The 576,716-nt window shown below is 35.3% G+C and overlaps 4 protein-coding genes, 1 non-coding gene and 2 pseudogenes across 8 annotated transcripts; 5 read left to right on the top strand and 2 right to left on the bottom strand.

Annotated features, from left to right (window-relative positions):
- Positions 1–49,340: 49,340 nt before the first annotated feature.
- On the top strand, positions 49,341–164,134 carry Senp6 (SUMO specific peptidase 6). 4 transcript variants are annotated; one of them, XM_047559138.1, is made up of 25 exons: positions 49,341–50,048; positions 67,633–67,726; positions 70,074–70,134; positions 79,937–80,082; positions 80,912–81,016; positions 85,856–85,876; positions 98,147–98,217; positions 112,071–112,213; positions 115,447–115,834; positions 121,032–121,261; positions 131,740–131,910; positions 136,306–136,339; positions 136,703–136,897; positions 138,097–138,323; positions 139,715–139,824; positions 139,954–140,070; positions 147,073–147,192; positions 148,633–148,725; positions 152,760–153,190; positions 158,009–158,112; positions 159,140–159,228; positions 160,079–160,147; positions 160,253–160,403; positions 161,088–161,190; positions 163,618–163,757. In XM_047559138.1, exons 1-24 carry the CDS (start codon positions 49,997–49,999, stop codon positions 161,151–161,153), a joined length of 3,288 nt encoding a protein of 1,095 aa, XP_047415094.1. In that variant the 5' UTR covers positions 49,341–49,996; the 3' UTR covers positions 161,154–161,190; positions 163,618–163,757. The 4 variants fall into 4 exon arrangements, with proteins under 4 accessions (XP_047415094.1, XP_047415093.1, XP_047415092.1 ...); XM_047559136.1 differs by lacking the exon at positions 161,088–161,190 and having other exon boundaries at positions 49,344–50,048; positions 163,618–164,134; XM_047559137.1 differs by lacking the exons at positions 85,856–85,876; positions 161,088–161,190 and having other exon boundaries at positions 49,343–50,048; positions 163,618–164,134.
- On the bottom strand, positions 127,413–128,318 carry LOC124989153 (uncharacterized protein NKAPD1-like; annotated as a pseudogene).
- An 18,411-nt stretch (positions 164,135–182,545) lies between the features above and the next one.
- Positions 182,546–315,183, top strand: Myo6 (myosin VI). Its single transcript, XM_047557838.1, has 35 exons — positions 182,546–182,750; positions 232,633–232,775; positions 237,152–237,221; positions 241,858–241,931; positions 244,667–244,796; positions 247,039–247,144; positions 249,152–249,207; positions 251,577–251,674; positions 252,369–252,533; positions 256,193–256,273; positions 259,319–259,499; positions 263,608–263,752; positions 265,802–265,959; positions 267,571–267,662; positions 269,639–269,711; positions 271,467–271,594; positions 274,390–274,485; positions 274,751–274,924; positions 278,546–278,584; positions 280,034–280,127; positions 286,040–286,170; positions 286,263–286,340; positions 288,226–288,355; positions 290,866–290,956; positions 291,680–291,830; positions 293,530–293,738; positions 297,248–297,326; positions 298,268–298,428; positions 300,822–300,851; positions 303,512–303,550; positions 306,333–306,436; positions 307,471–307,602; positions 310,263–310,289; positions 312,602–312,820; positions 313,359–315,183. The coding sequence occupies exons 2-35, from the start codon at positions 232,659–232,661 to the stop codon at positions 313,556–313,558; spliced, it is 3,858 nt and encodes a 1,285-aa protein (XP_047413794.1). The 5' UTR covers positions 182,546–182,750; positions 232,633–232,658; the 3' UTR covers positions 313,559–315,183.
- Positions 315,184–319,559: 4,376 nt separating this feature from the next.
- On the bottom strand, positions 319,560–456,242 carry Impg1 (interphotoreceptor matrix proteoglycan 1). The gene is made up of 17 exons (XM_047559188.1): positions 456,176–456,242; positions 434,034–434,267; positions 428,347–428,513; positions 428,051–428,079; positions 424,269–424,333; positions 420,572–420,672; positions 416,076–416,228; positions 410,822–410,880; positions 405,665–405,685; positions 404,073–404,320; positions 402,304–402,377; positions 401,369–401,451; positions 348,388–348,916; positions 345,563–345,782; positions 327,476–327,671; positions 321,424–321,496; positions 319,560–319,637 (listed from the first exon to the last, which is right to left on the bottom strand). Exons 1-17 carry the CDS (start codon positions 456,240–456,242, stop codon positions 319,560–319,562), a joined length of 2,397 nt encoding a protein of 798 aa, XP_047415144.1.
- Positions 335,963–336,370, top strand: LOC124988908 (peptidyl-prolyl cis-trans isomerase NIMA-interacting 4-like; annotated as a pseudogene).
- On the top strand, positions 365,411–365,779 carry LOC124988907 (60S ribosomal protein L22-like 1). Its single transcript, XM_047558735.1, has one exon. The coding sequence runs from the start codon at positions 365,411–365,413 to the stop codon at positions 365,777–365,779; it is 369 nt and encodes a 122-aa protein (XP_047414691.1).
- Trnas-cga (transfer RNA serine (anticodon CGA)) lies at positions 446,485–446,557 on the top strand. Its single transcript has one exon. It is a non-coding gene; the product is annotated as a tRNA-Ser (tRNA).
- Positions 456,243–576,716: the final 120,474 nt, after the last annotated feature.

Genomic DNA, 576,716 nt, shown 5'->3' with positions numbered 1-576,716 from the left:
AAGCTAAAAGAATTTACAAGAAGAAAGCCAGCGTTACAGAACATTCTCAGCAAAATATTCCATGAGGAAGAGAAGAAAAACAAAGAAGCAAATCAGCAAAGGGAGGAATTATCCAAAAGGAATTGTCAAATAAGGGAGGAACCAAGTTGTGTCAAAAAAATAAATAAATAAATAAATAAAAAAAGAACCAAATGACCGGGAATACAAATCATATCTCAATAATAACCCTGAATATTAATGGCCTGAATTCATCAATCAAAAGACATAGACTGGCGGATTGGATTAAAAAGAAAGATCCAACAATATGTTGCCTGCAAGAGACCCACCTCATAGAAAAAGATACCCATCGACTAAAGGTGAAAGGATGGGGAAAATCATACCATGCACATGGACTCAGCAAAAAAGCTGGAGTATCCATCCTCATTTCAGATAATGTGGACTTCAAGCCAAAGTTAGTCAGAAGGGATAAAGAAGGACATTTCATACTGCTTAAGGGAAGCATAAATCAACAAGATATAATAATCATAAACATCTATGCCCCAAACAGTGGCTCATCCATGTATGTCAAACAAATCCTTTTCAATTTCAGAAACCAAATAGACCATAACACAATAATACTAGGTGATTTTAACACGCCTCTCTCACCACTGGACAGATCTTCCAAACAAAAATTGAATAAAGAATCCATAGATCTCAATAACACAGTCAATAATTTAGACTTAACAGACATTTATAGAATATACCATCCAACCAAGAACGAATACACTTTCTTCTCAGCAGCACATGGATCCTTCTCTAAAATAGACCATATTTTATGCCACAAAGCTAATGTTAGCAAATACAAGAAGATAGAGACACTACCTTGTATTCTATCAGATATTAATGGATAGAAGTTAGAAATAAATGAAAGAGTAAAAAACAGAAACTACTCCAACACCTGGAGATTAAACAATATGCTATTATATGATGAATGGATAACAGAAGATATTAGGAAGGAAATTAAAAAATTCTTAGAGGTAAATGAGAACAAAGAAACATCATATCAAAATCTCTGGGACACTATGAAAGCAGTACTTAGAGGAAAATTTATTTCATGGAGCACATTCAATAAAAGAAGTAAAACTCAACAAATAAACGACCTAACACTACAGCTCAAAGCCCTAGAAAAAGAAGAACAGACCAACACCAAAAGTAGTAGAAGACAGGAAATAGTTCAACTCAGAGCTGAAATCAACGAAATTGAAACAAAAGAAACAATACAAAAAATTGACAAAATAAATAGTTGGTTCTTCGAAAAAATAAACAAAATTGATAAACCTTTAGCCACATTAACAAAGAGAAGACGAAAGAAGACCCAAATCACTAAAATTCGGAATGAACAAGGAAATATCACAACAGACACGACTGAAATACAAAACATAATTAGAAGCTATTTTGAAAATCTATACTCCAACAAAATAGAAAATTTCAAAGACATCAACAGTTTTCTAGAGACATATGAATTGCCTAAACTGAACGAGGAGGACATACACAATTTAAATAGACCAATTTCAAGTAATGAAATAGAAGTCATCAAAAGCCTACCAACAAAGAAAAGTCCAGGACCAGATGGGTTCTCAGCCGAGTTCTACAAAACCTTAAAAGAAGAGCTCATTCCAATACTTCTCAAAGTATTCCATAAAATAGAAGAGGAGGGAACCCTCCCAAACTCATTCTATGAAGCCAATATTACCCTGATACCTAAACCAGACAGAGACACATCGAGGAAAGAAAATTTCAGACCAATATCCTTAATGAACATCGACGCAAAAATTCTCAACAAAATTTTAGCAAATCGCATACAAAAACATATTAAAAAGATAGTGCACCATGATCAAGTGGGTTTCATCCCAGGGATGCAAGGTTGGTTCAACATCAGGAAATCAATAAATGTAATTCACCATATCAATAGACTTAAAGTCAAGAATCACATGATTATTTCAATAGATGCAGAGAAAGCATTTGATAAAATACAGCACCCCTTCATGCTCAAAACACTAGAAAAAATAGGGATAGTGGGAACATTCCTTAACATTGTAAAGGCCATCTATGCTAAGCCCATGGCTCATATCATTCTAAATGGTGAAAAACTGAAAGCATTCCCCCTAAAAACTGGAACAAGGCAGGGATGCCCTCTTTCACCACTTCTATTCAACATCGTCCTTGAAACTCTAGCCAGAGCAATTAGACAAACCAAAGAAATTAAAGGGATACGAATTGGAAAAGAAGAACTCAAACTATCCCTGTTCGCTGATGACATGATTGTATACTTAGAGGAACCAGGAAATTCCACCAGAAAACTGTTAGATCTCATAAGTGAATTCAGTAAAGTAGCGGGATATAAGATCAATGCACATAAATCTAAGGCATTTCTATACATAAGCGATGAATCCTCAGAAAGAGAAATTAGGAAAACTACCCCATTCACAATAGCTTCGAAAAAAATAAAATACTTGGGAATCAATTTCACAAAAGAGGTGAAAGACCTCTACAATGAGAACTACAGAACACTAAAGAAAGAAATTAAAGAAAACCTCAGAAGATGGAAAGATCTCCCATGTTCTTGGATAGGCAGAATTAATATTGTCAAAATGGCCATACTACCAAAAGTGCTATACAGATTAAATGCAATTCCAATTAAAATCCCAATGACATACCTTACAGAAATAGAGCAAGCAATTATGAAATTCATCTGGACGAATAATAAACCCAGAATACTAAAGCAATCCTTAGCAGGAAGGTATCGCAATACCAGAACTTCAACTGTACTACAAAGCGATAGTAACAAAAATGGCATGGTATTGGTACCAAAATAGACAGGTAGATCAATGGTACAGAATAGAGGACACGGACAAAAACCCAAATGAATACAATTTTCTCATACTAGACAAAGGGGCCAAAAATATGCAGTGGAGAAAAGATAGCCTCTTCAACAAATGGTGCTGGGAAAACTGGAAATCCATATGCAACAGAATGAAACTAAACCCCTATCTCTCACCCTGCACAACACTCAACTCAAAATGGATCAAGGACCGCAGAATCAGACCAGAGACCCTGCATCTTATAAAAGAAAAAGTAGGTCCAAATCTTCAACATGTCAGCTTAGGATCAGACTTCCTTAACAGGACTCCCATAGCACAAGAAATAAAAGCAAGAATCAATAACTGAGATAGATTCAAACTAAAAAGTTTTTTCTCAGCAAAGAAAACTATCAGCAATGTGAAGAGAGAGCCTACAGAGTGGGAGAAAATCTTTGCCAGTTATACTTCAGATAAAGCACTAATTTCCAGAATATACAAAGAACTCAAAAAACTCTACACCAAGAATACAAATAACCCAATCAACAAATGGGCTAAGGAAATGAACAGACACTTCACAGAAGATCTACAAGCAATCAACAGATATATGAAAAAATGTTCAACATCTCTGGTAATAAGAGAAATGCAAATCAAAACCACCCTAAGATTCCATCTCACCCCAATTAGAATGGTGATTATCAAGAATACAAGCAACAACAGGTGTTGGCAAGGATGTGGGGAGAAAGGTGCACTCATACATTGCTGGTGGGGCTGCAAATTAGTGCAACCACTCTGGAAAGCAGTGTGGGGATTCCTCGGAAAGCTTGGAATGGAACCACCATTTGACCCAGCTATCCCATTCCTTGGCCTATACCCAAAGGACTTAAAATCAGCAAACTACAGAGATGCAGCCACATCAATGTTCATTGCTGCTCAATTCACAATAACCAGATTGTGGAAAAAAACTAGATGTCCTTCAATTGATGAATGGATAAAGAAAGTGTGGCATGTATATGCAATGGAATATTACTCAGCCATAAAGAATGATAAAATTATGGCATTTGCAGGCAAATGGATGAAATTGGAGAACATCTTGCTAAGTGAGATAAGCCAATCTCAAAAAACCAAAGGACGAATGATTTCGCTAATAAGTGGATGATGACACATAATGGGGGGTGGGAGGGGTTAGTGTTAGGGTTAGAGTTAGGGTTAGGGAGGGAGGCAAGAATGGAGGAAGGAAGGACTGTGTGGAGGGAAAAGAGGGGTGGGAGGGGTGGGGGGAAGGGAAAAAATAACAGAATGAATCAAACAACATTACCCTATGTAAATGTAAGGTTACACAAATGGTATGCCTTTACGCCATGTACAGAGAAACAACATGTATCCCATTCGTTTACAATAAAAAAAAAAAGAAAAGAAAATATTTTAAGTCAAAAGTCCATATTTTATGGGAATTTTAGAAACAATTTGTTTATTTAAGCACTCATTTAACTCCGTAAACAATCAGGATAGAGTTGCTGTAAGAGATTCTATAATTTAATTTATTAATACTTTCTGTAGATAGGAAAACACTGTAAGGGCTAAGAATGTGATTCAGTAGTAGAGTGCTTGCTTACCATATGTAAAGCCCTGGCTTCAATCTCCAGTACCTCACAAATAAATTAATTTAATTTAATTAGATATATCATGCTCATGAAACAAAAAGAAAGGGCCTTTCTGAATTTTAGGTCCATAGACACAAAGAAGACACACTGGCACAGACATATAGAAAACTCACAGCCTCATTTCTACAATTCCAGCCATAGGTCAAAGTAAACACAGCTAAGATGATGCACAGACTCGTAATCTCAGAAACTTAGGAGGATCACAAGTTTGAAGCCAGCCTTGACAACTTAGTTAGACCCTCTCTCAAAATTAAAAATAATAAGGGCTGGGGATGTAACTCACAGGAAAAGCATTCCTCACTCTGTTCAATTCCCTAGTACCAAAAAAAGTCCAGTAATAGTTTTTTTTGTTTTTTGTTTTTTTTGCCCAACAATTCAAAATCTTCCATAATTTTGCCCAAATACAATATAACACTATTAAGACATTTAAAAAAGTAAGAAAGATTTATAATAAGAATGTGGAAAATTCTGCACTAATATTAGATGGGGATGGGGGGAAGGAGTATAGATAGCCCCATAAAAATAAAAGGGCATAGGGATAGAGAGTACACATATTTTGTAATACTTTTGAATTATGTAATTCTGGGAAGATTTTAAAAATACTAGCACATCAGTTGTCTCCAGCAAAGGTACAAGGTAACTAGAGATAGAGAAATTTTCAGTATATATAACTTTCTATATTTTAGAATTTCAAATCTTCAGATTACATTGCCTAGTTAATTAATTTTTTAAAAAATAGCTTAGGGTAAGGAAGGATAATGGGGGATGAATATGATCAAAGAATGTTATTTGCATGTGTGAATATGTCACAATTAAACCCATTATATTATATAACTACAGTGTGCTATTTTTTTAAAAAAAGAAAAAAACAGAACCTGAGTACCCCCAGTTTTCTGGTAATCATGGAAATCTCTCTCTTCCTTTTAGAATTTTTTTTTTTTCAGTGCTGGGGATTGAACTCAGGGCCTTGTGCTTGCAAGGCAAGCACTCTACCAACTGAGCTATATCCCCAGCCCACTTAGAATTTCTTTTTCCTACCTGCTTCCTAATTCTGTGTGTATTTTCACATATATAAAGTTTAACCTGAATGAATAATCATATTTTTATTAGAGCATTATAATTATACATACTATTTGGGTTCATTTTAACAAAATAATACATGCAAGGAATTTGATTTTAATTCCCCGTGTCCCCTTTTTCTCCCCTCCTCCCTCTCCCTTTTCTCCCTCCCCTATTAAACTTTCTTCTACATATACATAAAAATGAAATTCCCTTTGGTTTCTTTTTATATGAGTATAACATGATTTTGTTAAATTTCTTATATTTATCTTTCCCTTTCCCTTCCTCCCTCCCTCTCATTCTCCTACATCTACTCCACTGATCTTCCTTTATCTTTATGATACCTGATCCCCTCACCCACTGCTTCTTTCCCTTATTTTGCTGTAACTTCCATATATGAGAGAAAGCATTCTCTCATAAAGCACTTAATTTTCTGAGTCTGGCTTATTTCACTTAGCATGATTTTCTCCATTTCCTTCCATTACCAGCAAATACCATTATTTCATTCTTCTTTATAACTGAGTAATACTCCATTATGTATACATGCCACATTTTCTTAACCCATTCATCTACTGATGGAAATCTAGGTTGATTTCATAATTTTGCTACCTTGTATTGTACTGCTAAAAACATAGAAGTGACTGTGTCACTACAGTATGCTGATTTTAGCTCTTAGATAAATATCAAGGAATGGAATAGCTGGGTCACATGGTGGTTCCATTCCTAGTTTTTTGAAGAATCTCCATACTGCTTTCCAGAGTAGTTGTACTAATTTGCAGTCCCAAAAACAATGTAAGAGTATACCTTTTTCATCATATCTTCTTTGATTCATTCTTCATTTTAAAAAGTACCTCCATGTGTTTTTTTTTTATTTTTCTTGTTTCATTCCATTATGGTCCAATGTGATGTATAGGATTATCTCAATTTTTTTGTATTTGCTTAGACTTACATTGTGGCCTAGAATATGGTCTATCTTGGAGAAGGTTACATAAGCTGCTGAGAAGAAGATAAATTCCGTTTTTTGGGGGGTGAAATGTCTTGTAGGTGTCTATTAGATTCATTTTATTTAAAGTATTAATTAGGTTGGATATATCTTTATTGGTTTTATGCTTCAAGACCTGTCTATTGGTGACAAGGTTGTGCTGAAATCTGCCAGTATTATTTTAGTGAGGTCTATCTGGAATTAAATATCAAGGAGTGTTTTTTTAATTGGGTGTGTTGACATTTGGGGCACATATGTTAACTATTGTTATTTCTTCTTGTTGGAAGAACAACATTAGAACCTGCTCCCTTTAGCAGGATGTAATGGCCTTTTTTGTGTCCTCTGAATAATTTTGCTTGAAATCTGCTTTGTCAGATATGGCAATGGCTACTCTGGCTTGTTTTCAGAGTCCATTTGCTTGGAATATTTTTTTTCCTTCCTTTTATCTTCAAACTGTGTCTTTACCTATGAGATGAGTCTCTTGCATACAGCATCTAGTTGGATCTTTGGTCCCTTGATGTTGTCCCAGATTTCTTGCAGAATAATCATATTCTTATAACCCCACTTTCACTATTTTTGTATAGGAAACCCTTGATGCTAATAAGGACATTCTTAATATCTTGATGAGTAAAGTGGTAAATTGTATGTCATATATGTTTTACTACTTTTTTTTTTTTTTTTTTTTTTTTTTTTTTAGTTTAAAGGATATCTTAAGTATTCCGGGCACCAAGATGATTCATTTACCTGCAATATATTTGAACTGAGTCTTTCCATAACAGGTAATTTTCTCCCTTGTTTGTCAATTTCAGGGTGTGAGGAATGCAGGCATAGACAGAAGCCCAGGATGGGCAGGGAAGAGAACTAGATTAACACAAGAGGGATCTTCCTACACCAGGCCTAGCCATAGGAGCAGATCAATAAATCTTTGTTGGCCAAATGAATGAATTACTTCTCCTAATAGTCAGTTAGCACCATCTTCATAATTGAAATACTTGATCTATTCTTCCAGTATTTAACCCAGTTCTCTGCTAGAGATCAGGCTGTCATAAATCTTGAGAGGCAAATCCTTATGGATTACATTTGAAGGGAAAAGTATGCACTTAATTCAATTAAGCCTTTATAGAGGATTAATCTGAAAGACTGACTGAGTCTTGTCTCTCTCAAAGGTTAGGAAAAGTTGTTTAAGCCTCCAGAGATTCTCTCATAAACTCTGTGTGTGCTTCTTCTGGCAGTAACCATCCTTTTCACTCTGTAGCAAATGCAGTTTAACCCAAAAATATGAGAGGAAAACAAAGGAAATGTTTTCGTTCCTTAGTGATTTCACACAGAACAGTTATGTTCTTAAAGAAAGTAAACAAAACTAAAAAGAGACTATGAAGTTTAAAGTTCACACATACACCCTCAAATCTCCCAAATGCTCTGATATTTTCAAATAGAACAACCCTGACACCAAGTGGTTTAAAAAAAAAGTTATGTTGGAAGCAGTTAGTAAATCATTGCTTTGAACTATGCAGCAAGACACCGCTTCTGGGACCCTAGTGTGCTAAATTGCCTAGGGGAATGCCCATTCGCAGCCTGACTTCTTTTGATAGGGGAGAGAGATTCTGTGATTGTCATAGAATTTTCTAGTTCAAAAAGCCTTGATTTCAAATCCCAGCTGCCCCGAAGTAGAAGAGACAGGTGTAACCTGCTGAGCCCCAACCATGTTGTTTTTCTCAAACTCCATCATGTTTACCCTAGGAAGTTTTTCACAGTGAAATCCTTTGGTGTTCCTACCTACAAAAATAAAACTTGGACACTCGTTCTTGGTTATATCCATCTCCATCAGAGCTGGATCATACCACCGTGTCCCTGCTTTTCACTTATTTCTGTGTCTTTGTCTTTATTTCTCAATATTGCTCTAGATTTTATTTTCTCAGCTGGCTCACAGCCTGCATTTGGTGAGTCGTTCATTCTCAGTACCAGGACACACCAAGAGGCTTAAGCACTTCAACTAAAAAGTACTAAGGATGGTATTAATATGGAGCATTTGGTAGACCAAAAAATTTACAGCCTTTAAATCAGTGTTATATTACCATCTAAGATTCATTGTCAATACTATTTTTCATCTAATCATTTTTTAAAATACTTTTTAAATTGTAGATGAACATAATACCTTTATTTTATTTATTTTTATGTGGTACTAAGGATCAAACCCAGTGCCTCACACATGGTAGGCAAGCACTCTACCACTGAGCCACAACCCCAGCATCTGATAATTTTTAAAAGAACATTAGCATTGTTTACACATAGAGTTGATCTAAAAATTAAATGAATTAATAAAAGAGAAAACATTAATGCCTGGCATACAATAAGTTTTAAATAAATGTTAGGTCTTGTTATTGCCTAATTACATGTCTAAAAGGTGGAAGGGACACAGAGCAAGCTGTCCTCCTTGCCCAGGTATAGGAGAAAAGAAGCGGAGCAAAAAACCCAAAGTGATATAAAGTGTTAACAGGTGCTATGTTAGTCATACTTGATATATACAGGGAAAGTATACAAAAGGGAGAATCAGTTCTTTCTGAATGTTTTCTCTAAGAAGTTCTTCGTCAGATGTAGAAGAGTATCAACAACAATAGTAATCTATAACCCCATCCACAGCATAACCACATGTGTTTGACCAAAGACTGGACACCTATATCTATTTGGGTCAACCAAATCTTTTCTTCTAGGAACTTGGATTTGAAATTGTGATACCGTTATCAGTCTGGGTTGTTTGCTTGAGCCAAGTATGTAGACCTCTGTGCTGTGAGGTAGCCATGTGTGAAAAAAGCGAAAGAGAAGAGAGAGTGAGAGAGAGAGAGATGAGAAAGAATTCATGTGTCTTCAGATACAGAATCTTCTTCTAAGGAATGAATGTGCTTTTCCAAAATTTGACTCAAGAACTGAGAATATCCTGAAATGCACCCATTGCCCTTGAGTTTTAATATTTCTGTACCCTTATGATGAATTTCCACTCGCAGCTTGCTAAATCTTGCCTTAGTGAGTTTGCTATTATTCGCTAAAATAATCCTGATTTAGACACTGGATTAGGTGGAAAACATTAATTTCCCACCTGGATATTTATCCTGGATAAATAGAACTTTATCCATTTAAATATTTGGGATCCATTGTAATACAATGCAATTTTACATGATAGGTCAGATACTATTTTTCATCAGTGGGGTAGCTATATTTTTGTAGAATGTAGAATGTAATCAAAAGAAAATAGATATATGATAGACTACACACAAAAAAAGACTACATTTAAAGTTTAAATTCAACAAATATTTAACTTGAACATTTTTCCTAATTAATCAAATTAGCATATAGGCATACTATGCAAATGTCTACAAACACAAATATATTAAGGCAAAACTATAACAGAAAAAAGAACTCATCTGGTATAGAGATCAAGAAAGAATAGCTATAAACTATATATATATATATATATATATGCCACATTTTCTTTATCCATTCATCTGTTGAAGGGCTTCTAGGTTGATTCCACAATCTAGCTATTGTGAATTGTCCTGCTATGAACATTGATGTGGTTGTGTCAATGTAGTATGCTGATTTTAAATCTTTTGAATAAAAATAAATAAGTAAATAAATAAATATTTTGGATATATACTGAGGAAGGGGATAGCTGGGTATATATGGTGGTCCCATTCCTAGTTTTTTGGGGCATCTTTGCTTTCCAGAGTGTTTGCATTAATTTGCTGTCCAACCAACAATGTATGAGTATACCTTTTCCCCCACATCTTTGCCAACTTTTATTGTAATTTGTATTCTCAATAATTGCCATTCTGACTGGAGTGAGATGAAACCTCAGTGTAGCTTTGATTTACATTTCCCTAATTGCTAGAGATGCTGAACATTTTTTCGTATATTTCACACCCATTTGTGCTTCTTCTTTTGAGAAGTGTCTGTTTAGTTCTTTTTTTCCATTTATTGATTGGGTCATTTGTAAGTGTTAAGATTTTTTAGTCCTTTGTATATTCTGGATATTAATGCCCTCTCTGAGAAGCATGTGGCAAAGATTTTTTCCATTCTGTAGGCTCTCTCTTCATGCTCTTAATTGTCCTTTGCTGTGCAGAAGCTTTTTGACTTAATGCCAAACCACTTATTGATTTTTAAAATTTTATTTCTTGCATTTTAGGAGTCTTGTTAAGGAAGTTGGTTCCTCTGCTGACATATTGGAGTGTTGGGCCTGCATTTTCTTTTAGCATTTGCAGCATTTCTTGTTTAATTCTAGGCCTTTGATCCACTTTGAGTTGACTTTTTGCAGGGTGAAAAAAATCAAATTTCATTCTTCTACATACAAATTTCTAGTTTTCCCAGCACCACTTGTTGGAGAGGTTATCTTTTCTCCAACGTTTTTGATACCTTTGTCTATTATCAGATAACTATATTTATGTGGGTTTGTCTCTGTGTCTTGTATTCTATTCCATTGGTCTTCATGTCTATTTTGGTGCAAGTATATTGCTGTTTTGTTACTATAGCTCTGTAGTATAATTTGAGGTACAATTATTGTAGATACACATGGGTTTTCAAGAAATAAATCTAACATCCCACCACTTAAAGATACTTCCTTTGTTTGTCTATTTTACATTATAAGCATGATTTTTATACAAATCATAATAAATGCACAAGTTTTTTTTTTCCTTGCTTTTATCCCTAATAATTTGTCAACATTTTCCTCAGTGTGAAGCAATCTCTAAAATTACTATTTTTTATGACTGAAAGATGAAGGGTGAGAAGAGACAGGCTGTTCATATAACTTGATCTCTGTTCAGTCACCCCAAATAATCCTGTTTTTAAAAATGCTGTGTAGAAGCTTTGAGAAATACATGGAGCCAGGCATGGTGCCTTTACAAAGATACATTCTTCCACATCACACACAAATAAATAGGGACAACATGCAGGATCACATTTCTGAGTAGTTTGCTGACAACACAGGAATAGAGAGGGTGAATGTATCAAACAATTATTATAGTCTAAAATTGGGTTACTTCTACATGTTCCTCAAAACTGTGACCATGTTTTATTTATGATTGTATCCCCCAAACGCATTGGCCCAAAATACACTTTAAAAAGTAAAATATGTATTCTCAATTTAGAAGAGGTATCCCAAAGGTGTCTATTCCAGACCCTCAAATCCTTTATATCTAGATATGATCGGCTAGAACTGCTATTCTATATTCTATAAAGTGCCCTAACCTTTCTCAGTCTACAGTTGGCAATTTTGCTTTGAAGTTTGTTTTTTTCTGCTTTGCATTAAGAGGACACAGGCATGGAACTCTACCTTTACCTCAATTAAAAACACACATAGACACACACACGGGGGAGGGGAAATGGATTTCCATGTCAAATTTTTCATGATTCCAGTAGAATTACCCAGGATTGAGAAAGTGTACATGTCTCAGGAAGAATTTTCATAGCATATAAATAGTGGACATTGCTGTTCTTAAAAGTCCTCTCAATATTGTATTGGTAATTTTTTTCAGCAGTTGTGTTGCTCAATCCATTCCCTTTTATCTCCTTCTTATTTCTCATTTCTTCCTTTCAAAATTGCCAAGAGTTCTTAAAATTTCCTCTCTCTATTGTGGAACACTAGTCATAAACCTAAGAAGGGAATTTGCAAAACAATAACACCTCCAGTTTGATGGAATTTAAACTTCTGATTTAAGGAACAAAGTAAGTTAATTGCCTCTTCTCCTCGCAGAAATCACTTAAACTCCCCAAAATAACATCAAAAAATGCATAATTCATCTTTTATGAAACTAGACAGATGATAGCCAATCCACAATATAGTTGGAAGAAAGGACCAATGCCAGAAAAGATAATCAAGAAGAAACAAAGAGACTGTCAGTTGACATAAGTCTCAGAAATAATTTGCAATGTACATTTCTTATAGGTAAAGGACAGTGTTTGTTTCTCTTCAGAGAAACAAAGACATATACATATATATATATATATCTGTATTGATGTATATATATATTTATATATTTATATTAATATACATTAGCATACAAAATTTCATTATACACACACACATATGCCATTGGTATGTATAAGATGTTATACACATACATGCACACAAAGAGATTTATTATAAGGAATTGGCTCACAAGATCACGGAAGCAGGCAAGTCACACCATTTATAGGATGAGTTGGCAAACCGGGGACCCAGGAGAGCTGGTGGTTTAGTCCCAATCTAAATTCATAGGCCTGAGATCCAGGAGATCTGATGGCATGGTTTTCATACAAGGACTAGTAGGGTCTAGCCCAGGAGGAGCTGAGGTTTTAGGTCAAGTCCAAAAGCAGCCAGGCAGGAAGAATTCTCTTACTCAGTTGCAGTCAGTCTTTTTGTCCTATTACAATGTTCAACTGATTAGACAAGGTTCACCCACCTTAAGGTCATAATCAGCTTTTCTCATTCTATCTATTTAAATGTTAATGGCATCCCAAAACACTCTGATGTGGAAATACCCAAAAAATGTTTGACCAAATGTCTGGGCACCCCATGGCCCAGTCAAGTGGGCATGTAAAATTAACCATCTCAGACACACATGGAAGTATAAAACTAAATTTACTTGTAAAAACAAAAAAGGAAGGAAGGAAGAAACAGCATGCACACATTGGTAACAAGATGACCCATTTGGTTCCAAAGAGCAGAGAAGGAAAATCATATTTGTAGGGAGTAGACTTCCCCTATGCCAGTAGGATTGGTAAAGGCAGGAAGGGAGAGAAAGGAAGAGAAGGGGAGTGGAGAGGAGAAGAAAGATTTGACTTCCAAGGAAAATGTTTCAAACCAGGAATATATCCCTGATGTCTTTTTTACACAGGTGTTCAGAAAAACTTCAACCAAGGAAATTTCACTTTCTCCAAGGATGAAACCAGATCAAAATTCATTCATATGATATTGTATCTCAAAAAATGATACAAAAACGCTGAGGAAATGAATAGTAATAATAGGGAAATGAGGAGCACTTACCAGAAAATATTGCCATAGAACTCATAAGAATTATGATCAACTGTCACAAATTTTAAAACACAATGCACAATGAAATATATGCAGAAACTCAGCAAAATAAGAAGGAAAAAAGGGAGGTGGAGGGCCCCCACAGGGAAGATCAGTGAAGTAGAGGAAGGAGATTGAGAGAGGGGGAAAGAGGAAGGAAGGATGGGAAAGGGGAGAAACTGCAAAATCAAATAGATCAAATTGTGCTATGCACATATATGAATAAACCACAGTGAATTTCACCTCGATGTATATCTATAAAGCACCAGTTTAAAAAACATTAAATAAAAAGCAAGAACAGGAGAAAAAAAGGAAGGGGAGCAGGAGAAGGGAGGAGGAGAAGGAAAGAGGAGGTACTGCGAACTGAAATGGAGCAAATTATATCCCCCATGCATGTATGATTATGTCACTATGAACCCCACTATTTTGTATAACTATAATGAATAAAAGCATTAAATAATTGAAAAAAGGAATCACTATCTTTAATATTTTGTGTTATTAATATAGCTTTTGAAAACATATCTACTAAATGAATGAAAGGGGAAAAAAGCACAATAAAGGAATCATGTAGTTATTAAGCAAGAATGTAAGTGGTCGTGCTGGTGCATGGAGCTGCCACAACCACGGGGGAGGCTGAGGTGGGAGGACTGTAAATTCAGAGGAGGATTGTAGTTCAAGGCAAGCTTCAGCAGTTTGGTGTTGGGGTCTTAAGCCCCCCTGCTCTTCTTGACCAGGACAAGGGAAGGGAGCACTCCCCAACAAGGCCAGACCTGGAAAGGCTGGGCTGACTGACCGCACACACCCAGCCCTCCGGGCGGAGGACAATCAGACACGTCAGAGAGACCAGTCACAGCAGGAACTCATTTATTGAGGAAGTCACACAGCTTTTATGTAGGGTGGGGGCTAGGTGGGAACCAATCAGCTTAAAGCTCAGCAAGGCATGCGGGGGTTCACACAGGTGAGAGTCCCATAGGACAAGCACAAGCTGATCATTTGCGGAACTGTTGTTAACCAATCCCTGACAGTGGTCCGATTTATCATCATTCACCTTTGAAACCGCCTTTGAGGCCTTGATCTTGCTCACTCGCCAGGGAGTAAGGAGTCAGCCTGAATTAAAGTGTCATTAGTCCCAACAGTTTGGCAAGACCCTGTCTCTTTAAAAAAAGATTTGGGATTGTAGCTCAGTGATAAAGTGCTCCTGGGTCCAATCCATGGTACTGTTAAAAAATAAATAAATAAATACAAAGATAGGAGACCTCTGGAGAGAGATAATGACATCATAATAAGTTGTAAATTTTTGACAAATAATTAGCCAACTAACCAATTTTAAAAAAGGGCATGAAAGAAAGCACAAATATAAAAAGTATAGTAAGAAGAAAATATCCATAGATTGAAAAAAAATTAAGATAATCTAAAGAAACTAATTTGTTCATATAAAATACATTTTAAAAAATAATTTCTAAGACAATAAAACTATCAAAACAAACTCCATAAAAAGTAGAAACTAAGCAACCAATTTTCAGAAAAGAAAAAGAAAACTGTCAAAGCAAATTCTCCCCCTACCACAAAATAAAGCCCTGAAGAATTCACAAGGAAGTTTTGTCAATTATTATAATATTATTCTTGGAGTACAGAGAAGAAAATTTAGCAGACATTGTATGCAACAGATATTATATTAATATCAAAACTTAAAGTTTCCACAAAAAAAGTAAATACCAGGTCAATCTTAATTATAAATGCACTATTGATGAAGAAAACCTAATAGCACATTAAAGAAAAAAACGTACCACTAGCAAATGTGATTTATTCCAGAAATGCAAAGATGAATCAGTGTTTCAGGAAGTCTTTCTAAATATGAAACAAAACCAGAAGACCAGGAAATAAAATATTTATGAATTCAACTACTATAAAAAAAATCTAAAATATCTGCACATTAAAACCACCATAAGCAAAGACATGTTGGAAAAATATTTGCAACTCATAGCATTAAAAAATGACTACTATCTCAGTATTTATGGCTACATTTCACTAAAAAAGAAAAAAGAAAAAAAAAATCCAACAACCCCTAGAAAAATAGGCAAATTGTATGAAGAGGTAATTCCATAAAGAGGAAATACAAATAGTTTCTGTATTTCTGAAAAAGTATGCTATCATCCTCATGATAAGATAAAAGCAAAAAAATTTTTAATTTATTTTTCATCTATCAAATGGACAAAGATAGAAATTTGATACACTTTGGTAAGTATGATACATTACTTCTGGGGATGTAGCTTGGTAACCTCTAGGAAAGATAGTTGAACAATACATATCACAATTATAAATATTCCTGTCCTCTGACCTAGCAATATCACTGGTGGAATTTATTCTCCAGACGTTTTCATTTATTTGGAAACTGATGGATTTCCAAGATTTGTCACAGAAATAGCCTCAGTAATAGTAATAGGTTAGAGATAACCTAAATACCACTGATATGGCTTAGAGGTTTAGATGTGATGTGTCTCCCAAAACTCAAGTGTGAGACAATGCAAGAATGTTTACAGGTGAGGTGATTAGATTAAGGGAACTGTAAACTAATCATTGGATTAGTTTGCTGGTATGGATTAACTAGGTGGTAACTATTGACAGGTAAGACTTAACTGGAGGAAGTAGGTCACTGGAGATGTGTCTTTGGATTTATTTATTTTGTCCCTGGTGAGTAGAGCTCTCTCTGCTTCCTGGCTGTCATTAAAACCTGCTTTCCTCTGCCATACCCTCCCATCATGATGTTCCACCTCATCTTGGGCCCAGAACAATGGAGTCAGGTGACTACGAACTGAGCTCTGAAACCATAAGCCAGAACAAACTTTTCCTCCTCTACATTGTTCTTGTCAGGTATTTTGGTCAGAGCAAAGAAAAGCTGACTTAAACACCCATAAACAGGGGCTAGTTAATAAATTATGATGCATTCATATAATGTAATGTTATACAGTTGGAAAAAGATGGGATCCACCATAATACATAGCAGAATACTTCACATATAGCTGCTAAATGAATAAATTACTGAGTAGATGGAATAAAAGAAAGGAATAGTTCTATGTATTGATATGAGTAACCTCTGAGATACACTAAATAGGAAAGTAGGATACAGAAGAATATGTATAGTATAATATTTCAAATGAAGATGATTTATCAATATATATTTTTAATCAGTCATATCTCTAGAAGGATACATACAAAACTGATAACAGTGATTGCCTCTATGGAGGGAACTCAAGAACTGTGGTATAGAAATATATAACATCCCTAAGAGAGTAAAATTAAAATTATAAACATAACTTTAAAAAACAAAAGATAGGGGCTGGGGAGATACCTCAGTCGGTAGAGTGCTTGCCTTGCATGCACAAGGCCCTGGGTTTGATCCCCAGCACCACAAAAAAAAAAAAAAAAAAAAAAAAACCCACAAAAAATAGACTCCATAGCCATTAATTAAAAAGTGGTTTTTGTTTTAAATAAATACACACATATTAGTCACAGATGAAACTATTAGGCATCTCCTGTCTGCCTAGATCTAAATCTAAATCCAAACCAAGGTAATTAGGAAGATATTTATGACCTCTCTATGAGATTTTTCCAGTGCAGTCCTGTCATGGTATCTGTCAGTGTTAGATATTTTGTTTGCCCTTTCCAATCCTGTACCCTTCCTTATGTTTATCAGAAGATCCAAAGAAAGGTCAGATACATCTGGTAGCTATTTCCCTAGTTCCTGTCCTTCACAGTCATTCCCAGAGGGCTGCTTTTGTCTACCACGGGTCACAGGCCTGGTCAGGGGAGCCCTCTTCAGACTGCCTGTGTCCACATGTCAGTGTCAGCTCCTTCACTCTCCACCCATCTCACCACACCCTTCAGTCACAGGGACAGTAGCACTCCCATTATTACCAGAACCAGACTATTGCTCTCTTCTTCGTAGGTTCCTTGTACGCTGGATACACCTTTGTAAATAATTCCCTTTTAAACTTTCCTAAAAATTACATGTTTTGAATATGCCATTTCATGCCAAATCCTGATAGATTATTTTAACCCTCACCATTCATTCTTTTTTTTTTTTTTTTTTTTTTTTTTTTTTTTTTTTTTTTTTTTTTTTTTTTTTTTTTTTTTTGCGGTACTGGGGATCGAACTCAGGGCCTTGTGCTTGCGAGGCAAGCACTCTACCAGCTGAGCTATCTCCCCAGCCCCACCATTCATTCTTAAACTAGTATTTTCACTTTTTGCCTCAAGGCTTCACTCCTCTTTTTCCTATGATGCAACTCATGATTCATTTAACCTCATTGATTACTTCTGTGTGTGTGTGTGTGTGTGTGTGTGTGTGTGTTGCTGGAAATTGAACCCAGGTCCTCACACATGCTAAGCAAATGTTCTAACACTGAGTTACATCCCCAACCCAATTCTTCTTAATTTATATTTCACAGTGCCACCAAAATAAGTTCAGAATCCCAGTTTTCTTCATTTTCGCCTTTATCTTTTCAGCATTCAAATCATATTAAATTGAGAGGACCATTTTTGAAATTTATAACTTTTTAAAAATGGGCCTAACTAGTGAACAGATGCCAAAAATATCAAGAGAATTTTAAACTTTACAAAAGAACCAGTTCTGAAAGGGGCACTGTGGTGCGTGGTTGTATTCCCAGCAATCCAGGAGGCTGAGGCAGGAGGATCACAAGTTCAAAGACAGCCTGAGAAACTTAGTGAGACCCTGTCTCAAATTTAAAATGGCTGGGGATGTAGCTGAGTAGCAGAGTGCTCCTGGGTTCAATCTCTAGCGTGCGCGCACGCGCACACACACACACACACACACACACACACAGACAGAACCAGTTCTGGAACTAAAAATATAAAATCTGAAATAAAAATTTTATCAAATAAGTTTAATAGCAAATTAGACACTGGAGAAAAAAGAAAATCAGTGAACTTGAAAATAAAGCAGAGGTGGTAGGAATGATCCAAACTGAAGCACAGGAAGAAAAATTATTGACTACAATTTCGAAAATCCTCAGTGACTTGTGGGACCAAATCAAATGGTCTAATTTTTCTTAATTGAAGTCCAGAGAGAAAGAAAGAGTGATAATAAAGAAAAAATAGCTGGACTGGTGGTCCTTGACTGTAATTCCAGCTACTCAGAAGGCTGAGGCAGGAGTATCACAAATTCAAGGCCATCCCGGGTAACTTAGATTGATCCTGTATCAAAATTAAATAAAAAAGACTGGGGATATAGCTCTTTGGTAGAGTACCCTTGGGTTCAATTCCCAGTAAAGGAGGAGGAGAAGGAGCAGGAGAAGGAGAAGAAATATTTAAAGAAATAAATCTAAAGTTTTTCCAAATTTGATAAGAACTTACTTGTTTCTCAACTCACAAATCTGAGAAGCTCAATACATTCTGAGTAGTATAAAGCGAACTATCTAAATTCATAGTCAATTGTTGAAAGTCAAAGATTTTTTAAAGAAAATCTTAAAAGCAGCCAAGGAGTAGGAGAATATGTTATATAAAGATGGAGAATGATAGGAATTATCACTGACTTCTCTGAAAAAAACAATAAATGACAGAAGAAAATGAAATGACATCTCTAAATTGTTTAAATAAAAAACCTGGAATATAACCTAGAATTCTACATTAGTAAAAATACTCTTGAGAATAATGGAATAATGGAGCTGGTGTTGTGGCTCAGAGGTAGAGTGCTTGCCTGGCATGTGTGAGGCACTAGGTTTGATTCTCTGCACCACATATAAATAATAAAATAAAGGTCCATCAACATCTAAAATATATATATATATATATATATATATATATATATATATATAAAAGAATAATGGAATAAGGGCTCGGGGTGTAGCTCAGTGGTAAAGTGCTTGCCTAGCAAATATGAAATTCTAGATTCAAACTCCAGCACTGTAATAAATAAATAAAAAATAATAATGAAATGAAAATGTTTTCAGATAAAATAAAACCTGAGAGAATTTGCAACCAAAAACCCACATTATAAGAAATGGTAAAGGAAAATCTTCAGGCAGCTGGGTATGGTGGTACAGGCCTATAATATAGCTCATGATAAAGTGCCCCTTGTTTCAATCTTCACTACTGCATTAAAAATGTTTTTAAATTAAAAAAAAAAATCTTTCAGGCTGAAGGAAAATTATACCAAATGGAAACTCAGATATACCTCAGGAAGTTAAAAGCACCAAAAATAATAATGTATTGGAAAGCAGTAATTGATACTTTTCCAGCAGCCTAAAACCATACATAGGGGTTATGAATTAATGAATGACCCCTCTCTACTTGTTAACAATCAGAAAACAAGTTCATTCAGGACTTAAACAAATCTACTTACGATAACAATTTTCAGTTCAAATAGAAGTTATATAACTGGACTTGTAAAAAAAATTCTAAATATAATATCCAGTTAAAGCAATGAAGTCTATACATACCCTTTAATAGCAGAGGTCCAAAATTTGGTGTGTTCCTAGAGGACAGGCATTTCCAAATTTGAGCAATGTTCATAGAATAGATGAACTGAGTAGCTGTAACATCTTTTTGAAAAATAGATGTATATTTTTTCCGCAATAACTTTATTGTATTTATTTATTTTTATGTGGTGCTGAGGATTGAACCCAGTGCCTCACACGTGTGAGGCAGGCGCTCCACCACTGAGATACAACCCCAGCCCAGTTATAACATCTTGACTGCAGTCAATGAATGTTATTCCCCCTGGAAGTGTATCCTGTTCTGATCTACCTAATAAAGTATTTGAAGGATGGTGAATTTTAAAAGTTCAGAATAAGAGTTAGAATATAAAGTAGAGGAAATCACCCAGAGCATAGAAATAAAAAAGAAAAATGGTGGCAAATAAGAGAGAAAAGATTATGAAAATTAAGGGATCAGTGTATAAAATCCAAGAGTCTACAAGAACAGAGAGAAAAAATAAATTTTTCAAGAAATAAAGAAAACTTCTCAGATGTTTCTAAATTGAAAGAAATGAATATATATCCCCAGCATAATAAATAAAACAAAAAATCCATACCAAAATATATCCCAAAGTATCAGAACACTAGGAAAACAAGATCTTAAGAGATTCTGAAGTAGAAGAAAGGGACTTATAAAAAGAATCAGGAATCGAGATGACTCTGATTGGTCAATTGCAACTGCAATGCTTTCAAAACTTTAAGGTAATTTCATTTATCTCAGAATCACATACCCATCCAGACTTCCCAACTAGTGCCAAGATAAAAAATACTTGCAGACATTTTACATCTCAAAAAAACATATCAACCATTTACCTTTGTATTCATCACCTATTACTACACATCAAATTTCTCTAAAACTTAGTTTAACGTAACATTTGCTATCTCCCAATTTCTGCGATCACCAGTTCCTGTGGATGGTTTAACTGAGTTTCTGTCTGAGAATGTCTCATGTAATTACAAATCAAGCTGTCAGCCAGGGATGCAATTATCTCAGTTCTATGCAGACTAGAAAAATTGCCTCTAAGTTAACCCATATAGCTGTTGCTAGGTCTCAGTTCCTCAATGGCTGTTGGTGTGAGACCATAGTTCCTCCATACATAGGCATCTCCATTAGGGCTGCTCAAAACCGAGTGGATTGCTTCCTTTGTAGTGAACAGATAGAGAGCAGTTTCCCAAAACAAAAGGTGCAATTTTTATCATGTAGTCTCAGAAATCAGATGCTATCACTTCTCTCGAGCTATTGGGAGAGGACTGTGCAAGGCTATGAATACCAGGGAGCAGGGATTGATGAGGGCCGTCTTGGAGGCTGGCTTCTATGCCCTTTTCCTGGAAGCTACTGGAGGATGTTTTCCACCATAATAAGAAAGTAAACCAAGAATGGGGACTGGGGCTGTGGCTCAGTGGAGGAGGCTTGCCTAGCATGTGTGATGCACCGGGTTCGATTCTCAGCACCACATATAAATAAATAAATAAAATAAAGGCCCATCAACAACTACAATATATGTACAAAGAATGAGGAAGTTCTGAAATCTAGGAAAAGAGAGAGAAAGGGAATCCCTAAGAAAGCAGAGAAATGAAAATTACAAGTTGAAAACTGAGTACAAAATTAGAACAATCAGCAAAGCCTGGAACAGGAAGAAAAAGATCTGGAATGCTGTCCTTAGGAACAGGAGATCTGGGGATGTAGCTCTGTGGTGGGATGTTTACCTAGCATACATGAGGCTCTGGGTTTGATCCCCAGCACCTCAAAAAAACAAAACAAATAAGTAAGAAACACAAGCTAATAAATTGGCAGGTGCTCTGAATATACTCCACAAAAAATTCTACATCTAGCAAAATTTGGGCAATATATTTGTGAAAAATATATTAAAAACCAAAGAAGTAAAAACAATTTTAAAGTCAAAGATGTGCGAATAAATTATAATAAAAAGAAAGTCTGATTATGGTATGCCATGAGAATAAAATTATAGTAATATAAACACCAAATGGGGAGCTATCAGAAATAATTGTATAGCTAGGAGTTACAGGAGGATGAAAAGTGGGTGAATATGAGAGTGTATTTGGATAAAGGGTCTAATTACCTTTCATAGTTGCAAGTCAGTATAAAACATTTCAAGATTTAACAAAAGCTTAATGATATTAAGATACATGGAGACAAACACCTGGGGGGAAAAATGAGCTAGAAAATTTGAAAGTGTTAACTTTGGGAAGGTGAATCTTGGGTGGAAGTGGCTAGACAATAGACTGATAATTTTCTTTCACCTACAGAACTATATGATTTTATTAACTACCATTTAAACCTATAGCTTAGATTTTCTAAATAATTTCACTTTATTTATTGAACACAATATTCAATTCAATTCAATTTTCAATTCAGATCGTTATGTAAATCTTGATTTTTTTCTGGTTATTACTTTATTAAACTGTATATAGATATTCTGAAAAAAATTAATGTATTGTAAAATATGGTAACATAGGAAATTATCTGAAGAAACAACTATATTGTTTATGGTAGTATCTAAAATGTAATACTTTTATATAAGCTACACTGTCTTTAAAATCTATTATTTTGGAACTGCTGTTACAAAATAAGCAAAAATTGGCACTATTATAGTCACTTTTCATGTAGAAATTTAGACAGTATGAATCTGCTTGACTGAAGAAAGGGTTCATTCATATTAGAATATGACTTGTTTTAGTCAGTTTTGCATCACCGTGACCAAAATACACAAAAAAGAAAATCTTAGCAGAGTTAAAGTTTATTTTGGATTATGGTTTCAGAGATTCAGTCCCTGGTCAGCTGATTCCATTGCTCCGGGTCAGATGTAAGGTAGAAAGAATATCAAGGTGGAAAGGTATGATGAAGGAAAGCAACAGGAAATAGCAACCAGGAGGCAGAGAGAGCTCTGCTTATCAGGAAAAATAAAATTCCAAAGGCACACCCTCAGTGACCTATTTCCTCCATTCACACCCTACCTGCCTACAGCACCACCAGATGCTGTAGGCAGCACCTACAGCACCACCAGATCAATCCACATGGGACTAATTCACTGATTAGGTTACATCTTTTATAATCTAATAATTTCACCTCTGAACGTTCTTGCATTGTCTCACATATGAGCTTTTGGGAGACACCACATATCTAATCCATAACACAACTCAAGCTGTTTTCAAACTCCTTCCCAAATGATAATTCACTGAAGAAAAAAAAAAATCCTCAAATGTTTATTCCCTCTTTTATAATAGGTCAGATTTCACTGTTTGTAACACTTTAAGTCACACTTTTTGTGCATCTTCTTGGATATAACAGAATTTTACGTTACTTAGAATTTATAGAAAAATAGTCTTTCTCAAGTAAAGTTTTTCTATGTAAAAAAAAAGGTGGAGGGAGGCAGGGAGAGAGGAAGGAAGGAAAAGAAGATGTTTCAGAAACTATAAATTCTTGAGTATAAAATGAAAAATCAGTTCATTCCTCAACAGATTAGAGAAGAAAGCCTCTCTACCATCTCACCCCACTCTATTGTTCCTTCTGACTAACCAAGCCTCAATAAATCAGAACTCAAGCAGAAACCACTAGCCAAAAATACTAAAAGTGTGTATATTGCCCTAATGCTACTTTCAAACATTAAATTTGTGTAAATCACCAGATTTCACAGAGGTTAAACTACAAAACTTGAAATTTCACTTTTTTTTTTCTTTTTTCAGTACTGGGGATTGAACCCAGGAGTGCTTTACCACAAAACTATGTCCCCAAACATTTTTACATTTTTGTTTTGAGACAGGATCTCATTAAGTTTCTCAGACTGGCCTCAAACTTGCAATCCTCCTGCCTCAGCTTCCTAAATTGCTGGGATTACAGGTGTGCACCATCATTCTTGGAGTGTCACTTATTAACAGAACTTTTGGAATCTTGTTCATTTACAGATTCCAATGTCTTGGTCTATTGTTTTCCTAAAAATCAAATGAAGACTTTAAGCTCTTCTCTTTCATTTCTCTTCCTCTCCTTTCCCTTCCTGTTCACACGTTCCTGTTCCTTTCCTTTCCTGATTCTTCACTTTCTTCAACTTGCCTTCTCAGTTCAGTACTGAAGAGATCAGAGGTGCAAGGGAGGCAGGGGAAGATGTACAAGCTGCTCAGTGGTGAACACACAGGCTCTGGAAGATGAGGAGTGACTTGCACAGAGATAGTGCATGAAAGAGAATGAAATTGGGAGATTGACAGAATGAGAAAATAAGTAAATTAGTTGAAATAATGAACAATTAAATTGAAAATAAGGATAAACTGATTCCCCACTGTTGGAGAAGTCATTTACACACTTGGAAAGAGGGAAGACCCACAAAAGCCTTAATGTGTTGGATTGCAATTCAAAGTAACAGTGCAAAGTCATGATTTTAAGAGTTTCTTCACTAGAGTTTTCCTCAGACTATTCTTTCCTCAGTAAGTAATGAGCCAGTAGGCACTTAAGACAGTATCTGTAGAGATTTTAGTTTTAGTAGAAGAGGGATAAAAAATATTTTTCTTCTTGCTTTCCCTTAAAGATCACTGAACAAAAATCAAAGACTAAAAGAAAATACCTTAAGTAAAAATTTAAAAAAGAAAAAATGGATAAAACATTTTTATTTACACTAAAATTATCCAGAGAATACAAAAACCGATGTAAATACAATTTATTTCGGTGTATATGTAATACATATGTAGTAATCCCATATGCACACAAGATGGAACTAAGCACACTTCAGTATGTATGTCCTGCTGTGGCAAATGCAATAGGAAAAAGAGCTTACAGATGGAGCGCAAGAAAAAAATTCCAGTGGAAGTTGAAAACAACATCTTGGCTGGCAGTAAAATTGCACAGCTGTTGCCATTTGGGGAGTAAAAAGGAAAAAATATCTTTAAAGCCTACCATTTTTCAAAAAAGGCTTTTAAAAATACCTCTGGAATATTAAAATATTCTATTCATTAAAAATATTAAAAACATTTTTGTTTACCTGAAACCTCAAGTTCTCCATTTTCCCTGTAGATTTAATAATTAAGCATTCTAAGAGAATTTTTGTTTTAAAATTTGAAAAAAAAGATACTAAAAATTTTTATAATATAATAAGTGGGACAAGCAGGAAAGGAGGGGAGAAATTCCTGTAGCAGACCAAATATATTAAAGAATAAAAATAATGTTAAAAATATGGTAGTAACATTATAATAAGAGACCATTAATGGAAAGGAACACATAGCACAGAATAGGATTTAACAGAAAATAAGAGAGAAATCACAAATCAATGAAAAAGGAGAAAACTATTAAGAAATTATGGCAAATTACAAATTTTGAAAAAAAAGGTCAATTTCGATGTTTACCTCACCCTATAGTTCCAAATAAAATCCAAACAGATTAAATATCAAGACCACAGGAAATCAAAAACAAAGGAGAAAATAAAAGTGAACATGTCAAACATCTGATGAAACTTAATAATGACATAAGAAATATAATATTGACAATTTAAAAATGGTAGACAAAAGTACCCAGAAAAATTAACAAAGAGATAAAATAATGGAAAAGAAGTTTAACAGCAAAGATAACCAAAAAGGGGGACGCTTCACAGAAAGTTCATTCATACAAATCAGTGAGAAAACTGCAAATGAAGAAATGATTTCAGTAAGAAATTCTCAAGTAAAGAAATGAAAGTAGACAATAAAAAGTTAGGAAAATATCCTTACAACTAATCACAAAGATGCTATAATTTCTTTTTTTATTTTTTTCATACATGTATGTAGGGTAATAATGTCTGTCTCATTCTACCATCTTTCCTATCCCCACAGACCCATCCCTCCCATTACTCCCCTCTGCATAATCCAAAGTTCCTTCATTCTCCCTACCCACCCCCACTATGGATCAAAATCTGCTTATCAGAGAAAACATTCGGCCCTTGGTTCTCCAGGACTGGTTTACTTCGTTTAGCATGATAATCTCAAGTTCCATTCATTTACCTGTAAATGCCATAATTTCATTCTTCTTTAAGGCTGAGTAATATTCCATTGTGTATATGTACCACATTTTCTTTATTCATTCATCTGTTGAAAGGCATCTGGTTTGTTTCATGGTTCAGTTATTGTGAATTGAGCTACTATAAACATTGACGTGACTGTCTCACTGTAGTATACTGATTTGAAGTCCTTTGGGTATAAACCGAGGAGTGGGACTGCTGGGTCAAATGGTAGTTCCATTCCAAGTTTTCTGAGGAATCTCCATACTGCTTTCCAAAGTGGTTGCACCAATCAGCAGTTCCACCAAAAATGTATGAGTGTATCTTTTTCCCCACATCCTCACCAATACTTACTACTGCTTGTAAATTCTTGATAATTTTCCTTCTGACTGAAGTGAGGTAGAATCTTAGAGTAGTTTTGATTTGCATTTCTCTAATTGTAAGAGATGATGAACATTTTTTCATATGTTTCATGTTTGTTGATCAATTTTATTTCTTCTTCTATTTTGTACAATTGGTCTATATGTCTATTTTGGTGCTAATACCATGCTGTTTTTGTTACTACTGCTCTAGAGTGTAGTTTAAGGTCTGGTATTATGATGCCTCCTGCTTCATTCTTCTTGCTAAGGATTGCCTTGGTTTTTCTGGGTCTCTTATTTTTCCAAATGAATTTCATGATTGCTTTTTATAGATAGTTCTATGAAAAATGTCATTGGGATTTTAATAGGAATTGCATTGAATCTGTATAAGACTTTTGGTAGTATGACCATTTTGACAATATTAATTCTGCCCATCCAAGAGCATGGGAGATCTTTCCATCTTGTAAGGTCTTTCTCAATTTCTTTCTTCAGTGTTCATAGTTTCACTGTAGATGTCTTTCACCTCTTTTGTTAGATTGATTCCCAAGTATTTTATTCATTTTTTTTGAGGCTACTGTGAATGAGGTTGTTTTCCTAATTTCTCTTGCAGTGGATTTGTCACTTACGTACAGAAATGCATTTGATTTATAGGTATTGATTTTATGTCGGGGTCTTAAGCCCCCTTGCCCTTCTCGACCAGCAGCAAGGGAAGGGGACACTCCCCAACAAGGTCAGATCAGGATAGGTAAGGCCGACTGACCGCCCGCTCACAGCCCTCCAGGCAGAGGACAATCAGACGCCAGGGAGACCCGTCACAGCAGGAACTCCTTTATTGAGGAAATCCCACAGCTTTTATGTAGGGTGGGGGCTAGGCGGGAACCAATCAGTTTAAAGGTCAGCAAGGCAGGGGGGTTCACGCAGGCGAGAGTCCCATTGGACTATATGGCAAGCTCGAGCTGATCACGTTCGTGGAACTGTCCTTAACCAATCCCTGATGGTGGTCCGGTTTATCTCATGAACCTTTGAAACCGCCTTTGAGCCTTGATCCTGCTCACTCACCAGGAAGTAAGGAGTCAGCCTGAGTTAGTTAATGTGTCATTAGTCCCCACAATTTTATATCCTGCTACTTTGTTGAATTCATTTAAGAGTTCTAGAAGTTTTCTGGTGGAATTTTTTGGATCTTCTAAATATAGAATCATGTTGTCGGTATGTAGTGATAGTTTGAGTTCTTCTTTTCCTCTTTGTATCCCTTTAATTTATTTTGTCTGTCTGATTGCTCTGGCTAGAGTTTCAAGGACAGTGTTGAATAAAAGTAGTGAAAGAGGTCATCCATGTCTTGTTCCAGTGTTTAGAGGGAATGCTTTCTATTTTTCTCCATTTAGAATGATGTTGTCCATGGGCTTAGCATAGATAGCTTTTACATATAATTTATTTATTAGATCTTTATGGTTATATATAGTAGTTGGGTTCATCCCAACAAACTCATACATGCAGGGAAATCTATTTCAGTTCATGATTTCCCCTTTCCCCCTCCCATTCTCCTTCCACCAAGATGCTATAATTTAAAAAATAATACTTCTATACAAAAACCAAGATAACATTTGTGTAGATTCTTACTTTGGAAGTCCCCAATAAATACCTAGCTACACTCATGTCCTCATGACTATTCATGTAGCCCTTTCCCATACTGACTCTGACCTCACCCACATGACTTGCTTCAGTCAATGAGATGTTAGCAAAAGTAATGCCAAGATTTACATGTTGGGATTTGCTGTGGTCTAAAGGTTGGTGTTTCCCCACCAGATTCACATATTGGAACTTAACCCCTAATGTGATAGAATTATGAAGTGGGATCTTAAAGAGGTGATTTGGTCCTATGTAGGATTATTATGAATGGGATTAAGATATAATAACAGAGACTAGAAAGAATCCTTTGCACCACCTGTGGAAACATTCTTCACCAGACACCAAATATGTTGGCACCTTAATCCTGAATTTCCAAGCCTTTGGAATTGTGAAAAATAAAATTTGCTTCTTTATAAATTACCCAGTTCAAGGTATTTTATTATACCAGCCCAAACAGACTAAGACAGGACTTGTCTTCTTCTAGTAACCCCTTCTGGAAGTCACCTGCCATCCTGGAAAGAAGATTAGTTGGAGCCTGTATTAATCAGCTTTTCTTCTCTGTGACCAAAATACCTGACGAGAACAATTTAGAGGAATAAAAGTTTATTTTGGTTATGGTTTCAGATGTTCAGTCCATGATGAACCCATTCCATTGTTCTGGGCCCGAGGTGAGAACTAAAGATTTGACAGAGAATAGCCACTCAGCTCACGGTGAACAGAAAGCAGAGGGGGGTGGCAGGGAGGCAGTGGGGCATGATATAATCCCCAAGAGCAAGTTCCCAGACACCTACTTCCTCCAACCACACCTACCTATAGTTACTACACAGTACAGTAGTTATTTCAAATTATTGAAATTCATCAAATGGATTAATCCATTAATTAGGCTATAGTTCTAGTAATCTAATAATTTTACCTCCTGTGTTAACACAGGAGCTTTTGGTGGACACGTCATATTCAAACCATGACAGAAACTGCATTGGGAGACTCTGGAGGATGAGAAGCCATCTTGGGCATTCCATCCCTAGTTGAGCTCCCAGCTGAATTAAGCCACATAAGGAAACTCAGTCAAATGATGTTAGTAGAACTTCCCAGTCAGCTGACAGAATGGTAAGGAATAGGAACTGGGGTTGTGATTCAGTGGTAGAGCGCTTGCCTAGCACATGTGAGGCATGGGGTTTGATCCTCAGCACCACATAAAAGTAAATAAATAAAATAAAGGTTTAAAAAAAAGAATGGTAAAGAATAATAAATTATTGTTGTTTTAAGTCATTGAGTTTTCAGGTAATTTGTTACAAAGAGTAGATAACTGAAACATTATTTTTTTTTCTATATCACTGAAGTAAAAATTAACAAAAACATACCAAATTCTGATGGGAAAATAAATTGGTACACTACAACACTTTTTTTTTTTTCTGTTCCACTGTTTTATTAATAGGTCTCCATAACTGTCCATTTACATTCCCCCATATATATGCCACCATGACAATATTCCCATTTGCTTAATACATTATATATTATCATAAGCCTACAAATATAATATTTTGATAAATTTAAGATGCATAGGTGTTTTAAGGAAAATGTGATATTTTAGAAAAGCAAATATACAGTAAGTTTTTCACACTGTTATATGTCTACATGTACTTTAATTTTAGGAAAATATATGAGTTAGCTAAGGAAATGAACAGACACTTCACAGAAGAAGATGTACAAGTAATCACCAGATATATGAAAAAATGTTCAACATCCCTAGTAATAAGGGAAATGCAAATCAAAACTACCCTAAGATTTCATCTCACCCCAATTAGAATGGCGATTATCAAGAATACAAGCAACAATAGGTGTTGGCGAGGATGTGGTGAAAAAGGAACACTCATACATTGCTGGTGGGGTTGCAAATTAGTGCAGCCACTCTGGAAAGCAGTGTGGAGATTCCTCAGAAAGCTTGGAATGGAAACACCATTTGACCCAGCTATCCCACTCCTTGGCCTATACCCAAAGGACTTAAAATCAGCATACTACAGAGATACAGCCACATCAATGTTCATTGCTGCTCAATTCACCATAGCCAGATTGTGGAACCAACCTAGATGCCCTTCAGTTGATGAATGGATAAAGAAACTGTGGCATATTTATACAATGGAATATTACTCCGCAATGAAGAATGATAAAATTATGACATTTGTAGGCAAATGGTCGAAATTGGAGAATATCATGCTAAGTGAGATAAGCCAATCTCAAAAAACTAAAGGACGAATGATCTCGCTGATAAGCGGATGAGGACATATAATGGGGGGTGGGACGGGCTAGCATTAGGTTTAGGGTCAGGTTTAGAGTTAGGCTAAGGAGAGCGGTAAGAATGAAGGAAAGAAGGACTGTGTAGAGGGAAAAGAGGGGTGGGAGGGGTGGGAGGGGTGGGGGGAGGGGAAAAATAAAATAAACATCATTGCCCTATGTAAACGTAAAAAAAATAAAAAAAATAAATAAAAAAAAAAGAACTTGAAAAAAAAAAAAGAATGAAGGAAAGAAGGACTGTGTAGAGGGAAAAGAGGGGTGGGAGGGGTGGGGGTGGGGGTGGGGGGGAGGGGAAAAATAAAATAAACATCATTACCCTATGTAAACGTAAAAAAAATAAAATAAAAAAAAGAAAATATATGAGTTAGTATGTAAATAGGTTGGAAACAATTTAAATTAGGAGCAAATAAGTAAGCAATTAATTAGGTACATATGTTGGCACAATAGACATATAAATAAAAATTATTATATTTGTTATTTTATATTTTAAAGTACATTTATTCCCAAGCCACAAATATAATAATTTAATTTGCTTTAAATTTTGTATGTCTCTTGAGCTGTTTTAAAAAAATATTTTATAAGCATTTGATGATATCCATAACAATTTTCCCCAGAATATGAATATTTAGAGAATTTTGAAGACCATTTCTGGAGCACATAGCCTGCAAAGTAGAACCTTAGGCTTTTACCCATGACTTACAAACTTTTAAAATAACTCATATTCTTCAAAAGCTACATGCACACATGCAGGCATGCACAATCATCCAATTTACCTAAAAGAAACAAATAACCATTTGACATACTTGCACTTACTATGTGCTCTTTACTACAATTTTGGAGTTTTGATATATCTTGTTCTATTTTTTTAAAAAATATATTTGTTACCACCCCTCTTAAACTTGTGACCCACTACTAAGTCATAAGGTAAAATTAAGTCAATTCACAGTTTGAAAAATACAACAGTAATCCCCCCAGATTTCCATATTCAAAAGTTATTCTTGGGATTTTAAACAAAAGTATAGCTGTGAACTTCTGTGTCATAAATAATTAGGAATTTATTATTTGTTTCCAGTTTATAATTCTTTAAAAAATTACACAGGAAAAGAGTAAAAACATCACTATTAAATAATATCTGTGAGACATAATGTATGTTCCTTTGTCTGAAGACAGGTAGTGTAAAATTAGGCAAAAACTTTAAATAAGAACAAGCAAGTAAAAGTAATCTTTATCTACTCTTTTTAATGATCCATATTCAATTCTTTCACCTTTCAAAATATATCCAGAATCTGATCACCATGTTTCAAAATAACTATTACAATGACCTTCTCACTATATTCCCAGCATCCAGTCTGATCTGACTGACAGTGTTCTCAAAAGCAGGAGTGAGAGGGTTCTACAGAATCCTTCCCCAGTGACTGCCCTCTCAGCTCCTGACTGCACTCATCACCCATTTTAGCTCCTTGTTCTTTGAACATTTTAAGAACCTGATTCTTTTCTGTGCATTTACATTTACTCTTTTGTGCTTTGAAACCTCTTTGTCCATGGTTCACAAGCTATTTTAACCTCAAGCTGATAAAAAGTATAATTTTATGAGGAAAGTCTTCAAGAAGACACACACACACACACACACACACACACACACACAGAGTAGATCATTCCATACCATTCCTTTTCCTATTATCTACTTTGTTTTCTGAACTTATCACAATCTCATAATTTCAGTCTTCTCTTATTTCAATGAAATTTCCATGAAGACAATGATTTATCTCTTTATCCTTGTTGGTATATTCATCCAACTCCCTTTCCCCCTACATGTCTTCTTTTTTTCTTCCTGTAGCACTGGATATTGAACCCAGGGTCTCACATATATAGGCAAGCACTCCAGCACTGAATGATACATCCATCTCCAACATGTATCTTAATTACAGTTAGTATTTTACAAGATGGTCATTAATTCATCTATTTTCTCTGTAGCAGCCTTCAAACATCTATACAAGTCAACAAAACCGCACATGCAGGGCAGAGTAAGTAAAGTCCAAAGGTACCTGTGCCTCCTCGGGGATGGCCAGATCCGCAGTCGAAGAGGACGCAGCGCCAGCCTCCGACTCCCTGGCCCCTTTGAACAGAGCCTGGTCCTGCTCCACGCCACTGACGCCGCTCAGCGCCGCCATCTTATAAACCACTACAACACTTTTATTAAGTAATTTGATAATAAATTTCAACAACTGTTCACCGGTTTATTGAATCCATTGAACTCAGTGATTTCACTTCTGGAATTCTATTCTAAGGAGAAAAATACTGAAATACAAGAAAGATATATGTATTAATATATTCATTGCATTATTATATATGGAGAAACAAAACATTTATTCCCACATCATTTTACCATTCACTATCTTAATTATCATGTCTTTAGTATTCTAAGAAATTCTTGGGTCTAGGCATGGTGTCTTAAACCTGTAATCCTAGGGAATCAGAAGGCTAAGTAAGAAGAATCACAAATTCAAAGCTAGCCTCAGCAACTTAGTGAGACCCTCAGCAACTTACCAAGACTTTATCTCAGAAAGAAAAGGGGGAGTGATTGGGGATGTAGCTCTGCAGTAAAGTGCCCTGGGTTCAATTCCCAGTATGAGAGATCAGAAAACTCTTGGAAGACAAAAGATGGAAATAACTCCATTTCTGGATATCCTACAAACACATTCAAAGAAACATCAGACTGATCAACTTTTCACTGCTAACACCAAACTGTTTTCTCTTCCAGTCTTCCTTCAAGATCCTAACCTCATAATCCTTGCCTTGCCTGCCCTCCAATCAAAACTATTATGATTCTTAGCCTGTCTCAGTCAAACCCTCTTATCGAAAGACTGCCTTAAATCAGATCCTCAAAAGACTTATAAATACTCCAACTTTGCCCTCATATTTGTTAAGATGCTACAAAGATTCTGTCAAAGTAGTGGTCTCCTTTACTACAATTAGCAATAAATTCAGCTTTGGCTTAGCACTGAATTATCTTGGTGGTATTTAGGAGCAGGCAATATTCTACAATAGGAAAGCAAAAGATTAGAAACAATATTCATACTTATGTCCGATTAAAGAAAAATTATTAAATAAAATGTTCATTATTTCAAAGAAATAGGGAAATATAGAATAATCAAAAAATACTTAAGCTTTAAAGTAAAGTTAAACATAACAAAATTATTTACAACTCCAACTATGGGTTCTATATAAATATATATTAAGAAAAAAAACAAGGAAGGGAAAAAAGCAAGAGAAGAAAGAAGAAGAAAAAGAGAAAAAGAACTGTTCAGCATTTTGAGTGCTGAATTATAGATTTTTTTCTGTTTTTCTTATTTTAAAAATTTCTTTTATGAAAAAAATTTAATAATGACAAAATTATTAGGAATTTTTTTTGGTACCAGGGATTGAAGCCAGGGGTGCTTGACCACTGAGCCACACCCCCAGCTCTTTTAAAATTTTTTATTTAGAGGCAGATTCTCACTAAGTTGCTTAGGTCCTTACTAAGTTGCTGAGACTGTCTTTGAACTTGCCATCTGCCTGCCTCAGCCTCCTGAGCCACTGGGATTATAGGTGTGCAACACCATGATTGTCTAGGAGTTTTTTAAAGCAACATAAGCTAAAACTAGGATTCGATGATCTTTCTCAGCTTTGCATGCAAAACATACAATGATTAGCATGGTACATGAATGTGAGGGACATAATGCAGGTAATACTCATCCATAATCAAAAGATACTGGTCAGAGGACTATTAGTGAAGACAAACCTTAAATGATAATGGAGGAAAATGACAGACTGGTTAGGTCAGGCAGGTATACTTCTTTAAAGATAAATAATCATCACATTGCACACGCTAAAATCCAAGTGGTTCCCTTAATCTCCATTAAAAATGGGGCCTCTTATTGTCTATGTGACAAGATTAAAATTATTAACCCTGGGGGAGGCACAGCTTCCTTCCTTCTCTTCCCCTCTACTGCTTTCAAAAAGTTCTCAGGTACTTCCTACTTAGCTTCTTACTTCATCCTTTAAGAGTGAAGAAGAAAGAGTTAAGATCTCTGGTTTTCAGGAACTGGGAGTACCTGGTCTGGGGCTCAAAAACTGAGACTAGAAGCTGGCAATGAGGAACTGAGCATATTATTTTAGGTCAGAAAGCAGGAAACTCCTGAGAGTTTCCAAGTACTGGAGATAAGAGTGGACAGAAGATCTTAATGAAAGTTTCCAAGAGTAGATAATTAATTTGACCTCATTTGAGAGTGATGTGAATCAAGATTGAAATTCCTAGCAGGTTTCAGTAGAGCATACCTGCAATCCCAGCACTGGAAGGCTGAGGCAGGAGATTGTAAACTCCATGAAACCTGGGATGTTCTGCAAGACCCTGTCTCAAAATATAAAATAAAAATGACTGGGAATGTAGCTAAGTGATAAAATGTCCCTGGGTCCAATCGCCAGTATCAGGGTGAAGGAGTGGTGGTGGTGAAGTACTCCTAAAGAAATTCCAAGTTCTTTGTTTTTCATTTTGAGACAGTTTCTGACTCAATTTTCCAGGCTGGCCTCAGATTTGCCATCCTCCTACCTCAGCCTCCTAAGTTGCTGGGATCCCAGGCATATGTCCCTGGAGCAGGCTTGGAGCTATATTTTAAATGTAATACCACTCACCACTCATACACTGAACCACATGAATCTTCTTTTGCTTCACTATTGTTCAAAACATACTTTAAACTCTGAATTAGTACTGTCAGTGATTTTTTTAAAAAAAGAAAACATGCATAATGAAAATAAGAAAAGCAAGACTGGATGTTTATCTAGAATGTACATAAAGGAAAGAGAAATCCTATACATGGCATATGTGAGTACAGTGACTAAAAAGATATAATTGATAGAGAAGCAAGGCTGCTGTATTTGAATCTACCACAGCCTGGATGAAAAAATGTCTCCGACCATCAAATTCCCTTTACTCTGTTTTCTATTTTTAACTAAACATTATATTGTTTCTTGGTAACTCTACTATCCACAAATGAGTGCTAGAAAACAAACATACATAATCCAGCTGATGGATTACTTGATCTAATGATGGAAACATTGTTCTTTTTAAAATTATTAATAATGTGATCCTCCAGAACAAGCACACACATATGCCCTTTATTATGTGCTTGGCTAGAGTATACTAGCTATTTGGAGAGCTGTGATTATTAAGTTTCCAGACCTCTGTAGAAGAAAGACCATATCCTGGCTCTGTGGCCATTTACCAGAACTTCAGTGCTGGGTCAGTTTGGGCCAACGATTGCTACAGATCTAACCAAAACACAGTGTTAACAATGGAAAAGCCTCTCTGATGCTTTTATGAACATTAAGAAACTACCGAGAATTGATGTAAAATTCAGAGAATTATTGTGGAATGTTAGTCAATAATATTAGCAAATCAAATTAAAGTATAACAAATAGTAAGATTCTTTTTCTTTTTCTTTCTTTCTTTTTTTTTTTTTTTATTTTGCCACACAAAGAATTAAACCCAAGGCCTTATACGTGCTAGGCAATGCTGTACTACTGAGTTATAACTCCAGTTCCAAGACTATTTCTTTGAAGAAATTTCATACATTGGGTGAGGTAATGCTGGTAGATATGAAGGCACACTCTTCAAATATTGAAAGCCGATCATTTATCTGTTGATCTTGCCATCCATGTATACTTGGGACAATCATCACATTAATATTGATCCCATTAATCACATTAGTAATAAAATGTCACATCAGTATTCTTAATAATAATCCCACCAGCCTGAGTCTAAAGAACATTTGATGTTTGTTTATGTATGTATATGTGTGTTCTGAATCAACCTATCACATAATACACTGCAGCATGGACTAATCCATATAAAGGATCTCCTGGAAATCATAAATAGGTTTGTTCTTCTTTTTCCTTTTTTGGTTTGAACCTAGGGGTGCTTAACCAATGAGTCACATTTCCAACTTTTTTTATTTTTTATTTTGAGATAGTCTGTTAAGTTGCTTAGGGCCTCTCCAAATTGCTGAGGCTGTCCTCAAACTTATGATCCTCCTGCCTCAGCCTCCCCAGTCTCTGAGATCAGGCAACTTCCAAATACCCAGCTTGGATTTGCTTTTCAAAAAACCTTTTTTTGGGCTGGGGAGATAGCTCAGCTGGTAGAGTGCTTGCCTTGCAAGCACAAGGCCCTGAGTTTGATCCCCAGTACCGCCAAAAAAAAAAAAAACAAAAAAAAAACCTTTTTTTACATTGAGTATTCGGAGAAATAACATTCAATACTTTATTCTACCAGACAGCTTACCTCTGGATACACTGCTTGTGGATGTTGAATCTAAGATGAAATCTAAGAAAAGGGAAGCTGATGCAGGAAGAGGCCAAGGCTGAGGTAGAGGAAGAGGACGATGGCCTTGGAAGAGGAAGAGGGGGCCCTAAGCGATAATGTGTCTCATGATTACTGTTTGAAAGTGATAAATGACTTGGGATATTTTTTGTACAGGTTTTTTTTTTTTTGTCAGTTTTTAATAAACTATTAGTGTGTGGGGTTGGGGGGAACCTTGTTTTACTATGATGTCATCTCTAATACTCTGGCATGGATTTAGGGAAATTTTATAAGGGACTCTAACATTTTTTGTATATTTAAAGCTCATGGTAACATACATGAAGTATAGCTGTTTTTTAAAAAGCAAAGATTGAATGATAATAAATACAATCATATAAAGACAAATATACATGTAGGAAGGCAGGTAGGCATGTGGTTAGTACTAAAATTCAATGCAATGTTGCATTATTATTAGAATTATTTGGAGTTTGTTTCATGGACACACCACATATTTAAAATAATTATGTGACTAAGAATTTAGTTTTAATTTCTGTTTTAGTCAGTTTCTTCCTTGCTGTGACTAAAAGACCTGACAAGAACTCTTTCAGAAGAGGAAAAGTTTATTTCTGGCTCATGGTTTCAGAGGTTTCAGTTCATAGACAGCAGGCTCCATTCCTCAGGGCTTAAGGTGAGGCTGAACATCATGGTGGAAGAGTGTACCAGAGGGAAAAGGGATCATCAAGTAAATGATGATCAGAGAGAAGTGAGAGAGAGACTCCATTAGCCAGATACAAAATAAATACCCCAAAGGCATGCCCACAATGACCCACCTCCTCCAGCCACACCCTACTTTCCTTCAGTTATGACTTAGTTAATACCATCAGTGGATTAATTGACTGATTGGGTTAAGGTTCTCATAACCCGATCGTTTCACCTCTAAATCTTCTTGCATTGCCTCACATATGAACTTTTGGGAGACACCTAATATCTAAACCATAACATATACTAACATTTAAAATAAATTTTAGAAATATCTGAAAATATAAGAATGTTTATTGAGTTGCTTTGTTGAATAGTGAGGGAAACTTGATCTCAGTATCTGCATATCAAAGTTTACAACCTCAACTTTATTAGTAGCTGGATTATCTAAAGTATATATTAGATTCTTGCAGTGTTCAAGTGCCACAATTTTTGGTTCATTAGGTCAGATAAATATTAAATATCTTCTATGTTCAAGATACTATTCTGCCAGAGACAAAATTATATCTTAAAAACTATTCCCTGTCTTTATGGGGCTGGGGTTGTGGCTCAGTGGTAGAGCACTTGCCTAGCATGTGTGAGGCACTGGGTTCAATTCTCAGCATCACATATGAATAAATTAGATACAGGTTCATCAACGCCTAAAAAAATGTTTAATAGTCCCTGTCTTTAAGAAATTTTTACTCTAGTTAATTCCAAATCATAGGTGTAGTAGTCTGCCTTTATTCATGAAAAATCATGAATCCTCCATATGCTACGTTTTTTTCTACACGCAAATATATATAATAAAGTTTAGTCACAGTAAGTGATGAACAACCATACTAATAATAAAACAGAACAATGACAACTATTCTATTTCGGATTTTGAGAATCCTCTAAAGGCTCATGCGTTAAAGGATTGGTCCCCAGGTCAGAACTATTGGGAGATAGTGGAACCTTTCACAGGTGAGGCATAGTGAGAGGTCCATAGGTTACTGGGAATATGCTTTTATTTTGGTACCAGGGTTTGAACCTAGGGGCACTTAACCACTGAGTAACATCCCCAGCCCTTTTTTATTTTTTATTTTGAGACAAGTTCTTGCTAAATTGCTTAGGACCTCTTTAAGTTGCTGAGGCTAGACTCCAATTTGCAATTCTCCAACTTGCAATTCAGGTGGTAGCCTTCAACCACCTGAGCTGCTGGGATTTCAGGCATGTGTTCCCACACCTGGTGGAGACCATGATTTTAAAGGAGACTATGGAACCCTGATTTCTTCTTTTCTTTTGGTCCCTGGCTCTTGATATAAATGACATATGTTCCAACAAGAACAGTTTCTTACTACCTACTTAAGTATCTATCTGATTCTTTCATTTCTTTTTTTAATATTTTTTTTTAGTTGTAGATGGACACAAATACCTTTATTTTGTTTATTAATTTTTTGTGGCGCTGAGGAGTGAACCCAGAGTCTCATGTGTGCTAGGCAAGGGCTCTACCACTGAGCCATAACCCCAGCCCTGATTCTTTTATTTTTGTAAAATACAGTCTAATACAAATGTTGATCCTTTTCTAAAGCATTTTTTTTTCTTTTTAGTACTGGTGACTGAACCCAGAAGTGCTCTACCACTGAGCTATACCCCCAACCTTTTTTATTTTTTATTTTGAGACAGGGTCTCACTAAGTTGCCCAGGCTGGTCTCAAACTTGGGATCTTCCTGCCTCCACCTCCTGAATCACTGGGATAACGAGCAGGCACTACTACATCCAGTCAAAGTTATATTTTCAAGAAGATGCTAACCATTACAATGTAAATAGACCAATAGTATTTTTAGCAATCACATAATAAATACATAATAAATACCAAAAGATAAATTACAAGGATAGAGAGCAATCAAATATACACGGACCATCTATTTAATGGAATGCTTTGCAGTTTTTTAAAGCAGTGAAGTAGATCCATTTATTCTGACCAGGAAAACATCCATGATTAATTAAAAACAAAAAGCAAACTACAGACCAATTCTATATAATTTATTTTGGTACTGGGAATTGAACCCAGGAGTGCTTAATTACTGAGCCACATTCCCAGCCCTTTTTATTTTTTATTTTGAGACTGGTCTTGCTAAGTTGCTTAGGGTCTCACTAAGTTGCTGAAGCTGGCCTCAAACTTGTGATCCTCCTGCCTAAGCCTCCCAAGTCGCTGAGATGAGAGGTGTGCACTACTGTGCTCTGCATGATATAATTTTTGTAAAAATAAATGTATATTTAATTTCCAGTGCCACAAAAATATTTTAAAAGGTATAAATATATAGCCAATCTGTGTAGTATAGGTTGTCAGAGGAAAGTAATTAGTGAGTGGGCATGGAGGACTTTATCTTCTTTTCTATGGCATTTCTAGTAGTTTTCAGGTTTTAGGTAATTTACTTTTTCCTAGTGTTTTTTAGTATTTATAAATAATTTTGAGCTAACAAATAAAGCACATTTTTAGAAGTTTTCTTTGAAATACCAAAGTTTGACAGTCTTATCATTTTTTAGTAGATCTTTTCATGAAACAAAAATAGTCATTGTAAATGATAAAAATCTCTGTAATTTTCCTCATCTATCAGGCCTTGATAATCCTTAAGAGTTTTACATTCCAGGTATGAAAATCACACAAGTTCTGTAATTGTGAAAGTAGGAAAACTATTTTATGTGTCAATCAAAATTTTAATTCTGTAGATAACAATTGATTCCTCTTATTATTTGTTTTGTATCCATTGCTCTTAAATCATCATGGAATTAGGTGGAACCAAATGAAATTATTGTAGGTCAAAACAGTACTTTCACATTGCTTTACCTAATAATAATTTTCTTGAATTAAGTCATGTGATTTTTTTCTTCCTTTTCTTTTTCTTATTTCTTTCTTTATTTCTTTTTTCTTTTTTCTTTTCTTTTTTTTTTTTTTTTTGGTGATACTGGTCTCCATGCATGCTAATGGTCTACCACTGAACTACAGTCCCAACCCAAAGTCTTATGATATCTTTTCCCAGTAAAAATTGTGAAAAATTTAGATTTATCTTAATATTATGTTTTAAACACATGAACACAATATTAGAAGATGTGGTTTATTAAAGGCATAGAACTCAAATGACGACTACTAAACCTATAATACAGGGTTATACTACCTACAACCTTGGTTTTGATGTATCAGAAAAACAAAGAGTATAATTTTTGTGTGTGTATGTGTAGCACTAGGTATTGAATCTAGAGCCTCATTTGTGTTTGGCAAGTGCTGTACTACTGAGCTACACTTTCAGCCCTTTTATTTTTTATGAGACAGAGACTTACTAAGATGCACAGTCTGGCTTGGAATTTGTGATCCTCCTGCCTCAGCCTGCTGAGTAGCTGGGATTACAGGTATAAGCCATCACACCCAGCCTCAAAGAGTATATTATTATTAAGGATAGATATCAGCAATTATCTGTAATGTGGCAAATCAGAGATATATAAGATCTGCTCATTTAGCTGGGCATTGTGGCACATGCCTATAATCCTAGCTTCTCAGCAGGCTGAGGCAGGAAGACTGGAAGTTGGAGGTAACTCAAGCAAATTAATAAGACCCTGTCTCAAAACGAAAAAATTTTTAAATAGGGTGAAGGATGTAGCTCAGTGGTAGAGCACTCCTGGGTTCAATTCTGGAATGGAGTGTGGTGGGGTGGGGTAGGGATGTGGGGGATAACCGATTGTCAAGCCTTTAATGCAAATTCCTTAAAGAATACATTTTTAAAAAGACTATTGTTTATCACTATCTCCTTCAGAGAAGAGGACAAGCAAAAGTTATAACTGAGTTTGGAATTATGACACAGTGAATTAGAGAAAATTTTATAGTGGTCAGGACCTTATTATGCCCATTGAAAGAATTTTATTTTCTACATATTTTAAACTTTGTCATCCTAAGCAAGATAAAGCATTTTGGTATTTGGTTCTGTGAATGGGTCTTCATTATGCAAAGGCCCTTTTCTCTTAGGTGGCAAATTTGGCAGAGCTGTAAACGTGCCCACTTCTGATAGGCAGAGGTAGCCTAGGGTGCAGAGGGTAAAACATGAACTATAGCTACAAATCCTACCTTACCTCTAGTCTCTCTTCCCAGAGAGGGGTTTATGGACAACACAAAGTTATAGTGCTGGAGGAATTATTATTTTTTAAAAATATGTTTTAGTAGTCAATGGACCTTTATTTTATTTATTTATATGTGGTGCTGAGGATCAAACCCAGTGCCTCACACAGGCTAGGCAAGTGCTCTTCCACTGGACCTCAACCCCAGCCCCTGGAGGAATTATTAATACCATGCCAACAGCCAGTCATATGCACCGTGAAGAGACTGGTCAGGAAAAGAGTAAACTCAGGCTAGGCATGAAACAAAAGGGAAACGGGAAGTTGGTGCTATTTTCTTCTTACTTGCTATCATCACTAAATTGGCCTTTTTAAAGAGGCCAAGTAATTTATTTCCAGTTGTCTTCCAGTATCTGGCAAGGGAATGAGCATTTAGTAGATATTCAATGAATAGTTGCTGAATCATCTTATAATCTAAAATACTTTCATTTAGGAGGAGGGAGTCTAGAAACATTATAGGTTTGGAGGGTTTCTCCCAAGTTGACTGGACTGAAATTTCAACAAGGCCCAATAAGGCATAAGAATTAGAAGACAAGTATACAGTTGTGATGCCGAAAAAATTCTCATGTGGTAATAGGATGAGTTCTGGTACAATGACTTGGACTCTCCCTAGGACACTGATCACTTAACTTGGGACACACCTTCATGAGAAAAAAAAAAAAGAGTATTGGTAAACCCCTTTCATTCATTTGCAACCCATATCTAGTTTAATATTTACATTTCTTTTTTCTGGTTTAATATTAAAGTGAAATCAACCAAGTTCAAGTCATTAGTCTCAGTACTCTTCCAACTGAAAGACTCTGTGATTAAGCAAAAAAACTATTCATGTGAGTACCTGTTATGTCATCAAGTGATGGATGAATGATATTAAGAGGAAGCTAGTTATGAGACTTTTAACTACAGAAAGTGAAGGTGTTTAAATACAAAATGAACTAATGCTTGTTAATATGTACATTTTTTTTCTTTTGTCCTGTGTTCTAAAGACTTAAGTTTATTGACCTGCAGAAGAGATGGAGCAGTTCAAATTGCAAAGTGAAGTTAATAAAAACTGCAAATTCATAAACAACTTCAGTTTGGAGTCAGTAATTGCAGAACAATACTTTCAGAAAATTGTTCATAAGCCATTATTACATTCTTCCTGCTGTTATTAACTGGAGACAAGAAAGGAAGAATAAATAGCCAAGAAGAAGGGCATCAGCAGACACCAATAATTAGGGCAAATACAATAAAGTGCATTATTTCATGCTAAATTTTTTTCTACTAAGCTTGTTGATTTTATCTTAACCATTACCACATTGTAATGGTAACAAGGGAGCATGAATTTAACTGAACCATGTCCAGTATAGATGGACCTGGGCTCAAATACCAAGTTTACCATTTTCAAGCTGAGCCATGTTTACAAAGTGATTCAGTCTTTGAATCTCAGATTCCAACAAAGTAAGAATAATAGTAGATGTTCAGTTAATGTTGATTAGGAGATTTAGATAGTACACCTAGCGAGTCATACTGGGAACAATGGTTTTGCATAAATGAAACAATTGATTATATTACTCCAAAAGTGTGGTTCTCAGACTTCAGTATTACCTTTATGCTTATTCTTCTTATGTTAAAGTTTTAGAACCACTGCCTCTGAGTTTAGCCAGACATGCTTCTCATGTGATCATTTCCATTAATGAACATGAAAAGCCTTATGTTAATCTGGAGGGTCAACTTATCTGTAGGCCATAAGAGGCACAGTGTTTAGGGCCCATAATTCTTTCAAAGGCTTATGAAAATGTTTTAGTGTTATCTCTTTTAAAACCAGAAGGGAAAAAATGAGCATAATGATATACATTATTTTAAGTCTGGCTTAAAAAATGTTTAATACAGTCCTTATGAAGGAAAGGAACCAGAAAAGTTGTAATGTAGCCCTGGTCACCTAAATACTAGCCTATTCATTTAGAAACGTTGACACTGAAGGCGCATGGTAGGAAACTGCCTATGTATAAGAAATCTGTGTTATTCTGAGGACATATTCACTTATAATTTTAAAAATATTAGCTTAAGCTTCACTTGATCAAAAATTTAAAATTGTAAGCATGAAAGTGGCTACTAAACCAGCTGCTAATACCCTAGAAAAATATCTGTGATATTAAAGAGGGACAGAAAACACTGGCTAAAGAGAAAATCTGGAATAAAAAAGATGCATGACTAATGGTAGGATTAAACAAGAATAGTAATACGGTAACTAACAAGTTGAAAGTCAGGGGGAATATTTAATGTACAAATTATGTTAAAGGAAAAAAAAAAAGAGAAACATATACCATTCTCATATAATGCTAATCATTCATTTAATCTAAATCCAATTAACTTGGTTCTTCAAAAGTATCAGTCATGTGGTACATGCCTGTAATTCGAGTCGCTCAGGAGACTGAGGCAGGAGGATGGTGAGTTCAAAGCCAGCCTTAGCAACTAAGCGAGGACCTAAGCAACTCAGTGAGACCCTGTCTCTAAATAAAATAAAAAAAGGGCTGGAGATGTGGGTCAGTGGTTAAGTGCCTCTGAGTTCAAACCCTGATACTCCATAAAAACAAAAACAAAACAAAACAAAACCATCTGTCAGTCCCAATTTGCAGAACCCATTCTTGTCCTCCGAAACTTGCATTTAGTCATTAACTAACTATATAATGCATGTCTAAGAGTAGTGTTTGGAAGAACAAGATAGATAATTGTTTTCAAAGAAATAGGTGTTAAAACCAAACCAGGTTACTATGTTACAAAAGGATTTGTAGCCTTAGAGAAAAATATAGAGAGAAAACTTTGCTATTATATTTGTCTATAACCAACTCAAGTCTTCTGTCAATTCCCAGCCTTAACTCAAGCTATTTTGGCACTATAATCTTCAAAACCCAGATTCACATCTGGATTGCTTATCCCTTTTAAAGCATCTTTCTTAAAATTTTACTATAATGTTATTTGGAGCAAAGACATTTTCCTGACTTCTAAGAAGATTGTATTACATGGTCTCTAAAGTGTCTTAAGTCCTAGAATTCTGTTATTCTAAATTGTTTTTGCTAAAAACTTAATTTAAATGTTATATTCATCTATTTATTAGACAGATCTATACTAACAGCTACTGTTTCAAGATTCCATTCAGACAAAAAAGAACATAGTAGATAGAAGGTACAATTTTTTCAAAGGCTCTGGCTTTGAAAGATGAAGACTTAGAGAAATTTTAAGTGAAAATGGGGTTGGAGGTACAGCTCCATGGGGGGGGGGGGTGGCATTTGCCTAGTATGCAGGCAGCCCTGGGTTTAATCCCCTGTACCACAAACAAAAGAAAACCTGAAAGTGGTGGGAACTTAATGAAGAAGGTGAGACTGTTGAAAGACTAACAGAACAATGACTAATGAGATAGAGATTGAGGGTCTAGATTTTAGGAATTTATCCTAAGGGGAAAACTTTTGAATGTTTAAGACAGGAACGTGTTGTGATTTGATTTACATTAAAAAAAAAAAAAAAAAAAGATTATGGTGGCTTTCTTGTGAGAAAGATTAGAGGAGGCTTAGAGAGAATAAGCCACAACCTGTTTGAAGCTGTTAATATAGTCGTGTGGCTGGGATGTTACAGACTAAGACTTGGAAAAAGTATAGAGAGATTCAAGAGATATTGAGAAAGGACATATAAGGAGATATTACTTCCAGAGAGAGAAAGAGAGCGTGTGTCAATAGCAATTCCTACCTTTCTGATTAGAAAATTGGGTGGATGGCAATGTTATTCATATGTACTGAGAATCCCAGGGAGGAGCAGCTTTTGAGATGGTCTTATGACCTTGGGTTCTTTCCAAATGATCCTGCAGGTTGTCTCAGTCCTGTTTTTCTCTGAATGCTGTTTGCATGGAATAATTGTGCCCTATGGAGGATGACAGCCCTTTAGCCATCACCACTTATTATTCATTCTTATAGGATTTAAACTACATGGAAAACTGAGAGACCACTTGATATGGAGACTCTTAAATAATGTAATTTAAGTAGGCTACAGCTATGTTGGAAAACTGCCCGTGACCAGACATCCTGGAAGTTATAGAGTAGGGTCAACAATTTCTGCCACAAAGAAAGTAAATTCTAGTGGACTAAGCGAGTGGGAATCATTAGTCAGCACTAGGGTATGGAACACATATGCTACATGACAGGATTCATTTAAAGGAGGAGTTCTCTCTATATTGTAAAATAGGAAATTTAAAAAATAGGTAATCACAGATGTGTATAGTTTGGATATACTAAGGGAAAGCTGATTTTTTTTGTTGTTGTTTTGCTTTGTTCTTGGGTACCAGGGATTGAACTCAGGGGCACTTGACCACTAAGCCTCATGCCTAGCCCTATTTTGTATTTTATTTAGAGACAGGATCTCACTGAGTTGCTTAGTGCTTCAATTTTGCTGAAACTGGCTTTGAATTTTTGGTCCTCCTGCCTTAGCCTCTAGAGTTGCTGGGATTACAGGCATGGGCCATGGCGCTGGACGGGAAAGCTGATCTTGTACCATGAATTTCTCTCTGAAGTAGAAAGCAAAGAATTCTGCTGGGTGGTTAGGGAAAGGCTTGAAGAAGTTTGAAATGGTTGTGCTGGACATGTGAAGAGCATGCCACTTTGAGAACACTGAAGGAAGACTTGCAGTACAGAGGTTCCCTAATGTTTTAGTGGAACTAGTTTTCTCAGTTGGATGACTTTCTTCAGTTGTGCCCAAGCTCCTGTGTCCCAATAAGAATGGTGGGCAACAGGATTTACTCAGGGTAGGGGTTTTAGGAGAAGGCAGCCAGAAAGAGCAGAGAAGGGAATTGAGTATATAATCAAGAAAGAGTAAATGAAATAATGCACCATGGATTCTAAATTAGAAAGGGAAAAAACTAAAGAGAGAAAATGGAAGAGTAAATGGATTTATACATAACAATGAGATTGAAAATGGCCACAGTGGTTATGGCTATAGCTGGAATTTTCTGAAGAGAAGCAGGTCTAACTTGTGACTTTGGGAATGGCAGATCAGAGTAAGAGTATTAATAAAAAGACAGTGGAGGAGATATGACATTAGGGTTGGAATTTTTGTGTGGTAGGACCCAGTTTTGTTTTTCCTTTCTTCTTTTATTCAAGTTTTCTTTAATGAAGAATTAGAAAAAATAAAATGGCTTATTATCCACTGTAACTGCCCATTCAAATCCAAAACAGGTTTTCTCTATTGTTTATCTTTTACACCAGAATTAAGTTTTGCTTAATATCACAAGTTAACTGACAGTTGTATAAAATTTATTTAAATGATAAAGACATGGTAGACTTTTAATAAAATGTGTATATCTTAGGTAACTTTTTAATAATTATAACTGGTCATATTTCTAATGCTTGAAGTTATTCTTAGAAACTGAAAAAATGCATATACAGCTGGGTGTGTAGTACCTGTAATCCCAGCTACTTGAGAGGCTGAGGCAAGAGGATTGTAAGTTCTAGGCCAGTCTGAACAACTTAGTGAGTCTCTGTCTCAACATACAATATAAAACAGGAGCACCTCTGGGTTCAATACCCAGTACTGGAAAAAAGAAATAAATATATATGCATATAAATAAAGAAGGGCTGCTAATTGAATATTTGTAAATATGCTAAGTACACCAAGTTTCAAGGGCATATCCTAAACTTGAAAATTTCTAGGCCCTGAATCCTGGATAATGGGATGCATGATATTATCAATTTTTAGTTCATCATATTCATATGGAGAAACAATGATTTTAGAAAATATCTTTAATGTATACTTGAATATGTAAATTGATAATTTCAGTTACAATTGTAGATTTATAGAATCAGAATGATTGAACTGAAAAGGAATTTAGAGATTGTTGAACATAGTGGTTCTCAATGTAAATCACAGGATCAGCAACATCTGTATCATTTGGAAACTCCTTAGAAATGCGGTTTCTCTAGTCCCACTCCAGATCCACTGAATCAAAAACTGGAGGTAGGGTAAATTACTGTAATCTGTTTTAATAAGCTCTCCAGGTGATTATTATGCATGCTACAATCTGAGAATCGTCAATTTAAACCAGACCTCTTCTTTAAAATTGGAATCAGGAGCCTACAGATATTAGTTGGGATTTATAATACTTAAAACAGTGAATTTTGTCAGAAAGCTTAACTCAGTTTGCTTAAAAGGTATCTTTTATACAACTCCACCTTGTTTCCCATTCCAAGCATATTATTTTCTATGGCTGCTATAACAAGTTACTTTACCACTAAGCTGGCAACTTATCACAAGTATATCTATTATCTTAGAGTTCTATGAGATCAGAAGTACAACATCTGTCTCATTGGGTTAAAATCAAGTTATTAGCTTTCCTTTCTGGAGACTCCTGGGGACAATCAGTTTCCTTACCTTTTCCAACTTCTAGGGTCACTCACATTCTTTGACTCCTGGCACGTTCCTCCATTTTCAAAGTCAGCATGTGTATATTTTTAAACAAGAGGGTTATTTTCTTTCTATTTTTGAGTCTGTACATATGACCAGTCACCCTATATCCACCTATTACCTGCACGCCTCAGTATTATACAGTCATTGGCAAAGATTATGTCATAGAGCATCACAACAGGGCCATGCAATTTCCTCAAGCAACAAAAATAACAAATTCTATTATAAATTCTATTCATTCAACTACTCATTAAATCAGTAAAGAAAATACATTTTTAAAAGTTTTAAACAAAAGGTTGTGTGCTTAAACCATGGTTAACAGAACAATTAGAACACTTCATTTCAAAGATTGTTTTCAGTTCTTCCGAATCATTTTAATTGCTGTTGAATTTTCATTAACACATAGGATTACATTTTGTTCCTTTTTGTTTTGTGGTACTGAGAATTGAGCCCACGAACTCAAACATGCTGAGTCAGCGCTCTGCCACTGAGCTCCATCCTCAGCCCTTTGAGACAGGCCTTTGCTAAATTGAGGAGGCAGGTCTTCAACTTGCCATACCCCTGCCTCAGCTTCCCTAGTTGCTGGAATTTGAGGAATGTGCCACCGCGTCCTGCACGTAGTTTTGATGATGGCTTTTGAAGGATTTAAGAAAAATGCCGACTAAAGGACTACACACCTAAAAGAGTTTCAGTGCAGAGACTATGGGGTAACTTCCTTTTCTGTCTCTTCTGTATTTTCAATAGGTTAAATACAGCATTTTTATAACATTAAAAAAATGAAAGAAAAAAGAACCATCAACACAATGGTGGACTGCATCAAAACGAGCTAGTCACCTGTAGTTACAAGGCCTGATTTGTCAGGTAGGGTACGGTTTTGAAGTCTCAGGCACATAAATGACAAAGGTCTTGTTTTTCAACACTTGATCCGAAGTGTAGTGGTTGAATGTTGTCTGATAAATAAAACTTCTTTAAAAATGAATGTGAATCCCAAGTCATTTTCTGAACATCTAACCATCTTTTTCCTTTAGCTGGCAAATTCTAGAGCCTTCTCACAGGCGCGAACTTGCAACATTTGCTCGCATTTGAGGTGGCCCAGGGCCACCTGCGCTCCCCACCCGGCCGCGCGCACACGCCGCTCTGCCATGGGGTCTTTGGCAGTGGGTGTTTTGGACTTAACCTGTGCAGGCCGAGCTGGCGCCCCAAGGGCCGACCCTACTGGGAGCCTGGGCGGCGGCACCCCGAGTCGGGATCTGGTCGGCGCCGCAGCCCGCTCTGCCCGCGAGAGGAGCCCGGGCCCGGAGGGGGAGCCGCGCTGGGGGCGGCAGCGGGGCGGGGGCGGGAGCCGGGCGGCAGCTCCAGAGCCCGTGGGGGGAGGAGCGGCGGCGGTAGAGCTGCTGTGGCGACCGACGCGAGGCGGTGGCAGAGGAGACCCACCCCTGTCCACATGGACAGTCGTGAGGGCCTCCGCTGATGCATTCACGGCTGGGCGGGGTGGGCAGACGGCCGTAGCGGCGGCGGCTGCAGAAGGAGCGAGTGATCCGGGGGCGCCTGACGGTCGCAGAGACCTAGCCGCCCCGGCGCGGCGGGTGCGGCCATTTTACGGCCTGGGACGGAGGGAGGCGTGTTTGAGTGCTCGCCTTCCTTCTCCCTTCCTGCGGACCCGCGGCTGAGCGAAGCGTCTCAGGCGGCCTGAGTGGGCGGTGGATGGGGAGTCGTGGGCCGAGAGGAACTAGGCCCGGGAAGCGCCGTCGCCGCCGTCGCCGCTCGCGTTCCGGAGGAACCTGAGGAAAAGCCCAGGCCGCGGGCCTCGCTGTCGCCCGCCAGCCTGCGGACAGGCCCGGGCGCGACTGGCCTGCTTTTGTGTAGGCCCATCTGGAGGTGGGAGCGCCGCCTGCCTGCCGGCTGAGCCCGAGGCCCGCAACCCTGCGGCGACTACCCTCCTGCGGCGCGGCCCCTCATCCCGGCGAGCACGGCGGCGGTGTGGGCCATGGATTAAGAAGGAGGCGGCGTGGGAGGAGGAAGATGGCGGCGGGCAAGAGCGGCGGCAGCGCTGGGGAGATTACTTTTCTGGAAGGTACGTCTGTTTCGGCCCTTGCGGGGAGGGTGGGGAAAACTTGGCCCCCGGGACTCCGGATATTCAGTTATCTGCGCTGGGTGGGTGTGGGGGGCGACCAAGTGCGAGAGGTGGGCAATGGCGGGGAGGGAATGTGCTGCGGACGCGCCGGGTTCGAGACCGCCGGGGCGCGGGGCTTGGCCGCCCCGGTTCGAGGAGGCGCGGGTGGGTCGGGCTGCTAGCCCGAGTTGGTGGGCGTCCTTCCGAGAGTTCGCACAGAAGTCTGACATTTAAAAAAAATTTTTTTTCTGGTGGTTGCTCGAGATGAGAGCAATCTGCATGGAGGTCTTGTTGGCGTTTGTGGAAAGTTTTAAATTGCTCAGGTTGTGTGGAATTGGGGGCCGAGCGAGAGGCGGGGAGAGGCGCTTTGAGTCTTAAATACCCGTCGGTGTGTTTCACGGAGCTTCGGGCTTCCTTTTGCAACCGGCGTTCAGAGTAGGCCTGGCTGTGCCCGATAGTCTTAGGAAATGTTTTTACCTCACATATTTTCTAAAATAATTTATCTGGGGAAAGAGATTGAGGTTCACAGTGTCAGTTTTGAGACAGTCACTATCGCTAATAGACAAAGTTTGGGTGTTTCCAATTTAATTCACTTGTGAGGAAAAGTTAAACATTTACTGTTAGTGACTCCGCTAGTCCTAAGAAAAACTGTTTTTGTTGGGGATGGTGTTAGTGGGTAACTATATTGGCTTATTGCCGGTGTATATAAAGAACCCCAGAGTACGTCTAAATTTCATTATAATTGTGGACCAAGAACTTAAATGTTCATGTTACTTAATTTGACTACGGGTTCAGTGTTTACTCTGGTAATTGAATTTGTAAATATATGAAGGGAAATGAGTCTCTGCTGTGTGCAATTAATTACTCTGGGTAATTTTGCGAAGTATTTTTTAATATGCCATATGTCTAAGTGATAACTTTTTTAAATAACTAGAAGAAGCATTATTGAATTTTAAAAGTACAATTTAACTTAAAAAAAGAAAGATCTTTATCTGTAGCAGGCTCCATAAGAGGATATTGAGGAATGGAAATGCCTTGTTTACTGCTTTATCAACAGCATACAGTTATGGGAACACTGAGTACTCAATATGAGTCTAATGAATGAGTAAAGACTAATAGAGGTGGAGAAAAATTTTTCTTAATTCTTTCTACTTTCATATAGAAGTGAAAAAGTCTTAACCTTTGGTGTGCAATTCAGCCTAGAGGCTTTTTAGTAAGAAGATAATGCAAAAAAAAAAAAAGAAGATAATGCTTGTGAATATTTATGAATTCATTTCCTATTATCCATTCTAGTTTGACAGACTAGGTATCTGTCAGAAGAATGAGAGTGGTGCTTTTTGCCTTAACGAGTCATTGGTATGTGTGTTATTTTTTGTTTTGTTTTGAAGTAGGAAATTGAAAAGATGACTTATAGATATTAATTTAGTGTACAGATTATACTTTTGTGCCAAAGTAAGTTTCTGGCTTCTATAGGCTTCTGATGCACTTTGTTCTTATTGGGTGAACATAGGGAGGATAAAAAGAACACAAAAATAACTTGTAACAGAGCTGATGTGAATTTCAAACTATTGATTTTAGTTTATTCTAACTTAAGGTGAGATTAATGAGAGTTTACCTTATCAGTCAACATTGTCACAAAAAAAGTGAATGGTAACTTTCTGAGCATAAGGGAAAAGAATGATTTTATGAAAACTCATAACCAGTTTTCATAGAGTTTTGAATCTTTCTAAATAAACAAATACTATTTAGTCCTACTTCTAATGCTAGTAGTAGTAGTACTAATTTTCCATGATTCTTTTGGTTTCTTCCACTTTTAGTAATAAAATATTCCACTATAATTTGCATATATTTTGTACTGTCATGTTTATAAGATATCTGAATGTTTCCCCACTGGTTTTTGGGTTTTAATGTTAAAATATCTACATATTACACTTGGTGTTCTCTCCAACAGAGTTCTTGAAAAACTAAAGTAGGTTTTCATTCACTCATCAAATATTTATAGTAGCTTACTCTGCTAGGCACTGTTTCAAGGTGAATATAACAGTGCATGAGATAGTTAAGGTCCCTGCCTTCATAGAACTTTAATTTTAGTGGGTAAAACTGTCAGTGAACAAGTAAAAAATAATCCATTTAGAACAGTCTCTTTCATATAGTTCACTTTCTCACTTTATTCAGGTCTACTCAGATCTGACAACCTACTTAAAGTGTCATATTGCCACGTGTGCTTATGTACGCATGTACAAATGTGGCATTACTTTTAGTTTTATTTTTCATGTCAGTCCTTAGCACATGATAAATTTATTTCTTCCTGTTTTTCAGTTCTACTAAAATATAAACTTTATATTTCCATATTTGTCTTTTTATTGTCATATTTCTTATACTACCTGGAATGTGTTTGTTGTTGATGAAATAAACCAGATTATAACAATGTGATAAAGGCTGTGGAAAAAGGTACAAAGCAGTGATGGAGAAGCTGTTTTACAGTGTTTAAGAAAAGGAGATGCATACTTGAGGAGGTGATGCAGACCACCTAACTATGAGACACTTCTGAGGGGATAATAGGTGTAAAGGCTCAAAGGTGATATGTGGTTCCATTCATTAAATTTAAAAAGAAATTCATTATGACTGAAATGTAGCAAGCCAAGGAGAAAGTGATATAAGAGGCAAGAAATCTGTTGTGTAGGCTAGTGAGTTTTTCTTTCTAAGCATTGGAATTCATTTTTAGAATTTGGGGCAATGGGGCTACCATGATATTTATGATTTTTAAAAATTACTGACTTCTCTATATGGAATAAATTAGAGAAGAGCAAGAGTAAAAGTAGGGAGACAAGTTAGGAGAACATTGTAGCAGTCTAGAAGTGATGCTGGCTTGAATTATCATGGTAGCAGTGGAGATTTTGGAAAGAGACTGAAAATACATTTGAATGTAGAGTTTGTAAGACAGAATGGATTGTATATTTAGATTCAGAGCAAGGGAGGAATCAAAGAACACTCCTTAGGGTTTTAGCTTGAGGTGTTGGGAGATAATGCCATTTACTTTGGTGGAGTGGAATGAGGAGTTAGTAGCACTGCTTGGTCATTCTAAGTTTGAGGTGTTGTTTGACCTTTGCTCCAAAATGTTTTGCTTCCTTATAACTACTAGGTGAAATTGTATTTCCTTATGACTTTTTTTTTTTTTTTTTTTTTTTTTTTTTAGGGAAAGGGAAAAGGAGACTTACTGGATACTTTTGTACCTTTTTAATTTTGTTTGTTGATTATCACACTAAAATTGTATGAATTGCATTAGGCCATAGGTTGTTGAATTTATCTATTTAGCTTTCCTCTTTTTGACTCATTTCTTCTGTATTTGTTCACTTACTGTTGCGTCATAGCTTTTTCCCACTTGTGATAGATGGTTTTACCAGTTTTCTCTTCATTCATTCAAGAGCTATTTGTTGAGCACCTGTTGTGTTATAGGTACTGCCCTGAGAGTCACAATGTGAAAGGTGAATAAGAGAAGGGGAAATAGAGAGATAAGAGCTTTTCCAGGCAGAAGGAATAAAATAGGAGTGTGGCGTATTTGGGGAACTAAAAAAGGACATTATGGTCCCAGCAAGAAAAATGGTGCAATATGAAGCTAAAGGGACATCATCAAATTTGCTGCAAAAAAGTCATTGGCTACTACCTGAAGATAGTCTTAGAGAGTCAACAAATTATTAGGGAAACCAGTTAGGAGATGTTTGCAGTACAGGACAAAGATGATAGCTAGCTCGTTCTCATAAATTTTCTTCTGATATTTTTTCCCTTTTCTCTTCTGTAGGAGCTCCAACAAGTCTTTTTATTCTCATATATCTTTTTTTTTTTTTTTTTGTATTGTGCTTGTTGATATCTAGATTTCTTTCCTGTTGCCTTTTTTCTGCCATCTGAATTGCTTTACCTCTGTTTTATCCCATTTTTTTTCTTGAAAAATTTTTTCCTACCTTCTCTTCCTAGGGTACATATTTTAATTCCTACTTGAGTTTTTTTCATTTCAAGCCTGTCTCCCTTTATGTACTTGTCCACTAGGTTGGAAAGATGGATTGTTAAAACTATTTCATTGTTGTCTTCTGAAAATATCAAAAATGCTTCTGTCTCAAATGAAAAATGTTTTCTATTTCCTCTTAACCATATATGTAAATTTGGTTTAGAGCCATCAATTAGTTTGCCAGTTTTACTGGGGACAGTAAATACTTCACATTACCTCCTAAATGATTGGCATTCCATGGAGTATGAGCAAGGTCTTTTCTTTTGGCCTGTCCAGGTACTATACCTCAGTTCTTCCATTTAGTCCTCCTTTTTCTTCTGATTGCTCTACTTTTGGGATTACATCCTGATGTCATTCCTTATTTATTCATTACTCAAGCATGTGTATTTCCTGATTTTACGCCAGTTGAAATGATCTTTTATTTATCATTTGAGTTCATGAATTCATGAAACAGGAGAGAGTAGAACCTCACTTAGAAATGAATGTGATTTTTACTAGTTTTTCTGCATTTAGTGCATGAACTCAGAAACCAGAATGCCAAGGTTCAGCATCTAGTTCTATTACTTTAATAAACATCTTGGGCTAAACTGAGGATAATAATTGTAGTTATTTTGTTAGTCAGCTATTTGTCACTGTGACAGAATACCTAAAATCATCCAATTTTAAAAGAGGAAGGGTTTATTTGGGCTTACAGTTTGAAGATTCAGAACATGGTTGGTTGACCTCTTGCTCTTGCGCCTGTGGTGTGGTAGTACATCATGGTGGGAGTACATGACAAAGGAAGTTGCTCACCCCCTGGAAGCTGGAATATGAGAGACAGAGGAAGAAGAGGGATGGTGAACAAATATCCACTTCAGTGGCATGTCCCCAGTGATGTAACTTCCTATCTCCTAAAGGTTTAACCTCCTCCCAGTAGTGTCACAGACTAACCATCAAATCTTTAAAACATGGGCATTTGGGGGGAACTTAGCCAAACTATAATTGTTACCCCATGAGATTGCCATTGGGGTTAAATGAGTTTATATTGAATTCTTAATGCTATTCCAGGAATATAAGCAGTATGTATTAGTTGGTTACTTAATTTATTCTCTTAGTAGGGAGAGAAAAGAAAAATAATTTCCCTTGCTTTCCATTCTCTTCTAACATGACTTCTCCAAATTTGATTTTTAGTTTTCATTGTTTTTCTTTCACATACTGCCTTTTCTTCTAGGTTGTTACTGATCACGATATTCTACCTTGACTGGTGTAGTGAGAAAGAGAATAAAATTATGTGTTTTGTGTTTCTGGTGTCTAAGTTTATTGTTTCTCTTGCCGTTAATAAAAGTATGTTGAATATTTGAGGAACTTGAAGTATAAGGGATATGTGACCCCAGAGCAAGTCACTGGGGAAATCATATCTAGAGCTTGGGGCCTGACTTGCAGCTACAGCTTTCTTTAGCATTTCTTCTTTCTTTCTTTCCTCCCTTTCTTCCCTCATCCCTTTGTTTTTGTATTTTTCCTCTCATCTTTTCCTGCAATCCACTGGACCCCAAGAGGGGGTATTGGACAAGAGAAGGAAAAATAAAAGGTAATTATCAGGAGTTATCTTTTATTGTTAAAGCAGTACTCTAAGAGGGCAAAATCAGAAAGCCACAGGTCTCTTAATGCCCAGCATCACAAAGCCAGCTAAATTTAGGGGGAAAGGAAATAGAGCCCACTATTTAATGAAAAAATGCAAAGAATTTGTAGGTATTTAAATCATACACAACCGTATTTCCTTTCCCATGCTGTTTTCCTTTTTTTTTAATCTCCAGCAAAATTGTAATATAGTAGTCCTTTCTTACCTGTAGTTTTGCATTTCTTGGGTTTTTTTTTTTTTTTTTTTTTTCAGTTGTGGACAAATACAATCTGAATATTAAATGTAAAAGTTTAAATAATAGTAAACAATTCCTGAATTTTAAATTGTTCTGCATGCTGAGTAGCTTGATGAAATCTTGCAAGGTCCTTCAGCATCCCCCTTGGGAAACAAATCATTCCTTTTTCTGTCTTACATAGACCATTATATACTATCTGCCCATTAGTCAGTTTGTAGCTGTCTTGGTTGTGACATTGTTGCTGTTTAGCAGCAGAACTTGTGTTCAGTTTTACTTAATAATGACTTCAAAGTAGAAGAGTAGTGAGTATGCCAAAGAGAGGCCATATAGTGCTTCATTAAGTGAAAAGGTGAAAGTTCTTGACATTATAAGAAAAAAAAAACAAAAAAAACCCATATACTGAAGTTGCTAAGATCTACAGTAAGAATAAATGTCCTTGAAAAAGAAAAGTTCATGCTACCTTTGCTGTAGCATCTAAAACTGCTTAAGTTAGGGCCCATAGTTAAGGTGGCAAAGACATTATAGAGTTTTGTGCTGTCTGTGGTTTCACGTATCCACTGAGGGTCTTGAAACATATCCTTGTAGACAGGAAGGGGGTCCTGCATTTCTCAAGCTTGAAAATGACAGTTCTTTGAAATCTACAAGTTTCTAAATTCTGGACAGTTTAAGAAGCTAAAGAAAGACAATCTAAAGTAGGTAACACAATTTGTGATGTTATAGACATAAACAGCAATATAAGCAGTCATTAAGTTTAACTTTTCAATCAGGAAATGATCGAAGAAATTTCTGAAACTAGGCAAGTGTAAGTAAGAAGAAAAAAGGAAGCATGATAGAAACTTTCCCTTCCTGCACTTTTTTCTTTTGTTCAGTGATGTCTAGAATTGTTATTATAATCATTTTCATTACCTAATTCTTGGAAAACATGGTAACAATATTAAAATTAAATAATCTTGATATAAAGACTGTTAAATGCTCACAGTTACAACAAAGTTGTACACTTAAGTCACATTACTTGGAAAGATGCAGTACATGGATGATCCATTATAAACTGCAGATTAAGGTTGTCAACTGTATTAGTTTTTCATTACTATAATGAAATACCTGAGGTAGACTGGTTATGAAGGAAAAGACATTTGTTTAGCTCACAATTTTAGAGGTTGAAAGTACAAACATTAGAGCCAGTGAGCGTTGACAAGAACTTTATGGAAGATGCAGAACATGTGTAGGATGAAGGATCAGATTTAAAAACTGGGAAACATAAGAGACTAGGAGATCCCACCATCCCTTTAGAGTACTTGCCCCCTGTTTTAAGGACCTAGGCTCCATGTCTTGAAAAGGTCCACACTGTCTCTCAACACTTCCACCCTGGGACCAAGTCTCCAATACCTGAACCTGTGGGGTTGAGTGGGGGTACACTCACTTAAACCATATTCAAACTTTAGCAACAACATGAAGTTAAAAAAAAAAAAAAAAGCGTGACAGCAATTACAGAAAAAGATGGATAATTTGTATTGTATTCATTTGTCGCTGAAAGCATTTTTTTTTTCAGCCTCTGAGGGCAACATTAGGGGTTTTTATTTCCCGGAAACTTCATCTCTTGTCAAGCATTAGGACCTGTTCTCCAGTGTATCCAGTGTAGATATGGGTCTTTCAGTGCTAAAATTGAGACAGTCTCAGGCAAATTGTGATGCTTGGACACTCTACCTTGTGCCAAGTTAACAACAGTTACTTTGAAGCCATCTAAGGTAGTAAGACAAGCTATATTCTGATCTTGCCCTTGGAGGTTATTTTGGGTGTATTTTGGGAGTGGGGAATGGTGTTTCAGATGAAGATGGGATTTGTTTTCTTTCTTCAAAGTTTGTTTTGTAAAAATGATTTCAAAGAATATCAATAGCAATTTCATTTTGTTACAGTAGCAATTAAATCTGAGGATATTCATCAGTATTTCCTTCATAAGTTTAGGTTATCAGCTCCCCAGTCTCCTTTGTTTTCACCACTTAGTCTTCACTTGTTTCTCAAGTCTGTCTTTTAAGTTTATGATGAAAGGATCCTTTTTTTCTTGGTGAAATTGCATTTACTTCTTCAGACTTAAAAGTGTTTCTAACATTCAATTGGTCCATCTCACTGAATACTGAATTCCCCTGCCACCTGGATAATCCTTGTCCTCTCACCTTCTTGGAGCAGAAGGGACATTTTCTGGGTATGGAACATTGTAAGCGTCAACTTGAGATAATTGTCTCCTATGTAAAGGTAGAACCAGCTGTAGTACTTTAGAATAAAGTACCACTACTTGTTTCTGATCCATAGAATGTCAAGAAAGTACCACTACTTGCTATTTCTGATCCATAGAAGGTCAAGGACTTTCCAGTAAAACCAGCAGAGTCAAACTGCTGCCTGGCTGTTGGACTTGGACTGAACTGACTGTATGATACCCCAAAAGATCCATAGAAACCCACTGAACAGAATGAAGTAGATGATGATTTAGTGAAGAGTGAACAGTTGCTGGGACCTGAGGGAAAGAATTTTGTGGATTTTGTGACTCAAGGGGTCTGATTTAATATCATTCCCACAAATATATTTCAAGGCTTCTTTTCGAGGTCATATTGAACGCTGTATTGCTATGTTATCTTTACCGAAAGGAAAAGGTTTAATAGATCACGAATTTGAAAAAGGCCCTACTGGTGATTTTTCTGCTTCATATAGCAATTGCAGGCATGATTTGGTGACTTGACTGGTCTAGAAACTCCAAGATGGAATTAAATGTCTGACCGACTGGGTCCTTCCCTCTCCATGCAGTCTAAAGGCCTCCTCAAGTGGGCTATGTCTATAGCAGCATATTCACACTTGGTAAATGGTGACTCCTGGGCTAAGCTTTGCCTTTGGGGAATCTTGACAGTTCTTGAGAAAGACTGGCTCTATATAACCCTACAGAGTCACCTAAAATTGCTTTATTGAAGGGCTTCCTGACTTGCGTACAGTTTGTTACTGATTTTTTTTTATATTCCTAGGTTGCAGAAGTTAACTTTTCTGTTAGTTGTTCTTTAGAGTTTGTTATATTTTTCATTGCTATAAAAGCTTACTCATGATAGTTTTTAAAAATTATTAGAAAATATTTTACTTCTGTGAAATGTAAAGGATAATATGACAAACACTTATGTTCTACATCCTGGCTTAAAGAAGAAAACATTAACACTACAATTGCTGCTCAGGTGAACCCTTACCTTTTTATATTCTCTGGAGAGAAGTTTAATAGCTATATTCCCAGCTTTGGAAAACAGTAAATTTAATAAAAAGTCTCAAAAATATATTAAATTATAAGTACAGGAAAAAAAAGAACACACATATATACTCATTGTATATACTTATGTGTACAATATGTACAATTACATATATCCTGCATGTTTTCAAACTTATAAATCATGTCATTTTATATTTGTTCTGTGGCTTGCTTTTTCTTACAACATTAAGGGATTAAACAGTGTTAATAAAAACAGCTTTCATTTTCTTTGTCTTGTATTATTCCAATGGTATGAATATAGTTATCAGTATTCTTAGTGTATGGGTTTCAGGACCCCACCCCACAATGCCAAAATCTTTTTTTTTTTTTTTTAATTTTTCTTTTGTAGTTGCAGATAGACAGAATGTCTTTATTTTATTTGTTTATTTTTATGTGGTGCTAAGGAACAAACCCAGTGCCTTACACATGCTAGGCAAGCCCTCTGCCACTGAGCTACAGCACCAGCCCCAAAATCTTTTGATATTCAAGTTCCTTATATAAAATGATATAGTATTTCGGTATAATGCTCATTCTCTGTACTTTCTAGGTTACTTGTAATACCTGATACATTGTATTTACATTATATAACATTTAGGGAATAATGTCAAAAAAATGTCTGTACTTGTTGAGTATAGATGCAACTTTTTCCCCAGAGATTTTCAATATGGACCTTGAGGATATGGAGGGTTGACTATAGTAGTTCTTACATGCACTTACCTGTTTGTGGAAATTTAGGTTGTTGTATCCAACTTTTTATTATTACATGCATTGCTATAGTAAACATTTTAGCATGTTTTATTTTGCTACTTTGGACATTTTTGTAAATTCATTTTCTTGTGCACATAAAATTTTCTTCCTAGGACAAAGTACCAGCAACCTTTTTCTGTAAAGGGCCAGAAAGTATCTTACACTTTGTAGTTCATGCACTCTCTGTCACAGTTAACACTTGTTAACATTCAACACAATGCAATCATATATAGTACAAAAGAGTATGGCTGTGTTTCAGTAAACTTTATGGGCATTGACATTTTGAGATTTTCATATGTTATGGAACATTATTCTTTTGAACCCCCCCACTGTAAAAAATGTAAAATTCCTTTTTAATCTTGTGAACCTTTTTAAAACAGAGAGCAGACCAGATTTGACTGGCCCATAGTTTGCCTCACCAAGTGTATATTTTAAGCAATGGAATTATTGGATCCTAGAACATCACTTATAGGTGTTGCCAAATTAACTTCAAAGTGGTTTTAGTAGCATTCCTCCCCCCTAACCCTTGCCCCTGGTACTGGGGATTGAGTCCAAGGGTGCTGTATCATTAAGCTTCATCTTCAGCCCTTTTTAGTTTTTATTTTGAGACAGGATTTTGCTAAACTGTCCAGGTTGGTCTTGAACTTGTGATCCTCCTGCCCCAGCCTCTCAAGTAGCTGGGGTTATAGGTGTGTGCTGTGACACCTGTCTTCTTTAAAATCCTAAATTTTTGAAATATTATCTTTATAGGAAAGTGGTAAGCTAGTACAAAAATTTCTCATATATTCTTCACTTGTTTCCTGAAATGTTAACATTTACTACAACTGCTTTGTCATATTTTTTCCTTCAGATATATAGTTATGTTTACATAAATACATTTTTGGATACCATTTGAAAGTGAATTTTGGATATGATGCTTATTATCCCTCCTCCTTTTTCTTTTTTCCTCTTTTAAGAAACTACATTCTCTTATATAACAACAGTATAGTTATCAAAATCAAATTAACATTGATATCACGCTATTTTCTAATCTACAAACTTTTTTCTTCTGCTTTCACCACTTGACCTAATGTTCCTTAATAGCAAAGAAAAAAGAAAATGCTTATTCAGGATCCCATATAGAATCTGTATTACATGTATTTGTCATATCTTTTGTTTCTCTTAATCTAGAAATAACTTTTCAGTCTTCCTTTATCTTTCCCTATCTTTCCATTTTTTTAAGAAAATAGGACAGTTATTTTGTAGTTTGGGTTTATCTAAATTTGAACTTATCTGATTTTACCTCCTGATTAGATTAAGTTTATGCTTTTTTTGTTTGTTTGTTTGTTTGTTTGTTTGTTTTTGGCGGTACTGGGGATCGAACTCAGGGCCTTGTGCTTGCGAGGCAAGCACTCTACCAGCTGAGCTATCTCCCCAGCCCCAGTTTATGCATTTTTAAATAAGAAATGATATCAGTTTGTCCCTCTCAGTTTGTCATGTCTAGTGATCCCTGATGCCAATTTGTCCTTTTTCTGGTGAAATTAACTTTGATCACTTAGGGTGTTGTTTACTGGATTTCTTAACCTAAAGTGCTCTTTTTCCCTTTGTAATTAGTAAATATTGTATGGAGAGAGAGCTCAAGACAAATTTGAGACAAATTCTGTTTTCATTAGATTTCACCCACTAGTTTTAACATCCGTGACAATTCATGACTGAATTCGGTATACTATGATGATTCCCAAATGCTGATTTTCCTATACATTTATTTTACTTCTTATACATTTATTTCATTCTACTAAAAATCTGTAAAACAACCAGTCTTCTTTTCTGTCAGGTATACCTACCATCTCAATTTTTGAGACTTTCTGGGGTTCTATACATGAATACGCTTTGTTCTTGCTTGTTTTCTTCATCTTGCAAAGCCCTTCCTCCTACCCTACTGTATCAACTGGGATCTTCACTATATGATTGGATAGACTTGTTGATAGCTTATTGCAAAAGGGAACATTAAGATGTTTGATGAAGGGTTTTGTAGTTATTCTTTTTTAGATTAAGAAAGTTCTTTTCTTTTGAGGGTGGTGGTAATGGTGGTAGTGGGAATTGAACCCAGGACCTTATTCCCGTTAGGCAAGTGCTCTACCACTGAGCTACATTGCCAGCCAGCCCTTTTAAAAAAAAAAAAAAAAATTGAGATGCTCTCACTAAGTTGCTTTGGGTTTCAGCCTCCTGGGTTGCTGGGGCATGTACCATGGTGCCCCTTCAAGGAAGTTCTCTTCTATTCCTAGTTTGCTAAGAGTTTTTGTTGTTTTGTTATAAATTGGTCTCATGAATTACATTCATTATTTTCAAATGTTAACTTGCTTTTTGGAGTAGACACTGTAATTGTAATGAATTACTCCTTATAAATCACAGGGCTTGATTGCTAATTTTTTACTTAAGGTTTTATATCTGTCTTCATGTAAGATTGTTCTTTAATGCTAGATATCAAGTATTCTGGCTTCATAAAACGAGCTGCAAAGTGTTTCCTACTTTTTATTTTTTGAAAAATTTTGAGATTGGTATTAAAAAGTTGGAAAAAATTACTGTCTGAATCTTTCTAAGTTTTATCTTTGTGGGAAATTTGTAATACTTCAGTTTGTTTTATTGATATGATGATGTTAAAATTTTCTTTTGACTGGGCATGATGATGCATGCCTGAAGTCCCAGTGACTTGGGAGGTTGAGCCAGGAGGATGACAAGTTTCAGGTCAGCCTTGGCAACTTAGCCAGACCCTATACAAAGCAAAAAATAAAAGAGTTGGGAATATAGCTCAATAGTATATAACCACTGGATTCAGTCTCTATCTCCATACAAACAAAACAAAATATCAACTTCTGCTTCTTGTGTCAGTTTGGTAATTTGTGTCTTTATAGGTGCTTAGGTCTTTGCCTTCTTTGGTCAACTAAGTCAGTTCCTACTCATTGATCAAATTTTCACCATTTATCCCTTTTTTAACATCTCTCATCTACTGTTGTATCCTCTATTTTTTTTAGTTCTGATGGGTTTCTGCTTTTCTTTTTCCTTTTATTATTGTTATTTCGGTGAAAAGTATGTAGAAAAGGGTTTAGGGGTAGAGTACCTGCCTAGCATGCACCAGACTCTGGGTTTAATCCCCACCACTACAGTTGATCAGTTAGTAAATTTATGTGTTTAATGTATTATTTAACTGGGATCTTTCCTTAACCTTTTTCTTTTCTTTCTCTTCTTAATTTTTTAAGCAGAGTATAGTGTACATATTTTCCACTGATAATTACAAATATAAACCATAATAGTTTGTGGAAACATAAAGAACTGAGGGACTTTTGAGGGTTTTAAGTTTTTATTTCTACTCCAAAATGCCTGCCCCCTTTGTTTTTATTCTTATTTTACTATGCTGGGAATCAACTTTTTTTTTTTTTTTTTTTTTTAACTTTTTAGACTGAATTTTTTCCCTCATTGACAGTTATTACTTTATGAAGTTGTTGTTTTTGCATTTATTTGTATGCTTTAATCTCTTGTCTACTGGTATATTGTATGATCAGGTTTTTAAGAGTTCTGTATATAATTCCCTAATTCCTTTAGTGTGTAAGGATTAGACCATCTTTTTGACTTTTGAAACAGGTTCATTTTACATTTCAGTGTTTTAAAACTTTTAATTTATGAATACTTTTAAGTTTAAAGAGAAGTTTCAAAGATGATACAGTTTCTGTTTGCCTTTCACCCAGCATTCACTAATGCTGCCATCTGATTTAGCCATTGTATATTTGTGAAGACTTGGAAACTTAACATTATAATACTATTACTTTAATTAGTAACTTAATTTGAATTTCATTAGTTATTCCATTAATGTTTGGTATGTGTTCTTGAGTCCATTTTGGCTTAGAATGTTTGTCATGACTTCTTTGTCTACTCAGATTTTTGACAGTTTCTTAATCTTTCCTTTTTTTTCTTAGCATTGACAGTTTTCTTTTTTGTTTGTTTGTTTGTTACTGGGGATTGAACCCGGGGATGCTCTACCACTGAGCTACATCACCAGCCATTTGTTTGTTTCTTTATTTGTTTTGAGACAGTCTTGCTAAATTCCTTAGGGCATCGTGAAGGTGCTGAGGCTGGCCTCAAACTTGGAGTCAGTCCTCCTCCCTCAGCCTCCGGAGTTGCTGGGGATTACAGGCAGGTGCTACTGTACCCAGCACATTGACAGTTTTAGAGACTCATATTTCATAGAATGTGCCTCAGTTTGGTTTGTCTGATTTCTCTGGTGATTAACCTGGCATTATGAATTTTGGAGCTGAACACCAGAGAGCTCGTGTCATTTTCATCTCACTGTATTAAAGGGTATAAGCCAGAAATAAAACATATCACTTTTGATGTTGACGTTGATTATTTATTTGACTAATGTACTGTTTGTCAGCTTTCTCCACTTTCAATTTTTTCCCGTCTGTTGTCTTTTTTTTTTTTTTTTTTAAACAAATTATCAAGTCCAGCCCATACTCATGGGAAGAAGAATTAAGTTCTCTCTTTTTATAGGAAGGAATATTTGCATGTTACTTGTAATTTTTCTATGAAAACTTATCCCTGTTTAATTGTGGGATTATAATCCAGTGCTCTTTTCATTTACTAAAATTGTGCCAATTTTGCTTGACTTTTGGGAGTTCTTTCAGGTTGGTTCCTCTAATCATTTGATATGCCCCTCCCCCCTTTTGTTATTAAAGCACTTACTTGTATTCTGACACTGTAAGATACAAAGTTTCAATTTGTATTTTTCCTGCCTCTGCCCTAAAATCGGGCATTTCTCTCCCTAAGATCGCTGATTCCTTTATTGGAGAAAATGGTATTTAAAATCCAAGATTGGATTGTGGGCATTCTTGTTGCTAACTGGGGTGTTGCTACTTTTGTACCCTCTTAGAGAACAGAGCCCTAGCCATTTATACTAATGTTATATAACACATACCTACATTTACTTCTGTTCATCTGTACGTATATACTAAATACATGAGTTCATATTGATATCACTGACTCTAATCCAGCACTAGAGATAGTTTAGCTTTCCTTTCTTGCTTGTGACTTCTTTCTCCAACAGGGAGAAATCTTGTTCTCATTATCTACTATTATTTATTTATATTTTCAACCCAATATATATGTAAAGAAGTTTCATATTTGCTCATGATAAGTTGTTTCATGGTACTTTCGGTTGTGAAGTCATTCCTATGGGAGCTGAATAATATTGCAGTGTGTGTATACATACACCATATATTATCTGTTCTGTTGGGGATAGATGTTTGGATTGTTTGCACCTTTTGATTTATTATAAATTCTTCTGTGAAAGTTGGTGCACAAGTGAGTCCACATTTTCAATTATTTTATATTTTATATGCCTAGAAGTAGAATTGCTGCATCATTCAGCTGAGTGTTTAACTTATTTATTTTTTTCCTAGTGGTACACAAGGTATTGAACCCAAGTCACTTTGCCCCCCCTGAGCTACATCCCAGCACTTTTTTGTTTTTTATTTTGAGACAAGGTGCCACCAACTTAGTGAGTCCTGCCTCTGCTTCCAGACTCGCTGGGGTTATAGATGGGCACCACTCCACCTTGCATGGGTGTTTAACTCTTTGAGAAACAGCCAGAGTTTTTCTACAGTGACTGTACTATATTATATTTCCACCAGCAATGCACAGGAGTTCTAATTTTAAGACGTTTTAGCTTGCTACTTTACATTAAAAAAAATAACAGCCATCCTAATGGGTGAGAAGTAGTTTCCCATTATGGTTTTGATTTTCATTTCCCTGATGGCTAGTAATGCTCACATAGTTTCATGTGAGGTTTTACTTATTTCGGATTTTTTTTTTTTTTTTTTTTAACCAGAACATTTTATTGCTTGGCCAGTCATTGAGATTTTCAATGTGAACTGGTTATTTCAGTAGCTGCCCTCTCAGGTTTTGGTATTCTTTAATGAAATCTGTGCCTTAATCTGTGATGTACAATTTTTAGGTGCCTCATTTGAATAGTCTGGGTTGTATTTTGTCTTTCAGCCTTGGCACTACATTTATGTTTTCTCTTGTGCCTAGTAGGGTAGCCACATTTGCCACAGGTCAACTTCTGAAGGTGGTAGGCCTTAGAGCAACAACAGTGGCACAGTGTATCTTAATTGTTTTCCAAGTGATGACATTCCCTTCATTATCTTGCTTTGTTTTTTGAGACCAAAGGGAAGGCTGTTTTAATTATGTACTTTTCTGGGCCATGTAGGTTGTGAAAATTCTGGCCTCAATCCTTAGTAATTATGTGCTTATGATTAGGAATTCCCTAATGGTCTTAGTTCATTTGGGCTGCTGTTAACAAAGTACCATAGACCGAGACCTTTTAATCAACAATTTTTTCATAGTTCTGGAGGATGGAAAGTCAGATCAAGGTGTCTTATCTGATAAGGTCCTGCTTTGTCGTAGATGTGTTCTGTGGTGGAAGGGCAAATAAATTCTTATGTGTGTCTCTTTTTTTTTTAATATAAGGACAGTAATCACATTTATGTGGCTGTACCCTATACCTTCCAAAGGCCCTTCCTCTTTTTTTCTTAATTTTTAGTTGTAGATGGACACAATACTTTTATTTTATTTATTTAATTTTATGTGGTGCTGAGGATGAACCCAGTGCCTCACACATGCTAGGCAAGTTCTCTACCACTGAACTACAACCCCAGCCCAGGCTCTTCCTCTTAATACCATCACCTTGGGGTTTAGGATTTCAGCATCTGAACATTTATACAATAACACTAACTATGAGGTAGACACACAGATCATTTATTTGTCTTTAGGTCAACTTGGAACCCCAGAGCCAAGGGGCAAACATTACAATTATCTCTTATTCTTTTTTTTTAGTGAGTTTCCTTTTTCTTTTTTCCCGCCCCCCACTCCAGTTGGAGTGTTATCCTTCAGGTTGTCATTGTGCTAAGATCCTAAAATTATTGTCTTTGAAGCATAGACTCTAGGACATCAGGCTTTTGTTATGTGACTCTAAGACAAATACCAGATTTGGAACTTCATTTATCTTTCTGGATTTCCACTTTCTAGTTATTTATGGCTTCAGGGGGCTTCAGCTATGCACTTAACAAAAAAATTTTTTTTTCTTTTAACTCATACTGAGTGTCTCTGGTGTTGTGATTTGAAGTTTTACTGGTCATCAAATATTGCCAACACAAGGAACACAAATATTGCCAACACAACACAAGGAAATCTTGTTTTGTTTTTCTTCTGTTAAAAACAGAAATGATGGAATTTAAGGAAAAGGCTAGAGATTTGGATACAGTTCTTAGGAGTAAGGCAAGCAAACTTTTTTTTTAAAATTAGTCATTAATTCTAATTCTAGAATTGGTTATCAAGGAGACTTAAGACTGATTTTATACATTTTGTACATATTTATGTGCTTCCCCCTATTTTATTATATCTTACTAATTTGCGCTTTTTTCTGTAGCAGACACATATATGGGTGACTATAAGTTAGAAAAAACATTTAAATGTGTTTTCTTTTTGGAGGAAATAAGATGTTTATAAGAAATAGTAAAAAAAAAAAAAGGCAGGAAAATTTAGAATATTCAAATAGCTTGGGAAATGCTCAAATTTGTTCTGTATTGAATAGCTCTATTTATAAATACTTATCTCAGTTTGTTTTTATTTCAGCTTTGGCTAGATCAGAGTCTAAGAGAGATGGAGGTTTTAAAAATAATTGGAGCTTTGATCATGAAGAAGAAAGTGAAGGAGATACAGATAAAGAGTAAGGATTTTTTTCCCTCAAGATACTTTGTAAGAATGAAATTTCTTATTAGAAAAATAACATTCCATGGAAAGATTTTTAAGAGTATGGTATTTACCTGAAACATTTACCTCTTAGTAACATTAAGGAAAGACAAAGCAATTCTTTATTGGTAAATAATTTTACTATTATATTTCTCTGTTATATTTCAGTCTTTTGAAATATATAAATATGCGAATATAATATGTATAACCTCATGATTAAAATTGATTATGCAATAGAAGTTTTCAGATTAATAAAATTATTCTTAAAGAATATTTGTTCTGTTTGGGCAGCAATTTGAATAGCCACTATTTTCATGAGTAAGCCCAGATTAAGACCCTTGAATTTTTTATGAAAGTTTAAGTCCTGGATTATCTTTCTTCCCCCATCTGTGACCCTACTACTACCACATTCATTTTAGATCATATTTCACCTGAGAAAGCAGTGCCTTCTAAATGATGAGCACAGATATTTACATAGGCAGAAGTTTATGTAGAGTGTCCATTATACTTTATTAGCACACTTGGAATAAATGCTGTGTAAAGATTTTAAATTATGCTAGGCCTGGTGGCTCATGCCTGTAATCTCAGTGGCTTACAGTGGCTTGGGAGACTGAGATAGGATGATCACAAAGACAGCCTCAGCAACTTAGTGAGGCCCTAAGCAATTTAGTGAGACCCTGTCTCTAAATATAATACTAAAAAATGGGGCTGGGGATGTTGCTCAGTGTTTAAGCATCCCTGGGTTCTATCCCCAGTACCAAAATAGATAAATGTTTTAAAATTTTAGTTTTAATAGTACTTTTTGCAAGTCATGAGATTTGTATTACACATTTGACCTTGTTTACATTTTTTGATTTTATTGACCTTGTTTCCCACCAATTAAATAAATAAATTCAGTTACACATGAGTATACACACAAAGTTCTACCAAAAATATAAAAATTTTTTAGAAATCTTGACACAAAAATTATTGGTTAAATATTTTAAGTGCTTTACTTCTAAGAAATAGCTCTGTTCACCATTACCCCTTTATGTGCCTTGAAGTTATATTTGAAGAAGAGCTTTGAACTGGTAAGTTTCTTAAAGTCAGTTTTTTATGGTTTTGTTTTGTTTTGTCTTCTGATTAATTTTCAATTTAAATTTTTTTCTTACATTTAATATTTGCATAGTTTTGAAAAAATACAACAAATTTGAAATTAATCTGAAGAGAAACTACACTGACTTTCAAACATTTTGGGTTTTAGCATTTAAAAAGTTAAAATACAGCCGGGCATAGTGGCACATACCTATAATCCCAGCAACTGGGGAGGCTGAGGCTGGAGGATCTCAAATTTGAAACCAGTTTTAGCAACTTGGTGATACCTATCTCAAAATAAGAAATAAAAGGGGCTGGGGATGTGGCTCAGTGGTTAGGGACCCCTGGATTCAATCCCCGGTACCCCCACACCCCCAAAAGGTAGGGTATATATATAAAAGTAATGAAGCAAAACATTTTTTTCACTTTCATTAAAAATAACAAGGATTTTTGTTATAAATAGTTTAGCAGAATTGCCTTAAAAAATGTGTTTGATTTTTTTTTTTTTTTTTTTTTTGTTGTTGTTGTTGGAAGATTTGCCATGGTTATGTGATTTTTAAAAAAGTCTTTTAAAGTGCTGTACTATGCATTTAATTTATGAATTATACTCTGGTTCATCATGGTCCTCAGAGGCTTTAGCTTTTTGATTATATTATATATTGGTTTGATCTTTTCAAATCTCAGGCCAGTGATTCTCAATGGAGGGTTGATATTTCCAAGAGTGGTGAAAGTATAAATATTTCACTGTGGCAGAACCATTGAAATTAATTTTTTTCATTAGCTGTTTTTTTTTCTTCGTTTGACAGTATGTTTCTTCCTCTGCCTTTTGTTTCTTATTCTTATTCCCTAAATGTCAATCCAAGACAGAAAGGAAAAATGAATGAGAATATATAAAATTCATTGTTTAAAAAAGAGCAAGATTTTCTGTTCATTTATGGTAGGAATCAACAGTTCATGGCCTGTGGTTTCAATCTTGCCTGTTATCTGATTTTGTTAATAATTTTATTGGTACTCAGCCACATATGTAGTTTATGACTTATTTTCATACTGTAGTGGCAAAGATGAGTAGAGTAGTTGCTACAGAACCCATACAGCCTGCAAAGCCTAAAATATTTTACTGTGTGGTCCTTTATGGAAAAAGTTCTATGATTCTCTGGATCAGGTGAGCATAGATGATAAACCTTTTTAATTTAATTTAATGTATGAATTGTAATTGTTACTTAAGGTTTTTCCCCTTATTTTCTATGTAGTGGGGCAAATCTACTCAGTGTAGAAGAAGATGAGGATTCTGAAACCTCAAAAGGAAAAAAGGCAAGTGTTGCTTTTAAATTTCTTTTAAGTTATACTAAAAGTTGTTATTTTAAAAGTTCGTGGTTTTTTTTTTTTTTTTTTTTTTTTTTTTTGGTGAGCTCCACACCCCCACTTCCCACTTCTTAGGCAAATAATATTCTTAGTTTCTTGTTCATCCCTGTGGAAATATGCATTGGTCACCTTTTTATTACAATAACAAAATACCTGAGATAATCAACAGTATAAGGGAAAAGGTTTATTTAGGCTCACAATTTTGGAGGTTTTACACCATGATTGCTTAGCCCTGTTGCTCTGGGCCATAGGCTGCTTAATACATTGTAGCAGGAATGGAGAGTAAAGGAAGCTGCTATCTTTATGGCATCTGAGAAGCAGTGAGAGAGAAAGAGACCAGGATCCCTTTGTATTTTTTTTTTTTTTTCAAGGGCATACCCCCACAACCTAACTTCTTTCCACTAGGTCCTGTCTCTTAAATAATTTACCACCTCCCAGTACCACTACAGACTGTGTCTAAACCTTTAAAATATGAGCCTTTGGGGAACACTTATCCAAACAATAGCAAAATATGTTATGCATTATAAAGATATATATTCCTACTCTATTTACTTACACAGTTGAGAAGATATTGCACATAGTTTTTTTGATCTTGCTTTAATGTAATCTGGAGATAGTCCGTGAGAGTTTATAAAAAGCACCCTCAGTCTCTTCCATGGGTACACTGTATTCCATTGTATGGTATATGTTATTAACACATATCATCACACTGTTGGATATATACAGTTATTACAAGCTTAAATTTTTCTATTTCTTAAAATAATGTTGAATAAAATTATGTATGGGTTATGTATGTATGGGTTATTTTGCACACATGCAAGCACACCTGTAGGATAAATTCCTGTAAGTAGAGCTGCTGTGTCAGAGCAGGTATATTTCTGGTTTTGTGTGTGTGTGTGTGGTGCCCCCCATACCCGCTGCTTTTTCTCTTTTTCTTTTCTTTTTCTCTCTCTCTCTCCCTGTCTCTTTCTTTTCTTTTTTCTTTCTTTCTTTCTATGTTTGTTTTGTTTTGTTTTGTGTTGCTGGGAATTAATCCAGGGCCTTGCTTTTACCAAGTGCTCTACCATTGAGCTACATCCCCAGCCTAGGACAGGTTTATTTCTAATTTTGGCATGCCTCCTTTATACTTAGGTGGCAGTGTCTAAAAGTGTCTATTTCCTCATACTGTCTCACAGTGTTACCAACTTTTTAATCTTTGCCAATAAAAAATAGCATCTTAATTTTCATTTCTTTTATTGTGAAAGAAGTTGAATACCTTTACATTTGAGTAATCCATTTTTTATTTATTAGATAATCATCACTTAGTATTCTTTGCCAATTTTTCTATCCAGTCTTTAGAATATTATTAATAAGAATTTTGTTTATATTGTCTAAAACATATTATTTCCATATTTTAACTTCTCTCAAATTTAAATGCATCTTATAGCAGCATAGGCTAGTTTAATAGAAATTTTTTTTGCAGAATACTTCATATTCTAATGATGCATTTTATAGTGATTTCTTAGCTTTCATGAAATGCAGTGTTTTGGAGAAATTCATCCATTGATGTGATACCAATTGTTAATACAGTCCTACCTTGCTTAGTGACACATTCTGAGATCTGTAGTAATTAAACAGTTTCTTCATGTGAACATTATGGAACATGCTTAAACACAAACCTAGGTGGTATAGAACTCAACTTGTCCTCAGTGCTGTCAAGAGACACAATATACAGGAGATGTATGAGGTTGCTGCCAGTGTAACACAGTATACAGAAAACTTTAGGAGTACGCTGTAAAGTAATGATAAAAAATATAGTATAGTAAATATATAAGCCAATAACAGTTGTTTATTGTCCAACATTATCTACTGTACATAATTGTATGTGCTTTACTTTTATTTCAGCTGTAAGCATAGTTGGTTTATTTACATCATTATTATCACAAACACTTTATTACAGCTGTGCTGTCACTAGACTATAGGGAATTTTTCAACTCCCTTATAATCTTATGGGGAGCACCATCATATATGCAATCCATCATTGACAAGAATATCTTTATGCCTTATGTAGCTGTGTTTTAATCAGTTTCTCTACCACAATTTTTTATTTATTATTTTTATTTATTATTTATTTATTTATATTTATTTATTTATTATTTTTATTTTATTTTCTTTCTTTGCTTATGGTAGTTACTGCCTTGGAAAAAAATGTATTTTCTTATATTATCAAATTTATCAGTCTTTTATCTTTTATGGATTTTTTTGATTAGTGTTTTGATTCCTGATGATGTTGATTTAATTATTTATTTGCTTTGTCCCATTTTAGAAATATAAAATAGTTTCACATTAGTAATAGCAACATAATTACTAATTAAATGATTTAAGAATAGTTTTATTTCTTTCTTTTTGGTGGCATTCTAGGTATATCCTGCTAGAAGTATATGGTTAAACTATTGTTTTGAAGTCATTTATTGTTTGGTAATTCTATCAAATGAACAGAAAGGTTTTTTTTGTTTATTTTTTCTACTTTGTTATTTTAAAGAATTTTTTATTTTCATTTTGATTTATTTTATAGTTATGTAAAAAAAATTTACATGTTCCAGCGTCACATTTACAAAAGAAATTATATTCCAAATGTGTAGATTTTGTCCTAATTCCCTGTATCCATTTCTGTCTTCTACAGTTAATCTGTTTTAAAAATTACCTGGTTAGCCTTCTATTATTATTTTTATCATCATCATTATTATTTTAAATATAAACATATAACACCCTTGGAGAACAATCCCCCTGGTTTGGCCTCGTGATATTTTTACTTAATAGTATATTCTATAGATCACAGTAAAGAGATCTTTATCATTCCTTTTTTTGCTATACTACTACTAGTACATGGGATGGATATACTATAGCTATTCAGTTAGTCCCATATTAATAAAAAAACATATTCCTCAGACTTTTTGCTATTATACACAGAGCTTTAATACTGACTTTTACACATATATTTTTTCTATCTATGTCATGTATTTATGGGATAGATTTCTAGAACTGCAGTGTTTATTTCAGAGGGTGAATTTACATGTGGTTTTTATAGCTGTTGCCAAATACTTTGTTCTTAGGAGTTAATATTTGATATTCTCATTGGCATTGTATGAGAGTTCCTGTATCCCATAGCCTTGCATAGTATATGGTCAAACTTTTTGCCAATTTAGCATAATGTCTTCTTCACATTTCCTGTACTTACACTTTAGTAGTATTTTGGAAACTTAAATTTACTTTTTTCCAGAGTGAGGGATATAGCTCATTGGTGGAGTGCTTGCCTAGCATATGCAAGGTCCAGGATTTAATCCCCAGCTCTATAAGAAAGAGTTATTTACACTGAAAAACTATCGGGTTTTGCACACTGTAGGTTTTGCAAACTGTAGGTTTTTCTAACTTTTATTTAAACAACTAATTTCCCTAAAATGTAGACAAAAAAAAAGAAAGAAATTTATAGGGAAAAGTAGAAGTTGCTTTATGTTATTGTTTATAGAACTTGGTCTTCCCACCCTACCCCTTGGAGTACTGGGGATTGAACCCACGGTGCTGTACCACTGAGCTATAGCCCTAGACCTTTTTATTTTGTCTTTTGGGACAGTCACTCAGTTGCCTAGGCTGGGCTCGAACTTGTCATTCTTCTGCCTCAGTCTCTCCCATAACTGGAATTAGGGGTGTGTGCCACTACTCCCAGCTCTATGTTTTTTCCTGCTTGCAAATTTCTCATCATTTTTTTGGAAATGTATATAATATGCTTTTATTGTGAATTTTTAGGAATTGTAATAGATATTTTAAGGTAAAACTTGACTATCACATGGATATATCCAGTGATTACTAAAGATAATTCTAATTTGATACTATCATCTGTTATAAAATACATATACCAGCCAACATAGTGGTGCATACCTATAATCCTAATTATGCTATTATACATTAATAAAAATAATATTCATTCACTGAAATATTAAGTAAAAGTAATATTAAGGAGAGTTGCTATCACTGAAAGGTTGTAATTTTCTAATAGAATTGAGTCCTAATTATACCATTTAAGTAAAAAATACTGTAGATTTATAATTATTAAGCTGATTAGTTAAAATAATATTACAAAGTATCTCTTAAATTGATGGAAATGTATTTTCCTTTTTTATTCATGTAGTTGCTTTGCCCATGAATCAATATTACCAAATCAGACCTTCTAGAGCAATTTTTGTTTTTTGTTTTTCTCTGTTTATTTCTTTCCATTTTTTAAAAATTGGTGTATTATAGTTGTGCATAATGGAGGTAGAGCAGTTTTTTTAGAAAACTTTTTAGACTAAAGTGCTGAGAAATTCTGATCATACTGTAAACAGTTAAATATAGAAGTTTGTTACAGACTGTCACTCAGTTCTTTCCTTTTGAATTAAATACCAACAATGACAGAAATTGAACATTTAAAACAAAAGTAATTTGTAATCTAGTTATGAGAGTAATTGGTTTTCCAAATTTTGGGCAAAGTTTTCATCAAGATTTGAGTGGCTAATAAATGTTACTTTTAGTCCCCACCCCCACCCCCTTTTTTAAACCTCAGGTATGCTAAGAAATAACTAGAAAAACTGAAATCTTACTAATTTTACCTTTGTTTATCTCTCTCTCTCTCTCTCTTATTTTAATAATCTGGGGACTGAGCCCAGGGACCCTTGCAGGTTGGCAAATTCTTTATCACTCAGCTACATTCCCAGTTTGGGGATGCAGTGCTTACTGTGGTTTGGCCAATACTTTTTGTAAAATATTTTATATTTTGTGGGTTTTGTATTTTCTCAAAACATTGAGCTTACATGTTTAATTCATGAAAAATATCTACATAAAATTATTTACAAGGGTTTGGGGTTATAGCTCAGTGGTAGAGCACTTGCCTAGCATGTGTGAGGGGCACTGGGTTCAATTCTCAGCACTGCATATAAATAAATAAAATAAAGGTCCATTGACAATTTTAGAAAATTTAAAAAAAAATTTGACAAGACCAGTTCACATAATCACACCATTCTTTTATCTATAAAAGTCTGTTGTCATTTTTTTGCTTCATTTATATATTGTTTATAAATGTAAATTTGCATCTTCACCATAATTGTTTCACTTCGAAATTCTAAAAATACAGCATTGGTTTTGAGTTGAATTTGTTACCTGATTATGATAAGGCACAACAGATTTCAGTCTTTAAAAAAAATATTTTTTAAAACCATGTTGTCTTTGAATTCTCTTCCCTTGATTTTCCCCAAGGAGCAATGTTTTTCTGAAGACAGGAAGTCAGTAAATGCATATTTTCATCACTTTTGCTTTTCTGTTTTGCAGTAACTCAGAAAATCCTGCCTTAGCCTGAAATACCCAGTTTCTAACTCATTCTTCAAAGACCTTTGACAAAAGTATATTTAAAACAAGGGAAGTTCAACATCCTACCATTAAAAATAACACACCAAAAGAGATTTCAGATACCCCAGTATTTCAATTTGTTCCTTGTAGAGATCTTTTTTTTTTTTTTTTTTTGGACCCTAATACAATAGAGAATTATATCTTAATTTTGTAAAGTGGAAAAACAGGTTATTGTGAAAGGGGAGATGGGAAAGAGCTATTATATCATGTCTTTCTACAAATGATTTTTAGAGTAACTCAGTTTTTAAGGAAATGTAAAACTGGAGATTGAGATTTAGAAGTTGATTTCCTTAAACCTGTCCATGACTGTTTATCCTTTAGAAAGTTGTTGTGTATCCCAGGAGTTTACATATCCCTAGATTTTAGTAAGTAGGTTTATATGGATCCGTACTTTAAACCAAAGTAGCTGTTTTCTCTATTGAAGAAAGATTGTACTTCCGATGGAATTAGGAGAAACCTTTTATTTTTTCACAGTGTCTTGATATTCTTTTTTTTTTTATTTATTTAACAGAATAATTGTCTCTTTGCCTTTGGGCTTGTGTAGTTTCACTGGTCCTCTACAAAAAAAAAAACTCACGTCTTAAATTTTAGCTATTATCTCCATGAATATTGCCTTTCTATATTGTTCTTTTGGGGACTTATAATAGACATGGCAGACCTTTATTTTTTTCATATTCTTTATCCTGTGTTTTATGTTTTAAAAAAAGATGATAAACAAGAAAGCATCACTGTTTCATATTCTGTGTAATATCCTTGGTTCTATCTTCCAAATCACTGACTTCTGCTCTCTCTAATCTGCTTAATCTGCCCATTGATTTCTTTCATTTTCTTTATTTCTTTTTCCTTTTTTTCCCAAGCTACTGAGAATTGAATCTAGAGCTATAGCTCCAGCCCTTTTTTCATTTTTTATTTTTAGACAGGATGTCTGTCCCTAATTTGCCAAAGCTGGCCTTGATTTTGCAATCCTCCTGTCTCAGTCTCCAAAAAGTAGCAGGGATTATAGCAGGCATCACCTTGCTCAGCCTCTTTTCTTTTTTTACATTTCACTGATATCATTTGTAGAACTTATATTGGTTCTTTTTCAAAATTGTGTTTTTCCCCTTGGCATCTAGTGCTTTCTTTCCTATATAAGTTTTTAATTCATTGTTGGGATTTAAATGTTTTTAAACATTTTTAATCTTTTAATATCTTTTAGGTTCTCTTATTATCTGAAAATATTATGTATTACACTTCCTGTACATCTGTTCTCTACTTAAATTGACTATGTGATGATTTTTGCACATTTAGTAGTTCCAATAAAATACTCATTATACGGTAAATATATTTTGAACACAATGTTCTAGGTGCTAGCAAACAGACAAGTTTATTTTTCTTGTGGAACTTATTTTCTAGTAATTGTTTATGCTCTGTAGTTAATACAGTGATTAATGTTATCATTCAGGGATTGGCATGAGATGAATATGACCTGTAACTTGGTCTGTAAACTAGAATGGTTTTTACGTTTTTAAATGCTTAAAATAAAATGAATACTATTTCATAATAAGTAAGTACATAAAAATGAAATTGGTCTCCATAAAATAAAATTTTACTGTAAAGTAGCCATGCTCATTTAGGTTTTGTCTCTGACTACTTTTGTGTTATAACAAAAGATTTGTATATTTAGACAGAGTTCAGTCGATGTAGCAGTGACTGCATGACCAATGAAGCCTAAAATATTTACTCTCTGGCCCTTTACAGAAAAAGTTTGCAGACCTCTGTGCTGTTTATACTGATTAAATGTATTCTATAGGTTGATATTCAGTTTAGGGAAACAAATAGCTTCTTTGGAAGGCTAGTGTATTTTATAGTACTTCATCAGACAGAATATCAGATTCTAAGTCTTTTGACAACTGTCCCCTTTATAGGGTTTTGTGAAATTTTATATGAAACTATATAATTCATATAATGCATGGCACTAGCAATCTTCCCTAATAGCTACATTTTGTTAACATTATTAAATGCAGTTATTGAATCTTTATAAATTTGTTTTTCTTTATTTATAGTTGTGTAACTGACCTCATCGAGGCCCATGTTTTAGTTGGTTTTCTAGAAATGTAATTGTTTTGTCCTAATCCATCTGTTTTATCTGTTTGTTCTTGCTCTTGTATATATATATATATATATTTTTTTTTTTTTTTTAAACAGTACTGGGTTTTGAACCCAGGGGTGCTCTACCACTCAGCTACATCCCCATCCCTTTAAATTTTTTATTTTGAGACAGTGCCTCATGAAGTTGCTGAGGCTGACTTTGAACTTGTGATCCTCCTGCCTCAGCCTTCCAAGCTGCTGGGATTACACTTATGCGTCACTGTGCCTGGCTTTTAACTTTTATTTTGAGGCAGGGCCTTGTTAAATTGCCCAGGCTGGCCTAATTTGTGATCTTCCTGCCTCATTCTCTTGAGTAACTAGGATATAGGTAAATGCTACCACACTTGGCCGAATATATCATTTTAATTTTGTTAACAGGAATGCTCTAATTTATAAGATAATCAGCCATAAATGACTCTGTTTTACTTCTTTATGCCTTATATTCTCCCCAATATTTTGAAATAGATTACCAAATTAAGAGTGCAAATAAAGTGATGGAAAAGAAAAACTTTTAGGAAAAGTTAAATGTGGCAGGTATCTAAAATAGTTTATGTGTAGTGTTTTAATTAATTCAGCAATTATGAATTTCCAGGCAGTTGGACCTGCATCCTGTAATTTTGTAATTGTGTAGTAAGAAAACCTCTACAAATTTACATTCTCTGATTTTAAAGTGATTTCTTTTTTTCTTGGTGCTCTATTCCAAGTATGACAAATGGTAGGAAACTTTTTTTCTAAGGGAATTTGACAATACAATAAAGGATTTTTTATGAGATATATAAAATTACTGGTTGTTTTATTGTTGACTGAAGTTACGTAATCTATAAGCAATGTACAGGCAACAAAATTGGAAAATGAAGAATTTTACTTATATAGATCATCTTGCTCTGGTGGTGGACTTTGGGTTATCTATAGCTATCCTGTAGCTAGGACTTTTTACGAGAGATACTTCTTGAGGTACTGTGGGTTTCTGTAGAAATACTTGAGGGAAAAAAATCAAGATACTATCTCATATTTTCTTGCAGAAGTGCAAAAGAGAAAATAAAAGATTGTTTCAAAAATGAAATTAAGGGGCTGGGGATGTAGCTCAATTGGTAGAGTGCTTGACTAACATGCACAAAGCCCTGGGTTAAATCCCTAGCACCACCAAAACAAAACAAAACAAAACAAACAAACAAACAAATATATATATAAAATTAAGTTGGTGCAGTGGCACACACCTTTAATCCCAGTATCTTGAGAGGCTGAAGCAAGAGGATTGCAAGTTCAAAGATGGCCTAAGCAACTTTGTGAGACCTTGTCTCAAAATAAAAAATAAAAAGGGCTGGAGATGTAGCTCAGTGGTTAAGTGCCTTTGAGTTCAGCCCCTGGCACCAACCCACACCCCCCCTAAAAAAAAAAAAAAAAAAAAGAAAGAAAGAAATTATGCTGGTGGGTACGGTGGCACTCACCTATAATCCCAGCTATTCAGGGAGGCTAGCATGGGCAACGTAGAAGAGATCCTGTCAAAAAACAACAATCAGTAAATTTAAAGTACATGAGAATGATTTTTAAAATGTTATTTTGGGAAAATTATCACTGAGAATTTAGGACCTTTTAGCCATAAATAGTTGGAAAGCAGCTTGTGCAATGGCTATGAGCAAGGTTGGTTGGTGTCTTTGATGAGAGCTAAAGGGAGTCCATCCTGTTATAATGATTTCCCCAGGGTGATTGTTATTAATATGTTTATGCTAACATTTGCACCCATGAAAGTATAGAGACATTATCTAAATTTCTGTGTTTATTTAGAAACTTTCATGTAAAGTAAAAATCCTTACAGAAAAGCATAAGTTAAATTGACTACTGATTGCCACATTTGGCAGTACTGTCTTTGGATAGTAATAAGACCTGCTAAGCAGAGGAATTATTTCATCTTTTTCTCTCTGGAGAACACTATTCTAAGATTCACTATTCTCATTTTTTTCAACTATCTTTGGGAAGATATGCATGAAGAGAAAATACAGTTCCCTTTCCCTAAAAATAACCATTGTCTTCAGGGAAAAATACTACAATTGAATTACTCTCAGGTTCATACTTCTGCTGTTGCTGTCCCCTTATATCTCCAATAACTATACATTTTTACTTATTTTTTGTAACCAGTGAGTTTTCAAATGTTATTGATAAATTATATTATGGTGTTTATTAACCTTAATATTTATGGATCTTTTTACAGTTAAATCGTCGATCTGAAATTGTTGCTACTAGTTCTGGAGATTTCATCTTGAAGACATATGTAAGACGAAACAAGGCTGAAAGTTTTAAAACTTTGAAAGGCAACCCAATTGGACTTAACATGTTGAGCAACAATAAGAAATTGAGGTATACGCACCTCACCACACTACCCTACATGAAACATAAAGGGTTTAACACCAAAAACAAATTATCTTTGTGACCAGAAAACCACCCTGTACCTTCTCTTTTGAATTTGTCAGCAGGCAAAGACTATAGGATGGTCCCAGTGTTTAGATACTTTGCTTTGAATCTTGGGAGTAGGTTTGATTGCAGTTCTTTCTTGATTCTGAATAAAACATTGTAAGAAACATTTCAATAGGCAGTCATCTGATGCATTTATTTTGATATAGTTAGTAGAATTTCAGTGATAATATTAGAAATAGAAGGCACTGTAAGGTAGATGTCATATGTCTTTTTTAGAGATTCTAATTAAGATTGTCTCAACAATGGAATGTTTTTTCCTCTTAAAGATTTCTTATTTCTCTTTCAGATACAAAACTCAAATTTTGTAGCAGTTATAGTGAACCACTGTTACTGATAGAATTGGGCTATCAATAACAACCCAGAAATGGAATTGAAAATCACTCCACTCTACCACTTTCTAAATAGATAGCTGAAATTTGTAAAGGCTAAGTAACATTCAACTTAGTGGCAGAATCAGAAGTAGAATTTAGGATTCTTGATTTCCAGTCTAGTGTTCTATTTGTTATTTTCCCCCCTTAAACTGTATGGGAAACATTTCAAAGACTCTTCCGGAAGTAGAAAACTCCAAAGGGACAATTGGGCTTATCTATAAATTTTTTAAATGGTAAAGATTTTATTCTGTATACTTAGATTTTAAAGGATTTGTTTTGTCATTTGTGTATAATTGCAATTGTCTGTTGTTCAGATTATTTTTGTTTCTTAAATTTTGCAGCGAAAATACGCAAAATGCATCATTATGTTCTGGAACTGTAGTTCATGGTAGACGTTTTCATCATGCTCATGCACAGATACCAGTAGTAAAAACAGCAGCCCAAAGGTAAGGATTCTAATTCTGTTTAGTATATATACACCACTGTCTTTAGCAGGAGTTTTTTTTTTTTTTTTTTTTTTTAACTTAAAAAGAAGTTTTTGTTCCATTGTGGAGAGAAAAGAGCTAGAGCTCTGAAATAATTCATGATCTGAAATTTGATTATTTTATTTCTGCTTTTGAATAATCATATTCTATAAACAGGGACTTTTAAAATACAAGTCATTGTTTTGCATTACAATCCAGTATCTCTAAGAAGGTTATGATATTGACTGTACAGTGTTTGACTAAAATGTCCTCAGTTTGGTAGTTGAGCTCGGATGAGTAAAACTATAGCTATTACTTTAATTGCTTTATAAGGTTTAAGATTTCATAGTAACAAAACAAATCACACTAATTTTTTTTATATTGATGGACCTTTATTTTATTAATTTATATTTTATTTATTTATATGCAGTGCTGAGAATCAAACCCAGTTCCTCACATATGCTAGGCAAGTACTCTACCACTGAGCCACAACCTCAGCCCCCGAATCATGCTATTTTTTAAATGTTTGAGATAATTTTGTTTTTAATCGTTTTACAAATTTAGGAGTTCTTATTGATCTTGAAAGTCCTGTTTCAGCATTGAAATAATGAAAGCAATAGTTGAGGAAAGCCTGGTATCGTAAATGCTTTTGAGGTTTTTCAGAATGATTTTTGGAATGTTAACATCCCCTTTCAGTTGTCTCAAATTCTTAAACTTTCCCAGTTAAATAGTGTACTGCATTATAAATACTTCTGTTTTTGAAAACATTTTTTTAGATGTTGATGGATCTTTATTTTATTATTTATATGTGGTGCTTAGAATTTAACCTAGTGCCTCACACATGATAGGCAGGCACTTTACCACTCAGCCAACCCCAGTTTCATAAATACTCTTTTATAGCTGATAACATTTAAAGACTTTAGACCTTTTAGAGTCTGTTCTTTGTTTTTTAAAAATGATAGTTGAGGCTGATGCTCTTTTAAAAAAATGTGTCTGGAACCTTAGGATCCCTTGTTTATTTATATATATATATATATATATATATATATATATATATATATTCATTCCATGTTTTCATAGTTTTAAAAACCTTAAATCTCTCTCATACTTAATGATGATAAAAAAAAAAAAACTTAAATGTTTTATCAGGGTATCACATAAGATACTTGAGAAGTTCAATTAAGAAGACAAATTACTGTACATACCAAAAATTGACTTGCCCTAATGCAAGGCACACAAATAACTCTTTCCTTACATGTGGGAAAAACATGAAAATATGATAAAAGAGTAATTGGGAGGTAAGAGGAAGAAACTCATGCTCACACACTGATTATACTAATAGAAACTATTATTGATTTTAAAAATTCTCAATATGAAAATGTGGTCTAAGTGGAAATACTAATTTAAAATTTATAATCATTAAGTGATTAAATTTTACAACTAAAATATTAAATTATTATTGCTTTTGAAATTATCTATTTATTAATTTGGAATTATTTACACAGTGATCTATTCTTCTCCTTCCCTTATGTCTTCATTGGAATGTTTGAAAGATAATTATAGCCTGGAAATTGGGTTGTGTTTCATTTTATTATTAATCTTTTTTTTTTTTTTTTTTAAACTTTATTTGATTTGTTTTTTTATGTGGCGCTGAGGTCCGAAACCAGAGCCTTGTGTGCTAGGCAAGCATTCTACCACTGAGTCACAACCCCAAGCCCCATTTTAGTCTTAATCTTGGCCCCTATTCCATCTTGTATACCTGTCATTGCTCATCTTTGTAAATGATTAGATTTTTATAAGAACTGATACTTAGTAAAATACTGTTTCTTCAAAAACAGCAAGAACCTGAATTAATTTGTATTCAAAGAAACAATCCTGAGTGAAGATATTTGACAAGAGTGATTAGGAGCAGTAATAAAAGTTTGAAGTCAAGTAAGAAGGACAGATTCTATTTAATGTTTTTCTTTTATTTATTCTGCATAAGAATAAACATTGCTTATTCCAACTGCAATGTGACTATCTTTGAAAAGATTTTTGAGGTTCAAAGACAAGTCATTAAGAATTTTTCTAATTTACTTCAAGAAAGATGAATATTAAAAAACACTAATTTTATGCAGTATAACAGGCATAGATAAGAAATAGTATTCAAAGGTGAATATGAACAGAGTTCTTGCCCTTGAAGCTCAGAATTTAATTAGAGTAGAGGATAGAAAGACAAAGAAGTGGTTACTTAAGTGCCTTAGTAGAGAAGCACAAAGTCTGTGTAATAACATCATAGAGCAAGGAAAAAGCCACAAAGGAGGAAGTATTATTACAGGTGCTTTTGAGTGTACCAGGTAGAATCACATCTTCAAATCTTGAAGAAAACTTTATTTAAAATAGTTGACACCAAGTAGTTGGCACAATTGTCAAGCCTCAAGTGAGGAAAACACATAGGTTTTTAAAGATAGCTTCTCCTAAAATTTATTTTTTTTTAATTTATTTTTTTCTTTAATTTGAAATTTAAAGATAAAGAAATGCCTCCTGTTTGTAATTCACATACAGATTATTTTTCTTAGGGTTATGTGGCTCACTTTTTAAGTGACTCATCAGTATGCTAAGTAATTTGCAACTTTTTAGTAAAATATGGGAATTAGTACTTTCAGACCTTTTCATGTAAAAAGGAATGAATGAAGATTGTTAAACTATCACATCAGATTTAGGTAGTTTTGGGAGATAATTAAGATTCCAGTCAGTTATCTATTTCAAATGTTTATTAACTCATATTTAAAGATAGGTTGTTCAATATGCTAATAGTAATAATGTAGAACAGTATTAGTATAGAAAAATGAAATACAGAAGTTTTATCTAACTCTTTATACCATCCCTATGCCAACTTGTATCATCCATGCTAAAACAACACATTTGGGTTTGTTTCTTTTACCTTTTTTAATTTTTTTTTTTTTTTTTTTTTTTAAGGATAGGTAAGCAGACTTGTAAGGGGAAAATAAATGTTTGTTTGAAGAAATGCATATAATCCGTATGAGAAAGTGGGCTTCTTGAATAAGCAAGATTTTGTTAATGAAAAGCACTCTCTTAAAAGAATTTTTGAAGTACTAAATTTAGAAACCAGAATTAATCAGTCTCTTTTTCCCTTCCTTTGTTTTGTTTAATTTTAAATTCTAAGACCACTAATGCTGTACTAGTTTAAGGTAATTTTTCCTTTCCATTTTGTACGAATTAGTCCAAGAAGAATGTAAATCGACACTGTGCTACAAAGTCCTACATTATCCAAAATGACTTTCCTGTTTTTTTCAAAGTTTATGTATATCTGTCTATCTCTCTCTGTATAAAAGATCTTCTTGTGCAGGACTTTTTAATAAACACATATTAAAGCTTTTTGAAAAATGCCATGACTTGTACATTAAAGATCACAGTAAATTTATTTTTCCTAATAAGAAAAGTGAACATGCGTGTATGCACACTTACACTCTCATGTCCATTTTTCTTTTATATATGGACATATATACACACACACACACACATATATATGTCTGTATATATTTTTTTGTTTGTTTGTTTTTTTAGTTTTGTTTTTTTCCTCTTCCCTTCCTAACTTCCTTGATTTATCGGGAAGAATTAAACTGAGGTTTCTTTTGCTTCTGTTCTATATAGTCTTTCCTGTGTACAGGTGAGTTTAAAAAAACAAAATGAGAGTATTTAACTCTTTTCACTTTGGCTCAACAGTGTGAAGTTGGAAGTGACTAGATTAGGAATTAATGCCTAACTTTTGGTTTTTATTTTACTTTTCCTGGAAATATGACTCCATCTATGTAGGGTAAAACAGGCTGTATTTAAACTTACATATTTTACTTCACTTATTTTAATAGGAGTGTGATCAAGTTGTTTCATTTTTCTGTCATTTATCCAAAATAGATTTATTTTATTTATTTTTTAAATAGCAGAGGTAAAATTTCAAATGTATTATGTAAGTTCATGATTCTTTTCCTCATTGTTGAAAAAAAATTTTCTTTTGAGTGTTGTTTGTATACAAATAAGTTACCATATTTTTTCTGTATAATTTGCTAGAATTAAATTATTTTGTGTGTTCCACATAAACATAAGTATGGGAATTTGGGTATCTTACAAACTGCTTTGCTTGCACTTAGTTTTTGTATTTAGTTGTTTTCATAATAAAGAGAAATAATTTCAGGGTGTGAATCTTATTTTAAATTGAGAATTTTATAGATTTAAGTGAAGTTGCTTTTTTTTGAGCTTCCAGGAACTATGGAGAAATGTGAAGTTTTTATGCATAGTACTTCTGATAAGAGTGCATGATTTTAAGTCTCAGACTTTTTTCTTGTGTCCCAAATAATGTATAGTATTTATTCTAAGACATTTGTGCAAAAGATTCAGCCTTATTTTTTTTCTTACTCGAAAGCAAATATTCATACCTGATAATAAAATAACTAAAAATTTTGCAACCTTAAGGAAGTGTCACTGTTTTTGGTGACTCTATAACTGTCCTAAACTTCCTAAAATAATGTGTATCTTCAAGTGTTTGGTAAAGTTGTTTCAAGAATTTTCTTCACATTTGTGTATATCCATCTTTATTCTTGTTAAGAATATAAGAAGATTATTTAAATTATTTTGGGTATTAACAATAATTGAAAAACATCTTGAATAACACTTAAAGCATAGTACTTAATATACATAAAATGTCTTTAAAATAAATTGATCACATTATAGTTTTGCCTTACTGACTACAGTTAATGTAGCTACAATGATATGTCAACAATGAGGTCTTGCCTCTTACATTTTTTTTCTTTTCCATGTTTTAAGCAATCCGGACCGAAAAGAAAGGTAAGCTTGATATTGATGAAATTAGAGCATGGATATAGTGGTAAAATATCAGAATATTGATGTGCTTTGAAAAATATCCTTTGAATTAGAGTTTATCATTAAAGCATTATTATTATTTTTTGTGATGCTATGAGAATCAAACCTAGGGCCTCATGCATGCTACACAGGTGCTCTGCCACTGACCTACATTCACAGCCTTTAAAAAGTATTGATTTTAATACAAGGAAACCTGTTAATAGTGCAATTTGTTATTTGGCTTACATGGGTTCAGTATAATTTAGAGTATGCATTTTTCCATGAATGGTTATTATATATATATGCTGATATGTCCTAGTTTTCTTTAAAAAATAGAATATTTCAGTACCTGGGTAGTAAAGTTACTTTCAGTTATATTACCAAATTCTTTCATGGTATATTTCAGTGATAATATTCCTGTTTTTATACTTTTCTATAGTAGACTAGAGAGGGAAGTGCGATTAGAGAGCCTTAAACGTGGAGTTAAAACATTAAACAGCAAATGTTTTTTATTCTGATAAAAACATTTATATAAAATATAGAGCAAAAAAAAAAAAAACAACAACAAAATGTTACTTATTATTTCATCCAGGAATACTAGCAAATGTATTCAAGGATTAATACAAATAATATTCATCTGTGAGAGATGGGAAATATTCCAAAGTTTTTGTTTAATTAATAGGGAAGTGGTTAGGTAAATTATAAATCATGATTCACACACATAAAATAGTGTATATTGAATTATGCAGTCATATGAGGTACATGTTTTGTCCCAAAAACGTGAGTATAATATTGTGTTCAGAGAAAAACAATTAATCACATATTTAATTTTGTACTCCATTGACTTAGTCCATTTTGTGCTGCTCAAACACAATACCTGAGACTGGATAATTTATAAATAACAGAGATTTCTTTCTTAGAGTTTTGGAGGCTGGGGAGCCCAAGGTGGAGGGACCCACATCTGGTGAGGGCCTTCCTGTTACCTCATTCTATGGCAGAAGGTAGAATGGCAGGAGAGCACATGAGTGTGCACAAATACACATGTAAGAGAGAGCAAAAGAACAAGAAAGAAGGGCAGGACTCACTATTACAGCAAGCTCACTCTCCTAAGAACAACATAATCCACTCATGACTGCAGAACCCTCATGACCTATATCACCTCTTAAAACTCCCACCTCTCAATGCTATTACTTCTGGGATTAAGTTTCCAACACACAAACTTTGAGGGATGTATTCACATCATAGCAACCACAATAATAGTGAATTAAGAAGAAAGCACACTTTTAAAAACTATATGCATACATAATAAAAAAAAATTTATAACAAACTTTTATGTTCAACCTTCTAGTCTATTAGTATATGTTACCTTTGTAAAAACTCTGGCAACTACATAGTCTTTTAGGAGAAATATGAATAATATAAATGACATGGGAAAACGTTTTTAAGAGTACACATTTCATTGAATAATGAAATGATTATAATCATTTTAAAGCAAGTGCCCCTAAAAGTAACGTAAGAGAACTTTTTGTGTATGTATGTATGCTTTTCAAACTTTCATGAAATTCTCAAAAGTTTTGTGAACCCTGTCTTGTGACCTCCTGAACAGGTGAAAAACCCTTATATTAAAGCAATACTTTTATGTAATTAGTGAGTGTCAAAAGGGAAATTATACAATTTAATCTGTAATTTCAAATTTTTTAAAAATGTGTAGAGAAGATAAAGAGATATCTGGAATATTTTATAAAATATATTTTCATGCCTAATTCCAAGAATACTTTTTTTTTTTTTTTTTTTTTTTTTGGTGTGCTGTGCTGGGGATCAAACCCAGGACCTCATGCACACTAGTCATAGCACTGTACCACTGAGCCACATCCTTAGCCAAAATAACAATCAAAGCCAGGACCTCACACATGCTTGGCAAGTGCTTACTACTGATCTACATCCCCAGCCTGCTCAGGAATACAGATTTAATGATAATCTTTCCAGCAAAAAAAAAAGAAAAAAAATTAACATATAATTCTGAAGTATTTCACAAGTGTTATGTGTTTGAAACAAATGGACTCTGAAAATATTTTACTACCTATTTCCTAGGAAAGAGGTATTTTCCCATTATGTTTTTTTCTTTGAGTGAATCACTATTTCTTGTCAGATATAGGTGAGTCCTTTGTATCTTTTTAATTTTTGACTCATAAGTGACTGCTTTTTTAGTAAGACCATTAATGTTTTTGATAAAATTGCTAAAATGATACTTTAAATAGCTCTTCATAGAGTCACACATATAGAATAGACCTTTGTTTCATTCAAATAAACATATTGTTTCCTGCATGCTATAGTAATTGAAATGTAGGTACTGTTATATTGTCAGAATAATAGAAAGATCTTAGATTATTTTCTTTTTCATGGTAGCCCTGTAGGGTTGATGCTGATTCTTTTCCACTGCTTTGACTTATACATATTTCTGTAACGGGGATTTCATTCCTTGATACATTTTAATTTTAGCAAATATTTAAACGCCTTTATGTGCTAGACACTCTTCTTGGTGCTGACAGAATTCCCTACCCTCTTGTCGCTTACTTCCTATTGGAATAATGCTAGAATGGGAGTCAGAAGATAGACAAGTAAGCAGTATAACAGTAGGTTCATTACTTGCTATAAATGGAAATAATAACATTTGGTCAATTTTAAAGTTTTGTTGGGAACAAATGATAATTAAAATTGATTTATGCACTAATATTGTAAAATTTCCAAGTATTAATAATAATAGGTATTGAAATTCTTTTAACCTTTTGTTGCTAAGATCACCTCTAAGGACTAAAGTTCTTGAAAACTAGATGTGAGGCAGCAACTGTTTATGAAAACCCTTGTAACAAATATACCTCAGTGCTTTATGTGACAACTTAGTTACTGTTAGGCCGAATTTAGCCCATAATCCTTTGGATCCTTACATAAAATTATTTTGTTAAACAGAAGAACTTTTGTGTTATTAGATTTTGCTTCGTTAGTTTTTTGTTCCCATAAGCCATTTTCTCCCTTTTGTGAATATTAAACCACATTTTTTTCCCCTACTCTGTTAGGAATAATAGTTTTCTTAGCTCTATCCCTTACTACATAAAAAACTATAAATCTCTGAATTAAATAAATTTTCATAAGATGGCGATTTATCTAATAAAAGTCAGGTAGTTTTAAAAGTTTAATCTCCCTGTTCTTTTCTACTTGTACTGTTTGCTGAACACATTGAGGTATGTTAGAAGTTTAAAAGTAAAATAGAATAAACAAATAAATAAATAACAGTATTAAGCTCCAGAGGTTTTAACCTTTAAAGGAAAAAAAAAATGCTACCATGTTTTCTACATTGTGGGTAACTTTGACAACTTGAATAAACAAATTTTTTTTCTGACTCGTGGCCCTATATATAATGAATACAGTGTATGTGGTAACACCACTAACCCAGAATATATAATCTGGTATTTGAACTGTTTTATTTTGTTCCTCTTAGATAAAGAATCTATTGACACATTATAAAACTGAAGCACACAATTATTTTTAAATATAGAATTTATTTTTAATATTTATACTTAGTGCATAAAGTGTGTCTATAATTGTAGAGAATTTTGAAACCAAAGTACAAAGGTAAAGAGGATACAATAAAAACAGAAAATATAAGAAATGTTTACTTACAGGGTGCGTTTAAAAAGATAAGTGTAGTTGAGGCTTATATAATTTCTTTAAAAAAAGTTCTCAGAGTAGAAAATTACATGTTAGGATTTTTGTTTTGATTTTTTTGTTGGTACTGGTGATGGAACTCAGGGATGCTTTACCACTGAGCTACAGCTTCAGCCCTTTTTATGTTTTATTTGAGGTAGGGTCTTACCAAGTTTCCAAGACTAGTCTAGAACTTGAGATCTTCCTGCTTCAGCCTCTCAAGTTGCCAGGATAACAAGCATGCACACATACCTCATATAGCATGTTAGAATTTTGATACATTTCTCTCTGATCTTTTTTGTTTTGGTATGCACTTTTTAATATGTTTAACATTGTGGTTAATCATAGTGAAAATACATCTGTGTGTTCTAAATTTTTACCTAACAAGTATGTCCCAAGCATTTTCCAGTATTATTAAGTTAGCTTCTAAAATACCATTTCTGTTGTGGTGTAGGTTGTACTGGGCATTGAACCCGGAGTTGCTCTACTACTAAGCTACATCCCCAGCCATATTTTAGTTTTTATTTTGAGATGGTCTCACAAAGATGCCCAGGATGGTCCCAAACTTTTGATCCTCCTACTTCAGCCTCCAGAGTCACTGGGATTACAGGAGTGTGCACCCATGCCCAGCTCTTAAAAAATAATTTTTAGTGACTGCATAATAGCTTATCTTGCCGATACCCATAATATATTTACTCATTATCTAAAACACATGGTGAACAATTTTGTTTATAAATCTTTAAGTGCATTCCTTAGAATAAATCTCTGGAAAAGGGTTCTTTGGACCAGGTTACAAATGTTCTTAATTCTTTTGATAAGTACTGCTAAATTGTTTGTAGGGAGATGGAATTAATTCATAACAACATTGTCAATTTTTGCCTCAGGTATATGAAAATAAAATTATTTTCAGATGATTTTTTTCTTTCTTGGCATTAAGAGAGCCATCTGAAATTTTAGAAATAATGAGAATTGATCAAGGTGATAGGCTACAAGACTAGTAAAAATTTCATCTCTAATCAGTCAAATACTCTTAATTCGCCTTTAATCACCTGAATTTGTCTTTGAAAAGACAAAAATTTCATTTGTGGTAGCACCTACAATTAAATACTTAGTCATAAAACTAATATGTAATCCCTAATAAATTTGTCTAAAGAGACTAATTTGAAGCATATATTTTGTTCCTGTTTGGTAGGAATTTATATCATATAGGCAACTGTTGCTTAAAATACAATGGATGTAAAGTAATTCTATCCCAAAATCTTCATTGGTTATTTATTTTTTTAAACATTTTTTAGATGTTGATTGACTTTTATTATTTATTTATTTATTTATATGTGGTGCTGAGAATCAAACCCAGTGCCTCACACATGCCAGGCAAGCACTCTGCCACTGAGCCACAACCCCAGCCCTCATTTGTTATTTTAAGAAATTTTACCAGTTGATTCTAGAATTTATTTAGATGAGTAAATATTTGAGAAGAGAAAGTTAACGACTTATTTAAGAAAGAAGAAGAAATGGGGATAGAGAAGAATTACTTGTTCCATGGTAAAACCTACTATAAAGAAAATAGAGATTAAACTTGAAAACACTAGGAAAAGAGTAGGTGGTAAAACAGTGAACAGACTAGACAGTGTTGAGTATATTGAATTTCCAGCTGGTTTCTTCTGCAATAAAAAACAAGCCTGCAGCTGGGTGCAGTGGCACACTTCTGTAATGCCCGTAGCTTTGGAGGCTGCGGCAGTAGGATCACAAGTTCAAAACCAACCTCAGCAACTTAGCTAGCCCCTAAGCAGCTCAGCAAGACCCTGTCTCTAAATACAGTATAAAAATGGTTCCAGGGATGTGACTGAGTGAATGAGCACCCGTGGTTCAATCCCCAGTACAAAAAAAACAAAAAATGTCACAGTGCCTTTCAGATTCCTGAATTTTGATGTTTGCACATCAACTGCAAAATTAATATTTTGATTAACTATACAGTAGTGCTGTGTAGTGACCAGTGGTTCACTCTTTTTTTGTTTTTGATAGACCTTTATTTTATTCTTTTTTTTTTTTTTTTATGTGGTGGTGAGGATTGAACCCAGTGCCTCACACTTGCTAGGCAAGTGCTCTACCACTGAGCCCCAACCCCAATTCCCCAGTGGTTTATTTTTGACAGTACTCCCATACTTTACAGCTGTTTGTAAAATTGTTTGACCTGTCATGTATCTTCTCTGATCACATACTTCTTTTTATATACACACTTATATTAATTGCAATTACTTATAGAGTACCTGCTATGCTCTAGACATAAGGATATCATGAGGAACAAAACCTAACATCTTTGGACTCCTGTAGTTGATATTCGGTGGGACAAAGATTAATGTATTAGTATAACTTAAAATAGGTTGTTCTATGGGTAGAGAGGTATAATTGGATGATGATGAGGTAGGATGACTATGGTTTCTTTTGATTGCATGTTCAGGGAAACTGTTTACTACTGTGAAGCTAACATTTAACTAAAGTAGGAGTCAGCCATTCTTTGAAGAAAGGCTTTTCCAGATAGGGAAAAGATAGTGCTAAGTTATTAATGCAAGAATGAGTTTAACATGTTCAGTGAACAGGGGAGAAAAAAAAAGACTGCTGTAGCTAGAGGTTAGAGAGAAAAGTGGAAGAAATAATATTATGAGATTGGGACTTAAATCATGAAAGGCTTTTGTAAGCTGAGCTGAAGAATTTGTTTTATATTAATGGAATAGAAGCTTTCTGAACATTTTAGGTAGGGACGTGTTATTGTTTGAAATATAATCTTTTATCTATAATTTATAATTGGTACAATTAAAGGTTAAGTGAGTGACAATTAATGGAGATGTTCTGCAAAGGAAAATCAGTATTCAAAACTATCTCAGCAAAATTTAGGAGTTAAGGAGGTAGAAAGGTGAAAGTAAAACAAGCCTTCTGGAAGGGTTAAAGGGAAAATAAAGGGCCTTATTTGTGGAAAGGCGTTTTTTTGGGGAATGGATAAGTGGAAAATTAAAGGATTTTAAGGTCTCATTCCATTAGAGATGTATAGTACTAGTACTGCTGTATTGAGTTGTGTTTGAGGAAATAGTAATTTTTTTGTTGTTTTGTTTTTGATGGTGGGGATTGACCTCAGGGCCTTGCACGTGCTCTACCACTAGACTACTCTCTTAGCCCCAAGAATCTTGATAACTTGTTAATGCAAATAGAATGTGCAACTGCAGTAAGGATTGAGAGAGAAATTTAATATTCTTTTGTTAAATTAACTGGAGGGGAATCAATTGTTAATAGGAAAGAGGAAACATAAAATAAATACAAATCTTAAAAAAAAAACTAATAAAAATGAAAGGAAAACACGAAGTCTGTCACCTGTTAAAATTGTAAACAGATTGAAGATTTATTTGATTGATTGCAGTACAGGGGATTGAACCTGGGGTCTTTCTACCACTAAGCTACATCCCCCAGCCTTTTTTACTTTTTTATTTTGAGACAGATTCTGGCTAAGTTGTGCAGGCTAGCCTCATACTTGGTATCCTTCTGTCTCCTCTTCCTCAGTAGGTAGGATTATAGGTGTGTGGCCACTGTGCCTGACTGGTTGAATACATTTAATAAAAGACAAACTGGTTGGATTAAACCACATTCTACTGTATTTTTTGTAAGAACCATACTAAAATAACAGTTTGCAATAAAGGTATGTTTAGAGTCACAGAGAAACACAAATAGAAAGCAAGAGTGGAATTTTAATAAATGAGACTGAATTAAGGATTAGAAGCACCAAACAGGATAAAGGAGGACATTTTATAATAGGCACAATTTATAAAAGTGTAACAGCTATATGTATGTGCTCTCTCAAAGTTTTTAAAATGCAAGAAGTTCTTGGTTGGAATAAATTTGGGTGAGATTTGATAACATCTCTGAATAATTTCAACTATTCTATCTGTTAAAAAATGTTTGGAATAATGAATTTTAGCTGTAAAATAAATACAATTTATTTTTCATAGAAATTTGTATCTTTTGACATTAGTTACAGTGATAAACAGTACCCAGGTCCTGGTTTGTAAATACCGCTCTCTAATAAAAGAAACATGGAGAAATGACTGATTCTAGGGTTATACTGGGGAAAACACAAAATGAATGTTCCAGAAACCAGACAGTTAAAAAAATGAATAAATAAAAGGTTCTTGCTTCAGCAGCATATATGCTAAAATTGGAACAGTACAGAGATTGTATTGTACTACTTTGTGTCATTACAATTAGTAAAGTTTTCCATATTTTTCTAAATTTTGCATTATGTGTATTTTACCACAGTGAAAACCAGGATGGAATTACATCAAAGGAACACAGGAACAAGCTGAAGGAGCTCCCAAGGGCCAAAATTATAATAAAAACTATAACCCTAAGGGTAAAATACCTATCCCTGAGTCATACCAATATAAATAATTATGTATTTATTAAACTGTCTTAGTAGTCTTGAAATACACACCTCCTTCATTACCATGCTGGATTTGCTAATAAGATTTTACAAAATGCATAAAGTGAACTGGAAGACAACAGTTCCTCACAGAAGTATTTCAAGAAATACATGTATAACTTTCTCTTTTCAGAAAATAGGATTAGTAACCTTCATTTAACTAGCATATTCAGGCCAGCTGTTTAATTCCCAGCACCCATACACACAAAAATTACCCTCACTTCTTTTGATTGTGGGCTGGACTTACTGATGTGCTCCCTAATAGAGTGTCGAATGAAAAAAATAGCAATTTTAGAGAAACATGGCAGAGACTACAGACTAAATTTAACATCACTAGTGAAAAGTCATATTTATAACAGGTATCCTCTGGTAGGATGTAATGAGGAGGGCATGTTACTTCTGACTGATGATATTCATTCTCCAAACCCACAAGATGAATAATCATGAGAAATTAACATACAGTTGAAGGGGAGACATTTTATAAATTATCAGACCAGTTCTCTTCCAGAGTGTCAAAGTTATAAAAAATAATGAAAGAAAGACTGAGAAGCACAGAGAATAGACTAAGGAGATATGATCACTTAACGCAGTATACCTGGATTGGATCCTTCAACAAAAAAAGGGTATTACTGGAATAGCTGATAAAATTTAATGTCGAGAGTTTAATAGTACCAATTAACATTATTGTATGCAATGTGCCAGTGTTAATTTCTTTGACACATGATGGTAATGTGAGGTATTAATAGAATGAAGGATATAAGAGAATTCCAAATTATCTTTGCAACTTTTCTGGATATATATCTAAAATTATGTTCAAATATTTCTGAATAGAGAAGAAAATTCTCCATTTTATGCTTGTAAAATCTTGGCTTTTAAAGTGGACCTTCTAAAACTTCTACACAAAGCAAATACTTAAAAGCAAAAATTAATACATCTACATAGAAGACAACACATGACAAGGAAACTTCCCTACCTCTGTTTTGTTTGAGGTGAAAAAGAAATCCACTGAAAAGTTATATCATAACCTTGAGTTTCATGCCAATGTGGAGTTTAAAATTTCTACTTGCAAGGGTGATGGAATTCTCAAATCAAGAAATTAACATACATTTTAATGTTAGATCATTTAGCAAAAAAAAAAAAAATGTTTTAAAGGAAACGTAGTTGACACCTGGAAAATTATTTCATTACTCTTATCAAACAGTATCTTAAAAGTCTTCTATTTTTGTGTTAAACTTAAGGTATACTTTTATTTCTGCAATTTAATCACACAATTTTTAAAAAACAAATTTTCCCTGTTTGTATTGGAAAATGTGTAGCAAATGTTGAAGAAAAAGTGGCTATGAAGTCTGGAAATAGAGGCAAATATACATGATGGATTCAGTGTATTGATCCTCAATAGTCATGCATGGTTCAATGATTTGTGTCAGATTTCAAAGAATATAGTTCATCAGTGTGGGATATTTATGAATTCCTGTACGTTACTGTTTCAGGTGATTTATGTCAATTTTTATCAAATAAACTTGCACTCTTGACATATCCTACTGTAAGTAATTAAGCAACTTTAAAACTGAGGATAAAAACTACTTCCAAATCTTGCGACCACCTATAACTCTCAAGTGGTTTATTTTCCTTGTTAATGATCTTGAGAATTTCTAAATATTTACCCTTTCCCCTCCAATTTTAGAAAAATATGAGACCCTCAGAGATACTGGGGGAGTTTACTGTACTAGTATTATCATAGTTGCTTCAGATTCATTGTTTTTTTGTTACCTTTTAAAGATGGCAATTTTATTTTTCCAAAGTATAAAGTTATAAAAACTTAGGAATTAAAAATTATTTGATTTAAAGATAATACTGTATTATACTTTTTAGTGTGAAAGTGTGCAGAATACAAAGGCTTGTGTTTTATTTTAATCTTAATATAGTGTTGTTAGTTTAAAAACTTTTTTTTTTTTTTTTTTTTTTTTGTACAGAGGTTTGAGCCTCATGGTCATTTTACCACTGAGCTACATCCCTAGTTCTTTTTATTGTTTATTTTGAAACAGGGTTTTACTAAGTTGTTGATGCTGGCTTCAAAATTAACATCTTCCTGTCTCAGCCTCCCGAGTTGCTAGAGTTACAGGCATGCACCTCCCTTCTTGGCTTGCACCTTTTGCACTGTTTTTACCACTACATCTTCACAAATTTTAAAATTCTGCCAAGATCAAAATTGCCCAGTTGTACCATATATTGCTGTACTCATCACAGTTGATACAGTTTGCCAACATTCAGCTTCTGGTATTGCCATTTAGTAGCTATGTGACCATGAGGAAGTTAGTCTTACTGTGCCTGACTTCCTCATTATACAGTGCTAAAAATGTATACTTCATAAGGTTATTATGAAGATTAAAGGAATTAATAGAAAAAAGCAGTTAGAACAGTACCTGACAGACACATCATGTTCAATATTTGCTAACTGCTATTACAAATGTGTTACTCACTACTTTTTAATAGTTTATTCTTTTGTCATTTACACATTTTAGTTTTCAGTACTTTACATTTTCAGTACATTTTCATTTTACAATGTAGGAATATGAAATTCTTACAAAAATAGGCCTTTGGGATTGTTTTTTAAATTTTCTTTTTATTTATTTCTTTAGTTGTAGATGAACACAATAACTTTATTTTATTTACTTTGATGTGATACTGAGAGAATCAAACCCAGGGCCTCAAACGCGCTAGGCAAGTGCTCTACTACTGAGCCACAACCCCAGCCCTGGGATTTTTTGTTTAATTAAAATGATTACATTATCCTGTGATGAATAGAAAATATTCATTACTAGTATGAACAGATTTGTAGATAAATAGAATAGTCTCTTTTAAATTTTAAATTTCCCAGTTAAATAAAGCAGGAATGTTTTGGAAGCTTTCAATTAGGGTGTGAAAGTAACTATTGTAGCTTCCTGGTCTATTTGTATTTTTTGCAATTCTCTGTATATAAATGCTTTTTTATTCCATCACTACCTATGGGACTTTCCCCTGCCAAATTAGTGTATTTTGAACTTAAATAGATATTGTATTTAGGACACTTAGTTAATAAGGATTATGTTTAAAATCAATTGTATGTGAATGCTGAAAAAGTAATATTTTAAGACAAGTATATTTATGTCCCCTGCCATAATGTAGTCATATTACAAAACTAAAATAATTGTTCCATAATTGATGGTTTTGTACTGATTTTGGAATTGTCCTCAAGAGTATTTTATTCAACATTGATTCTTTTGTTTATTGATTTGTTTTTAAATAACCATAAATATTTACACCAGCAAATTTGGATATATTGAGTAGTATTAAGCTGGGTAATTCTTTATTCAAAATCAGCTTATAAAAATCACATTTAAGTTTTAGGAGTTTTTTAAAAAATATTTTTAGTTGTAGATGGACATGACATCTTTATTTATTTTTTTTTTATGTGGTACTGAGAATTGAACCCAGTGCCTCACATGTGGTAGCAAGCGCTCTACCACTGAGCCAACCCCAGCCCCTTAAGAGTTTTTTAAATGTGATTTTTATGTAAAAGCAATTCTAAAGGTTTGTGCATTTGAGAAATAAATGTATATACCTTTCCAAAATGACTATTTTGAAAGCTGGGCTTGGTAGTGTTCACCTTAGTCCCAGGTACTTGAGAAACTGAGGCAGCAGAATCCCTTGATTCCAGGAGTTCAACATAGCAACATAGCAAGACCCTATCTTTAAAAAATGTGTGTGTGTGTGTGTGTGTGTGTGTGTGTATGTGTGTAAAGTTAGTAAAATAAAAATAAAACAATGACTACTTTGAAAGAATAGTGATTTAAATTTATTAAATATTTATTCAATAATCACCTTTTATTGGCTCAGAAAGATTGACAGTCTGAGTAAAATAGTCACTGCTGTTTAGGGATCTTATACCTTAAGCTTTAGTTAATAATATAGTTTTATAGTACGACTTTTTATATGACAAAGAAACTTGGTTTACTTTTAATAAATGTAAGTATTCCCTTAACTTTTTCAGTTTGAAAAAATTACATTTCCTATTTGAGTAAAACTATATAAATTTCCTTTTCTAGGAAAGAATATCCACCTCATGTCCAAAAAGCTGAAATTAATCCTGTAAGGTTAAGTCGACCCCAAGGTGTTGGTAAGTGTGCAGTTTCTTTTGTTACACCTGTGAAGGGATTTGAATTTCTGTGTGAAAGGTACAAATAGAGATATGACACGGACTTTAGAATATTCCCAGATAAACTAGGTTCAGTGGTTTATACCTGTAAGCCCATTACACAGGAGGCTGAGGCAGGAGGGTTGGGAGACCCTGTCTCAAAATAAAATAATAAAAAGGACTAAGGATGTAGCTCAGTGGTAGAGGACTTGGCTAGCATGCATCAGACCCACAATCCCCAATACCAAAAAAAAAAAAAAAAAAAAGGAAATATGTAAAAAAATAATTTTTATAACTGAGTTGAGAATTTCTCTTAACTTTTGATCTGATACCATTGGTATGGTTGCAGTCAGTTGATGATAGTTTGAAATCTTTATTATATATTAGCTTTTTTTGTTAACATTTAAATGTTAACAAAAATGTGAACTATAGCTAGTAGTGTTTACCTTCTTCAGCATGCATTCTGTTAGGTCTTTAATCTTTATTGAACTCTTACTCGGTAGTAGATACTAAGTTGCATGCTTTTATATTCATTATTAAATATTATCCTAGTTCCCTATTCAAAATCCCTGTATACCAAATTCAACTTTTACTTGAGTTTTGTACAGAGAAGAAAATTGAGGCACGGAAGGATTACATGCCTGCTTAATTAAGCACCGAGGTAGCAAATGACAGAGCTGATTCTTTATGTCAAATCCCATGCTCTTAACCACTATACTATTTTTTTGCTCAGCCACAAAATTATTTCTAATCCTCAGTGAAGAACTAACTGTACAACATGTATTTTCATTTCTATTTGACAAATCCCCCCCCCCCTTTTTTTTTTTGGTTCTGGGATTGAACCCAGAGGCACTTATCCATATTCTCAGCTGTTTTTTATTTAGAGACAGGATCTCACTGAGTTGCCGAGGCTGGCTGTGAACTTGTGATCCTCCTGCATCAGCCTCCCAAACTGCTGGGATTATAGGCATGCACCACCACACCTGACTTGACAAATGCTTTTGAGAGAGGTTAAGTGATTTGGATCATTAATATGGTTTAGATGCCATACAGCCAGTCTTGTTATAATTATTATTATTTTATTCAACAAGATTTGATTTTGGAAAAGTTGTGAAACTAGTACAGAGCGATACCTGTTTATACTTCAGCAGGCTTTCCTTAATGTTAACATCTTTCTAATAATAGTAGTACACTTACCAAAACTGAGAAATTGCTTAGTTCTTAACTATGCTATTGACCTTGTTCATATTTCACCAGTTTTTTACTAATGTCCTTTTTCTTTTATTTAAAAATTTTTTTTTAATAATCATACATTTGTGTTTCATAATTTGATCAATTTTACTCCCTAGTACTTCCCCTTGTGCATTCCTCTTCCTTCCCTGGATCTTCTACTCCTAATGGCCTCCCTTTTCATGATCTCTCTCCCCCACCCCCCCTTTTTCTGTATAACTACCACATAAAAATAAGAAAACTTATCACTTGTCTTTCTGGTTCTTCTTTATTTTGAGTAACATAATACTCTTTAGTTTAATCCATTCCTGCTGATGACATTATTTTCTTCTTTATGTCCGAATGAAATCATTGAGTGTATATTCCCCCTCCCCTTTTTTTATTCATTATGTCTTTATCTATTGATAAACATCCAGGCTGGTTCAGTAACTAGGCTATTGTGAAATGTACTGCAATAATCATGGGACTGCATACATCTTTGAAGTATGCTGTCTTTACTGTTTTTAGAGTGATACCAAGGTGTAGTGTATAACTGGAACATATGGTATCTATCTATTTACTTTTAGACTTTTTTTTTTTTTAGTACTTGGGATTGAACCCATTGGGGCTTTATCACTGAGCTATATCCCCAGCCCTTTCTTATTTTTAATATGAGACAAGGTCTCACTAAGTTGCTGAGGTTGACCTCGAACTTGTGATCCTGCAGCCTCAGCCTCTGGAGTCACTGAAGACACCCAGTGGTAGTAGTTAATTTTTAGTTCTTTGTTTTATTTTGTTTTAAGGAACCTCTCTGTTTTGTTTTATTTGCATCCTTGCCAGCAGTTATTGTTATTGAATTCTTGATGATTACCATTCTGACTAGAGTGAGGCGAAATCTCAGTGTAGTTTTGATTTGCATTTCCCTGATGTCTAGAGATGTTGAACAGTTTTTTATATAATTGACCATTTGTGCTTCCTTTGAGAAGTGTCTGTTCAGTTGTATTTGCTCACTTACTGAATTGTTTGGATTTTGGTGTTACATTTTTTGAGTTTTTCATATATTCTAGATATTGATCCTCTCTTTGAAGAATTGCTGGCAAAGGTTTTCTCCTATTCGATGGGTTCTCTCCTCACTTTGTTGTTTCTTTGCTGTTTCAAAACTTCTTCTCTGGCTGCCATCCCATTTGAGTCTTGGTGGTGGTGGTAATCCATCGTGATGTCTTATTTAAGGGGAACGTATGGGCGATAACGCATTAAAATGGCCCTGAAGTAGGAACCAAATGCCTGTCAAAGAGCATAGTTAGCTACCCCCAAGTTAAATGGGATCTCAGGCGAGAAGAGGGACACGAATTGGGCGGGTTGATGATTTCACGGAGGTAGGTAGATTAAGAGACAACCTATTGGAAGGGGATAGTCATTTGGACGAGGAAGGTTTATGACTGTATGGGGTATGTACCGCAAGTGAATTTTGGTATTGGGGATTGAACTTTGGGCCCTCAACCACTGAACTATATCCCAGTCCTTATTTACTTTTTATTTTGTAACTTGCTTATTTTATTTTGGGTCTCACTAAGTTGCCTAGGGCCTCACTAAGTTGCTGAGGCTGACTTTGAACTCATGATCCTCCTGCCTCAGTCTCCTGAGTTACTGGTGTTATAGGCGTATGCCACCTTAACCTGCTGATCCTTGATATTATTTCTGGAACTTTTGTAATCCTATTGAGGAAGTGACTGCCTGTACCTATATGTGTTGGATAATTTCCCCTGTGCTCTCTTCTCCACTTGGAAAGATTCTGGTCTTATTCCTATATCTGATCCATTTTGAGTTGATTGTTATGCAGGGTAAGAAATAGGGGTCTAGTTTCAATCTTTACATGTGGATATGACACCATTTGTTAAAAAGAATTTCTTTTCTCTCAAGTTTTTGACACATTTGTGAAGAATCAAATGACCATAGCTTTGTGGGTTTGTCTCTGTGTCTTCCCATGTGTTCCATTGATCTACATGTCTGCTTTTATGCCAGGACAAAGCTGTTGTTGTTACTATGGCTCTGAGGTATAATTTGAAGTTGGGTATTATGATACCTTTGGTTTTATTCTTTTTGCTCAGAATTGCTTTGGCTATTCTTAGACTTCTTTCTGTCAATTTTAGGGATGTCTTTTCTAGTTCTAAGAATAATATAATTGGTATTTTGATGGGATTGCAGTGAATGTGTAGATTTTTAGTATGACCATTTTAATAATGATAATTCTGCCTATCTAAGAACATGGTAGATCTTTCCTTCTTTTTGATGTATTCTTCCATTTCTTTTGCCAGTGTTATATAATTTGCTTATAGTCTTTTACCTCTTTGTTTAGATTTATTCCTAAGCATTTTATTCCATTTTGTAGCTATTGTGAATGGAATTGTTGTCCTGATTTCTTTCTCAGTGGATTCATTATTAATCTATAGAAAAGCTATTGGTTTTTGTGTAATTTTGTATCCTGATATTTTGTTGACTATATCAGCTCTAGAAGTCTTCTCATAGAATTTTTAGGATCTTACCAGTATAGGATCTGCAAATAGGAACAATTTGAATACTTTTCCTATTCGTATCCCTTCTCTTGCCTAATTATTGTGTCAAGTACTATATTGAATTTGAGTGATTAGTGGGCATCCTTGTTGTGTTCCTGATTTTAGAAGAAATATTTTCTGTTTTTCCCCATTTGGTATTATATTATCTTTGGGTTTGTTGTAAGTAGCCTTTCTGATGTTAAAGTAACTTTCTCTAGTTTCTTCAGGGTTTTTATCATAAAAGGGTATTGAATTTTGTTAAATATTTTTCTGCATGTGATTTTTGTTCTTGATTTTATATATGTGGTGTATTACATTTAATGTGTTGTTGAATTTGATTAGCTAATATTTTATTAAGAGTTTTTGCATCTATGATATTTATAAGAACCTTAGACTTTCACATGCTTCCAGTAGCAATGAGAAAATAGGTATAAGACTGGAATCAGTTATAAGATGTCACTAATCAAATGAAAGATTTGTGAATAATATCACACAAATAAAGCAAACTTGTTATTAAGTATTTTTATGTAGGGGAAAACATATTGATCTGTAGCTTTCTTCCTTGATGAAGTATCATTTTTTGGTTTTGGTATCAGGCTTATACTGTTTTCATAGTATTCCATTTCATGGAATAATTTGTGTCGGATTGGCATTAGTTCTTTAATGGTCTGGTAGAATTTAACTGTGAACCCATCTGGTCCTGGTCTTTTCTTTGTTTAAAGGCTTTTCATATGAGTTGACTCTCCATTGCTTGTAACTGGTCTGTTTTGATTTCTATACCCTATTGGTTCAGTTTTGTTAGGTCATGTGTATCTAGATTATCCATTTTTTTCTCTAGACTTTCCAATTTACTGGGATATAAATTTTCAAAATAGTCCCTAATGATCTTTGGTATTTCAATGATGTCTGTTGTAATGTCTCCTTTTTCATCTTTAATTTTATTAATTTGATCTTCTGTTTTTCTTTTGGTTAGTTTGGCTAAAAGTTTATCTCAATCTTGTTTATCTTCTCAAAGAACCAACTTTTTGTTTCACTGATCTTTTTGTTTGTTTATTCTCTGTTTCATTAATAACAGGTTTAATCTTTTACATTTCTTTCCTTCTACTGATTTTGGGAATGTCTTTTTCTTGGACCTTGAAATGTATCATTTGCTTATTTGGGATCTATCTAATTTTTTTTTTTTTTTTTAATATGGGCATTCAAGCTATAAACCTGCCTTGTAGAACTGCCTTCATTCCTAGAGATTTTTAGTATATAGTATTTCTATTCTCATTTGATTCTAAGAATTACTTAAATTTCACCTCTGATTTCTTAGATGAACCACTCATCATTCAAAAATGTAATGTTCAATCTCCATGTGTTTCTTTGGTGTTCTTGTTGTTGATTTCTAATTTAATTCCATTACGATCTGGTAAGATGAAAGGAATTTAAAAATATTAAATTTTTTGCGGGCTGGGGAGATAGCTCAGTTGGTAGAGTGCTTGCCTTGCAAGTACAAGGCCCTGGGTTCGATCCCCAGCACCGCAAAAAAAAAAACAACAAAAAACGAAATTTTTTGCATTTGCTAAGACTTGCTTTTTGGCCCAAAATAAGATCTATTTTGGAGAAACTTCTGAGTAGCTGAGCAGAAAGTATATTCAGCTGTTGAATGAAATACTCTGTAGTTGTCTGTTAAGTCTGTTTGCTTTACAGTGTTTTAACTCTGAAGTATCTTCTGTAGTCTGGATGGCCTTAAAGAGAAATGTATCTACTTCATTCAGTATTATTGTATTGTACCTTTGTGTGCCTTTTTGTCCAATAGTGTTTCTTTTATGTTATTAGGATTTGGGATTGATATCTGCTATTTTGGATACAAAATAACTATTCCTGGTTTTGAGTTCCATTTGTATGGAATATGATTTTTCCATCCTTTCACTTAGTCTGTGGATGTCTTTACTTGTGAGTTGTATTACTTACAGGGAGTATATAGTTGGGCCTTATTTTTTAATTCACTCTGTCGGTCTGTCTTAATTGGAGAATTGAGGCCATTTACATTTACCATTATTGTAGTGAGGTATGTATTATTTCTTGTCAGTTTCATTTATTGCTAATGTTAGTTTTGATCCTAATTCTCATTTACTTATCTACTCTTTTAATGAGATTTATTCTTTCTGAGTTCTCCTGGTTGTTTTTTAATCTTCTGTGTACAGGATTCCTTTTAAGTATCTTCAGTAATGTTGAGTTAATTTTCATGAATTCCTTTAGTTTGTGCTTATCTTAGAATGTTTGTTTCTTCTTTTATTCTGAAGGATAAGTTTTCTGGATATAGCCAGCTCTTATTTTCTTTCAGGGCTTGAAATACATAGTTCCAAGTCCTGCATTTTTTAGGGTTTCCTAAGAAATCTGTTGTTCTCATTGGTTTTCCTTTAAATGTGATCTGACCTTTCTCTCTTTCAGTTTTTAAATTTTTCTATTTGTTCTGGATTTTTGACATTTTAGTTATATTGTGTTGTGGAGAGGTTCTTTCCTGGTCTTATAATCTGCTTTTCTAAATGCCTCTAGTGTGGGGATGTGCATTTCATTCCCAGTGTTTTGAAATTTTTCTGCTGTTTTTTCACTACCTTGATCATGGATTCCATTAGCCTATATCTTTGCTCGTTCCTTAGTGCCTATGTTTGGTCTCAAGTTATTCCAGAGTTCTTGCATATTCTAATCATAGTTTGTCTTTTCTTTAATACCATGAGTATTCAAGTATGTCCATCTTGCCTTCAAGCTATGAGATTCTGTCTTACACTTGACTTAATCTATTGGGAAGACTTTGACTGAGGTGTTTTTGTTTTCTGGTCTTGGAGATTGAAACCACAGATGCTTATTACTGAGCTGTATCCCCAGCCCTTTCTATTTTTTTTATTTTCAGACAGGGTCTCACTAAGTTTTGTAGGGCCTCACTAAGTTGCTGAGGCTGGCTTTGAACTTGCAGTCCTCCTTGCCTCAACCTCCTGAGTCTCTGGGATAACAGATATGTACCACTGCAACTGGCTTTGATTGAATTTTTTATTCAACTTACTACTACTTTCATTTCCAAGATTTTTGTTTGGTTCTTTTTCAGAATCTTTATTAAAATGCTCTTTCATATCTTGTATTTTCTTCCTTAGTTCTTTTTAAGTTTTTTTTTTTTTTTAGTTGTTGATGAACCTTTATTTAATTTACTTATTTATATGTGGTACTGAGAATTGAACCCAGTGCCTTTCACATGCAAGCACTCCACCACTGAGCCACAGCCCCAGCCCTCCCTTAGATCTTTTTTTACTTCATTAATTATTCTAGTAGTAAACTTTTAATTCTTTGGCATTTTATCTACTTAATTATCTATGAATTTATTTATCAATGGGGGGAATAAACTTTCAGAGGCATGATGTTGGCATGTTGCCTCATGGTTTGAGAATTTCCATATTGTTTTTGCATTTGTTTTGAGGGTTTTTAGTAAGCAGTTATTGCTTTGCAACAGTCCTTGAGCAAGGGGAATATCTTAGCATCCAGGCATCTAATCAGAGTAATTAAAGTACTGTGTTCACCTACCAGGTCCACTTTGAAAGGGGAGAGTTACTGCTGGTAAAAGTAGTAACTCAAGAGAAAATGATACAGCAACATGTTTTAAAAACTTAACTAGTAATGTTCTGTACAACTCTACCCAATGAGAAAACTTGGTGAGAAATAATATAGAATAGGGTACATAGTTAAGCATTACAATACTATACAAAGCACTAAATCATTGGAAAGAGGAGGAAAAGGAAAGAAAAAAAAATAGTGGAGAGGAAAGGGAGATAGAAAATGAGAGAAAAAAGGATGAGTGAGAAGGGAGGGGAATAGAGATGGGAAAGAAGGAAAGATTTATCCAAGAAAAATCTAACTAGTTGAAAAAAATTTATAAAACTAGATAGAGAAGGCATGACTAACCTTTACCCAAAACAACTAATACAACCACAATCATCAAAAGATTCTGTTTTCTCTTTGCTGAGGTTTTTAAAAGGAAGACTCTTCTTCGGGGGCCTCGATTTTAGAGTCCCTTAGTTATGAGGTAGTTTGTGAGACATAGTTATCCTGTTTGTTTCCAGCTTTGACCCAAACTGAACAAACATGTTAGGGGTGTCTGTATGCTGATCTCAACCCCTCCTTACCTGCCAACAGGTAATTCACCTTCAGTATTATTGTGCTTTTGTATCCATGGGTGGGGAGATAGCTCTGGTAGAATTAGCAGGCCAGTCTTCTCACTAAGTAGCCTGTATACTAATCTTGATTGTGCTACACTGTTCCTTCCAAGAGCCTCAGTACATGTGCTGGGGAGAGGTGTGTGGAAATTGCCCAGGTTGTGTCATCAGATGCACCAGACACTAGGGGGCGTGAGGGAGGTGACCAGACTCATGTTGGGATACCAAGGTTGCAACTTTCCTCCTGACTCAGACCTCCTTTCTTCTCCTTCTCAGCCTTGTTCCTTTTCATAGTTTTGACTACCAATTTCAAATGAAAACTCCTTCTGGTTTTCTCTGCAAACCCATAGACCCGCCACTGTGTCTTCCATCACTACCCAGAACTTATGCCAAATTCGTGTCGTAGTCTCAATTCTTGAATGCAGATTGACTCACAGCTTGAGCACACCAATCTAGTGAGAAGTAAAGCATAGGTGGCCATTGGATCTTGGATACACAAAATAAAGCAAACCAACAAGAAGATAAAACACAAAAGAAATTTTAAAAAGGAAAAGAAATAGCAACAGGGATTTCTGATCTTTGGGCAGAAAGTTTAAATAATGAGGCTTTCATTTTTCTTTTTTTGTGGTATTGGCGATTGAACCTTAGAGGATTTCTACTACAGAGCCACACCTCCAGCCCTTTTATTTTGAAACTGAGTCTAACTAAATTGCTGAGACTGACCTTGAACTTGTGATCCTCCTGATTTAGGCTCCCAAGTCTCTGGGTTTACAGGGGTGCATCACTTCCCCTGGCTAGCAATGAGGTTTTCTAAGCTAGTGCAGCCTCTCTCCTTTGATTAAATTTGCTGCAAGGTGCCAGAGCTCTCTTGCCCCAACTTACTTTGCAGCATCTGAATTTGCTGCTTAGATTGCAGAACCTCCATTGTGCTGAATCAAAGTTCATTAAGGGATGGGGATATAGCTCAGTTGGTAGAGAGCTTGCCTTGCAAGCACAAGCCCCTGGGTTCAATCCCCAGCACAGCAAAAAAAAAAAAAAAAAAAAAAAAAAAAAAAAAAAAAAAGCCTATTAAATTCAAAATAAAGGGAGTCAGAATAATAAAATTATTTTTATGTTAAGAACTATAGGCAGTGATTTCTTTTTAAGAAATAACAAAACCTGCTTTTCTTAATTTTCTTGTGAAACTTCGAGCTCACTGGAGTGGAGCTTTCCCTTCACCAAACCACTATGAACCCAGTGCTGGTGCAGTCTATTCCTTTTATCATTCTCTTTCTATTCTAAAATCTGGTATTTCGGGGTTTTACCTGGTTGCCTAGATCTCTGGGTTGCTTTCCAGCACTTTTCCACAGCCTTCCTACCTCATACAGCTGTGGAACTAATGTTTTGATTCAGTTTCAGAGAACAGCCATATGATGGGTTCCTCAAGATTGCTAGTATCCTCTTCTCATTAATGCCCTTTTTCTAGCAACCAACCTGGGATCCTACATTGCCTTGAATTGTCATTGTTTTCTTGAAAATTTGGAAGGCTGTGGTCAGTTGCTTTGTGTAGTGCCTCTCGGTTTGGGTTGGAAGATTTTTATCTTATGATGAGATTGAGTCTCTACATTTTTGATAAGATTCATACAGAAATGTCATGCCCTTCTCATTCATCACAGCAGGGATTACGTGATGTTTGATGCACCTTATTATTGGTGATGTAAACTGTGATTACTTGGTTAAGGTAGTTTCTTTTGGGTTTCTTTACTATAAATTACTAGGTTTTTTCCCCTTGGCACTTAGTAAATGTCTTAGATGAGATCCTCAGACTATGCAGTATTCTGTTTCTCAGACTTTTACCCACTGATTTTAGAATCTATTCATTTATCTCACTGGCAGTAAGTATAGTTTTATGTTTGTTAATGGTGATTTTCTATTTTATTTGTTTTATTCTTTGGGAAGATTTGTATCATTTATTTGATTACTCAGTTATATCTGTGGATACATGGTTAGTACATGAAATTCATAAGGCAATACTGAGAAACTTCTGGAGAGGAATATTGATATTTACCTTGTAAACTTGAGAGGAACAGAATTATATTGAAATATTGTATCATTTACTTAACTTAAAGCTCAACAGATTCTTCTATTTTCAGTTTCTTTTGTGTTTGGTAGACACATATATGCTTGGGTATAGGTGAGTCGTGTTACTATGATAATATCACATAGGTTGTTCTATAAAGATTGTATTTTGTTTTAGGATTTCCTTTGGAATTCCGAGGATCCAAGTAGTTAGTGGCAGAGCTTCAGTAATAATCTTCTCTTAGAAAGAAATCACTGTCTTTCTCCGGGCACAGTGGTACATGCCTGTAATCTCAGTGACTTGGGAAGCTGAGGCAGGAGGATTGAGAGTTCATAGCCAGCCTCAGCAAAAGCAAGGCACTAAGCAACTCAGTGAGACCTTGTCTCTAAATAAAATACAAAGTAGGGCTGGGGATGTGGTTCATTGGTTGAGTGCCCAAGTTCAGTCCCCAGAACCTACTCCATTTCCCTGCCAAAAAGAGAAATCACTGTCTTTCGTAGTTCTTAATATCAAAGATGATTTTCTTTATTATCCTATCCAACCCCTTTATTTTGAATTTAAAAGGCACTTAATATGAATTTTGATAAGCCATATATCAGCACTTACCAGCTTTGATATTCAGTTTTCTTAGTAAAAACTTAAAACTTGTAAGGCATTAATTATAATTTATGGTCAGACCATGTGTCCTGTTGTCTTTTTGAGGGGTGAGGTTTTTTTTTTATAATTTTTCCAAGCAAAAAATGATAATTCATATATTAAGATCATTCATTTTTTCCCCGATCTACCTGTCCTTTTGTTTCTTTAACTTTTTAGCCTGTTTTTGTAACCTTCTCACATTGAATTAATCAGCATTATATGCTATCTCTGAATGTACATTGCATCTTAATATAATTACATTGTGTGATTATGTCAATCACTTGATTTATCATTTTTAACTCAGATATATCAAAGAAAAGTATCTCCATACTGAACCATTGTAACTGCTATTAATATTTTAATATAGTGTAACTTTTCAGACCTCTGTGTATATATGGTCAGCTTTCCAGAGCCTTGGATTTTGCATCTAAGGATTCAGTCACCTACAGATCAGTTGTGTCCACAAAAAGAAAACTGTGTCCGTACTGAACGTGTACAGACTTTAGTCTTGTTGTTAGTCCCTAAATATCACAGCATTGCTATTTACATAGCATTTACAGTGTATTAGAGATAATAAATAATCTAGAGATGATTTTAAGTGTACACAAGGGGCTGGGACTATAGCTCAGTGGTAGGGCACTTGCCTATCATATGTGAGGCACTGGGTTTGATCCTTAGCACTACATAAAAATAAAGGAAATAAAGATATGCAGTCCACCTATAATTACAAAAAATTTTTAAAATGTAGTATAGGAAAATGTGCATAGATTCCATGCAGATACTCTATATCTTTTCTTATTAAGTGACCTGAGCATTTACAGACTTCAGAACCTATGAGCGGTCCTAAAACCAGTCCCCCACAGATACCAAGGGAGGACTGTATGATGTTTTAAATACTATGTATTCTGTTCTGTGTAACTTGTTTTTAAATAGATTCTGCCAGAAAAATGATTGTATGCATATTTGAGAAAAATTATGTGTGCTTTCAAAGTTTAGTAAAAAATCTGTAAGGAAAGGGCTCTCTTTTGTACTTTTATGAATTTAGCAAGGGAAAAAAAATAAACCGTGTAAAGGAGCATGTTTGGGGCTTGGTTGTGTTTTCATTGTCATTGTTTTATTTTGGGTCTTTTTGGATACCAGGAATTGAACTCAGGGGTACTCAACCCCTGATCCACATCCCCAGCCCTATTTTGTATTTTATTTAGAGACAGAGTGTTACTAAGTTGCTTAATACTTTGTTTTTGCTGAAGCTGGCTTTGAACTCAGAATCCTCCTACCTCAGCCTTCCGAGCCGCTGGGATAACAGTTGTGCACCACTGTGACCGGCTTTGCTTTGTTTTTAAGACAGTCTGTGTTGCCCAGTCTGTTCTTGAACTCCTGGTTTCAAGTGATCCTCTTACCTCAGTCTGTTATGTAGCTTGAACTAAAAATTATTAGCCATTGCACTCTGCAGAGGTAATTGTATTTTAAACTGCTCTACTGTAAGTTAAGTTTTGCATATAATTAGTTATGTTCTAGGTAACTGTGTTGGTATATTTTTTTAAAGCGCCACATTATAGATCTTTAATAATCACTTGTATAGAAAATGCTTTTTATATTTAGGCAACCAACAAAGTAAGTTAGCACACGTGTAAGTTACTAACACCTGGATGCTCTGGATTGGAGTTGTTTTTCTGTAACCTTCGATTTTGGAAGAGAAAAAGAAGCATGTTTCAGTTTTTCTTAATGACTAGAGGCTAAAGTACAGTTCTAAATCTGTGCATAAATTATCTCACTGTAGCAAAGGTTAAGCCATTTTTGGAGATGATCTACTAACATAACACCCACACACTCCTGTAATTTCAACTTTTTAATGTGTCATATAGTTTTGTCCTCCTCATGTGATTCATTAATCCAGTAGCATTTGTCTGGCCCTTGTGCAGTTTTTAGATGCTGGGAAAATGTGTCTAAAACATAAGTTCTGTTCTTTCAGAACTAACGGGGTATAGGGAGCAACAAAAAACAGATAAATATAATAAAATTAAATGAGTACCCATAAAGTGCTGTGAAAGCTCCAGTAATTGCTTAATTGTACCTAGGGTGGAAAGAGGCAGCTACTTAGCAAAGAAAAGTTTGAATTCACTGGATAAGTTGGGTAGACTTTGCTTGTTAAGAGAATAGCATATATATGAGGGTAAATGAGAAAACACCCTGGGAAATATACTTCTTTGAAAGGTAAAATTTGGAAGTAAGACTGGAACATTAACATGAACTTTTGCTTACCAGGAGATGGCATTTAGATTTTTTTTTTTTTTTTAATGGCTAGAATCATGGTTAAAATTTTAAGGATTAGAATAACGAAGTCACATTTTTTTGCGGTAGAACACTTTGACAATAGTGGAGAATGATCTGAATGAAGGGAGCAAAATTGGAGTAAGGAAGATCAGATTAGGCAAGTTAAGCATCTGAAATGTAGAAGCACTGAAGTTGTAAAGAAGAGATTGAATTTAAGAGCTATTAGAAAGTAGAATTCCCTTGAAAGGAAGAGGGTAAGACAAGGAATAGTCCATGATTACTTAAATTTCTGATTCTGTTGTCTAGGAATATAAAGGTGCAGAAGCTAAGAAAGTGATAATACTGAAATTCTGTATGACTACACTAAACAAGAATAATTATAGAGGTTTCTTAACAAATTTTTTATCTACCTAAATATTAGATAATGTTGATTTTATGTGTATATAATATCCTTTTGTAAAAAGAATAAAAGAACAGGATATTAAAGATAAGAATAGTCATATTTAACAAAGTTGGGAGTATGCAGGTAGGGCATTAAAGTTACATTGAAAGTTAATGAGGAAAATTCTCTTAACTCAGATTTTTTTTTCCATTATAAATCCAAGAACTTTAATCTGTGGGTAGGGGGTGGGATGGAGGATCTATGTGTGGTTCAGTGTTGGAAGTGCTTCTAAGTGCCTTCGTAACATAGAATAAACTGAAGAGAACATTATTAGTGGTCTGCAGTGTGGAGATCCTGCTGAGGAGTGAAAAGCTCAAGTAGCCAGGACATGACTCCTGGCTTAAAGTTCTGGTCATTCTTTATCATACATATTGAAGCACTATTTTAACTAAAACTTAAATTTTGAGAATATTAAAACTAGTGTTTTAACATAGCAAACATCATATTTAATTTCAGTACTTTTTTTTTTCCTTTAGAACGTATTATGAAGAAAACAGAAGAGTCTGAATCACAAGCAGAACCTGAAATTAAGAGAAAAGTCCAACAGAAACGGCACTGTAGTACATACCAGTCTACTCCCTTATCTCCTGCTTCAAAAAAATGTTTAACTCATTTAGAGGTGGGTAGAGAAATGATTCTTTGTTATGAATCAGATAATATTTTTTTAATATTATTTTTAATGCTTATTAAATTCTAGGTGATCTTTTTATCACAGGACCAAAAAGACAAGAACAAGTTATTTTAGCACACCTTTTTGTCTTCAATAGACCATTTTTTTTCTATTCAACATAATAGAATTTTCTTTCCTGAAAAGAATTTATGAGTACATTCCTATAAAACATTCCAGATAATTGTTCTCAGCCTTTTTTTTTTTTTTAATTATTTTAAATTTGTGGAAAAAGTTGGAAAAAATAGTGGAAAGGGTATCTACATACTCTTTTCCCAGATTACCCAGTTTTCCACATTTGCTTTGTTATCCTCCCCCCTTGTGTCTTCCTCCATCCTTCTTTCTCCTGTATTTATTTATAGATATATACACATATATCCATATCATTTGAGTGTAATGTAGGCATGATGCCCATTTACTACTTAATAGTGTGTTTCCTTTTTTTTCTTAAAGGATGTGTGGCATTCTATATAATCAGTGTGTAACTCTCAGAATTAAAAAAAATCAAAATTGCCATCTGTTCCCTAAATCCCATTTACATTTCACCTAATAATGTCCTTTATAGGTATAGGATCTAATTCAAAATAATACTTTCTCTTTAAATCTGAAATAATTCTTGTCTTTTGTAACCTTGTTATTTGTGAGGGGTATAATCCACTTACTTTATACTTGAAAGTGGGTTTATCTGATGTTTCTTCATGATTTATGTGTTGTTTCTTTACAATGTGTACATTTTTCAAGAATACCTCACAGTGATGGTATAATCATTGCATATCATATCAGGATACTCATGTTCATCATTGTTCACATTAACGATAATATTAACTTTAAACTTAGTTAAGATGTTTTCTTATTTAGGCATAGACACATGACATTCTTATTTTACCTAAAAGTCTTAGTGTTTAATATTTGTTACATATTTTTATGCTTAAATTGTTCCAGATTTGGCCCATGTTTGTCTCTTCAGGCTGATGCTTGTCTCTTTTTGACATAAAGCCATCATTCTTTGAGCACTTTTTACTTTTTGGTATAACAAGATGATCTGGGCCACCTTGTTTTTCCTCTCTAACAGTTGGAGTCATGCATTTTCCCAAGGAGCCATTTTTCTTTTAAGTAGGGGGAAGCTATTGGGATACAAGTTATACTCATTGATACTGGGTGTAAGTTTGTAGGCCCTTTCAGTTGACAGCTTGGATGTATATGTTGGTGTACATGTTAATATTTAATAATAATATTTAGTGAACAATAAAATCCATGAGTTCATGCTGGTTACTAATTCTTGGCTAATATTGCAATGTTTATTTTAGCCTTTCCCATTTTGCATGATAACTGTCTTTGACAGTGAAAAACGTGACTCCATCCCTAGTGTATTTACTTATTTGCTCACTTTTGCTTTATGTCTGATGTCTTGCTGGCTTGCAGCCTAGGTTTTTCTCAAGTTGTACTGGCATCTGCCATTGCTTGACTCAAGTAAAGGAGAAAAGCTCCTCAAAATGACATCCTTCTTCCACTGAGCAAGCCAGCTAAAACCCTGAAATCTGTTTTAATTTCTAAAATAAATCTACTTTCTTTTACTACTTCAATGCCAATTTTTCTTATTTTCTTTTTTTAAATTTTTTTTATGTTGTTGATGGACCTTTATTTTATTCAGTTATTTATATGTGGTGCTGAGGCTCGAACCCAGTGCCTCATGCATGCTAGGCAAGCACTTTACCAGTGAACCCCAACCCCAACCCCAATTTTTCTTATTTTCTTAATGGAGATTTAAGAGTTATAGCCAACCTCTATGTAATCTTTAATTTGTAAGAAGGTTTGAGACTTTTCTTTCTGTTTATAATATATGCAACTCATACTATATACTAAGAATAAGAAAACAGGATATATGAATTGAGTGGAATTAAACATCAGTTTAGGGTCTGTAATGAAATGACATTGTCTCAGTGATGTCATCATTCAGAGAAAGAAAGGCTCATTCTTATTAAATACCGTTGGCCATTTGTGTGTAGAGACTTGCAGATAGTATGTGATATGTAGTTTATAGGTTTTTGTTTCGTTTTGGTTAGTGCTGGGGATCAAATTCAGGGCCTCAAGTGTGCTAGTCAAGTGCTCCCAGTCCTTTAATTTGAAATTACTTGATTAATTGAGTGGCACCAAGTCTCTAGTGTTTAGATCAGTTAGTTGATAAAATTATTAATCTACAGTTTCTATCTTAAAAAATTTAGTATCTAATTCATTTCAGATGATCTGCATTTTGTCCTAATTACTGCAAAGCGTTCCAAGATATGTCATCTTTAGCTGATGAAAGTGTATGTTAAGCTGGGCACAGTGGCACAAGCCTGTAATTCCAGTGTCTCAGAGACTGGGACAGGAAGATTGTGAGTTCAAAGTCAGTTTTAGCAGCTTAGTGAGGCCCTAAGCAACTCTGGGAGATCCTGACTCTGAATATAAAAAGGGACTGGGGATGTAGTTAAGTGCCCCTGAGTTCAATCCCCAGTACCACACACACACACACACACACACACACAAAAGTGTATGCTAATAGCCCAGGATATATTTCCTTCTATATCTTAGTCCTGAATGTTTTTTTTTTGTGGGGTGGGGGGTGCTGGGCATTGAACCCAGGGCCTTGTGCTTGCAAGGCAAGCACTCAACCAACTGAGCTATCTCCCCAGCCCCCTGAATGTTTTAATAGGGATGTGCTTTTCTATTTTAGTATCAATTTCATGAAAGGAAATATATGGAAGTATTGCTTTTCTGTGAAGTTCTTTTTATGTAAAGGTCCTATTTACCTTTATTATTGACAGTAAAGTATCAGAGTGACTCAGTACTCACCTTGATTATATCCTCACATTTCTTTCTTTGTTTTTTTGGTTTTGGGTGCCAGTGATTAAACCTAGGGCCTCATACACGCAGAGTGTATTCTCTACACTACTGAGCTACATCCCTAGCCCCTCTGTTTTGTAAAGGTAGAATTAGCTTATACATAGCTGACTACTAGACTGATCTTTTCTTTACAGCATTCTGTTGCTAAATCTCAAGTAACATGCTTTATTTGGGATCTTATAGTAGCCATGGTGGTGATGATGGGGAAGGAAGAACTTAATTTTGAAATGTTTTGAGGGGGTTCCTTGATGTTGAAGTAAAAAACAAAATTTTTTCTTTATTTTGTTCTTTTGGAACTTAAGGTTTCTGAACAGCGTGAATGTTGCCCAAAATGTGGAAAAGAAAAAGAAAATCAGACCAAATGCCAAAGTTGTGGTATTAGTTTTCGTAATGATTTACAAAGAAACTGCAGACAAGCTATAACTTTAAATGAATCTACTGAACCATTATTAAGAACATCAATACATCAGAATTCTGGAGGACAGAAGTCACAAAACACAGGATTAACAACCAAGAAGTTTTATGGTAACAGTGTGGAAAAGGTTCCAATTGATATTATTGTGAATTGTGATGATAGTAGAAATAATTATTTACAGACTAATGGAAAACTCATTTTACCTGGGGCAAAAATACCCAAAATCACAAACTTGAAAGAAAGAAAAACAAGCCTGTCAGACCTAAATGATCCAAGTAAGTATTTACTCCCCATGCCTCCCCCCCCCCTCTCTCTCTTTTTCTTTCTCTCTCCCCTTCTCTCCTTCCCTCTCTCTCTCTCTCAAACTCCTGGGTTCAATGATTCTCTCATGCCTCAGCCTCCTTAGTAACTGGTACTATAGGCACACACCACCATGCCTAGCTTAATTTTACTCCTTTTAATAATGCTATATCAATCTAGTTCTTTTTATATTTTATTTTAAATTTGAGTGTGAGCGTATTTCAGAAGTGTCGTCTTAGGGTTTTGTGCCAGTTATGTAACATGTTTTGGGTAAAACATGTCTTCACAATTGTGAAAATAACTGACTTTGTTCTTATCCCATCCATCTTAAGTACTAGAGAGCACAAACTTGGCCTCAGTTGTAGATCAAGTACTGTTTATGCCCAGCTTTCTGACTTTGGTCAAGTGTTCCCACTGATAGTGGGCTGTTTTGGCTTTTCTGGTTTTTTTGGCACTTTACTACTGAACTGCATCACCAGTCCTTTTTATTTTGAGACTGGATTCTCACTAAGTTACTGAGGCTGACCTCGAACTTGCAATTCTTCTACGTTGGCCTCCTGAATGGCTGGGATTACAGGTATGTGCCACTGTACCTTGCCCATTGATATGGTTTCAAGGGAATAAATAACATATAAATGCCACATAGCATATTTGTTCTTCCTTTAAAATTTTATCCTGTCTTTGGACATGTGTACACATTTTTATTTTGTAAAAAATAATAGCAAAAATTGAAAACAATTGAGTCTGGTAGAAACTATAGACTGTATAGCTGTAAAGGCAGAGGAGGAGATCACATATAATGTGTAATTTCCAAGACCTTTAAGTGAATAAAGCAAGGTGCAAACAAGATTGTATGTTATACCACATGGGAGAATGAATGTAGTGTTTGCATAGATTAACAAAATTAATAGAAAAAAATACTTGTTGAAAGAGAGAAAAGAGTGTAGGCACTAGGGATGGATGTTAGATTTCTCCAAATATACCTTGTTTTGTAGATTTTACTTAGAAATGATGTAACTGTTTTACATAATAATAAAATGAAATATAAAAATTTTTTTATAAAGCATAATTTAAAAGTGAACTTAATTGCATTTTGGTAGCTTGAACACAAGTTATTTCAAATGAGTATAGATTAAAGTAGTGCCATCTGTATATCCCCTGATTTTAAGGTTAAACAGAACTGCACAGAAATCTTGAGTCTATCCAGTAACATTGTTATTAACAATATTAGTATTATTTATAAACACATGTATACAAATAAAGGAAATAAGTAATTATATTATTGTCTCCGTGTTAGAGAAAAGGAATATTAAAGTAAAAATCAAGGAATCAAAAGTCCTAAAACTTTATATTTGAATTGGGAGATAATGTGAATTTATTACATTTGATCTTAAACATAAAATATATAACTTTACTTTTAGAAAATGCTTATGGTGCGTACCTGTAATTCCAGCAGCTTGGGAGGCTGAGGCAAGAGGACTGCAAGTTCAAAGCTTGTTTCAGCAACTTAGCAAGGCCCTGAGCAATTTAGGGAGAACCTGTCTCTAAATAAAATATATGAAGGGATTGGGGATGTGGCTCAGTGGTTGAGTGCCCCTGGGTTTAATCCCCAATACAAAAGAAGAAAAAGAAAAATATAAAATGCTTAGAAGCAGTAAACATGCCTAGTATAGAGAGGAACATGCCTTAAAAAAGAAAGAAAGGACAACTCTAGTTCTCATATTTATATTTTTAGGTACCATTTCCTACTAAAAATAACCAGAACTGCTCTGAGAAATGACCTTATTCCAGGGCTACAGCATAAAATATGAGATAAGCCTAGATTATCTAGTCTTATGAGGAAGTGTGAAAGTGTTCAAAAACCACTACAAAAGAACTAAAATGAAAGGACTCCCACCGATGAGTAATGGAAGTACTTCAGTCACAGAGTCGTTACTACTAGTCATTGAAATATTTGAATATATTAAAATGAATTAGTTTGTTGTAATACCCCCCTGCTCTCAAAAAGAAAATTTCTCCATTGGTTACCTTTGGAGATTTCTAAGGATTCCAAAGCGGTATTCTGAAAACTGACAAATAAAGGCAGAAATCAAAAGAAATTTTTTTCTCTACCTCAGGAATATAAATCAAGTTTCATTTAAATTCAGTTCCATATAAAAACCTCAGCCCTAGCTGGGCAATATAGGTGCAGTCTCCCAGATACTTAGGAGACTTGAGATAGTATGATAGAAAATTCTAGGCCAGCCTGGGCAACCTGTGGAGTCCCTGCCTCAAAATAAAATAAATGTTCAATATCTCTAGCAATTAGGAAATGTAAAGTAAAACTACACTGAGATTTCATCTCACTGGAATCAGAATGGCAAAAAGAATACAAACAACATTGTTGGTGAGGATATGGGGAAAAGGATACACTCATACTTTGTTGGTGGAACTGCAAATTGGTGCAACCACTCTGGAAAGCAGTATGGAGATTCCTCAGAAAAACTAGAAATGGAACCACCTTTTGACCCAGTCATCCCACTCTTCAGTATATATCCAAAAGATTTAAGATCAGCTTACTATAATGATATAGTCACATCAGTGTTTATAGCAGTACAATTCACTATAGCCAAGGTATGAAGCCAACCTAGGTGCCCTTCAGCAGATGAATAGATAAAGTGTGATATATATATATATATATATATATATATATATATACACACACACACACACACACACACACACACACACACACAACAGAGTGTTACTCAGCTATAAAGAAGAATGACTTTGTGACATTTGCTAGTAAATGAATGGATCTGGAGACTGTCATGCTAAGTGAAATTAGCCAATCACAAAAAAACAAAGGTTGAATATTCTTTCCGATATGTGGCAGCCAACCCACAATAAGGAGGGGGAGAGAGAGAAGTTAAGTGGAATAGACAAAGAGGAGTGACGTGAAGGGAGGGAGATGGGAAAAGGAAAAACAGTGGAATCTGACATAACTTTTAACATAATGAAGATACCATAGTAAATCTCACCATCGTGTGCATCCATAAGAAATTAATCTAAAAATAATAACTATGGGTAAAAGAAAGATCAATAAAGGGGTAAAGGATCAGAGGGTTGGGAGAGGGAAGGGGAAGGAGAGGTACTAGGGTCTGAATTAGAGCAGGATATATTCTATGCTTGTATAATTATGTCAAAATGGATTCTACCATCATGTATAACTGATAAGAACCAATAAAAAATAAAAAGAAAATAAAAAGGGCAGGGGATGTACTCAGTGGTAGATTGCTTGCTTAGCATGCACGAGGCGCTAGGTTTAATCCCTAGTATCAAAAGAATGAAACAAAAACAAAAATATCCTCAACCCATATTAGTGCATTAACTTATTTTTCAAAAGAATTTGACTTAAGAAAATAATTATATTATTACAGGTATCCAACTAAAATACTTAGGATGTTAAGATGTTATGATAATGACATTTGAAAGATATTTTATAATACATTTTAGTGGTATTTATGCAATATGAAATATTGTTAATTAACATCATTTGAATCTTTCCTAATGGTATGGGTTTTTTTTTTTTAATTTTAATGATAATATGATAAGACATGAAGAGAACTCTGATTTATTAGACAGTTACTAGAGCTAAACTTTATATTGGAAACTTAAGATCCTGAAGAGATTTTACAGGATGAGAGGAACTAGAAATTGAAAAGACTAGGTTAATAAGTATAAAAGAAAATTTTACCTACATATATTCATCAACAGAACATGTAGGTTGCTAATTTTAGGAAATAAGTTCATGTGTTTCTGAGGTTTTTTAAGTAGTTTTACTATTCTTAGAACAGAATCAAACATGATTGAAAACCTTAAAAATAAATTTGTTTTACTCCTCTGCTTAAAAAACAAACAGTGCTGGAGTTGTAGCTCAGTGGTAGAACATTTGCCTAGCAGGTGTGAGAGGCACTGGGTTCCAACCTTAGTACCACATAAATAAATAAAATAAAGGTATGATGTCCATCTACAACTAAAGAAAAATTTAGAAAATAACAGTTAAAGGATAAGTATTTTCCATTGAAGAATAGGAAAAATATGTTCCATTATAAGAACGTTACATTAATTATAAAAGATATCATTTATTGCACCTGTGTGCCCTCCTTTGTGATAAAGGTTTATACACTAACCAGTTTTAATGTGTTTTTACAATTATATGGGGAAGGTACTAACATATTCCCAATTAAATTGAGAATTCAAGAGATTAAGTAAATTAATGTTGTATATATATATTGACTATGGTAGTTTGGTTTTTAAAAAAAATTTCCAGATTCTAAGGTCTGTTTTCTTAATATACTTAATCATTCTTAAATTTGTATTGCTTATAAAATAATTTATTACTATGAAACTTAATCTAGTGTGGGTAGTCTATATATAAAATGTGTAAGTCTCTAGTGGTGTGGTAAATTCCATGTAAAAAAGCAAAGCAGGGGTGGGGTATATGGTACAGTATTATGTGCTTGCCTACCATGTACAAGGCCCTAGATTCAGTCCCCAAATCACCAGCACTGAGCCCCCCCCCCGCCCCCCAGTGTGAAGTAGTTCTAGAGAACAGAGAATGACAGTTATCAGGTGTGAAGAGGAGGGAGGGTGTTATTTTTGGTAGGTGATAGAATAAACATCTTTGGTAAGGTAAGTTCTGATTCAGAAAAAAATGAGCAGGAAGAATTGGAGGGGGGGTGAACTAGTTTAGAATATAAGTACAAAGAACCTTTTATTAGACTGCTCAGGCTTCCATAAAGAATATCACAAAGTGAGTGTTTTAAAAGAAATTTGTTTTCTCACAGTTCTGGAGACTAAAGTTCAAGATCAAGGGTTGTTGTCTAGTGAGGCCTCTTGGTTTGCATTAGCCACCTTAAAGCTGTGTCCACACATGGCCTTGTATTCTGGGTGTGAACAGAGAAAAAGAACTCTTTGTTCTCTTACTTTTAGAAGGATATTAGTATTGTAGGCTTAAGGAACTGCCCTTATGAACTCATTGAGGCTTCTTTCTTTAAGGACTTACCTCTAAATATACTCATATAGGGGGCTAGGGCTTCAAAATGAATTTTGTTTTATTATATAGTATAGATTTAATGTATCTTTTAATTTATTTTTAATATAAATTATGGGTTTTCTTTATAATTTTAGTCATTTTATCCAGCGATGATGATGATGACAATGACAAGACTAACAGAAGAGAGAGCATCTCTCCCCAACCTGCTGACTCAGCATGTTCTTCCCCAGTACCATCCACTGGAAAAGTAGAAGCAGCACTAAATGAAAATATCTGCAGAGCAGAGCATGAACAAAGAAGCATTCCAGCAGAATCAGAGTTGAATACAGTTACATTGCCAAGAAAAGCAAGAATGAAAGATCAGGTACTCTTCACACTTGTTGGTTAACATTTATTTGTTCAGATTAACATTTCCCCTCTGAGATGTAAGTATTTTCTTGAAGGGCAATTTGACAGTGTCAGTAGAAGAAAAAAATGGATTATTCAATAATTGGGGCTTAAATACCACTTGGAAAATCATTTTGGAAGAACTATGCAAAAATAAAATTCATTTAAACTAAAGGCACAAATATAAAAATTTAGCAAGAAAAGAAGTATTGACCTTACAGCAATATGTCAATATAGGTTGAATGTTATCTGAAGTGTTTGAAACCAGAAGTGTTTCACATTTCAGGCGTTTTTGTATTTTGGAGTTTTTGCATGTATATAATGAGATATCTAGGGCCTGGACCCAAGTCTGAACAGGAAATTCTTTTGTATTGTGTACATGCATTTTACAGGTAGCCTCCAAAGTAATTTTACACAATATTTTTAGTGTGCCCATGCTTTCTCTAAAATCTATCACTTGAGGTCAGGTGTGGAATCTTTCAATTGTAGCATACTGTTGGCATTCAAAAAGTTTCAGATTTTGAAACATTTCTGATTTTAGATTAGAGGTACTGAATCTGTATATATAAGGAGATTTCTTGTAAAATCTAGAAAATGGGAAAAAGTCATTTTAACTTGTATGTATTTTACTATAATGTAGTTATGTTTTATTATATTTTACATTCTACTATAGGAAAAATTCAAAATGTTCACATGGAAAAGGTAACAAATTTATAAATAAAAGATACAGAGAGAAATATTTGTAATGCAGATGACATAATATTTTAATGCTTATAATAGACTTTTAGTGGATAGAAAGAAAATAAACAAAGGATAGAAATAGACAAAGAGGAGAATATTCGGACAGTAAACCACCACATGAAAAGTATAAGTTTAGTAAAAGAAATACAAATTAAAATGAAATATTATAACTATATACTAAGCAGACTTGCAAAATTAATTGCAAATTAATTCAAAATTATATATACTTGGGCAAAAGTCCAAAGGAAAGCATTCTTTACTAATTTCCTTATAGTAAAGAAAGTTACAATGTTCTTTGTGGAAAGCAAAGTAAAACATATTAAAAAAATCTTAAATGTATACTTTTAACCAAATAACTAATTCCCTAAAATCCTTCTCAAAGGAATTGCTGCCCCTTCCTCAGTTTGTAAGGCTATATGTACAAGCATAATTAATGTATAAGCAAACAACTGCAGACAAAATCATTGTCCATTAATATGGACATGACTGAAGAAGTTATGGTATAACTGTATGAAGCAGCCATTGAGAGTAAAAGTTAAAGCTCTGTCAATAACTTTTAGAATTTTTACAAAGTACTATTGAACAAGAATACCAAAAAAATTTTTTTTATAAAATAAAAACATATATGTTAAAAAAATGACATTTGCATAAATGTATCAGGGTTAATAGGAATACAGAGGAAAATACTTGACCTTGGTTCAGATGGGAACCTGAAACCTGGTGCAGTAGCACATGTCTGTAATCCCAGCTACTGGAGAATCGAAGGCAGTAGCATCTTAAGTTTGAGACCAGCCTGGACAACTTAATGAGACCTGTCTCAAAATGAAATTTTAAAAAGATCTGGTGATATAGCTCAGTGGTAGAGCATCCCTAGGTTCAATCCCTAGTACCACCAAAAAGAAAAAAGATCAGGAGGGTGGGCAGTTGTGTGCTGAAGAAATGAAAAACTACTGAAAGGATATATTTTTATATAATCTTCCAAATATGAGGTAAATATATTTTAATTAAATGAAAACCATACAACATTGTACCAAAACACCGTAAATAGAATTGGATAGGTAAATGCAAATGAGAAAATAGTGAATTATTTAACAAAGTGTAAGTTGATCTTTTTTGTATTAATTTTTAAAAACCAAGAATTAGAGACAAACCATTGAAAAATGAGTAAAGGATGAGTGACTTTCAATCAAGGTAGTAATCAAAGACTATGAAATTAAAATAACCTTTTGTTAATTATACAGATTGCTGAAAATTTTAAAAGTTTGACAGTGTCTCAACTTGGTTTGTGTTTGGAGATGTGTCATGTTGAGTTTGTAGATGGTTTTAACTTTGCTGGAGGACAATTTGGCAATAATGCTAGATATGTTTAGTGAGCTTCAGAAACACTCGTTGGAGATAGAACTCAGAACATAGAAGTAATTCAGTTAAATAAGTAATATGATAGAATTGTTAGTTGAACAGTTTTCAGACTGGTGCATTGAACCATACGTAATTGTTCTCCAGTGCTCTTAGTGATATGCTGTGGTAGCATCTAGAACACTCAGATTTTAGACTTAATGGCTCTACTATGGATTTATCTGGAACAGCTCTTAAATTATCTGCTTTTTTTCAGTGAGCTAAATAATTCGTTCCCTTACACTAAAACTAAAAAACAAAACTGTCAAAACAAAACTGTCAACTCTTAATAAGTTTCCATTAATAATTTGGCAAAATATTCATGATAAATAGTTGCTAAACCTCTTGATAAACTCTTACTAAACCTGAAAAAACAGTTTAAAAAAATCCTAGAGATATATATATGGTAATCATATTTGGTTTTATTTCTTCTATATCTCTTTTTTTTTTTTTTTGCGGTGTTGGGGATCGAACCCAGGGTCTTGTGCTTGCAAGGCAAACACTCTACTGACTGAGCTTTCTCCCTAGCCCCATATCTCTTTTTTAACACACACAAGACTTACTAATGGAGTACCCTGTGACATTTTAGTATATATCATCAGCATATACATCATGTAATTTTTAATTCAGGTTAAACATGTCTATTTCTTCAAACGTTATCTTTTTCTTTATGATGAGAACTTAGGAAATTCTTTCTTCTAGTTTTTTCAAATGCATATACATTATCATCATTTATAGTCATCCTACTGTGCAGTAGCATACCAGAACTCTTTTTACTTCTATTTTAGAACCTGTTGACTGACCCTTCCAACAATACTTTCCCTAGCCTCTAGTATGATGGTATTCATTCACTGTCATCTTCTATGAAATTAGCTTTTTCTCTGTTCCACATACGAGTGAGATTTTGTGGCATTTTGTGCCTGGCCTATTTCATGATGATTTTAAGCTGGGCATGGTGGCACATGCTTGTAATTTCAGTGGTTTAGGAGGCTGACACAGGAGGATCACAAGTTCAAAGCCAACCTCAGTAATTTAGTGAGACCCTCAGCAACTTAGTGAGATTCTGTCTTAAAATAAAAAATAAAACAGCTGAGGATGTGGCTCAGTGGTTAAGTGCCTTGGGTTCAATCCCTGGTACCAAACAAAAAATAAACAACCACAACAACATAATGATTTCCAGATCTATCCACATTGTTGCAAATGACATAATTTTTTACTTTTTTATGACTGATTAATATTTCATTGTGTATGTACACCATGTTTATCCATTTACCAGTTGATGAACGCTTAATTTGTTTGCATTTCTCGGCTGTTGTGACTAGTACTGCAACAAAAGGTGCAGATATCTCATCAGCATGCTAATTTCCTTTCCTTTGACTATATACCCAGTAGTGAATGGGATTTCTGGATCATGTGTAGTTTATTTTCAGTTTTTCAAGGAATCTCTACATTGGTTCCACAATGGCTACACAAATTTAGATTTCCACCAACAGTGTACAGGGTTCCCTTTGTCTATATCCCTGCTATCACTTATCATCTTCTAAGTCTTTTTGATAATAGGTCTTCTTACTGGAATGAGGTAATATCTCATTGTGGTTTTGATTTTTATTTCCCTAATGACTAGGGATAATGAGGCATTTTTTAATATAAATATACCTGTTGGCAGTTTGTATGTCATCTTTAAGAAATTTCTGTTTAAGTCTACTGCCCAGTTTTTTTTTTTTTTTTTTCAAAAAGTGAAATTTTATTTATTTGGAATTCAGAAATTCCAGGTTGTTATCATACCAGTTATTCAATAAACATGAATTCTCCAACTTTTTTTTTTTTCCCCTTTAAATCTCATTTTAGGATTTAATGTTGAGATCTCTGGCAGGAACACTAGAAATAAACATGTTCCAAGGCTGGTAGTGCAAGTGAGGAGATAATAGGTTTTGAAGAACCACCCTAAGCCATAGTTAAAGGGGTTGGAAGAACCATCAAAGTCTTAGCTTAAGGCATAGAATTTGGAGTTGAGAAAGATAAAAAACAAAACAGCTTTATTGCTTATACTTGACCAAGAAAAGATAAACATGAAAAAAAAAAAAAAAAACAGGCAAAATATGTATTTCTTGGGAAAGAGATAAGCCTGCTAGTATGGTAGGAGGGAAAGGTCAAGACCCAAAGAGCCAACTTCCTGGAGGTGCCTTATTCCACTGACTCATTTTCCCAAACCTGTGTGCTTGCAGTCAGTACTTAAGAGCACAAAATAATGCTAAAAAATACACACTAAAAACTCCTTCTAGCAAGGATTTCAGTTGCTCCAAGAAGGTTAAGAGGTAGTAATTAAAAACTCTTCTTCCCCCCTGTTAGGTTTCCACTTATGCCAAGGATAAAAATATATACCATGGAACACTGACAACTGAGTACCAAAGTATTAGTATTTCAAATAAATATCCCAAAAGGTAGCACCCACTCATAATCAAAGGATAGGGCACCTCTGGCCAACCATGTATTTTAAAACCAAGCATTTATTAGAAATTGTTCCATAAAGAGAACTAATTTTAGTAGTTAGAGCTATAAAATACCACTTCATGGAATGTCATCATAGTTGTATTCTATTGCTGGTGTCTTAAATTGTCATGCTACCATGAAGTATTTCTCTATTACACATGGGGAAAGGCCAGGGAGGTTAACTTAAGCTGCTCTACAACTTACAACCAATTAATGGCAGAACTAAGACCAAAAGTCTTGAGTTTTTAAGATTTTTACTTAGCTCATAAAGTGACAATAAGGAAGAAAATAACAAGCCGCTTGACCTTTTCTCCCATAATGAAAAATTCATCTGTGTTCTGCCAGCCTTCTTTCAGTGATACTTTGGTTTCTGAACAAATAACATAGTAGGGATCACAGTATGGCAAAGAGAAATGTATGTGGTCTCTACTTGGTGCTTTAACTCAAAGGCAGACTGGGAAGAAGTAGATATGTCCCTGAGAAGCCTGTTTCATTTTGGAACTGATTCAACTTAGTTTCAGAGAAAATCTAAAATTCATTACTAGAATTAGAAATGAACAAGGAAGACAAAGGGCTGGGAGTACAGCTCAGTGGTAGAGTGCTTGCCTAGCATGCGCAAGACCTTGGGAACAATCCCCAGACGGGGTGGGGAGGGAAAGGAAGACGACATTTAGACATTTAGATGGCTGTTGCTACCCTGAATCACTTTCAGAGCAATATTAGCATAACTAATTCCTAATTCTTCCCATTTAGTAGATATTATGACAACTGAAGAAATAACTTTGAACACAAGTCTGTTTAGGCAATATACAGCAATGAAACTAGAAAACCATTTACTATCCAGTTACCATGTGTTAAGGGTATATAAGTATAGCTATAGATCCTGTCCAGCAGGGAAATTTGATTAAGAAAACCCTAGACTCTTTTTTAATAACAGTTGTCTTTGGATCTTGACATGAAACAGTTTGTTCTTAAGCCCATTTTCTCATTAAATAAACTAGACCACACTTGTGGGGTCAGAAACCCCAAGGATCAAAAAGCACCAAGGCTAAAGACAAATCAGTTAAGGATACCTGCTATATAAACAGAACATAGTGTTTGCTTTATCAAACCACTCTACTTAACACTGCTTTCCAATCAATCCTTGATCTCAGCCCTCAATTTCTCCAACTTCAACAATTCCAATTGGTGTACCCAGGTCATTATTGGATTCAGCTTTCTGGGTTCTTTAATTTGCTATATATGTCCTCTACACTAAATGTGATTAATTGCAAAAAATAATCTCTTCAAGAAACCTTCATAACAAAATACCAGATTCCCTATTAACAAGAAAAGGGGATCAAGTTTAACAGGTTAAACAGAAGACTGGAGTCTGTCAAAACATAGATGGCACAAGACAGCTCTGACCTCAGACCCCTGTGCTGAAGGAGTCACTGGCAAAACTCCAAGGTGTAAGAGCTGTAAATAACCAGAGTCAAATGGGAAATGAGAATGTTTCCCATTTAGTCATCCTCTGAACTCTTGGCAGACCTTTCATCTGTAGCCACTTTCCAATTTGTGCGTTTGTCCTCTCCTGTATTTCATTGTTAGCTACAGGGATATGGACATTTTTATCTCTCTTTTTCCTTTTGGTTTTCTCAGTGTCTCTTTCCTCACTCTCCTCAGAACTGCTGGATGCTGAATCATCTGACTGGGAAGTGTCACTTTCTGCCCCTACAAATAAAGCAGATTTTTTGAGAGACTTTTTCCTAGATTTTTTCTTGCGCTTATGTGGTTGTTTCCTTTTCCTGGTACTAGAAGCCCCGGTTTCTTCAGAGAACTTGCTTAAGGAATCTGCTGTTACATCTATGGCTTCCTTCTTGCTTTTCTTCTGTTTTTTGTGTGATCTTTTTTTCTGCTTCCTTTTATGAGATTTCTTTGACTTCTTATGTTTGCGGGATTCGTGAGTAGATGATTTTACCTGGGGAGATGTTTTTTCCCCATTGGTAATATCTTGCTGATCACTACTGTCTGTTTCAAACTCTTCAGGGTACAACTTTTTATAACCACTGTGACCCCATCTGTCTGGCATGTTAGCTTCATAATCATATAGCTTCTTGTTCCAGGATTTAGCCTTCAGAAAGTCATCTTCCAGGGTCCCAGCAATTTCATTCTTTGGCCTCCAGTAGTCTCTCTGACTTTCTTCATCAAAACCATCACTACACATCCGACTTGAACTGCTGGGTAACATTTTCCTTTTGGTCCCCTAGTCAGCATCCTCCATCTGTTTCTCTAGTTCTCTTATTTTCCACATATCTGACTCCTCCTGAATCTTATTGTGAGCATCTGTATGCCGGATGACATTCCTCAGGAGGACTTTCCCCAATGGAACCCGGGACATTCTTCAACCCCACGATCCTGAGGAAATCAGGCATCTTGTAAACCAGTGTGAGACGAAGAACCACTCCATTACAAGATCTCCTTCGACCCAGGAAGCCAAGGAGTCAGGGCTCAAAGGCAGCTCTGCAGCTTCACCCGAGTCCTTCGTGAAAACGTAGCCTTCCCACCGGTTATTCTGCCCTCACCCGTGACCCAGGCCACGGTTGCCTTCCTCAGCCCAGATTGACAGGCATATCTCTCTCCCAGACTGAGACCAGAGGGGGCGCCGGCACCGAATCCAGACCGCCAGGTTGACCGGGGCATGCCCCGCTCACGCTCTGCTGGGATAGCCCCCGGAGTTGGGTTTCACTCCCCAGAAAGGATGGAGACTTTCCAGATGGGTACGACCTTCCGTTGGGCCCCAAAAGTGTCGTCTAGGGTGCTTGAAGCGGGGATTGAGGTTTCCAAGTGGAAAACAGAGAAAATACCCCCATCTTTGTCACCGGGATCCCTGCCCCCCAGTGGCCTTGGAACTCCTGGTATTCTTCCCTCCAAACACCCGCCCCACACAAATAAACACAAACACACCCATACCGTGCACCGCAGCCTCGCGTGGCGGGCTATTGCCCAGTTTTTAATTGAAATATTTGGTTTTTGTGTGTTTATTTTTGCATTTGTTTTATTTCTATTTTTATTTTTTTGCTGTGCAGAAGCGTTTTAGTTTGATGAAAGCCTTTTTTTGATTTGGCTTTTATTGCCTATGGTTTTGGAGTCTTGTCCAAAAAAATTCTTACCCATTCCAGTGTCCTGAAGTATTTTCCTTAGGTTTCTTTCTGCTAGTTTTGTAGTTTAAGGTCTTAAATTTTGGTTGTGAATCTATTTTGAGTTAAATCTTGTATATGATTAGATATAGAGGTTTAGTTTCATTCTTCTGCATGTGGATATCCAGTTTTTCTGGTACCATTTATTTAAGAGACTATCTTTTCTTCAGTGTGTGTTCTTAGCACTTCTGTCAAAAATTAGCTGGGTGTGGTGGTGCATGTCCCTAATCCCAGCGGCTCAGAAAGCTGAGGCAGGAGGATCATGAGTTCAAAGCCAGCCTCAGCAACTTAGCAAGGCCCTTGTGTAACTTATGTAACTGAGTGAGATCATATCTCTAAATTTATAAAAGGACTGGGGATGTAGCTCAGTGGTGTTCCTGGATCCGATCCCTAGTACCCGCCCCCCCCCCCCCCCCCCCAAATTAGTTGCCTATAAAAGCAAGGGTTTATTTCTAGGCTCTTGATTCTGTTTTGCATTAGTGTTTATGTGTTTTGCTAGGGATTGAAACCGGGCCTTGTACCTGCTAGGCTCACACTCCAGCTCTGAGTGTCTGTATTTATGTTAATATCATGCTGTTTGATTACTGCAACTTTGGTACAATGCCTTCTGCTTTGTTCCCTTTGATTAAGATTACTTTGACTATTCAGGAATTTTGTGACTACATAAAAATTTGATGATTGTTTTATTTTGTTCTAGGAAGAATGTTATTGGTGTTTTGATAGAAATTGCATTGAATCTTTACATTATTTTTGATTGTGTAGATATTTTAACAATATTGTTCTTCTAGTTTATGAACATAGGATGTCTTTCCCTTATGTATTCTTCCATTCCTTTCATCAGTGCTTTTTAATTTCCACAGTAGAGATCTTTCAACTCTTTAGTTAAATTTATTCCTAGGTACTTATTTTGTATATTTTATTTTTATTTTTGTAGAAACTGTAAATGGTATTGCTTTCTTCATTTCTGCTTCAGATAATTCACAATTGGGGTATAGCAGCACAGCTGAATTTTGGATGTTGATTTTGTACACTGCCACTTTACTAAATTTGTTTATTCTAATTTTTGCATGTGTGTGTGTGTATAGTCTAGATTTTCTGTATGTATTGTTTTAAATGTGTGTTTTGTTCTATGACATGTATCAGATCTCGTCTTCAGAACGGTAATGGGAATAGTGCCTGTCTCATATGTTAGACAATATTTTCCCTCATTTTCTGTCAAGATCATGTTTTGTCCTTGACATGATAGTAGTATAGTTTTTATAGGTTGTCAATCCCTAATCCAAATGCTAATCTTAAATGCTTCAAAGTCTGAAACTGGTGTTTTGTTTTATTTTGGTACTAGGGATTGAAACCATGGGTGCTTTACCACTAATCTATGTCCCTAGTCCTTTTAATTTTTTGTTTTGAGATAGGTTCTCAATAAATTGCTTAGGGCCTCCCCTCCCAAAGTTGTTGAGATTGGCCTTGAACTTATGATTGTCCTGTCTCAGCCCTCCTGAGTTGCTGAGACTACAGCGAGAGCCACTACTCCTGCCAAGTCTGAAACTTTAAGTGCTGGTGATCATCAAGAGTTTTTGATTTTGAATTTTTGGATCAGGGATGCTCAACTAGTGAAGTCTGTGCATATATTCCAAAATCCAAAAAAACTCTGAAATCTGAAACACTTCTGATTCCAAGCATTTCAGATAATGGTATAGTCAACCCATTGTGTAATTACTTTTAATTAAAATGTAGACTTATGTAAAATACTTTGTTATGCTTAATTTATATTTGGCAGTGTTTATAAAATTAACAGACCAAGTACTTTAAAATATGTAATGCCTTTTGTGATGCAAATAACCACTCCCTAACTGCTTATTTTCTAAAGAATTAATGATACAATCCAAGTATTAACTACTGCCACTATTACTAGCTAACTTTTTAAAAATATCTTTTTAGTTGTAGATGAACACAATATCCTTATATTGGGCTGGGGATGTAGCTCAGTTGATAGAGTGGTTGACTCGAATGCACAAAGCCGTGTGTTCAATCCCTAGCACCACCACCAAAAAAAAAAAAAAAAAAAAAAAATATATATATATATATATATATATATAAAATAAGGATAATAAAATATCCTTATTTTATTTATTTATTTTTATGTGTTGCTGAGGATCAGACCCAGTGCCTCACACATGCTAGGCAAATGCTCTACCATTGAGCCTCAACCCCAACTCACTAGCTAACTTTTATCCAGCATTTTACTGTACATAAAGCAATCTACTAAGCTACATATGACCATTACCTCATTTGGGCAGATACTTTTATTATTTTTCATTTTAGGAAACTGAAAGGAAGTTTTATAGGATCAGATCATTAAGAGGTGATTTGGCTGTGATTTGAACTCAGGCAGTCTGATTCCCACAGTACTCCTTCTTACTGCTCTGCTGTTACTTTTGGATTTCAAATAATAACTAGAACTTGATAAAATAGAAGGGAATTACTTTTATAAAGAACCAGAAATTTCTCTTTCATCTAATACTGTTTTAAAGATTATCATTTTTATGTTGTGATAATTACATTCCTTATATTGTATTGGTTTTTTTTGTGTACTTAATTTACAGCCTTGTTATGGTGACTTATTAAGTGAAAATTTTGTTTTCCTTTTCAGTTTGGCAATTCTATCATCAGCACACCTCTAAAGCGTCGTAAAGTGGCTTCTCAAGAAACTTTAGTTAATTCTTTATCTTTAAGTTGCCAAAGTTCATTTGAAAGTGTCATTTTAAATTGTCGAAGTATACGAGTAGGAACACTCTTCCGACTATTAATAGAGCCTGTTATTGTAAGTATATTCTTGAGCTATCCATTCTATCAGTTATGAGATACAAAGTTCCATTTGATCTATGATTTTTGAAATTTGTTAGATATTATGTTAAATTTATTATGTTAAATTATTTAATAGAATATCAATATTACTTGAATATTTTACATTGTTTTAAGAGTATATAAATAATAATACCTCACCATTAAAAATTATTGGATAAAAATTTATCATAATGTAATGTCCGGAGTAGGGGCAGCTTGCTATAAGAAGAGAATCGGTGAACTTAAAAACATTCCAAAATGTAGTCATTTTATTCTCATGTCACCTTATTGCTTATCAAAAAGAATGTATTAAAGAACTGTAGTAAGAGAAAAAAGAATTCAGAAGCTTCAAGCTCTCCTTAAAATGTACTGTAGCATCAAAACTTTAAAAAAGAGGTTCTTAAACTGTAGTGAATACTAAAATACATATGCTTTTAGACTAGTTTAGTATTCACAATGCCTAATTTTTTTTAAGTACCTTTATCTTCCTTACCATACCTGTCTTTTCACCATTTTACTGTCACCAGGCCCATTCAAGTATTCATTTTCTCTTTGAAATGATAATATAATCTCCTTAAGCAGTGTTCTTTTCCATTTTCTTATTTCTGTGTTTTCTTAGATTGTTAGTAGATTTATCTTCTTAAAGCACTGTACTTAAATCTGTAGGCCTTGGTTTTATAATATGTTAACTTATCCCTGATTATTTATTCCCAACTCTATTTTTAAACCCTGTCTCTTAGGATTATCCTTTATACATAAAGCAATATCTGTAAAAGAACTTAAAAGGCAGTTTTATTATTAGTTTATGTTAAAAAATAACTATTTTTTTCTGATAAGGTCATAATTTTTATTTCTGGTAAACGTTCATGATTCCAGGACACAGTATGATCCAAAACATACACACTCATAGACACAGACACACACACACACAAATCTACACATTAGTTTATAGGAGCAAATGAACGTAAACATGATTTCTTTCTTCCTTTTCTCTCCCCCGCCCCCCATAGTGAGGATTGAATGCAGGGTTTTATATGTGTTGGGCAAGCACTCTGCTACTAAGCTTTATCTCCAGTCTATTTTTCTTTATGAGACAGGCTCTTACTAAGTTGCCCAGTCTGGTCTTGAGATTGTGATCCTCCTGTCTCAGACTCCCCAGTAGCCTACCATATCTGGCTGTGAATATGCTTTCTTAGCAGAGCAAAGCTCTGTGGGAAGTCAACAGTTTGTTGTTGTCCATCAAAAACTTTATCACAGTTTAAAAACTAAAAGTTTCAGAAGTACCTGCAGAGATTTGAAACAAATTTTATTTAGTTTTATCGCCCTTTATTGTCCAGGAACATTGTGACATATGTCTTGTTTTCCAGTGATTCTTGAAACTTGTATTTTGTTAAAGGTTGTTCATATACAGGTTTCATATACAGGTTGTTTCTGTGATTTAACAGAAATGTCACTCTGTGTCACTTTATACCCCCGAAATTTCCTGGGGTACTCTAGGTTTTATGACTTTTCCCCCAGCTTAGCAGTATTATAACTTTTCAGTGTGATGAATAAGCTTTTGCTGGTAATTTACACATTTAATGAAAATTGTGTAGTTTCAAAGCTATCTATTAAGAATTACAGCCTGGTGTGGTGGTGCATGCCTATAATCCCAGTGTGCTTGGGAGACTGAGGCAGGAGGTTCAAAAGTTCAAAGCCAGCTTTAGCAATTTAGCAAGAGCCTGTTTAAAAAATAAAAAGGACTGGGGATATGACTCAGCAGTTAAGTGCCCCAGGGTTTAATCCTGGTACCAAATTAAAAAAAGAGAAGAACAGAAGAAAAGAATTACATTAAAATTTGCTGGGCCTCTAATTCCAACTACTTCGGAGGATGAAGCAGAAGGATCCTAAGTTTGAGGCCAGCCTCAGCAATTTAGCAAGACCCTTTCTCAAAATAAAAAGTACTGGGGATGTAACTCAGTGTTAAAGTGCCCCAGGGCTCGATCCCCAATACCAAAAAAAAAAAAAGAGCTGATTTTTTTTTTTCCATAAAAGTTATAGATTGGGTTATATATGCTATAGTGAATTTAGCTTTGTAAATTTAATGCAAAAAACAAAAGATAATATGTATAATATAAAATGTGCTGCTGTACATTTTTTAAATTAAAATGCTAAATGGAATTCTGCTGGTAAATGAAATGTAGAATGTGCTGTGTGATACTAACCTATCTACAAGTGTCAGTTTTATTTAAAGTAAATATTTTCATTAAAAGGTAAAATAGATTACATATTAGAAATACCATACATGTCCAAATACAAAATGTTTCCTCATTTTTTCAATGAAAAGATATAAAATCAAAACTTTCAGTCATTTTAATTTTAGAAAGTTTTAGAGTTATAGGTGAAATAGATGAATGTCTACTTAAAATATTAATATTTGTGCTTAATTACACACAGATTTTTAGATGACATAAATATTTAGACATTTTAATCCTCTTATCTCATGTTATAATTTTATTGAAATGTTTTATGTCATCATTATTGCTCTTCTTTGAATCATCTAACATTTTTCTAGAGCATAGAATTTTAACTTCCTTGCATACTAGAAGCTTCCAAACTATGAGTATCTATTCTCAAAGAGCCCAAATAATGTGTTACTTTCTCGTGAAGCCAATGAACATATTAACTTTCAAATGCAATCTTTTAAAGATATGTGTATGACATTCTAGACTGCAGTTGTTCTAGTAATTACTAAATTTACTTAATATTTTCCTGTTTTCTTTTTACATTATGAAAATTTTCCAACCGAAGTGCTTAAAGATTTCTACAGTGAACATTCATATACTTCCAGTTAAGTTCTACCATTAGTAGCATACTGTACAGGTTGAGCATCTATAATCCCAAAATCTAAAATGTTCTGACATCCAAACCTTAAGTGGTGACATGACACTGTGGGTTCAATTCCAAGAATCACCAAAAAGAAAAAAATATAGAGAGAGACACGCACACACACATATATATTTATATATATATAAAGTTTTGGATTTTGATGCATTTAGAATTTCATATTACAGATGCTCAAACAGTAAAATCTAGGCAACTATTCCAAAATTCAAAAACTTTCAAAATCTGAAACACTTTTAGTCCCAAACATTTTGATAACCTGTGTTTGCTTTTCTTCCCTCTCTGTATCGATTCATCTTATTTTTTAAATGGACTTTAAAGCACTTGCCTTCTTTTTTGATATTCTTAGCTCCTGTAAATATGTAAAAATATTAATTCAGACTTTTTCAGGCTTAATATTAAATCTTTTCCACATTAAAATAATTAATCTAAAACACTCTCTTATAACCACTTATAATAACTGATTCAGGCAAGGATTTTCAGTGAATGCTAAAATCCTTAGGTGGGAGTTTATTAGAAAACAGGATTTTCACAAACCTTCAAGAATTTTTCCTCAGATTATTTAATTGCAAAGGGAAATATATCTTTAAAATGGAAAAATATAGCAGTCACTGCCTTAGCTAAGTGATTAAATTTGTATCATTAATGAAACTGACATGGTGTGCCTTCTGATGTGAAATTATGGGAGGTATCACCACACCATCTATGTGCATTTGTGTGGAAATGTGTGACCTGAATTTTTAAAACAGAAACACAGTCCAGTACATGTTGGATGTTTTCCAGAACTTAATCTAGGTTTCTTAAAGACCAGGCCAGGAAGAATAGAGGTTGATTTCTTGTGTAGAGTGGAAAACATAGGAGATCAATATAATATAAAATAACCTTGAAAGAATCATGGATTAGGGAAAAGTTGAAACAAGGATAAAGGCAATTTTTGAGCAGTTAGTGAAATTTTAAGTATGAACTGTATGTGGAATGAAGTTAATCTTTACTTCTAAGGTGTGCTAATGATGCTTTGGTTGCATAGGATAATGTCTGTGTTCTTAGGAAATACATGCTGAAGGATTTGGGAATGAAATGTTATGTTGTCTGTTGCCTGCTTTTGATGGTTTAGCATAAGGGAAGTGAGTGTGAGTGTGTGTGTGTGTGTGTGTGTGTGTGTGTGTGTGTGTGTGAGATGCAGTGGATGTGGCAAGATAGTAATAGTGAATCTAGGTAAGGGGTATTCAGGTGTTCATTATAGTATGTCAAATTCTCTGGAGATAAAGTAGCAATATAAGGAAAAGTCGAAGTACTTGGATAAAAGGTAAAGCCCTACTTTCTGAGAGATTTTCTTGGGGAAATATTTCATCTTAAATCTAAGCACATGGTAAATGACTTGGTTTTTCTACCCTCTATAGACTTAACGTTCATGTAGTATGTCATTAAAGGTATGTGTAAAATCTTTATTAGTCTATAATCAGTACTAATTATCTTATTTTTTTTTTAGTTTTGTTTAGATTTTATCAAGATACATCTAGATGGTAAGCTACTTTGTATCTGTTTATTCACTAAAGCATATTGTGTACATTAAAGTACTTGATAGGAATAAAAGGTTAAATGGTGTTTATTGAATTCATTAAGTTGATTAATCATTATATACAGCTCCTTAACAAAGGGTATGTATTTTGGTGTAATTTCTTTCCAAACACAAAAAAGCATAATCTTTTAGAGCTACTTTTTTATTTGGGGAAAAATGCAGAAATTTTCTTAATATGATTATAAGAGTTATTTACAGAGAATAATAAATATCTGTTTAACTTTAAACTTATATTTTCTCATTCATGATTTTTGCCCTTTTAAAAATTGATTGATTCCTTTTCCATTTCCATTTGTTTTTCCTTTAGAACCAGAAAGTGATCCTGTAGAGATTATTTTAAATACCTCTGATCTAACTAAATGTGAATGGTGTAATGTCCGAAAATTACCAGTAGTGTTTCTTCAGGCAATACCAGCAGTTTATCAGAAACTGAGCATGCAACTGCAAATGAATAAGGAGGATAAAATTCGGAATGATTGTAAAGGAATAAATAAGTTATCAAGTAAGTTACATAGAACAGATTATAAGATACAGTTGGTTGAATAACAGAGTGTGAATGCATTAGAAAGTAGAAGACTTTATGATTAGCACAGGATGAAGGTCTAATGAAGCATTATTTATCAGTATATTCATTTCTTTTATTAGAACATAACATAGGTACCCTGTAAAATAGATATTATTGCCTTCATTTTGTACTTGAGGAAAAACCCACCAAAAGTGGAAGAACTGAAGATAAAATCCAGGTGTACCCATTGAGAAAGTTTTCAAAATGAGTTAAAATTCAAAAGATCTGTTGTATTATTTAAGTAAAATAGATTTGTTGAACTGTAAATCAATTGGTAAATCCAGAATTCTTAAAAATAGACTTGAATAGGAAGTTTTCAAGTTCATAGACAGGATCTTCATTTGTTGTTGTTCTTTTTAGTTATATATAACTGTAGAAGGTATTTTCGTATATTATGCATATATGGAGTATAAATTCCCATTCTTATAGTTATACATGATGTGAAGTTACACTGGGGTGTTTATTCTACAATAAATACATGTGGTTCTCCAATTTGTTTCCCTTCACCTCTAACATTATGTCATGACCTAATTGCTTATAAAATAAATACTTTTCAGCAGTAATTGCATTTCAGCTTAATAATCAGTGACTTATAGCTGCTATTAAAACTGCAAAATTTGACACATTAGTGAACAACAGGTTTGCAATTAAATTCTGTAGATGTACTATTAGTTTGCTTAGCAGCTTCCTATTTGTATCTGACAAAAATGTTACCTGGTACATATTTCAATCTGTAAGTAGGCATATTCGTTATATGCATTAGTAGACTTGTTCTTTTAAATATTTTTTTAGTTGTTGATTATCCCTTTATTTATTTATATGTAGTACTGAGAATTGAACCCACTGCCTCACACATGATAGGCAAGCATTCTACCACTGAGCTATATAACCCCAGCCCAGTAGACTTGTTCTTGAGCTGCTACTAGAATAATGTCTTCTGGTTTCTTTCTTTTGGTAACTTGGGTAACATTGTTGGTAACACTGATTTTTATTCTAGTATTTATTGTATCTTAAACATTATTTTTTGGATGTTTATTCCAGGACTTCTGATGATCTTAGAAATAATTAGTTGTTATTCTTTAAATTACCTATTTATTTTATTCTTTTAGTATTATCATTACATTTTTTTTTTTCAGATTTGGAGGAACAATACATAATTTTAATTTTTCAAAATGGCCTTGATCCTCAGGCAAATATGGTATTTGAAAGCATCATTACTGACATTGGTATAAAGAATAATGTTTCCAATTTTTTTGCAAAAATTCCCTTTGAAGAAGCTAATAGCAGACTTGTTGCCTGCACAAGAAGCTATGAAGAAAGCATCAAAGGAAGTTGTGTGCAAAAAGAAAACAAAGTTAAAACGGTAATTATGTTAAACTTTTTTTAAAAGTTATTTTTAAGTTATGACTAATTTTAAAGGAAAATGTTTATAATAGCGCCCATTTCAGTATTAGTTTTAAAATTCCATTTGAGTTAATTCCTTTTCATATTTGATATGTAAACTATCTCATAGCAAATAATGTAGGAACAAGATTCCCAACATATATAAACACATGCCACTTCATTCAAATTGATTTTTTACCCTATGTCTTAGGTTTGAAGGAATTTTGGTCATTTGTGTTTGATATTATGCTTTATATTTAATATATGCATATATGATTGAAAACTTGGGAAAGAATGAATACATATTGTTTGACCTTGATTGTTAAATGTATATATCCAGTTATGCAGGAACTACTCATATAGTTGGGTAACTCTGAAACCACATGAACCAAATGCTGTAGTCTTACTGTACACTACCACAGAAACTAAGTTTTGCTGACTTAATTTATTGGGACCAAATCTCTCAGCCTTGCTGTATACTTAGAAATCTGACTGTCGTGGTAGTAGTTGAGCAAGGTCTCACACAGTTAGTGGACTGGGGTAAAGAGCAGAAGGAGGAAGGGGAATCATTCTCCTTCTTTTGCAGAATTGGCTACAGGAGATAATGCCAGAGGAAGAAAAGAGCAGCAGAAGCCATAAGGCAGCTGGAATGGACTCATATTTCAATGGAAGGCTCTTCCTTCTAAGGACCCTGTGTTTCATTTAGAACTTGTGGAGGGTGGAAGCTCATTAAACTGTTCCCTGAGCCTCTGCCCCACATATTATGGATTACCTAGCCATTGAACATTGAACTTAAGTAGGCCTTCACTGCTAGAAGAAAACAAACAAACAAATACTTCTGTTATGTAAAAGGTTCTTTAAATCTTACACTAACATAATCTAATCAATTATGAATTGTAGAAATCTTATAGCAATAAAACATTGGAAAGTTTTTATTAACATATTGGGATACTGATACTGTCTCTGTCTAGAAGCTAAAAAGAAAGTGATCCCCTAGTCTTGCCCTTTTTTTTTTTTTCTGTACTAGGCATTGACCCCAGGGCCTTGTATATGTGAGGCAAGTGCTCTAACGCTGTGCTACATTCAAAACCTCCTTTTAAAATTTTCTTTTTAGACAGGGCCTCACAAAGTTGCTTAGGCTGACTTTGAGCTTGTGATTCTTCTGCCTCAGCCTCTGTAGTAGGTGATAATACAGGAATGTGTCACCATGCCCAGCCTATTCATTGTTTTTAATACAGTATCAGGCATACTTTTCTAGATTCATATTTTTAATTTTTTTAATTGGAAAACTTTCTGTGCCTTGCACTTGTACTTGCTCTTATAGAAGATTCCAATTAACTTTGAATTGATAATTTGATTTCTTTTTACCAGGTATCCTTTGAATCGAAAATACAGCTTAGAAATAAACAGGAATTCCAATTTTTTGATGATGACGAAGAAACTGCAGAGAGCCATACTATCTTCATTGGACCTGTAGAAAAGTGAGAGATTTCTTTTACATTTGCAATGCTGTAAATTTCTCTTTCCGTTTTATTATAATTCACTTATATACATTTGTAAAGCTTTGTTTATTTGCTTGTTTTTGTTGTTTTGTTTGTTTTTAATTGCAGATTGATTGTGTATCCACCACCTCCAGCTAAGGGAGGCATCTCTGTTACTAATGAGGACCTGCACTGTCTAAGTGAAGGAGAATTTTTAAATGATGTTATTATAGACTTTTATTTGAAGTAAGTTAATTTTCTATTAACATTTTAGCAAAATTTTAAGAATATTCCATATTGTGTATTTTCGTTTTCTAAAGTTAGACTGTTTTGGTTTTAATTCTCACTTATTGAGTGATATTTCGAAAGTTATTTGATCTGCCTTAAACTGTGTTTCTGCATTTAAAAGATAAGAATGGTGTCTAAAGGATTGTGAGAATTCAGTGAAGTAATACATGTCAAGTAATAGGAAAAATGCCTGATACATACGTAGTTTTCGTAAATTTTAACTTACTATGTGTTTACTGATTTGTGTTATAAAATGGGCTTGTATATGAAACAAAACTAACTTATGGAATGACTAGTACTCTCTTAACATTTTCTAGTTTATTCCAACGTGTTTCATAAAACAAATCAAACTTTTTAAAACTTGGTTTTTTTTTTCTTAAATATATATTTTTAATCTTTTGCTGTAGTTGTTGTTTATTTATTTTTTATGTGGGGATGGGAGTTGAACCCAGGGCCTCATGCAGGCTAAGCAAGTGCTTTACCACTGAGCTATCTCCCCCCACTGAATTAATATTATAGACTACTAGTTGATTCACCCCACAGTCTGGGGTAAATCATCTTTATAAAGAGTGAATATTTAGGATTGTGAATATAGCTCACTGGTAAATTACTTGCTTAGCAAGTGTGAGGCACTGGGTTCAATCCGCAGTACCACAGAGAAAATAAATAGAGAGTGAAGTTTAGAAGTATATCATGATTGGATTTCCTTAAGGCCATTTTGATAGGCATATGCATTGTGGAAGTCTGGATGAGGGGTGATTTAAAGAATTTAATTAAGATGATTTAAGAAACCTAATTAAGTTATTTTAGTAGGAGTGAAAAGGAAATGATGAGATATTTCCTGAGTAGTAGTTATATAGGATATAGTATTAGAAGGACTCCAGAACTGATTAAATGGACATTAAGGATTATGGATGCCAGACATGCACTAGAGAGATACAGATTTAGGAAGCTTTATTTCATAAGTTGTTTTTAATTAGGGAAATGAATGGAATTGCTTAGGGAAGGATATAGAATGAGCAAAAGAACTCTAAGGACAGACCCTGAAAGGTAGGTGTCAAGAGAGAGAAAAAGAATAAAAAGATTCTCATGAGTAATTTCTGAAGATATTCCAAAGAAAGAAGAGAAATCCAGAGAATGATGTCATAAAATCCAAAGAAAGTGAGAACTTTAAAGAAAGATGTAGGGCTGGGGTTGTGGCTCAGTGGAAAAGCGCTTGCCTAGCATGTGTAAGGTGCTGGGTTTGACTCTCATCACTGCTTATAGATAAATAAATAAAGGTCTGTCAAAATCTTAAAAAAAAAAAAAAAAAAGACATAGTCGTATAGCAGAGGTGAGGCGAGAAGCAAATAAGTGTTAAGGAACAACTTCAAAGTCACAGTGACCCTAAGATCATTAGAAAAGTAGGGCCTTCACTTGAGCCCATTGATTAGACCCCAGCCTAAAAGGTTAACAAGTTACCCCTCCCTTTCAGTGGAGATGGTATCAGTGAAGGCCTATTTGGGGGAGCCATCCAATAGTAGCAAGGTACCCCTTCACCTCCAGTATCAAGGTAGGCTTAGTAGAGAATGTGACTTCCACTGCCACTTGGCATAATGTGAGATGGCACCCAGTTTCTCTCTGGCATCACGCAAGAATTAAATAAGATCTGGAACCTGATAATATGCAAGAATTAAATAAGATCCAGATCTTTTATACCCAAAATGTCCAGGTATCAATTTCAGATTTTTAGATTTCAGTTGAAAAATTATTTATCTAACCAAGAATTAGGAAGATTTCATTGAATGAGAAAAAATGAGAAAAGAAAATTTAAAGACATTAACACTGAGAAGGCACAGATATAAGAATAATCTGACAAATATTCTATTCATTCATCACAAAAATGTTTTAAAATGAAAGCCACGACAACATGTGAAATAAATGAAAAGATGTAAAGAAGAAACAACTGGAAATATTAGAACTAAAAATATAAAAAAGATAAAAACAGTGGGTAGGTATAAAAATAGAAAAACTAAAATAAAAACTTCAGTGTGTGGAAAAGACAGAAGATTCAGTAAATTTTCTATAAGAATATTCTTCAAAGATAATAACATTGGTTGGAAAGGAAAAGGATGGAACAAGATTGACTCTACAAACATTAAATTTGAACAAAGGAGACAGGAATATCATAAAGAAATGAGCAAAGAAAATTATCAAAGATACTAGATAATGATAAAGGAATGATCCACTAGGAAAACATAGCAACCCTAAATGTATATGTACTGTAAAGTGTATGAAGCAAAACTGTTAGATTTGTGAGGAGGGAAAAGATGAATCCACAGATATAATTGGAGACTCTTCTTTTAGTAGTCAGTAGGACAACTAGAAAGAAAATAGGGTATAGAAGAAGTCAACAACACTATCAACCAATAGAATCTCCTTGATATCAGGAAGAAATATATTCCTGTTCAGGTTCACTATACTCCTTTTAAAGAGCACTTATCTTCCTTTTGAAGATTTAATGGTAACTGAGTCCATTCATTGCGATAAAATGTATCATGTTCTCTGACAAGAAAAACTGCCTTAGATTTTAAATGCCTAACTTCGTAAGACCCTTTGAAGTTTGACATATATTTAAGGACAAATTTAAAGAAAGTTCTGCACTGCTAAATCAAAAGATGATATTTCAGGCTGGGTCCCTTTGTTCAGTGTTAGAGTACTAACCTAGCATGCATGAGGATATAAGTTCAGTCCCCAGCACCAAAAGGTGTTTATGGCGGGAGAGGATGTTCCATCATACAAAGGGCAAAAAGGATTTGAAAAGATGCTCAGTATAACTGATCCTTAGAAAAATGCAAATAAAAACCATAATGTGATATCATTGCAAACCCACTTGGGTTGGCTACTATCCAAAAGTAAGAAGAAAATAACAAGGGTTGGTGAAACTGTGAAGAAATTGGAACCCTTTTTCACTCTTGCTGGTATTATAAAATGGTGTACCACTGCACAATGGAAAACAATGTGGAAGTTCTTCAGAAATTTACAAATAGAATTGCCACATGATCTGGCAATCTTAATTCTGCATAAATATTCAAAAGAAGTGAAAGCATGGTCTTGAAAAGGTATTTGCACACTCCTGTTCACAGTAGCACTATTCATAGTAGCTAAAAGGTGGAAACCACTCAACTGTACATAGATGGATAAATGGATAAATAAAATATGATATATACATATAATGGAATATTATTCATTCTTAAAAAGAAGGAAATTGTGTTGTAAGCTACAGTTTTATGGATCAAACTTCAGGGCATTGTACTAAGTGAAATAAGACAGTCACAGAAAGGCAAATGCTGTATGATTCCACTTAAATATCCAAAGTAGTCATATTCATAGAAACTGTACAATTGATGGTCATCAGACACTGGAGGAGGGAGAAAAAGAAACTGTTTATTGGATGTAGAGTTTCATTTTTGCCAAATGGAATAATTCTGCATACCTTTCTTGTAATAGTGTGAATATACTGTACACTACTGAACTACATAGTTAATATAATTAAGATGGTAAATTTTGTTTTTACCACAATTTAAGAAAATATTATCCCAGTTCTGATTTATACTATACTACCTGAACAAATCAGGTGACTAAAAAGCATGAAGTGAATGCATAGAACAACATTGCTGTTGTTGAATGGAGTGTTCATGAGTGTTGATTAGGTCTATTTTGTTGATAGTGCCATTCAGGCCATTTATCCTTACAGATTTTGTGCCAAGTTGGCCCATCGTTGTTTTTTTTTGTTTTGTTTTGTTTTTTGCGGTGCTGGGGATCGAACCCAGGGCCTTGTGTTTGCAAGGCAAGCACTCTACCGACTGAGCTATCTCCCCAGCCCCTTTCCCATTGTTTTTTGAGAAGGGTTGTTGAAATATCCCACTGTAATTATGCATTTGTCCTCCTCTTTTGAAATCTGTATCTGTTCTTGAAGCAACATGTATTTTGAAGCTCTGTTGTTAGGCATGTATACATTTATTTATATCTTGGAGAGTTTATACCTTTGTCATTAAAAATTGTCTCACTTTCTCCTTGATAATCTTCCTTGTCCTTAAGTCGGCTTTATTCAAAATGAATATAGCTATTCCAGCTTTCTTTTCATTTGTATTTGCATGGTATACACTTCTTCATCCCTTTACTTTTAATCTAAGTCTTTATATTTGTTTGGTTTTTTAAACATATAGTAGAATTTAAAAAATAAGTTGAACTCCTGTATTTTGTTTATATTGTTTTGTCTGTCATATGAAATAATCTATACTTTTTATATTACAGAGGAGATTTTATAGTTACTTGTTTATAGTCACGACTGTAACAGGAGACTTTAAAATAAATTTCATACAGTTAAACTTAGTCTGCCTTCTCTGATACAAACAGGTTACTACTAATAAGGGTAGAATACTTGATTTTTAACAGTATACATGATTTTTTAATAATCTAGTGATACTTCTTTCATGAAACTCTTAGAAGTGAAATTAAAAGGAAACTTTGTCAACTTCACTATTGAAATGGATAACTTTGCCTGCTGCCAGAGCTGTTCATTCTCCATTTCTAGCTCTACAAATTAGAAACAAACTTTTAAACAAAGCTTACCAACTTTACAAGAAGCAGAAAAAGGATGGCATCTGGGGAATGTTAATACAGTACAGAGAAAAAAGGATTTAAAAAAAAAATTTTAGTTGTAGATAGACACCTTTTTTTAAAAATTTATTTATTTTTATGTGGTGCTGAGGATCGAACCCAGTGCCTCACAGGTGCTAGGCGATTGCTCTACCGATGAGCCACAACCCCAGCCCCAAGGATTATTTTAATGAAAATACTTTCAAAATCACTTTCATTTAGTTGTGGATTAACCTTAAAGTCATTTTAAATGTTAAAATTAAATGTTATTTTGTTATTATAGATTCTGACTTTATGAGATAGCAAGTGAATAGTTTCACCACAACAGTCAATATTTAAATGATTAATGCACCAAAAGAAATTACTGTACCCAAATGAAAGAAAATACCACAAGGTTTTTTTTAGTAAATTTGGATTTTGTCTTTAATTCTAAACTGAGACATAACTTTTCTTGTTAAAATCAATAATTTTTATACATGTATATTTAAAATAACCAGAACTGTAGTCATAGAATTATTTATGGGTAGTTCAGTGTTAGAAACTAAAGACAAATCTAGTTTCTTTAAAAGACATGAATTTGTTTACATATGAAGTGGTCAGTTTTTTTTGAATCTCAAACAACTTTACATTTTAAGTTGAATTATCTCTTTGTTTATTCAGTTCAGTTTTATGAAATAGCCATTGTAATTTGGGCCAGCAAAAGTAAAATAGTTTCCCCTTTGTGTTAAGCCCCTGAACTTAGAGCTAGGTTAGTACACATTTTTTTCTGAGCATATTATTGTAGAAATAATAATCAATTTAGCTTGTATCATGAGCTTACTGTCTTGCAGTACCTTTTGTAGGGGCACACTGCGTTGTTGAATGCAAGAAATATTTTAAGTTATATATCCTTTTCATTAGAACTTGAGCTTTGGAATTATAAAAGAAAGAGATCTCAAGACTACCTTCTGGGAGAACAAACCTCAAGCATTTGGTGTTTCTGTATAAGTTTTCATAAGGCTGTTAGACCATCCCCACTTGGTAAAATGAATGTGGCTGTAAGCTTGAGTTTGTATAGCTCATTTGAAAAAGTTTGGGACATAAACAAATTTATCATAACAGTTTTCCCTTGCAACATAAAGGAGCATTTTGATTTGTTTTGATATAAATTTACAGAAAACTAAATAAGGTAAGGAAAAATTAGAACCACTATAAGGTCACTTTAAAGAGCCATTGTTAATAACCTCACCACTGCAGAATTCTTTGTCTTTTGTTTTCATAAAAAAGTAGTATATAGTTGAATCTTTATGATTAATTAGCTAAATGTTTAAAATGAAATAAATAGTATATATTTGTTATATACTTAGTTTAGAATTATAGATAACAGTGTTATTGAAATACAGTCTACATACTATGCAGTTCATCCTTTTAAAATCTACAGTTCAGTGATATTTTTAGACATATTTAGAAATTGTACATCACCACAGTAAATATCTGAGCATTCTCATTATCCAAAAACGAAACCCAAGTATCATTAGTAGTTACTCCCTGTTTCTTTTCAACCTACCCGAAGACTAAGGTAACCACCAGTCTCCTCTCTGTTGATGGATTTGCGCATTCTGGACTTTTTATATAAATGGGAGCATACACTGTGTGCTTCCTTGCAAGTAGTTTTTTACTTTCCATGTTTTTAAGGTTCTTCTCTTATCATGTGTATCACCAGTTTCTTTTTATTGTTCAACAGTATTCCACGTACATTTTATTTTTCTAATTCATTAGTTGATAGGTAATTCTGTCATTTTTTTTTCTTTTTGACAATTTTGAATAGTGCTGTTGCTAATGTTCATGTATAAATTATGTGTGCACATATGCTTACTTTACTCTTTTTTTGGGAGGGTGGGTGGAGTGTGTGGGAATTGAACTCAGGGTCACTCAACCACTAAGCCACATCCCTAACCCTATGTTGTATTTTATTTAGAGACAGGGCTTCACTAAGTTGCTTAGTGCCTCTCTTTTGCTGAGGCTGGCTTTGAACTTGCAATCCTCCTGCCTCAGCCTCCCAAACCACTGGGATTACAGGAGTGCACCACTGCACCTGGCTTACTTTACTCTTTGATTTAAAGTGTACCCTTATTTTAAATCATTAGATCTTTCAATGATCTTATTCTAAAATAATCTGGTAATTATCATTGTCCAGAGTATGGAGTAAAGTTTGCCAGTAACTTCTTTCATTTCTAAGGAATAGAGTTTTTAATGGTGACCAAATATTTATCACTGCATGACTGGTTGATTTTAATATGAATTAAACTATTATATTGAAATTATTTTTGCTTAAAATAGATATTTGGTGCTTGAAAAACTGAAGAAAGAAGAAGCTGACCGCATTCATATATTCAGTTCTTTTTTCTATAAACGCCTTAATCAGAGAGAGAGGAGAAATCATGAAACAACTAATCTGTCGTAAGTCAGACTGAAAATATTTAACAGATGTAGTAAGTTAGTCAATTTTAATTTTGTAAAAAAATCACTTTAACAGTTATCCATCAGTATCCATGGGAATTCAGTTCCTGATTTCCCCCACCCCACATGCAAATACCCAAATCTAGAGATGGTCAATTATGTAAAATTGTGCAATATTTGTATGTAGCTTGTGCACATCCGCAATATACTTTAAATCATCTCTAATGATGATAATACAGTGTAAAATGCTATATATAGTTGTTATATTCTTCAGGGGATAATGTCAAGGAAAAAAATATGTATGTGTTCAGTACAGATGTAATTTTTCCACCAAATATTTTCTGTCCTTGGTTGAATTCATGAATGCGGAATGGAGTGCCATTAGTATTTGAAAGAAAATACACGTTTCTGCAGTTCACTTGTTTATTTTCTAAATTCTACAGCCAGGGGTACTAAATAGGTTCATTTTCATTCTTTACAGGTTTGTGTTTAATTGCTTTAAAATAATCCTGCACTAATTCTAGGGTATAATTTTTCTTATCACTTACTGAGTCAACATCACTTAGTTCCATTACCAGCCTGTAAAATTATGTAATTCATAGTATTCTAATATCTCCAGAATACTTGGAATTCATAAATGTTACAGGTCTAATATCAAGAACAGTATTTCCCAAATATGACTGACTTTTTAAAATTGCTTAGATGCTTATTAAATACAGATTGCTCTTTTACTCTAGCTCTTCCATCTATATCTAAGAGGAACCTGTGAATCTGTACTTTAAATAAGCTCTTTCAATGATGATTCTTAGACAAATTAAGAAAATTCTATGCTGCATATCACATCCAAGTCATTTTGTTTATAATTCTCTCCTTATAGTGATGGCATCCATCTCTAATGCTTGACTGGTAATAGGTCAAAACATACAAGAGTGGTACATACTCTCTTAACTGTTCAATGTCTTGAGTTGATGACTGTTGTGCATAATATAAATATTTTCTACTATTTCAATAATTCCTAATTTCCATCTCAGAGTTACTAATAGTCATTGATTTTGACCTGTGCTCATAATCTATCCTGCTTCATCTAGTGTCAGATGATGCTACTTCCTGCTTTATTCTCCTTAGTTACCCTTCACAGTATAGTTGCTAGTACCAGATTTACATAATACCAATAGTAGAGAAGTCTAGGCAAGAGAATTACTGGAGCCCCGAGGCTGTAGCAAGAGGAATTAAATATATCTTTCCTCCATATTCAATGATGGGCAGTTTCATGCCTTCATCATTTCATCTAAGGTGTTCTGTTTTCTTTTCCCAGATTCTTAAACTATCTTATATGATTGTTGGAGCCATTATCTGTCAATCTATATAATTTGTAAATCACTGCATATAAGCTGAAACATTAGAGACAATTCAGAAGCTTATAGTTTATCTTTCTTACAGAATACAACAAAAACGGCATGGGAGAGTAAAAACATGGACCCGGCATGTAGATATTTTTGAGAAGGATTTTATTTTTGTACCCCTTAATGAAGCGTGAGTAAGAATTTTATGTAAATGTGATGGTAAATTTTAAACATGTATTTATAAAGTAAAGCATTCGTTCATTTTAAAACATATTTCTGAAGCTTATTATAGGTATTTAATATGCCTGTTTTATAAAAATTAATGCAGCTTCCCAATGAATCATCTAAGGTACTGAATTTTGTAAAACAATCTACTAGATATCTTTCTAATTTTGTTTTATATATCAATGCAGAATAAAGTCTTTAAAAGAAAAACAGTGATGCTTGTGGTCTAAAAAATGTTACTTTATTTCCAAAGGATAATATAGTCATATTGATGAATTTGAATATTTATTTAAAAAACACATTTGCTTTTAACACAAAAGGAAGGTGGTTGAATTTATGCCATTTGATCAAATTGAAAATCATGCTATTTGAAACGGTTTTCTGAGTAAATGGAGATGCATAAATACTTCATATGATCATCCCTGTTTTCCTCCCTTGACCATAGAGGCCTTGACATATAAAATAGAATTTTCATGCAATTAAGATTTCCAAAGTTGTTTGTTGTACGTGTGCAAGCGTCTGTGTGTGTGTGTGTGTCAGTGTGTGTGTGTTAACTATGGGTTGAACCCAGAATCTTGCGTATTGTGTAAGTGCTCTATCACTAAACTACATCCCCAGCCCTTTTTAAAATTTTATTTTGAGACATCTCCCTAAGTTGCCCGGACTGGTCTTGGAATATAATCCTTCTGCCTCAGCCTGAGTTTTATGTATTTCTCTTGCTCTTTCCCTCCCTTCCCCCTCCTCTCTTTTGGTTGTTGTTTTGTTTTGTTTTGTTTTGTTTTGTTTTGTTTTGTTTTGTTTTGTTTTGTTTTGTTTTGTTTTCCTGTGCCCTTAAGCCAAAGACCACTGGAAATTCACCTGTAGTCAAACAACTTGGGAGAAATACACCATGGGCAATTCTGGGGTCTCTTATTAAAAGGACGTATAAGAGAATTTGAGCTTTGGTTTGGTGATTTGGAGGAGAGTCTGAGGTAGTTTTCTTGAGTGATGAAGTAGCATTCACTTATTACTAAAAGAGAGAGATGTTTGATGTTTTGTGGGTTGCACTGTGACCTAGTGTCCTCCTCTGCTTAGACAAAGTTTGGCCCTACTTTGTCTCATTTATGTCATGGTTCAAGTAACCTTGCCTGAGATTAATATCCTGTGAGATTGATATCCTGTGAGATTGTTTATGTTTGATAAGTCTAGCTATGCCCGTCTGTCTTCTAAATTTGCTTTGTTTTCCTTTTCTTTCTTTGAAAAACAGATTCACTGTATAGTATAGCTAAACTCTTTATTTAAAATCTGTTTTAGAATTGTACACCTGTATTCCCAGCAACTTAAAGAGACTGAGGTAGGAAGATTACTAGAGCCCAAGAATTTAAGGCCAACTTGGGCAACAGAGTGAGACCATGTCTCCAAAATATGAATACATTAATTCATTAATTAATTAAAATAAATTGTATTTTAGGGGCTTAAGGTATACCTTAATGGTAGAGCACTTGCCTAGCATCTACAAGACCTTGAGTTAGGTCCCTGTCATCACAAAAAGACAAAACAATGTTTTAATTATGTGTGTGCTCTACTTGGTAACCCAAGCAGAGATGGATAACATAGGTCAGAACATGAGTTAGCTATAAGGCACAACTTCTCCAAAGATATATCTTTAAAGTTTTAATCTTAAGTAAAATTTAAAATTAACTGAACATTAATTTCTTCATTATCTCCAAAATAAATTTTCTTTAAATTTATTATATAAGTAACACATGAGCTGCCTAGTAGGTAAGAAAGGAAAGTTATTTGTGAGAAATGTATTATAGAAATTTAAAACAAAAGTATAATTTGAGGCACACATTATTTAAGAACAGAGGCATATCCCTCTTAGTCACTATAACTATGTATGGAAGCTACTATCAGTGTTTTTAGTATTCCTGGTGAGAGAAAAATGTGTAAAGATGCAGGGCCACTAAAGGATTCCATAAGAGGGCTGTACCATTTGCAGATGAAAAAGCCTATAAGTCACAAGGTCCTTATATTTTGTTTTTCAAAAAATTAAAGCCACAAATATTTACTAATTATATTAGATGAAGTGTCACATATTTGTCAACTATTTTATTTTTTTGATGATGCTTATTTTTTTAAGTTTATAAACTGTTGAGAACTGCTACAGCTATTGCTAAGGAATACAGGTTTGATATTTGGATATAGTTCATCTTCAGAAAGTGAAATCGGGGCTGGGGAGATAGCTCAGTTGATAGAGTGCTTGCCTTGCAAGCACAAGGCCCTGGGTTTGATCCCCAGCACCACAAAAAAAAAAAAAAAAGAAAGTGAAATTGTCTTGTTCAGCCTCTTTGCCACTGGTGATTTAAGGTTAAAATAGCTACAATTAAAATGGCTCCTAAGCTGGGGGCAGTGGTGCATGCCTGTCTATAATTCCAGTGACTAGGGAGGCTGAGGCAAGAGAATCACAAGATCAAGGCCACAGTCAGCAACTTAGTGAGACCCTCTCTCAAAACTTTTGTAAAGGGAATGGTGGTGGATGGGAATGTAGCTCAGGAGTAAAATGCCCTTTCTTGGTTCAGTTATTAGTAGACAAAAAACATTTTTTTTTTTAGCTAAAAAATAAAATGGTTCATAAAAGCAAAACCTTGGTTCTTTGAGGTTAGAGGTGATCATCTGATTCAGCTTTCTCCTTTCAGCCAGAAAGAATTTTTTTCTCCTATTTTTTAGGAGAGACAGCAGAAAAATCAAAGCTTATCCACGTTGGCAAAGTTAAGAAATATTAAAAAAAAAAACACAGGCTAAGGATATTGGTGTTAGATTGAACACCATGTTACAACATATTCATCGGGGCTGGGGAGATAGCTCAGTTGGTAGAGTGCTTGCCTTATAAGCACAAGGCCCTGGGTTCGATCCCCAGCACCCAAAAAAAAAAAAAAAACCACAACATATTCATCAATTTTTAACACATTTTTCCACATATTAACATTTCTAAAACTGAGACGTGCCTTATAGTCATCTATGTCCTTGGTTGAAATGAGAAAGTTGGTGTGTTCTTTCTACTGCCTTAGTCTTGACCTAAGTCCATTGTATACTGAGAATTAATAATTAAGAACAGGAAAAAAGTATTCATTCACCTGGCATTTGCCTTACCAATAATGAAACAAATCTTTATGACCTTTTTACTGGATCCTGTCAGATGGAGAGATAGTGCTATTTCTTAGTACTAGCTTGGGATAATCTAACATTTTGCAGGAATGAGAATGTGGAATAAGTTTTGTCCATTGAAAATATTCATTTTTTTGATTCAGCAAAATTTATTGAACACCCTACCAAATGAGAGATACTATCTAATAAGTTCTTTGACATCTGTCTATGCCCTGTCCATTATATCCCAACACATATCCCTGTCCCTCTTAAATAATAGTTTCTCAAAACAATTTGTTAGTTTAATTAATATGAGCTAGGAAGGTACAGTTTCTTACTTAGGATCTGTATGCTACTGTTGGGAGCTGTGATACCTGAATTCACTGGCATCATGATCATACACTTTGATAGCTAGAACTCTTTACTAATGTTTGAGATTTTGTAACAATGATTAAAATAGATACATTTCAATATAGCATGAAACAAAGGATTACTCATATACATATTTTCAAAATTATACCCTTCCTACTTAATAATAATAAAAACAGGCATGATACTTTTTTTTTTTTATGATACGTTTTTAAGAAGGAATTTTTCATTCTGAAAACAAGCAGATCAGAGGATTGTTTAAAAGTGATTTCAGGCTACATAATTTTAATAAAAATTGTTACTTTTGAATAGACATTGTATTGTTCACTGATCATACAAACACATGAAAACAGGTGTAAATGATTTGAAAATTGAAAAAAATTAGTATTGTTACTAAATTTGTTCACAAAAGCTTTAGAAAGAAATCATTTTAATTGATATTTACTGCCAAATATAATAAACTTTTCTAATAATGTATTTATTAGTTTCATTTGTTTTTTACAGTGCACACTGGTTTTTGGCTGTTGTGTGTTTCCCTGGTTTGGAAAAACCAAAGTATGAACCTAATCCTCATTACCATGAAAATGCAATCATACAAAAAAGTTCAACTATAGAAGATAGTTGTATTTCTTCTCCTTCTGCCAGTGAAATGGACAGTTGTTCACAGAACTCTTCTGCCAAGCCTGTAATTAAGAAGATGCTAAACAAAAAACATTGCCTAGCTGTAACTGATTCAAGTGCTGGGCAGGAAGAAAGTGACCCTTGTTACCGGAGAAACGTATGCAGTGTGAAATGTAGTGTGAAAAAAATAAATCATACTACAAGTGAAAATGAAGAATCTAATAAAGGAGAATCTGCATGCCAGAAAGTAGTTGATAGGACTAAAAATGAGAATGGCCTACAGAATGAATCTTTGAGTTCTATGCATCATCCAGGTATGTATTTCTGTGTTTTGACAAGTGAAAGAATTCAGAATAGGAATTTTTCTTAACAATCACACATTTTAAAAAATTAGGTTTATTGACATATATTACACTTAAAATAATATTCACTCATTGTATCAGTATAGCTTGAACTGTGTGATGTAATCACTACCACAACCAAAATTTAGAACCTTTTCATCACTCCAGAAAACCCCCTTTGCTTTTTTTTATAATCATTCTTCCCTTTCCCCTATAAGTGCGGTTTTGAAATTATAGTACAGGTTAAGTATCTCCAGTCTGAAATCTGAAGTGCTCCAAAATCTGAAACATTACACAAGTGGAAAATTTGTATATTTGATGTTGTGATGAGTTCCAGTCAAAATGCAGGTGCATTAAATGTTGTATAAAATTACCTTCAGGCTGTGTGTATAAGGTGTATATGAAACATCAGTGAATTTTGGGTTTAAAGTTGGCACCCATCCCAGTATATCCCATTATGTATATGTATATATTTCAAAATCTAAAAACAATACTAATATCCAAAGTAGTTCTGGTTCCAAACATTTCGGATAAGGAATATTTGGCCTATTGAAGGTTTTAATTTCCCATTTATTAGAACTTGTATTTATTTTTATTTCATAGGAAATTTACTGTATTTCAAACTAAATAGTAGTTGTACAGTCCTAGATCTATAAGTAAAATAAATTTATTATACTCAAATTTGCAGACTAGTGAGTTAAGTATAAGTGGCCAGAGGCAAAAATTAAAGCTTTCTCCTCTAAGCTATTGAAACTTGATTCATCATTCCTCATTCTTTACTATTTTAAATATGAAGAGGGGCACCTCTCCAGTATCTGCTTTTGTTTATTTGTTTGTTTAAGGGCTGAGGATTAAACCTGGCAAGTTTGATCAAACATGTTAGGCAAGTGCTCTTCCACTGAGCTACAACTCCAGTCCTAACTTCTATCTTTTTATTCCTCCTCAGCTCTAATAAATTAATTTTCTTCTGCTTGAGTCAGTTTCAGTTATATAATTTCCTTTCCAATGCACAATGACAAGAATCCATTTCATATCTTGATTTGAACACTACAAAAAGTATCTCTATCAAAACATCACATTGTATCCCATAAATAAATGCAAATCTTTTTTCAGTCCTGGTGAATAAACCAAAGGCCTTATGCATGTGAGGCCGAGTGCTCTACCACTGAACTACAAAAATGTATAGAATCCCAAGAATATGTACACGTATTATGTGTCAATTTTAAAAAGATTTGTAAGTCTGTTCCATAAAACCCATAATGTGGTGTAGTGTGTGCCTGACAGATTTCTTAAAATATAAATAGTTTAATACATTTTCCTTGGATGAGAAAAATTGTGTGGTATAGGCCATAGAAGAAATTATGTGGATTCAGAAGTAACATGTTGAAAATTGTGAGTGCCGAACATACTGTTGGTTTTGCTACCAGCTTGTATTATTTTGTGAGTCAGAAACCTTTTGTTGAGCTCTTGTAAGAATATTTTTGTTTGGTGGGCATACTAAGCTGTGTAAAGTTGATTTTAGCCCTGGAGTAGTTTACCTTTGAGAGATAAGAAGCAGAAAAGGAAAATTTAGCAAACATGCAAGAAAGTTCATTGGTGGCTAGCCAGATAAATGTTTTTCTAGCTCATTTTCCAGTCTATTTCATTAGACAGGAAATAGAATAAAAGGAGGCAAAGAACCTGCCTATGATTTTTCAGTTTCAGTATTTTAATACTTGAGGGCAGGGGAGCGGGGAACTTATCATTTGTTTGAAATCTCCAGAACAGCAAAAATTTGTACAGTGACTGCTTAGTAGTCAAGGGCAGAAATGTGGGGAATGATAAATGATAGCTATTGGGTACTGGATTTTTTTCTTTTTTAGGTTTTAAAATTGTTTGTGGGTACTGGACATGTAGTTCAGTGATAGGGTGCCTGCCTTGCATGCCTTGAGGCCCTGGGTTTGTTCCCTAGAGGCAAAGCAGGGCAGGGGTGTTGATTGTTATAGTTGTATATATATGTGAATATACAGTTATCCTCTGGTATCCATGGAGAATTGGTTACAGATTTCCTTGCTTCCCCCAAGTATACCCAAATCTGTGGGTACAAGGTTTTTTATTTATTGGTTTTTCTCTCTTGTGGTACTAGGGATTGACTCCAGGGCCTCACATATTCTAGGTGATTGCTCTTCCTCTGGACTACATCAATGGAAGGACTGTGAAACAAGTGTTTCACAGAACATTAATGTATCATTTTTATGTTTGTAGTAACACCTGTACTATTTTTTTTTTTAGTGTTTGCTTTAATCCATTGTTGATAGTGTCCCACAGTTTGAAAATAGTGCTCTAAAGTGGGTCTGTGCATTTTTTGGTAGTGAGGTTCTATAGTTTTCATCAGATGTTTCCAAGGGATCATTGGCTCAAAAGTACATTAAATTATTTCTTTCTAGATATGTCTTTACCAGGATGCTTAAGAACGGATGCTTACACAGTTTGTCCTATATACAATGATGGTGTATCAGAAGTTAGTATAAAAAGAACTTGTAAAGCTTTTTGTGAACCATTTAATATCTAAATAATTAAATTCCATTTGGTCTGAGAACATAGCTAACAGAATATAAATGATGTATTTTAGACAGTTTTAAAATAATTTTAGCTATCAAAGACATAGTTACCAATATTGACGACTAATGTTAGACAAAATGCAGTCGTAGTATGTTAAGTGGAATTGTATCTAATCCCAGAGATTAGGTTTTTAAGGTCAGCTGTATGAAAAGCACTTGCTATTTTTTCTGTTGAGCACCATTCGCAATAGTTAACTTACTATGGTGCATGAAACATGTTTAAACTTGAGAATCAAAAGCATCTTCAAATGGTCTCACTATGAGAAACTCTCAGGAATTGACATTTATTGAAAGAAAAACTGATTGAGTCTACACGCCTATAATCCCAGCAGCTGGGGAGGCTGAGGTAGAATTGCAAGTTCAAATCCAGCCTCAACAACTTAGTGAGACCCACTCAAAAGAAAAAAAATATGGAAAAAAGGGCTGGGAATGTTGCTCAGTGGTTAAGCACCCCTAGGTTCAACCCCCAAAACCCTCCCCCAAAGGAAAAAAAAAAGAAAAACTTGAGTTGCTACCACTATTTACTCCAGGACATTTACTTATTGACATTGATAATGGAGGTAATTGAATGAATTATTTAATTCATTTTCTTTTTGATATGCATATATAATTTAATTGTTGTAAGGTAAATATTCATATGACCACAGTTCCTCTAGATAAGTATGACTTGCTGTTAATAACCCAATTAATAATACTAACTAATTCTTAATTGCCAGAGGTTTGGGCAAATTTTATTCAAATAAAGATGTTTTAATTTTAAACAAACATGAAAATATAGCTTTGAAAAAGATAAGTTGAAGAGATTTTTTTTTTTTTTTTTTTTTTTTTTTTTTTTTTTTGCGGTACTGGGGATTGAACCCAGGGCCTTGTGCTTGCAAGGCAAGCACTCTACCAACTGAGCTATCTCCCCAGCCCGAGATTATTGTTTGTATAACAAAATGGTTTATCATCGGGCTTGAATAGTTATTGTAAATAGTATGCTTCTGATCATAGTATTTAGGCTTTTGTGTGTCTTTTCAGGAGTACATTTCATTTTGCTTCCTTTGCAACATGTTTAAATTAATATTTTAACCCCTTACAACTTAATAACAACCAAAATAAACTTTATATTATCTAAAATACCAAAAAGTCATACTTTATAAATTTTGTACGTGATGTGCTCTGTATTAAACAATATTGATATATTTGATATTAAAATCCCTGACTCAGGCCTTACTGCTTTCATATAAACCTTACGTTTCTTTGAAACATTTTGTGTAAATAAGCTTCTTTCAGCAAAAGAATTTATTTTTAATGATTTACTTTCTTGGAACAGAAAGGACCCATTAAAAGTAGCCAGTTAAGCTTTTTTCTGTGATTCATATTACTTTTTTTGTGGCTGAAGATTGAAACCAGGGTCTTGTGTACACTAGGAAGCACTTTACCACTGAGCTACATACATCTCCAGCACCTACAATTAGATTGTGTGGTTTGATGTTTTGAAAAGTCTATGGATGTAACCAGGCATGAAGGAAAATGCATAGTTGGGGAACTTTTCCATAACACTACCACACTAACATGATTATCATTTTTATATTTTCCTTTTTAATTATTTACTTAAAAGCAAGCCTGTTTACTTAATTTTAATCAATTTTTTACATTTTTATTGTATAATTTTTCATATTTTCAGTTTTAATTTTAAAATTGTACATTATTTTGTGTTCTAAAATTTGCTAGTTTTGTTATTGAGCATTTATATTATTTTCAGATTGTTTTAATTTCCATTATGAGTTTAAAATATCTGGGATGCCTAGTACAACAATGTTTATCTACATATATACATACATTATATATTTAAGTATATGCACATTTAATCCTATAACTGATATATATCTTTTAAATTTTAATGAGTTTCAGGGTCTAAGTAGTAGAAACAATTCAGTAATTGAGATGTCAATTCAGGTTTTTTTTGTTTGTTTGTTTGTTTTTTGGGGTGCTGGGGATCGAACCCAGGGCCTTGTGCTTGCAAGGCAAGCACTCTACCGACTGAGCTACCTCCCCAGCCCCCAATTCAGGTTTTTATTTAAATACTTTTTATTTGTGACCTTACAAAGTGAATTTTATATCCTTATCTACTATACCACTGATTAACTACTTGCATTAATTTTAGCTATAGGTATGACCTGTTTTATTATGTTTCCTGTTGATACAGATGGCTTAAGCAAAATCAGACTAAGCTATGGTGATGAATCAGCTGAAGGTAGTAAAATGCTTGAAGATGAACTCATTGACTTCTCAGAAGATCAGGATAACCAGGTAAAACCTAAAGTCTGGCAAAATACTCTGTTTTTATCTAAAGATTTTCTTTACTGTCTTATAAGCAGTTCCTTCAACCAGTAAAAAACTCATCATGGCGTTTGAAATTTGGGTCATACCTCAAAACATAAATTTAGTTTTCAAGTCAGAGATTACCAGGATAAATGTATTAGCACTGCTGTTGTTTAGCTGCTGTAATTTGGGCTGGCCTCTAACATTACCTCTGAAAGTTTTAATATAAAATTAATTTCCACCTGGGCATGGTGGCACACATCAATAATACCAGCAACTCAGGGGGATCACAGTTGAAGGCCAACCTTGGCAACTTGGTGAGACCCTGTCTCTATGTGAATTAATAAATAGATAGAGTGATAAGCTGGGGATATGGTTCAGTGGTAGTGTGCCATTGGATTCAATCAATCCCAAGTGCCACCAAATGTTTTTATTTCTCTCCCCATAGCCCAGCTGCCAGTTCCTCCTCACCTTCCTCTTTTAAAGCATTATTGGATCATACTTTGTAGTCTAACTTGATAGTCAGGAAAATGTTTAAATTTTCAATTATGTAGCATATGAGCATAGAAATATTATATCTTTTTTTTCACTTTTCTGGTGATTTTTCATCAATTTAATGTTTATATGTCTTGAGCAGATAATTTAACATAACAGGTGAATTTTAATATACATTATGAATATTAAGAATAGTGTATATTTTTTAGAATATTTTATAGTTTGAATTAAATAGGACCTTATATTTAAAAATCATAAGAGTCCTACAGCAGATCATTACTTTTTTGACCTTTCTTTAGTTGTTAGGACAAACTGTTTACACAGCAGTAAAGATTGCTTTATATGGTACCCTTTTTTTTTTCCTTTTTGCTTATTATACTAAAACCAAAAAAACAAATTTTTTTGTGATGTCACTTGGTTTACAACATATGACTGTAGATTTTTTCCCAATATATACAGGTTGAGCATCCCTAATTTGAAATCCATATTTTAAGTACTAATAGCATGCTGTCTCTTATAGGATGATAGCAGTGATGATGGATTCCTTGCTGATGACAATTGCAATTCAGAAATAGGACAGTGGCATTTAAAGCCTACTATCTGTAAACAGTAAGCAATAACTGTATCTTGTAAGCTATATGATAATTTTTATTTAGTTTTTTCTTAAACAAATATTTAATTATAATTCACAAGTGCTATCAGGGTCATTGAGGAAAAGTGGGGCATGCTACCAGGGATCAAGGATGGGGAGAATAGGTAATCATTTCAGTACCCCATTTGCCCATTTTTCCAACCTCTTCATTAATCCTTAGCACACAGAGAAAGAGAAGAGTCTACTCCAGATCTCCTCCTCCCCTCTCCCCCCCTCCCCACCATACACACACATTTTAGCTAATAACCTAGACCTCACTCATTTCAGGACCTTTGGCACTACACGTACTTACTTGGATTTATAACATAGCTGTATAAATAGAAGTTTTTTGAAGAATTAAGTGTTCTGCAGTGGAATCCTTAAAACACACACACACACACCCTAAATTATTAATTTTATGTGATGATTATTTGCTTTAATATCTGTAATAGGTCTCAGTTAAAAGATGGGATTATTTTCCTTCTTTGACATGGCCCCACTTTTTTTTTTTAAGTGGGGGGGTGTTCAAATTTTTGGCTGTTTTGTTTTTCTACTAAATTTTAAAGTATTATTAGGAATCAACTATGAAAGTTTAGTGTAATATATTTATAACCAAGAATTAAATTAATAGTGTACAACTGAATGTTTACTATAACCATCAATACCTAATAGGTTGCTTGGATCTCTAAGGTTTATTTTTCTTCCAGTTTTACTGAGGCAAACAGTGAATTTTGAAGTTTTAAAATTTTATTGTTAATATGCTATAGGTCTTTCATTGTTTTTGTAACATTGTAAAGTATTCAATTTTTGGCCATTTCTACTCTGCAGACCTTGTATCTTACTTATGGACTCACTCAGAGGCCCTTCTCGGTCAAATGTTGTCAAAATTCTAAGAGAGTAAGTTCAAAATTGCACCTCACTCTTTGTTTTGTATTTGTTAGAGATGAGGCAGTTTATATATTTATATATGTGTATGTTCTTATTATACATGCATCATTGCAGGTATTTAGAAGTGGAATGGGAAGTTAAAAAAGGAAGCAAAAGAAGTTTTTCTAAAGATGTTATGAAAGGCTCTAATCCAAAAGTTCCACAGCAAAACAACTTCAGTGATTGCGGTGTATATGTATTACAGTATGTAGAGAGCTTTTTTGAGGTGAGTTTCAGTTTGTTGGATCTGACATAATTGATAACGAACATGTATTTGACTTTATTTTTGTATAATGAACAGTGAGGAACTATTTTCCTGTTATTTCAAAATTTATTCCAGGGAGGAAGAATTTATCAATTGGAAAACTTTAAAAAAAAATTCCTTGTGAATAGCTCAGTTGGTAGAGTGCTTGCCCTGCATGCACAAGGCCCTGGGTTCAATCCCTAACACCACAAAAACAAACAAACAAAAATTCTTTGCAATACTGGGAATCAAAGCTAGGTATACTCTACCAAGGTAGGGCTACATTCCCAACCCTATTTAAATTTTGAGACTGAATCTCCTTAAGTGTCCCAGGCTGACCTCGAACTTGGAATCTTCCTCCCTCAATTGCTGGAATTTTAGGAATGTGCCACCAGGTCCAGCACTAATTGGAGAACTTTTAAGACATACAGGTCACCAAATCCAAGATATGTTAGACCCCAATTCCAGCACTGATCAGCCTATCCTGTTTACTGGTTCTTTCCACCTTGACCAATCTCTCTTGTAGTTCCTACTGTCTCTTTTCTCTCCTTCACAGAATTTTTGTTTTGTTTTGTTTTGTTTTGTTTTTATACCAGGGATTAAACCCAGGGGTACTTAACCACTGAACCACATCCACAGCCCTTTTTATTTTTTATTTTGAAACAGGGTCTCACTAACTTGCTGAGGCTGGCTTGGAACTTGTCCTCCTGTCTCAGCCTCCTGAACTGCTAAGATTACAAGCGTGCACCAGCATGTCAGCCCTTGAAAAGTAATTGTATTCATTGTCTTCATTTCCTACTTCTCAAATCTCTAAAATCGAGTATCATTTTTACCCTTACATTAAAATTGTTCTTCTCATAACCATTTAACATTTGACCATTTTTCACTCTTTTCCTTTGACATCAGAGTAATAGTACCACATATATCTCCCTTAGATATTCTTTAGTTATCTTGACCCTTCTTGATCCACCATGCAGTGGATGAACCATAAAATCCTGTCTCTTAGTGTCAGTCTATATATTATCTTATCCCTGCTGCCACTTTCCAAGTCCCGTATGCTAGCAACACTATCATAGGCTTCTGTATAGATTCCCATTCTTCTATCTCATTTTCCTGTTCTTCCTACCTTCTCTTTTTCATAATTGTTTTTTGAAAACCCAAATCTAATCATGTTACTTTTCCTCCTTAATTTTTTTTAGTAGCCACCACAATGATGATGTTATTATTATTACTAATTTCTCCCCCTCACTGCCTGTACTGGTTTTTTTTTTTTTTTTGTACCTGGAATTGAACTCAGGGGCACTTGGCACTGAGCCACACTCCCAGCCTTATTTTGTATTTTATTTAGAGACAGGGTCTCACTGAGTTGCTTAGTGCCTTGCGTTTTGCTGAGGCTGGCTTTGAACTCTCCATCCTCCTGCCTCAGTCTCCCAAACTGCTGGGATTACAGGTGTTCACCATATCCGGCTGTACTATTTTATAATGCCCTTAAATTTACTAGGAGGGTTCATACAACCATTGTAAAGCAACCACAGTGAAGGGCTTTCTCCCCTGGGAACTATCATCTAGGAAGGGTTCGGGGAACCCTCGCAGCTTCCAGGGTCTACCACATCTCCAGGCAGAAGCCATTCCCCTATGCTTGAGAGGCATAGGTCAGTTATAAGGTTCCCTCCATCCCTGAGATTCTGGCCTTGTTTGTTACAGCTGTCGCTGGCTCCTCCGTACCTCTAAGACAACACCAAGTCAACCTTATCCAACCATAGCTTTATTGAATTCAAGAGTGCCCTAAAATTAATTACTAAGAAAAAAAGCCAGACACATGGCTGGTGTTTTTTGTAGAAGCAAAAATGTTCACTTTTCGTTCCAGGTAAATTGTTTCATAACCCAGTGTCTTCATCCAGACTCCCGTAAAAGAGCTGAAATGCTTAGGATATAGCTAAGCACAGCATTCAGAGAAGGTACAAATTTGTAAGATTGTCAGAGCTTCACTCAGCCCCCTTTCCAGTCCTGCCTTAAACGTTATAGTGTCTTCTTGTTGCTGTTAAAGACCAGTATCTTTCAAATGTCCTATGATCCAGGATCTATATAAGCTTCTAGCCTCATTTTCTGACCATTTTCATTCTAGCATTCTATATATCAGCCAGCAGAAAGTTATTCAGTTTTTCATATTGTATCTTGTCCTTTCTTATCTCTAAGGCTTAGTACATATTTCTTACTGTGATACTCTTCCCTATTGCTTCTGTCATTTCTTGACTGGTTAATGTTTACTTGTTCTTTAGGTTTAGTTTAAACATCAGTTCCTCTTAGAATTATATTATTTCTCAGATGTTTATCCTCATAGTGTTCTATACTTTTGTCATAATACTTGTTGTATTCATTGTTTTAATTGTTGAATTCTTTGTCTGGTCTGGGGCTGACACCTTTTTATAAAGGACAAGAAAGTTAAGTGTTTTAGGCTTCAGGCATACAACCTCTATTGCTACTCTCAGTTCTACTGTTGTGCAAAAATCCACACACCATATATGAATGAGATTACGTGTTTGTATTCCAATAAAACTATTACATGGGCTAGGAGTGTCACTTAATGGAAGAACACTTGCCCGTCATGCATGAGGCCCTATGTTTGATCCCCAGCATTGCCAAAAAAAAAAAAAAGAAAGAAAAGTTTATTATTTCTGGAATGCAGAATTTGGCTTAATGGTTATAGTTTGCCAGCCTCTAATCCAGATTTAAGATCTATACACAGGGGGCTGGGAGTATAGCTCAGTTGGTAGAATGCTTGCCTCATAAGCACAAGATCCTGGGTTCAATCCCCAGCACTGCACATTTCTGGTACGCAGCATAGCACCTGGCATATGATAGGTAATGAATAAATATATATCAATATTTTCTTTTTTAAAAATCATTCATTTTATTCTTTTTATTTCTATTAGATACAAATTTATAATGTACATAATTTCTTATAGTACATATATATGAATTTGAATATATCTGTTTGAAGAATGAATGCTTAAAATGTTTTTATTAGCTCTTTGCGGTTATACATAGTAGTTGAGTTCATCTGGACAAGTTCAGACATGCATGGAAATCAATTTCAGTTGATACTTTCATTTTCAACTTTGGACTATTTTTGTGGTTGAAGCTAAAATGTTATTGATTATAATTTTCTAAAAGGCATTTAATCTTTTCTTTTCAGAATCCCATACTAAATTTTGAGCTACCTATGAATTTAGCGAACTGGTTTCCTCCCCCAAGAATGAGAACAAAAAGAGAAGAAATCCGAAATATAATTCTGAAGCTACAAGAAAGTCAGAGCAAAGAGAAGAAACAGCCTAAGGACAGTTCCTCAGTGGAAGCATCTTTAGGTGAAAAAACAGAACAGTACGTCAACAGTGTCTCAGATTGACCAGAAGACTGTTGCTTGTTGCTTTCAGAAACTAAGTGACTTTAAATTTTGGGTATAGACAGTAAAGAATTGAAGTACTCACTACTCAGAGTGATTTGGAGATGTTAATGCTTGTATAAATGTCATATAATTAATTTCCAAAGGAGTATGTATTAAGTAAAAGTCTGTAAATATGTTAATGAGGCCAATTTTTCCAGCATTTATAATTATTTTTTTCACTTGTTAGGAAGCTTTTATGTATTTTCTGTTAATAGTACTTAAAACTGCAACTTCTAAACACAAAATAAATAAAAAAATATTTATAGGAGGAAATGATTAATCTGATATTCTTTAGTGAACTTGTATAGTTCCTTCAGTGGGTTTGATTTATTTTGTGGGAATAGTTAAGTATCTATGATAATCTTTTGACTTTTTACTTTTGTTCTAAAATAACTCAAAATGTGAAAATAATATTAAATCTAAGGCACTTTGAACTAAGAAAACATCTTCATATACTTGTATAGCAAGAAAAAGTAACAGCTTTTCAGTTCATACACTCTTATGTGTTAAGAAAATCCAGAAGTGTAGTAAATATTTATAACTTTACACAAATACTTAGGAATAAACAGTATTGAGAAATTTAAAGAAAACTACCCTTGAACTATACTACCAAAAAATAACTAGCGTACATTATTATAAAATGAATTTCTGAAGACATCAAAGACTCAGGTTAAAACTATTTTGGTAAGTGCAGCTTGAATTTCAAATACCCCATGTTACCTTTCCATATTAAATCTTAAAGTATGCTGCAATCTGTGTGATATAGTTAATTGAAAAACATTTTTAATCTGCGTAAACAGGAATTTAAATAGGAATTGCTATTTTTTGTAACAACTTTTGCTATTTTTTATTGCTTGTTTTGATCTTATTTTGATAAAGTATCAGACTTATGCTTGAGTTTTTCAGTGCAAATTATTTTTACATGTAAAAGTACTATCTTTAATCATATAATGCAGCAAAAATCTCCCTTTAAAATGCTAAAATGTGGCATTAGGGGTATAGCTCAGTGGTAGAGTGCATACTTAGCTCATGTGAGGGCACTGAGTTGAATCCCCAGCACCAAAAAAAATAAAAATACTAAAATGTGAAGGTTTTGATGACACATTTGCAACTCATATAGAGGTCTTGCATATATTTGTAGAAACTATTCCTTATTTTTCAAATGAAATGGTATACATTCTTTCCAGTTGAGACTTGAAATATATATTTTAAGTCATTTTTTGTTTAATAAGTAATGGATTTTTAAATGCAAGTATAAAAAATAATAATTTTAAAAAGGCCATTTCTATAGCAGCAATTATTTTATTTCTAACTTGGCTGGCTCTGGTATTGTGATCAACAACTTAGAAGGTTTTCTTGAATTTAATGTAGTTCATGAGTATGTTTGGGGTTGACTAGAAAATTGTTAACACAAAATGCCTATTGAGACACTCAGTGAGTGCAATTTTAAAATATAAACTTAAGGAAGATCACCATTAGTGATATAGATTATGTTTCTTTGTTACTATGATCTTAACATTTTTTATTTCTGATTATTTCTTTTTAGTAATCCCTTAGGGCTAGTAGGTTAGATAATTAGTTCAGATATGAAAAGCAAAGGTTGTATGGCATAATGCTTTTGACTCTATTCAAGCTAAGACAAAAAAGAGAGATTCTTTTTTAAAAATAATACCTAAGTTTTTTCAGTGAACTGTATTTTGCCAGAATTTGTTGGTACTGAAAAAAACTATTCCAGGGGCTGGATGTGGTGGCACATGCCTGTAATTGCAGCTGTTCGGAAGGCTAGGCATGAGAATCACTGAGCCTGAGAGATCAAGTTCAGCCTGGGCAACATAGATTCTGTCTCCAAAAAAAAGAGAGAGAGAGAAAAAAAGAAAGAAGCTATTATAAAATGTCTATTTGTTTTCTTTTAATTTCAGGTGGTTACATTTTATACTCAGATAATTTTTGATAAACTAAAATTATAACTTGTCCCTTGGGCCAACTCTTGTCAGTATTTTAATTTTAACACGAAAAATATAGATTGATGTATGTCATTTTTCTAGAAGTATAGATATTACTCAGATATTTGATGGTATTTGTCTCACCCTGTGTGAAATTTTATTTTTGAAAGTAATGCTAATGACTTTTGCATTATATATTGCATATATATTGAAATCTTTGGAGGTTGTCAGGTTACACTTAATAATTATGTACTCTGGTACCTTCTATATGTAGTTTAGAGTGGATATCAGCCTTTTAAAATGTGTGATTAATAAGTATTTAGAAATTGTGAAACAACTTTAAGGTCTAGCGGTTTGCTACTGGACACTGAAACTGCATGACGAGTATCTGGTGTCTTAACTAATTAGATAGATTTGTTGTATTGGTTTTCTTGTTGGATAGAATAACAGTTAATCATTTTTAGAAGAGTTTTAGATTACTTGCCATAAAATTTGTATGTGTCTTAGCTCTTGGTAGTTTAGGAGCAAAAGTGATGTTTAGTCCCTTCCCTTTAATGTTGCTATACCTACTTCAGAAAGTTGAAAACTTAATGATTATTTCAAGTTCACTTAAGCCTAAAACAGTTAGCTTTTGTTTGCATAGTAACCTGTACTCACACACTTAGTCAATTAAATGTAGGTTTTATTTGAAAACACAAATTTACCTAAATTGCATCTTGTTCTAAGTCACCAAAATGAATTCAATATTTTTTTTAAAAACTATCCATGATCTCTGAAGACTATAAGATATAATGTAAAAAGAATAACAGTTTTAATTTCCTAAAAATTAAAAATGTACTTGAAAGTCTCAAGACAATTCACTGGAAATAATAAAGAATATATTTTAATATCTAATATAAGATCAAGAGTTGGTATAGTAAAGTTATGGAAATGTTAACAGTGGAAAAGAAAAACTTGGTCAGAAGAAACAGTAGCTTACAGAGACGAGGCTGTGCGGTGCTGTATGTCTAGAACAGATACAGGTATCAGAGATGCTCTACAGATTAGGGCAAAATGAAAGTGAGCAGATTATTGTGAGGGCATATCCAGCCTGTCTAGTCAAGCAGATGTAAATATTTTACCAATAAGACAACCAAATGTACAGAGAAAACCAGACTGCACTGGGAAGTGTTACCTGTTTAAAAAAAAAGAGTGCTGAGATAATCCAAAAGGAGTTTTTAATAGGAGGAATTGGTTGACCAAGTCAAAGCACTGTGAAACCTGGAGAAAACTAGCCCGATCATCTCGATAAACTAGATCAAGGGATAATGGCAGACTCCCCTCAATTAGTGTTAAGGAAATCAAGGTGCAGTGGACTCAAAGATGCCATAGACCCATGGTCTGAAACAGAAAAGTTGAAAGTTTAGAGGTTTTTATTTTTATTGAAAATGATTACAGTTAAATTGTCCTTGTTGCAGATGATTACAGTGAGGAGGATAGTGTCCAAAACCAGAATTTTTATGTAGAAATACGCATGAAACTCATCAGGGGAGCTTTTCAAACTGCACATGCCCAGGTTTCAAACCCAGTGGTATCAAGAATTTTCCAGGTATTTCTGGTGCACACCTGCAGCAAACCATCAATTTGAAAGGATCTTTGTCCCTGACAACTTTCAAATTTATGGTTCCAAAGATAATGAAGCTTTCTATTTCTTACCCCTCAGATCCTTTACCTTTCCACCCTCCCACACACACAATTTTCATTGAAAATTAAATTGTTACTAAGCCTTTGCTGGCAAATGTCCTGATTTTTAAAAGGAAGAAAGTAAAATCTGCAAATGATGAAGTAGTATAGTCTTTTTTTTTTTTTTTTTTTTTTTTTTGATACTCTGGGGATTGAACCCAAGACCCCATTCATGCTAGTTAAAAGCTCTACCAATGAGCTATATCCCTAACCCAAGTTTAAGTTATTCTTTTGATAAAGATTCTTGAATGAACCACCACATGGATGGTTTGTGAAATCTTCAAAGCATAGGTTACTAGAAGCCATAGGACCAATAAAAGCAAAATTATGGTTTTTGTTTAGTTTTTAATAGAATTTTGAATTAGTCAGTCTGTAGAATGTAGACAGATGAGAAGTTCTCAAAGTGTGTTTAATAACTAGTTTTGATAAATAATAGATTCAAGTTCGTTGTGAAAACGGTTTAAACCAAGTTAAGTGGGTTTTCTTATACTGCTTCCTAAAGCTTTTAATATGCTAATGTACAGAGATATTAAATAAGAGGAAAATACAAACCATGCATACTGTAGCATTGACCATATCTAGCTCTTTCTCTTTTGGACTGAACTTATAAATACTACCAGTCAGGAGATAGTTAACTTTGAGCTATCTGTGAACTGAACTTGAAGAGAAGATGCTTTTTAAACTCAATTTTTAAAAAATGTTTTATTAATACTTGGGTGTATGATTTGGAAATCTAAAAATAAGTGACTAGTGTCTTGATGAAGTGAGGTTTTATAGTAAGTGTTTTTCTTTAACCATGATGAAAATATTTACAAATTATTTTATACAAGTAATTCTAGGTGAAAAATGAATTTTGGTGATAACTAATCTCTCATAAGAGCATCAAATCTCCTAAACTCCTAAAATTGTGTAAAAATATCAAAATAAGTTGATTATCTGTAGACTTTTCATTCTACCTGAACTCTTGACTTGCAAGATTAAATCTTCCCTGATTTAGTACTTCATTCTCCATTACTTTAGAATTAAACAATAGATGATCTTTATAAGCATTTTTTTCCTAAAGAAATCTGTGCAAAAAAGTACTCAATAAGCTACAAAGTATTATTAATATACTTCTGATTTTTTAAGTTCTCTAGTAACTGAAAAATTATTCAAACCTGTTAAAATGTATTATCATAATTAGCTTTATACATGCTAACAGCAGAGGATTTGATAAAACAGCAAATTAGATGAAATTATCCTTAAATATTGAATAAATGTTATGAGTCCCTACTTTGTACTAAGTGCTGGAGGTTAATACGGAGCCAAAAAGACACCATTTTTTTGGAGCTTCCTTATGATGTGTTAGGAAATACATCTGTTAATTACCCAACAATTATTTTAATCAAGTGCCATTCAGGAAACGCATAGAATGTATTAAGATAATATAGTCTGTTCTGGGAAGGTTAGAGACTTCCTGAAAGTGTGACATTTGAACTGGTGATAGATAAAATTGAACAGTGCAGGCAGGGAAAAGAGGAATATCAGTTGAGGGCTATACAAAGGCCCTTAAATAGGAAGATGTGTGATTTGTCCTCAATGATAATAGCCTCATTTTATTAAGCACATACTAAGTATTAGACATTGATCTAAGTGTTTCAGCTGAATGAATTCATTTATTCGTCACAGTGACCTTATATAAAATATGTACTGTTAATACTCCCAATTTATGGGACTGTTTGGTCCAAAGAAAATTATCCCCTAAAGACTGGACTTTGAATTCACAATCTTACCCAAAGAGGCTAGATTAACCTGTGCTAGATAGAAAATGATAATAAATAAGATGACCATATTTTTTTAGAGATGCAATGTGCCATGTTTATTTTTGAGAAACAGGGTGTCTGGCGATTCATTAATTTTTGTTGTTGTTGTTGTGTTTTTTAATGTTTCAGCATTTTCATGATTTTTTAGAAGGCCTTTGTAACTGGAGGTCAGTGAGGTAGAAAGGGAGACTGGGAACTAATCACAGGGCCTTAACATTCAGGATTTTGGTCATTATCCTAAAACATCACTGTTACTTTCCAAACAGAAGTAACATGACCTAATGTAAATGCTGAAATTATCAGTCATGAAAGTATTAGATGGGACAAGAATGATTTTAAGCCTCTACTATAGTAATTAAACTAATTATGAATTACTGTATGTAGGGTTAAGGATAAAATTATACCTGCGATCATAGGAATACTGAAATAAGATATAATTTGGGTATTTCACTTAAACTTTTTCTTTTAGGAACATGCAACAAGAACAGAAAAGGGTGTTCTTTTGTCCCAATATTATAGCTGAGAAATGGAGAGAAAATAACAAATCGAAGACATTAAAGTTTTCTTATTTTAAAAAAATGAACATCACAAGAACAGAATTGACATTCCATTGTTTTCACAAAAAAGTACTATATGACAAATATATTACTTAAATTTGACCTCATTGGGCCAGGTGCAGTGGCATACTCCGGTAGCCTCAGCAACTTAGTGGGGCCCTGTCTCTAAATAAAGAAGAAAAAAAAAAAAAGGAATTGGGGATGTGTGGTTCAGGAGTTAAGCACCCCTAGGTTAAATTCCCAGTACAAAAAAAAATTAAAAATTAAATAAAATTTTGACCTAGTTGGGCAACATCTGCAAACATGCTTCTTAAGGAAAATGCCCAAAGTACCTGTACCATAGTTAGTTATATTTTGTATTAATTACTTGCTCTCTTCCATCCTGTTCTCCTGTCACATATAATTGGATTTAGGATGGATACTTGTAGATGGAAAAGTGGTTTGTAATCACATGACCTAGGAAGTTTTTACACCACCAGGATTGGTGCACACCTGTAATCCTAGCAACTAAAGCAGGGAAAGGGGTTTAGGCAGGAGGATCTTAAGTTCAAGGCCAGCATCATAATTTAGTGAGATCCTGTCTCTAAATAAAAAAGGACAGGATGTAGCTCAGTGGTAAAACACCTCTGGCTTCAATCCCCAGTACCAAAAACAAAAATCAACAACAAACAAAATATGCCAAACAGATCTGGTCATTGGGAATTAGATTGAAAGTAGGAAAGAATTTGCAAATTGGAAGAGAATGCAGTGTATTAAAATTAATAATAATAATCCTTCATTTCTAAGATGGATTTTTCCCCCCACATTTTTACCTCTAAAATAGGGCTACATCTTACCAAATAAAAAACTTGAGCTCACATCAGAATCATATGGGAACTTGATGAAACACATGCCTGGTTCCCAGAGTTTGTGATTGAGGAGGTCTGCAATGGGACCTTAAATGTTCATCTCTTAACAGGTTCCCAGGCAAAACACACTTTGAGAAACACATTATATGGATTCTTTGTAGTGTTTTCTGTCTTTTTTGTGAAAACTTCTTGATGCAGTTAGGACCAAGAAAGCACCAAGCATTGGAGCATCTGAATTCAAAGAAATGCTGTATGAAATTATTTTATCCTATACAAGAATATTTTATCTGTAATTACAAGTAAATGTGAATAACAGGCATGTGATCACATGATAAAGTTTTGCTTTTTTTTAATTGCTATAGTCTGGATTTTTCTTTCCTTTATAACCTATTTCAGCATCTTGGTATGTAGTCTTTAGTATTTTTTGCCAGATTCATACATAATTTTTCTATACATCTCTATATATTAATATATGTATGAAGGTACATTTGTTAATTGTTTTTCTTATAAAAACTAGGATAATTATATAAACATTTTTCAGAATCTTTCTTTTGTCTCTCAGCAATATTTTGTGTAACTTATTTCACCATTTTCTCACTCTGTCGGTTCCACTAGACTTGGTTATATTGTGGTAACAGTTCTAAAATCTCAGGACTCAAAGAGGAAGACAGAAGAGTTCTGCTTATTGGTTAGTTACTCAGCTACCCAGACTGAAGCTGTGCACTGATGTCAGCTTTCACAGCCATTGGAGAGTGGGAAGGGAAAACTGGTGGGCTAGACATTGAAGCCGAAAGCTTCTACCCAGTGAAGCTCCATCAGTGCCACTCACACTACACTGGCCTGGGCAAGTCAGTGTGTACTTCTGACTTCAGAAGGAACAAGGAAATTTACTTTTACAGTGTCTCCAGAAGAAAAGGAATATTTTTTTATGACTACCATATCACTAATGCATTCACTGTTCTAATTTTTGCAACCATGAGCATGTAATCTGTCTCCCTGTTTCTTTTTATGCAGGTGGTTTTATTTCTTTAGAATAGATTCCCATGGATTGGATCAAAGGTCACATATATATTTTTAGTGTTTATAGATCTTAAATTGTTTTCCAAAAGGATAAAATAATTTACATTTCCTAATTTTTAAAAAAAAAATTTCCAGCCAGGTGCAAAAATATTTTGTGTCTAATAATAAAGGTTTTAAATATGTAATTCCAGTGGCTCAGGAGACTGAGACAGGAGGAGTGCAAGTTCAAATTCAGCCTCAGCAATTTAGCAAGGCCCTAAGCAATTTAGCAAGACCCTATCTCTAATAAGACATAAAAAGGACTAGGGATGTGGCTCAGTGGTTAAGCATCCCTGGAGTTGATACTTGGTACCAAAAAAAAAAAAAAAAAAAAAAATTACAGTATTACCTGTATGCCACCAATAATAGGTACTATAGCCCTTTTTTAGTTTGTAAGTATTTTGTATAAAGTTATTTTGTTATTACTTTGATTTGTATTTCCCCAGTCATTACTTTAAATGCAAGCACTTTTTTCATGGTGGCTGTGCTTATCATTTGTTCATCTTTTTATTGGATTAGTTTCCTTTTTTAATAATTTTTAAACTTTATGCGTAACTTACATTGCCATCTGTATTACAAATGTATTTTTTCAATATTATTTTGCTGTCCATTTTATATTTTCCAAAGCACAGTTTTTATTTTTGTATATCCTTTGAGTTTTCCATCATGATTAAAAACCTCCTTCTTGGCTCAGGATAGAACATATAATCACATATTTCTTAGAAGAAAAATGTAAGTAATAAAAAAATTTATGCTTATGGCAAACGATAATTGTAATTTTTAAGAATTTCTTCAAGATAGCCAGGCATGGTGGTGCACACCTGTAATACTGGCAGTTTGGGAAGCTGAAACAGAAGGATCCCAAGTTCAAAGCCAGCCTCAGCAACTTAGAGAGGCCCTGTCTCAAGATAAAATATAAAAAAGGGCTAGGGATGTGGTTAAGTGCTGCTGGATTCAACCCCCAGTACCACCCCCTTCCCCCCAAAAAAAAGAAAAGAAGAAAAATATCAGAACTGATTCAGGAAGTAGACAACTTGATTAGCCTATGTACAAGTACTTAGGAAATATTGACAATATGTTAAGAGACTATTGACAGTGAGCAAGGACTAAATCAATTCTTATATTTGAATTTTTAAATCCAAGGCAACTTTGAACTTTCCAGGCCATGAAAGTATCCAAGTTTATATAAGAAGCCAATATACTGTCAATAAAAAATTCTAGTAAAGATTGGTATCAAAAAGTAATAAATAGGGTTAGCAGTGTAACTCAGTGGCAGAGCACTTGCCTAGTATAGTATGAGAGGCCCTGGGTTTGATCCCTAACACCTCCCTCAAAAAACAAAAGAAACAAGTAATGTACTAAGTGGCAAAAAGTAAAACCATTTAAACTAATATCAAGAACAAGATAGGGTCACTTCTACTTAGAATGATAGTAAATGCATTATGACAAAAAAATTGAAATAATTGGTATAAATTTGGAAAATAAAAGGAACATTTATGTTGATTAGGTGATTATGAGTCATAAATGTAGGAAACAATATTTAATTTTAAAAAAACATGAAAACAAAATTAGAAAATTGGGTACAGTGCCTGGAAAAATATACCAAAAAGCAATTCTAACAATGAGAATACAGAATAAGAACTGGGAACTGGGTTTGATGACTCATACTTGAAATCCCAGCTACTTGGGGGGCTGAGGCAGGAGGACCACAAGTTCAAAGTCAGCCTCAGCAATATAACAAGACCCTGTCTCAAAATAAAACTTGTAAAAAGTGTTGGGGTGATAGCTCAGTGGTAAGTATTTGCCTAGCATGTGTATCCATCACCAAGAGGAAAAAATAAGGAAAATGTCTCAACTAGTCGGGTGTTTTTGTTTTGGCTTTTTGAGGTACTGGAGATTGCACATGCTGGGCAAGCCCTCTAACACAGAGCTACATCCCCAGCTGTGGAGAGCAGTGATCTAAATCATGGCTTGTCTGACTCTTGTGGCTATGTTTGTGCTGGGAGCTGCCTGTGCTAAAGTGTAGGTCAAGATGCCCCAGTTGGTATGGTAATACTGGTCAGGGGGCTATGGGTGAAGGCACATGGCTTTATCAGTTGAGGCCTTGAGTTCAGCACCTTCTCCCAGGGATAGTGATTTCTAAGCAAAATAAGATGACCCTAATGTCTCGCCAATCCTGCCTCCTTCAGATGGCCTGCTTTGCTGACACTTACCCACAATTAACCTTTTGATGAAACCTATATAATACACATGCTGAGCTAGCTCTGGAGTCAGTCAAACCTCAACAGGGCTTGGCTACCCACCTGGTCTCAGTTTTTTCTCCCTATGTATGTCTGTCTTCTTTATCCCCCTCATCACCCCTCCTGTATTTTTTGAATAAATGCCCAGGCACCCAGTCCTTTTCAAAATTTTATCTTGAGACAGGATCTCTCTAAATAGCCCAGTCTGGCTTTGAATTTGCAATTTTTCTGCCTCAACCTCCTGAGTAGCTAGGTGCCATCACACCCAGATATCTATATTTTTCTCTTTTCTAAAAACGTCTACCCGACTAGATCTTGTGTTTGATCCACAGTACTGGGGTGGGGATGGTGGGATGGTAGAATAAAACAAAGAAGAAGAAACTTTTATTTGAAATATAACATTCTGACATACTAAGAAAAATATATTTGGTCTGTCCTCAGTTTCTAGCAGGAAGCTTCTAAAACCTTTGTAACTTTTTTTTTTAAATAACTTTATTTGTTTATATTTTTCATGTGGTGCTGAGGACTGAACCCAGTGCCTCACAGGTGCTAGGCGAGCGCTCTACCACTGAGCCACAACCCCAGCCCCCCTTTGTAACTTTTTGAATGATAGGAATATCATTTGTTATTTTGTCCCCAGTGTTTGAAATGACTTAGGAGTAATAAAGCAGAGAGTGTCTTTAGTTGTTCATAACAAGCTGTGTTCAACCACATGCCTGAATTTATATTAATAAGACAACTTTTGTCACCTCTCTTAGCATGAGAGGGCTAGTTGTCAGAGGAATGTGATTAGCAGGTTAAAACTTTTAACCCTTGTCTATTAAATCAAACTCAAACTGTAAAAGAACTTTATTTGAGGTCTTAGAAATTGCAATTGGGTAGATAAAGATTTAAGATATTTCTAGATCTGTGTTCCTTAAGGAGGCAGGAAAATGGTAGCTTTTTATTATAAAACAGTAAAATTTTTTTGGTAAGAAACAAATACTGAGTGTTAAGAAAGAATGGGAGCTATATGATATAAACTACATAACTGGTAGAAGATCAAAGAATGTACATACATAATAGAAGGGTCCATAAAATCAGAGTCCAATAACTTTTTGACAGGCATCTTTAATATCTCTGGACACTATGTAATTATCCCATCATTCCAGATGTCTGCAAAAGGTAAAGATAACCCAAGTCTTCATTTCCAGGCAGCAGTCTGAGATGTGCATCAGTCCTCTTAAAGGCCTCCTGACTCCATTTTGAGACACTCTAAATGTTTTCATAATGATTTTCCTTTTATTTTCTCATTCAAACCAGACCATTTAGGAAAGGAGAGTGACTAGAGACTGACTAAATCACCATTGGCTAATGATTTAATCAGTCATGCCTCCAAAATGAAGCTTCCATAGAAACTCTATAAACTTCAGGGTTCAGAAAGCTTCTGGGTTGGTGAATGAATTCATGTGTTGGAGGTTGGCATGTCTGCAGAAGACATGTGCTATAGTTTGAATGTATTGGAATCTTAATTCACAAATTCTTATTTTAATAGATTTGGAAGTGGGCTTTTGGGAAGTAATTAGGATTAGATGAGGTCATGAGAGTGAGGCTCCCATAAGAAGAGGAGGAGACCTGAACTAGCATACATTCTCGGTCTCACCGTATTATATACTCCTCCATGTTGTGATGCACCATGAATGTCCTCACCAAATGCCAACAAATTGATATTGAACTTCCCAGCCTTCAGAATCATGAGCTAGATAAACCTCTATCTTTATAAGTTACACAATTGTAGGTATTTTGTTATAGCAATGGAAGGGTACTAAGAAAATGAAGGTGTGGAATCCTTTCTCATACACCTTGCCTTCTGTATCTCTTTCATTTAAGTAAATGTTTCCCTGAGTTGTGTGTCATTTCAGCAAATTATCAAACCTAAGGAAGGGGTCACAGGATCCCTAGTTTATAGCTGAAACTATATCAGAATAGCATCAGATAACTTGTCAATCTGAAGTAGGGATAGTCTTGTGGTATTGAGCCATTAACCAGTGAGTTCTGACACTGACTCCAGGAAGACAAGAGTCTGAATTGAACTGAATTGTAGGACACCAAGTTGGTGTAAGAAGAGTTGGACAATGGCACAACCTGAAATAGAACCCCATACATGTGATATTAGAAGTACTCTGTGAGGGGGGCGGGGGCTTAGCTTAGTGGTATAATGCCCAAGGTCTTGGGTTCAATCCTCAACACTTCCCCCCAAAAGTATTCTGTGAATGTATAGGAAAATAATTAAATGTTTCTTTTACAATTTTACATGTACAGAAACAATGCACAAAGCTGGGTACTATGGCATGCACGTGCAGTCCCAGCTATTCCAGCTGAGACAGGAGAATTGCTTGAGCCCAGGAGTTCAGGGTCAGCCTGGACAACATGGTGACCCTCCATCTCTAAAGAAGGAGAAGAAGAGGAGGAGGAGGAGACCGGTACACAGAGCATGATTGAACATACAGTGTAATAAAAAATAATAACGTGAACCCACCTATGTAACCCATCACCCAGGTAGAAAAATAGAGCATTACCATTATCTCAGAAGCCTTCTCCACATCCTTTTTTCTCCTCCTCTTTTTTTGGTGGTCATTGTATTTTATTTTTAGTTTCTGGAATTGAACCCAGGGGCACTTAACCACTGAGCCATATCCCCAGCCCTTTTTAAAAATTACTTTATATATATTTTTTTAGTTGTCAATGAACCTTTTATTTTTTATTTATTTATATGTGGTGCCAAGAATCAAACCCAGTGTCTCATGCATGTTAGGCAAGCACTCTACCACTGAGCCACAATTTCAGTCCCTTGAAGCTGGTTTTAAACTTTTGATCCACCTCCCTCAGCCTCCAGAGCCGCTGGGATTACAGGCGTTCACCACAAAGTCCCGTCACTTTTTCATTTTAAGATGGGTCTCACTATAGGTTGCTGAGGCTGGCCTCGAACTTGGGATCCTTCCTCCTGTCTCAGTCTCCTGAGTAGCTGGGATTACAGGCAGGCATGGGCCACCATGACCAGCATCACATGCCTCTTCTTACTCAACGAATCCTTTTTAATATCTTTTTTTTTCCCCCCTAGTACTGGGGATTGAATTTAGGGACATTTTACCACTGTGTTACATTCCTGGCCCTTTTTACATTTTATTTTGAGACAGGGTCTCATTAAGTTGCCCACGTTGACCTCCAAATTGAGATCCTCCTGCCTTGGTCTCCTCAGTCACTAGGATTACAGGTATGTGCCACCATGCCTGACTTAATATGTCATTTTGAATAACTAATAGAAGTTACATTTCAATTATTAGGTTAATGCTCACCAGACATTTGATCCCCACACATCCACAATAACACTATCTTGCCCCATCAATGCTGGGCTTGATTATTTGACTTTTTTTGACCAATGTAATGTGGGCAGAAGAGGGCTAATTCTAAGCATAGGCTTTAAGAGGTACCATGTTTATGAACTCTGACACAAGGAGAATGTGTCCCAGGTAGAAACTGCGCCTTTATCTTCAACACCAGAATGAAACGTGAAACAGACTAAATTGACAAACAGCCTGAACAGTGCCCCCACATAATTTTCAGGAAGAAAATAAATGCTTTTTGTATATACTATTGAGATTCTGTTGGCTACACAGCAGAAACTGTCTAATATAATAATTATTGGGTAAGTCTCAATAAAATCTATGTGAATTAACTCAGGTTATTACCCTGTGAATTCATTTAATGCTTTGTCCACTTCAAATTTAGGATTATTATTAACTGTAGGATAATATTTAACTCTGACACATATTCAATTAGAAACTTCCTGGTCAGTGATTTCTTGATACTTCCTTGATCTATTCCAAGATACTACTATTTTAAGGCAAGGAAACCAGCAACTACAAAGCTTTTCACTCAACACATTTTTCAGAAAGAATATTGTGTATCCCCAATGTCTTTAGTACTTACTTCCCACTCTCAGTGTTTTCTTGTCTTTTTGTATTAATTATGGTAACTTTTGTATTATATAGTATCAACTTTGCATATTTCACTCATAAACTTGAAAAAGGGCAAAATTTTTCTTTTTGATATTTTTGTAAGAGCAACAAACTATCTTACACATGTGAAACTAAAGGATAATTGGTGAAAATTAAAATTATAAGTACTGTGAAATTTTATTCCATAGAAAAATCAGATAAAAGGCATATATACTCTATAGAGATATAATCATCTGTGAAAATGACTTAAATCTATTGATTAATTATTTTATGGAGTTGGGGATCCTGAGCCTCATATATGATAGGCAAGCGGCTGTTACACCTCATCCCCTAAATTTAAATCTCATGTTCCCATGGAGAATTGAACAAAGCTCCCTCTCTTCTATGACATAGAAGCTTTAAAATATTCTAAAACTGATCATCTAAAGGAGTCCACTGTCAAGAGTATGAACCTGATAAAGCTAAAGCTCATTCAGCTCAGTTGTTCCACAAATGTTTACTGACTCTGCCTTTTATGCTCCAGCTAACTCTGTATATCCAAAGACCAGCAAGACAGTGAGATCACAGACATGTAAATAAAATTGGTGAGAGCTGGTTCCTTATCTTGGTGGCCCCACAACTTGGAATCGAGTGCTATTATACTTACTCATTCATTGGGTGTAAAAAGACCAATATCCTAAGGTCATCAGAATTGTTTCCAGGATCCCTATAGATACTGAGATCTAGAGATGCTCAAGTCCCTTATAAAAAATGACATAGTATTTCAATATAACCTAAGCACAGAGTCCTGTATACTTTAAATCATCTCTAGGCTACTTGTAATACCCAATACAATGTAAATATTATGTTAACAGTTGTTTTACTGTATTTTTTAGGGGGAAATGATAAGAAATATGAGACAACCATCATAGGCCTAAGTATATAATACATGATCAATGTACACAAACCATGTACTCTAATATTGAACTACATCTCTATCATAAAATACTGAGTTTTATGAAATTAGAAATTCTGGGGCTGGGGAGATAGCTCAGTCGGTAGAGTGCTTGCTTTGCAAGCACAAAGCCCTGGGTTCGATCCCCAGCACCGCAAAAAAAAAAAAAAAAAAAAAAAAAAAAAAAAGAAATTCTGCCAGGTGCGGTGGTGCATATCCGTAATCCCAGCAACACTGGAGACTGAGAATTCAAGACTAGCCTCAGCAAGTCAGTGAGACCCTGACTGACTCAAAAAAAAAAAAAAAAAAAAAAAAAAAAAAGGACTGGGAATGTGGTTCAGTGGGTAAGCTCCCCTGGGTTAAATCCCTGGTACCAAAAAAAGAAGAAGAAATATTTTGCCCAGGTTGGCACAATGGCATGTACCTGTAATTCCAGCTACTGTGGGACTCTTAACATGGGAGAATTACTTGAGCCCAGGAGTTCAAGACCAGCATGGGCAACATAACAAATCAAGGATCTCAGTTTAGGAATCCCTGGGATAACACAAGGTGATCCAGGGAATGGTTTTACAAACATTTAACTTAATGGGTCAGAGCAAAGCTGTAAAACTTAAAAATATGAAATAAATTGTAGAGTTTGGGCAACAAATAAGACAGTCACATTCACTAGGTTTAACAACAGTGCACACAATTTCCTAGAATTAATTATCTAGCCATTTATTCATTCATTCATCTCATTTTTTCAACAGTAGTACTAACGGCAGGCATTATTTGATGAGTGCTTAATTAATGAGTGCCTACCATATGAAGCACTAGGGACACAAAGAAAAGACTTTCACTCTGCCCTCAAAGAGTTTATAGTCCAGTTGGGGAATACCTATAAATAAAGTAGCAATGGTGAAATATGTGTTAGAAAAGATATATGTACAATGGGTACTAAGTGAGACAAGAGAAAGAGTACCAAATTGCACCTAGGTTTTATCACAAGGGGGTTTAGGGAAAGCTTCTTGGAGGGGACAAATAGGCTTTGTTCTGAAGGATTAATTGGATTTAGCCTGGCAAAGTTCCAGTGTAATACATAGCATAGTGGTCTGTTCAAGACATAGAAGCACTTCAGACTGGCTTGAATGAAGTACAAGAAATAGAGGCAGTAGTTAGAAATGAGATTGGATAGGTAAGCAGGGATAGGAAGTGATTCCACAGGCAGGAATGAAACATGGTGTGAAGAAACCTGTTTTAATAGAGCTTCATGGAACTTAGGAACAGTGATGAACTGGGGTTCATATGACCAAAGAAAAGGCATTCAAATTTAATTGAAAATCAATCAATCAATCAATCAATCAATCAATCAATTTCCCCTGTGCTAGTCAAACAAAAATAGTCAGTTTTGTGACTGGTGGTTAAGTCTTAAGGTTGGGGCTGAGGGTGTGTAGCTCAGTGGTTGAGTTCTTGCCTAGAAGCCCTGGATTTTAACTAAAAGAGTAGATAATCAGATTTTTGAGATAAACTGGCGGCATTGTAGAGAGCGGGATAAAAGAACAAGGCTGTGGCTTGGGAAATATGTTAGGTGGCTACTGTAGTATACACTTCTTGAAATGATGGTGACCTGAAACAAGATAATGGTAGTACCTGTGAAGAGGAACTGGATACAGTACAGAGCTATGGAGCTAGAAGCAAAGACTCTCTAACTACTGGAGGTGGGGGGATGAAGAAGACAAAAAAATCAGTCATTTGTTACAAAAAGCATTAAAATGTAATGGCTTCCATTGATTTCCCAAAGGCTTCTAATAGTAAATTCAAATTAAGTCAAAGCAGTGTACTGAACTCACTGAGATCTTCAAAGTTTTAACTCATTAGAAAATGTAGAGTTTTTTGGGGGGTGGTGGTGGTGCTACCGGGGATTGAACTCAGGGGCACTCCGCCACTGAGCCATTTCCCTAGCCCTATTTTGTATTTTATTTAGGTGCTTAGCACCTCACTTTTTACTGAAGCTGGCTTTGAACTCCAACCTTCTGCTATAGCCTCCCAAACTGCTGAGGTTACAGGCGTGAGCCACCTCCACTGGCTGAAAATGTAGTTTTAATATAATTTCAGATTTATCTCATGGCAATCTGGAATTAAACTTCTGAGATTGCTGTAAATTATTTCCTTTCTTGTTTTCTCTTCCTCTTTCTTACTTCCCTATTTTATCATATTAATCAAAAACTTTTTTTTTTTTTTTCTTTTTTGGTGGTACTGGGGATGGAACTCAGGGCATTGCATACTAGGCAGGCACTTTACTATTGGTTAGGTAGCCACCAAACCAATTTTCTAGGCTGCAATCTTGTCCCCTTCTAATCCAATCTCTACAATGTCACCAGTCTTTTAAAAAATAAAAGTATGATCACCTACTCCTTCATTTAAAATTCCATAATGGCACTCCAGTTACATTAGTATAACGTCCAAACCCCTTAATTTTATTTTGAGTCCGGGTCTTGCTAAGTAACCAGGGCAGCCTCAAACTTGCCATCCTCCTGCCTCAACATTCGGTTCCTATTTTATTCTTAATATCTTATTGTGTTTCAGCTGTATGCTACATTTTCTCATCAGAAGGCAACTTTTCGCCAAGAGAACCTTGGGGCCTCTGAATATCTGAAACTTGTCTTTTCAGAATCTTCTGATTTCTTGAAATTTCCAAATGGTTACTTACAAATGTTATAAATGTTGTAGAAAAGGGTCACTCATGTGTAAGTACTTAGCTTCTCCTCCGCCCCTCAGCAGACTTTTAACATCATAATCAATTATTTCCTTTTCTTAAAAGTTTCATTTCATCCTAAAGGCAATGTATGTTTTCGTTGTAACTCAAATTTGCATAAACTTCATATTTAATTTTAAAAGATGACTCACTGATGTGTCACTTTTAAGGACAGTAAAATTAAATAACTAGAAAGGTGCTCAAAATACCACGGCGGGGTGGGTGGAAGCCGAGGGCAAAGAAATACAAAATTTCCATTTCTGGCCTGGTCCTCCAAAGGCCAAACAGTGTTCGCTGTTCAAGAGGCTTACTCCCCGCGAAGGGCTGTCCAGCCCAAGTCAACCCGGCTTCTGCTGACTATGCAGCGGTGCTTTCCTCTGCCGCCGCGCAGCCTAACTCCCACCGGCCCAGGAGCGGACACCTGGGCCCTGGATCCCCTGCTTAGCGCACGGTCTTGCCAGGCGCGGCGCGGTGCGCCCAAGTCCTCGCCCACTCGGAGCAACTTCTTTCTCCTTGAACTAATTCTTGCTGTTGCCACTGCACAGTCACGGCATCCAGTATAAGAAAACCTGCTTTGCTGGGACTGGAAACAATTACCACTGCAAAGGAAGCCTTTCCGCGGGGGAGGCAGAAGGATTCCCAACTTGGCCAGAGGCAGCACCTCCCTGCGCCGCCGAGCGCCCACCCAGCTGCAGAGGCTGGGCGCCGGCCGCCTGGGCCAGCCGAGGGCGGGGCGGCCCGGGAGCCCGAGTCCCCTCCCGGAGCGCGCCCCCGCGCCCGCGCGTCCTGCAGGCCCGCCCCGGTCCGCGGGCCCCCGCCCCCTCGGGCGCTCCGTAGCCGTGACGTGCGCGCGGCGGGGCCGGGGACTCGGCAGGGCGCCGGCCGGCGGGCGGAGACCGATCCGGGATCTGTTCGAGCAGGAAGCGAGCGCAGCCTGGCCGCCGTCGTTGCCCTCGTCCCTCAGCTTCACCACCTCTCACCCCGCCCTCCACCCGCACCGGCGACAGGTAGCCCCGCCGCCGCGCACCTGCCTTCGCTCCCGTGCGGGTGAGTGTCGCGCCGCCTCCGCTGCGGGGCCGCCTTGCTCGTCCCGGCCCGGCTCTGCTCCGGGCCCTCGTCTCGCTGCCTCGGGTCGGAATGCTGGGCTCACCTCCCGAGACCCAGGACGGGAGGAGCAGGTGATGGGAGGGCCCGGGCGGCGCGGCTCGCCGTGTTGACACGGGAGGTTCTCGTTTCCACCGAAAGACAATGAGAATCTTCTTTCATGGGTTTATCAACTCCAAGGTACCTTTGTTTCTTCTCTGGCTCCCAAGTAGAAACCGAGCCCTCAGGTGTCCAGCTTTCACTTGAACACTCCGTGATAGTTTTATTTTCTTATTTGTAAACACGCTTAAAATTCAGTGCAGAAAGAGTGTAGTTTGTTTGCAGATGAGAAGATCGAATGAAACCATTAATAATTTAGTCATGTAGGAGACCGTGATGGGATTCTTAGAACTGTATTTTTAGTCTTTAGGTAGTTAGGTATCTTGCGTGTGTTTACTTACGGATAAGGTCCTGAACAAGAACTTTATTAATTTCCAAAAACTCCTTAAACCGATTAAAATGCTCCAACTTTAGGCTTTCATTTTAAGTAAGAATTTGACGCGGTTAGTGCTAGAACAACCGTGTCAGAAATATTTCCTTACCGTTTCAAAAGACGCATTGCATTTTATCTGGCATAAAGTATATAGTGGAAAGATACTTAAATCCTAATGTACCAGTATTATTGGGTAGTTAGGAAAACTGCTTCAACTTAATAGACATGGTGCATCTGAATAAAAGTTTTATGCTGTTGTGCTTGGTGATATAGATGCAATATGTCCAAATATCTTCAGAGTTTGAGAGTTTTAGAAGCTCCCGAAGTTTAACTGAAACTATCTTCACACTGTAAAATGTGCATCTTGAACTTGGACTGGCAGTGGTCATGGTACAAAGGTTGGCAGTAAAACAGCATTTCTGTACAAATTAACTGAACTTCATACATGTGGTTTTCCAGTGGGAAAACGTTTAGTGAAAAAATTACCTTGTTCTAGCATAAATTTCTGTAACGTCACAAATAATGCAAAGTGGGCTATAGCCAGAGCCTGAAACAATACAGCCGTTCAGAATAGCTCATCGACTTTTAAATATTCAGATCATTTTGAGGATTTTCAGTTCACAGGAATTACATGCACAGTGGTAAAAATAAGTCATTTTAGTGTAATGCAGATTTGCTCTTTGCATTTGTATTTTCTGTGACATGTTACATATTGTTAGAAGCTGATTAAGTTCCATATTTGTTTTCAAAAATTAATTGTAAAAGACAGGAATAGAAGCATGATTTTTAGGAAAAGATTATGATTAAAAATTGCATAATATATAAAACTATATGGTATATAATACACGCTTAATCTTTATTAGTGCTTAGAAACGTGAATAATATATAATGAAGTTATAATATTTAATGTAAACTAATGCAGTTTATTAAAAACAAAGATCATAAACCATAACCTTTGTGGCTTATCTGGAATGAGTTTTTCCCTGTTTGTGTTTATGTGATCAAGTTTTAAAATAACAGTGAGCAGGAAATCTGAGAGAAGCTGAAGGCTCTTTTCTCATCCTGTTGTGACTTTGCCTGGAGTCTGTGGTGTATCATGTAGCCCATTGTTTAGACATCTGGGCTGTATCTGGGTTCTAAAATTCAACTTTCTTTAGAAAGGTTTAAAGATTTTGACTATCTTAGATTTGCATAAATATAAGCACTCAAACATTTAAAAAATGAACCAAATATAGCCTTCTGTTCGTAGTCCAGGCTCCATCTTTGATACGTAAAATGTTGATTTAAAAATGTTCCCAGGCTGGGGCTGTAGCTCAGTGCTAACACTTGTAGTGTGCCAGAGGCCCTGGGTTTAATCCCCATCTTTGCAAAAGGAACCAGACAACAAAAACAACAACAAAACCATTTTCTAACCCCAGTGAAATTTCGATTTCTCTATATTATTTTACTTAAAAGAGAATGTTGAAAAAAGCATTAAAATTTTAATAAATTTCATATAGTTTTGATTGTGATCCCCATAATGAGATAGTTGGTAATAATTTTTGAACTGGCTATTTGGTAGTGTAAGATTTTCATGCATTTATTAGGCCAATACAAAGTAATTTTCCAGATTGGTGGTCAGAGGAGAAAATTAAGACTCAGAGAAATAAATACTTACCCAAGGTCATGTAGCTCCAGAACGGCAAAGTCTGGATACTTACAGTCTTCTGATTGTGACACCCCCATCTTTTCCACCAGAACAGGTTGCCTTGATTTCAAATTACTTGGTGAACTGTTGAAATAAACCTGCAGAACTGGTATGGAGGTTTGAAGAAGTCACCCAGTAGTCGATGTGACAGGCCATGAATATAGTTCTGGAACTAATTTAGAATTCTCTTAGTTCTCAAGGTGACAGCCTTGAACAGTGATAGGATGCTGCTTTATTGTCTCTTGTCTAGTTGCAGAATGTTACACATATTATGCACTTTTTATTTTGACAGGTTCGTGGGAATCAGAATGAGACTGTAATCAAACACTGTATTTCATTATAGTTAAAATGAGTAGCCTCATGTTCCTGGTTAGAACTTTAAAATTGTCCTCCAATGAGATAGATAGTTGATCATAAATGTAGCATCTATCTTATAAATACTACATAAATTTGTGCTAATCTTAGGGGAAAATTTGTTTTAAGGTCTTGATTAAATCATCACCTACATATACGCCTAGGACAAATCTTTTTTATTGTCCATGTTTGCTTCAGGAATATCCCCTGAGCCCTAATAGGCAGAACAAAATTGAGTACTTAAAGCCCTTCTTTTGTTACAAATTAGGAGTCATACTTTGCAGCAGTAGAGTGTAGCTGGATAAATGAACAGAAAAATGGATTGCTGAGTTTGGTGTCTACTTTTGCAGGTTGTTTCATTATTTGAACTATTAGGAATTTGCATTTCAGGATACTCATATTCAAATGTAAATACAAAACTCATCCAATAGCTTAATGTAAATTATTAATAATCTGTGACATATCTGCTTTTTTGGGGGGGCAGATAATCAAGAATTAATTGGAGTATGTAAGCTTAAATTCTGTTTTTGAGGCATTAGATATAATGTTCAGAGGTATGAGGATCTTTTGTATTTAAGATAGTTGTAGGGCTGGGCATGTAGCTTGAGGGTGGAGCGCTTGCCTAGCATGTGCAAGGCAAGGTCCTGGGTTAGATCCCCCACACCAAATAAATAAATAGACAATTGTGCTTTTATTTGATGAATTTTAGTGTACTGGCAATAATATGAAAACCTAAGTGTTAGAAATAAGTATTAGAATATCTTTATGGTTTTTAAAACTGAGGTTTTTTCTTAATGTTCAGTATAGGAATGACATAATGGTTTGAGAAATGACCTTAAATCCACCACAATTTTTTCCTGTGAGTTCTGAAACCTAGGAAGTAAAACCCAAGGAACAAATCAGGCATCCTTCAAATCTTGCTTTTATTAAGAGAAGAAGTAGTTTTCTGTGCAGAAAGCATGTGTCAGGTGAAACCAAAACATTCAAGCACATTCCTTCCATGTATATTCACACAGGGTGAATGTTAACATTCATGCTGAGTAATGTGCATAAAGGAAACTCCTGACAAAAACACAGGTATCTTTTGTGTATGCTGTCACTTGTTATTTTATTTGAAAGCAACCAGCTGACTAACTTTACAAGGTGTGATATTTTGCATGGCAGAATTTTGATTTGTAATATATGTGGATGATCATATTTTTCAACAAATATTTAGTGACAGCCCATTGTGCTTCATAAATGACTATAGGTTCCTCCCTTCCTTGGCATATCGTTGGGTGAAGGAAATAGGAAGAGTGGCAAAAATGTATGAAGGTAAATTGGAACAATCCATTTAAAATCTGAAGATGAGGATGGGCGAGGCCCAGTGGTTCATATCTGTAGGCCTAGGTACCTGGGAGGCTGAGTCAGGAGGATAATTTGAGTCCAAGCTGGACAACACAGTGAGATCCTGTCTCAAAAAAAAAAAAAAAAAGTTTTAAAACTTGAAATTAGTTAATACCTTTATATTTGTATGACATTTTATTGTGTTGAAAATCATTTTAGGTACACTTGATCCTTAAAACAACTTGATGAAATAGATGTAATAAATTTATTCCTGTTTTATAGATGAGAAATGAAGACTCAAAACATTAAACATTACTTAAAATTAAGTAACTTGCTCAAGGTTACATAGCCACTTTGAGCCATCTCTGAGAATAGGACCTCTCTGTCTGCCAAAATAGTAGGCTCTCCCCTTCTACTTCTCTACTTCCTATGTTAGTTAGGATTAGTATTTTAGGAGTGATGATTTATTTCACTTTATGACTTTAATTCAGATAGTTCAAGAAGTTCTGAAAAATCAGAATCACTGAATTTTGTTACAGGTTTATTTTTAATGGAAGGTAGGAGATGGGCATGACACATCATTTATGGAACTACTTATAATGTTTTTAAAAATATTTTTAGTTGTAGATGAACACAATACCTTTATTTTATTTATTTATTTTTATTTGATGCTGAGTATTGAACTCAGTGCCTCACACGTGCTGGGCAAGTGCTTACTACTAGCCCCTACTTTAATGTTTTAATAGATTAATGGACTGAGGTTGGTAATTAACTTTTCTAGTTAAAGAATTTTTCAAGAAAACCAATTAGTTAAAAAAGGAGAAAATGTTCTGGGGAACTTTTAAGAATAACTTTTATGACTTGGCATTTTGGTATGATCTTCTTCTTATGACTTTTTGTTTAAGGACTCACTTAAGAGTTGAGTTGTGTCTACAATGGCTTCTTTATTCTTCATTCATTTAAAACATATTTAAGTGTCTGTGAGAGGCCAGGCACTGTTTTGAGTGCTGGGATACAGTGATTAAGACCAAGTGCTTGCGCTGATTGGCATTTTATTGTTGTTTTGAATTAAGTTAATTATAGACTCTTCATACTGGTATATAATCAACAGGACTGACCTTAAAGTTGAGAAATAGACAATTGTCAAAGTGGTGCAATTGAAAGCTACTGAAAGTCTTATTGCCCTAATATATTCTACTGCTCATCTGCTGTTTGCTGTAGATGCCCCCATTGGATTATAGCACTGTTACCATTCTGCTCCTGATAAATAAGTTTGTTTCATTATTTATCACAGTTTCAGGAAATAAGACTAAAAGGAAATAAATGGGACCTGGGACTTGTGTTGATGTTGTAAGAGTAAGAAAGGGTTGGCAAAGCATAATTTTAATAGTATCTATTATTTCTTGAGTTTTTGCTATGTGTCAGATACAGTGCCAAACAAGTACCTTATGTGTATTAGCTCAGTTAATTACTAAGTCACCTCATTGAGGTTAGCATTATGACTCTTGTTTTACAGTTTAGGAAATTTAGGCAGAGATGTTAAATTTGTAGGATCATAGCCAGCACTTGGTATCACTAGAATTCAGATTCCTCCTGATACTTAGTGTGTTGTAGATACTCATGGAGAAAGACTCATAGATTAAGCACAGACTTCTGCCATTCTACTGTGTGAGACAGATCTTATAGGCCTTGGTGAAGGACTGAGAGGTGGGATGAGTCCTAAGAACTTGCTGAATGAGTGGTGGGAATTGGAGGGGTGTTGCCAGGAGCCTGCTTGGTCCACAGGCTGGCTGAGCCCAGTCTTGGGGCCCCAGAGTTGCATTTAAGCACTCTGTCAGGTCCATAGGTAAGAGGATAGGCAAACCTGAGGGGTCTTGAATTTTGCCACTCATTAACTTGGTCAAATTTAATAATTAGTTTCTCTGGACTTCAGTTTTCTCATATGTAAAATGGAGGCAACTATTACCTACCTGCTGTGATTCTTTGAAGGACTGAATTAGGTAATACTACATGTTGGGCACATATCACACTGCCTTGCACATAGTTGATGTAAATTATTGTTGTTACTGTGTTCTTTCAGTTCTGAATTGCTTTTCTTTGTGATTCTAGAATTGGGCAGCACTCCAGACCAAAAATGGTTCAGAATGCCCCTGTGCTGTTGTTTTTTTCCATGTTTAATGTGAAATTTTCATCCAAGAGAATAAAACAACAACAACAATATATTAGAGATTTAGGCAGAATCTTTGAAGTTGGCCATTCTTAAGTACTTCTGAAATCAAAATTACTGGGGGAGCTGGTGGAAACATAGGCAGGTGTGGGTGGGGCTGCATATTTAAATTTTACAAGCTTCCCTGTTGATTTACATGCATACCAAAATTTGAGACCCACCGGCTTAAAACTTTTATTCCTCCTGTGTGCTTAGGGAGGGCTTCAACAATAACAACAAATCTCTGGGTTAACTAGGCAGTGTCTGGTAGAAGGAAGTGAGTATCAGTTACTAGAATCTCTTCATTGATTTTTTTTTTTTTTTTAAAGCTTATTTGAGGTTTATAGCAATATATTGAAGGGCAGCTTGTATTAAATTTCACACCTTAATTAAAATTATACTGATTGTTACAGCTTATTAACCAGTTTAGTTTGAACGGGGTTACTTATATTTAATAAACTATTATATAAATATCAGTAATATATAAATTTTTCACTGTATAGCTCTTAATAACTTTTAGTAAACTTTTTAATTGAAATTTCTAGATAGTGTATTGTCAAATAAACAGATCTGGTATTTAGTTGTATTAGGCAAAGTAGTAACAGGAAAGAAATTTCTTCCTTGATGGTTCAAGGGAAGAGACTGCTTACAGAGTTCAGAGAACAAACAAGAGTAGCAGAGGACCTAGGGACTAGCAACAGCAAGAAGCCATTAATTCTCCAGAGATAAGCAGAACTGGAGTTGGCATTGCGGAGGAGGGCCTGTGGGAGCTGTGGCTTGGAAGCATTCAGGAAGCAGGGGAAGGTTCCTTGACCTCCCTTTTCCTCTGCTTTCAGGACTTGACCAGTAACTGCAATCACTGAAACCCAGCTGAGGAGTCCATGTGATGACAGGCTCTTCTTCCCAGGGAAAGAGCAGGGTAGAAGATGTGGTGAAGCAAATGAAGGGTAACTAGGACATTAATTAGGACCTTTGGGAATTGTAGCTATCCTTGGTGCCTTTTAATCTCTTAGCATTGTGATACATCTTGGGATATGCTTGGGACTACTTGTCATATACTTGCTTTAGAAAATAGTTTATCCAGTTCCTTATGTAACCAAATTGTTTTAAGAACCAGTTGTTTTAAGAACTTTTGGTGATCATGTAACCATATAACCCAATGAGAACAATCTAGGTGTGCATCGGTATTTAATATATCTCATCATACCATGAGTTTTTCTGAAATTTTCTTTATTAGGTAGTCTTGGTTTAATGGAATAAAATTAAACTATGGCAAGAAAAGTTCTTTGCATTCTGGAATTTATACCTCCTATTCACCAGGACATTTAAAAAAAAAATTTTTTTTAGTGTCAATGGACCTTATTTTACTTATTTATATGTGGTGCTGGAATGAACCCAGTGCCTCACACATGCTAGGTAAGTGCTCTCCCACTGAGCTACAACCCCAGCCCACCAGGACATTTTGATAACAAAATACCAGAACATATGTTGATGTAATAAGTTAATAGGAGTTAAGATTTGTGAAATAATTGCTTATCCTCCCTAAGTTTTTTTGAAGACACATTAAATTTCTATATAAATCTGTTACAGTTTCTTTTATTCAGCTGTCTTCTATAAATGCCAATGTTGTGGCTATGGCTTTTTTTGTTGTTGTTGCTGGGATTGAAAAACCTCACACATTGCTTAGCATATACTCTACCGTTGACCTACCTACTCCTTCAGATACTATTAATGCTGGTGAAAAGTCATGTTTATTATTTTGGATTGATTACTGAGAGTTACTTAGTAGAAGTGTTGTCAAGAGCTAATATGAAGGATGCTATTATATAAGCAGTACTACCCCCAAAACCAATTAGATTAAGTGCATATGTATTTCTCCTTTCTTGGGGATTTCAGGGTGAAAAGAGATATAAGAACTGGTTCCCATCTTTCAAAAGGCAGAGCCTATTGCAAATGAAGGGTTGAACAATTAATCAAATAACATCTGGCTATGAGAATTTAGATGAAAATAAAGGATAGCTCTGGTTGTGAATGTTGTAATTGAGATTTTTTAAAAATAATCCATATGTTTCTTAGCTTGTCTTTTTAAAAAGGTATGGTATCTCATGAAAAACAGAAAGGAGACCAGTAGATAGAGTAAGGGAGCCAGAGGAAGGGGAGGAAGAGAGGGAAAGGGGAAGTACTGGGGGATGAATTGATCAAATTATATTGTATATTGTATGTATGTACAACTATGTAACAGTGAATTCTATTATGTGTAATTATAATGCACTAATGAAAAAGAAAGAAAAAGAGTATGGTGAAAATGAGATGCAGGTTTGGAATCAACCAATAACAACCTGTCCTTGTATTCATACACTTAGATATTTTCTGTGTAAGTGGGCTTTTTATTATTTTTTAAAGGGGGAATTTAAAACTTTTGTGGGATCTTCTAAAGCATTTTATTTATTTTGATTTGATACTGATAGAATTAGTACCCCTTAGGAGAGAATTGAGGTTTTTGGTTTTTCTGTATTATGTTCTTTGAATTTCCCTGATTTGAGGACTGAGTTATTCCAGAGAGAACTTTTCTCTTCTTCCTTGTTATTATTTTTTTCTAAATTAGATGAACCAGCTGTATTTTGGTTTGTGGGCATGATTTGCTGTCTCTTTTCCTTTTGGTCTTGGGATTTGGGGAAAGAACAAAGAATTATGCATGTTTTGAAGAGGAATGTATCAGTTTTTTTCTGCTTTTCCTGTTCATCATTGTTGATCTTCGAGATTTAAAAAACAAGATGATTTATTTATCTGTTATGATGGTGCTTGAGATTTCAAACAAAGCCCTGGCTTATGTTGGCCACTGAGATGATGGAGAAAGAAAAGTATAAAATTAGTTACCATGTATTCATATGGCTAATTGAGGAGGTTTATGTTAATTTAAAGACAATTTTTCTGTTAGGTATTGGGAGGAGGAAAAAGGAGGATAGAAACTGACCATGAGTTTTCATGGTTTGTTTCTTTTTTTATTGGTACTGGGGATTGAACCTAAGGGCACTTATCATTGAGGTGCATCCCCTGTCTTTTTTTATTTTTTATTTTGAGTCAGGATCTTACTTTATTTGCGGAGGCTAGTGTTGAATTTGACATCCTTATGGCTTAGCCTCCCCAGTCTTTGGGGATTACAAAGTCGCTGAGATTATAGGCTTGCGCCACCATGCCCCAATACTACGGGTGTTTCAGAAACTAGTAAAAAATATTAATTTCAATCAAAATTTTATATTTAATAGGGATACATTTTACTGATAAGTTTGATTTAGAAGGGAAGGCAGCATAAATTAGAAATTTCTAAACTAGTTGTTTAATTTAGTTATTTTATGTTTTTAAATTAAAAAAAAATGGTACTGATGATTGAACCCAGGGGTGCTTAACCACAGAGCCCTTTTTAAAAAAAATTTTTTTTTGTAGTTTTAGATGGACAGAATGCCTTTATTTGATTTGTTTATTTTTATATGGTGCTAAGGATCAAACTCAGTGCCTCACATGTTCTAGGCATGTGTTTGTTCTGCTACTGAGCTACAGCCCCAACATCCCCCACCCAGCTCTTTTTTTTTTTTAGACAAAGTTTTGCTAAATTGCTGAGCATTTAGCTACTTTAGTGAGTCACTAACAAAGATAAAGATAGCCCAGTTGTTGTAAACAGTGACATTAGTTCAGCAGAAAATGGGCTATTATTTATTAAAGGTGCATTTCTGGAGCTGGTCCATAATGTTATGGACTTTGATCCTATTCTCTAGGATCCAACAGTTTGGCATATAACCTTAACATAGATTAGTTTCTACTTTTTAAAACAGGAAAAAGAATACACAAAGCTTATTTCATATCTAAGCAGGGGAGCATTAGATTCCTAGATCAGTTTCAGGATGCACTAAGTCAGCATGTTCAAACACTGAAAGTTTATGTCAAATGAGTTTCTGGTTGTTTTAGTCAGCTTTTTCACTGCTGTGACTAGAGGACCCCACTAGAACAATTATAGAGGAGGAAAAGTTTGAGGGTTCACAGTTTCAGAGGTCTCAATCCGTAGACAGTAGGCTCCATTCCTCAGGGTTCAAGGTGAAGCAGGACATCATGGAGTGTGGCAGAGGGAAGCAGAGACAGTCTCCACTCTTCAGATACAAATTATATACTCAAAGGCCACGCCCCCAATAAAGCACTTCCTTCAGTCACACCCTACTACTTTAGTTACCACTGTTAATCTCTGTCAGGGAATTAATTCACTGATTGGGTTAAGACTCTTACAACCTAATTATTTCTTCTCTGAACTTCTTGCATTGTCTTGCACATGAGCTTTTGGGGAACATCTCACATCTAAACCATAACAGTGGTGGTAGTACATCGTAATGAAAGATTGAATGAGTGATCTAATGTTATCTAAGTACACTTCTAACTATTCTTGTGGGTCAGTAATATGCCACCACTTGAGTGTCTTGCAGTCATTTTCTCACGTTTCTCACACTGATCCTGTGAGGTGACTGTTCCCATGATCCCATTTTACAGTGGAGATAACTGAGGTCTAAGTAACTTGCCAAGGTGACAGAAGTAGTGAGATACAGAACTGAAAGATGCTTTCAGGTGATCTGGCTCCAGAATCTTTGCCTAATTTAGAATTGAATTCCCTTTTTTTGTGAGGGTGTTTGAGACTCAGAATTTTGAAAAATTTCTTGTCTTTATGTATATACCCAAAGGATGATAAAAACATGACACTGCTGTGGTTGTTGCCTACTTTCAAATCCCAGGTAGACAGCTCTTCTGTGATATCCACTTTCCTCTTGGGTGTAGAATACCCTCAGATTTCTGCTTTACACAGGGCTCCTGACTCCCCTGTCAGGTGATGAGAGCAGCCCTCCTAGACATGTAGAGTCCAAGCCATTCCTTACAATACCCATTTTATGATCTACTTGATGTATGTTCTCTTATTTATTTACTTATTTAATTTATTTGTGTTTTCTACAGATTGCATTTTGATTCATTGTACACAAATGGGGTACAACTTTTCATTTCTGTGGTTGTGCACGATGTAGATTTGTACCATTTGTGTAATCATACATGTACATAGGTAATAATGTCTGTTTCATTCCACCATCTCTTATACCCCCGCCCCCTCCTCCCTCATTCCTTCTACATAATCTGAAGTTCCTCCATTCTTTTCTTCCCCCCACCCCCATTATGTATCGTCATCCACTTATCAGGGAAAACATTCTGCCTTTGGTTTTTTGGGATTGGCTTATTTCACTAAGCATGATATTCTCCAATTCTGATGTACATTCTTTAAGCAAAAGTATTAATATGAAGTTTTGTGTGTAAATTAAATAATGAATTGAATGATAACATTTTACTATCCTTGGAAAACTTCCATATTTATTAAAGGACCCCAATGAGGGAAAGAATCTTTTGTAAAACAAATGATTGTTTTCTAGATTATACTAATAAAATATTTTTTTCATATTTTTAAATGAAAAATACTTGTACATAATGGTGGGAAAATATATTTTCATACATTTTTTTCATATACATAGATCAAGCTAAAATATTCATTTGATATAAATATCAAAATGAAATTTGATCTCATTATGTGGTTCATATTACCAATAAAAGAATTGGGTAATAGTTTTTCCTTAAATAAATTTCATTTGTTGAACTTTCACTAAAATATATTTTAGTAGGTTTATCTATAGTAGATAAAGCAGTAGGTGAGGTTCAGCACAATAGTAAATTATCTTTGTGTTGCAAAATTCACAAGGCAAATGTTAGGGTTCTGGTTGTGCTAAAACCAATGTTTTATGTGACTGAAATAAATTCTCTGAAAATAGGTAAATTTTAGAGATAATTTATGTAAAATTGTTATAGTTGAAAAAGACAACTATTATTTGGAAGACATATTTTCATGTAGCCCTGGATAAAATATTCCCTGTACCTAATATTGCTAACAAGGCCTTGATCTCAGATTCATTGAATCTGTGTTCTGTCCCTGAACACTTAACAATGACTACTCTGTAAACTCCTAATTAATAGACCCAGTGGCCTTGTTTAGATCATTTTTCTATTCCAACTTATTCAGCTGTCAACCAGCTAATCCTCCTTAACTCTTTCCTTCCAACTTCTGTGTTCATGAATTCCTGCAGGTGTCTGACTTTTGCTTTTGCTGTTTATTTTCCTCTGCCCATGTCTTTGCTGTTCATGCACTTATAAAATCCTGTACCTGGCACTTTGCTCTACTCACTGTGTTCTGTTTTGATCATTATATCAGCTCCATGGTTCAAACTGTCATCTTTGTATAGATTTTTCCAAAATTCCTTTCTGTATCATCTTGACCAACATTTCAAAACTGACATTTGTTAGACACCTGAAAACTTCATACATTCCACCAAAGAAACAGGAGATGCATCTTCTATTTCCCACAGAGAACCGCTATTGCGCTAGAGGATTTTTGCTCAGAACCTGCGTTTACCTTTTCCCTTCTTTACTTGGTAGATTCTGTCAATTGGCTAACTGTTTTGCCTCTGGCAGAGTCCCCTTCACTTTGTGTGCTCACAAGTGCAGATTTCATTATTTTTCCTTCATTTGATGTCTCCCTGTATTTGACTGTCTTTCTCAATGTAGAAGACTATCCTGTGCATTGCCAATAAGATATATTTCCAAGTAGAACTGACTGTAATAATCTTCTTCTCAATAAGTATCCCCTTTTGCTCTTTATAAATACACTGTAGAATCCAGACTTTTATTGCAAAATTTGAAACCTTTTGTGTCTCATCTGCTTTTCTACTACAACATTCTTCATACCTCTGTTGTTCTATGCTCTAACCTCAATTATCTGTTCCCTAAACAGGTGCTCATTCTTCTCCTTACTCTTGTTCAAATAGACATTTTGTCTGGAATGAGTCAGTCTTACCCATCTTTCAAAACCTGCTTGAATTAACTCTTAAGTAGCCTTTCCAAACTTACTATTTGGAAATACACCTGTATTATAATGTACATCACAAAATATGTAATGTATGTGTTATCCTTCACTCTCTCAGTCTAACAAGATTATAAGTGACTAGAGGGTGTGAATTACCCAGCTAGAGGCTTTGTAAGTGGATATTAGATCTCTGGACTCGTTTTTACACTTTTAAAAATCATTGAGGATTCCATAAAGATTTTGTTGATGTGGGTTCTATCTCTGGATATTTACTGTATTAGAAATTAAATTTAAAAGTTATTTAACCCTTTAAAATATGTAAAAAGTACATAGCATATTAACAAACATTTTAAGAGAATGACTTTTCCAAAAAAATAGTGAGAAGAGTGGCATTGTTTTACATTTTTGTAAATCTGTTTATTGTATAACTTGATGGAAGACAGATGGAATGTCATATTTCTTTATGCTTTCAGTTTGTTGCAGTATGTTGTTTTGGTTGAAGTTTTGTATGTGAAGAAAATATGGCTTCACACAGATAATGTTATTGGCAAAGTGAGAAGTATTTACTTGATCTCTTTAGATAACTGTGGTATTCTTCTTTGATCCCTCACCCAAACTCAACAAGTAGTAATTTCTTAAAGTTCCAAGGTGAAATCTTAAACAGTATCAGTGAACTTTTTGTACTCTTTTATATTACAGTCCATTAGTCCATTTTGCACTTTAAATGGATCTTTTACCCATGCATGATTTTATAGCATGATGTATTAGTCATTTGGAACATAGTGTTTCACCGAGTTATGCAGGTCTTCCAAGTTTATTTAATATTAAAAAATCATATTCTGATGTCTTTAGAAGCATCTTTAAGTGTTGGAAAACTGTTGGTACATAAAGTTCTATGTTTGTACTTTTCTCTTAGAAGCTTGAATTTTACCATTGCCAACAAGTATGGTCAGTTGCTTTTCTTGAAGTAACAGGCTTCACTCTAAGAGCAAGAACAATAATGAAAAAAAAAAATCCCAATTTTGCCAAATACTCAAGGTTGAATTGCCATGGTTTATCAGTTGTTCTTTCCAGTTAAAATGGTATTTTTTTTGGGTAGAAGGTAGGTAGTTCCTAAAGATTACAACTCAGAACATTAGTACAGGGCTGGGGTTGTAGCTCAGTGGTAGAGTACTTGCCTAGCACGTGAGACATTGGCTTCAATCCTCAGCACCACATAAAAATAAATAAATAAAATAAAGATATTGTGTCCATCTACAACTTAAAAAAACAAAAACAAAAAACAAAAAAAGTGGTTATTTTCCCTGAGGCAAAAATCTTTCTTTTCAGCAACAGAAGTACTTTATGCATTATGCACACTTCCCATTTCATCATACAGAATTAATAAAAGATATACATCTAGGGATCAAGATGTAATAACCGTACCTTTTACTGTTTCATGAAGGGCATTCTTAAATGAAGCAGCAGTCTTTTTTTCTCCAAGTGCAGTGAGTACTGGTATAGTTTGGTGTCACTTCCTTGATAGTAGCTAAAGCTCTAGAAGTTTTACCCATCATTCCCTCTACATCACGAGTGCAAATGTAACATGTGGAAAAGGCTGATGCCCTAGTATTGTTATGAAAGCAGCTTTGACCTTGTTGAGTCTGACAGCATCTCAGGGATCTTCAGATTGTACCTGGAGAGAACTACTGGACTAGGTGATTGTCCACTTGAGTTGTTAATACGTTTAGGTTTCATGTGGCTAGACATGTAGAAGCCTCAAATATTAGAATCAAATGTTTACCCTGGGAGTTAAAATAATTCTACTTCCTTACTAAGAAGTTGAGGCAGACTGGTGTTTAGAAAGGTTAGGAGGCTTGATGAACTTAAAGTAGTCGAGAACTGAAAGATAATTCACATGACTCTTAGTTCAGAGTTCATTTTTTTTTCTGTAAGTATTATGAAGCTAAAAAATCTAGAGGTAATTTCAGATACATTTACATAAAACTATGACTGGAATATAAGCATTTCTTTTTGTGACATAATGTGGATGCTGCCAAGATTGTTTAGTGGAGAGATTTTTGAACTCTTTTCCCCAGACGGATTAACTTCCGTCTATTTTTTTCTTTCACCTTTTTTTTCCTTCATTCTGTTGATCTGAAATTGTTTGGTGTGATCAGATGGAAGATTAAGTGACAAAATGAGGTAATTGGGCATTTAATGCATAAACATTACTTTTAAAACCCTCAAAATATACCCTGTTAAAAATAAGTCTCATCAGTCTGACATTTACAAGAGTAGCATGTGATTTTACAAAAAGATGAAAAATAATTGAGATTTTTTTGGGGAGGGGGCATGTTGGGGATTGAACTCAGAGCTTTGCCAATGCTTAGCACACACTTAACCACTGAACTATATACACTGAGCCCCTCATCAAGTATTTTTCAGAGCAAATTTCTTTTCTTATCTTTTTTTCTCCAGTGCTGGGCATTGAACCCAGGGTCTCTTGCATGTTTGATAAGTACTTTATCACTGAACTACATCTCCAGACTCTAGAGAGAATTTCTTTTTAAAAAATCATTTTATCGTGGAAAGTTTTAAGCATATTCAGAAAAGGGGAGAAGAGCATATGAACCACTGTGTTCTCTTTATCCAGATTCAAGCATCAATTCAAGCTAAACTTGTTGAACTATTATTTTAAAATGATTATTTCTCTTACCTGTGGGTGATTTTGAATTAAATTCCAGATGTCGTATAATTTCACGCCTATGAATATTTGTTTGTAAGAGAGTATTTCTTTAAAAACTTTAATAAGGCATTTATCATGAAGCCAGGACTTGATATCTAAACTGAGTTTGAAATAAACTTGTCAGAAGTCTTTTCTAGTCTAAACAACAAAAATTAAAAACAAACAAAATCAACTCCTTTTGATACTGTTTTCTTTCTTGTTCAACTGCCTTATCGTCTCAACTCCTTACTCTAAATTTCTGAAAAGAGGCAGTTATGTTGGCTGTTTCTGGTTTTTCTTTGTTTACTCTTTACACACTGAACACCATTTCTGCTTCTGTGACTACACTAAAACAGTTGAGATTATCAGTGCCTTTCCCATTCCAAATTCACTGATTTGTTTTCAGTTGTTACCATCTTCTTCTGAAGCAGTTGATGACTTTTTGACAGCCTCCTAATTTTTGCATTGTCCTCTCTCCCAAGGCTTTTTTGTTTTGCTAGTACTGGCAGTTGAACCCCAGGCCTCATGCATGCTAGGCAAGCATACTACCCCTGAGCTACATTCCCAGATTCCTAAGGTGTTTTCTATTTTTGTATACTTTTTCTCCGCTGATCCTCATTTTTCCTTTAAAATATCAGGTTTTGGGCCAGGTGCGGTGGTGCGTGCCTATAATCCGAGCAACTTGAGAGACTGAGACTGGAGGATTGTGAGTTCAAAGCCAGCCTCAGCAAAGGCAAGGTGCTAAGCAACTTAGTGAGACCCTGTCTTTAAATAAAATATGAAATAGGGCTGGGAATGTGGCTCAGTGGCTGAGTACCCCTGAGTTCAATCCCCGGTACACCCCCTGCCAGTGGCCTGCAAAAGAATAATCATTTCCTGGACTTGCTCTTGTTCTTATGTACTGTTGTGCTGTTAGTTCATTATTTTATGAGATCTAGTGCTTCCTTTTCATAACAATTATATTGTAATTCTCCCTTCCTGTACTGCAGTTAATAGTATAGCCTGCACATATATATTTTATATGAATATATACATGTCTACAAATACATATTAAAATTAATATAGTACATGAAAGGAAGTTATTAAATTACTACTTTATATGTTAATTATACTTATTAAGTTATATGTTTCAGTATGTGAAGACTCAGGCACTACTATACTACAAGGAAGAATAAAGTGATCGGATGCTAACATTGTTAGGTAGAATAATCATCAATGCAGCAACTGTAAGTTAGACTAATACATAGGTGTGTTAAATTGATGATTCAGATAACAATGATTAACATTGTTTTATAACATGATTTTTCCAGAATGATGAATAATTTTTTTATGAATAATTTTTGATAAGGTTTCAAATAAAGAACAGTTGTTTTTGAATTTATTTGGTATTATATTTCTAGAAATCTCAGTGTATATTAAAACAATATAAAGTACTTTGAATATATGTCTGTGTATATTGGATTAGGTTCTGCGCTCACCTATCTTCTCTAAGTTTGCTGATAATTTTGCTTTTTATACATCTTTAGTGGCATCAGAATAATATGAAAATTTGAAATCAGTAAAAAGTACTTGGTCCCAACCGATAGGAGTTGGATCAGTATGGAGCATCCTTGTAGACTTATTTTAGCTGCAATATTCTTGTGTAGTGTTTTTTTCTCAGTTCATTTCTTGAGTTTGTGTGGTGCTTCAAGTGAGACTCTGAAGAGTTTGAATTCTGGGTAGAAAATACAAAGAATTGATGAAATAATAAGAGTATTCCATATTGATGTAAACTAGAAACTGTAATAAATAATGTGTAATTCTGAGGCTGGGGAGATAGCTCAGTCGGTAGAGTGCTTGCTTTGTAAGCACAAGGCCCTGGGTTCGATCTCGAGCACCCAAAAAAAAAAAGTGTAATTCTTTTTAAAATAACTTGTGATTTACAAATGCCATTTGGGTTGAAGATTTAGCTCTGTGGTAGAGTGTTTGGCTAGTGTGTGCAGATCTCTGGGTTCCAGCCTCTGTACTAAAAAAAAAAAAAAAAAAAAAATTGCATGTTTAAAAAAATTAATTTATAGAAATCATATTTTACCTGTCCAAATATTTTACTGTCAGCATTTTTTGGCGTGCATATATTTTTTTGCCTGTAGTTTTAGGTCCTTGGGGTTTCATCAGTCTGCTCTACTTTGGGTCCTAATTTAAATACAAGAATTTTTCTTTATTTTACGAAACAGTATTTCTCCCTAGATATAAACAATTTATCTTTACACCATCAAAGGATAGTGATTCTGGAACTGAGCAAAAGTTAGTTAACAAATTATTGCCATAAAATATATGAATTATTTTGCTATAGAGACATTGCCATAAAGATACATTAATTCCTTTAAGAAATACATTTCAAAATAGCAAGAAATAATTTTCTTATACTGCTTATTGTATAAGTTATTGTTCTGTACTTAGTATTTGAACTTCTAAACTACACCCCACTTAGTTTTATAGACATTTTCTAACAACTATTGTTTGTGTAATTGAAAGCTTTACTTTTCAATTGATTTATCTTTACAAATTATTTGATGTCAAATGAACAATTTAGCTGTGCCTTTTTTAAAAATATTTTTCAGTTGTCAATGGATTTTTCTTTTATTTATTTATATACAGTGCTGAGACTCAAACCCAGTTCCTCACATATGTGAGGCAAGCACTTTACCATTGAGCTACAACCCCAGCTCAGCTATATCTTAATGGTTAAAAATAACTAAACATTTTAGTGGTGACTGGATGGTATACTTGACCTTCCTTAAGAAATATGTAGACACATCTTTACACTAGAGCTGATAAACGGTTTTGTTACTAGATGATGATTGTATTTTTCTGTAAATAAAATGTAAGGGAAAAAAATGAGCTATAAAACATAGAACTTAAACAATTAAAAATTCCCCCAAATTGTATAAGATAACATGAAATCTTTCCTTTATTCATTTTTTTCAATATAAATGAGAATTTGGAATGATTGTCCAGATAATTATTGTATCAATATGAAAATGATTGAATTTAAACTTGGTATTGTCAGAAGTCAGAGAATAGAATTCTAGGGTTATGATTTCTGTGCTGTGGCCTAGACTCATTAATCCCAGATCTTGGAGGATGGAACTGAGATGTCAGCACTTTCTTAGAAGTCCCTAGGTAATTTCCATCTGCAATTCCATTGTTCCTTCCTTCCTTCCTTCCTTCCTTCCTTCCTTCCTTCCTTCCTTCCTTTCTTTCTTAGGTATTATAAATGTTTGTCTTTTTTTACATAATAAAAATGGTTTGAATTATGTATATTTTTCCAAGGTTAATATAACTTAAAAGCATGATAGCTTAGTATTTTTGTATTTTAGTTTCAGTGAATTTTTATTAAATGTAACTCTATACAAATTTACATAATTGATAAACTCTTCATAACCAATAGCTCAAATAAATTTATCTTTTATTTTTATTATTTTTCATGCATTGTGACTGTTTTGCCACAAAATTGTCGATAATCCTTTTAGTTTCCATTGAATCTTTTGACTAGAGAATGAATGTAGTGTGATGTTTTAATGTGACTGTTAACTCTTTAAATATAGAAATACTCAGGTAATGTGGTTTTACTTTTCATGTAGTGGTTGTTTTCTACATTTTAAGATATGGCTTAAGAAATATTTAAAATTTCATGGTGTATTTATTAGAAATTTTCCTTATTGAGGAAAATCAAGGAAACAAATTCTTCACTGAACCTTTTAATCCTCCCTCCCTTACTTCTGAGAAATGGTGCTTTAAAACTTGGGCAGTTTAGATAGGGAATTATTTTATGTATACAAGTTTATACTTCGATGTTATTGTTTATGCATTGTAAAGAAGATGCTGTTTATGTAGTACTTCGTTATATCCCAGTAGACCAATGAGTTCTCTCCAATAAATATGATCCTCCTAGGATTAGGAGTTTGCAGTTTCTGTTTTGCCACTGGTAAGGTTAGAGTCTGCATAGTAACTGGGTGAGCAAATTCTTCTGTGTCTAGTAAGAGGGGCAGAAGACAGTGCATAAGTGACCTCTGGGTGGGGAATGCATACAGAAGGTACTGCTGCCTTGGTTTCAAGCTCGGGGGCTGGGTTGTCCTTGTCCCTGGATGTTTCGAATGAGAAGCCTTGGCAACTGTCCAGATTGGAAATATACCTTCTCAGTTTCCAGGCATACTTTGGCTTGTCTGAGGGCAGTGTATGGGGATAGCAACACCCAGGGTGGATGGCTGTGTTGCCAAAGATCAGTCTCCTGCCTTGAGAACTGTGCTGCTTATCTGTTGTCAGTCTGGGAGCAGTCTGCCAAATACAGGTCAGGAAGTGCATACGACTTGAAAAAGAATCCTTTTAAAATTAATTCAAGTCCTTAGCTTTGTTCTGTTATGTGTTTAATGTTATTTTATTAACAAATTTGATGCCTAGTCTTTAGTAATGTATATGTTTGAGGGAGTATGGCCCATATCAAAAATCATTACTACCCTTATAAAGAAATGGAAAGTGACTTTTTAATGGAGTTGACTAATATATTCCTAGTAAAAGTAATTAGTAACAATCATAAGGTAATTTGAGGCCTGTTAGGTAAAGCAAAGTGATGTTTTGTTTTCATGGACTGTGTAGCATATCCTTGCTTTCAGATGCCATCTTACTCATCTTTTAATACTCGGTTCAAAATGGATTCTCTTTCCTTTGTCCTGGTCCTTGTCCTTCTCTTTCCTCTACCCTGTGCATACTTTGTGTCAGCACTTTAAACATTGTGCTTTGCAGTGTAGTTGTCTTTCTTTTTCAGGAGGTTTTATTCTTGTGTCTTCAGGGACCAGTACTTTGCCCTGTTGTAAAGTTTGCTCAATAAATGTCTACTTAGTAAATAATTCCATCATAAGTTTTGACTGTGAATATATTGTCTATCTCTTTTAAACATTATTTTCTCCTAATATAAATTTTAGGCCAGATTTGGGATAGTTATAAAGATTTACCTTACTGTTTTTAATTGCTGCGTGGCGTTCAGTAGTCCAAACATAGCACAGTTTTAAACTGTTCTTTTTACCGATAGGCTTTTAAATTGTTTCCTGTTTTTTATACTTACGGTGTTAAAATAAATATCCCTTGTACATATTGAACAGTTCTGGTTCAGGGGATTTATAGGTTATAGTTTTTAGGGATAAACTAATAACTCAGTATGACAGCTTTGTAGTTTTTATTATCTGTGATGGGTAAAAAAAAAGTATTTAATTGTTTCAATTATACACACACACACACACACACACACACATATATATACATACATACATATAGATAAATATCTTGAAGGAAAATACCAGACTTTAATTTAAAAAATGTATAAATATGATTTTTCTGGCCTAGTTCTTTACACAGATATTGTTGACCTTTTGAAAAATGAGACTTTTGGTTTAAAAGGCTTTAAAAAAATTGAATTGTGATTTTTATGAGGAAGCACTTAATTTCCCCCATCCCCAATTCATTTGAATTTAGTAATTATTTGTCTCAAGCTGTAATGTAGAGAAAAAAAAATATCCTTTGCTTCTCAGTTTCTGGAATCAGCATATTTGAAGGCTAAGACCTTGGGAAACATTCTGAAACTTGACAGAAAACAGTTTGTTAAATGAAATATGGAACAAAGATACATTATAATTCCGATTTAGTGAAGCAAGCAAGTAGCGTATTACTTAGAATTCAAGTATTAGCATATTACTTAGAATTCAAGTATATTTGGGAATGGAGCGTTTGCATTATGTTTAATTACTTTGTATTTGCCTTGGTAGTTTTTGGTTAGTTAGTATATGGTATATATATGACAAGCAAACTGAAACAAATTGGAATATGATATTAAAAGGAAATGATTATAAAATATGCAAGCTGAGCATGGTGGCACACACCTGGAGTCCCAGCTGCTTAAGAAACTGAGGCAGGAGGATCACTGCAGTCAAGGAGCTCAGGGGCGCGTGGAGAGCCTAGTGAGACCCCACCAAAAAGTAAAACAAAAAAAGCTATGAAATACCCAGTCATATTTGTAATTAGTTCTCTCTGACATAAATTCCATTTTTTGCTAACTTTAAAGAATACTTGATCATAATTTATTTATAATGGTCAAAGTCTAAAGCACTTTACAAATATTGTATAATGTAATATATTTTCTTCTCTGTTTTGTGGTTTCTGGAGAACTTCGCAGTAAATGAACTGTTTTATTTAATTGCTATATGGTATTCAGTTTATATGTTTTATATTGATTTAGTGAGTAAGGAATAGCTTTAACAAATTTCTCCCCTTACTTTTTCTGGTTTCCTTGAGAGGAAAAAATGCTTTAAGAGCAATAAGCTTATCATTCTCCTAGTTATTTTGACTGCCATTTGACTTTGTTTGCGAACTAAGTTCTTACTAAAAATGCTTTTTTAAAAAATTGTCCTTTTAAGACCTATATATTTAAATGTTCTAGTTGATCAAGTTGCCTTTAATTTTTGACATTTTATTGTAATGTGTTAGTTTTAGTTTAGGAATTCTTATACTGTGTTCATTAAAATTTGGGGATAATGGCAATGATTGCATTATTAAAATAGGACACTGATATAAAAAGATTACTATAGCTTATTTTAACTTTTTTATTATTCACAGAGACAAGTTAAGGTATATGCTAGTTTTGAAATCTTGTAGGGATAAACTAATAAGATGTACATCTGCTTCCTCAGAAACTTAAATCTTACCATTTGAGACTATGTTGTTAAAAATTGTGTTTAACTGTTTTGGTTTAAGAGGGCATTTGCTATTTATGTATTCAATCAATAATATTCAATAAACTCCAATACATGATATATAGTACTATATTAGTTGTTTGCTGATCATGGAAAAGTAAGACGTGTTTCTTGTTCTGAAGCACTGAGGAGAGATTAAAATGAAACAACAAAATATGAAATAAAGCAGGGAGAAACTAGTAGTATATAAATTTAAAAGCATAGAGGAAGGACTGCCTAATCCTGAGAAGGGGTATGGTGGAAAACTTCACAGAGGAGGAGAAATTTGCTTAATTTTTGGAGCACTGAATAGAAATGCCATAGTGAAGAACAGGGCAGAGACCTTTCTGGCAGGAGGAGTGCAGATTGTGTGTGTGGAGTGGTGACTCTTCCTGTGAGTGGCTCACGGTATACATACAAGTGTAGAGGATACACTTGGAGAATTAGACCCATGCATTGTGGTGAGACTAGTACTGCTTGGGTGCCTCCACCTCCAACATAGAGGTGACATGTCGATCTCTACTGTTGATAACTCAGCTTTCCAGGTTTTCAGGATTGTGTGTGTTTTTCTCTAGTGTCGTTTGGAGAAACTTTCTATTCAAGATAAGACAAAAGGATGGGGCAGGGAGTGATGTGTCACCTAAACCGCACATGGACAGATGAGGACCTGTGCTGGAGTTTGGAGTGACACTAATTATTCTGAGTAACCTAACTCCAAATATTAAAGTGAGGTGAGAGTTGTAAAATGTGGGCAGGATATGGAGATAACTTTGGAATTAGTTTATTAGTTCTTTGGTCCATAGAATTTTTTTATAAACATTTTCCTTTGTATTCTGGATCTTAGTTATTATTGGATATTTTGTTGGAAGTTAGTGATGGGTTGAAATGTAGTTACCATTTGTAAATGATCTTCATTTATGACAGTTTAAAGTTCTTTATGTTCTGGATTTATCTTGGTTTCTGTTCCTTCTCTTAATATTATTACACTCCAGACGATATGTTGTTGTTGCTGCTCACACAGAATCTTTTTTTTTTAATCCTTTCTCTATAATTGGTTAAGTGAAAAGTAGAAAGATTTATACTTTAGTCATTTAATACAATAAATATTACAAATCTCTAATTTCCCCTTTGCCTGCTGTACATTTGGTTTACCATGCTACATGACTTAACATATTCTTAGCTGGTTTGTTGCTCTGGTTACTAGATTATTCATCCTTGCTCTGATATTCCATCCCTAGATTCAGGTTTCCTCTTCTCCTCTTTTCTCCTGTTTTTCATCTGTCCTTGTTTCATTGCCCTATATTCATTATTTTTGTACTTACTATCTCTTAAACTGAAAACAGATTCTCTCTGTTTGACCATGGATTCTGACTCTTCATGGATCTCTCTGAAATCTACTTGTTGAGAATTTAGCTTTTCACAAAAGAACAAATGATGGTCTTTGATACCATAAATAGCTTTAGTCTCTTGCCTAGTTTTTCTAGTTTTATCCTAAAGTGTTAATTTTCTCTGTCCTTGGGAAACAGCTTACAAGCAAAAGGACTTATTTTGATTTTGCATGGAAATATTGCATGGATCTCATGGTTGTGTTCACTAACTGGTAACCCAACTTGTGAAATTAGGACCTTGAAGTAAACTTGCTGGGGATTGAACCCAGGGCCTTGTACTTGCAAGGCAAGCACTCTATTGACTGAGCTATCTCCCCAGCCCAAAGTAAACTTGTTAAATGAGACTTTTCAACATTCCTCTCTTTGTCTTGTCCTGTATTTTGGTGACACAGGATGGAAGTTTTTTTTTAATCTTAAAATATTTTAAAGAGACGATAGTTTCCACATCTAAAATGGCATTTGATATATCATTAGATAGAATTTGGGTTGATATTAAAATAATTACTTTGACAAGGCAAAGCTCTTCAGTTAACAGCTAGTATCCACCTATTTATGGTCATTTTGATTATCATTTAGTATTTTCCAGCATTATTAGAAGAGATGGAAATTTATTTTTCACCTTTGTACACAGTTCATTATTTTTACTTTTATTTGTGATTAATTTAAGGGGGTAGGACAAAAAATGTTGGCTGTCTTTTAGGGAGAAGTCAGATTTCTGCCTTAAGATTTTAGTGTAGGGGCCAAGTAATTTGAATGTATTTCTTGTTCATCAAAGTTTGTTTTCCAGGCAATCACAGTGAAAGAACCTTTTGTAAGAAGGACATGAGAGATCTTGAATTGGAGAGACTTTATTTGAAGGGTTGGGCATTGGAAAGGAAGTTTGAAATAACCAGCGTTGGGCACAGAGAATGAGGTGATGTTCAAAGCCAGAATTAGGAGTGTAATAGAATTGTGTTGGAGAAAACCAATAGAATGTTTGACATGGCAGTAAGGAGCACCGCAAAAGTTTGTCTTTTAAGAGGGAAAGGCAAAGAAGAGGTTAGAACAGAGGAATAAGAATATGTCTGCTGATGATTGAGGGTGTTGCTGTAGTTTGAAGTTCTGTTATGGATAAATTGAAGGGCATTTGCTGTTTCGTTTGTTAATTCTTGGAATTGGCAGAGGAAGGACCAGAGTGTAGTGATGTAAGGAGTCACTTTGTAACTCATCATATTTTAGTATTCAGTGCACACTTTTATTTGTTCTTTAAATATAGGTTCATTATGTATATAATGCTTTTCAGTAAATATATTAAAGTTTCCCTTATTCATTGGAATTTTATTGGGTACCAACTATATGCCAGGTTCTTACAACTTGGGAAAAGGGAGAGAGAGATGAAACTCATACAATCTGTTTTTTTTTTTTTCCATAAAAAGAGGAGTGAATTCTGTGTAATGTGAAAGTTGCATTGGTTCATATGTGATTCTTCCAAAGAAATTAATTTATCAAACCACAGAGTAGTAGGCTTTCTCATTTTGAAGAAGAAAGTTATAGCAGCAAATGAGCCATGAGAAAAGCTAAGATTTCTGCTAAAGTGCATTCTTTTGGGGAAGGTAGTGTAATGTAGTAATTAAGAATACAGACTCTTAATTTGTAAGATTTACACATATTTTTCTTTTTAAATTGACATATATTTGTATTATGGGGTACATTATAATGAGTCAGTCTGTGCACAATGTGTAATGACCAAATCAGAGTAATGAGTATTTCAGTCTTCTCAAATATTATCCTTCCTGTGTTGGGAACTTTCAGCTTCTTCTCTGATTACTTTGAAATATATAAATACATAGATTTATAAACCTTCTATATGTAATTTTGCACATGATAGATAGAGCTCAAATTCCATTCCCTACCAAATGGATATCCAGTTTTCCTAGTAGCATTTGTTGAACAGTTCATGTTTTTCTAAATTGATTACTTTTGTTGTAAATTAAGTACATATTTGTGTATATAAATCCTTTTATGTATATGGGATGACTGGATCATGTGATAGTTCTATTTTCAGTTTTTTTTTTTTTTTTTTTGTACCGGGGATTGAATTCAGGGCACTTAACCACTGAGCCACATCCCCAACCCTTTTTTGTATTTTTGTTTTTGTTTTTGTTTTTTATTTGGAGACAGAGTCTCACTTAGTTGCTTAGGGCCTCACTAAGTTGCTGAGGCTGGCTTTGACTTTGCAGTCCTCCTGTCTCAGATTATAGGCATGTGCTGGGATTATACTGCTGGGATTATAGGCATGCACCACTGCCCCTGGCTCTGTTTTCAGTTTTTTGAGGAACCTCCATACTTTTCCATAATGACTCTACTAATTTATATTCCCACCAGCAGCATGTAAGGGTTTGCCTTTCTCTGTATCCTTTGCAGTGCATGCGCTAGGGGTTGAACCCAGGGCTTCATGCATGTAAGGCACATACTCTACCACTGAGTTATATATATGACTGCCTTTTTTTCTTTTTAATTATAGCCATTCTAACTAGGGTGAGTAAAGTTATGGAAGAAAACAGGAGAAATATTTCAAAATACTGGTACAAAGGCTTTTTGATAAGATCTGAAAACCACAGGTAATGAAAATAAAACTAGAAAAATGAAATTGCTTTAAACTAGAACCTTCTGCACAGTAGAGGAAACAATCAACAAAATGGATTTTTTTCTCCCTACAGAATGGGAAAAAATATCTACAAACTCTTCATCTGACAGAAGATTAATATCTGGCATATATAAGGAACTCTGAAACAGCAAACAAACAAACAAAAACCAAATAATCCAATAAAGAAAATCTAGGTAAAGAAGTATCCTTTTCTCCTTTTCCATATGTGTATGTGTACTCACATCCTATACTTACACTTTGTTTTATGTGGTACTAGGGATTGAACCCAGGGCTTTGTGCATGATAGGTAAGGGCTCTATCACCAAACTATGCCCCCAGCTCTTTTTCCTGAAATTTTTTACTGTAAATTGCAGGCTCACTTACTGCCCACTTGCCCCTAAATACTTCAGGGTGTATGTCCTTAATAGGAAATACAGAATAACACATATAACAAATACCAGAATCATTCTTCAATCTGACCACAGGTAACAGTTATCAGTACTATTATATTAAAATCTGCAGACCATATTCAGGGTTCACAATTTGTCCTAGATATGGCATTCATAGCAAAGGTAAATCCCAGATAATGTGTTGCATTTACTTGTCACATGCTTTAGTCTCCTATCATCCGGAACAGTTCTTTATCTTTCTTTGTGTTTCATGGCCTTGAAATTTTTGAGGCAGTTAAGCCAGTTTTTATGCCTCTCAATTTGGGTTTGTTTAATATTTCCTCACAGATTTTTGGTAGGAATACAATTGAAGTCATATGTTGTACTAAGCAGAACTTGGTATAAGGTGGTTCTTGCCACCTTACTATTATTTTTTTGCTTTGTAATTAATAAATATATATATTTGGGGGGAACATAAACTTTTTCTTCTTTTTGAGAGACAGGCCACATCTAAATTGCAGCAGAAGGTGACATCAGAATAGGGACCAGAACATTTGAGAACAAGCCACTCACATGTACAGGGAAGACTGTATATTCCTGGTTTCTAGTGACTTTAACTTAGCATGTTTTTGGGAATCATCCATGTTGTTGTGGCTATTAGTAGTTTAGTACTGTTTATTGCTGAGTAGTTTAAAGACTATTAATCTTTTTCTCTTTTTACAAATTTGAAAAGTTATTGTTTTTCTAGGAATTGTTCATTTTATCTAAAATTTCAATTCAAGCTTATTAGTATACAGTTGTTAAAAATATCCCTTTTTTTTTTTTTTGATGCCAACAGGGTCTGTAGTGCGTCTCAGTTTTATTCCTAACATTGGTTATTTGTCTTATATTTCTTTGTTTCAGTCTTACCAAGAAAACATTTTTCATTAGTCTTTTTAGTGAATTCAAACTGCTGTGCTTGGAATTGGATTAATTAAAGTTAATATTGCTAGTGAACCTGCAACGGCAGGGAAGATGCTGCAGAGGTGTTTCTGTACATGTTATGAGTTTGATGAAGAACTCTGGGTTGGATTTTTTTTTTTGGTACCAGGAATTGAACCTAGAGGCACTTAACCACTGAGTCACATTCCCAGTCCTTTAAAAAATTTTATTTAGAGTAAGGGTCTCATGAGTTGCTTAGTGTTTCACTAGGTTGCTGAGGCTGGCTTTGAACTTGTGACCCTCCTGCTGCCAGGATTACAGGCATGTGCCACTGGCTAGGGCTGGCTTTTGATAAAACTGGTTTATTACTCTTTTGTTGGTGCTCTGACACAAAGTAGCATAGGATTTTAATAATATACCCTTAACCTAAATTTTTCAATAAACCTGATGGACAATTTTACAGAACATATGTTTTATTGTATAACAAAATTCTCTAAGACTTATTGTGTTAGAAGACAAACATGGTGAGAAACCAAGAGTGAATGGCTCATTCATCTAGTAGATTTGTTTGCAAATCTCCTGGGAATCAAACTTATAGCTTCATACATGCCAGGCAAGTGCTCTACCACTGATCTACATTGATGGCCCAAATTTATTATTTTATTTTTGAGACCAGGTTTCATTGTGTTGGCCAGGTCAATCTCAGACTTTGGCGCTGAAGTGATCCTCCTGCCTCAACCTCCCAAATAACTGGGACTACAGGAATTTGCCACCATGCCAAGAATTTGTGAACACATATGAAACAACGTGGGCCTTGGTAGTGCGGTCTTGTGTGCATGTATGATGAGAGAAGTTTGATAAAAATGAGGTTGAAGAGAAGGTAGAGTCTAAGTCACAAAAGGCCTGATTTGTGCCCTGCTTAAGGATTTGAACTCTAATCTAAGTTCCCCCCACTCCCACCTAGCTTCACTGAGCTATAACCTCAGATTTTTTTTGTTTTATTATATTTATTTTTTTATTTTGAGACAGTGTCTTGCTAAATTTTCCAGACTGGCCTCAAACTTTCTATATACCTGCCTCAACCTCCTTTATAGGCAGGTGCTACTGTTCCTGGTTCAATACATATTTTCTTAATTACTACCTTTAATAGTAATCTCAAAAATACTTTTAGCCAAGATCACCATTATTTCATAAAGGCAAAGAATATAGAAACTCAAGCTTATCTTATAACTGAGACTTGAAGACTTCAACTCCTATTTTCAGATTGTGTACAGCAAAATGGTGTATTTAGTAGTGTCAATTACCTAAGCATTTTCTTTTGGAAATAGGTAAATAAGATATGTAAGAAAAAATGAATTATGTTCTCACTTTGTGGCATAAACATGTAGAACTTAAATTTGTTTCTGATGTCTCTTTCAATATTTCTGAAGTATCCAGGATATAATTGGTTCTGCACACTATCTCTGAGGCACTCTAATCCTCTTGGGGTATTCAGCATTTATGGAGGGTTTACTATGTCCTTGGCTTGAGGATACATATATGGATGCATATCTCCATCATCTTGGTGCTTCAGTTTAGTGGGACAAATGTATGTACTAGTATGACATTTTCTTCGACTCTGCTGAAAGAGTGTGTGGCAGATACAGTGGAAACAGAGGTGAGAAATAGTGGTGGGAAGAGATTGAACTGAGGCAGGAGAAGTTCAGAGGAAGGTGATGACAGACCTTGGTTTTGGAATGGTTGCTTCAGTGCTTATAGGTATAAATTCAACCTTACTTTCATGATCACTAAGTAGTAATATATTTATTTATTTTTTAATCTTACAGGTAAAAATAATACCTTATTTTAAAGATTACTAGTTAGAGTTTAGTGTAGAAGTCCTGGCACTTTTTTTGTGGTTATAGGTAAACAATAAATTAAATACAGATGTAATTATGTAGATACCATAACATTTGAAATTGCTGGATTAATTTTTCCCTTACATCATAACATAGATTTTTCAATTGTTAAGAATTAGTTGATACAATCAGAGAATTTTGGAGTCCTGTTTAATTTTCTTATTTTGACCTGTTGCCCAATTATGGATTTTTCTAGGTGAGTCTTTATGTTCTAAAGAATTATGAATTTAATATATATAAATGCTTATTGTCCTGTTAATGCTGGAATAAAGTTATAATAATTTCCATGCATTATAAGACTATGAAATCTGATTATCTGAAATTTATTAAAATATAATAATTTGTTTTTTAGCTATCACTGTGACAAAATAATCTGAGATAAACAATTTAAAAGTAAGAAAGATTTATTTTGGCTGATGGGTCAGTCCCATGGGATTGCTTGCCTATATCACTTTGGACCTGTGGTGACACAGCATCTCATAGCAGGAGTACATAGTGAAAAAGTTCCATTGATCTTATAGTGACTGGAAAGCAAAAGAAGAGAAAGTGACAGGGATCTCAATATTCCCTTCAACGGCCTAACTCCTTCCACTCCTGAAGCTTCTACCTCCTGAAGGTTCCACCACCTCCCATTAGCACCACAATCTGGGGACCAAGCTTTTAACACATAGACCTTTGGGGAATATTTCAGATCCAAACTGTAGCAGCATGATAAAAATATGAGATACGCTCTCCCAAGAGGTAAAGTAATTTGGTTTAAATGATAAAATGAAGATTCTGTTACAGTCTTTTCCTTTTGAATTTTTTCCATTAGTGAAAAGTATTTGATCAAGGCGACTGATTCTTCATCATATTTGAGAAAGAAAACAAATTTATTTGTAACTTCATCTTTTATGAGAATTTGTTTGAATACTTTGGAAGCAGAAGCATTTGGGGATGAATGTTTTAAAAAGTTGCTTTTGAACTATAGAATTCTAACTATTGTAAAATGACTTTCAGTGCTATATGTTGCAGCACATAATTGATTTCCTTTTTAGGTTCCCAAAATTGGATATTAATTAATATATTTTAAAGTGCATAATTTTCCAGTGGCAAAATACTTCTCAGAGTTGGCTCTGATAAAAATAAACTTCTTATAGAAAATTGGAATGGTTGGCACAGGTTAGTTGACAGCCAATCTGATAGACACAGGGGCGCATTGTCCTAGTGCTTTGTGTTATTAGGCTATGGATGAGTCACTTAACCTCCCTATTTCACTTTTGTATTTGGAAATGAACACAGTAACTGGTTATTGATCATTTATATTATAAAAATAGATTCTCAAATTCTACCAAAAAGTTGATACATCAGTTAAGATCACTATTGTTATTTGACTCTTAATTTTTTAAGTTTTGGATTAAGATGGATTTGTTTTATAGCTTGATCCAGTCCAGCACATTTTCAATGATTTTGCTTTATTGATATTAATGAGTTAACATATGGGTTTTTAGTAAAAATAGTGTGCTAACAAAATTAGCAGATTATTTTCTATCAAAGAAAAAAAAAGGGGAATTTGCCACACAAATTAAGATCCCATATGCTTATTTATATCATGCTGGCTTATTCAGAATGTGGACTTCTTTGAAATTTCTTATTTTGACATCTGTTTTTTTTTTTTTTTTTTTTGGGGTGCTGGGGATCGAACCCAGGGCCTTGTGCTTACAAGGCAAGCACTCTACCGACTGAGCTCTCTTCCCGGCCCCCATCTGTTTTTTTTTAAAATTGTTTTTTAGACATTGATTGACATTTATTTTATTTATTTATTCATATGTGGTGCTGAGAATTGAACCCAGTGCCTCACAAATGCCAGGCAAGCGCTCTACCGGTGAGCCACAACCCCAGTCCATTGACATCTGTTTTTATCTACCTTTACAACTTTTCATTTATATGTAGCACTTGTGAATATTAAAATGAAGTAAAAATACTAAGGCATTTTTCTGGGATTTGGTAACATGTAGTGGGTATAATATGTGAAGAATGATGAGTAATAGTAATGGTTTTGATAATTTTGGGTACTTATATTTTTCCTATATTGTGCTTTTTCATTTATTGTATGTACTTGAACATTTCAGTTAATGTTTCTGTGAAACTTTTGTTTTATAATGATTTTACTTTATTTTTATTTTTTTGAGACAAGGTCTTGCTATGTTTCCCATTCTGGTTTGAAACTTGTGGGTTCAAGCATCATCCTGTCTCCCCAAGTAACTGAGACTACGATCTTGCACCACCTGCCTGGCCATAATGATTTTAAAATTTAAAAGATCTCAAAAGATTTTACCATGTAAAATCCTCTTAACCCTTAGGGAACATATTTCCATATATATAGTGAAAGTTGGAAAACAAGTCAGTAAGAACAAAATTTCTTACCTGAAATTCATTTTATAGAGGAAACTCCCTCCCCCCACAGGCCTCCACTCACCATGGTACTAGGGATCAAACCCAGGACTTCATACCAACTTGATAAATGCTCTACCACTGAGCTATATTTCCAGCCTAGCAAACTTTTAGAGATTTAAACTCTTATATGATAAATAATTGTGCTAATAAAGTATTGAGGCTTCAAAAATAATTAATAAGCTTATAAATATTCCCAAGCAATGATGAAAATAATTAACAGTGAATTACTTTATAAAGATGTTTTTCCTTTTTGAACATTGGACTTCTGGACATCTTGTTAAACATGGAGAATCGTTCGCATTGGGTCTTTTTTGTCTTGAAACTTCATTGAAATGACAATGTAGGAATTAAAACCAAAAGAGTATAAATCTAGAGCAAAGAGATTAGAAGTAACAGCAGTGGCAGATGAGAAATTTCAGCACATTTTTGAAACATGGACAGCAGGATAAAGCAATATTATCTGATTTAGTTAAGCACTGCAATCTATGTTAGAAGTTCCTTTTTTTTTTTTTTTTGGTACCAGGAATTTGAACTCAGGGACACTCAACCACTGAGCCACACCCCAGCCCTATTTTTTTTTTTTTTTTTTTTTAAATTTAGAGACAGGGTCTCACTGAATGCTTAGCACCTCATTTTTTGCTGAGGCTAGCTTTGAACTCATGATCCTCCTGCCTCAGCCTCCTGAGCCTCTGGGATTACAGGTGTGCGCCACCAGGCCTGACTTGTTAGAAGTTCTTACAGAAGAAAAAAACCAACAAGTTCAAATAAAATTGAAGAATCTCTGAAAAGCTTAGGTTCTGGAGGTTCTGATTACCATGTGAGGGTAAAGGCTTATAGTGGCTAACAGTAGAGTATAAAGGAGTGTAGGCCTCCAGGTCTTTAGCCATCTGGCCAGAAAACTAACCTTTATTAGAGCAAGACAAACAGATAACTAACAAATTGGATCATCTCTACAAAAAAGTTGGGTGTTGCCCAGTAACTGTAGAATGAAATCTATAAGGTGACAGTCTCAATCTACTTACATACATTTTTTTTATTGACTTCTAAATATGAATGGAAAATCAGAATTGTTTAAGGAAAGCCTTTCCTTTATGAAAGAATCAAATGAACAACAACAACAACAACAACAAACAGAAAACCCAAGAAGGAAATAGAGACAATGGAGGGAGAATTAATGTGACTGCAGAAATAAAATTTTCAAATAGAAGTGTTAGAAAGTCAGGTGGAGGATATTTGTAAGAGGGTAGAGTAAAGGAATAAAGAAATATGTAATAGATAAGACGAAACCATAAGAGAAGCACTGTCAAAGAGGCACAACAACAAATTATCAGACATTCAGAAAGAACAGAAATGATAATAGGAAAACAATAGAAACAATAACAATAAAAATAATAAACATTCCTCAACATTGTACACCTTGTGCTTCCAGATTGAACATCCTTTCAGAATATGTAACTCATGAATTCAAGCAGTGCATACTTACCATATTGTGGAGTTTAGAGAATGAAGCCAGGATCCTCCAAACTTTAAGGTCATGGGGAGAAACAAAAGGGGGTACAAATAATGAGGAACCTGAAGGGTACAGCAGTTCTGGATGCTAAAAATAATTTGATTATACCCTCAAAATCCAAAGAAAAATGATTTTCAATCCAGGATTTGAGGGTGTATTCATTGTATCATTTAACCATAAAGGTAGAATGAAGACTCTTTTTAGACATGAGAGAACTCAAATATATATTACCCAGGTAATAGTTATGAAGGGAAGTCCCATAATAGCTGGACAGTAAGTCTGTAGAACAAACAAGAGAGTACAATTGTTGGTTATATAATCTTTTTTCTTTTCTTTTTTTTTTTTTTTTTTTTTTTCAGTATTGGAGATTGTACCCAGGGCCTCTTTTATGCTAGGCAAGCACTCTACCACTGAGCTATATCCCCAAACCTTTTTATTTTATTACACAGTCTTGCTACATTGCCCAGACTACCCTTGAACTTGAGATCCTCCTGCCTCAGCCTCCCGAGGTGCTGGAATTTTAGGTGTGTGCCACTGTGCCTGACTTTATTTAAGCTTTTATAAATACTTCATTTGGGCTGGGCATGGTAGAGCACACCTGTAATCCCAGCAACTTGGGAGGGTGAACCAAGGAGGATTGCAAATTTGAGTCTAGACTCACCAATTTAGCAAGGCCCTAAGCAGTGAGACCCTGTCTCAAAAAATAAAAAGGGCAGGGATGCAGATCAGTGGTAAAGCACCCCAGTACCAAAAAACCAAAACATGACAATTCCAAAAACAAAAGCAAAAACAAGAAACAAAAAACAAAAACAACAAAAAAAGAAAAACAAAAACAAACTGAATATGACTTTTTAAAAAATAAAATGTGAAGTTTGTGATGTGTTTGTCTACCATCCTTGAGGCCCTGGGTTCAATCCCAAGCATCACACACACACACTGTCTCACACATAAACCATGTTCTTTTATAATTTTAATGAAAATTCACATAAAAATGCATCTTTGTGACACTGACAATATGTAACTTGTGAGAAGATTGTGTAATTATGAATACTCCTTTAATGTTAACAATTAAATTGAAGGAAAAAAAGCAAGCTCAGCACTGAATGCAAAAAAGTTCTTTCTTCATAGTTACTCAGTAGTTCTAACATTCTATCCTAGGATGGTAATTCTTGTGAATTGAGACTAAGTTGTAGCTGAGTTGAATTTTAATTGTTGAATAAATACTGTGTAATTAATTCCAGACAGTGAGTGAGATTATAAAACTGTAATTGGGTACTTGAATTACTCTGATTTAAAGTTTTGGGGTTTAACTGACTGTAATAACCAGGAACTTTTGATAAAGTTAATATTGTGAAGACTCAGATTGGATTTTGGTGTAGATGGAAGAAGGTAGACATTTAAATAAAAGGTAGAAGCTTTAAAAGAAGTCACCCGCATCTATTGTTGATGCTTAGAAATAAAGGCAAAAATGCCCAAAGCACAGTGGGGAAGGTTTTCATTATGAGATCTACTTAAAAAAACATGCGAACAGTTTGCTTTCTTTTAACTCTGTTTGGGGACATCGAAACCCTTAATGGAGGTTTATAGAAATGTGTTGAAAAAAAAAGCCTAACTCCTATCTAAAGTTTGGTTAAACCCTGTAATTTTTATTCATGATTTGAGAATCCATTATATTACTGTATTTCTTTAATTTTATTACTCCAACACATTGGTATGAAATGTTAAGTTGAATGGCAGCAGGGAATAGATCTGCTTTGAGGGATGTTTATCGTCCAGTGGATTGGAACGATCAGAAAAATTTAGTTGCTGAATAATACCATTAACAAATGATCACTATACTTCATTTGTGGCTTTGTGGATTTATGAAACAAAAATACAGTATAATTTATGGCCAATTAACAGTGTTTATAAGGAATTAAATTTCTCATACATGTATTCATTTTCTTTTAATTTATAACATGCAGTTACTAAGCCTGTTTAATTCTAGTTCATGCATTCACTAATTATTTGGCACTATCTAGCTTCTATCGTAGTCTGTCATTCTCTCTGCTGCTGCCCTATTTTTGTTGTCTTTTTTTTTTCTCCTCTTTCATAATATTGAATTCTTGCATATAGTCTCTTTTACCAGAACATCATGGTTGTCCCTTGTCTGTAGAATAAAGAATTTCACACTTTGGCATTTATCTTGCACTGAGCTGTTGTTTTTCCTCTTCTACCCCTCACCCTTCAGTTAAGCATCATTGATATTCAGTTTTTCACCTTTTAGTTTTGCCACTTGGAATTTCTGCTTTCGATATTCATTTGTTTATAATACTCCCTATTCTCTGTTTGTTGAAATCCTTGTTCCTTTAGGATCTAACTTAAATTCCTCTTTCTCTGAAGCTAAGTCCCCTGGATGACTTCAGTGCAGTCAAAGTAATCTTGTTTTGATTCTCCCATATGAGAGAATTGTACTTTGGTCCTTTATTTATGTGGAACACCTTGGTCAGGAAAGAACAAAGATTTTTTTTTTTTTTTAAGTAAAGACAGAACAGGACAGTAGCTTGGTAAAAGCAATACAGACAGAGTAGAATTAGAGCCTTATTTTTCTAATTTATCATCAGTGTTTGAAATTTTTAAATTTAAAAAGCATTAGCGTGAGGGAATTAATAAAGCAGGCAAATATTGATTTGTTTATGGAGAAGAAAATGTTTGCTTTGGTATGTTTCCCTTTAATTTACTTACTGATAGGTAGAGTTTGTGTAGTCTGTGGTTGAATCTTATTTTCAAGGATTAAGATAGCCCTTGTTTCTTGATTTTTGCCTGTCGTTTGACCTAAGTTAGTATTCTGAGATGGAGAAAAGATGAGAAAGGAAAAATGGGTGTGACTAACTATATTCAGTTTACTTGCTTTTTTTGTTTTTTTAAGAAAAAAAATTGTTTAGGATGAGACTCTTAATTTTTTTCTGGTGCTTGGCACATAGTATCAAGTCAGTAAATGTTTGCATAATTTATTTGTAATAATTTCATTTCATGATTGAAATTCCTCTCCAGACAACACTCCCTCCTTGCAGTTCCGTCATAAATTACGTTATGTACTGAAGAGATGATTACATTTTGAAGGAAGACATATTTTGACAGTACTCATATGTAAAGTTCATCATCTTATTGCTACTTCAAATAGTTCTTCATAGTTATAAATATGAGATGAGTATAGCTCCTCTAGGAGTTATTTCAGAATTGCAATGTTTTCATGTTTGTCTCTTCTACTAATGGTTGGTAGTTGGGAAATAAAAATTATTCCTGAGGTTCATTTTTCAGTTTGACCTTCCAAAAATTAGTGAAATTACTAGTGCCCACAAGAGTTGGAAAATATTATTAAACAATATGTGATGGCAACCATTCGTTCTAGGTTTCTAAGCTGAGAACTAATTATGCAAAAAGAATTTATTGATTCCATGATATTTACTTGCTCTCTTTTTTCCTAAACTCATCTGGAGGAGTTTGGCGCAATATTTACTCAATGATTTTAATTAAAAGTTAAAACAAAAACCAAATGTATGCCCTGCTCTGTTAGAAACCAAGATCCTTTTTAGGAATGATGGTGTAGGTCAGTGGTAGAACGGGTGTATGTAGGAGGCCTTGGGCTCAATCCCCAGCACAGAAAGAAAAAAAGATCTATCTCAGTAAATAATGAGTTTCTGCAGAGCTCCCCTGTGAAGTGAGAATGCCTAGTTTACCATGAACATTGGCCGCCTTTTCTTGGGTCTTGTTTGTTTTATATTGAGTCACATGAGAAATGTTGTTAAAGTCTTGCTGGCTCATTTGGCCTCAGTGGCCCTTACTTTAACCACAGACAATTAGGAATTTGTATGAAACTGAACAAATGTGAAAGGGTCACACAACATAGTCATTTAGAAACATCATGGACCCGTTCCCTAACACAATCAAGAGGAGCCAGGACCTGGGAGTTGCTGAAAAGTACTGTAGTTTCATCTCTGGGGTTGTTAAGTAGAGGTGGATTTCTAGTCTATTTTCAGTATTCAGAAAACCTTATGGAAGATTTATATTTGTGTAATGAAACTAAAGTAGAATAAATAAGGTGTTAAATTTCTTTATTTTTTTATGTCATTGCAGTAATATTAGTCATAGTTGGCAAGACAATAAATTGTCAGTTTAACAAATATTTATTGTATGCCAAACACTGTTCTGGGAGTCTAGATTCATAGCAGTGAACAAAACAAAGCCTTTGGATTGAAGCAATTTATATTCTTTTAGGAAAAAATAAAGTATATGTCAAATGTTAAGTACTGTAGGAAAAGCATAGCAGGAAAGGGTGTTAGGATTTGCTGGGTTTGAATGGATAGGTGGAGTTGCTGTTTTAAATAGTAGTCAAAGATGCCTCCCTTAGAAGTTGATAATGGAGCACAGACCTGAATAAGATAATAATTCTGATATCTTCAGGCAGAGGAATTGAGTCATTCAGGAAATGCCTTGAACCCTGAAATGAATACATACTTAATGTGTCAAGGAACAACAAGGTGACCATCATGTATCAAGTAGAGAGAGCAGTAGCAGACCATATCAGAGAGGTTATGGGCAAAAGGAACAATATGTGAAAGGTCTTGTGGGCTGAGAATGCAACTCAGTGGTAGAGCACTTGCTTATGGACCCTGGATTGGATTCCCAGCACTGCAAAAAACAAACCAATCAAAAAATCAAAACTAAGGTCAGGTGAGGTGGCACACATCTGTAATCCCAGTGAGTTGGAAGACTGAGACAGGAGGATCACAGGTTTAAGGCCAGCCTCAGGAATTTAGCAAGACCCTAAGCACTTAATGAGACCCTATCTCAAAATAAAAAGGGCTAGAGGATATAGATTATTGGTAAAATTCTCCTGGGTTAAATCCCCAAACCCCCCACCTTCCCCCAAAAAAATCATAACCAAAACAAACATAAAACCCAACCCCCCAAAATACACACACACACATCCTCAACACGGAGACAGGAAAAGAGACTTTGATGTGAGGTGAAATGAGAGGCTTTTGAAGAGTGTTGAGCAGGTTATGAAAGTGTCAGATTAATGGTTGTCTGAGAACTGACTCTGTATAGAGAGGAAGGAAGCACGGAAACCAGCCAGAAGCTACTGTAATAATCTTGGTGAGAGATGTTGAGTAGGACCAGGGTGGAATTGGTTGTTCTGTGAAATCAAGTGTGATTCTGTATAATTTTTTAAAAAAATATTTTTAATTATAGATGGACACAATATCTTTGTTTATTTATTTATTTATTTCGTGTAGTGCTGAGGATTGAACCCAGTACTTCACACTTGCTAGGCAAGCACTCTACCACTGAGCTATAGTCCTAGCCCTGATTCTATATGAAATTTGAAGATAAAGGCATTGGAATTTGCTGAAAGATTAGATGTAAAATGAAGAAGTGGGGTATCAAAGATGACTTCAAAGGTTTTGGCATGTGTAACTGTAAAGTTGAAATTGTCATTTAATGAGAAGTGTTGAAATATGAGATGAGCAGATTTAAAAGGTAGTTAAGAGGTCAGTTTAGGATATGGTAAATTTGTGATGACTCTTAGTCTCCTAAGTAGTGATGTTGAGTAGTCCATGAGACTGGAGGTCTGGAGTTTAGGAGAGAGTGTGTTTGAGATAGAAAATTATGTGTTATTAGCATATTAACATGCCATTATTAGCCACTATTAGAATGTTTAAAGCCTTACCACTAGGTCAGATAATATTTAAAGCCAGGAGATGAGAGTAGATAAAGTCCACGAATTCATCTCCAAGGATTTCTGATGTTGAACAAGATAAGGAATGTTGAATGCTTCAAGGAGAATACTCAGATGATACTTAGATGACATGAAGATTGAAAACTGGTTAGGCGATTTAGATATGTGGAGGTAACACCTGTGATCTTGAGAGGATGGGAATGTATACCTTATAGGAATGCCTTCCGGAGAAAATGAGAAGTGAATGGTAGTAAAGAGGGAACAATTGGTGAAGAGATATGGGGAAAGGGAATGGGAGCGGAGAGATTGATTGATTTGAGATTGTCCTTGCATGACTGGGAGGGGATGGGATCAGATGGGTGAATAGAGAGACAGGTCTTATATAAGAATAAGAATAATTTGGCCTTAGTAAAAGAACAGAAGGCAGAATATGTGGATACACATCCTGATTGATAAGTAGATATGGTAAGATCTTGAGGAATATTTTAAACTATCAAAGATATTTTAAAAATAAGAAACTTTGCATTTGTATGTTTAGAGATTAAATTTAGTAGACACTGTATTCAAAGAATGTTATATGGTGGGATTGAAAGTAATTAAAGGGGCCCTTTAAAGAAATTTTAAAAGCTAGTGTAAGTTGCTAATTTTGTAGAATATCTGAATTTATTTGTGTTATTTGTAATGTCCCCTTTTTATCCAGTAACATTTCCTTAAGGTTGTCCACGCTTCGATCATGCCTATGCAATGAAGTCTCCATAAACCCTAAAAGGACAGTCTCTTTAAAAACCCAAAAAGACCAAAAGGGACCTCCTATACCTCACCCTGTGCATCTTCTCATCTGTATCCTTTATAGTATCTTTTTTTTATTGTAAATAGTATCTTTTATAGTAAACTTGTAAATATAAGTATTTCCCTGAGTTCTGTGAGCTGCTTGAGCAAATTAATCAATCAAAGAAGGTAGTTTGGGGAAACTGATTTATAACACGTGGTTCAGAAGTACAGTTCAAACAACCTGGGACGTGCAACTGGCATTAAAGTGGGCAGCTGTAGTCTTGGAGACTGAACCCTCAACCTGTGGGATCTGACACTCTCTTTCCAGGCAGACAGTGTCAGAACTGAACTGGATTAGAGGACAACGAGCTGGGATCTGCCACTACAGAATTGCTTGCTTGCTTGCTTGTAGGGAGAAATTTGTACCCTTTTTGAGGTCACAGAAGGCTTTTGTGTTGATTGTGATATGAGGGCAGAGGTAAAAAATGCAGTTTGTTTTTTATGAACACTACTTATTACATACTTTATTGATGTTAATTAAGGTAAATTATACCAAAGGTTTTTTTTAAATAACAAAGGTATTTTATAACTGATTCAACAAAACGAAAAATTCCAGTGAAAAGTTCTAGTCTTTTTGGTCATTTCTCTGAATCTGAGCTAGTCATTTAATTGCAGTATTAACTAGAAACAAAATTAACTCTCTGTAAAAGCTCTATTTACATCTTAGCACTTGACCAGTCAAGCCAATAAGTTCTAGTTTGTACTTCTTTGTAATCTACTCATTAAAAAATTTAAATTCGGGGCTGGGGATGTAGCTCTGTTGGTAGAGTGCTTGCCTAGCATAAACAGGCTCTGGGTTCAATCCCTGGCACCGCAAAAAAAAAAAAAAAAAATTAAATCCAAACATAAGACTTTACAAGGAAGAAATAAGAAACATTCCAATGTTCACAAAAAAGAATGAGAGGACTTCATAAAGTCCTTATATGTTTTTTAAATTGTATCTATTTTTCATGCCACTGAAAAAAGGTTAGCCCAGGCAAGAGAATCACAAGTTCCAGGCCAGATGCAGCAATTTAATGAGGCTCTTAACAACTTAGCAATACCTTGTCTCAGGAAAAAAAATTAAAATAAAAAAAATAAAGGAGTGAATTTTGCAACTCAGTGGTAGAGCACCCTTAGGTTTAATTCCCAGTACCTACCCTACCGCCTGCCCCCCAAAAAAGATAGATTTGGGCAACGCAGTATTTATAGTACTCATTTTCCAGATCTAGTGACAAAAATTAACCGTTGGCCACTGGCACAGACAGGTAGCTTAAGCAAAGCTGTGCAGATTAAGGAATACTACCTTCTGAATCTGTTTCCTCTGATATAGACAGGGATGGTAGCTACCTCCAAGAGATTAAAAATTAAGTGAGATAATATAAAATTTATCTTAGTGCAGTGTCTACTATATAGTGAATGATTTGTGCAGCATTGTGGTTTTGTTTCTTTAGACTCTCTGAATTGAACTCCATACCAGCTGTGAGAACATTTAGTTTCTCTCAATTCCTATTTCTGTGTGTAATGCCTGTGCATGAGTACATGCATACACATAGCCAAAGTTAGCAGAGTTAAGGAAAACTTAGTCTTGTGCATTACATGAGAACTTTATTGAATATTCTAGATTTTTTGGCTCATTTATGAAACAATGATAGAAGTTGCCATTGAATAGCACCCTCTACCCTTCCTTGTTAATTTTCATACCCCTCAGAGTTTTTTCCTCTTTTCATTAGTATTTGAGTTTTTGATTTTGTTTTCCCATTTACTTCTTTTCTTTCTTTCTTTCTTTTTTTTTTTGGCAGTGCTGGGGATTGAATCCAGGGCCTTGTGCTTACAAGGCAAGCACTCTACCAACTGAGCTATCTCCCCAGCCCTACTTATTTTCTTTATCAGGAGAAGTATGTTGTCTGAATTGGATTTGACCTGAGGCCACTTCCTAAAATGACTCCTTTACTTTTAGGTGAAATTCTTCAACTTCTGTTTGGGAATATGTGCAGAATTAAAGTGTTGGAGATGTCACAGGTGCATTTTAAAAGTCTAAGGATTGTCAGACTTCTCATTATCTTGATTAATGACAGAGTGACATCTAGGTCGTGGTTTTGTTCATATGTAGTCCTTTACCTCATTGCCCTTGAAATTTCTGAGTACCATGGACTCAGGACCTGTGATTGAAACTGCAGAATTTGAGCTAAGTGTGACAATTTTACATAAGATCTTCTAGGAGAAGCATCTGCCATTGGTCTAACTTTGGTTTTCTGGAATTTGATTGTTCTTCTCATTAATCACTTTTTGGGAGAACATTATCCCTTATTGGAAAAAATAAGGTCCTCAGTTATTTATTCTTTTTTTTTTTTTCTGAAAAGACTAAAATCCTTTAAGAAGTGACTTACGTAGCATAAATTACAAAACTAAGTAATTTCTGGATATAATTGGTAGATGATACATTAGATTAGTCACAACAAATGGAAAACTTAAATCACCTAATCACCTAGGATAAATTACCATTTGCTATTATCTATTTTATTCTGGTATTTTAACATCCAGGGAAGAAATTGTACGTTTTTCAAGTAAACTGAGGTATTTGGTCTCTAAAGAACACAAACTTTTCTTTGCATAGTGTACTTTTTTCCCTTGTGTAGTGTATATTATTTTAGTAAAGATTGTCTACATAAAGTATTTAATTATGTCTGAACTCAGATCTGTTTTATAATAGTAGTTTATGCAGGTCTTTATATCTGAAATATGGTTTATAATTTCTTCACTGTAAATCTGTAAAAAAAAATCATATAACCAATTCTAATTGTTCAGTTCATATAGTATTTGTAGAATTTTCCTGATAGTGTCAGTTTTGAAAGCACATCATAAGACATTTAAAAATACTTAAAAACCATGTAATAAACTTATTAATGAAATATTTTTTTTAACCCTCTTTTTAGGTTAGGACATTAATCTAGGAGAAAAAAACAGACTTAAAAGGTAGTTGAAGGTAATAGCTGTGGTGTTCACTGTTTTTCAGAATCAAGTAGTAGTGATTGATGGTCTTAGCTTTAAACATGAAGTGTACATTGGAATTCTTAATTCCATTAAGAAATTAATGCTGCCATTAACATTTTCCTTTTTCCTTGTGTTAAGTTAAAATGAAATTTCATCTCTTTTCCTTCAGAATTTAAACCTAAAGCAGTGCCTGGCACATAGTAGGTACTCAATAAATATTCATTGAAAAATGAATGTTAATGTCCATCAAAATTACTTCATTAAATTGAGGTAGTCAATTTTTGGATCTGTTAATTTTGAGATGTTTTTCATATTTCTTTGTTCTGAGTTGAACTCAATGGTGATATTTTCTACTAATGGATGTTTATTTTATTTAAAAATTTTTTTAGTTGTAGATGGACATAGTACCTTCATTTATTTATTTATTTTTATGTGTGCTGAGGATTCAGATACAGTGCCCCAACGCATGCCAGGCAAGCACTCTACCACTGAGCCACTACCTGAGCCCAGATGTTATTTATTTATTTATTTTTTTGGCGGTCCTGGGATTGAACTCAGGACCTTGTGCTTGCAAGGCAAGACCTTACCAACTGAGCTATAACCCCAGCCGCGGATTTTTTTTTATAAAACCAAAATATCACAATAAATTTGGGTATGTGTGTTTAATAAATGCATAATCAATATTATAGTTATAAGCAATACCCATGCTTTGTATAACTAACTGAAAATTAACTTCGAAATGTTTTCTAGGAAGGACTTTCAGAGGTAATTTAGCGACAAAGGGAATCCTGCTGAAAAGTTTTTGAGAGTATTGGGTATAAATAAGCTTTTTTAAAAATATTTTTTTTTAATTGTTGATGAACTTTTATTTTATTTGTTTATATGCAGTGCTGAGAATCAAACCCAGTGCCTCACATATGCTAGGTGAGTGCTTTACCACTGAGCCACAACCCCAGCCCTATAAGTAAGCTTTTATGGAACTGAAATACCCTATGAAAGATTGTGTTAAGCACATACAAAATACATGAGTCATAGCCAACTGTTACATCGTGCTGGTTTTCTCACGTATCTGGACACCAGGAAGCTAATAGCCTTCAGGATATACTGATAGAGGTGACAGGAGGTTGCCAGTTAAAGCTGTGTGCCAAAGGTGCACATAACATGGTTTTGAGCAGTAAGGTCAGGGCCAAATGAAAGAGTAATCTTTTTAAAAGGTAAATTTGATACATCTATCTTACCTCTTCATCCCCTCCCCCTCTTTTGAATTTACGATTACTTAGGACAGGGTTTTTGCCAATTTTGTTAACCCTTTTATTCCGTGGTGATTTTCCTATTAGGTAGAAAACTCCTTGAGGTCAGACACCCTGATTCTTTTTTGCTCACATTGTATCCTTAGCACTAGGATTACATGGTATGTAATAGGTGACTAAATAGTATTAACGGAAAGATGACTTGTAAGACAGTCTTGGAAATGTTGTTTGCCCTGCTTAGCAATTTTTTTTTTTCCTTTTTGGTATCTTATTCTAGTTCTTTTAGCCTATCCACAATTCCTTCTTAGCTGCCACTCGGTTCTAGTAACCTAGCTATATAGTATATGGTGTTGGTATATATCACAACTGTACTTTTTAAAGTGTAATCTTCAAAGGTAATTGGTGATGTGCAGTAATGGCTCATGTTTTGTATGAATCTGCCCTTCGGCCATGTTTTAGGGACATTATTGGAATTATTCCCTGGAGTCCAGCAAAGAAAACAACATGAATGTGTTTGTATTGGACACTTTTAACTCCAGTAAGTTGCTCCCTAGGTAATATTCTGGTGATAGCTTTTTCACCTTTCAAACAAAGAATAAATGAAAAGTTAGCGTAGTTAGCATAGGCTACAAATTGCCTTCTATAAATTACCTAGTGCATTTGTAGATTACTTTTATAGATTATTAGAGTGCTTATTTCAAAAATGCAGTATCAAATGTCATGCAGGTAGCAAAAATGAGGCAATTTAGTTGATGATAGGGTTTTGTCTCGTTTCCCTTTTTTCTACTAGAATAACTTTAGGAATTTTAAATTTCCTTCACTACCTTTATTCCACCCCTACCCTGTGCCTTAGTATCCCTGCATTGCCTTTATAGTGCCTTTATGTGTTCAGAATTCCAGTAGGATAGTCCTACTGGAAATAGGATAGTAGGAAAATTAGATTATCCTTTTACAACTTCCCTTTATATTGTCTTTTAAAGTATTTTTGATATGTAAACATGTTTAGTAAGAATATTTCATGGGTTTCTGAAGACTTTCTGGAACCAGAGAGTAAACATGTCTATAAAAGAATTTTGTGTTCTTTGATAGGATAAATAAATCAGCCTTCTTAATGAAAGATAATTTTTTTTTCCAAACATGTATATAGGGTAATAACATCTGTCTCATTCTACCTTCTTCCCATCCTCACTGCCCCACCCCTGCATCTCCTCTGCATAATCCAAAGTTCCTTCACGAAGGATAATTTATAGTGTAAATATTAGGATTCCAAAAACAATTATTGAAAATTTATTTAAAAAGAGGTTTTATTGTAGTGAAAACTTTGCACTCTCTATGAAATAATATTTAATTTAATGGGGGTTGGTGTGAGTGTCTGCAACCCCCTCCAGGTTCTGATACATTATCACTACATAGTCCATATAAAGGAAATTAATTTAAGTAGTTCATCGATTCACCTGGTCCAGGGGCAGTGGATGGCTCTGGGTCGTAGTGTCTAGTCTGTGCTGGTAGTGGTAGTTCTGGGTTGGAAATATCTTTCCTTCAGGATTTTCATAGCATTGCTTTATAGGCTTACAACTTTGTTGTTGAAGCCAATCTGATTCTTAATCCTTTGGATATGACCTTTTTTTCCTACCTTTTCCCTCATCTCTCTGGAAATGTGTAGCATCTTTTCTTTATTTCTGGTGTTTGGAAATTTGACAGTGGTGTCTTTTGCATGTGTCTTAGTTTTCAGTTACATTGCTGAGGACTCAGTGGATATTTTGGCTAACTTTGGAAAAATCACATCTTTCAATTTTGGTGGATTTACTTCTTTGGCTATTTCAAAGTTTCTTCTCTATTTTGGTGAGCTGGAGGCTTTCTTTTTACTTATTTTCATATCTCCCCCACTTCATTCTTTTTCTTTTACCCATCTTCTGAAAGAATGGAAGCTTTTATATCTTCCAATGAATATTTCATTTTTACTATTACGCAGTTAAAGAACTATTCTGACATTTGTAAAAAAAACAGTAAGGGATACTTTATTCAGAACTGTTGCAATGGTCTATTAGTCTATTTGGGGTACCTTAACAAAGTACTGCAAACTGAGTGGCTTAAACAACAGAATTTCATTTAATGACAGTTCTGGACTCTGGAAATCAGATCAGTTGGCTAACATGATTGGATTTCTATAAAAGCATTCTGGCTTGTAAGTAGCCTCCCTTTTCTCTGTATGTTCACATGACTTTTTTTTTTTTTTTTTTTGGTGCATGTACATGAGAGAATCAATCTTTCCCTCTTTTTACCAGCTCTCTCTGATTACCTATGAACTCTTTTAACCATAATTACCTCCTGAAAGCCTTATCTCCAAATATCATCCTGAGTCACAATTAGGGTTAAGGCTTCAACATATGCATGGGGGGATAATTCAAATGTTGGGGGAAAGTAACTTAAATATCTAGGGTAGTAGATTCTGTCTAATTTAGCAGGATTCTTGCTACAACTAGGCAGGCCTGGCGTGAACTGGAGTATTGCAGCAGTTTTTGTATGCACACCCTGTCATTGTTCCTGGTATTATCATTCCAGAGGACTTCATCTTCTACAGATAATAACTTCTAAATTTCTTCTGGCAAGGGAGTGGATTGGGCTTTTGCACAGAAATGTGGAGTGCACGTGTGGTTAGTTTCAGGATATCTTTTTTTTCAACTTGCACCTAGTCTTCCTTATTTTAGAAATGGGAAAGCAGTTTGAATAGTTCAAGGGAATTTGTCACTTCTTTTTTGTACTTTGATTTTGATTTGTGATTTTTAATTTTTAAGTTTTTTTTTTTCAGAGAGTTATTACCAATTGATCACTGATGACTATTCTGTAGTTTTCCTTTGTGTTTAGAACTACCACAGAGTCACTGTCTTAAAATTGATTAGTAGCTTCAGCCGGTCATGGTGGCTCACACCTCTAATCCCAGTGGCTCAGGAGCTGAGGCAGGAGAATCATGAGTTCAAAACCCAGCCTCAGCAAAAGTGAGGTGCTAAGCAAATCAGTGGGACCCTGTCTCTAAATAGGAATACAAAAAAAAAAAAAAAAAAAGGGCTGGAGATGTGACTCAGGAGTCTAGTGCCCCTGAGTTCAATCTCTGGTACCCCCCTCCAAGAAAAGAAAAAAAAAAATGATTATTGACTTAAAATGCAGGATGTGAAGGAGGGAAGGGGAAGAGGTGTGGCTAGCATCTGTTGAGTGCCATTAGAATGGTGATGATCTCAGTTTTATGTCATTTAATCCTTACAGTAATTCTGTAAGGTAAGTGATATTATCCCACCATATGGATAAGGATAAAGATAATGATCAGAGAGGTTAAGTAACCAGCTTAAGAGCCAGTCAGGGAGTGGTAGAACTATTTCAAGTCTGGGTTTAAGAGCATTCAAATCTTTCTAATCAATTGTCTTGCTTTATTCTTCTCAAACTGTGTGAACAGTTATTTCACTCACTGGTGACTTTGGGGCTACTTGTGTGTACCTGGCCTTAGGAACCCAGAGAGGATAATCTGTGTCTTGGTGGAGCAAGAATGACCTGATAAGATTGACCTTTCAGTAGGATTACCAGTGATCTGTATGTAGAGTGACAAGAGTAGAAGCAGGCAGCAGTTAATTCCAGAAGTCTTGGTACAAGTGGTATTAGTTTGGACGAGGATGGCAGAGGAGTTGCAGAAAAAGTGGGTAGATTTGAAATGCTTATTGGAAGGAAGCTGATATGATAGGGTGTCTGGGGATGTGTTCAGTTGTAGAGCACTTTGCCTAGTGGGTGGTAAGAATTTAGAAAGGAGCTAGGGGGACTGAGGATGACTCCAGACTTGATCTGAGCTGAGTATTGTTCTTGCCTTAACTGATATGTGAGAGAATAAGCTCTGGTGGTAGACCAGAGTAGTAATAATGTAATTATATATATGTATATATGTGTGAATATCCATGAGGAGTTGACCAATAGGCAAGTAAGCATCTGGGAACTCAGCAGAGGTCTGAGCTGATAAAATGAATTGGGGCATCACTCACATATAAATGGTATTTAAAGCCATGGGACTACATATATTTATCTAGGGACAGCATACAGATGTACATACATATGGTGGTAAAAGCCTGAAGTAGTGTTATTGATTCCTGTTTTTGAAGAATCTTCATCTGTTAACTCAGATTTACATGCTAATGTAATAGTATTTGCTGAATGGGGAAAGAAGCCCATGCTGTAGCCACTGCATTGAAAATGATAATCAATAAACGCATTGCAAACCTGTTAATAGTGATTTTTTGACAGAACTGTTTGTTAAACATCCTTGACTCTCATGAGAGACTACATCTGAGAGCATCAACATTGGAATCCCAGATTTGAGAACGCCGCACAAGAGGAGCATTATGACACATTGTGAAAAAATAAGTTCCTATTGAGAGGCAGAAAACAGAATACCAAGTATGAAAGAAGCCTTATAGGAATAATTAAAAAATGAGATTGAAGTTCATACTAGGCAAAAACTGGAAACAGTTGAAGTGTCCAACAAAGAACAAGTAAACGATTGTGGGACATTCATTCAGTGGTCTAGTCTACACAACATGGTTGAATATGTTGAATATCAAAACATTTTGTTAAGTGAAGGAATCCAGACAGAAAAGAATACATACTGTATGATCTCATTTATGTGAAGTTTAAGAACAGGCAAAAATGATAATAAAACAATAGGGATGTCTACGGAGATGGAATTGATCAAATGGAGTCTTGAGAGAACTTTCTGGTGTGATGGAAATGTTGTATATATTGACTAAGGCATTTGTCAAATGGGTATATACACTTGTCCAAATTCACCAACATGTGTACTTAGATTTGTACGTTTTACTGAATGTAAGTCTTAGTTAAAAAAAAAAATGAGAAAACAACACAAGCAGTATGCTGAGTACTTCTGTGATGACGAGTGTACAGTGCACATACCTGCAATCTCAGAGATCAGGAAAGCTCAGAGGAAGTAGTCTCTCTTTTTATCCCTTCAGACCCAAACTTACTTACTTTTCAACTCTCAGCTAATTCTATACCATAACTTCTATTCCTCTGATGACTATTTATGTTGTGCAAACGAGAATACTTTAGGTAGTAAAAAGGAGTACTACTATAAATTACGTTGGGACCACAGGTAAAACCTGTGACCTTTTCTGTTTCTGTACTGGTCAAGATGTGGTATTCTACTGCAGGCAACAGCTGGAGGCAGGCAGTAGCAGGTTTTACCTGAAGGTAGAGCAGCCTTCGCTTGACTTTACCTAGGGGCGGCTAAAGCAGGCAGAAAACAGCAAGATGGGTAAAAGGTGAAAGTTGTCTGGGATATTTCTGTGAGTCTATTTACAGGTAAAACTTTTAAAATAGATGTTATTTATTTTATGTTTCTAAAATTATTGATGTTACTTTATTTGTTCCTTTGAAACAGGAGATAGTGGATAATCCTCTTCAAAAATGGAGGATGGAAAGCCCGTTTGGGCACCACACCCTACAGATGGATTTCAGATGGGCAATATTGTGGATATTGGCCCTGACAGCTTAACAATTGAACCCTTGAACCAAAAAGGCAAGGTGAGTTTCTCAGAAAGATTTCAAAATGTGATTTTTTTTCAAAAACAGGTATTTTTTTAGTGTCTCTCTTCTTAATGAACTAAATATTCTTGGCACAGTAAAAGGGAAAGGGAAAGGAAAAGGAAATCAGAAGTACATACCCTAGGAGCAAATGGTGTTCTATGACAAAATCATACAAAAATTTAATGAGCCTTTCATAATCACATTCTTAAATAGCTATGTGATAAAATATATACAATAACATTTTTATTCCTTACACCATATTACTGAAGTTATTAGTCTCTCTGTGATGTATTCGACATGTTATAAAGTAAAAATATGAATGCAAACAGGGTTATGTTATTAATTTTTTGCTTTTGTGTTAGCGTTCTTTGTAAGTCTTTTACTTTTTTACCCCCTAGGGATTGACCTCAGGGCAGCTTAACCACTGATCCGCATCTCTAGTCCTTTTTATTTTTATTTTGAAACCAGTCTTGCTGAGTTGCTTAGGGTCTCTGTAAGTTGCTGAGACTGGCTTTGAACCTGAGATCCTGCTGCTTTAGCTTCTCGAGTTGCTGGGTTTATAGGCATGTGCCACTGCACCGGGCTATATAGTCAGTCTGTCTGTTTGTTTGTTTTTTATTTATTTATTTTGGGCTGGGGATAGAACCCAGGACCCTGTGCATGTTAGTCAAGCACTCTGCCAGTGGGCTACATCCCCATCCCTATATAAGTCTTTTTAAAAGGCTTCTTTTTAAACTTACTGGCATGCAATTTGAATTAATATATTTCTACGAAGTAAAGATACTTAAGTCTTAAAGCTGTCCCTCTATTATTATTTTTGTGATAATGATAAGCATGAATGTATGCTTTAGCTCTGTGCACATGCTATTTGCTTTTATGCTTAGGCATAGACTAAATAATATTACCAAATGGAAGTTTGGGAAAACAATCCCAAGAGTTGGGATTGCTCATAGAGAAGGTATCCTTTGCAAACAATCTCTCTTACAGTCTTCATGAGTACTAGTAGGACCTGTTTTTGTGAGAGAGCTTCATAGTTTTCAATTTAACAAATATTCTTGTTAAACATTTCTTCTAGATGTCATCTCTGTTTACTGTAGACTCTGCAAATGTTCATGAATAATTTATATTCTACTGGTACACTGTTAGCTAATGCCATATAACTGCCATCCTTCTGGGAACTTTAGAAAAACAAGGTAGATCTCTCATGAGGTCTTTTCAGAGAGAAAACTATTCTGTTACTGTAAACAACCCAGGAACTGAAATGCATAATACATAATGTTGCCATGTTAGAGGAGGCCAATTAAAGATACCTTCAGGGAAGGAAAGTCAAATGTTTCTAATTTTTCCTCTTATTCACAGGCACCTATTTATACTTATAATGCAGTACATTTACAAAATGAAAAAAAATTTAATGGCTCAATTATTTTATATATTTGAAAGCTTTTACTTTTTGACATATTTTATAAACTGTAAACCAGAAGGCCAAAATGAAAAGTATTTTGTATTTATTTTCTGGTAATATATATTATTACATCTCCAGGTGACAAAATAATTCAATTCAAGGCACAGAAGAAACTTGATTTATGGGGATATGCTTTTTCATATTTTTAATGTGCTTTAACTGCCTTATTAGTATTAATGAGATACAGATGTAGAAATAAACATGGTTTAAATTATGAAGTCATATGAATTTTATAGATATGTAGATGATTCTATAAAGTTTCCACATAATTTTTTAAAAAGATTAATAAATTCTTAGAGATTACTTTTAGTCTTCATTTTCCCCTCTACTTTGTGATGAAGGTCTTAATAAATCATTAAGTAGCATAATAACTAAATGCTTTAAAAAATCTATAGAAGAAGCAGTTTTTTACCTAGACAAATGTTAGTAGAAATTAAGTGCACGAAGCAATGAACCAGTCTGATCTACTGTGTGCTGGTGCAGTGGAGGCACAGAGGACGTAAGATCAGTTCTCATGGGGAACAGAGTTTGTGTGATAGCAATGGCTTTCAAGTTTTCATTTGTGACCCATAGCAAGAAATAGATATTACATTGCATTAGGTATGCATATTGTGTTTGAATTTATAAGAAATAAATCTTAATATGTCAACAGTTATGTGTAGTGTGTGTGTGAATGTGTTTTTATTAAAAAAAAAAGAGTTGATGAAATGAAATCTCCTTGGCACATGCTATGCATTTTTTTGCTAAAAATGGTATCTTAACCCCCTAAATTGAATTCATGTTCCATATTTACAGGATACTGGCCTTCAAACTGAAGCCCAAAATGTTTTCTTTTCCCAGTCTACTTTATTGGACTTATATTTTGTCAACATCAGTTTCCCCTCCATACTCTTGCCTTACTCTGGTGTATAAGTTTCTCCTTCTCTTCTGCCCTTCCCTTCTGCAGGTGTTTTATCAGTCCTCGCAACAAACCAGGTGGTATTGGTTGCTCTGTCTCATTGCTCATGGTTTTCTTTTTGCCTGAAATGCTGCTTTTTATAGTTACTTAGCAAATGCTTATTTTTTTTTCAAGACTAATTGAGGTCAACTTCTATCTATAAAAACTTTCCACATATACTTCATCGCTCATTCCCATAAAATAGAATTAACTGTTGATTGCTTTTTTCCTTTGAGGAGTGGTATAACTTTTTAGTGCTGCTGTAATTCTTATTAAAGATAAGAGTTTCCATTGGTCTCCCCCTCCCCACTCTATATTCTCAAGTGCAGGAGTTATTTTACTCCTCTGTTCTGTCACTGGAGCTTGATGCACTGGATTTGCTATGTGGTTGGTGTTCAATGCTGGATGATCATTGTGTACCTTGTTATGTGATCTTCTTTTGCTAGGAGAAGAAAACATTCTCCATTTTACAGAAAGCAGTTTTTAATAAAGCAGATTTTTTTTTCCCTCAGAGAAGAGAAGAAAATTGAGGGCCAGTTGATAATTTGGATGATGAAGAAGGAGGGAGAAAAAACTACCTTTCAGGACTCATTTAACCTTAACCTTCTTGCAACTTTGTCTCTCCCCTCCCCTTGAGTTTCCATTCCCCTTCCAACTTCCTGGAATCTTTTTTATTTGGCATAACTACTGCCACGTTAGAACTAAACTCTGGAGTCTAGAGAGTTCTTGCCCTTGTTGCTATGGCTGTAACAACTGGGCCCTTAGTTCTGTAAGACCAGCAGTTATTTCTGAATGTTTTTTTCTATAGAATTAGGTATACATTAGAGTTGTTTTGTATTGCCATTCATATATTTAATTCACATTATGGAGTAATTATGTCAGTCTTCCAATTTTTCCACATTTACAGCATTGAGAATATGTGTACTAGGTTTCAAATAATTAACTTTCAGAATTTTTAGAGCATAACAGTTTTCTGAGTTGGGCGTGACTTTGAATTGAAGTAGTCCTTACAGCCTGGATTTTACTCTGTAAACTACAGTGATAGCCTTATCTTATACGGTATTCTTGCACACCAAGCACACATACAGATCAAGAAATATGATGATTATTTTTTGTACTTGGGATCAAACTTGACCTTGAAGTACACTATTTCTAAAATATTATTTGACCTTAAAGAATATACTCTATTACTAAAATATTATTTTAAAATAGTCGTACCATTTTCCTTTAAGTTTTATTTGATGCAGTTGGAAACTTTAACCACAAGAGTAATTATAATTGTTTGGAGGTATAAATTTATAAATAACTGTTAGAATATCTTGGTTTAAATTTAATTCTCTTTAAAGTAATTTGAGATCATTTGTTCTCTCTTACAAGATGCTATCTTAAATTCTGTTGTCTCTGCCATAGCAGTTAAGCGATAAATGCAGGTTTATTTTTGGATACTTGTAATTTTATGGACTGAATATTTTTGGGTACTGTTTATATTTCTGATGTATTTTTATATAGGAATTTGTGTCAAATATGTTTTACTCAAATAACATTAATTAAATAGTTCATTTTGTTATATCTTATTGAATGTTACCTTTTCGTTTTTTTTTAAATTAAAATTCCTACATATTCCTACATAAAATTATAAGTATGAAGATTAAAATTTTTATTTTTGAAAATGTCAAATAGCATGTCTGTGTGCATTTAATGTTAATGTACTTTTGTCCCACTCTAAGTTTAAGAGCATGTGATACTTACTTACTGGTTTCCATTATTGGTTCTCATTCATAGTAATAAAGGATAATATTTTTGAGTAATTTTATCCTATTTTGGGGTTAATGCCTTGTTAAATAGTAGAATTTGCATTATATTTTAATACAGAGCATATTGTTTGCCATTACAATACATGCAACCAATTAAGCTCCTTTATTTTCTTACTATAAATAAGCCTCAAGTTTAATGAGCTTTTGTTTTGCTTGTTAGACATTTTTGGCTCTCATAAACCAAGTGTTCCCTGCAGAAGAGGACAGTAAAAAAGATGTGGAAGATAATTGTAAGTATGAAGTTAAAAATTAATTCCAACACATGAAAAAGAAACTGTCCTTCCATGAAATAAATAAGTGATTTTATTACAGTAAACTACTGGTTTAGAAAAAAATGTAGACTTTTCACTCGAAGGTTCATCTGAATAGAGGCGCTCCAAAGTCCTAAATTAATTGCTGCCTCAGATAAACACTTGGTGAAAGACTCTCTTGAGTGTCTTTTTAGTGTTATTTCAGTTGTGCAAGTGTGAGGAATAGTAATAATTTACTGTGAAACTGGAATTAAAGGTCTTTTGTTAAGTCTTGAAAGTCATTTTGAAATTTATCTAGAGGCAGGTGATTTTAGTATATGTGGTTCAGTAATTGGATGTTGAGTCAGTAGAAATCATTAACATCATTCCCTGAAGCAAAGCAGCATTAAAAATTTATAATAACTACTTATAGAAAAAATTATTTCAGATCATTACATTAAAATGAAAATGAAAATTAATTTAACTTATAAAAACCTTAACATGTTTGGTGATACCCTTTATCACCATTTTCAACCTTAAGAAGTAGTCACATTTTAATTTTGGGGGGAGGGTATAGCTTTCTTGTTAATAGAATACCTGAGCAATCAACTTAAAAAGAGGAAAGATTTATTTTGGTTCGCAGTTCTGGAGGTTTCAGTTCATGGTTGGCCTCATTGCTTTTGGGCTTTTGGTGAGGCAGCACATCATGACTAGAGCATGTGGTGGAGGAAGTTGCTCACCTCATGACAGCCAGGAAGCAAAGAGAGCAAGAAAGGACCTGTTGTGCCCTTTGAGGGCACATCTCCAGTGACCTGAGAACTCCTACTAGGCCCCACTTCCTCAAGATTTTACTGTCTCTGGTAGCACCAAGGAGAGCACTAAGCCATTAACATGTAAGTCTTTGGGGGACATTCCATAATCAAACTGTAGCAGTGGGGACAATATTTAGGGATCATGTCCACTTGTCATGGTTTTCCTTAATGTTACCTGATGTTGGAAACTATTTTAAGAAAAAAAATAAATGAATAGACTTGTTCTTACTGGTGGTCATTGTAGTTCACTATTGAGTAAAAATTCCTTATCTAAAAAGGGGTAGTACCCATATGTAAATAGGGGTATTGTCGAATAGTTCTGGTACTAGGAGAGCCTTTAATAATGGGGTCAGGCAGGGTTGAGTTCTTATTCTGACTATGCAGTCAGGAAGCTTATGTGCCCATGGCAACTCAGTCTTGAGATTCTTATCTATATAATGGGGGTAATAATGTATATGTTGCTTGCTTAGATATGATATATTTTAAATGCTTACCATAGTATGTGACCTCTGACAGACTCATTAAATGATAGCTGTTATTAGGTACAAAGGTCAAGGAAAAAATATGCAGTTCCTTTCTTTTCGAGAGTAACTGGAGAGTATGTCTAATGAGCTAATGCATTTTTGAACAATAAAACGAAAATAAAAGGAGCAATATCTAAAATAAGAGAAAATTTGTGTCTGTTAAAATTTGCTTGGGTATGTAGAACTAGGAATTAATCCCTTTCATATCTTAAAATTTTTCATTTAAATCAATGAATTTAAATATTTTAATCCTTTTACATTCTTTTTTTTAATACTAGGGATTGGGTCCATTAACACTCACTACTGAGCTACATCCCCAAGTCCTTTTTTTAATTTTTATTTTGAGAAAATCTTTTTTTATGCTACATGCAAAACAATCATATTTTATTAAAATGAATGCAAATAAGAGAGGAAGCATACATTTTCAGATAAACAGTGGTGAGACAGAGTCTTGTTAAGTTGCTGAGGCTGGTCTCAATTTGTGATCCTACTGCCACAGCCATCTGAGTAGGTGTGATTACAGCTGTACACCACTGTGCCCAGCTTTTAAAATCCATTTCTTAAATTAATATTTTAAACCATTCTCCCATTGTTTATTTCACCTTAATATACTTGACCTGCCTTTAAATTTCCCTGGCCTTAGTACGGATTTGCTGCCTCTTGTGCCTACAAGATGTGAATGTTAATGGTTCTCATGATATAATAGCCTATCCCTACTCGAAGATTTTTTTTCTGAAGTACTGTCATTAATACAGCTTTGGTTGTTGAGTTTAGAATATAGGTTTTCCAGCTGAAGTGCTCCCTTCAATTAGTTCTTTTGTTGTGCTTTGCTGCCATACCGCTGTCCTTTCTAAATGATGCTGATATTTTCTTAGGGTCTCAAATGCTTATATCTAAAATCCTTTTCTCTTTTATATACCATAGTAATAATGTAATGGTAAATGTTGATATCTATAGAGTGTGTTCTGAACTCTGTGATAAGCATTTGATTAAACTGAGTTATATGTTGCCTTTTGATAGTGCCCCAACAATTAGCAAAATTTATTACCTACTTTTAGCTCTAAGTTTTCTATGTAAAGGGTTTTATATGTAGGTATTATTATATTTGTTTTGCATTTTTTATTTGATTCTTGTGCATTAATACCAGAATAGGAAAATAATTCAGTGATGTGAAGTCAATAATCATAAAGAAAATAATAACACATTTTCATGCTTATTTTAAGCTACTATTACTTACATGACATATATTCTTCATAAATATGACTGTTACATGTTGAGAATAATTAAGTATACATTTGAAAATAATCCTATAAAGTACCTTATTCAGTCTCTTTTTCAGTAATGGAATGATTTCTGCAACATTGTAAATCTAGAATTGGATTGACTTCTTTTGTGTTAAAATTGTTTGTGGCTTCTCTTTTTTCCTTTCAGTGAACTAGAACTGTATTGAATAAGCTGGATCTGGAATGTTCAGATAATTCTGTAGTCATATCTCTAAATTTAATAACGAAGTCATAATTATTCTTCATTAGCAACTTTTGATATACAGTTTGGAAGTTGAGTCAGTAGGACTCTCTGAACACACATGTAATGCATATGTAAATATATATTAATTCTTTTTAATACGGTTAAATATGTGAATAATTAGGTATAAAAGGTGGACAGTTCACATACAGGATTGCATATAAATAACCAAACCCAGGTAACTCAAAGTTTGACTCCTAGAAGAGAGTAAGAAGGAATCAGTTGGTTCAGGAAGCTATTTCAAGATCTTTAAGAACATCTCTAGGTTACACCTTCAGAGAGGTGTAAAAAGTGGTAGGGACTTTGAATTTCTCACTCTGTCAAACTGAGAGTTGCAAGTGTTTTCCTCTCTTTTCCCTTCATGTTTCATGAAAATGGAATTGCCTGACTAGTGTGGTATGATTTAAGAAGGCTCTCCTATCCAAATTCTTACAGTAAGAACTTGTACCTATTGGGGATTTATTTGGTTTAATGAATAGATATCCCTGAGAAGGAAGGTGGTGAGTATGGAAGGTGATATAGGAGAGGTAGCAATCATTCATTCACATGTCAGTACAAGTTTACAGGATTAACTTTCCAGGGGAGGTGTACTACAGGATTAGAAATTTTTATTTAAACAGGTGATATTATATGATCAGGTTATTTCAGAGAAAAGTGAGAGATTGTAGTTTAGCAGAGAACTTTGAATGAAGAAACACACAACATGTAAGCCAGACTTCTAGAGGATAAAGGTGGAAGAGGAGCTGAGATATAGAAAGAAACATACCAAATACCCAAATCAGATATATATATACCTTTGCAGTCTAACCCTCTCCAAATCCTTCAATTCAAAGGAAAACTGCTGTTTCACTCTTAGGTGGTTCCATTTACTACATACTTTTATTCTACTTTAAGTGGCATCAGGGAAAAAAAATTCCTGATTGTGTCCTGAATTAGCTTCATATCCTGGCTTAAGATTACATGATTTTTCCCGGACTCACACTTCATCCTGACAGTTATAGAAACTGACAGAATGATCTGATGATCCCTTGCCATTCTAAAAGTTTATTTTATCTGTGAGATTCTGAGCATCAGACTGGATTAATGTCTCATGATGTTGTATCAAAAAATGCATTAAAATCAGGGCTTTTTAGAAAGCATTTCCTCTTGAATTATACTTGACTTTTTTTTTTTTTTTTTTTTTTTTTTTTGGTGCTAGGGATCGAACCCAGGGCCTTGTGCTTGCAAGGCAAGCACTCTACCAACTGAGTTATCTCCCCAGCCCCTGTACTTGACTTTTTAATCAGCCTTCATCACTGCACTCTCACTGCTACTCAGTAGGTTTACTTCCCTAGTTTGAAATTTGTCATTTAAAAATACCATGCAACCTGGTGTGGTGATTCATACCTATAAACCCAGCGGTTTGGGAGGCTGAGGCAGGAGGATCATGAGTTCAAATCCAGCCTCAGCAATTTAGAGAGGCTCTAAGCAACTTAGCAATACCATGTCTCAAAATACAAAATAAAAAGGACTGGGAATATGGCTCAGTGGTTAAGTGCCCCTAGGTTCAATCCCTGGTACTGTAAATAAATAAATAAATAACCATGTAACACATATGTAAAATAAATTTATTTTAAATCAGCCCCTGGGTTTTATATGTACCTGGATTTTAAAAAGATAGAATTAAATATAACAGTAAATTTTAACTTGGGTCAATGATTCTGATTGAGATAATACTGTTTTATTTTTACTAGTTTTTCTTCAACTGTCTAATGATCTACAAATTGTATTTCCTAGGTTCACTAATGTATTTAAATGAAGCCACGCTTCTCCATAATATCAAAGTTCGATATAGTAAAGACAGAATTTATGTAAGTATTTTACCTATGTTTTAAGTTTTTATGAAGACAGTTATTTACATGCTACTGTTTGATTTTGCTAGACTTGAAATTTTCTAACATGAAAGCGTGCTTGATCTGACCCAGTTGAACAAAGCATGAGCTCCATGAGGACAAGGTGTTTCCTAAGGTACTGCTTTTCTTCCAGGGCTTAGAATAGTCCTGGTACACAGTGGACACGTGCTAAATATTTGTGGAATGAAATAATAAATACAGAGCATCACTTAATATCTTTCAGGCTTAAAAATGCCAAATTTGAGTGTTTTAAAAAACACTATATTTTATTTGCTTTCTAATTAGTAAAGATAGTATCAAAAAGTAACAAATTAGGTTGAGGGTACGTAGCTTGGTGACAGAGCACTTGCCTAGCTTGTGCGAGGCCCTAAGTTCAATCCCCAGTACCACAGGGGAAAAAGAAAAAAAAGTAATGCTTTTAAAGATAATAGTCAGAGTTTGTACCAGATCATTCAGTTGGATGCTTAACTGCTATGTTTTAATTATAATTATTCCTTGGGAATGTGTGAGATTTTATTCTAATATAACCTATTCATAGATTCCTTTGTTGGCTAAAGATAAATTACCCCATTGTAGTTCTCCTGTTATAAGGATGGGGCTCTTCATTATTTTTGAACGAAGAAAACACATGGCTTCCTTGACACTTACTAGATCAAATGACAGTTTTAATCTTTTATATCACTATCAATTTGTCTAATTGTACTTACTTAATTCTGACTAAATTACATATAGTCTTTGCCATCTGTCCAAGTTGTGACAGCTGGGAAATAGAATTAGTCTACTGTAGTCCAAAAGAGTTTATTTGCCATCTTCCAGTTGTATGCAATATTAAGACTTTACTTTCTTGATTTTTTTCAAAATCGATTAAATAAAGAGTATATTATGCTTAAATATGGGTATTCTTGAGTGGAAATATATTTAGAAGCAAAATTCACTCCATCAGTATCCTTATATTGAGCAGAATCTAAATGCTGTTTTAGAAAATACAGTATTTTGAAGTTTGTTAAAGCAATTTAACTTGTAGTAACATCAGTGAAAGTTAATTTGGGTATGACAAGGTAACATTATCTTTCAAGTAGAATTGTAGAACCAGTATTTTCAAGGTTAACTGAAGCCATGATTGCTATGTTTTTTTCCTAGCCAGGTATGCCTTTTAGTTATAAAACCCCTAAATATCTGTACTATATAAAATAGCTGTTATTACTATGATTTATGTAAATGAAGGAGGCAATTATGCTAATATATAAGTAAAGGAAGCAATTTGGAGTAGTAGTTTAAATTTGATATTTCATGTTTCATAATGTTTAAAGTTAATTACTATCCTCTTGGATTTGAGTGAAATAACAGCTAACCTGCATTTAACATTTTCATGGTTACTAAAATCTTTGATCCTTTTCTTTTTTCTCCCTTAGAAAGATTAATATCTGGAATTTCTTTTTTTTTTTTTTTTTCACACTATTCCAGGAAACATCTTTGAGAATGTTCCAAGCATTCTAGATTAGTACTCTGAGAGTACTAATACTGAGAGTCTAGCATTTCCATAGCATTTCTTTTCCACAGTTAGAAACAGAAAAGCGAAAAAAATGGCACATGTTTGTAATCCTAGCTATGCAGGAAGCTGAGGCAAAAGGAGCACAAGTTCTAGAACATCCTGGAAAATGTAGCATGACCCTGTTTTAAAAGAAAAAACCTGGGGATGTAGCTCAATGGTTGAAAGCCCCTGAGTTCAACATTCAGTATTACAAAAGGAGTGGGGGGGAGAGAGAGAGAGAGAGAGAGGAGCGAAAGAGGGGGGAGGAGAGAGAGAGAGAGAAAGAAAGAAAGAGGGGGTGGAGGAGAGAGAGAGAAGAGAAGAGAAAAAGAGAGAGAGAGAGAGAGAGAGAGAGAGAAAGAAAGAGAAATAAATATGGCCATGTGAGCCCTGGTTTTCTCAGTATTACTAAACCACAACTATCTACCCAACTAGGAATTTTATAAATCCTGCTGGTACATTTTTCTGATCTTTTAAAGCCACAGTTAAATTTGGAATTTAAAAACAAGCTTAAATTGCTCACAAAATGTTTACCTCATCAGTGTTCTAGGCAGTGGTTAGCATATATTGTTTTACAGCGCTCTGGACCAAGAGGTCACTTCACAGCTAAATCACTATTTTGCATTCACTAATGGGGATGGACCCAGAGCATATTAAAGCCTTCAGTAGCGGGGTAAATAAAGTAGTCTGTGTGGGATTATAAATAATCAAAATTCAGCTGTGGGAATAGAATGAAGGGAGTAGGTTACATAAGCAGAGTCAGCAGAAGCATCCTGATAGAGAAGGAGGCTTAGAGACTTCAATTTCTGTTTGTGGTGACTTGGTGGTCATGCCATCCACATACTGGGAGAGCATATGGGAGCAGAATATTTCCTCTGAGGGAGGTGGGAAGAGGTAATTATAACTTTGGACAGGCTGAGTGTGAGATGCTTACAGGTTGATAGGATAAAAGCATTATCTGTATCTTTTAAAAGTTGTATAAGTGATGAGTCCTCTAGAAATCAGTGAATATTTAGGGTTAGAAATGCAGCTATCAAAGTCTTGGTAATAATAGAGAATTGAGGGTATCTGTTTGTTGTATATTTCTTTCTCCTATTAGTCTTGTTCAGCTTTAAAGGAAAATAGTAACTGGAAAATTTTATTTTATACTTTTCTTATTTAGACATATGTCGCCAACATTCTGATAGCAGTGAACCCATACTTTGATATCCCTAAAATATATTCTTCAGATACAATAAAGTCATATCAAGGAAAATCTCTTGGGACAATGCCACCCCATGTCTTTGCAATTGGTAAGTGATTTGCTTGTATTTTAATTCTTGTCTTTTCTTATATCATGCAAACTTACTTAGTTTTTCCTTTTGGATTAATAGAAGGTACCATGAATTGAATATATATTTTGGAAGAGCTGCCTGCGTTTTGGGTGTGTAAACCTGGTTAGGAGCAGGTATCTTAAACAGGGCGGGGAAGAATACTTTTCAGCCAACTCATGGGGCAGTCATACATCATCAACTTTTTTAGATGCCTGTGTCCTCTTAGGTGTTTTTGCCATCATAAAAGCTGACCTGATGATACTTTTTGATTCCTCAGTATGATCAGCTCTATCTTAGAAGTATCCTCCTTTGCAGCCTTGAGGCCCAGGTCTTCCTCTTTTACCCAGATGACTTCCTGTGAGTGTGTTACTTGGGCCAGGTTTGAGATGGAAGAGCAGACTTCTTCCATGCAGTACTTTGCATCAGGGCTTTATAAAATTAAAGAATTGAAAGTGGTACATGCTGGGGATCTGTGTACAGACAGTGAAATATGTCTTGGCCTTTCCCGGCCTTTCTCAGCCTCTCTCCTTGAGGCTGTCCAGGTCTGAGGCATGGAGAGATGGAGTTATTTGGTCAGAGTTAGAAATTACTTTCTACCTTTTCCCCCCGACAAGTCAAAGATGTTGGCTCACTGCTTTGCTTCCAGACATAACCAGCAGCTGAATGTCATTTTTGGTGCTGGTTCTTAGTGCAGTTTGTTTCTCTTCGGGCTTTCCTGTTATGCTGTGTTTTGACCTAACCAGGCTTCACTTTCAGATTGATGTGTGGTTGATGTGTGTGCCCTGTACTACTAGGCAGAATAAACGCATAAGCCAAATTGAACATCGGATTTACTTTGGTTTAAGACACTTTGATGAGCATTTGTAAGTTCTCTTATCATCCTGAAAAATGGTGCACAACCCTCAGAATCTGAATATGTGTGAACTCATCACTGGAGAGAAGTTACAAAGTGTAAACAAACTAGTTTTTATTTTTCGTCTTTTACTGCCAAAAAAAGTGTTTAAAGTGATTTTATAAAAGTGGGTGAAGCAGGTTGTTGATAAATTGAACAAAGGAATGGGTGTACTCTTGTGTATGGTTTATTAGTCAGCTTTATCACTATAACAAAATGCCTGGCACAGGCTGCTTGTGAAGAAGAGGTTTATTTAGCTCACAGTTTTGAAGGTTCACAAATAGCATAGTTAGTGCAGTCTCTGTGGTGTGACTGCCCCTTGGCTGCATTACATCATGGCAAATAGCAATGGCAAGAGCAAGCGAGTAGTTACATCTCGAACTAGGAGCAGAGTTGGGAGGGGCCTGGCGTACTCCTTTATAATAACCCTCTTCCAAGTACTCAAGGGGTTTTAGGAGAACTACCTTCTGAGAGCCAAGGACCTCCCACTAGGCCCCTTCTTCACAAGGTTCCACTGCCTCCAGCAATGCCACCCTGCAGTCCAGGCTTCAGTACAGTGAACCATTGAGTACCCAAACCATACTCCAAATATAGCATATCGTTTGCATTCTGTTCTTAGAGTCTAAGCCATTTATAAAGATTTCTGTATTGGTATGTTTGAGGTGAGAAATTGTTGTCTTATTGAAACAAATTGGTCAGGAATTATCTCAAGTTGTTTTAATTATAAACCAATTATAGCTTAAATTGTTGGAATGTAAGGAAGAAAGTTAAAAATGATATATAAACAATTGCAAGTCTAAGAAATTTAAAGCAGTTTGTTTATCTTTGGAATGCCTGTAAATTCTATGTTTAAGTTCACAGGAGTTACAGGAATTCTTATAGGTTTCTTTTGCAGTTATGTGTTTTTTATCTCCAGAAGAAATTTTGGTTGCCATATTTCTTAATTAGAAGCTTGTTACTTCAGCTTTTCACAGGGGACTTCATTAGTTATGCATAGTGAGCATTTTTTTTTAATCCCTCTGTAGATCTGCTGTGGTATTAGGGAAAGTGGAGTCACAGTTGATAATATGTAGATATTAAAGCACAAATTTAAGAGTTGTTTATTTAGATTTCACGTTATTTAGCTGTTAGGGTAATAAGAACATTGAAAATAAATACTTTTGGAGATGTTATTTTAACACTTTTGAATGACTTTATTTTAAAATTTCATTAACTGTTAATATAAATTTATGATTTCTTTAGGAGCAAGTGCTTCCAAAGTGAACTTTCTAACATTTAATAACTGTATTTAGTGTATCATTCACCACTGATGTGTTTTTTTGACCTTAGCTGATAAGGCTTTTCGAGACATGAAGGTGCTCAAGATGAGCCAGTCCATCATTGTTTCTGGAGAATCAGGAGCTGGCAAAACAGAAAATACAAAATTTGTTCTCAGGTGAGTAGTTAGCTAACCTGAAATATTTTAAACAGGTGGTAAAAAACACATAGAATTTGCCAACCTAACCATTTCTCAGTGTACAGTTTAATAATGTTTAGTGTATTCACATTGTGCATATGATCTCCAGAAGTTTTCATTTTGTAAAACTGAAACTATATACCCATTAAGAAATCCTGTGTCTTCCTCTGTCCTCACCCTCTGGCAGCAACCATTTTGCATTTTGATTTTATAAATTTAAGTTACTTTAGGTACCACAATAGGTGGAATCAATATAGTTTTTATCTTCCTGTTAATGACTTATTTCATTTTGCTAAGTGAAGATTTACCTATGTCTGGGTTGGTGTTCCAGTAGTCCTAGATACATGGGAGACTGAACCTAGGAGTTTGGGACAAGCCTGGGAAACTTAGTAAGATCTTGTCTCCCCTTTTTATTTATTTATTTATTTATTTATTTATTTATGTATTTATTTAGTGGTGTTTTGGATGGAACCCAGGGCCTTGCACATGCTGAGTAGGTGCTCTACCCCTGAGCTACATCCCCAGCCCAAGACCCTGTCTCTTTAAAAAGTTTAAAAAAAAATACCCATGTTGTATTATGCATTAGAATCTCTTTCCTTTTAAAGGCTGAATAATATTCCACTGTAGGAATACATTTTACTTATCCATGCATTTATTGATGAGGTCTTGAATTGTTTCCATCTTTGGCTGTTGTGAATAGTACAGTTATAAACATGAGTGTACAAATATTTCTTTGAGATTTTGAAAGGTTGACTTTTAACACCTTCACATACTTTATGGCATATTTGGAATGTGGGCTCCATGATTTTTAAGAAACAATTTCCTTATATGGAAGCTAATCTGTAGATTATTGAAAGCCAGCTCTGATATGTTATTTGTATGAGTATCCTGGAAGAACCAGTGCTAGTTAGGCAAAGGGAAATTTAGGAATGTTCCTTCAAAATCCCAAATCCAAATGGACATTCTCTTCTCAGTATTGCTGCTAGTAGTGAGTTTCAAGCCATTTTTTTCCCTTAAGCTTATGATGTTGGCCTTTTTATTTTTATCTCCCCACATTTCTTCCTTCAGTGTATCCCCTTTGCTGCCATCAAATTTAACTCTCAACACTTTGTTTAGAATCATAACATTTGAAAAATGGAAGGAACCCTAACATTCATTTTAGTTTAGTTCTTTTAATTTACATACCCTGGGAAGTTAGATCTAATCATGGTTCTACTGCTAGGACCAGCACATTCACTTGTGTTGTTCCTGCTATATTATAGTTCTATGTAAATGTGTATGCTACTCGGAATTATTTATAAAAACCAATTGAAGAATTTGTTAATGCCTGTTATAGATATGCAATTCTGGTTAAATAAATGCATCTAAGTACTCTTGAGAGTGGTTTAATTTCTTATTCTTTCTCTCCTGCATATAATAGTCATATGGTGAGTCTGTGGTTAATGTAGGAAAATGCACAAAAAGTTAAGGAACCTTAAACTTATAATGTACATTTACACTGTAAATAAAGGATTGTTCTTTGTTTGGAAACGGTGTCAAGTAAATAGTTGTTTCCTTTTGTCTTCTTTTCATGTAACAGCTTGAAGATTGAGAAATTCCCCTTGTTCAGCTGCAGATTGCCTTATTTTCTGTAGCCATAATGTTGAACTAATAGGTAGCAATAAAAGACTTCGAATGTAGTTGATGTGTGTTTCCATGTGAAATATGTTATATGTTTAAAATTAAATGTTTGGTTAAAATCAGAATATTTCCAAGAAGAGCTTAAAAAATAATGCTGGTTTAGACATTAAAGGCAATCCAAATCAAATTAAAAAAAAATTTGAAGCTATAAGAAAATGGTTGCATTTGAGCATAAATTTATAATTTTTAAAAGTTGTAATGATGATCCAGGTTTCAGTTTTACATGTGTTGAATAATACTAAATTTATAAATATATCATATGCAATATTATTGTTATCTCAAATTTTTATCCTATATTTTAAATAGATACCTGACTGAATCCTATGGAACAGGTCAAGATATTGATGACAGAATTGTTGAAGGTATTGTTAAATTTTCTGTTGTTGAGCACTTACTGAAATTAACTTATTAGAATTCTTTCAGTGGTTTGGAATGTTCTCCCACAGATTCCCAGAACTCCTGTCTCCTACAAATCTTTAATCATGTGTCATCTTCACATTGAATTAATGTCTGTTGTCTCTTCCCACATCCCTACCCCACATTAAGTACTAAGAAGGCAGAGTTCTATTTTACTTTACAAACTCAGGATAGTACTTGATACATAGTATAAATATTGGTATGAATGTAAGAAATAGAGGGAACTCTGGCTTCCAGTTTATTTTCTGGACCTTGTTTTTCTGTAAAGAAGTAAAGAAGAAGAAGAGTTATTTGCTATTAGGACACTTTTTTGAGGAAAATTATTATAATGAAAGCATTCTCTTAGAAGACAAGAGTGTGTGTACTGTTTTCCTTAAACTCTCCATGCTTGCGTACTCTTTAGAAGGCCTCTTTTGCCTCAATTTTGAGACTACTGGACTAGGCCACCATCATGTTGAATTTGTATGCAGTGCCTGCAACATGGATCCCTATTTGATCTTTTCACTTAACATTCCTGCTTCTTCTTAATCTAGTCCCTGTATGGAAGTGGGATTGACCTATTTCTTTAAATTTTGTAACAGCTTCGTATGATGACACTCTAAAGCTGTGTTATCACCTGCTACTGTACTGTGTTGTCTGGCTCCTACCCTCTGGCCTCATGTTGAGTCTGTCTCCTTTTGCCTTAGTCCTGTTGGTCTTCTTGTAGGTCTTTGAGGTGCTTTAGGCCTTTCTGTATACTTTCTCCTTTCCCCTTTCTCCCTTATAGGTAGGTATTACCCTTAAAAGTTGAATAAATGAGAAACAAATCATGGATTAACTCAATAAAAAAACTAATTTGAATTCTGATTTATTCACTTGAGGTGTAGACTCACTTGAAAATTGAATGTAAGCCCAGGTTTTTCTCATGGTAATATACTACATAGTATGTAGTGTGTTGTTGAGAGAAATTGGGAATTGTATTTCAAACATTTCTATTGCCCTTCAGTAGAAGATCATGTCACTGGGAGGCCATAGAAACCTTTGATGCCCTCTTTAATGGAAATTTGGTTGTTGTTTTGGGAATGAGTATATTATTAAAAGCATAAATATGATTATCTTATGGAGTTTTTTTACTTATATTAAAATTTACTTAAAATTTTTAGTAGATCATTAGTAAAGGAGTTGGGGAGGCCTATAATTGAATCCTCCTTTTTTCAGTAGCCAATTGTCTGACCTTTTGAGAGTTGGTTGGCTTTTCTGACTTCAGTTCTCTTGCTCATCTGAAAAGTGAGGGTACATGTTAATATTTCTTTTAGTTTTAATGGCTTCCTACTTACTTTGGCAAGTGAAATGGCTAGGGAATGATCTTTTAAAGGGACTGGAGGCTAGTTTTGCTTTCTACTGGTCAAAATAAGACTTCATAAGAAATATTCTAACAAGTATTATGAAGTCATTTGAGGTTGCTGATGAAGAATATGTAAAATTAATACTAATCTGGTGTGTTTATAATTGAGATACTGGTGAGTGCAAGAATATATCCTAATATTACTCATGATATATGTGTGTATGATTATAAAATAAACATAAAATGTTATAAATGTTCATAAGGATTTTAAAAACTATTATTCTGAAAGCCTTTTTAGGTAATTCTGTAAGGTCTCTTTTTAATTTGTTAAATTCCATTGGATGTGCTTGTAAAAAATTTTTTCGTAGTTATAGATGGACAGCATGTCCTTATTTTATTTATTTTTTATTCTGTGCTGAGGATCGAACCCAGTGCCTCACATGCGCTAGGGAAGCACTCTGCCACTGAGCTACAGCCCCAACCCTTCATATAAAATTTTAATTTACAGGTTATATTAATATGTAAAATATTTTAGAAGAGTAAATCAAATAATAACTTTTTTGCCTATTATTTTGTCACAACAGCTTTGCTCTTTATTTGTTATAAATAAAATCTTTTTGGGGCTGAAGTACTTGTTAAATCTTGAACATCTTTAGGGGTAATTTTTTAAAGTTGACTTGTAAATTTTATATCTTAGTGACTTTAAATTTTAGTTTTTCCCATAACATTTACATTTTCTTTTTATGTACTTTGAGAAATTTTTCTGTCTTAGGCACTTGAGTAGTATCTGAACATAGTGGGTTGAGTAATCATTAAATATTTGTGGAATTTGACATTACATGATAATTCCTCCATGTTAATATTTTTGAGAGGATCTGCTCTAGTATTTTTTCTAACATTTTTTTCTACAGAATCATACTGTGCATATTGTTTTGTAGCTTGACTTCATGCTCATTTTTTGATGTGATATGTCATTTCATTTCTCAATAGCTAATCCCCTTTTAGAAGCCTTTGGAAATGCAAAGACTGTTCGTAATAATAACAGCAGTCGATTTGGAAAATTTGTAGAAATACATTTCAATGAAAAGGTAAGTGAAAGTGACTTTTGGGATAATATGTTTGGGGAGTATTTGTGAAAAAATACAGGGTTTTGTTAAGAATTAGTGCTATACTTGTACTTATGGTAAATCCCTTTAAGTTTCTTTTGCTAGGAGAATAAGTAGATTCACTGTGATCCAAAAGCTCTTTTCATGTTTATAATCCAAACATTGAATTTGACTGCATCATCAAACATAACTTCATATTTAGTATTTCCCCCCCTAATTTATTCTTTTGTTGTTGTTTTAATGTGTAGTAATTGTACCTATCTATGAGGTACAGTGATATTTCAACATCTGTACAGTACATCTGTATATCTGTACATCTGATCAAATTAGGGTAATTAACATTTTCTTCTCCTTAAGAATACTTCATGTTTGAAATCTTGAACTCCTGTCTTCTATTTCTTCATAAACTATAGTAGGTTATTATGGATGCCTGTATTGAGGTACAGGGCACAATAGAGAAGGGTCTGGGAAGAAACTTAATGAAGATGTTTAAAAATGAATGAAGACCTCCACAGATATTCTAAGCTTACATTTATTTATTTGTTTTCCCCTTGTATTTGATGCATATTATACCTTTTGATAGGGAAATGTTTATTAGAAAATGTAATTTAACCTTGTTAAATTATACTTTAAGACTTAAAATCCAAAAATGTGTATTCTGTCTTTTGTTTTTTAGAGTTCAGTTGTTGGAGGATTTGTTTCACATTATCTTCTAGAAAAATCTCGGATCTGTGTTCAAGGGAAAGAGGAAAGGAATTATCATATCTTTTATAGATTGTGTGCTGGTGCCTCTGAAGACATTAGGGAAAAACTTCATTTGAGCTCCCCAGATAATTTTCGGGTAGGTTGAAGAAAATAAATTTCATACAATTTTTGCAAATTGCATTGCCTTCAATCATAAAACTTATTTTAGTGAATTTTACATCTAGTTCTGCATGTGTATAGCTTACATTAAATAAAGAACAGTTGGCCTTCTACATCTGTGGCTTCAACCAACTGTGAATTTATTAAACTATTTAGAGTGAAAAAAAAAATTGTATCTTTTCCTTGTCATTATTCCCTAAACAATAAAGTATAACCTAGCATTTACATTGCTTCAAGTATTATAAGTAATCTAGAGATGATTTAAAATATATGAGAACATATGTGTAAGTTTTATATAAATACTATTCCATTTTGTGTAAGGGACTTGAACACCTGAAGATTTTGCTCTTCCACATCTGTAGAGGTCAAGGAACCAATCTCCCATAGATACCAAACTGCAGAGATCTTTATTGAGGGTTATTTCTGAGTTTATAATACAGGTTAAACATCCCTAATCTGAAAATCCCACATCTAGGATTGAAGATTTTTGAATTAGGTATGTTCAGCTGGAAAGTTTATGCAAGTACTCCAAAATTAAACAAAACAAAACAAAACACGCAGCCACATCAGTGTTTATAGCAGCTCAATTCACAATAGCTAGATTGTGGAACCAACCTAGATGCCCTTCAGCAGATGAATGGATAAAGAAACTGTGGTATATATACACAATGGAATATTATTCAGCCATAAAGAAGAAGAATATTATGACATTTGCAAATGAATGGATGGAATTGGAGAATATCATGCTAAGTGAAATAAGCCAACCCCAAAAAACCAAAGCCAGATGTTTTCCCTGATAAATGAATGATGATATATAATGGGGGTGGGGCAGTGGGGAGTGAGAGAAGAATGGAGGAACTTTAGATTATGTAAAAGGGATGAGAGGGAGGGGTGGTATGAAAAATGGTGGAATTTACCCTATGTACTTGTATGATTACACGAATGGTATGAATCTTTATCTTGTACAACCATAGAAACAAAATGATGTACCTCTTTTGTGTACAATGAATCAAAATGCAGTCTGTAAAAAATCAAAAAAATAAATAATTAAGAAAATTAAAACAAAACAACTTCAAAATTCAAAACACTTACCCAAGTATTTCAGATAAGGGATACTCATCTTGCATAACACTATATGAGAAAATATGTAATATAACAGGTAAAGGATAGGTGTTAAATCCCATATTAATTTAAACTTAATTAGAAATTTATAGTAGTTTTGTAATACTAGCTTTCAAGTTGCCTTTGATTTATCTGTGAAAAAGTTTGACCATTGAATTAATAGCAATCTTTAAATCAGTAACAAATACGTATTGCTTGCCCATTGGATGCTAGGCATTGTGCCAGAATTAAAAAGATTAAATGAGAAACAGTACCTGTTCCTGAGCAACTTAGAATTTGGTGGGAAGCAAATACACAGTCTGATAAGTTGAATAATAAGAAAGCTAGACATAGAATGCCTCAGCAACCTGGGGATTTTGTGAGACTTAATGGAAGGATTTTCAAGTGTTCACTAATTGAAGAAAGATGGAAAAATATAAGCAAAAGCAAGAAGTATCTTAAAGGGTAAGGCAGAAAGTGGTGGGAGGGAGGCTATAGAGCTGGTGAAGAACTTTAGTGGAAAATTAGGCATCAGTTTGTGCTTTCTCTCATATGTATGTATACAAATACTTCTATATCTCCTTCCCCAAATAATTTTGCTTTGAAGTGACTTGAAATTGTGTTACTAATTTTATCAGGTTTTCTAGTTAAGCCCTCTAGTTAGAACTGATAAAAACAAACCCTTCCAAAATTGTTGAATTTTTTGTCATTATTTTATCCAATTTGGGTACATAAGGATTGTAGAGATATACCTGTTTGAAAATGTTTGTATTAACTGTACATGTATTTTAGAAAATAAAAGATTTAAAATGTTCTTTTTATTAAAACTTTTAAAATCCTTTTGCTGTAGTCATGCAAAGATGCTTGAATATGAAGAAAGATTGGATACAATGAGAATGGATGGTAGGATAGTTACAACTTTCTAATTAGAGAAAAAGTAGAAGAAACAAGTATCATTCTTACGTTTTTATTTTTTTTACAGTCCTGGGGATCAAACCCAGGGCCTTGCTCATGCTAGGCAAGTGCTGGACACTGACCTACACACCCAGCCCCTTAGGTTTTGGTCTTAGGTCCAACTATCTCTAAGCCAAATACTTGGCCAAACAATTGAAGTGAGGAGAAAAAACACTATAGCAATGAGAACATTTGTTTTGGCTCTATATGTTTAAACTGCCATTCTATTATGTAAAGGTCAATTGAAAATGTTTTAGCATTATCCCTTTCCCCTTCAAGGGTAGAAGAAGAAACTGCAATCATTGTCTAATTTTGCATATGTTAATGTTTAATTATAATAAAGGGAATAGTAGATGCATTGATCATCTAAAATATCAATTTATCTCCCCAAAACATTCAAATTTACTATAGATTTTTCTTGGTTTTCATATGTGATATATTTATCTTATAATTCATGCCATGGCACAATGGAATTATTGTGACCTGATTTAAGAAAAACTGAAATGTTTTAAACTTTTTTTTTTTTCATACTGTTGTCCTATCTTATGAACCTCCTCATAAATGTAAGGAATTTTCTTTGAGATGAATATATTACAAATTAAGTATTCCTTATCTTAAGTGCTTGGAACCAGAAGTAGTTCAGATTTTAGAATTTCTTGGATTTTAGATTATTTGCATAGACTTTATCAGGTGAACATAGGTTTGAAAATTCAGAATCCAAAATCCAAAATGTTCCAAAACCTGGAACTCTAAATTTTGGAACATTTTAAATTTAGGATTTCTGGATTAGGGATGCTCAACCTCTGTTTTTGTCCAACTGCTTTCTTTATTCTTATTTGAAAACTCTTAGCTTTACAGTATTTCTGGGAAGTAGTGTAAATTGTTGAGATTAAAAAAAGCTGAAATTATTTGATCCACAAAGCAAACATTGCAATTTTTATGTATAGTCACTGTTAACTTTCAGTAAATGTGAAAGTCATGTTTTGAAGAACTGATCCAAAAATTGGAAATTATGAAAATAAGGATAGTATTTCATATTATTCATAGTTATTCAAAAGTCAGAATGGCACTTGAAATATTGTCATAATATGCATCCTTATTTGATACCTCATTTTTTTAGCAGATGGATGATTTTTTCATTATTATCTGTAGTACTAATATTATAGATAATATTTTAAAAAAGATAATTGAGGATGTAGCTCAGTGGTAGAGCAACTTGCTTAGCATGCGTGAGGCATTGAGTTCAGTCCCCAGCACCACTGCCAGGGGTGGGTGCTGGGGGAGATACTCGACACTGAGAATGTTTAAAATTTCTACCCTTTAAAAATAAAAAAATATGATATTGGTTTTTTATTTTAATAATTTTATTTAATCTACTTTCAGGGATAAGGATTGTTAATATTCTTGGTTAGATTAGTAGTAAAAAATATAAAATATAGAAGTACTGATTTAATTGAGGGAATACTCAATTTATGTTTAGAAATTCTTTATGGTTAGTCGTATTCGATGTTGTATTTTCCTTTTGTATTGTTTCCCTGTGGGTCATATATGTTAATTATGTTTTGAATTTCTTTGTTATAGTATTTAAACCGAGGCTGCACTAGATACTTTGCTAACAAAGAAACTGACAAACAGATTTTACAGAACCGCAGAAGTCCTGAGGTATAGTAAACTATTTTTTTTAATTTAAAATTTTAATGTCAAAAACAATCATGCTGAAAAATATATTTTTTAACTTGGAGCCCAAATAAGATTTCTCGCTTTTAGACTCATGTTTTAAAAAACTTAAGTACTCATTCTTCTAGTGTGCAGTACTTTATACCTCTGTTGGTATCTACAGAAGCAATAGGTTCTAGTTCTTGGGCCTCAGTTCTTTTTTAAAGTATGACAGTTTTAAATTGCTAAGAATCATTGTCTTTTAGCACTTTTTGAAACTTACATTACCCTTGTAGGATGAAGTACAAAGTATATATTTTTAATTTAAAATACTTCAAGTTTGAGTTGAGTTTTGAAGTAGACAATAGACTAAGCATTCTTGTGAAAGGATGTTTACATATTAACAGCACTTCTCTTTAAAATAGATTATTTCTAAAATATATTAAGTTTTAAACTGGACTCTGGCATATATCTATAATCCTGGTGATTTGGGAGGCTGAGACAAGAGGATCACAAGTTTGAGGCCAGCCTCAGCAACTTACTGAGGCTCTAAGTAACTTAGTGAGACTCTGTCTCAAAATAAAAAATAAAAAAAAAGAACTGGGTGTGTAACTCAGTAGCTGAGTGGTTAAGTGCCCCTGGGTTCAATACCTGATACCTAAATAAATAAATAAATAAATAAATAAAGTTTTGTATATTGGCCTCTCTTATTATTATATTTATAAGAGTAATTAGATATAATTATACTGTTGAGTATTGTTTTAAATGCATTTAACATTTAATCTGAAGACCTATACACTTTATAAATTTTAATATGCAGTGTTTAAGTAATAAATGGTATTAAGTTGTGTCTGTACAAGGGGCTTACATAGGAAAGTTAAGTCAGGATTAGTTATAAGTACTAGTTTATATTGCCTTTACTGATTTTATTAAAAGATTTATATTGAGTATTTAAACGGTTTTTATTATCAGTTTTTAATTCTTTTACATATATAAGCTAGATATTTTGACTTCTCTCAAAATGAGTTAGGTGGATATCTTAAATATAAATTCATATTAAAGATCAGAAAACAAAATTATCCTCATTTCAAATTCAAAGTAGGTGAATCTGCAGTTAATTTTTTGTTACTTTGACATTTTATATATCATTTTAGACATATGTCTAAATTATGTCTTAAACTTTATTATAGCCATGATTGGAACTTTAAAGAAACAAATTTATATTTATAATAGTTTTTATATGTTTATATAATTTTTTATAATATTTGTCTTATTTTTGTGTTAATAAAGACTATAGTTTCATAAAATATCACCAAAATATTGGAGTTTTAGGGTGTTTCAGCAGTCCTAAAGGGGGAAAGTATTTATTTACTTAAAAAGATATGATCTTTGGCACAGAATAAACTGAAAGAAAACTGGGGTTTACACTTCACAGAGTAGCATGTATTCTCCAAAGAGGATAACACACTCACCCTTAGATGAATATACTTTTGTCAAGAATCTTATTCACGTTATTGAGAGGGAGGGAGGGCGAGATAATATGTGTGTGTATGATATATACAGGTGAACAATGAATTAATATGTTTAAATTGCTTTTTATGTCTTTATCAGGAGGACGAGGTGATCATTTTGACTAAACCATTTGTCTAATTGCATTTGAGTGTCTTTCAGTCGTGTGTAATTTTTAGGAGAATGCAGTATTTTTAGTCTGCCATATAGCAAATATGTTTATTAACATTTGATTAGTACGTTTTAAAATGAAGGCATTGAATTGCAAGACTAAAAATTCTGCATGATGTGTTTTCTGTTAATTTTTGCTGCATGTGGTTGTTGCCTTTGCTTCTTTTTAAGAAAAAAATGGAATTTCATTTTCTAGACATTTTCCAGAAATTTCACACATAATTGAACATTTAAAAAACTTTTGTGGAAAGACAACTACAACTTTAACTGAGAAGCAGTTTACTGGGAGAAAAATATACCTCCTGGAGGCATCTTTAATGCCATTAATTCTAATACTGTGTTTCTTTATTTTAACTTCTTCATTCTCAGGTTCTGGAAAATTCCTAGACCAGGTTTTCGGTGTCCAGTAACTTTTATGTTTCTCCTAACTTCTTCAGGCCTAATTTTCTTCTTCCCTTTTTCTGAGCTCATTTGTAGGTTCTAATAAATTGAATACTTTGGATACAAATTCCTTTAGGAGAGAAAACAGATTTTCTCTTCATTTTCCCTGAAATGTTTTTAGTCATTGAATAAAGCTTTAATACACTGTGCCTTGTGTATATACAGAAAGGTTAAAAAAATACTTCTCAGGCCATGAAAATTGTATCACCCTGTCTGATATTTGCTTCTGTGTAACATGGGTGAGTTGATGGTAGTTAACCTAAAGTAGTGTCATGCTGATTGTCAGTTACATATTGCAATTTTTTACCTTTTTTTGCTTATATATTTTTAATTGAAAAAAGCTGTGTATATTTGTAAAACACATTGGGGTGCAGTGTAATGTTTTGATATTGTATACCTTGTGCAATAATTAGATCAAATTAACATATCCATTACTACTTCAATTCTTTATGATCTGAGAATTTTTTTTTTTTTTTTTTTTGCGGTTCTGGGGATTGAACTCCGGGCCTTATGCTTGCAGGGCAAACACTCTTCCAAACTGAACTATCTCCCCAGCCCATGATCTGAGGATTTTGATTCATTTCAACCACATATATTCTCTCCTTTTTCACTGAATTTATTTTTACCTAATATCCTAGAATTATACTTCAGAATTAAAATTGTAATGTAATTGTAAAACATTTTTAAATTGAAATTATTATTGAAATAATTATAGATTTACATGTAGTTGTAAGAAATAGTAAAGAGATCTTGTATACACTTTACCTAGTTATTCAATTTTTAAGAGTGTTAGAATGCCTAAGTTTCCATTGAAAAATTTTATTTTTGCATGTTATATATTTCATTAATAGACCTGGTTTTATAGTTTTGGTTTACTGGTTTACTTCAATATTATGAAAATCAGTTAATTGTTATCTTTTTGTTTTATAGTATCTGAAGGCAGGTTCCTTGAAAGATCCTCTCTTAGATGATCATGGAGATTTTATTAGAATGTGCACTGCTATGAAAAAAATTGGTTTGGATGATGAGGAAAAGCTCGATCTCTTCCGAGTAGTAGCTGGTGTCCTGCATCTTGGAAATATTGATTTTGAGGAAGCCGGCAGCACTTCAGGTTTTTTTGTTTTTGTTTTTTTAAGGGGAATAAAATTAGATTAAATTTCTCTTATTTCTTGGTCATATGAAAATTCATTTTAAATGCTTATGTGCATGTTTGTTGAAATTTCTAGAATGTACTGTTACTGGCGAATCTGATAAGGAATGCTTTATTATGAGCTTCGTTTTGAACAAATTAATAACAATACTAGGGTCATAGTTAAATTTTCAACTAATGATATACTTTTTTTTTTTTTTTTTTTTTTGGTATGAGGGATTGAACTCTGAGGCACTCAACCACTGAGCCACATCCCCAGTCCTATTTTGTATTTTATTTAGAGACAAGGTCTCACTGAGTTGCTTAGTGCCTCACTTTTGCTGAGGCTGGCTTTGAACTCTCGACCCTCCTGTCTCAGACTCCAGAGCTGCTGTGATTACGGGCGTGCACTGCCTCACTAATGGTACATTTTTAACAGCAGATTAATTTTCTATCTTCTGTTAAGGTATTTTTGAAAATTTTCTGGTTCATTGATCTAAACTTGGATCGGGGGCAGTTTAATACATAAATACCATATACCTTATTAATAAGAAAGAAAAGTAAAGCTTTCATTCTTATAAAAATTGAAGTATATTTAAATAGTTAACATTCAGCTGTACATGGTGGTGCATGCCTATAATCCAAGAGGCTTGGGAGGCTGATGCAGGAGAATTTCAAGTTCAAAGCCAGACTCAACAACTTAGCCAGGCACTAAGCAACTCAGTGAGGCCCTGTCACTACATAAAATTAAAAAATGGGCTGGGGTTGTGGCTCAGCAGTTGGGTGTTCCTGGGTTTAATTCCCAGTTTAATTTTTTTTTTTTTTTTTTTTTTTGCGGTGCTGGGGATCGAACCCAGGGCTTTGTGCTTGCAAGGCAAGCACTCTACCGACTGAGCTATCTCCCCAGCCCCCCAGTTTAATTAAAAAAAAAAAAAAAGTAACATTCAATTCTAGTGTTTCAGTTTCTATATAGTATAAATAGTGAAATTTTGCGTAATTCTAAATGTGATCCCTGAATAGAGGATTGGGAAGCTATTACCCATGGACCAAATCTGACCTACCATCTATTTTTATAAATAAAACATTATTGGAAGGTAGTCTTACCCATTCATCTGTCTATCATCTGTGCCAGTTTTCCTGTTGCAGTGGCAGAACTGAGTATTCAGACAGACTGATGTCCTGGAAAACCTAAAGTATTCATTCTCTGACTTAGAGAAAAAGATTGTTGACCTTTTGCATTAATACATTGTTTTGCAATCTTACACAGAAAATGAGTTAAAAAGAACCCAAAGTGCTATTTAATATAACAGTCAATAACATGGGCTTTTGTGTTAGATCCCTGGGTCTTTCTGAACCATGGTTTCTTCATTTACAAAATGAAATAATCCATGAGAAGTCCTTTTAAAGTACAGTATCTGTATACATACAGGAAAGGGGCACAAGAAGAAAAAAAAGTAGATTTAAAAAATAAAATGTGTCAGAGCTGAGGTGTACCTTGGTGGCAGAGTGCTTACCTAGCATTCTCAGGGTGTCCTAGGTTTGGTCTTCAGCACCACCAGGAAAAAAAAAATAGTGCTCTGTATAAGACACTTTCTTTCACATTCTGTATTTCATCATAATCGTTGTTAAAACAGTATACAAATAATGATGTGGGATATATTATCTCCATTTTATAGACAAGGAACCTGTGCAAAAGTTAAATAATGCACATGGTTATTAATGAAGTTTTAGCTGGGAGAACCTGTTCTATCCATGTCTGACTAGCTCAGAAGCCTGTGATAATTGTCCTTCCTTGCCTGCAGGCCACCAAACCTTATGATCTGTGAATCAGCAGACTAAAATAGACAGTCTTAATGACTTTCAGATTTAATGTCCTGTGATGCTGTGAAATCAATAATGTGAGATGCAACATAGCATGGATAAGTTTACATGCTCTTGAATCAGACAGCTTCACCTTGCACCGTCTGCTATGCATGACCTTGGGAGAGGAACTTAACCTTTCCATATCTGAATTTTCTCACTGTAAAGGGGTAATAATGGTCCTCATGTTGTGAAGAGAAATGAATTAAATATTTATAAAATGATTTGAGTACTTGTGGTTGGTACTTAGTAATCATTGTTAATGCTGTTAGTGAATAAGTAAAATAAAAATACAGATTACCCCTTATTTAAAATGAAATTGTAGCAGTGTAGGGTACTTTTAATTTTTTATTAGTTTTTTAGAAGAATTGGAAAATTTTATTGTGAAAATATAATCATTGTTGTCATGTTTCATTTGCTTTTTTGCATTGTTAAAGGAACATATGGGAGATTCTAAGTAATAAACAAAAATAGATTTTAAATGTTAGGATAATTTGCATACTCTTTGGAAATGTTGTTAGAAGTAATAGGTTGTATTTTCATACCTCTAATTATTGTCCTGTGGTACAACTTGTTGATGTATACACAGTATCATGAATGTTGCATGATCCAGTTAGTTGAAGAGCACTAATTAGTTAAAAGGATCTAAGTACCTTTTGGCATTATCTATTTATTTTTCTTCTCAAAGTTCCTTCTGTTGCAGGGGAAATAAGCAGGACTCAAGAAAGGTGGTAATGAGGCAAAGGCACAAGAGAAAAAAATGAGACTAATGTAATATTAATACCTAAGATTTTATTACATTTATCTTCGTTTTTCCAGTGACTCTTCATTGGATCTATGATTCAAATAATTTCTAAGTACAAGTGTTTTTTTTTTCCTCCTTGATAGTTTATTTTTTGGCATGTCCTAGCAATTTAGAGGAAAAAATCCCAATATTTTGAAATACTTTATCGGAAAATTTATTTTCCATTAAATATGTGTAAGACTTTTTTCCCATATTTTTTGTTGGTGCATTATAATTATACATAATGGTGAGATTCATTGTTACATATTCATACATGTATATGATATAACAACATTTGGCCAATATGATTCCCCAGTACTTCCTAAGACTCTTTAACTATCTTAAATACAGTTTTTGCATGATGAAAATAACTAAATTACCTGCTAGAACTGCCTATGTTTTTTAGATTCCACATAACAAAAAACTATGTTATTATAACAATAAACTTAAAAAGTGTTTAAAGAATTTTTTTGGAAAGGGAATGACATGAAAACCCTACTTTATGTTATAGTCTCTTGCCTTTTTTAAAAAGTCTTGCTTTTTAAAGATTTTTTAAAAAGTTGTTTTCTTAACCGTATATAATTCATATATATGTGTGTGTGTGTGTATGTATATATGTACACACGCATATATATATATATATATATAAACTTAGCAATGTGGAAAAGAAAAGACATTTTAAATGAATTATTGGTTAGTTTTTTGAGAATTATGTCATTTTAGTGTGGATGTTCTGGACAAAGGAATAATTCACTTCCCTGGCAAGATGACACACAATTTTATCTTGCTGTTCCAAAAGGTGTACAATTTTAAACTCCTGAATTATTTATTTCTGGAATTCTCCATCTAATATGTTTGGATTGTGGTTTATGACAGGTAACAAACTATGGAAAGCAAAACTACAAATAAGGGGATCTGTTATGCCATAGGCTTTTCCTGATTCAGAATTTCTTGTTGACCTTGATGATAGGAATATCTGACAAAGATGTGAAAAAGTGAGGTGCATTTAAGAGTTACAGATAAGCCTTGTCTGTTCTACAGTTTTTATAAGTGAAGTGTAATTTTCTTTTTTGTATTTTGACATTTAAAAAATTTTTTTTACATATACATGACTAGGGTGTATTTTGACATATTATACATACATGGAGTATAAATTATTCAATTAGGATCCCATTTTTATGGGTGAACATGATGTGAAGTTTCACTGTGGTGTATTCATATGTGAACATAGGAAAATTATGTCCGATTCATTCTACTGTCTTTCCTATTCCTGTCCCACCTCCTTTTCCTTCATTCCCCTTTGTCTAATCCAATAAACTTCTAACTCACACCCCCCATTGTGTGTTAGCTTCCACATATCAGAGAGAACACAGTGAAGTGTAATTCTAGGAAATGGATCTTGAAAATCTGGATCAGGTAATGCTTATTAATTTTAAATTTCATTAGGTGGTTGTAATCTGAAGAATAAATCAACTCAGTCATTGGAATATTGTGCTGAACTACTGGGTTTGGACCAAGATGATCTTCGTGTAAGTTTAACCACAAGAGTTATGTTAACGACAGCAGGGGGCACCAAAGGAACAGTAATAAAGTAAGTCCCTTAATTGTCTGCAAAAGTCCTGTTTTGCAGTTCTCAAGGAAATGTATATACTTTTTGAAAACAAAGATTTAAGATGGTCTTTATCATTCATTCTTTTCATTTTAATATTCTGAAAGATGTACTTGGTATATCAAAATTCTGTGCACCTTACTGCAGTAATCCATCATATAAATAAATAGAGATTTGCATAACTCTTAAAGGTTGTTCCTTGTAGATATTCTGCATGGCATATATTTGAAATTTATAAGGTAAGAGAAGGTTTTACTTTTGTACAACTACAAAAATGAGAATTGATTATGTAAATCAATATCTGACTGTTTGAGGTAACAGATCATTTTACTTTACAAGTGATTTCCCATGCAAATATTGTGTATTAAAATTTCCACTAAGTTGAACTTACTTTATCAAAATATGCAGCAAGAGCAACCTCTCCTTACTCAAGATTCTTTATTTAGAGGAAATTGGAAATTACAGAATAACAAGGGCTTAGCCAAGATTTTTAAAATCAGTAATCAAGAACTTGTAGATTGCACCTGGATATGTGTTTAGTTTGGCTCAGTAGCCTATATTTTATGCATTTTTGATCTTGGTACTATACAATAATATTTATATTTAGACTAAGCATTGGTTGTTACTATATGATCTTTATTTACTTCTAAGTAGTGGGGACTTCAGGCATTTACCATTCTGCCTGGCTAAAAGAACTTACAAAAAGATATTTTAGCTACTTAAAAATTCACTACCTCTTAAACATTTTTGGAAATAGAAGCAAGATATGCTTAACCTGATTCTTTTACTAAGGTAATTATAAATTATTTGTACTACAAAGAAAAGCTCTGCAAGAAGTTTGTACAGCATTGCCCTAAAGTTCCTTGGTTTCTTGGCTCTTTAGAGAAGGAACCAAATTCCAAGGGAAAACCTGTAAAGGTTGTAAATTGAGTGATCTTAATGTATTGCTTCCTTTATTTCCTCATTTCCACTTTGTTTCAAAGCAGTTCTTTTACATGTTTTCTGTATTGGGTGTTTACATAAAATTCACTTCAAGAAATGTCCCATGCCAGATGCAGTGAACTCAAGTGACTGAAAAAAATCTGGGCTTGGCAACATATACCAGCTACTCAGGAAACTGAGGCAGGAGGATTTCAAGTTTGAGACCAGCCTGGGAAGTTTTGCCTGACACTGTCTCAAAATAAAATGAAAAAAATGGCTGGGGATGTATCTCAGTGTTTGAGTACTTGCCTACTTGCCTAACATCTGTGAGATCCTAGGTTCAATATCTAGCACTACTGAGTGTTTGTGTGTCTTGGGCGGGGGAGTGGTACTCTTGCAGGGATATTAAGTGTGAAAAGCATGATTTGGAAGGAATTCAATTATCAGGTTTACTCAAATGACTTTTAAAGTTACTTCCAAATTTGACTTTGTCTGTGTGTGTGTGTGTGTGTGTGTGTGTGTGTGCTCTTATAATGCCATGCTTTTCATTCTGATAGCATTTAGTGTGGTGTTAGGAAGTTCTCCTTGGTGCCAGTCTTTCTTCATCAAAATGTAATATTCTTAAGAAGATAGGCCTAGCATCTGGTATGTGCAACATCTGATACTTTTGTATCATGTTTATATAGTCCAGTTGAACAGTTCAAATTCTAAGGAGTAACAGGGTAAATAAATTACCAAACTTTAAAGTTTGAATTAAACACTATTTCTTTCACATTTAAAAAAAGTCAAAAGGAAGATTATTCCTCTGAATAATTTTTATTTGTTCGTCATATAAAGTGAAATGTAAATTAAAGTTAAAATGATTTTTCAAGCCTAAGGTTCTTTTCATCAGTAGGAGATTTTTAAATTAATTTTAGATGATTCCTTTAGTTTTTTCCTTGTAGCTTTCTCTGTAGCCCTGTTTATCTGTGCCTGTTCACATATGACCCTTGTTAACTATTTATTCTTCACGTTGAATATGTTCAGGTACATTTTGACTTTGGTTATCTGGTATTTTTTTCACAATATGTTGCCATAAGGAATTTTCATTGGTACAGTCTTTTTTTGCAGGGTTCCCTTGAAAGTAGAGCAAGCAAACAACGCTCGTGATGCCCTGGCAAAGACTGTCTACAGCCATCTTTTTGATCATGTGGTAAATAGAGTAAATCAGTGTTTTCCTTTTGAAACTTCATCCTGTTTTATTGGAGTCCTAGATATTGCTGGTTTTGGTAAGTTCAATTCTTTCGTGAGTTTATTTATGTTTGGTATATGAAATATATATTTAAAAAAACTTTATCTTCTTTAATACCTTTCATTTGATGTATTTTCAGTTGTATGTTCAAACTTGCATTTTATAATATGACTTGTATAGAAAGTTGGCAGTTATTAATAAAGGTAAAGATTCTTTAAGTCTTAATGACAAAATTAAAACATGTTGACTGAAACTATCATAGTTTAAATGTCTTTATAAACTTAAATGAATACAACTAAAATAAAGATAAAAACTCTTCAGTACTACTAATTCTAATAATATAACTAATATAGGTAATAAATATAAAGATAATAAAGTTACTAAAACAATGTTCGAACATGTGGAGCTGAGTAAACATTGACCTGAGATATAGGTTAACCTCATGACTGTGTAAAAATTCATTGGTAGTGTTAATTGTCAACAAATAGCAATTTCCAGTTCATTTTCCATCAAATGAATAAGATAACAAGGTAAGTTATTGTGAATCACTGTGGAGTGGTTCAACCAGAAATTAAATGGGTCACTGAATACAATCCGAATACTGATGTGTTCTGAATGACTGTGTTATTAAAATCTTGCAGTAAATTTGATGAGTTTTGTACTGGCTCTATTGATATCAGGTGTTTCTTCTGGCTTAAGGGAGAGGTCTGTTTCTCCTTGTGATTTGTTTGCTTTTGCCAACAGATGATAAGCATTTATATTTTGAGAGACTCAGAGTTTTGCTTTTGTTTTTATAGTATGTGATAGGTATTTTAAAATTTATAATAAATCATTACCTTTTGTTCACAGATAGATAATCCCCCATCACTGACTTAAGATTTCACAATCTTTGCCCATTTTTTTGTATGCTGGTTTATACCAGTTTTAGCATAATATACACACACAGAATCATAATATTTTAGAACCCTGTGGATCTTAGATATTATGTAATATTTCTTAATTTTAGAAGTGAATTAGTATTCATAGCATTTTTAAATTTTTTTATTTTTTAATTTATTTGTATTGTAAACAAATGGGATACATCTTGTTTCTCTGTTTGTACATGAAGTAGAGGTATGCCATTTTTGTAATCATACATTTACCTAGGGTAATAGTTTTTGATTCATTTTGTTAATTTTTTTCCTTCCCCCCACCCTCCCACCCCTCTTTTCCCTCTATACAGTCCCTCCTTCCTCCATTCTTGCCCTCCTCCCACCCTCGTAGCATTTTTGATAACTGTAATTTTAAACTACAGTTTAAACAGAAAAAAAATCTTTTAAAGCACTGTATTTTATGTCATTTTTGAGCTTTCATTAGATTGCTTAAATACCTGTGCTCTAAAAATTGTTACAAATGACTTACATTTTGTTATTTTACTATATAATTTATTTCATCTGCCAAACAATATTTTGTCAATTAGAGCAAGTTGTTTTTAATTTTTAATTATAGTGCCTAATATAATTTTTCTTGAAATAAGATGACAATTGAATATATTTTTAAAGCCTAATTTTAAATTGATCTATTGATACAATAATGTTTTATTTTATGGAATAAAATTTATATGAAGTTGAACTGATGATGATTTTTGGTGCTGGCTCTTAATTTTCAGAGTACTTTGAACATAACAGTTTTGAACAATTTTGCATCAACTACTGTAATGAAAAACTTCAACAGTTTTTTAACGAAAGAATTCTGAAGGAGGTAATTATCATTACAATTTAATTTTAAGATCTGTATTAAGCTATTTTAAATTTCAAGGAAGAGAGACATGCTAGAGTTCCCCAATTGATGGGGTATAATGAAAGGTGGTCCTGGAATTAGGGAAACCCAGCAGATGTTATGGTTCAACCAAGGTTTAGGGACTGATAAAAATGAATAGGTACTTCTTCAGAAGTTCTGCTTGTTTTGTTTTGCCCCCCCCCCCACACACTTTTCTGACTATGACTGTCTCTAATTCTTTCACTGCTAAACAACTTTCTCTCATCCCTGACCGTGGCCTTTCTTGCCCTTTTCCCCAAGCTTCTGTTTGCTCTATTGCTTGCTTACTTTCGATCTGTAGGTAGTAGCAAAGGCACCAGGTCAGTAGATTCCATACATCCATTTGCTTCTAGACAATACTTTTCTTGCCCTGCTAACTTGTGGACTGCTAGTTGCGTATGAATGACCTGCCTTTGGTCAGCCACCATCTCGGTCCAGTTAAGGAACTTCCTGCCATTGCTTATAGTAAATAACTGTGAGCATAGGAGACACTCAGAATACCACAACTAGGAAAGTTTCTATATAATTCTTTAGAGTGCAGTAAAAATAAAGGTAGGTTTGGAATAGTTGTAATGTGATTAGTTTCATTATTTTTTCCTTTAAATTTGAATTCTGTATTTTCTACCAAAACCCTTGATATTCCTTCCTTTGTACTAGTTGAGATATGTTTTACTGAAAAAGATAAAGGGACGGAGAGGTCATGTAGTCTCATCCTTTATTTTACAAATGAAAAACCAATTCCCAGAGCATGTTAGTAATTTCTACAGACTTGAGCCTACTTTCTTGACTGCTGGCCCACAACCCTCTACTTTCGTATATTAACACTTGTATTTTCTGAGTTCTGTCTTCTACTGTATTTGGGCTGGAGTGTGCAATATTTTCTTTCCTACTGCCATCTCATTTATCCTTTCCCACAATTTTATTGTATTTTTGTCTCTGTGGGATTCCATTTCACACATTCCAATTTTTGCATATGTTACTTATATGTTGTAGTTAAATCAGTTTTGACCATAAACAGACAGATGAGACAGGTAATTGTAAGATAGCTCTGAAAATGTTTATCCAACTGCATTAGTTTTTCCATTACCATGTGAAATATTACGTGCCTCTCATTTAATATATCCTAATCCATCCTTCCATTCCACCCAACAGGAAGCTTTATTTAGAAATAGGATCTGTATAAAGAGGAGACACTGTCTTGATTTATGTTTACTTTTATAATAATCCTCTAATATAATGTGAATTTCAAATTCAGATTGAGTTCAAGTGGACAGTGCCTTCTAGAATATCAGAAAGCATTTCTAGACTAACTCAAGAATGGAAATATTTAAATAATTGAGGAAAAATTTTAGTTAGAACATATAAACTTATTGTATAGCATACCTTTAAAATTTTTTATTTTCAAAATGATACTAAATTTATATCTAGGAACTCAGTTTTTGTTTGTATATTATTCTTCCAAATTTTTTTTTCTACCTTGTATATATTATATTCCTGTATAGGTACTTAGAATTAGTTTCCAGTTAATTGTTATTTCCTTTAATGCTAGTCTGCAAATGTTCAAAATTTATTTTGTCTTAGCTGATATTATGGTACATGCCTGTAATCACAATTGCTTAGGAGGCTGAGGCAGGAAAATCACAAGTCCAAGGTCAACCTCACCAACATAGTGAGACCCTGTCTCAAAATAAAATTAAAAGGACTTGGAATATAGCTCAGTAGTAAGATCTCACCCCTTAGGTCAATCCTCAGTACTCCCCTCCACCCCCCAAAAAAAAAAAAAAAAGTTCTGTCTTTGGGAAATCATTTAAGGTTATAATAGTTGGTTTAAACTTTTACATTTTCATTAGTATTATTATTGGAAATGACACAAAAATTGGCAATATTTGTTTATGTATCTATGATTATTTCATTTCTAGGAGCAAGAACTCTATCAAAAAGAAGGTTTAGGTGTTAATGAAGTACATTATGTGGATAATCAGGACTGTATAGGTATGTGTTTTTTATTCTATTTTTGGGAAATCTGGGACAATGTAGCAAGTGCATTTAGCAGTCACTTTTCTGTGCTCTGTTATTTACATTAGTAACCATGGAACTTGAAACTAGTATTTGAGGAAAATTTATATATTTTTAAAAATATGTATATTTTTTACTTGTCGATGGACCTATTTTTCAATTTTTAAATATTTTTTGTAGTTGTAGATAGATAGCATGCCTTTATTTTATTGTTTATTTTTATGTGGTCCTAAGGATTGAACCCAGCACCTCACACATGCTAGGTAAGTGCTGTACCACTGAGCTATAACCCCATCCCCTCTATGGATGTTTATTTGTTTTTATGTGATGCTGAGAATCGAACCCAGTACCTCACACATGCTAGGCAAGTGCTCTGCCACTCAGCTACAACCCTAGCCCAGAAGATTACTTCTTTAGGCTTGCAAGTTATTTTTCCTACCAAGACATCAGATTCAGCTTCACTGAAACTTTTTCTAAAATCTCTTCTATTTATTGTGATTCTCTTTAAAAAGCCTAGAGTGTGCACCAATTAGGAGGAGACTCAGTTGCTTAGGCAGCAAATGGATTTATTGTCTCATATGACAAAATGCATAATTAGGCTAGGCTCCAGGTGAGATTTGTCAGAGATTCCCTTGGTTCTATTTCTCCTCTGTGCACCCTGTGAGAGTTCATCCATAGACCTGTGTAGCAGAAGGGTCTCTGTTTTCCTTGTCTTTTTTTTTTTTTTTTTTTTTTAAGCAATAAAGAAACCTTCCCCTGTAAGTCCTCCAGCTAGCTTTCAGTTCTCTTTTTTTTCTACCCCATCTCTAAAATCAGCTGTTGGGCAAGTCTTGTTTTGAAAACCCTTTTTGACATCTGGTTAATAACTCATGTGCTAGACTTGGACAACATGGAATAGTAATAATGATGACATTACTTTATATTAAATGACTTTTTAAAGAACTTGCACATGCTACCTGGTCTACTCAGAATTCCCTTAACATGCTCTCTTTCCCCGCTCTGGGCCTTTGACTGTGTCCTTTGCTGTCTGCCTGGAATTTACCTCCTTTCATTTGTCTTTCAGCCCACCTCTGCCTTCTTCTACATCTTTCAGAATATTCTCATTACAGCATTTCCCTTCTTTACAACTACTAATTACCCAAGAAGCATCACATTTTGATCAAGGCAGTTAGAATCTTGATTTCACTTCTTGTGTCCTGGAGCTCTGTCCCATTCAACAATTTTTATATACTTAAGTAGATTACATTTTATAGTTATTTTGGACAGGCAGAAAAATTTCAAACAACATGAAGGAAGTGAGCTGTTACTGAAAAGTTTTGCTTGAAAGCATTAAATCAGTTTTTTTTTTTTCTTTCTAAAAGTAGTATTGAAAGCTCTATATTCAAAGGCTTCTGTAGTTTTAACTTCATTTTGAGTATAGGTGTCATCTGGAAAAGAGAGAATTTCTGGTTCCTTCACCTCTTATTCTTGTTTACAGTGGAATGTTTATTACATTTTTTCATTTTCTTTATTGAGTTATTTCCTAAAACCTATATTAAAACTATGATGTGACCATCTAACAGATAACCAGATTTGAAAATACAGTCCATCTGTTCTCAATATTCTTTGATAGAATACTTCCAGAATCATCTGTTCCATTGTTTCCAACCAGTCCTTGAAATTGTGATCTGTAAATTTTTCATATTATCTTTAAAGTGTTGTTTTTACACTGTGTTTCATTTTTTGAAATAGATTTAATTGAAGCAAAATTAGTGGGAATACTGGATATTTTGGATGAAGAGAATCGCCTTCCCCAGCCAAGTGACCAGCATTTTACATCAGCAGTTCACCAGAAGCACAAGGACCATTTCCGACTCACTGTGAGTTTTCCATTCTGAAGTTGAGACTCTGGTGGGAAGAGAAATCTTTAAAAAGGTGCACTGGATAGCAGATACTATTAGATCATTAGAATCATAAGTTATATAATGTTTGAAGTAACTCCCTTTTATCTGGGATAGCACCTTATATCCAGTATAGTATAGATAGATATTTAACTTATATATATATATATTTCTTGATGATATTGTTTTATATGATCAAGAATCTTTTCTGTGACTGGAAAGTACATTCTACCTATTTCATATATACAAAGAAATTTCATGTTTTTCCTTCTGAACAAGTAACCATCATTTGTTTTGTTTTGAATCATATGACCTTGATCATGACCTGGAGTCACAAGAAACCATCTATCTGAACATTTGTCAGATCAGCAGTGAAGGGCAAGGCTTAGAACTCTGGTAAAAGCAATTCACAATAGTGATCAGCCAATTAATTTTTCTTTCTTTCCTGGGGAGTTTTGAAAAGAAAGAGCACTCAGCAAGGGAAATGGGAGCAGAAGCGGTAGAAGGATTAGGTGGCAAAAAGGGGAAAAGAGACCCAAAGAGCAGTAGATGCAAATGAGACTGCACTTTTAAAGGCCTGGTTCCTGAATTGCTGTTGGGTCATAGAACTGTGCTTGAATCCTTGGGGCAGTGAAAAGTAGAGCCATTCTCCACGAGGCATGACTCCAGGAGGCATGACTCCACGAGGCTGTGGAAGTATTTCCTGTGTTTATCTAATTCTGTATTTGTCTTTTCACTCACCCATCATCATCTGAGATAATACAAGCTCAATTCCATCCTTGGGTCTGGAATGCCTGGTTAGTACAGAGAAATGCAGATGTCAGTTTTAACCACAAAGATGAGGTGCTACATCATCTTATAGATAACAACAGTAACAATACCCTGCAAAAAAAAAAAGACGACAAAGGAAAGTGAAGGGAAGGGGCTCAGAGTTGCTTAGTGGAATTAGAGTACTAAAAGTTAAATGCCTCCCATACTGTTTATTGTTTTGAGATTGTAACATAGTATAATGGTCATTGCTTTGATAGGTTCAGGAGCTCAAGTAAATGGTAACAAGTGCTTTTGTTTTCTTTCATCATTAATAAAATCACAACGTATCCATGCTTCAAACATTTCATGGTACTCTATCATTAATATGTAAAAAAAAATTTTAAAACAATTTAAAATATTGACAAAAATCAGTGGCAAATATATTAAATGAATTTACTTGAAAAACTGATGTAATTTTGTTAACATTCTCTCGGACTTGGAATTTCAGAAGTATCTGCTTCATTTACCATGGAGTGCTTCTGTATCCTAAATATGTCTTGTAACATGGCACCTGTTTCTATTACTACGATGGAGACAGAAATAATATTATATGTATCCTTGACAAAAATTTGCTAAAATTGAAGATATGTATTTAGTCCCATTTATTTACAACTCACTGGACTTTGTTATGACCAGACTATGGATGCATGGATACATTTACCAAAAGTACTGATCACAGGCTCTACAAGGCATATAACTTGTAGGATAGTAAGCTTAGGTTTGACTACTCTTCTCAAAAGAGAACAAGAGCAAGGCAGTAAATCCTAATTTATATGTGTCATTATTTTGTTCTGTTTCTTTGGAACTAAATATAGTCAACATTTATGTAACATTTAGCATGTGTAGGGAATGTTTGAGTGCTTTTTTGGGCAGGGTAGGTATTAGAGATTAAACCTAGGGACCCTTTGCTACCGAGATACATCCCCAGCTTTTTTTATGTTTTGTTTTGAGACAGGGTCTTGCTAAGTTGCTGAGGCTGGCCTCAAACTTGTGATCCTCCTACCTTAGCTTCCCAAGCTTCTGGGATTACAGGAGTGCATCACTGTGCCCTCTTTGAGTGTTTTTGCTTGAATTATTTCATTTAGTCCTATTAGTCTATTTGTGCTACAGATGAGTAGACAAACAGAGAGAAGTTAAGTGATAAGCTCACATGCATGTGAGGAAGTGGTAAATTTGAGAGCAGATGAGGCAGTTGGCTAACTTGTTTAGGTCTGTTGCTTTGTATGGAGAAAAGCCTGTGTTCTGTGAACTCTCAGACCTTGATTAAGCTTATAAGGGTCCCAGCTTAGTTTTATTTTTAAATGAGATTCTCTCCCTTTACTTTAGGTTATTTTAATGGGTCAGATGTGATCATGTATATGAAGGTGTTTTGGAAACTTGAAATGATTCAAATATCATACCATAATCAAATGGTACTACCTTAAAATAATTTAATTTTTTTTAAATAGGTTCATGCTTTTATGTAAACATGTTAGGATGTATGGTGGGAGAGTCCTTATACTGATCTCAGGTATTTACTTACCTGGCTGCATCTGGAAATCACCTGATTTGAATGCCATGAGCTTTGGTGGATCTGAAATGTTCTTTGGGTGATTCTAACAAGCACCAAAGTCAAGAACCACTGCTTTTGAAATATAGATTTACGCACTTAACTTTATAAAATGCCAACTATGTCTTCATGTACTTCTAGATAATGGGATTTTTTTGGCCTGTTTTTTTTTTTTTTTTTTTCTTATTTTTCTCATTTGTTGTTTTGGTCTTGTACCTATTTTTTTCCCCAAGAGATTAGCACCAAGAATTTGCTAGAATTCGCTGGTACTTTAAGTTATATTCAGATGTCAGAAAGCACGGTACTTGTGAAATTCCCTTTGTAATTTTAAGTATTTTATACCTCAAACATTGTCTAAAGGACAACTATGTAATGTATTTTTTATAATTTAATAACATATATGTATGTTTTTCAGATCCCTAGGAAGTCTAAACTGGCAGTGCATAGGAATCTGAGAGATGACGAAGGCTTCATTATCAGGCACTTTGCAGGGGCAGTGTGCTATGAGACAGTGAGTATAACATGTATAAGGAGAAAACCACTAGAGTGTACGATATGATAGCTTCTAGCTGGCTGTTTAAGTTTAAATAAGATTAAAAATTCAGTTCCTCAGTACATTAGCCACACTTTATGTGCTAAATATCCATATTGACTAGTGACTGTTTTGGAGTATAGATATAGAACATTTCTGTGTTCACAGAGGGTTCTATTAGTGCTGAGTTAAGGAAAATTTATCATAAGATGTACTAAAACATCCTATTTGATTTATTTTTCAGACCCAGTTTGTGGAGAAAAATAATGATGCTTTACATATGTCTCTTGAATCCTTAATATGTGAATCCAGGGACAAGTTTATACGGGAATTATTTGAATCATCTACAAATAACAACAAAGATACAAAACAAAAAGCAGGAAAACTTAGCTTCATCAGTGTGGGAAACAAGTTTAAGGTATTTGTGCTAAATAAATAATTTGAAATTTTTTGCTGTATTTAAAATAAAGTATTTTATATTCTAAAGTGAAATAATATAGATTATTGTCAAAAATCCCACAAGTGAGATCTAAGAGAACACCCTGCTTTGTTGATACATGTATGCAAAATATCAAAACATAGCCCTAGTCATTGAATATACAGAAATGCTTATAATTTTCTAAATGTGTTCTTGGTGCATAACATATCTGATTGCTGCTTCTAATGTTCTTGCTTCTGCATACTGTCTAGTTGACCTTCAATCCTTCTCTTTCCCATGTGTTTTCTGTTTCCTTCCTCATTCAGCAGTTTTGTTTTAGCTGGAGTAGTTCAGCTCGGGATGGCTAGAGAGGACTAGTTGAGTTGAGAAAGGAAAAGCAGGCACAGCCAGGGGCTTCAGGTAAATGATCGCCGTCATGGACTCCTATTTATAGAGTGGCTGCCATGTTAAAAAGAGCCAGTCTCAAGTTAATGATGCAGTTTATAATTCATTGCAGCATGTTTTCTCTCACAGTGGCATTGTGGGCATGCATCTTATACTAAAATTTAATTAAAGCTTTTGATAACTTTTGCAAAAGATAATTGCTCAGGTGTGGCAAACTCTTTAAGTTGGTTATTTAACAGTACAGAATATTTCATTTATTAATTTTGAATCAAATCAATGGAATACTACTAATTGGTTATAAAATTAGTAGGATAAAAATAATTTTAAAGCACTTATAGTACAAGTTTAATGGTCAAGGAACTATAATGTATAGAACAAAGATATAGAATAAGTTTCTCTCTTACACATCTCCACATAGTAAAGTTATGTTTGAAACAAAACTCCATATTTGCCTTCTGAAATATGTACCTTAAGTATTAAAAATGATGTAATTAGAAATAATATTTAATTATCAGAAACCATGGTACTAAGTTTAGTATAAATTTTGAATCCTTTTGTGGATTGAAATGGGCTCTGAATAATTATTTGAGAAAATCATATTATAAAAACTAGGTTTTTAAAAAAAAATCTTAAACATAAACATAAGAAAAATTCATAATACATTTTTAGATAACCAACTAAAAATATTTGAATTTTATTATTATATTTATTAATTATAAGTTTCTATTTTACTCAGTAAGCATTGTTTTATTTGAATATTATTTTATTCCTGATTGAACATTTGACAATAGATTAGTGTAAAAATAGTATGTTAGTGGAGTGTGCCCATAGTTTTTAGCTGCTCAGAAGACTAAGGCATGAGAATTGCTTAACCCAGAAATTCAGGGGCCAGACTAGGCAACATAGCAACCCCCCATCTCAAAAAAAAATTTTTTTAAAAAGAGGACATTTTCTGCTATGAAGTGGATATCATTGGGGCTGGGGATAGTGCTTGCCTCACATGCACAAGGCCCTGGATTCAATCCCTAGCACCACCAAAAAAAAAAAAAAAAAAAAAGGGATATCATTCATTGAGTTTTTTCTTACTATAGTTCTGCTGGTAAGAACATACTTGAAATTTTAGATAACATAAATATAACCAAAAACATTTTTAAAATTCTTATTTGGTTTAAATAATCTTTTATGTTGAACCTTTGAAATGCTTTAAAATTGTTTTTATAAGCCAGACATGATGACACATGCCTGTAATCCCAGTGACTCCAAGGCTGAGGCAGGAGGATTGCAAATTTAAAGCCAGCCTCAGCAACTTAGTGAGACCCTGTCTCAAAATAAAATAAAAAGGGAATGGGGATATGGCTCAGTGGTCAAGCACCCCCGAGATCAATCCCTGGTACAAAAAAAAAAAAAAAAATGTTTATATATATATATAATTCGTATTTTTGTGTTCACTGCTGAAAGCTCTGAGTGACATAACAAAAGATTTCACGTTTTTCTGAGATACTTTGACATGAAATTTTAATAATGTTTCTTAACTTTAAATATGGTTGGTAGCTCATTAAATTTGAGGCAGTAAGCCGATAAATACAAAAGAGTCTATATCTTAGTATTTCAGTTTTCCAACATTATAAGAACCAAAAGTTTTAATTGAAAAGTAATATTTTCAGATGATTGAAACATAACCCTTTTATTGTTAGGGTTTTACAAAAAGCATTTCTTTTTGATGGAAACATTCTTCTATTATAATATGAATATTTGCATTTTTTAAAATAAAAATAAAATATAAATGAACTACAAGTTGCCTAAGTCCATTTACCCATATGCCTTATGGTCCTTGACGACTGTTTTTGATAATTGACTTTCTTTTCTCTTTTCTCAGCTGCTGTTAGTTTATTCTCGTTATTTCTACTCTTCTGACTACCTCCTTTTGGGGGAGAACACCATGCTTAGTTTATGGATGAAGGAGTGTGGACTTTGTGAGGGCTGTTTTCTTTCCAAATTAGTGACTCTCATACTTGCTTTTCATTCACATGAGGGTCCTGATTGATTAAAGTTGTCACAACTCTGTCAAACAGATAAGTGGTGTATGACTGTATTTCTTTAATGACAAATTTATTTCATTTTAATAACATAAGCCTATGGTATATATGGTATAGTATAGCATCACAGGAGAATAAAATTTGATATCAGGCCTGTATTGGAATTATTTCTTTGTCATTACTAGTTCCAAGATCTTGGGCAAGTTATTTATCTTCCTAACCTCAATGCTGTACCTGAAAAGTGAGACTAATAATACATCCTTAATTAGGATTGTTGTGTTTTATCCTTAATTGGCTTAAACATGATAATGCTCACGAAAAGCTTTGAGCAGTTGAACAGTTCCTTCCTCATAGGAAAATCTAGTAAAGTGTACCTGTTATTTTTAATTACAGCTATGACCAAAATGTTAAGAATTAACATTATAATTTAATTTTTCTAAGTAGTATAATAAGCATCTCAGTATAAAAAACCAGATAAATATTTTACATAATTAATTTACTTTGCAGTGTAGTAAAGCAAATAAATAATTGTAAGGTACTGAATCACAGTAAAATATAATTAATATTATAAAAGCAGGAAAGCATAGTAATTTGTATTCATTGTCAATTATTTTTGAGAAAGTTGTCCCAAGTTTTTAAAAGTTCTTGAAATGTGAAATGTTTTAAAACAGTAAAGAGAATTTCTGTAGCTAGAATAGACAATTTTGTTTATGCTGTTTCTTGAAATATTCCTAATATATATCAATAATGAATATTTTAGATGTCCTTATTCATAAGAGCTTGTGACATAAACTATACCTAGTTTGCCACATACTAAAACACTGTATTATTGATCTCATATTGAATGCATCCCCAGTATTTTCATTAACTTCTTTCATTGCCTATATAATTTTTCCTCATTTCATCCTACCTGCCAATTTGTGTATTTTTAAAAAAGTGTTACTAATTTTCAGTCTTTAATTATACAAGGTCTGTGTAAGTAAGTCAAGTTATTGTCCTTGACATTTCATTACCCATTTTGCATGATGCTGTTAAAGAATTTGTGGGCCAGCAGGTTGTTAAATTGTAATGTGTTACATGTGAATGTTATTGCATGTTATTTTATTCTATTTTAACTCTAATGATTCATGTCACTGTGGTCTTTGGTTTTTGAAATAAACTGATTTCCTTTCTCTTGCAGACACAGTTAAATTTGCTTTTGGATAAACTTCGAAGTACTGTGAGTACATTTAAAAAGAAAACAAGTTTCTTTGAATGGTCCTTTAAAACTATTATTAGTAATTATCCAAGTAAGAACAATAACCCTGGAATAATTAAAAATTTATTTTATACCAAATTCCCTTCATTAAAAAAAATCAGTTTTTAAAATGATTATTATTTTGGTTAGTTTTTTTCTTAAGAGAGGTTAAATATGTATGTGAAGACAAATTATTTTAAAAATATATAGAACTCTGAGTATTATTAAATTAAGATTATCCTGTAGTTTCATGAAGGTGAAAATATTTTGTAATTATGGAGGAGAATGATTGATTTAAAAAATTTTTTTTATTTTTAGGATTGAAAATAAGGAATGTAATTTAACCTCATTTTATTACTCATTGTAGTAATGTTCTCCAGATATGCCAATATTGATGTGGAAAAATATGTACATGATATTTTTAATGTCCCTTTATAAAGGTGAATCTACAAGGAGCCTGTTTTTTTTATTTTTTTTGGCAGTACTTAGGATTGAATGCAGGTCTTTGTGCATGTTAGGCAAGTGCTATACCACTGAGCAACATCCCCAGCCCTTTTTATTTTTTATTTTGAGACAGGGTCTCACTAATTTGCCCAGGCTGGCCTCCAACCTGCAGTCTCCTGCTTCAGTCTTTGAGTGGCTAGAATTATAGGCATGCACCAACATGTCTGGCAATAGTCTGTTTTTTAACTACATATTTTAGTGATTCACCCTGATTTTTAAATGAAAAATAAAAAAACTTATCATAGAAAGATATTAGTATGTGGATTATATAAATGAAGCATGATTATAAACAAATCTACATAACTGAGTACTCTTTTTTCCTTTTCAAATACTAATCATTTTGAAAAACCAAACATTTATTTTGTCAGTGCTTACTATAGCTTAGCTTATTGTTAGACTTGGTTTTGGAATCATTCAGAAAATCTTTTCAATATCTTTAATTGGTTGGAAATATTTATCTCTTAAGGATCAAGCATGTTTATAAGTCAAGTCTGATGAAGAAGGTATTTTATTTCCCACATAGAGTGCTACTCTAAAATATTACTTCTGTGATGGAGACTGTTCTAAAATTATTTGTAGTGAGCATTGCCATTGATATGACTATTGTTTTGCAAGGTGACTACATTGAAGAGAAGCTGCTATTTTAATGTCTAGCATATTAGCTTCAGCACACAATCATTTCTTTGTGTACCTAATCAGTATTCTTTCTGCCTCATTCAGCATAATCTGATAACCAAATGAATGACTTTAAGGTTTTTATTTCAAGCTTCAAATGTTACTAGTATGCTAATAGATTTTTAAGTTCCTTAGTTCTTTTAAAGTTTCATGTGTTAACATTAACATGCTTTGAAAGTTTCTGGTATTCATAGAAATAGAAAAACAAGAATGCTATATGTATTATCTCAGAAGGTGCCTTTGTTCTCTTAGGGAGCAAGCTTTATTCGTTGCATCAAACCTAATTTAAAGATGACAAGCCATCACTTTGAAGGGGCTCAAATTCTGTCTCAACTTCAATGTTCAGGTATTTCCATATGTTCATAATCTGTGTCTCTGTGTCAGTAGTTGTAGCTCAAGTGCAGTTTAAAAGTAATTCACCATTATCTTAATTATTTTTAAGTGTAATAAAATTTTTGTCGTGTTTTCTTTGATTCTAAGAAAAGCATGGATGGCAAATTATTTGAGCAATATTTGAGTTATAGTTTATTGTGAAATGACAGCATTTTATATCATTATATCAGCAAAATTTTATAAAATCACTTTAATAGCAAACCTGAATCTCCCTTTTGTAGGCTGCTTTCCTGTAATCTTCTCAGTGTAGCAGCACTTCATTTCTCACTCCTTATATAGCTAGATTAGGAAGGGGGTTTTGGTGTCCTTGCTTCCCCTCTACCATTTGTGAAAAAATAAAAATAGAATGAAGCCCTTGGCCTCTGTGGCCCTTTTATGCATTTGATTAATTCTATCACTTCCCATCCCCTATTCCTGCATGTCTGACGTTGCCACGCCACAGAAGCCTCAGGCACCTGGCTCAGTTTTTCCTTTATCCCATGCCTGTCCTCCATCCCGTACTGCTTTTTTCTAAGGCATAAACCTTCTTTCCCTGTGTTTTGATCTAACTCAGTTCCCTGACACTTTCCTCAAACTTCTTGTGTCTCTAACTCATTTTACTCTTCTTGGAGGTAGATTTAACCTTGAAATAAGGTCACTGATATTTCAGGATCCTTCATTTAAATGAACCCTTTTCAAAGCCTGGTACTGAATTTTGTATTTTTATAGTAATTTGTAATTTTGTATTTTTTTCTTTATTTCTTTATTTTTATGTGGTGCTGAGGATCGAACCCTCGCCTCACATATGCTAGGCAAGCGCTCTACCACTGAAACACAACCTCAGCCCATGTATTTTTTTTCTTAAAAAACCCTCCCCCAATTACATAAGCTCCAGGCTTCCTAAATCTGGATTTACCTCTCACTGTCTCTTCTAGAACCTTAACCATTCTTAAATCCATTCTGCCCTTTCTCCTTGTCTGTCTGGGATTGGGAGGCAAGTCATGTTGACACCATTTAAATTCCTGATCAGTGACCATTTAGGGCTCTTAAACCTGTCCTGTCAAGTTTCCCTGGTTAGCTCGTTCTGTTTCTCTGTGGAACAAACTAGTCAGACCCACCCTGTTCTTAAATCTTTGAGCCTCTGCCAGCAGATGGCCTTATCTCTTTAATAAAATACTGTAGAACTTCATCTGTCTGCTACCAAGAACTTGTACCTATCTGAATACCCATCCTTCCTGTTAAGAAAGCAGAAATTGCCTCTCTTCTTAGTCAAGGCTTACAGTGCTTTGAAATCCATCCCTACTTACTATTGTAAGTAGTCATCTTGAAATACATATAATCGGCACTGAATACATATATGTATTATATGTATTGAACCATTCCCTTTGAAGATGAGTCTCTCTCTTTTCCCTTTATTAAATGTGCTTGAATGTGCTAAAATCACATCTGTGATTCACATTCCCTTCCAGCTACTCCCCATCTTTTTTCTTGTTGCGTGCAGTTGTTCCCTTTTTTCTCCCACAAATAGTCTGTTCTCAGTTTCTGCCTTCTACTCACTCTTTAACCTCAAGAGAGTTCAGCTTCTATCTTGATAAGGCCACCAGTGGTTGTCTTATTAAATCAGATATTCATTTTGCAGTCCTTAGTGGACTTCACAGAATCTGACTCTGACCAATCTCTTGTATATTTCTTTTCCTTGGTGTCTAAAACAGTAGATGTCCCTAGTTTTATTTGGAATTCTCTGGCCTTTCCCAATTCCTCTGCAGACTCATTTTCTTCTGTATGGAGGTTTTGAGCTTGTCCTATTTTCCTACTCATTTCATATCAACTCTGTCTTGTAGAGTTTTCCAGATAGAAATATTCTGTATCTGTGTTATCTAATATGATAGCCACTAGACACTTCTGCTGTTCAGCATTAGAAATGTGGCTAGTAGGACTTAAAGTTTAAATAAATTTTAAATTTTATTTAATTTTTAATATTTTAAAATTTAAATTGTCACATGTCTAGTGTACCTACAGAGCATGTGGCTAGTTTCTGCTATGTTGGAAAGCACAGGTTATCTATTTTCTAAGTCTTCCCGTAGCACCATTGATGTTTGTAGTTTGTGCCAGGCTAGCTCAGAGTCTGGTAAGGATGCAGAGTCAAGACCCCAGACTCCAGGAGTTGGGTGGAAACAGGCTTATGGTGAGCAGCCTGCAAACTCGTTTATTGCGGGAACAGCCATACATTTTATAGGTTTCTTGCCCAATCACAATGAGCCACGAGGGATCAGACCACCTGGTTCCTCTATAGGTTCCCTTAGTAACACTAGGTCAATTTGGGGCAGTTGTTTACTTTCCTAGGTAGGAGAAGTGGAATGCTCCTCCCTGCAAGTTTACACACTTGAGACATTCACTGCTGCCAGTCAAGAACTAGGATTTCTCCCAATAGATGTTACTTCCTAAATAACGCCCCTATTATTCTCTAGTTTAAGCTGTCACCATCTCTTTCCTGGCTTTTTGCTTTAGTTTCCTAAGTATTCTCTTCAAATCTACTCAGTCTCTTCTTCACATGCATCCTGAATTATTACTTCACAACTTAACTCTGATCATTATTTTTACTGCTTAAAATACTCTAATGGCAACTGGGTGTGGTGGTGCATTCCTGTAACCTCAGCTACTCTGGAGACTAAAGTAGGAGGATCACAAGTTCTAGACCAGCCTAGGCAACTTAGACCCTATTTTAAAATAAAAATTAAAAAGGACTGGGAGGGGGGCTGGGGAGATAGCTCAGTTGGTAGAGTGCTTGCCTTGTAAGCACAAGGCCCTGGGTTCCATCCCCAGCACCCAAAAAAAAAAGGACTGGGAGCATGACTTGGTGGTAGAGTGCTAGCCTGAGTGAGGCCTTGGATTCAGTTCCTTATACTGCCATTAAAAAAAGAAAAATAAAAAAGTTCTAATGGCTCCTGTCTAGTATTAATCAGGAAAGAGCAAAAATCCTAGTAGCTTTTGATGCTTCATAACGTCTAGCCTGTGTGTCCTTAGCTCCCTAGCTGCACTTTCTACTCCCTCTTCTCTGTGTGCTTTAGCCATACTGGCTTTTCTTTCAGTTCCTTCGGTTCTGTCCTGTAGGATCTGGGCACATGCTCTTCCTGGGTTTGGAATATTCTTGCCACATGCTGCATCTTTTCATCTTTTGGGTCTCAACTTGATTGCTACTTTTCTATGAAAGCCTTTCTTGATATTCCTATACCGGAAGGGAGCCTCGGTTCATGGTGCTGCATTCTGGTGCCTCTACTTCACAGTCATAGTTACAAATTTTATGTATACTTGTCTCATTATTTTTCCCTCCTCTAATCTATAAGCCCATGTGTGTAGAAACTCTGGTTTGGCTGATACAAAATTCCCGTGAATGAAATGAAAGTCTAGGAAAATTCTAACAAATATTGGAAAATTAAATAACTCATATCTACTGAATTCTTGCATATAATACAGATTTGTATTTTGTGTTTTGTTTTTAGGGTATTGTTATTTAGAGTTTAACTTTTTTCTATTTAAATTTCTTTTTAGGATTTGTTTTACATAATATAATTCATTTATTGCCTAAGTGAGCATCTAGTGTCCTGGAAAGTCAAGCAAATTTAGATTTAGCTGTAGGTGCTCTTAGATTAGGAGAGTATGGGTTTATTGATGGGTTAGCAAGGATCCCCCTTTCACTAAGCAGCATATTTCAAATGTTAAGATGTGTTGGCAGTTTAACTGATGAAACCCATTCACAAACTTTGTTTTTTAAAGTACTACTAATAATATAATGATATAGCTTTGTAATAAGAAAAAGCAAAAAGTAACAATGAGTGGTAGGAATAAAAAATATCTATGAAACTTTCTAAAATAAAGATAATTAAGATTGGGATTCTATTTTATCTTTCCATTTTTACTGGTTTTTTTTTTTTTTTTTTCTGTTTTGAGGATAATTAAGACACCTACTAAAAGTATCAACTTCTTATCAGTCAACAGCAGGACAAAGTAGGAAAAGGTAAGAGGAGGCAGGTTGTCTTCCTCTGTAACCCTGGGGCTGTGCTGTCTGTCCATAGTAGAAAGAGGAGTTCTGAGTATACCAGCCAGCAGTGTATGGAGCCACTGTTTATCAAACTCCCAGATTAAGATCCAGGTCTTAGGAGTCTCTAGAAGAGTATTTGAGTGATTTTAGTTTTTTCAGTTCAAAAATTAGCTTCATATACTGAGAAATCCATTGTAGACTTAGTAATTTGTTAAGCTCCATGAAATTCTTAATGAACTTCTGTGAACCAATTCATAATTTGAAGTTATAAAGCAAGCCCAGAAACTTAAGAGGTGGTGCCTAAAATCTGGCAATACCAACCAAACCTTATTTTTATTTTTCTAAGCAGAGACTAGAACTAAATCTAGTTCTGGAAATTTTTTTCTTATAAGAACGATGGCCTTTATTTTTCATTAATCACCATATACTTTGTGTGTCTTAGATACATTTCTTATACTGATCAGATTAAATTCTGCTCTGTTATTTTTAAATTGATGTATTATATTTCATCATATAGATATAGCATAATTAATCCACAAATACTGCAAACAGTGATCTCATGGATATCTGGATAATTCTCCACACATATCTTTGCTCACAAGTATAAAGGGATAGTACGGTAGCTTATAGAAATAGAAATTACTGAACCAAGGGATGGATATTTCCTAATTGCCATCCAAGAATGTTGTCCTCGTTTACTCTTAAAAGTGTATGTGTGTGTAATTCTACATTGTCATCAACTCTGAGTACTATTGATATTTGGTACCTTTGCCAGTCAGATCGTCTGAAATTCAATCTGATGGCCTAGAAATATCATCTTTTTTATGAGATTGTTTTAAAATAAAAATTTACTTACTTAAAATTTTTTATAGTTTTATTTTTTAAATATATTTTTATAACTCTATTTTACTTACTATTTTTTTATGTGGTGCTGAGAATCGAACCCAGTGACTCACACATGCTGGCAAGTGCTCTACCACTGAGACACAACCCCAGCCCCCTATAGTTTCATTTTTTAACTAAAATTTTTGACCAGCAGAAATTTATTTTGATACAAAGAAGGAAGTAAGGGTCTAATGTTATTTTTGTTTTCCAAATTGCAAGCCATTTATCATGACACTCTTTATTAAATAATCTTATTTTTTCCTTTGATTTGAATAGTCCCAGAGACTAAAATCCAGGTCTCATTGTGAACAAAATTTGTGGCATTATTGTTAGTGGTTGAGCTTTTCCCAACCTATTTTACATTTTTCCTAACCCCAAAAAGCTCATATTGACTCAAGGCTCAGATTAATCACTTATTGGAGTTACAGTTGTAACAGATACTGATCTTGTAGACTTACCATTCCAATAGATTAATTTCTCTATGAGGGTTTTTATATTGAGTAGTAAACTTTTCTTTTCTTTTGCTTTGTTTAAGTACTGGGGAGAATTTGGGGTTATATTTGACCACTTTTTGGAGACTCTGTTAGGAATGTTGTTCTAAAGTTAACCTCAGGTCTTTGAAAGCGGACTAATATAAGACTTTGCGTGGTATACTTGGATGTAATGTAGAGATGCCTAGCATAAAAAAAGATATAAACTAGCCTGCAGCTTTTTAGAAAACAGTAGTTTGCCTCTAGGAAATGGTTAGTCATACTGGTTTTAGATGGAATTTGACTATAGTAATTTTAGGTGGTAGATAAGTTAAGACATAATGATTAGAAGTGTTTTTGCTGTGTAATTTTTCATTGCTGATGATTTCCGTAAATTGTCCCTTCCTAAACATTAATTTTTAAAAATGGCATTCATGAGTTATTTTGGACTTCTGCACAATAATTGGCTGTGGTTTGTGTTTATGAATCTAGGTATGGTGTCTGTTTTGGACTTGATGCAGGGTGGTTTCCCATCACGAGCTTCGTTTCATGAACTCTACAGCATGTATAAAGAATATATGCCAGATAAACTTGCAAGATTGGATCCAAGGCTATTTTGTAAGGTATAGATGCTACGTAAATTGAAAATTTCTTAGCAGTAAACTCTTATTTATTAGGTATTAGTTGAAATTTAACTTTTTAACTTATTTTTCAGGCTCTTTTTAAAGCTTTGGGATTAAATGAAATTGACTACAAATTTGGATTAACAAAAGTATTTTTTAGACCTGGCAAGGTAAATATATTTTTCTTCAAAATTTTAACATCATAAATGTGGATAGTTGGAGTTAGTAAGAATTTTTAAGTATTAGTGATTTGTATATTCTTGAATTATATGGTTACTAATGGCATGAAAAAATATATAATGTGTGCATGTGTACTCACACAATTTTCCTGTTTATGAGAAATCTGTAATTTACAGAGTGTAGTATACTATATGAATTTTATAATTTTATTCAGTATTGAAAGCAAAACATTGTTTAATTGACTCTTTTTTTTAACTTAAAATAGGATTAACCAGAAAATACTAATACTTTAAACAAATTGAAAACTTTTCTAAAGCATATTAATTAGTCTTCATTGATTTGAGATTTTGTAACTCTTTGGAATCTTCATTGCAAAAACAAGTTTAGAATATGGTAGATATATAAACTGTAGGGATTTGCCCTAGAGTTTGTGTGGATCTCTTGTCAAACTCTAGAATGAGTGTATAAATACTTTTGTATGTAACATGATTTTTTTTAGGCTAAACATAATCCTATAGTTTGAATATTCTTCAGTTATAGAATACTTTATAACTAAATGTATTTTATAGAGAAATATCTAAATGCTATTCACAGTTCATTACTAATAACATTTTCACCATTCCTATCTTCTTCAATGTTGATTTAGTAAATTTTATCTTTATAATTTTAAACACTATTATATTTAAATAGCCAATAATACTAGTTTAGCTTATCAGAATCATTCATAAATATATTTCAGACATCTTGAGGGTAAATTAATCATAATAAATCTGATTTTACATTTTTTGAGGATGAGATGAAGTGTATATATAGGTTACCAGTGTATGTAATTCCCTGAGAATATATTTACTGAAGAGAACCTATACCATTTTCTATAAAAGAAAAAGATATTAAGAGAAAAAGAACCTATAAATGTTTATGGTTCACTTAACTTTAATTGTACGTATTTCTCATAAATTCAACATTTCTCTTGTTTCAGAGCTATAGTAATTATTTAAGAATTAATAGCTTGATAAAGAAAGTACTTGGTCTTATTTATGTCTTGAAGTAGAATGATTAGAAGGATTTGTTGATAGCCTATGGCAAAGATTCAAAGATCTTCAATTTCATTATGTTACCTTTAATTTTTATTATAGCAAATGATTATATTGATGTTGATGATATTGTAATGTCTTAGTATTGTAGTGGGATTTGATAAAGATCATTTTGGAATTTGGTGGTGAATAGTGGAAATAATTTATTTCTTAATAACCTCATAGATGATTTATTTGTGTGTCTCTCTTAGTAGCACTTTGTTATCTTTGTTTGAAATGGGGCTGGGGGTTGGGAGTGACAGACTAGTTTTGTTGGAAGCTGATTTACATAGCTGAATTCTGCGTATCAAGTGCTCTATGTAGATATCTGAGAATGTGGGTGAGTCAGTGGGTGAGATTTATTAGTCCTTTTCTATTTTTTTCTCAATAAAACCTTTCTGCTAACCCTCTGCAGTTGTTATTTGAGATCTTCTTTTATTATTGAATCCACTACCCCAAAAAATGATCCTGAAGGAAGGATGGAAGAGAAAGACTAAAGAATAGGGCCAAGGGCTGGGGAGATAGCTCAGTTGGTAGAGTGCTTGCCTTGCAAGCACGAGGCCAGCACCCAAAAAAAAAAAAAAAAAAAAAAAAGAATAGGGCCAAGTGTGTTTGGGTTTGCTATATACCCTAAAATTTCTGTGTAATTAGCATGCAACCATTTTCAGAAAGTTGGATTTTGAATTTGAATTGTATTTGTTTTCTCTTTGTGTTTAAACACATTTATATTTTAATATATTAATTGTTTATATTTTATATTTATTTATAAAATATATTAGTTGTTTATTATTTTACCTCCTAGTTTGCAGAATTTGATCAGATTATGAAGTCTGACCCTGACCACTTAGCAGAGTTGGTTAAAAAAGTCAATCATTGGCTAGTCTGCAGTCGCTGGAAGAAAGTTCAATGGTGTTCACTGTCAGTCATCAAATGTGAGTGTTTTCTTTCATTCCAGGATGTTTTATTACTTTGAAAGCGAGGTGGTTTGCGTCATGTTATAAGGCTATCTCAGAGGTGGATGCTAGGCAAGACAACTGTGATATTTGTTCACACTGTGTCCCTGGTTCCTCAGGCAGCACCTTGTATGTAGTGTGTGTTAACATTTGTAGACTTTCTATATTTTAATTTTTTGAATGCATGATTCTTATTTTCCCTCTCTGAATGTGTTAGATAATATTAATTTCATCATGTTCTAAACAGAACAGAACTCACTATCTCGATTCTTTTGTCTCTTTCTCCCCTTAACCCTCAATACCATTCCTCAGTCTCTCAGATATAAACCAGAACTTTTTGTGTCTGTGTGGCATCTATAACACACACTCCAAAAATTTCAGGATTACATTGTCTGTCTTTTCCCTGAAGTCTTGTCAATCATCAAATCATACCGATTTATTTTCCAAATACTATAATTCTTTACTTTGTATTCCAGCACCTTAGTGAAAACCTCTTTATCCCACTTATATAATAACTTGAGCAACTCCCTAGCTGGTGTTCCTGGCTTCCCAGAGTTCTCGCTCTGTACCCAAAGCCACATGGTCCTTCTTCAATAGAGGGCAAAGTCTGAATTTTTATATCTTTCAAGACTCTGTGAAATAGGGTATTGGCTCATCCTTGCATCCGCTTCTGCTACTCCCTCTGAGACCCTGTTCTTTGATACACTGGACCAAGCTGCTTTTGTGTGTGGTTTCTGCTAGGCTATAATTACCTCTGACCCAAAGCAAGGGTGAGGGCAGAATACTTTTTTACAAACCTGAGGGTCAGTGGCAAAATCTTTAATCTGGGAGAGTTGAGAATCAGTAACTTGATCAAATTTATAATCGTACTCCTCCCCACACACACACTCACCAGAGTACTTGAAATACTGTTAGATACATGAAAAGGATTTCTTAAATCATTCCTTATCAATAGAAAAATAAAATTCCTTTGACATAATGAAAAGGAACCATTCAAAGATTATTATTGAGATCTTTTGTTAAACAATTGTAAATATGGATAAAAAGATAACTATAATGAAGGAAAAAGGAAATAGAATCTCTTTCCCCCATCATTTCCAAGTACAATATAAGCATATTTGTTATGATAGTTCAAAACTTTTCTTGGTGGTGGGGGACGGGTACCAGGGATTGAACTTGGGCACTCAACCACTGAGCTACATCCCCATTCGCCTTCTTCTTCTTCTTTCTTCTTTCTTCTTTCTTCTTCCTTCTTCCTTCTTCCTTCTTCCTTCCTCCTCCTCCTCCTCCTTCTTTTTTTGGTATTTTGCATTTAAAGCATACAATTTAATGATTTTTAATTTATTCATAGCATCACTCATCTATCAGCAAATCGATTTTGATTTTTTTATTACCTGCATAAGAATCCCTGCTGTCCTTATCCACTGCTCTCCAATTATCCTGCTCTCTTTTCTCCAATCCCCAGCCCTAAGCAACCACTAACCTACTTTATGGCTCCACAAATTTGCCTATTATGGACATTCCATATAAATAGACTTATACAATATGTGATTCTTTGTGATTAGCTTCTTTCACTTAGTATAGTGTTTTCAAGCTTCATTGATATTGTTCTATCTATAGGTAATTCATTTATTTTTATTGTCAAACAATATTCCATTGTATGGATATGCCACATTATATTTACCCATTCATTAGTTAATGGACATTTGAGTATTCTATTTAGAGACAGGATCTCACTGAGTTGCTTTAGTGCCTCATTTTTGCTGAGGCTGGCTTTGAACTCTCAATCCGCCTGTCTCAGCCTCCTGAGCCGCTGGGATTACAGGTGTGTGCCACCACACCTGGCAGTGCTTTTAACTTTGTATGTTGTATTGTGATGAAGAGCATGTTATATTAAAACTATCTGTGCTGCTCTATCTGTTTCTGGATTGAGTTGTGCAGATTTACTGAGGTCAGTAACCAGATAGGGATCTTTGCATAATTTGAACAGGGAAGCTCTGTAAAAAATGTTTTCAAGTGACATCATGCTAGGAAACTGTGGGTACTTGAAGTTAAAAAGATTTCTTCACTGTAGGTCTCTCAGAGGCCTCATCCAGTATGTTCACTGTTTCCAAAAGTGATATTTTAATATATTTCCAAAAGTGAATTTAATAGTGTATGTCTCTTCTAAACTCATTCAACAGGTAAATTCTTTTTTAAGGACATATATGTTCATATTTTATAGAATAAGTATTGCCTAGGGTGGTTTGGGAAATAGTGGTATAGCATAATAAGGAAATAATGCATTTCAAGTGCAAATTCAGCCACTTTTTATTTTTAAGAAGTATAAAACATGAAAGAAATGTTAAGCATTCTGATTTTGCTATGCAGTGTAATATGTTCATCAAGATTTCATATTTCTTAAAAATTGCCTTTTGAAAATGAATTTTTTAAAAATATGTCCAGTGGAATAATGAAATAATATCATTTTACATTATTCTTGCACACAGTGAAAAACAAAATAAAATATCGAGCTGAAGCTTGCATTAAAATGCAGAAAACTATTCGGATGTGGCTTTGCAAAAGGAGACACAAACCTCGGTAAGATGTGCCGAAGGATCCCTCCAAAATCTAATTATTCTAATATAAAACAGCAGTAAATGCCTAATGAAAAACAGTTTGGATCTTTTGCTCTTTGTAAAATTATGTTTTAGTCTTATTATTTGTAATAGTTCCTTGAAATTAGCTAATTTATTCATTACTTATCTCATTCCACAAAAGGATTTGAAATGACTTACAAAAATGTAAGCATTGTAAAAGGTTGAAATAGTTGAAAGAAGCTGTTTGATCATTTTAGTGATTTGAGTTTCTTGATAATGTCAAATTGACATTGCTTTAAAAATATCTCTTTGATATTTTGACCATAATGTTTTTATTCATAAGAATTATATTGTTTCACTATAAATTTAGTTTTTCTTATTTAAACTTTTCATTACTAATTTGGACTTTTTAACCTTGGAGTTCTGAATAACTATCAATTCATCATACCTTTTTAAAGTGATTATTAGATAACTTCTTCAAGTTCTATAACTTGAATTCTCAGTTGATAGAAAACCTCAATCCTATTGACAGGCATCATTGTCTTTCACACCCATATTTTATTCTTTTGCCCTCTACAAGAGATCTCAAAAAGAGAATTCTAAGCAAAATTGAAAAGACAAGTGAAATATCCAGTTTAGCAATATATTTTTAGCATTTTATTAATGAAAAATCTTCCTACAGCATTAAATGGTGATGTTAATCTCTGATGAAATATCTCTATAGCATTGATGGCCTGGTTAAGGTGGGCACGCTGAAAAAACGACTTAATAAGTTTAATGAAGTAGTAAGTGCATTGAAAGATGGAAAACCAGAGATGAATAAACAGATCAAAGATGTTGAAATTTCCATTGATGCTTTGATGGCTAAAATTAAGGTATGTAATTTTAGCTCAGGTGACTTTGGCTTTTATATAGCTTAAATTGAAATTGTATAGAAAAATGTCCTTATTTTTTAGCGTACAAAATGTTGAAAAATAGATGCTCATTTTGTTGTTCTTTCTTCTGTGTTTGAAAAATTTCATAGCAGAAACATAAAAAGGAATACAGTTTTTAAGCAATTTCATCTGTTGTTAGGAAAAATATTTTCCCCCTAGAAGAGTAAACTAAAATACAATACTTTGATGCTAAGCTTTTGCATAGTCTTGATTCATAGAGGACTAATGCCATTTAGTTTAATGACAGTACTGGGAATCTGCTCAGTAGGTGCTCTACCACTGAACTACATCATTAGGTCCCCTAGAAACTAATTTTTAAATTATGAAAGTAATATAATGTTATTGAAAATTTGAAGAAAACAGTCAAAAACACCTTTATAGCCCCTTGTTAACACATTCACTAGTACATTATTGTATATTTCTCTTAAAATCTTATTTTATTATGCATTTATTTTACTTTGTTCTTTATATACATTCAATTTTTAAAATCTCTACCATTATGTCATAATCTTTCATTATTAATACCTTTATCTTCATAGAGACTATAACATAATGAACTGTTTTAAAAGTAGTCATAGCCATTTCCTCTTCAACTTTATAGGAAAAGATGGGGATACTTTTGTTTGATTTTTCACTTTTTTTTTTTTTTTTTTTTTTTTTTGCGGTGCTGGGGATCAAATCCAGGGCCCTGGGCTTGCAAGGCAAGCATTTTACCAACTGAGCTATCTCCCCAGCCTGATTTTTCACTTATTTGATTACTGCTGGGATTGAAAATTTTTTGTATATAGCATATCTTTTCTTTAAATACATTGTGGGGTTTTGCTGTTTTTCTCAGCTAGTTTCATAGGTCAGAATATATGTACCTATAGTAAGTACCGTAAAGTAGGCCTTTTATCATATTGTATGTATAAGTTATGCATATTTTATAATGGTAAATCTTTGAGGAAAAAAGGATGAAAATGATCAAGGGAAGAATGAAAATGCTGTAGATGGACTTAGCTGATTTTATAAATTTGTCAAGGGCCATCCCTTTTATGGGGTATTATTATTAATTAAAATTAACCCAGCCACATTTTTTGAAAGCTAATATAGGAAAATTATCCAACAAATTTAGATGTGTATAACAGTTTTTTTTTAATATTCCTTAGGTACTGTTTGAACAATATTATTACAGAGTATACTTTGGCTAAATGAGCTATTCTTTCCTTAAAAAACAATTTTTAACTACAATTCTGTTGCTTTATCCAGAGTACACCCACAGATGTTGATGACTTGGTTGATAGAAAATAGAATCAAGTGTTTGTGAACAGAGGTGACTTTTTAAGAAAAGTGTTTGACGATTATTTAATGTACAAACAGTACAGCAAAGAATGGGCTTATCAGCTTTCCCAGTTCTTTCTTTCTTTCTTTCTTTCTTTCTTTCTTTCTTTTTTGTGGTGCTGTTCTTTGTTGTTGTTTGGTTGTTTCCCCCCTGTTTGTGTACATATTGGAGTTGGTTTTTTTGGTTAATTGTTAAAAACATAACTTTATTACCTTAACCACATATAAGTGTTCAGGTCAGTAGTGTTAAGCATATTTATATTATTGTGCAACAATAGATAACTTTTCTAAATACATGTTTATTATTTTGTTTTTTAAGTCCACTATGATGACCAGGGAACAAATACAGAAAGAGTATGATGCCCTAGTTAAAAGCTCAGAGGAGCTCCTCAGTGCATTACAGAAAAAAAAACAGCAGGAAGAGGAAGCAGAAAGGCTGAGACGTATACAAGAAGAAATGGAAAAAGAAAGAAAAAGACGTGAAGAAGATGAACAGCGTCGAAGGAAGGAAGAGGAGGAAAGGCGAATGTAGGGCATTTATATTGTTTTGCATTAGAAAATGAATTGAAGAGTGAATTCTTGGCATTTTGGGCAATGGTTAATGACTATTCCTAAAACCATATTCTTATTTCAATTAACTAATTTTAGAATAAATTTGTAATTTGAAAAAATAGGCTTTTATAATAATTGCATACAATTATTTTAACTACGTTGACCATCCCTTAATTTAGAAATTCCAAATCAGAAATACTTCAAAGTCTGATGCATTTTGAGTGGCATGTTGGTACTCAAATTGCAAAAATTTTATTTTATTTTTTAAATTAAAACATTAATTATACATAGTAATGGGATTTACTGATATTTCCCTGCATGCATACAGTGTGCATTGATCAGATCCATCCATCCTTCTTCTGACCCCTTCCCACCCTCCAGGTATTCTTCCCAGTTTCTAGTAATCACTATTCTATTTTCAGGTTGACTTATTTGTTATTTGTTTTTTAGTTTTCACACATGAGAGAGAACATGTGGTACTTTTCTTTCTGTGCCTGGCATATTTCACTTAATATGATGTTCTTCAGTTCCATTCTTTTGACTGCATCAACTGGATATCATTCTTTATGGCTGAATAATACTCCATCATGTATATGTACCATATTTTTAAAATCCATTTGTCTGTTGATAGGCACCCAGGTTGATTCCACATCTTTGTTATTGTGAAGGGTACCCCAGTATAAATGGGCATGCAGGAATCTTTTTTTGTATGCTGACTTAATTTCCTTTGGATATATACCCAGGAGTGGGAAAGCTGAGTCATATCTCAGTTTTGTTTTTAGTTTTTTTGAGCAACCTCCCTGTTGTTTTCTTTAGTGACTGTACTAATTTAAATTCCCACCAGTAATATGTAAGGGTTTATTTTTCTTCACATCCTCACCAGCATTTGTTTTTTGATAATAGTAATTCTAACAGGTGAGATCTTATCTCCTTATAGTTTTGATTTGCATTTCCCTGATGGCTGATAACATTGAACATTTTTTCATGTATTATTGGCCATTTGTATTTCTTCTTTTGAGATGCACCTCTTCAGATCATTTGCCCATTTATTAATTGGACAATTTGCCATTTATTAATTTATTAATGAGTTATTAATTGTTCTTTGCTGAATTTTTTGAGTTCTTTATATTTTCTGGAGATTAACTGTCTGTCATATGAATAACTGATAAATACGTTATCCCCTTCTGTTGGTTGTCTCTTCACTATGTTGATTGTTTCCTTTGCTGTTCAGAAACTGTTTAGTTTGATGTCATCCTATTTATATTCTTACTTTTGTTTCCTGAACCTTTGGAGTCCCATACAGAAAATCATTGCCTATACCTATATTTTGAAGTGTTTCCCTGTTTTCTTCCAGTAGTTTCAGATCTTACATTAAGATCTCTGGTTCATTTTTGAGTTATTTTTTTTCAGGTCAAGAGATAGGAATCCGGGCTGGGGAGATAGCTTAGTTGGCAGAGTGCTTTCCTGTCAAGCACAAGGCCCTGGGTTCGATCCCCAGCACCGCAAAAAAAAAAAGAAAAAAAAAAAAAAAAAAAAAAAAAGAGATAGGAATCAAATGTCAGTCTTCTGCATGTGGATACCCAGTTTTCTCAGCACCATTTGTTAAAGAGACTGTCTTTTCTTGAACATGTTTTTGGCACCTTTGTCAATAATCAGGTGACTGTAGCTACATGGGTTTATTTCTGTGTTCTCTCTTTTCTTCCATTGGTCTTTGTGTCTGTTTTTATGTAGGTACCATGGTGTTTTTTACTATGGCTCTGTAGTATATTATAGCATTTCTGCTCAGGATTGCTTTAGTATTCTGGGTCTTTTTTTATTCCATGAGAATTTTAGAATTGTTTTTTCTAGTTCTGTGAAGAATACCATTGGAGTTTTAATGGAGATTATAGTGCATCTTTGTATCACTTGGCATAATATAGACATTTTAACTATTATAATTTTTCAGTCCATGAATGAGGGAAGTTTTTACAACTTCATGTCTTCTTCAGTCTCTTTCTTTAGTATTTTGTGATTTCCTTGTATAGTTCTTTCGCTCTCTTTGGTAAATTTATTCTTATGTAATTTATATGTGTATGTGTATATTTTGTGTCACACAGTGTGCATGTGTGGTGAATGGGATTGCTTTCATGATTTCCTTCTAAACAAATTCATTATTGGTGGATAGAGAAGTTACTGATTTTATATACATTACATGTTTTAAGATGTTACATGTTTTGTATGCTCCTACTTATTTTATCAGTTCTAATAGTCTTTAGTGAAGTCTTTAGGTTTTTCTATGTATTGAGTCATGTCGTCTGCATACAGGAATAATTTAACTTCACCTTTCCTATTTGAATGCCTATTATTTTCCTTCTCTTGTTTAATTGCTCAGTTGAAGCTTCTAGTTGTAGTATATCGAATAAGAGTGATGAAAGTAGACACCCTTGCCTTATTCCTTATCTGAGAAGGAATGCTTTAAGTCCCTCCCTCACCCCCATTAAGTATGATGTTGGCTATGGGCTTGTCATATATAGCCTGATTTTCAGATTAGGGATGCTCAACTGGTAAAACCTATGAAAATATTCCAAAATCCTGCTGGGCTCAGTTGCCTATGCTGTAATCCCAACTTCTTGAGGCTGAGGCAAAAGAATGTCAAATTCAAGGCCAGCCTTAGCAACTTAGTGAGACTCTCTGAAAATAAAAAATAAAATGGGGTGGGGGTATAGCACAGTGATAGGGCATTGCTGGGTTCAGTTCCCGGTACTGGAGAAGAAAGAAAGAGGGGTGAGGTTGGATGCATGAGGGGTGGATGAAGGAAGGAAATATTTCAAAATTTAAATAGAAAATCAAAATCTGAACCACTTCTGTTCCACTATTTTGGACAAGGGATACCTGAACCGTGTAATCTGAGTTTTGGTTAGACTTTTACTCTTGAGGATTTCTTAATTATCTCTTAAAGCTATGGCAGAGACAGATATCATTACCCTGTGTACATGTGTGATTACACAAATGGTGTGAATCTATATCATGTACAACCATAGAAAAGAAAAGTTGTACCCCATTTGTGTACAATGAATCAAAATGCAGTCTGTAAAAAAGAAAATTGAAAATAAAAACTGAAAGAAATGGAAGAAAATAAAGCAGTTCTATTTTTTTGTGTTTTAAAATTATTAGCATTTTGGAAAATTCCAATATTAGGGTAAACAGAAGAAAAATGAGTTGTTTACTTTGAAGAGGGAGTAGAAGGAATTGTGCATAATTAGGACCTTATAGTTAGGCCTTGTAACTAAGTCAATCCAGAGGTGTTACAGGTTATAGCGAATAATTGTATTTTATATATAAATCGCTGAAAGCATAGTTAGATTTTACTGAAAATAAGTTGAGAATGTGTGTGCCAACAGGTTGAGTTCCCATTCTGTTACCTTTGTTTATTAATAGTTAATTTACCTTCTGAAGAATTTCTTGTTTTCTGTTAAATTTTTGAAGAGTTTTCTATTTCTTTTTAGGAAACTTGAGATGGAAGCAAAGAGAAAACAAGAAGAAGAAGATAGAAAGAAAAGGGAAGATGATGAAAAACGTATTCAGGTATATTCTTACTGGACTGAATTTCTATCAAAGTAGAATATACAAAGTTATAAAAGAAGTAAAAATGAGTTCTTGATTTGGTAGTAAGCTATTACTGGTTTATCTACAGGCCAGGGGCAGTTTCTGAAGGGATTATGGGATGGGATTTTGGAGCTAGGGAAATGAGTTCAAATTCAGGCTCTGTCATTGACAGAAATTTTGTCATCCTGTACTTCACAATAAGTAACTGTGGGCCACAGTTTCTCTTTGTAGAATAGGATGAGTAATAGTTGGGAGCATTGACAAGTTATACTTGTTAAAGCATTTAGAAAGTGGCAGCTCAATATATATCATATTTCTAGTACATCTAGGGAAAGTCAGTGAACATTCACTTAAATCATAATTTTATGTATAAACAACTTTGTAGGTACTGGTATTAATAGGTTAGAATTACGAAGATATTTTCTCTATCCCACTATTTTCAAAAGTCCCATGTCTGAAAAGAATTGATCATGTAATTGAATTTCTGTTTGGACTTTCATAATATATACTTAAGTATAACCAGCACTTTTTATTCTGACATCTGCTTTGTAGGTGTTAGTGTTAATTCACCCCCTGGGATACTTGTGTGATATTTGGGATATTCATATTGTAGTCCTAGAATGGAGGAGCTCTGGTTCATCTACCTTCTATTGACTTGGGAAAGTGAAGTATTAATGCTAATATAGGAAAAAATTAAGACTTTAGGGGATTTGTGGTTAAACAATATATATCCCTTAATAACTACAAATATATATAGTAACTATATATAGTATATGTAGTTATATATATACTTTTTCCCCTTATTTCTTATTAACAAGTATATAGTGGATCATTAGGTTTTCCTTTTATTTGAAGTAATAATGAGAGTGATCAAATAACATGTGAAGAATTCTTGGTGAAATGGCTCTTTTGCTGGGCAGGCTGAGGTGGAGGAGCAGCTGGCCCGACAGAGGGAAGAAGAGTCCCAGCAGCAAGCAGTTCTGGAGCAGGAGCGCAGGGACCGGGAGCTGGCCCTGCGGATCGCCCAGAGTGAATCTGAGCTCATCAGTGACGAGGCCCAGGGAGACCTGGCACTCCGGAGGTACAGGGTGGGAGGGAGGGTGGGTGTTGCACCTTGTCCTTTGCTTTCTTCATCTCTCTGCTTTTCATTTATGTGTAAAAGAGAACAGGAGAAAATCATACCCTTTAGGTCCTGATAAGTTGAAGTAAAATCATTGTTAAAGTATATCTACTTTTATACCCAAATGAGTGGAACAATTGATTTGCCATTGAATTGTTGAACTATTGAAAAAATAAAACTAAAATTTCAATTAGTGAGTATTCTGTTAAGAAAATAATCTCAACTTTTATTCTGAAGTTGTCTGAAGAGTATTATGTATTAGGTAGACATCAGTTTTCCAAGTCCTTGTCATTAAGCCCTGATAGAAATTATTAACCATATTGTAAGCCAGTTTTTTTTGAGTTTAGTATTTTTTATTTTCCTAAAGTTCTTTTTTTTTTACTTTTTACTGTGTCATAGTTCTGAACACTTGAAAGAATGAGAAATTTAACCTTCAATGTCTTGAATAAATGGATTTCCTTCCCAATAAGGGAGATTAATTGTATTAAAATATTTGGGCTCCTCTGATTTCTGAATTATATCTCTAAATATCATAAAGGAGTGTGGAGGAATATGGAAATTCTAAATAGTTTACAAGAAGTTTCAGGGAGGTTTTAATATTTTTCACTTAAAATTTTTAATAAAGGTACATTGGTTATTTTGATAATTTATGTGTTAAAAAACAAGCAAAACTAACTTGTAGGACTAAATTACAACCACTAGATGGAGCTATTTGTAAAGTGAAAAGGCTTGAGTTCAAATTGCAGGGCAGATTTAAAGGAAATTGCAATTTGAATTAGCTGAAAACAAAGATGGGGAGGAAAAGGGTTTGTTAAGTTGCTTTCACACTAGTGAGTGATTATTTTGAGAAGCTCTGAAGTCTGAATTATATGTGAAAGTATGTTATGTGGTAAATGAACTTTCTAGGCCTATTATAAACAAAAGGTGTTATTTTTAAGCTTCTGAATTTGAGTCCAATACTTGGGCTTTCACTAAAATTAAAATATTTTGGCTCATCTGTGGCTTTTGTATATGCAGACTCAGCTTGGCTGCTCTTCTATTCCTTATACCTGTGTCTGTTGGGATGACTAGAGAACTAACTAGCAGCTAGGCCAGGCTTTCAGGGAGCCACGCTCTGATGTCTGTGCAGCAGCACAACAGTTGACAGCAGGGTTTATTGTAGATGAAGTTCATTTCTTAGTGACTTATTAGTGGATTCAGTATTGGTGTCCATTGTGAAGCTTTATGTTTATGCATTTGAAATGTTAAGCTATATCCACTGCCATTCCAGATGCTGTGTGTGGATCACTGGCCTATATATAGATTCCTTTCCTCTTTTCAGGAAGGTACACTTCTTTCAGGTTGAATCCACTCTAGAAAGGGTACACATTTAGGATTTTCATGGTAAAATCATGTAAATGACAGGTTGCCTGTAGTGTAAGTTAAGCATAATTATCTAGTTAATGGGACCATTTTTGAGTAATATCTCATAATATCTAGTTAATGAAAACCACAATTGAATAATGAAATATTCAAGCCATTAGGACTTTAAAGGCAGAGACTGAATTTGTTATACCGTGGGATAGCCCTAGGGTTGATGGCTCCTCCTCTGCAGCCCTATTGTACAACCCTCAGGTTCTCTGAGCTCTTTCCCTTCTTGTGGTTATTTTATACTCCATACTATAAGTGTCAGCATTTCATTATGATGATGTTCTACATAGATATTCTATGTTTGATAGTTTTATCTCATTCCATGGACTATAATTCAATGTTTGTGAATGTTTATTTTACCTTTGTTAGCATTGAATTCTTTCTATGTCAAATTTATGAAAGAAAATTCTCCTCCAAGTAAATCCGTTCTTAAGAAACAGTGTGAAAATGTTCTTGGACTCTGTGATGTGTTACAAAAATATATGTAGATGGATTTTGCCATAGTAAACAATATTAAGTTGCTTTTCCAGCTTAGATTCCTGTGGAGTAACTTCTAAGTAAGAATTGTTTTTCACATGTATGTTTTAAAATATAATCTAAATCAATTACATGTATCAATCTTGATGCAAAATGAAAATTTCAAATTATTTGAAATTGTGAAGTAATATCCAGATTCTGTTAAGAATGAATCTCACAATGTACCCATTTTCCAATCTAGATATATTTGCTCTTTAATTTTCTTTGAATGCTTTTAATTTATTCTTTTTTAATTACTTCAATGAAGATTTTAAAAACATGAAAATTCTGAATGATCTCTTATAGATGAAAGATGATTGAATTTTTTAAACCAATGAATAAAATAATTGAAGCACAAATTGACACAATGTAGAATTTTATAATTCAGAGTTGGTTATGATGTTAACTAAAATATATTCTTTTCACAGAAATGATGGAACAAGACCTAAAATGACACCGTATGTCATTTTCCTTTACCTTCCTTTTTTTTTTTTTTCCCAATGGAGTATGGATACTTTGTAGGGAGCTGTAGTTTCCTTCTGGGAGTAATTTATTTCCTTTTATTAAAAGAAAATGCAATAACACTATTGTTTGATTTTTTTTTTTTTCCCTCTCTGAAGGAAAATGATGCTGAATTTCAGTAATTTTTGATTTGGTCTCCTTTTTTGTGAGTGTGTTGTCTTTACTTAAGTGTTAATACTGGTTTATTTTACATATTTTTAACTTTCCTTTACCTCACATATTTATAGCAGCAGATGTGGAGGAATAAATAAGTAAAATATTTAGGTTTAAGAATATATGATATTTAATTCTATTAATATCTGAAATAGATCATATTCTGAAGTTACATATGTAATAATGTCTTTTTTGTAATGTAAGTCTCCCCATAGAGAGTGAATACTAGTAACAGCTGAGACAGAAATAAAATCTGAATTTTAACAGTTTTCAGGACTCCAAATGTAACCTTTATTGTGATGCTTCCCAGATCTATCAGACTTCAGTATGAATAGCAAGTATTGTGTAGATTATGTAAACTATAAGTCTTTCCAAAAACTGCATATAAAGGAAAAATAACAAGACAGTCATTTATAATAAAACACTAGTTTATTTTAATATGAAAGTACTTGTGCATAATTGCAACAGAATACATAATCAAGTAATCAGATATTTTTACTTATACATAGAAATCACCATGAATGCTGTAACTACAAATGCTGATTGATATAGGAGTGCTGTGTCAAGCTCAAATGCCATGAAATTGTGAACAGTCCTTTTTAAAGTTCCAAACAGAACTATATATAATTTCCTTTCAATTACACAGTATTTGTGTTCCTACAAAAATTGTTTTAAAACTACAAAAAACATGTTTATGTGTAAAGCTTTGTTCACATGTAAAATATGTATTTGTATCTGTGTATTTCACCCTTATATGTCTGGCAGATATATTAAAGTTACATGGGTCATGGGACCGTTCTTCCTGTGCAGGATATTTGAAATTCCTGATCCCATGTCTCAGTGCACTCCAGAAATTTCAAAAATTATCTCTGAGAGGCACTGTTTGCCCACCCTTCATTAGGATACCCACTTTGTTACCATTGAGCTTGAGTTAAATAAGCCTGGCAGCCAATGTCTAAGGTAAAATTATGAGGGTTTGCATGTAGTTTAGCAAAATTGTAATGAAAATAGCATCTATGTACAAGGACCATTTCTGTATAGTGAGTTTGGTGTAGTGAATTTGTTATATAGGTCAGGTGTATCTGAATGTGGGGTCAGGTAGAAAAATACAGTAGAGATTGCCTACACTGTGTTAGTGAAGTGTACAGAGAAATTTCTGTACAATCAACAGATCAAGTGGTAAAGAGCTTTGAAAAGCCATTTGACTCCCTTGAAACCTGCTGTGGGAAACAAATGGAGGATTCAGAACAAAGAGATGGTAAAAAAAAGAAACCTTGAGGTGGAATGATAGTAGTATTAATAATACTTACCAAAATTATAGTGTTTACTTATCAAAATTATACTGAGTTTGTAGGTTAGAAAATTCTGAGAAACTAAGATTGATAAATGTATTGCTCAAAAGATTCTTTTTGTTAGATTATATTTGTGTGTTATGTATTTGTTGTCCTTCCTCATCAGTTTTGAAAGTTTACTTTTTCATCTGGCTCTGCTTGCTCAGATAGACCTCCACCACTACCTAATTGTAGCCAAGGTTTGTTACAAAGAAAGAGAAATATAGGAGACTTCTGTTCTTTTAATCCCAGTCATTTGCAGGCATCCAGGAAACTGCCCTGTAGCAAATATATTCATCTTCTTTTTTTATGATTTTTTCTAATTTGTAAGGTTTCAAGGTTACCAAAGTCTGATTAATAGAATGAATGGGAATATGATTAATTATGAAGGAAAAGAACAAGGGTAGGAAAATAAAATTATGTAGTTAAAGTGTTGATGAGCACAATGAAACTTCTGTTTCATTTCACAGAGTTAAGCAAATATCAAGAAAAGTTACATTCTCCCGGGTAATAAAGAAAAATGTTTTGCTTTGGGAGATATTTATCTTTGGAAGGTCAGAATGCTTCAGCTCTTTCATTTAACAAGTGTTTGTATTGATTTTCTTTCTTTTCTTTTTTTTTTTTTTAAATAACATTCTTTGATTTGGAGTTTTAGATCTTTGACTACACTAAATTCTTATTTAAACTCTGGCACTGTTAAATATGTCAGCTTGGTTTACCACTGTGATGCTTTGTCTAATTAATATTTACTAAGCAAGACTGGTGTAAAAATCCTTATATGAATCCATCCTGCCAAATTTCTCGTATGCATTTAGAACATGTTATTTATATTTTATATATAAGAAATACAGAAGCATGGTCTTAATGATATTTTATCAATAACTTTCTACCAAAAAATGACTTTAACAGGATTTAAACAAAAATTTTGCCATGTTTAATAGATTTGTCAAAAGTGTATCTTAGACTTTTACCCAGTAAAATAATTATAAATGGCTAACAAATGGATAATCATAATGAAAATATAAACTTTTAATGATATTTTTAGATCTTTTAAAGCAATTTATGTGTAGCATCTTATGTATAACTATGTTGTATTATCATTTTTCTTATAGGGAACAAATGGCCAAAGAAATGTCAGAATTTTTAAGTAGGTTAGTTCAGGGTATTTGGGGAAATAGTGTTCACCTCAAAATCACATTTTAAATTACTTTTGATTATTTGGACTAGAACCTGTTATATGAATGACCCACTCTTTTTTCCATCTATATTTTCTATACAAGAGATGTCACTTTCCCCCTCATCTCATCCCAACACAGAAAAAGATAAAAAGCAATAGTCTGTAAATTCATGTTTCTCGGTGAGGATAAATTGGCATTCTGAATGGGACATTTCCTTGTCATCCTGCTTATCACTGGCCCCCATCCACACAGTCTCAGTAAAGGAGTCCTTCCATTCATTCAGAAAAAAAAAAGAAAAAAGTATTTTTAAAACTCCTTCTGAGGGGTGCTACCCTTGTTTTGGGAATTACAATGCCTACTTGAAGGGGAAATGGAGGAAGAGTGTGGCTCCTGAGGATCTCTGCTCCACCAGTGGTTTCTAAAGCCACTGGTACAGATAAGACTCCCCAAGGAAAATAGCTTCCTGACAGGCTCTGGTCCATCACCTTTATAAGTGAATGTAAACCAATAACATTTTAATTGTCAATTTTGAAGTTACAAGATTAATTAAAAGTGTTAACTCTTAAAAATCAAGTCAGTTTTGCTACTATTTTAGTATATTGTTTACATGATTGTCTTCATAACAAGTCTAATAATCAGTAAATTACACCGTTAATACTTTAACTCCAGAGATGAGTGGAGGGGAAGCACTTACATGCATTGCATTCTTGGACTTCTGACCCCAATTTTTTTTTGTTTTTTAGCAAGTGTATTTTTGTTTGAAATAAAATGAATGAAAAGCTAGTATTTTTTAAAATCCTATGCAAAAATATATAAAAGTATCAAAATGTCCTTACGTATGTTCTGATGTCTTATGTGTATTCTGACAGTCTATAAAACTGTATTATGTAAATTAACCTTCTCTTTCAAAAGAAAACAAAACCCACAAAAATTTTCAGCTTAGTCCTCTAGAAAAGACTCCTGGAAGAATAGACCAAAAAAAGAAAAAAATTGGGGGCCAGTTTATTGAGTGTTAGTATAGGGATGTAGAAAAGAGTAGTTGAATAAATGTTTAAGTATAATTTATTGTTAAGGGTAGTAGAGAGACCTTGCTGACACACAACTGGCTCTTTTTGAGCAAAGCAATTAAATAAAAAGCTACATGGAAAATTGTCAGTCATACAGTTTTTGAAAAATAAATATTCTGCAGTAAATCTAAAATAGCTTTTACCATAAAAATATAGGCAGGATTAAGTGGCCACACATTTTTTAAATCCAGTCATATGTAAGACAATCACCATGTCAGACAATCTTACTCATGTAGTTTGAAATGTGCTATATTTTGTTCTCTGAACTGAAAGTACACATAGGCCATAAAGGGTCAAAGATACCTTATTTACTTCATTTTAAGCATAATATTGAATGAACAATTTCCTTTCCTTCAGGAAGAATGTAATATACTCTCAAATATCATTTTCCAGTAACATTTGTTAAGCATCTGTATCTCGACTATTTGCTAGGATTGTTGTTATTTTTTAAAATGTAAAATGGTGAGAAGATACATGCTTATTTTTGATAGTATAGCTTGATTATTCCTCTTTAAGAGGAAATACGTTGCAAATAGTGGATGATAAAGGAGAATTTTTTTTGCATTATATCTGAGAAGCAGAATTTTAGTTCTTAGTTATTTTAATATTTGTGCTACCTTTTCATATCTTGAAGTCTGATGTTTCAGTTCTTCTTTTGTTAAATTGAGACGCTTGATTCTGAGTGTCTGCCATGTGCAAAGTGTAATCTTTTGCTGAAATGTAATGTTCATTATTACAGAAATTATTCACATATTTTCTGATTAATTATCTCAAACTGTGTAAAAACCAAGTCTTCACCCTGAATAGCATTATTATGAAAAGGTTGAATTTACCCCCAACTCATTGAGTACCTTATAGTGTTTTCTTTCCTTTTTCTCATACAAATGTTCCTCCTAAAAAGTACAAGATGCAACACTTTGTGTCCTTTGAAATCTGTTGTCTGCTTCATGACCTAAAATTTACTCTTATGACTCACTAAATATGATGATATGGTTTGTCTGCTTATGGAACTTTTCTAAGTGTTTCTAGACTCTAGCCATTCTTTTAGCCTATCTTTAATGACTTTGTTGCAGTTTGGCTACTCACCTGAGGACCCTGTAAACATCCACATGCCCAGGGAGTTCTGAGTCTGTAGGTCTGACCATCTGTAACTTTCAGCAGCCCCCGCAGGTGATGATACTGCACAGCCTAACAACTCATAGAAAAACCATTAAGTTGTGCTAGTGAGTTTTTAAATCTCTTGGGAATTTCTTCTTTTTGTTTTTGAGAAATACATATAAATGTATTTTTTAACATTAGCTGTTTATATATCCATCAGAATTTTTAAACTGAAGTCTGGGAAAGTTGCTGTAACTGGAATATTGAGATCAGAAGTTCTGATGTAAAATGTAAGGTGGTTATCAAGTGGCATGCTGGAGAATTTTAATTTACCTTGCCATCTTTTAGCATACTTTTTTTTCCCCCTCCCAGATACTGGGGATCTAATCTAGGGCCTCACACATCCTAGGCAAACACTCTAGCACTGAGCTAGACCCCCAGTCCACTATTACACCATTTTAATCTCATCTGTCAAAGATATAAAAATTATATCCTAACTGTTGTTTCCAGTTCTCAAACTTATATGTACTTTCTTGGCTCTTTAGTAAATGTTTCAAGTTTCAATATGCAAAAATATATAATCATTTCAGAGGTCCTGCTGTGCAAGCCACCAAGGCAGCTGCTGGTACCAAGAAACATGATCTTAGTAAATGGAAATATGCAGAACTACGTGATACCATCAATACTTCTTGTGGTAAGTGTATGCAGAGGAGGAAAAATGGGAAGGGTCCATACAGATAGGCAATAAAATAAATAACTATGTTGGGTATTCTTTTAAGTCTGTTGAAGTTTCCTTTTTTTGATTTTGAGAAATATATATTAATGTATTTTTTTAACATTAGCTGTTTATATATTCTTCAGATATAGAGTGGGATGGCATATATACATTTTTTTTTCATGTAATTTAACTTAAACTGGTCTGTTACTCTTTGTTCCCTTGAAATAAAACCTTGTTACAAATACTTGTTAAATCAAATTCATTTTGCCTGTCTTACCCAGGCCAGAGAGGAGGAGAAAGTACACATTATGACCTGCTTTGGTAATGTTATTTGTAATAGTTAAATACCTGCATGTCTGAATCTTTTAGCCCATGAATACAGAGTAACAAATATCAATGCAGTTCTTTCTTTTTAAATCTGTTTTTCTCCCAACAGAACAATTGTGTAAAACACAATATCCAGAGGACCCCACATAGTTATGTTCTTGTTTAAGTCACAGTGTTTGAATTTAGGACACTGTGAGTAGGAATGAAAACATCATAATTGGACAGAATTTCTCACTGTGTTCTTTTCCTCTTCTCTTAGTAGATCTCAATAATTGTGAACATAAAAAATGTGTTGCTTCTAAATCTGGATTATTTTTGAGCACAACTTTTTATTGTTAACCTTCTGGTTCAGTTTCTTCATATATAGAAGACCTGTTTAGTTCAATGTTCTTGTGTAGGACAAATGATGTAAGATAGTAATAATTCTTGAGAAAATGCTCTGTTAATATAAAAGACTATATTATAAATTGCTCATTTTTATGAGTAACTTACTTTGGGTTTTACACTTGAATTAAAAGCAAAAACCTTATATGTGTTTGTGTGTGTGTGTGTTTGTGTATATGTGTGGATAGATAGATGTATGTATATCTTTTTATGCCACAGAATAATTTTGTTAGGAGAATAAATTAAGTTTTTTTTTGTTTTTGTTTTTGTTTTGTTTTTTGACTGTATGTAATCAATAGATATTGAGCTCCTGGCAGCTTGCAGAGAAGAATTTCACAGGAGGCTAAAAGTGTATCATGCTTGGAAATCTAAGAACAAGAAGAGAAATACTGAAACAGAGCAACGTGCTCCAAAGTCTGTTACTGATTATGGTAAAAATAAATCTCTACTTTTGACCATTCCAAAGTATATGTATGTAAATACATCTAACTATGTAAGACTTTCAGGTAAAAATATCCAATGTAAAGTTTTTCTTACTCTGGACTATAATCCTTTGAACCTGATAACAGCCATGGTGGCCTATCTTTTGTAGCTTTATTTCTATTAACTACATCTTTAAAGCTATTTATGTTAAAATATATTGAATTGACTTGTTAAAATAAATTCTAGAGATTAGAATTTTCATATCTGTACTGCAGACATTCTTTGCTGCTGTTACAAATACTAGTTTTTCACACATAAACATTCATAGACATCAAGATTACTTGTGAAAATGTAAAAATTACTATGATTTTTTACTTTCCATGTTAAATGAGTTTTACATAAGACAATGAGTGTTTTTGTTTTCTACAATTTTTATTATTTTTTAATTTAATGTAGCTCAGTTTTTTGGAGTATTTACCTGAAATACCCAAATATTGTTATGGTTTTAGCACGTAGGCCTCAGTACCTTCCGGTTCTTCTCAGAATAGGATTCTAGCCTAGAAAAAGAAAGGAATTGGTCCATGTGTTCTCCATTAGCATTTTAATTACTTTGTTTATAAAAGGTTCACTGCAACTCTTTTATAATTTTATAAAAATGTGAGTAAGAAATGTTACTTTGGTTCAGACTAGTGTTTTGCTTGTGTCATGAATTGATTTTTTTTTTTTGGGGGGGGGACTGGGACCTTATTATGCAAAAGGCCAAGTATTTATTTGAAATTAGAAAATGAAACAGGCTAGATTTAACATAGTAAAAGCAACACAAGCTTTGACATTAATTTTGAGAATACCTGTGATATGTGGGTTGTAATTTCAGTCTTCAGAGCAATTATTGAAATTTCATTTATTCAACTTGCTGCTTTTATACTGTCGTGATTTATTAGCTTAGTTCCAGTTAATGTCAAGGTGACAGCAGGCTCCATATCTTTTTTTAAAACAGGGATGTTTTCTCAACACTTGACAGTAGAGTTTAGTAATTCATGACCCGATTTTCCTTAGAAAATGAACTCTTGGATGTATTATGCTTTTCTTACCACCTTCCAAGTAAATAAAAGCAATAATTGAATAAAGTCAGTTAAATGGTGAAATTTTAGCATTTCTAAATTGTTGCAAGGAATAGATTGAGGGTGATATTGTTTTTAGTAAGGAAGATGTTAGTGCCATTGAAAGCTGAAAGGGTGTTACCAGGCAGACTATAACACTGTGAAGTGACATTGAGACATTACCTATAACTAAAAAATGGCAAATGGAAGCTCCATTAAACATATTTTCTCTGTGTATTAAAGATGACAGGATGATTCCATTACCTGTTCATTGTCTGTATACTAAATTTCTGGCACAAGTTACTTCTGTTTTGTAAATATTAGCAATGAACTATTCTTTTTGGTTGTAAATGTTCTAATTATTACCTTTACTCTTAAAAGATTTTCATTATGTTATATTTCAAAATTCATATATCTCCATGATTGTACTTCCTAAAGTAAAAGGAAACTAATATCAAAATATTTGGTGCACAGATTTTAAATGAGCACACAAATATTTCATATATTTTTAAACCAAACTTTGATGCTTTATTTATCTAGCTTTGCCCCAAAAGATGCAAGTAATACATAACACACTTTGTAGGTTTAAGTACTGTTTCTGTTCCTTGTTTATTTGGGACAACAAAAGAGTAAATTAGGAAAATTTCCTAGTTATGCTATCTGGGTTTATGAGTGAACTTGGGGATTTTATGTGAACATAGTCTACATGTATTTAACCTTCAAATGATTTGATTATGAGCCATTTTCAGGATAAAATCTAACTTCTGCTGGGAAAAGTACCTATCTTGCTTTTCTCTGTATTTTTTTCTCTTACAAAATTTAGCCTGACACAGGAGCATAGCTAAAGGGAAAGGTGAAGGGGATCAAGATGCATATTAACAGTTCAGTTGAGAAAATTCTGTATTTAGGTGGTTTCCTAAGGGGACAGCTAGACACACATTAAAAGGAACTCCTGCATATTCTAATATTTAGGATTAGAATTTATTCATTTGAGAAAGTAAAATGACAATTGATTAACAGAAATATAACTTAATATTATTGCCTCCAAGAATAATACATTGACATTTCATGGCCAATGGTTAATGAGTGAGAAGCCTTCAGACCCCTTTCCTGTGCTGTGCTGAACAAGCATGCTTTCAACTCATTCACTGCACAAAAAGATTTTCAGAAGTAATTTTTAAGGGCAGTGACAAATTACCCATAAATATGTACAATATTTAATTGCTTAAAACAAAGATTTTATAAATATTTTATCTTACAATTCTTAAACCAAAAATGGCATGAGTTTAAAATTTAGAAAATTTGAAGCAATTAAAGCATACTGAATATATGATAAAGGTACTATGTCTATTAAGTCATTATGTTCATTTTTTATTTGATGTTACTGTGTCCCAAAATTATAGAAAACAGCATCTACTTGTAGGAAGTTCTGAGAATTTGGCTTAATGCTAAGATATTTACTTGTTAGTCACCACCTCAATTGATGGGATGGATTTACAGATTAGAAATGATCATTTAATGGTTTTGGCATTTTTATCTTTTCTTCAACATAAAATATTTGTTCACAGATTTTGCATCATTTTTGAACAATTCACGTAAGTCAATGGGTGGTAACTCATGAGCTAACTGGAAGATGGGTTAAAATACTTTACAAAGTACTAACTTCTGTTAAACTTTGTTTTGCTACAATTTAAAGTGGAATTGTAGTATATTAAAGTTGGTTTATCCTTTTTAAGATACATTTTAACTTGAGATGATGCTTTTGTTTGAGTCATTCCAAAATATATATGCAAAACAAATCTAATTATTCTGTTGTTTTTTTTCAAATTACTTTCATTTTTAAAATAACTAACATTTTAACTGAGTATACACAATTCTTATTGTAGCAAAACTTTTTCAATTTAGCAGCTGATCTTTTAGAACAAAGACTAACTTTTAGGTGCTGGTTTCAAAACACTGTATTTTCAAACTCTGATGGTATCTGAACTTCTAGCCAAAGAGATTTGAGTTTTGTATGGGAATGTGCAAAAGTTTACTGATGATTCCTCCTAATAGAAAGAGAATATTATTTTTTTACTTTTATAACTTCCTGTGATGTACCTTCTTCTATAATTTAGAAGCTTTGGGTGCCCTTAGTATACAATAGATTTCTTCTAGAATCAGGTGAACAATATTGATTTATATATAATGCCATATTCATTTTACTAACTGGTTGGGCCTGATTTTTTTTTAAAGTGCTTCTCATAATTTATAGGGCTATATTTGAAACTTATTTCACATTTTTTAAGATAATGCACTCTGAAGAGAAAGAAAGTCATTTAGAAGATTAGTTTCAGGCTATTTAATATCTTTTTTTAAACTTTTCCAGATAGATACTAGTTGCTAGTTTCCTCAACAAAATTTCAATTTGTTCATGAGTAGAAATGAGTAGGAGAGACTTTGTTTTTTAAATTGTACTCAACATGTTGAGTTACAAGAGACTTATTTTAAAAGAAAAAAGTAGGTTAATTAATGAAATTAATTAATTTTATAGTATATTTCCAATCAACTGGGCACTAAATTTTAGTTCACTACTTAAGATGGAAGGAAGGGGTTTTTGTTTTTTGAGCCTTTTAAGGGTGTTAGTGTTAAGTTAACATAAGTATAATCACTGAGCTGTAAGTAGCTTTTTGGGAACAGGAACAAAAGAATAAATAAGCACATCTCTGTTAATATGCTAAAGGTGATGCGGATTTTTAAAGTCACTAACAAAACTGGCTTCTCATTCTTTCATAGGTGTATATAGCTTTGCTAACTGCTTTTTTCTTTCTCTGGTTTGCAAAGAAATAAATTCAACTGCTATAACCATTTTGCTGTTTCATGGTATCAAAAGTAGAGTGAGAGTATTTTCATCCTCTCAGTATCTGAAAGTTCTTACAAAAGCTATGTGGGTGTCCTTGATTTTTATACCATATGTATCTTATACAATTTTTCATTGACATACTTTGATTTTCATACTGAGATTCTTGGAACTGCAGTAAATTTTAAAGTTGTGAGTATAAAGCATATTAAACAGGCTTACCAAAATTATGCTGTTAAAGATGTAAAGTCATTGCTCCAGGGAAATGTTTGTATTTGAAGATTAAAAAAAAAACCTAATTGCTCTATAATGAAAATTGAGTAAGGGAAGAAAGATTAACCTGAGCTCATTGCTTAGTACTAGCAGGAAAGCAAGAACTTTTATTTTCTATTGATGAGGAGAAGCAAGTACTATAGCCTTTCCACTTATTTCAGTGGATTTCCAAGAGAAATGTGATTTCAAAGTAAGGGAAGTTCATACTTACTCTGTAGGTATTTTGGGTGGTTTTGTTTTGAATTTACTTAAATATTATTAATATCTGTGTTATCTTGGCCATTTCAAATCTCCAAATCATTTGGTTAAAAAAAATTTTTACATGGCTTCCACATTTTGTAAAATAGTGATTAACAAATCTTTCTGATTTTTTTTTACATTATTATTTTCCTTAAATAGTCCAACAGAAGTTACTCTGCAGAATTCGTTTGAGATCTTTTGAAATCTAGTAAATAATACTAGTAAATAATATATTTTTTTCTGCCATGCAAGTTTATTTCAGGTTCCTGCTGACAGTCGTTTGTGGAAATCTGCTAGGGTTTTGGTGGTGGTGGTGGTGATGGTGGTGGTGGTATGTGTGCACCCTTGCATGCATTGCCAAGGAAGATCTTTAGGGAAAGACAATTCTAAGAAATCACATTCTAAATTGGACTCATTTATTGTTGATTAATATTTACATTATAAGTTTGCTATTAGGAACCCCCCCTCCCTTTTTGGTAAACATTCTTGGTGTATATAGTATTGAAGGCTGTTTCTTTTCACTTTAGCTGTTGTGACTTTTCTTGTGTGTGATAGCCCAACAGAACCCAGCAGCTCAGCTTCCTGCCAGGCAACAGGAGATGGAAATGAACCGGCAGCAGCGTTTCTTCCGCATTCCATTCATCCGCCCTGCTGACCAGTACAAAGACCCTCAGAGTAAAAAAAAAGGCTGGTGGTATGCCCATTTTGATGGACCCTGGATTGCCCGGCAAATGGAACTCCATCCTGACAAACCACCCATCCTTCTTGTGGCTGGTGTGTATGATTCATGTGAAAAACATGTACAAAATGAAAAGAATTATGAACCCCTTAAGGGAAACATTCTAATATATAATGTAATAATTCATTTAATTTCAGGGTTGAGTGGTAGAGTTTCGCAGTTAAGTCATATTTCCAGTTAATTGAGGATTAACTGATTTATAATGTAATATTGCTTAGATTAATTATGTCCTAGTAGAGCACATGGAAACTTGTCTGTGTTCTAAGAAATGTTTCATTGATGTTTAATTGAACCCATTGCTTTTGTAATAGCTTGAGGCCATGTAGCGTTTTTATTAACCTTGATGACTTGTTTGATTAACTGAAATGTTTATAAATTTAGAAAGTGTCCTTAGTGGGGGACAGATTTAAGTTGTTCTGGTAAATTCATTAAGCAGGTTTCCATCTTAGAAAAAATGAAGTTCTTAGAAAGCTCTCTAATCTATGAGAATTGATAGGTATTTAAGGAATAAAGCTCATAGAAAAGTGATTCTGAAAAGAGACATGATAATTTTCTAATGTTTCCTTTATGCAGGTAAGGATGACATGGAGATGTGTGAGCTGAATCTTGAAGAGACTGGCCTGACACGGAAGCGTGGTGCTGAGATTTTGCCAAGACAGTTCGAAGAGATTTGGGAACGCTGTGGAGGCATCCAGTACCTTCAGAGTGCAATTGAGAGCAGACAAGCCCGACCCACATATGCAACAGCCATGCTGCAGAATCTGTTAAAGTAGCTGTTGCACACTCACCTTATAGCTGGGAGCCCTGGGTACTGAGTAGGGAGTGTGACCGAGAGATTAACCCTTCCTTGCACATGTTAGAATTACTTATGCACAATGAGCAGATTTTATAATCATGGCTTTTTGTTAATTTAAAATTAATTAATATTATGGTAGTGAATTTGGGACCTAAAAATTATTTTACAATATACAGCAGTAACTCTTAAACTTCTCATTATTCTAATGCTTGTTACACTTGGACACTTCTGACATCTCTCATTCTTTGCCAACAGACTACCTAAAGTCCATGATGATTGTTCTCAAGGAAAAGAGAATTTTTTAAAACATTCAAAATACTTGCTATTTATGGATGACATAGTACATTCTAACTAGAATTATGAAACCTTAAATTTACAAGAATTAAGACACTTAAAATGATCAAGGCACTGATATTTTTGGTCTGAAAAGCCATGTATTTTCTCTGTTTTTTCAGAAATTCATGGAAACTTCCATCAAAGATGGAAATTCTGACTCCCCTCCCCCCCCTCCTCTGCAGTGCATCTTAGTCTGGATGAAGCAGTTCTCCCTGAGTCCCAGAATTTTGGAAGGAACCTTAACTTATTTAATGTGTTCTGGGATAAAGGAGGTACCAGTGATACACAGATCAGTTTTTTTTTTTTATTCAATCAAATTTTATGTTGGAATATTCGTTTGCTGTTTCATGGACAAATAAAGGACATTCAGATTATTTAAATGTCTCAAAGTTCAGAGCTAAGTTTTTTTAGAAAGGGAAACAGGGTTTAGGTGGCCTTTTGGCTTAACTGGACTGAATGCAAATCTTTTAACTTCATCTCAATTGTGCTTTTTGTATCAGAATCTTGTCCAAGTTATTTCATTTGATTTAAGCTGGTGTTCTACTTCAAAATCTTTTTTTTTTTTTTTTGAAATTTGTAGTTTCTTTTTTGTCCTTTGTGATTTTGGTAATTGTAGAGTTGTATTTTATAAGCTTTGTAATTCAAAAGCCCTTGTACTTAGTAATTGCTTGTTTCATATAACAGATAATTTTTAAAAGTTTTCTTTGTGTGCTGTTAGTCTTGATCAGATGCTGGCAGTTTCAAGCCTAATATTTATGATTTTCACATTAGGAATTTAGAGATAAAAATATATCAAGGAGTTATGTTGACTTAATCCTATGAAGTCTTGTTTGTATTTTAGAATAAAGTTAGAAAGTAAAATTATTCTCTGTACCTTTTTTCTGATTTTTAAATATGCTAACCTTTGAAATGAAATTTCAGTGATTTTTTTTTTTTTTTTTTTTCTTAGAATACCTCAGTTAGGAAAATATTTCCCAGCTGATTGGGTTAATGTTTGGGACCCACAGACACTGTTTTCAGAATTGCTTCTCTCATAATGTCTTAGTACAGAAATATTTATTTATTATGATGCTGTGCAAATGATTGTCTTACATTAAGGAAATGAAATGGCCCTGTCTGTGCTATAATTAGTTGAGAATGTGAATGTGATTATCTTTCAGAGGCTGTATTACTGCTTAGACTTGCCCACCCTTGGATCATTTGGTTCTTATGATTGGTGACAAAAGGTGTAGTTACTGAAATAAATGACCTGTTCTCTCTCTTTCATCTCTTGCCTTTAATTGGTGTTTTTGTTTGTGTAGGATAGTGAATGATTAGCTTTATTTTCTAATTTTACTAATGAGAAAAGTCCTTGAAAAAAATTGAGTAACCAAATTGATTATTGATGACTTGTCTCTTCAGTATGGTTTTCAGAAGTAAGTTTTATGTATCTCTTAGATATATATATATAGGTACTAGATGGAAAATTAATCAAAAAGGTCAAAATTATCATGAGAGATCTTAATGTTTTGAAGAATTCAAAAGAAATATATCCCCCAAAAGCATTGTTACAAGTATTCTTGACTCAGAGTTAATAAGAGTTAATTTTAAGCCATTTTGTTTCCAAGTATGTCACCCAGCTGTCCTAGAATTTACCTATTTAAAATAGCCTCCTGAGTTAATGTGCCTATCAGAACTGCCCTGATTTAGATAGACTTAGGTAGAGTAACCTACATACAACAGGTGTGTATATATAGTGAAGACCTTTTGCTGGAGAAACTAGGACCCTGTCAGCCTTTGGGAAATAGAAGAAGTGCTGTTCTAAAAGATGTTGATACAGCTGCTTTATTAAACTCACAATCAAACTCATAAATGCCATGTGAAAACTTTAGGAATCAAAAGTTAACTCATTTTAATCAGTCATTTTAATTGAAATTTAAAATTAAAAGTTTAAACCAGTATACTGTATATAAATAATCTTCTCTTAATGCTGTCTCATTAGTTCTTTGTGCTCGTCAATACTAATTATTTCAATAGTGTATGCTTTGCAAAGGTAGGCATAAATAAAATATTAAAAGAGAAAACAAAATGTTTTCACATTCAATTCAATTATAATGTAATTCCTAAATTCACCAGCACAGTTGAAAGACATGAGATATGAGTCCTTGCAGGAAGTGTTTACAATCCACCTATATTAAGAGAACAGAGTTTTCTTAGTTACAAAGTTGGGAGATAGCACTTTCTCAGAGGATTATATGAAGAAGTAAAGAAACATAGGGACACAAGCCCACACGAAAGACATTCTATTGTTACTCTCATTTGGCTTCTGTAATGACTTTTATAGGTCATTCTTTCCAGTGACCTACTGAAGCATTCTGTTTTATAAGCAACCGAGAAAAGATCATTTTAAGGAGAAAATAGGTAGTATTTGTGGAAGTGTAAATAATAAAAACCTGCAGGAAAGATTAATAATGAATGTTTATTATTTGTAGAGCTTTATTGTGTGTGTGTGTGTGTGTGTGTGTGTGTGTGTGTGTGTGTTAGTTACTGGGGACTGAACCCAGGACCATGCACATGCTAGGAAGCCACTCACCACTAAGCTACATTCCCCAGTCCCTAATTGAATATTTTCAAAAGATATTTTCACTCATAGGTTATTACTATGCTTCTCAGGGGATCCAAATATGTAGGTCTTTGGTTTTTTTACCTGAAGTAGCTTAAGAGTACTTGTATCAGCAGAATGCTTATTGAATAAATCAGTTAATTAATACAATGTTAGTGATAGACCTACTGCCTTATATGGAATAGGTAATAGAAATTCAGGGAGGTCAAGTAATTTAGTTCTAGACATTGAAAAAGATAAAAGATATAAATGCCTTTGTTCCAATCATGTGTAGCAAAAAGAATCAAAACAAGCAAACATTTTTTAAAACAGTTCTTGGGGACTTACAAAGGTTGTTCCTGTCTTTCTGCATCCTCAGAAGGGGTGACTGAGTATCTTTCCCTGTTTATCATTACCAGTGGTTAACAAGTATTGAGAGATTTAACTTCTCCCAGAAAATACACTAACAAGAGGGGAGGGGAGGGCAGAGTGTATCTAAAAATAAGAATGAGGACAAGTCACGCGGCAGGGGGCATTGTAACAATAGGGAAAGAGAGTGGTAGAAGAGAGGGAAAGGTTGGGTGGTACTGCACACTGTACATTTTAAGCAAAAAGCATTCCTATGTCTTGCTAAATTTTAGCATGAATTGTGTGTAACTTAAGAGTAAAACCTATCGTTGTTAAACCTGGATCAGGATACACCTGGTGTCCAAATTCTTAGCACATAGGAATGGCACTACCACACGGAAGGTGGCCAACAGGAAGTTAGCGTTCTGTACATGATCTTGGAAGGGTAAAGGGCAGATATTTTGAGATATAGAGTCTTAATGTGTCAGAACCACATCTTTGAATACATTAACTTCAGTTTAAATGGTGTACTTTTCCCCCATCACCAACCTAGTAAATGAAGTAAGTTTGGTTTTTTCCGAAGTTTTTCAGGGGATAATCAGGAAAATTTAATGCATATTCAAAAGGAGAATTTTTAATCCTAATTTGTACCAATGCAGAATCCCATTTTCAAATCATGAATAGGCTTACTAACTGGCCACATTTCACTTCTGAAAATTTGTCTGTTTGCAACTGTTACTTGATTTTTCTCATTTTTCTGAAAATGGGTGTCTTAACACTTTCCTAAAATACTGATGTACTAGAAATACAAATAAATGCTTTCTATGTACAACTTCTTGAATCTTTTTTTTTTAATGGGGTGTCATAAACAGTGGTAAATGTTGCACTTAGTGGACATGTCATGTCTCAAGTGGGAGAAGTTGGAAAAGTTTGGAATCCTGAAGCTCATTCAGTCACCAGGGCCAAAAGTGCTATTGTCAGGTAGCAATAGGAAGAGACTTGGGACTCAAGGGGATTGAAACTTTTGAACTTTGGCTCTAAACTCCATCCAGGAAGTAGGCAGTATTTTATATGAGTCACTGCTCCCGTTTGACCAAACTGGAAGCAAACCAAATCTTGACAGCCTTTCCTTAGGCCTTCATATTCTGTGAGAAGACACAGGTTGTAAAAACTTGAGACCCAAAGAAGACTCTCTTCTCCTTAGGGCTTTGACTACAGCTGGTCTATACAGCCTACTCCTTGTCTTTTCATCTGGAACCTACCATGGTCCTGGTGGGTCTTATGAGAGTGGAGGGAGACTGACATTTTACTTTACTAACTATTCTTTGGCTGCTTGGTAACGATCTATCCATAAGATGGGTGATTCAAAGAGTAAAAGGCATTTACCATAAAAGGGCACCCCCTTCCCTCATGGAATATGGAGTATTTACCTAATTTTATTTCTCCATTAAAAAGTATATTCTCTTTGCAAGTTGATATAGATCTTCACTTTTGGGGAGGATTGAGGATGGGAATGAGGATCAAAGGTGTGTATTTGCCTGCTCTAGGAGGGACTTTTCAAGAGATTGTATCTCTTCTGAATGGGAGGATACCACTTCCCACAAGATTGTCTCCATGATTAGGAAACAGTTTGTCTTTATTTTGGTAGCTTACTATTATATGTTGCTATCAGTGTTTACTATTTTGCTGTCTTTTGGCAGCATTAAAATATCTTCCTTAAAATAATTTATCAGATCCACAAAGCAAATCCAGGAGGGAATAGCTAGTAAAACAGATCATTTTATTATAAATCTATGAATATAGTACTTGTCACATCTTTTTGAAATTAAGAATTGCAACAGATCTATTTGATAATGGGATATTTAAAAGATGTAGAGGAGTGGCACATTGAAACTGAACCAGATTACATTGATGCCAAGCTATGTAAACCCACACCAAAATTAGCGTAGGGATATATATATATTCATCTGATGGAGAACAGGAATTAGGTCAGGTAAAACAACCTCACCTCTCCCCCTCAATATAGTGTCTTCTTTAAAATCACTCTGTGTAGTAACAAGATTTTCCCATGATAGATATTTCTGAACCTCAATTTCTCTTTCTTCAAAAGAACAATTTATAAATTATTGGGAACAAAACAATCTATTGTGTAAGCAGCAATTGCATATATAACACTAGTGTCTAAACATTGAACACCAAAGTGTGTATGAGATGTGTGCAGCATGGATACACTCATCAGTTACATTCTGCATACATTAATGCAGCTAGACCTGTATCTCCTTGCACAAATATTCATGTTTTAAATGTACATTCTAACATATAAAGTGCTTGCTTCTTGATAAAATGTTCAATCCCCAGAATAAGAAGTTGCAAATGATCTTTGAGTAATATTTTAAGGGTAGCTAGAAGTAAACCTGGTTTACTATTACCCTATCATCCAAGAATAGTAAAATATGTTTCAATGATTGTGTTTTGGGTTTTAATAAAAAGTGTCTTTCAGGATTTGCTAGTCATCAAGTACATGACTTCTGTACTTGAAACATAGTGTGTGCTGCTGCTTCTTGTTGACTCTATATCTCAATTCCAATGACCAGTGAATCTACCTGCCTCTGTTTGTTTTCAGAATATTGACAGAGTGGACACAGTTTTACTTGAGAAAGCAAGTCAATTTTTCTTGAGATAGCTTAAATGATAATTTGTACATTTCCAGTTTTTAAGTTTCTTCCCAATCTTGATCGTTAAATTCTTCAAATCCTACAGCCAGTAATTCAGAATTTCTTTTCTTGGTTCCCTGGAAGAGAAATAGTTTTAAGAACTTATGGAAAGCCACCCAAGGTCAAATCAAATGTTCATTCTAATATTACCTCCATGGGTGGATGAGAGGATGTGCTTGCCATTTAGAATATCTTCTCTGAAAGATTGGAGATGCCCTCCAAATGTTCTCAACTTTATAACCTGCTAGGAATGCATCCCATCTTTTCTTAATCCTATTTAGATCTTTGGATGATCCATCTGTTGGAGCAGGGATGGCAAATTATCTGTACATGAAATTCACCGTGTTCCCTACAGTGATATCACTTATCTAATTACAGCACTCTTCCTCATGGGATGCAGTCGTATCCTTTGAATCTGTCTCAACACTGCAATCCGTGTAGCCCCAGATAATTTGCATTGATAATGTTTTTTTTTAAATATTTTTAGATGTTGATAGATCTTTATTTTATTCATTTATTTATATGTGGTGCTGAGAATTGAACCCAGTGCCTCACACATGCTAGGCAAGCACTCTACCACTGAGCCACAACCCCAACTCCGATACTTAATGTTTGTCATTGTCTGAAGTAAGAGGCAGTTCTTTTGGGGGCTCAAACCTAGGGATTCACACATATTAGACAAGAACACTACTTACCATTGAGCTATACTTCCTGATCCTGACGGAGTTAGTTCTTTAAGTTTACTTCTTGATGTGAAAAATCACTTCCTCTTACTCCCTGACAACTTTCTTTATTTGATATATGGCACTTAACTATTTGGTATGTGCAGATTTAATATGTGCTTCATCTTCAATATTTTGTCAATATCAGATCCTTGTGTTTGATCATGATTTTATATGGCCCTCACTTAAACTTTTTGTTTTTCCAATTTTCTTGGTTCTAGGAAATTAAAATGGCACACATGATTTCCATTGTACACTTGCATACATAAAATTATCACATTTGGTATGACTGTCTCAGTCCTCTTCATTGTATGTTGACTGGTAACTTTCAGGTGCAAGTTTTGAGACTTTTCATTTAGTACTATAGATCTCATGTAACATGAAGCTTGGCTGATTATCATCAGCCATCGAAGACTCAGTATAATTTTTGAAAATAGGTAATTTTAGGTGAAAAATATCCAATGTTATTTATTTTCACTGATCAAATTGGCAGAGTTTTTTGTTTTTTTTTTTAACCTCCAATGTTAATTTCCCCAAATTACTTAAAAGACTCTAAAGCTTTATGTAGGCTGTATATAAACTGGTTGTAGACAACTTATTTTATTTTATAAAATAAAATTAGTAAAATAAGTCAATTGGATGAGTATTTATAAAGATACACCCAGGACATTAGAAAAAACATCCGAGTAATTCTGGAAGTTGCTCATTGTTCACAAACGTTCCTTTTACATATTTGCTACATACTTTGGCTTTAGCTGATTATTATTTGAGGATCAAAAGAAAATTTTAAATGGTCTATATGAAATTATTCAGTGCCAGGAATATTAATTATTATTGTGAAAATTTCAGTTTTCTTGAAACACATTTGATTACCCACATGTATGTTTTTACAAGAAAAAGTTGGGACCGTTATAAAATATTTGGATTGTTATTTATGTACACATTTCAGTTTTTTCCATACTTTATGCACCAGGAAATATCATTTTACCCCTTAAAATACTAAATTAAAAAGCCTAGCAAAGGAAAGTGCATTACTTATCCCTATTTTTAAAACAAGAGTCAGGTATAGAAATGTTTTAAATTCCCTTCAAATTGAAGTACATTGATTAAAACCAAGATGTAAAAGAAAGCATGGTTTTACCTTTTCATTTTGCTGATGTTGGAACTTTTTAACACTAGTTTCATATGCTTGATTTTTAGAGTGATCTGGCAACCTGCAAAAGAAAGCAAAAACATATCCTGTTTCCTGGGCTTTTATCAACATCAATACCAACTACCGCTTTCTACTGTTCAGTTCTAAAATTATGACAAGTGGAAATAGCATATTTCACAGATTTCTTCCATTAAGGTTGGCGGAAGTATGAGTTCTGTATGTTCCCCTTCCCCCAGTTTTGCTTTACTCTTTATTAGGCAGTGGTCTCAGAAGGACTGAAGGAAACTCCTGGGAAAGAGACAATAAATTCATCTTAAAAATAGTGGAGTTATTTCTCAAGACAAATTCTGAATTGTGGTTGCTGAAAAACAACTCATTTTTTGTTCATAAAATTAAAAATTGTTTTATAAATTAGTAGTGTCAGCTTTATTTTTAAATTTAATATCTTTTTACAGACATAAATATGTTATATAATTTCTGTTGATAGTGTATATACTTTTTTGCATTTTATGTTTTTCCTCTTTATGTTGTAAAATAGGCAAAATATTTGGGGGATTCCTTCCTATTTATCTTCCCTTATCAGTAAGTTGTTTTATTTCTCTCACCATTTTGGTTCATTAAAATTTCAGAGAAAAGGAGGGGAAATCCTATTTTGTGCCAATTCTATTTTTTTTTTTTTTTTTTTTTTTTTTGGGTGCTGGGGATCAAACCCAGGGCCTTGTGCTTGCAAGGCAAGCACTCTACTGACTGAGCTATCTCCCCAGCCCTGTGCCAGTTCTAAATGGAAAGAAGGCAGTGGGGAGGAGAGGTAGTTTAAGGAGATTGAGTAACAAATTCCTTGTTCCCCCTCCCATCATGGAAGGAAGTATATTTAGTTCCTATTCGCCCTGGTTGGGAGATACAGAAGCTCTAAGAATACCAGGAAACTGGCAGATATCTGGGATCAGAAACAAGACACTTCAAATGAGGGGTAAATGGGACTAGAAGCTCTTCAAAGGACCTCTTGAGACCAGGAGCTATACTTCACAGTATATTCCAAGGAAACTAAAGTGCCTAAAATGATTACTCAAATTATTAATCAGATGAAGTTTTATATACAAGATTGAACTATGTTTAACTCCAACCTTCTCCTCCCTTTCCTCCAACTTTTTCACTACCCAGTGGAGAAAGGGCTGAAAAGGAAGTTAATAACAAACGAACTCCTTCCTCCACCACCACGTGAGGTCCAGCATGTAAGTCCAGCATGTGACCTTGCTGTAGTTATAACAAGTGATTTCATGTTATTAAAACCTCCACATAATTATCACATTTTACTATCATTTACTTATGCTGGCTCTTATATTTGGAAACATTTCATTATTATAAATAATGTCATAGAATAGGATAGGCCTATTAAGTTAAAGGACAAAAGTGAGATTTTTTAGATCTGAAGAGGAAGTTATAATTTACTGTTAGATCCAAATCTACATGTTCTGTGTATATGTAATGATAATTGTGATTAATAAGAGTCAAACTCGTTAAACCAAAAAAGGAAACTTTCACAATATAAGTCTTGTTTATTTTTGGAGAATTTTGTCAAGAAAGTTCCCAGCATAACAGAATCTATATATAGAACATTTGAAATTGAGGGAAATGAAAAAAATATGTGCAGAATATGGTCATAAATATTGAATGGGAGGAAAAGAGTAAAGGAAGAATAAAAGGTGAAAATGTAAGGAATGAGAATAACTCTGCAGTAGAATGACAAATAACTAACTGGAACAGATCTTTGTGTCAATCAGTGGACTAGTCTTCTTGGCAAGGCACTTGCCCTCGATTTCATTTTCCTATCTCCTCACTTTCAGGGAGAATAACAGAAATGAAGCCAAGTTTACAGTTCTTCAGAGAATGCTGTTTTCACAGTTACAACACTTAGAGTTCTAAAGGATTTTCTTTTAAGAGCCAGGTAGGGAATCATGGTTTCTCCTTACAGGGTAGCCCTTTGTTGGTAGGACCAGATCTGACAGTTCTAGTAGTGGAGCAGTTTATACTGAGGGGCATCTGATGTATTCCTTACCTAAGCTCATGAATTAATTCCTATTAGCCTAATTACATAGAAGAAAAATTTGAAGCTTAGTGGGGGGAAATGTGGCTCAATGTCCTACCTAGTTAGGGGCAGAGTTTGAACATGAGTCTAATTTTAAAGCGTCTAGTTTTAATTCTTGTCTAATCCGTGACTGATGTGGTCTTAATTTGTCAACTGATCTTCTTATAAATAAAGTTTTAGTCACGTAAGTGATGGTATCTTGTGAGGAATTGAAATAACAGATGGGAGGAGAGCAAACCTCAGGGATTCAGGAGGGACCCTCAGAGCACCAAGAGTGCTGGTTTCTCTTCACTGAAGAGGCTCATGGGGGCAACAGAGGCCTGTCCTTGTGCTGGGGATATCAGGCTAAACATTTCACATTTGGAAAAGCATATTTAATCAGGGAGTGGAAAAGGGCAGGATTAGGGTCACGTGGGGATTTTTCTTTTCCCTGAAGATAAATGAAGCATCTTTCTTCCCTTCCCTCCCTTCCTTCCTATCTATTGCCTATGTTTAGCATGGTGACTGGCACATGGTGCTCAAAAATGCTTGGTAAGTTAATCTAAGGAGCATCAATATTCTTGTATATTCGAATAGCTTAAATCCATATTATCCTCCAGAGACCAGCACAAGTGGAAGAAGCAGAACATCGCCAACCTGGGTGAGAGCTGTTATATCTGGATCACCTTATACCTGGCTTCATTGATCTTACTTATGGCAACATAGAACTAAGGTGATCTATCTTGCCCAAGAAAGAGGAATGTTTAAAACTGAAAACTTGTAAGTCCATCTGAAAACACGAATAGGACTAGTTAAAATAAAAACCGAATGTATCACTGTTCATGTGAGACAAGCCTCTCCTCCTTACCTTGTTGGGGCCTCATTCATTGGCACTCCTTTCTTTTTTTAATTACATAAGCAGTATATGAACATGTTCTCATTATTAAGGAAGCCAGACTCCAATGCCACTCCTCTCCATTGTTAACTGGAAAGAATTTATCACTCCACACTTTTTGCTGTGTGTTTCTTAACATATAGATTGAATCATATAAAATTGCTGGTATTTGAAGATTTGTGACTGACAAAATGGCAATGCCATATGATTGAACCTAATATGCTTAAGAGTGTATAGTTTTGCATTAATTTATTACCTATATAGGATCTATTCTGCTGAAATTTGCTTCCTAACATAATGATACATCTTGGATTTTTCCAGTAGATGTATGTCCTTACATTTAGCTGTAGTTTTTAATAGTGAGTAATACACTACACTCTAGGTTAACCATCTCCCTCCATTTTCTTTCTTTCTTTCTTTCTTTTTTTTTTTTGTGGTGCTAGGGATTAAACCCAGCACCTTGCACAGACTTTACCACTAAGTGACACTCCAGACCACTTCTTCCTTACTGATGGACAGTATTATTATTTCATAATTCAAAGGAATATTATCATGAACATTTATGTATACATATCTTAGTGCACAGGTGCAACTATACTTTTAGGAATAATTATCTAAAAGTAGAATAATTAAGTCAGGTTTAAAGTTTTATAGAGGCTACTGGAAATTCTTTTTAAAAAGGCTTTTTCAATTTACACATCTACTAGCAATGCTTGATAGAACCAGTACTCCCCACCCCTGTGTTAACCACGCTAAATATTATCAACTTTCTAATAAATGATATCTTTATTGTTTTTAGATTTCTCTGATTATAGTGAGACTGAGCATCTTCTATATTTCATCGATCATTTTGAGTTCTTTTATAAATTGTTCCTCTTCTTTGCTCATTCTAACATTTGGATGTTTGTCTTTTATTGTTGTGTAGTATCACTTATTATTATGGATGTTTACCTTGTCTAAAATGTAGGTTGTATATATTTTTCTTTGAGCTCATAGTTTATCTGATACTTTTATTTATAACACCTTTCCCCTATAGAAGTCCTATTCTTAAGTTTTCTGGGATTAATATCTTAATTAGGGTGGTCTTTTTTAGTTCAATGTGATAGATTTTTTTTTTTCAGACTGCATTTCAGTTCATTGTACACAAAGGGGGTACAACTTTTCATTTCTATGGTTGTTCACTATGTAGATTCACACCATTCATATAATCATATGTGTACATAGGGTAATGATGTCTGTCTCAGTTCACTAAGATGATAGAATATTTAAAAAAAATATTTTCCTAGTTTTGATCTTGAATTTGGATCTTTGATGTGGAATTGATTTTCTGTGATAAGGTACAATTTTATAAATGGAAGAACAAATCATACTTGAACCATTATTGAGCAGTCCATACTTTCCCTATTGCTTTGAAATGCTTGTTAAAATAAATTCTCTATGTATAAGGGTCTATATGGTTGTTCTCTTTGTTCTATTTATCTGCTATATCCATGTCTATTATGTCTAAATATTATTTTATGTGTTTCACTGTCTTACAGAGAAACTATCCATCTCTGTACTCAAGATTTTTCCTGGTACATTTTCATGTTTAGAGGAAATTTGGAACCAGAATGTCAAATTGCATAAGGAATCCCATTGGAGTTTTAACTGTAATTAACTTGGAGAAAATTCACAGAATCATCATCATCATCATCATCATCTTTACTTCCCTGAATGAATGCTCTGTGCTTTATGTTCTTGGTAAAAGTACGATACAAAGATCATTTCATAAACCTCTTGCAGCAGCCCAGCAGGTGGGGTTGTCTCATTATCCAATGAGGAAACTGTGCTTTAGAGAAGCAATTTGTCTAAGGTCACTTGATTTTAATCACAGTCTGACTTCAGGACATTGCTTCTTAACCAAGCACTATTGGGTACTCGTTTTTAAAATGTTAATAATTAAGAGGAACAGAATTTTTTTTTTTTTTTATCAAGGAAAAGACTAAATTGCTATAGTTTTGAGTTTTGGAAGTGAATGGCTATGACTTCATATTGTGGAAAATTAGGACTATGGCCTCTAGAACAAGCAAGTGAAAATAAAGCAGAAAAAACCTCAGGTGACCTGATAGTGATGTGGGTCCAGGTGACCATCACTGAGGAGATGCTCAGGTGTTGATGGGAAGGGCTGGCAGCATTCTCAGAAGTGGCCCAGGGATAGGCTCCTGCCCCAGCCCTCTAGAGCACAGTCTGTGCTGCAGCCTTGTCTGGGTGTCACCAGGCTTGAGAAGCACCAGACACCTTCATGTTCCCTGCTTGCTCCCAAGTCCACCTATACCCTGAAGTTTGGTTTGTGCATAGAAAGCTAAGCCCATTATATCTCACCTCCTTTTGCCCCTTCCAAGGGGCTTCTCTAGTAATTTCTGGGAATTAAGAAGTAATTAAACATATCTTAACACTTTTAGAGAATGGACTACTGTAATTAAAAATGTGCTACAGAAAGTAATGGAAGGAGGAAATGTTTTAGGTTAAAAAAAATACTGACTACAAAACAGGAAGCCAGTCTGATTCCATTTTGCTTTAGAAAATTCTATATAAACCAATTCTATGTCAATATGTACACCAAAAGATAATAGCAGTCAATGTGATAAATTACACAGGCCATTTATCATCTTTCTCATAATTTTTTATATTTTCCAGCTTTCTTATGATGAACGCTATTATGCTTTCAAACAGGGGAAAAACCCAAGTTTTACAGAAACTTCCACCAAGTAAGGCAGTTAATCAAGTATTTTATCTGAAAGTTGACACAGGTTTTTTTTTCCTTTCCTGTTGGATTTATGGAAATACTTCCAAAAAGCCTAGAGTAGGGCTCTCAAAGTGATCCCTAGACAGCTGCATCACCCTCACCTGAGGCCTACTGAGACCTACTGAATCAGAAACAGCAGAGCAGGGCCCAGCAAAGGATATTTCCACAAGGTTTCCTCTGGGTGATTCTGATGCTCACTGAAATTTGAGACCCTCATACGATCATATGAATTTATTCTGTTAGGCTTTTCGGAAGTATAGGTAGTAGGTCTGTGACTTTTGTGTGCTCGACCTACCTGCACGGAGCTCCCTTTCCCTGAAGGGCCTTGCATTCCTCTCCAGGAGCACAGAGGCCTGGGTCCAGGTTGTCCAGGTCCCCGTGACTCTCATACCCTGGTCTGCAGCGACACTCTGCTTCCTCTGTCCACTCATTCTTTATGCACTGGGAAAATTCATCACAGGCCAGGAATTTGCAGGGATCTGTTTGATCAGCTGTAAGAGATGGAGCGGAATTTGATGAATGTATGGTGTCTAAGCATGGAGCTGGCAGCAGTTAAAGGCAAGAAAACAAATATATTTACCATGTCTTATTTTGGAGTGGGTCATATAGTATTGATAACAGACTGGGTGAAAAGAGAACCATACTTTGTGCTTTGAAAAAAATGAACTTATAGACACAGATGATAATATATTTAGCTCCAACTATAATTATGTACAGGCCTTTTAGAGTGCATCAGAATCATCTGGAAGCCTTATTAAGACAGATTCCACTGGAAGGCAGATTATAAATCTAAAGTATTTCAGAATATTTAGCTTGGAAGACCTGTGGCTCCTGTAAGCCCTCCCTTATTTTCATGGAGCTATAGACATTGAACTCTCAGAGGAGAAGGAAATGACCAGAGTCCCTACCTGCTGGTGGCAGAACCAGCACAGGTCATTAAATCATTGCCTTTTCTTCCCTGGAAGGATTTTCTGTTTAATCACAACAGCCTTTTGTATTCAGATTATTCTTTAATAAACATCATTATGTTCAAGGAAATAAGGAACAGGCATCAGAGTACAAAACCATTCTTTCAAAAATCTAGGGGAGGCAAGTGATACATACAGTTGATTCTATATAAGGGGCTGAATGCCTAGTGTAGTATGAGTTGTAAATATGAAGATAAATTTAGAGAAGAGATCAACCTGGAGGGGATTACTTCAGACTAAGAATTTAAAGTGGATCACAAGCTAGTCATGGTGGCACACGCCCATAATCCCAGCTACTAGGGAGGCTAAGGCAGGATGATGGCAAGTTCAAGGCCAACCTGGAGAATTTCTCAGAAAACTATGTCAAAATAAAAATAAAAAGGGCCGAGGATGTGACTCAGTGCTTGCCTCGTGTGTGGGAGGCCTTGGGTTCAATCCCCAGTACAATAAATGTTTTAGTTTTTGTATTGCTGTGACCAAAATACCCAACTAGAATAACTTAGAATAGGAAAACTTATTTTTACTCATAGTTTCAGGGGTCTCAGTCCATAGAGAGCTGACTTGATTGCTCTGGGTCCAAGATGAGGTAGCACATCATTGGGGAAAGGCCAGTGGAGGAAAGCTGCTCGGGTGGGTTTAGGAGGGAGGGAGGGAAGGAGGGAGGGAAGGGGGGGAGAGAGAGAGAGAGAGAGAGAGGGAGAGAGAGAGAGAGAGAGAGAGAGAGAGAGAGAGAGAGAGAGAGAGGGAGAGAGAGAGAGAGAGAGAGAGAGAGAGAGAGAGAGAGAGAGAGAGAGAGAGAGAGAGAGAGAGAAAGGAGCCACAGGGAAGATGCACCCTTCTAGGGTACAAACCTCAGTGACCCATCTCCTCCAATTGTGCCCCACCTACCTACTGTTACCACCCAGTCAGTTCATTCAAACTAGAAGGGACTGATTAGGTTTCAGTTCTCACAATCCAGTCATTCCACATTCCTGAATTAATGCAGAAGCTTTTGAGGGACACCTCATATCCAAACCATGACAATAAATCAATAAAGTGGGTTGCATTTGGGGTTTTTCCCATTTTTTAAAATTGTTGATGCATTATAGTTGTACACAATGGTGGGATTTGTTGTTATAAGCACACAATATGACACTATAATTTGACCAGTAGCATTCTTCTCTATCTCCCCTTTCTCTGTCCTCTTCAGAGTGGGTTGTGTTTGTGTGTGTAAAGGCAAGTAAAGTTATTCCCATGGAAGACAAAAGTATGAGCAGAAGAAAAGAAATGAGAAAAGAACAGACATATGAAGAGAGAGCAGGGGAAACCCAGCTAGGAAGGAGCAGAAACTCCTTTGAATGAGAAGGAAGGGAACTAAGATTGGGAACTGTATGTTATGACCAGTTCCTGAAGGGCACACTAAGGAATCTGGACTTTTCCCCACTTCCCCACTGCTACTGTAATGTCCCCCAGGAATCTGGATTGCACAGGCAAGTGGGAGCCACAGAGGATCTTAAGTAAGGAATAGTAAGATCAGAATTGTGCTTTAGAAGATTTATAAATAGAACTTAGAATTTTTAGAATTAGGATGACTTGAGAAATCATCTGGTCCAATATTTCCCAAGTGGGAACATTTGTGGAACTCTAATTCAGCAGGATTTGATAAGTTTTATACTAAAAGGAGGTTTGATGGCTAAATAAGTTTTAAAAAATGCTGTGTGACTGACTGTTGGTGAGAATGTAAATTAGTACAGCCATTATGGAAAACAGTATGAAGCTTCCTCAAAAAAGTAAAAATAGACCTACCAGATGATCCAGCAATCCCATGGTTATATATCCAGAGGAAATGAAACCTGTATATTAGAGACATCTGCACTCTCATGTTCATTGCAGCACTATTCACAATAGCCAATATAAATGGCCTTAATATAAATGCCCATCAATGAATGAATAAAGAAACTGTGGTATGTACATATACAACAATATACTATTCAGTCATAAAAATGATGAAATTCCATCACTTGCAATAATGTGAATGAGCCTGGAAGACATTATGTTAAGTGAAATAAACTAGGTGCAGAAAGACAAATATCGTGTGATCTTACTCCTATGTAGAATCTAAAATAGTAGATATGGTTGATGCTGAGAGTAGAATGGGGGTTACCAAAAGCTGGAGAGGGTAAGTGGAGAAGGTGATGGGAAGGGATGGGCCCATGGGCACAAAGTTACAGTTAGACAGGAGTAAGTTCTACGCATCCTATTGCATAGGTTTAACTATGATTAGCAATAATGCATCATATATTTTGAAATAACTAGAAAAGTGGATTTTGAATGTTCTCATCACAAAGAAATGACAAATGTTTAAGGTAATGGATGTGCTAATTACCCTCATTTGGTCATTACACAATGTACACATGTATTGAAATATCATATTCCATAAATATGTACAATTATTATGTGCCAGTCAGAGATAAAGATAAAGGTGCATTGGGATATATCGGTGGTCCCAGGTGCTCTGGAGGATCACCTGAGACCAAGAGTTCTGGAATCAGATACCATCTCAAAATCAATCAATCAATCAAACAAACAGTAAGATGAGAAAAACATATTATATGACATAAGTATAATGGGTTTTCTTTCTCTTGCTCTCTTTTAGCCTCCAACACCATCCTTTCTCTTTTTACTTTTAAACCTCTTAGGGTCATTTATAAGCTCATGTCTATTGTGAGTCTTCAAGCAGAGAATGTAGTCAGCTATTTAGCCAAATTTACAGACCACACAAACTGTAAGGGCAGGTGGGGGCAAGGGTTCAAATGAATCCTTCTGCTCACTTTTCCCATGGAGCATCTCCTTATGGCAGAAGACCCTAAAGCAAGAGGTTTTGTGACCAGCCCAGAATTTGGGCAAGAGCAGCTTCTTGAAAACATATTTTTGAGTCTTCCAGCAAGGTAGTCTCCTAAAAGTCTTTATGTGATGTTTCTCTGCAGCTTCCAAGTCCCTATGGAGAGCCACACCTGGATAATGTGATCAGGCTTTCCCTGCCTAGTCGTTCCTAGAACCAGCCATGTTAAGGAATCCTTGTCACTGGTTAGGAAATTACTTAGATTTACACTGACACCCAGGTGATTTCATGTCCAGGGCCTGAATTAGCATATAACAACTGTTAGCAACCTTACGCTCGGAGCCATATTCTTGAAAACAGAGGCCAGGAGGGAATAGTCAGAGACTCCATTTCTCTTCCTTGCTGCACTAGAGAAATATATTTAATTTGGAAAGCCAACTGAATGCATGAATTCTTCCCTGCTGAAGAGAAATAGCAAAGGTCTGATAACCCAAAGAGTTTCCCTGTGAAAATAAGTGTTTCTATTTTACAATAATTTCCTTTAGCCTGGTCAGGCATACTCTATGCATCCCTAAAATTACACAGTACACAGTGAGGCAATGTTGGAGCAATGAATTTGTCCAAATCTGGGGGCTCAGTATCAGGAATATTTGAAGAATGAAGGCAATCACTTTGCAAATTACTTGATTTTCTCATGTTATTTATTCAGGACCAGTTAATAGAGAAGGAGACTTTAAATCGCTAATCTTAGGTTTGTTTGCTATGTATGCATTCCTGGATACTAAAGCAACACTCATTCATTCAACAAATATCAACTTGGACTTTTGTAACTTTCAGCACTAAGAATTTCATAGTGGCTAAATGCTTTAGATTTTTATTTTATCCATATATAAAAATTTACATTTCAGATAGGTGGCATTTTAGAGTCAGAAGTCATTTTTGAGACGTTTTAGACTAATTTGCTCGCTTTGCAGATGAGGAAACTGATATTCAGGGAAACTGAATGTTGCTAAGGTCATGACTGTTTGTGTTCAAGTCCTCTGACTCTGAGATTTCAGGAAGGAAAGAGCCCTGTAGGAGAGCTGTTGGACCACTTGCCAATATGGCAAATGAAGGCAGCTACAGTTAATTAGACTCAAACCAGAAGCAACTCACATGGCTTCTACTTGTACTATCTAAAAGGAAACAAAACAAAACTCCCTTGGCCTGTTTAGTTACACATCATCTTTCAAGTGACACATGCAACCTTGTGTTTGAGGCAAAGATTGACAATTGGGCTGATTCTGAGGAGGAAGAGCCATAGATGAGCTAGAAGAGGAAAGATTGGCTCTATAATGAATGAAAGTTTAGTTGAACTAGTAGAATTTTCCTATGCGAAGATTCCCTATGTTGTTGTTTTCTTTCTTTGTCATATCCCCAAAACATTTTTCCTTTAAATAATAGGATTATTTATGGATATACCATGTATCTGTTTGTCTCTTCCTTAACATATCTCTGGACATTTGTACAAAACAAATTAGTTGCTTTTGATTTGGTTCATCATCATCATTATCATCATCATCATCTATACATTCTGTAGCAACAACCAAAAATTCTCTGTCCAAAGATGGTCTTATAACTTGGAAAAAGGGAGGACAAGGAGACTTGAGAGCAACAATAGATTAAGAAGGAAAACATTAGATTCATTTTTTAGAAAAATATTTTCAAGTCATAATCAAATTATGTGTATAGGTGATAAAGTAAAACCCTCATGATTGATTTATAGACTGATTGGTCTATTATTGCTTCAGTTTCCTGGATTTGCTTAAATCCTCTTTACCTAATAGATTATTATTACTTTTTTTTATGTTGGCACTGTAGAGGAGTTTTTCCATGAGGCTGTACCATGCTCAACAGACACCTTGTATGGTTTGGTGTATCCTCTGGGCTTACTGTAATTGCTTGATGGTAAAATTACTTGATTTTCTGTCCTTAACCAATGTGGATAGCTCTTCTACAGAGCAAACATGACAATCTCTCCATAGCAGAGGTCCAAGGTACTTGGCCTTGGTGAGTTGTGTGTGTCAATAGCTGCTAGTTAGCAGCTGATGGGAAGGTCCAGGTCCATCTCAGTACCCAGAGGTTCTAGCCTACACTTAGCATCCCACATGGATTCTGACTGTAATCAGAGCATTCATGTCATTCCTTCAGGACTTGTCCCTGAAGGGTCTCCAGGGGTCATGACCCTGAATTTCAAGCTACCCAGGAGAAGTAGCAATTATTTATATAAGAAAAAAGGTTACATTGATCAAGAGTCATTATGTATCACTGTAGTAGACACTTTAAACAGGTGTCTTTGTTAATATTTGTAACAGTTTTCCAAATATTTATAGATATTTCAGACACCAGTTTCATAAGTGAGAAAATTGAAACCTATTTGAGCTAGTAAATATGACCCAGGATTAAAATTTTTGTGTATAATATTTGACTTTTTACATCATTCTAGTGGTTTTCAAATACGGGGTTTCCTGGAGGAGGGAGGGTGAGTGGGAGGCCCCCTCTACATCTGCATCTCCGTTCTCAACAGTAGACATATCAAATTTTCACACATACTTTCCTTTGAATAAAGGCTCTCTCAAGGAGCCAAACTCTCAAGGCCACTGTTTGCAACCACTCTTTCAGGAGGGAGAATGTTTCTTAGAGTAAGTGCAGTTTGACGCTACAGTGGTTCCAAATGTGACAGTGATTTAAACATGGCAGCAATGAACAGGGCTTGAAATAAGTGAACTTCTATCTAGGACTTGGAAATACTTGCATCATTCCAAGATTTCTGGTGTAAGTACATTTTATGTACAAGTTTCTCCCCTGGATTTGCTTATATAACTTCTTTTGTATGTATTTCAAAGGTTCTGAAAAGCATTCCCAACTGGCTGACTGAGGAAAATGTCCCTCAACTGTCCATCAGGTGATGAAAAAGTACTTAAATGGATGTTCCCTGCTTGCAGAGAACACTTTGAGGCATTTTAAAGTTAAAAAGATTATGGCCCTTGTAATCAAGGACTTTATAAATGCAGGGATATCATAGGTCCCTGGCGCTTTAAGACTGTCTTTTTCAAAGCTCCTATTTCTGGTTGTAAGTGCACTCATGCTTGCCAGAGTTGAAAATAGGCTCTCCCTGTCTGCCAGGCCTCTGGGAGTCTCAGTCCCGGTTTCAGCAACTCAGTTGCCGCTCCTGGGCTGCGAGATTGCCCCGCCCTTGCCCCATATTCGAGTGGTTGCATATTCACCGCTTTTCTCCCTAACTTTTATAATTTCATCATCTTCTGTTGCGCTGTCGAAATCTCACTCACTTTTTGGACTGAAATCGAAGCTTCTCCTTTTTTTTTTTTTTTGAATCCCTTCCAAGGGCAAGATTTCAGCTCAGGCTTCACCTGGATCAGCCAGAACTGAGGGCTTTTGGCGTCTCTTGTGGACGTTTTTTCCCCAGTGCAATGAAATGTAGTGTCCGTTAGATGGCGCCCAATTGCAAAAGAAATAGGGCTGGATTTAAGGAATGAAATTAAGGAATGACATTTAAGTGCCCGAACTGATTTCCGTCTCCTTAAAAACCACTGTGCGTGCGCATTGGTGGAGGGAAGCGAGGTCTGGAAGGAATTCGCGCAGTGGCAGGAGCAGCTCCAGGGGACCGCTGATAGAGCCATTATCGCTTCGTGATTACAGCGGCAGATCGAGTCTGCCGGGTGAGGGGGAATGTGGTGGAAACTCATGGATCATCTTTCCTAAGTTCAAAAAGGCAGAACTAGAGCAGCTCTGGAGTCCATAGGCAGGAGGATCCCCCGCGAACAGAGTGGCCAGATTTCGGTGGAGTCGAGCTCCTATTAACAGTAGGGGGCATCTGCTTCAGCTTGGCCTCCTTTCTCCCCACTCAGAACCAAGGCTTTGTGGTGCTGGTTTTGTTGGTGGGAAGGAAGCAGGGCGGTCATTCTTTGCCAGAGGCATCAGTGCAAACTCACAGATCACAATCAGTAGCAATCCGCAAGACGACAGCCTTAATGCCCACCAGACTTAGCGATCCAGGAAAATATTTTCTTTAAAATGAATAGTAGGAGGAAGAGGTGGAGGAGGAGAAGGAGGCGGAGGGGGAAGAGGAGGAGGAGGAGAGGAGGAGAAAAGAATTCAGTCTGGATTATAGTCAGCTTTATATTCATGCAGTTTTAAGATATGATTTTAAATATTCCTGATTCATTAATATTAATATTCTTTCTTTAGTGATATTCATGAAGGGAAAAAGTCTTAGAACCTAGGTAGTCCTAATTTAGCTGTGGAAGTCTTAATGTAGCCCTGGTGGTCTATTTCCTTTTCAATGCATGCAAATCACTTTTACATAGTACTTGGGGCTTAGTGCTTAGCAATTTGAACATGCTTCTATTTTGAGGAGCCATCTGAGCTGTAACAGGTGGACCCCACCTTCCACACAAATCCTTTGGGTTTATTTCCCCCAATTCTGAGGACATTGGAATGGGTTGTTACGATGCTAAAGTTTCAGAAAAGCACTCTGGGGGAAAGGCCTGGTTCCCAGAGTTGCCTGTGGCCTGGGGAATGTGGGTTAGCTCTTTGGATCTCATAAACTGATTACTAATATCCCTCCAACTCAAATATCAACCTGAAAAAAAAAAAAAAATATATATATATATATATATAAGTTCTGAGTATTCTATTGGGATAAAGACAAAAAGAGTGGTTGACTGTACATGGGGCACAGGAGACCTCCATAATGGTTGATGCAGTTCAGTCATAGGTATAAATGCATTCTACTGTCACGTACAACTAATTAGAACAAAAAACTTAAAAAAAGAAAAAGAGGTGAACTAAATAGAAGGTAGGTTGGTCATTGGGGGTACTGTCCTCAAAAGGAATTAATGTAGTTCTCAAGGGACAAGGGACCCCATTTCGTTTCATCAAGAGGGAGTTGTTATTAGAAGAGCAAACCTGGATACCAGAGCAGTTGAGAGTTCAACAGCAAGTTTCAAAGATGCTGCCCAAAGGAAAAAGTGGAAAAGGGGGGATAGGTGGAGCAGACTCTGGGTTGACAGTGCTGACAAGAAGGCTCAGGGACCCGAAGGTGGTGGTAATGCAGTGAAGGTCAGACACATTCTATGTGGAAAACATGGCAAAATCATGGAAGCAATGGAGAAGTTAAATTCTGGAATGAGATTCAATGAAGTGGGCACACTATATAGTGAAGATAAAGCCAGGCGAGGGGGTGACTTGGGCTGGATGACCAGAGGGTCCATGGTTGGACCATTTCAAGAAGCAGCATTTGCCTTGCCTGTAAATGGGATGGATAAACCCTGTGTTTACAGATCCACCAGTTAAGACAAAATTTGGATATTATATTATTATGTTTGAAGGGAGAAAATAAAATCATATGAAAAACAAACAAACAAAAAAAGAGCAAACTGGAAAATAAAAAAGAAAGATTTAAAGATCTACATTTAAGTTAATGTTTCATGGCTTCATTGTTTTATCGTTATTGGTTAAAAATGTTTTATGAGTTCTTGCTGAAAGGTAGGATTAGAGTGAAAATAATGTCAATGATAAATGTAACAGAGCACCATGCAAGTGATTGGAGCTTACTACACATTTGTGGAATTAAGCAAGTTATTAATGGGGGCTCTTTCTGGCTTAAAGGGCAAGCAATGTAAAACACTTTGTGTTTCATTTTAATTCTTCATCAGTCTCAAGAACTTCCACCCACCACTAACTGTTTAAAGTAGGATCTCAGTAATTCTTCTAAGAGTGGATTGTGAATGCCCATATACATCTTGCTCTGTATATGTGTTTAAGAATTAACTCCACTCTCAGCCCTTATCTATATCTGACAAACTGAGGAGTTCTAGGTGGAATGGTGTTAGGATGGGGGCCTAAGTGTCTCAGGATCAGCCAGTAAGGGAGAACTCTGACAGCAGGGGGATAAGGGAGGTGGCTCAGTAGCTGGGCTGGGGCCAGGAATTGTGTGGAGGGGTCTGCATGAAGGGATTGGAGGGGGAAGCTCCATGGAGTGTTTGGGGTGTGGAAAGAGAGCATAGATTGAAACTGGAGAGCATGGAATCTATTTGGCAGTGCAGCCAGTGTTGGGGCTCCCTACTGAAAGCAGGAGTAAAACAGGAAATCCCCAGGGATGAACGTTCCAGGAGGCAGAGGGCTCCAAAGTAATCCCAGGAGGCAGGGCCAGGGACATAGGAGGTAAATGGAGAGGGAAAGAGGCTGGAGAGGTAGGGCAGGTCAGAGAATTACAGCAACTGCCTCATTTGGGAAGGAACACTCCTAGTAGTACATATACCTTTGAGGATTTGGGTTCCTGAGAGTGAACACTTGTTTTCTTCTCTATCTCTCTCTAAGACTATAATAAAGTATCATACAAAATTTCATTTGATGAGGTGCACATAATTCATTAAGGATTACACTGAATTGTGATGTCAGGTTTTTAAATAGATTGAACAGCCGCTGTGTACCTAGTAGGATTATAGGATTCCCTTTTATAAAGAGGCAGTAGGGTAGAGTCAAAGGAGGCATATAAACCTGACTTTGAATTCCAGACTCCCTCTTGGTAGTCATGTGACCAGTAAAGGATAAATTACTATACTTCTTCAAAATAGAGTTTCTCTAATTATATAAAGTGTGTTTTGGAGGATTATACCTACTGTCTGCATTTATTTATCCAGCCTACAATAGTGTCAATAGTAGCTATTATTACTGTTTTTATTGTCTTTATTGTGATGAGTGACATCTACCACCTTTTCAGACCTGCCAACTAAATAAGAGTCTGACGCATAATACATTTTCCAGAGAAAATGAGTTTGTTGATCTACATTTTCATTGAAAGCATCTTGGATGCCAGACTGTAATTAATTTCAATGTTTACCATTTACCAGCCTTGAGGTCTGCCCATTTTTGAGGAGGTTTCTTAGGGATTCAAGGAGAGAATAAGTTGTATGTGGTTTTGCATTTTTGAAATCTCCAACCTGCAAAGCTAACTGGCATAAAAGCCCTACATGCTTCTGAAGAATTTTCATAGCAGCCTAAATGAAAGACGAACCTCGTTGCTGGAGATGCTGGCGGAATACTGAGCAAGCTGTGATTTATTCGGGTTTTCAGTTGATAAATCACAGAAAGTTCTAACATTGGTTTATACTTTTCATATCACAGATTCATTTATTCAGGGAGTTTTCCAAAGGCAATGGCAAACTGAATGCAGGAATAATAGCGGACACTCTCCTGTGTCTGCACCTCTGCAGATGTTATTTGGCCTAACTGACTGGACTGGTAACCCTCACTGAGAGGATGCATCAGGAATTCAGATGCTGATCTGAATGTGAGACGATATTCACCTAGAAATCTCAGGAGAACTTTAAATTCTGTTTTTCTTCTCCTCCCAACCCTGTCTCTTTCCCTTTTTCTTTCTTCTTCTTCCTTCTCCTCCTCCTTATCTTTCTTTTTCCTTTTTTTTTTTTTTTTTTTGGTGACACTGTTAATTTCCCTCTCCTGGCATTACTACCACAAACCACAAACCTCCTTTTCTATTCTGCCATTAAAGAGAGTGAGGGGAAAAAAGAAGGAAAAGTCTTGACTGGAACTCATTCCATATTCTGTAAATGAAAATAAGTAAGTGCTCTGTCTGAGCATAACCTGCAAATATAATAAAATTGAAATTGGGGCATAGACAGGAAATACTTCTCAGCTTCACTCATCTTTAGACAGGCTTCTTCCTGACTCTCCTGACTTCCCTTTCCCTAAGAGCATTTACTATAGAAAACTTGTAGTTGCAATTTTTGTTTGACCCTTTGAGACATAAATCTTTAAAAAAGCCTCTTGTCAGTTTTTCAACTCAGGGATATCTTCGTCCAGGGTCTGAGAGCCATCTCTTTGAGATTCAGTCACAAAGGAAGACAGAGCCCTGGTCTTCCAGCCTCTGTGGGAAAGTGGGAGCCTAACTTTGGAGGCCACCTTCCTCCTGTCTCCCTCCAACCTCACCAGCGTCTGGCCTCTGCCCTGGCCACCCCACTAGCTTGGCTTTGCCTTCCCTATTGTCCTCTTATGTGACCTCTACCCCTCGTTCATTCATAGCCACTGAGATTGCTGGCTTTTCTGCCTCCTCTCTCCTGCAGCATTCTCTTATGTTTTCCCTCCTTTTCTCTCATGACTCCCTTTACTGGCAATCCTATTTCCCTGTTAAATGTTTGGGTTTCTCAGGATCCCATTCCCAGCTTTCTTTTCCTGCTATCCTACATATCACCTTGGGCCATTTCTACCTGTTCTCTGGCTTTAGCTGAGGTCTCCCAAATGTATACTTTCAACGCTGGCTCTCTTCTGGCCTTTAGACACCAACTTCATAGGCTAAATGCCCATTTCCTTAGCAGTCTCCCCACCTCCAAATATATTTTAAAATCCTTAAGGAATCTTACTAATTTTGCTTTATTTTTTGCATTTAACAATTTAAAATATGAATGAAGCCATGTGCTACTTTTTGTGCATATGTATACATTTTTACTGTTTTTAAAAAATGTGGTATTTTATGAATGTTAAAGTAAATGTTTTTAGAACACTAAGGACTGCTTAATTCTTACTTTGAACACTTTTCTATAATTTATTTAAGTCTAACTTTAAAAGAGCCTACATTATTGAGGGAAGAGAAAGGAAGGAAGGAAGGAAGGAAGGAAGGAAGGAAGGAAGGAAGGAAGGGAAGGAAGGAAGACACCGATGTGGGTGCAAATAGATGTGACAGGGACTTTAAGACCTGGCTTTAAGACTGGCTTTCTCTTCCTTCTCATCTGCCCTCTCTTGGCTCTCAACTCTGTATCTAAAGTTACTATCACAGTGGAATAACTGAAATACCTTGAGTCTCCCAGAATGGTCTTTTTCCTCCTGCTCCTTCTGGGAGAGCCCCTCCTTGCCCCTCTGCCTGGGTCCACCACCATCTTAACCAAGGCTGGGCTCATTATCTCTGTCTACAAAGCTGACGTGTGACCCCTCACCTCCCTGGAATGGATCTCTTCTTTGTACCTTATAACATGATTATTTGCATCCGGATTACAGTGGTAAGAGGTTTTATTATAGATTTTTGTATTTGCTTCTATATCTCTTCCTAGGCATTTTGTTCTTTGAGGGTAGAGACAGAGTTGATTCATCTCTGGGTCCTGCTGCCTATGAGAATGTCTGACTCATGGAAGATGATCCATAATTGTTCACTGAAGTATGAGTGAACAGGGACCCGACTCACAATGACATACTTTACTTGCTTACTTTCCTGTAGCAGTAAAGATAAGGGCCAGAGGACATGGAGGTTGGGTAACTGTTGATGGCTTCAGAAAATTATCCACGGTTTGAAAATAAGGAGCAACATGACCTTAAATGTTGTGTTAGAATACCAGCAATCCTTTACAATAAAAAAAAAAAAAAAAAAAAAAAAAAAAAAAGAATACCAGCAATCCCACCTAATAAACCAGGACCATCTGTGGGCCAATCTGACCTGCTGTCTGCCTTTGTACAACAAGCAAGTTAAGGGTGGTTTTTACATTTTTAAATGGTTAAATTTTAAGTGGTTATATAAGTTCTTACATAATGGCTTTGATTTTGCCTTTTGGCTTGCAAAGACTAAAATATTTACCATCTGGCCCTTCAAGACAAAGTTTGCTGATGCCTCAAAGGCAATAACTTTGACTTGCTATTTACTATTGATTATGGTCCAGACATTTCTATAAAGCTAGAAGTTAATGCATAGAAAATTGATAAAATATAATGATAGTGCTATTTTATATTTACCAACCTTATTTCATCAATCTTTTTGTTATCTGGCTATAGAAAATAGTTTCCATGTCTTCTTTACATCAGCTCTGTTATCCTAATGATTCTCTTACTAATAAGCTAAATAAATCTAAATGGTTTGGCATTGCTTGCTTTGGCATAGCTCACTGTGCCATGGGTGATTCTTTGTACAGGTGGGGGAGGCAGGGTGGGAAGGGCTGGTGAATCTGGAGGCTGAAGAAATACTGGAAATAGGTGGGAGAACTTGCCTACCCTCCACTCTGTGTAGCATGACTCTGATCTCCTATTTCCCACAAGAAGGTGATAAGGGAAGGGCAAAAGGGTGAGAAATTCAGTAACTTGGTTTGCTATATGGTGTTTAGCCATCCTGTCTGGGAAAAGGTTAAAAGTGTAGCATGCCATCTCCATTTTCGGAAGATAGTTTCTTGGGGTTCTCCGATAGACAAACCAAAGTATTTATTTTTGACACACAGTTTTACCAGCAGTTGCCCTTTTTCTCTTTGAGGATTTCCTGTTTAATTCTCTTTCAAGGAAAATTTCCTCAGTAGATTGAACTAGCCGCAATGAGTTCAAGCAAACACTCAGAAGATCGAAACCAGAATCAGGGAGGTTTCCTATATTTGCTAAGGTGACCTTTTGGTATTTTCAGGAATTTTGATTATTCGTGCCCCTCAGGCCTCTCTTACTACCTGCTGGAGGATGGGCTCTGCTGAGTGTGGCCCAAGGTGTCCATACCTGAAAAGACCACACCAGCAAAAGAGCCAAGAGTCATGTAAATTGGAATTTGAGTCTATTCTCCAGGAACCTGACATAATTATCTTCATTCAGAGTCCAGGGACCTGAGAGGCAGCAAGATCAGTCGGCTGCACTAGTTGGTTGTTTTAGAAGGACATTCTAATCAGCTTGTCTGTCAATCACTATGATAACCAATGCGCAAATATACTACCAAAAGGAGAGAATTTGAATCAGTCATTCACACTGAAAAACTAGAAGCAAAGTAGCTATCATATTACTAGACTAAAAAAAGAAGAAAATGGTTGAAAATCTTCTTCACATTTTTTCCTTCATTTGGTATAAAATTTAGACACATTTCTTCTATCATCAAAACAGGGGACTGGGGTTGTAACTCAGCTGTAAAACACTAGTCTAGCATGCATGAGGCTCTGGGTTCTTCCCCCAGCACCGCCAAACAAACAAAAACATGAGTAATTTAATGTTTATTTCCCCAAACTAAAATTATACAGAAGTTTTGGTGCTAGAACTACTTTACATCAACTGTGTAGGCTTCCTTTCTTTCAAGAAAAGTGTTTTAGATGTTATTTTCAAGATATTTTATGAGATATACAAATGCATGGAATTAAGAAGTTAATTAACTCTGTTCAGAAGCAATATGGTGAGTTTTGGGGTTTTGGTGCTATTTCTGTACTGAATTGAAGCAAGGCTGTGAACAGGAGGAGGAGAAATGAAAAGCACGTGAACGAGGGTGGTGCCTGTGTCTGTCCCAGTGTGTACTTGATTGCTGCATCCTCTGGGCTCTATATTCTTAGCAGCCACCACCCTCCAGTGGTGCTGCATGACCTGCCAGTGTCCTGGCCCTTTGCAGCTGTTGCCAGGTGCTCAGTCCTCACCATCACCTGTCATCCATCATAGGTTGGCTCATGGTCCAACCCAGAGGCACTAGAATTCTTTACATCATCTCTACTCCTACATTCTGTGCTGTGCAGGCTGCCAGGCCTCATCAAACTAAGATATAAAGGAAAACTCAATACTCTTCATTTGGGATCATCCCAAGTCTACAGGACTTTGTATGAAGTCTGGCACATGAGAAAATAAGTCATTAAAAAGTAGTTTTTGAATGAAAAAGTCAGTTTTATTCCCAGCAGTTTTAAGATGTCTCTTTTCCCTTTTCTGCAGTTCCTTGGTACAGGAACTGACTTGCATGTATTGATGTGTCATATGGTGGTGCATGAATCCTGTTTTGGATTAGGCATGTAGATAGATTAATTAGCCTCAGTACCCACTTGCTGTTTCCATGGGGGAATTTACCTTTTGTCTTCAGTGAAATAACCAAACCAGGATCCTTAGCTGTGAGTGAGGAAGTCCATGTGGTTAGTGCCCACTCCTGTTCTCACCCATCCCTTGACTGTCCCTCCCTGCTCATTTCTGCTTTGTCCTTCCCACTCATTGTTGACTGAAAGGAAAACTTCTGGGTAGAGTTTGGCACAGTGGCTCATCTATGTGAAACCTAGCATGAAAAGGAACTTTTTTTCATCTTGGATTTGTACATTTTGACTTATAGAGAGGAATTCATAAGTTCATTGCTTATTTTTCACTTTTATAAAATCATATTTGACTTCCTAATTCTGCTATCCTCAAATGTTTTGGCTGAAGCATTGCTCATGTCCTAACTGGCTCACCAGGTATTTCTTGACAGACCTCTTACATTAATGCATTTTTTCATTCATTATTTGTGAGTTTTCCATGTACTAGAAGTTTAGGTTCCAGTACTCTCTAGGTTTCTAGTAAGGAATACAGTATGGACTACCATGTCACTAAAATGCCGAGTATAAAATTTCAGTGGTTTTGCAGAGTCTCCTCATAGATAACACAAGTGATCATACCTGGCTTTAGTATGGTTCCATTGCTGGAAATTTCTAAGCTGATCAATCTCAGTTTGACTGCCTCTGGAAAGCAGGCAGTATTTTCTCATTTTGCCCAGCATGCTCTGGCTTTCCCCTGTGGTCCCACCACTAAAAATACAAATTTGGCATATGCCCTATGGTACAGTGGGCAGCCTGGAGGCATTCTTGACTTAGGTAGCATGCCATAAACCTGGCTCCAGCAGGGACTGAAACTGATGTTAGCACCATCTTATTTCTATTGGCTGCTTAGAGGAAGAGCTACATAAAGGAATCATTCACAAGAAATTAGTGGAAATAATTTCAGCTCCAACTCGCACATAAATCTCTTACCACCGTATTTTTTGTTATTGTTCTTGTTGGTACCCTATGTAGGTGGCAAATTAATGGTCAAGTTAATTATGACAGTGTTGTAGTAATAATAATGACTAACATTTATTAAGCAACTACAATGTGTCAAACACCATGCTCAGGATTATAGATATTCTTTTGATTAATCCTCAAAATCCACTTGCGGAAACTGGATGCTACTATTAGTACACAGTATCACATTCAGGGCTGTGGACCCACACAGCCATTGCTATTCTGTGCTTGCTTTCAGTATCACCAGTGTCCCTTTTACAACCTTGGCAATGTGCTACAACCTTCCCACCCTCTTTTTTAGGCACTTCTTAAGTGACACCTACATTGAGAAGCCTGTCCTCACAGGTGCAGGCTGGGGGCTTTTGCCTTGGCTCCTTGCATTGACCTTCTGTGTTACTGGAAGGTCCCAAAGTAAACTGTCAGGTCTCGGAGGGAGGATAGGAGGAGGGTTGGTCTCTCACCTCTCATGCTTTCCAGGTTCTCCCCATATACTTTCTGATCTTTATTGAGTGACAGAAGAGATTAATTTCCTGATCTTAATCACAGACCATCCCCCTCCACCCCGCCTGGGCTCCTCCTCAGTTCTACATTAATTTTCAGGGGAAGAGGCAGCCTCTCACCATCATTTAGGAGGTCTTTGATTTCTTAGGGGTCCAGAGGGCTCACTTAGCTACTCCTGGGTGGGGTTACTACTCCCAGGCTCAGTGCCTAAGGGCGTCCTATCTTTTTAATGATCCTGTTTACTGAGGTACTGAAGGAAAATTTCTTTAAGTTTCTCAAAACCCTGCTGTGTCAAAGATAAATGTTTCCTTTGGAGCCTCTGGCTTGCATTTTTGCCCAAGGCCTTTTCCCTTTGCTTTCATTGTTAGTCTACAGAGTGCCAGAGAAAGGTGTTAAAAGATTCACTTCACTAATTCATAGCCAATTAGGAGGCTCTGTTGTGAACCTGACTGGAAGGTTGCTTTGGCAGTAGGTCTGTAGCCCTCCCCTCTTGCACTCCAGGGAATTACAAAAACTTCCTTTAGTTGGTTAAAAAATAGAATTTTGAAACTAGTGGTGAAAACATTTCCCTATTTGGGCAGAGCTAGTTATATAGGTACACGCACTCTGCTTTAATCACTGGAACAAAGGTTTGCTTCCTATTATGTGGCTAAGCCCCTTTATTTTTAAAAGCTGTCTCCTCGAATAACTCTTCTTTGTTTTTTCCTACACATGGAGGCTGATCTAGGTGCACAACTGGGAAAGGAAACTACTTTCTCCTTTCTTTGGTGATGGGGAAGCGACTTTCTCTAAGTTTGAATTCTGATCTGATTATTATCCTCTCCTCAGGATGCTATCTCAGTTTCTTCCTGAATTATGTTATGATGTGGCTGTTCTGACAGCTCACTCTGACTGGAAGGTTACTGAGGTAGGAACCCCCAGATTGTTGCAGTTCACCAAGAAAGTGCTTTTGACTTCTAGCAGAATGTAACTTAGCTTGGCTGTGGGCGACATAAAAAAAAAAAAATCTTAAGTATAGCAAAAGTTTTGTTCTGAAAGGAAATTAAAGCTGTCTGTGAAGTAAGAGGTACATTTGTTCTTTGCTTTTCGATGTGGAAAAATTTAACCTGCATGTCTTAGGACTCTCCCTTTCTGATAATGGGATCTGTAGCTTCTGAAAGGCTGTTTTATCAAGTGTGATTTAAATTTAATTTTTGTGGTTTCACAGTTGAACAGTATGCTCAAAACCAAAACAAAGCAAAATGAACAAAAAAATCCCCATAAGTTTCTCTTTTGGATTCTTTTACCTGGTTCGATGTTGAGAGAATAGCTGTCTATTTCCAGATCAAGTTGTTGGGCTGCAGTGGAACGAAAATCCTCTAGGACCCCGTGCACGGCCTTGGTGAGGTTATAGGGCACTGACTTGGCAAACCTCACCTTGCTGTTCACGATCACACTCCCATTTCTGAAGCTAAGTATTTCAAGTTGTTTAAATCCTGTAAGATTAGATTGCAGATACGGAACCAGCTGCAAAATAAAAGATGGTTTATTCTTAACTGTGTTCCAAGTGTTCGGTTGCTGCTAATTCCGTTTGTGCTCACTTTCATTACCTGAAACATATATTTCAATTGCTTTTTATTGTTTTTATTTTGTTTTGTGTTTAATGTGTGGCCAGAACATCACTACTTAATGACCTACTTGCAGTAATTATGTCTCATGTTTCCACCTTTCTTTGTATTTTGATGGACGGGTAATGATTTCTTCACAATGAATTGTAAGAACAGATGATTTTAAAAAATCCAAGCCAACATTATCAGCTTGCACTCCAGGTTTTTAATAAAACAAGAAGTAATTAAAAGAAATTAAAGTAATTAAAAACATGTTCCAAACTGAGCCAAGGAGCAAACTGACCTGCCCACTCCTGTATAAACGGGACAGCTATTTGGAAGCGACCAGCTGGAAATGACCTATTGAAATCAACAACAGCTTAAACATCAGCGTGTCTGTGCAGTAAATGTTTCATGGCCAACACAAATGTAATGCAGGGGAGTTAGCAGGGAACTGGCAGCCAGGAGACGTGGGTGCCAGTCCTGGAATGCTCTCTATCTAGCTGTGTGACCTTCATTAAGCCACGTGACAACTGTGCTGAACCTCAGTGCCCTTATCTGAATTTCGAGGGAGAACAAAAAGTGTTGCCCTAGGGACCGCTTTACAAACTGTAATTTAATAATCTCAAAAGTACACCACAGGGCATTGTGCTTCCCTCATTTGCCTCTTTTGAGTCATGGCCATCTTTAAAATCATTTTTCAGAAATGTCTGAAACTCAGAGAAGTCAAACTTGTCTTTGGCCTCATAAGGGAGCTGCTAAATTCATGAACTACACACCTCCATCTGAATCTAGAGAGTGCAAAGATGCAAACTGTATTCTCCCAGGCTTGGCCTACACCTACTAATTATCCTGTCCCACCAGAATTTTGACTCTGACCCTGACCCACATTGTGGTACCTCTCTCACTGTGAAAAGAAAATAATATGTTATACATGGTTGCAGCTTTTTTCAATGCATTCTGCCTGTTTTCTCCTACTTATTTGACTGAACTCATTCTTCATGTGTTATCATTGCTTTGATCTCTACAAGGGATCATCTGTTTTCACCTAGTGTGCAGATGGCTAGCTGTCCCTTCTCCCAAATCCAAATTCTCTGCTCTTAATGGGGAAGAACCTGGCTCATTAGAGATCACATTTTTCAGCCTCTCTTGCATTAGGGTGTGACCATGTGACAAGTTCCTACTGATAGAATCTGAGTGAAGGTGATGTGGGCCAGGTTGGTGTTACCTGCTGATAAGGACATTGCTTTCCCTCAGGTCCCTCTCTTTCCCCTTCTCACAAGTGAAAACAGGGATGTGTCATTACTCCTGCTTCTTAAATCCCGAGCCATCGAGCAACTGGAAATGCAGCCTTCCTCTAATCTGCCATCTGGACTCTCCTCTGGAAACAGGGATGTTCCCATACTCCAGCTTTGACCAGGCAAATGAGGAAAGCTCCCTGGCACTGGCGGAGCTACAGATGAAGAAATGTGGATGACGTTATAGAGCAGCTGTCCCACCCATCAAGTGAAAGAGAAATAACCTTGTACATATTTTAAAAGTCACAGCATTCTTGATCTTTTCACTATGGCAGCTTAGCAGGAACCCTTCTTAAGACAACTGGACTAGGTTCACTGGGACTCTGTTTCCTGAAACTGTCCCAGTATCTATTCACCTCCTGGGTGCATGTGGGTGGGCGGGAGGGGGAGGTATGGCACAATAGTCTTATTTTAAAGCAAATGTTCACCTGAGAAATCAGATTTCATGTGAATTTTAATTTGTATAATTTAACTTATCTCAAGCATACACATAGTTTTTCTATTATTGTCAGAAATCTGCAATCTGTGTGTTACGATTACATAACTTTAATTGGCCCTGACTGGGTAGAGGTACCAACTAATTCAGTAGTTCTTATTGTACTTGTAGAAATAAAATAAACATGTGAGTTTGGTGGTGTTTATTATCAAAGATGTATGTCATCATGATTATCTTCTAACTTTTTTTTATACGGTTCAGGGATGATAAGTCTTTAGTCACTTTTTAAGTGTACAAGAACTTAAAGGACCTAAAAGAGTAACCCATATACCTGAATTCTCTGGTCATCTGTGCTGGACCAGCATAGCTTTGTATTCTTCCATTAGATGACTGCAACTTAGGAAAAGTTTACCCATACTATTTTTAGATTCCAAGTTTAATAGTTGAGAATTATTCCTGGACAAAATAATTTAGGAAGAACTATAATGAAGAGATTTTAAAGGTAAATTTGTTCCCATGAAGTTGGGTGGCAGCGTCTTTTCTGAGTGTCCATCAACATCACTGCAATCACTTCCCCAAATCAAATATAAATCCATCTCAAAACTTCAGCTGAAGGCCTTTAGCAATAGCTGTTTCCCAGACCTATCTCCCAATGATTATCCTATAAAGTTATCAAAAAAAAAAAAACCCAAAAAACCACAAAACAAACAAACAAACAAACAAACAAAAAACCACACATAAAGGAAAGAAAAGACACAGAGAGTTGAGAATCATAAGCAGTGTTCACTCACCAGTTGTGTGAATCTTTGCTCCAGAGTTTGGTACTCCACAGAGCTCTTGTTGAATAGGTCATTGGAGAAGGGCATGTTAGCCACACGCAGACTGAAGAATACTACCAGCTCTTGGCCCTTGGTGGCAAAGGTCATGGAGCTAGTGGTGATATATTGTAAAGCAGGAGCAGGAGTGGTGCTTTCCAAGAGATGATCCTGGGTAGAAATGTATCCACTCGGTCCTGGTACCTCCAATGAGACAGGAGTGTCCGACACGTCCATTTCTTCTAGGTCTCTAATCACATCTTGGCTGCTTATACTCAACCGACTACCTTCGGAAGATGTAGGTGAATGTGAAATTTCCAAAGCCAACTGGCTGATGGCAGAATAATCACTGGTGGGGAGATTGAGACCTGGACCTAGTACTGTTTGGTCAATAGACGCTATGTCTGTGGTGCTTTGATCAGTCAGAGAGAAGATACTTGATGCAGTAAAGAGAGGTGATGTTTCTGACAGGGAGGCAGAGGCCATTTCAGGAGGAGACCAAGAACTGTCGGTGGAGGAATCTCCTGAGACTAATTCCATTATGTCCAAATATTTCCCAAACAGGAGAAGATGAAAAAAAAAATTTCAAAGTTAGGCTTAATTAAAAAAAAAAGATATGATATTTTCATTGATCATTTCAATAGTCATACTTTAAAAAGAAAGATTGGTTAGGAGGGACAGGCGGTGCTGTATGCAACCTAGGAAGACAAAGGGTGGGTCCTTCTATTCATTGTATTAGGGCCTGATTGTCTAGATATATGAGACTAAAAGCATACTAGTTACCTGAAATTTCTGAAATTAGTGCCTGGTCCAATAGTACACATGAGGATCAGGTAACACAAGCTAATATTCACTACTGGCATATATTTAGATCCCCAACTGCAGATGGCATTGAAATAGATTTAAATCTGACAACCCCTCACTTAGAACTTCCAGATGACTAGCTGTGCAGTTTTGGCCTAGAAATTTATTCCTTTCCAAAAATGTAAACCTGCATTTTATGAAATTGAATTTTTTGGATTTAATAATCACAGTTTGTTACTTTTACCACTCAAAATTGAATTACTCTTTCCTAAAACTGGATAACCTAATTGAATAGCCTTGCCAATTTGCAACATTGTATTCACAGCATAAAGATGTGAATGACACATTTAACTTGAAATTTATAGTGACCATATAACTTGATAAATATTTGATAATGTTTAAAACCTTTGCCCCTTTTATATTATTATGCCCTGATAACTTTTAGCACCACTTTGTTTTACTTTAATGGGTCAAGTACACATTGAACTACTAAAGTTCACTCCATTTTTGGTACAAAATTGAAATCAACAAGTATTTATGAACTAAGAAAGTGGTTATATTAAACTTCTGATAAAAAAATTGCTGGATTATTAAAATAGTCCAAAAACCCTAAATCCAAAGCCACTGACGATATTTACAGCATTAGGGACATAAAACAGGGAGCTTTCTGCGATTACTTCAGTGGCATTTTGGCAAATATGTGGGAAAACTCTGCTGAAATCCAAATGCTAAGTATGATGAATGGACTGTCTGGATGAAGACAAAATCTTTGGATTCACAGTCAGCTAATTTACTACAGTGCAATCATCAAAACTGAAACTCCAAGTGATAAACAGCTCTGAAAGGTAAAATCATATTAGTTTTATTACTTTCTTAAAATGAAACCTGGCTATTGGTGAGTTATGCCCCAATTTCAGAGAAGCACCCTCTTTTTTCTTGGCTGTGGAGGGTGCCTAGGTGTATCTACTAATAATTCACTCAATTGTCAGAAACAATATTTCCTAGCAACTAAGATCTCTGTGTATGTACACTTAGGATTTTATTCAAATCTCCATTGCTGTGGACTGAATGTTTGTGACCCCTCAAATTCATATGGTGAAGCTGTAATCCCCAATATGATAGTTCTTGGAAATCGGGCCTTTGGGAGAAAATGAGGTCATGAGAGTGAAATCCTCATGAATGCGAATGGGCTTAGTGACTTCATAAGAAGAGACATGAGAGAGATAATCTCTTTCTGCCATGTGAGGATATAGCAAGAAGGCATCATCCAGCTGCAAACCATAAGAGTTCTCATCAGTAACCAAATCTGCCAGCATCTCTATCTTGGATTTCCTGAATACCAGGACAGTGAAAAATAAATTTATTTTATTTACTCTACCTAGAACACGGCATTTTGTTATGGTGGCCTAAGACAAGCTATTCACCAGAGAATGTGGGGTGAGTCAGCTGAAAGACTTCCAGTGCCATCTATAGTTTGATTTGGCTTTGTTGCAACATGGAAAATGCATTTGAATCTGTGTTCCTAAGATGCGGTCTCTGTGCCTCTGCAGATGATAAGGGTCAGGAAATCTGAGGCAAGAAGCATAATGATGAATGTCTTCATTCTGCTCCTGGACCAGCATCTCATTACTCACACCTTTGCCACTCTACACACTTTAACCAGCTTAAAATAGGCTGCAGCATTATGTCATCAGTCAGTGATTTCTAACCTTCTCCCTTTGTGGCATGTTAATATTAATCCTTTACATTCACCACAAACCTAACCAAATGAGTTCATGGATGCAACAATTGACTATTTAAATGTAGGATTACTTGATAAAATATAGGATGGCAGTTGGAACACATATCTGCTATAACTATTTTTTGTTTATATGAAATTCATATTTAACTGGATATCTTGTATTTTACTTTGCTGGATCTAGCAGCCCCATTTAAATGTGTTTTTAAAAGACTCCTATTCTCTTTTGGCTCAGGATTGAAGCTATTAAGGCATTTATCAATTCCTTTTGGGGTAAGAAGTTATTCAGACCTTACCACCACTTATAAGTGTGACTTAAAAAATTGTTTTCATTTGGTTCTTATGTAAAAATGAGACATGACAGTGATACAGGTCTTTCCAACATTAAGTTTTATACACACAATAGGAAAATCAAAAGCCAAGGCCATTTATTTCATGAACTATGAAAAATAAAAAAAAATAAAAATAACTGTTATGCTGGAGTGTGTGGGGTTCCTGCGAAGGTGTGGAGGATGGTTTTCTATGTGTGTATGGTGGGGGCACCAGTGATAAACCTGGCTACTGGATATAGAGTATATGGTTATTTTGGTCACTTTCTAGGCAGACAATCTGTCCATAGTTAAGACCACAGGTGAAATGATCTAACTCCAAGTGGGGGAACTGAAGCCCAAAGTGAGAGAGAGAAGCCAGCAATAGAAGACAGACCTAGTGCAGAGTGCTTGGGCGTTCCTGAAGCCCTAGTGGCCAGAAGACAGAGTAGAAAGTGAGCAGGGTATGAGAGAGAAGCACAGACCTAAGGCTCCTTTAAATGCTGCTAGAAAGGGTCACATATACACAGTGAACCATAAGCATCAAGTGCTTGCCTATTTTATGTTTAAAAAAAAAAGTCTAAAAAGAAGAGATTTCATAATCTCTTTTAGATCTTCAAGTAGCATGTCCAGTAAGTTAATTTTATACCAAATGAATCCATTTTTATTTATCATAGCAAATATGTTATATATGATAGTTATTATATAACTATCATATACATATGATATATCATATACAGGTTATATTCCTTTTTAGCACATTATAGAAAATAAGTTCTTATTAGTTATTGAACTAATAAGTTATATGAACTAATTAGTTATATGAACTAACAAGTTATTATTAGTTCATTCAAAGAGTAGATATGGATAGCTTACTACATTCAGGTGCTAGGATACATGAGTAAGCACAATAAAGTTTCTGGCCCCAGGAACTTACTGTCCAGTGGAGGAAGACAGAAAATAAAAAAGAGCAAAGGAAAATATATAGCATGCTAGATGGTGATAGGTGCTATGAAAATAAAAGTAGGAAAGGAGATGGACGTGCCAGGGCTTGTGATTTTACAGAGGGTAGTCACTGAGATCATAACATTTGAGCACAGACCTGAGGTTGGTGAAAAAATTAGTTATGTAGCAAATGCAAATGGGAATGGCAAAGGAAGAAAACTCTGTCATGTACAAGGGACAGCTAGCTGGAGGAAAGCAGGACCATAATGGAATTCTGTACTATCAGTCAAGTGTCATGGTGATCACAGACATTTTCAAACACATAGTCTCAAAAATTTCTCCCAGGAACATATTCTCAGGATGTCAGAATCTCTTAGGAAAACTGGCATCCCTGGTGTAAGTGGTAACCAGTTAAGATTGGATTTGTCTCAGGAGATTGGCAGGTGAAATGATTGCATCATCAAGTCCTCTCACATTGTACCAATTAAAAAATATTTTTCAGCTTTATTAGGTTAGAGTTGACAAATGAAACTTGTGCTCTGCTGGGCACAGTAGCACATGCTTGTAATCCCAGCGGCTGGGGAGACTGAGGAAGGAGGTGGCAAGTTCAAGGCCAGCCTCAGCAATGGGAATGTGGCTCAGTGGTTAAATGCCCCTGGGCACTTTAATCCTTTGTACATTAAATAAATAAATAAAGCTCTGGACATGAACAATTGAGTAAACTCAGAAACAGAATCAGGCAATTCAACCAGGAGAAAGGCAAGGAAATTCTGAGATTGACATTAAAGGGTAAACCCAGGTGACAGCTCTCAAAAGGCTGAGAGAGCAGCAGGCCAGAGAGGAGAGGGAGGTCCCTGAAAATTGGAATTGATAAGTTACCTGATGTGGAAAGGTATAATGGAAATTGCAGTGAAAAGTTTGGGAAGAATTTGTAAATACAAAGAAAACACAAATTAAAAACAACAACAACAACAAACCATTAACTTCATGAAATCAGAAATGAAACAGAGGGGCTGGGGAGATAGCTCAGTTGGTAGAGTGCTCGCCTCACAAGCACAGGGCCCTGGGTTCAAATCCCCAGCACCACCAAAAAAAAGAAACAGAGCAAATGATCATCTGTGAACATATAATATGAACACTAAATACTGATTTAATTATAGTTGTGATATTACTATGCTGGGAAAATTGATGAGGAAGTCAAGAGGATGGTATGGGAAGAAACTTAAATGCTTACCTGCAATAATAGAATGTATCATTTATTGATACACAAAACTGATATTTTTTTAAAAAATATGAGGAAGAGTTAAAAGGGCAGCTGAGTTAAAAGGGACTGCTTTTGGTGACTGGGACTGCAGCCTGGGGAGGTGCAAGATGGCAAAAGCCTGTATTTGTCAGAATACTGTTATTTGACTTTTAAAGAAATTAACCCTTTTATTGGGAGATGACTGTAGATTCAAATGTGGTTCTAAGAAAGAAGAGGGAGAAGTCTCAGTGAAAACAGCACAGGGAGAAACTCCAAAAGTCTATTCTTCCCCAAAAGCAACACAAAACCGGTAGAAAGTGTCAGAATTGAGGTTTTCATACTCTGGAAGCTAATAAAAAATGTAGAACAATCAGGGACTGCTTAATTAAGAAAAACTGTCTGAATCTTGAGAAGCACAGTTAACTCTGCGGCATTTTTGACTTTCCCTGTTGGTGGTCCCCACTCCCTAGCTCAGTGGCAGTCTTGAAAATAACAGGCCTCATTCTCTTAGGGAGCAGAATGGACCTCATTAATAAAGAAGTTTAATTATTTGTTTTGACCTGTCTCCTGGCTCCCTGGAAGAAAAACTCAAAATGCTTGCCTTTATCTCTCCTAACTAGGAGGATCCTGGGGCTAAAGTGGTTACCTGGGGTGTGGCGGGTGGGGGAGGTCTCTTAAAGATACATAGGTAAACGTACTAGGAGCCATGATATGAGGCAATGGATGCCTGTTGGGGCAAACAACAGACTAACCAAAAGGCTCAGGGAAAGTCTGAACAAAGAGATGCTTTGGGGAACAGAGTGCTCTCCCAGGCTTTGACACATTCCTGGGAAGAAGGCCACCCACATGCCCAGGACTACACTTATGCTCAGGAAGGATCTGAGGAAGACCTAAACTCTCTCTGCTTAAAATCTGGGCTTCTGCAACAGCAGGAAGTTGATAGGGAACAGACAGACCTGAGCTGTGGGAACATGAGGTTTAGGGAATAATTCTGTAAGACAGAGAGGTGCACTGTGCTGACCTTACATGCTTTCATTATTAAAAAGAAATACACCTGCAGCCCTGCCTTGCTGAAGTCCATAGGATGTGTTACACTCCTCAGCAAACTACCTGTTATCTGCAAAAGAAATGCAGGCCCTGCAGGGAGGAGCTTTTGTGACCCTGACATAAACCAGACAGACTCCAGGAGATAAAGATAATTCCCCATAACCATAAAATCTGTAAGAACCAATTCCAATTAGAACTGGTCAGCATGGGCCAAGGTAACCTAGAGTTATCATGGCAGTGAAGATTTGAAAGTCTGATGTCATCCTGCTGTCAGTCAAAAGTCAAGAGATGGACCTGGACAGGATTCTCTGTAAACTTCCCTTGGACCCCAAAAACACTGGAAGGCAAGAGAGGGACACAGTCCCTCTTCTGAGAAGATGCATTATTTCCCACAAGTGTGTCCTTTTCCCTTTCCCTATCCCTTCTAATAAACTTGTGCCTATTACTCTGAGCAACTTGTCTGAAATCTTTCTGACTTGATTACAAAAATCAGCGTTTGAAGAGGGGCCTTCATGCTACCTCAATATCCCAGCAGGTCCCAGTCCTGTAACATTTTGAAGACTAATGGTGGATGGTTGCTTTGTGGTTATAGAGTTTCTTTTCAGGGCCATAAAAGATTTCTGGGATTAGATAGTGATAAGCTTTGTACAAAATTGTGGATATACTAAAAACCACTGACTTGTCTGCTTGATGACTGACTAAAATGGTGAATTTTATGTTACGTTAATTTTATTCCAAGAAAGATGTAATACATGAGATACTGTGTACCCCTTAGCTAGTTCCCCTAGTGATAATGTCTTACAAAATTATAGTATCATATCAGTCAGGCTGTTGACAGTCTAGCCAGAACATTTCTGCCATGTTGCTTTTTGGTAGTTGCTCCCATTTCTCTTCCATCGTTTCCCTCCTTAACATCTGGTAATTGCTAATCAGTTTTCCATTTATATAATTTTGTTATTTCAAAAATGTTGTATGCATGAAATACTACAGTATGTGACTTTTTGAAATTGACTTTTCTTACCAAGCACAACCCTCCGAAGAGCCATCCAAATTGTTATGTGTATCAATGATTTGTTCCTTTTTATTGCTGTGTAGTATTACATGATAAGAATGAACCACAGATGGTTTAACCATTTACCCCCTGAAGGACATCTGGATCGTTTTTAGTCTTGGGCTGTTATGAATATAGCTGCTATGAACAGTCATATACAGGTTTTTATGTGAATGCAAGTTTTCTTTCTCTAACACAAATGTCCAGAAATCTAATAGCTGGCATGGTAGTTGAGTATTTAATTTTTGGAGATACTGGCAAACGATTCTACAGAGTCTGTACCATTTACATTTCCACCAGCAATGTGCTGATGGTACAGTTTCTGTGTATTCCCCAGCATTTGGTGTTGTCTCCAGTTCTTTTATTTTTTAAAAATTTTTTTTATTTTATTCATTCTGATAGGCACGTAGTGATATTGCATTGTGGTTTTAATTTGCATTTCACTAATAAATAATGATGTTTGAATGTCTTTTCATGTGCTTATATGCCATCTGTACACCCTATTTGGCAAAATGTGTCTTCTTGTTTTTTTGTTGGGACTAATGAGACGTTAACTGACTCAGGCTGACTCCTTACTCCCTGGCGAGTGAGCAAAATTAAGGCTCAAAGGCGGTTTCAAAGGTTCATGAGATAAACCGGACCACCGTCAGGGATTGGTTAACAACAGTTCTGTGAACGTGATCAGCTCGTGCTTGCCATATAGTCCAATGGGACTCTCCCCTGTGTGAACCCCCCTGCCTTGCTGACCTTTAAGCTGATTGGTTCCCGCCTAACCCCCACCCTACATAAAAGCTGTGTATCTTTCTCAATAAACGAGTTCCTGCTGTGACGGGTGTCCCTGACACGCCTGATTGTCCTCGCCTGGTGGGCTGGGAGCGGGCGGTCAGTCGGCCTTACCTATCCGGATCTGACCTTGTTGGGGAGTGTCCCCTTCCCTTGCCGCTGGTCGAGAAGGGCAAGGGGGCTTAAGACCCCGACATTTTTTGTTAATTTTCTAATTGGATATTTTTTAATTGCTACATTTAGAGTTGTTTATATATTCCAGTCATTCTTTGTCAGCTTGTGGTTTACAAGTATTTTCTCCCACTCCGTGTTTTTTTCCTTATCTTCTTAACAGTGTCTTTTGCAGAGCTTTTATTTCTTCAAGGTACCTTTTCAGTTTAGTATACATGAGTCAAAAATAAAACTCAGGAAGCTCACAATCATGTCATTCCTATGGTCCTAAGTACCCTGGCTGGGCTGCCTTCTCTTGCTATCTTCCAGAGTCTTCTCATGTTTGTTTTGTATATAATGTTCAGGATATTAGTTGTACTTAGAAGGATGAATAGGAAAAATGCACATTTATTCAGTCTTCCTGGAGATGAAAGTCTATTTGACTTTTTAAGTAATGTCCTTATTTTATTTATTAAAAATTAACAAAAATATGGAATAAGTGTGACTGAACAAAGCCAGGCCAATACTGACAAACTGGCTGGAAATCATTAAAAAATTATTTTGAAAAGACAAAGGTAAGAAAGTAATTATAGATGAGATCATAAATACAGAAAAATGACAAATGAGAACCAGCATCTGTGTAATTTGTGTCTTAAATAAAAAACAACAGAAAAATTCCTCGAAGCTATAAAAGAAAAAAAATTCTGATATATTAAGACATCTTGAATTTAGAGGTCCAAATGATATTAGAAATGACTCAAATGGAACTAGTCTATATCCCTTGCTATGGTTTGAATGTTTTTATCTCTCCCAAACTTGCATGTTGAAATCCTGGTTTTGTTTTGTTTGTTTTTTAGTGGTACTGGGGATTGACCCAGGACCTTGCATATGCTAGGCAAATATTCTGCCACTGAGCTACATCTCCAGCCTTTGGCTGTTGGAATTCTAACCTTCAAGATGGTGGTATCAGTTTGAGATGTGGTGAGGTGACTGGCCCTGCTGCTTGGGATTAATGTTCTTATAAAAGAGACTCTATCATGTGAGGACATACATGACTATGAGGAATGGACCTCCTCCCAACACTGAATCTGTTAGCTCCTTGATCTTGGACCTCTCAGCTGATCACATAGCTAAAGACAACGGAGCAAATCTATAAGTGAAAGAAAGAAGTGACTAAGGAATTTTATATTTAGCTAGTTATCCTTCACATTTGAAAGGTATGGAAGTAAGCAGCCCTGTTCTCAGGGCACCTAAAATTCCTTCTTGAAACAATTACCTGATCATGTACTTTAACCAACCAAAGAATAATCAGAGAACTAAGGAATGGAGATGTGATAGAAAGTTTGAAGTCCTGAATCCACTTACTTATGGAAATCTGTCCAAGAAGCTGTGGGAGCTGTGATTGTAGAACCAATTTTCAATTTGTAAACATTGTCAGTGGTAAAATACTCATGTACTCACTAAACCTTAGGATGTGGGGAGTGTGGATGGGGAGGTTGTCACTTTACCTTTAATAGCATTACAATAATTCTGCCCAATGTCAAAATGTGTAGCATAAATGATAATGACTCCAAGTTGGTGTTTCGAGGGATTTCTTGGGTTGAAGTTTAAGTTGGTGACTATGGAAAGAAAAAGACTGCATGCTGTAGGCTTTAGGAAAATAACAGGGAGAGCTTCCCCAATATATCCATTGTTTAAGACAACAAGAAAGCATTTGATTTCTATTCGGCTCGAGTTAAAGGACCCACTGGGATGGGACACTTTCTTCTTAACCTTTGGAGAGCTTTTAAGAATAAATAGCTCATTAGGTAAGTAAATATCTGAAATTCAGAAATTTCTTTAGTGTCATTTCAGTTTCCTTTTCTTTTGTTATAGTCAAGTAAATTAAATGCAATAAATTTTATTAGAATTGCAATATAGAAAAAGTATAGTTTTTTCTGTACTTGAAGTGGGCATGTACAGAGAAACAAGATGTATCCCATTTGTTTAAAATAAAAATAAATTAAAGAAAAAGGTACAGTTTTGTGTACGGGTATTTCTATTTATCCTCTTACCATCTAAAATGTTAAATTTGCCTATATTTTTAGATTGAGGGACATATGGAATGATGAATATCAGTTATATCCAAGTAGGAGAAGTTTTAGTATCATCTTACTTCCTTTTAAATTTTTTTTCTGTACTATTTAACATTTTAAATAACTAGTGTTTATCACTTGTTTTGAGTATAATGGTAATTACTATTTTGAAAAAGTCCTTTATTTCATCATTCAACCCAGGAAGTTCTTCTCATAGACATTATTTTTAGATTTTTGTTAAGTTTAATTCCATGTCTTTTTGCAGTATCATTCACAACAACTAAGTTATGGAAACAACTTAAGTGTCCATTAATGGGTGGATGGATCAAGAAAATGTGGTGCATACATGCAATGGAATATTATTCAGTCTTAAAGAGGAAATCCTGTCATTTGTAGCAATATGGATGATATTATATTACATGAAGTGAAATAAACCAGGCACAGAAGGACAAATACCTTACAATCTTGCTTGTGTATGGAGTCTGAATTGTTGAACTCAGAGGGAGAGAGTAGAACGATTGTTACCAAGGACCTGGGGGTGTGTAAGTTTGGGGATTTGTTTGTCAAAGACAACATGTCAGTTAGATGGGAGAGGTAAGTTCAGGAGTTGGATTGTACAATATGGTGATAGTAGTTAATGGCAATGTGTTATATTTTGAAATTCACTGAGAGTGGGTTTTATTAAGTGCTCTCACCATGGAAACAGTAAGTAAATAACATATATATTAATTAGCTTGATTGAGTTATTCCACAGTGTATACCCATGTCAAAACATCATGTTGTACATGTCAATATATATAATTTTTATTCCTTGATAAAGAAATAGCTCCTTTGTTATTTGGGATAAATATGAAATATAAAATGTATCTGCATAGTAAGTAAAGGTTTTTAGTGGAACCAATTGCAGGAAGAAAATATTTTATAACCATCTTTTTGTTATTATTAATAACATTAAAATAACATCTAGAATAAAACTGAAACTAGTAAGACATTTAATTCCTAAACCCTGGGGGACTTGATTATGACTTCTTACTATTTTAGTTAAGTGTTTTATGAGGTTATGGTCTGAAAAACCACTCACAATCTTGGGAGGTAAGATTGAGGATGGGAAGGGAAGGAACTAAAATTTATTTGGTATCTGTTCTATTTTAGGCACTGTGCACAGGGTATTTAAAACAATTCTTCTTTTACCCCAAACCATTTTATATACTCCCTACTGATACTCTGCACTTGCTACTTGATGTGGATCATTGGAGTACTTGAAGTATTCAGTCTAATTATGTCTTTTCTAGTGATGGAAATGGGTGGTTAAGAGAGCAGCCCAGGGCTACAGCAAGAATACCCCCTTGACCAGTGGTTCTCATTAGAATGAAACGCACATATCTAATTTTTTTTTTTTTTGACCTACAACATTCCTCTTCTCAAACCATTGATCAAAGACAGAATTTTCCCAGTGTAGGTATTTTACACTTTTCTCTCACTAAGCAGAAATGCTGAATCTGTAAAATCTTAATAGACTTAAACACTCCTTATAAAACTACTATATAAACTAAACAGCTTAGAGCCTTTTCATAGCTTATTACTTTCTGTCTTCATTTTGAAAAAAAAAAAATGATAGCTACTTGCTTTCAATTTAAAATTAGCTTCTATATAAAGAAATTGTGAGTATGCATTTGGAGAAAAGAGTCCATCTTTATCTTTCCCTGGCTTGTTGGTGGCCTTAAAAAAATTAATGGTTGTTTTCTTTGAAGAAATGAGCATTTAGGGACAAAGGAAATAACTGTGATATGGATGTGATATGTAGCAATGTAACATTTTCTTTTTCTGAGACAGGGTTCTTACATAGTTGCTGAGGTTGTCCTCAGACTTGCAATCCTCCTGCCTCAGCCTCCCTAGTTATGGGGATTACAGGTGTACACCACTGTGCCTGGCAAGTAATGTAGCTTTTAAGAGCATGGCCAGAATTCAATTTTGGATGGCTTGTGTTTCTCCAACTCTGATTGGCAAAGAAAAATAATCAACATATTCTTTAATTAATAGTGTAATGTGTATAAGAAAATAATAAAAATTAGCATTAAATAGAATATGAATTTGGGGCAATGTAAGAAACACATAACATTACATGGACTGGTAGTTAGCTTTGAAGATGGCATTGATGATCCTTCCCTCTGTGGTTCATTTCCCTGGGATAGCCCCCTTCCACATTGCATATGGATGAATTCCACAGAGTGCTTTGAAGTGCGAATTTATGGGTCTAAGTCTGGGTCATAAAAAGGCATTCCTTCTTCACCTTGCTCTCTTGAATAAATTGTTTTGGAGGCAGTAAGCTTCCATGTTGTAAGGACACTCAAGTAGCCATGTGAGGAGACTCATGTGAGATAGGATTGAATCTCATAACTAAATTGTCAGCCAAGCACATAACCTTGAAGGTGGGCTCACCAGACAATGTCAAGTCTGAAGAGGACGACAGACTGGTTGACTGCCACCCTTCATAAGGTTCTGTAAGCCAGAACTGCCTTAAAGGAACTGGAAGAGATAATAACTCTTTATTGTTTCTTTAATACACTAATTTTTTGAGTCATTTTCTATATAGCAATAAATAACCCATACATAAAGAAACTCTTAAAGATTGATACTACAGAGTCTCAAGTCCTCTGTCTCTGACTCTGGCTTTTATCACAATATTATGAAGAATTTGGATTTTGGTTAAGAATAGTTGTTTTAAAACATATCATTATTTTATAAGAATGCATTAAAATTTACTTAAAATATATTGAAATGAATGTTAGATCAGTATTCTGATCTTCAGTGGAGTCATGAGATGTCAACCTCCTATTTACAGGGATGCTTTTAGAACAGGGATTGTATTTGTATTTATGCTAGGAAGAGGAAGAGTGGATGGAAAAAGGACAGAGAAATAGAGTATACATTTAGGAATATGGTTTCCAATATTGGTTTTGCTACTCTGACTTGCATTTACCTAATCTAGGTTATAATAGGTAATCTCCATGCCAAGGTTTCCCAACTAGTCAACCCAGTATCTATTTCTCATAAAAATATTTTGTAATGCCCCCCTAGAAGGAGGTCAGTCTAATCAAGAATATAGGATAGTCGAGGTCAGACGCCATCACGGATCCTGCCTGACCCCACGCCGAGGTCAGACGCCATTGCAGAGCCTGTCTGCCTGCCCCCTACTGCTGAGGGACACTGCACTTGCTTCTGTGCTGACTCAGCACACCCTGGCTGGGGCTGCCCAGCTTCTTTGGAGGCTGGTGCAGGAATTTTGAATTATTCCTGAGGGTGTGGCCATCATCATGGAAAGGGCGGCTCCCTTCCTGAGACACCTACAGGAGACTCCAGGCCCTTTGACAGGACTCAGGATTCAAGAAGAGGAGGTATTGAGAGACTTGGGACCAACTCAGAGCTGCCGGGTGAGTCTCTACCACTGGGCGAGCTCCCCAGACAGGGCAGGGAACATCGTGGAGTAGAGTTGCCCAGTGAGACTCTCCTGCTGGAGCCGTGAACCTGGACAACCGGGAGCATTGTAGAGGAGGACCCCCCAATGAGAGGATTCAGTGTAGAGCGAGGGTCCCAGGCCTGGGCAGCAGGACAGGATCACAGGCAGTTTCTTGGAGGAGGGTCTCCCAGTGAGAGACTTTGGTGCAGGGCGGGGCTACTTGGCCCAGGCGGTAGGGCCTCTGGATCCCTGGAAACGTCGCAGAGGAGGGCCACCCAACCCAGGAAGTAGTTCTGAATCAAAGGGAAATTCTCGGAGGAGAGCTGCCCAGCGAGACTTCCCCGCCAGGTGAAGTTTCCCCACCAGGCGGTAGAACTAGAGACACAGGCCCAGACCAGCCATGCCCCAGCCCGCAGTCTAGTCCCCCTTTGGCTGACCATCAGTCAACAAGTGGAGGCGCCTCTGCCCACTAGCAGGGAATACACCCCACCTGAAGGCCACTACCCCTAGAAGGGTAGCTCCCTTGTAGAGCACTGCATTATCAAGTTCCTCAAAGACTTCAGGCTACTGAAGGCTAGGAGGTGAGTTATTGGAAATCTACAGAGACACTATAAGTCAATAGGGGAAATCTGCAACATCTCAGGGTTCCACTGATACCTGACCAATATGAGAAAACAAGGGAAGAAAATGTCCCAAACAAACCAAGATGGTACATCAATAAAATCCAATGACAGCATGACAGAAGAAATGTCAGAAAGGGAGTTCAAAATGCACATAATTAAAATGATCAGAGAAACAAAGGAAGAGATGAAAGAGCAAATGCAGGCTTTGAATGATTGCACCAGTCAATAGTTAAAAGAGCAAATGTGGGAAGCAAAGGATCACTTCAATAAAGAGTTAGAGATATCGGAAAAAAAAAAAAAAAACCAAACAGAAATCCTTGAAATGAAGGAAACAATAAACCAAATTAAAAACTCCATAGAAAGCGTAACCAATAGGGTAGAACACCTGGAAGACAGAACCTCAGACATTGAAGAAAAAATATTTAATCTTGAAAACAAAGTTGACTAAGTAGAGAAGGTGGTAAGAAATCAATAACAGAATCTACAAGAATTATGGGATATCATGAAAAGGCCAAATTTAAGAATTATTGGGATTGGGGAAGGCACAGAGAAATAAACCAAAGGAATGAACAATCTATTCAATGAAATAATATCAGAAAATTTCCCAAATCTGAAGAAATAAATAGAAAATCAAGTACAAGAGGCTTGTAGGACTCCAAATATACAAAATTACAACAGACCCACACCAAGGTACATTATAATAAAAATACCTAACACACAAAACAAGGACAGAATTTTAAAGGCTGCAAGAGAAGAAAATCAAATTACATTCAGGGGGAAACCAATACAGATATCAGCAGATTTTTTCAATCCAGACCCTAAAAGCTAGAAGGGCCTGGAAAAACATTTTTCAAGCTCTGAAAGAAAACAGATGCCAACCAAGAATCTTATACCTAGCAAAACTTACCTTCAGATTTGACAACAAAATAAAATCCTTCCATAATAAACAAAAGCTAAAAGAATTTACAAAAAGAAAGCTGGCACTACAGAACATTCTCAGCAAAATATTCCATGAGGAAGAGATGAAAAACAATGATGTAAATCAGCAAAGTCATGTCAAAAAACAAAAATGAGCCAAATGACTGGGAATATAAATCATATTTCAATAATAACCCTGATTGTTAATGGCCTGAATTCATCAATCAAAAGACATAGACTGGCAGATTGGATTAAAAAGAAAGATCCAACAATATGCTGCCTGCAAGAGACTCATCTCATGGAAAGAGATACTCACAGACTAAAGGTGAAAGGATGGGAAAAAACATACCATGCACATGGAGTCAGCAAAAAAGCCAGAGTATCCATCCTCATATCAGATAATGTGGACTTCAAGCCAAAGTTAGTCAGAAAGGATAAAGAAGAACATTTCATACTGCTTAAGGGAAGCATAAATCAGCAAGACATAACAATCATAAACATCTATGCCCCAAACAGTGGCTCATCCATGTACGTCAAAAAAATCCTTCTCAATTCCAGGTATCAAATAAGCCACAACACAATAATACTAGGTGACTTTAACACACCTCTATCCCCACTGGACAGATCTTCCAAACAAAAATTGAACAAAGAAATCATAGATCTCAATAACACATTTATTAATTTAGACTTCACAGACATATATAGAGTATACCACCCAACAAAGAGTGAATACACTTTCTTCTCAGCAGCACATGGATCCTTCTCTAAAATAGATCATGTATTATGCCACAAAGTTACTCTTAGCAAATACAAGAAGATAGAGATACTACCTTGTATTCTATCAGATCATAATGGTTTCAAATTATAAATAAATGACAGAATAAAAAACAGAAACTACTCCAACACATGGAGATTAAATAATATGCTATTGAATGATAAATGGATAACAGAAGACACCAGGAGGAAAAAATTCTTAGAGGCAAATGAGAACAAAGATATATCATATCAAAATCTCTGGGACACGATGAAAGCAGTACTTAGAGGAAAATTTATTTCATGGAGTGCATTCAATAAAAGAAGAAAAAATCAACAAATAAACGACCTGACACTACAGCTCAAAGCCCTAGAAAAAGAAGAACAGAGCAAAACCAAAGTAGTAGAAGACAGGAAATAGTTAAACTCAGAGCTGAAATCAATGAAATTGAAACAAAAGAAACAATTTAAAAATTTGACAAAATAAAAAGTTGGTTCATTGAAAAAATAAACAATATTGATAAACCTTTAGCCACACTAACAAAGGAGAGAGAAAACTCAAATTACTAAAATTTGGAATGAACAAGGAAAAAATCACAACAGACACGAATGAAATACAAAACATAATTAGAAGCCATTTTGAAAATCTATACTCCAACAAAATAGAAAATCTTGAAGACATCAACAGGTTTCTAGAGACATATGAATTACCTAAACTGAACCAGGAGGACATACACAACTTAAATAGATCAATTTCAAGTAATGAAATAGAAGAAGTCATCAAAAGCCTACCAACAAAGAAAAGTCCGGGACTAGATGGGTTCCCAACTGAGTTCTACAAAACCTTTAAAGAAGAGCTCATTCCAATACTCCTCAAAGTATTCCATGAAATAGAAGAGGAGGGAATCCTTCCGAACTCATTCTATGAAGCCAATATCACCCTGATACCTAAAGCAGCCAGAGACACATCGAAGAAAGAAAATTTCAGACCCATGTCCTTAATGAACATTGATGCAAAAATTCTCCACAAAATTTTAGCAAATCACATACAAAAATATATTAAAAAGATAGTGCGCTCTCTGATCACACAGCCAGTTGTCCAAGATGGCGCCGCAGAAAGACAAGAAGCCTAAGAGAACAACCTGGAAGTTTAATTTGGATCTTACTCATCCTGTAGAAGATGGGATTTTTGATTCTGGAAATTTTGAACAGTTTCTGAGGGAGAAGGTTAAAGTCAATGGGAAAACTGGAAATCTTGGGAACGTTGTTCACATTGAACGCTTCAAGAATAAAATCACAGTTGTTTCTGAGAAACAGTTCTCTAAGAGGTATTTGAAATATCTTACCAAGAAATACCTTAAGAAGAATAATCTTTGTGATTGGCTTCGTGTGGTTGCATCTGACAAGGAGACTTACGAACTTCGTTATTTCCAGATTAGTCAAGATGAAGATTGGTCAGAGTCTGAGGACTAACTGGTCACCCTTCTTAGGGCTTTTCTTTTTAATAAAACAAATGAAGCACATATGAAAAAGAAATGTCTTAACGATGAACTATCAGTGAATAAAAAAGTTGTTCTCAAAAAAAAAAAAAAAAAAAAAAAGGATAGTGCACCACGATCAAGTGAGTTTTATCCCAGGGATGCAACGTTGGTTCAACATCTGGAAATCAATAAACGTAATTCACCATATTAACAGACTTAAAGTCAAGAATCACATGATTATTGTGATAGATGCAGAAAAAGCATTTGATAAAATACAGCACCCCTTCATGCTCAAAACACTAGAAAAAATAGGGATAGTGGTAACATTCCTTAACATTGTAAAGGCCATCTACGCTAAGCCCATGGCTAATATCATTCTAAATGGTGAAAAACTGAAAGCATTCCTCCTAAAAACTGGAACAAGGCAGGGATGCCCTCTTTTACCACTTGTATTCAACATTGTCTATGTAACTCTAGCCAGAGCAATTAGACAAACCAAAGAAATTAATGGGATACGAATAAGAAAAGAACAACTCGAACTATCCCTATTTGCTGATGACATGATTATATATTTAGAGGAACCTGGAAATTCCACCAGAAAACTTTTAGAACTCATATGTGAATTCAGTAAAGTAGCAGGATATAAGATCAATGCTCATAAATCTAATGTATTTTTATACATAAGTGATGAATCTTCAGAAACAGAAATTAGGAAAACTACCCCATTCACAATAGCATCGAAAAAAATAAAATACTTGGGAATCAATCTCACAAAAGAGGTGAAAAACCTCTACAATGAGAACTACAGAACACTAAAGAAAAAAATTAAAGAAAATTTTAGAAGATGGAAAGATCTCCCATGTTCCTGGATAGGCAGAATTAATAATGTCAAAATGGCCATACGACCAAAAGTGCTATACAGATTCAATGCAATTCCAATTAAAATCCCAAAGATGTACCTCACAGAAATAGAGCAAGCAATCATGAAATTCATCTGGAAGAATAAGAAACCCAGAATAGCTAAAGCAATCCTTAGCAGGAAGAGTGAAGCAGGGGGTATCGCAATACCAGAACTTCAACTATGCTACAAAGCAATAGAAACAAAAACGGCATGGTATTGGCACCAAAATAGGTAGATCAATGGTACAGAATAGAGGACACAGACACGAACCCAAATAAATACAGTTTTCTTATACTAGACAAAGGTGCCAAAAACATGCAATGGAGAAAAGATAGCCTGTTCAACAAATGGTGCTGGGAAAACTGGAAATCCATATGCAGCAGAATGAAACTAAAGCCCTATCTCTCACCCTGTACAAAACTCAACTCAAAATGGATCAAGGACCTCAGAATCAGACCAGAGACCCTGCATCTTATAGGAGAAAATGTAGGTCCAAATCTTCAACTTGTTGGCTTAGGGTCAGACTTCCTTAACAGGACTTCCTTAGCACAAGAAATAAAAGCAAGAATCAATAACTGGGACAGATTCAAACTAAGAATCTTTCTCTCAGCAAAGGATACTATCAGCAATGTGAAGAGAGAGCCTACAGAGTGGGAGAAAATCTTGGCCACTCATACTTCAGATAGAGCGCTAATTTCCAGAATTTATAAAGAACTCAAAAAACTCCGCACCAAGAATACAAATAACCAATCAACAAATGGGCTAAGGATATGAACAGACACTTCACAGAAGAAGATCTACAAGCAATCAACAGATACATGAAAAAATGTTCAACATCTCTAGTAATAAGAGAAATGCAAATCAAAACTACACTAAGATTCCATCTCACCCCAATTAGAATGGTGATTATCAAGAATACAAGCAATATAGTGTTGGTGAGGATGTGGGGAAAAGGGTACACTCATACATTGCTGGTGGGGTTGCAAATTAGTGCAGTCACTCTGAAAAGCACTGTGGAGATTCCTTAGAAAACTTGGAATGGAACCTCCATTTGACCCAGTTATCCCACTCCTCGGCCTATACCCAAAGGACTTAAAATCAGTATACTACAGAGATGTAGCCACAACAATGTTCATAGCTGCTCAATTCACAATATCCAGATTGTGGAACCAACCTAGATGCCCTTCAATTGATGAGTGGATAAAGAAACTGTGGTATATATATATTCAATGGAATATTACTCAGCCATAAACAATAATAAAATTATGGCATTTACAGGCAAATGGATGAAATTGGAGAATATCATGCTAAGTGAGATAAGCCAATCTCAAAAAACCAAAGGAGGAATGATCTCGCTGATAAGTGGATGATAACACATAATGGGTGGTGGGAGGGGGCAAGAATGGAGGAAGGAGGGACTGTATAGAAGGAAAAGAGGGGTGAGAGGGGTGGGAGGGAAGGAAAAAATAACAGAATGAATCAAACATCATTACCCTATGTAAATGTATGATTACACAAATGGTATGCCTCTACTTCATGTACAAACAGAAACAAGTTGTACCCCATTTGTTTACAATAAAAAATTAAAAAAAATAAAAAAGAAGAAAAAAATCCTATGAATAAATAAAAATAATAACATAAATAAATAGGTAGATAAATAGATAAATAAATAGTGGAAGACAGTGAAATAAATACAGTTTTTGTGATGAGAATATAATTTTTATCTCCATGCTGGACTTCTCTATTTGACAGATCTCACTTCTTTTCCTACGCAAGAGTATTCATGGAATACAGAGATAAGCTCAGTTAACTCAAGGATGCAACTTAATTATTGTAAAATTTAAAAGAAGCAGCATAACTGCTGCGTGCAATGTGAAGGAATGGAACAAGTGAAATCCACTTTGATCTCTGTTTTGATTTGCCCTACAGGGAAGCCTGTATTTCATATTATTATTATTATTATTCAAGTACTTCTTAACAAATATTTTTTAAACCCCACTCTAATTTAGCAATGGATCTGACCATGGAAAGATGAATTATTTATTTTTTTCTTGCTTTATGTATTTATATCAATGACTGAAAAGTTATGCTATTTCTTTTAACTAGAGGTTAAAATAGGGATGAACTAGCATGAATTGGTTATAAAATGAAGGTTAAATAGATAAAAACAAATTAAAAGAGAATATAGGATAGTTAATACACATTTTGAAAGTAGTCAATACATTGTTCCAATTGTAACTTAAGAAAGAAAAGGAAAATATATAACAACAAAACATGTATTTTGAAAGACATACTATACCATAATACCAGAAGACAATAAATTAGTTATGCTTGTGCTTACATGTAAACATCATTAATATCACTGTGGATTCCTCAGCTACAGAACAGTTTAGATGTTGTATTGGCAACAAAATCATCATGATCTTAGTTGTCATGAGAGAAATAAATAATTTTCTGAAATGTTGGTTATCTCTTAGTAAAGTTCAACCAAAACAAAATACAATCTTCCTTTAATTTACTAATGAGTTGTATTCTTAGAAAATACAAATTTAATTAAAACTTCGTGAAATACATCTTTAAAATTATACTCACGTGGAAAAAGGAGTGTCAGACTTAAATGTGAAAGACTTAAATCTCCTATCAGGTGCACCTTCCAGTCTTTGTGATTGCTGTACCTTTTATGGTCTTTGCAATCTCTTGTTTATAGAATACTCATAGTAAAGCAGATTATTCTTGTCCGTAGAATTGCAAAGGACTTTCCTGAGAATATAAGTGATGATTTCTTTGTAGGTCTTTACCAATTTCCTACATTTACTAGTACATTTATTTCACTTCTGGTTGATGATTGTGTATTGTTTAAATTCTCCTTTGAACTGGTCATAAGATATTACTCATTTTCCTATTAATTAGTTTGTTAAATATGTAACCTTTGGTCCATGTTTATTTTATTATTTGTGAGAGTGAAACCAATGAGCAATTGAAGAAATTAAAAAGACATTAAAGTTTCTTGAAATAAGTAAAAATAAAAACATATTAAAATCTGTGGGATATAGCAAAAGCAGTAGTACTAAAAGGGAAGATTATAGCAATAAATTCATACATCAAAAACCAAAAGATTTCAAATAAAAAACCTAACAATGCACCACAATAACTTAGAAAATCAGAGCACAAACCAAATTCAAAATTAGTAGAAGGGAAGAAAGAATGAAAATTGGTACAGAAATAAATAAAATTGAAACTAAAATCAAGTACAAATGCTCAATGAAACAAAGAGTTGGTTTTTTGGAAAGAAATGGAACTGACGAACATTTACTTATGCTAACCAAAAGGAAAAGAAAGAAGAACCAAATAAATAAAACCACAGACATTACAACTGAAACCACAGAAATAAAAAGAATTCTAAGAAACTGCTATGAAGAATTCTATGCTAACACATTGGGAAATCTAGAAGAAATGGTAAATTTCTGGACTTATGCAACCTATTGAGACTGAACCAATAAGAAACAGAAAATCTAAACACACCAATAATGAATAATGAATAATGAATAATGAGATTGAAGTTGTAATTGAAAGTCTCCCATCAAAAAAATCTAGTATCTTCTGACTTTACAGCTGAATTATACAAAACATTTGAAGAACTAATTCTTATTCTTAGTAAATTACTCCAGAAATGGTGTAGGAAGGAATGCTGCCAAACTCTTTTATGAATCCAGAATTACCCCAATGCCCAAACAATAAAAAGGCACAACAAAAGAAAGAAAACTACAGAGTATTTCTGATGAATATAGATGTGAAAATTCTCTAGAAATTACTAGCAATCTGAACTCAGCAGCATGTCATAAAGATCACACATGACAATCAAGTGGGATTCATTTCAGGAATGTGAGAATAGTTTAACATTTGCAAATCAATAAATGTAATGCACCACATTAACAGAATGATGAACAAAAACCATATGATCATCTTAATAGATGCAGAGAAAGTATTTGATAAGATCCCATACTTTCTCATGATTAAAGCTCTCAATAGGAGAACATAAAACATTAGAGAGTAGATACAAAAAACCCACAACAAAGATCATATTGAATGGGGAAATGCTTTAAGTATTTCCTTTAAGATCTAGAATAAATCAGGGATGTCTACTCTCACATTATAATTACACACAGTATTGGAAGTCTTAGCAAGAGCAATCAGACAAGGGAAAAATAATAGCATCCAAATTGGGAAGGAGAAAGTCAAATTATCCATGTCTTTAGATGATATAATTTTATACTTAGAAAAACTTAAATACTCCATAAAAAGTCATTAGAACTGATAAACTCAGAAAAGTTTCAGGATACAAAATCAATATACAAACACCTTGCGTAGTGAATGGGTTTGTTAAAAAAGAAATCAAGAAAGCAATCCCAATCATAATAGCTACCAATTAAAAATATTTAGGAATACATTTTACCAAGAAATTAAAAAGCCTCCATAATGAAAATTATAAAATGTTAATAAAAGAAATTTTAGAAGATACACAAAGACACCTACACAAAATGGAAAGATATCCCATGTTCATGGATCAGAAGAATTAGTATTGCTAAAATGACCTTACTATCCAAAGCAATCTATAGCTTCAACACAATCCCCATCAAAATACTAAAGACATTTTTCACAGAAAAAGAAAAAACAATCAGAAAATTTATATGGGACTACAAAACACTCAATTTTGGAGTAGACAAAACAATCCTAAGCAAAACAAAAACAAAGACACAAACAAGAGCTTGACTTTAAAATTTATGCAAAGCAGGGCAATACTGTGAAATGATGTCTGCCAAATTATATTGTTGTACTGTATGCATATACAAGTATGTAATAACAACTCCACCATCATATACAACTATGATGTACCAATACAAAAATGTGGGAACAAAAAAATAAAAAAAATATGCAAAATAATAGTAACCCCAACAACATGGTACTGGCATTAAAAACTGACACAGAAAAATGAAATGGAACAGAGAAATTAAACCACAAAATAAACCATGTAAATACATCAACTGAATTTTGACTAAGAACATACACTGATCAAAGGATAGTCTCTTCAATAAGTGGTGCCCACAAAACTGGATATAAATATGTCGAAGAATGAAACTAAATCTTTACCTCTTATCATACTGAAGAATTAGCTCAAAATGAATCAAAGACCTAAATTTAAGTCTTAAAACTATGAAATTACTACAAGAAAGCACAGGGGAAATACTCCACAACATTGGCATAGGTTAAAGATTTTTGTATGGGATCCCAAAAGCACAAGCAACAAAAATAAAAACAGACAAATGGGATTAAATAAAATGAAGAAAGTTCTGCAAAACAAAGGAAAAGTTCTATTAGCATACTACAGTGACACAGCCACATCAATGTTTGTAGCAACTCAATTCACAATAGGTGGATTGTGGAACCAACCTAGATGCTCTTCAATAGAGGAATGGATAAAGAAACTGTGATATATCTATATATTTATACATATAATCACTGTGATATATATATATCATTGTGTGTATATATATATATTGTGTGTATATATATGTATATATACACACACAATGGAATATTATTTATCCATAAAGAAGAATAAAATTATGGAATTTGCAGGCAAATGGATGGAGTTGGAGAATATCATGCTAAGTGAAATAAACCAATCCCAAAAAACCAAAGGCTGAATGATTTCTCTGATAAGTGGATGATGATACATAATCAGAGGGGTAAGTAAGGGAAGAAGGAAGAAGGATGGATTGTGTAGATGGAAATGAGGGGTGGGGTGGGGGCAGGGGGAATGAAAGATAATAGAATGAGACAAACATCATTATTACCTCATGTATATGTATGATTATGCAAATGTATGACTATATATCATGTACAACTAGAGAAACGATAGTTGTACCCCATTTGTGTACAATGAATCAAAATAAAAGAAAGAAAGAAAGGGAATCTGTAGAATGGGAGAAAATACATGCAAACTATTCATTTGACAAAGGACTAATATTGAGAATATACAAGGAACTAAAAAAAAAAAAAAAAAACTAAAACCCCAAATTATCCAATTAAGAAACTGGCTGAAGATCTGACTAGACATCTCTCAAAGGAACATTTACAAATGGCCAACAAGTATATAAATAAATGCTTATTATTACTAATCATCAGGTAAAGGCAAATCAAAACCACAATCATTCACCCCAGTTAGAATGGTTATTTACAAAAAGTTAAAAAATAACAAATGTTAGAATGGGGAGAAAGGAGAACTCTTATGCACTGTTGATGGGACTGTAAATGAATAAAATCATTAAAATTCCTTTAAAAGGCTAAAAGTAGAACTACCATACGATCTAGCAATCTCACTCTTGGGTGTATACCCAAAGGAATTGAAATCATTGTATCAAGGAGGTTTCTGCACTCATATGTGTTTATTGCAGTACTATTTACAATAGTGATGAAGGTGTAGAATCAACCAAGGTGTCTGTCAATGGATGAGTGGATAAAGAAAATGTGGTATATGTACACAATGGAATATTATTCAGCCATGAAAAGAATAAAATCCTGCCATTTGTAGCAACATGGATGGAACTGGAGGTCACTATGTTAGGTGAAGTAAGTCAGACACAGAAAGACAAATACTGCATCCTCTTAGTAGTTTGTGGAAATGAGAAAGTGGATCTCATAGAGAGGAGAAAGGAAAGAAATAGTTGTCATTTTAGACTGGGAAGTATAGGATGGTTGGGTAATAGAAGGAAGTTAGATAAAGAGACAAAAAAACACCGCTAGGTAGGAGGAATCAGTCTGGGTTTCTCATAGTACAGTAGGGTAATTAAGGATTATAACAGCCAAATATATTTCACAATAACCAGAAGGGTATGAAAGAAATGATTAGTGTTTTAGGAGATGAAAGGACTTAATACCCTGATTTGATCATTACACATTTATTCAGTTATACATATATATTTATTATAGTATACACCATAAAGTTGTGCTAATATTGTATCTCAAAGTATATACTCAAGTTTTGTTGGAAACAGAGGACTTCTTTGCTGTGTCGTGTTGTCCTGCATACTGCAGAATTACTCAGCACTACATTTTAGCAGTGCCCTCCCATTACTGTAGCTACCCAAGAGTGCTCCACTCCCCGACCTGCTGTGCCCACCAATGGGAAAGGTGCGCTGTATGGAGAAGTGTCATTTACACTGAGAATTGCTGGCAACAACTTGTGAACTTTACCTGAGCTTATCAGGAAATAACTATGTTAAGAACACCCCCTTTGCCTTTGGAATTTTCTGACATGCTCTCTCTCTCTCTTGTGTCCTGGGAGGGGAAGGGCAAACTGCAAAGAACTACTCTCTTCCTCACAGGACTCAGGTATAACCTGCTGTCCACATTTTCCCATGACTCCCATAAGACTTGTGGACAGCCGCATTGTTCACTTGCATCCATAAAACCTGCTCAGACCTTTCAGACCTTCCTCATTAATGATTGTTCTCCCTATCGTTAATCTGAATAAAATTGTATCCCTCCTTTATTGGTACAGTACACTTTGTGCTTCTGCTGCTCTGTGCTCTGGCTTCACCAATTATATGCACGTATGCATTCTTCATTCAATCTCCAAACAAATCATTCTCTGAACATTTATTGAACACTCACTGTGTGCCAGAATAAAATGGTAATTTAAATCAATTGCTAGAACTACATTTTTATTGTTATTTTATAGATACCTAGACTTACAGCCCAGGGCTGGAACAGTAAACCCAAAGGAGTGAACGTTTTCAGTTAATGCGGCTATCATTTTGATAGAAAATCAGTGGAATCCATGTTTGATAGTTTGATGGATTCCTGGCTTTTTTTTTATATTAAGTTTTCTCTATATTCAAGAAAGCATTGAAGAAGAGAAAAGAGCACTGGAATTGGATTATTTGAATATTTGATTCATTTCTGCTTTTATTTCCCTCATTTAATGAATATTTATTACCTCCTGACTTTGTGCCAGATATTATACTAGATCACAATAACCTCTTTAACTTTTTAAGTACTTGGCACACACTAGACACAGTTCTGAGCATTGTATATATTAAATCTGTCATCCTAGGAACACTATGAGATAAAGTACTATTATGACCATTGCAGATGGAAAACCAAGTCATAGAGAGGTTAAAAAATTTGTCCAATGCACAGACTCCACCTCACTTCACTGTTGAGGCTAGAATGGTGAGCAGACCTAGCCTTTGTGGTTGGAAACTTTCAGTCTCCAAGTCCACCTATCTAATTTCAAGTTAGTCAGGTGTTGCAAAAGGGGACACATAGGGGGCTTTGGGAAGCATAAAAGGGAAACCTAACTCTCCTTAGCTGATGGATCTGCATTTGTGAAATGAGGCTCCTAAGAACTGCCCTTCCTGTTTTAGGGATGTGGTGAAGAACAAAGCAAATATCAGGTAAGAAAGCAAAAATTAGAAAGTGCAATTATTTGTGTTTTCAAGAAACACAAGCTGTAATCATTTGTAAAAGCAAAACTAATATATGATGGAGAGGCTAGTCAGGCTTCTAGAGAGTATCAGAGAATGACCTTAAACAATTTTGACTGTGAACTGCAAAGATCAAAGCAAGAGCTATTTTAAAGATAATGCAAACATTTTATACATATCTGGAAAATTGTTTACTCCATAAAAGGTTTTCACAAAAATATCCTGAAAATACTGAAGGTATGTTCAATGTGGGTTTTCTTAATTGCAACCAATATCCAATAATTTAAATGAACATAAAGACAATTTAAAGTCAAAGATGCATTTTAGAGGATGTTAAGTGATTTAGCTTTTATGCCGTTTTTTTTTTTTTTTTTTTCCTACCAGCAAATGAAAGAAATGGGTAAGAATTTTAGAGGCCGATATATTTACATTGGGGAAGGTAAGAAATTGTAAAATCAAGTCAATCAGATGTATGGTGGATTATCTCCGTAGGCTTAGAATTGCCTGTGTCAGGACTATATGTGCTTCCTGAAGGCAGAGCCTGGATCTTACATTTGGTACTACCTTACATGGTGTTATAGTTTTGATATTAAGTGTCCTACAAAAGATCACGTGTAAGACAATGCAAGAAAGTTTAAAATTGAAATTATTGGGACTTAATCAATGCATTAATCCTCTGATAGGGATTAACTGGGTGGTGATTGTAGACAACTAGGGTGTGACTGGAGGAGGTGGGTCATTGAGGGCATACCTTTGGGGTTTACAGTTTGTCCACTGTGAGGGGATATTCTCTTTCTCTCTGCTTCCTGGTTCCTGTCCCAGGCTGCTTTCCTCTGCCACACCTTTATGCCATGATGTCCTACTTTATCCTGGGCCCAGAACCATGGAACTGGCCATCTATGGACTAAAATTTCTGAAACTGTGAGCCCCCAAATAAACTTTTCCTCTGATTGTTCTTGTCAGGTCTTTTGGTCACAGTGGCAAAAATTCTGACCAAAAAACATGGAGTACTTTGCAACATGCCCAATAAAGATTTGTGTTCAGTCTGTGAATGAGTCATTCAAACTTATGGGTCCATTGATAGCAGTCAGTTTCTGGTTTATGCCAAGTTCCTAGAGCAGGCAGAGAAAATCTGTTATAGAATAAAGGATCTGGCCATGTCCCAAGCATACCTGCAATAAAATGAGTTCTGATTAGAGAACATCTCTGATGTCCTCAAAAAGTTAATGTAATTCAGTTAATTTTAGAAAAAAAGTGTGAAAAAATTGGGGATGAATTTAAGATTTAAACTCCATTGAGTCTCTTTCAATGGAATGCTCAGCATTACCTAGCAGGCCTTTGGGAGTTGTCCAGTTCTAGATGATGCCATGCTTTTCACTGTCTCTGATTGGACTATCTTACTCCATATACTACAGAAAACTAATGGTAACATAAATAATTCTAGTCCATAGAGATGCAAATGAGTTTTAACTGATGGAGTTGGCATTGATTATCCCCCTGTGAAAGAGATGAGAGATGATTCCAACATTACATTTTATTGCCCAGTGGATCTTGATTAGTTTTGCATCAATTTGTAAATCTGTGTCAGTATTCCTGATTGCCTATATCAAGATTTGACAATTTTTTTTTTAGTAGGATCAAGTAGTAAGACAGCTTTTAGGCTGTATGGACTATATAGTCCCTATTACCACTACACAATTCTGCTCTGGCAGCTCTGAAGTAGTCAATGAATGGACCTGACTGTGTTTCATAAAGCTTTATTGATAGACACTTAAATTGAATTAAATAAAATTTTCACATCACAAAATATCACAATTCTTTTGATGTTTTTCAACCATATTGAAATTTAAAAAGCATGTTTAGCTGGTAGACTATGGAGAAACAAGTGGTAGTCTGGATTTGGCCCACAGGGTTATAGTTTGTCAACCCAGGGCTTGTATTTGGTCTATTCTTTGGATTCTTTGAGTCAATGGTAGCACCTTATTCATTTTCTCATTAACTAACCACCTTATTGGTAAATAAAATATTCAACATAAATTCATTTCACACCTTTAAAAATTAAGTTTTGGGCTGGAGATGTGCCTGAGTGGTAGAGTGCTGGCCTAGCATGCACAAGGCCCTGAGTTCAGTATTTATACCACCCCCTTGGTTTTATATATATTTCAGTTGAGGTATTAGGAGATCCTGAATCAAAAGGCTAAGTGATTCTTTTCCCTCAGTGAATAATAGAATTCTGAGGAGTCTTCAGAACTTCATCCATGCCTGAGCTCTTCTGCAAAGGAAACTGAAGTTGGACATCAGGAGACGGACCCAGAATGCGTATGTTTGAAAAGGTTTCCAGGAGATTCTAAGGTGTAGCCAGTGAATTACAGGAATTGGTACTTGAAAAAAATAATTTTTGGCATATAAAAGGTAAATTGTTTTAAGATATAAAATGTATAATAAAAATAGGACTCCTGTGATATTATTAATAATGTGTATAATATTCTTTTAGTATACAGCATTCTCTAATATGAAAGAGAAAACCTAAATCAATTTAATTAATCTCATAGTTTTTCTAATTGGTTGGAACTTGGTAGTATAAGATTTCTGCTAAAGAATTAAGTGTGTATTTAATTTATTTAAGCCTCCTTTCATTCAAGAAAGAATTTCAGGAGGACTAAAGACCTAGCAGGGTTAGCAAGAAACCTTCTTTAGAGGTGCTTAGTTTTTGGATGGGAAGACTTGGAGAATCTTTTTAAAGCAGGAATTGTGAATTCTCCAAATCTCAAAGTTTTGAGTGGCTTCAAGGTACACCCTTTAAATGTAATGGTTTAGCTGCAAAAGACCAAGAGATTTTATTCTTTGCAAAGGAATAAAATTTTCTATCTTGAAGAGTCTTTCCATATATTTTCTCTGTTATGGTCCTCCCAGGTTTTAATATATATCACAAAAGATATATTTGAATTGTGTACAGATTTATAATGTTTTTCCTACAACAAACCAATTTTTCCCATTATTTGATTCAATATCAGTTACTCAAATAGTCAACACATCGAAGCCTTCCTTGGACTTTTTGTCTTGGCTCTCCCTCTTTTGCTTTGGGCATTATGTGCATCTGGTCCCTTCTGCTCTGACTCAGTCACATGCACTGCAGCTTTGCTGTGCCTGAGACTTTGAATTGAAGGCTATGCATTTTTTGTGCTTTCTCTCTCTTTCCTTTTAGTAAGTCTCAGTGTACTTTCCTTTAAAATTATAATTACTAACTCATGTTAACTGTATGGATTAGTAGGCTTCACTGTAACATTTCAATACATGCTTGTCCCCAGTGTACTTGCACTACTGACATATTTTGCTATTGCTTTCTTTCCTATAGGTTTGTTCTTTATTTTGGTTAGGTCTATTAACACTTCTCTGAGAAAGGCAAAGTAGGTGTTGTTACACCACATATGAATGAAAAATCTGAGACTCAGATAAATTAAAGTCTTATTCACAATTAATTTCTGATAGAATCGGTGATAAAGTTTTTAACATATCCTTTTTATTTTCACAAAAAAAGCCAAAAGTTCTTCTTTGCCTCCTTACCAGGGTATCATTCATCCATCCATGTATTTGTGGTTGCATTCATTCGGCAAAATTATTGAATATTTATCACCTGCCAGGTGCTTGCAAGGCATTGCTGCAATAGCAACAAACAAGAAAAATACATTCCTTTCTTCACTTGCTTGCAGTAGCTGAAAATACTGCAAACTAGCAACAAACAAGAAAAATACATTCCTTTCTTCACTTGCTTGCAGTAGCTGAAAATACTGCAAACTGCAACTGATTGAGCACTTTCTGTGTATGTCATTATACCCAAAGGTCACAACCAATTCATGAGGCATTGTCACTACCACAGTGAAGAAACAGAGACTGAGGCATAGAAAGACTGATAAACTATTAATATAGTATCAGTGAAGATGTCCTGGAAGTTGGAAGGTACACTCATGGTCTCAAAGAACAACTGGTAGCTTAGCAAGGTGCTAGAAATGGTATATGTTGTGAAGAGCCAGATGGAAAAGGAGCTGGGAGTGGGTACTTCTAACAAAGTGGAGTTGCTGAATCTTTAGGAATTAATTTCTACTTATAGCACTGAACAATGACCCTGCCAGTCAGGAACACATGGGCTGACTAACATTACTGACATGTCACATGTAACAAAAGGTCAGACTTTTACCTTTTAATAGTGGATCTGTAAACCTCTTAAATCCTGTTTTCTGGGTAGTATAACTGCAAGTGTTGGGAGAGACAAGTTTACAAGCAAGGTCCTTCCTTTTCTCACTTTGGTTAGTGAGAGTTTGGAATCTGAAGTTTGGGTTAACATCAGGCAGAGTCCAGAGAAACATTTTTACAATGAAAACACAGACTGTAGACATTTTGAGTTATGAAAAATTACATCAGGGGCATTTTAACACTAGAAAGCCTGACAATTTAGCAAAAGTCTAGTTTATATTCCTCATAAAGTTTCACGACAAAAGAGTAATTGCATTTTTTAGCAATAAACTTTTTCTCCGGAGAGCAGCTTACCCTGTTAAACCCTAGGCCTTGATGAAGCTAGTGCTGAAATTAATGAACCAAATAGAGAAATTGAAAGACTGAAGAGTCAAATTACTTGAGATAAGGAAAAGCAAATTAAATCAAGTAAGAAAAATGGGAATCTGATTCCATACTGTATTGGGGGATTAGCAACTCAGGTTCCCACCTGAAGAGGAGGCCTCACCACCATGCCTAGCAATCTTCAAGGAGAATAGTTTCAGACACCAACACACTTATGCAATGATTACTGTTTACAAATAAGTGCAACAGAATGTGCACATTTGAAGGAGAAATTAGATTCATGAGTACTAAAAAGAAGACAAAAATCCATTAGCTATGTATAGAAGATAACCCATCCTGATTTAATATATATTAACTTTTTTTTTTTTTTTGGTATGAGGGATTGAACTCAGGGGCACTCAACCACTAAACCACCACATCCCCAACCCTATTTTGTATTTTACTTAGAGACAGGGACTCACTGAGTTGCTTAGTGCCTTGCTTTTGCTGACACTGGCTTTGAACTCCTGCCTCAGCCTCCCAAGCCGCCAGGATTACACTGCACCCAGCTAACTTCACGAAAATTTCTCAGAAAAATTTAAACATGAGTATCAATGCACATCAGGAAAAGAAAACAAAAACAGACATGGAAGAAAGTAGGACCTTCATAATACAGAGAGTAACTTCACTGTGATGTGAAAAGCATCTGGTTGTGAGTGGAATGAGGGGCATCTTGGATGATTCTTATTTTCATGTCTTGGGCACTTTCACCAATGCCATTTGTATTCCTTGAAATAGGGAGTAAAGGAGGAGAACCCACAGTATTTTTTATTGATAATCTGTAAAATGGAGAGACAAGAACCTGTTGGATCTTACAAGATGGTTAAAAGTAAGATTAATTAAATAAAAAGTCCTGAAATTTTGAAAATGTTAAAGTCCAAATATAAGTTATAGTTTTATTATGGTGAAGCTGTGCTTCTCCAAGCTCTCTTCCCCCTACATCTGAGTCTCTTGAGACTCCATTAGAAATGAAATTTGCCCTACCTCAGAACTATAGAATCAGAAACTCTGGGGTAGGACTTAGCAATTAGTGCTTTAAGAAGCCCACTGGAACTACACTGAGATGCCATCTCACTCCAGTCAGAATGGTAATCATCAAGAATACAAGCAACTTTAAGTGTTGGCGAGGATGTGGGGAAAAAGGTACACTCATACATTGCTGGTGGGACTGCAAATTGGTGCAGCCACTCTGGAAAGCAATATAGAGATTCCTCAGGAAACTTGAATGGGAACCACCATTTGACCCAATTATCCACTCTTTGGCATACACCCAAAGGACTTAAAAATCAACATACTATAGTGACATGACCACATCAATGTTTACAGCAGCTCAATTCACAATAACAAAGCTATGGAACCAGCCTAGATGTCCTTCAACAGATGAATGGATAAAGAAAATGTGTTATATATACACAATAGAATGAAAATATAGCATTTGCCGGTAAATGGATGGAACTGGAGACTATCTTGCTAAGTGAAATAAACCAATCCCAAAAAAACCAAAGGCTGAAAGTTCTCTCTGATGTGTGGATGCTAACACACAATAAGTATGGGGACCGGAAGAACAGAAGTTCATTGGATTAGACAAAGGGGAATGAAGGGAAGGGAGGAGGGCTGGAAATAGGAAAGACAGTAGAATAAATTGGACAAAACTTTCCTATGTTCTTATATGAATACAAGACCAGTGAAACTGCACATCATGTACAACCACAAGAATGGGATCCTAATTAGAATAAGTTATACTCCATGCATGTATAATATGTCAAAATACTCTTTACTGTCATGTATATCTAAAAAGAACAAATTAAAAGAGAGGGAGAGAGAGAGAGGAAAAAAAGAAAAGATAAAAGACCACTGGAGGAAATTCTGATTCCTGGAAAAGTTTGAGATAGTGGTAGAGGAAAGGTTCTACAACTTGTTATGGGAAAATTCAGTGAATGAAGCACTGAGTGCAATTCCAACCCTGATCTGCCCCTAAGGAGAATATAAAACAATATATTTCTTCTGCTTTAAGCCTCTTAGTTCCTACTTTATTCACAGGTTAATTCTTTATTGTATTTTGCTAGTAAGTGTTATACAAATATTTATGTTTAATCCAAAATCTAATGAATTCCACAAAGGGAGAATTCTGCTTTTAAAATTAATTAAAGGCAAAAAAAAATTCAACTTTAGGCAATAGCTTTGTGTTTGACAAGTAGGAAATCATAGCATGATTACACTGAAGTTCCTTTAGAAATGTTCTTTCATTTGACATTTAAAATGCTTTTTATATCAATGAATGTCATCTTGGAAAAATAAATGACATTTTGTGTTATATATCTGAAGAACTTGTTAAAAAGCAAATGCATGTTAAAAAGCATGTTTGAATTTCTAGGTTGTTGTCAACCCAAGCTGGTTAACGTACTTCTTTGCTTACTTCTTAATAGAATATAAATCCTAAGGAGGAAAAGAACTGGTATGATAGCTTTTAGTGTTTTTTTTTTTCTTCTGAGTTACAGCTGCAGAAGATATTTTATATTTCAGTCACTTAAAAGAATCACTTTTTCCCTCAAGGCATTCTATAAGTTGGTTCTGTAAATATACTCTCATACACACACACACATAAATACTTGTGTGTCTATATGATATATATATATATATATATATATGCACACTGAGTCATACATATAACATATGTATACACATTTGTTGATACATATTTTGTAAATACATATTTTGAAGATATTACTCTAGTGCAGCATATTCTAGGTAGAAGGAAGCATGTGCCAAGAAGGCAAGAAGATAGCTTAGAAGTATAAACTTTTTTTGGGGATACCTTAATAGTTCCAATTGGAGCTATTTCCAACTCAAGTTTCTAAGCATGTACTCATTTCCAAATGATTTACAAAAGGCACTTTAACTGCCCTTAGTGCCTTAGATGCCTGGCTAATTTTATGTCCTTGATATTGACGACTGTGCTTAAACTATAGTATTTAGTCTGCTTTTATTTTATAGCATATTTTGAAGAATTTGCAAGATTTATTAAGTGAAATGAGTTGTATGTGAAGAAATCAAAGGCTAGCCATATATTAATATTAAGTCATAGAAAGATTCAACTCTACAGGACATATTTTAGGGTGATGATGGTATCTGTGTGTGGGGGCACTTATAGCAACCCACAAAAGCTGAATACAGAGGCAATGCGACCATGAGGAAGAAAACTGAAGGATTCAAGCAACAGTTTATTATTTAGTATCTGAATAAAAAAGATTTATCCAAACAACTCTCCTCACCAGCAGTGAAGAATGCTCTAATGACAGCTATCTTTCTGAGCAAATCAACTCTTTCCACTTTTAACATTTTAACTGTGGTTTGAAGATAAAACATTACATTAAGAAGATGTACATTTCTCTTCTATAGCTCTGCATCAACCATAGCAGTTTATAGTTCCAACTACCATAGAAGAAAAGCTGGGGAACATCCCCATGTTTAATAACCTGGAATGTCAACATTATTATTAATGTCCATCCATCTTCTAACACCTATCCCACCATTCATTCATTCATTCATTTGTCCATCTAGAGAATGTCCCTAGGGCAGAAGAAAACAAGAACACAGATAAGAATTGGTATAAAAAAGAGTGAAACTGCTTTAATTAAAGGGCATTTAAAATGGATAACTGCATCAAGATGTCATTAAATGGGAATGATCCCAAGTTATGATGCTATTTATTTCTTTGAAATAGATTTGGGTGCACAAAGAAATATTTCCTTGGAAATATAAGCAATTATTTAGTTACTTTAGGTTACCTAATACAGTGTGTTATGGTTTGGATGTGAGGTGTCCCCCAAAAGCTCATGTGTGAGACAATGCAAGAAGGTTTGGAGGAAACATATTGGGTTACAGCCTTAACCTAAGTAATCCCATTAGGGATAAATTGAGTGGTAACTGGAGGCAGGTGGGGTGTGGCTGGAGGAAGTGGTTCACTGGGAGTGTGGCTATGGGGTATATATTTTGTATCTGGAGACGAGAGTCTCTCTGCTTCTTGATGTTCCTGTGAGCTGCTTCTCTCCACTACACTCTTTGGCCATGATGTTCATCCTCACCTGAAGCCCTGAAGAATGGAGTGGGCCTTCTATGTACTAAAACCTTTGAAACCATGAGCCCTCATATAAACTTTTCATCCCCTAAAATTGTTCTGGTCAGATCTTTTAGTCACAGCAGTGAAATAGCTGACTAAAACACAGTTGGAGAGAACCTCCTGCTTTTAGTTAAGTATAAGTAATGGGAAGGTTTTGAAGTACAAGACCATGTGTGTTTGTGACTCCCACAATATTGAAATGAGGGGATGAGCTGGCAAGAGCTCTCAGCTGATATCACTTGAGCAATGTTCCAGGATGCTGGTAGATGTTCCACATTGCTTCTTGATGATGGTACCCCTGACTCTGATCTAATCCTGGACCCTAGAATTATTCCTTGCCCTTCCCTTTCTGTATGCTATTTCAGGGAAGTAGGGATAGGGTATGGGCCCCTGTAGGTTATATTTCAAAGGCTTCTGTCCAATCTTGTTTCTGGCTGGGTTTAGTTGATGTGGTATACAGGTTAGGAAGAAGTGGGGGCCTTTTCGCTCTGAGCACCAAGTGCATATTCTGGCAACAGTTCTGTGTGGCTCCAGTTCCCAAAGGACAGGTGATCTAGGCTTTCCACTTTCTTCAAGTGAGCTGGCCCATGGGCTCTGGCAATGCCCCTCTTCCTTTGTCTCTAACCTGTGGGGGCAGAAGTGTCCTGCCTATTTTAATCTCTGAGTAACCCTTTTTCCTGTTTGACTTCCCCATTCTCCTCTGAGTTCCCTATCTTATGAATAATAGCTTGAAATTTAAATTTGGTGATATTTGACTGTTTTTAGCTTAGAAAGATGGCAACCAATGCATAACATGTTTATTATTATTATTATTTTGGTTAGATTCTGATTGATATGGGTCAACTAAGGAAGGGAACTGACTCACCAAAAAGGAATTTTAAAATACTGGCTCAGGCAGGGAGACAGAGACACAATGGGTGAGAGGGCAGAGAGAGGAAGAATCACCTGCTAATCCAGGGGATATGCGTGGGCTGCCAGTAGTTTTCAGGGGGAATCAGCTCATACTACAATCTTAAATAGTCTAGTTGAGTCAATAGCGACGAGAAAATAGAAAGCTGATTCCAGAACCCTGATGGAAAGTATTTATATTTCAGTGAATACATGAAAAAAATTAATGCATTTCTCATCTAAAATAATGGCTTAGTGACTTTTAGCAAATCCTCGTTATCCTCATACGCCCATGTCTACATTGTTTCTGTTGTCATCTGAATTAGTCCATCCCTCCTACTCCTTTATTTGGTGTAGGCTGGACAAAGTCTGGAAAGCAGTTCCAGTTAAACAGGTTTAGGAATCATGACTTGGTTGTGTTTGTGCTGAACTGTACTGGATCCTGAGGCAAAATGGGAAATGTGCTCCCCTGTATACACTTATCAAAATATTCTTCTAGATTTTGAACCAAAAAGAAAAAGTTAATAAAACCTCTACAGTAAAGGATGACTATATCTGAAACCCTGTGGTGCCCAATCTGTGTGCACTCCTGTCAACCCTCATAAACCTGTCTGAAGGGCCTCGCAGGTCAGGAACCATGGGCAGATAGGAAATGACTATTTCTGCTGCACAGTAATGCAGGGTTGTAAAACTAACAGTAGCCTATCTTTATTTAAAAAATGGATTTTTTTAATCATGAATTTTTTTGCATAACTTTTTTTTTTTGAAATATTATATTTACATATTACCTTAATTACTGAGTTTTAAGCTGCCCCTTAACTTTCGTGCCTAAGGCTAGTGTCTCATTTCTAGGGCCCCAATCCTGGTCCTGATGGGAGGCTTCGTGCCACACAGGCATCCAAGCTGTGCTGAGACTAGGTGAAGAGGAGGAAGCAAGAAAATGTTCATACAGTTCTATGCAGGAATTCACAACAGGAAGGTTCTAAGGAGTTGAAAGAAAGCAAAACAAATAGACAAACAAAAACATCTCACTGTGGACTGAAGGACTTCATAATTATTGTAATAAAGTCTGAGGGGAAATAAAACAACCCAGGTCCATCGAATCCTGGGCAAATTGGCCTTGAATTGGTGTGAGGTCATTGAAGGCTCAGATCTAGTTGGGAATCCATATAGAGATACCTTATTGCAGATCATGAGTTTGCAAAGGAATTTTGAAATTAGGCAAATGCCTTAGAGTAGATGAGAATGATGCTTGTAATACCATTTGTCCTTATCAAGCAAAGTAGTTATCAATAATGAAAATTGAAAGATATCATTTCAGGGATATTGCTATAAAATGCATAAAATGTCAAATTGGATGTCTTGCCCGACCTCACAGAAGGAAGCAGAGAAGGTTAAAAATGAGGATGGAAAATGAGATTCCCTAAGGGAGAAATGAATGGAGAAATACATGGGTTTACATGTGAAGGCCGAAAACTGAAAAATAAAAATAAAGACAAAACAAAACAAGCGGACAAACCAACAAGACTTAAGATGATTCTAAAGAAACAGGAAACTTTCATATCTTTCATAGATAATAAAACAACGGATCAAACTGCTCCATAAATGAGACTATTAACATATCATTAAATCTCAGAAAATCGTTTTCCCCCTTGTCATTAGCCAGGAACAAAGGACACCCATGGATGTATAGCAAGGCAATGGAGGCCTAGGTACTATAATAGTAGTTTCCTATTTTTCTTTGGCTATGTCTAAGCTCCTCTGTGCCCACCAAGGAAGAAATCTCACAGGGAGAGGGAGTAAGTGAGCAGATGTGGGATGAAATATAAAAGGACCCTCAGCAAGAGGCTCGCACACTGTTCACCTGGTTGTCACCTAGGAATATGAGGAGGGTCTTTGGATTTCAGTCCAGTACTAAAGTTTTGTTATCTAAGTGTTCTCACTCTCATTTCCATAGGAAGCCTTTTGAAATATTTAACCTCCTAAAACCACATGGGAATCATGATAAATCTTATAAGAAAGTTAGCAAATTATAGCATAGCAGCAGTCCGGCTTTGTCCTGCTGATTCCTTGAATTAATTTTGCTTTTCTCCTTTCAGCTAGTGGATGCTCCTTTCTACCTCAGGTCCTGGAAGAAGTGTGATTCCCAGGAAAAGGCCCAAGTTGTAGCCCCAGCTCCCCTTCAGGAAGTCCCTGTGTTCCCAGCAAGGGTATTTCCAGCCATCTTTGGTGACTGGGTTTGTACTGAGCATTACTGGTCTTCTTCTAAGGTCTCTTGCCTTGTTCAATGTCTCTTCTGCTATCCTCCATATCCTATGATTGTAAAAAATATCTCAAACAATTAAAGATACTTTTAGTTATTTCAGCTTTATTCTTTCTATCTCATTTTCTTTCCTCTGACCTTCTTCCTCCTCTTCGTGGTTCCCCAAGCTGTGACATTACTTGCCGATCTCCTTAAATATGGTAAAACATCATGAACAACTATCTATACTTGAATTTAACAAAAATTTAAAACAAAAAGGGTGCACATAATTTGGTGAGCACCCTGGTGATACTCTGACTTTCACAATTGAAGAAATTTACTGAAAGATTGTTCAGTAATGTCATAAATAGATGAGTCTAAAATATTGCCAACTTTCATGTAAAACCCCCAAATCCTTGGGAAATTTGCCACCCTGCAGAATGAAGATGGGTTTGAGACTCCAAACTAAAGAGATAAATTTACTTAAACTCAAAATATATGCAGATCTTGTGTTTTTACCATGCATACACAAAAGGTAACTGTAAAGAGATGAAAAGCTAGACTATAGTAATCAGCTTACTATATATACAAATATTAAACATAGTATATGTAATTTCTATACAAACCTGAAAAAATCATACATCTATGCTTATACAAAACAATACATCTATAAATAGACATATTAATTTACCTTCCTGCAAATGCTCTCATTTATTACATCTCTATAAATGAAGCTTGGCAAGTTTCAGAAATGCTGATGTTAGATGACATTTAGTAAGCATTTTATTAAAATTCTGTGGATTAGTACTTGTTTTAACATTTAAAATAGCATAAAGCTAATATATGTGTTCTGGCAAGGATTTTGCTTAAGCTGACAATACAGAGAACTTGCCAGCTAGCAATGGAGAATTGTTATTTTTCTATTGCATTCATTGCGAAGGAAGAAAAATTGAGGTAGAAGAAATTGCAAATCCTCTTATCTTTTATTTTACTTAGTGGTCAAAATATCTTAAATTCTACCTGAGATTAACAGGATCTATTCAAAGACAATGATTTCATTTTCCTGACATTTACGTTTTTAAGGTCATATGGACATTGTGACCTGTTATTTTGAATAGAAGTGCATGATGCCCCTTCTATAAAGTGACCACTGCTCACAACTTGTAATCTACTGATACTTTAGAGATACAGTTTCACCACCTTAAAACTTAAAAATGATGGATCTGGGGTTGTGGCTCAGTGGTAGAGTGCTTGCTTAGCATGTCTGAGGCACTGGGTTCAATCCTCAGCACTGCATATAAATTTTAAAAAAAGGTCCATTGATAACTAAAAAATATTTAAAATAAACTTAAAAATGAAACTATTCATGGAGGTTTTTATCCACGTCCCTCAATCCATTTAAAAATACTCCTGCTATTTCTACCTCAGGAGTGTTAAGACGCCACTTTTCCTCAAGTTGAGAGTTACTTCTTTGATTAAAGTGTTGATTTATTGGATCATATTCTGCTCCTTAAGCAATGCAATTCTCCATAACAGGACCCAGGGCAATATTCCTTCTCTATGTTCTCAAGGATGCCATGACTTCTCCTGGTTACTCTCTGTCTTCAAACTATTTGCCTAACTGGTATTTACAACTCTATAAATTTAGGTGAAAGGGGCGGAATTACTTCTTTCCCACCCTAATTATGATGTTAACTCATGTGGGTCAAGATATGAACAGATGAGGTAGAAATCCTTGCAGCATGTGCCATTCACTTGAGAAGTGATGGGGGGAATGCAGACCTAAGCAAGTGGTTATGTGTGACTTTGGCCACCTACTGTATGCCATCCCTGTGCCTCTCTTTATGGTTTTACTTGTACAAACTTCTCTGTATTCTTATTCAAGGTTGAGTGCATTTTTCCTGCTTTCTCTTCTTTTACTAGGAGCTTCTTCCCATCCCACAAATACTGATTATCTATCGCCACGAATGACAAACATGTCATTTGTTATGACTAAGGGCATTCCATCAGCCAAACACATTTTATCTTTGCAAGAGATGAATCATTGAATTATTACCTGATTTTGCCTCTCCTAGTCCTGGTTTTGCATCTTTTTGCTGATGTAAAATATAAAACACCTTCTGTTTTTTTATCTACTATATGGCGGTCATTTAAGACATACTGTGCCATTAATTTTATGTGTCAACTTGGCTAGACCACAGTATCCAATTATTTGGATAAATATTATTTTAGATGTTTCTGTGAAAGTAGTTTTAAGATGAGATTAACATTTTAATTAGGACTTTGAGGAAAGCAGATTACTCTCTACAGTATTGGTGGGCCTCATCTAATTGAGTTGAAGGTCTGAATAGAAAAAGATTGATCTCTCTGGAGGAAAAGAGAATTCTGCCAGTAGATGGCCTTCAAACTTGAACTACCCTCCGTCTCCAGCCTGCCACCTTACCTTGCAGATTTTGGACTTGCCTCTCTCCACAGTCGTGTGAGCCAAATCTTTAAAATACATCTCTCTTTGAGAATGAATATGTTGTTCTTTGTATCTTATTAGGTTTTTAACTCCAGGATGGGAAGACATTTGTTGATTCATGTACAACACAGATGATCATGGGGTGTTCAGTTTCATGGTGATATAGACTCTTTGATCTGCTTTCCTCCTTTATTCAACATTATCCAGCGTAGTCTCTGGTTTATTTTAATTTGTTCGCTGAGAAAAATATCTTGTATCTTTTCTTTCCTTTCCTTTGCCTCCACTCTCATCTCTACCTCCAAAAGTTCCCACTAAGTACAAGACAAAATCTCCTTATGTCCTACTTTCACTCTCCATGCTGTGACCAGACTAACTTTCTTAAGGCCCATTTTTATCATTCCTGTCTATATTTTGAAAATCCAGAACAAAATCATTTCTCTAACTTCCAGAGACCTGCCTGACACTTATCCTTCCCTGCTTATTTCTCTGCATTCTTCTCTGAAACTAACTGCACACTTTGCATCTTTGCTCCTGAAACTTGTACTGGAAAGGTCATCGCCCTTCTCTTCAGCAAGGTCCTCTCACAGCTCCTGGCCTATCTACAGCTCTCCAAAGGCTGTCTCTGATGCCCAGCTTCTCACTGACTTTCCTCTTCTCTGATATAACACAGTTAATAGACAATGTTTAGCCCATATACAGTTCTTTGTTTTGTTCTTAAATTTTATACATAAAATCTTCCATTGTTCATTACTTCCTAAGTGCAGTATTGAATAAAGGCAAGAGGTGGAAAGCACACCATGGTTCAGGGAGAACCTTAATTTCCTGTCCTTCTCTGTGCTTGTTGAACAATGATGTTGAAGTTCCAGCAGGATTATAATTAAGAGTTTTCCAACATGAAGTTTTGTTTGACCCCCAAATGTAGGCCTTGGGAACCTCACAGACAAGTGACTGTGTATAGTTGTCCTATAGATGGGACTGCATCTTTGAAAGCTGTCCTAACTGGATACCACAGACTACTTGGCTCAAATAACAGATATGCATTTCTCACAACTTTGGAGACCAGGAAGATCATGGCATTGGTGAATTCAGTGTCCAGTGAGGGGGTATCCTTGTAGTTTTGCAGATGGTTGTTCTCAGAGAGAGAGAGAGAGAGAGAGAGAGAGAGAGAGAGAGAGGAAGTGATAGAGAGATAGATAGATATCATCTCTGTTCTGTTTCTCCTTACAAGGGTCCTGTTTTCATGACCCAATTACCTCCCAAAGAGCCCACTCCCAAATAACATCACATTCAGGATGTAAGCTCCAAGTCTGAATTTTGGGGGGATGCAAACCAAAATTTAGTCCATAGCAACAGCAATTTATTTCCTTCAATATTTTTACCATGGCATGTTTTAAAATTGTTTTTCTTTAAGTCTTACAGTAACCTTTTTTCCTGAAAACTTTCCCAATTTTCTACATGTAATAACTGAGTAATATGTTTTTAAGTTAAGATTTCTGCTAAAATTGTCTTAATGGCTTAATTTTGAAATGCATTTAGGAGTTTATTCATTTAGTCGTCGTTCTTGTCATTAAAACTGTTTATCAGGGAAGAATGATCAGGGAGCAGGGTTCAAGAGGTTTATTCTAATTGTTTCAGTGCCACTAAGTGTGAAAGGAAACAACTGAGCCAGCTTCCAGATATCTGTGAGGGAGCTGCACAGCTTGGTGATGTGGCACCTGCCTCTCGCCAGCTGAGCCCAGAGCTGCCACATGCTGGTTTCCTGGTGCTGGTGAGGCGCTAGCATTCAGCTAGTGTTAGTAAGATACAAACACAACTCCCACCGTGTGTCAGTGGTCACTCAGGAAATGAGAAGGGGTAGATTGCAGAACCTAAACTAAAAGTCAAAAATATGACCAACGCCCAAAATGAAAAGGAAAAAATTAAAAAACCACTGGATCACTGAACGGAGTCACTAAATCAGGATACGTAGGAGGAGAAGGCAGCCCTACCGGATCTATAAATTTAAAGAAATCTTGGCAAGAGAGTCTTAAAGAAGTTTGTGAAGAGAAATTATGAGTCTCAGGAGTCTTTCTGTTTACCTTTTAGCATCCTGCATTTAGTTATCTCTTTTTCTCTTTCAAGTAGTGGCTAGATCAGTCAAAAGCTTTACTCTCATGGATAGTTATCAATCTCTCTCTTAATGTAAACCTGAAGTGATTAAAATGACCATGTCAAGGATCTCAGAAATATTAAAGACTGGCATCTCCTGCCATGTGCTCACCAGTCACCTGACTATCCAGAGGTAACAAGAAAGAATATGTGAAACCACCACCCAGCCCAATCCAGCTCACTGCTGTAGAGACTGAGACACACGTTGCCATTTCCCACTAATGAGCCTGTAACACGTTGTGCATCGCTCAGGTCAGTGTGTCCTGACGAATCCATTCAAGGCTTCAGAATTCTCTGTCTTGGTTTGATCTCATAAATTCCACTCAAATCAATCTACTTCTGTCAGCATTTCTAGCCTGGATTCCTGTTAAGAATCCTCTCATTGATCCCTTTCATTTGCTTACCTCCAGCCAGTTCTCCACAGTGCAGTCAGAAGACTTAAACTCAAATTTGGTGTGTCATTCTTTTGCTTAAAATCTTTTAGTGATTCTTAACAAGGTTCATAAAGCTCTACCTTTCCAGGGCTTCATCATTTTCTAATTCCTTCTAGTTAGTATGGTTTTCTTCACTTTTCTTCGGTATGTTGTACAGCTTTCAGCTGCCTAAAACACTGTCCATCATTCCTTAAATTTTTCTTTTACCTTCCTTTCATTCAGATAACAGCTTAAATGTTACTAAGGAATATAATATATTTTATTATTTGTAAATTGTGTGCTATTTTGTATCAGCAAAATTTTATAGTAAATTTATACAATTTATATGTATACATTTGACAACTTTTTTTTTTTTTTTTTTTTTTTTTTTGCCATTGGTGTTGAATATTTACCAGCATACCTTTATAAGCTCAGTGGTTCCAGGAATACCGTGATATTGATTTCCTTCTGTTCTCTGCTTCACTTCCCCATCCCCTTGCTGGTTTCCTGTGATCACCTCTGAAATAAATTCTTTGTAATCAAATCCTTGTCTCAGAGTCTGTTTTGGTCAAATCCAAACCATGACAGTCACAGAGAGCATTTACTTTGTTCACTATTTTATCCTCTGTGTCTAATAAGTGTGTCTAATATTTGTTGTATGAATAAATGAATAAACACCCCAGAGAGATTCTACTAATTAAGGGAATTCACTAAAATCTTTGATCCTCTGTGGTCTACTGGCACATGAAGAATTCTTTTGTATCTGTGGTTTACAGACATCTGGAATTCATTTGTGATGGACAGATCCCAATTTGCATGGGATCCCTGGGAAATCCTTGTTGCCATATGACACAAAACCAGAGAATAGTCTTACATGATATAAAGGAAGAGAAAGAGAATTATTTTGAGAAAGGATAAAGAAGTGGAAATTTTGCCATTAAGGTGAGATGCAGCTGCCAAGAGTTTCTGAAAACCGTTTAAATATGTATGTGAGTGTGCACATGTGAAGTAGTGTCAGTGTGGAAGGAAGAGAGATTCAATTTCTACCTGCATCTGCCTCTAGCTTCTTTGGAAAATGTTGAAAGAGATTCAACAGATAACTACTTTGCATAAAAATTGGACCATTTGGGGAGGGAGTTGGGAGCAGCCTGGGCAAAGGGTGATCATGAAGAGAAATTTGGGGGAATCTTTACTTGACAGCATGGTGTAGCAGAAATTACCAGTGGAATGTTTCCAGTGGAAGGTGTAATTGACATGTTAAGACAGAGCTGTCTCTCTAATTTGAGGTTATTACTGGGTGGAGCTGAATGGTGACTTCCTTTTTTGCTCATCATCTCAATTACATTAAAATATAGTCTACTCACAGAGACATCACACATGAATGGGGCCCAGGGATAATCATGGAAATCTAGGCCATTAGCCTCCAGAATGGGGAGAGAGAGGAGAAATAAGAACAGATTCAGATGGAGAAACAGGATGATTATCAGTTCACTAGAGAGTAGAGGGCCAGAACAAGAATTTCCTGGGAAATGCCAAAATATGGGGCAGGATGCTAAATTTCCCAGCCTGAAATTTCGAGGGACAGTACTAATTTACCTAATATCTAGGTTAAATCTAGAAGTACCAAATTTGAGAACTGGAAGAACTTCAACTTACTCTCATCTTTCCCTCGGCATTGTGAATACTGTATCTGGGGGTGGGTGGATTGCAAGTCTTTGCGAGATGGCTACTCTTTCCTTTTTTTAGGTGACATTTCCCTCACGGACCTCAAAGAACCATATTCTTGTTTTTTGGTGCACTCTATCACTGAACCATGCCCCTAGCTCCAGAAGAAAATTCGTAGCATACCCAAGCTAGGAAAACCTTACTTTATGTCAATGAAAAAGCAAAAATATCGATCACAGTGGCTGAAAGATTTTTTTTTTAAATAAATATTTTCAAGTCTATTTTCTTTATAAAGTGGCATAATTTAAATAACATCTTTGCAAGGCTTCCTGACTGAGAGGATATGTACATTTCTTCCCCCCGCTTTTTGGTGAGGAGAGTGACTTATTGCAAATTCCTTTCCCTTTTTGCCTACATTTACATTAATCATCATGGTAGTTGTCTCATCATACAAGTTAGAGCTGACTAAAGTTCTTCAGCACTTTCATTTTGATCTAAGTATTTACCAATAAGGAACCTGGCCCCACATGTAAGAAGGGAACCTACCCTCCAGGAGTCTACTGTCTGAGTCTGATAGCACTGATGGGTTTAGTAGGACAAAGGGACAAAGAGTTATGAAACTGTGATGATGTGCCAGACACAGGAGTTTTAAAAAAGGAATAAGAACATGTCCTTTTACTTCAGCAATTCAGTCTGGGAGAGATTCCAGACACACACAGCAATAATTTAAATATGATGTGGTAAGTGTTCGATGGAGGTATGCAGTCTTTTTGCTATGGAACCAGGAAACAGATGGTATTCATGAATCCTTTTTAGGGAGCAGTTGAGGAAAGCTTCACGAAAGGTGGCAGGCTAACTGGAACTTAAAGTATGAGTTGGAGGTCATCCATAAAGGTGAAGAAACATGAGAATGGATAACATTTTGGCAATGATGAGTGGTATGATCAGAACTGATGGTAGAATGCTGTTTCTGGACCACTGATTTGACTCTGAGCTTCTTAGTAGACAGATTAAAAAGGAAAATGAATTGTTTTCATCAACTCTGACTTTCATGGAGGGATTGTGATACACATTCATTTATTCACTTTCTTAGTTCACTCAACATATATTAATTTCCTGTCTAATGTATGCTGGCCATCTAGGTAGGCTCTGACAATATAGCGCTGAATAAGCAGACCTCGTGGAACATTAGCAGCCAGGTTCTGTACTAAGGTCATTCAACTTAGTTCTCATTTCACTGACTACTTTTGATGAAGTCAAAGGCTGAGACGAGAATAAGAAGAGTTGAAAATGTGTACTGATTTTAACATATTACCCATATAGGTAATGAAAGGTAAAAAAATGTTCAATAGTATAATACCCCTGCCTAAAGTTTGCTTCTTCACTTAAAATATTCAAGTTATTAAGAATCCTGGATTACATTTTAAATGGATGCCTTGTAAGTGAAAAACATCTGTAATTTGGAAAAGAGAAGTCAAAAGGCCTTTTCTTAATAGAACAGATGATCATTCTAATGAGCAAAACTGGGAATGTATTGCTGTCTATACACAGCTACACCAAACCAATTCACAAAACAATTTCTACCCTTATGATTTGATACTATTGAATGAGTTGTGTGGAGGACAGGATGTCGAATTTCTTCTATATGTTCATAACTCTGACTTTTATGAATCAGAAGTAATCTTAACAGAAAACTTGCTCAGCAAGAAAGAATGGCTTGGGATTCAACTACTTTAAAAATATTAATACTAGAGGACCTCACAGTTATAACATTTGATGTTCAAGAGGCACATTTTCCAAGTACTTTTTCTCAGAGAATTAATTACTAAATTAAACTGCTTAAGTAAAAAGATTTCTAAGAGTGTTTTACTGGAATTCTAATGACTTTGTGGGTGTTTGGTGACACTAACCCTCAGAAATTTTCCAGGATAAAATTATCTTAATAATATCATGGCGCAGAACGTTGGAGTCCTCATTTTATCTGTGCATCAAAGAGATCCAGAATTGTTGATGAGGGAAGGAAGTCTTGGTCTTGTTTAGGGTACTCTTGTTTTTGTTCTTCATAGAGGAAAAGTGGGATTTTTATTTTTTAAAGTAGGAATATTTCCTGGTTAGGGTCTCCATTTTTCACTAAGATATGGAATTTTTATTCTCAGCTGGGCTGATTATGAAAGCATATGGATCTCTCCTTAATTGGCAACAAAGAATATTTGCACCCTAGGCCCACATCAGCAAATAAAACTCTTTTTGCTCAATAATAGCCAAAAGCTCAGTTATGAGACATAATTTTTACTTACAGAGCATTGACTAAAGGTTATGCAGCAATTCATTCTTTTAATTACTCTCAAATCTGTTCTATGTAGGTGGGCTGTCAGAACCTCACCTCTCTTAGATCTGTTGTAATGAAGTGGGCTTTGGTATTTATTACACATCTCTGGTGGGGTCTCAGAGCAAATGCCTGACACTGGTTTTACACAGTGGGGAGGCTGGTGCAGACAGGACCTGGTTCATTATAATCCAGACCATCCACCCACTATAGAACCACAAGAGTAATTTTTCTTCTAAGCAATTTCCATGCTGTAAACATGCAGATCTAAATTACATGACTGATGGTGTTTTCCTTCTTACACAGTCTGCTCAGAAGCTCAGAGCCAAATTCATGAACCACCTAAAGCTAAGTTATACAACTTTATGATGTTCATTTTTTATACAATTTTCTCTACAGTGTCATTTGATTTCTTGAAAAAAAATATTGATGTGAAACTCTAACAATACAAAATAAATCATTTATTTTATTTCTTATTATCACTACTTTTATTATTATTGTTATTATTCATGGTGTTGGAGATTGAACCCAGGGCCTTGCTTATGCAAAGCAAGTGCTCTACCAGTGAGTTACCATTGAGCTCTAAAACTAACCATTCAAAAATAAAATATACACCAAAAATTCCACCAGAAAACTTCTAGAACTCATAAATGAATTCAGCAAAGTAGCTGGATATAAAATCAATACCCATAAATCAAATGCATTTCTATATATAAGTTATGAATCCACTACAAGAGAAATTAGGAAAACTACCCCATTCACAGTAGCCTCAAAAAAAAAAATACTTGGAAATCAATCTAACAAAAGGGGTGCAAAAACTCTACAATGAAAACTACAGAACACTAAAGAACAAAATTGAAGAAGACCTTAGAAGATGGAAAGATCGCCCATGCTCTTGGATAGGCAGAATTCATATTGTCAAAATGGTTATACTACCAAAAGTGTTATGTAGATTCAATGCAATTCCTTTTAAAATCTCAATGACGTTCTTCATGGAACTAGAAAAAGCAATCGTGACATTCATTTAGAAAAATAAGAGAGTCAGAATAGCCAAGGCAATCCTTAGCAAGAAGAGTGAAGCAGGTGACATCACAATACCAGACTTTAAAGTGTACTACAGAGCAATAGTAACAAAATAGTTATAAAAACAGCATGGTATATGCACCAAAATAGACATGTAGACCAATTGTACAAAATAGAAGACACAGAGACAAACCCACACAAATATGGTCATCTCACACAAGACAAAGGTGCCAAAAACATACATTGGAGAAAAGATAGCCTATTCAACAAATAGTGCTAGGGAAACTGAAAATCCATATGCAATAAAATGAAATTAAACCTCTATCTCTCACCCTACACAAAAATCAACTCAAAGTGGATTGAAGACTTTGGCACTAGAACACAGAATCTGCGCCTAACAAGAAAATGTAGACCCAAATCTTCATCATGACAGCTTAGGACCTGACTTCCTTAACAAGACTCCTAAAGCACTAGAAGTAAAGTTAAGATTCTGTAAATGGGATGGATTCAAACTAAAAAGCTTTTTCTTAGCAAAGGAAACAATTAATAATGTGAAGAGAGAGCCTACAGAATGGAAGAAAATCTTAACCACCCACACCTCAGATATAGCACTAATCTCCAGGATACATAAAGAACTCAAAAAAAATTAACACCAAAAAAACCCAAATAACTCAATCAATAAATGGGCTAAGGAACTGAACAGACACGTCACAGAAGAAGAAATACAATCCATCAACAAACATATGAAAAAATATTCATCATCTATTGCAATTAGAGGGATGCAAATCAAAGCTACTCTAAGATTTCATTTTACTCCAGTCAGAATGACAATTATCAAGGATGCAAGCAATAATAAGCATTGATGAGGATGTGGGGAAAAAGGTACACTCATACATTGCTGGTGGGACTGCAGATTGGTGCAACCACCATGGAAAGTAGCATAGAGATCCCTAAGAAAACTTGGAATGGAACCACCATTTGCCCCAGCTATCCCACTCCTCCGTTTATGCCCAAAGGACTTAATATCAGCATATTACAGGAATGTAGCCACATCAATGTTTATAGAAGCTCAATTCACAATAGCTAAACTATGGAAGCAAACTAGATGCCCTTCAAAGATGAATGGATAAAGAAAATGTGGTACATAAACACAATGGAATATTACTCAGTCTTAAGAATGAAATTATGGCATTTGCAGGTAAATGGATGGAACTAGAGAATATCATGCTAAGTGAAGTAAGCCAATCCTGGAAAACCAAGGGTCAAATATTTTCTCTGATAAGCAGATGCTGATCCATAGTTGGGGGTGGGTAGGGAAAAATGAAGGTACTTTGGATTATGCAGAGGGCAGTGAGGGGAGGGATGGGGCAGTGGGGATGGGAAGGACAGTAGAATGAGACAGACATTATTACCCTTCAAACACGCATGATTGCACTATTGGTGTGACTCAGCACCGTGTACAGCCAGAGGAATGAGAAGTTATGCTCCATTTGTGCATAATGTGTCAAAATGCATTCTACTGTCACATAACCAATTAGAACAAATTTAAAAATTTTAAAAAGTAAAAGATCCAGTGATATTTAGTATATTCACAATGTTATGCAACCACTGCCACATCTGGTTTCAAAATATTTGTTTCACAAAAAGAGTCATCTTGGTTCTCTTTCATTTTTCTTTTGATTCTTTAAAATGAAATCTTACACTGTAAGCATGTCTACGAAATGCCAGAAATCTTTTTTTTTTTTTAATGAACCAGGTTTTTAGTACACACATAAAAATATCTAAAACAAGCCCAAGTGCAGGAGGTGGAGAACATGGAGCCAGGGAGTAGAAGAAGAATGAAGCAGTCACTTTGTGCAAGCCAAATGAAAAAGGAATTTCAAGAAGGAAGTGGTCAAAAAGAGCCACGTGCCAAAAATGTCACATGAAGTGAAGATGGAAATGATGCTGCCAATTGATTAGTTAGGAAGTCATACATGACTTTTATAAAGGCAAGTCTCTATAACATGTGGCTCTGAGGCAAAAACTTATTGTGACAAGGAGGTGAGATAATAGACTCGGAAGCCTAGAACATTTCAAAAAATTGACAAGGGAATGAAATAGAGAAGAAGCCATGTTTTGAGGGTAGAGTAAGTTTGAGGTTATTTTTTTTAAAGGTTGGGGCTACTTAAGTCAAATATGGTATAAGTGAAGAAAAGTTGAATGATGGTCCTGGTTCTATGATCATCTCTGGGGTGAGCTTGAGCGAGTCACTTCACATCTCCAGCCTTGGTTTTCTCAACTGTGAAACACAGTGGCTTAACCAAATTACCTTGGGGATTCCTTCCAGCTTTAGTGTTCTATGGTGTACTCATGGATAAAAGGAATGTGAAAATAAAACAAGAACAGTAAAGCAATTTTCAAAATACAATAATGATTTTGTCACAGATACACTAATTTTTATTGGTCTACTTGAAATGCTGATTGTATAATTGGATTTTATGATATTATAATGAAAGAAAAGAATCTAGTGAGCATTTCATTTCAATCATTTTGCCAGAAGGTGTGTTTCATTGTATCCAATAACCTTTCAAATAATTTGCAAGTCAACATGATGGTCGATGTGGATTGTGGTTGATTATAAGTAGTTAAAAATGCTTTGGTACTTGTCCCATTGACATGATAAGTTCCATTTTTTTTTTTTTTTATCCTTGAATATGGAAGGGCTCTCTGCAGCAGCTCAGCCATCAGAATGTGAGAAAATGGTGTTATTTCTGGGCCCTTAAGAGAATGGAATGCTGACTATTTTGACCTGGCTTCTATGCTGTGAGGAAGCCCAAGCAGCCCCATGGAGAGGCACTATAGGGAACAAATGAGGCCCTAGGCAATAGCTCTGATTGAGAACTGACTTGCTAGACATGTGTGTGTGCGTGAACCATCTTGAAAATGAATATTCAACACCAATAGAGATGTTCTAACTGGCAGACATGGAGCAGAGAAGAGCTGCCCTCGCTGATCCCTGTCCAAATTTCAGATTTAAAGAAAAAATAAGTGGCCAAAGTCATTAATTTTAGGAATGATGCATAACACAGCAATACATAACTGTATTGTGTTATTTGTTATTCATCTAGTAAACCAAATCTCACTGGGTAGGTGATTCTGCTATCATGACATATAATCATTTCTGAAAAGACTTGTATTCTATAAAATTGCATACCAATTGTGTACAACATTTATGAGGAAAATAAGATTGATGTAGAATTTTGCAAAGATAGCCTTAACTAAAACAGTAACAGTCCTATTAAAAATAACAGCCATTGACTGGGTGCAGTGGCACATGCCTGTTATCCTGGAGATTTGGGAGGCTGAGACAGGAGAATCACAAGTTCAAGGTTGGTCTCAGCAACTTAGTGAGACCCTGTCTCAAAATAAAAATAAAAAGACCTGAGGATGTGGCTCAGTGGTAAAATGACCCTGGGTTAAATCACCAGTACCATTAAAACAAAACAAAACAAAAAAAACAGCCATAAAAAATTTCTACTGGTATTCACACTTAGAATCACAATGCATTCTTATAGGCCTGTATCCTTGGACTTGTATTTTATAAAAGATATTTTTACTTGTAGTTTTACCAGAGTCCACGATAAAGTGGACAGAATAGGGGTTCTTGGAGCACTAAATCATCTACTTATTGAACTACAGAAGGTTCTTATGCAAGAATTTCAGTCCCTTTCTCCAAGGTCTTCATATATGGCTGAAGATTTCTTTTTAACTATGAGAAGGATTAATCCTATTGCCTTTTGAAGTTCTTGGAAATTCAAAAGTAAATCAAGAGGTCTTGTGAGTATCAACTTTCTTATTTGTTGTAGAGCATAAACAGCACATCTGTATGTGGTGTGTAGAACAACAGGCCAAGAATAAGGACCCAATCCTCTATTGCCATAGCCTGCATCATGAACCTCGGCCTTGTAACCCACCTTGTCTGATGGACTCAGTTTCAAAGGCAGAAGAGACTGCTGTTCTGTGTGGGCAGCAGTTGGTGCTGCTTTGGTTTCAGTTTCCTTCACCAGATCTGCCAGAAAGGCTTGTCAGTACTCACTGTGGGATGGAAACTAGGGCTGAGAGAAGGACACTGGGTATCCTGTTCCTCAGAAGCCAGTTCAGTGGACAGCTCTTCTGTTGGAAGTGCTGGTGAGAACAAATCTTCTCTTGTGGGGCAATGACTTTGTCACAGGTCTTTGAGGTAGCGTCACAGATGGATTCCTAACAGAGAATGTTGTCATCTATCACTGACTTTGTGCAAAGAAACTCACCAGGTTGTCCAGGTCCTTCTCTGTCCACTGTCTCGACCCTGGGTTCAATAAGGGGAAGCTCTGGACTCAAAGCAGCATCCTGAAGAATGAATTTAGAAAGAAAGATTGAGGCAGAACATGTTTTATACATGAGAAGGGTTATAGTCCATATTTTACAAATTTTTATCTAATATTAAGCAAATTATTTTGTAGTTAGCATACATTTACTACAGAGGAAGATTTTGATTTAAAAATATGTCCTACAAGGATTACATGCACTGGTACAGTGATCTATTACATGATCTATTGCTGTTTGGCTAACTGGTTTGTCTGAAAAGGGCTCACTATTAACACTTTGAATTGCATATATCTTGTTCCAACTTTTTAATTCTTTCATTTTAAGAGGGAATAGAGTGTAGTCAACACTTATGAACACTTTAGTGACAACTTCTGGCACAAATTAAATTAATGTACCTTTAAGTACAAAAATTACTATTCATTATTTTTACTTTCTAAGATATTAATTTACATTTATGACCTCCCATAAATAAATATGTAGGTAAGATTTTAAGAATTAAAAGTATATTTATAAGGTATGTTTATATTTCCAGTTATTTCTGAAAATCAAAGCTAAATAATATATTCTGCTTTAATTATTCTTTTTGTTCATAAAAATGTGTTTGTTTTATCAAAAAGGGAGTACAACTTCACTCTAATTGAAAAGAAGCTCTAAATTCAAGGAAACTTTGAATTTTAGAATATTTGAAATGCAAGTTGAATTATATTTTATTAATACAGTTACTGGAAGTGGGTTAACCAAGCACAGCCTGTAAAAACAGAGAATCATAATTAATATAGATTTTTCTCTATTCAGTACATAAACTGATTTTGTTTGATGGAAGGTTTTGAAGCTTTGTTCCCATTTGAACAACAGGACAACAAATGCACTCACCTTTATGACATCAGCAAGGGGTGTGGGCAACCCTGACTGGGTGTCAGGTTTGGAGACTGGCGACAGTAAAACTTCTGTGGATGAAAAATCATAGAGTTTGATAGTTTATTTATTTTTTTCTTTTATGATTGGGACAATAAAACAGGGTTGAAAAATGTGGCAATAGCCCATTCTTAAGGAGCAGTACAACTAATCATTAAGAAATCAGCATTGCATAGACTAGTGGTTATTAATCTCATTGGTTCATTGAAGAACAAATACAAAGGTTGCACCTTGCATACTTGTTTGATAAGAAGAGGCTAATGGTGGGGAGAGGCTGGTGTGGTCAGTGGATACAAATGGGCTAGATAGGAGAAATAAGTGCTAGGGTTCTAAGGCTCAGTGACTTAGTAAATAATAATAATAATAATAATAATAATAATAATAATGTATTTTATATTCCAAAATTTGCTAGAAGAGAAGTTTTTGAATCCCCTCATCACAAAGAAATGATAAATGTATGAAGTGATGGATAGGTTAACTACCACAATTTGATCATTACATAATGAATATTTGAATCATTACATTGTATCCCATGAATATGTATAATTATTGTATCAATTAAAAATAATAAAAATTTAAAAAGAATAGTTCTTAAGTTCAATTTTTAGGATGTTCAGTTCTGTTCTACAGATTCGGGCCAAGCATTGAGACTGACTGAGTAGGCCGGTGGAGATAAAAATATGACTAAGCTGACAAAGAAATAAATGGCTGGCATAACTACTGGAATCATGATCAGTTTGTGGAGTCCTAGTTCCTTCCTTAAACCTGATTCTCAGAATATCCCAGAAGACTCGACTCTGAGACAAACCCAGAGCATCAGATGGTTTCTGACAGGAGGCTGAAGTTGACCTTCTTTGACCTTGGAGATACATGATCTGTCTGTCACAGTAAGGATCTGACCTTATTTCCTGCTAGAACACTGCGTCAGATTTCAGGGAGCTTTGAGATGTTTTTCAGTGTTAAGAGTTTGCCTATCTGAACCAGATAAAAACTGAACCAGAAAAAGAACTGGCAAAAAATGACAAGACTGTGCCGTGTGATACTAAAATGGCTCCTGGGTGTCTCCAGGCACCCTCTGAGGATCCTGAGCATGTCCAGTTATCTTATTGACCTCTTTAGATCCATTTTCCTGTCCTATCCCTTTTACTTTCTGCCTTTGGAGGTTGACTGGTATACAATGCGTCAATGGTTCCTTGCCTTCTGTCTTTGAGATGGCTTAGATTATTAGGGAGGTAGTAATGAGGCCTTGCTGCTTCTAGCGGTAGGAAACTGCCCTGTTTCTTTGACTAGAGGCAAACTCTTGTAAATAGTCCCTTTATCAAATTCTCATCAAATTATTCTAATTTGAGTGTGCCATCTGTTTCCTGCTAGGACCTGAACAATTTACTAGATGAGGGAATCAGTTTAGGTTATGTGAGGCGAATAAAATTATTCATGGGTTCTTTTCTCTGTCTGGTTTCCATAGGATGACAATAGTGGATCTGGGCTGAACTGAAAAACTTGGATTCTTCTAGAGCTATTCTTGGTACAAAGTGGTCACCAAAGGCTCATCAAACAAAACACAGAAGGAAGTGAAGATAGAAATGGCACCGTACGTAATGTGTCTGCTTCAGTAATGACTCACTTTATAAGGCCTACATTAAAAGGAGTTTCCATGAGACACTCACACTTCCTAGCCTCTCTGTCAAAATAAGGATAAACTTAGAACCATAACATCGCCAACTGACCATCAGTGAACTGAATTGTTCCCACATCCATGGATTGGTCTTCCTCTAGTAATCTGCTGATCAGTTTTTTGAGGTCTATGGTGGTGAGATGGATTTCTGATTGCTTATTCTCCTCCATGGTTCCATGATGGAGTCCTTCACTTTCAATTTTGTTGGAATCAGAAGATAGGAGGTCACTTGTGGGTCTTTTTCCTTCTGTAGGATCTCTTTTAAAAATGGCCATAAGTTGCATCTCTATGGAACTTGAACTGTGAACAGCAGAGGACACATTCCACTCAAAGTCATTGTTACATGCCTTCTAAAGAGAGTCACTATGTTGCTACAAATCTTCAGGACAGCTTCAACCTCTTTTCTGATAGGATCTTAAAGAACATTTCACATAAAGCGTTTTAGTATTTAGCAGATATTTGACATGGAGAAAAAGAATTGACATATTTTGGTTCTGAAATAGAATGTCAGAATGGGGGTTAAGTCCAGTTTGAAGAAGGAATACAATCTGAATCAATGATTTTTTTTTTTTTTTTTACATTAGGTCTTTTTGAAAAAGTGTTAATTGTCCAATGTTAATTGACCAATGTTTTTGGTGGTCTTAAAAAGTCATGATGTGCCAATCAGCAAGAGGATGAATTGTTCAATCTTCATTAAATACTCTCCTTTACAAAGGTCTATGAAATAATATAGTACAAAACAGTGGGACAATAGGTTATGCATATTCTAATCAAGTCAAACTTTAGTTATTAAGGCCATTTCTCTTCTACCTTTCTCATGGAGCAATTTTTAAATAAAAAATACTCTAAATGAAATAACCAGAGGAAGAAATAAAATAACAGAAAATGTGAGAAAATAGGAAGGAAAGTTGTATATTTTATACAATTAACTGTATTTATTATCATTTTTGTTATTCAATGCCTTTTGCACATAAAAATGAAACAAGATTCTCTATAGCTCTGTCCTCAAAAATCAGTTTTTACTTTTTGGTTCATGTCATAAATCTACACAGGGATGCAGGAGTGGTTTAAAGGCCACTGGAACTGATAATGTGTATTCTTGGCAGTTCTTCAGACCACACGATCAGTCAGAGTCTACAGTTCATTATTTCACTAGTCAATTAGAGGAGCCAGAGCTTCTTATTATTGAACTCTCCAAGGTATAGTGGGTCCTTTTGCTAGTTCAAACTGACCTTGGAACCAAGGAGCAAATTAGTTTCTCTGCTTTATTCCAGGCTTAGTTTGGTTGCTTGTAATGTATGCACAACTTCCCATTACAAACAACCTTTAAGAAAGTTAACTTTAAGAAATAGTTAAATCATGGTTGCACCTTAGATATGTGTTTTAATGTTTTTCTAATTGGACCTTGAGTTTTATAGAATCCTTTTCAGCTGATCAGGTCAGTTTTTTCCTGACTCTCGTTGTAATTTTTGACTTGAGTGGTTATTTTTTTCATTACTAGCTTATTTAGTTACTTCCATTTAAATAAGAAACCACTAAAAACTCATAGGCTTATCCCAGACATTATATATAAATTATTAGTACATTGTCAACATACAAATTGTGGAGAAAACCATATTTCAAAAATAATAAATTCCAAATTACCCATTTCTTTCTTTCTTTGGTCTTCATTTCATCACGTGCAATGGAAACATGCAAGGGAGAAAAAAGTTTTATGATATTTATTGAGTCATTCAATAAATTATTTCATATACAAAATATTTCCTTGCATAGTTTCTTACGTTTGTCCAAAGTTTAGAAGGACACATACAAACACCCTCAGAATTTGGAAGGAAATAATTATTGACAGCTATATCACTCTCAGAATGTAAACATCATTACATGATATTTCTATTAGGATTTGAATTTTTGCTCAAAAATTTATGTTTTTATGGTCTTCCTCCTACACTCATTTCCTCATATTGTTCCTTAAATAGGCTGCAAGTACATTCTATTGCTCTTACATTTTGGGTGGTGCTATTTCCAGGAAGTTCTTAAAAAGTATTTTATTTAAGGATTTCTCACCTCCCAAATGGCATTAGATGATTAGTTTATGCCTAAAGATAATTTACCTGATGTTCAACCCTAGACCTAGTGTTTTATTGGCTATATTTTGAGTTGCTTTGATTAGTAACCTTTGAGGGATTGATTTAATTCACCATGGGACCACTTTCAAAGAAAACCACCACCTGTTTACTGAGTGGGTGGTGTGTACCAAGAAGTTCATGTTCATTCTCATTTAATTTTTTCCACAGTGCAATCTCCACTTCACAGATACGGCAACAGGAAGTGAGAGGGAAAGTATCAGTTGAAAAGTGTAGAGGTAGGTTTCAAACTCTGGCCTGTCTGCCCTCACCTGTGCTCATTTTGCCACACCACTACCTGCTTCTTGCCTGAAAAAAGACCCTTTGGCTGCTACAACTGACCACTATGTCTTAGACTTCTCTGGGTATATATGAATTTGCTTTAGAAGCTATATTCAGTTTTCAAAGTTTCAAACAAGTTGCTTACTAAGACACCGCCCATGAGATGAGATTAGTGTTGTTGGTCTTCCTGCCTGAACTATGAATTCATCTAGCTTTCTTCCTCTGATGTAATATGACATGTTTTAGTCACGCTACTACTTGTCTTCTGTGGTTTCAGGGAGAATCTATGACTACTTAACTAGCCTGTTCTGTGGGGAGGGATTTCCTTCTCTACCAGTTAGATATTCACCCAGAACCAGCAATAGTTTGTGATCCATGAAACTCAGAAGAGAGGCCAGGTTTCCTGGGCCAAGACTCTACCCTGTTAATTAAAAAAATTGCTTTATTCACATATCATTGCATAAGTAAAATAGACATGTTTAAGATGCACAATTGGATATATTTGATACTATGCACTTGTAAACCATTACCACAATTGAGACAGGGAGCATATTCTTCATCCCAATGCTTTATCATGCCCCTTGGTAACCCTACTCTTCCACCTCTCTCCACTATTTCCAAGCAACTTCTGATTTGTTTCCTGTCATCATAGATTAGTCTGCAATTTCTAGATTTTAATATAAATGGAATTATAATGTATTTTCACTTGCTTTCTTTCATTTAACCTCATTTTGAGATGAACCCTTGTCATTATGTCTTCCAATAGTTCATTCCTTTGTGGAAATGGAGTCTGTTGTAAGAATATGCAACTACTGTTGGTCAATTGCTCTGTTGATGAACATTTTGGTGTTTCCAGTTCTTGGTTATTACAAATAAAGCTGCTATGAACATTTGTGTACCTGTCTTTCAAAGAGTGTACACTCCACACTTCAGATAGAGCACTAATCTCCAGAATTTATAAAGAACTCAAAAAACTTTACACAAAGAATACTAATAGCCCAATCAATAAATGGGCTAAGGAAATGAGCAGGCACTTCACAGAAGATTTACAAGCAGTCAACAGATACATGAAAAAATGTTCAACATCTCTAGTAATGAGAGAAATGCAAATCAAAACTACCCTAAGATTTCATCTCATCCCAATTAGAATGGCTATTACCAAGAATACAAGCAACAATAGGTGTTGACAAGGATGTGGAGAAAAAGATACATTCATACATTTCTATGGGATGCAAATTGGTGCAGGCACTCTGAACAGCAGTATGGAGATTCCTCAGAAAACTTGGAATGGAACAATCATTTGACCCAGCTATTCCATTCCTTGGCCTATACCTGAAGGACTTAAAATCAGCATACTACAATGACATGGCTACATCAATGTTTATAGCAGCTCAAATCACAATAGCTAGATTGTGGAAGCAACCTAGATTCCCTTCAACAGATGAATGGATAAAGAAATTGTGGTTTATATACACAATGGAATATTATTCAGCCATTTATTTAGAGGAATAAAATTATGGCATTTGCAGGTAAATAGATGGAGTTGGAGAATATCATGTTAAGTGAGACAAGCAATCCCCAAAATCCAAAGACTGAATGTTTTCTCTGATAAGTGAATGATGATACATAATGAGGGGGAGGGTGGGGGTAAGGGAACAATGGAGGAAGGATGGATTGTGTAGAGGGAAATGAGGGGTGGGGAGGGGGTGAAGGGAAGGAAAGATAATGGAATGAGACAAACATCATTGCCCTACGTACAATTACGCAAACGGTGTGACTCTACTTCGTGTATAACCAGAGAACTGAAAAGTTGTACCCCATTTGTGTACAATGAATCAAAAAAAAGTGTGAACACTCCAACTATATTGAATGATTATGAATGGTTTCCTACATTTGCTGTAAGGGATAAGACAATATTTTACCTTTTACTGTTATTTTTTTAACAGTAAAAATAATTTACAGTAAAGATAAATATAGTTTTACACATAAATACTGTCAAAGTGTTTAAACTGTGAAAATAATAATAGATGTCTTAATTTTCCAGTTGTGTTGACAGAATCAAATGAGGTCACTGATACAAGAGTACTTGTGAAAATATAAATCAGCTTTTATACAAATGAGCTGAAGTAAAGGCAGCATAGGACTCAGAGGTGTGAGTCTTCTGTGGGGATCTATCCCTACAAGGAACCGATTTCCTTCATATTAAATTTTATTGCAATATACCGAGCACTCTCATTGATGACCAAAAGTTTATCTTGCTAACAAGCATATCATTTATTGTATTCAGGCATCAGAATATTTTTCCTGGTGGGCTGAAGTTTTATGACATAATTAACATCATTGGGAAAATGTCATCAATCTTACTTATAAGCATCTTGGCATGAATAAACCCTTACAGAGATAAACACCTGGGAAAGATTCTGATTCCAGAGATATATATTTAAAATTTCACTTTGAAAAATTTCATCACCTAACATTTTTGTTCCTTACTAAAATAGATTTTTTTTAGGTTAGTTTTTTCATTTGCTAGAGGGAGGGATAATCAGCATTTAATCATTCATCAGGAGAATCATTTCCATCATTTTCTTTGGCTTTAGATTAAAAATTTATTCTTTAACTGCAGTAGTTTATTCAGAAGGCCTTACCATCTATGCAAAATATTCTCCTATCACCTTTTATTTTTCTCTAATCCATCTGATTTCACATAGAATACTGCAGAGCAGCATCTTGAAATAAAGAAAAATGAGTTTGTTTTGGTAAATACCAAGAGTTTCATCTTTCATAGCTTTCACTTTTCAACATTTTCTTCTCCTGCAGTTATATGAATTAGCAAGCATAATAGGAGTGCAAGAAATCACCGGGAAGTGCTCCAAGTAGCTCTTCCTCACAGACATGGAAGCTCCTGGAGGAACTTCCGGTGGGGCTGCTCTCTCCCTTCTGCTTATGGAACGGCCTTATGCTCACACTAGGACTAGTATTTGCCTTGCCACGCATTGTTAAACAACAAACCAAACCATCTTATGACCCTGCCTGTAGATGTCTGGAATAAAGAGAGCTTAAAAAAAGATGTAAATGTTCTTGCTCAAACCCACATACCTGCATTGTGGTATTGGGATGGGGCTACTGGCCTGCTTCTGCCGAGGCAGTGGGAACATGATTGAACCCTGCTTTAGTGTAACACTATGTTATGATATCTTTTCTTTTATTTTAAAATTTAATAACTTTTAATAATGGTTCAGATATTAAACTAATGCAAAAGGTACACTTTGGGAATTTTTGTTTGTACTCCTGACTCAGTCCACCCCATTCCTTCAACCCTCCTGCCCCCATTTTTCATCCGGTTCACATCTCTCTTAGGGGTAACACAATTTGTTAAATTGGTGATAATATATAACTTTTTGATAGGAAACCATGCAATTTAACACCAAGGCAATTAATTGCTCCTTTTTTGGATCTGTATCTACTGAGGTATTTTCCCAAGAGGTTCATTAATAACATTGCCAAAGACAGCAGTTGAGTGCTCCGTAGAGGACAGTATTTCTGACTCCCGCCGGAAATAACACAACTCCTGTGCCAGTCTTGAAAAATCATGGGATTGAGGCAGGAAGATCTATCTGCCATAGGCAGTCAGGATAAAGGCCTTGGAGAAGCACAGGAGGGAAGGGGGACATCATGACAATCTGAAAGGAGACACTGAGTCTGAAAGACATCCTGTGACCTGCCAACGTTAATCACAATGCCTTCTTCTGACCTAGAACACCTGCTTCTGTTCCTCACAGCTGCAAACACAACAGCCCTTCCTTAGTTACCCTTGCCCTTACCCCAGCAACGATCTACCACAAGCAGACCCCCTACCCAAAATGCTTCCTCTTTCTAACAGATGTGACAAAAACCACCAGAAGAGACTCATTCTAATTATGTCAAGAAGGGATTAAAATTATACACTCTTGAGAGTTTAGAGAGCTTGGTTGGTCCACGCTAGCATCCTTCACCTTACCAATCACCTGTGCTGGGCCATCAGATATGCCTTTAAAAACCCATAGATCACAGACGGCCACTGCTATCCCTCTCTAGGGGTCCCTCCCCCTCAGGAGCTCTGTTTTCTTTCTTTCTATTAAAATTAATCCTGTTACTTTAGTCTCACCCTTGTTCCCACTGATTTCATTCCTTGAATTTGCAAGACAAAGAACCCAACTGTCTAGATCCGGTGTTACAGGATGTTCATGTTCTAATGAGATACACAGTTCCTTTATCTGAAATGTATTCAGCCATGAGGACTTGGCAGAGCTAAACCATTGAGGGAAAAGTGACCTTATAATCTCCAAGACATCACTTTTAAAAGAGGACAGGGAGAAAGAAATTTAAAAATTGAGAAAAATCTGATTTTCTTACTTACCTAAATTCTAACACGTGGATTTCTTTGAATCCTGGCAGTTTCTTAAATATCTTTTGCATCTGTAGAGAGAAAGACATTTGTGAAATAATCTTTGGTTCTATCGGGTCACATCTTACCTAACTGTAAAAGCCTAAATACTTGTGATGAGTTAGGGGAAAAAAGGAAAATGGAAATTGAAACAATGAAAGAGGTCAAACTTTGTTCTCAGTTATTTCTAAAATCCAGAGGAAAGTATTTTGCTATTTATTTAAAAGCCATAATTGAGTAGTTCTGACCTGTTTTAATGGTTACTTTACATCAAATACAAAATAACTTTAATGTGGTATTCGAAGGAAACATTTTTGGCTACAGAATTTTCACTTACATAGAAATAATATGTTTTTTGACTGTATAACTGTAGCAAGTATAATATTTTCACTATAATATTATATGAATTGAATTAGATGACTTGGAAAATATCTATAATAATAAAGATGCTATTAAGTTCAAAATGGCTGCTGTACATGGCCTTGAGTTGTCACGAATATTTCAATATTTGTCACTAACTAAATCTGCCTAAATGGGGGTCATTCTCTTTCCCTAGATCTGCCTTTCTCCCTTGCCTCCCCACCTCAGTCAGGGTCAGAAAAGACAGAATTCCTGTACCCTCTCACATGCAGCTACCAACTCCTGTTAGTTTGAAGTTCACAATGTCTTTTGCTTCCACCACATTCTCCTTATTCTCATGGCTGCTTCTCCTGCCCTGTCACCTTTCTTGCACTCCTGAAATGGGTTTCTGAGTGTGTGGGGGAAAAAAGGAGGAGAAATGGTTCTTCAAGTGCCATTTTTTTCCTAAGTTAATCATTCCATATCCTTTACTCCTCATTAAAAATTCCATGATGGGCTGTACTGTCTGTTGAGTAAGGTCCAATTCTTTAGAAAGGCACTTCAGAATTTCCTGAATCTTAGCCCCCAGCCCAACTGCCGTACCATTCACACTTCTTGCCTTCATTATCCCTTGGCCAATATCATTTCCTTTAGTGACACTAAACTGACCCCCGCCCCTTCCCCCATACAACATGCACTTCTGTTTCTTTAGGCCCCTATGTTATGGGTTATTTTTCTTTGGCCCAAGATGCAGTATCCCCCGTTTTCTGCTCATTGACTGTTTCCCCTGCCCATATCCATTTGCAAAGTCAGCTTGAACATCTTGTCTACTGAGAAGCTTTTGTAGAGTTCCAGAATTAGGTGAAGTTATTTCTCTTCTCTGCACTCTAGATCTTATTTCAGTGTACCACACAAAGGCTTGTGAAACACATATCAGTTTCCTTCACTGAGATCATGCTCCTTAGCTGCATGAACTAAGACTTGCTTGTCTTTGTCTGCTTTGTTCTTAGTTTTTAGCAGATTGTCATTCACATAGTAGGGACTCAGCAAATATTGTTTGGAAGGAGTGCATCTCTTTATTCTCTAAACTTGTTGACATGTCACTGTGTAGTCACCAGATCTAAAATTACTGCTGACTCTATATTACCTGTGTCAAGGACAAGAGCAGTGATGAACAGATAATCCCCAAATCATTCATATTGGACTTCGAACTGCATCATGGAAATTTTTCCCCCCAGAAGACTCATTTACCTTCTAATTAAATTTCTTGTATCAATATTAAAAAGTGTTTTCATTTCCTGCACATATAGGAACTGCAGTGATGGGTGATAAGAAGAGACTTGTGTAGCCCTCAGTTTAAATACCGGTTCTACTTTTTTTTTTTTTTTTTTAGCTGCAAGACCTTGAGTTTATTGCATAATCTCTGCATTTCATTTTCTTAGCTAGAATGGGATAATAATACTAATGCTACAAGGTTGCTGTAAGGAATAATTAACAGGTAACAGGTGCCTGGCTCACTCTGGCAAAGTTGGTGACAATGAATTGTTTATTTGCCTGTGTTCTACCTCTCCTACTGAATTACTAGGGCCTTTGAGGGCCTAATTTTCTTTTACTTCTCCAGTGACTACGCAGCATGGAAACTGGTAAAGGCAGAGACTGATTTTTTTTTTAACTCAATGGGGGAGCACAGTATAAAGGTCACTAGAGAGGTCAGGGACAGATGACCTGGTACTAAGTTTCTGTGCCTCCACCCCCGCACTACCATGGGTTTAATAGAGAACCAGGAGGTTAGGCTCTGTAGAACTGGTCTTTATTATGGAGCAGGAAAGGGCTACATGTGCATGCTTCAGATCTGCTTTGGTCTCCTGTGATGAACAGCTTTGGGGCCACAGGGAATTTGCTGTGCTGCTCCAGTAACAGCACCAGGGACTGAAGGTTTAAATGTGAGCTGCGGTGTTTAGAGCAGGAGATTCAGAGATAGTTATACATATGAAAACAGTCAATCAAGCAAGGAACTGCCTCAGTAGAAGCAGATGCTGTGTTGACAGCAGGGAATAGCACTGGGGAGAGCTGTCCTGCCCTCCAGGAGTACTTCACAGCACTGGCTCTGGTGGAGAGGATTTATTGCTTGTGTCCATGCCCTCTTTGTGAACTTGTCTGCAATTGATTAAGAATCAGCTTTGCTTAGGAGGGTGTACACAAGTGTCTAGGGAGGAGACGACAAAAACCTTCAGTTAACTCTGCTAAGTAATCTTCTGGGGGAACTTCCAATCATGGAGCTCTAACCACTAAATTGCTAATTAAGTGCCCAGTTAACCTTATTAATAACACTAAAGGCACAGGGGTCTCCCTGAATCTGCCGGAATATGTGTTCATGGGCTGTAAAAAAAGCAACTCTGTTGAGTCCTTGTGAATCGTTTGCATAGGAGAAAGCATTCAAACAACAGCTAAGTGATTCCTTTTGACATTTGTATTACATTTCTCATTAGGTTTATTGTGGAAATTAAATTAAGGCAGAGCACTGTCCATTAATTCCTGATGGGCCTGCATGGCTGTGCTATTGTAGCTTTGGGTTGTGGTGGGCTGAATGTTGTTCGATGGCAGGCCTTGAGGTGGTCTTGCCCAGGAGCCTGGGAGGAGAACAAATGCTGTAAGCAGAGGCTCCATCTCAGAGAAACCCGACTTTCAAAGGGAATCAGCAGGAATAAGGTGATGGGTCTCTGAGTTAAAACTGGCTAAGACATTCTCTTCTGTGTCTGGTAATTTTTTTAGAGGTTATAAAGGAGCATGCTCATTCGAGGATGATGCAATAATAGTCCTTTCGCTGACAACGTTTATTTGGGGAAAAAAAAGGAAGTTGTAGTATAGTGGTTAAGAGCAAGGGTTCTGGTGATGCACTGCCTGGACTAAATCTTGGCATTGCCAGATAATAGATGTGTCATCTTTGGGGGATATTAATTAGTTTTCTTGTGCCTTAGTTTTCTCACTTATAAAAAAAGGAAAATAATATTACTTCTGAGATTATGTGAAAAATTAAATGAGTTGGTACATGTAAAGCATTAAGAAGAGTGTTCACTATTATTTCTTTTCATAGCAGTTAAAAAGCTAGACTTAGAAAGGGACTTTGAGGTTGTCATTAATTTCTGAGACTGGGGAAAGCATGATCCCCAAAAGTTCACTGCTAATTCTTGGCACAAATGGGAATTGAAACTTGGATTTTAAAAACATCTCAATGTATTTGTGTTACTTTCCATTTAGGTTCTTAGAAAACACCAGGTCAGTGAAGAGTCTATTACCAATTATCTAACTTTGAAGATACTCTGACTATATTAAAGATTTGCCAAAAAGAATACTTCAAGGAACAAGCAGAAAAGTTAACAAACTTTAAAAAACTCATTCTGTCTAATAATCCCTGTCTTAGTACTTGTGTGGTTCCTAAGCACCCTAAGCTGAATCTTTCTCTTTGAAGTTTATAGAAATGATGCTTTATATTTTATTGACTGAATGCTGATGCAGGGCAGGGTTAGAGGTTAAGAATATTTCACTTCTGCATCTCTTCTCTGGGTGAGAAGAGATGAGTATTGAATTCTCCACATATGAGAAGCGGGTGCTCTTTTGTTCCCTGGTCATGTGGAATAAGATTCGTGCACACACAGGCTATCCATAAATGTGGTTCATGGTTATGTAATCTCATGGTGCTTCTATTTTTCAGCTGTATTTATACCAATTACTGTCCCAAGCTCTGCATGAGGGGCTAAGCTTCAGAGATTAAACAATTTCTGTTCTTGAGGGGAAGGAAACTTATATGCTGGTGGTAGTGAGGGTGGTTTGTGAGGAGGGAGGAATAGAAAGCGCAAAGGCATAAACATTGAACAGCGATCTCAAGGCTGGGTGATCAGCAATGGGACTGCAGTGTACTAGGTTTTAGTAAACTTGGCAGACAGGCACTGAAACCAGTATGGGTGGAAGGAACCCTCTATGACAGCATAACTAAAATGAGGCTTGGGGAAGAACATTCTGGACCAAAGAGGCAGCATATGTAAAAGCTAAAAGTGAGGAAAATTTGCAAATAGTTTGTATTTCTAGAAATTAGAGTGCAAATGGGAGGTATGAAAGAAACTGCTGTAAGATGAGGCTGAAAGGAAGGCAGGGGTCTTATCATAGCTTGTAGATGCTACACAGCAGAGTTGTAGGATTTGCCTTTCTGGGAATGAAACAGCATTTGAATTTAGTCAGGGACAGATACATGTGATAATGGTTGGAGGTGGAAAACATTTTGGGAAATTGCCTCAATTTAGTAATTGATGACCTAGACAATATAATTGCCTTCTACTTATCACCCATGAAAAATGTCATGTCTTTAAATTCATCAAACTATAAAATGGAAATATTATGTAGAGACAAGGAATTATGTATTAGAATTCATATTTCAACCCACTATATTGTCTAGTTGGTGCCTATGTAGTCATTTTATTTTATATTCTTTAGAATTGTGATCCACATTCCTGATATATGATTGACACGTGAAGAGTGAACATATTTAATGTACATCTCAATGAGTTTTGAGATAACTATATACTCATGAAACTATCACCATAATGATCATTTAGACATATAGAATATCTGTGGGTGTAAGTTAAATGAGATTTAAAACATACTAATATTTAAAGACAATCTGAAGGTAAATAACACTTCAGAATGGAAAAGCTAGAATGGACAGTTTGTGGACATTCTCGGACTTATTCTAGTGTTTCTCTTCTTTTCAATAGTTAAAAATGGATGCCTGGTCACAAGAAATTGTAACTACTATCCCAAAGGGTGTGTGTTCTGTTGGTTCCCACATTCTGAGCCATTGCTGGGATATGATAGTGTGGCACTGTCCACTCACCTGCAGCTGTGACTTTCCTGCTAGCTCCTGGTAGTATGGGGAGCGGGAGTCAGTGAGCTCTGCCTTGAACCTCTGGTTTGGCAGAGAGATGCTGAACTCCACCCTCTGCTCCAGCGGGCCCTCTGACACGTTAATGAGTTCAGTTTCTTGTTCCTGAGTTAAAAAATAAGCACTTCTATTAATGTAAATCACAAACAAATGCTATATATCATATAACATATTGATATTGTATCTAGAGGCATATTATGCAAGTTCAAGTATTTTAGATTAAAAGTCTTAGTTACTAGAGGTAGTCTATGAATTTCTGTGAGAAATTAAGTACCAAAGCTCCAATGAGTTAGCTGTTTAAAACCCTTGAGAACACTGTTATTCTATGACTGTGATCTTCATGAAAACATGTATATATCTATATACACATAACACCCCGAGTCATATATATATATGACTTCCACTTATCATACATGAAAAATGTTGTGTCTTCTTCACAGAAGAAATATGATAGGTCAATAAATGTATAAAAAATGTTCAACGTTTCTAGCAATTAGAAAAATGAAAATTAAAACTTCACTGAGATTAAGCTCACTCCAGTCAGAATGGCAATTATCAAGGATACAACTAACAATATGTGTTGGTGAGGATATGGGGAAAAAAGTTACACTCACACATTGCTGGTGGGACTGCAAATCGGTGCAACCATTGAAAGCAACATGTAGATTCCTCAGAAAACTTGGAATGGAACCACCATTTGACCCAGTAATCCCAAACCTTGGCATATACCCAAAGGACTTAAACTCAGTATGCTGTAGTGATGCAGTCACATCAATGTTTATAGCACCTCAGTTCACAATAACTAAGCTATGGAACCAACCTACACGCTCTTCAAGAGATGAATGGATTAAAAAAATGATATATATAGAAACACATAGGAATATTGCTCAGCCATAAATAAGAATGAAATTATGGCATTTGCCAGAAAATGGAGAGAACTGGAGACTATCATACTAAGTGAAATAAGCGAATTCTAAAAAACAAAAGACATAATGTTCTCTCTGATATGCAGATGCTGACTCACAATAAGTGGGGGGTAGGGCGGGAAGAATGGAAGTTCACTGGATTAGACAAAGGGGAATGAAGGGTGGAGAGGGGGAATGGGAATAGGGAAGACAGTAGTATGGATCAGACATAACTTTCCTATGTTCATATATGAATACATGATCTATAATCCACATCATATCATGTACAACCACAAAAATGGGAGGTTATACTCCATGTATATATAATATGTCAAAATACATTCTACTGTCATGTAAAACTAAAAAGAACAACTAAAAAATTTAAAAATGCAGTGTCTTTAGATTGATCAACTGTCAAATTGGAGATCTTATATAGACAAAGTATAATGAATAAAAAATTTGCATTTCAACCCAGCATATTCTCTAGTGGTGCTTAGGTAGTCATTTCACATACGTATGGATGGTGCTTCACTAGGATTGTACCACGTTGTTGTATGACTTATCAATACTGTTTGTAGAGGATTGGACGAGACATAGTAACTTACAGATGCTGAGATATTAGTTCATATAGTCATTTTTAGAGAAGAATCTAGATTTAATTAGAACATCTGTGCTCAAGCTTTACATTGAAAATAGAAAGTACTATTAAGTCAGAAGGGGGTTTGAAATTTCTCTCAGAAGGAATGACACATTTGGGCCAACTTTGGAGGCATGTGACTGAAAATGGAAACACTGTTCTGAAGATGGGAATTTGATCTTGATCATAAAGGACCAGGGGTAATCCTTCTTACCTGTTGGCCTGGAAACCAACAGGGGTATCTGACTGCACTGAATGCACATGAGCCCCAGGACACAGAGTAAGCCTGCGCTGGGTTTCAAACTTGGGGTTTGGCAGATTTTCAGCCCTGGGCACTCAGATGACACTGACATCTATAAACTTTCTCAAAAAAGTAAGAAATATGTCTGTAGAAAATTGAATGAGTTTCTAGTCTAATGAAATTAGAGTTAAGGGAGCTGAAAGAAGAAACAACCATGAAGGACAGAGATCAGCGGGGTGGTGGCAGACATGTCCTCATTTCTGGCCACAAGCTCTCCTCTTCCATGGGATGGACAACTGCATTACTTTTAACTGTAGTGGGGACACATAAAGGATGTGGGTTCACCTTTAATTAGCTAAAGACATTTGTTTGAAAGAATTTTATTCATTCATTAAAAATACCCATTGAATATCTGTGTGTAGCACAGTGCCAGGATTTATGGGACAGAAAAGGATGGTATCTGGTATTATTCTCTAAAAGCTTAACAAGTTATTAGGCACATTTGAAAATCACACGAAACAAATACATTTAAAAAAAGTATTACTGAGAAGTAACTTTCAGCCACTTAAAGTTTTCATTGTCTTTACTGTTTAAAACATTATTTTTCATTAACAAATGGTAGTTGTATATATTTATGGGGTCCAATGTGGTGTTTTGATATATATTTACAATTTGGAATGATTACATCAGGTTTATTTAAGAAGTTCATCATTTCAAATACTCATAACTTTTTCTGTGGCAGGAACATTCAAATCTACTCTTTCAGCAATTTTGAAATATGCAATGTAATATTATTGATTAAAGTCAGCACTCTTTGCAACAGATCACTAAATTTTCCTCATGTCTAAAACTTTGTACTCTTTGATGAACATTTTTCTTTCCTCATTCATCCATCCTTCCCCAGATTCTGTGCTGTTTATAATATGCATATATAAAAATGGATTAAATTTTCATCCCTCTCCCTCAGCACCTTCAGAAACTCCCTCTTATCTATGGGTTAAAACTCAGACTCTTTTTCTAGTATTTAAGGCTCTCCATAGTCTTATTCCAGTCCATTTGAACAAGCTGTTTCACTTCTCTAATATAACAATCCGATTTCCCAGAAAGCACATTATTATAGTCTCTTCACTGAGACCCTCCTTACTTCTCCCCATCTCCAGCAATAACACACACACACACACACACACACACACACACACACACCCTATGCCTCCCCCACACCCACACATACTTTTTTGCTTCTTACCAATAATTCATGACATGTCTAAAATAATATTTCCTCTGACCACCTAGGGTCTAGAAATCTTTGTCCCCTCTGCACTCCTGTAGCATTGACTAATATCTGAGCTTCTCAGTTGGAACTCATCATCTACTCTCCTGGAGTCTTTTTATGTCCAAACCTTGTTGCCCCACATGATTCTCATATGCCACTGAATCTCCCAAACCAAAAACACAGGGACAATTTATGCACAAAACTCAGCGAATATACATGACTAAGGATGGCATCTTCCAGCAACCTGTTCTGATTTAATCATTTGGTCCTGATCTCTACACCTGCCATCTTCAATCAAAGCTTTTAAAGATTATTTTGTTATACCTAATGGCATTATAACTTCATGAATATAGTGGCTGTGTCTTGCTCATCTTGGGATCTTTGGTGCATAGTCCAAAGCCTGGCTCAGCAGATTCTAGTAAAATGGTTGCTGAGTGAAGAAATAGGTGATAGATATATAATAAAGAGAAGAGGCTAAGGTGATGAATACAAAATGAAATATTTGGGAGATATTTACATAGAGAGAGAGACCTATATAGATTTTGAAGTCATATGAGAAAAAAGAAGATCAACTACCTCATCTTAGAAATTTTATAGTAAATATATTTGGAATTATAGCCAGTTATTTTTTCCAACAGTACTTTCCCTGTTGATGAAGTGGGATTTTTCAGAGAAAAACAATGTTTTTGTTTGTTCACAGCATAGTTCAACCAAACCTGTAGACTTCTGGCCTAAAGGACAGATAGAATGGCCAACAGGATTCTGATTTCTCACGCAGAGCTGGAGAGACTGAATGTTCTGCCCTTGTCCTGTGGCTCATCTGTGCTTTATAAGTATGGCATGTGAGGGTAGAGGTCTCCCAGGCCACAGAGACAGGTGTGGTTGCTCTGGCAGTGTAGCAAGAATGTGGAGCCAGGTTCTGTTTTTTGCTCCTTGTGTTTCTGTCCTGTTAATTGTCTGCTGCCCACCTTGTGCTCCCTCACCTACCACTCATTGGTAGTGAGAACTGTGATTCCCTGCCCTAGCACTGGTATCTGGGCTCCGAGCGTTTTGGAGAGCTTGAACATTTCCCTGTTTTCACAATCAACATTAAATTCTGTAACAGTCCTCTCACTGGCATACCTCTTCACTCACAGTACACCAGGCTCCTCTTCCTGAGAACAATGTTTCTATTTTTTCTCAGTCTGATGTGAAGGGTTCTGGTCATTTTGTTATTTATCTAACCTATCCATGGTGGACATGACTTCTTGTTTGCAGGGGGTCATCTACTGGAGAAGGTGCTTCATTATTGATTCACTAATGCCTGCTGAGCACCTACTGTTTGCAAGGTTCTGTTAGGTATTGAGGGGAAAACAGGCAGGTGAAGAGCTAGATTGACTCAGAACTTCTTACTGTTGTAGGCTTCTTGGTGTCATTGAGGCTACTGAGAATTTCATTGAGATGTGTGTCATCAAGAGTGAGAGAAAAGGGTCCAGCTGAGACATTGGCAACGTCTGTGGAAATTAAAAAAAAAAAAAAAAAAAAAAAAGACACAAGAATGAGACTAGAGGAGTTTAAATTAGAACAAGGTCAAAATTCCATATGCTTTTTCTGTCACTCTGGAGTTTATAGATGTTAAATGCATTCTGAACTCATTTTTCTAAGGTCACATAAATATGTTCTTGAAAAAAAAGTATAACCCATACTCTCAAGTTCAGTAAATTCTTCATTCTTCCTTCTAGGACCCAAATTTGGTGTACCCTTAGGTATGATGCAGTTAAATGCACTTACCAAGTGAGATTTCATTAGTTTTTCTTTTTTGTGATTTCCTAAAGTATGTGAAGGTAGATATTTACCTTGAATTTGTTCTTTACCCTGTTTTCTTACAACACAACCCAAGTCTTTAAAATTTAGATTGCTTTAGCAATCAGGACATTAAAATTTTAATCATAAAATTCAAGAGATGAAAGAATATTGAGATGCTATCAATTTACCCCTTTTAGAACAGACCACCATAAACCATTTCAGATACCTGGCAAATGTTTTGATATGTATAAAGATCTCATGAAATGGAAGTCCTAGGTTCTATCCAAGGAAAGAAAAAACATCACTGTAATGTACAGTTCCCACCATTTTATAATAAATTGTTATTACAAACATTCTGGGAAAATATTATTATGATGAATTGGTATACAGTTAGCCAGAAATTGTTTACCATTTTAATTTTAATTAGGCAAACACATAGAATACATTATTTTTGAACATTAGAAAAGAGGATATACCAAAAAGTGATTTGATCTCTCCTGGTTCCCTGAGGAGTGTGTGGTGCCTGGGAATCAGCAGTCATAAGTGGTCTCTTGTCACTGTAAATTTCCGTGAAGTCATTGTACTGTTATGGGGTTGTGGTTCCTAGTGGAAGTACTGGCAATGGGTGTCAGAGTCATCTGTGGAAGGTGACTTTTAAAAAAATAAATTTTAAATTGATACATAAAATCACATCTATTTATGGGGTATCATATAATGCTTTAATTACATTTATGCATTATGTAATGTTCAAATCAGGGTAAAAAGTATCTCCTCAAACGTTTATCATTTCTTTGTGGCAGAAATGTTCAAAATCCTTCCTAATATAGAGCAAATTATCATTATTATTATAGTCATGGTATGATAGAAATGTTAGAGAAGATGAGTTTTGGGGGTAAGAAAAAATACATATCCTTTGGCATATCAGCTTCTTCATGTATGTGGTCCCTAGCATCTTCCTCTGCAACTCTAGATGAAGAACTTTGTTGCAAGCAATTGGGATGGAGGTGTTCTGTATCCTGGGATTTCCTAGAATATCACCAATTTAAGGAGTTCAAATTTTAAAATTTTCTACATAAATCGTTAATACTAAAGTTTTTGTTATGATAAGAAAATGCTTAGCTAGTATCCTAGAACAATATGTATCATTCTGCTTTATTGCCATGAAAAGAGAAATTATCCAGATAATTAAAACTAAGATCAGTTATAATGTAGTCTGGGTTTATCTTCTAGTGCATTTAACTCCCTTTGAAGAAGTTTCATTCTTCCTTCACACCTAAGGTACCTAGTACTATTTCTGATCAAAATGCAATCTCAGGAAACTATTGTAACCAAAATGTTAATTACTTCTTATAGTTGAAAAACTCAGTTGTAATAAAGTCTGACCCTATGTAATGTTCTCCTGTCCCTAAGAGTGTTGCATTTACATTTTAAGAATTCAAGGTTCAGGTCAAAGATAGGGGAAGTTTAATTTTCAAATCACAAACCTCTATATCCAAATTTTACTACAATTGCAAAACTTATCAATACTGATGTTGGAGAGGGCTGGGGTGGAAAGCGAGGCTTGGGAAGAGATAGTTTTCTTTTGAGTAAAATATTCAAAGTATCCTTCTATTTGCAGTAAGATGTTCTGTTCTTTTTCTGCATAAGATCAGCACTGATTCCAAGTCTCTGGCAAGCATGATGAAAACTGCTTTCATTGCAGTTAGGATTTGGCAGTTCTTTCTGAGCTGCATTTTGGAAATAATCTCAATGCAGAAGTTTTTGTGCATGAACTTCAACCTTGGGAGTCCAGGAGCACTGGAAAAATAATTTAAAAACCTTTTTTTGCTGGAACTCAAATATACACAAGTGAGATATTATATTATTTATCTACTGGTATCTTAAAGTTTCTTGTAAGAAAAAAATGTAAATTAATTTATGAGAAAAAGTTAATTTTAATTTGTTCCTTAATTTATTCTACTAAGTTTAATTTTATTACATAAGCTTCTGTCAGCTCAGCTATACTAACTTCAACTTCTAAAAATAGAAGTACAAATTTTAATTTCTCTCATTAATTTTGATTATTTTCCAATATGAAAAATGAAGTCAATGTGAAGCAGCTTTTATATAAATTCCTCCTATAAATAATGCTTTTCTGAAGAACATTTGTTATTAGATATCACAGGTCAAATTTTATCTGCTTATAAGTGGAATCAACAATTGATTTTTTTTATTGTTCAAGAGTGTGTTTTACTAACTTTTTATAATTGATATTGAACTATATTTGTTCAATTATTAGCTACAAGTCAGTCTAGAAATGATAAATTAGCTGAACGTAGGAGAGATATAAAATTAAAATATAGCTAGTAGTTTTCTCTGAATGTCAGTAAATAAATAAATGGGATATTATCACTTGTTTAAAAATCCCAATTTTCTCAGTTTACAGATTTGAAGTTGTCAACATTTGATTTTAAGACATTATCAACATAAGTTAAAACCAAAGAAACTGAGGAAAACATTGCATAGAAGTTTTGGTTTTGTATTTGAAAATATTATTAAATTACATGGGAAAATGGTAGACTACAAGAGTAAAAATTGAATTTTCCAATATTTAATGATCCCAGAAAAAACTGTTTTCTCTTTCCCTTTGGAAAGCATTGAAACAAATAATGATATTCAAGACTGGCAAGTGTGCAATGAGAGTAACTCTTATCTTTTTGAACAATGGGCTATTTAAATTGTGACAAAATTTTTAGAAGACAAATTTGGCAACATTCATGAAATCTTTTAGAAGCTTAATAATCTACTTTGAGAAATTAGTGATTTCACAAAGATTGATACTTAAATATTTTAGTTAAACTTTATTTCTAATGACATATTAACATTTAACAATTTTGGAATGGTTGATTACAGTTCTATAGATGTGATAGAATATTGGTAGCTATTAAGATGATTATTTTGTAAAAGTTTTAGTGGGACTATTCTTTATGCCATGTTAAGTGGAAAACATGATGCAAACTCTAATATGGTTTCAATGACACATAAACATAGTAGAGGAAAGATGGCAGCAATGGGTACAGATGTCAATGATGGTTGCCTCTGTATTATAGGATAATGGGTGGTTTGCTTTCACCTTCATTTGCTTTTTAATTTCCAAATGTTATGCAATGAATTTAAGTTATCTTATAAGATTAGAACAACTTAGAATCCAGAAAATACATCGCAAACTCTGTCAACTTTGATTAAGGATTGCTTTATAAATAACATGCTCTCATGATGATTTAAATCAAGTTTCAGAAGCAGATGAAATGAGCTCTGAGCTTACCTGTTGAAAACGCAGCAGTGTCAGCAGGTTCTGCCAGTGTCTTCCCTATAGATAGTTCATCTTTTCTATAAGCACAATAGAAAAGAAAGAAGAAGTGATGAAAAGAACCTGATGACAATAGGGAACCTACATTCAAATTTGCCTATGCTGAATAGATCTAAAAAAATAGAGGAAAAAAAATCACACTTTAAAACTGGATTTAACTTTTTAAAAAAATCACAGAAGTATTATTCAGATAACTTCCCACTGAAGAAAAATTCAACTCCCCTGCCCCCAAAATGGTTATGTTTTATGGCAAGTCTTTCTATACGCATCTTGGCATTGTGTGGTCTTGTGAGGTGGGGAGGCATTTCCATAGTTGGCAAAACTGGTTTGGGGGACCTGATGCTATATAGTCTCTTTGTGTTCTTGACATCAAAGATAATAGATGACATGATCTGTACTGGAATATTCTTCCTAAAATCTCAGATTCTCCAACCAGCCAATCAAGAGGACATTAACTTATCTAATAAACTAACTTTTGAAGTTACAGTAGTGGGAAAGATTTAGATTTCTGGATAATACGGGTGTAATAAATCTGTACTCTGGACTCATCCATTGCCTACAGTGGTACCGGCCAGGGAGTTGGGGGTTGGGTCACTGTACCATGGATGGCAGTATGGAAGATATTCCAGGGCAGGTTCAAGGTTTTGGTGGTAGACCTGTCTGCATATCTAATGTAGGTATAGTCTAGCAAGCTTTATTTGGAATGGAGTAGTTGTAGTGGTATCTTTCGAAACTTTATGAAAGATTTGTTTCTATAAACTGTTAGGTCTGTGTTATTAAACATATTTGATCTAATTTTCTGTGGTTCATTATGATGAGAAGAACAAAAGAAATGGTTAGATTTTTCTGTTGTTAGAGTCATCTGAAACAGAGCCCACAGTACCACCTACATATTTCTGCCACACCCAAATTTTCCAAAGTACTAATAAGTATAATATACAAAATATCATCAATCATCCTGGCATGGGCTCTAACAAATCAAAACAGATGTCATTTACAACAATGGATGATGATAATGGTGCACACAGGTCAAATATAAACTTAGACCGTAGTGGAAATTTGGATCAGTTATTCTTGTTTTTTTTTTTTTTTTTCTTGGTATTACACTTAGTAAATAGTTTTTAAGGAGCTCATGTTTAAATAAACCCTCACTATATTCAACACTATAGAGTTTATATTCAGAAACATTTTTCTTTCATTTTAACTTTGTAGATCTTTATTTATAGTTAGATCTCCTTCCTCCTATTATTACTTTAGTGTCCTCACTTTACTTTTCTGTGAAAAGAAAATGACAAAGAAAAAATTTATAACAGTGTTGGCTATTGCACTAGTTATAAATCAACAGCCCACTCTGTGTAGCACTCTGTGCAGGATGCTAGTTTCTTTATCCTTTATGAGTAGGAGTGATTTTGCCACTCAGTTGTCAACCTATACTGTCACCCAGGAGCTATAATTTGGGAAGCTGGGCCACTTGTTTCTTCCACTCGCTTTTATTTCAAAGACATCTGAATTGCCAGATTTATGGACTAGTCAGATGAGAAAATTTTCTCTTTTTTCTTCTTGGAAAGGTTTGAAAGAGAAGAGAAATTTATCCCTTTCCTATTTCTCTCTTTTTTCCCCACTTGGTGAATGCAACTAATGTGAAATATTTGTCTTCTGCTCCTCTCCACAATGTTTTCAGAGATAGGAATGGATGGAGGGATTCTGTTTCCTTCTCTTTCTGACCTGGGTTAATGTTTCTTATAATTTTTAATGTTTCTCTATCCAGATTTGGTATATTCTGTTGATTTTTTTTCTTACAGTTGGTCTCTGCTTTGTTTTCTTTTTTTGAAAATGAAGAAGTAAGTTATTTTATATTTAAATCAGAGTTGTCAATCCCTCCATCTTTCAAAGTTCAGTCTCTAGTACTAAGACTTTCCTAAGTCATATATTTCCCTTGCAATAACTTACCAAAATCTGCTAAAGAGTGGCTCAGTAGACATAACCAATTAGTAAACTATGTAAGAACTTTGCACATAGAAGTATAAAACATTTCCTGCCATTAAGGAGTTTATACTCTTACAGGGAAACAGGATGAAACAAGAAAATGTTAAGTGAAAATGTAAGCAACAAACAGAGAACAAAGTTCAGCACAGAGAGATAGAGCTGCAGACTCAGGTAGGCTGTTCAGTTGTCATGGGGAGGTGGGGTTCCAACTGAGATTGAAAGAGAGTAGGTGTTGGACAGGTGGAGTGAAGAAGGGGGGTTCTTCCAAGCAACAGGGAAAAGCCTGGGTTCACAGCCCAGGTGACTATGAGGAAGTGACTTAGGGGCTGCATTGCAATCACAGGTAATGTGAAGCAAGTTGCAAAGGTCAGAGGTGAAAGGTCTTAATTAATTAGTTCGACATCTGCCTCAGTGAAAGGCTTGGAAAGAAACAACTCACCAAGGATTCTTGTGGAAAAAAATATAGAGATCTACCAGGGAGAGTGCAATACCCTGGCGCTAGTAACTATGGGGTGCTTAAATCTCCCCAGGGCCAGGAGGAGTGAGAGACCCGGAACCAGACAAGAGAAGGCTCTGTGGAGAGAGCTGCCTGATAGGAATGGAGCTGAAGTTGAAGGAGTCCAAGAGCCCTCAGAAACATTGGCAGGTACTTGTGGGTGTAGGGTGTGTGTGTGTGTGTGTGTGTGTGTGTGTGTGTGTGTGTGCTCTTCAGGCATGCAGGTGCCCCCTGTTAAATTCAATAACCTGATTCACCTCTCTCCCTCAGGTCTCTTCCTCCCCATTGGCTGGTCTAACCCAAAGCCTCCTGTGCACAGATGTGTGGTGAAGATGGGGAGTGGGATATTCAGAAGGGCCAGGGGCAGGTGTGGGAATCTTTCGAATGCCATTGAATAGGGCCCAACATGAAAAAAAGGAACACTCGAGATTTATCAATCTAGCAGCAGTTAAAGAGGAGAAGGCATTGGAGGAAGGGACATATCTTAGGGAGAGAAGATTTGATGTTCACAGATAAATTAATAAGATTCTGGATCAGGCTGGTGGCAAAGAGAATAGGAACAAAGCAACAAATGTGAAACATAATATACAGAATTTCTAGTAATTCCTATGGCCAAATTTGTGTTTTTCTTGTAGTGTTACCTTCAGATTCAGATTTCTAAATGTTATGCAATGTATGTAATTTGTGAGTTTAGATTGTGGCAACGATACCTTTCTTTTTTAATCATTTTATCTAATGTGCTTTCTCTTTTTTTCCATTTTGATTTTCTTATTTGATATTCAGTTCTTGTTGAGGATAGAGCTCCGTGCTTCAGTAATTTAGTTTGAGAAATACTAACACTTTACAGAATACCAAATGAGAGTTCAAAATTCAGGTTGCTCTCTGATTGTATTAAATATTTTCCTGATGTAACCAATAGTTTATCATAAATTCCCAAAATCAAGCTGTTATAATTGCTCTATATCTCATAAATGATTTTTAATTGTTCTATATCTTATAAATGAAAATACACATTAGATATGTATCAGATAGTGATGAATTCCAATGCAAGTATTTATCTCAATATATAAGGTTTAATACTTTCCCTTTTATATACTAATTTATCTCCAGTACAAAGTAGGCATAAATTGTCAGAATAACCTACACAGATCTTGGTGGCTGACATAAAATCATAAAGGTACAATAGCTTAGTCTCACTCCATTATATGATCTTTTGAAAGTCAAGAGCACACTGAACTCTATTTTGGGTACTTACCTCTCAGGGAAGCTTCTCTGTTTTATTCTCTGCAAAAAAGATAAAAAGTAATTTTAATAGGAGATGATGCCAACTAAAGAGCTAAAGTCTATTTTCATTCCATTCTCCCATCATCTACACTTCAACCTGCCTGTACACCATTATTTTGCAGGAGTAAAATAAATTTCTATGGGTCTTATTGGATACCTCCAAGAATTTCTTCCACTGTTGCTTATGCTGTGGAAACCAACTCAAAAGGAGCCAGGGTTGCAGGGCAAGGGCAGTGTTCCAAACACCCACAGAGTGGTTAGGTTCACCTGCTGAAGAAGATCCAGGTGCTCCTGAGAGTTGCTGAAGTTTTTCCCAATTTCAAAGAGGCAGAAGGTCTCTTGCTGGCAGATGCTGACCCAGTCCTGGTATTCCCCAGGGTCAGGGATGCGATCCAGGAAGATCCGGTATGCTTCCCACACCACTTCCTGACACACTGCAACACCGAGTCATTAGATGTGGAAAATGGCCACATGTAAAAAAAGAAATCCTTCCCCCAAAGCACGATCTCATGATATGGTCAGTTGGTAAGTTCCTTTATGGTTCATGTTGACGCACTAATTTCATTTCATTTAACAAAGTATTTTTTTGACCCTTTCTATGTGCTATGGGATAAAAAAGAAAAGAATATAGGGAACGTAGTGTGTGTGTGTGTGTGTGTCTGTGTCTGTGTGTGTGTGTGTATTCATGTAAGGTTTCAGTGTAAAATAGGGTGGTTGAGGAAGACCTCACTGTAAAGGTGACTTTTGAGCATTTGGAAAACAAGCACTCCCCCCGCCTCCCACCCAACCTCACTGCCCTCACCACTCTGAAGAGCTGGTGTGTCAGTGTGGCTAGAGCAAAACTGAGAATAATGGAGGACGGAGACAGGAAGAGGATATGGCAGGTTGTACAGGGCCTTGTGGACCATTTGTCTCAAAACTGAGGTACAGTTACCCCAGCTGTACTGGAAATCTTTCCAAGGGATGCACATGAAAGTTTAAAGGGAGTCAACTTCCAGGCCTCATCTTTCCTGTGCTTACTTTCCTAAAAGTTGTCTCCCTAAGGACATACCTATCTTTTTTCACTTCCCTTTTGGTCACAGTCCTCTCCTCATTCATCCGTTCCTAATCTTAGCCTGGTTCAGTACCTCTAGATTGCCATTGAAAGGGCTGGTTTTAAATAATGACACTGAAGTTGAGAAAAGGAGTGAACTTAGATGCAGAATAACGTATTTTGACCACAAAGGTGATTTCTGAGTCTTTGCTTTCAGCAAATTAGGAGTCCTATGGGAGTTGACAGCTGATAGATCATTAAAAATAATGATGACAGATCATGATGTATTATTGGTATTTAATGCCAAAGGAATTAAAGAAATAAGGACATTGGCATAACAACTTAGTTCTGATCTATTTATTTATGGGAGCAAGTTGTCTTAGCACTTAAGTGAAACTTAAGTAAAATAATAGGAATAAAATTGATGCTAAATTCTAGCTAATCTTAACAAAGGCACAATATAAATAATGACTAATAGAACATGAACTAATAGAGGAGAAAAAACAAAGCAACATCATCAATCTAGAGACAGAAGCTAAGCTAGTTTAACTACAGAACTGCCATTTATACTGGATCCTTCTAAAGCTCTGTTTATAATTTGGCATTTCTACTTTTGTATTTATAAACATGAATACCTGTAAAACATCTATGTCACCCTACATCCATTTGTCAATAAAATTATACAGAAATTTGTCAAATTTTTATATTTTGTTTTAACCAGTTACATATTAAAGATTACTAGACTGAATCCAGAGAGATTTCATTTTACACATAAATGACGCTTCCCTAGATTCATGGGAAATAAAAATATGTAATTGTAAAGTACATACTTTTTTTTTTTCAGAGAAGTATTTGGAGCAATCAATGACATTTTAAAGCATAAAATAAATTACATTGCAAAAAGACTGTGAGGGGCAGTGTGGAAATGTGGTGAAAGGGGGACCGTGTGACATTTCCTTCTCTTAAGAATAGTTTGTTCATGTATTTGTTGAAGTAATTTGAATGTTCAATAAGAGCATTCAGTGAATGTAGTAGATTCCACTGGATACATGAGAATAATCCAGTTCTTATTTTATTTTAAATATCTATGTTTGCAACTCACAAAAATTTACATCAGTTTTAGTTATTTAAACTTAACAATGAAAAACTTTACAAGGGGGGTCCACTAAGAAATTTACAAGGAGTTATATAATTTAAAATTGTCTTAGGAGGTTAAGTTAGTAAAAGATGCAGAGGACGCCTATTATAAAGCAATCGTATAAGTAGATTTTTACCTCTGGTGGATGGGAAGCAGTTGGAACTTTTGGGGCAGAGGCTGACATCATCTGACTTTCTAACCAGGACAGGTTGGCTGCTACACTGAGGAAAGGGTTGTGGGGAAGAGCAAGGTGAGAGGGTAGTTTGGAGACGCTTACTCCTATTGCTTTTTCTTCCTCCTCCCCACTTATTCTATATCTGGATTTCCCCAACCTTTCTGTTTTAAGAGGCAAAGGGAATTCCAGATCAATAGAAGCTCAAGTCACTTACCAATAGCAACCAGACAAGAACCTTCAAGGTAACTAATTTTTAATTAGCAACTCCCCAAGAGGGTGCAGCTTTACCATCTGAAATGTGCCATCTAGTTTCCCACATGGGGAGGGTCATCACTCATGGGAGCAAAGGAACAGCCTCCCCCTGGAGAACCCACTTTTGTGATTGTGACCTCTTTCTTTCCAGGTGAGGATCAGAGATCAGTTTCAAGGGCTTTCTCAGTACCAGCCATTACATGATCCTTGAGCCTTCATTTCTAGTCAAGGGTCTACATGCCAGTCATGCAGGAAATAAGACTTGGAATTTTTTCAGATTTATCCAAACTCTAAGAGTGTTTGTTGTTCAGTTTAAGCAAGTTGACTGCCTTCACTACCTTTCTAGCCTACATATTTCAGACTCTCTTTGGGGACTCTATTTTGCCCTTCCATCTTTCCCAATGTACTTGCTAGTTTAGGTCAAAACCTATGTAAATGCCAGAGATACAGCAATACCTGAAATAAACACCTGCATGGTATGTTGACCCTTGACTAGAGATGGAGAGACACAATGGAATGGGAATCAGGATGTTGGTTCCTACCTGTTTCTGATGCCAACAGTGCCCCTGATCATGCCAATTTACTTCTTCAGGATTATCTGAAACATCTCTAGATCTTTTCTAGATCAGTGCTTCTACAGAACTTTAAGGTGCAAACAAATTGCCCAGGAATCTGATTAAAATGCAGACAATCTGGGGTAGGATATGAGAGTCTACCTTTCTAACAAGTTCTCAGCTGCTGCAATCTATGGACAATGTTTGGAGCAATAAGAACTAGGACCTCAACCATCTTTCACTCCACTGTACATCACATGTTGCTGAAAAAGAAAAATTAAGCTTTCGATATTGGAACTGGGGGAGAGTAGGGAGGGGAAAGTCAGGGAAAGTCATGGAATTAGTGTGGTGGGGATGGGAGAGGACACATCTATAAAGCAGGGAGCTTGGCTGGGGAGGATCACAGAGCTCAGCCTGAAGAGGGCCAGAAACAAACTTACTTTTTTGTATTTGTGCATTGGGATGAGTGTGAGCTCAGAGCCTTTCCCTTTGTGTTGCTTAAAGCATTGGGAAAATAAATAGCTCAATATTCCATTTGATTTAGGAATAGGGGATTTTTTCCCCTGAATTTGAAAGATGTCAATAGATAATTTTGTAGAAACAGTGATGAGAACGGTAAGTGGGTTACTCCATCAAAGGAACACTGCTTTGTAGCTAGGTCTTATTTCTTGTTCCTTTGTGAATCAATTTGTTAGACTTAAGAAATCCACACTGATGAATAGTAAAATTTAATATTACCCAGGGGCAGCTATAAAGATAATGGACTGTCATTGCTGCAGAGAGAAAAACAGTGGTTTGTTTCATCCAGGGAAACAAGAATGAAAGAGGCAAACCTAATCAAGAATAAAGAGATAAGAATAAAATACAGGACTAAAAATTGGGTTGCAGCAATAAATAGTCCATTCTACAAATACTTGCAGTGAATCCTATTTGTGGATGTTGTAAAGAATTACAAGTTACAAGAAATAGTTAGCAACAGTGTTCATGTTCACTGTGATACAAAACCATATATTTGTATGTTTATGCTTCTATTTGTGAAGAAATAGTAAGGAAATTACCAGTGTCATTATCTGATCAATATATAGGCACACTCAAAATGAATAATTTATGTGTTTCTCTCTCTCTCTCTCTCTCTCTTTCTGTATTTCCAATGAATGGACTCTTTGCCTTCTGTATTCGTCAAAAAGCATTTATTGAAAAACTGCTTTGGTGAGATGCTATGCTAGGACCTCAGAATATTTATATAGAGTACTTCTTTCCTATAACTGGAGTTCTCCTGACTATGACCTAGTACTTTTCAATTTTCTATGGGTATGTCTTCTATAGGAAAACAAATCTTTTTACTTCCACATAAAAAGAGACATATGAGGAATTATAAGGCCTGATACTTTTGAAATTCTTAGTTGATTATGCCTCCAAATTAAAATAAGAACTCCTCAGATTAATTTAACCCTGTGCACATTTTACAGGTACAGGCAGCCAGGTGCAGTGGTGTGTGCCTGTAATCCCAGTGTATGAGGAGACTGAGGCAGGAGGATCGCATGTCTGAGGCCAGCCTCAGCAACTTAGTGAGATTGTCTCAAAAAAAAAAAAAAAAAAAAAAAAAAAAGAAGGAAAAAGGAAAAAGACTGGGAATATAATGTAGCTCAGTGGTAGAGCACTCCTGAATTCAATCCCCAGTGCCACACGCACAAATCTCTCTCTTGTAGACATCTAAGATCTTTTTGGATGTTAGTATCATTAAATAAGTTTTTAGTTGTCAAAATAAACAACATATCATAGAGTAGAATTGAACCAGCTTGCTCTGTTCAATGGGCTTTAAGTAGAGCAAGAAGGCTTTGCATTTTGGAATGGATGCAAGCATCTAGCATGATCAGGGTGAGAAATTTGTAAATCTCCTCAACTTCCACATGTAAGATGAGTTGAACTTAGGCTTCAGAGAGACAAGGTCCTTTGTATTATTTGGAGCTACCCAGAAAAGTTAATAGCAGCTACAGAAAAATTATTTTTTCTTTTAGAGAAGAGTTATGGGAATGATTTTTCATCTATGGTATATAAATGAAAAGGACAATCGCTGATGGCTGTGGTGGAATTTAACCCCTTAATGATTTGTAGGAATGCAGGATTAAAAGGATTCCTATTGAGCTGTTTTGGGGTAGAAGCTGCATAGTGCCTCTACTGGAAGCTGGTCATACCCCTGTGTTATGTCTTGGCAGTCACTCTTAATTTGTTTTTTCCCCACACTCCAACCTGCCTCATGGTTTCTAAACTTTAGAAGATTTTTTCTGGATCTGCAAGGAATAGCAGGCTTGTTAAGGGGAGGGAGGGAGGAAGGGAGGGGAGGGGAGGAGAGAGGAGAGGAGAGGAGAAGAGAGGAGCGATCTGGATTGAAATATTGTTTTTGAAAAATGAAATCTCAAGTCATAAATCAACTTGCTCAGATACCTGACGTTGCAATTATTCTGTACTTTTCACTTCATAAGAACAACATTAAACTTCAATATTGGGCTTTGGCAAAAGTAAAACAAAGAGGTGAAATCTGTATATCAAGGCTTTCTATGACTTGTCAAGTGCCCAGATGGTCCCAAGTTGCACAGGACATTGTTTTAAACCACAAGAACTGATACCCACCTGATGTTTATTACTCATGACTATCAGATTAGTGGGCTGAGTTTTTTTTTAAATCTCTTGTGGCTAAATGAGAGACTCAGGAAGTTTTGGGGGTGAAGACAACCTACAGATGAATGAGATAAAAGAGATGAAGAGAAAAAAAGGCTAAATAGGTTTCAGCTCTTTCCTTACCTCTCAATCTATAATAAGCTTGAAGACTGGCTAAAATCTGTTTCATGGATTCCTGTGGACAGACATTAACCCCAGTTGGAAAAAATGCTGATCTTTTTGTTCGAAGTTTTGCCAAATCGAATATTCGTCTCATGGTTGACACTTTGTACATTTTTGCAGTACTTTCAGCTGTTTCGATTCTTGGGGCATTGTCTATGTCTTTAGTTTCAGAATGGTATAACCTAATGGAGATATCTGTAAGAGAAAGATTATTTCCTGATGAATATATGCATTTATGTGATATATGTGACGTACATGGACAAATGAATAAAATATGCTAAAAATGATACTGCTTTGGCTTACAAAATACCTACTTTGGTGCACCTGCCAACTATAATATTCCAATGACAGGATATTTTCAGAAATAAGAGAATAGCATAATGAGCCGATCAAGTGTATTTTTTTTTTTTAAAGCCAAAGTCTCAAATCATCTTGCCTTTTGGAACTGCCAAATATTGAAACCATTTCCCACACATCTCTCTGAAAATCATTCCTCACTTAGCACTCAAGACTCCCAAGAGATTCTGCTTTCGATAGACATTATAATTCAAGTGGGGAATGATGGATCATTGTGGTACCCAGAGGTGTACTCTTGGTGAGAAGTGGAGTGCTTCTAAAAACCTAGGAGAAAAAAAAAATACAACAAAATAAGCTGCCTGCCTATTAGTGGCAGCCTAGGATTTCTAAATGACAGGGCACAGAGGGTGGCAATCAGGTTGAAAGTGGATTGGGGCAAGGATGAGTCTTAAAGGTGCTTTATAGAGCCAGCTTGCTTTTTTTTTTAGAGGGTGGTGGGAGGAAGGGAATGTCAGAGAGAGGATCTGGTGGCAAATGTAACTGCCTAAGCTATTTCACAATGCTGGCATAGATGTCTATTAAGGTTAGAACTAGATTTCATTTTTAACTCTCTGGACCCCTCATATTGATAGCTTACATTCCTGAGTACTTTTTTATTTTGAATTTTCCATACTTTATTTTGTACCATTCTCACAAAGTGCTACTATTTATATAAATATTATTTTTCTCAGTATATCATGTGGTAGGACACAGAGGCTCACAGGTGGCAGAGCATGTTAACAGGATAGTCAGGTCTCAATTCCTTCTCTTCCACTTCATCTCTTTCCTTTTACTAACTCTACCAATTAAGAAAGAAAGCTTTGGTGGACAGTGGCCATTCAGTTGGCCCCTTGAGACTCCAAGCACCTGGTTTATAGAAATACATATTGCCATTTTACTAGGGAAGGCTCTTTAACACATCTTCTGAAATGTGATACAGAGAAGACAATCAAGCAGAAATCCAAGCAGGTCAGCTGGAAAGCAATTCGAATGCTGTCACAAAGTACAAAAGTTCCTCCTTCATTATGGGGGGTAGAGAGTCTTGGTGGGAACATGTATACTCTGTCACTTTGAAGGATCTCAGAGTCTCAGGCAGTGGTAAATTTTTAGGCAGGAATCTCCAGGAAGGAAGGAAGTTTAGAGATTAATTGGCTCTATCAACCACATACTAGACAAATAAATCATAATTCCTGGGTAGAACACAGGCATCAGCAATTTTTGAAGATCCTCAAGTAATTTCAATATGCAGACATGTTTGGCAACCACTGTTTTATGGATCCATAAGGATGCTTCCCGATGGAGTTAAGATAATCCATCTCACACTGGCTTACCTAGGAAGTTATTATCACACCCAAAGGGAAGCTGCAGGTAGGGAACACCTGGTGAAAATGGAGCTCTGGCTCTGACATTCTGCTTTTCCCTGGGCTCTGCTCCTCATGTGGTGGCCTTATTCACTGGCAGGATTCCACCAAATTCCTCTGGTGATGGCTAACAGCAGCTGGGGCAATACTCTTGCCCTTGTTCATGCTGAAAAAACTTTTCTATTAAATGTGTCTGACTTAGGCCATGTGCCTGCACCAAGAATAGTTGCCAAGGGTATGCAGTGCTGTTGGTTTGAGCTGAGCAATCACAGGGCAGGGGACTGAGATTACCTGTACTGGTTCCTTCTTATTGTGGAGGTGGTGTCAGTTTTTCCTGAGTTGAATTAGTGGCATAGAAAAATGGAAGGTGCCCATTTCACATGGGGTAAAGTACAAGAAGGGGACTGGGAGCTGGGTCCCAGCTGTTAGCACCTACTGCAGTCAGTAAATGTGAATTTTTATTTATGTATGTTAATAACCCTCTAAAATACCTTATAGATTACAATAGTGTTGTAATAGTAAAAATTAACTTTTTGTCATTAAATGGAATGGAAGAAATGTGTATCAGATAATTTTAGAACTGTCTGGTTTAACTCAGACCACGCTTAGGGAAATTGCTCCCCATTTTCCCTGCCCTTCTTCATTCTTCTCAGGGTGCCAACAATGTGAGGACATTTTGCTATTATGCTGATCCTGTTCTCCACTTTGTCACCTCACAATCTTCAGTCCTTTGGTGCAGGTCCTCTTCTTACTTTTTTAATGCTATGCTCTGTAGAACTTCCTGGATAATTTGGCTTGAGCAGAGTATTTACTCTACCCTCTGGGGCTCTGGAGACAATGGTCCTGTTCTGGAATTTTCCACAGGTGGATACCTCTGGACCTTAACACTTTACTCATATCCAACCTCACTCTTGTAGCTCCTATTTGAGTTCAGTTTTTAGATGTCAAACTCTTCTCAGGGAGGGGGTGAGAAGGTCACAGATTTTCCCAGGCATTCCCACAAGCTCCCCCATGTCCCCCTTTCCCTGGTATGGTCAGTCTTTCCCTATTCTCCATGTTAGCAAGTTCACATAGTTGGTGTTCTATAACAAGGTGAATTAAGGTACATGTGAATTAATTTGTGTTAGATATCCTGGTTCACAACTGTTATCCTTTCACTCTCAAGTGCATACTTGTTTGGAAAATAAATTATATGGTCACCGAGTTTTAAATATTTCCCTGCTGGAGGAGATCCAAGATGAGAATTCCACAAATGACTGTCTCTGTCCTCCAGGAAGCACCGTTTTCCATTTCTTAATATCTCCATTTAGATAATTCTTTCTTTTAGCTGAAAATTACCTTCCAGTAACTTCCACACATTATTCCTCCCCTATCTGCCCTTTAGTACAGCAAAGACCAAGCTATAGCTATGTCCATGAACAGTTGTTCATATTTTCCAACTACTATTCTCTGGCATAGGTTAAACATCCTCCATCTTTCTTTGGTTTCTCCTATCACATTAGTGCTAGATCCTCAGTTGATCCTGTCCTCTATTATATAAAGTCAACCACAGGGCATTCCTTGTATTGACATTGTAGGTTGGGCTAGGATCAGAATCTTTCTTCTGTGCTCCTATCCAAAGCTATCACTAGAGAAGAGGTGGGCAAGGTCTTTGAGGTCATGGACTTAGGTAACCCTAAGTCCAAGTCTGTAGGATAGGCCACACTGACAAACTCTACTTAAGCCTTTTTCAAAGATTTCACATAAAATAAACGTGCAAGAAGAAAAAAAAACAGGAAAAGAGAATGAAGGAAGAAAAGAAGGAAAAGAAAGAATTGAAACATGGTAATAAGAGTTTATATTTATAGGCGTTAATCAAAACACTCTTGGGTAAGGCAATTCGATCAGATTAGATGTTATTCTTCAATGTTACATAAGTGATAATGATCTTGAACTGGACTTTTATAAAGATTTGTTGAGTGAATTTCCATGAGTTTGGTATTTTTAGCTTGAGTAAGCACTTGGAAAAAGTAGATAAAAGTTTAGTAAGGATGAATTGATAGTTGAAAGACCTGCTATAAAAAGGGAGTATCTTTAATAGAAGACTGAAAAATATTTTGAGGCAGAAAGTGTTTCTCTAAGATGGTGAAAAACTTAAATCTAACCTGAATGATGAATTGACTGCTATCTACAACTCTCTGGATGAAGTTATGAAAAGAAGAGAAGGGAAAAGAAACATCAGGAGAAAACAAATACACAAACCCTTTCCTAGAGTAAAAGAATATAAGAAAAAATTAAACATTTTATGTATCTGGAAATAATATGCAATCATACTATTTGAAACTGTAGATTATACACCAGGAAAACCACACTTAAACCAATAATTTTGGGAAATAGTCATATTATTGAATGAAGATGTTGAAGACAAAATGGAAATTAATCAAATGTTCAGAGCTTCTGAATACAGATGAGGAAAAGTTATATTCATGGTGCTTAGTTTCTAAATTTAACTTCATTATGTTCCTCATTTGTGAAAGCAGTCATAGCAACACAAATCATATAATGTCACTCAACTATTTTAATCATTTTAATAGTACCAATGATACACAGGGATTTGACTCTGTCACTTACTAACTATATAGCTTGGATGTTCTTGACCACAAAGTACATCCTGAGTTCCCACACCTGTAAAATGGGGAATCATTATAACTTCCCTTAAAGAGTTTCTGTGACATTAAAGGAGTTACAACACAGGCAGCCCTTGAACGAGTGCTCAACAAAAACTCCTTTGTCTGACAATCCATGCATTCCACTTGCAGTGGTTGCTCATCCAGTGTGACCTTTCATTAATGCTCCTCAGTCCTCAGACATCCCTGCGTTGGTGTCCTGAAGTCTTCTGTGCTTCTACAATGCAGTGCGCATGTCTGTCTAGGGTTTCATACCAGACGGTCCTTCTTTTCCATTTACTGGGCTCTTATTTTCCTTTAAGGGTCAGTTGAAGTATTTTCTCTTCTAAGCCTGCTCAGATCCCATGTGCAGAATTCATCCATGTGCTTCCTCATGTTCCTCTAGTGTGGCTTATATTGATATGGCATTTCCTGACTCACCCACTTTCTTAAATCCTTACTGTGTTTCAGGCTCACTATGGTATACAGTGGTAAATTAGATGAACACATGTTATGCAATTGATGTTGTAGTGTGCACTTTCTCCTGCTTTGCATAATTTTTAGTGTGTGTGTGTATATATATATATATATATGAGTTTCCCCCTTCAAACGGCAAATATCTTGAGGATCTCTGTTGTAATCCCAGCCCTCCCTCCCCAATTCACCCCAGTGCCTGTTTAGTACGTATAATGTTTTGTGCTTGACACATATGCAACATATATTAATTAAGGGAATAAATGAAAAATTCCTATAGAAATATCAATGGGTTTTTATTATATATATATATGAGTTAGATTTGTTTTAAAAACCATTAGATCATGAAAAATAGCTTCATATGTCTGGCCCACTTACATTATTGCAATTTCCCTTTTAAATTTCTGCCCACTCTCCAGTGTACAATAGTAGAGGCTTAAGACACAGATATATTAAGTAAAGCTTAGTCAAATAATTATTTTGTGAAAGAACATTGAAAGAACAGAAAGATGGTATTTGTATTAAGTGCATATTAGTAATATCTGCATTCCCACTTTTGATACATCTATAAATAGATAAATAATCAAAGAAACCAATTAGAAGTGTGGGTTTCAGTGAGAAAGAACATCAGTCTTACCTAATCCTTGATAATGACAACCCCTAATTCATTTGCCCCTCAATGGTTAAATCCAGCCCTTTGCCTAGTCCTCATTTGCATCCTTACAGCTGAGCATGGCCACAGAAAAATAAGAATTTGCTTTAAATTTATGATCATAAGTAATCTCATACTACCCTTCTGTAGTCTATTCAATGTCCCACTCTCCTGGAGAACTATACACAACTTTTCTCAGATTCCCTGTACCTTCTTGCTTATGCATACTTTTAGTTGATGACTGCTTCACATTTTACTGAGAACAAGATGGGTTAGAAGAGAACTTTATGAACTTCCAGCACAGCATCTGCCCACTGGCTGCATCAGTACTCATATGCTGTGCTTCCCCTCTGTGGCTGATGATTGGTCTGTGCTCCAAGGTAAGCTCCTTCACTTATGTACCCATCCTTTTTCAACTCTCAAGGAAATTCTTCCAGAAATTCTCACACTTTCTTACATCATTACTTTTCTTTCCTCTTTGTGCTGGATTAGTCTTTTATGTGCCCAAACACGTTATTGCTCTTCCTTCTATTAAAAAAGAAATAATGATTCTCTTGAAACCACATTCTCTCCAGCCGCTGACTCATTTTTCAATTTGTATTTATATCAAAACTCCTTGAAAGATCTGTTTTTACCTCCTTATCCAGAACAAAGCAAGGTTCTACATAAGTGAGAATTTCCCTGATAACACATGCATAGCTAACAACATCCTCCCTTCTCTCTGTTTCTCAATTTTTCCTTCTCTTTGTTATTTCAACATTTGTGATGCGTTCATAGAGCCTTGTGTATTCTACGTGCTAGTGTGACACTTTTCCAGAAGGTGTTGCTATAACTATGAGGGTTGGGGATAGATTAAAAGATCACCAGTGGATGCCTGAAATCTTTCATAGTACCCAACCCCATTTACACTGTGCTATTTCTATACGTCCATACACAAATTTAACACCCACTTATACACTCTGGTTGTAACTTTTCTAGTTTAACATGTGACAGCAAAATCAGCATGAATTTCTTCTTCTCTCTTCACAATTTCATGGACAGAAGATTTGTTTTCACTCTAGATCCTAGCAACTCAACATAGTAGTTTTTCTTTTCTTAATTTGAGAACTTTCGCATTTTCACTTAATGAATGCATTTTCATGTTTTTTTTTTAAGCATATCTGAATGACCTGTCACTACACTTGCACTTTGAGGCCATTATGAAGTAAAATAATGGTTACTTGAATACATATTTATCTTTTTACACACCTAAGTATTTTCCATCTGCCAGGTCTTTCATGAGAACCACTGAACTCAAGAGGAACACATATTTACCATGCTAAATCTGAACCCTTCCTTAAATAATCTATTTTGATACAAAAATCACCACCCCATCAATAAATGTCAATATCCAAACTCATAGAAGTAATCCCTAGAGTTATATTTCACAACACATTCTGTTTCAATATACTGCAGTCTTCCCTTACCTATGAATTTGCTTTCAAGTAACATTTATTTTTCTTCCTTCCCTCATCCATCCTTCCTTCTTTCCTTCCTTCCTTTCCTTCCTTTCCTTCCTTCCTTCCTTCCTTCCTTCCTTCCTTCCTTCCCTCCCTTCCTTCCTTCCTTCCTTCCTTCCTTCCTTCCTTCCTTCCTTCCTTCCTTCCTTCCTTTTCTTTTTTCTTTTCCTTTCCATTTCTTTCCTTTCCCTACCTCCCCACACACCTCTCTCTCTGTCTCTCTTTCTCTCTTTCTTTCTTCTTTCTTTTCTTTAGCCACTCTATCCTGGAGTTCATCCAGATTTTGTAAAGCAGTGTAGCTATGACAAATTTGGAAAATTACAAATATATACAAAGGAGAATTAATTCAAACACTGAATGTAAGCATTACTCTATCCTAAGAAAAAGTCAAATCTGGTCAAGGATGGGAGTGGCAGTTCTGAAATCCTGGACTTTTGACCCTTCATTAATTGTTTAAGAATTAGGACTGGATTTTACAAATATGCCTACTAATGTGGAGGCTACTTCATTCAAAAGTGTTTCTTCCACTGGAGTTTGTAGGCTGATGGCCTCATGGTCTCCATGTTGCGAGCATCCTGGAAGCCACTAGAGTCCACATTATTTTCCTCCAGAGTCACTGAAGAGTTTATATTTTCCTTCCTATATACAATTGGCCTCCAGTAATAGGAAGATGACGAAGATCTATTTCAGACTCAACTTTTCCCATTACCTGATCCCTTTCTTGGTTATGTATTCAAGCTGATAATTGACACATCATTTGCCAACCTGTTTGGACCACTCCTCACTACTAGAGGAATAGTTCTTATCTTTCTGTATAGGCTTATGACATAGGCTTATTGTACACTTTAGTGACAACAGCAGAAATAGGAGAATGGAGCTTTCACAGCAGCATTACTAAGAAAGCAAAAACCATTGATATAAGCACTTAGCAAACCCATTATGACTTCCTGGGGGAAAAAGCCTCAGTGTCTTAATGAATGAAGTAATGGGAGTAAAGACAAAACTTACTGGAATTTCTACAGAACAAAAATCTCAGTTTGAAGAACAGAACTCCGCAGAGACAACAGGGATAACATTTCAGGACCAAAACAGTGACTGGAAGTTTTCAGAAAAAAATAATTTAATCTTGCATAAACTTTTCTGATCTTACTAAAAAGAATGAAGGGTTGTGGCCTTTATGCAAATAGTCCACTCATGTGTGATCCCTTATATCCTGGTACTCTCCCTACATTAGTAGATTCTCAATTATGCACCTGAATTTTTTTTCCAGAGAGCAAAGGCAATTAAATATACATTATGCTTAACATACTTGAAAATGTATCAACAAATTATGCAGAATTGCTGAACGCCTTGTTCAATGCTATTTCAGAAAATTATATGGACTTTCAGCACTCTGTTTTCTGGATGATGAAGTAGAGAACATAGAGGTTTCTCCAACTTGCTTTTCCACCTGTTTTCCTACATCCAATTCCCCACAAACCCACACAATGCCAACCCTAGTCTGTGGCCTGAGAATCAAAATATGTTGGAATAAATTATACAAAATGGGATAATAGAAATTAAGAAAACTTCCAGCTATTTCCTTGAATGAATTATAAAGTAAATAAACATTCACAACAGCATAGAGGAGTGGCTACATCATTTCCCTCTCTGAAGCCTCTGAAAATTCTATGCCATTTCAGCCTTTCTTACCTTCAAAACTGGCATTTGTTCAATAATGGCACTCCCTACAGAGGATGCAAATCAGTATTCCCTTCTCTCAAAGAATTAGAAGAGTTGCCTTATCTTTGTCTTCACTGCAAAAATCAGGCTTAGCCATTAACTTGTTTTGTCAGAAAGAAAGGGGTTAGAATGACAACTCATTACAAGAAATAAAAGGTTGCTAACTCAAATTTTCTAGGTTATACACGTACATTTGTATTAAGCTTCTCTTTCACCCCATTGCACTTAAAAAAAGAAGAACCAAATTTGAAGGTGAGATGCTGAGAAATTGGCTGAGGTACATATCTCCATTTATTGAGGAAACATGCAGCTTCCTAAGTGGGCAATAACAAAAATGAAGAAAAAGGGAAAGGTAGAAAAAGAAAGGAGGTTTCTTTTTTGTGCCTCGAGTGGGTGACCCTTCGAACAGGTGGAACTGCCAGCAATTCAGGTATGGTAAATGTCAGGAAGTAAAGTGGCAGCAGTGTTGCAGGGCTGTGTTGTTAACTGTCCTCAAAACAGAAGTGTGTGCGAATTCCTCGTCCTCTCAGTAAGGACAAAGGGCAGGGCATATTGATAAGGCATGTTCTGAATGCTGACTTGTCTCTCTGTGAGTTAAAGAAGGAGAGAAACACATTGGAGGTACTTGTTATGGGGTGATAGAAAGTAGAGTAGCACATGGCTGCCTTCATTTAAGATCACTTGACCAGGCGGCTATTTGAGGTCTGCCACTCACATCCAGTTGCCAGCTTTGGAGGTGGCTGCACCTGCTTCAGTTGCAGAACCTCTGGTCATGAGGAATGCCTTTGCCTCTTAATAAGGGCACACATAACCTCTGGTTTGTGCCGGAAGTGGTGAGAAACTATAGGATCAATATGTTGTTTCTTCATGGAGCCCTAAATTTACTTTAAAAAATTAGCAAGAAGTGTAACATATAAGGGGCCATAAAGTTTTTTTCCACATGAATATGTAACTCAATAAAATCCTCCCTCACATTTGAGCCAGTCTTGAAAATAGGGAGGTAGGATATTTTCATAAATGGTGATTAATTATAAAATGTATTGTTTTGAAAAGGGGTGAATGGAGTTGGATGAATGTTGAGGTAGAGATAAAGTGAACAGGATAAGAAACTGAGATGGGAGCAATTGTGGCAAGTTCTTAGCTGGCAAAGCTGAGATCTCACACCCAGACTGCCTGGTCTGTAGGAGGTGACTGGGAGAAGCAAGTGCTTTCTCCAGCAGTTGGTCTTTGGTATCCTTCAAATCATCTAGACATCAGAGAGATGGAAGATCAGCCCTATTAGGCCACTTCCAATCATCTCATTTTTACATTAACTTAAATCTTTTTCATTACATCTACTTCCCAATTCTTAACCCATCACATGTATTTTTTGGTAACATTGCCATAGGTTTTGGCATGTGGAATTGAAATAAGTGTACTGGCCACTGGTAAAAGAACTGAATGAAATTCTATAAGTCAATCTGAGATGTGGAGATGATGAGTTACAATGTTCCTTACAGATGTATGAAACAAAGTACTTTTCAGAGCACTTTTATAGTGACATAAAGATTGGAAACCAACGGTTTATGCCAAAAAGTTAGGAAATTTATGAGCAGGAGGTAGATTCAACCTATGACTTGTGAAACTGATTTGGAGGTGGGCGAGGAAGACAAGTCACAAGAATTCAGAGACCTACACTGAGACCCTATAAAATAAATGTAAAAAAATTCAGGAGGAAGCTAACTTGAAAACCTGGGGTGCAGTGAGATAATAGTAGGTGACCAGGAATGTGAACTCACTTGTGGATGAATTAATGATTTGTGCCAAGTACCCACTTTCCTTCTGTTTCCATTAATGTTAGGGTGCTAGAACACAGGGTATCTTCCATTCCATGATTGTTAGGGGTGCTATGTATTTTGAGGCATCCAAATCTTACCATATCTGAATTATTCATATCAGGATCAGCTGTAATTTAGCTCAGCATCTCTGTTTTTTGGAGCTTTGTGCTGTCCATGATACTGCTAACCCTGAAACACACTGTCCCTTGGTTTTAGTACTCTCACGTGAACCTGATCTTGGAGTATGTTAGCAGTTTTGGGTAGAGAACAGCATAGATAGCAGTGTTTACTGCAAATATTGCCACAAAAGCATGGCATTCTAAATACTCGGGGTGGGCAGAATTGGAATAGATTTAACAGAAACAGCTGAACATCTCCACTTGATAAATTTCTGATCTGTAGGACCTACTACAGTTCCTGCAGAAAAGGGAAGTTAACTTCATTTTGGGTTCCTGTGTCTCTGGGGTTACAGTAAGGTAGCTCTGCCACTTCCTGCATGTGGACAAATATCTCTATGTGTTTCTGGTTTCTAACCTAAGGGATATAATAATAATTCCACCATTACAGTTTTGATTTGCACTTTTGTATTGTATAGCTTTGTTTTGTTTTAAAAATTAAATGAGAAAATAGATGTGAAGAGCTTGTGGAAGGCCTGGGACATCGTTAATTGCTGTGATTTTGTGCCACTCTTTTCTGAGGTTTAAGACTAAGCCTGGAATGAACAAGGGTTTCCTGATTTGGAAAATAAAAATATGGGGCGCAGTCAAATTTAAATTTCAGATTAGCAATGAATAACCTTTTATAAAAATGTGTCCCATGCAATATTAGATGTGCATAGACCAAATGTTCTTATTGAAAGACAGGGATTGTCAGGCTACATTTCAAAAAATCCAAATATATCTCATTTTAAGAGACATATATAAATCAAAAGATAAACAGACTAAAATTAAAAGTATGCAAAAAAGCCACAACATGCAAACACTAATCAAAAAAGAAATCTGGTATGGTAACATCAGTATTAAATGAAGTCAGAGCATTGTTGGCAAAAGTTAAATAACCAATGCTGGGGCATGAGGTGAGATTTGCAGTATTTGCCATTGTTCCTGTGTTAATACACTGCCATGACTAATTTTAAGCTACCAATGTGACATAAGTGAGTTAGGAAGACATGTTTACAATTGACTCTTTCAATTCATTACATATCAGTTCCAGCACACCGGGGGACAAAGTTTATTATTAAACAGAAAACATTACAAAGATAAAGATAGATATGACATAAGATAAAAGTATCAAAGAATGATGAAAAAAGTTATGCCCTCAATAATTTTATAAATATATAAAACTTTTTTAGACAATAAAGAAAATAAAATTCACAATAATATTAGGTGCATTTTAAGATTTCTTGGTTATCAAAATAATGAGCAAATAAAAATCAGTAAGGATAGAGATTTGAAAAACATGCTCAAACCTGACCTTTTAACATACTCAGAGGACCATATCTCCAAACCATAAAGTATCCTTTTTTTTTTTTCAAATATAAAGAAAATAAGCAAAAATAGGATATATGCCTGACTAAAATGCAAATCTCGATTTTAGAAGGAGAATTATCATGTACATTATATTTTCCGACTAATGGGAAGTGACAAATTGACTTTATGAACAAGGAAAATTGCCACATATTTGAATGATAAAAACCCCCCAAAAATCCTTCTAAATAACCCATAAGCCAGAGAAAAATCATGGTTATGATTTTCTCAAGTAATAAAAATAAATAAAATATTTCTATCAAATGATAAAAATAATACATAATAAAACTTATAGTTTAAAACTAAATAAATATGTAAAGGTAAAATGATATGCTTAAAATGACAATTTTATAAAAATAAAAAAGTTAAATATGGGGGCTGGGGATATGGCTCAGTTGGTAGAGTGCCTGCCTCGAATGCACAAGGCCCTGGGTTCAATCCCCAGCACCCCCCCCCAAAAAAAAAAAAAAAAGCTAAATATGAATATGCATCCTTCTCAAGAGGTCAGTCTAAGAAAGCAAAATACACCCAAAGAAAATACAAGATTAAAAAAAAAAATGAACAAAAAATGGAGTAGAGAGTTTAAAAAAATGTAAAAGAGACTACTGCAAATATAAATGAGGAGAAAAAGAACTTACAGTTCTTTTACAAAGTCAATTTTCCTTTGAAAATAGTAACACCAACAACAAAAATCTAACAGGTAAGATTGTTGAAGTAAAGAAGACAAAAATGAACCAGTATCAGGAAAACATTGAACTTTCTACAAACTTGTAGAAATATGAAAAAGAGAGAATATAAATAATGTTTTGTTAATAAATTTTAAAAAATAACTAATGAGAACTAACTGAAGAAGAGATGAGATAACTACATGTCATGATTACCTTTAAAGAACTGAGTAAAGTCTCCATAAACATCTTTCTCAGGGTTTAACAGAGGGTTCTGCTAAATATTCAAGGAAAAGATAATTCCATTTTCATGAAAAATCTCATCAGACTTGGCAAAAAGTGAATGAGAACAATATCCATGATCCAAGTTTGTTATGAATATGAAAGTAACAATTCTAAATAAATTATTAGCACATGAAATTTAGTGTTATGTAAGAAATGAAAGATTGGATTTATCTCAGGATTTATCTTGGATTTATCTCAGGATTGTGGATTTATCTCAGGATTGTGGGATTGTTTTAATAGCTGAAACCCAATTACAGTAATCTGTCACATTAATGAATTAAAAGAGAAAATCATTTGGTAATCTTAACAGATATAGGAGAACCACAATAAACTTCTATGTCTATTCATGATTAAAAACTCTTGGCAAATTAAGGTTGGAAAGGAACTTGTTTTACTTGGTAAAGAGCATTCACAATAACAAAACGAACAATCACAAAAACTGAAATAAACGTACCGAGTGGTGAAATATGAAAAATAGTCCCTTCAAAATTGGTAACTAGCTGGGCATGGTAGTGCATGCCCATAATCCCAGCAGTTGTGGAGACTGAGGCTACAAGACCTCGAGTTCAAAGCCATCTTCAGAAAAAGTGAGGTGCAAAGCAATTCAGTGAGACCCTGTCTCTAAATAAAATACAAACTAGGGTTGGGCTGTGGCTCAATGGTCAAGTGCCCCTGAGTTCAATGCCTGGTACCAAGAAAAAAAAAATTAGTAACTAGATAAGAATGCCTGTTACAGTGATAACTACAGTTATCACAATGAAGGGAGTAAGAAAATATAAAGAAATAAAAGTTACAAAGACTGGAAAGAAAATCCACATACTCTTTACAAATGATATGACTTTTTGAAGTAGAAAACTTCAAAATTGCTAGTGAGTTTTCAGACTTAATAAGATTGTTCAGCAAAGTTATTGAATACAAAACCAATATGAAAAAACCAATCACATTTATACACGGAAAATATAATAATGTCATTTCTATGATTACAGGTAGTATAAAGTATCCAGAGAGGGTTAAGTCTAAGTTATGGATTCCCTTTATTAAAATAATTGTGCAACTTTATTGAGAGATATTATTAAAAGGAGAGAGCTTCCATTTTCTGAAATAGGGAAATGGTAGTAAACAGGTATTGATTCTCCCCAAATTGACCTGTAGATTCAACACAAATCCAGTCAAATCCCAAGCAGCAGCTTCAGTCATTCTACAATGTGCACACACTTCAGAACATCATTGTGCACACATAAAACACACAGTTTTATCCGTTAACTTTAAAAATGAAATGGAATGAATTCCAACAAAGTGTTTTGTGGAAATTTGCAAGCTAATTTTAGAGAGTATTTTAGGATAAGTTTAGATCAAACATAGCCTAAATGGTGTCACAGGAGGGTTACAAAGCAAGGAAACATGCTGTATGAGATATCAATATTATTATGAGTTTGTAATAATTAAAACAATCTGGTTTTGGCTCAGGGAAATGAAGTGGAATGGATAGGCTGCCATGTTCGTGACAGAAGGGGTGCGGTAGAGCAGAGGAAGGGAGGCACTGTGCAGTGAATGATGCTTGATTGACCATGCATACTAAAAATTATTTCTTCACAGCAGACACACACACATGATTAATTCCAGTGACTTAAATGTAAAGGGGAAACCTACACAACTTTTATAAGGTAATATTGGGGAGTGTTTTTGTGATTTTGAAATAGGCAAGGGTTTCTTAAAATGAAACAAAGCAAAGCAAAGCAAAACAACAAAACAAAACCCTGAAGTTAAAAGGTTGATTTATTCTTAATAATGCCTGTTCACGAAAGAATACTAGTAAGACAATTAAAAGATAAGCTACAGACTGGAGATGATATTTGAAAGATATGTTACAGCAAAATATTTTAAAAGAATGCCTCTGAATCAGTAAGAAAAGAAAGACATACTAAGCATTCTAGAAAAAAAATGGACCAAACACTTGCTTCAGTATTTTCTAGGAGAGGATACACAATGGACCCAAAACATATGAAAATGTGTTTGGTTTAATTTATTTTATATTAATTTATAATGTAACAACATATTTAATTAGTAAAAAAGTAATATAAATTAAAACAATGAGATAACATTTATAACATTTCATCATATAATATTATTTATGATAAAATGACAATTTATTTATTAAAAAATAAAAAGCAATACCAAATGTGAATGAGAATTTGAAACAAAATGTTCTGCAAAGTTATCCATGTGGTTGAAAATGGCAAGATTTCCTTATTTTTTTAATGAATGAATAGTACTCCTTTGTTCATATATAACAAATTTTCTTCGTTGATTCATATTTTGATGGACTCTTAGTTTGTTTCTGTCTTGGCTATTGATTAGTGCTACAATAAACATGGGAGTGTAGATATTTCTTTATCATATTGGTTTCAGTTCCTTTAAATATATCCTCTGTAGTAGAATTTATTCTGAAGATTTTGGGAAGGCTTTTGAAGTTCTTTTCTTTCCTTTTCTTTTTTTCAAGCAGGAGAAGGTGGTGTATGGATAGCAAAGTCATATGATATATTTACTTAAAAAATCAGATTAAAACAAATAACCTATAGTGGTTCATAAAATGATTACCCATATATAATATCTTTCCAGAAGGGTAACAATACTTCTTAATTCAGGTTGCATAGGAGAATTATCTGGATAATTTTAGTAATTATTCCATTTTGGGTTCTATTCTAAACCAATGAGATCAGAATCTTCAAAACTAGATCCCTAAAGCACTGGTGTTTAACCAATGTTGAAAATGGTTAAATGACACCTTTTAGTCTGGGAAATAAAGTCAACAGAAAAAGAGACTGGCAGGGGAAGTTCTTATGGGAATGGGTGGTAAGTGTAGATAAAATCATAGGTAGATGGACATAACATTAGCAAAGACATGAATTCATTTATTTTTCTCTGAAACACAAGAGAATGAGAAGAGTTCATATAGATTCAGAGAAACTTTGAAGCAGAAAGGACAAGTGGAATGATGTCAAATGACTCAGTCTTTAATACGTAGGAGCAGGTGATAGGGTGATGGTGGTGGTAGTCATCATAGCCATTTTAGGAGTCAGCACTTATTGAACTTTGTTGTAGCAGATGTCTCACTAAAAGCTTTAGCTCTTTGAGGCACTCACTGCTATTATTATTCCTATTTTATAGATGAGGAAACCATAAGAATGAGTAATGTATGAGGTTGAGTAATTTGCCCCGGTCACATAGTGAGTGACAGAGTGTTCTGGGCAGAATGAAGTTCTGTGCAAGCCTGAGAGCCTTTGCTTTGAACTAGGCTGCTATCACTGCTTCTGTGAAAGAGGGGAATCAGGCTGTAGATTCAAGGTGAGAGGGAAGGTTTTGGAATCTTCCTAGGGGACTAAGTCAAGGAATTCGATGGCGATGGGATTGCTTATAAGAATCAGATGAGGTAATAATGCATTGATTTACTTCATGGGAGCACTCTGTTTGGCACTGTACTGATAGTGGGCAGCTCAGGAATGAGCACAGAAAAAGTGAAAGGTCAGTTTTTCCAGGTGGATTAACAAAGTAGAAAGAAGAGGTCAGGGAATAAGTTTCCTATTACACTATCAGAGAGACGGTTGAGAATTGCTCAGGAGCCCATAATAGGTTCCAGGGTTAATGTGTATCACTGAGACCAGGATTGGTTGAAGAACTGGAGCAACTGTCTGAGGGAGAGACTGAGGGATTGGATTATTCTGACGAGAATAGGATTAGATCTAATGGAATAAAGAGAAATCACTAAAAAGGCGTGTTTCAGAATTTGCTATCTCCAGAGGTCAAACGTGTTTGAACTTGAGGTGAAATTCTAGTGTTTTGATGGGGATGGTGTTGTTTTTTGTTTTAGAAGTCTTTCCCACTGTTTCAAAAAACATTCATTAGGCAACATACTGCCTTGAAATGTGTAGCACAATCTTAAATAAATCACCACTGATCTGAGGCTTTAATAGTAGATTTAAGGAGTTCAAAACATCACATCTCTTTCCTAATGAAAAGTAGAAGTCCTAAGACAGGTACTTCCATTTCCAAGGTAGAGCTGAAGGACTTGAGCAGGTATTCTGAGATCATTTATGAAAAATAGAAGTTAGAAATGGCCCCAAACCAACCATCATCTGGTGGTAGAAGAGGAAAGTTAGTCTTTTAATTAATTAGGAGGCTGAGGCAGGAGGATACCAAGTTCAAAGCTAGCCTCAGCAACTTAGCAAGGCCCTAAGTAACTGAGCGAAACCCTGTCTCTAAATGAACTATATAAAAGGGCTGGGGATGTGGTTCAGTGGTTAAGCATCCCTGGGTTCAACTCCCAGTACCAAAAAAGTATTAAAAATCATATTAATTCTATTCCTAATATTATATTGAACTCGTTAGACTAAGTAGACATAAGATAGAACTGGATACTGCTCAGTTCTCAGTTTTGGTTTTAACTTTCCCACCTTAAATAATACTTAGCGCTTTCTGCCTTATAAATGAACACATTGTTCATCATCCATAAAAATATTAAGACATAAGATTAACAAAATTAGCTTGTGTGTTTATAAGAGAAACATATTAATGCAAATGATTATTAACCTTTGTTAACATGATTACTGTCTGAAGAATGTTTGGATGAGGTCTGAACTGATCCAAGCACAATGGGTTAATATTAGTGCTGTTGCATTTCACAGTTCAGCTTAATTAAACATGACTTTTGTTTATTTATTAATGCAAGAGAAACCTAAGACAGAAAAATTAGCCCTATACATGTTGTTTTCTGTATGGAGTTAGTCTTTCTGAAGTGAAAACTTTCCATTAATTTTGAGGTTCTGACATATCTTTGCAAAATTCCTTTTGGTTCAGCTTTCTTTAACCTTTCTCCTGGGGGCAATTATGAAAATAGATGCCAGCTGTGGTGAAAATACTTAAGATGGCTGAATAAAGAAAACCACGTTGGAAAGAATTAAGATGGCTTCACAAAAGCATACAGAAAGACACCATTTCCTCAGGAATAACTGAATGTAAATGGGAACGTATTTATTGACTGAATACAATCACATCCTTAGAAGCAGCATCGCTGTTCTTCAGTTTTTCATATTCTTCCTACATTCACTGTGGCTGGAAGAGAGGCACAGCAGTGGGAGAACATTTTCAATAAATAATTATAGTGGTGCATGCTGCAGTTCCGAGCTTGACAGCAGCATTTCCATATTTGAATTCTCATTACCATGGCTATGCCAGTCAACCTCATCAACTCATTGTAAGATGAGCTTTGGCATGCAGGTTGCCTTGGACCCAGAGCAAAGAACTCCCTCCTCCCTTATTAAAATGGTTCCATCTGACTTGGTGCTCCTGTTTTGTGCGACTGAAATCCTAGTCTTGGGTGAAAAGATCTCAGACAGTGTGCTCAGGCTCCATGGTTGTTGAAAACTCTCCTTTGGGAGGTTGAAACTCACATTTTTGGTCAGAAGCTTTTTTTCCTTTCAAAATACTGCTTCGTGTGATTCTAAAGGCTGCGTGATTGCAGAAGTGTCTTTCCTAACCTTAAGCAAAAAGGTAGTGTGGCTGAAGACCTCAGAGACTCTGGAGTCTGATATTTCACAGTGCAGTAATGAGGTCAGCATTTTATTATGGCAATTAAAATACATATGTCGAATTATAATATAAACCTAGAAACTATTAGAAAAGACAGTCTTTGTTGCGTCAGATGGATTATTTGAAAACAGCATAACAACTGCGAAAATGATTGTAGCACTAAGGTACATAGGATTTGAGTTTCTAGAGATAATTAGCATGCAAATCCAGTTGATGTTTAAGGTGGTTTCACCTTCATCATTGACAGAAAAGACCAAGAAAGCAGTAGGTCATGTCAGTCCTGTCTAATTAGCTTACACATACAATAGTCCTCTAGTGTGATCAGTGATACATGCACAGGGGCCAAAAGGCAGTCATTGTTTTTCAATTTTGAAACCAGTATATAATCAATAGTTTCAGGTGTATTGTCAGTTTTTTTCAGCATCCTTAATTTACACAGCTTTGATGTTAAGATCATCTTTTCAAATATAATTGAGCAAAACAATCTGCCTTGAAACTTTTGAATTGCTCTGTCCTGAGACTGTAGCTCAGACAAATTAGGTACAGGAGTTGCACAGTTAATGCGACTGTCATGGGCAGCTATCTCAGGTATACCAACGAAGCCATGCTCTTTGTTAATGGAGCAACAATGAGAGAAAATACCTTCCTGGATAATTTTATGAAATGAGAACATATCCCAATAGAACAGGATTAGCTAGAAGTGGAATATCTTCAAATGCAAATTTCCTGACATTTCCAGCTACTAAAATAATTATCCTACTTGGGTGAACTAATAATAACTTAGTTAAAGGTTTCATTTAGTATAACCAAATGTAATGCAAAAGGCACATACTAAGATAAACACCATTTCCATTTTAGTACTTGCCAACAGTGGGTTTTTTTCTTTTCTCTTTCTCCTACACATTGAATGTCACAGCAATGAAATGCAATTATTTATGTGAAATGGAAAGATAAGAGCACAAAGTAATGCAACGTATATCACATGGAACTGACATCCCCCTTATTAGTCCCAAAGAGAGGAGACTTGTGGTTTAAGAAGTTAAATAGTTTTTGGAAAATTTGAACTATATTTTTTGGTGCTGAAACAATCTTACTTAATGAATGTTTTGAAATAAAAGCCATTTCACCTTTGTGCAGCTATGGAAAAACTACATTCAGAATCTCAGAAACTTAAGAGAAACCTTTTGAATATTGACAAGTTTTTAAATCTTTTTGTGTTTTGCATCTAGCACAGTATTGGGTACATGGTAAGCACTCTGGAATCAAATTGAGAAAAATCACTGAAGGACATAGAAACTTTTAGAAGCAATTTATCAATATGAATCAAATACCACAAAACTATTTATATTGTTTTGATCCAATAATTTTAGTGAATTTATGTTGTCTTGATTACTGACGCATACACACAAAGCTATTTATTGCAATATTATTCATAATAACAAAATAATTAGAAATAATTAGTTCTCTTTTGTTGAATATTTGATATTCTCGATAAATCTTGATATATCTACGGAAGGAACAGTATGCAGCCAGTCACATGATGCTTCTCAAAGCTAGATAGCAATGTAGAAATTCATATAATATAAAAAACTGCAAGAAGTTCAATTTAAAATTGTGTGTGTGATAGAGCAACAATCATGTAGAACTTAAATATGCATACCTAGAAAAAAGACTGAGGAAACATGAAGGTGCCCTTGTAGGTGGTGTTTGGATAAAAATAGGGTGACATAGAAAATATCTCTTCGATTTTTCAAAATGTATAATTTTTTAAAAAAAGAAACGAGTTTATCTAAACACCCAATTACTATGCTTAGCACCTCTTTGTATGGAACTGAACCCTCATTTTTTCCCTTAAACCATTTTCTATGTAAATATAATCATGATGGTTAATTAGTCACAAATAAGAAACCAGTCTGGCTGAAGTACATAAACTCTGATTAAAGTAGACCTCACTAATTGAAGATTAACAGATATTCACAGATCTTAGATGCTTGTGGAATAAAAAGTCTAAAACTAAGAGCCTGATAGTATTTTTTATTATGCAACTAGAGCATATTTTTTGATAGAAGTTGGCATATAACTAATTGTAATTTTTTGGTAAGTTTTTAAAATTTAAATTGTTATATGTAAAATTATGCTATTTGTAATTATGTGTAATGGTCAATGTATATGAAAATAAATTAGTTAACATGATTAAACAAACAAAAAAATTGCAAAGCTGATTTGCCTGGTCAAGTTTATGAAACAGACAAATTGGTTTACTTCATCAGTTTAATCTTAGACTATACTGAAATACCATCATTTGTTTCTAATCAAAGTGTTTTTTATAAATATAAACATCATATAGGGGCTGGGGTTGTAGTTTAGTGGTGGAGTGCTCGTCTAGCACATATAAGGCACTGTGTTCAATCCTTAGCACCTTATAAAGATAAACAAAGATTTTGTGTCCATCTACAACTAAAAAAGTATTAAAAAAAAAAACCCAAAACATTATACATAAAATTGATAATTAAAAGGCAAAGGCAAATAAACTTTTGTTTCATCCCCTATCATTTATAGGTAACAGAACAAGAAGAACACTTTAATATAGTCTTTTCCAGAAATCATTTTCTCCCTCCAAACGCAATCACTGAGGAATTAAGTATAAAATAACTGATAGAATCACAATTTTTTTTTTACAGTTATTTTTTACTTAATTCACAATACATGTTTTTAAAATTTTTTCCCACGGACATTTTAAAACCAATACTGTAATTAAAATGTTCATTGAGCATTTTAGTGTCATCCTTAAAGAAGAACCTAACTATTGATTTCAAGCATCTTAAAAAGATTATACTATAATGACAAAGTTTATCCTTTAAAAAAATCAAGCCTTCAACAGTTTTGTTTTTTTTTAAATAAAACACATTGTTTTTATTAAATAACCCTGTTTTGTGGTGTGGTTTCATTTAAAATTCAGTTAAAGCCTTGCCACAAGAACCTCTATTGCCTAGTTCTCTTCACATAACCTCAAAAACAACCACGTTTCTAGGTTTGTCATTATGAACACTGAAGATGAAGCACACTTGGCTATTTTCTAAGGGGAAGCAACTCACAATTTAATTGAGAGAAGTTAGGAAATCTATTTTTGTCTGATAATAAATGTCTTACAATTAATTTCAATTTTAGGTTTTCTATGTTGAGTTTAGGTGGATAAATGGGGTTGGTTTCATGGACCTACTAATGTTATTGATATTAATGACATGAATTTGCATTAAATGTTTTATAATGGCAAAAAGGATGCATTAATCTCTCCTCTTTTGTTAACACAAATCATATTTAAGATTGTGTAGTAAATATTAAATCATCATTAAACTATCATTTCTAATAATCAATCAATCAACTAAGCAACCATCTAATCAATTATTATTCAGAACCTGCCTTATACTCAGCCTCTAAGATTTAGTGGTAACCTTGTTGTTTCTGAATATTAACTTCTATAAATATATTTTATAGATAAACAATTTAAATGTAAAGAAATATTTAAATAACTTACCTTTGTTTCCTTGAACTTGGAGAAAAATCCAAACAACAAAAATAGCCCTTTTAGTTTCCAAATACATTCTGGTTTTTGCGTATTGGTGATTCTGAAAATTACAGAACAACCCCAAATCTCGTTAAAAGAAAAAAATGATGGAAGTATGAAAAAATAATTAAATGTTGGTGCCAGCTGAGTGAGAATAGCCTTTTTGATTTGTCTTTATGAGGGTGCTAATTTGTGAAGAACATGCTGCAGTGTCTGTTTCTGGACTAATCCGCTTATCTTCCACTCAGGTGTAATCTCTGCTGAAGAGCCAGCTGGAGGAACCTTTATCTCATTAACCTTCTGGAGGAGCATCTGTCAGTCCAGCTCTAGCACCCTGAATACCATTTTAACCAAGTGTCCACAGACTGACTTTTTTCTTAGTTATTCACCTGTTACAGTGAAACAGAGCTAGGAAAGTTCCTCCAAATGTAGAAGAAGGCTGAAGTTGGGGTCAGATGTTTTCCAAAATGACATGTCCAAGAATCATCCATAGAAGGAGCTTAATTGCTATCCTTGGAAGTATATGTTTGTTCAATGTGTTGTTATCCACAGACAGCAAAGCTGTCGCCAATTTATGTACTGCTTTGTAAATCACTTTCAGTCTGGTGTTATGTGCAGATGGCTTTTTTGGTTCAAGTCTGGTTTCATTTTTAATGTCTGTTCATGCACAGAGTTCAAGGAATCAAATGTCTTTCTAAATCATGAAGCATATGTCTGCCTTCTCCCCATTTCTCCATTCATAGGGATTGTTTTTTAATTCTTTAAGCTAATTCCTCTAGTGTTCTGATTTGTACACTTCTATTACTATTTTGTTCACTTTTAGGTATTATTAGATAAGGGTGTTGAGAATATCCTCTATTCTACACACTTTTTTCACTCAGCATAAGAACTCACTTGTCACATCATCCTTTCATCTTTCTGCCTCAGTATCATTGTATTTTCAGCTTATTGAATAGCTAGTTTTACATTATCATGACTGCATGCATGTTAGATATACCTGAACCATAAAGCATACTACAATTACTAATACGTAATCTTGTGCTGTGGACACTGTTTTTAGTGATTTCCATAGATTATTCACATATGTCTCAATATAATGTATCAGGTAAATGATACTATTATCATCTCTGTTTTATATTTGAGGAAAATTAGGTGTATGTGGCAGAGTCAGGGTTTGAACTCGAGGAGTTTGGCTCAAGAGCTACATTTAAAACATTTAAAATTGACATATAGTAATTATACATGTTTTGGGGTACAGTGTTGTATTTCAACACAAGTGTACAATGTATAATGATCAGATCAGAATAATAGGCATATTAATCACTTTGAATGTTACAAATTCCTTGTGGGGGAATATTCAAAATCCTCTCTAGTAGTTGTTTTGAAATAAACAATTAATTACTGTCAACCATAGTCATCCTACCATGCTATAGGATATTAGAAGTTATTCCTCCTCTCCATCAGCACTTCTGACACCATTAACCATCCTCTGCCAGCATCTTTTTCTACCCCTGCCTCTTCCTAGCCTCTGGTAGCCACTATTCTATTCTGTATTTCTATAAGATCTACTTTTTTTTTTAGCTTTTGCATACAAGTGATAACATGTAGTACATGTCTTTCTGTACCTGACTCTTTTCACTTAATGTAATGTCCTCCAGGCTCATCCACATTGCTGTAAATGACAAGATTTCATCCTTACATGAAGAGTTTATACTCGTAACCACTAACCTGCCCCAGATGCCATTGTCTCATATTTTTAAAAGATTTTCATTTTCTAAATAAAAAACATTAAATTATCCCCCAATATTACCTTATGTGCATAAAGTTCCTTTTCATGTAGTTAAACACTTCAGATAGTCTATCTTTCCTGGGGCCTTTAAATCCCCTCCTCTCTGTATTGTTTAATTTCTCCTTACGGTTCTCAGCAGTCACGTGCGTGGGGCATTGCACTTCATAATCATCCTGGGGATTCTTTCCACCTCTCTCATGTTGGACCCCGTGTTTTCAGTACCTTGTGTTGTCTTCTTTCTTATTCTCTTTTAGTGGAGCACATGCTCCAGTAGATTACTGAAAGTTCATGGTAGATAAATTTGAACTTTTATGTTTGAAAATTATTTCCATCTACCGTCATACTTGATTGATAGTTTTCCTAGATAGAGAATTCTAGGTTAGAAAGAACATTCACTTTGAATATTGAAGATATCTATTACAGAAATTCCAGAATTTTCTTACTGTTGTCTCCTTTCTCATTGTTTCTTGTGTCTTCATACTTAAAAACTTTCCATTAACATTGTTTTCTTGGGGTATCTAAGGGTAGCAGAGGTTAGCTCTCATCTTTAAAGTTCTGGAACAATTCAAGTTATGAAACAATTTCCCCTTATAGTCATCTTAGTGAAGCAAGTTGCTTAAAGATTACTTTGGTAATGTTTAAAGAAAATTATTATCAAATTGGAGTAGAATCATAACAGTGTGTCTGAAAATGAGCAAGACAAATCTGTATTTAGGTGGCTATATTTAGGAAAATGATATGAGGATGCAATAAAATAGATGCATGCTTATATGTAAATATTTCTAATATGTATTTGAACAGATTGGAAAAGTGGCAGGAGCTAGTTAAATGATTCTCTTTTGGTTTGCTGTATAGCCTTGCGTTATGCTTATGTTTCTAATCCTGGTGTGAAACATCAGTGCTTTTTCTCTAGAAAATAAATCAACGATTTCAAGTTATAAAAACAATTTCCACTTAATAGTCATCTTAATGAAGCATGTTGCTTAAAGAAAACTGGTGTAGACTAACTTGTCCTTAAAAATTATCCTATGTGGTAGATATGGATAGAAAGGTATTTATTTAAAAATGACAAGTATTTAAATGTTCCTTTTTTTCCCCATTGTTGATTAAAAACTTGGATAATTAATGTTGATAACTGCCACTTAGGAAGCAAACAAGATTGATAAACACTCATTATTCTTTAAACAATGCTTTCTGGGAACATCAGGTCTTTCTCTAAGTACTGTTGTGTTTAATTATGGGTCACTGTAGTTAATCCAGAAATGCTTTTCAAGCTGGTTGACTGTCAACAGTAATTTTATATTCTTAAAAAAGGAAGCCTTTTCCTTTAATTTCTGGCAGAATTTCAGTGGTGCATTTAAATTTTACAAGGTAAAGTGGAAAGGTTAGTATATCTTTGCAGATACATTCCTTCATCAGAGATCAGAAGATATAAAGATGAGATATGGTAAACAAAATGTATCAGTTAATATCATAAAGGAACAATTTCATTTGTTAGTTAAAATAGACACAATTTTTTTGAGTTCCCTTGAATACCCAAATCTCAATTAGGTACTCTATATGCATAGCATCTTGCCAGCACACCTATGAGTTAGGTCCTATTGTTATTTCCACTTTACAGATAGGGAAACTGAGACTCAGAGATGGTAAATGAATTATCCAGCTTTGTAACTACTAAAACTGAAGCAGGGTTTCCAACTAAGGCATTTTTGATTCCAAAGCCTGTGTGCTCTCTGCATTCCCTTTATAAAGAAAACAGTTGCCAAGAAAATAGCAGACACTCAAGGGACAAATTAGCAATGCTAAACAAGAGAGGAGCTGTTGAAAAGGCGGGATCACATTCTAACTTCACTGTTTTGCTTTTTCCCTTCATACCACATCTATTAATTTGGCAATAGGTAAGGTGGCTAGGTAAGAAGCTGGGAAATTTCCATCTCTGGAATGGTATTGTTTTTTCTTTGGTAGAAGAACAACTATTCTGAGATTTCTAGCTTTTTTTTGCTCACATTGTTGATTGGTCTCTTCATTCCTGGCAGGCAAAGGGGATTCTTTAGGTATTTCCATCACCATCAAAATGTGTGACTAATCAGGAGTAGCTGAACCACTTCTAAAAAAAGCCAGTCCTAGGAGAGGCAGGTAGGCAGGACCTTGAGTTTTCTGTGATCTAGAGAGACTAGGATCTGTCAGTTCTGAAAGCAAAACCAAAAACAACAGCAGTGTCCTCAATTGCAGGTCCAGGTGTTTTGAATAAGTGCTTTTCTTGTTAATACAAGATTTCTTTGGTGTAGCTTAGAGATTTTCCCCTGTATTGTTACACGTATCTTGGGGAGCACAGATACAATATACAGAAAGAAACACAAGGGTAATACCCATTGGAATGCCATTTAAGATGGTCTTCCATCATCTGAGTTTATGCTCCAGATCCATCTCACTTTGGCTCTCGGCTAGAGTACAGCATCCAACAAGAGGAGAGGAACAAAAGATCCAGTCTGGCACAGACTACTGCACTAGGCATGAATGCAGGGAGGCAATTGTAGGGCCACAAGATGACAGTTTTAATGAGGATGTGAATGATAACCACTCAGGCCCTATGTCCTCAACTACCCTCATTATTTTCTCAGAACTTTTTGCTGAAGCCTTGTATGGAAGATCTGTTTTTTTTTTTTTTTTTTTGGTGGTGCTGGGGATCGAACTCAGGGACTTGTGCTTACAAAGCAAGCACTCTACCAGCTGAGCTATCTCCCCAGCCCCTTGGAAGGTCTTGAATAACCCCTGTTTTCTTGTGGAGACAGCACAGGCCAGCCTTCCTCTCAAACTCTTAACATAGGGCTCTTCTGTCTTGCCTCCTTACTCTTCTCCAAGATAAGAATACAATGAATGCAAAATAAACTGAGTTAGTTTCACAATCAAAATAATTAAAAGACGAACACCAGAAAAGTAGATAAGCAGGTAACTATTTTATCTTAAAAGTGTCAAATGGCATATATTTTGGAATAGGCTTTTTCAAAAATAATTAGCACATCTGCTAAGAGAATCAACCAGATATATTTGGTGTTGGTAAGTTACATACTCTCCCATTTGTGTGTGAGATCAGAGGCCATGATAAATATTGTACATCTAAAAGCACAGGAACTTTCATCAGTAATTTGAATTTTATTGACATTAAAATCCAGTTTAGGGGCTGGAGAGATAGTTCAGTGATAGAGTGCTTGCCCAGCATGCAAGAGGCCCTGGGTTCAACTCCCAGTGCCAAAACCCAACCAACTAACCAAGAAAAACCAAAAAAGGATAGGACTGAGGAAACACTGTTGGATCTGTTATAGGAAGGAATTCACAACCTTTCAGAGATAATTTCAGTAGTATAGAGTGAAAGGAAGTCAGTTTATGGTGCATTACAGAGTAAATGGGTAGTGAAAAATGGACAGCAAGTTGAGACTTTTTTTTTAAACTATAGTCTACAAGTCAAAGATCAAAATTAATTTGATAAGTCAGTTGGGCCAAAAGACTTAAAAAATTGTTTGGAGGCAGGTCAGGAAGCATGGGACTGGTCCTGGGGTAGGTGGGAAGGGAGAGAGAGAGCAGGGGAGGGGAGAGGGAGAGAAAGAAAGAGAACAACCACTATCTGTTTAATAAGCTCTTACCCCAAAAGGAAGTTTCCAAATTGCTTCATTTTTGTAGGACTCAAAGGAGTGCTATAGCATGCCATCTAGAGGTCTTGCCCTGGAAGGGTTTATAATATAAAAGTGATATGATGTTCTATGTACAGGAAGATATGGAAATGGAGTTATCAATTCAGCATCCTTCAAAGCAATGTCAGCACAGAGATGATAGGTAAAACACTTTAACCACAATGACAAACACTTTGAGTACCCACTGAAGTGTTGGGAAGTCTTCTAAGCACTTTAGATGATTTTCTTTAATTTGTATATTAACCACATATTATCATGTTGCATATGAGGAAACAGGCTAGGAAAGTTCTTAATATCTCACAGTTAATGATGATTTAAGTTTGGTCTCTGATCACAAGCTAGAATTCCACAACTAGTAACTGTCACAAAAGATGACTTTGAGCCTCAAGTGGGAGTTCAACAATGACTTGTATTTTATATAAGGTAATGGCTATACCTTACCTTAAAATGCTTTGGTGCATGCACATGAGTTTGTATAAGTGTTTGCCTGTGTGAATTTGAGCTACACTGTAGGTTTTCTTAACTGTTTCATCATCAATACAAAGTCTAAAGAGAGGAAGGCAGTGGTTGGCATTTAATCAAAAAGTTCACTTTTCAGAAATGGCACTTTGGTCTTTCACAATCTCTAATTCCAATTAACACTAGATTTTAAAATATTAGCATAATGAAAGACAAAGGATGTGTAGTCATTGGTGGAATCATCAACTTGTTACTTAGATAATGGATGATGGAAATGGGCATTCATTAGTGAAGTTAGTGCCAATTAAAATTTGTGAATTGGTTAAAATATTTTAGAAGCACTCCCTGTTCTGGCATGAGTCTAGTATGTCAGCTTTCACCAGTAGGATGGAGTTGGAAGCATGATGTTCAACAATTCTCTTGTCCAGTCATCTCTTTGGAGGGTTTGGCAGACTGATGATGAACATAAGGCTAACTGTATCCTGTCTCCAGAATGTTCTCATGTTTGTCTCAGAAACATTCAAGGTATGGTGGAGAGATTTCAATCCTTTTCTGAAATAAAAAGGGGATTTAATTTGGTTTACTGAGCAGGCTATATGATCTAATTTGGTTCTGCTTACTGCCTCTCATTCACTTCCAACTCTTAGTGCCCACCATAATCTACTAGAATCAACTTATTTATATTTAACCCAATTGATGTTGGTCAGTTCAACACATAACGTTGTGATTTTACTCTGTAAATTCACTTTCCCACTCTTACAAAGACCTATTCCTCCCCTTCTTCTTACTACTTCTGTCTTGGTGGCTTCCTCCCCAGCGTTCAACTCTCTTCCCTCTAGTTTTAGTGAGAAGATACTTGTAGTCAGCTTTTCAGCTCTCCTCATCTTCCAGCATCAACCTTTAATCTGAATTTGGTGTTCATCAAGTTCATGGGTATTTTTCCCCCATGGGTGTTTTCATATACTACTACATGAATGTGTACCCACAGTGGATAAATTGTAGTTTTTACAAGTATTCAAATGCTATATGTATAATTTACTGTACATGCCTTTTAAGAGCATTCATCTTTGGCCAATGTTATGTTCTTGAGTTTTTTAAAAATAATAATACATGCTTATATTAATATCAAATTCTTCATAGTCTTTTATTAAGTAACTACTGTCCGTATTATTCTCTCTAGGGGATATCACACCAATTTCTATCCTCACCAACGATAAATGAGAAGTTCCTTTTTCTCCATATGAATGCCAACACTTGAATTGTCAGACTTTTTTAGCTTTGCCAAAATGATGATTTGAAGTGGTATCTCGCTACGATTTTAATTTAAATTTCCCTGGATCTAGTAAGATAGAACATTCTCATATGTTTATTGGCCCTTGGTGTTTCTTCTTTTGGAATTGCCTGTTTCTATCTGTTGGTCACTTGTCTTAGCATTCTTAATGAAGAACCCATCCATCATTCCCCCACTGCTTGGTGGTGCCACATTCATGTGGTATTGTTCCTGGGTCCTTCTGTTGTTTCATTGGTTTGATGGTTTATTTGCACAATTCTGCATCAAGACCACATAATCTCAACTGTAGTTTTATAATAAATTTTGATGTATGGCATAGCATTTTTCCTGGTATGTTTTTCAAAGTATTTGCAGAAATTTCTAGCTTTTTGTAGTTCAATGTAAATTTTAGGAACATTATGTCAAGATCATCACAATTATGGTGAAATTTTCACTGAATTTTGTTTGGATTTATAAATAAATTTGGGTAGGATTGGAACTTTAAAAAAATCTTGAGTCTTTTTATCCATGAACATGGCATATACATAATTTCTAACTTAGTTTAACTAGGGTTCTTTCCTTAATACTTCATTGACTCTGGTTTGATTTTTTGTATTATGACTAACCTCAACTTGTCAAATGTGGTGGCCACTTCTCTGTTCTTTTCTTGCTAGATTCAATAACCTGAAGGCCTTTGTACAAGCTGTCTTGGTAGAGTCTCAGTTTATATGTCTCTTTCTTAGAAAGTTTTAGAAATCATTACCTAATTTAAAGTATTTAAATTTAAAGTAATTTAAAATATTTTTCATATTGCTTTGTTGTAATTCTCTGCATAGCCCTTAATTCTATCTAATACAGCTTTTGCCAACCTCCTAGACTTCTACCACTTTCCCGGTTGCTAATTATAGCTTTATTGTTCCCTTGGATATGCCAAGCTATTTCTTGCATCAAGGACTTTGTCCTTAATTTTTCTTTCTGTATAGATCTTTCTACTCTTAAAGGTGTTTACATGGCTCTTTCCTTATCGTTTAAGTATTCACTCAACTATTATCTCCAGAGAGGACTTTGCCAATGACCCAACCTGAATTTACTCTCCAGTTATCATGCTAGATCACTTTGCAGTATTACAAGTTTGGTTCTCATTGGAAATTACACTGTTTATTTATATGTTTGCTTGTTCATTGTTAATCTCCCTTTCACCCCCCCCCCCACATATGCTACATAAGAATAATAATTTGTTTTGTATACATTAATACACAAAATATTGCCTGGCACAACGTGGGTGTTCAATAAATATTTGGTGAATAAATAAGCCACTCTACAGACTAAAACTTATGAAAAACAGTTATTTATGAAATTAAAGCACCATTACTTGCAAATGGACAAAAGGAAAGGATGTAGGTCTCAGGTCTAACAAAATAAATCATTATAGTTGGCATGTGGCCTTGATGAGCTAACAAATAATTGTTTATAAATAGTATTTAAATGATTGAAATATAGACTATAATAGGCATTGAATGATTATGTATATATGTATATATAATATATATACACATACATGCACATATACAGAGGTAAATCCATTATTTATAAAAAGAAGCAAGGTAATTAGAGAGGAACAAAATTAAGGTAAGGGTGGATTGACTTGCATTGAAGTTAGTACTCCAAATTCAGAATTTATTTAAAGTGGTTGAAAAATTTGTTTTGGGACATTCCAAAAGCTCCTCCAAAAGGAAACTTTGATTAGTTGCATGATTCATGTTGTCCATGAGGTAAAACAGGACAGTCGACCAGGGGAGGCTTGAATATTTTTGGAACGGAGCCCAGAAAGACCTCTCTTACAGGATGTCATAAAATTGTCTTCATTAACAGTATTTGCACAGCTAATAAGATGTGGAGTGTCAAGGAGCTCTTCCCTGTAACATTCTTTAATATATGTTAAGGACTTAATACCCAAGGGCAGGTGAATAAGTAACTGCTATGAAATCAAGCAATTGCATAGCCTGCTTTTTCAATGTTCTGACTTAGAGTCTAGCAGGAAGAATGGATGGAAAATTCTTCAGTTAACCTCAGTATCATTTTAACAAAGGATCACATGATAGGTATTGGGAAGAATAAAACATGAAATTATAGTTCTTGACTAGTACCTTTAGTGCAGCTATTTGTTATTGGATAAGAGCAACTATTGGTTGATCTGGGAATAAGGTTAACATCCTTTCTTGAAACCCAAAGCAGCTAATGAAGATATATACTTGATTAGAGAGCTGCTTCCAGAAGGTGAAAGGCCAAGGTTTCTCTTACAAGGCAGTCCTAGTTTTGTTCTGTAATAAGAATCAATGGGTAACATGCCCCAGAGTTTTGCACCATCAGCAGGTCTATATGTTTGTAATCCTGTATCCTGGATGTGTTCTTCACTGGGAACCTGAAGCTGAGGAACAGGCCAGGGTTTCTTCACAAATTCAGACTTAACTAGTTCCAGCTGTTATTAGACCCACAAAGAACCTGGACCCTGGCCACGGTATCCCCTCCTGGAGTTAGATCTTTCTTAGCAATATCAGCTGCTCCTAATTTCTTCAGGTTCAGGAGTCAGAGGAAGATAACTTCCTCAAAGATTCCTTGAATATCACTTGTTCACATTGTTTTCTCTGATTATTACTGCCCAACAAACATGTACTATTATATTATGCTTCTCAGGGTGTCACATCTTGGGGCACAAGACATATTTGTTAATTTTGAGATTATAAAACCAAGTTGTACTGTTGTTAAGGCAGATAGATAGACAAGTCTGGGGTTCTGAGGACAGGTTAGAGCCAGAGATTTGGGCATATATTGTCAAAATCTCAGGATTGAATGAGAAAGTAAGAATAGTTTAGGTGGGTACAATATTACCAAAGTCCCAGTTTTCTCTAAGCAACATCAGGTTCTTGGCCTCTATAATGAGACCTAGATTGATTTCTGCATCTCCCCTTCCCTGCAGAGAGCCAAGTGCTTCTTGGGCCCGAGAGTGCTTTTCCTACCTAAAACAGGCCTCCAAAGTCCCTAGATATCAGTCACACTAGCCATCTACCTTAGTTAAAAATATTTAGTCGCTTTTTTGGATATTTGTTGAACATATATGAGAAGGCATGAACAGACAGGACCAGATCAGGACTCCAAAGTTCTTAAGACCCCAATTCAAGTCTATTATGTTGTATGTGCATTCCCTGAGTTCCTTATAGATTGATTCTCCATGATCGGTTGTCCATTAGGACTTTTCAATTACTACTAGGAAAGAAGACTCATCAGGAAATCTCTCTGGGTCATGGTTGTCTTGAGGCTTATTTATTTTTAGACTTTTCTCCTGTTGTTGGATGAATGGTGGGACTAGTAAAGCCATTAATAGTCAACTTAAAGTGGCTTGTTAAGGTCTATAGTCCTGGGTCTACACTACCCACCTTCTGCTCAAACCTAGGGCACAGCTAGCTCCATAGAGAATGGTTTCTACTTTTCTGACATCCAAAAGAGTGTGGGAGAATGCTGTAAGGAATGTTGTTGAGTGTGGTAGGGGGCACTGCTTGGAAGTAGAGCAAAAACAGGAATAACGTGAGCACTGACCATGTGGTGGACACCGTTTGGTGTGTTTTCTCTGTCATCCAGTCCAGTGTTACCCCATGGGGATGTTTTCACTCCCTGGGGGCATTGTGGACAAGGTGTTTTTGTTGTCACAGTGATTTGGGAGTTCCAATCCTCAGACTTCCTGCAAGGTGAGGGACAGTGCTAGTGAAGAATTGGCTCAGAGATGCATCCCTAAAGCCCTGTGGCAGTTCATATGGGTAAAATTCTGTTTTTATAATTTGTCAAGCCTAGAAACTTTTTTTTATTTTGCATATGATCAGAAATTAATTGTTGAATAGTTTTGAGATAGTAGTATTTCCAAGAGCACATCTGTCACACAGATTGAGGGAAGAGTGTATTCATTTTTGTTTGGAACCTTATTAAGAACTTTTCTGTGTCCCTGCCTACACCACACCACCTGACATATGTGTGTGTCAGGATGCAGCCATTCATTGTGTCTATTGTATTTATTGTATCTTCCAGAATAATCATGTCTAACTTTTTGCCTATTAATACACATACTATTTTATTATAAACTAACTTTTTAAAAATTCCATTTTTCCCCCAGAACTGGGGATTGAACCCAGGGTCTTATGCATATGAGACAAGTGCTCTATGCTGAGCTACACCTCCAGCTCAAAGTAAGGTGTTTTCTGTTGTTATTTATTTATGATACTGAGGATTGAACATTGAAGTACTTTACCACTGAGCTATATCCCTAACCCTATTATGAGACAGGTTCTTGTTAAGTTGCCCAGGATGGCTTCAAACTTGCAATCCTCCTGTGTCAGCCTCCTGAGTTACTGAAATTACAGGCATGGAGCATTTATTTTATTCCTTCTTTATAATGAAGTTAAGGTATTACATTAATTTTTAAAAAATATCTTGGTAGACAGCATTATTTATCAATTTCTTTTCAGGATATTTTAGAGGGAGCAAATGAATATTTGTAATAGAGAGAGTGTTGGATTAAGAACTACTTATTTACCTCATGACAGCCTCCATGATCTGGACGACTACAGTTTTTTCCGCTTTCAGATCAAGACACAAGCAACAATTTGCCCCAACCACATGCTGCTAAGCTAGGGAGTTAGGGTTTGAATCTGATATTTTGAATATAAGAGCCACACTCTTGAGCCCTGTTTTTTCTATTTCCTATTATAGGAGGCTAACAGAAACATCATGCAAAGAGAAGAATTCTGGACAGGATTTGAGAGTTAGGGAGTAGATGAGTATGAAATTGCAGCTCTATATAGAGATTCCATGTAGAATGGCTTGTACCAGGATTGGCAAGTGTCCTACTGACTTCCCGGTGGGTTCTAGATGAAGGTAAGAGTATCTCCTGGTGCTCATTCTCAATGAGTAACCAGAGTGGAGCTGAATGGACTGCCATGGATAGTTCCCTAGAAAAAGAAGGATGGACAACCCACGGAGTAATGAACTTACAGTAGTGTTCCTCCAACAGTGGAATCTATGCTATGATTCAGTAGCACATTCAACAGTTTTTGTTTTTTATTTATTATTATTATTTTTTGTTAACTCATCTGTATTTATTAGCCTTGGAAGTGGAATGAGACTTGGGTACTAACATTCAAATTTTATTAGGTATGAAGCATGACCCTGTGCTAGAATCTTGAGGTCAAAGAAATACTTGGACCAAATTCCTTCACATGTTCTCAGGTATGTATTAAGAAATCAGATCAACAAACAGTCTTATTTTTATTCAGTCTAAGTTTGTCAATACATATTTCATATGTTAATTTAATATGCTGGGTTTCTTCTTATTTGAAAATTTTTCTAAACATAAATTACTGAATGTTGAAAATCAAGAGATGTTTTAATGTGTGAATACATGTACTTTCAATAACTTACTTTTATTTTTATTACAGTGGGTCAAAATGCTCAGCATGGCTTTTACCAGTGAAGATTAGAAGAGATATATTAGACAAATCTGTCAGTCTGGATTTACTTCATGTGGGCCTCACGTGCCATGCTTAACTTCCCATCTTCCCAGGAGATAAGACAGTGATGAGCACAGTTCTAATGAGCTGGTATCTTCTTCTTCAGATACTGTTTTGACAGGTTGTTTGCATCTAGCTTGAAGAGACTCTTAGTGAGATTAAATAGAAGAGACTCAGCTTCTAGAGAAGTTCATAGATAAGTATATTAAAATGTATCTGCCTGTTCTGTTTTAAGATAACTGCTCATGGCAGTTCTTGGTGTGTTTGTTGACAAATTGCTCTAAAATTACTTAGGCAGGAGGTAGCAGCATGTACACTTTAATTGGCTGCTCTTGCCCCAAAATCTTTATCAAAAACTTTTTGATGAATCATTACTGTCCACTCAATATTGCTATAATTCTTTTCTTAATGCATTTAACTTTATAAGCATATGAGAAAACCACATACACACACACACACACACACACACACCCCTATAAGCTAAATGAAAACAATTCTATATATCTGTAGGATTAAAGAGGAGAAAAAGGAGTGGATTTAAAATTGAGACAGCATGGTAGTCACTTGAGGTGTTTTTACTGTTTGTCTATATGAAGAACTAGTCCTTTCTATTTCTTGTTTATAATGTATTTGATCAGGTGTGGTATCCTGGTACCAGTCTAAGGGTTGGTGAAGGTTACTAACTTTCATGCATGAGTGATAATCAAGCATTTATTTTAGTTAAAAATGGAAGCCCTAAAACCCTATTAAAGCCTGTTTCCAACTTAAAAATCGTTCTATCTTCTCTGATAATTTTTATATTGGCCCTTTGGAACTGGAAAATCAATTTGTCATAGCGTACAATTTTTTTTTCATAGACCACATTGTATGTTTTTAGGGCTTGCATATCATATTATCACAGCTATTCTTGTTGCTGTCGACAATGCATACAAATGAGTGAAGCTATATTCAATATATTTATTTAGTTCTAATTTATTTAGGGACATTGCAATTGAAATTTCATATAATAGTCACATGTCATAAAATATTACTCTATTTTTTCCAATTGTTTAAAATTGTAGCATTTCTAGCTTATTGGTTATACAAAAACAGCAGTAGCTGGCAGAGTCCTGTACACAGGTATATAACTGTATGCATATTAAAATACTTGAGAAATTTGAGCATTCTGGAGGAAAATTTATTTAATATCCAATTGGGAGTGTCAGGGACACATCTCTTGCAAAATACTCTAAGGCAAGTTGGCAGTGCACAATGAATAAGCTTTCACTGGTAGGTGGGAGAGGGGTCTCTTTCATTCCCACCTTCAGATTCAGTAGATGGGTTACAAAAAAAGCAAATCAGATTTTGCACATGTGTCCACAATGGACAGCAAGTGGCATGAACACAGCTATGTAACTTGTTCTTACAATCTTTAGTACCCTAACGCCTTTATGAAATGTGTACTAGAAGAAGACAAAAATATACAGTTAGGGTTCAGATAACTTAGAGATCTGGTGACACAATTCTCTATGAGTGGCAAAATCAAAGAGAGCCCTAGGCCAAAAATGTTATTTCAAGGAAGCTAGCAGCAGGGTGACCAGATTTATACAAATATAATTGCCAAGGTACTCATATGGTAATTCTAGCCAGTCTCCATGTCTTGAACACCTCTTACTTCACCAGTTAAAAAGTCATTTCTAATATTTGTTATATTCTAGTGCTGTTAAGAAGTTAAAATAATTTAAAATGTTGTAGCGCCTGCCTTGGGAATTTAAGCTTCTGTTTAGTATCATTCAAACACTAATGACTAAATGAACAGACACTTCACAGAAGAAGATCTACAAACAATCAACAGACATATGAAAAAATGTTCAACATCTTTAGTAATAAGAGAAATGCAAATCAAAACTACCCTAAGATTCCATCTCACCCCAATTAGAATGGTGATTATCAAGAATACTAGCAACAATAGGTATTGGCGAGGATGTGGGGAAAAAGGTACACTCATACATTGCTGGTGGGGATGCAAATTAGTGCAGACACTCTGGAAAGCAGTGTGGAGATTTCTTAGAAAACTTGGAATGGAACTACCATTAGACCCAGCTATCCCACTCCTTGGCCTATACCCAAAGGACTTAAAATCAGCATACTACAGAGATACAGCCACATCAATGTTCATAGCTTCTCAATTAACAATAGCCAGATTATGGAACCAACCTAGATGCCCTTCAATTGATGAATGGATAAAGAAACTGTGGTATATATATACCACAGTTTCTTTATCCATTCATCAATTGTGATATATATATATATATATATATATATCAATTGTGATTCAATTGTGATATATATATATATATATCAATTGTGATATATATGTATATCAATTGTGATTCATCAATTGTGATATATATATATATATATATATATATATATATCACAATTGAATATTACTCAGCCAGAAAGAATGATAAAATTATGGCATTTGCAGGCAAATGGATGAAATTGGAGAATATCATGCTAAGTGAGATAAGCCAATCTCAAAAAACTAAAGGACGAATGGTCTCGCTGATAAGTGGATGATGACACATAATGGGGGGTGGGAGGGGGGAAGAATGGAGGAAGGAGGGACTGTATAGAGGGATAAGAGGGGTGGGAGGGGTGGGGGGGAAGAAAAAAATAACAGAATGAATCAAAAACTATTACCCTAGGTAAATGTATGATTAAAAACGGTATGCCTCTACTTCATGTACAAACAGAAAAACAAGATGTATCCCATTTGTTTACAATAAATATGAATTAAAACAAAACAAAACAAAACAAAACAAAAAAAACACTAATGACTACCCATGGATTGAGCCTTAGGAACTATCAGATATAAGTTAATATTTAGGTGTAGATTAAAGTTAATATATATCACAAGTTCTATACTCATGTATTTTAAAATAAAATATAGAAATCTGACATTCTTCCAGGGGACAAGTTGGAAAGATTGAGAACTACTTTTCCCACTCCATTCTATCCACTGAGAAATGAGAAGAGGGAATCTTTCTGCACATAGTTGACTTAGTTGTCCATTGGAAGAGGCAAGGAAAGGATCGGGGAGGAGCAAGGAGAGCAGTTTTATGGAACTAGAGCTATGAAATCTTTGACAGGGGCCTTCTTGCAAAAACCCATGGGAATATGTGTGGACCAAGGACAATTTCCCTACCATTTACTTTCATTTTGCCCACTTTCCCTGCTGTTGCCTCAGATTATCATCTCCATCCAAAGCCTGGATTTGTATGCTTCTCTCCATGGGATAAAATAATTATACTACATTCTTTCCTTTTCTTTCAGAGTTTCTCCTGAAACACTACTGAGTTCTGTAAAACATTTTTTTACAGTTTTGTTAAGTAAAAAATAGGCAGTAGATGCAAATAATCATCAAAAGGATTGTTGCTAAATTCAAATCACAATTAAACTGACCCTATGAAAGAATCACCCACAAGGTAATTACTTTTCCTTTTCTACATTTTAAAATTTGTTTTTCTGTAGTACACCATTAATTAGAATATTACCAACCTATGACCCTTGCTAATTCTTTTTTTCCCTTATAACTGCATATTTGCAATTTTGGTTTTTTAAATTATAAAATGTGTAAAACATATCCAGAAATAGAATGGAATTCATAGACAACCTTGTTTCAGCTATGCTTTCACTTTCTTTCTCTAATTCCATATTATTTTCAAGCAAATCTTATTTTTTTTTAATCTGTAAATATTTTAGTTTGTACCTCTAGGAATATGAACTCACTTTAATCACAATTCCAATATCACACTAATAAAATTGGTAATAATTCATTGATATCAAATATTCAGACTGGGTTTATATTTCTTTTTTTTCTGCACATTTTTTATTGGTGCATTATAGTTGTATGTACTGATGGGATTTGTTGTTACATATCTGTACGGCATACAGTACATAATCTAACAATATAATTTGGTCAATATCACTCCCCAATCCTTTTCCCCTCCCTTTCCACTACCTACTCCTTAGTCCCTTTTCTCTACTCATCTCCCTTTGATTTTCATGAGATCTGCCCCATTGTTTATATTTCTAATTATGTTATAGGATCCACAAATTGCAACTGGTTAATATGTTATTAAATTATTTTCATCTATAACCTCTCCTTTCTCTTTTCCTTACAAGTTTGTAAGTGAAGACAGTTTTTGTTTTCATACATTTCTCCAGAATATGGGTTTTGCTGATTCATACTTGATTTTGAGAACTCTGGCTCATTTCTTATTAATTTTAAAATAAATATAATACATAGTATCTCAAAGATATTTTGAAAATATAGAGAAGTAGAAAGAAGTTTTTTTTAATTCCTCTTCCAGTGTTAGGCTAATTCCCTACTAGACTTCGTTAAATTCTTAACTAATGCTCCTGGAGTCTTCTTTTAAGAACAAAGCTGTGGCCCTTACATCAACAAATAGCTTCCTTCCTCCCTCCCCTTCATGCAAGAAACCAGTGGTTCTTAGTGATGGTGTGTACCCAAAGGCTATTCTGGAAATTTGGTGGGTTGTTGTAGTTGTCAAATGACTGAGGGGAGTTGGGGGGAGATGATGAACTCCGAGAAGCATTGGCCTTCATATTGTGCTGTATTCAAGTGTTCCTCTTAAGTTCACATAGGTAAAAAGGTTTAATTATCTGAGACTGGACTCAGTTCTGGTTTATGTATGATCACAAAGTACTTTTTACATGTTTCCATTGCACACTGAATTTTCTACCAATACAATTTTCTACTGAGTAAATGGAGGGAAGATGAAACTCTTTTGTTTTCATTTCAGAAAAACACTAGCTTGCACTGCTGCTAGCAGTATTTGGGTTGCCAACACAACAGAGTTGCATTGTTGTGGTTTTGGCTGTTGCTTCCACAGGGCTGCTGTGAGTACGAGTACAAGCACCTGACCTCTTCATCATGCCTCTCCATCCATGCTCCTGGATCTTAATGTGAGGGTACTACTGTAGCCAGTCAACACATTTATCTTGCAAAATACATACTACTTTATTACAATTCTTAATACCTCCTACTTATAGTTAGGGAATGCTGTGCTTGGAATATGGATAAAAGTCTCCCAAGGTCATGTATTGAAGGCTTGGTGCCCAGGATGCCACTATTGGGAAGTTGTAGAGATTTTGAGAGGTGGAGCCTAGTAAGAGGTCCTTAGGTCACTGGGGATGTGCCCTTGAAGAAAACTGTGAGACTCTAAGCTCTCAGTCATTCTGTGCTTCCTGACTTGTGATGTAGCTAATTTGTCTGCCATGCTGTCCTGTATAATATGCTGTTCCTGCCAGAGGACCAGAGCAAAGGGGCTGCCCAGTCTTGGATTGGAAGCTCCGAACTGTGAGCCAAAATAAACCTTACATTTTATAAATTAATCACCTCAGATATTTCATTATAGTAATGCAAAACTGATTAATACAGGATATTATATTAATTATTTTGAAATTTTGTGCATGGCTAGGTTATATTACCTGTGGATTTTATTTTAAGATGGTATTTGTGGGACAACGAGATATTTGTTATTAATGGTGGGGGTGTTTCTGATGGTGAGTCCCACACATTTAGGTAGGTAGTCAAGCCTTCTCTGATCATTCAGGCACAACTGCATAAGTGGAACATTTTAACAGTAGCGTTTGCATAATAGCTTACACTTATCTAGTCCTTAATTAACATGCCAGTAAGTCTCCCTTCTTCTAAAAGCTTTACCTAAATTGACTTCTTTAATCCTCACGAGAGAGCTCCAGGAGGATAGCAGGAGCTATCACTTGTCCCATCTCATAAGTGAGGAAACAGGGACCTGGAGGCAAAACAATTGACCCAATGTCACACAGCTAAGTGCCAGAGTTGGGATTCAAACTAAGGAAGTGGAGATACAAAGTCTATTCTCTTTTTCATTCCTTTTTTTTTTTAAATTAAATGAAGCACAAAGGAAGAAAAATCAAGTGTATTGGTAGAAAACACACAGTGGTGTCAGTTTCAAGGGAAAATAGATATGTAAATTGATGTCTTGTAGAGACTAGGTGAGCTAAGTGGGAAAGTAAACACTGAAAATGCATTCTAGCTTCCTGTTGAAGCATAATAAACTTTTGGTAATTCAGTGTTTGGGGCCAAAATTACCTTAGAGTAGTGGTGGAGAATCACTCGAATGGCTTCTTAGTGATGCTATAACCTATAGGCCTCCTTTGTCCATGGGGACAGGTATAATGCATTCACCTAAGACCTCTTCTAAACAGAACTCAGGAATGACTAGGAATTAGATCCCTGTGTATAAGAAGGCCAAAGCCTTCAGTAGGAGAAAGAAGAATCACACAGCCCTTGTTCTCTGTGATACTAATCCGGATGACATGAACATGATGTACTGGGAGCCTAGACCTGCTGGCAGGAGAGGATACTATATAAGAAGGGGTTTTGCAAAAGGGAGTCTGGGCTGACAATATCCCACATCTATAGGACCTTATGGAGAATAGAGAACAAAATTAGGGATGAGTCTCAAAATTAAAGAAAGCAAAACAGTCATCTGGGCACCTAGACAACAAAGAGGACTGTATCAGCTGCTTGGTGAAATAGCACACCTAGATAGGAGGCCTTAATAAGAAATCCATGATGGCAGGTACTAAATTTGCCCAGACAGGATCGATTGGTAATTAGGCTGCACTTGTTTCAAATTTCCAGCCAGATGCTTTCTGACCAGTCCTAGGGTAAAAGAACAGAACAGAAAATTTTGTATAAATTAACAAAATCATATTATAAAATGAACCATAAATATCCTGTAAAGAGTTGACTAAATATTGACACAAATTTACTTCAATCTCTGCTGAATAAGGATTTGATGGACCTGTTATTTAGGAACAACTTCAGAAATTATCTTTGTCCTAGTCTTACTCTAGTCTTACTTGGAGCCTGCTTTGGCTTTTCTTTTGATCTTCCGAACTGCCCTTCACAAATCTGGGTCCCATGCCAGTCTTATCTGAGTGACTATTTCTCTTCTTGCTTCTGTCCAAAACTGACCGATATTTCAAAGGTCAGACTAATTACAGATTTTTTTTTTAGTCAATTATATCTCTACAGCTTTAGCTATTGCATAGAGGATGAACTTTAAGAGGCATGCATCCTTCATTTTCCATGCAGTGCTTTATGTCTTGATAAGTTTGGGTTGGGGTGTGATTTGGCGCAAATGCAAGATTTTGACACTTGGCCATGTCTTTGGGGTTCCACTTCTCAGCCATAGAATAATAAAAATGATATGAGTGAGCATTCTGAATTGTTCTGAGGATGGTATATGAGCAAACATTCTGGATGCAAAAGAAAGGCATTAACTTATTACATACAATAAATCCTTTTTTTGATGGGTCTTCACTTTTACATGCATCAGACCTTTTTATTCTCACAAAATATTGCAAGGGAGAAAATGTTAACTCCTTTTTTAAAAAGAGGAAACCAGATTTCCCTGGTTAGGCAGCTTGAAGTTATTTTTTTACACCTTAATTTCCTTATGTGATTCGTCAGCATATCCTGTCAACTTCACCTCTGCAGTGACTCTCAGTTTTATTGTTTCTCACTGCAACTGCCCTGGAGTGTCACCTCATTAACTCTCACTTGGAGACCTTAGCATCTGCCTGACTGCCATCTCAGTTCCAGTCTCTCTGTTTTCCTATTAATTCTGCCCTATATCCAGATACTTTTCTCAAATACAAAACTCATCATGTCATTTTCCTGCCCTAATCCTTACTTCCCACTCTAGCATCTTTTGACAGTAGAATAAAATTTGGAACCTTATCATGTGCTTCCACACCTTCACCAATCAGGTGACCTACCTTTCTAGTCTTTTTTTCACGTCATGTCTCTGGGCATATTACACTACAGCTAAACCACACTTCCTACTGCTTCTAGAACAAGTCTTATAATTTCCAGCCTCTGTAGTCTCCTGCAGTTATCTTGCCTGGTAGGTCTTTTCTCTACTTTCTTATCATTTTTGCCAACCTCTCAATATCTACCCAGTACTTTAGAATTTGTGAATTCTTACTGAATCAAGTAATCTATCCTCTACATTCACAACCTCTCAATATTTATACTTTCCATGACATTTTTCATGCCTTTCATTGAGGTCATTTATGTGCTTTCCTATCCCTTCATTAGAACATTAATAGATTTCTACTCTTCAAAATAAGAACTGGTATCCTCTGAGTCTGTGAAGATTGTAAATGCAGTCTTTGAACCATTTGCAGTATTGTATTAAGCCCAATGCAAACTGTACCTTAACCTGTAATGAGGATTGGAGGCTAACTACAACTTTATTTTTGTTTATAATTATATTAACTCTGTAACAGTAGCTTTAATCTCTTAGTCTAGGATTGTTTAGTAGCACATAATAGAATATACTCATTGAGTCTGAGGAACAGAGGAAATCTAATATGATGCTATAAAGGGTATCTTGTACAAACCTAAAGAAGTATGTTTGGTCTTACAAGGATTGAAGACAGTGAAAAGAAATTCATCCAAACCCAAGGCAGCTGTCACAAGAGATCTCTCTATAAGACCTCTGCATCCCCTGCTTTTCTGTTTTCCTCAGTTTCATTCTCCTTCCTGGGTACTTGGGCTCTTTATCACATGACTGTTATAATATGTGTAAATTATTTAAAAACACTTCAGTGAAGACAGTAAATATAGATGTTTATGTATACATATATATATATATACCTACATATGTGTGTATGAATGCATATTATGAGTGTATGTGTATATATATATACATCTTTATATATATGTGTGTGTATATATATATAAATGATGCCTATATATATTATGCATACTTATGTATATTATACATATTATATACATATATATTATGTATAATATATATAAGATTTGAAGTACCCACTCAAGACTCCTCCAGTATGGTAGTTGGCAATATATATTGGTTTGTTAGCATCAGAAATAACTTAGCTAGAAATCCACACTCCAAAGATAGACACTATAACTTTCACCCATGTTTATCTCAGATGGGTCCTAGACATTTTTAAAATTAGCAATGACTTTTTGTTAGTGAAATATGTGATGTTCAAGATATGAACCTGGTTAGAAATATGGTACTCACAACTCTCTGTCATAGAGTAGGTGTAAGATTACAGTTTTGCAGGAGCATTTTTGTTGTTGTTGTTATAGAACTCAGTTTGGTTCTATTTCCAGATTCTGTCATCCAGTTGCAATGACAAATTTAGTTGAATCCTGATGCTAAAATATTATTGCCTTTGCCTTCAGTGAAATAAAATGATAATTGTAAATGCTCAACTTATTTTGGGTCTGCTTGCAATGCAATGTACCAGGGTTACTCCAAAACTGATCTCATCTCAGTTTCTAGGTCTATGTAAGAATGTAGGCCCCTAGACTCCAGGTGATTGGAACCTCTCGGTCCTATTCCCTGTTTCTCTGGAAAGAGCACCAATAGGCTCAGCTTGGATAAGGTGTCCTGGCCCAATCTTTAGTGGCCCAACAGGTTTCTGGGTTGTGTAGTAGTCAGCAGTGCCAAACAATGCATCTGGGTAGGAGGTGTGGGTGGGCACCCTCTGAAAATGGGTTCCAGTGGGTGCTGGCTGAAGAGTAAATTTAATAGGGGTATTGAAAAGGTAAGTACCTTGAGACTTCATTTTGATCTGACTCAAAGTTATATGTGCCTTTGATTCAAAAAAGAATGTGAAATTCTTAAAAACGCAGCAGTTTTTTAGGTAGGTTAAATCTTATAGACAGTAAGGTTAATTGGTAAATAAGGGTCTTTGACATGCCATTACTTTTGATTTTAATGGTTTTATTAGTGGAGTGACTTTTAATTTGGAGAGGGGACTGATCTTTGGAGGAAGGAGGCACTTTGGCAGAGGCAGGAAAATGGACCACTTATTCACAGGATGAGAAGGGCAAGGATAAGAAAAGAAGAGAGCACAGGGCTTAGCTGACAAACTTAGACTTTTCATATTTATACCGCAAGCCAGCTCTGCCTGCTTACAATGCAAACAACAAACAATACCCAATTAAAATTATTTTTCCTCCATGGAGAATGAGTCTGACATGGAGTGTGATTATGACAAGGCCATGGAACAGAACAAGTGTTTGTTGTGCGAAATTTGTTTTGACTAGACCAGCAAGGCTGTTTCTATGGGCCATCTGCTGGGGTGTATATAGTTTGCTACTCAGAATCCTTGTTTAACCTGCATCTATAAAAATGATGTTGCTAAGTAAATTAATAAAGTAAACAAGGGAAATGTTGTATTGACTGAGAGTGAAGGCCTTCGGCTGAGGCATTTGCATTGGAACAATGGATGTACTAATTTCAAGAACGTTATCAGTTGAAGCGCTTCAGCTCCTCTTCCTATGACAGCAGTCTCACTAATTTTTCCTGGGATGTTTTGAAACTCAGTTTCTTTAAGAAATGTTCTTCCTCCAACTTTTCCTTAAGTGACAATGACCTTTGTTTTCTCCCCAGTTATGATGAATTTAAGAGCTTTTACTCAAACACTTTGAATTCAAATGTCAGCAAGTTTCAGGAAATCAATAGGGTGACTGGAGGGAAGGGAGGAAGGAATGAGACAGGAACTTGGACAGGGAGATCAAAGTGGTGAGGTCAGAGAGGTAGAGAGGGGATTCCACAGAAAGAAGGTAAGATAAAGAAAAGCAAGGAAGAAGGAACTGGGGTGGTGCTAAGAAGGAGGAAGAGGAAAGATGGTAGACTTAGAAGAAGGGGAGCAGCATGCAGGATGTGGAGTTTGTGGGAAAATGATTGACTTGCACTATTTACTAATCATCTGGAGATTAAGTCAAAATAGAATTGACAGTGAACTTTGAAGGAAGAAAAACCTTCCAAGGTTGGTCTCCTCTCCTTTTCTACTGTAGGAATGTAGAAACATAAGAATGGTATTGGAAGGTGATCTGCATACGCACTGCTCTTTGCTATGTCTTTCTCAGTTAATTGAGTTGGCTATCTCTACTCAGACCTAGGGCCTTAGCACTGACTGCTTAACCAGGGCTTCCTGGGAGCAAGGTGTTGAGTACCGGTTGATTTAGAATGTCAAGAAAACTATATGACCTTGGGCAAAGCATGTATGTTTAGGAGCAAATTCTTTCTCCTAATGTCATTCCTTTATACCCTCTGTTTCTCTCTCTCTCTCTCTCTCTCTCTCTCTCTCTCTCTCTCTCTCTCTCTTTTTCTGGCTCTGTCTCTGTGTCTCTCACACACATTCACACACTGGATACAGAGCATTCAAAGTTGCACGGGAAGAGGGAATGTGCTTGGTAGGAATAGGGAAGTCTCAGTTCTATAACTTGTATACGTCATGAAAAAACTCTTAGACTGGTATAGGGACACAGCATAGTCACTAGTATTTGCCATATCTGTGCATTTCTGGATGGTTGTTACTTAAATACAAGATGTTATTTTCCTTTTAAAGTAACTGTAGTTAGAGAGTTAAAAGCGTTTTTCATGACTTTTTTTTTTTTTCCTTTTCCAGCCTGGCTCCAAGGTTGAGGACTAGGTAAAGGGCAAGTTCTCTTTGCCCACCGAGATTGATTTGCTGGTCATGAGTTTTCCAGGGAAACTACTCAAAATGGCCAAGTGAAAGCAGGAAATTAATGGCAATATCTCGGCAACTCTGAAAAACCAGACTCTTTGTCAGATCAGGGCTGTATTAGAGGCTCCTTTAAAATTTCCTATATGTTCTGCACTCATTGTGTTGTACCTGGACTCTGGGATCCATTCTGCTAATGGTGCTTATTTTCTCACCTCACTTCCCTGTCAAAAATTTTCCCTGAAGCTGATTTCATTATAATTTAAAAAATACCATCTGTCTGTCCAAGAGTTTTTCTTCTCTTTTGGACAGATTTGTATCTGATTTCTTTCATGCCATTCTATTGAACCCCAGGTGCTGAAAGTAGCCACTGTACAGGTTCTGTCCAAAGCGCCCTGCCCTCCACCACATTATTGCTTTGCAACTATAGGTAGAGTTTGTCACTATTAACCTTGGGCTTTTGTTGCAGCAATTAAGTTCCTTTATTGGTTTATCCAGCATGACACCAGCATAATTTAAAGCACATCCTCATCTACGTACAGCTCATTGCTCTCATTCCTGTATCTGCAGCATAGTCATCTCATAGCACCTTAGAGAGATGTCCTTGGGTCCTTTGTGTTTACACCTGTGTGTTTTTCTGCCTGCAGTATTCTTTATTTGTGTAATACATGCATTCCAGTGACCTATGTACTACTTTGTTTGTCCTAGCCGATGCTCACAATGGCTCCAGATGTATTGTTTAATTGCTTTTTCAGCTATTAACATTTTTGGTAGCAACATCTTGGCAATGAAATGCAAGAAAAACTTGGCAGTTTTCTGGTGACCATTTTATTCTGGTTTTCTTTGATTATGTCCTCTGAAAATTTCTCCTGCCTGCAGTCTGTTTGTAAAAAAAATATACTTTGCTTCCTTCTAATAATTGCAACCATTCCCAAATCTTTCATTCTTCTTATTTTTTTCCCACAAATTTCTTATGCATATAAATTGTGCTTTTATGAGATTTTTTTTAAACCATAAAAGGCACATACATTAGATTTTTTAGTTTTGTGTTTTTGCTGTCTTTTCATTATTTGATTTCAGTAGTTGGATAATGTAGCCCAGTGACTTACAGACAGACCCATTTCTTCTCTTTGCTTTTTCTAGCTTTATTGGGGTATAATGGATAAATGACAACCTACTTCTTTTCATGATTTAAACAAAGTAAAGTCAGTGCTATTGATATTTGTGGATGGATGACAATCCAGAGGTTATAATGTAGAGGTTGCATCATTATTCATTCATTCATCAAATTTTTGGGAATGCCTTTTATGTCCCTCGCATTTCTTGTAGATAATAAAAGCCACAGCATTCACAGAAAGGCTTCCCTGTTGATACAACTGCATTGCAGGAAGGAGAGGAGAACTTTCTAGCTGGGGACCATCAACACCCAGTTTGTTAACATGAAAAAAACTAAAGACTTACTTTGATATCTGAGCATAGCTAAAATAACCTGCGAAATTTGCTTTGTGGTCAGAGAAGAGTCTCCATGACTTGGGGAAGCTGATAGATCAAGATGCTCAGCAGGGCATCAGGGAAATTTGTTGTCAAGCTACCATCCTCCAAAGGTTTCTTTGAAAGCATTTGATGGCAAAATTGCCAAAAGGTCATAGTATTTGAACACTAAGATACTTAGGAACTATAAAGAGGTGTGATATTTGTAAGAGGAGTAGGACATGGAATCTTGATTGGTTGAGACCTTTACCTTTGGGAAGACACAGTCTGAGATTCTGTTGGTTAAGCGGGGGATGATTCCTTGTCCTATTATGCTCTGTGCTGGGATATGATGGTAAGCAGAATGCTTTGCACTCCTGAGCTTTAATCTCGCAAAATGTAAAATTATAAAACAAAAGTTCGTCACTATTGAATCTTTGAAAATGATAAATTAAATCTTACAGAATATTAAATGGCTTGTTGCCAAATCCAGAGACTTTTACTTAGTTATCTTTCTTCTTCTTCAATACCTCTGTGGTTCTTCTGCCTCACTCTTCTTCCTGTATTTGTTTCCTAGTGCCAATTATTTTCCTAGTCACCGAATGTAAACCCTGTTTCAAGGCTTTGTACTAACTCCTTGGCCTTTCTGTTAAAATTTTAATCTGGATTCCTTATCAATCCCTAAATATTCTGGACACAATTTACAAACAACAACAAAACACTATTCTCTTTTCTTTCTTCAATTTCAGTTCCTGCTGGAGTTGTTACAGGTGATTACCCTTATAGTTGGCTGGCTTTCAGATTCTCCCACCCCAGATAAAAAGGCAAGCATTTGTTAAGCAAACCTTCAGAGAAAAAATGTACTTGTTACTTTATTCTCCTATTTAAGAATGTATCTTAGTCTTCTTTCACTCAGAGCTTGAACTCCTGGTTCAATTTTTCATTGATCTGGCTCTCCCCCAATCTGTATCCTACTACAACACACCCTTACTATATTTAAACTTGGCATATGTCATGCAACTCTGAATCTCTTGTATGAAAAAAACCTCCTTATTCTCCATCTCTCTTTTTTTTTTTTTTTTGCGGTATTGGGTATCAAACTCAGGGCCTTGTGCTTGCAAGGCAAGCACTCTACCAGTTGAGCTATCTCCCCAACCCCTTATTCTCCATCTTACCAACATATTCCTGTAGGTTAACAAAGATGACATCATGCCCTACCTCTTCCATGACATTCCCCTGATCACTCTAGATTCCTCCCCCTGTTTTGTGAAAACTCTTTAGGTTTCCTTATTTCAGAGAATAAAAACATAAAGTAATGGACTAAAAGTCTTGTACCAAAGAAGAATTTTGCCTTGGTTTTGAAATAGGCTGCATGGTTTATTTTTCTCCTTATTTTGAGTCTTTTAGAATAATTCAATTGTTAATGTTAGTTGACTGGTATCTTCTCTGTGGTTTTACTTGTGTTCAGTTTGAAAGCTTCCAGTCAATTCTGCTAAATTAGGACTCCAGTAAATATATGGTTCGTATGATCTTGAACCACTTGGGCACGACTAGCTCTTAATTTGTAAGACCCAGTGTAGAATGAAAATACAAGACTGCTTGTTTGAAAATTGTTTAAAAATTCAAGATATCAACAACAGAGCATTAAACCAAATGCAAAGCTCTTCCAGGAACAGGCCCCGTGAGGTTTCACAGGTTGTACACCCTTGAGATTGACTCTTCCCAAGGCATGAGGATATTTGATTTTTTTCTTTATCAGTAAAATTAATTTTTCCTCATGGTTAAAGGCTCCAAATGAATGCATACCTGAAGTATAATTATTTTACTGTGTTTATACAACAATAACTTTGAGTTATTGAACCACCTTGTGATATGAATGCTTAATTATCATTCATTTACTTACCTCTTAGACAAACTTCTTTCTTTGTCTCTCCCACCCCAAACTTTATTGAGATATGACTGACAAATAAAAATCACATTTATTTATGGATTATGACATTATATTTTGATAGACATGTGTTGTGAAATGATTACTGCAACAAGCTAATTACATATCCATCACTGATACTGTTTTTTGTGGTGAGAACATTTAAGATCTATTCTCTTAGAAAATTCCAGGAATACAGTACAGTATTGTTAACTGTAGTCACCAATCACATTAGATCCCCAGAACTTACTTACCCGTGTAACTGAAACTTTTTACCTTTTTCCAACATTTTCTGATATAAACACTTGAAACTCCATAGGTGATTATGAGAAATCACAAAGTCTTAGGGGCAGAGATCAATGGATTAAATATTTGAAATTCCAATGGCATGTTCAACCTTTCACACAATAAGGCAAAACAAATATTCTGGAGGGGTAACAACTTGATTGCCTTTCTGGGTTCCACACCCCTACTAGGGGCAGTGCCAACCTAGGAGATCTGTGGGCTTGAGACTCTAACCTGAGAGAGATGAAGAATGGGCTGAGTCAAAAGAGCCTTGGGGGAGGGGCTATTGTAGGCCTTGGGGACCCAGATTCTGTACCAGCATGTCCAGACAGTAGCACATGGAGTCAAAGGAAATTATTCTCCAGCTTAAAGACTTAATTATGCTTTCTTTGTTGGGTTTTGACTTTACTTGGGACCAGTTACTCCTTTCTTCTTGCTTACGTCTCCCTTTTGGAATAGGGATATCTATTTTATGCCTGTCCAACTGTTGTAATTGGGAAGTAGGTAACTTAAATTTCATGGGTTCACAACTGGAGATGAATTTGTCTTGTCTTGAGTAGTACCTGTATTTAATAATTTAGATGTGACCCTAGACTTCGGACTTTTGAGCTGATACTGGAATGAGTTAAGACTGGTCTACTGACATGTACAACTAAATAGAACAAATAAAATTTAAAAAACTAAAAAAAAAAAAAAAAAAAAAAAGGACTCTAATGCTCTTAGAATGGAATGAATATATTTCAAAGGTCAGAAGGACATGTTTGGGAAGAGCAGAGGAAGAATGCTATGGGTTGAGTATGTCTCTCAGAGTTCATAGATGGGAAACTTAAACCCCATACAGCAGTGCTGAAAGGTTGGATTTCTGAGAGGTTCTGCCCTTGTGATGTCATTTGGGAGTGGGTTAGTTATCAGGAGAATGGATTTCTTATAAAGGTTCTTATAAAGGAAGAGTTTAGCCCCTTCCCTCTCTTTGTTTCACGTATGTTGTTCTGCCTTCCGGAATGAGAGGATGTAGTAAGAAGGCCCTCCTCAGATGTAGGTCCCTTGAGCTTGGACCCAGGTATTCTGTCACAGTTGCACAAAATGAACCATACCAATCAAGGTTCTGGGTCTTTGGCTAGCCCTGGGTCCTGTACTGTGGCAGCTGAGCTTGCTGTTGCAAATATGCCCACCTGAGCCTCAGTGCCTGAGACGATGACGTGCTCCTGTCTGAACATGACCCTTCTTAAAGTACTGACTATTAGTTTTAAGATTCCTGACAACTCATTGGCCAAGGAATTGGGGCAGCCTCTTCTGCCTCTCCATCTACTGGCCCAGTGATAGGAAGCTGTCCTTGAGCTTTTATGTTCTCTACCCTTTCTCTCCCAGAGGTTACATGTCCTAGCACTCCAGCACAAAACTAGTGACAGCCCTGTAGAAGGTGTCAATAGAAGAGGAAACTGCAGGGGCTCAAGAGGCAGGTTTAGAGAGCTTTGTCTTTGGATTTTTTCTGTACAGGAAATTTAGGAGAATCACTAACCAAATTAACTCTGCAGGGGAGCTGTTAGACTAACCTCAAAGATGGTTCAGAGGAATTGGAACAATGCTGTTATCTTATTTCCAGGACTACTTGTATCCTCCATGGGTGATTCCTCCTTTGAAATTCATGGTTGTTGACTATGGCTAATTATACTGAAGGCTCCTTATCACAGACAGAGAAGGAAATAATTGTACAACGTGACCTAGGGAGGGATCTATGATTCAGTTTCTTAGGTCTGATGCTGGAGAACTTACAGCATCCACCAAAACTTTTTGCGAGAAGGTCATAGTCATTGGAATATTTTTTACTATGGTTGACCTATTTCCAGAATAAACTTGAGAAAATTGATTTTCCTCTATTTAAGGAATAGATTACAATTTTTTCCTGTTTTGATATAGTCAGCTCTCTTTCAATTATATGAATTCATCCTCATTTGTTTTATTCTTATCTTTTTAAAAAATCTTCCCTAGTACAATGAAAGTTTCATGAAGGCATGAATTATATTGACCTATATATTTTTTTAACCATTGCATCTCTATCATCTAGCAGAATCCCTGATAAAAAAGTATTCAATAAACATTCATTGAATGAATAAGTTAGTGAATCATGGCAACTCAGCAGCTGTTTTTTGGATTCACACATTATGGGGCATGTTTAGAAGACAGGAAGGAGAGGCCTACCTACTGTACAGAAGGAGGAAACTCTTTGTAAGTAGCTCAATTCAAGGAAAAGAAACATCAAGATATATTTTGGATGAGTTCATGTGTGTTGTTCCTAACAAAATACCTCAGAGTGGGTAAATTTTAATGGAAAGAGGTCTACTTTGGCAAATGTTCTGGGGATTCATGTTTAAGGGCTGCATCAAATGATGACTTTCTTGCTGATGAAGTCCCAAGGAGGTTCAGGTCATCAGATGGTAAGAGACAGGGAGCACCTGTGTCAGTATATGTCCCTTCTGATCCCTCTCCCTCTTCTACAGCCACCAGGATTCAATCATGGACTTCAACCTCATTACTTTATTTAACCTTATCATCTCCCAGATGCCTCACCTCCACAGACCAGGGTTGGATAAGTTTCCACCCTCTTAATATCTCACAATGGGGATTAAATTTCAACTCATGAAGCCTTGGGGGATGCCCTCAAGATATTCAAACTACAGCAAACTTTGATTCCGGTGTGGACCAGAGTCTTAAAGGAGAAGAGATTTTTTGAGGATGGCAAAATTCTGTCCTCAAGGTTGTGCTCCACGCAGTCTCTTCAAGCTCTGGGGTGAGGGAGGTCCAATTAAACTTGAGAGAAAGTTAAAGGAACTATAAATAAAATATCAGTTGCATCTACACCAGGTGTTTTTTTTTTTTTTTTTTTTTTTTTGACACCAGTAGCTTTTACAGTGACAGTAGATAGCACTGGTGTCTCTGCAGGGATGGCAGATGGCACAACCGTGACACAACACAGTTAGCAGGTTGACACTGTCAACTCTTGGGGTAGGCAGCACCTCAGCGTGTTGCAGTGGTGACTGCCTCAGGTGAGCAGAGCAGCATAACTGCCTTCAGTAACTCGACGGGGACAGACAGCTCGAATTAAGAGGAGGTGGAGGGTGTCACTGACAACTGAGAGGATGCCCCACCCTTTGCCATGAAACACCCACCTGACACCACTGGAGATACTCAGAAATGTTTGTGGAGGTTTTGCGGGGGAATAAGTGCTTGCAGATCAGCCCGGAGGGAGGAGGGAAACTGGGGTTTGTTTTTAGTGGTTATTCTCCTTCTTGCCTATTACTCTTTCCCATGTATTGGTTTGTCCTGGAAAACTTAAATTGATGAAAAGAAGCTGATTAGGGCTGGTGTTTCTCCACTGGAGTTTCAACTCTGGGGGTTTATATCTCAGAAGTCCACAGTGCCTTGAGACCAGGGAACCTACTTTGGTCCCTTACTCCAGAAAAGTATGACCTTTCATAGGAAAAAAAAAATCTATTTATAAAATTAAGTAAAAAAGTCTTCCTGCAAACCTCCCTTGTTTACCTAGAGAAAAAATCAAACAGTTTTTTGGTTATATGCAAAACATACAAAATATATACACATAGGGAAAATGTATAACATTGGGACTCTAGATTCTAGCAGAAAATCATTTATTCTAAATAACCTTTTCACAATCTTAATTTCCCAATCTCTTTTCTGCTTGAATTCATTTGTGCTATTCATTTGGGTTCTAATACATAGAGGCTCTGCTTCCCCCCACAATTGAGAATCTCATTCAGTTGACTTCTCCCACATCTACACACTGCCCACTTTTTCCCTGAAAGTAATTCCCTTACAATTTTTCGTTTTATATCCCCAGTACCCAGTGTTTAGCTCCATGCACATCCAATCTCCTTCTCATCGACCTCCATGTATTTTCAGCTTGCAGAGCTGGTGGGCCCCTCCCAGCAGCTCTTTTCTCCGGCGTTAGTTGAGAAAGTCAGAATTCTCCCCCAAAAGAAATTGGTCAAGTGCTCTGTATTCACCAGGCTTGTCAAGCCCTGTCAGAGGTAGCAAATCAGAAACTGCAGACAATTCAACTTTAAGTTACAAAAGGCATAGAGCTGCACATTCCCTGATCCTGTCAGCTCTGAATCTTTCTGGAAACAAACAAACAAATAAAAAAAGAATTCTCTATATCTTGAAATTTGGCAGGGCAAGGAAATAAATACATTGGTGCTCTCCTGAAATTCCCTCCTTCTTAGCTCAGCGGGGGTTAACATGCTCTGCCTACAAAGGACCTAAATTTCAAAGAATAAATTTAGCTTCTGTTCAAAGTCTTAGGTTTTCCTCTATGATTTTTCCATCAGACAATGAGGCCAATGACAATTAATTGTTTGTTATAATGAAATTCTGGATCACTGGGTAAAAGTAATGGTTTCTCCCATAATTCCAACATCCCCTCCCTCAGTACTAACTATTTTAGCTTACTTGACAGCATTTTGAAGGTTCAGGAAGCTCAGAGAGGAAGTGAAAGCTTTTTGATGTGTTAGCCATCCCCTATGGTCCCAGGAATAGGCTACCCTTTCCTATGACTGCTTTTTGTATGATACTTCTTAGTTTTTCACCTGCTAAAATATTAAACAGATTCAGAGTCAGATATGGTGTTACATCCCTGTCATTACTGCCGCTTGGGAGGTTAAGGCAGGAGAATTGCAAGTTCAAAACCAGCTTGGGAAACCTAGGGAGACCCTGACTCAAAATTTAAAAAAAATCGAAAAGGACTGAGATGTAGCTCAGTGGTACAGTGTCCCTGGAATCAATCCTCAGTATCACAAAGAAAAAAATAAATAAGAGGTGTGTGTGTGTGTGTGTGTGTGTGTGTGTGTGTGTGAGTGTGTGTATATGGATGTGATCATCTAATTTGGTTCTTAGATCCTATAAGGAATGACAGGGATTTCTAATGAAGTTGATGGTAGGAAAATGGTGTATGCTAGGTGACTAGAAACAGTTTTGCATTATTAAAGCCAGATTCTGTGTATTCTTGGAATAAGTCAAAATGCTAACGAGGCTCTGTTCACTCTGATTAAACTTTAGGTTTAAGAATGAGTCAAAGTAAGAAGTATGAAATGAGCTGAATATGATGAAATGTAGGAGTGCCTGTATCAGCTGATAACTTTTTGGCCCTGTTACCTAATGCAACATCTATAACAACCCTCCCCACAGCTTAGGCATCCTAGAGGATGTGGCAGGGAGCTGGAAAAAGAGCTGAGTTGTCAGACTCCTCAGGAGGGATGGGAGGCCTTTGAGTCCAAAAGTTCCTAGAACTGGTCTTTGGTTTTCCTTTTTGTCATGTTTTCTTCCAGCCATGTGATGGGTTACTAAAGTTAGCTGCTGAGCTCATAACCTCCAAATGTGTAAACTCAACATGCCAAAAGTTTATTTCACATTCCCAAGTGGCTGGTCCTGACCTGCAGGTTGTGCTCTGCTAACCCATTATTTCCCATTGTCCTATGTCAGGACACCTACAAAAAATTATACAGTTTTATAGGACACCTGTACAAATGATCAATTCAAGTTTTTATAGGTATTCTATAACATTTCATACATCCTATAAATAGTATGGTGGGACATAATGGGCTAAGCCATGGCTTGAGGACCCAGGCACGTTTTAGAGAGGGGACTCATGTAAATGTAGTTTGAAAAGCTCTCCAAATGATCCTGATGCTCAATCTTAGTGGGCTAAGTGAAAAAAATAACATGTCCAGGGAAGAACAGTTTATGGAAGAGATCCTGAAACAATTTTCTATGAGTTTGAATTCTTGTAATAATAGTTATTCTAATTTACTTCTTCAATGTTGACTCCACAAGCAGAATACAAAGTACTTTCTTGTCTTCAAATATGCTAATCACACACCTCCAACATTACATATACATTAGGATTCCAAACAGTTTCCCAGATCTTCACGACGACTTTTTCTAAGGATGGTGTTGGTTTTATAATTTATCTTCTTGCCAGAGAAGCAGGGATGATTTAGATTTAACTGTTCCATAATTGATCATAGTTTTAGTGTTCTGCTTTACCTTTGTAGGAATGATTATACTTTTTATAGCATTTTTCTGACTTATCTTTGACATTTGATTTCACAAAAAATTGTTCATGGATTGGATTATATGCTCTTTACATGTATCAAAGATTTTTCAGATTCTTTCAGAGAGTTTTGATTATAAAAATAGTTGCAGAGTCAAATCAGGCAGAAATAACCTCCATGAGGAAAAAGTCTTACTTTAAATGTAGGATAATAGGGATTTTTCTTATCCTATACTTTAAACTTGTTTCTGAATAATTTCAGATGAAATGTGCATAAGAATTCCTGCAAATAGGATTTCAAGTTTTTCCTGTGCTAATGGCATGGGCTGTTTTCCTTACTGCAGCAGCAATCTCAAGAAATAGCTTAAGCTTTTCTGAAAAAATATTTAATATTAAGTATTTCAAAGAAAATTCACATTTTACTTTGATATAGATTGTATTTTACATTATATTTTTACAATTTTATGCAACAAGTGACTAACTAGGGTCTGTTTGTAACTAATATATATTTTTAAATTTTTTGTACTTATAGATGGATGGCATGCCATTATTTTATTTGTTTTATTTTTATGTGATGCTGAGGATCGAATCCAGTTTTCATGGGTCTAATCATCTAATGTCAACTCTTTTTAAGAGCTGGTTGGGATAATTGATCTTTGAGAGGTTTAGGATGGGATAAGTTAGTCTCCCTATAAACTTCTTTGAACTTTATTTATTAAAGCAAATCAGTAGAATTTTATATACCTAGATCATATAATCATGTTCTGCCCTTCATTTGAATTTCTTTAAAAAAACATAAGTGTTCATCCTCAGCTTTCACAACTGTCTAATATAAGAAATACCAAATGTGCAAGTTCTTTTTAAAAGTTTTTGTCAAATGGCTTTTGAAAAAATGTGCATTACTCTGTTCATGGTCTCTTATTTAAATATCCTGGTGGAAAGCCTTCCTGGAATTGATGAACAGCTATTCATCCTTCTATGACTGTGCTGCTCTCAAGTTCAGTTTTATAAAATCTTCTAGAAAGATTGAGTTTTTAGATAATTCTTACAGATTTCCTTATTTAAAGGCTTCACAATTATTTTATTTCCCTCTTTTTTCATTTCCCAATTTTTGATTTCCTCTTTTTGTTTTTATGTTATTTATTGATTACTTTTAATACCAAATTTGGCAATTTTTGTTTTTAGGTTGTTCATTACTCATGAATTCAATTAACACTTTTTGAGAACCTACTGTGCTCCTGGCACAGTGCTAGGCTTAGAAGTGTGGTGGTTAGAGAACTGAACAAGGATAGAACACATAGAATTTGCAATCTTTTAATGGGAGGTGTCCCAAAATATTTTGGAAAGATTTAAATGTAAATCTGTACTCATCTTTACTTGTAATTGTGATGCCTTCAGCTCAGCCCTTTCCTGAAAAACAATTCTCGAGTTGTATTTCAGAGTCTGTGATGTTTGCTTCGGGGCCTGTACTCTCAGGCGCTTGTGTCACATGTCAGTCTTTCTCCTCTGGCTTCCTTTGAAGATTGACTCTTGCAGTGTCTCACTGCTGCTGCTCTTCCTTCTGCTCCTCTTGCTTCCTGTTCCTGGCTGCACTTCTTTCCAAACTATCCTGCACATGACCACCTTTGGACAACATGAATGGGATTGCTGTCCCTTTTTTCCTACCCCCCACTTCATTTTGTCATGAAAAATTTCAAAAGGATGGTGTACCCAGTGTTGTATAGAGACTTCTCTAAGCGAGCTGTCTCTTCAGTTGTCATTTGCAGCTCACTCTTTGGGACTCTTGAGTCCTTGCTTCTGGCCATGCACATCCCCTAGAGCTCATAGTCCATGCTAGGCTGGTATTTTATGTAGATGTCGTGACTGTACACTGCTTAGTGAATGTGTTGAGTAGAAGCTGATGTGGATTTTTAGAACTTTTCCTTTGCTGTTGCCAAAAGTCTTTCTATTAGCCTTGTCTTTGTTGGTCAGCACTTCAAATAGTTAGTATGATGACATTTTCTATCACAGTTACTGAAGCTATAGAGGAAAATTACAGTTAATGGTTTAGTGACTCACAGAAAAGAGCACATGATTATCTTTCCAAAGCCCTTATTCACTTTTTTTGGTGGATCAGGAAGGCAACTGTTGATTATTATTGATGAATTTATGCTGAATTTTTGCTGAATTTACGCTGTACTCTCTGGTAATTATCATGACAGTACAAGAAAAGGTAGTTAATATGCTGTGTTTCTAATACAGTTCAATAAAACAATTAATTATCTGGAAGCAAATTGAGAAGACTTGTCATGTTAGCATTTTTGTTCAGGGAATTAAGCATTACACCAGGGAAGAGAGAAAAATTCAACTAATATAAGCAATGAAGGAAAGAAACTTGCTTTATAGAAAGAGAAGTATTTAAAACCATCTTTTAGTAATCTTGGTCATCCACTTGGTACTTCTTGACCTGCTGGATGCATTTTGCTGAATTATTCATTAATTTAATGTCAAAAGTGCAACTAGACTTTGATTTCTGTAGCCAGATCAGAGTACTCTGCTGATGGTAGGAAGAAGAATAGGTTCAGAAATGGATTTGACTTAGACATGTGAGAAATCACCATGAAATTTGCCCAAGAAATAATTTATTATGGCATGTAGCTATTCTTTATAAGATTCTTAAGGACAGCTTATTTTTGAAAATACCAAAGGGACCTTTTATCAGTCAGGATTAGTATGATCACTTTCAGTATCAGATGGGATTTTAAAAATAGAAACTAGAATGTCCATAATAGTTGGGGGATGAGAAAAGAAGCTCCATCTGCAAGGGAGAATTAGAGGAGGCCAACCAATTTGCCTGATGTACCACTGTAAGAGGACAAGTTGGAACCTGCAGGGAAATCTGGGAGATAAGCACATCCAGCTGTTGAAGTGGAATAGTGAAGGAGCAGCTCAGAGAGTGGTCCATAGGAAGCAGCTGTCTCTGTCCAGACACCTCATGCAGTCAGACATTAGATAGAGAGAACCAACAATTGGGAAAACAAGCTGGATGTGGAGTGGTAAGGAGTTGAGGTCCAGTAGACACTTCTATGTTTGTTCTTAACAGAAAGCCCTCTCACCATGAACAAAATATAAATCCCAAGGGCATGCACTCCCATCTTCTCCAGCCACACCTACCTGCATACAGTTACCATCCAGTTAATGCCTATCAGAGGGTTAATGCACGGATTAGGTTAACTTCGTTTCTTCTCTAATCTTTCTTGCATTGTCTCACACATGAACTTTTAGGAGACACCTAACATCTAAACCATAACAATACCCTAACTCTAGTGCCTGGACATGATTGTGTTAATACCTTCTTATTAGTCATCATACTCTAGACTCTGTTTAGTACACATGCTGTTATGGTTTAGATATGGGGTGTCCCTCAAAAGTTCATGTGTGAGAAAATGCAAGAAAGTTTAGAGATGAAATGATTGGGTTATGAGATCCTGGACCTAATCAGTGAATTAATTCACTTGAATGGATTAACTGAGTGACAACTGTAGGTGGGTAGAGTGTGGTTGGAAGAGGTGGGCAACTGGGGCCTGATTTTGGGGTATATATTTTATCTCTGGTGAGCTGAGCTAAATCTCTCTCTGTTTCCTGACTGCTGGGTCCTGATCTGCTTTCCTTTGCCACACTCTTCCGCCGTGAAGTTTTGCCTCACCTTGGGCCCAGAGTAATGGAGCTGGCTGTCTATGGACTGAAAGATCTGAAACCATGAGCCCCAAATAAACTTTTCCTCTCTAAAATTGTTCTTGTCAGGTCTTTTGGTCATCACAGTGAAAAAACTGACTAAAGCACATACATATGCACACAAGACAAGTACATATATTTTTTAGCAACTCTTGTTTTGGGTAGCATGTAAGACATTCTTTTATTTTATAACATGAGAAGAATTAAGTGCCAATGAGGTCACAGCTCTGGGTCTCACTCTATCCTGCTATGAGATTAGAGCCCATATTTTTAACCATTTCATTTAACTAGACCTGAAAAAAGTTTAACATCTGTGTTGAAATTGGAACTTTTGTTGCTGCATGGCTTCTGAATCAGAGATGGCCGGTGGTCTACTGAAGATTCCTGCTTCAGTGTTAGCTAGAAGCAGTGGCACAGGCCAGGACATTTCTCAGCTTCTCTTTTATTAAAGGTTGAAACCCACTATATGACTGGGTCTTACTAATGGACGGAAAGTGGAAGTGATGTGTATTGCTTTTGTTTTCAGTGTAAATGAGAATTGAGTTTGCATTCTTTAACTTTTCTGTCTGGTTCTTAGGGGATTGTGAAACCATAGGATAGAAAGTACCTGAATCATCACATGAAGGACAGCTTTGCAAATCAATAACACATGCATTAGACTTGTACAAGTGAGGTATACATTTCTGTTGGGTTAATCCACTGAAACTAGCTTTATTTTAATGGCATGTTCTCACCTACAATATCTGGTTTACTCTTTATCCTTCTCCTTCTCCATCTCTCTTGGAAAATTTCATTTTCATCTTTCACAGTTCTTAATGCACAGTTCACATAGCCAGCACTTAATTAATATTAATTAAAATTAGGCATAATTTTGGTTTTAATATAAATCCTTAAAATGGGGTTAACATTTTTTTAAGGCAGCCTACGGAATAATGTAATATTCTTAAGATGAAGTGTAGACTGAGTAGAAGAAAACTTTTGTTATAACTAAAAAGAGATTCATGAAAGTAAGTTCAAATGTGAGATTTATTCTCTATTTCTAGAGGCACTTGAAAATAGAAAATTGAGAAAGGTGACATCTTTGTTGGTGGCAGCGCAGTTTTAAAATTGAGATTGCTTTCTCTTCATTATCTGTCTTACTGACCCCTTTCTTTTTTGCATTTCTCTAAACTTTTTATGCTCTTTCAAATAGGAGAATACCAAAAAGCTCCTCCAATTAACCCAAGTGCATTTGACAGCCATCTTCCTGAGGGTTTGTTCCTACGTTTGATAGGTAAACTGTAGCAGTGAAAATTTAGTCCTGGGGGATGTCAGCGTCATGCCTGCCTATGTGGAGGCATTTTTTACCTGATGGGCCTGTTGGCATCTCTCACATCACTCCAAGGAGGCTCCTTCCCTATGAATATGCAAAGACTGCATTTCCAGACATGAAAGGTCCTGTCTAACCTCAGAGTGGAGCTTCTGTCAGAATTGATCCCAATTTTGAAAACTGACCCTTAACAGCAGAAGAAACTGTGCATTCTGTTTTGTTTCCCTCCAATAATATTTAATAACTTTTAGTTTTAGTACTTCCATATTTAATTCAGTAATGACTTCAAATAAAATACATTTATTTTTCTTTCTGTAAAATTCTAAATAGTTACTGGACTGGACCAATGATATGAAGTGTTGCTGGAAAACACAATCAATTTCTGTGACTTCATACAGTGTTTTATAAAAGTGAACATCATCTACACAGCCCATTAAAAAAATTAGATCCCAGAGAATCTCAGAAGTTTTGCTTATCCAGTCACATTCTACAGAATCAAAAGAGCTTGGAAATTATGATTGGTAATTATGTATTTGGTAAAAATTGCAATTTTCCTTTGTGTTTCTTTGCTTGCCTAATGGTTTAGCTAAGGTGAAGAAAAGTTCAAGACATCACACCAGTTAAATGCATACAGTTAAATGCCTAAACCAGAAAGACAAAGCCTGGCTCCTGTGTGTGGGGAACTTTGAGAAAATTATACTGAGCCAGGAAGACAGTCTTTCAAATATGCATCTAATAGCTTTAGAATATTTGACCTTCTTTAGCATAACAGCATGTGTGTATTGTCTTTCAGGATGTGAATCATGCCTTCTTCAACTCTATCTTGAGTGTTTAGTACCAAATTTAGAAAATAGTGGTGGTATTTCACAAATGTCTGTTAAGAACTTGAATTCGAAACCTTGAGTTTAAATTCTTGTAGTCCTTATCACCTGTATACAGTCTTTCACTTTTGCAATGTATATGGAGAATGTGTCTTGTGTTAGACATTATGCAAAATGGGATGAATAAGAAGGAGTAACTGGGACTCACTCAGCATCTCAGTGAAGGGTCAAGTTTAGTGCCAAATGATAAAACCTGTGGAAGAGAGAACACAAAAGGGGAACCTATCTTTGGAAAAGGGGAGAAGGAACAGTCAGAAATTTTTTTTTTAAGGGTGTTCAAACTTAGTCTGGAAAAGTGAGCAGGACATTGCAAAGTGGGCAGAAGCTGGACCAAGGAAAGGTTTTTCATAAGGAAGAAATAACCTGTGCAAAAGAATGGAGTATAGTGTATGGAAGAAATGGGTGTGATGTGGTGAAGGGTACCTGTGGAGTCACAGCAAGAAGCTCCTTGGGAAACTCATGGGTCACATCATGAAGTGCCTTTTGTGTCATCAAAGGTACTGAACTTTATCCTAAAAATTAAAGGTCAAACAATTTAAAATGTGGGGAGTGACATGGAATTTATAATTTATTTAACCTTCTAAGAATGTTTTTAAAACCCATAAAATGTAGAAAGTATCACTTACCTCTGAGGGTTACTGTGAAAATTTGAGGGATACTAAGTTTAAGAGTATCTAATAATGTGAAGAAAATGTTAACCCCTTACTTTTGCTAACAGTTCACATTAGTTACTCATTTAAATGCTCTGTGAATGAAGTAGACTTTTCTGAATTTTAGTGGTTCAATTTTTTAAAAATGTTCACTTTCTAATTGTTTCTTTGTTTTTTCTTTTCACAGACTGCATTTTGATTCATTGTCCACAAATGGGGTACATCATTTTGTTTCTATGCTTGTGCACAATGTAGGTTCATACCATTCAGGTAATCATACATGCACATAGGGTAATGATGTCTATCTCATTCCACCATTTTTCATACCCCTCCCTCTCATTTCCCTCTACGTAATCTAAAGTTCCTCCATTCTTCTCTCACCCTCCACTCCCCACCCCCATTATATATCATCATCCACTTATCAGGGAAAACATTTGGCCTTTGGTTTTGTGGGATTGGCTTATTTCACTTAGCATGATATTCTCTAATTCCATACATTTATCTGCAATTGCTGTAATTTTATTCCTCTTTATGGCTGAATAATATTCCATTGTGTATATACCATAGTTTCTTTATCCATTCATCAGTTGAAGGGCATTTAGGTTGGTTCCACAATCTAGCTATTGTGAATTGAGCGGCTATAAATATTGATGTGACTGCATTACTGTAGTAAGCTAATTTTAAGCCCTTTGGGTATAAAACAGGAGTGGGAGAAAAGTTATGCTATTCAACAAAAGGTGCTGGCAAAACTGGAAAACCATATGCAGTAATATGAAATTAAACCTCTATCTCTCACCCTGCACAAAACTCAACTCAAAATGGATCAAGGACTTAGGAATTAGACCAGAGACCCTGCACCAAATAGAAGACAAAGTAGGCCCGAATCTTCATCATGTTGGCTTAGGATCAGACTTCCTTAACAAGACTCCCAAAACACAAGAAATTAAAGCAAGAATCAATAAATGGGATGGATTCAAACTAAAAAGCTTTTTCTCAGCAAAGGATACAATCAATAATGTGAAAAGAGAACCCACAGAGTGGGAGGAAATCTTTTCCACACACACTTCAGTTAGAGCACTATCTCCAAAGTTTATAAAGAATTTAACAAAACTTTACACCAAAAATAAAGAGCCCAATAAATAAATGGGCCAAGGTACTGGGCAGACACATTACAGAAGAAGATATACAGGCAATTAATAAATATATGAAAAAGTGTTAAACATCTCTAGTAATTAGAGAAATGCAAATTAAAACAACTCTAAGATTTTATCTTACACCAATTAGAATGGCTATTATCAAGAACACAAGCAATAATAAATGTTGGCGTGGATGTGGGGAAAAAGGCACACTTTTACATTGCTGGTGGAGATGCATATTGGTTCAATTTTTGATAGATACTATAAATTAATGCATATCATCTACTCATGCTTTTCCTTTTCTTATTTTCTACCCTTCAATAATATAATGAAATTTGATTATCTTTATTTTTTGGTGCTGGGAATTGAACACATGGTGCTTTACTACGAAATTACATCCCAGTTCTTTTTAGTTTTTATTTTGAGAGAGGGTTTTGCTAAATTGTTGAGCCTGGCTTCAAACTTGTGATCCTGTCTTAGCCTCCTGAACTGGGTTTAGAGGTGTGTGCCACCAAATTATCCTTATTTTTTTAGTGTCTGCTGAAGATTTTTTAAAAATATTTTTTTATTGTTAATGGACCTTTATTTATTTGCTTATTTATATGTGGTGCTGAGAATTGAACTCAGGGCCTCATGCATGCTAGGCAAGCACTCTACTACTGAGCCACAACCCTAGTCCTCTGCTGAAGTTTTTTCAGTGATTTCAAGATAAGAGAATTAACAATTACTTTTTTTTGGCCACTTTTCTGCAGTCAGAAGCAGATATCCACTATGCATGCTTTGAAATTTGTCACCTAGGCTTTGAAATAGAAGCTGTTTAATGGAGGTTACAAATTTGCATATAACAGTATAAAATAAACTTTTGATGAAAAGAAATGGAATGCACATGAAAGACTGGTAAAGGACTGGCCTCATTGCTTCATCTACAGACCCTGTTGAATAAGAGTGTTCTCCAAGCCATGAATAATCATGCAGACCATTTATTTCAGCAATGCCACAGGGAAACAAAAAGTAAAGCAACAAAGCCTTTTGAAGTCTGGACTATCTGATGGGAACCACCAGTCTCTTTGTGACACAGAGCATTAGTGCAAATACATGTCCAACAATATTTCAACACTTTACTGAAAGATAATTTTCAATAAAAATACAAGTTTACTTACTTTATTAAAAGGTAAGTTTTTGAGGGTTAACAAACAAAATGATGCCTGGTGTTTATGTGTGCAACATGTAGTTAGGTGAATTTCTTCCCTGAGTATTATATATTGACAATCAAATTTTATTCTTATTGACAATTCCCCTAAGATCCAGCACATTTCTCTGAAATCTTAATACTCTTTTTGTAAAAGCTACTGTATGCATATTTTCATATTAGCCCAAATGGGCAATTCAAACCCATGAATCTATTAAACTTTTTATTCTGGTTATTCATATCCTTGCATTGCTTCATTGGGATGGATAATCATAAGTTTACTGTAATCATGAACATCATTCTGAAACATGGAGGACAGAATCATATGCATTTAAGAAGTCTAAATCTATGCAAGATGATTCAATAGATTTTTAGAAAAAAAAACTGGAAATTTCCTCACAGAGTGTATAGCAATTTATAGGAAAGTGAAGTCAGATTTTCTTAAGTCCAAGTGCTAATTTAAATGCATTCAATAATATATTCAAGCACCACTGTTTTCTGAGTCTTTGCTATGTGTATTGGGTGCCATTTAGGCTATCAAAAATAAAAATGACAGACACATAGATCAGTGGAACAGAATAGAGAGCTTAGAGGTAAACCCACACATTTACAGTCAACTGATTTTAACAAAGGTACTAAGAACATGCATTGGAAAAAATGCAACTTTTCAAAAAATGGTGCTGGGAAATTTGGATTTCCCAAAAGAATGAAATTAGACCCTTATCCCTTGCCATATAAGAAATTAATGTAAAATGGATAAAAGACTCATATGTAAGAGCCCAAACCATGAAACTAGTAGAAGAAAACAAAAAATTCTTCAAGACAAGGATTTTTGGATAAGACTCTAAAAACACAGGAAACGAATGTAAAAATATACAAATGGAATTTCATCAAACTAAACAGCTTTTATAAAGGAAAGAAAATAATCAACAGAGTGAAGAGACAGCATTGCAGAATGGGAGAAAATACTTGCAAACAGTGCAGCTGAACAACTCAATAGCAAATAATGAAATAATTCAACAAAAAAGGCAACAGACCTGAATAGAATTTCACACACAAAAAAAGACATATAAATGGCCAACAGGTATATAAAAGAGTACTCAACATTGCTAATCATAGGAAAATGTAATTAAAACCACAGTGATTTATCACCTCATTTCAGGAAGAAAGGCTATTATCAAAAAGACAAAAGATAACAAGAGCTGGAGAAGATGTGGAGCAAAAGAAACCCTTGCACACTCTTGGGAATATAAATTAGTTACAGCCACTAGGAAAACAGTACAAAGTTTTCTCAAAAAATTAAAAATAGGACTACCATATGATCCAGAAAAGGAAGTGAAATTAGTATATTGAAGAGGCGAGCACATTCATGTTCAATGCAGTACTACATACGCTATCCAGGAACCTAAGTGTCCATCAACTGATGGACAGATAAAGAAAATGTGGCCCATATATACAATAGAATATACTATTTAGCCTTGGAAAGGGCGAGACCCTGTCATGGCAATATACATACAACTCAAGTTTATTGTGTTAAATGAGATAAGCCTGACATAGAAAGACAAGTTCTTATGTGGAACCTGGAAAAGTTGATCTAATAGAAACTGGGAGTACAAGAGTGTTCACCAGAGCCTAGGGAAAGTGGGGGAGGGAGGGTTGAGGTTGCCTAACAAATACTTTCACGGTTAGATGGGAGAAAGACATTCTCATGTATTATTGCACAGCAGTGACTACAGGTAACAATAATGTTTTATATGTATTTTTTTTTAAAAAACTAGAATGATTCTAAATACTTTCAATATAAAAAAACAAGTGTTTGAGAATATATACATCTTACCTTGATTTGAACATTACCCAATGTATACATGTATCAAAACATCACATGGTACCCCATAAGTATGTATGTTTTTGTGTATCAATTAAAAATAATAACTAAAAAAGAATATGAAATGAGGAAAAGGCTAATGGCAAAAAATGAAAATGATATTTTATCATAGAAACTTCCAGTTCAGTTTTAGTTTAGCAGGTTTAGATAGGATGAAGATCTGTTAAAGAAATATGATAAGACAATAAAAATTATTTTCCAGCTAAGCAATTCTGGAAATGTGAAATTTATTGGGGAACAGATGACATAAAATCAAATAGAAATAAGCACTTTTTTTGGTGAGATGCAAAAAGCATGATCAATATCAGATAGTACATATCTTATGTCTATGTCTATGCATAAGACACCACAAAAATAAAGCACTGAAAGGTAGTTTAATTGCTTTTTTTTGTAGGAAGCTAATTCACCAGTTGTTCTTATTATTCTTATGAAATTTTTGGATTATGTAGGAAGCTGACCACTCCTGCCTAAACATAAATGGCTAGAAAATATGAATTCTTCTTATATGGGAAGTGACTGTTGGCAGATCAAGGACTAACAGGAAATCTTGGTAACATTTTGCTTGGGGCTCAGAATTTAATGGCTACTTTGATTTCATGTAGACAAATAAAAACCATTGCAAAATAGGAAGATAAGAAAAGCGATTGATTTTTAAACAGGTTGAAATACAGAATCTGAATTAAAAAAAGAAAAGAGGAATAGAGAGGGAGAGACAGAGACAGTCTTGCCTAGACAGAGGACAGAAGCAGTTTTTCTAATTCATATGAAAATCTGAAATGTCTGATTGGTCTTATCAGTTAGAGTTCAAATCACTCTGTAAAGTGATAAATTATGATCAGAAGGAGTATACAGACATTTCTGATAATAAGAAATGTGTTGGGATCTGCAAAAAGTTCTATAAATATTTAAAAACTTAGCTTTTGGATATGTGGATGATTCAGCATGACATCTTAAAAGATGGTGATAAAACAACCAAACATATTACTTATTTTCCTGATTTTCTGAGGTTGTTGGCTTGAATTTTCTGAGCTGTGAAGGGTAATTAACCAAATATGCTTATGTCTTCTTGCAGGTGTAGATCACGTGGCATATCTGGGCAGGAGTACCTCTGACTACCTGGTATTCTATAACTCGGGCTCTGTGTCTGACTTGTCTAGTCTGATGTTCTCTGAATTCTGTCTGCGGTGGTTATCAAGGATTTCTTCATTTTAGTTCTCTACCTGTGGCTACATTTGGAGGAAGTTTTAAACTGGTGGATTGGTGGGGATAATAGAAAAGCTTAGTGGAGAATGCCTAATATTCAGTATAGGAGGAGAACAATGTTTTTATAGTTAACTGAAGTATAACTTTTCCATGGCAGTATGATTCCAAGTCCTTTTTCGTAGTGAAACCAACCTAACAGAAAAAAAAAAAAAAAAGACTAAATCCCAGAAACAGTTTTAGTCACTTTATTCAAGCCTGTTTGAGTTTTTTCTTCTTGTATTGCCAAGAAAGTCTGAAAATTTCCTATGCTCTATGCAGTTTCCTACATGTGCTCTTATGAGTTAAATTGCCATTTCTTTACATCAGAGACTGTATTCGTTGACTAGGGCAACAAAGTGCCATAGACTGAAGCTTTTCAACCTGTGTGGGGGGTCTCTCAGCTACGTCCTGCATGGATGAGAAAAGGGTTAGCCGCCGGAGGATGATGTTGGTTGTTTTCAAATCTATTACCCCAAAACTTACCTACTCAATAAACACACAAGAGCCAATACTCTTTATAAAATGAGAGGGGGCTTGATGGGTCTGGCCATACCAGCTCTGGCCTCTAACAACAACATGGATTCTCCCAACTCTCTTTTATTTGTAACACACAGGTAAAGGGGGCAAGACCTGGAGGAGATTCTTCTGTGATGGTCAGGATGGGGTGGAGTTAGGGGAGCCATTCTCTTAGTGGAACTAGACAGGAATCATCTGAGTCTGATAGGTAAGGATGGCTTCCCACAAACCTGTGTTAGGGACTTTGGTTTTTCTTCACAGAGTTAAGGGGATGAGGGTACCTGTGTGATCACCAAACTGGCCTGATGAAAAGGTATGCCTTGTGGAGCTATTGGAGGAGGCTAAGTTTACAGTATTGATACAGAAGGTGATCTCAGTAGTCCAGACAAGCTATGATTTCAGGATTTGGGAGATGCTGATAGGGAGAGAAATGAACATATCGATAGATTTAAAAAAAAAACCAATCTTGTTGTCATTATTATAAATTTACCTGAGTTGCTTGAGAAATTGTTTTTTTCCTGGAATTTTTTTCCCCCTTAGGAAGGGGAAAGTCTCCAAATATAAGACAATGGTTAGGTACAATCCAGTAATTATGAGTAAGACAAGTAAAACAGATATTAACTTTATGATATAGGAGCCAAACTTCATTTTGCCGTAAGGATGATTAGTCCATGTATTTACATTTTAAAGACTAAATATAGAGTCAGAACTTCTTCATACCAACGACCAACTAAAATTTTTGCATGACTGAAGCTTTTGGGGTAGGGGGTAACATAAACTTTTTGCATTCCCATTTTCTAATTGATAGCACAGAGATACAGCTATCTTTCAGGATTGTTAAGTAGATTAAAAAAGAATAATGGACTATTATTGCCTCCTTGGATGCAATAAATATGTGACAAAAAGTCACATATTTGGGGAACACACCAGTGCTATATCAGTTGGTCAATTTCAGAGCATTAATAATTATGTTAAAAATTTTCAAAAAGAGTGACACTAAAATATATACACATTTTTTAAACCCAATGTTACATAATTCCTAGAGACCTGAGTAATTTTTACTGTGCTAGATGCATAAGGATTAAGGTATATCATTTTGAAGCAGAAGAAAAATCTCATGAGAGGCTATCTGTTGAAGAATAACAAAACAGAATAAAGCACTAAAGAGATACCACAGGAATTATAATTTTAAAAATTGTTAGATAAAAGAGAAAGAGAATAGCAAGCTATAGAGTTATGATAACTTAAATATAAGTTCCACGAGATTAAATGTAATAATGTGACAGTAGAAACCATAAAACACTTAGGAACATGACTTTTACTCTATGGAAGTTAATGTGAAGTTCCTGTAGATGTGCAGTACTTTAATTTTATTGTAAGAGGTATTGCATAATTGTGTGATCCATCAGCCAGGACTAGAAAAAAGTTTTTTGAGGTATGCAGTTCCTGTGGGTTGGTGGTATTGTTTTTTGGTAGGGATATTTGGTTGTATTCCTTTAATTAAAATTGTTTGTAGCTTTGGGACTTAGAATTGTTATTTAGATCAATCAATTTTTTTTTTCCTCAAGCATGATGCTGTAATTGCTTTATGGGGAACCAAAGGAAGCCAGATGGAAAGAAGTGGGCAGATGAACATTTGTGAATGTGGATCAAGGTCCAATGGGATCAGGAGGACAGGCTGAATTTGAAGGCTGACAACCCAGGCTGTCACTGGAGGGTAATCACTCAGCATGGATAGGATACCTGTCACCTGTGAGCCACATATATATTGCAAGCAGTCAATGGTCTTTAGACAGAAACTGAAAGTTAGGATTTTATTTGGAGGATTTAAAACAAGCATTGGTTATGACTTTTGGATATTAAAACGACAAATTAGAGTTCTCCATTATATAACTCCTTTCCTTCACTTCTTAATTTATCTATTTAATAAGTTTATTTATTTATGCTTTATTTCTTTTAAGCTGACAGATAATATTTATACATATTAATGCTATACAGTATGATAGTTTCATGCATGTATAAAAATGTGTAATGTTCAAATCAGGGTAATTAGCATTACTGCCAACATTTATCATTTCTTTGTTTTGGAAATCTTTGAATTTTCTAGTTACTTTGAAATATATCATAAATTGCTGTAGAGTACTGTTACCCTACAAGGTTATTGAACACCCAAATTAACTCCTCTTATCTATGTTTGGTACACTTTTCTGAACTCTTCCAGTATCTGCCCCTGCCCCTTAGTTTCTAGGACCACTATTCTTTTCTTATTCTATGAGAACAATTTTTTAAAGCTTCCACAAATTTGTGAGAACCTGCAGTATTTGTCTTTCCATGACTGAATTATTTCACTTAACATTATGCCCCTCAGTTCTACCCATTTGCTGCAAAAGACAGAATTTCATTCTTTTTCATAACAGAATAACATTCCATTATGTATATGTACCACAATTTCTTTATCCATTCATTCATTAATGAAAACCTTGGTTATTTTCAGATCTCAACTATTGTGAATAATGTTGCAATAAACATGGGAGTGTGATATCTCCTTGATATAGTGATATAATTTTATATATATATATAGTAATGGTATTACTGGATCATAAGTTTTCCATACTGGCTGTACAAGTTTATATTCTAATGGTGTATAAGAGTTCCTTTTTTCCCCACACTTTCACCAGCATTATTTACTTTTTGTCTTTTTTATAATAACCATTGTAATTCTGGCAGAATGACATCTCATTGTTGTTTGGATTTGCAGTTCTCTGATAATTAGCAATGATTAGAATTTTTTAAATACCCGTTGTTTACTTGTGTATCTTCTTTTGTGAAATGTCTACTCTGATCATTCATCCTTTCCTTTAATTGGATTTTTTTGCTATTGTGTGAGTTCTGTATATATTCTGGATATTAATCCCTTGTCAGATGAATAGTTTGCAAGTGTTTTCTCCTGTACTGAAGGTCATTTCTTCACTATGTTGATTGTCTCCTTTGCTATGCAGAAGGTTCTCACTTAGATGAAATCCCATTTTTCCACTTTAAAAAAATTAGAGCATTATAATTACACATAGAAGTTGGATTCATTTTGACAAAATAATATATGCACGGACTTTGATTTATTCCATCTAGTTACCACTGCCCAGCTTTCCCCTCTCCTCCTCCTAACCCCTATTCTCTTTTCTCCACTCTATTAATCTCCATCATTCATTTATTTTTTTATTGGTGCTTTTTATATATGTGTAAAGGAGAAATTGCCTGTGGTATATTTATATATGTACATAACATGCATTTTATTAAATTCATCTACTCCCTTTTCCCGTCCCTTCTCCTTCCCTCTTGAATTCCTTCTTCGATTTCTCTGATCTTCTCTATATCTCTATGATATCCAATCCATCTTTCCTTCTTCCTTCCTCCCCTTATTTTACTCTAGCTTCCATGTATGAGAGAAAACATTCCACCCTTGATTTTCTGAGTTGGTTTTATTTCACTTGACATGATGTTTTCCCTTTCCATTTATTTACCAGCAAATGCCATAATTTAATTCTTCTTTATGATTGAATAAAACTCCATTGTGTATAAACACCATTTTCTTGATTCATTTATGCATTGAGGGCATCGATTATTTGGCTATTGTGAATTACATTGCTGTGAACATCTATGTGTCTGTATTGCTGTAGTATGCTGATTTTAGTTCTTTTGAATAGAGACCAAGGAGTGGGATAACTGAATCATATGTGTGGTTCCACTTGTAGTTTTTTAGAGGACTCTCCACACAGTTTTCCACAGTGGTTGTACTGATTTGCAGTCCCACCAACAATGTATGAATGTACTTTTTCCCTCACATCCTCACCAGCATTTATTATTATTTGTATTCTTGATAATTGCCATTCTGACGGAAGTGAGATGAAATTTTAGTGCAGGTTTGATTTCCATTTCCCTAATTACTAGAGATATTGAATATCTTTGTTCTCATATTTGTTGGTCATTTGCACTTCTTCTTTTGAGAAATGTTTGTTCTTTTGCTCGTTTATGGATTGGGTTATTAGTTTTTTTTGTTGTTTTTTTGAACTCTTTGTGTAGTCTGGATTTTAATTCCCTGTTAGGAGAGCAGCCAGAAAAGATTTCCTGCCATTCTGTAGGCTTTTTCTTTATGCGGTTAATAATTTCTTTTGCTGCACAGAAGCTTTTTAATTAATTTATTAATTCTTGATTTTATCTCTTAAGATTTAGGGGTCTTGTCAGGGAAGTCAGTGCCTGTGCTGACCCTGTTGACCCTGTTTTCTTCTAGCAGTTGCAAAGTTCTGGTCTAATTCTTAAGTCTTTGGTCTACTTGGCTTTGATTTTTGTGCAGGGTGAGAGATAGATATCTAGTTTCATTCTTCTACATATCAATGTCTAGTTTTCTCAGCACCATTTGTTAAAAGGACTATCTTTTCACCAATGCATATTTTTGGCACTTGCATTAAGTATCAGATGACCATAAATTTGTGGATTTTTCTCTTTGTCTTGTGTTATATTCTGTTGGTCTTCATTTCTATTTTGATGCCAGTGCCATGCTAGTTTTGCTTATAGCTCTGTAGTATAATTTCAGATCAGGTAACATGATGCCCTCTACATCATTTTTCTTGCTCAGATTGCTTTGACTATTCTAGGCCTCTTATTCTTCCAAATGAATTTGAGGACCATTTTTTTCTAGTTTTGTGAAGAATGTCATTGGTATTTTGATGGGGATGGCATTGAATTCATATATTGCTTTTGGCTTTATGTTCATTTAACTCTGTTAATCCAAGAAGTTGGGAGATCTTTCTATCTTTAAAGACCTTCTTCAATTTCTTTTTCAGTATTCTGTAATTTTCTTTACAGGGCTCTTTCAACACCTTGGTTAGATTAATTCCCAAATATATTTTGAGAGGTGGGGTGGTTATTGAATGGGATGAATTTCCTGATTTCTTTCTCAGTTGACTCACTATTGGAGTTTAGGAAAGCTATTGATTTGTGAGCATTGATCTTGTATTATGCTACTTTCCTGAATTTACTTATCAGCTCTAGAAGTCTTCTGGTGATTTTGGGTCTTCTATATATAGGATCATGTCATCATGAAACAAAGATAGTTTGATTTCTTATTTTCCTTTTTTGTATCCCTTTAATTACCTTCTCTAGCTTGATTGCTTAGAGTTTCAAAAATTGTATTGAATAGAAGTGATAAGAGTTGACATCCTTGTCTTTTTCCTGATTTTTGAGGAAATTCTTTCAGTTTTTCTCCATTCATTAAGATGCTGGCTTGGTTTGTCATATATGACCTTTATAATGTTGAAGTAAGTCCTTCTATGCCTAGTTTCTCCAGCACTTTTGACATGAATGGGTGCTGGATTTTATCGAAGTTCTTTTCTGCATGTATTGATATGACCATATGATTCTTGTACTAAGTTCTATGTATGTGGTGAATTATACTTATTGATTTCTGTATGTTGAGCCAAACTTGCATCCCATAAATGAGGCCCACTTGACTGTGTTGTATTATCTTCCTGATGTGGTTCTGAATGCAGTTTGTGAATATTTTATTAAGGATTCTTGCATCTATATATTCATCAGGGATAGTGATGTGTCTTCATCTATTTTTGGCATCAGGGTTATACTGGCTTCATAGAATACATTTGGGAATGTTCACTCCCTTTTAATTTCATGGAATAATTTCAGAAAAACTGGTGTTAGATCTTCTTTAAAGTTCTGGTAGAACTTAACTGAGAATGCATTTAATCTTTATAGTTTCTATTTGTTGGAAGGTTTTTAATTGCAGTTTCAATTCTATTACTTGATATTTGTTTGTTCAGGTTTCTTATTTCTTCCTATTTCAACTTGAGCTGGTCATATGTGTTTAGAAATTTGTCTATATCTTCTAGATTTTCCTGTTTATTGCAGTATAAATTTTCAAAATAGGTTCTAATGGTCCTTTGTATTTCAGAAGTATCAGTGGTGATATTTACATTTTCATCTCTAATTTTGTTGATTCGTGTTGTCTGTTTCTTTTGGTTAGTTTGGATAAGGATTTATCAATCTTATTTATCTTTTGAAGAACCGACTCTTGCATTTATCCTGTGTATTGTTTTTTTTATTCCAAATTTCATTAATTTTGAGTCTGATTTTATTTTCTGTCTTCAACTGACTTTGGAATTTAGTTTGTTTTTCCTTTTCTAAGGTCTTGAGGTAAATCATAGGGTATTTATTTGGGATCCCTTTATTTCTGTAATAGAGGCACTCAGTGCTATAAATTTTCCTCTTAGGACTGCTTTTATACTGTGCAAGAGTATATGTTTTCATTTGTTTCTAAGAATATATTGATTTTGTCTTTAATCTGTTCTATGATCCATTCTTCATTTAAAAGAATATTGTTCAGTTTCCATGTGTTTATGAGGTTTCTATTATTTTCTTATTGTTGACTTTTAGTTTATTTACATTATTATCAAATAGAATGTACAGGTTTATATCAAATTTTTTGTATTTGCTAAGATTTACACTGTGACTTAAAATGTGGTCTATTTTGGAAAAGGTTCCAGGAGTTGCTTAGAAGAAGGTAAATTTAGCTGTTTTGGGTGGAGTATTCTGAAGATATCTATTATATTCATTTGATATATAATATTATTTAGGTTGGAAATATCTTTTTTAATTTTATGTTTGGATGACCTATACATTGATGATAAAGGTGTTTTGAAATCACCCTGTATTATTGTATTGGTCTATTGGGGATTTAATATCAAGAAGTATTTTCTTTACATAATTAGGTACACTATATTTGGGGTATATTACTTACTATCATTTTATTGTCTTGTCAGATTATTCCCTTTAACACTGTGTAGTAGCCTTCTTTGTTTCTTCCAATTATGTTTTTCCTTAAATCTGCTGTATTAGCTATACGGATAGCTACTTCTGCTTATTTTTGGCCTCCATTTGCATAGAATTTTTTTCTACCCTTTTACTGTTAGCCTGTGAGCATTTGCTTATAAGATGAGTCTCTTGGAAACAGCCTGCAGTTAGATCTTATTTCTTGATCTAGTCTACTAATCTATGTCTTTTAATGGGGGAGTCAAGATCATTTATAGTCAGTGTTATTATGGATATGTATTTGTGGTTTTCTGTCATTTTTATTTGTTTGCTACATCTAATTCTGTCCTAATTTTCCTCTATTTGGTTGCTGTTTTCATGACCTTTATCTATTTGGGAGATTTGGGGTTTGTTGTAGGTATCTCAGTGTGCAGTTTGTCTTTGAGTATTCTTTTTTATTTTTAATAGTATTTAGTTGTCAATGGATATTTAATTAATTAATTAATTAATTAATTAATTAATTAATATGTGGTGATAAGGATTGAACTCAGGGCCTCACACATGCCAGGCAAGTGCTCTACCACTGAGCCACAACTCCAGCTTTGTGAGTATTCTTTTTAGTGCTGGTTTGATTATCATGTATTCTTTCAGTTTAACCTTGTCATGGAAAGTTATTTCTTAGATTTTTGAAAAAGACCTTTGTGGATATAGTAATATTGACTGGCATTGTTTTCTTTTAGAACTTGAAATATCTCAGTCCAGACCTTCCTTGATTTTAAGGTCTAAGTTGAGAAGTCAGAAGTAAGCCTTATTGACTTGCCTCTAAATGTGGCATGATGTTTTTCTCTTGCAGCTTGTAGTATTATTTCCTTATTTTCTGTTAGGCATTTTGATTATGAGGTATTTTGGAGAGGCTCTGTTCTGATCTCATCCATGTGGGGTCCTGTATGCCTCTTGTATGTGGATGTCTTTCACATTTCTGATATAAGTTTTCTGTTGCTATCTCATTTAAAATGTTCTTAATGCCTGTGACCTGTATCTCTATGTCTTCTTCTATCTCAGCGACCCTCAGGCTAGTTCTTTTGATGCAATCCCAGAGTCCTTGAATATTCTTATTATGGTCTTTTAATTTTTTCCCTTAATACAAACTGAGTATTCAAGTTTATATACGCTGTGTTCAAGCCTGGAAGTTCTATCTTCAAGGACTAAAATTCTATTTTGTAAACAATCTCATCTTTTGGTAAGGCATTTAAGTGAATTTTACATTTGATTTATTATTTCACATTTTCAGGAGTTCTGATGTTTTTCATTATTCCTATTTTTTAATTGAAATTGACTTTCATCTCCTTATTTGCCCTCTTAATATGTTCCTAAGATCTTTTCATAGTCCATTGAATATTATTATTTTTTTATTTTATATTTTAATTTTTTAAATTTATTTATTTATTTTTTTATTGTAAACAAATGGGATACATGTTGTTTCTCTGTACATGTAGTCAAGGCATACCATTAGTGTAATCATAAATTTACATAGGGTAATGTTGTTTGATTCATTCTGTTATTTTTTTCCTTCCCCCCCACCCCTCCCACCACTCTTTTCCCTCTATACAGTCCTTCCTTCCTCCATTCTTACCACCCTCCTTATCCCTAACCCTAAACCTAACCCTAACCCTAACGCTAACCCCTCCCGCCCCCCATTATATGTCATCATTCACTTATCAAAGAGATCATTCACCCTTTAGTTTTTTGAGATTGGCTTAACTCACTTAGCATGATATTCTCCAATTTCATCCATTTGCCTGCAAATACCATAATTTTATCATTCTTTATGGCGGAGTAATATTCCATTGTATATATATGCCACAGTTTCTTTATCCATTCATCAATTGAAGGGCATCTAGCTTGGTTCCACAATCTGGCTATGGTGAATTGAGCAGCAATGAACATTGATGTGGCTGCATCTCTGTAGTATGCTGATTTTAAGTTCTTTGGGTATAGGTCAAGGAGTGGGATAGCTGGGTCAATGGAGGTTCCATTCCAAGCTTTATGAAGAATCTGCATACTGCTTTCCAGAGTGACTGCACTAATTTGCAACCCCACCAGCAAAGTATGAGTGTACCTTTTTCCCCATATCCTCGCCAACACCTATTGCTGCTTGTGTTCTTGATAATCGCCATTCTAATTGGGGTGAGATGAAATCTTAGGGTAGTTTTGATTTGCATTTCTCTTATTACTAGAGATGTTGAACATTTTTTCATATATCTGTTGATTGCTTGTTCATCTTCTTCTGTGAAGAGTCTGTTCATTACCTTAACCCATTTGTTGATTGGATTATTTGTACTCTTGGTGTAGAATTTTTTGAGTTCTTTATAGAGTCTGGAAATTAACGCTCTTACTGAAGTATGAGTGGCAAAGATATTCTCCCACTCTGTAGGCTCTCTCTTCACATTACTGATAGTTTCCTTTGCTGAGAGAAAGCTTTGTAGTTTGAATCTATCCCAGTTGTTGATTCTTGCTTTTATTTCTTGTGCTATGGGAGTCTTGTTAAGGAAGTCGGTCCTAAGCCAACAAGTTGATGATTTGGACCTACTTTTTCTTCTATAAGATGCAAGGTCTCTGGTCTGATTCCGAGGTCCTTGATCCATTTTGAGTTGAGTTTTGTGCAGGGTGAGAGATAGGGGTTTAATTTCAATCTGTTGCATATGATTTTCCAATTTTCCCAGCACCATTTGTTGAAGAGGCTATCTTTTCTCCATTGCATATTTTTGGCACCTTTGTCTAGTATGAGAAAATTGTATTTATTTGGGTTTGTGTCCATGTCCTCTATTCTTTACCATTGATCTACCTGTCTATTTTGGTACCAATACTATGGTGTTTTTGTTACTATTGCTTTGTAATAGAGTTGAAGATCTGGTATTGTGATACCCCCTGCTTCGCTCTTTCTGCTGAGGATTGCTTTAGCTATTCTGGGTTTCTTATTCTTCCAGATGAATTTCATGATTGCTTGCTCTATTTCTGTGAGGTACATCATTGGGATTTTAATTGGAATTGCATTGAATCTGTATAGCACTTTTGGTAGTATGGCCATTTTGACAATACTAATTCTTCCTATCCAAGAACATGGGAGATCTTTCCATCTTCTAAGGTTTTCTTTAATTTCTGTCTTTAGTGTTCTGTAGTTTTCATTGTAGAGGTCTTTCACCTCTTTTGTGAGATTGATTCCCAAGTATTTTATTTTTTTCGATGCTATTGTGAATGGTGTAGTTTTCCTAACTTCTCTTTCTGAAGATTCATCACTTATGTATAAAAATGCATTGGATTCATGAGCATTGATCTTGTAACCTGCTACTTTACTGAATTCACTTATGAGTTCTAAAAGTTTCCTGGTGGAATTTCCAGGTTCCTCTAAATAAATCATGTCATCAGTGAACAGGGATAGTTTGAGTTCTTATTTTCCTATTCGCATCCCTTTAATTTCTTTGGTTTGTCTAATTGCTCTGGCTAGAGTTTCAAGGATGATGTTGAATAGAAGTGGTAAAAGAGGGCATCCCTGCCTTGTTCCAGTTTTTAGGGGGAATGCTTTCAGTTTTTCACCATTTAGAATGATATTGGCCATGGGCTTAGCGTAGATGGCCTTGACAATGTTAAGGAATGTTCCCACTATCCCAATTTTTTCTAGTGTTTTGAGCATGAAGGGATGCTGTATTTTATCGAATGGTTTTTCTGCATCTATCGAAATAATCATGTGATTCTTAACTTTAAGTCTGTCGATATGGTGAATGACATTTATTGATTTCCAGATGTTGAACCAACCTTGCATCCCTGGGATAAAACCCACTTGATCGTGGTGCAATATCTTTTTAATATATTTTTGTATGTGATTTGCTTAAATTTTGTTGAGAATTTTTGCGTCTATGTTTATTAAGGATATTGGTCTGAAATTTTCTTTCCTTGATGTGTCTCTGGTTTAGGTATCAGGGTGATATTGACTTCATAGAACGAGTTTGGGAGGGTTCCCTCCTCTTCTATTTCATGGAATAGTTTGAGGAGTATTGGAATGAGCTCTTTTTAAAGGTTTTGTAGAACCTGGCTGAGAACCCATCTGGTCCCGAACTTTTCTTTGTTGGTAGGCTTTTGATGACTTCTTCTATTTCATTGCTTAAAATTGATTTATTTAAGTTGTGTATATCCTCCTCGTTCAGTTTAGGTAATTCATTTGTCTCTAGAAACTTGTTGATGTCTTTGAGGTTTTCTGTTTTGTTGCAATATAGATTTTCAAAATAGCTTCTAATTATGTTTTGTATTTCACTTGTGTCTGTTGTGATATTTCCTTGTTCATTCCGAATTTTGGTAATTTGAGTTTTCTCCCTCTTTCTCTTTGTTTGTGTGACTAGGGATTTATCAATTTTGTTTATTTTTTCAAAGAACCAACTGTTTATTTTGTTAATTTTTCCCATTGTTTCTTTTGTTTCAATTTTGTTGATTTCGGCACTGATTTTAACTATTTCCTGTCTTCTACTACTTTCGGTGTTGGTCTGCTCTTCTTTTTCTAGGGCTTTGAGCTGTAGTGTTAAGTTGTTTATTTGTTGATTTCTACTTCTTTTGTTGAATGCGCCCCATGAAATAAATCTTCCTCTAAGTACTGCTTTCATAGTGTCCCAGAGATTTTGATATTATGTGTCTTTGTTCTCATTTGCTTTTTTATTTCCCTCCTGATGTCTTCTGTTATCCATTCATCATATAATAGTGTATTATTTAATCTCCAGGTATTGGAGAAGATTTTTTATTCTGTCATTTATTTCTAATTCCAATCCATTATGATCTGATAAAGTACAAGGTAGTATCTCTATCTTCTTGTATTTACTAACAGTAGCTTTGTGGCATAAAATATGGTCTATTTTAGAGAAGGATCCATGTGCTGCTGAGAAGAAAGTGTACTTGTTCTTTGTTGGATGGTATATTCTATATGTCCGTTAAATCTAAATTGTTGATTGTGTTATTTAGATCTATGGTTTCTCTATTCAATTTTTGTTTGGAAGATCTATCCAGTGGTGAGAGAGGTGTGTTAAAATTGCCTAGTATTATTGTGTTGTCGTCTATTTGATTTCTGGAATTGAGAAGGATTTGTTTGACGTACATGGATGAGCCAATGTTCAGGGCATAGATATTTATGATTGTTATGTCTTGCTGATTTATGCTTCCCTTAAGCAGTATGTAATGTCCTTCTTTATCCCTTCTGACTTGTTTTGGCTTGAAGTCCACATTATCTGAAATGAGGATGGATATTCCAGCTTTTTGCTGTGTCAATGTGCATGGTATGTTTTTTCCCATCCTTTCACCTTTAGTCTATGGGTATCTCCTTCTATGAGATGAGTCTCTTGCAGGTAGCATATTGTTGGATTTTTCTTTTTAATCCAATCTGCCAGTCTATGCCTTTTGATTGATGAGTTCAGGCCATTAACATTCAGGGTTATTATTGAGATATGATTTGTATTCCCAGTCATTTGACTCATTTTTGTTTTTGACATGATTTAGTTTCTCCTTTATTTGGCTATTCCTTTAGGCTAGTTACTCCCTTTGCTGATTTGCATCGTTGTTTTTCATCTCTTCCTCATGGAATATTTTGTTGAGAATGTTCTGTAATGCTGGCTTTCTTTTTGTAAATTCCTTTAGCTTTTGTTTATCATGGAAGGATCTTATTTTGTCGTCAAATCTGAAAGTAAGTTTTGCTGGGTATAAGATGGTTGGCATCCGTTTTCTTTCAGGGCTTGGTAAATGTTGTTCTAGGCCCTTCTACCTTTTAGGGTCTGGATTGAAAAATCTGCTGATATTTTTATTGGTTTCCCCCTGAATGTAATTTGATTTTTTCTCTGGCGGCCTTTAAAATTCTGTCTTTATTTTGTATATTAGGTATTTTCATTATAATGTGCCTTGGTGTAGATCTGTTTTAATTTTGTATATTTGGAGTCCTCTAAGCCTCTTGTAGTTGGTTTTCCATTTCATTCTTCAGATTTGGGAAATTCTCTGACATTATTTCATTGAATAGATTGTTCATTCCTTTGGTTTGTTTCTCTAAGCCTTCCTCAATCCCAATAATTCTTAATTTTGACCTTTTCATGATATCCCACAATTTTTGTAGATTCTGTTCATGATTTCTTACCATCTTCTCTGTTTGGTCAACTTTGTTTTCAAGATTAAATATTTTCTCTCCAATGTCTGAGGTTCTGTCTTCCATGTGTTCTATCCTATTGGTTATGCTTTCTATGGAGTTTTTAACTTGGTTTATTGTTTCCTTCATTTCAAGGATTTCAGTTTGTTTTTTTTTCAGTATCTCTAACTCTTTATTGAAATGATCTCTTGCTTCCCGTATTTGGTCTTTTAACTGTTGATTGGTGCGATCATTTAATGCCTGCATTTGCTCTTTCATCTCCTCCTTCAATGCCTGCATTTGCTCTTTCATCTCCTCATTTGCTTCCCTGATTGTTTTAATTATGTACATTCTGAACTCCCTTTCTGACATTTCTTCTGCTGTGCTGTCATTGGGTTTTATTGATATAGTATCTAGGTTTGTTTGGGACATTTTCTTCCCTTGTTTTCTCATATTGGTCAGATATCAGTGGGACTCTGAGATATTGCAGTTTTCCTCTATTGGCTTATAATGTCCCTGTAGATTTCCAGTGTATCACCTCCCAGCCTTCAGTAGCCTGAAGTCTTGGAGGAACTTGATAATGCAGTGCTTCTGAAGAATGTTGCCCCTAGCCCGCTACTGGTTCCAGGGCTTGGAGCTGGCTCTGTGCGGAAAGGCTCTCACTGGGCGGCCTGCTCCGGGAAGCTGGCCGTGGAAGGAGCCTGCTGCCGGAGGGAGCAGGGTTGCTTGGGGAAGTCCCTGGCTGCTCTTCCCTGGTCCCTGAATTTGCCTGCAGGTCTGGGCCCACCGCTGGGTCCGGGGCTTGGAGCTGGCTTTGTGCAGAAAGGCTCCAAGAAGATGGCCGTGGAAGGAGCCCGCTGCCGGAGGGAGCAGGGCTGCCTGGGGAAGACTCTAGCTGCCCTGCCCTGCTCTGAGAAGCTGTCCCTGTCCGGGCCTGCCGCCTGGGCCAAGCTTCACCTGGTGGGGGAGACTCATCCCGTGTCTCTATGTTAGTCCGAGGCTCTCAATGCCTCCCCTTCTTGAATCCTGGGTTCTGGAGTGACAGGAGATGCAGTCACCCTCTAGTCCGCCATCTTGGATCACCCCCTCCATTGAATATTTAAATAATCACTTTTTAATCTTCCTTTGGAATTTTATCCACTTCAATATCTGTGGGGTCCTTTCTTGGGGATTATGAATTTGGGGGGATGGATTTTTGCTTATTTACTCATTTTCAGAGTTCTTGGTCTTATCCATCCATTGAGATGGGGTCCCCTTCCTTTTATATGTGTGTCATTTTGTGTGTAATTATCTTTTTTTTGTGTTGGGCCTTCTGTTTTGATGTATGAGGAGATTTCCAGTGGTGGGACCTGAGGACCCCTCTATGTTGTTCCTTCTTGAGGTCTATTTATTGACCTGTGGTTTCTGTCTCCCCATTCTGTGTTGAGGTTATGTTGAGATTCATGTGGTGTTAGATTTTGTGTAGGGTGAGATTCCCTGTTTTGTGGTTGAGTTGTGAATATTGCTCAGCAGCAGAATCTCTTGTCTGCAAACCAGAAGTGTCCCAATCACTTTCTAGCTGTTTGTAGAGGTGGAGGCAGGAGTAGCATTAATGTTAGCAACAGACGTACAGCCTTAATATCAATGTTCAGTGTCTACTTTGACATCTATAACACTACTTGCCACCTATATAGGAATTGTGGGGTCAGCATTTAACATCAGTACCAACAATTAAAAACTGAACTAGATCAGGCATTAGATAGCAGTGTCTGCTACATTTTCCATTGTATTAATAATCAAAACAACATGAATAAGGTATGAATTACATAAACTAAACAATTCTTTTAGATAGTGGTGTTATAGTTTCTTAAGTGAAGAGAAAATAGGGTAGAAAGGCAAGAAAAAGAAATATTTAAAAAGTGAATGGAAGAGAGACAGGATAAAGGTAGCAGGTGTCGACTTTAAAGAGGGAGTAATGCAAAGTTAACTGAAAGTAGTAGAAAATACAGGAAGAGAGGAAGAGGAAATGGGAAAATTGGGTATTATTGGGGAAAGAGAGTGAAGAAGAGGCAACAAGAGGGAGAAAGACCAAGATACAAAATAACCAACCAACCAACAAACAAACCAACCAAAAAAACCACAAACAAATATAAGGTTGAAACAGCCCAAACCCACATATAATTATACCCCACCTAATTCAAGCCAAGGTTAGATAATAAACACGTGGAAGAAAGGAATCAAAGTCAGAATAAAAGTATAGGAATATAGAAATTTCTTTGAACCTATCTGTGCAGTGAGAATACATATATACCCACACCTGCACCCACATACACACAAAATCTTGCTGAGTGGAAAAAAAGTAAAAAAAAACAAACAAAAAAAAATTAAAATGACATTTGAAAAAAAATTTTTTAAAAAAATTCAAAAATGAGGCGGGCCAAGATGGCGGACTAGAGGGCGGCTGCATTTCACGCTGCTCCAGGACGCAAGATTCAAAAGAGGAGATAGTGAGAGACTTGGGACCAACTCAAAGCTGCCGGGTGAGTCTCTCCTGTTGGGGAGGCATCCCGGATGGGGCGGTAGCCCCAGAACACAGGGAATTTGTGAAGTGGAGTTGCTCGGCGAGACGCCCCTCCCCCCACTGGAGCGGTAAACACGGACAACTGGGATCATCGTAGAGGAGGCGGCTCAGCATAGCGCTTGGACTCGAGCAGCCGCTGGGGCTCCGGGCGGCTGCCTAGGGAGGAGCTGCGTGGTGAGCTGTTTGGACCCAGAGTGACCGCTTCCGAACACCGGGGGGTTGCCCGGAGGTGGAGGAGAGGCCCGGCAGGTCGCTTGGGTCTAGGAGTGACTGCATCAGAGCCACGGGTGGTTGCCAGAGGAGGAGCTGCGTGGTGAGCTGTTTGAACTCAGAGTGGGCGCTCCTGAGCGCCGGGGGACTGCCCGGAGGAAGAGGAGGAGCACGGCGGGACGCTTGGTCTGGGAATGACTGCATCAGAACCACAGGCGGTTGCCAGAGGAGGAGTTGTGTGGTGAACTGTTTGAACTCAGAGCTAGCGCTCCTGAGTGCCGGGAGGTTGCCCGGAGGAGGAGGAGGAGCGTGGCTTGTTGTTTGACCTGGGAGTGACTGCATCAGAGCTGCGGGCGGTTGCCGAAGGAGGAGCTGCGTGACGAGCTGTTTGAACTCGGAGCAGCTGCTCCAGAACACTGGTGGCCTGCCTGGAGGAGGAGAGCGGTGGGACGCTTAGTCTGTGAGTGACTGCATCAGAACCATAGGCGGTTGCCAGAGGAGGAGGCGAGTGGTGAGTTGATTGGACTAAAAGCAACCGCTCCTGAACACCGGTGGCCTGCCTGGAGAAGGAGCGTGGTGAGTCACCTGGTCTCGGAGCCACCGCTCCTGAACACCCGGGCGGCTACCCCAAGGAGGAGGAGGAGGAACAGGGCGGGTCACTTGGACTTGGAGTGACTGCCTAGGGCTACGGGTGGTTGGTGGGAGGAGGAGACCCAAAGTGAGTTGTTTGGATTCCTAGTGACTGCGTCGGAAACCGGGCAGCTGTCCGGAGGAGGAGGTGTGTGGCGGGTCTCTGTGTCTTGGAGCTATTGTACGGGGCTCCAGGTGGTGGCTCAGGGGAGGGGCTGCATAGCCAGGCGATTGGTGCAGAGCAGGGTCCCAGGAGCTAGGTGGCTTCCTGCTGGAAGAGCCGCACAGAGACACGCCTAGGGGCGGAGCGAAGTTTCCAGGGCGGCGGGCAGACTCTCTGGGAGAGGCAGCCTAAGGAGACTCGCCTGCGAAGGGTGAGGCTCCCAGGCCCAGGACGTAGGTCCGGGCCCCTGGGATCGTTGCAGAAGAAGACAGCCCAGCCCAGGGGGTAGTTGTAGATTGAGGGGAACCTCTAGGAGGGCAACTGACTAGCGAGACGTCCCCACCGAATGACTCTTCCCGGCCAGGGGAGGTTTTCCCACAGGGACAGTAAAGTCAGAGACATAGGCACAAACAGGCCTTGCCTCAGCCCGCAGCCTACTTCCCCGTTGGATGACCATTGGTCAACAAGTGGAGATACCTCTGCCCACTAGCAGGGAATATACGCCACCTGAGGGTCACCACCCTAGAGAGGCAGCTTCTTCGTGGAGCTCTGCATTATCAACCTCCTCCAAGACTTCAGGCTACTGAAGGATAAGAGGGGATATACTAACAATCTTCAGGGACATTATAAGTTGATAGAGGAAATCTGCAATATCTTAATGACCCACTGATCCCTGAACAATATGAGAAAACAAGGGAAGAAAATGCCCCAAACAAATCTAGATGTTACATCAATAAAATCCAACGACAGCATGGCAGAAGAAATGACAGAAAGGGAGTTCAGAATGTACATAATTAAAATGATTAGGGAAGCAAACGATGAGATGAAAGAGCAAATGCAGGCATTGAACGATCGCACCAATCGACAGTTAACAGAGCAAATTCAGGAAGCAAAAGATCATTTCAATAAAGAGTTAGAGATATTGAAAAAAAACCAAACAGAAATCCTTGAAATGAAGGAAACAATAAACCAAATTAAGAACTCCATAGAAAGCACAACCAATAGGATAGAACAGCTGGAAGACAGAACTTCAGATATTGAAGACAAAATATTTAACCTTGAAAACAAAGTTGAACAAACAGAGAAGATGGTGAGAAATCATGAACAGAATTTCCAAGAACTATGGGATATCATGAAAAGGCCAAATTTGAGAATTATTGGGATTGAGGAAGGCTTAGAGAAACAAACCAAAGGAATGAACAATCTATTTGAAGAAATAATATCAGAAAATTTCCCAAATCTGAAGAATGAAATGGAAAATCAAGTCCAAGAGGCTTATAGGACTCCAAATACACAAAATTACAACAGACCCACACCAAGGCACATTATAATGAAAATACCTAACATACAAAATAAAGACAGAATTTTAAAGGCTGTGAGAGAAAAGAACCAAATTACATTCAGGGGGAAGCCAATACGGATATCAGCAGATTTTTCAATCCAGACCCTAAAAGCTAGAAGGGCCTGGAACAACATTTTTCAAGCTCTGAAAGAAAATGGATGCCAACCAAGAATCTTATACCCAGCAAAACTTACCTTCAAATTTGACGATGAAATAAGATCATTCCATGATAAACAAAAGCTAAAAGAATTTACAAAAAGAAAGCCAGCATTACAGAACATTCTCAGCAAAATATTCCATGAGGAAGAGATAAAAAACAAAGAAGCAAATCAGCAAAGGGAGGAATTATCCTAAAGGAACTGTCAAATAAAGGAGGAACCAAGATGTGTCAAAAATTTTAAATATGAACCAAATGACTGGGAATACAAATCATATCTCAATAATAACCCTGAATGTTAATGGCCTGAATTCATCAATCAAAAGACATAGACTGGCAGATTGGATTAAAAAGAAAGATCCAACAATATGTTGCCTGCAAGAGACTCACCTCATAGAAAGAGATACCCATAGACTAAAGGTGAAAGGATGGGGAAAAACATACCATGCACATGGGCTCAGCAAAAAAGCTGGAGTATCCATCCTCATTTCAGATAAAGTGGACTTCAAGCCAATGTTAGTTAGAAGGGATAAAGAAGGACATTTCATACTGCTTAAGGGAAGCATAAATCAGCAAGATATAACAATCATAAACATCTATGCCCCAAACAGTGGCTCATCCATATATGTTAAACAAATCCTTCTCAATTTTAGAAACCAAATAGACCATAACACAATAATACTTGGTCATTTTAACACGCCTCTTTCACCACTGGACAGATCTTCCAAACAAAAATTGAACAAAGAAACCATAGATCTCAATAACACAATCAATAATTTAGACTTAACAGACATTTATAGAATATACCATCCAACCAAGAGCGAATACACTTTCTTCTCAGCAGCACATGGATCCTTCTCTAAAATAGACCATATATTATGCCACAAAGCTAATGTCAGCAAATACAAGAAGATAGAGACACTACCTTGTATTCTATCAGATATTAATGGATTGAAGTTACAAATTAATGAAAGAGTAAAAAACAGAAACTACTCCAACACCTGGAGATTAAACAATATGCTACTATATGATGAATGGATAACAGAAGATATTAGGAAGGAAATTAAAAAATTCTTAGAGGTAAACGAGAACAAAGAAACAATATATCAAAATCTCTGGGACACTATGAAAGCGGTACTTAGAGGAAGATTTATTTCATGGAGCGCATTTAGTAAAAGAAGTAAAACTCAAAAAATAAATGACCTAACACTACAGCTCAAAGCCCTAGAAAAAGAAGAACAGACCAACACTAAAAGTAGTAGAAGACAGGAAATAGTTAAACTGAGAGCTGAAATCAACGAAATTGAAACGAAAGAAACAATACAAAAAATTGACAAAATAAATAGTTGGTTCTTCGAAAAAATAAACAAAATTGATAAACCTTTAGCCACACTAACAAAGAGAAGACGAGAGAAAACCCAAATCACTAAAATTCGGAATGAACAAGGAAATATCACAACAGACACGACCAAAATACAAAACATAATTAGAAGCTATTTTGAAAATCTATACTCCAACAAAATAGAAAATTTCGAAGACATCAACAGGTTTCTAGAGACATATGAATTGCCTAAACTGAACAAGGAGGACATACACAATTTAAATAGACCAATTTCAAGTAATGAAATAGAAGAAGTCATCAAAAGCCTTCCAACAAAGAAAAGTCCAGGACCAGATGGGTTCTCAGCCGAGTTCTACAAAACTTTTAAAGAAGAACTCATTCCAATACTTCTCAAAGTATTCCAGAAAATAGAAGAGGAGGGAACTCTCCCAAACTCATTCTATGAAGCCAATATTACCCTGATTCCTAAACCAGACAGAGACACATCGAGGAAAGAAAATTTCAGACCAATATCCTTAATGAACATCGACGCAAAAATTCTCAACAAAATTTTAGCAAATCGCATACAAAAACATATTAAAAAGATAGTGCACCATGATCAAGTGGGTTTCATCCCAGGGATGAAAGGTTGGTTCAACATCAGGAAATCAATAAATGTCATTCACCATATCAATAGACTTAAAGTCAAGAATCACATGATTATTTCGATAGATGCAGAAAAAGCATTTGATAAAATACAGCACCCCTTCATGCTCAAAACACTAGAAAAAATAGGGATAGTGGGAACATTCCTTAACATTGTAAAGGCCATCTATGCTAAACCCATGGCTAATATCATTCTTAATGGTGAAAAACTGAAAGCATTCCCTCTAAAAACTGGAACAAGGCAGGGATGCCCTCTTTCACCACTTCTATTCAATATCGTCCTTGAAACTCTAGCCAGAGCAATTAGACAGACCAAAGAAATTAAAGGGATACGAATAGGAAAAGAAGAACTCAAACTATCCCTATTTGCTGATGATATGATGGTATACTTAGAGGAACCAGGAAATTCCACCAGAAAACTTTTAGATCTCATAAGTGAATTCAGTAAAGTAGCGGGATATAAGATCAATGCACATAAATCGAAGGCATTTTTATATATAAGCGATGAATCTTCAGAAAGAGAAATTAGGAAAACTACCCCATTCACAATAGCTTCGAAAAAAATAAAGTATTTGGGAATCAATCTCACAAAAGAGGTGAAAGACCTCTACAATGAGAACTACAGAACACTAAAGAAAGAAATTCAAGAAAACCTTAGAAGATGGAAAGATCTCCCATGTTCTTGGATAGGAAGAATTAATATTGTCAAAATGGCCATACTACCAAAAGTGCTATACAGATTCAATGCAATTCCAATTAAAATCCCAATGATGTACCTTACAGAAATAGAGCAAGCAATTATGAAATTCATCTGGAAGAATAAAAAACCCAGAATAGCTAAAGCAATCCTTGGCAGAAAGAGTGAAGCAGGGGGTATCGCAATACCAGATCTTCAACTCTACTACAAAGCAATAGTAACAAAAACGGCATGGTATTGGTACCAAAATAGAAAGGTGGATCAATGGTACAGAATAGAGGACACGGACACAAACCCAAATAAATACAATTTTCTCATACTAGACAAAGGGGCCAAAAATATGCAATGGAGAAAAGATAGCCTCTTCAACAAATGGTGCTGGGAGAATTGGAAATCCATATGCAACAGAATGAAACTAAACCCATATCTCTCACCATGCACGAAACTAAACTCAAAATGGATTAAGGATCTCGGAATCAGACCAGAGACCTTGCATCTTATAGAAGAAAAAGTAGGTCCAGAGCTTCAACATGTCGGCTTAGGACCAGACTTCCTCAACAGGACTCCCATAGCACAAGAAATAAAAGCAAGAATTAATAACTGGGATAGATTCAAACTAAAAAGCTTTCTCTCAGCAAAGGAAACTATCAGCAATGCAAAGAAAGAGCCTACAGAGTGGGAGAAAATCTTTGCCAATCATACTTCAGATAAAGCGCTAATCTCCAGAATCTATAAAGAACTCAAAAAACTCTACACCAAGAATGTAAATAATCCAATTGACAAATGGGCTAAGGAAATGAATAGACACTTCACAGAAGAAGATGTACAAGCAATCAACAAACATATGGAAAAATGTTCAACATCTCTAGTAATAAGAGAAATGCAAATCAAAACCACCCTAAGATTCCATCTCACCCCAATTAGAATGGCAATTATCAAGAATACAACCAACAACAGGTGTTGGCGAGGATGTGGGGAGAAAGGTACACTCTTACATTGCTGGTGGGGCTGCAAATTAGTGCAGCCACTCTGGAAAGCAGTGTGGAGATTCCTTAGAAAACTTGGAATGGAAACACCATTTGACCCAGCTATCCCACTCCTTGGCCTATACCCAAAGGACTTAAAATCAGCATATTACAGAGATACAGCCACATCAATGTTCATAGCTGCTCAGTTCACAATAGCCAGATTGTGGAACCAACCTAGATGTCCTTCAATTGATGAATGGATAAAGAAAATGTGGTATATATATACAATGGAATATTACTCAGCCATAAAGAATGATAAAATGATGGCATTTGCAGGCAAATGGATGAAACTGGAGAATATCATGTTAAGTGAGATAAGCCAATCTCAAAAAACCAAAGGAAGAATGATATCGCTCATAAGTGGATGATGACACATAATGGGGGTGGGAAGGGTTAGTGTTGGGGTTGGAGTTGGGTTTAGGGAGGGGGGCAGGAATGGAGGAAGGAAGGACTGTATAGATGGAGGGGAAGGGTGGGAGGGGAGGGGGGGAAGGGAAAAAATGGCAGAATGAATCAAACAACATTACCCTATGTAAATTTATGATTACACAAATGGTATGCCTTTACGCCATGTACAAATAGAGAAACAACATGTATCCCATTTGTTTACAATAAAAAGAAAAAAAAAAAATTCAAGAATGAGGAACGAAGAAGAAAAAGAGAAAACATCTTAATGAGGAATGAAGAACTTGTTTCTGTTGCTGTGGTCAAAACTGTTGGCAGGGATGAATTTTCAATCTTTGTAGTTTTGGCTCTGTGACCCCTGGGTCAAGGTCAAGGGGTTGATAAGTCCAACATCTTTGTGTTCCTCCCTCAGCTGGCAGTTGTTGTGGCTAGGAGCTAAAGCTGGTTGTAATGGCCCCTAGTTTCCAATCTCTTAGTATAAACATGGATAGACAGAGGAGTGCTGACAGATGGTGTATGTCTACAGTGAAGTGATGTAGGGTTCCAAATTGGAAGTTCCAGTAGTTGGGGTTTGATCATTGCTGACCTCTGGGTCTTTTCAGTGGGTATTTGAGATTTGATTCATGCCCCCTAATGTTGGGGAGATCTTGGTCTCTGCCGGACATCTGGATCTCTGGGGTCTCTGGTAAAATCCACTTTTAGGTCATAGGGGTAAAACCTCCACAGATTTCATATTCCTATTCATATGAATTAACAGGTGAATGTCCCAGAGAGCAGAAGCTCCTGTGTGGCCATTATGGGCATATTCTCAATAGCTCTTAGGGGGTACCGGAAATAAAAGAAGTGCTTTCTTCTCCATATTGGAGGCTGTATAACTGCTCCAGGAACAATTTTCTTTCTCTGCCTATTTCAGTCATTGGTTCAGGCACATTCTGGGGATCATAATAGGGACTGTTGGCAACTTCCTTTGAGTTCGAGATCTCCTGTCTTTGCTTCCTGCCACATAATACTTATAGATGCAAGCTGGTTTCCAAGATGCTGACTGGTTTCGATGCTGGCAAGTCCCAATTCCCAGTGAACTATCCACCCATGAGCTGAGCAATTTTTGGTTGGTTTTCATTGAACCACTTCATCCACCAATTCTGGGTTCATAAGATCAGTCCCCCTCTCTATTTTACAAATTACCCAAAGTTAAATAAAAATAATTTTTTTTAATCCACCATACTGTCTTCTCTCTGCCTGTGTTCTTCTTCTCCTCAGCAGTCACCACTGCCACCAGCAGCCAAGCCGGTGCATCTCTAATATGTTATTTGTTATATTATATTCAAAGTTTCTGACTTTCTGTGTTTCTATGGTTTCTTTTGCAGTTTAGTATTAAGTTTCAGTTAGTTCCCTTAGTTACCTACCTCTCTGAGGAGCATTCTTCCTGCTTTGTAAATCTGGTGCAAAGGAATTGCTGGGAAGGGTATCTTTCCTCTATCTAACCTGCCATCTTCTTTCACTCTTATTTGTCCATTTTTAATTTTGTTTCCTGTGATTCTGAGATTTTACCCTTAAAATCTTTGCTTAAACCAATGTCTGAAAGGGTTTCCCCTATAGTTTCCTTCTAGCAGTTTCAAAGTTTTAGGTCTTATGAATAGGTCCTTGATCCTTTCAGAGTTGATTTTTGTAAGTGGCAAGAAGGAGAGATTTAGTCTCAAGTTTTGTCAGCACCATTTATTTAAGAGCCTCTCCTTTTTTCAGTGTATATTCTTGTATATGCCAACTCATCTGAATGGATCATTCCATCTCTGTCTCTTCCAAATACAATCATTATCTAAATTCAACCATTTGGTAAGTTATTAATTTATAGCCTATCATGTGTTCCTTGTTCACTAATTTGTAGTTTAAAGAAACATTGATTTGCTTTTCTTGTTTCACCAAACAGATCACAAGTTATCCAGGGCAGAAAGTAGGTGTAGGGCTCTTTGAGACTTCAAAGTTCCTAGAATTATAGCCTATAGTTCTTTATTTTAAAAATTAAAAAAAATTAAATTGACTAACAGGCATTGTATATATTTATCATGTACAAAATGGTGTTGTGATGTGTGTATATACATATACACATTATGGAATACATCAAGTTATTACCATACGCATTCATGTCATACTTTTTTTTAGGTGAGAATGGTTAAAATATTTTAGCATTTTCCAAGAGTGCAATGCATCATTACTAACAATAGTTTCCAAGTTGTGTAATATGTGACCTATAGTTCTTAATTGTCGATTAATGGAAAATTAGAATGGTTGGCCTTTAAGCTGCAACTCAAATATAAATCTCCAAAAATTTCAAACAGGTCAAATTCCAAATGATTGAAAACTTGTTATAATAGCACACAAGAATTCTCAGTTCTATTTTTTAAGGAATGAGATATGAAAATTCTACATTTATTTATCATTAGCTTAGTCATAAAATGGTATGTGCAAAGTACAATAACAGAACTCCAAATTGTTCCCAAACAGTTTCTTGTTCTTAGGTACTACAAGGGAGATCATGCAAATCCTTACTGGATTTCTTTTTTTAAATCAGTCCTAGTTGAATTGTCTCTAGTGACTGAGTAAGTTTTAAATCTTTTTGATTGAAAGAATGTAACTAAAACAGCATTTTGTTCTGTTCCATATGTTTAGTGGTGCTGCAGAGAAGGGGTGTTGGACATGGAGGGAGTACCATAGGCTTACCTTGAACAACAGAAACTCAGTAACATAGACTGACATCTTAAAGGTAATGTCAAATACTATCTTTAAAGAGGAAATGGGTTCTGTAAGAGAAAAAAACAAGATTTCCACCCCTTTGGAATAGGAGTTCATTTCTGCATTTCTCTAGGGTCAGCAGTGTAGAATATCAATACCTTCTAACTATTAATACTGATTAGAGGAGAGCAGCGACACATGATCAAAGTAACATTGTGGTTAATCAACACTCCCTGGTCAGCTACTTAATTGGCCCCCTGCCTCTTTTTCTCACCACATTCAAATCCATTCTTTACAAGTCAGCTGTAAGGCTCTTTCTACAGGAATAAATACTGCATAATTGGTTTGCTTTTCTGCTTATTCATAGGTAGAAGCACCATAGCAGCATCTGAAGTCCTGACTGCTTTCCTGCACTCATGTCTTGCTATCATTTCTCTCACACTTTATGCTCCAGTGATCCTCAACTACTTACATGTTCAAGCATAGTAACCTGTTATATGTTGCAAGGGTTTTGGATACTGTTGTCTCTCTGGATCCTACACCATTTCCCCTTCTTCTCCTGTTTAGTGTATTTCAAAATACTGGGCTTATATGAGTGGATTAAATGTCAGTGAAATTTCTATTTAAATAAAAACTCTGCTCAAGTGATACTTTTCAGAAGCCTTCTTGACTTCCATTGACAAATAAAATCACTTCTGGCTCTCTGCTTCTGTTGTTTGTATATATTTTTCCCCTTTAAAAAATCATTGTCATTGTCATACTGCATTTTGAGGGTATCTGAGAAATCTGAGGACTGCAGTTGCTTTGGCTTTCTGAGGGTGGTTGGGGGTGGTTATTCAGTAGAAGAATTCTGGAAGTTAATTGGTTTGAGCTGAACATCAAAGAATAGTGTGCTATTAAATTTGAAAGGGACTTGAGTTGGAGTAATGAGGAAATCAAGGATCCAGGGAGACTGAGGGACAGTTACATGCTATTTTTTTCCTTCTCAATGAATTTAGCTGTCTCATTGTGCTTTGTCTTTTAATTTTTTTAGAACTTTCTTTTTTTTATTTTTACAGATTGCATTCTGATTATTTTAAAAAATATTTACATAAAATTGCATACATTTATCATGTATGACATGGTATTTTGGAAAATATACATTGGGTAATGACTATAACATGTTAATTTATCCTTGCATCACCTCATATAATTGTCGTTTTGTGGTGAGAACTCTTAAAATCTACTCTCTCAGCATTTTTAAAGCACATACTTTATTGTTATTAACTGCAGGCATCATGTTGTAAATAGATCTCTTGAACTTATTTCAGATATGTAAATGAAATTTTGTAATCCTAAACCAATATCTCTGTCCCTCCTTTCTGCCCAACACTTGGTTCCCACCATTCTATTTTAGATCAATTGTTTCAGGTTTCACATATGAGAGCATGTGGTATCTGTCTTTCCTTATCTGGCTTATTTCACTGAATATAGTATCCTCCAGGCTCATCCATGTTGTCACAAGTGATGGATTTTTATTCTTTTTCTAGGCCAAATAGTATTGCCTTGTGTGTATATGCCACCTTTTCTTTATCTATTCATCTCAGTAATTTATCTAAAGTTGAAGCTGTGACTTTCTTAATGGCACTAAATAATGGTATAAGGAAATGATCCCAAAACATGCTTATAAGTGTGACTGCCTACCAAACTTAAAACACTTGATCCCAACAAATATTACAAAGTGGAGAGTCAAAGGCCAGTAATGAACATGTGACTATGAATATATTCAGAGATGTTTTGCTTAACAAGTATTTATGCAATTCCTGCTGAGTGCCAGGCACTTTGGGAAATGCTGGAGATAGTAGGGATAAGGAACTTGGAATTCTGATTCCCTTGAGTGTGTTGCCCAGTGAGGATTCCAGAAGGCAAACGGGACCTTGTGATGTACTAAGAAAGGAGCTGTCATAGAGAAGGTGTAGCTTTTTCTATGATGGAAGCATTTATGGTGAGACCTTCTACAGACTTTGGGTTAGGATAGGTTTTCTGGTGATAAAATAAAACCCAAAATGGTATCTGGCAAGACTTGGGGTGGCATAGAAAGACATGTATCTCCCTCATCATGCTGTGTCATAAATATTTATTTAAATCTATCTGGCATACATTCTATTGGAGAAATTATTTCAGAGTTCAATATATGCCAAGTGTCTTCCTCTAAGTAAATATTATTTATAACATATATACACTCTTGAAAAGTGATAAATGGACCCATGTCATTCATACTTGGTTACCTCATTCAAAACAATTTTCAAAGTGTGATTTTCCTTCATGAATATTTTAATAAATCATAAATCATCATTTAAGTGATAAGAATGTTAATTGACTTTTTTCCTCTCTTGCCATAAAACATTAAGGATAACATAGAGGAAAGGGGTTAGTTACTGTCATGCTCATTTGCTATGTGAAAATAAAATGAGAAGGATTTCCTGTGCACTCAGGATTAAACTTTCTTTTTTCATTGTTAGTTTTTTGTCCTTTACACATCTGGAAATCATAAATTGATGTCAATTTTAATGTTTTATTCACATTCCAGTTGTAAACTGTGCCATATTACATATTATTTTATTAATATAATAAATGATTCATTGACCATGTTGGAAAAAGAGTGGCTTTGCCAAGTTTGAAACGGGCCTGAGCAGGCACAATTTGTATAGGTCTAGCTTTCTTTGGTGAGCTTCTCTCCTGCTCCAATTAGCTGGGGGATTTTCCTCCTCAGTCACAATATTATTAGTTACAACATTTTATCAGAAAAGTTGTTTTTGAAGTGTGGGGAAGTGATATTGGCCAAATTATATTGTGTACATGTATAAATGTGGAACAATATATCCCATTATTATGTATGTATAATGCTCAATAAAAATATGTAGAAAAGAAAGAAAAGTTTTCTTTGGTATATTTTGGTTATAGTGATTAAATTATGCATGTGATTGCTGTCAAGTTTGCAGTAATACAAATTATATTTAAAAATTAGTCTAGACTTGTTGCGTGCTCTTCAAGGGATTTTAAAAAGCTCTATTAGTAGTCTTTCTTATGACATTATTTTGACATTGAATTTCTCCCCACAGTCTCTTTCAAGTTCACTTTGCAAGATCGTTGCTTTATAGGTGACTAACTTAGGACATAGATAGCATCTTGGAGCTGCAAACACATGCCTCTAGGAGAGAGCTAGAAGAATATTTTAGATGATTGCTGGCTTGTAGAGTAGCTTGTTCAGGATGATGATCTTTTTGGTTTCTTCAGTACCTTCAAGTATGTTCACTCTGCAGTATTAGGACCCCTCAGAGAGGAACATTTTAGTGCTTGAAATTTTTTTTATCTCCCAAAGAGTACTAATACATATATTTAAAAAATTTTTAATCATCATTCACCTGGGTAGTGAGTTGTTGCATTGTTATTTGACTTTCCTCCAATGCCAGTTCCAATTTTCCTCCTATAAATTTAACAGGGAGAAAATCACTTCCCTTAAGACTAGGAGCTCTTTGGTGTTGTAAGTGTGTCTGTCAAGTATTCCAGAAGCAATTCCTGAGTGTGAGTTTTGGAGGCAACAATTCGTCTTACTGAATGGCTTTGGATATTAAATAATAATTAACTCTTATTTCTTGAAACTACATGAATTGTGTGCAGAGAAAAATCAAGATTCCAGAATAAAATGACAGAGATTTTTTTTATAAATTCTCTCTCATAAACTCACTTTTTCTGATTCCCAGGTGTCAACTTTGATTTTCTTTTGGTGGGCAGGGCTCTCTGAAGGTGGAGGAGGACTCAGTCTTCCAAGAATCCTTAGTATTTCCCAGTCCCTTGTGAGATCTATGAGGCCCAGAACAAGAATACATACAATATTTCTAGTCAAAATTATTTAAATAAAGCTAAAGTCCTTATAGTAATTAAAAATTGCTTAATTTTATCTAATATTTTCAAGCTACTTGTAACCCTATTCAATGTCATTTAATTAGCAGTGGAAAAACACAATTGAATTAAAAAAAAATTTTACAGACTGCATTTTGATTCATTGTACACAAATGGGGTACATCATTTCATTTCTATGGTTGTGCATGATGTAGATTCATACCATTCGTGTAATCATACGTGTACATAGGGTACAATTGAATTTTATGGAGGCTCTATTTGGTATCTCAGAATTCATGAAATGGGTATCATTAGTGACCATCATGTCATACATATGTCTATCATATGATAAATCTTATGGATAAACAAATACTTTTAAAAAATACTTCATGCTACAAAAGATAAGTAGCAGTATCTTGCACGTATGAAATCTCATGTTTGACTATGGGAAATTAACATAATTACAAAGTTCAGCTTAAACTATCTTAAAACTAATAAGAGTCCTCTAATAAATTTATAGTGTTTATGGAGATTAAACAAAGCTCCTTATTTACATAATATCATGATTATAACTTAAATTTTAACTTTAGCATAGAGTTATCAACAAGGGGATTGAGTTTTCCTGAACTTAACATGAGAAACAAAAAGGAAAAAAAAGAAAATATTGGTAAAAGGATAGTGTTCTTATTTTACACCCTGACACAAATATTTGCATATACGTAATTTTATTTGAGAAATTATCCCAGAGAACATTGTTAGAAAAGTGCAGTGGTTAATTTTATGTATCAACTTCACTGGGTCAAAGCATGCTTAGAAAACTGGCAAATGTTGTTGTTGTTGTTATTATTATTATAGTGCTGGGGATTGAGGTGGGGGGCTTGCATATGCTAAGGAAGCACTCTCCCACTGAGCTGCATCTCCTGCCAGAAATATTATTTCTCAGTGTGTCTGTGAGAATGTTTTTGGAAGATGTTAACATTTGAACTAGAAACATTATCTCCCTCACTGAAGCAGGTGGTCATTATCCATTCTCTTTATCCAACTGTCAGGGTTCTGAATAGAATGGAAAGACAGAGGGAAAGTTTTCCATTTGAGCTGGGACATCCATCTTCTCCTGTCTCAGATTTTGCTGCTCCTGATTTTGGGGCCTTTGGACTTAGATTGGGACTAATGCCACCAGTTTCTCCCTTTACCCTCTCCCCCATCCCCAGGCCTTACGTCAAGGATTGAATTACATCCTCAGCTATTTTGGTTCACTAGCTTTTAGATGGCAGATCATGGGGTTTCTTGGTCTCCATAATCCTGCCAGACAGGATTATAATAGGTCTCTCTATGCACTGAGGTTTGGTGGCATATGCCTATAATCCCAGTGACTCAGGAGGCTGAGGTAGAAGGATCTGGAGTTTGAGGTCAGCCTCAGCAACTTAGTGAGGCTCTAAGCACCTTAATAAGATCCCATCTCAAAATAAAAACATTAAAAGGATTGGGGATGTGAGGTGGTAAAGTGCCCCTGTTTTCAAGCTTCAGTCTCAGTACTCCCTCTCAAAAAAAGATCGCTCTTCCTCCTCCTCCTCTCTCTCTGTCTCTCCCTCTCTGTCTCCCTCTCTCTCTCTCTCTTTCTCTCTCTCTTTCTCTGTCTCTCTTCCATACTGATTATGTTTGTCTGGGGACTCCTGACTAATACAGAAGGAAGGAAGCCAATAAGTGCATTAAAGAGCAAATTGCCATTGTGGGCAACTAGAGCTCAATGCCAATGGGGATTTCTTAAGTGCTATGTAAACATACCTGAGTTGTCCCACCAAGGGACAAGAAAGCCTGAGCTATTTACTCACTAACTCCTGTCTATTAGCAATAAAGAGCTGCTTCGGAATGCATTAACTTCCCAGATCTTTAGTCTGTCTAATTAAACATAATTCTTCAGTTCAAGATATTGCTCAGGTAGAGTTATAGGTGTTTGCAGTCAGAAGCTCTTGGCCCGTGTAAGGGTGGAAAAGGCTGAGAGATATAGGTGGGGCAAAATATGTCTGCTACAGAGGGAACCCTCTGGGAGAGGAGAATTTGAAATAGAAAACGAGACAGAAAATAGACAGGAGACTTTCCTCAGATTTGGCCAAAGGATATCATAGGTCCACATAAATGAGGGATTAAAATGTTGATCTTTGAGGTAGTAAAGAATTGATGAGAAAAGATGACTACCTGAAACAATGGATTTGGTGCTTTCATATTGGGATTAATTCCTTTAACCTAAACATAATAAAATATATGAATTGATTTATAAATCAAGTTTTTGTGAATTTCATTATATTCTTAGTTTTTAGTAGGTATGATGAGTTTGATTTGAGGAGCATATTAGCTTCAATGAGTTATGAAAATTTAAATATGAAAGATGTATAGAAATTGGAAAAAAAGAATGTCTCAAAAATAGTATATTAGCACTTTCTTCCTGATCATTTGTAGAATTTTTGTTGTTTAACACATAAATGTCAAGTTAACTTTACGAGAATCAGATAAACCAATAAATGGTGAATTTAGAAAGTCAAAATAATTTTTTAAAGATTGATTTACCTGGACAAACCCTTAGGATTTCATAATCTATATCAGACATATCTATTTGTCAACATAAATAATGATAAAAACAAAGGTTAGTGAGTTTATGTGTACAAATCAGAATTTTTATAAGATTAATTTCTGTATTACTTATCAAAGTATGATTTGTCTGACAATCTAATTATTGACCATGTACCAAAGTAGGTCAAGTCATGCATTTTAATGCTGTATTCTTAATTTTGGAAAAGTTATAATGATGTCTGAACTTGAGCAGTATTATTTTTTGAGAGAGATACAATTTTAATGACAGAATACAATTTTTGCTACTTAGGGCAAAGTTTTGGCATTTTCTTTTCAACTCCTGAAGTCTGAGTATGGTTTAAGAAAAGGGCAAATCTGCATGATGAAGTTTAGCAGTGCCATTAAGCTGCTGCAAGTCTGCTAAATAGTTTGTTTCTTTGCACTGTTGAGTCTTCCAATAAAAAAGCTTCTAAGGAAATCATAAAGATGATTAAAGAGTTAGAAAATAGGACCCATCAGGGAAAAGGTAAAAGAACAGACATTCTTTGTCCTCAATCCTAAAGGTCATTTTCATAATTCTCTTCAAGTATTTGTATAGCATGTACCCAAAATATGGTATTCCATATACCATCACTAAGGGAAAGCAAAGGGATATGAGCTGAAATTATAGTATAATGAATTTCATTCAGCAGGTTGTAAGGAAGAGTTTTGGGAGAGATAATAAGGAATAAAAAAATTGTAATAAGCAAATGAGAGAAGCTTTGGATCCTCTTTTGAGGAATTTAAAATACAGGAGAAAACTACTTTTTTATTTTTACAGACCGCATTTTGATTCATTGTACACAAATGGGGTACATCTTTTCATTTCTATGGTTGTGCACGATGTAGATTTCATACCATTTGTGTAATCATAAATGTACATAGGGAAATGATGTTTGTTGCAATCTGTTATTTTTCCTCCCCCACCCCTCCCATCCTTCTTTCCTTTATATAATCCACCCTCCATTCTTGCCTCCCTCCCACCCCTCATTATGTATCATCATCCGCTTATCAGAGAGATCATTCAACCTTTGGTTTTTTAGAATTGGTTTATCTCACTCAGCATGATATTCTCCAACTTCATCCATTTGCCTGCAAATGCCATAATTTTATTCTTCTTTATGGCTGAGTAATATTCCATTGTGTATATATACCACAGTTTCTTTATCCACTCATCAATTGAAGGGCATCTAGGTTAGTTCTACAATCTAGCTATTGTGAATTGAGAAGCTATGAACATTGATGTAGCTGCATCTCTGTAGTATGCTGATTTTAAGTCCTTTGGGTATAGGCCAAAGATTGGAATAGCTGTGTCAAATGTTGGTTCCATTCCGTTTTCTAAGGAATTTCCACACTGCTTTCCAGAGTGGCTGCACTAATTTGCAGCCCCACCAGCAATGTATGAGTGTACCTTTTTCCCCACATCCTCGCCAACACCTATTGTTTCTTGTATTCTTGATAATCACCATTCTAATTGGGGTGAGGTGAAATCTTAGGGTAGTTTTGATTTGCATTTCTCTTATTACTAGAGATGTTGAACATTTTTTCATATATCTGTTGATTGCTTGTAGATCTTCTGTGAAGTGTCTGCTTATTTCCTTAGCCCATTTGTTGACTGGGTTATTTGTATTCTTGGTGTAAAGTTTTTTGAGTTCTTTATAGATTCTGGAGATTAGTGCTCTATCTGAAGTTTGTATGGCAAAGATTTTCTCCTACTCTGTAGATTCTCTCTTCACATTGCTGATAGTTTCCTTTGCTGAGAAAAAACTTTTTAGTTTGAATATGTCCCAATTATCGATTCCTGCTTTTACTTCTTGCAACTTGGGAGTCATGTTAAGGAAGTCTGATCCTAAGCTGACATGGCTACTTTTAATACTATCTTTGGGAAGAAGAATGAATGGAATTACTCCTTAATGAGTCTACCCACATTTTTTGCTTTAAAAATCTGCCTGGATATTTTCAATCTGAATAATAATTTCAGAATCTATATTGTATGCTACAGGGTACCTTTCCCTTTGTATTTCTAGTCATTAATTTTCTTATTAAAATGAGTTTTTGCTTTCATTTTTTAGATTATTTTAGATTTACAGAAAACTTAGAGTGCTGAGTGCTTATGTACTCCACACTTAGTGTCCCCTATTGGGAAACTTAGGTTAGTATGCATGTTACCTTGATATAGTACATTTTCCCAACTGATGAACCAATGTTGATGCACTTATTGACCAAAGTTCACATTTTATATACATTTTCTTAGTTTTTATTTAATGGCCTTTTACTATTCCAGGATTCACCATACCATATCATATTTAAATTTGATATATTCTATGATACCTGTTACTGTTTCTCAGACTTTCCCTTATTTGATGACCTTAAAAATTTTGAGTAGTAGTGGTCAAGTATTTTGTAGAGATGACAAATGACCTAAAATTTTACCCATGAGGGAAAAGGAAAAATAATAGACATTTGGTCTCAAGATTAAAGGTCATTTAGTCATTTGGTCCCTCAATGGAGGTCTTTTTAATTAAAAAAAAAAAAAAAAACAAAAACACTCTATTGAGGTATGATTAGCACACAAAAAGTCATATGCACTTAATGTACATACAACTTAATAAGTTTGCAGGTAAGTGCATACCCAGGAAATACCACACAATCAATGCCATAAACATATCTATCACCTTCAAAAGTTTCTTCCTATCCCCTTTATATTTACTAAGTTTTGCCTGATCTTTTTCTCATGATTAGATCATAGTTATGAATTCTGGAGGAAGAGCACAGATGTTAAAGACCATTGTCTTCAGATTGTGTTAAATGTGCATACCCAACATGATCTGTCATTGGTGATGTTAATCTCGAACAACTGACTGAGGAAGTGTTTTTCAGTTTTTTTCTACTGTATAGTTACTCTTTTCCTTTCCATTCATTACTCTTTGGAAGGAAGTCACCATACAGAGCCTACGTGTATGGAGTGGGGAGTTATGCTTCATCTCCTTGAAGGAGTGTCTACATAAATGATTTAGAATTCTGCATGAGATATTTGACTTTTTTCTCCCATTTATTTATTTACTTACTTATCCAATAATTTATTTATATCAGCATGAACTCATGGAGATTTCTTGTAATTCAAGCCACCTCATTTTGTTGTTTAAATTGTTCTAGCTTTGGTCACTGAGAGCTCTTTCAGTTGGCCCCTGTTCCTCTTTGATGTAAGGTCATCACTGAGAAAGTACATGTTTTTAGAAGCTTATTGTTTTTTTAGAAGTTTCCTGCTTTTTGGCACTCCATGGTGTTATAGACATCACTGAGTAAGTACGTATTGTAGAGACTCATTTTTTTAAAAGCATTTTCTTATTTTTCTGCACTACAAGGTGTAACAGATTCATTTTTACATATGTCCCTTCCCTCTTTGAAGGGTCAGTTATTTCTTAAAGGAACCCAGATTCCTTTGACTGGAGGATGATATTGGAGAATGTGGCCTGGGTATTGTACTCTTTTCTACTGAGTTATCATTGGTTCTAGGCCTTAACTGACAGAGTGTCTGTGTACTAACCTACGTGTGTGTGTGTGTGTGCGCGCGCACATGTGTGTTCTATATACACACAACAGTAAACAGTATGTATAATTTTCACTTATATCTGTATCAAGCTAAACATGAGTTTGTATTGATGTCTTCAACTCTAACCCACTCCCACATGGATCATTCTAGCATCCTTCCTTCTCTCGTTTATAATATTCTATTCCAATAATAAAAAACCTGACTCCACCATTTATTTAATTAGATGCTAATTCCAGTAAGAATATTCCTTAATCCCGAATATTAAGCTAGGTGTCTTTATAAGGGAGTTTCTACAAATTTTTCATGACACAACTGATTTCTGCTAATCTCATTTTATTTTTTTTTTAAATTTTATAAGTTCTTTCAGAAAATAAAAAATAAAAAAGTTGCTCTCTTATTACATGGAGTTAGAATAATCTTGATGATAAAACCAGATATGGGTAACACAAGAACAGAAAATTAACTTTTATGAAAGCAGTAGCAAAAATCTTAGCATATTGGCTAAGCAAATTTAGTAGTGTACAAATTTAGCTATATATAAATATTAAGCGATGGTTATCATACAAAGGCAAGGATGTTCCACACAATAAATCTATCAATATAATTTATAATTATTGAACTAAAGGAGAAAATCATAGGTTTATCTCAGTTGCTACACAAAAAAATCATTAGATAATGTTCAATACCTTTTTATTATAAAATCTTTTAGCAAAAGAGGTCTATAAAGGAACTTATTTTTAAAGATTCAATACTCAACATTATGATTTTTCCTAAATATTAAATTTAATGGTAACACTTTACATTGTTTATTTTAGTATCAAAGACTTGAATATTACCTTACAAAATAAGTGAGGTATAAACGTTGGAAAGGAAGATTCAATATTAGATTTTACAGACATTTCCTTAGAAAAACCAACTATATTAATCCATTTTTTGTTGCTATAAAGAAATACTAGAGACTGGGTAGCTTCATAAAGAATTTTGTTTAATCTATGATTTAGTTGATGGTCTTCTTGCTGACAGGTTCCTGAGGTGATGCTGGGTATCACATAGCAAGAGACTGTGTGTGTGTGTGTGTGTATCATCTAGCTTATTTTAACACAGGAGCTACTATTCAATTATGGGATCGTCACCCCAATGAATTCATCTAATCCTAATCACGTCACAAAGTCCCCCACCTATAATCACCATAGTTAGATCAAGTTTTCACCCTTTTTCATACTTCACAATGGAGATTAAACTCCAGTGCATGAGTCCTTAGTGAAACACTGAAACTATGTCTATAACATAGCACCAAATAAATTAAAAAACCCTTAGACTTATTAAAAGGAATCAGAAAGGTTACTGGATACAAAAATTTATAGTATTTTTCCCACCAGAAATAACTATTCTTAATAATCAAGATCATAAAGTATTTGGGAATTAATCTAACCAAGAATACAAGATCTCCACAAAGAAAATATTAAAAATACTAGTTTAATTCATAGATTGTAGGCATAGAAGAGAATCTGAATTGAATAAATAGTTTGACTTTCCATGACCTATGATTTCTTAATATTACAAAGGAATCAATTTTCCTGAAATTAATTCAATCCCAAATAATATCAGTCATACTTTTCTTACCCCTAGTAAAATAGAATGCATTTAGAGGACTAAAAGTTCAAAAATACCTAAATAGATCTTTCAAAAATAAGAATTTAGATGGAGGCTCAAAAAAAATTTTCTCTAGCTACCATGAAATAATCCACATAGAATCTACTCCCTTGCCTAAAATAATTAAACCAATAATTTAACATTTTTCAAGAAGTTTGACATTGAGCAATGAGACATTAAGCAAAAAGTGAGTCTTAAAATTGCTTTAGCTATGAACCAAAAATATCTCCAGACATTGCTGAAGATCCTGTGGCATAAAAATTTGAGTATTATTGGTTTATGATAGATCTAAAATAAATAAATCTATCAATATAATTTATAATTATTGAACTAAAGGAGAAAATCATAGGTTTTCTTTTCTTTTAAATTTGTTTTAATTAGTTATACATGACAGTAGAATGCACTTACTCTTTGATACATCATGTATAATGGAGTATAATTTCTCATTTTTCTGGCTATACATGTTGTAGAATACCACTGGTCGTATAGTTATATATGTACATAGGGTAAAGATGTCTTATGCATTCTACTAATCTTCCCATCTCCATACCCCCTTCCCTCCCTTCACTCACCTCTACCTAAAGTAACTATATTCTTCCCTAGTCCCTGCCCCATTGTGAATTAGCATTTGCATATCAGAGAAAACATTCAGCTTTTGGTTTTTTGGGATTGTCTTATTTTGCTTAGCATGATAGTCTCTAACTCCATCCATTTACTGGTGAATACCATCATTTCATTCTTCTTCAAAGCAGAGTAATATTCCATTGTAGATTTAAATATACCACCATTTTTTAATCCATTCATTTATTGAAGGGCATCTAGGTTGGTTCCATAGTTTAGCTACTGTGAATTGAGCTGCTATAAACATTGATGTGGCTGTATCAGTATAATATGCTGATTTTAAGTCCTTTGTATATAAACCAAGGAGTGGGATAGCTGGGTCAAATAGTGGTTCCATTCCAAGTTTTCTGAGGAATCTCCATACCACTTTTCCATAACAGTTGCACAAATTTGCAGTCCCACCAACAATATATGGAGTATACCTTTTCCCCAACATCCTCACCAACATTTATTGTTGTTTGTATTCTTGATAATTGCCTTTCTGATTGGAGTGAGATTAAATCTTAGAGTAGTTTTGATTTGCATTTCTCTAATTGCTAAAGATGTTGAACTTTTTTTCATTTATTTGTTGATTGATGGTGTTTCTTCTGTGAAGTGTTTGTTCAGTTCCTTAGCCCATTTATTGATTGGGTTATTTGTTTTTTAGATGTTAAGTTTTTTGAGTTCTTCATACATCCTGGAGATTAATGCTCTATCTGAGGTGCATGTGGTAAAGATTTTTCTCCCATTTTGTAGACTCTCTCTTCACGTTACTGATTGTTTCCTTTGCTGAGACGAAGCTTTTTAGTTTGAATCTGTCCTATTTATTGATTCTTGATTTTACTTCTAGTGCTTTGGGACTCTTGTGAAGGAAGTCATATCCTAAGCCAACATGGTGAAGATTCAGGCCTACTTTTTCTTTTATTAGGTGCAGGGTGTCTGTTCTAGTGCCTAAGTTTGATCAACTTTGAGTTGATTTTAATTCAGAGTGAGAGATAGGTGTTTACATTCATTTTGTTACATGTGGATTTACAGTTTTCCCAGCACCATTTATTATATAGGCTATCAGTGAATGCTTTTTGGTGCCTTTATCTAGTAGGAGATAACTGTATTTATGTGGGTTTGTCTCAGTGTCTTCTATTTGTACCATTGGTTTATATGTCTGTTTTGGTGCCAGTACCATGCTGTTTCTGTTACTATGGCTCTGTAGTACAGTTTAAAGTCTTGTATTGTGATGCTTCACTCTTCTCGCTAAGGAGTGCTTTGGCTATTCTGGGTTTTTTATTTTTCCAAATGAATCTCATGATTGTTTTTTCTAGTTCTATGAAGAATGTCTTTGGGATTTTAATTGGAATTGCATTGAATCTGTATAGCACTTTTGGTAGTATGACCATTTTGACAATATTAATTATGCCTATCCAAGAACATGGGAGATCTTTTCATCTTCTAAGGTCTTCTTTACTTTCTTTCTTTAGTGTTTCATAATATTCAGTGTAGAGATCTTTTACCTCTTTTTTTAGATTGATTCCTGAGTATTTTATTTTTTGAAGCTATTATGAATGGAGTAGTTTTCTTAATTTCCCTTTCAGTAGATTCATCACTGATATATAGAAATGTATTTGATTTACCAGTATTGCTTTTATAACCGCTACATTGCTGAATTCATTTATGAGTTTTAGAAGTTTTCTGGTGAAACTTTTTGGATCTTCTAATATAGAATCATGTCATCAGCAAATAGTGATAGTTTGAGTTCTTCTTTACCTATATGTATCCCTTTAATGTCTTTGGACTCTAATTGCTCTGGCTATTGGTTCAAGGACCATGTTGAATAGAAGTGGTGAAAGAGGGTAGCCATAACTTGTTCCAATTTTTAGAGGGAATGCTTTCAGTTTTTCTCCATTAAGAATGATGTTGGCCATGGGCTTAGCATAGATAGCCTTTATGATGTTGAGGTATGTTCTTACTATTCCCTGTTTTTCCAGTGTTTTGAACATGAAGAGGTGCAATATTTTGTCAAATGCTTTTTCTGCATCTGTTGAGAGGATCATATGATTCTTGTTTTTAAGTCTATTGATGTGATGAATTATGTTTATTGATTTCTACATGTTGAAACAGGCTTGCATCCCTGGGATGTAACCCACTTGATCATGGTTAACTATCTTTTTCTTTAAAAAATTTTTTGGTTACACTATCTTTTTTTAAATTTAATTTTTATTTTTTTATTTTTACAGACCACATTTTGATTCATTGTACACAAATGGGGTACATCTTTTCATTTCTATGGTTGTGCATGATGTAGATTCACATCATTTGTGTAATCATACATGCACATAGGGTAATGATGTCTGTCTCATTCCACCATTTTTCATACCCCACTCCCTCCTACCTCTCATTTCCCTCTAAGTAATCTAAAATTCCTCCATTTTTCTCTTACCTCCCACCCCACTCCCCCCATTATATATCATCATCTACTTATCAGAGAAAACATTCTGCCTTTGGTTTTTTAGGATTGGTTTATTTCACTTAGCAAAATATTTTCCAATTCCATTCATTTATCTGCAAATGCCATAATATTATTCTTCTTTCTTTATTTATTTTTTTTATTTTTATTTTTTTTATTTTTTTACGTTTACATAGGGTAATGATGTTTCTTTTTTTTCCCTTCCCCCCACCCCTCCCACCCTTTTCCCTTTATACAGTCCTTCTTTCCTTCATTCTTACCGCTCTCCTTAGCCTAACTCTAAACCTAACCCTAAACCTAATGCTAACCCCTCCCACCCCCATTATATGTCCTCATCCGCTTATCAGCGAGATCATTCGTCCTTTAGTTTTTTGAGATTGGCTTATCTCACTTAGCATGATATTCTCCAAATTCGACCATTTGCCTACAAATGCCATAATTTTATCATTCTTCATTGCGGAGTAATATTCCATTGTATAAATATGCCACAGTTTCTTTATCCATTCATCAACTGAAGGGCATCTAGGTTGGTTCCACAATCTGGCTATGGTGAATTGAGCAGCAATGAACATTGATGTGGCTGTATCTCTGTAGTATGCTGATTTTAAGTCCTTTGGGTATAGACCAAGGAGTGAGATAGCTGGGTCAAATGGTGTTTCCATTCCAAGCTTTCTGAGGAATCTCCACACTGCTTTCCAGAGGGGCTGCACTAATTTGCAACCCCACCAGCAATGTATGAGTGTTCCTTTTTCACCACATCCTCGCCAACACCTATTGTTGCTTGTGTTCTTGATAATCGCCATTCTAATTGGGGTGAGATGAAATCTTAGGGCAGTTTTGATTTGCATTTCTCTTATTACTAGGGATGTTGAACATTTTTTCATATATCTGTTGATTACTTGTACATCTTCTTCTGTGAAGTGTCTGTTCATTTCCTTGGCCCATTTGTTGATTGGATTATTTGTATTCTTCGTGTAGAGTTTTTTGAGTTCTTTATAGATTCTGGAAATTAGCGCTCTATCTGAGGTATGGTTGGCAAAAATATTCTCCCACTCTGTAGGCTCTCTCTTCACATTTCTGATAGTTTCCTTTGCTGAGAGAAAGCTTTTTAGTTTGAATCTATCCCAGTTGTTGATTCTTGCTTTTATTTCTTGTGCTATGGGAGTCCTGTTAAGGAAGTCTGATCCTAAGCCAACAAGTTGAAGATTTGTACCTACTTTTTCTTCTATAAGATGCAGGGTCTCTGGTCTGATTCCAAGGTCCTTGATCCATTTTGAGTTGAGTTTTGTGTAGGGTGAGAGATAGGGGTTTAATTTCATTCTATTGCATATGGTTTTCCAGTTTTCCCAGCACCATTTGTTGAAGAGGCTATCTTTTCTCCATTGCATATTGTTGGAACCTTTGTCTAGTATGAGAAAATTGTATTTATTTGGGTTTGTGTCCATGTCCTCTATTCTGTACCATTGATCTACCTGTCTATTTTGGTACCAATACCATGCCGTTTTTGTTACTATTGCTTTGTAGTAGAGTTGAAGATCTGGTATTGCAATACCCCCTGCTTCGCTCTTGCTACTGAGGATTGCTTTAGCTATTCTAGGTTTTTTATTCTTCCAGATGAATTTCATAATTGCTTGCTCTATTTCTGCAAGGTACATCATTGGGATTTTAATTGGAATTGCATTGAATCTGTATAGCACTTTAGGTAGTATAGCCATTTTGACAATATTAATTCTGCCTATCCAGGAACATGGGAGATCTTTCCATCTTCTAAGGTTTTCTTTAATTTCTTTCTTTAGTGTTCTGTAGTTCTCATTGTAGAGGTCTTTCACCTCTTTTGTGAGATTGATTCCCAAGTATTTTATTTTTTCCAATGCTATTGTGAATGGGGTAGTTTTCCTAATTTCTCTTTCTGAAGATTCATCACTTATGTATAAAAATGCATTGGATTTATGAGCATTGATCTTGTAACCTGCTACTTTACTGAATTCACTTAGGAGTTCTAAAAGTTTTCTGGTGGAATTTCCAGGTTCCTCTAAATATATAATCATGTCATCAGCGAACAGGGATAGTTTGAGTTCTTCTTTTCCTATTCGTATCCCTTTAATTTCTTTGGTTTGTCTGATTGCTCTGGCTAGAGTCTCAAGGACGATGTTGAATAGAAGTGGTGAAAGAGGGCATCCCTGCCTTGTTCCAGTTTTTAGGGGGAACGCTTTCAGTTTTTCACCATTTAGAATGATATTAGCCATGGGCTTAGCGTAGATTGCCTTTATAATGTTTAGGAATGTTCCCACTACCCCAATTTTTTCTAGTGTTTTGAGCATGAAGGGATGCTGTATTTTATTGAATGCTTTTTCTGCATCTATTGAAATAATCATGTGATTCTTAACTTTAAGTCTGTTGATATGGTGATTGACATTTATTGATTTCCGAATGTTGAACCAACCTTGCATCCCTGGGATAAAACCCACTTGATCGTGATGCACTATCTTTTTAATATATATTTGTATGCGATTTGCTAAAATTTTGTTGAGAATTTTTGCATCGATGTTCATTAAGGATATTGGTCTGAAATTTTCCTTCCTCGATGTGTCTCTGTCTGGTTTAGGTATCAGGGTGATATTGGCTTCATAGAACGAGTTTGGGAGGGTTCCCTCCTCTTCTATTTCATGGAATAGTTTGAGGAGTATTGGAATGAGCTCTTCTTTAAAGGTTTTGTAGAACTCGGCTGAGAACCCATCTGGTCCTGGACTTTTCTTTGTTGGTAGGCTTTTGATGACCTCTTCTATTTCATTGCTTGAAATTGGTTTATTTAGGTTGTGTATGTCCTCCTCGTTCAGTTTAGGTAATTCATATGTCTCTAGAAATTTGTTGATGTCTTCGAGGTTTTCTGTTTTGTTGGAGTATAGATTTTCGAAATAGCTTCTAATTATGTTTTGTATTTCACTCGTGTCTGTTGTGATGTTTCCTTGTTCGTTCCGAATTTTAGTAATTTGAGTTTTCTCCCTCTTTCTCTTTGTTAGTGTGGCTAGGGGTTTATCAATTTTATTTATTTTTTCAAAGAACCAACTATTTATTTTGTTAATTTTTCCAATTGTTTCTTTTGTTTTGATTTCGTTGATTTCGGCTCTGATTTTAACTATTTCCCGTCTTCTACTACTTTTGGTATTGGTCTGCTCTTCTTTTTCTAGCGCTTTGAGCTGTAGTGTTAAGTCGTTTATTTGTTGATTTCTACTTCTTTTTTTGAATGCACCCCATGAAATAAATCTTCCTCTAAGTACTGCTTTCATAGTGTCCCAGAGATTTTGATATGATGTGTCTTTGTTCTCGTTTACTTCTAAGAATTTTTTTATTTCCCTCCTGATGTCTTCTGTTATCCATTCATCGTATAATAGTGTATTATTTAGTCTCCAAGTATTGGAGAAGTTTCTGTTTTTTATTCTGTCATTTATTTCTAATTTCAATCCATTATGATCTGATAGAGTACAAGGTAGTATCTCTATCTTCTTGTATTTACTAACAGTAGCTTTGTGGCATAAAATATGGTCTATTTTAGAGAAGGATCCATGTGCTGTTGAGAAAAAAGTGTATTCGTTCTTTGTTGGATAGTATATTCTATATATGTCCGTTAAGTCTAAATTGCTGATTGTGTTGTTGAGATCTATAGTTTCTTTATTCAATTTTTGTTTGGACGATCTATCCAGTGGTGAGAGAGGTGTGTTAAAATCGCCTAGTATGATTGTGTTGTGGTCTATTTGATTTCTGTAATTGAGAAGGATTTGTTTGACGTACGTGGATGAGCCAATGTTCGGGGCATAGATATTTATGATTGTTATGTCTTGCTGATTTATGCTTCCCTTAAGCAGCATGTAATGTCCTTCTTTATCCCTTCTGACTAGTTTTGGTTTGAAGTCCACATTATCTGAGATGAGGATGGATACTCCCGCTTTTTTGCTGTGTCCGTGTGCATGGTATGTTTTTCCCCATCCTTTCACCTTTAGTCTATGGGTGTCTCTTTCTATGAGGTGAGTCTCTTGCAGGCAGCATATTGTTGGATTTTTCTTTTTAATTCAATCTGCCAGTCTGTGTCTTTTGATTGATGAATTCAGGCCATTAACATTCAGGGTTATTATTGTGATATGATTTGTATTCCCAGTCAATTGACTCATATTTGTTTTTGGCATGATTTGGTTTCTCCTTTATTTGGCTATTCCTTTAGGCTAGCGCCTCCTGTTGCTGATTTGCATCGTTGTTTTTCATCTCTTCCTCATGGAATATTTTGCTGAGAATGTTCTGTAATGCTGGCTTTCTTTTTGTAAATTCCTTTAGCTTTTGTTTATCATGGAAGGATCTTATTTCATCGTCAAATTTGAAGGTAAGTTTTGCTGGGTATAAGATTCTTGGTTGGCATCCGTTTTCTTTCAGGGCTTGGTAAATGTTGTTCCAGGCCCTTCTGGCTTTTAGGGTCTGGATTGAAAAATCTGCTGATATTCTTATTGGTTTCCCTCTCAATGTAATTTGATTCTTTTCTCTCGCGGCCTTTAATATTCTGTCTTTATTTTGTATGTTAGGTATTTTCATAATAATGTGCCTTGGTGTGGGTCTGTTGTAATTTTGTATGTTTGGAGTTCTATAAGCCTCTTGTATTTGGTTTTCCATTTCATTCTTCAGATTTGGGAAATTTTCTGATATTATTTCATTGAATAGATTGTTCATTCCTTTGGTTTGTTTCTCTAAGCCTTCCTCAATCCCAATAATTCTTAAATTTGGCCTTTTCATGATATCCCATAATTCTTGTAGATTCTGTTCATGATTTCTTACCATCTTTTCTGTTTGGCCAACTTTGTTTTCAAGATTAAATAATTTGTCTTCAATGTCTGAGGTTCTGTCTTCCAGGTGCTCCATTCTAGTGGTTATGCTTTCTATGGAGTTTTTAACTTGGTTTATTGTTTCCTTCATTTCAAGGATTTCAGTTTGGTTTTTTTTCAGTATCTCTAACTCTTTATTGAAATGATCTCTTGCTTCCCGTATTTGGTCTTTTAACTGTTGATTGGTGCGATCATTTAATGCCTGCATTTGCTCTTTCATCTCCTCCTTCAATGCCTGCATTTGCTCTTTCATCTCCTCATTTGCTTCCCTGATCGTTTTAATTACGTACATTCTGAACTCCCTTTCTGACATTTCTTCTGCTGTGCTGTCATTGGGTTTTATTGATGTAGTATCTAGGTTTGTTTGGGACATTTTCTTCCCTTGTTTTCTCATATTGGTCAGTTGTCAGTGGGAACCAGAGATATTGCAGTTTTCCGCTATTGGCTTATAGTGTCCCTGTAGATTTCCAACGTATCACCTCCCAGCCTTCAGTAGCCTGATGTCTTGGAGGAATCTGATAAAGCAGCGTATCTGAAGAAAACTGCCCCTAGCCCCCTACTGGTTCCACGATTTGGAACTGGCTCTGTGCTGAAATGCTCTCACTGTGGGCCTGCACCGTGCAGCTGGCCGTGTGGGAGGAGCTCACTGCCGGAGTGTGGAAGGCTACCTTGGGAAGACTCTAGCTGCCCTGCCTGGCTCCGATAAGCCACCTCTATCTGGGCCTGCCCCCCGGGCTGAGCTTTACCCAGTGGGCAGACTCACCCGTGGCTCTATTTCAGTCCGAGTCTCTCAATGCCTCCCCTTCTTAACTCCTGGGTTCTGGAGCGACTGGGGGTGCAGTCTCCCTCTAGGCCACCATCTTGGATCGCCCCGAGAAGAGAGCCTGCAGCCGGAGTGGGCAGAGCCGCCTGAAGAGGTGTCTGGCTGCCCTGCCCTGATCCCAGAGGCTGTTTGCGGATCGAGGCGCTCCGTTGGTTCGGGGGCTTGTGGCTGGTTCTATGTAGAAAGTCTCTCACTGGGCGGTCAGCTCCGAGAGGCTAGCCTTGAACGGCACCTCCCACCGCAGGGGTCCAGACTACTTGGGGAAGTCTCTGGCTGCCCTGTCTGGACCCTGAATCTGCTTGCGTGCCAGAGTACGCTGAGCTGCACTGGCTCCGGGACTCGGAGCTTGTTCTGGTCAGACAGGCTCTCACCAGCGGGCCAGTTCCGTTCCGAGAGCCTGGAGAAGCTGGCTGTGTGGGCGGGGCCCACCGCCGGAGTGCGCAGGGCTGCCTGTGGATGACTCTAGCTGCCCTGCCCGGCTCCGATAAGCCACCTCTATCTGGGCCTGCCCCCCGGGCCGAGCTTTACCCAGTGGGCAGACTCACCCGTGGCTCTATTTCAGTCCCAGTCTCTCAATGCCTCCCCTTCTTAACTCCTGGGTTCTGGAGCGACAGGGGGTGCAGTCTCCCTCTAGGCCGCCATCTTGGATCGCCCCGAGAAGAGAGCCTGCAGCCGGAGTGGGCAGAGCCGCCTGAAGAGGTGTCTGGCTGCCCTGCCCTGATCCCAGAGGCTGTTTGCAGATCGAGGCTCTCCGTTGGTTCGGGGGCTTGTGGCTGGTTCTATGTAGAAAGTCTCTCACTGGGCGGTCAGCTCCGAGAGGCTAGCCTTGAACGGCACCTCCCACCGCAGGGGTCCAGACTACTTGGGGAAGTCTCTGGCTGCCCTGTCTGGACCCTGAATCTGCTTGCGTGCCAGAGTACGCTGAGCTGCACTGGCTCCGGGACTTGGAGCTTGTTCTGGTCAGACAGGCTCTCACCAGCGGGCCAGTTCCGTTCCGAGAACCTGGAGAAGCTCTATTCTTCTTTATGACTGAATAATTTTCCATTATGTATATGTACCACAATTTTCTTTATCCATTTATTTTTTGAGGGGCATCTAGGTTGATTGCACAATCTAGCTATTGTGAATTGAGTTGCTATAAACATTGATGTGGCTGCATTACTGTAGTATGCTAATTTTAAGTCCTTTGGGTATAAACCGGGGAGTGGGATAACTGGGTTAAAAGGTGGGTCCATTCCAAGTTTTTTGAGGATTCTCCACACTGCTTTCCAGAGTGACTGCACCAATTTGCAATGTACAAGTGTGCCTTTTTCTCCACATCCATGCCAACATCTATTATCGATTGTGTTCTTGATAATAACCATTCTAATTAGAGTAAGATGAAATCTTAGAGTTGTTTTAATTTGCATTTCAATAATTACTAGAGATGTTGAACACTTTTTCATGTACTTATTAATTGCATATATGTCTTCTTCTGTAAAGTGTCTGTCTAGTTCCTTGGCCCATCTATTGATTGGGTTCTTTGTGTTTTTGGTGTAAAGTTTTGTAAGTTCTTTATAAATTTTGGAGATAATGGTCTATCTGAAGTGTGTGTGGAAAAGATTTTCTCCCACTCCGTAGGCTCTTTTTTCACATTATTCACTGTATCCTTTGCTGAGAAAAAGCTTTTTAGTTTGAATCTATTCCATTTATTGATTCTTGCTTTGATTTCTTGTGCTTTGGGAGTCTTGTTAAGGAAGTCTGATCCTAAGTCAACATGACGAAGATTCAGGCCTACATTTTCTTGTATTTGGTGCAGAGTCTCTGTCTAATTCCTAAGTCCTTACTCCATTTTGAGTTGAGTTTTGTGCAGGGTGAGAGAAAGAGATATTTTACTGCATATGGAGTTCCAGTTTTGCCAGCACCATTTTTTGAACAGGTTATCTTTTCTCCATTGTATGTTTTTGGTTCCTTTGTCTAGTATGAGGTAAGTGTATTTATGTGAATTTGTCTCTGTGTCTTCTATTCTGTACCATTGGTCTGCCTGTCTATTTTGGTGCCAATACCATGCCATTTTTGTTACTATTGCTCTGTAGTATAGTTTAAGGTCTGGTATTGTGATACCTTTTGCTTCACTTTTTCTGCTCAGGATTGTTTTGGCTATTTGAGGTCTCTTGTTCTTCCAGATGAAGTTCATGATTGCTTTTTCTATTTCAATGAGGAATGTCTTTGGGATTTTAATTGGAATTACATTGAATCTGTATAATGCCTTTGGTAGAATGGCCATTTTGACAATATTAATTCTGCCTATCCAAAAACATGGGAGATCTTTCCATCTTCTAAGGTTTTCTTCAATTTCTTTCTTTAGTGTTCTGTAGTTTTCATTGTAGAGGTCTTTCACCTCTTTTGTTAGATTGATTCCCAAGTATTTTATTTTATTTGAGACTATTGTGAATGAAGTGGTTTTCCTAATTTCTCTTTCAGAGGATTTATCACTTATGAATAGAAATGCATTAGATTTATGCATATTGATTTTATATCCTGCTACTTTGCTGAGTTCATTTATTAGTTCTAGAAGTTTTATAGTGGAGTTTTTTGGATCTTATAAATATAGAATCATGTCATGTAAATAGTAAATAGTGACAACTGGAGTTTTTCTTTTCCTATTTGTATCCCTTTAATTATTTTGGTCTGTCTAATTCCTCTGGCTAGTGGATCAAGAACAATGTTGAATAGAAGTAGTGAAAGAGAACATCCCTGTCTTGTTCCAGTTTTTAGAGGAAATTCTTTCAGTTTTTCTCCATTAAGAATGACGTTGGCCATGGGCTTAGCATAGATAGCCTTTACAATGTTGAGGTATATTCCTACTATCCCTATTTTTTCTAGTATTTTAAGCATAAAAGGGTGCTGTATTTTATCAAACACTTTCTCAACATCTATTGAAATAGTCATATGATTCTTAACTTGAAGTCTATTTTGTGATGAATTACATTTATTGATTTCCAGATGTTGAACCAACCTTGTATCCCTGGGATAAACCCCACTTGATCATGGTGCACTGTCTTTTTAATATGTTTTTGTTTGCATTTTACCAGAATTTTTTAAGGACTTTTGCATCTGTGTTCATTAGGAATATTGGTCTAAAGTTTTCTTTCCTTGAAGGGTCTTTGTCTGGTTTTGTTATCAGAGTGATACTAGCTTCACAGTTTTGAGGAATATTGGTATTAGTTCTTCTTTAAAGGTCTTTAAAGGTCTTCTTTAAATTCAATTGAGAATTCATCTGGTCCTGGGCTTTTCTTTGTTGGTAGGTTTTTCTAGCTTCTTCTATTTTGGTGCTTGTAATTGATCTGTTTTAATTGTGTACGTCTTTCTGATTCAGTTTGGGAGGATTGTATGTCTCTAAAAATTTGTCAATGTCTTCGATATTTTCTGTTTCGTTGGAGTATAGATTTTCAAAGTAGCTATGTATTTCAGTGTTGTCTGTCGTGATCTTTCCTTTTTCATCATGAATTCTAGCAATTTGAGTTTTCACTCTACTCTTCCTTAGTGTGGTTAAGGGTTTATCAATTTTGTTTACTTTTTCAAAGAACGAACCTTTTGTTTTGTCAATTTTTTGAATTGTTTCTCTTGTTTCAATTTCATTGATTTCAGCTCTGATTTTAATTATTTCCTGTCTTCTACTATTTTTGGTGTTGATCTTTCTTCTTTTTCTAGGGTTTTGAGAAGTAATGTTAGGTCATTTAGTTGTTGTTGACTTTTTTTTTTTTTAATGTATGAGCTCAATGTAATGAATTTTCCTCTTAGTACTGCTTTCAGAGAGTTCCAGAGATTTTGTTATGTTGTGTTGTTCTCGTTTATCTCTAAGAATTTTTTATTTCTTCCCTGATATCTTTTATTATCATTGCATCATTCAATAACATATTATTAAGTCTCCAGGTGTAGGAGTAGTTTTTTTAATCAATGATTTCTAATTGCATTTCTTTATGGTCTGATAGAATACAAGGTAGTATCTCTAGTTTTTTGTATTTACTAATGGCTTCTATTTTGAAGAAGGATCCATTAGCTGGTGAGAAGAAAGTGTATTCACTCAATAATGGATGAAATACTCTATTCATATTGGTTAAGTCTATTTCATTGTTTGTATTATTTAGTTCTATAGTTTCTTTGTTCAGTTTTTGTTTGGAGGTCTATCCAATGGTGAGAGTGGTGTGTTAAAGTCATCTACTATTATTGTGTTTTGGTCTATTTGATTCTTAAAATTGAGAAGGATTTGTTTGACACACATAGATGCCTTTATTTTCACTTGTGTGTGTGCCCTCAGCTATTTGCAGTATCTCTCAGTTCAAAGAACCTGTTTTTTCTCTCTTAAGAAAAGCTTTCTATCAGGACTAAGGTGTGGGGCAGGATATTTGTGAGTATATTTCTTTATTTAAGAAAATCAAGTCCCTTAATCATAGATTTGGGAGGGAGAAAATGTATGTGTCATTTACTCAGAAGGTTCTGTTCTTGTCTTTTCAATTTTTTAGATACTTGTTATAAACATTGACTTACTAAAGTAAAAGTCTAACAGACTTACAAGAGTGAACATCTAGGAAAATTTTATTTGTTCAATTTGTAATATGTCTTTTTGTGTTTAACATATTTGAAAGAGTCAGGTATATTGAGTAATTGTGATTTGAATTATCTGAAAGAATTTGAATAATTATGTATGTAAGTGGTGTTAAATGCTTTAAAAGGATTTAATCTGTTAAATTTATGAGTTGCTTTATATTATTCAAAGAGTAAGTAAAAGTGAGGCTTCTATTTTTATCCAAAAGTTCAGAAGTAAAATGAGCTTTTTCAATTGCTCTTAAAATGTTAGGTAAAACTGTATTTTAAAATATATAAATTTAAAAAATTAAATATTAATAAAATATTGTCTATATCTTATAACAGAGATATTTTCTTTGCATGCATGACATCCTTTTTCTCCACTTTCAGATGTTAAACGATGACCAAAAAGTATCGTCTGTCATAAGTGGTATTCAATATTGTATTGCAGTAATCAAGAGATGGAAAAAAGAAGTGTAAAAATTGAAAATCATAAAGCAAATGATATCGAGAACAATTTGACTACCTACATAGAAACATAAAATAATCAAAAGAAAAGCTTTTGGAATATAGAAATTACAATTAATATATGAAAGTTAGAGTAAGGCAAACTGGTTCTAAGTGTTTGTAGAAATTTAGAAGTGAAATGAGGTTGGAATAGAGTATGGGTAGAAGCCATGGAGAGACTGAGTGGAGCGAGTGGAGCCAAGTTTTTAAGAATTAGTCCTGGGTTACACACAGGATGTGGGAAAGAAGAAAAAGGAACTTTCATGGATGGCTCCAAGGCTTCTGGACTGAGTGAATCTGGAAATGACCATAGTTCACTAAGATAGGAAAGTTAGAGGAAAGACTGGGTTGACTGTGGGTGGGAACTGGTTATTAAGAGCCCAGTTGTAGAAATAATGTTCTGAGATATCTGTTGCGTATCTAAGTGGAAATATCAAGTAGGATGATGCAGTTAGAAAGCTCACCATAATGGTCTTTGCTGGCAATAGATGATAGTGGGGGCCTCTGAATTTCTGTAGGGAAAGAGATGAGAGAGAGAAAGAGAAGCCTCTATATGGTTTGTCACACATGATGGTAAATTGACTGTCTATAAGATCTATAAGTTTTTAATCTTATAGGTTGTATTTAAACTGTAATTTCAATTTATTAGACAACACAGATTATTTTGATTTGTTAGAAACATTTTCTTTAGCAACTATTAAGTCACTGTGAGTGTGGCACTATAGTATTAATGTGCTGTATAAATTAATTTAAACAAAAGCAATTTGTATCTTCTGTCAGATTTAAAACATTCTTCCTACTCCATTTCACACATGGAATTACAAAGCCATAATGGACCCCAAGATCACATAGTCCCAGCCCTCATTTCTTGCCTGGGTTTTGTGTCTAATATTTCTGACAAGTGGTGGTTGACCTTTTGTTTGAGCAGCTGGGAGTGACAGGGAGCACTCACACGCATAAGAAAGTTCATACATATTTTTAGCATCTTTAATTATTTTAAAGTTTTTTAAATAGTGAACTGAAATATTGTTCCCTATACTTCCCAACCATGATTCTTATTTTGCTTTAAGCACTATTCAGAATACAAATATTTCATGAACATTAGTGTGAGTTTTCTGATATACTGTCATAGCTTCAGTGTCCAGTGCAACAAGTTCTAAGTTTTGTCCAGTACTCTGCTCACTTCTGTCATCATTTTCCCCAAACATGACTCCCTGAATGAACCCCTGTATTCTGGATATGATCTGAGTAGTGCAGATTCAGTCCTACTATGGTCCATCTTATTTTGGTGCTAAATTTCTATTACTGTAGCCCAAGATTTCTTTTCAAGGGTTTACGTGAGATAATGTATGAAAAGCACTCAATCTATTGTATGACATACAGAATGCATATGAAAGGTAATTTTATATATATTAAATGAAAGGTAATTTTATATACTTTATAGCTATGGAATCTGAGGAGTCAGAGAATATTTCTGAGTACTTTCTCTATTGTGTGATTAATATGAACCAAGATATGATGCCCGTCTTTGAAATAATTAAAATTAATTAAAATTTACTTCTTAGGTTTTAAAAATTTGAATGTTTTAAATTTAAAAACATTGAACAATCTGAGGAGACTCAAATTATATTCAGGCTCTATAGGTCTTACAAAAGTTGAGGAAAATGAAGGGAAAATGTTGACTGTGGTGTGAGAAAAGATATATGAAGGAAGTTCCATCCAGGGTGAGCTACAAAGATGGGTAGGATTTGAAGAACTAAACCAGAATAAGAATCCATGAGGAGAAGTAAGGAAACTGCTTTGCTTGCAGTGTACAGGGGCAGATGCTAAGTTGTGGATGTGTTGGGGAGAAACCGATCTTAAAGGAAATTTGAACCTCAGGGATTAGATAGGTACCTGGAAAAGACAGATCTAAATGGATGTTAACTCTTGTGGTTTAGATATGAGGTGTTCCCCCAAAGTGCATGTGTGACATAGTGCAAGAAAGTTTAGAGGTGAAATGATTGGGTTATGGGAGCCTTAACCTAATCATTGGATTAATCTGCTTGAATGGATTAATGGGGTGGTAACTATAGGAAGATATGGTGTGACTGGGGGAGGTAGGTCACTGGGGGTGTGCCTTTGGAGTGTATATTTTGTCCCTGGGTCAGTGGAACTCTCTTTGCTTCCTCACTGTCATGTCCTGAGATGCTTTCTCCTGTCGTGCCCTTCTGTCTTCACATTCTGCCTTACCTCAGGCCCAGAGCAATGGAGTTGGCCTCTGAAACTGTGAGCCCCAAATAAACGTTTCCTCCTCTATATTGTTCTTGATAGGTCTTTTGGTTACAACAATGAAAAACTGACTAAAACATTAACTAAAATATGAAATGAAGTTACATTCATGTGCATGTTCCTTTAGAATTATAACATGTCAACCCGGTTTCAGTTTGAACCCCACCAGGGCAAAAAGGCTCAAGGAAACATCTGTGGTTCCTATTACAGGCATTGAGCTCACACAGAAGCTGGATGCAGTGAGCAGGTATGACCTATACTGTATTTAAGGAATATTTATTATGCAGTGGATGCTTTACATTTAGTGCTCACAAGAATGATATGAGGGAAGTACAATTATTGTTTTCATCAAACAGATGAGGAAACAGAGGCTCAGAGAACCTAAATAATTTCCTCAAGGCCACATAGAGCTTAGAATGACAGAGATGGTTGAGTTCAACAGCCTCTGCTCTAACTTACATGGATGTGGAGAGACTCTGAGGCAGCTGGAGAGGGGAGATCATGGAGAAGAGAAGGCCTGAGAAACTATTAGGGTTGACTAAAGGTTGGTATTGAATCAATTCTGGGTTTGGAGCGAAGTATGATGGTGTAGTTCTTTCGGCATAAGATATTGAGTAACTCTACAGGATTTTTGCTCCCTGAAATCTATCTACCGTGTCCATTTTTGTACAATAGTTCTGATGGGGGTGAACACAAGATGTTTACAGGTAAAACTTACCCTGTTTTTTGTGCATGATTCTCAAAGATTTTTTCTATTTGTGACTGAATCCTTTCTAAAATGTAATTCAGTTCTCTCATTTTTGACATGACTTGAGGTTTTTTTTTATTTCTGTGCTGATTTCTGTGCCTTCTCTTCTGTCCTGCTGAGTCTTGGGCAGCATGATGCTCATTTGAGTCAGCACTGTAGGAGTCAACTGGTTGCTTAAAGGCCTGTCATCAGGGAGCCTTGAAAAAGAGCGCCTCTGGGTTGGAAAAGTCTCCATGGGTACAGAACGTGCAGCCTGGCACCAGATGCCATCAGGGCTTAAAAGGCAATAAGCAGATGAGGATACATAATGGGGGGTGGGAGGGAGGGAGGCAAGAATGGAGGAAGGAGGGACTGTATAGAGGGAAAAGAGGGGTGGGAGGGGTGAGGGGAAGGAAAAATCACAGAATGAATCAAATACCATTACCCTATGTAAATGTATGATTACACAAATGGTACGCCTCTATTTCCTGTACAAATAGAGAAAGAAGTTGTACCCCATTTATTTACAATAAAAAAAATCATAAAAAAAGGCAATAGTTTAGTTAAGGGAAAGGCAACCTTTTCCCTTGAACTACTGCTTATTAAATACCACACAGAATCTTTTTTCAGGTAAAGGTGATGGGACTGGCTTCAACCTCACCTCATGTGATGGTAAAAACTATCAGGACAAGACAAAACAGAAAGCAAGCAAGCAAGCAAACAAAAATTGATCTCTCCTCCATTTTTAAGAGTCTTTATGAACAAAGCTAACACTATCAACAATCCATGACACCATAAAGATCAACTTTTACTGGTAAGAATAGCTTGCTTGGTTTGTAGTAATGCCCCGATGCCCTTTGTAATGGTTTTTTTTATGTTGGTTTTCTTGATGGGAAGATGTGGCCACAGTAATCTTTAAAAAATATTTCACAAAGTAGCAATAGTAACTTCATTGATCTATGGAAATCTAAACAATTAATGAGCTTATAATGAATTTGCAAACTTTTAGTACCTTAAAATTTTTTTAAAGAACTGGATTATTCATGATCATGTAGTAATGCAAGTGGTAACAGTTTCTTGTTGACACTGCATTACTTTAAAAAATCATTAGTTTTATAATCTAGTATCATTGATAATTAATTAAGGTAACAACTGAATTATGAAAAAAGTGTTTATAAACTTCTGTCATGTGGGATCACCATTATCTTCTGGGGAAGATTTTGATGGTATTTAAGTGATTAATTTGTCTCTGAAAGAGTCTATCGATATCTGATAAAAGTCTTACTTATAATGCTTATTAGGAATTTCTAGCTTTTGTATAGTATGAATAAAAACTGAAATAGCTTGCAGATAACAAGTGTTAGCAAGGGTATGAAGAAAAGGGAAACTTTTACATGGTTGTGGGTATATAAATTAGTACAGTTGTTATGGAAAACATTATGGAGTTTCCTCAAAAAATCGAAAATAGAACTGCTGTACATTCAGCAACCCCATGTCTGAGTGTATAACTAAAGAAACGAATTCTGTACATCAAATAGATTTCTGCACTCCATGTTCATTGCAGCATTCTTTACAATAGTAAAGATACAGAAATAAGTGTCCATCCATAGATGAATGGATAAGGATAATTTGATACACATGGGAATAATATAAAATTATATTAAAAAATCCTGTCATTTCTGATGACATGGATGAATCTAGAGAATATTATGCTAAGTGAAATTAGCCAGAGACAAAGACAAATACTGTGTTATGTCACTTATGTGTGGAATCTTAAAAGCAGAGTAGAATAGTGGTTGCCAGAGGCTGAAGGAATGGGGGAAGGGGACATGCTGGTTATAGTGTATAACTTTCAGTTTAAGATGAATAAATTCTGGGGATTAATGTACAGTGCTGAGATAATAATTAAGCATACTGGATTGTTAAATTGAAATTTGATGAAAATAGAGTTTAAGTGCTTTCATTGTACACAAACATAGATGCAAAAAATGGTAACTGTGGATGGTGATGGAGGTGCTACTTAATTCAACTGTGATAATAAATATGCAATATATATATATTGAATCATCACTTTGTAAAGCTGAACAATTATCACTTGTTAGTTAAACATTAAAAAAGAAATAGCACACAAATGGTATATGTTTAAGAAAATGTTTTTATAACAACACATACTGAAGAAAATTTGAAAAAATAAAGAAAAATGTAGCCTAAAGAAAATAAAAATCACTGATAATCCCACAGTTTAGAAATAATCTGTTAGTTTTATGAACATAATATATTAAAATAATCTTGTAGTCACTTTCTATGCTTATAGCTGTATAATTTAGAGGGAACACAGTTGGTACATTTCTATTATACGTCTTATTTTATAGCCTCTTTTTTCCTACTTACAATTGAGAATTTTTTTAATAACTACAAGGGGTTTATCTACATCATGGTTTTGTTGTTGCTGTGGGTGTTTATTATTTTTTGCTTTATCCACTTTAACTTTTAAAAACTCAATAGCTTTTATTTTCCAACTCAAAAAATTTTATTTAAAGTGCACACATCTTAGATGTACATCTCTTTTTTTAGTGGGGGGTTACTGAGGATTGAACTCAGGGGCACTCAATCATTGAGCCACATCCCCAGTCCTATTTTGTATTCTATTTAGAGACAGGGTCTCACTGAGTTGCTTAGTGCCTCACTTTTGCTGAAGCTGGCTTTGAACTCAAAATCCTCCTGTCTTAGTCTCCTGAGCTGCTGGGATTAAAGGCATGTGTCACCATGCCAAGCTTAGATGTACATCTTGATTAAAAATTTTTAGTCAGATATTTATGAAACCATAGCCCATATGAAGCCAGGAAATAATTTCAGAGGACTGCCTCATATTCTTTGCTGGTCAAATTTTTGTATTCTGCACTCCAGAGGTGATCAGCAATCAGATTTCTATTACCATTAATTAGCATTTTTCCTTTTTAAAGAATGGAGGAACTTTAGATTAAATAGAAGAAATGAGAGGGAGGAGATGAGGGAGTATGAAAGATGGTGGAATGAGACAGACATCATTACCTATGTACATGTATGATTACATGAATAGTATGAATCTACACTGTGCACAACCATAGAAATGAAAAGTTGCACTCCATTCGTATACAATGAATCAAAATGCAGTCTGTAAAAATAAAAAATAAATAAAAAATAAAATCTTTATCCAAGGAGAACAAGACATTCTGCTTTTTGTGTCTGAACTTTGGCTCAGCATTATGTTCGTGAGATTCATCCATGCAGGTGGGGGTGTCAGTGGTTCTTTTTCTACTACCATGCTATATGCTGTGGGATGTGCATCTGTATACAGGTTGTTAATCCTGTGCTATAGTGTTGAGCACAACCATGTTCCATGTGAGATTTTGATTATTCTATCTCTGATGAACATTTGGATTGTTTCAACTTTGAGATTATTATGAATTAAAGCTTCTATGAAGTCTTGTGCACATCTTTGATGAATATATGAATTCAATACTGTAGAGTGTGTAATTGGGAATGAATTGCTGTGCTATAAGGTAGATTTGTGTTTAGCTGTAGTTAACCCTTCCAGTTTTGTAAAGTGACTGCACAAATTTAGACTTCCACCAGCATCCCATGAGAGTTTTGGTGGTTCCTTATTTTCCTCAAGTCCAGGAATTGTCAATCTCCTTAATTTTAACCACTCGATGAAGGGTTAGTATCAATTTTATTTTCTATTATGAATAATGACATTAAGAATGGAGGGGAAGGGGTATGGGGGTAGGAAGGATAAGAAAGTGAAACCAACATTATTAACTCATGTACGTATGACTGCATGACCCATGTGATCCTACAATATGTGTAATCAGATAAAGGAGAAATTATATTCCATTTAGGATTTATCAAAATGCATAAATGCATTCTATGTCATGTATTAATAATTAAACAAATAAAAATTTATAAATAGCGTTTTTTTTTTTCATCTTATTACTTATTTGGGCATGCTTTTTGAAGTGACCATTTAAGGCTTTTGCTAATTTTCAAGCTTAGAATGTCCCTTTGTGGAAGTTCTTCCTAAAAGTTGGATTCCTTTTTTTTTTTTTTTTTGGTAAATACATGTATTGTAAACATCTACCCTAGTCTGTGGCTTGATTTTTCATTTTTAATGATATTTCTTGATTATGCTGTGATTCTTTAATGTTTGTGCAGTAGCCCAACTGTTATGATTTGGATTTGGAATGTCCCCTCAAAAAACTCATATGTTAAAAGCACAATCCCCAATACAGCAAGGTTCACAGAAGGGGCTTTTGGACAATGATTGAATTACAAGAGCTCTGACCACAACAGTGGAATAATTCACTGAGAGCTGAATGGACTTTTGGGAGGTAGGACCTAGTTGGAGGAAGTAGGTCACGGAGTCATACTCTAGAAGGGTTTATATTTTCTCTGACCTCTCTCTTTTTCTTCTACTTTCTGACTGCCATGAGCTGAGCAACTTTCTTCTGCTGCTTCTTTCTACCATGATCTGCCTTACCGAAGGCACAGAACAATGAGTTTGCCAGCTATGGACTGAAAACTCTGAAACTGTGAGCTCCAAATAAGCTTTTCCTCCTCTAAGTTGTTCTTGTCAAGTATTTTGGTCATGGTGACAAAAAGCTGACTAAAAACACTGTTTAGTCAGGTTTTTCATTGTTGTGACCAAAAGACCTGAGAATAATAATTTTTGAGGAGGAAAAGTTTGTTGTGAGGCACATGGTTTTAGAAGTTTCAGTCCATAGACAACCAGCTCCATTCCTATAGGCCCAAGGTAAGGCAGAACATCATGGTGGAAGAATGTGGTGCAGGAGAGTGACTCAGGACATCACTCTAAGAAGGAAGGGGAGAGGGAGAGAGAGAGAGAGAGAGAGAGAGAGAGAGAGAAAAGGGAAGAGAAGGGCAGGACAAGGAAAGGAAGGGAGAGGGAGAGCAACTGACTCTCCTCACTGTGGAAAAAATATAAACCCCATAGACATGACCACTCTGACCTACCTTCTTCAATCACACCCTACCTGCCTACAGTTATCACCCAGTGTAATCGGTTAATGCACTGATTAAGTTAAGGTGCTCATAACCCAATCATTTCACCTCTAAACCTACCTGAAATATCTCACACATGAGTTTTGTGGGACACCTCACATTCAAGTCACAGGTTCCACCTCTGCCTCTCCCCAAATTCATCCTTATCTTACAATGCAAAATGCGTCCAGTCTATTTACAAAAGTACCCTTAGTCTCAACAATTTTAGCATTGTCCAAAAGTCCAAGTCTAAAGTCTTTTTGAAACTCAAGGCAAACTTACAGCGTGAACTCCTGTATACATCAAAAGATGGTTAGATACATTCAGTATATAAGACACATAATAAACATTTCCATGTGAAGAAAGAGGGGCATGAAAGAAGGAATGGACCAGAACAAGATGGAAATTCAGCTGGGTAAACAAGTCCTGTAGTTTCATGTTCAGAATCTGAAGTATAGGGCATTGGGATCTTCTCTCCAAAGAGCTTGTGTAGCTCTGTTCATGTGGTTGCAGCCCACATGGACTCTGTATTAGCTTATTTGTGCTCATTTCCAGCAGTTTTCCTCAGCAAATATTCTACTAAGCTGACATTTTTCAGTCTTGGGGGTCTCCACTGCAGCTTTGACTTCTTTCTCACATCTTCACTCACTGCCTTATTGGGGCAGTCTGCCTGCAGAAACTTCAAACCTGATGCATTTTGCCTGACCTCCCAGGTCTTCCTTTGAAACCTTGGTGGTAGCCTCCATTATACTCTACTCCACCATCCTGCAATCCTGCAGAATCAGCACCATGTTGTTGATGCCAAGGTTGGCTGCCATCTTGAGCAGTAGCTAAGCACCACAACTGCAGCAGCCTCTGAGTGCCTGGGTGGCTAAGCATGATGAACACTTCCTAGGCTGCCCTGGGCAAGCAGGGTGCCCCACTGGTATCTTATCAAAGAAATTTTTACTTGTATACCCTTGATTCTAAGATGAGTATGATCTTGCCAATTCGGGAGATGCCCTCGAGTCATTTTTCCTCTTGCCTCTGGGTAAAGTCATTAATATTTCTTTAGTGACCATAATATCTTTAACAACCACACTTTCCTTAGCCCCGTTTTGCTCTCAGTAAGTTTTTCAAGTGTTTCAGCTCTACTTTCTGCTCCTGGTTATCATAATAAACTTGGTGAAAATCTACCCACAATACCCATGCCACTGTCTGAATGCTGTATTGCCTAGAAATTCCTTCCACCAGATTAATTAGTCCATCACCTTTCAATTCAACCTCACAGAAAGTCTTGGGACCTGAGCAAAATATAGACAACTTCTTAGCCAGAAAGTAACAAGAATGGGCTCTAACCCAATTCCAATAGAGGTTTCTTCCTCTGAAACTTCTTAAGTTCACTCTTTGCTGCCCACTTTTCTATTGGCATTTGGATCTTCTTAGCTCTCATCAGAATTGTCCATTAAGATTCATTTACACCATTCTAAAATTTTTCCATCTTTCATTCCTATATTTCTCAAAATTCCTCCCAGAAATTCCAAAAAGCCCCAAAAGCTTCTGAACCACTTGGTCTGGTTAGTCACAGCAACAAACCCACTTCTTGGTATTAATTTCTGTTTTAAACAGCTTTTTTCCTGCTGTGACAAAAAGACCTGACAGAAATAATTCCAGAGGAGGAAAAGTTTATTTTGGGGCTCACAGCTTCAGAGATCTCAGCCCATGGACATCCACCTGTATTCCTGGGACCCATAACATACCATATATAATATACACCAACAAATAAATAAGACAACTTCAAAAATGAAGTCACTACCACTATTTGGAGATGGCTATCACTTTATGTAGCAAAATGTTTTTCCAGGTCTAGGTTCTATTTTCAAATTAGGAGTTTTAGAAAGTTCTTATATGTACTGTTGTCTCTAAGTAGACATTCAAAGAAAAGAGTTTTAGTTTGGGGTTATTTCTTACTCCTTTTGATAACTCCAGCACATCTATTTTATAATTCATCTATTTCCTCAGGTCTTAACTCGGGTAGTATGTTCATGAATAGCTACCAGATACTTTAAGAGTGATATTAGAGGTAAAGTTACTTTGTTTGGTGCTTGTTTCAGATAAGTTCAGGGAATTAATCATCAGACTATCTTAAATCAGCTCAGATACACAAATACCTACTACATAGGTCCACTTCGTTCCATAGAATAACACAGACTTCTTTTGTCTGTGGAGTAGCTTACTTTGTCCATAGTCATCAATGATTTCCATAAGAACAAACCCCGGATTCGAACACCTTAGCATGGCCTGCAAGGCCCTGCTTTCTCTTCCTGGTTTCTCCAGTTGGAATTGTGCAGTTTTCCCCATTGCTTACAGCTCTCCAGTCAGACACGTTTCTTTCTCCCACCTCAAAGTCTCTGCATATGAAAATACTTTCGGCAGAACAATAAAAGGCTGACTATAACATTTTAAAAAAATAATTTGTTTTCAATTTAATTATCGACTTCTTTGAAAGAACTCTTTTTATGACATTATCTAAAGACCCTCCCCTCATCATCAGCACTTTCTGTTTGTTTCTCTCACAGCTCTTGTTATCGTGAGTAATCATGTTATTCATTTGTCTAATCGTTTGTTTTGTGCTACCAGCTGTAGAGTGTAACTCTGGGGGCCACATCTGTCTTGTTTACTGCTGGACCTTGGTTCTTGCAACAGTGACTGGCACAGTGGGCTCTGATAATTTTAGTAGACTGAGTTGAATGAATAATGACGAGTATCACAGGTTAATAAATAGAAGTCGCTGCTCTCAGGAAATCATAAATTGCTCATCAGTAACTGCTTTCTTTGAATTGATATTTAAAGATGTATATTCTTTATGCCTGAAGAAGACACAGAAGGAAAAATGAGACAAGAGCTTCAGCACCAAGACTTTGTGTAGAAGAGACCGTGGACTAAGTTGTGCGGCCTATACTGACATCTTGCGTGTCTGAGGTTTGATTTTATTTCCACGGCATAAAAGTAGCACAAACTGTTCTCAAGGAGCAAATTATTTTGAGAAGACAAATGGTATGGTAACAATTCTTTTCTTAATTGTTTTATCTTGTCTTTCTGCTAGTGCTCCTGGTGCTTCCTAAGCCTGCTTACAGTCTCATGACTCATATTTTCTTTAAAAAGACCCCCTTTCAAAATTAGAAAAGGCATTAGTAATTTGATCAAATCCTTTACCCTAAATGTGACAAGTATGAACCTGACATAAATATATAACCAATATTGGAAAGATATTTGTATAGTTTCACAATAGCAATTATATAAAAATGCAAGAACAAGGTTGGAGAACTATCACTAACGATATCCAGACTTGTTATAAAGCTATGGTAATCAAGACCACATGACATTGGTCATTAATAAATCAATAAAACAGAATAGTCCAGAATTAGACCCCAATATATGCATAACCGATTTTCTACAACGGTTCAAAGACAATTCAGAAAGAATAGTGTTCTGTGTTCTTATGAAATGGTGCTGGGACAATTAGATAGCCATGTGGGGGAGAAAATGAGGGAATTTGACACATATCTAAACAATTAATTAAATTAAAAATTTCATAAAATAAAGTATGAAACCTAGAAGCATAAAATTTCTGGAACAAAACTTGTGAAAAACTTTTGTGGCCTTGAGTTAGACAGTTTTTATAAATACACTAGAAGAATAATCTATAAAACTACAAACGGGTAAATTAGACTTCATCACAACTAAAGACTGCTCTTCAAACAACATTGTTAACAGAACAAGCTTTGTTCTGGGAGAAAGTATTTTGAAATCTCATATATGATAAAGGACTGGTTTAATACCTTTCAAAACTCAATAATAAGAAAATTAAAAAAAAAAAAAACACATCATGTCTATACAAATGTTTGCAGCAACTTTATTTGTAATAGTTAAAGACTGGAAGCAACTCAAATGTTCATCAAGAAGTGAATCAGTCAACAAACTGTGCTATATGTCCACAATGGTTAATACTAGAGAGTAACTAAAAAACAACAGATTTTGCAACACAGTGCTCCATAAGAGAACCTGAAAATAATCATGTTGAGTTGATGAAACCCGGAAAGAGAACACATGTGGTATGATTCTATTTATATAATCATTCTAGGAAATAAAAAATACCTTATAACACAAAAAGCAGATTAATGGTTCTTGGTGATTGAAATGGGAACAGTACAGGAAGCTAAAGAAGGAATGTACTACCAATGTGAGAAGGAAACTTTTGGGTATGAAGATTATAGTCACTAATTTCATTGTGATGGATTCAGAAATGCACCCATATGTTAAGGCTTAACAAATGGTACATTTCAAATGTATTGTTTATGGTAATTATATCTCAATAAAGCTGTTAAACTAAAATAATAAATTAAAATAAATTCATTCAAAATAAAAATGCACAAGGTAAAAGAGAATCTAGTAGTAGTGTTCTTAGACCTAAATGTAAGCACAATGATCACAAAACTTCTGGAAGAAAGAAGGAGAAAAAATTTTAGAACATGGGCTAGATAGAACTCTTAGATGCAGCACCAAAAGCACAATGCATATAATTTTAAAGTTAAAAAATTGGACTGTATCAAAATTTAAAACGTTCTCCCTGACTTTAAGATTGTATAGCTACAGTAATCAGGTCAATGCCGGTTTTTTTTTTTTTCAGACAAATAGACAATGGATAGGTCTGGTCAGTTCATTTTCAATGATAAACAAATATATAAATATGAAAAACTAAATGTAATTATAAAAATAACACATGCCCATTTATGGTAGCCCTGGCCACAGAATCTGAAGAGTTAACCTAACATAGGAGAATTTAGTTGGTTGTGAAAATCAAATTGTTTGGCATAATGCCATGGCACAAATTTACCATTCATAGTAGGTGCTCATAAAATTATTTGATAAATCCCTTCCAAATAATTCAGTGTTTATTTAAGTAAGCTAGATAACAATATGAGCACACTTTATGTTTTAAAGAAGGTCTGTACTTCTTCATATTGGAAGCAGTGGAATGTGGAATGAGGGCAATATTCATTGAGGCCCATATCTGAGCTCTCAGGCCATAATTAAATTCCATTTATTGTTAAATTAAATGAATGAAGAAAGTTAATATCTGGTTACATATTTAAAAAAATTAAAAACCCCTCCTAAGCAATCTTGTTCCATTTTTTTGACTCTAAATATAATTCAGATTTATCTTCATGAGGGAAACAATGGCCAGTGAGACACCTGAAGGGAAGATTCATTTTGGAGGAGTTATGTAATTTTAGCTGCTACTGACTATGATTCACACATCTTAAACTTTAGCATCTGGAGGACAATTTAAGTCATTTGGATGTGCTATTCAGAATAGCAGATCCAAAAGGGTAACAGAGAGCTTGCTTTAGGTAGTCTGTGACTTTGAATAAGCTAATATTTAGTACTGGGAATCTTAATTTCCATAGGTGAAAAAATAGAATTAGTTAAAATCTATACTGCATTTACAAGTTGAAAGAAGGAATCAACATTACTTCGTAAAGTGCTTTGGCTTACCTGCCACCTCCCTAAAGTTTTTTTGTCTCATATGCATAATTCATAGAATAATACTGTCTAAAACTGAAGGACTTTGGTTAATGTTAAGTAGAATAAGAATAAAATAAATCCTTATGGAGACGATTTAAAAATACTGAGGAGTCTAATTACCTTTTACGAATAATTTAAGTGTGGATTTTTTCAAAAACCTCATGCCTCTCACCAGAAGCATAAATATCCCATGACATAAGAGAGTCTTGAATAATAGATGAATACTCAGAATTAAAAACAAACACACACTAGAATGCAGCACACTTTCCCATGACTTCCATTTTTCTTCCTTTAATTGTTGAGATAGAGACTTGGTGTAATTTTTAAAAATCATAATTATAGGATTGTGCTCTTATTGTATAAATTCAAAACAGGAATAAATGCAATCCTTCCCAGCAAACATTTAAACTTGCCTTTTGCTAAACTACAGACAGAAAATAAACTCTTGATTAAAATTTTAGGAAAAATGACAGAAGATTTTTAAAAAAATTAAAATAAAAAATTCTCTTCCCTGAACTTAAATTATGATGCAAAGTAAGAACTTCATATATATTCTTCACATTTTGCATGATGTAAAGACATTATTGCATGGACACTAATTACAGGATTGCAGGAAGCTTTTGGGTAGCAAAAAGAGTCTAATTTGCAAAATTAGACTAATCTCATTCAGTTCCATTACCTGGAAAGAGTATTAGCCCTATTATGTTAAAATAAAAACATTTCCAGAATAAATCCAAGATGTTTCTTTAGGAAAAAATTTATGCCTTGGAAAATATAGCAATATGTATTCACATATATGTTCAGATTATATATATGAAATTAAAATACCTATGGAGCAATGTTGTATAGGGGGGATCCAATAGAATCCAGTGCATCTCTTCCTATTCCTTATCTGACACTGCTGATACATCTGCACCTGATTGCCCATCAGCATACCTTGACTTTCTTCCTTCTAGATCAATACAAACTAGGTCTCCGACATATCTTCCCATGAATCTCTTAGACTTCTCTTCAGTATAAATCTTTTGTTGCACTCAAATGACTGCTCTGCTCTCCTACAGACAAGCTCTTCTGCTGCCCCAAATTTCTGTCTCTCCAGATTTCCTTCCCTCCTCCTTTAGGTTGAAATCAAACCTCTACTGAAAAGCTGTTCCAATGATATTTTTTTTGTATTGTTTTCTTTACATTGTACGTTGTTTGTATCATAAATATAATGTAGAATAAATGTGTTTTAGTTAGTATATCATAGTGTGCAATACCCAAGGCATCAGGATACAATATTGTGTACATAGTAGCATTCCAACCATGAATACACTGGTGCATAAAAAGAAACTTGAGGAAAGGATTATGACTGATTTAAATTTTTATAAGTGTATATGACAGTGTGCATATTTGTGTATATATATATGTATATACATATACATGTATATATGTAAGTATGTATATTCAGGTATATAGACATTTCATTTTCTACAATGAAGACATATTCAGAGGAAAAAAGAGACCCTCCAAAGTCTAAATACCAAATAATGCTATTTTTATAAAATAGAAGTAGGCACAATGATTTTTAAAAAAACTTACTATAATGCAACAAAGAAATGTATTTTAAAGAACTTTCAAGAGAGTATGTTGATATTTTCATTAATGTTGTTTCATGTCAGTGAAAGTAGGAAGGATAATGTCTATACAGATTATTCTAGTTACTTAAAAGAGACAACATTTTGTTTCTATAATCTGTGACTAGGTGGGTAAAAGGTAAGTTATTTTAGATCCACATTGGCTCTTTACAGAAACTTTAAGGGTAGGAAATCCTGAAATCCTATTTTCTACCATCTTCTGCCTCGTGGAAGGTGGGGCATGGAGGTTCTTCATCAGAACACATTAATGAATCTTTGGGTATTCAAGGGAAGCTCTAAAGAAGAGGAGGGTGTAAACTGTTCTTATTTTAATTTAATTTATTTTTTTGTAAATAAAAGCATTTAATGAAATGAAATAGAATCTTATTTGTAAAAATGAACTCACAGGAGTACTGTATCTTATTTTAAAAGGAAGTGAAAAATGGAGTTCCTAGAAGGAAGTCTAGGAAACAGGGGAGAGGGGAGATGTTAAGGAAGACTCTGGAAGTTTATTGCATTAGTGGACAAATATTTTTGAGTTCCTAAAATAGGTATGGCACTGTCCTAGATACTAGATAGAAATTCACTGATAGATACACCAAAACAGATAAAAACCTCTGCCTTAGTGGAATTAATATTCTAGTAGGCAGGAGGACAAAACCTATGAGGTTTTGGGGGGACCAGGAATGCTAGAGAACCTTTAAGGAATCTGCTATTTGATGTTGTTATATTCATTGCCATCATTTAAATTCACGTGGTCCCCAAATTTGCAGCAAAGGTACAATGTTTATAAAGGCTGTAAGAGATTTGCTGTTATATTTAGGGTTGAGACGAAGTAGAGGTTGGGGGTGAGCAAGTGGGCTGGCAGCTCAGACAAATACTTTTGCCTACTCTGCCTGCTCATTAGCATATGTACCTCTCACCCTGCCCCACATTCTCCTGCCATAGTGATGTGCTGGGTCCTCCAGGAAATAAAACTGTATGGACTGTATATTACCAAACTAGAGAAAAACAGTCCTATCTTCCTTTTATGTTCTAATCTATTGGAGAGTTACCCAGACCATCTTTTGTGTGCAACGATATTTTTCGGTTTGCCAAAAGCAGCTGTTTCAGTTTTAATTTATGACCTCTACCCTTATATCTCATCTACTTACAACTTTTGATGGCTTTCCATTGTCTTTAGAAGACAGGTCTAAATCCTTAAAATGAGATATTAGAACTATATAATCCAGTGCCCACCAACTCCCACTTTGGCCTTATTGGAATTAAATCTGTCAAATGGATCCTCAGGGGCTTTGCAGAATTCAATCTATTCATCCTTCCCCCTTGGTACCCCTGCCTGTTTATATATCGGTTTGTCTCTTTCCCTGGGAAGCTTCTTCTAATCTCCTTGGGTTAGGACTCTGTCTTGGCCCATTTGGGCTGTGATAAGAAAATTGACTTGGTAATTTGTAGCAGCAGAAGTTTATTGCACACAGTTCTAGAGATTGGGAAGATCAGATGGCTGACAGACTCAGGTGTCTGGCAGGTCTTGCTCTTTGCTTCAAAGACCTGTTTGTTGCTGTATCTTCAAACAGAAGGAGAAGCCAGGGACCTCCTTTGAGCCTCCTTCATAAGGACTCTCCTTCCATTCATGAGTCCCAACGGTTTAGTCACTTCCCAGGGTTTCGGATCTTAATAATACCACATTGGTTATTAGTTTCCAGCATATGAAATTTGGGGAAGCATCACCAGACTGCAGCAACATCCTATTGAATGTTCTTATAGCAACTTTTAGTTCCTTATTTGTAGATTACAGTGTGTTCCTGGTTTCTGTGTCAGATTTTGTTTCAGAAGTTCATCCTGCTTACTTTTGTATCCTCAGAGCAAAGTCTAGTGCATAGTAGAACTTCATATTGCAGACAGTAGTACCCAGAGGCCTGGAGACCAGTTAGAGTGACACGCTCCAGGCTGTCTTCAGAATCTTCCTCCTTTCCCCATGACTAGTCTTGGTGCCCAGGCAAGCTTTTCTCCCCTGAGATGATTATGCCCCTGGGAGCCTCCTTACTGCTCTAAGGTATGAATTTCTATCTGGTTTCTTTGGATTCAGGATGAATTTGGGTGCAATCCATTTGTACACATTCAGTACAAAAAACCCCACAGGATGCTAGAAAAAACATAGAGATGTGAAATCAACACATGAAAACATGCTCCATATCAGGAAAATGCAAATTAGAAGAACAACGAAACCACTATTAGAAGGGCCAAAATTCAGAACACCCATGACATCAAATGTTAGCAAGGATGTGAATTAAGAGATACTCAAATTCACTGCTGATGGGAATTTTAAATGGTAGAATCACTTTGGGAGACAATTTAGTACTTTCTTACAAAAAAATAAATATATATCTGCCATATGATTTGACAACCTTACTCTTTAGTATTTATCCATAGAGGTTAAAACTTATCTTCACAAATACCTGCACACAGATGTTTATAGCAGCTTTTTACATAATAACCAACACCTGGAAACAACCATCACTGGATATCTTAATGGCTAAATTATAATACATTTGGAAAATGGAACATTATTCAGAATTGATCTAACAAGCTATGGAAAGACATGGAAGAAACTTAAGTGTACAATACTAAGTGAAAGAAGTCAATCTGAAAAGGTTACAAACTGTATGATTCTAACTGTACGACATTTTGGAAAAGGCAAAACCAATGAGATAATGAAAGAGAGAGTGGTTGCGAGGGTTTGCAGGGAGAGAGGGATGAATAGGCAGAATACAGAGAATTTTTAGGGTAGTGTATGATGCTCTGGTAGCAGATGCATGTCATCAGACATTTGTTGAAACCCATAGAACATAACTACACTAAAAGTAAATCCTAGTATAAACTATGGAATTTAAATGATAATGTATCGAGGTAGATTCATTGATTGTGACAAATGTTCCACTGTCAAATGTAGTACATTTTGACAGTGGGAGAGGCTATGCATGTGTTGGAGCAGAGTGGTATGGGAAATATCTATACTTTTTGCTCAGTTTGGCTGTGAACCAAAACTGCTTTAAAAATAAAAATTAGTTAACCACACAGGGGACCCACAGCTCTGCAAGTAATGCTCAGACATTAACTGACTTGGTTTTGCTATTCTCAGGTCAAGGAAAGCCAATGACCATGATTACGATAACCTTTTTTTTTTTTTTTTCAGGGTTAAACTCAGGTCTTTGCACATACTGAGAATGTGTTGTACCACTGAGCTACACTCCTCAGCCCCTGTAATAACTCCTACAACTTTTGCTGTGGGACTTTGAGATTGTTAGTATATGGATAAAAATTACTTATATTCTTGTAAGGCCCTGAATTGAGTAACCTGTGCAGTTTCCTTTACCTACTCTATTTTCTCCAAATTACATTACTCAGTTTGATAAATGCTGTTCTGTTTATTTGCAGAACTTTTCAAATACTTCCGCTTCTCCTCTTAATTCATCACTGCTTTTTCTCTTATTTCTGCACCTTACTTTGCCACTTGACTATCACCTCTGCCTCTCAGTCGTGGCTTGGTGATGCACCCCTGGTTCTTTTATTTTTATTTTTTATTTTTTCATTTTAGTCAGTCCACATTCCCCCAGGGCACTTTTTATCATTTTTATCTAGACTCTGACCTTGACTCTTATCAATTTTCCTATCAAAGGCTGCAGAATGCTTTGGGATCTAAGAGGCAAAGTGGGTAAATGCCAACTTTAGGGAGAGCTACTTCAGCTGCACAGTGATTCTTCTGAACTTTTCTCATCAATCTATTTAGTTTTGTCTATACACACTGGCAGTCATGCTGCTTTAATTTTGAGGACAATTTGTACTGACAGATAGAAAAATACATATACATGAAATGAATTTTTCTCACCCTCACACACACTTTAACAAAATGGGTAAAACTAGACCCTAGTTACCAGAGGGTAATTTGGGTTGGTGTGATTTTTCTTAAACACTGGTACCTGGTCCTACCTTACTTCTCTTTTATATTTCCTGTCAGGCCGTGCTACTTATGCCAATTAAGCTTATAAAAATCAATTTTGAATTATTTTATCTCATACAGAGGTTTACCTGGAGCAATTAACATATAAAAGGGGAAAAATTTGAGAAAGTTACATACTTCTTTCTCTTGTTCTGAAATGGATCATGGAATCTAATTTGAATAACAACTTTAAGGAATTACATGCTGTTTCTACTTGATGTAATACAAAAGCTTTGCCTCCTTGTTGGTCACTTCTGTTGTCATGACAACGATCCCGATTTCACAGATGCAGCAGTGCATTTGCTGAATGGAAAGCTCAAGCCATTGTTTATGAGAATAATTATTTAAGAGCAGGCATCATTAACATAAGACTCACTGTCAAACTTGTTAGAAAAAGAGTAAAATGGAATACTGCTATCACATAAGATCAGGAAAATGTTGGAGGAAAATTAACACAAGTGTATAAGACTTTTGAGCTTACATGCAGAGTCCCCCCTAATTTGGTACCAGCATGCAAATACAGGGTATCTACACATGGGATCACTGAAATTTAGCCCTGGATGGGAACTTAAAAATAAGTTAGTATAAATTCTCAAGTTTTTCTAATGTAAAAAAAAAAAAAAAGAAGAAGAAGAAGAAGATAGAGAAAGACTATTTCTCAAGGAATTGCATGTATAATTTCTTGTGGGAAATCGATGAACATAGAAATTTATGTTGTTATCAGGAGAAATGAAGAACTAATCTAAGTGAATATCGTATGTTTCAAACTCACCTCCTTATTAATGGGATGAATATATTTTCTCATAATAAGTTTATGAGAAGCTTGTGATTAGAATGCATGTTTTTATGGTAATGCACCATTACAGTTAGGGAGGTAATCCCAATTGAGCAAAGTAATTGAGTTTTTAATGCAATTTTTCTTGCATATGTAAGATAACTAATTATTTTTCACTGAAAATGAAGGTGAAGTTGAGTAAAATAATGTTATTCTTGAAGTTATAAAATATGACTCTGAGAGAAGAACAGTTTAGGATAGCCCTCTAAACTCTTTTATTCATCCTTAAATATCATCTAATAAAACTCTCGGTTTGGAATTACTTGAAAATAGATGGGTAGAGTAAGGGTCTTTCAATTTCAAGAGAACTCAGCATTTAGGTGAAGTGCTAATGAATAGTTTGTGAACCACTACGGAGCCTGCCCACCGTTTTAGCAATGTCCCTGAAATCCCTCGGCATCTCTCTTCTCACAATGTGATCATTATAAGATAGTATTTTCAGCGGCTTCCCCAAGGTTTAAGCTTTTCCTTCTCTAACATTTATAAGACATTTTTCAACATACCAGGTCCGATTAGATTTGTCAGTTTCAGAAAGTAAATGATATTTTACTGACAATTGCTGTTGTGGAATGCTATTAGCTATGTCTTGCCATTATTTCCAAGAATACTTTTTCATTCTAAAGTGTAGCTCTTCCTTTTACTGATAAAGATGGAGACAGATTGATATGTGAATTAGTGGATCAGCTTAATTATTTCACATTAAAGAGTATGACCTAGTTTTTACCACATAGAAACCAATAGGGAAGTATGGGTTTAGAGGCTTTTTAAAAATCGTCTTGCATCAATTGAAATGTTTAATTTAAAAGAAATTTCGTGTAGATAATCATTGGTACCAACTGAAATTTCATTGCACAATGGAGGTGATGTGAAAGACAGGGAAAATATTGGATTGTGGTATAACTATATAATAAAGTTGTTTGGTGGCAATTTGACATTAAATATTTAGTTGATGGGTGAATTAAGATCAACAATACAATATAGCATGAACTCTTAAAAGGCCATCAATATAAATGTCCTATGGTTCTGTGTCAGTCATGGGCACATCAGAACTTCTTGTGGTTATCTTCGCACACCATCCTGAAAATTTTTCCTGGTGACAAGAAAGAATTGTGTTTGCCTGAATGACGTGTGCTCAAAAGGTAACAAAATCAAATGGTTTGAAGAATGAGTGTTGGAGGTAAGAGTTCTAATCCCAGCTTGAGTTCCTTCCTGTTCTGAAACTGTGGGCAAACTACTGGAACTCCCTAGGCTTTCAGTTACATTGCTGATGCAAAATGGGAATAATAATTTCTAACTCATAGGGTATAGTATCAGTGTGATAAGAAGGGTAAATTGCATATACAGTAAGTACTCAACAGTAGTAATAGTGAAACTATTTTGATAGGTTTAATGAATCTTTGTGTGGTGAAGGTTCATTACTTGTTTTTATTCTTATAAAATACTTTTATTCTACACAATAAGCACATATGAAATATAACAAGGATACTGACAAATTTTTAAAAAGTCTTTTGGATTATTAGTCAGATGCTTATTGTAACTCTTGTAAAATATGCACCTTATAATCCTTACTGTATAAGAAACCTTGTTGTAAACTTACCCAGACAATGGTTAATAAAGTATTTTGGGTGGGGTCAAGTGAGTAGCCCAGGGCAAATCAGGAGAAAAGGTCCCAGTTAGAGTGTGGTGTCATTTCCTTGAAGCAATTGCTGCACTGCTAATGCTAATGTCACAATGCTAATGTCTGGATTGCCAAATATAGAATATATTACATGCAGTGGTGTGCTGGCAAATTGTCTCAACAATCACAACAACACGTAAGAAAAACCCAGACATAACATTTGCACATTTTCATTGTATAAATACTTCCATCTTGGCTGATTTCGGCTGTAATTCCCAAGTAACAATCAGCTCTACAGTAGAATCAGCTCCTGCATACTATTGAAAAAATTCTTTTGTGTTCATGCCAGTTACAGATTTCATGATGACCATTCTGGTGAGCCTCTTCTTGTCTTCCATAAAAACAAACAAACAAACAAACAAAAACTGTTGTCCCACCTTAGCTGTGAGAGACAGGTTTACTGTGCAAAATGTGTCTTGATTTGAGAAGCATATCTGATAGTCATCTCCAAATTAAGCTCCAAGGAAAGAAATAATAGCATTTTCATATCGGAGTGTTAAAGCATATACAAATGCTTGGGCATTGACAGAATGGACCTATGGTAAAGAGAAGGTTATTTTTTGGCACCGTTATGATCATGGGCACTCACAGGAACTCAAAAGTCAGAGACATAATTATATATAAGAGTTTTTCTGTGGGTATTTTTGATTCTGGAGAGGGATCAATCTGTACATATGTAGACACACAGACACATACATTATATATGTACACATATAGATGTGTGTATGCATATAAATATAAAATCTATCTATCTACATTATCTGTTTTTCCATGATGTCCTTTCATTAACTATAAAGACATAACTTTATCAAGTAGATATGTTTATAATTTTTACATTTATCAATATCATTAAATAATTTGTAAGTGTATTTTATAATTGGTTAAAGTATTACAATTGATGCTATTTTGGGGAACAAATTAATACTAAATTGCAGATGTAAAATCAAGTTCATTTTGAAAAGAGGTGAAACTCAAATAAGTGAACCTTTTCTTGTAGCTGAATATTCCTCTTGTCTCTTACTTTGTAGCAATACCGATAGATTATGGAATTAATTTCTTTACATTTTGAGGTTTGATTAAATCCTCTTAAATATTCTAGATGGAGAATTTAAAAAATCCATTTCTTTAAAAATCCCATTTTTCTTTTTGACTTTTTGACAGGGATTTCTTTGCAGGTTGGGTTTGTGGGAAAGATAGGAATATGAATGTGAATTGCTCTTAGAGAAAAAAAAGGCAGTCTATACTCTGCATGCAGGTACAGAATCAGTCACAAATGTGTGTCAAACACCTACATTGTGCAGAGCACCTGGCTGGGGATTTGGTGTGTGTGTCATCAGCAGTGTCCAGCCTTTACTGTCCCTCAGGAAGTTTTACTTACATTAAATAGACCCACACACGGATTTGTGGCTAATCAATTGTAATCCTTCCATCGTTGGAGAACCTCGCCATGTGTCAAAATTTCCTTTCTTACTAGTTTTAGCTATGACAAGTTATTTTATGAAATGAATAGGTGATTAATAACAGAACTCTTTGAATAGTCTGTAGGAAGAAAAAACTTTGTGTTCAGGCTATTTGTCCTCTGGGCATATAAGAAACACAGGGGAAAACACAACTGAACCATCTGATGAGAGGGTTCAGAGTCTATCTTTGTCCCTATCATTCTAATAATGCAAAGGAACTGCAACTTCAAAGAAGGAAGATGAGGGCTAAAAATGTACAGCCTCAAACAGCCAGAACATAGTAAAAATTTTAAGATGTGTTCGGATTGAT

This window comes from Sciurus carolinensis, chromosome 7, assembly GCF_902686445.1.
Source record: "Sciurus carolinensis chromosome 7, mSciCar1.2, whole genome shotgun sequence".
Lineage (NCBI taxonomy): Eukaryota > Metazoa > Chordata > Mammalia > Rodentia > Sciuridae > Sciurus > Sciurus carolinensis.
The sequence above is the reverse complement of the archived record's forward strand: the minus strand, read 5'-3'. Positions and strand labels throughout refer to the sequence as shown.

Excerpts from the sequence above, each read along its gene's own strand:
- Myo6 (XM_047557838.1), top strand. The coding sequence starts at position 232,659 with ATGGAGGATGGAAAGCCCGTTTGGGCACCACACCCTACAGATGGATTT. Across the intron at positions 263,753-265,801 it reads ACCAAAGGAACAGTAATAAA|GGTTCCCTTGAAAGTAGAGC; the intron begins GTAAGTCCCTTA and ends CTTTTTTTGCAG. Across the intron at positions 290,957-291,679 it reads AAAAGGAGACACAAACCTCG|CATTGATGGCCTGGTTAAGG; the intron begins GTAAGATGTGCC and ends ATATCTCTATAG.
- Impg1 (XM_047559188.1), bottom strand. The coding sequence starts at position 456,242 with ATGTATTTGGAAACTAAAAGGGCTATTTTTGTTGTTTGGATTTTTCTC. Across the intron at positions 410,881-416,075 it reads CAGGAAAGTCACAGCTGCAG|ATGCAAAAGATATTTAAGAA; the intron begins GTGAGTGGACAG and ends TTCTCTCTACAG. Across the intron at positions 345,783-348,387 it reads AGCAAAGATTCACACAACTG|CTGGTTCCGTATCTGCAATC; the intron begins GTGAGTGAACAC and ends TTTATTTTGCAG.
- Senp6 (XM_047559136.1), top strand. The coding sequence starts at position 49,997 with ATGGCGGCGGGCAAGAGCGGCGGCAGCGCTGGGGAGATTACTTTTCTG. Across the intron at positions 70,135-79,936 it reads AAACCTCAAAAGGAAAAAAG|TTAAATCGTCGATCTGAAAT; the intron begins GCAAGTGTTGCT and ends ATCTTTTTACAG. Across the intron at positions 85,877-98,146 it reads AATCCGGACCGAAAAGAAAG|GAAAGAATATCCACCTCATG; the intron begins GTAAGCTTGATA and ends TTCCTTTTCTAG.
- LOC124988907 (XM_047558735.1), top strand. The coding sequence starts at position 365,411 with ATGGCGCCGCAGAAAGACAAGAAGCCTAAGAGAACAACCTGGAAGTTT.